The sequence below is a fragment of the Struthio camelus genome, chromosome 15 (assembly GCF_040807025.1).
Source record: "Struthio camelus isolate bStrCam1 chromosome 15, bStrCam1.hap1, whole genome shotgun sequence".
Classification (NCBI taxonomy): Eukaryota; Metazoa; Chordata; class Aves; order Struthioniformes; family Struthionidae; genus Struthio; species Struthio camelus.
The window spans coordinates 5,261,365-5,834,809 of NC_090956.1; the positions used below are offsets into that span (position 1 = coordinate 5,261,365).

At 38.5% G+C, this 573,445-nt stretch overlaps 2 protein-coding genes across 7 annotated transcripts; one reads left to right on the plus strand and one right to left on the minus strand.

Moving 5' to 3' along the window:
* Positions 1-4,729: 4,729 nt before the first annotated feature.
* SDK1 (sidekick cell adhesion molecule 1) lies at positions 4,730-435,364 on the minus strand. 5 transcript variants are annotated; one of them, XM_068908486.1, is made up of 47 exons: positions 435,018-435,364; positions 434,567-434,627; positions 433,064-434,422; positions 303,126-303,285; positions 296,816-296,922; positions 292,534-292,681; positions 222,590-222,723; positions 163,623-163,734; positions 162,797-162,987; positions 154,327-154,410; positions 148,138-148,332; positions 146,767-146,883; positions 146,415-146,582; positions 144,148-144,250; positions 142,845-143,021; positions 133,893-134,029; positions 127,827-127,974; positions 126,789-126,929; positions 123,092-123,273; positions 114,573-114,688; positions 111,364-111,556; positions 108,909-109,007; positions 103,172-103,363; positions 101,210-101,331; positions 94,209-94,318; positions 91,575-91,725; positions 89,408-89,645; positions 82,391-82,506; positions 81,900-82,089; positions 79,804-79,902; positions 70,891-71,085; positions 66,436-66,637; positions 64,316-64,419; positions 62,462-62,532; positions 57,207-57,342; positions 55,250-55,309; positions 53,222-53,323; positions 37,804-37,919; positions 36,174-36,360; positions 35,087-35,224; positions 31,471-31,632; positions 30,138-30,263; positions 22,624-22,788; positions 20,021-20,158; positions 18,470-18,590; positions 18,103-18,232; positions 4,730-10,766 (listed from the first exon to the last, which is right to left on the minus strand). In XM_068908486.1, exons 3-47 carry the CDS (start codon positions 433,533-433,535, stop codon positions 10,494-10,496), a joined length of 6,828 nt encoding a protein of 2,275 aa, XP_068764587.1. In that variant the 5' UTR covers positions 433,536-434,422; positions 434,567-434,627; positions 435,018-435,364; the 3' UTR covers positions 4,730-10,493. The 5 variants fall into 5 exon arrangements, with proteins under 5 accessions (XP_068764587.1, XP_068764586.1, XP_068764585.1 ...); XM_068908485.1 differs by lacking the exons at positions 434,567-434,627; positions 435,018-435,364 and adding an exon at positions 434,676-434,760; XM_068908484.1 differs by lacking the exon at positions 435,018-435,364 and having other exon boundaries at positions 434,567-434,760.
* Positions 435,365-506,604: 71,240 nt separating this feature from the next.
* Positions 506,605-554,175, plus strand: CARD11 (caspase recruitment domain family member 11). 2 transcript variants are annotated; one of them, XM_009690066.2, is made up of 24 exons: positions 506,605-506,882; positions 529,589-529,801; positions 530,437-530,574; positions 531,241-531,566; positions 532,805-532,984; positions 534,963-535,115; positions 535,213-535,338; positions 535,829-536,026; positions 536,507-536,686; positions 537,719-537,773; positions 538,932-539,047; positions 540,153-540,256; positions 542,883-542,935; positions 543,708-543,840; positions 544,412-544,613; positions 544,867-544,993; positions 546,141-546,381; positions 546,794-546,890; positions 547,970-548,065; positions 549,017-549,149; positions 549,704-549,883; positions 551,022-551,146; positions 551,987-552,102; positions 552,638-554,175. In XM_009690066.2, exons 1-24 carry the CDS (start codon positions 506,870-506,872, stop codon positions 552,840-552,842), a joined length of 3,510 nt encoding a protein of 1,169 aa, XP_009688361.2. In that variant the 5' UTR covers positions 506,605-506,869; the 3' UTR covers positions 552,843-554,175. The 2 variants fall into 2 exon arrangements, with proteins under 2 accessions (XP_009688361.2, XP_068764566.1); XM_068908465.1 differs by lacking the exon at positions 506,605-506,882 and adding an exon at positions 517,368-517,388.
* The last annotated feature ends 19,270 nt before the right edge of the window (positions 554,176-573,445 follow it).

A 573,445-nucleotide genomic window follows, 5' to 3' on the forward strand; every position in this document is an offset into this window, starting at 1 on the left:
ATTAACCAGCCCACAACACTCCCTCCGGCTCCTTATCACCGCAAGGAAGCGGTGCTTGGCTTTCGTCCGCCATACGCCGTCTCGGCCTCTGCGTTGCAGTTTCCCAGTTAGGCCAGGGCAGAAGCTCGGCGGCGGTGGGCCTGCCCCAAGCTCTCCTGGGCGGAGGGGCCGTGGCCAGGCTGCCTCGGAGTAAAAGACAAGAACGAACTTTGCTGTACAGAAAAATCACATGCGTGAATTCACGGTTAAAACTCACCAAACTCTAGCTGGCCGCAGTCACAGGTGTTGTCATAGCGTGTAAAAATGGGCCCAGTACAGGAACAGGATGAAACGTCTTCAAGCAATCAGGGAGATGACGACTGAGCTGATGATGTTTAAAAGTCGCGCGGCACGCCTGACAAATGAAAACGTCCCTCCGTTTTTAAAACACACAGATAGAGCGAGGCCCACGAACTATTAACTGCCTCGAGGAGAGGCGATATTACTGCCATCTGGATGACAAGAACTGGACTGAACAGGGCCAAGTGGAGAGCAGTCCTGCATGGACACAGAGGACCAGGCAGAAGACCACCACCTGGAGACTGGTGCCCTAACTACATCTCAGGCACTTCAACAGCTGCATTGCGAAACATCTAAATTGCAGACACATGGGTTCCCCTTCCCTCCACACGCCATGGAAAAATTCCTATTGTAACACATGACAGTCTTCTAAGGGAGATAACAAAAAAACAAGCCAGCCTTGTTAAAAAACAAGCTTTGATTCACCGATTGCCCCATCTTTACGAATTCCTTCTGCTGCTCCTCAGGTCCCACAAATGAGAACTTGCATTGTTATTTTGGGCTCTTTCTTACAAACCTTGCTCTCAAACGAACCTCTTGAAATGATTAAATGAGAAAGCACCGTCTGTAACACCTCCTTGAAGAGCTTCAGCGGTGAGGGAATGACCGACGCTGGCTGCTGATTTCTGCCTTCCTTCTCACTGGGCTCAAAACCGAGCAATGCATCATGTCTGGATGCTTTTGGGACCTCTGCAGAGCAAAGCAACATGTTGCTCCTTTAACCCAGTAATACTGCTGAATGCTCCTGAAGCATCAGCAACTGAAATCCATCTTCCTTTCACCTACCCTATAATTTCCCAGCAAGAACGGAAAATTATAAGCCACAGCAAGAGTTACATTATAAACCAATTACAAAAAGCACAGAGGTGACGGTTCTGTGTGTGCTTTTAGTGTACTCCCCATGCTATCAAACACTAAGTCCTTCAAGGACAGTCTATCCTTTGCATGTTTCAGACACATTTTATACTACCGAATAACATGTCTTCCTGTTTTCAGCCCTCCCAGCTGGTAGCTCAGACTCACTTAATGAAGCAGCCAGTACTCTCCAGAAAGCTATCCGAAGGTGAAGTGGCATTGCCACGTTTGCAATGACCTCAATTTCTGCCACACCACTACAAAATCATGAGTCAAGCCAGGAAAAAAAAAGTGTGAGGTGGCCTTAAAGACATCAGTTCTAAAGATGCTACATACAATCTTTTCATTTGCTGACTGTTTTCTCACCCATCACGGACCCAGTCACAACCTACGCAAAGGGGCCTAAATTTACTTTAGAAAGAAGAAATTCAACCATAATCCCCTTATCTCCAAAACCATGCTGAGGATGACACATGTTAAAAACACACCATTGGCACCATACATTTTAGAGCCAGAATCTCTCCTCAGCCAGACCCTGCATTCAGAGCGGCATCGCTGCCCACGGGAGGAGCCTGGCTCATCCGTTTGTGTCTCCAGGAGCACTAGCTCCCGGGTTTCTGTTTTACTCATGGAGTACATCATGTACATGAACTAAAGGGCGGCCACTCGAGCGAGTGATGTAAGCTGTTTGGCTTGGGGTTCATTCAATGTCATTGACGTCCTATCAGTCGGTGCTGGACCCCAGCCATCCCAGCGTGTCTGGACATATTCCCATCTGACAAACCCAGCAGGTATGGCTGGAGGCTTCTCACTCAACCTCACAGGGAGAATTTTTTATAGCAACTAAATCATTTGGCTGGTTTTGAAACACACTTATCTTTTACCTTGCTAATTTCTTGTGGTGCAGAAACAGCTGCGTGGCTGAATGAACGAGTCCTCATCTATCAGCCTGGAAGGTATTAGCTGGACGGAGGACTGAGACGCTGAGTTCCCCTCTGCTGGTCTTGTCCCTTCCATGGTGGTTGGTAGATTGTTTCCTATTTGTATCAGGTTATGCCACATAAAGTTGTAGCATTCCTGGGGGAAAAGGTCTCCCAGCAGATTAAATCACTGTCTTATAAATCAGGTGTGGAAATTTGCCCCATTTCCATCCCAAATTTTCCATAGTTCAATTTCTCGGATTATGCTTAATTGCCCTGTTTCTCCCTGATCTTCCACCTCCGGGTGTTTATATCAATCAGATGCATTTGTACATGCATAAAAAAGAACCCAACATTAAAAAAAAGTTTGTATTTACAAGTTGAGTCTTGTACTCGTGGCATTACACTCTAATTAGGTCAGTCATGTTCCCCTGGTAGAGCATGAATGATAGTGCTGGAAAACAGAGACAATTCACAGAGACCCAAAAATAACTCATCCTGCTCTGTTTTGTAAGCAAGATGAGTTTTCTTTGCCCCGCGCTGAGGACGTTTGCAATTGAGGCCATTCAGGCGCACTTACGGCAGCTGCACAAACTGCGGCTTGGTCCCATAGGCAATGCCAGCCTGTGCCTCCATTTCCTTCTAGCAGAAGACGGCTATTAATCCGTTCCAATTTGACAGGGTTGTGGAGAGGTCATCCCGTGTTTGTAAGGCGTTTTATTACTCTTGGCACAAGGCCCCAGCCATATTACGTATGCCTCTTTTCACGATTGCCTTCCATTCTTATCTGCATATTCTGTTTGCATAGGCCACAAAGTGCAAATGTTTGCATGATATCATGTTATCAAGGATGAGGGTGAAAAACAGCAGGCCCACTCCCTCAGCTGGGATATGCACTTCTGCTAGGGTACATACAAGAGGCTAGCGATCAGGAGCGATGAAAAAACATGTCTTTGTGTTGCACACGCTGGGAAAGTACCTTTTAAAGATATCACGGGCGTTGCATGGGTTGCTTCACCCTCTGACACATCTTTTGCTGTCACACACTCATAATGTTCAGATTTATTATTTCTTCACAGAGAGGAGCAGGTTCACTGATTGTACAGGTGACTATTGGTTTCAGCCACCGCAGGCCAGCTCCGAAACTGGCCTTTTTAAAGCTTTGCAGAACGTCTTCGCGCATGCCAGATTCAGCTGACCTAGTATTATCCAAGTTAGTTAATGAAAGGTGCCAAGGAAAGGATCCCTTTCCCTGGGGCGCGGTGGAAGTGAGCAAAAATGAACAAACCCGTGTGTTCAGATAAAGTTCCTTTTGATTTTGTGGGAAATGAAGGTTCGAAATGAAAACAGTCGGTGAGGCAAGAGGAGGAGAAAAAAATATATAAAAAGCAAGAGGCAGGCTTAAAAAATGAAAATAAAAGGAGCGAGAAGAAAAACAAACAACCCTGGAGCAAAAACACAGGGGGAAGAGGAGGAAACAAATGAGACAAATAGCAGGAAAAGGGTCAGTAGTGAAAGCCCCGATTACTTGATTCACTCAAGCCCTTGCTTGTGCTGCTCAGGGCAGGGCGGGAAGCCAATCTGCTTTCTGCGGTATTGTTTAGGCTACAAATGCCATGGCAGATTTCCCATCGACTCTAGTGTTTATGGCCGTGCGCTACTCTTAACCGCAAAAACATGCGCGGAGGAAAGGCGGCCGGCGAAGAGCAAGGGCTGGGAGCAGGAGGATGATACACTTTGGAGCTGAATGACCTCAAAAAAGCACTTCTGCGTTTTTCTGGCAATTTTGTAGAACAGCATATCGTTCACAAACTTCTTCAGCGTGAGGATTTTTCATCTTCAAAATGCATACATTGATACCTCTGGGTTATTACAAGCTACCAGCCGCAGAGGGCTGCCTGTATTTATACAACACTGCATTATTTATAATATCCCTTCCAGGATCAGGAAAATAAGAGTTCTTTCCTTTGCAGCTTTTCTTTTCTTTTTTTTTTTTCCCTCCTCTCCCACTTGGAAAACATTGATTTTTCACCCTCATTTCTCCCAGCAGAGCTGTAGCCAATCTGACTCCATTTTGTTTACTTCTCTAGGCCAGATCCTCGGCTGGGGCAAGGAACGATAATCTCTCTGGAATAAACAGAGCTGCACGGACCTACCGGAGGTGGGATCTGGCCTCCGCCTCCCCAGCACCAGCGCAGTTGCGGGAACTCATTAACAGCGGCCACAGCGCTGCAGGGTATTTGCGAAGGGACAAAAGCACACCAAACGGTGGCCCTGTGGGTTACCTTGTCCTGAATGGGTTTTAGCTCTTCTGCATTAAAGATCGGGAGGGAGTTTATCACCAGCAAATAACAAAAATATAAGGCTAATCAAATTTGGAGTGTAAACTCTTTGAGAGTGTCATTTCAGCTGCAAAGCAGCAGGGGATTATAAGATTTTACAGTCCAGAACTAACAGCTTGGAGTTTCAGCCCGTTAACGTTTTCACTGTCCTGAGCTTTTTGAGTGTAAGCACACTGGCAAGGCACCGAGAAATCTCTCTAGGCCAAAAATAACAGAAGAGGCTCGAAAATATGCCCCCGCCCCCCCCAAATAAAGGTACCAAGGCCACACACGTTCAAAAAGGGTTCTTTTAATTTGAAGCAAGTTTGCAAAAGAAGAAGTAACTTTCTCATATAAAACAGTGGAGTGGTGAAGGTGAGGCTAACAAGAGGTGTGGAACAAAAAAACCAGGTCAAATCCCCAAGGAGACACTGAAGTAAAAGCAACGACCCGATCACCATAATACATCGAAGGGTAACTCTGAAACATAGCTGTGTAAGGTGGTCCTACCCCTAAACTGACAGCAGATACCAAAGAGTGGAAAAATGACTGGCTACAGACTCATCATACCTGGTCTGTGGGGTTTTTTTGCACCTTTCTGTGACCTGAGAGCTGCCAGCGCTGCCCTCACGGTTAACGTTATCAGACCGGCAGGACCGGTGCAGTGGCCGCATCGCTCTGGTGGAAAGGTATCATTTCCAGGCTTGGTTCTGGAGAAGCAGACATACCTGGGAAAATAATTCGCTATAAAGCTCTGTAACTCCGCTACAGTCTCTATATCCAAGGATTTAAACCCCAAGAAAGTTCACCGCCATCAAATAGAATCCAACCGAAGTAACGCATTTCCTGCCAAACCAAATCTCCTGCCGAATCTCGAGGCTCCAAGGCCATGTAAAACGTGCATGTGTCAGCCCCGGGACATGTGAGGGCTATCAGTGCTGGGGGTGGCAAACTTTACAACTTCACAAAGTGCAAGCCAAATTTAGTTGTCTGGGAGGGTTGGCGGGGTAGAGATGTGGGTGAGAAGAAGAGGAATACAGAAAGATGAAGAATTTCTGGGGACTTGTCCAATGAAGCCATTTAAAGCTCACGCCCAGCCCAACATTTTCAGTCTTGGGCTTAATGATGCTCCTAACTTAAGGGTGGCCTTCTGCAAGGAGGAGGTTTCAATGGACACTGTGCAACCACATCACCACGCATGTTTCTTCTGTGAACAGAAATGGCAATATACCTCTCCCCACGTGACCTCTAGTAACACCATGGTGTTGCATGGACTCCATACATTGTGGCAAAAACCTATAAAAATGACCTAGAAAATGTGACCAAACACGGACGAATTCAAGTTTGAATGAGGCTGTTTACAATGCAAAGGGCCTGTCTAGCAACTGTCCTGTGATGGCTTTTCCTCTCCAGATCCAACCTGTCATAGCTGGTACCCTTTTGGCTATTTTTGATAAAGGAGTTCTCTAAAGATAGGAGGTTTGGGGATTGTGTTCTCTCTACAGGTTTCAAGTTTCTGGGAACGCTGATTTCTAATGGCCCGTCCAAAGGTTTTTGTTCTTGCTTTTTTCTTTTTAAAGTTTCCTGGCAAATTCCTTTACTGAAAGGGATTTTCTGAAGCAAATCTCAGTCTGAAAACTGCAAGGAGAGAAGACATCAGTGCTATCTATGCATAAACAGCTATTTCTCCTCTCTTTTTGGAGAGCGAATAGGATAATCTTTGGATGACCCAACGGATTTCTGGAGGAAAGAAATGACAAGGATAATAAATGTATCCCCACATCAGGATAGACTCAGATGCTTATTCTAAAAAAATCGCTACAGCAGCTTCTGGCTGAGACCTGGGTGTAAACAGATAAAATTAGATCATGGCCCATCTGCAAAGCGTCACTGGCTTTAAGACGCAAAAGGAGGAGGAAAAAAGTCCTGTTGGATAATGGACCAGTTTCCTTTTTCAAATGCTTTTTTCCCTTCTCTCCCACAATGCTAAGAGTTTCCAAAAGCAGGATTGCTGACCACAGTGTGATTCCTTTAGTAAATGTTGCTGAAACCCTCTGCTCTGTTCTGCTGAGGCTTCTCCCTGCCCTCCCCGAGAAAGCATTTCCACCTGGTAACTCCCAGGGTGGGGGAAAAAGAGGCTGTCACTGATGCAAATAAAACAGTGCCCTCTCCTGTCCCTTCTCACTACTGCTGCTCGCACCCAAACAGCCAAGGTCCATGTGTGAAACAGACTTTTGGGGGGAACATAATGCTCCATTGAGAACGGGCTGGAACAGCACAAGGGGCCTTGGATGGCTTATTTACTCGTGTGCGCTTTTGCACCAGAGCAGGATTTATTACAGAGACAACCTGAGGTTCGGTACTCACTGGGAGTGCTGGTAGCATGCCTGACAGTGGTGGCGGATGTCCTCTCAGCCCTGGGAGGGGTGTGAAGACGTGGGCACTCTTTTCTGGTAGGAAACTGGATAGTTCCATGGCTATTGCATGAAAAATGAGCTCCTATTAAACCGCTCCCTGAAATGTCTCTCTCGGTCATTTCATGAGGCTGTTTTGGTTTCTTAATGAGAGCCATCAAGAGACCGGAGAAACAAGGGAAAGTAAATAAATAAATACAAATTAAATATCCTAGGAAGGAGTTTTAAATATAAGCCTTCATTTTTCAAGACTGCTCTGAACAATAAGATGAAACAAAAGTGAGTTTCATGGGTGAAGTTATTTTAACAGGACAGCTAATGTTTAAAAGTCATATTTCAAGACTGTGACTCTCAAAGACTACAGCAATGAAAGAGAGCTTTCTTGCTAACTGATGGGTGTTTCCTTCCAGATAGAACAATTTACCTGATACCTGAGGTAAATAAAACATACCTATTAATCATATTTTACGAATACAGCATGCTAACAACAAGGTACAGGCATCATGCATGTAGCTACACGAAGCAGTGGGCAGGAGAATACACCTCCTACTCTTATCTCAGGGGTGAGCAGGGTAGGGCACATCCACGCCCTGTGAATGCTTAAAAAAAAATAAACCCGCATGTAAGAAAAGCCAACCCCTAAACAAAACAAAACCCCACAGGGACAGTAGCGTGCACTGGCATGGAACAGAAATTCCTTTGTTCAGATCAACAGGTCCTAAAAGAATCACACCTGACGTTTTAGTTTGGAGGCAGTCAGAAGAAAAGGGCCGTACAGCCAACTCGGCAGGCCCTCAGCACGCTGGAACATTTTAGCTGCAGATGGCTCTGAGGAAGAATGGGTAATCTCTTCTCCTTGCTTAGTACAGATCTTGCTGTTCCTCATGTTCTTCTTCAGCGGAACAGCGCCGTGAAGTCCAATTCCTTTATTCTACGTGGCTTCCTTGCTTTTTGGCTCAATGCGGTATCACAATAACCCCAGGGACTAGCTGCACCTAACATCAATCCAGATCTGGCAATACCTGCAGGAGATGTGGAGCTATGCTTACCTTCGGAGCAAGCTCTTCAGTAGCTTGATCTGTTTTCTTCTAACCTCTATAGCTAACTTCCGCAGTGGTCCTTGGAAATCTTTTCCCGTAACACTACCTCTCACAGCTGTTGGATGAGCACCACTAAAACGCCAACAGCAACTGCACTGCTATGTCACATGTATAGAAAACAGGGTGTCTAAAATATGTAATCTGATGCAGGAAATAACAAGGGAGAAAGAAAACAAATCAGAAAGTCACACAGATAATTTTGTCTAAGAAACAAAAAACTCAAATGATAGACTGAGAACAAATTTTTGCCCGTTGAGTAATTAAAGCAAAGTCCATATGGCTTAAGAGAACAGTCAAAGTGCACAGAAGGCAGCGCTTTTTGTTTGTTTGTTTTGCGTTCCTCTTCACAGTAATCTCATGTCATCCTCTTTGGAGCCTCTTCTCCTTCCCACACAGATCCTATCCAGGTGCAGAAAAGGGGATGGCTCACAGGGTTTTGGCTCAAGCCTACGTCTTTGCAAGTCATTTGCCATCTAATGAGCTGTGGATCATTATCTCAAATTCAAAAGCCCTTGAATACACACACACACTGGAATTTTTGGTTTTGAACTTTTTCTTTCCGGAGCCTTTGGAGAGGAACCTCAATCCAGAATCAGTATGCACCAAGAGCAGCAGTGCTCAGAGGCAGTGCCAAAGAATAAAAGCAGTTCTGAGTTCGTTTGCCTTGTCACAGAGGCACTGAAAGGTGATAGCAGTGCTGAGCTTGCCCTCGGATCTCACCTGCTCAGGTGAGGTGCTAACCAGCCCTGATGGGCAGCAGCAGTAATCAATGCCAGGTTGGTTTCAACGACCTGCCTTGAAGACCACCAGCAGGCAGTGCCACCACTGTCCCACATCCCTCCAGAGAGGGTAAGGACAATTTCCAATAGTAACAATGCCCACATGTGCCCTGACGGGACATTAGCAAGCGGCAGGATGCCTATTATCCTGCCTCTTCTATACCCATCTGGGAGGAAATGCTGGATGCTGGAGTGACAAGGGCATGCCTACTTCCAAATCCCCCTTTCAAACACTTGCAGTAAAAAGTCCAGCAATCCAGGACTGTTCCTAGGTCCAAGGGCTGGACTGGGATTCTTTAAGCACATGACAGCTTCCTTGTGAGCAAAATAATTTGCTGCTAAACACAACGGACTCAGTAAAAGGATAAACTGGTTGCAGTTCTGCAGGGGAATAAGAAGGAAACAAAAAGGGAGCTGTACAAAAGCATGGAAAACAAACTAAAAATCCCCTCTCTTTCTTTAAAAAGCTGTAGCTGGAAGTGCATAAAGCAGCCTGTAAACGTGTACAAGATAATTCATGACCCTAATGCTTAAAAAAACCTGGTTAGCTTTATTTGGAGACACTTTGTTGCTTCCCTCAGACACAAAGCTGCAGAATCAATAAAAGGCACCTGTGGACACCAAAATTCACCCAATCTGTGTGACGTGTCTTTGCACTAAAAAAACAAACAAACAAACAAACAAACCCAGCTACCATACACTTTTTGACAGATCAGTAAGCAGTGCTGCAGAATCTGGGCACAAAATGAGGCTCAACTTCTATTGATAGGGCAGGATAATTTTGATGATCAAAAAATTCACCAATTAATGGACTCTCTAGCCTGTCACTGCAATCTTAATTGAAAGTTTCCCCTGGCCTGCTGGGTTATGTCCTTTGACTTTTAAAAAAATGTACAATTCAAATGGCATATGCAGTCCACAGGGGAGAATTAGGGCCACAGCAAATATAAACTGACCTTGCATCTTAATTCTTCTCACTTGCTTCACCCACTGCTGTCTAGGGCTCTCTTTTGAGCCATCTCCCCTCCTAAAGGTCCTGGAGTTGGAATATTTCAAGAATGCAGCAGGCCCCATTTGAACAAGAACGAAAAGCAGGTCAGCAATTCAGTACGAAAACACCAGTAGTGAGCCTAGAGCAGACAGTGACACATCTGAGCCTAAGTTAATCAGCCGGTGCTCCTAACGTGGGGTACAGCAATGAGAAGAGGAGAGAGGAGGTGCCTGCTTTTCATGTAGATATTTGTCCTTTCTCTATATTTTCCTACTTGACCCTGATGATGGAGAAAATCAAAAAAAAAAAAAAAGGAAAGAAAAAGGAACCTGGGAGGTCTCATGTATTTTCTCTTCAGATCACATCACAAAGTCACTCATTGCATCTAGGGAATTCACCTCCTTGTTTGGGAACGGGGGATAAGAGGGGGGGGGAGAAAAAGAAAAAGGGAAGAGAAGGATATGGGAGCTGCTTCCTGAAGCCGTGTTACAAAAAAGCAGTTAAAAAACCCCTACTATTCACAAGTGGTTAAAATTGTCACTTTTCAGAACTTTTTTTTTTTTTTTAAAGAAAGGTTCAGCTAGTTCAGCTCCATATTTTTAGAGTTGATTGTCTTCAGAAAAAAAATAGCCTCATTCGTGTTCCCATCCATTCTACCCTGATAGAGAAGATACCCACAGAGTTCACCGCACTGGTCGCACACACACAGTCACTGTGACGGGTCACTCGGAGCTCCGCCGGAGGTTCGGCTGTGCTGGTTCGTCCCCGCCGGTGTCAGACGAAGGAGGAGAACCCTGTCACTGGAGTCCGGGAGCCGGGCGCGGGCTGTCCCGTTGGGGTGTACACCCCTCCTGAGCTCTGTGTCGTGATGACAGTCTGGAAATAGGGTTCTGCCTCGCTCGCCGCGCACTCCTCATATCTGTAGGATGATGGGTGCTTCACCCCTTTCTGCTGGCGCTTCCAAGAATTGTAGTATGTGGGGTCACTCATGTAATGGTTCACGAAGGAGTGCTTTGGCAGCTCATCTTCGTAATCTGAGTCAGTGGCCTGGAGCAGCAGAGGAAAAAGACCAGCCATTAGCATCTGTGATTTAGCCTGCTCCACTCTAAAAGAAATTATAGACAAGTTTAACATCACCAGTTGACAAAAGCTGTAATTTTAGAGTAGGATGGTCTGCAGTCCAATTGCAACACACGCTGGACTACAGAAAACTGCTGTGCTCTGATTTAGCATGGCTTTGCTAGGAAAGTCCCCTGATGAACTCTGGCAATAAGAGATACAGAGAAATCTGTGCTAATTCACTGCAGAGCACCGCTGTAGGATTTAAAAGTTCCTGTTTTGACAGAAGATGCAGGGGAGTGTAGAGACGTCATAGGGAAATTAGCAGCTTTCAATCACACCACCAACAAGCTTGCAATTACAATTTCAGACAGGTGAAATGTTGATAAATGTTTATCAAAGAAAAATTTTGAGAAACTTCCTTCTTCCAATGCAAGGAAAGCAAAAGTGTCTTCCATGCAAATGTGCGGAAGTTACCCAGACCTTCTGTTGTTTACGATGGTCAGATCAGGGCACCTGCATAGTGCTCAGTGAGTCTGGCTTGTGAGCCCCATTAAAAATTGAAAATTAGTTACATCACTGAAAGGGAATTAAGCAAAATTACTGTTTATTTCAGCCGAAGAACTATTTTGAATATCTCATCTGATTACTTGAGGTATAACAGTACACACAACTAGCAGCAACAGAAGAAAACAGAATGCAAAATCTGAAAGAGAAGGATTGCCGAAATGGAGGAGCTGCTTTCCTGGGACGGCTCAGGCACTGGCCTGTATTCAGAAAGGATCTTACCCCTTGAAACATTTATGTGCACTGGCTGGGTAGCTAAAAGGCTTGTATTACTAGATGGAGTTGAGGAGCTCTACTGAGATGTAATCAGATATGCTTTTTGCATCTGCCCCCCCTCAAGTACTGCTGCTGTGCTACAGCTGGAGGAATCACAGAAGGCTTGTAGATCTCTTCTGAATACAGAGACCGTAGCAAAGCCTTGGCCATGGCATCCAAATGCACATTTTCTTCCTCTTCCCACCAGCGTTCCCACCAGTAACAGCCATATCCTGTTCAGCACACTAACATTTACTCAGTAATTTCCATATCTCACGCCTTCTCTCAGGATCTCTGGTTTGAGCATGCAAAAGCTTTTTTCCTTTTTTTTCCTCCTGATAATCTGCATAGGCAATCCTAAAGGCAATTAAATATCAAAGCAGTAACTGCCTACGACATAAAATAGAGAGATGGGTAGCTGCAGCCTGTAACTGTTAGTTGCCGCAATTAGTTTCAAAAGTTGATATCACTCTGATCTATGACACCGCACAGCAAATGCACATCCTCCTTGATCCTGCCTGCCACACAATTGGTCTCTCCTCCTCCAAAGCTCCTTTTTAATGCTCTATAAAGAACAACCCTCCAATGCCTTGCGAACCATCATTTGAAAAGGGCACCACATCCATCATCTCACTCCTTTGCTTAGATAGCTGCTTCGATACTATTTCGTGCCCATTTTCCAGCACAGATGGTGATGGACAGGGCTGAGACATTTTTCCTGGTGTCTTCTGAAACTCTGAGCAAAGCAGCTTTCCATAGGTCTGCAAAATTTCCCTTCCATTGTCAATCATGTTTTGGCTCTATCAGAATTATGTATCATTTTATTATTTATTTATTATTTTAAGAATGCAAAGCTCCAGGTGCCTTGACACATAATTAATATTACAACAAAACCCCACTGGCATTTAATAATAATTCCAGAAGGAACTCAGCATGTCTCTCAGCTAGGAAAACACTCCTTTGCACCAGCTGCCAATCTTGGGAAGCCAACACCTGACTGCCTCCAAAAGTCCTCCTGAACAGGTGCTTTTTGTGGCATGCTGGAATATCCTCAGATTTAGACTACTTCACAGGCAGCGCAGAGAACATGTCCAGAGTCTTGGCACTGCTACAGGGAACATCCTGCCAGCACTGCCCTAGCTATTTTGTAAGGGGATCGAACAAAAGTGCCTATGATGACTGCAGATGTGGCAGCATGTCAGGGAGGAGGAACAGCAGCTCAGACAGGCTGGTGTCCTTCTTACAGAGCTTACCAAGTCTTCCTGCAGACCCACAGGCAGCAAACATGCAACCCCAACCCCTGGTTTCCTCTGTTCCTATCAAACAACAAGTTGCAGCACTTTGCAGCAGCTTGCATCTCCAAACATTACTCTGCAGCTCCATAGCCTCATCTTAAGGTAATGAGCGTGCGGGGAGCTGGGCCATGGCTGCATCCCTAAGAGAAGTCTCCCAGCTCGCTGCAGAGGAATATGCTTACGGATCACTCACCAGCAGCAAGCAGCCAAGCATCATCTTATGGTGTGAACTCATATAGTTCCCACAGACGTGCCTCCTCCATCAAAGGCATGATGCTGCCACTGCCCTTGCCTTGTCTTCTGACTCCCTCCCCAGTCCATCATCAGTCTGACAGCTCTCAGACATGCTCAGCCACCTGCCCAAAGAAATGAGCCACTGGCTCATGAGGTGGATCACCTCAGCCGTTTTGAGATGTCACAGGCATGGAGAAAAAAAGAAATTCCCTTCCACTGGGTCCTTACTGATCTTGATGGCTGCACAGACATGTTGAAACAAAAAGACAACTAAAAGGCCAGAAGTTTTAAGAAGAAAAGCTGAGAGGAAGAATTAAGACCTAAGCCATGGGAGTGTCCCCATCCATTCCCACCTAAGACAGGCAATTAAGCAACCTGTGTCCAGTACTGTCCTTGGCTAGTGAGGCTGGGGACATATGACCTCTTTCAGCTCAAGCTATAGTCATGGAAGAATTTGCTACCCTCAGTTTCTTTTACCCACCTTTCCTTCTCCTCCATACGGCCCACCATCCTTCTATCTGGAGCAGTTTGTGTGAATGTTTCTGTTAGGCAAAAATCATATTCTTCACTTTGAATGTATATATTACAGACCTGAGATAACCTGGCTGACTTTGTCGGATACAAATCAGTACGTACATGCAAAAATGGATCCTTCGATCATGAATCCTTTGACCCTTTCATGAAACAGCAGTATCCTGAAGACCTCCACACTACTTGATAGCCATAATAATAGTGGCGCAGCCACTTGATTTCCATTCACTGCTAGGAGAAAAATACTCAGCCACAAAACTCATACAATTTCTGTACCTAAGCCAAGTCCTTTCTAGATTGCCAGAAGCCAACAAATAAAGAGGAGAAATATTGGGAACGCTTTTAGATGGGCTGCTGCCACTTGTCATGCAGTGTCACTTGGACCTGCCATGAACAGAAAGAGAGTATTTAAAACAACGCCACCTGCTGACAGCCTGGCTGCTAATTACTCCGTTATGCCAAATGGGAGACAATACCAATTTGGTATAAATTAAGAAGGGATTTTCATGAAACATACATAACTGCACAAGCCTCATCTACCTTTAGCCTTTTACCATTGTTAGCACTAATGCTGGAAAGGATAATTTACCTGTTAGTGTCCATACAAGGTGTTTTCTTAGTATTTCCTTCAAAATAGACACTATTTTGACTATTCTGTTCATGTGTGTTTCTAAAGTATCTTCTACAGTCCTGCTCCCAACCAGATACTATAACCGCCCTGCCCAGCAAGGAATTCTCCAAGTTACTGTCCGAGATCCCTCTTTGCCCTGAGGAAAATCAAGGAGTAACAACATGCATTCCATAATCTGCTCTGCACAATAATACAGAGAGCTTATACTACAGGATTATTTTTTTTTAGGCTGGGTATGTTATTTTTAATGCTTTTGAACTATTGAGTAAATAGAAATGCTGCAGGGCTTTTTGCTTTGTTTTTGGTTTTCTCCGCTCTGCATCGCCCTTCAGTGCGACTCTGCCTTTGTTACCTAGGAAACCTCCACAGGCTGGAGAGGGATTGGATGCACTGTGACATTAAAAGCTGTCAACCAAAGGTGCATGGATGCCTGTGAAACAACAAATACAGAAAATGACAGCCTAAGTATTTTATTGATAACACAAAATGCACATATGCTGCTAAGAGACAAATTGGGAACCTGAGTTGGCTAGTTTAGTCAAAAGGCCAGTATTGTAAGAAATTTGAAAATAGTTCCAATTATCAATTTTTAAAAAAGTGACAGGACAGGAAACAACCTTATGAGAGAGACTGTTTATAAAAATGCAGATGGCAGCAGCTCCTCTTGGTTGCCACGAAGGGAATACACTGTGAGGGAGACCAGGTAAGCTAGCAGGCTAACGGACTCCCCTGGACACTGGTACCCTTGCTTATTTAATGTGTCATCTGCAGCTGGTTTCCACATGGTACCTGACTTGTCAAAATCACTTGAGAACTTTATTGGAAACAAGTTAAGTCATATTCCATAATAACTGTTAAGTGGAAATTTATAATACGGTCATACAGAGCTGAGAAAGCAAAAGTCAGCTACATTGCAGAGAGCAGCTGAGAAGACCAGAGCAATGCCAGTAATTCAGCACTGATAACGTGTGCTATTTGTGAGAAGATGATCCTCTGAAAGCAGTTTTGGGAGACCACAGAGACATGTGCAAACAAACAAACAAACAAACAACCTCCCCCCCCCCCCCCCCAGCTTGATGAAACTGCTCTTCCGTGGTTGGGTGACATAGTCGATATATCATCAAATTTCTGTACAGAGTGAACTCAGAACTTCTTCAGATTAGCAGTCCAGAGCCTAGTCCACTTGACTCATTATCTGAAAGCCTATTATTATTATTAATCATTTGGAAATTACACTCTTAGCACTCTCTTGCTCCATACCTGCCAATTAAACTACTTTAACCTCATTAACAACACTGGTGCTTGGCTTTCACGATACGTACTAAGTTAACAGTTTGATTTATGAATGCTAGAGCACTGTTCGGTCTGCTAGATTTTCCCTTTGTCTCTTTTCTGCTCTCTTCTCTTTCAGTAGGGAGCTTGGAGGAAGTGCTCCCAGGCAGCACTGTTTTAAGTGCAGTCAGTCAGCCTGAGAGTTTCTTACAGGCTGCTTCACGTTCAGGAACCCCCATGAGACCTGAAGGCATTGAACTTCCTTCTTCTCCATATAAAACCTCGACACCTCAGGCTACAGGGGTACAACTAAGAAGCAACAAGATGACGTGTGGGCTGAAAGCAAAAGTGCAACTTTTGGCCTTGCCTGCCCTAATGTGCGTCGTATTAAGGGGAATTTGAGATGCATGCAAAGATGTATCAGAGGAAAACAGCATCAGGACCCCCTTTGCTGCAGAGGCCCAAAGCTCTAGAGAGGTCTTATTGAAATAAGATGCTTTAACTCTTCATAACATGGGAAACATCTCTGTCTGCTAAAGGAGACACGAATTTTGAAATCTTTGGAAAACTGAGCATGTTCTTTGAGATATCTTTTCAGAACAGAAACCAAAAGAACAGAAAAGACAAACGAGAAGAGCTAACAGGTTCATGAATGCTTGAAAAGAGCGGTCAGACTCCTATAGTCACCTCTGCCCCTTTCCACCCTCACCTCCTGTCTGCACCAACCAACATAAACAACATTTCTAGGCTGATCAAAAGGCAGCATCTCCTATTGCTACCTCTACTGGGAGTTTATTAACATTTCACGCCTAAAAGCACTCCCCACAAAAAACACAAGCATCAAAGACATTATACAGAAGGATTACATATCTAAGCCCCAAGGAAAAACAGGAGGTACATTTTGTTCACACACTCACACGCACACATAGATTCACAAAAACACTAGAGTCTTGACTGAGACCTTCAGGCTCTACTGCAATACACAGTAAATAAGCAATATTAAAAATAGCCTGGGAAAAAAATGAAAATCACCCTCCTCTACGTTGTACAAACAGTACATACAGAAGACAGTAATGACACTGCAAGTAGGTTTTTGTGCATTACCAGGAAATACCACACGGGGCATTGAAATTAATGTCAAAAGGTGTCAGCGCTAAATTCATGATCATGGTCAGCCAACTGTTTTAATGACAGGTTTAATGCTGGGTTGTTACAGTGACATGACTAAAGCACTGTGGGTTTAATCTGGAGGTAATACTCACACATCGCACAGGCAGCAGCTTGAGCTACACCACGGAAAGCTGCCTGCATGACGGGTTGGCCATAGGGCAGCACAACGTGGCAGGCTGTCCGTGGTAATTAACAGGAGGTGAGAGCGAGGTAGCCAGGGAAAGCAGCTGTAGCTGCAGGTGCAGAAAAGCTACAGATGAAAACTGTCATCTCCTTTCACTACTTGCTGCTCTTGATTTATTCTTGCTGGAAGGGTCAGGTTTGGAGTAGTTTGGCCCACTGCTCGCTTCTTGTGCTGTCAGCTCAGATTCATCAGCGTTTCAGTCGACAACATACAATTTTAGAGACAGGTTTACCTTTCTGTATGTTCCTCAAAGTCTGTCTTTTAACCTAGGGCCACTGCTGAGTTCCTACAGACCATCAGCACTTCATTCTTAAAGGGGATGTGAGACACAAGATAGAGCGCTGCCAGATGTATAATGCTGGCATACACCAACCTTGGCTGGAGAGTCTAAAGGCAAACTGAGCAGAAGACTCCTCTTGTGTTAGACTAATTCTGCGGACTGGGGCGTCAGGAAACCCGAGTGCTGGGCTCTCACAGCAATTGCTATGTGATCCTTGCAGGTTACTCATCCCCAGTTACTCCCTCTCTAACAGAGGCAGCAGTTATTGTCAGTAAAGACCACTCTTCTGGATCTTGATGTCTGCAGTAACTGTCTAAAAACGCGCTGTGAAAACTTCAAACTACACTTCAGTCAGTGCAACAATCCAACGTATATCTCGCCTGCGATCTCAGTCCAGACAGCAGCTGCAAGCAGCTGGTTATTTCTCAGCATATACACCTTTTCCCAAAAGAGTTCCAATTTGCAGCCCACCGGCATCGCAGGAACAGCCTGTGGGCTGATCCAGCAGACCACAGGATCAATAAGATGTGCAGCTATATAGCAGAGAGAGAGCATATGCTGACCGATTGATTGTGCTTTCCTTTTTACATAGCATTGGAAAACTGTGAAATACCCACTAAGGCCAGGTCTAACCTGGCTGGGCCCTGCTTGGCATTCTTTCTTGTGGCATTTTAATTTTGGAACAGAGCAGGTGATGGGAACAGCCAGGAGACACAGGCATTTTAAAGTCCCCAAGACAGACAAACAACGAGAAAGTAGTATAGCGCAGGTCTGGGAATGGGATTTCAAAGGTTTTCCTGGGTTCAGTGACGAAATGAGTGTCTTCAGTGACTGAGCAAGGTCTTGAGTGTCTTCAGTGACTGAGCAAGGTCTTGGCACTGTACAAGGCAAAGGAGCGTACTCACCTCTGACTCTGATACTTCCAAGGGCTTCTCGCTCAGGCCTAAGCCCTCGGTTAGCACAGCTCCATTGTACTTGTTGCAGATATCCTCATCAGAGTAGTGCAGCCCCCCAGGGCTTGGGCGAGGAGGAGACCTAGGAAACATAAAGGGTGAGCATATGGGATATTGTCATTTTGCTGAAATGACCACAGTCCATGAACAACATAGTGTTTAGAAGCCAGCATCACAGTCTAGGGCAGTGACTCAGACACCAGCCTATAGTCCTCCCTAGATCCTCCAGACAACAGCCTCTCCCCTTTGCCTCTTCAACAGCTGGCCTGAAGCTAGATAAAAAGCCATTTCCAAGAGCATGGTGTTCCCAGCTTCTTACCTGGTACCATTTTTCTTTGAGAAGGTGCTCTTGATGTTTAGGTGCCTGCTGTTGAGCTCCAGACCAGTGAAGCCTCCATTATCCAGGGTGACTGACTCTTCCATATTGGAGATGGTTTTACCTGGAGCCAGTTAACGAAAGGTTCAGCTGAAACAAAGGCACTTTACCCCCAAATGCAACTGTAAGAACCATTATAAACATGTTTCTAACTTTTTCTTCCTTTTGTTTTATGACAACTTTCATTTTCTGAACATCTCTTTACCTTTCTGGCAAATGAGTCCAATTAGAATGGGAGAAAGAGCTTATCAGGAGCGTGAATGGACAGAAGGAGCCAAAAGAGGTGAGAGAGAGAGTCGTGGTTACATGCACTTCGCTCTGAGGTAAGCATCAAAAATAGTACAGAGGAACTGTGCTCCAGAGGTGCTTACTTCTGTCTTTTGACTAGAAATAGAATCCAGGTGACTACTTCACATGGACATTGAAGACGTCCTAAACTAGGTGCCAGGAATCCCATTCATGCTGACTGGAAAGCAAGGGAAAGTAGAACTAGGAAGGGCAGAAAAAGAAGAAGAAAAAAAAAAGAGACAGGAAAGAAAGCAAGAGGAAGGTTCAGTGGGTAGCAACGGGGAGGAAGATGCCAGAGCTGCAATGATAATAGAATATAGATGTGAGAAATCACAGGATGACACAGGGAAGAGAAAAGGACATGGGACTGGCAGAAGAGGTAAAACACAGCAAAGTATATTTTATCTTGTGATCAAAGACAGCAAGAACTTATTCTTTCCCATGACCATTCTTTGTAATCCCAAAGGTGTGAGCTCAGCTACTGTCCTGGGGAGAAAGATGGGTTGCCTATTGCCATTTTGCAGCAGACAAGCACTTTATCCTTGGCTTCAATTTCAATGCTACATTAAGACTCAGTGTGAACACTGGTATTTGACGGTACAGGTTAGACCTGTCTTTTCATGTCTTTCCCCCCTAAATCAGAGCAAAACTAAAAAGATGAGAGATTTCCTGTGTGCTATGCATACAAATATACAATAGTATTAGCTCAGTAAAATACCATGTTATTCATACATCTTATCTCCCATGGGACTAAAATCTGATTCACTAACACTCGTTAAGAGTGAATTATACAGAAAGAAAAGATCTCCTCTTCGGGACTGAACTACTAAATACTGCCTGGAATATTACTTCACTACATTAATCCCTAAAAGAATGGGTAAAGCAAAGACCATCCACCTGCTTTACTCATCAATGTGTCTTTTTGGCAATAGAGCAATTTCTTGCTGGAGTTGGAGAAGGCTATCAGAGAAACGTACACATGAACAACCCTTCCAGAACTTCATTTCTGTAAGGGGAAGACAAGGTAAAGCAACATTCAGAGACCCAGAACAAGGAATCTGTGTTTCGAAAGGGGAGAATTTTGGCATTCATAGTTTCACAGCTGGAATGCCAGCACAGAGGATATGATCAGTGCTTCAAATGCAAGACATTTCTAATTCCTGCAGCTCCTGAGAGTGTGGGCACAGCATGGAGCCAATGTCTTACCTGCACTGCAGTTCTTGTATTTCTTGCTCTGGCCATGCAGGACCAATGCAAACACCACTAACAAGATGAGGATCAGACTAGAGAGAGCCATCACCAGCAGAAACCACCACTCCTCATAAAAAGGGGCTTCTGTTTGTGCTGAAAGAACAAAAAACAGATAATAATTCCTCTTTACGCTCCTTTAAAATTTCCACTTCTTCCCAAAGTGGAATGATGCATTCATGATGGCGTGCAGGACAGAGGGATGTTCAAAGGAGGTCATATATTCTACTAGTCAATCAGTACTTTCAAGAGACATGCTGACACTTCCTAGATGGCAAAGAGAGCAAGACTGGAGCATATCAAGGCTCCAGCATCTCCACAAGCATCTTTCGCACACTCAGAGCAGCACTCCAGAACGCCTTAGCTCAGAAGTCGCCAAGTAAAGACAGGTAGGTTTCTTCCCACAGCTCTGCATACCCACATTTTCTGACTACTCCAGTACACTTAATACTCCCTGGATACAAAGAATCATTAATATGTCTCTCATGACCCACAGCTACTCCACATTTTAAGAGGCCTGGGCCTCACCAGTGGCCTCTGTAAAAGACACAGCTGGTGCCAGGGAACAAAGTACGCTTGGGTCAGTGTAATTCAATACCTACACAGTTTATCTCCACCTTCCAATTTTCCCTCCGATTTTATACTGTTTCTCCATCAGCTTAGCCAAACCCAATGTGTAGCACGTGGACATCAATTCTGTTCCCAGATCTGCCTGGATTTTGTGCAATCTCAAGTCATTTCACCCCATTTGACCTCTATTTCCCCAGCTGGAAGAGACTCAAAATGATACTAGTTTTCCCATTCTAGAGTTATCTTGCCAGCGTTGGTTTAAAGTAGTAAGTACTGTTATTTTTTTGCTGTAGCATTCTCTTTGTCAGCATCCTCCAGCTTTGAGAAGAAATGCTGCCAGTAGAGCACAAATTGACAATTGTGCACAACTTCACTGCAGTCAGTAAGGTAGAGAAACACCTGGTGGAAATGGGTGATGCCAGGAGACCAACTGCCACAGAAATCCTCACTGTCACCAAACCCAGACAATTCTCTTTCCCCTGGCTGTCCCAAACCTTGGATTTATGCAAAAGCCTCTTATAAGCCTGATGATATGGGCTCAGATTTGTTCCAGATCACTGGGTATTCTGCAGCAGTGAAAAGTAGCCACAATCTTTCTTTGCTAGGAGGCCAGCCCAGGCCAATACAGCCCTAAAGGCAAACTGTGCAAGCCATGCTGGGCTGAGCAGATTCAGTGCAATTTATACCTTCCCGTGCTAGCTGAAATGGCCAGCCTAAAATGCTTTATACTTTTACGACTGTGAATCTCAATGGAAACCTCTTACTTTCATGCAGCAATTTGAGATGAACATTGAAGCATCAAACGGAGGTGAATTAAATAGTTCTGTTCAAGTGCAGAACTTATAAACAAGCATTTTATTTATAAAAAGCATCACAAGGAGCTGCATGCCCAGCTTTGGGGGAATAATGCCTTGCAGAAAAAGAGAGACTGACGTGATTACTGCTATAGAATGACCCTTTACTTTGTGTTATAGCCTCTGCGAAACCACAGATAAGAAAAACACTGACTCTTGGCGTTTGGAGTGGGTTGTCGATGCCCTTGTCCTGAAGGAGAAAAGCAAAGGTAGCACTCGAGCTGAAATCCATAGCCAGCTCTCACAGGCTAAGTGGTTAATTGTGTAAGGACAAATGCAGCCGTGATGGTGATAGCAGCATTTACTACTCCTGCCTGCTGGGTAACTGTTGAATGGTGTTTCTGCTTTTCACTCTAGGAGCAAAGAGATAAAAGCCACTCCAGATACTGGAGCATTGCCAGGTTCTCAGGACTCTCCAGAATTTTGAATCACAAAGACATTTTAGCAGGTTCTTTCATTCCTCTTGTCTGCCTTTGCTGACACAGCTAAGATGAAACCTATTGCTCAAAAGCAACTTGGAGCAGAACTGTCTCAACAAGGGTAAAAACTGACCCGAGCAAAGCTTTCACAAGGACAAACTTTCCTACTTCACAAAAGGCCATCAAACTCCAGCTGCCCAAACACTGCAAGCTGAGCTGAATTTGCCTTTCAAGGAATTGAAGTTCCTCCAGAAAGTGAAAGCGCCAGTTGGTTCAAAGGCGTGCTGGAAGCATGTTAAGGCTATAGCCTGTTTACTGGGAATAACCACAACAGAGCAGGAAGGACAGAAGAGTATGTGAGCACCACCAACAAGCTCTTGGGGTGCTGGAGGCCTGGAGGCATCGCCCTCTCCTGCAATGCCAGCACAGAGGATATGATGAACATTTCTAGGTAACTACAATATTATTTTTGAGAGCTAAATACAAAATAGCACAGAACCCTAGGAACCCTGCATTTATCACAGAACCCTAGGAAAAGAAGGAAGCAGAGTAAAGAAAAGAACTGCCTAGGAAAGGAGGAGGAAGAAAGAGCAAAAAGAGCCTTGGCAATTTATTTTAACTAGGGAATCTTTTTGTTCTTTTTTCTCTTCTCCCACCCCCTTCAAAAGAAAATCCTCAAAAGAATATATGGAAAACATATAACAGAATAGACAATTACCTGATACTGCCACAGAGGGAACGCTTGGCTCTCCATAGCCAAATTCATTGACAGCCACCACTCTAAATTCATAGGTCACCCCCTGCTTCAGCTTGTCCAGGCTGACTGTGTAGGAGGTAGCGCTGCGAGGGATATCCTTCACAAACATATCCCACAGTCCTTCATCTAGGAAAGCAGCAAGGAGAAAAATGGCATTAACAGTGTGACTTGGCACTCCCTTCTGCTCATCGAAAATTAATTGCCATTAATTGCATGTTTCAGCCACAGGCAGTGGACAAGCTCTCCTGAAGGCTGCTCAACTACATGCATATATATTAGAATACCCCGCAAGATTCACCCCTATAAAGGGATTTATTTATGATGGGAAGACTTATACTAGTCCAGATGGAAGTGGTCTCCTCTGAGATCTGCACTAGCACCCACAGTGATCTGAGCTGGCTAGAGCAGCCACTAGCCATCTGGGTGCCTCCCGAATACCTCCGGTGAGCGTATCAGCATTCCTGTTATTCGACAGAGCAAGTAAACCCAAAGCAATCTGATACATTAATCAGTCCTAATCACACAGAATTTGCCTGCTTTTTACATTGCAGAACGGACTTCATGATCCAAGCTAAGCTAAGCTTTGCAAACTAACGTTAAGAGTTGGGCTTGGCTGGAAGAACTGTGGCTTTGCATGAACTGGCGCCTGGCAGACTAGTGTCGCTGGAGTGCTGCTTCCTTCACGACACCAGCAGCGATGTCTTTAGCCGGTGTTGGCCGGCAGCGTGGCACAGCCCACAGAGTAAGCCTGCAGGCAGCACGCTTCTGCGCCATGTGTTTTTAAGCAGAAATGAGTTTTTGTTTGCATTGTAAAGCTACGGAAGTTGTTAGAAATGCAGTGCCTTCTGAATAACTGATGAGAACGGTCCAGCAGGGTAATCTTGGTTCTCAACAGCCATGCTGACATTTATATTGATGCGCATGCAGCCTTGGTACTGTTCTGGTCCCTGATCCATATCTGTAATCCTATATTCACTTGAATACGATGGAAAGAACTTTCAACAAGATGGATGCTGTTAGCAGTAAGCACAAAACCAACTATAATTAAAAATGCCAGTCAATAATTTTGAGCGTAGGACTTGAACGTTAATCTAAATGGACTTTTTTTGAGCAGCAGTCAGTACCCAGCACTTCCAATAACAAAATGACTGTCTACACGTAGGGCCAAATTCTCAGGTAGCCTAAGCCAGCATAGCTCTTAAGGATCTGACTCCACAAGTATCCCATTGGGCTTCTACTTTTAGTTGACAGAATTGTTTAGCGATGTCTTTTGCTCTGTAGGTCCCACAGCAATGGGAATCCTATGAGAACTTCTGCACCAATACTAATCCAGCATATGAGCTGCCTGCTTTGAAAGCAAGCCCCCTGCACGGGGAGACACTGGCATCATCATGACCTCTGCAGACTCAAGGTGTTATCAAGGGAATGATAAAGCAGGAGCCAGAAGCTCTACCTGGAGTGACTTGTTCCATTGCTGCAATATACAGCCAGAATCTGTTCTGATTTGCTTTATGTTCACCCAAGTGTAAGCCAATTCAAGTCACCACAGCAGTTCCAGAACTGTGCTGGTATAACAGAGTGAAATTTGACCCTGAGCCTATTTCTGTGCAACGGGGAACGACAGCAAAGATGGATTGATTAACACTGCAGGTGCATTTCCATGTGAATGTTTTAACTTTGGCATCAGTAAATATTGGCTCAGTAATTTGTAACGTGCTGCATGGCTAGCAACACACACAATGACTAACAACCCCCAAACTGCGTCTTTTCTGATCGTGAGGACCGGCAGTCTCAGTGGATGCAAAAAGCAGACTGAAACGTTACTGTTCTAGCTACGTTTGAGAAATGCTGAAGAACAGGTAATTCTTCTGTCATGCTTAAAATTCAGACCAATACATTATTCACCAGCATGATCAGAGTATAATGAAGTTATCATAATACACCATTGTTATGTATTAGTTGCATATTACAATGGCTATAAAACAAGAGATGAAATACTGACTTCCCTTTCACAGGGCAATATAAGGCTAGATTACTTCTACCATGTAAAGTTACAAAGTAATAAAAAAGAAGCTCGGGATTTAGTTTCTCTGAGGAGGGTGGAGTGAGGGATGCATTTTCAAATTTAGATTGTTGCAACCACCAATACTAAAAAGATGCATCTCAGACTATAAAATATTGTCGTAATTGCTAGAACTATGTGAGCTTTCATAAGCACATTTGCAAACAGCTATAACAGAATTTCAGCCTGTTGTGAATTGTCTGAAAAGCAATTTGTTTACATTGAGAAGCCACTTAAACGGGGAAGAAAAGGCAAGAATAAAAACAAATGTTCATCTTTCATTGCAACAAACGCAGTCCTTGCCCCCAACACGCACTCTCTTTCTCACTCATTTTCCTAAAGCAGCCAGGGTGCACAGCGCAGAATAGCTTGCAGACCGAGCAAGTGTAACTTTTGCCCCTCTTTCTAGATGTAGCTTGCAATCAGATGTATCCAGACTAAAAAGCCTTTTATTTCAGTGGCAAACTTTGCAACTAAATACCGTTGCCCACACTTGTGAAGCCATCCGTCCCATCTCTCCCCTATCCCTCAGCACCAGATTTGCTGTAAATGTTAGAAGTTCAGTTGAAAGAGAATTCATGAGAAGGTTACCTAGCACAGCACCAGATCAGCCTTTAAGTGCAGTAGAAAATCATTAGTATACTGTACACAGCATTTTCCACTCGGTTTGGGGAGGAAGGCACAGCAGGTATACCGACTGCATCTTAACTCAGAGAAACCCCTGAGAGCAGCAAGGTTTTGCAGCCGCAGACTCCCCCAGAGAGGGGAAGGGCGGCCGGTGCCGGGCGCTTCCCGCTTACTGCACGGCGAGCCGCAGCGCAACCGCTCACAGATGCTGTCGCTTCGGTAATATCTGTCCCTTCCTTCATCTCACGCTGCCTTTGGGTGCTCCAAAAGGAGGCCTAAACATCCAGTGCAAAAGGGAGAGCTCCTCAGAGAAAAGAAATTTGTCTTTGCTTCCTGGTTTTATAAACACCTCCCCGCACCCGGCCCCAGCCTCGCTGCCTGCCGACACGAGAGTCGAGCTTTCTCTTCCAGCCTCGACTGGAAGACCCTCCGATCCGGGAGCTGCACGCGCACGCGTGGAGAGAAGGTCCGAACGACGGGGAAGGCAGAACCGCCTCGGCCCCCGACCCGCGCCGCGGCTGGCGAGACGGAAAGCTGTCCATTATGTGTTTTTGGCCCTCCTCTCTTGGAGTAAGAGCAGGGCTGCGCCGTAAAACCTCCTCCTGATCCCGCATTAGGAGGTTTCTGAGGGGAAAAGCAGCGGAGAATTAAGGGCTGGCTAAATAGCGTTCCCGCTCCGAAGGACAGTGTTCACAGGGGGATGTGTTTGTCACAGGCGAAGGTCTGGATCCGATGCAAGCGCCCAAGAGGACGAGAATGGGAAGTGAAGGCTGACAAACTGTCAGCCCCTGCACGCCGTTCGTGAGCGGAGGCGAACCAAAGGCCCCATGGCAGATGCCGTCAATGCAGCTGCACCCTTCACTTTGAATTTACTGACTTCTGCTGGTTCGTGTCCATGGTTGACACTGCACTCCCTCATTTGTTTAAAAATAAATAGAAAAGGAAGAAAACACAAAAATGTTACTCAAGAGACCAGAAAGAAAACTGAAGAGAGATCTGCCTTTGGGGGTGTGCGAAGCAAAAAACCTCAGCGTTTAACCTCAGCGTTTATGGGAAGGAAAATCCCCGCTCCAAGTAGAAGGGTTCTTCCCCAAAACGTCTGCTGCCTTCATGGAACGGATCATTTGGGGCAACCAAAGAAAGCGTTTGCCTGATTTGCCTGGTGTCCCAGATTCATGATTTCTGGCTGATCTGAGACTTAAATGGCCTGTTCATGCCAGCCAGAGTGTTAGAAATATTATTACTGGAAACATGTTAAGACACAATTCTCTCCCACTGGGCTTAAGACCTGCCCTACTTGGGAAAAGCCAACAAACAAAACCCAAAATGCAGGCTGGGGGAGAGAAAGCAGAAGAGGAAATCTCTGTCCTCTTGTCCCAGGCAGAAGGCTTCTCCTGAGGTGCAACTCTAAAAGTCCTTAAAGCACAGAGGACAGAGAGCAAGCCTTGGACACTGCATGAAGTTGGGAGACAAAGGACAAGAGAGCTCTTCTCTGCTCCCTCTGGCAGTGCTGGAGCCTTGCCATCGCTATGCCTTTTTTGTTTTTTCCTCTGCACGTAGAAATAGAGGACACTATCTAACACCCATTTCTCAGCCAGCCCAGTTGATGCCTAGGGAGTGCTCGCTATGGCAGTGACAGAGGCTGCTTAACTGTAATGCCCAAGGAGCTGAAGTGGAATCCATTTCTCCAGAGAGAGAGGAGTTGAAGGAAAGGAGAGAACGCTTCCGTTTCTGTAATGCTTTCCTCTAGCACAGATTGCTCTGGAAAAAATCAATATTTTTTGTGTGCCTGTTCCACGCCTGTGTCGGAGTATATTCAAAATGCACAGGAGGTACCCAGTCTGGTCCCCTTCCACAAAGCCTGGAGAGAAACAGGAAGATCAAAGGAACAATCACAGTTGCCTGCTGCCACCACCACTAAACCCAGCAGAGCAGGAGGAACCCAGGGAGACACAGCAGGACAATGAAAGGGAAGTGACAAAAAGAGGGAAGGTTTGCCATTTATGACAGAAACCCACCCTCCTGCTCTGATAGAAGAATCTTGGCAGAAAGCTACAGCAGGGAAAATGAGATGATACAGCATTTAATGTTTGGGGTAATGAGGCCTATAATAGATGACACTTGAGATGTGAAATACTAAGGTAGTGGTATTGCATTTAAATACTGGCAACAAGCTGAAGCTTTTCATCTGTCTATTTAATGCCCCTTTTTGATCTCAGAAGGATGAATATCTTCTCCTTCCTTGATTTTATGTGAAGGGCACAAGTCAACTGCTTTTCTCTTAGACATCACCTACTTAAAAACAAAGGTTGCTCCAATCCTTGCTCTAATACTCATACAAATCACTGTGCAGAAGCAAATTCTTATAATTATATTAAAACAGAAGCTGATCTGAATGACCAACCCTGGCAGGAGGAATTAGTTCCCTGCTTTCGTTAAGCTCAAAATTCAGATTTCAAACTCCACTGTGCAGAGACGAGGAAGAAAAGCAGTACTGAAATGAAGCTGAAGCTTGCGTGAGATAAGCAAACGTTCCAATTAGTCCGTCTCCTCTGTTGGATCACATTTCACGCTTTCTACAGCCGCAGCCACAACTAAGGAGGAGAATCCAGCATACAAATGGCTAGTTCATTTACTACAGCAGCATGAATAGGATTAAAATAATCTGAAGAGGAATTAAATGCCTCAACAGTCAGGTTGCAAGAGCAGGAGAATAAGACCTCTTCTGTGTTTGTTTCCAGGATCAGTGGAGTGGCGCCAGTAGGAATGATCCAAGGTTAATGCAAGACTGTTTTCTTCGTGCTCAAAAAGAGCGGGCCACAAATCCTACAGCGCATCCTTAGGCACGAACTGTAAAACGTTCATTCACATCCAAAGGTGAGATGACACCTGACAAATCTGCGACACCGCCACTCACATGACAGGGTTGTCTTTTGCATGAGAACATTTGTTTAGAAGTTTTATGGCTTGTTTCACAGAGATAGGAGAATAGATTACAGTTTGTTATTTTTCCTGTTCTAAAGTAAGATGTGAATGACAGTAGGTTCACTGAGGTATCTTACAGAAATGTGTAAGTTAATGGAGCTCCTGCATTTTAAGTTGGGATTCTTTCCATAGAGCACTTTGAATTTTTCAGCTTGCAGACAATCTGTACATGGGGTACAAGTTGCTCTCTAAAATACTCTTCCTCAAAATCCCCTGCTTTTTGGGGCAAATGTAAGCTGGCTGGCAAAAGTCAGTGAATAAGTTTTGGTTTCAGTTGCTATCTGAACAATACTGCCCAAATAAAACAGGATATTTTGCGCCCACGAGCAAATAAGGGCAGGAATCAGCAAGCTGATGTAGGGGAAATGGAAGCACTGGATGTCATTCCATAATTAAGAAAACTCGATCGCTCTGGGAGACGCCAGTGCTTTGAGAAGGTACACATTTTTCTTCATTTTGCTTTGAAAACAACTGTCACATTAAATGACAGAAATTAGAAACAGAGAATCACAGTGGAGCCTCACTACAGAGCAAGTTCTAGCCAATATAGGAGCGGAAATACGCATCTTTAGTGATGATCACAGAACTGCAGCCTATGATTTTGTTACTGGTCTGCTTACAACTAATTAAAATCATTGGATATAACTGCAACCCTATATTCAAGACACATTGCAAGAAAAAGGTATGATCCTTTATATAACCGAACAGATAAACATTCATTTAATCAACACAAAATCAAGCAACGTGTAAGCACCTAAAAGTGAAAAGGAGAAGAACAATCAGCCAACAAGGATTTGTCAAATATAAATCATGTCTAATCTCCTTCTGCGACAAGGTAATAGACCTTGCCCTGTCTACTAAGAAAGAGTAGACATCATCTACCCTGACTTCAGCAAAGCTTTTGACACCGTGACATTCAAACATGGCCTACATGAAACAAGTATCTTGTAGTAGATGCATCACTGGCTGGAAAACTGTACTCAGACAACAGTTATCAACATTCACTGTCAGAGTGGAGGGAATTTATCAAATGAGACCCCACAGGAGTCTGGCAGTACTCAACATTTTTGTTAATGACTTAGATACCAGAAGATGGGCACTTGTTAAATTTGCAAAGTGATACCAAGCTGAAAGAGGCTGAAAAACAGGCTGGAACATAGCTGCTCTGTGTTCTAGTCAAACTGGGAAAATATTCTGGAAAAAGTACATCGCAATTCAGTAAGGAGGAATGCAAATCCCTCAAAGCAAAGCAGTTCAGGGAAAGGACCAAGGAAAACTCGCTGGTTTTGAGGAGATTCCTTTCACCCACCTCACATGCATCCTGCCAAACAAATGGGGAAAGCTATGTTCACACACTGCTAAAAGTCCAGGTCCTGCTTATAATAACACTGATTAGCTGCTGTGTTCTGCTGCACAAGGGGAGAGAATTCAGTCTGCGGTCCTGAAAATACAGTTTGCAAGTACTTAAGGGTCCTTGTGCCTGAAAGATGCTGTAAGCATTTAAGTGAATTTTAATTATTAATTATATTAGTTTATCAGTTGGATGATTTACCAATGATGTAGCAGAGGGAAACCCAGAGTGCTCAGTGTAATTTTCTGTGACTATTTAACAGCCAACAATCTGACATATCACATAATAAACTAGAGAAGGTGTAATACTGGATGGTAATAGCTTTCCCTCACAAAATCCTATTACCTTACCGGGATGATCAACAACCTCTTCCACTGCAGGGCGGGTTTCAGTTTGGCCTGAAGGAAGGGAATTCCTGATACCATGCACTCCATGTTTCCCACAGCTTACCTGAGGGCCGTGCCTCTATAATGTATCCAGTTGTGGGTTTTTCTCCTGAATCTCCCTCAGTCCACTGCAGCGTCAGTCCAGAAGCAGATTTTGTCACCAGAATTTCCTGAGGGGAGCCAGGAGACCCTGAAGGATGAAGTGAGAATAGCAAACAGTAGTGATATCAGAGACCTACTGCAGAATTCCTTCTTATGTCTACTGACACAGGAAAACAAAAGCCAGACGTTATCGGTCAGCATGTTAACATTACAAAACAGCCCAAACGGGCTACTGGCCTCAATTTTTCACTGGTTCTAGTATCGTCAATTAAATAGCAAATGCTGGGTTTTACTGGCACCTCTGTAAAGAAGGAAGGAGTAAAAACACTGTCATTTTAACAGTTTGCGTATCTGCAACATCTGCACATCGCCACTGCTATTTCTGCCTTCAGAGGTGGAATCAGCCTCTGAGTTTCAGAGAGTTCTTTGCTAAAGCTGCCTGTACATTCACTTGGGAACATGTCACTGCCATGTTAAAGAGGATTCATGGTTTCTACTGTCTATGACTGGGCATGATCCACTGGGCTACTATCCCAGATACTAGATAAAGAGGACACTGGGATAAAATCAAAGCCTGCTGGCACCCAGATGGGTGGAATCGCCAGATGTGGCCCGTTGATGGATGGAGCAACTATTTCCTTGAGCTGGGAAGGAAGCAAAAATAAGAATTGTGATCGTTGCACGAAGGATTTATGGTCTACTGGACAATCTAATATCACTGGAGGTCCTCTACCTTTTTAGATTATCTATTTATCAGAATCACTAATAATAATAATAAAAACTCTACTGCTTTGGCATACACATTGAACCAAGGCGGGAATCCTGAAGTTCAGCTTGCTGCTCCTCTCAGCATACAAGGAAACCTGCAGATATATTCCTGTGCACGAACCAAAGTGTCAGGAGGGTGTAATTCTAAATTCTTACTCATTTTAAATACAGGAACCTCCACTGATTTAGACAGAGTTTTTCCACTTCAACTCCAAAGCATACCAGTACAATCAGAACAAGGGACCATGCTCTCAGGCTGTATTGAATTCCCTGGCTAGCCAGTTTGTGCTATAATTTATTAACACGGCTTTGTTTATTCACATTAGCCTTTTAGCCTTCAGAAAAAAAAGAAACATCTTTTTCATGGACAGTTGTGAAACCCACTGAATCATGCCCTGAGGTCCCATGACAAAACTTCTCCTTGGCTTGGAACTACATGTTAAGCGTTGAATGCACTACTCACTGCTGTTGGACTGTGTTTATACAACTGGATCTAGCTTGCCATGTGCTTTTATGGTTCCACTTACCTTCTGCTGGCCCCGCTGTGACATTGGCTTGCAATTCAGGCCCATAGGCAATGGTTCTGGCTTGCACTTGGAATAAATAGGTCATGCCCTTGGTGAGATCTCGGACCTTCAGCCAGCGTTGCCAATTTCCTTTTATGTCCACGGTCACCACCTTACTCACCCCTGGAATAGCCACATAGATGAAAAATAAGAAAAGGTTGCAAGGCAAAAAATAAATCAAGTGGAGCTTATCATATCTAGAAAGTAAGTAGAATCATCTAACAGTTTGCTAAGAAAGTATTTCTTACAATTAGCAGGAGTTTAAGTAGTGATAATAGCCAATTTTCAGCACTGATAAGTATAATTAGAGTTTAAGCTTGATAAGTGGGTACTGACAAAAAGAAAACCTTATAACACAACTGGGAAATTACCAAGAGACTACAAGCAACTTCACTAATTACTCTGGGAAGAATGCAGGAGGTAAACGAAGAGGACTGCATGCTGCAGATTCCTTCCTAAGCAAGGATTTCTCTGCTGCTTCTTTGCCAAGCAACCTGCAATGCTGCTCAGGGGAAAAAATAAGGGCCAGCTTCTTTCCTTTTATCCTGTCCTGTCACTTCCACCAATGCTAAGTGAATACAGAATAAAGGACATACATCTCACGAATAACTTATGGGTAATAAATGCCACTGCAACGTGGGATGCAATCAAAGCATTATTTACTTGGACAAGGCCAATGTCATCACTTGTGTTTCACTCTTTTCAGCTTGGTGGAGTTTCAAGGTGTGCTAAATGCCCACACTGTAGACGTTGGTGCAGCGAGGGGAGCCTTAAGGCTGTCCTCCAAAGACCCTCTGAAAGCTGTACTACCCCAGAACAACTCAGGCAGAGCTATCTCAAAGTAACGTGCCCTCACTAGTCATGCAGAGCCTCCAGTTTTCTACAGTTGTGTAAATTGTCCTGGATTCTCTCCAGACCTTGAAGTATGACCAAGATAGCATAAAAGTGATCTAAAACCACTTTAGTGACCACTCAGCTCATCTTATCTTATGAACTCATACATACGCTTACTATTTTACTAATGATTCCTTGGGTTCAGACTGGGAGATTCTGAGGATTGAACTTCTTTCTCACTCACCAAGAATTTTTCTTATATAGAAGAACTAAAATTCATGCTATTTCCTTCATCAGTGTTTATAGCCAGTCTTACATTTAGGTTCTCAATGATTCTAGGTTGATACTGCACAAAGGGCGGCGTGGTAATGACTACTTTGAAAAAAACTATAGTTTCCATTGAAATTTTCTAAAAGCAACTTAATGAGAAGAATTTAAAATAGAAAATACTTTACAGAACTAAAAGTTTGAATTGAAAGAGTCCTTTTAGTATTTTCTGGTTCTGTAAATGTACGTAACACATTTCAAACCAAGAAGATTAGAAGTGAGAAAATGATTTTCCCACTAGAGAAGGGTGTTTGCTAGTTTGTCTCTCCAGAAAAATGCAAAGGAAGAAGTTTTCCAATTTGGATGCTTATTTTATGCAAATCAAGTTGCTTCTTTCAGTGTTTATCAGTTAAACAAAGAATAATGTCCAAATGATTTCCATTCAAAGTTTTCTTCCAGTTACCGTTTGTAATCCAGAGAATCTTTCCCTAGTTAACGAGGAAGCAGTAAAAGTGCTCCTTCCTTTCCTAGGTGTACTATTTCATTTCTTAGAGACAAATCAGGAAGCATTTGTCATTTCAAAGTAATGTTCCAAAAAAAAAAAAAAAGGAAACAGAAAAAAAGAGTAAAAAAAAAGGCTCTAGGGCAGTTTTGCTGTCTGTAATTGTCTAAAACATAACACAGTGTTAAACCATAAAAGGTAAAACAAGGAAAAGACTCTACTAGAAAACAAATCACTGTTAGAAAGTTTTGCAGAACAAGCAGGTTTTAAATGGTGGTTCATCAGTGGGAGGGCAGGAGGGGGTGAGGGGGCACAGCCTAAAGTCACAAATGAGTAGAAAGTCAAAAGATGCAGGAAAAAGGCTCCAATGGATCTGGTCCACCAGTGTGGTCACTCTGCACTGGAGGAATGTGAGACCTGGGGTTGGAAGGATCCTCCTGGATCTCACGCTTGGGCACCTGCCGAGCTTGGCATGCCTCGCGCTCTGGTTGCACTCAGAATCTTTGCATGCTCCATCTTAAAATGACTTTGGTTTGACCCTGCTCTCTAAATAAATGAGTATGGCTTTTCTATCTAAGAAAAATGATGGCTTCTAGGAAGGGATACTTACCACAGAGGGAGAATAAATATTTTTGAGGGGAGAAAAATGTTGGCAGAAGAGCAAATGGGTAGAAACTGGAGAATAAATGTAGGCAAACTTTTAGAATCTGAGGAAAAGCCCTCCATAACCTCCCTCCTCAGATAAGAAATCTTCTATAGAGAAAGGAGAAACAAATAGAAGCAAGACATAGCACAGGTAGGAAAGAGAAGAGAAGATGAGGATATGAGGATCATGTCATATTCTCACAGAGGAAATATGATTTAACACATCCCTATTTCCAGGGAAAAAATGGATTCTTTAACATTTTGTAGGAATATAAGGCAGGGAACGCCCACAGAACCCAAACATCCTATACACTCGCTCCACATTTCCCAGTCAGAATTATAAATGCTTTCTGCATTAGCTCTCTGTGCTCAGATCTGCTAGCAGTAAAGGACGAAAGTGCTTTTATTCTCCTGTTTTCATCCCTGGGTATAATTTTCTCAGTGCGCAAGACACGGATTTTCAAACTATATAGAATACCTTTATTCCTTACAGAGGAAACAAATACTAGTGATTGATATCCTTATTTCTTTGGAAAAGAGTTTAAAATGGATTGGCAATGGCTGACATTACTATCTGTGCTGTCACACTACTGAAGACGGACATCCTATTGAACTATTGGCTGTCTACCAAGAGCATAAAAATATTAATAAGACCATTCCAGAATTTTGTAATCTTCTCTAATTCAGCTTTGGAATGAATTTATATTTGTTTCCAGAGAAATTGCCAATTCCTTTTCTGTTGCTGTTCTGTCCAATTAATAAAGTATTTATGGCCATCACATTGCAGTGGACAGAGTTTAAATCTAGCGCTGAGTGAAAAATGCTGCTTAGAAACTCAGTATAAACAGATACAACTAAATCTCTAGGACTGCTTTTCTCCCCTGTCAAAAGTAGCAGTGCTACCAGTGATGACTAGCACATACAATGCCTGGACAATCTTTGCGATAACAGAAGTGACACATGATGTGATAAGCAACACAAATGAGTCTGACGACTATTCTGGGATGGAGCCCACTCAGCAATTTTAAAACACAACGCAGGAAGACAATCAAGCACTCACAGGCTGAGTTTGTTCTTCTTTCCGACAGCAGGTAACAATGGCAGTATAATGACTTTTCAAATCATACAGGAATATAGTTTGTGCAAGAAAATGAGAGAGGACAGACAAAAGCTATATTCCATGATATTATAGTTTACTTAACAGTTTTGGCAAAAGTGAAATTGTTTTACTTACCCTCTGCCACCTGGAAAATTGGGCAGAGATAAAACATATGACAGTGCTTTTCTGTCATTCCCCCATGAATATGTATGATCTTAAACCTTTCTTACCCTGGACCGGAGCCAAAGGCTCATAGACTACTCGATAACCCTGCAGGACTCCATTTGCAGCTGTCGGCTCGCCCCAAGATACATTGAGTGTTGTGCAAGTGATTTCGGAGAACGCCAAGAAGCTGGGAGCACTGGGTGCTGAAAGAATTACAAATATTTTGAATTGCAGTGGGAATAGTCAATCTGATATACATATCAATTACAAAACATTGGGTTTTGTCCAGCATAAATCTAAAGAAAACAGGCTGAGAAAGGGATATACCAGTTGTATCAAAACTTCTTGTAATCAGTCAGAAATACAGCTTGTCCTAAGAAAAAGCAGCCACTCAACTGCAAAACTAAATCCCAAAAGAAAGGAAGGAGATATAACTTAGAAGGAAAAGATCCTCATAGGGACACTGACTTGGGCCTTTGTTCTCTACTCAGTTGCTGAATTTCAAAAATCTTGCAGGAATTTCATATGTTTGAAATCCACTGTCATCTTTGGTGGAAACGGGCTGCAGACGCTGACATTTCTCAAGGTTAATTTCCTTAGAAAACTAGCTAAAATGCAGGGCTCAAAGACAGAAGGGTACTAAGTCCAAGTGCACATTTTTCCTCATACCCAGCAACAACAGCACTTCCCTTCACTCGGTGTTGGCGTGCTCCCTCCTGGGATCAGCATCCAACACAGAGGCAGCTCATTCTGACTGCGTGGCTTTTGTAACTTAAAAAAAGAGGAGTTATCAAAAGCACAATACTGCTCTCATTTAACCGGGGTTTTTCCAGTCACTGGAGATGAGTTACTCCAATTTTCAGATGTGATGGTAGAGGCCAGGCCAGACCTATAGTTTCATCATGGATCAGCTTCTGAAGAGATCCCTCATTCACCCAGTCTGGTCTAGTTTTTACAGTATTGTTCATTTTCATCCTAAAATCCTTTCCCAAATGGTTGACTTATTTGATCCACGTTTTTCCTCCAAGACCATTACAATGTAATGCCCTATCCGAAAACTAACTCTAAAATCCAATGCCACCTCTCCCCCTGCTCATTTCCCTTAGCCGCTCCACCAAGCCAGTGCTTTGGAACAAGAACACAATCTCATACCAGCCTGATGTGTCCTGCCCTGTGATGGGCTGCTCCTTGGACCATCTCCAGCTGCATTGAAAGCAGAAATGCAGACCATGTAGCGTGTGTGGCTGGTCAGGTTTTTGAGCCGGACTGTTGTCTCCGGGAGGAAGAGGACCTTCACTTTCTCCGTGTCATTTTGGATGTCACTCTCCCAGTAATAAATCTGTATGAACAGAGAGATGCTGAAGTATATCCTACACCTAGCTTACAACCTGAGTATTGTAGGCTATAAAAGATGGTCAGGAAGACGGTGTATCTTGCTCCAGACTCCTCCATTAGGTAGAATACTAACACTTTTTATCAGGTGCCCAAACTTTATTCTTCCTTTAGCAAATTCCCCTGAGTACAGTGACAGGGTGACTGAGTACATCATTCAAAAGTAGAGCACAGGTTGAAGAATATGGCCTAGTGACAGTAGATATGAACTTCCAGAGTTCAGTAATGAGAGGCCAGTTTTTAAATTCTCCCTAAAATGCTAGCTATCTGTCAGCAATGGCACCCTGATACACTATATCTATAACTCGCCTCTGTATGAACAAAATAGTTTCACCATTTGTGTTCACACATGGTATCCACATGGTTGTGGATAGCCAAGTCAAGCTTGTTATTGCCTTCCTGAAAGGGGTAATGAAGACTTTTCCTGAAGTTCCTTGAAGTACTTTTTCCCATTCTCTCCTTACATAATTTTAATCCTGATGCCATAAAATTAGGCTTCAGAGAAGATGATTCCAAAAGAAAATGTGGTGCCAGCCCTACTTATTGGACAGCCTGGCACTGAGAGCATTACAGCAGGCCAAAGCAAGCCAGAAAGTTGATGGAGAAAGGCCAAGGCAAGGGTCTACCTTGGCCCTACAAGCCAAGCTCTTAGAATCATCTATATACATGTGAAAGGAAAAGTACATGAATTGATATATAAGGTTGCTTGTCACTGCCAGGAAAGGATGCCAGATTATTTACAGTGGCTTGGCTTTTCTTCACTTATGGACCTAAATTCATGGAGGGGGCAGAGCCAGACACTGAACCCAAGCCAAGTTCCACTGTTTGTAGACTTGCCCATTTCTACTCTCTCTGAGGGTCCATTCTCATTCTGGAGAGGCTAGCAACATGCTTCTGCAACATGCCTCATCTCCTACAAACCAAATGCAATTAATACTATGATTTAATTTTGTTAAAGCTAAGGGAATGAAACGATTCTTCTGAAATCTGACCTGGCTCTGGCTTCTAGTCTAGAGAAAATTCTAGTTTTCCTGATGGCTTGTAACATTCGATAGACAGAAAGCTCAGTTAATTTCCTTTCTTTTTCTTCTTGCCCCTAGCTCTTTTGTGTTTGCTGCTTTTTGGAGCAGACATTGCCTGCATGAGTGGAGCTCCCACCACTGTCTGTATGCCCTGTTTCCCCATCCTCTCCTTCTCTGCAAATAGTAAGACACTCTTTTTTTCCTTTTCTCTACTTCATTTCATTTCTTCTGGTTTTGGGACACAGCACCATTTCCTTACTGCTTTCATTTGCCTTACGTATTGAGGGTAGCCATAGTTGTAGAGCTATCTTGCAAGTAATAGCAAAGCCAAGCAAGATAAATGAAACTACTAGAAACAGAAGGATTGCCTTGTAGCCTTGTATGTTCCCATTTTGGCTGTCGACAGGAGGGGGGTCCCAGGTGAGCTCCAGCTGGCTTGCGGAAAGGGAGTTTACTTGGATGTTCTGCGGGGCCATGGCTGGTGCTAGAAAGAAAGAAGGACAGAAGAATTAATACCGACAAGCAGAACTAGTTCATATCCAGGTTGCCATTTTCTGTTTGTGGAATGACCCAGGACAGACTCTGTTTACGCCACAAGTCAGCCAATAGAGTTAGCCCTGAAGCCATCTATATCACAGGGAAGTCTCAGGTATAAATCTGCAGCACACGTGGATGGAGGATCAGCCAAGCCTCTGGAGCTGGTCACATTTTCTGTCTCACACTGACTGGGTTAGACAATGAATAAGCCCAGCAGCTTTGGGGGCGGAGGGAAGAGAGAGAGAGAGAGAGAGGGAGGGAGGGAGGGAGGGAGAGAGATTGAGAAAATTCTTTATTCTATGGTAATGTTTCAGGCTTGCCTTTGGCAGTGATATGTTCCTGAATGACCACTCTTGAAAGCACCTGGGTGACCAGAAGCAATGCCAGTTGCCTCTTGCCACCATCAGCCTGGCCTTTCTACTTGGTTACAAGGCTTTGCAATGGCCTGTTTGCATCACTCCAGCAATTAGGGCCAAAATACCATTTGAAATTACCTCCAGAACAGGTCAGATACAAATCAGTTCAACTAATATTCCATGTAAAACAAGAAGGCTTTTAGTTTGGCACTTGTTAGCTCTGATTTCATTACACCTTCACACATACATACTGGACCTTCTCAGCTCACGATGGCATTTCTTCTTCTTCACACTGCACTGTACTAGAAAACTCATCTTTCCCTTCCTTTGAGTGCACCTGGGTCACGCCATCTTTCCTTTTTGTCATCATCCAACTTGGTGCAGGTGCATTTTCCTCCCCAGTGGCTAGCAAGGACGCCTCCGGCAGATCTTAACAAAACCGCGCATGTGCTGTCTGCAGAAAAGCTGCTGAAGCACGACCTGCTCAGACTCCAGAAGTAGCAAAGGAAAGGCAAGGCAAAGGGCACACTCTTCTCCTTTCTCCTAGTTCATGGTGCTGCAGCCTTTGCCCAAAATCCCTGAGAAAGCTACCTCTTTTCTCTGTGCCCACTTATGGGCCATGAATAGAAGTGATAAAACATCCACTACTCAAGTATGATAGCCCTGGTTATCTGTCCCTCTGGAGAGTTCTTTCTTTAGCAAGAATGACCTTCATAAGTCACACTTTTCCACCAATATTCCCTCCGCCCAGCGTTATGAAATAAAATAGTAATTAACACCCACTCAGCCTGACACCAACTATTTATTTTGTTCTAACTGTGTGGTTTCCATATTATCACTGCCCACCCTGCCGTTAATGGAAATGTTAATAACCAGCGCCAGGTTGTTGTGACAGATGCTTGGGCTCATTATCAGAAATTCTTATTTACCGCTCCATTAAACGACAGAACTGCACAAAAAAAACAATTCAATCAAAACTAACTGGAGGAATTTTAACAGCTACATTAATAATCCAAAACATAAATAAAGTTAATGTCTTTTGCATGTTTGCCATCGGCAACTCTATTGCAAAATTATTGTTCTACAATTAAAACGTGAAAGGCAAAATTGAAAATAGCCATTATCCTAGTGCTCGGTTAAAACTGTTTGTTTATTATATTTTTTGTTTCCTTTTGGATGGAATTGGGTGCAGCGAATGCACGAGGTGACAGTGAGCAGCAAGCAGAGCACAGCGAGGCTCATTCGCGGGGCACGCGCGTGTCTCGTCGCTGCCCCGTCTCCTCCGCGTCTCACGGGGGAACGAAGGCGGCAGCGAGCTGCATTCACGGCAATGCAGCGCTGTTCTCTGAAGGGCCGAAAATCTCAAGATTTCGAGACTTTTACAGCACACATCAGGGTGCGAGGCCAAACCGTTCACACAATACAAACCTGAAAACACGGCTCGGCGATTTGCAGATGATGACATGCTCGGGGAAACAGGAATATGCACAATCACGGAAAAAATGGATCGCTTTAGCAATGTGTTTTCTTCCTAACTAGTGACACTGTTCTCTGTCCTGAGCTGACAGCTTCAGAGTACTCTCAATATGCAGGTCTGAAGTGCCGTCTACAACACCGTTTTGACTTGAACTCCACTTGCCAGGCTAGAAAAATGCTTCAGAGATGCGACCGTCAGGAAGAGCTGGTGATACAGCCCGTCGCCGCACTCACCACCCTTTCCGCAACCCCTTCTGGAGCACGTCTAAGGCACACAAAGGTTAAAAACTGCCGACCATCATTCTCCACTGACACCCTCACTGCTGGAGCTGCACTTTTGCTGGCAGGGTGTTGGCAAATTTGACAGGAGAAAACAACAAAAAGATAGTGTGGAAAAAGCCATTTCTCTTTTCTACCCCAGAGCTTAGACGACATGCAAATAGTGTTTGGTTTTGTGCCCTGTGAGTCTGTCCCTCTGCTCAGCTTTCAAAGGCTGGGGCGTCCCTCCCCTGGTAAGCACAGATTTCATGTTGGTAACAAGGGACAGCAGAAGAGTGCTGCTTATGCTTGATGCTGCTCTGTGCAGACAGCACGTTAAGGGTGAAATGAAATACTGCAAAAGACGTAAATACATCCCTACAGACTCTACCTGTTTGAAACCCCATACCATTCGCCGAATGCATGGGGAGCCTGTACCAATAAAAGCAAATACCTTTGAAAGGTGAATTCAAAAGCCTTTTGCCTTCTAGAAATGCAGTTCTGAGCTTTCTGAGCTCTGAGTTTTTTCATGACCGTTGATATCACTAATACATAAAAGCAGGGTTAAAGCTGCATACCCCACACTGCTGTAGGTGTTAGTGACATTATCAACTACAGCAGGAGTGACACGGACCCCAGGGGTTCACTCTCAACTCTTAGCAGGTAGAAAGCATCTCACTTTCCCTGAAAAAAGGTATGCATTCATCATGTCTGAGTCTGTCCATGTATCCTGCATTGGCATCTCAGGCAGATATTTGCAAACATTTATTTTCTTACCAGATTTCAATTCACCTTTAAGGCTGTCTCTGAAATTCTCTCTCTGCCAAAAATTACGGAGAAAAGCCTGAGCAGACTGCACAGTAATTAGTAGAAAATAATAACACTGGGCTGGGATGATGTTGGCAGGACTGTGCAAAGACAACAAATCTATCTGGAAACACAACAAGAGGGAGAGTCAACATGTGCTCATGAATAAAGTTACACACCTAAATCCACATTTAAACATCTCGCTACCCTGATTTTTCAGTCACGTTGAACAGTGTCTGCTCATGCTGCAGCCAATCTGAGCTCGCAAATGCCTACAACCTCTAGAAGAGGTGCTTAAAATCCCGAGGGGCCAGCCTGCACCAGAGCTCCTCAAACTGCAGAAGGTTCACCTTAGTTTTTCCTGCCGCTTGCCTGGCACATTTGCTCTGTGGGCTGTGTGGCGCTGACAACTTGCCATCAATGCGCAGGTACTGCTGCGCTTCCATTCCTTTTCTTAGTGACAGTTGCTACGATGCTCTGTAGCACAGGTAGGCTACAAATCCTTGTGATTCATCGTCTAAACTTAATAACTGTTTTTATGAAATATTCTTTGCTGCTGCTATGTCTGCTCAAATTCTGGTAGCCCAGGAGTTCTCCTCTACTGATTTTCCTAGTACTATGTCAAGAAATTTAGAGACAAGTGGGGGTAAGACGCCTGATACTCAAGCCATTTAAACAAACATGCAGACAAAAATGAGCAGAAAGCTGCAGTGGATGAGACTGAAGTTTTTCTATGCATCAGCTTGATCCCACAGTTTCAAACAATCCAGGTAGATTTCTGTTTCGTAAAGACATCTGATCCTTTTCTATCTGGCAAGCACTTTCCTTTCAGTTCATCAAAGCACGGTTTTGTGAACATGCCTGCTTTTATTCCCTAGCAATCGATATATTTGCATTTTGGTGTTAGCACCTAGAGGCCAGAATCTCATTGCACAATGTACTGCATAAACACAGAACAAAGAGACAGCTCCAGGCCTGAAAAGCTTCTAATCCGTATGGCTACACATTATAATGGAGAGGTAGTTGCAGCATGTTCCAGCGTATTTGCAGTAATCTTATCTACCTAGCCACTAACGACAAGAGAGAAGACACAGCAATGTCCAATTTAGCTGGTGCTAACAATTAAAGCATGCACATGCAGCACCTCAAAAGTTTACACCCGGTTTTACCAATCATGGAAAAACAGAGCTGGAAAAGAACTTGGGAAGGGTCAAACAATCCATCCTCCTGCGTCATCCCGGGGAAAGCTCTGCTGGGCAGATCTTTGTGTAATCTTGATCATGGACCTCTTTCCAGACACCCCCCGCTGCCCCCACGCAAACTCTGCCAGCGTAACCCCATCTTCAATCTTAGCATTTAATCTTAGGTTACGTTTTTTCTTAATGCATTTTCTTTTTCGCATTTAAGCTCTGTTCCTACAGTGGACATGGAGAACTGACTGTTCCCTTTCGCTTTGCAGCAGCTGCCCTCAAGTTATGGCATAGATAAGCAATAGTTAAGTGGATTATAAAAACCAACCACAACAAAAATGGAGAGGTCACAAGATGAAACAGCACGACTACACTGATTAGCAGGGTGGGCACAACAAAAAGTTTTCTTGCAATATTGTCTCAGAGAAGTGCAAGGATGGTATCTTTCAAGAGCGAACAAAGAGGTATCTCTGCAGATGTTTACAATCACTCCTTCCATGGAGGAAAAGCTGCACGAGAGAAAACTGTTCAGTGTTTATTGGCCACGTCCTTTGGGTGTCTGTGAAAAGGAGGTGGGAGGAACTAACTCGGTCTCCGTGCAGCAACACCTCTGGATGCCATCAGGAAGCCGTGTGAACTATGCTGATTAATTCAATAACAATAAGTTAATTGTGCTTCAGAAATAACTACTGTGAAGCAGCCTTCCGCTGTGACAAAGCAGTACAAGTTGTATTTGGAATGTAAAAGATATTTCCCACCAACTTCTGGCTGTTTTAAGCTAGGCTACATTTTGTGATGAAAGTACTTTTTTTCCCTTTTTTTTTTTTTTGGTGCCTTCCAGTATCACTGAGATCTATTTTAGATGCAATAAGACAGACAGATCCAGCCACAGAGGATACATACTGACATCCTTAACCCTTCCAACACAATTCCAGTTGCTAACATTTGACCTGACTAGTGCTTTAACCACCTTACTCAGGCATCACAGTTTGGCACCAAAGACTAGTGCTCTGCCAGTTGTTAACTTAGACGGGTTCATGGTCATGCTGAAACCCGAAGCAAGTCTCAGAAAAGGAGCAATCTGTTCTCCTCCATCTTTGAGAAGCCCCACCTCCTACTAGGGGAGCTAGAACAGCTGCAAAAAGCCAGGTTTTAGTGGGCAATTACCTTTCTTCAGGGGAGAAATCTGTGTGTTGATTTACATCATAGCATGGATCAGGGTAAGAGAAAATGGAACACTCCCTAGTCTGCAAGAGACCAATGGACGATGATACAAGAACTTCTTGAATAACATCTCCGTTACCCTCACAAACACTGAGAAAGGGGGAGCACAATGTAATCTAAGGAAAAACAGAAAGATAGCCAGAACCACTCTGGCAGAAAAAAGAGGCCGGTCAGCAGACAGAGAATGGAGTATCAGGATGGGGCTTTTGGGAACCAAGCACGCCTGCTATTACTTTGCTTTGCGTCATATTGTCCAGACCGACTAACGCAGTTCCCTCCCTGAACATGGTGAGTGTGGAAAGTACTTTTGTTACATCCAGTTTCTAAGGGTATTACAGACATAAGAAAGCATAAATAAAAGTAGCTGCAAATGACAGCCATATGGAACACCCCCAGCTTCTCTCTTTAGTGTGGGGAAGCTTCCCAACTCTCTTTAGGGTTATCTTCAGCATTTCGGAGAGGTACAAGGAGGGGAGAAGGGGTTAAAGAGGGACAGACAGATCATACTCACCACACTTATCAGAAAAAGGCTGAAATGAAACAAGGATTAGAAATGGAGTATCCTTTCCATGGACCCAGACTCTAGGAAGTTATTTGCCAAAACCATTTTTTCAAACCAAAGAGGCAATCATGTTCTGAAGAAACCTCCACAGATATGACTTATTCATGAAGAAGCTTTATAAAATGGCAAACGAGTCAAGCAGAAACAATTCACACCCACTCGCTCACCTTCTCTTCCAGCAATGGTGAAAATCCTGTTGCTGTGATTACTAATCTTTGAATACAGTTTTCAGATATCCCAAAGAGCCATGTGCAATCCAGGATTTCCACAGCGCAGATACGATCCGAATGATGCAGAAAAGGTACCAGGTTTGCATTACAATGTCTACAAGCAAGGCCTGGCTACCTCACAGAGTAGTACTGCAAAACGGTTACAGCCTGCAGACAGAACCCAGACACTTTGCTGCTGCCAAAGCCCACAGTTCTACTTACCTAATAAAAGCCTTAAATAGACTATTACTTTGGATACGGAGACCATCCATCAAGTGACTGGGAATGTCCTGCCCAAAGGAGAAGCCCTTACAGAACTGTCAGACTGCCTATGGAAAGGGCGCACGGGTAGTTAAAACAGGAAGGGGGAAAACAATAAAAAGAGCTTTTTTCTCTATTTTTTATGTGTTGATGAGGATGCGCTCCCACCTAGGCAGGCAGCCGATCCGTCAGCAGAGCTGGACCCATGAGTGGGAACAGCAAGAGTCTGACAAGCATTAGGTACGCACAAACAAACAGGCTTAAACCTACGAGCTCAAAACCCCCCTCGCTTACATCAATGTAAATCAGGGTTGGCTCCACTAAAGCTAGTGGAGCTAAACCAGGGTGAAAGTTGTGTAACTGAGAGCAGCATTAGCTCTGATGAGTGCAGGATTTGCCCCCCAGGAGGTACTGAGGGTTGCTCAAGTATGCAAGAGATGGCAAAGAACTGCTGAGCACCTGCTACATCGGCCTGACTCCTCTCTCACTTACACCAGGAGGAGTGGGAGCAGCACCATGGGGGAAAGTGCCATTTTCAATTCTCTGAAAATAGTCTATCCACTAGATTGAGTCAAAGCTACATGCTTCAGACTCTCTCCCTGGGCGCCGGGTTCCCACGACGACTCCTCCTCCATTTATAGTCTTGCTCCTCTCATTATAACTTGCTAGTCCCCCACTCTAATATCATAATATCACAATGTCAGCAGTCAAAAGCACCCACTCAATGTTCACTAACGGTAACAGCAGCAGCTACTAAAGCCTGTATGAGCACCGACAGTTCCTTATATGCCACTAAAGTCAAGAGACATGTATCAGATAATTAGGGTGAATCTCCTCTGTATTTGCCATATCCCAGAAGTTAAAACCCATATAAAAAAAGTCAAACTGAGCAGGTGAGATCTGCCACTGAGATAACCTTTCTCTGTGGCTTTTGAAACAAGTTGGGTAGTCCACCCCCACGAGGGATTAACTTAGGATTTACAAATTGCCACGGTCAGGGAACCTCAGGGTGTCTACAGAGGACTGTGATCTTGTGATCCCGGGGAGAGAGAGAGAGAGAAAATTTACATCTTCTGGATTTTGAACGAGAAATCTTTGTTTATTTTTTAATTACAGACTTCCTGAGTTCAGTTCATCACTGTGGTCCCATACCCCAATTTCACCCTAGTGCCTGGAGTGCTGTGGTCATAGTATTTTAGAACATTGTTAATTCACCATTTCATAAAAAATGGCAACCTTTTTGCTTTCAGTCTGCAAGGGGCAACCTGAAAGGCCTTGAGTTCCCTGGCTGATGATGGATACAGCAAACAGATGTCAGAAAAGAAAACCTACTGTGCTTCTCTACAGCTGGGTTCACAGCAAAGCCATAAAGAGGAGGCAAAGCCACGGGAGCTGAGACCCAGATGAAAAACCTCACAACATTTTGCTCTTGTACACCAGGATGAATGAATTCAAGCAGTGTGTACAAGGACAGTACAATTAGAAGAAACAGATATTTGGCTGCAAATATAACCCTTTAGTCAAAAATACTCAAATTCCATCCTGTGTCTGCTGGAATATAAGTTATCAGCCAGGGGTTTTCTCACTTCTTTAACAGTGTAATTTATGGTCCATTTTGCTTTAACAGCAATTTCTCATGTATTTTAAAGGAAGGTTAATTCCTTTGCTTATAATGGAGTTGCTTCGCTGTAAGTTCACTAAGGCTTTGCACACACGATTGCAACGCTCAGCCCTCCGCCTTCTATGTCCTGTGCACGGATGTCCCTGCACTAAGTTCTTCACAGGCCGTATAACACAGCAGCAGAGCTGCTAATAGCCAATTTGTCCTAGCACTCCCACTACCGTTTGCACCAGCTACACAGCAAAGACAGGAGCTCTGCTGATAAATTCAAGCGTGGACAGCATCTCTGTCTTGGGCTCGAGTCAGTGCTGAAAACCAACATCAAATTGTTGGGTTTGTAAGAAGGAAGTTCATCATCTGGGCAAGCACTGCATGGCAATCGCAGTTCAATGCCACCTGTGCTAACAGTAACAGCCGAAGAGAAAAGTAAGCTCAGTTGATCAGAAACTGATTATATTTTTGCATGGACAGAAACATCTTTCCTACACTGAGACGTAATAAAAAGAGGCAATTAAACCAGAGCTAAACAGGAGCTGTTGCACTGTATAAAGCATTGTGCTGCACCAAAGGCTGCTTATGACCAATATTAACAATTTAATGAGCCGTTAATGAGGCACATATTCAGCTTTTACTTGCAGCATGAAAACATTGCAAATCATTTTAGGGAGCTTCTGGACTGCCAATGGAGAATTAAAGATGTCAAATAAGCCTATCAAATCTATGTCTCAATCTGGACACTATGTTCCAGTGCATTCTTAAAATTCCTTTTTCTATATGGTAGAATAACTTGCTTTGACAGCAATACAACTCGCACTTAGACTTTGCCTCCTTCTAGCTTGACATTAGATTTCAGTCTCCAGAGAGCTGCAGGGATGTCTTTTTGACATGTTGACATTAAGGACACTTCTTCCACAGACTCACACTGGCACAGTTACATTCCGCCTTACCGTTACCAGATTACCGTTACTGAGCTAAGCTACCAAATTTGGAGCTTTAATTATGAAACCTCTGTGCTCATCTAAAAAACAGATTAAGATCCTAAAGCTACCCTTAAAAAGTAGCCAGTCTGAGCAGGAAAGGGAGCTAAGGTTTATACAGAGAATTCATATCCATAAATCCCCAGCAGCGCAGCTCCACCAGTAACAAGCAGTGACTAATGCTCTAATGTAGGCACACTTTTGTTGTTATTTTTTACTGTCCTGTCACAGCCCTGCTGGATTAGATAATGCAACTGAGTGCTATCTATACTGCTATTACCACCAGTGGAGCTGCATTGATGGGAACAACACATCCAATTTGGGCTTGCTGTAGACAAGCCCCAAGTGAAAACCATGTATACAGCGAGTCTGGATGAGCTTAAAACCCACCAAGAAATACTGATACGATCTACCCGGTGGCTGATGCTACTTTCAGAAATGGAAGGCTCTTGGGGTACAGGGGTTACAATCGTAACGGTTTCCAGTAATGCAAGAGAAACTGAAAAGAGGTTTCTTTCCCAGTCCAAACAGGAAATGTCTCTTCACTCCTCTTTTTTTACCCTCCATTTTCCTACAGCTTTCCTTCCTTACTCTGCTCTCATCTGACTCTGCTCTTTTGGCACAGTGTTTGAGAACGTGGCTTGGATCTTTTAACTCTGAGCTCAGCTGAGGACCTCTCCTCACTTCGGTAGAAAGGCACTGGGGGCAGGACAGAAAGCCAGTGTCACTCCTGGAGGACAGTCAAGTGCTGGGTAAAAATAACTCTCAACTGAACACGATGCTGGAACAACTCTGCAGACTCTTTAGACTTAAAGGCGAGGGAAGAAGGAAAATCAGTGTTTCAAACATACCCTGTGATCCCCCCAAAAGCAGTCTTTTCCTGCTAATGTTCAGAAGTCAACTATTACTATGTAAATACCTCTTCAGATTTCAAAGGCTTGGTGCTTTTAGAGTATCAAGGAAGGTCAACCCCTTTGTTTATTGTTTGAGCAAATGAAACCAATAATTTAATATCTTTATTATATTACTTTCCAACAGCTCCCCTCCATCCTCTCTTGTTTATCAAGGGAAGATACTGCCAGTAGGCTGACAGGTTTCAGACTACTGCAATGCGCAATGGTCAAGTTAATCCTCTTCTTCCCTCCGCCAGTGGAGTCTGGGATGGAAATGCCCAACCAGTTCTCCTAGCGGTGCCAGCAGCAACGTGCTCCCTATCTGCATACGCACAGTCAGTCTCTGAGAGACACCACGCATGTGTCCCAAGCAGATAGGAGAAAACAGCCACGGGGGCCGCAGTAGACTGACTGAAGCTGCCAGCTCTCATGTGTTGAAATGTTGTCATTCCTCTTGCACGCTGTTAACAAGGAGGCACAGGGGACTTCTCTCCGTGGCATCTTCTCAGCTATTTTCTGGGCAGAGAAGGAGATAAAGCTGCTATGCTATAGAAGAAAGGGGCACCCGAGGTGGTGACAAGGGACTCCCTTCTCCAGAAGGCAAGCTAGAAAGGGGAGATGACACCGTGTAGGATATTTTGGATGAACATATGAAAAGAATGAGGCCTGTATAAAGAGACGAAAATAGTGAAGGGCAAAGCAGCCTTATACTGACAACCTTCTCCAGCATTAGCAGGAGACACCAAAGAGCATGACCTGAGCACAAATAACCAGGTGAGAAGGGACAAGAGCGTTTTGCTAGAAGCAGCTCATAAAGGGGAGTCAGGTGTCTAGACTCCAGTCTTTGCTTTCCTATAAGGCTGCTACCTGCTCCTTTTTCCTTAGCATGACTTCTCCTTCCTCATGCAGATGTTCAGCCCCATGTTTTATTCTCTCTTTCCCAGCTCTAAACTGCTATTTTTGGTCTTGGAGCTTTCCAGGTGGATTCAGCCTGCAAAATGCTGAAGATACCCAGGCAGCTCTGAGTGCTCCTCCCGATGTAACTGGCAGAGCAGAGCCTCCCACCCACCCTTCCGGTGCAGGTTAGCAGGCAGCTCCTGGCAAAAGAAAAGGGTTTTGGAACTCTAGGGACACCTGTGGTGCAGCGAGCAGGAGGGCAGATGAAAATAATTGCAGAAAAAAGTGAGAACAAGGATATTTGCTTTGGCTTCTGTAAGCTTTGCAAGAAGGGATAACTTCAAGTTTTTGAAGGGGGGAGGAGAACAAAGGAAAGAAGCAATTGTCTCTTTGTCCCACTCCTGCTCCTGTCTAACCTACAGTTTTGCATTGATGAAAGTGGTGCGGACAGGAAACTTGCTTTTCCAAAAGGTGATGTTACGTCCAGTGCAGCATTTCAGTGCAGGACTTCTAAGAAGTGACTCCGTCACCCAGCTTTTTGCTCCTTCCCTTCCCATTACAGAAATAGCTGTGATAGATTATTATTAAAAAGAAGAAGAAGAAGAACAACAACAACAACAACAACCCAAAAAAACTCAGCCTCATCAGTTCTTGTGAATTCTGAAGGTCACCAACATCATCATCAGTTATAATGTCACCCATCACTCCCCTCTTCATGCAAATAGATTTATCACCTGTTGAAAGACAAGTGTCTCTCGATGTGCTTCCCCCGTTCTGTTACCTCCTCTCTGCATACACACACTGTCCCTCCAGCAGCAGCTGGAAGAAATTATGAATTCCATTATTTTTCATCCAGAACAGCTTTGCAGTATACGGGAGAAGCACTGGAGGCTGCAGGCTCGTTAGCACAGGATTTGTATTACCACCTTCCATTTTATTCACCTTCTGAAATTAGGTGAAGCATGCCTGCCCCAAACCTGTGATTTCTGTTTAATTAAAATGCAGGTAGCAGAGTCTCCTGAGCTCCAGAGCCCACTGCACAATCAGATAATGATAGCAACCTGGTAAAATAATGCTCTTGATATAGCAGCGGCTCTAACGGAGTCCTAATTTCAGTCAAGCAGAACACCACCTCTGGCAGCAGCTGGTTAGGACTAGGATGAATATCAGTATCCCGACTCTCACTGAACATTCACTGCCTTTCCAATCAAAGCTGCATTCCCTGACAGCTGAACTGTTAAATGAATTAACAAGGCGAGTAGAGGGCTTGCCGAAGGGGCTGTGACTCCCTTCCTAATTTCTGCAAGTGGCGGCTTTCAATTTTTCTGTCATTTGTCAGGAGATGCACATGGTTCTCTAATGAGCAGGGCAGAGCTGTAGCCAGATCGAAACAGGCAACGTTACAAGGATTTTCTAGTCTGCCGAGGAAGCAGGTGGGGGGTGACAACACCGGCTTACCTCTGCTCGCAGCAAAATGACAGAGCAGCCTCCCTGGCACAGAGCACGGCTCTGTTTCGCGCGCTCCACAAAGAGTCCCAGCCCGCTCTCCCAGCATGGGCAATAATTGCTGCTCAGGTGAATGGGGTTTGCAAGCACCCGGACAGAAATCAAAGCAGAGCCTTCACCAGACCCTTTGATCTTATGGGAGAACACTACTGCAATGAAAAAAAGCTTTGCTCCACCTGCAGCAAAAAGAAACCAACCACTTGCACCTAGCCCCTTTATTCACCCAGGAAATCAGGATGCAGAGTCCAGTTGTTCATGCCTGGCATGTTGTCTGCCAGCGGGTAGTTCTCTCAGAGATCTCAAAATCTCTCCCTGCCCCTCAGCCAAAGGGGAGCAGAGCATCAAGACTACCCGAGGAGGACACAGGATGGATATGGCCAAGCTGCAAGTTCTCAGAGAAACATTCTGGTCTGGGTCTTTTTGTTTGATCAGCAAAACAGCCAGAAGGTTGTTTTTAATGCTATATTCTTTAAAGTTTGTCAGGGGGTTCCACTGCCTACTCAGGCTTTTTAAAAAAGCTTCAGCTGAAGGATCCAGATACAGTGATAGGAAAAGCTTCAAATCTAACAGGGGAGAGCACAAGAGAGAAAGGAAGATTTACAGATATTCCTCCTTCTGCACAGTTTATCTTGCTGCACCAGATGTAAAAGCTGGGTGTTTTAGTGTACTCATTCTGAACAGCACATCGGCTATTCCTATTTTACTGTGCCCCATGCTGCAGGACACAACGCCCACCTGGACCTGCTGGAATCTTGCTTGCAAAGGGCACGTTCCCCCAAGGGCACACGCTGTATATTCTCTTTTACAATAGAGGAATCTCTGTAGATCTGCCAGAATTACCACAACCCCTACAGCAGAATGAAACATCATTTAACAGTACTCAAAAGTAAATTATTTGGGGCCTTCAGAGCCGGGACTGGTCCCCTTCAGTCACCTTGTGTTTAGTGGTATTTCTCCCTAGCAGTGCTATGGCCAAGTCGTCAACATTTTTGCTTATTCAGAAGGTTTTCTCTACTTTTTACATGGCTGTCCCATTACCAAAGTTAAGCAGACCTGTTTTTCCCAGCTTGCTGCTTAACTGCCTTTACCATGGGTAAGAACATCAGGCAAACAATATCAAAAAGACTTGTATTTCCACAGCACACTTTAACTCAAAGGTGTCATAAATTAATTTAAAAACTTAAATTGCAATACCAGCTCCGATCACTTTACTCATGGTCTAATACACAGCCAGTTCTGGAGGTGGAAGCAGCAGTTATATAACAAAGCATAATAACTTCACACAACAGGTGTGAAAATCTGCAGGAAGATCCTACGTTCATCTTTTCTACAGCATGAACCTGAATTGTCCCTAAGCAGAGTTAAATCCATGATCTCTAAAAAACCCTCTGAGTCATGCTACAACTTGAGAAATGCCAGTCCTGACTGCTGGTGAAAGAAGGCCTCTCAGATATCTGAGCTTCCTCCCGAGTTTGCCCCTTCCATTCCCCTGTTCCTTGTCTGAATTACAATAAGGAAGATTTGGGCTGTGGGGTTTAAAGACATGATATAACAACATTTTCTTGTTTTCCCAGTTGAATTTATTTGCTGCGTACATGTATATAAATGTCTTTGCTGGCTCCATTTGCAGCAGTGAGATATTTAATTCTGAAACAAAAACACATTTTGAAGGCAGATACAGCTGAGTCCACTTGGGGCTTTCTTTGCAGTTGTTACAGGAAGAAGCTGGAGCAGCAGCAAAGTAGAAAAAATGTAAATATTGCCAACTGTTTCCCAAGAACCATGCTGCTCTGATTAATTTATGACTTTTTCATAAAAAGAGAGTGAATGCTATCCCATGAAAAGCTGAAGCAGAGTTTAAAAAAATGTGCTTTTCCTAGTTTGGAGCATCAGGGTATATAATGAACACTAATAAAATGAATTAGTGCTAAGCTTGAAAACTAAATTCTGCATTTTAGCCTTGAGACAGAAGAACAAAAGTGCAACCAGATTTGTTCAGGCTAGTAGACTGATCAGCAGGAGTGTTTGTGTCGCTATTCTTATTTTAAGCTCTAAAAGAAGTTGCTACAGCTTTTGATACTATAACTAACAAATATTTCAGCGCCAGTCTTTCTCCAGCTGGGGCCACCACAAATACGGCACAGTCATCGTGGCTGCCAGGAAGACATCAGCTATTCTAATCCTGCACTTCTCAACAAGAGATACTGAGAACAGAGTCAGCTCTGGGTTATGTGGGCTGTGCAAAATAACCTATTTCACCAAGCATTCAAAGCAGCACCTAGTTAACTGTCTTCTCCTGATTTCTGCTGCCTCCAGCCTTCCAGTGCAGGGATTTTAAATTGATTAGCAAGTTACACCTCATAAATACAACCTGGATTCATACTCTAGATCTATAATAAATAACAGCAAGAATAGTGCCACAGAACAACAACTTCTGAGGAGAGGCTGGATGGGGGGGGGTAAAAGAGTCTGCATTTTCTTGAGAGTACTGCCAAATGATCTGTGGCTCCAAAACTAACATTAAAACTAAAAAACAAGGGAGATTTGGAAAGCTAGTTCTTTTATTTTATAGTTCTCTGAGTAGAGATAGTGTCTGTGCATCACATCTTGCTATATTTTTATGCTGTTGAAGTCAAGAAGACATTGTGTTCAGTTTGTTTCTTTTCCCTTGTGGCTTTCCTATGCTCCACTTTTTACTTCTTTAACTTGAGTCAATTTTTCCCTCAAGCTCATTTGGTATGAGCAGTCATCTTTCTGAAACTGCAAAAACATTTTCTCTTCTTTCCTTTAAATGCACTTTCTTCACATATTCTCAGCTTGTAGATGGACCAGCTTTCAAATGGCAAGAGACTCTCAGTGCCAACTAACCTCTTCCAGCAGAGGACACTACAAAAAACTCTCAGACATCATAATTCTTGGAAGATTTTTCAAATCAGCCTTTTCCCAATACCTGAAGAATATTAAAACATGCTAGTACTTTTAAAAACATTGATTCATTTTCCTTTTACCTACCTGCTTCACCCACAAAGACTTCCACCGGTGTGCTGGTAGGGCTCTCACCAATTACATTATATGCTGTCATTAAAACTTCATATCTCTTGTATTTCTTCAACTCTGAAAAAGTAAATAATTACATTAGAAAGCAGACATTTTTTAGACTCCATCCCCTTTTTATCACCAGACTTCTCTCTCATCAAATACAGCAATAGACAGCGCACCAGTGCAATGGCTAAGTACTTCCATCCTTCCCTAATTCACATATCACAGCAGGATTTGCATAATTACAAGAGATCTTTGCAACAGAATGCCCAGATTTTCTGCTGGTTCCTCACTGTGTTGTTCCTGTAAGAGGGACAATTTCTGATAGGTAACTAGCAAAAGGAACATTTCTGGGTCATTCTTGCTGGCAGAAAAAGGAAGGACTTTGCTCTGAATATTCAACACGTGGATTCATTTTGATCTCTACTGGTAGGAAGCAATATAGCTTCAAGCCTTTCCCTAATCCTAGAGACCTTCATCCTGAGAGTCATCTAGCAGCTGCAGGGCTTGAGAGTGTCACTGCTGAAGCAGGGTGCAGAAGATGTGCAGCAGGGAGTCCGTAGTCCCATTTGAAGTACTGAACGCATATCTTTCTCCCTCAAAGCGATCACAGTTTGAACATCACTCACAAAGAGAAAGGAGAATTTGAAATCTGGACTCCATTTGGCCACCAGGCAACCAATTTATTTGCTGATATACAGAAACTGCACCAACAGATGAGATGGGAAAGTGAGAGCAGTGTGGAAAAAAGCAGGAAAACCCTATGCTATTCGGGTAAGTAATAGATGCAAAGAGGGGTGGAGTCGAATCATGTAAACGTCATTAGGGGAGGCCACGGCTGAGCAGCTTTAGGATTTGCATTTACAGGATGAAAGAATCAATCCTAACAGAAATATTTATCATCTAAAATATTTGACAGTGAAATTAGAGTACGAGAGAGATCAATAATATAAATTGCTGTATTTAAATCAGCACTGAACTGATTTAGACATGCATGGACAGGGGTCCAAATTTCTCCCTTTGCCAATAATTTTCTCTGCTATGTATGAATCACGTTGTACCCCTAATTCTGTAGCAGACAGCATATCATTCGTTTGGTAAGGTTCAATACAGCTAATCATATAAGTCCTTCTAGCTTCAGCTTCGTGGAGTGTTTACAATTGTTATGCCCATATATCTGACAGAGTCCAGCATCATTCCTTGCTTTCAGGTACACAGTAGATCATGCCTGATATATTACTAACTCTTTGCCAGCCCATGAATAAAACAATTACAAAATGTAAGATACAGACTTCTTGATTGGGATTACAGCACTGGACAACTTGTACAGAGAAACTTTAATTGCTGCCATCAAAAGCCACAAGGGAAATTTTAGTGCCAACTCAACGTGGAAGAAAATGGAACATCTGAGAGTTCATGCATGCAATTTCAGTTGGGATAGGGCTTCGTTTTTTTAGCCCATCACAATCTGTGACTCAAAAGCCTTGGGCAAAACCTATCTAGTGAACCATCATTACCACAAAGCAACTTGCCTTTTAACTCTGTCGAATGTTATTTTATTCATTTCCAAGTGAAAACACCTCTGGAGATGCATATAAATTCATTGGCCCCTCTCTAAACTGGCTTCATACTCATGGAACGCCTGAGCATCCCAATGCTTGAATCATAGGACTAATGATGTGATACAACTAAACTCAGATGGACTGCGAAATATGAAGGAAGCAAATCAAAAGTCATTTAGCATCAGTAATACTGGGATGTTACAGTCAATAATGTTTCACCTTCCCAGCAGCCACATTTTTACAACAGCTACCTACTTGCATCATCAATGTCTTCTGACATAGGAAAAGCAAAGGCTTAAAGAAAAAGGGAACTCGAGGAAGCAGAATCATTAATCTGAGTTAATTTCTGCTAGATCCACTGAGGGGAACCATAAAAGTTTGCCTATAGTGTATTTCAAACCATTACAAAGAGTCTCATCTAAAGGCAGTGTGCACTTACGTGTTAATTCATACGTTGTTAATGCAGAGCTGCTGTTCACTGTCTTGAAGCTGCTTTGGGCTATTCAGGGTAAGCAAAGCAGAAAGCTTGTTACAGTGCAAGGAAATAGTTATTGCAAATGATGTACAGCAGAGACAGAGGCAAATGATGCAGCACACATACACAGTTTGAGCTTTAGGACTATACCTTGAAGGGCAATAAAATCACATCACTCTCTTGTAACACATCAAAAGCATCTCATTCACACAGGGTTGTTTTATTTCCTCCTCAATCAGAAAATCTCACAAATATACAACACAGAAATGTTCTGATCCCTAGATTAAACAGAACAAATAAGTAAAAAGGCAATTTCTAGGGGGAAAACTCTTGACACTGTGCTACATCCCTTCTCAACATGCAGAATTTCAAACATGAGGGGTAAAGACCTGCAGCACAGGCCACAAAGAGAGAACACTTAAAATAGGATGGGACCTGCCTCTTTAACTGCATGTTAAATTTCCCACGGTTTCACTTTTAGCATTCAATATTCCTGCTGTGAATGAATTGTAATAACATGCTAAACTGTGCAAATCAGCAGGTCATTGTGGAACAGAGGTGTACTGAGGTGAGAACTGTCATATTATCAGGAGAGAAGAAGGAAATTTTTCTTGAAGTACTTCTGTCTCCACTTCTCTCTCTCTCTCTCTCTCTCTAGCTCCCTGGAGAAGTATGGCAAGATATTTTCTACTATATCGCTATCAGGAATATAGCTGCAGGGCCAGCCAAGAAAAAGGGACAGAGAGGACCAATAGGTTTTCCAGGCTCCCTGTCATGTTAGACTAGAGAGCACCCAAAGTCACCACTTTATGATAATATACACTGCCATTCTTTCAGCTTTTGCCTAGAAAAAACCTTTATGCACACCTATAGCTCTAGGATTGTTACATTTCTACTTCTTCCTGGCTGGAAGTCCGTTCACTCCTAGGACTTTCATTCAGGCCTGACGATGTAAATGAGGTTAGAGTTAGATGCTTAGGTTATATTTAAAACATCCACTTTTCCCACATACACAAAAAAAATCACTCTTTTTTTTTTTGTAGAAACCACTTTTATGGGTTCTGGTAAACACAGAAGATGATGTAAGATATTCACATAGTCTTCCTCAGCCATATTCTGCCACTCTCAGAGAGAATACTATTCTGAATATTCCACTGATGTCAACCAGGACAAAAGCTGGTCCCTCTGTGAGCGTGTCGCATTGCTGGGCCCAATCTGTCAGGCTCCTGCTGAGCACTCTCATCTTTGTCTCCCATCATCCTATTCTGCCTGTTCTTCCCTCTGATTTTCTTTCTAGTCTTCATCTAAAAAATCTTTTCATTTTTCTATTAGTTTTCTCCCTCTCCATCTTCTTTCCATGTGAGTCAAAACCCCAGTAACTAACAAGGCAAACACGCAGCTTAAACTTCTTGCTCGTTTTTGCTATTTTCTTCCAAAATAATAACAAACACTTCAAAATTTTTAAAATTCTATTTAAAATTTCTCCTCAGGTGATTTCTTATACTGCAAAAGGAAAAACAAAACATGAGTTATAAAAGCTATTAAAAAGTAGTAGGAAAGAAAACACATGCCAGTGGATGAAAATGCAGTCCCTCCCTTTTTTGTCTGAAGGCAGAATAAACCAGGCAAACATGAGACAGAAGTAGCAGACAGCAGGTACTCAGAGGCCACATGGAAGACAGAAGGTCACTTTAAGCACATTGGCATAGATTAGAAGTGATTGCTGATCATTACAAGTGATGCTGATCAAAGTTATTAGCCTTTTTCAGCATCTTCACCCTGATTGCGTAAAAGCTGAATTTCCCTCAGAACTCTTAGACACAATTCTGTGTCCTTTCCGCGGGCTATGGTGGCACTTATTGTCTAGCATAATGATGGATTACCATTCTTTGATACTACAGAGTCCAAAACACAGACTTACGTGTGAGCTCCGCTCGCAAAGCTGAGGGGTTCTTGATGCTTTTGGATTCTGTTCCAGATCCGGTGTCATAATCCAGCTCCCGATAGTAGATCCGGTATCCCAGCAGCAAGCCATTTAGACTCTCGACCTTTGGTGGCTGAAAAAAGTTCACATTAAGAATGCGCTTGTAAGGATGTGCATTGCAACAAACCTCCAACAGAGCAGACAGCAGGTTAGATGGACTCTTGCCATAGGCCCTGTGCAAAAGGACTAAGTTCTCTAATAAAAACAAGCATTATTAATATACAGGGTCAAATCCGTGTAATTTGAAAAACATGAGTCACAGGCAACTGATGATTTCATTCAGCTGTGGCAATTACAGAAGACTCTTTACTTAGAAGTCTGCAGCTGACACACTTCGCTAAGACATAAGCTCCTTTCCTTCCTGGTCCACAAGAACCTTGTGTGCGATAAAGAATATAGAAAATGCATGTTGCTGGCAGCGAGCAGTGGATTAGTAAGCCAGTATTTTACTTCTTCCAAGAAGACAACAAATAAATTATTTTGTCACAGACTAATTTTTTAAAGGCTATTTTCCTTAGGGACTCTTGTTCATAGAGCATTCTTCATTTGGCATTATTTTACTGAAAGATTGATGAGAAACTGAGAATTCGCATATTCTGGCTTTAATTTGGAAGATGAAAATAGGTGTTGTGGCAACAGCAAAACCTGTAGATCAGATACTGCCATTAGTTTTTAGCTGACTGAGCAAAACATTGCTCCTTCTTTCCACAGGTCACACGAATCTTTCTACAGCCAACAGAAGAACCCTTCTGCACGAGCCAGAAAAGCGTGATGGCTCTTTTCCACCTCTTTTTGCCACCAGAGGACTAGATCCACTTGCAATACTCATTCTGACCGAATATTGCTCTGAAGGTGTCTACCTTCTAGGCTACAATCTGCTGGAGAGGGTCAGTCTCACAGGCGAACCCCAGTCTTCACCATGACAGTTTGGAGCAGCAGTGTATGTATAACCATCGGGCTGTGGGTTTTTTTTCTGCAACATTCTGCAAGGTGCTCAGACATTGTACCTCAGCAAGGAATTCTTCAACAATCCCTCACGTCTTTCTTCAGATACAGATGTATAACCAGAGCTACCCATTCATTTTATTGAGAGGAGATTTTTGGCTGAAGGGCTTTTTGAAATAATCCAGGTAACGGGATGGGATTCTTGATGTTTGGGGGAAAAAAATGCCTTTCATGAGTCTAATGCAGGCTAAAAACTGCAGAGAAGAAAGGATGCCCTGAGCCACTTATCTTCTAAAGATCCTTGTACTGAAATTTAAGGGGCTGAAAGGATAAATGAGAAGGATTTTAATGATGATCTTGCCTTTAATCCAGAAAGAACCCTAGGTGTCTTGAGAACTTTACTGACAAAAAAAACCTTTGTCCATCATTAAAAAATTAACCACTGGTGTGAAACACTGCTACAGGATAAGGTAATACCATATGTAATTTTAATGAAGAAAGTAAGACGAATATTGTAACAGGAAAGTAGGCAGATATCTGGTAATATCTGCTTCAAGAAGTGACAAGAATCTTCCATTACTTTACTATGATAGCAAAAGCAAAGGATGTCTCTTTGGGCAAGAGCTGAAGGAATTAAGGAAGTTTATGGAAATCAAAGAAGAAAAGCCTATGCTACAGAGAGGAAATGTAGTATAAGAAAACTTCACAGCTACCACGAAAAGGAGCAGAAACTGTTCCTGCAAAAAGCCGGCTTCTTTTTCAGTTGTCCTATCTGGAGTCTGCTAAAAGCCATCCAAAGAGTCCCACGATCTTGCTGTACTTGCTCTGCATGGCTGGAGAGCCTCATTCATCATTATGAACCACATTCACTGTTCTGCTCCATGCTTTGGAGAAGCTCTGGCCGACTTTCAGTGTTATTTAGCATTTGCATTACAGAATGGCCTAGGAACACATAATTGTGAGAGACCTTGAGGACCACCAGGATAAGCCCCTCCTGACTGCAGGAAACAACTTCTTAAAATCCTTTTTACAGATAGAGCAAGCTCCATCAGAAAGCAAGCTAATTTTTCCGTTTCCCAGTACTCCTGTTGGAAGGCTGTTCCAAACCTCACCACTTGGGTGGCTGGAAACCTTCATTTAATTTCTAACCTAAATAATTCATAGCTAGTTTATAACCATTTGTTTCTGCGCTAACATTGTCTTTTGGCTTAAATTGCTCTTCTCCCTATAGGGCGTTTACTCCCATGATGTATTTTAAAAAGAGCAATCATATTCCCCCTCAGACTTCATTTTACAAGGAAAATAAATCAACCTCTTGTACAACAGCCCTCCTAGTCACAGATTGGAACCCTCTGTGCGAGGGACTGAACAAATAGACTAAAGAAACTGACAGCCTTCTCCACGTCTGGCTGATGATACGATCGCTCATGTAGCGGCTCAAAGGACTGTTCTCCTCTGCAGGAGAGGGAAGATGAGATATTATTTACTGGCAATTACAAGCATATCAATCATGATCTTTTTTTCTTTTCTAATCCTCTGGCTTTCCTCTTTTGTTTTCTATATGATACTGAAGTTGCTTTAGTTGTGTGTCCTACCAGAGAAGGGCTCTGCAGCATGGCAATATCATTGCCTCTCTCTGCCCTGGTAGGAAGGAATTGTAGCATAAAGCATGAGGACTGTTTTCTTCCTAGATAGGGTAAAAGGAGGCTCTGTCCTACCATCTCGAGTACATAACTGCAAAGGAGGAGAGAGGCTGTAAAAAAGCACAGCCTGTCTAGCACAGAAATAAACTCCACACTGAGAAAATATTATGAACATTAATTGGATCTGTGTTTCAGGTTGGATATAAGTTAATCATTATCAAGAAGGAAGGTACTCCTGTAAAGATTCAGTGTCTTTTCCTATTTCACTTTTTAATCGGTGAACGTGTAACAGAGCACTTAAAAACAAAAGATGAGGTTTCTAGACAAAACTTGGAGGTGGACTATCCTATAGAATCTTAAAAGAGAAACACTACTGAATCTAAGAAAGAGACTACTACTCCATGCTCTGCCATATAGCTAACTAACAGATACAGCTTAATCTCTCATTGTAGTACCACACTGATGTGATGACAGTAAGCATGGGGGGTTTTACGCCTTCATTTGATTCTCCCTTTTTTCCCTTCCCTAAATTTAGGATAGGGAAACTCAGAAAATAAATGGCTTGAAATCGTCTTGCTCCTCGCCATGGAAATGATGATTCTTTCCTGAAAAGTGTACTTTGCTGAAAGGTCAGGTCTTCCCCTTCCTATCCGTCTTTCACGGACGACACTCTGCTTTTGATGTAATGGATTATTTAGAATTTAGTATTTATTCAGAGAAAGGCTTGAGGGATTTGCCAAAATAGGTAAAATGATTATGAGTGGCAACCTATGACGTTGTACAGAGGTAAGAGAAACATTTTTGTGTTGTTTAAAAAGGAAAAAAATCTAAGCCTGAATAATTGCTGTCTCTGAGGTGGAAGCACAACAGTACATACTCCTGATGCTAACTATAGCATCATCCAGAACATCTGAAATAACCTTGCATTATTGATACAACAGACCTCAATGGAAATTATTTTTAAATTTAAAGTGGGAAGAAAATAGGTAATGGACTGATTGGACCAAGCAGCTGAAAACACAGATAGTGCATCTAGAGTTTGTTTTGTGAATTATTAACACAGCTCAAAGTTAAAAATTTAGCTTTGCTTGGAAATCTACTCTCCCATTTAGCCTGACTGCTGTTTTCAGTTCATATTATTCCTTAAACACTGCGGTGAAACTTCTTGTTAATTGTAGGGTATTGTGGGACTTAAAGATTTTTGTTTATTTGAAAAATACAGTACGGCTGAATTACCAGCACCCATTAATATATGTGTAGTAATGACATGTAATCACCCACAACCCCCTTGAGATGGCTCTGGCACAACAACTCCATTTCATTTTCAAGACATAAAAGGCATCCAATTACCTAAACAACACCTATTTCACATTAACTACACATCAATAACCAGTCAATTGGGGGAATGCTTATTTCTACAGTATATCATGCTTCACATCCTCTTTGTCCTCTCTTTGCATACCATTTTCTTCACTGTGGGCTTTATTTCGAGGTGGGGAGATTGATTTACATCTCACCATAATTCCTTTGCTAAAACTGTTCAATGTGTCTTCTATTTGTTCAACACGCTGTAAGCAATGAAGCTACTTAGTATTATGCTGCATGAACTTGGGCCAGCAACCCAGCAGTACAGCCAGGCATACTTCTGAAATGCTGCTGCACAGCAATAAACAGAACCTCATACATATATTTTTTCCAAAATGCAAGGAGCCCCATCTGTACTGTAAATGCCTATGTATATTTTTCACTATAATGCAATCTGTCCACAGCTATCCTTATTATGTGTGTAGAACATTGTCTCGGGAGCAGGGTGCGCAGGGGCTTTCCAAGATAGGTTACAGATAACTTGTAGTACCCCACTGGGTTCCCTCTATCAATGCTTACTCCACAAAAAGAAGTCTCAGGGACCGGGTCACAAAATGTTCTAGCATATCCCAGGAGGTCAGTATTGAATTTACAGATAAAGGAAAGCATAGGAAATGCTTATATAAAATGCAGACTTGCCACGAATACTTCACGTTTAACTCATTATGGTGATGGTGGAGTTACGGTGTTCTGGTGGAGTTATGGAGGAGAGCTGAAACTTGCTTCCCTTTACTCTGAAGAAATCTCAGTTTTTAGACCTCAAAGAACCAAAAGCGTATGTGGGTTCCTCAAAGGTATGAACAGGACCTCAGACCCAGCAAGTACTTCTGATTATTTCAGCAGCTGAAGGAGACAGCATACAGACAAAAGGACAGAGCTTTTGGTGACCTGATCTTCACCAGCACCCCAATCTGTTGAATGCTTTGTATGTACACATGCATATCTTTTGATATCAATAAAAGGACTGGATAATCTGTGAGAGGAAAGATCTTGTGCATCTCTACAGAAACTCCTTTACCTCCCAAGGCTTCTTTCATGGGGCATAAAGTAAGGGCAACAGCCAGAGATTTCCATCCATCACTAAAATAAATGCCCAGATCAGGAAAACGAAGAATTGGCTGCCGTCCTTTGACTTTGCCATAATACTTCCAAGCTCAGGAAAATAGTACCAGTAAGGCCAGCAACTCAAAATAAACGAAATTTGCTTGAGAAACAACATAATTTTTGCATTTTACCTACCTGCCACTGCACAAGGACAGATGAAGTAGTGTGGGGAGTTACTAACACAGAACTGGGTGGTTCACCTGGAACTAAACAAGAAAAAGAGGTAACCAAACCAATCATAACTAAGGATAGGAAATGGACAGGTTATTCATCAAATTCTCTTTATTCATTGCTGAACTTCCTATCCCGGCTACAACATGGTAGGTCTCAAAAGCAATGCAGTGGATATGCATATTGCAATCCAGGCAGAAGCCAGCTACTTCTCATGCATCCCTTGCTCCATCTGGCAACATGAGAAGGAATAAGAGAAAAGCTCAGGGCCCAAATCTGGAGCAAGCTGCCTTGTGCCAGCCACTCACAAACAATGGGATACGCATCTGAAAGGCAGTTAAACCAGCTGAGTGTCCACTTGAAAGCAGGAGCAAACTGCTCCCAAATTTTCTAAGACATTTTTGCCACGTTTGAAGCAAGATCGCATTGCTTTTAGGAGTTGGTGTCAGGTAGTCACAGATTATTTAAATTAGAACAGCTTGATTTACCATGGGTTAACCCATTCCTCTGCCATGGCCTACAACACACGCGCGCACACACACTGTATCAGCTCCAGTACAAAGAAGTGAAGGCTTATCAGGAGCCGACAGCCCTCCACAGCGTAATGCTCTAGTGGCAGCACCAGGTTTGCTCAGCAGAATAAATGTTCACAGTTTGTTAAGGAGGTGAGAAGCTTTCACAGTGTTTCCCCATTGTGTTGCAAGGAGGCCAAGCACAAGCCAGGATTCACTGTAGCCAAATTCAAAGAGAACTGAAAATAAAATTTTAAATTCTGAGACAGTGAGTCAGTACTGCCTCATTAATTCCAGTTACAACCTGCACCAATACAGCAGCTACTTTTCAAAAAGGTCCAGAAAGTCGGGATGTCTTTAAAAGGCTGTTAGACACATTATTTGTTTGAGTATTACATGGGTTCTAGTTTAAATTCAGATACGCCTAAGCTCCATCTCCCGGTTTTCTAATTTCAAGATCATGTTCTTTAAACACTCCTTGACAAAATTCTTTGCTATCTTCCTATCTTAATGGCGTATTTGACAAGTCATTCCCTGTGCAGCATTGAATGCTGTTTAACTCCTAGCACTGTATATACATATGTATCCTAGTGCTACCCAGGTTCCCAGTCAAAGGGTAAATACTGATGCTTTTTCACCCTTTGGAGAGTTCCTCTATCTGTTGGAAGTCTCATTCGAGACACTGGAGCTATTTCTGCATCGAGGCATTGGCTTTATACAATCAAGGAATCAGCAGCTGATCTCAAAGGCTAACAAAATACGCCTGGTCAATGTCATCCACAGTTTATTAGGCCCTGATCTGCCGGATTAAATGCTCATGTCTGCAGGAGCTTCACACTCCTCCTTACTTATATCTCAACAACTTTGCCATATTGCAGACTGATGTGGATTGTGAGTGAAAACAATTGAGGAAACTTCTTCAAATGTATGCATGGTTCTACATTTATTTTTAATGAACTCTCGTAAATTATTCAAATTCTGCAAAGATAATGGTTAGTGTAGAGTTTGGAAGCCAATCAAACAGAGTTTAATTCCATTTGGAGACTGAAAGAATGATTCATTATCAGAGGGCACAGCAGGACACTTAGGACTGCCTGTTATTAATTCAGCCAAATCTCATTACTACCTGTATCAATCTCCCATGAACAAAACTGTGTTTGATGTTGAATATTCACTCCACCCACTCCAAAGTCACAGACTGGAGTCGCAGTGGAGAACATCTTGCAGCGGGTCCAGCAAACCCAGGAGCACTACAGAGCACCCATTGCATGGGGATGCCTCCAACATGTCTCTTCTTCACGCTTACCATCCTGCAGAGTTGTGACTGCTTCAGTCTCTGCACTGAAGTCGCTGTCTCCAATATCATTAGTTGCCTTCACTCGCAGTTTGTAAGAGGTAAATGGGTTCAAGCTGTGAAATGTAAAAATACAGCTGAGGAATAAATTCTCCCCACATCACCACAATTTGCCTCAGAACAAGCCTCTACAAAAAAACTGCCCATTGGCAACTAAAGCCGTTAGTGTAGTTTGTCTCTTCTCCATATCACCTTTTCTTTCCAGCCTCTCTCACCTTCCTGATGACATGATAGTGTTCACACCCCCGCTGTCACCAGCATCTTCTCCGATTCCCTGCAGCCTGAGTTCTTGGAAACAAGCATGGATTCATAACTGAATCAGGCTTCAGAAAACAGTCATTAAGTAGCAATTCATGGAGAAACCTGTGATTGGGGCTTGCTGGAAAGCACAAGAAGTGCTGCTATTAGAGTTTTGCATGGATATGCAAAACACAGCTTTCAAAGTTCTGTGTAACCTTTCTCTAAGACATCCTCAAAACACATCTGTGGGTCAGCTCATCCTCATTTCACAGTAAAAGAGAAGGCAGGTGATGTTCCTAGAGTCAGGCAGTGAGTCAGTGCACAGCTGGCTCTGGAATTCAGATGCCAGCCTTCTGACTAATCCGCTAGACTATACTGTATGATCAGTGCATTTTATTCCTATTGAATTTCAAATTAATGCTATTACCTGGATTATTTAATAGAGACAGCAACAACAGGTTCCCTGCAGTTCTTTTATATATGCGGTGCTTTAAGATATGTAAAGAGTAATTTCCAGCTGACATAACCTTAGCAAAGCTATTTCTGGCTTGGCTTGGAAGGGAGAAGGTGTGGGGGAGGCTGCCTTTTGACTTGCATGCAGAGCCTAGAAATTCAGAGCTGTAAGTTATGGAGGATTTAGCTAATTAATTGGTAATGTCTAGCCACCAGCTGGCAGATGTAACACTGACTACAGGCCCAAGTAAAGCTACTCGTAAGGAATGATTAAACACCAAGGGATAATGCATTCTGATGGGCAGCACTCTAGTATCACGCACATGCTGCTCTTCTGGACTTTCACAGGAAAATGCTTTTAGCAAGGGAGAGAAGAAATGCTTTCAGTAGTCTGTCCTATTAGGACATTCACTTTCCTACAGCAACTTGAATTATCTTTCTTGAAATACATCTCCTCTGCTTTCAGTAATGACAATGTCGAGTCTAAATGACATAGCTGGTCTCCCTCATTTTAGAGGTTTTGAGATACTGGGTATAATTCAGGACATGTACAACTCCACCAATGAATCGGGTCTATATTTGTCCTATAACTGTCAAGTTTTCTTTTTTCTGTGCAGTTGGACAAAAGGATAGCAATGTATCTATATCTTCTGTCACACAACTAGTGAGCAGCCATATACCATAGCCACGGATGTTTTTATAACACACCTTAAAAATCTGCATCCGAATGCTTTGAACACTGTAGTCTCCAAAAGCCGGTGGCCTTTCAGAGGCAATCGGATTTGTACTAGTCAGTCAGCAGGGGGAATGGACAGCAAAACAAGTACCTTCTCATAGACATACAATTGCTTCCGCAGATGTTACAAGGGCTTTAATTACAACAGCATCGCTGAGGATATAATGAAGGCTGAGTAACAAAGTTTAAACATTCTGATGCTATCTATAAACTTCAGTATGGAAAATACAGATAAAAATGGTTCTCATTTCATCTGGAAGAGTTCACATAGAGATAATTGCAATGCCACAATGAGAGTGAATTGTAACATTAGTCACTACTGAAAGGATTTTTAACTAGTTGTTTTTTCCAGGGCATTGCATAGCTAGATATGGGTTTAGTCTGTGTAGCATTATCTACTGTGCTGAGCTTTTAGGAAGGGCTTGAAAAATATCCATTCCAATCCAACTTTAATTAGATATGTTGCATGACCTTCAAGAAAACTCTGAACTTCTGTTCCTAGCGCTGTCTCTAAAACCGGATGAGTGACCCTCATTTACCTGTATCACCCAAAGAGATTGTGAAGCTGAGTAAGGCTTGCTTTGGATTCCAAACTGCTTTAAGCGGACAGCGTTGGAATTTCTATGCTAGACTGATATGGTACCTTTCAATAATGCAAGATGTAGCCTCATGGCTGATGGATGAGGAGTAGGTTTGCCAGTCTCCATTTGGCAGTTCTCGCACTTGTACAGTAAAGTAGCGTATTGGTGAAGATCCATCACTTCCAGGGACCCACTTTAGCTGCAGACTTCGTGATGACACATCAGACTGGGGGGTCATCAGCTGCCTGGGAGGTGCTGGTCGTTCTGCAATTAAACCATAATTTGATACTGCCTTGAGAAGAAGTTGAAGTTAACATAAAAAGTAAGAGCTAAATGGATCTTCACGGTAGTAATGGCACAGGAGATTGCACTGGTGGATTTGCCACATGAAGGATGCAAGCCATACCTTTCCTTAGCCTTCTACTGCAAAGAGCAGTAAAATTGATTTTTATTTTCCTGTGGAAAAGGTCACCATTGAATAGCCATGTTCCCCAACAGCCCACAAAACAGACATTGCAACTAAGTGGAGGACACCTACACCCTCTCTATACCCTTTTCTAGAAGAAGATGCCCAAATCAGTGGCAGGTTAAGGAAGTATCATTAGAGCTGTAGGACCAGCAGCCAAACAGAGCAAGGAAGCCTTGAACGAAACTCAGGTGTGCTTCCAGCTGCAATTGCTCTTTTGACAGAATTTGCCTGTAAACTAGTACACGTTCTTATCCTGGGCTCACCGCTTGATGTCAGGGGCCTGCATTCTCTAGCTAGACAAGTTTATTCTGTGCTATGTAGCTCCCTCTCCCACCAGCTGCTCCTCCACCGTGGCATGAAGAAGAAGAGATGAGTTGGAAGAGGCTGATGTGTAGTGGAGTCCAAGTGTAGGAGTTACAGCAGATCCTGCATCCTTGCACCAGCTCTCTCTGGCAAGCAACCAGGAACCACGAGCAGCCCACTGCAGCTGCTGCATTTCCAAACCCCAGGCTGGAGTTAATACAGTGTTGGGGTTCGAGTGTCTGCACTTTCAGACATTCCTTCTTCCTCCCTTCACGTTGGTTGACCTTGAACTGCAAAGTTAAACCAGCCAGTCCCAGTGCTGAGAGACACTTCTCCAGAGTAATTAACAATACACCTTTAATTGAGGTGGGGAATGGAAATGCAGGTGTGAGTATGCCAGTCCCTAACCGTTTCAATATAGATCTCCTTTCCCCATCAGCGTGTCTCCGCAGTCCATCGATTTCAATAGAGAAACTCTATAGAGTGAGGAATAATTGTTTAATTGTTTATCATGAAGATTATTGATTCTGATTAAAATGTGTGGCATGTAATAAAGCAGACATTGATTGGAGACACTGCTGCAGTGACTTGCCTTTGAGAAGTAATTCAATTCAACTTCATCAGCACTTGTTTCCATAAACATACCTCTGACTGCATGATTCTTCATAGCTTTGAATGGTGAGCACTTCATTTCCCTGCCACCCCCTAAAAACATTCCCTGCATGTTCTGGTATTTCTCTGCAGCACACCCTGGCTGACATCAGTGCCAAAAGATTTGTAAGCTATTAGCTGTAGGAAGCTCTCAGTGCCAGCAGCATGTGATCCAGAGTACAATGCAAAAGGTCATTACACTGACAGGCTGAGACAGGTATTCAGGGTTATTCTATCAGGGGAAGTGAGTGTCTTGTGGGGATTTAATACTCTGCTGATAAGCTTTATCCAGCTTGCAGTTTTGGGCAGGTCAGATCTTGCAGTCAGTCTCCCATGACTGGGGTTCTGTCTGCTGCTAATGGGAGATCTTAAAATCTCCTGTACTACGAGATATATTTCCTGACTGTTTATACAAAAACATTAGTATAAAGAGTTTATTTGTGGGGGCTTAGCCACAAGCAAACGCCAAGTTGAGCTGTTTGTGCAGGAATGTGTGACTGCACAATTAATGGGGTCATATGGACCCCATATGACTCAATGGACCCCTTTTAATGGCAGATGGGATAATTTCTTGCTACATTTAGGTACCGAACGTTTGACTCAGCTCTGCCCTGATCACTGGTGCTAACTATCATACCGCTATGCAGATTCAAAGCACTGCTGAAGCATCTCCAGAGAGCATAGTTAGAATCCAGCTTGGGAACCTGTAAATTACTGGCATCATTGTAAAATATTTTTTTATTTTGGGATTATTTATTTTTGGATTATTACTATAAAAAATATATTTTTATTTTGGGATTATTCAAGGAACTAAACAGACAAAAGTGACCAGTTTCACTGTCTGCCTACCTTACTATCAAGTACTACAAGGATTTTAAATGCATTTTTATTAATGGCAAGTAAATATTTTTTTCATTCTAGAATATTTATTGTCATGTGCATAGAAGTCCTGGGTTTGTTTATTTATTTATTTACTTGTTACCAGAATAGCTGCACTGGATAAATGTCATTATCATGTCCTCATATCAGTCTTGCCGATGTGAGGTTACACATATTTCTCTCTCCACCCCACATATGGGATCACTTCAGTTAACTCTCAGAGCCTTGGGACTCAGTTCAGTAGCGTGCGCACAGACACAGTACAGCCATCCATCAAAAAGAGAAAGGGTTCATTTTACATTATGACTTGCCTATTCAAGATAACCCTAAAGGATTGATAGCAACAAGGGATCATTGTTCTCGCAGTGGAGCTGGCAGTTCTGCAGTGAGCTACTGCAGAACTGTTGTGTATCCAGCAACGGCCTGCGCTCGGCCTGGGAAATCTGAGCACATTCTATTGAAAAGGAGAGGCTCCTCTATGCTCTGAGCTTCTAGCATGCACTTTGTTGGGCATGTTGGGTTTTTTTGAAACTTTCACATGTTGGGGTGTTTTAAACTTCCACTTTGACAGCAATCAGACAAGGGTGGAAGAAAACTTGAGCTGATAAATCTGTCTGATGGATAGTACCTTTAGCAGAGGCACTTTAAGTTTCCTAAGACAGTTCTAGAGACTCTGTCTCTGAGGACTGTGCTATTTTGCACTGGGAAGACCGCACAGGACCTGGCGAGCTATATCAGAGGGAATTTTAACACCAACCAGACAGTCCAAAGCTAGTTGAAATGCACCCCACTGGTCTTCCCTGTTGGTGGTTGAATAACAGGCCAATGGCTTCTTTTTTTTTAGGCAATGTTACAGGAATACAATAAGGAAGACCTTGTGGGCAAACAGTGTGATAGACAAGCATGGGAAAGCCTTGCTGTTGCATTCATGTTGAAAGGACTTAAAATGAGAGGTTGCTGGGTAGTGACATTTTAAGAACTAAAAGGTAAATATAATTTGTTGTATTATAGTGCAAGACTGAGGGAAGAGCCAGGACCCAGGCACACAAGCTCAAACAAAAGTGGGAACAATAGCTGAAATGTCTGTGGGGGGCTGCTCTAGGTGTCTGCTGAAGTACACTTCTCTCTGAACTGTGATTTTATAAATCACAGAGGTTGCATGGTTGTAATTTTTGAAGGTGAAGTTTTCTTAAAGATCAATACCCAGACAGCACAATAGGCCAGAGTGGCACCAAGTCCAACAGTGCACAAGGGATTGATGCTGTTACCATCACCCTGGCTAGTTTTGACTTTTCCAGCTCAGGAGATGAGATACCTGCTCTGCAGTGGAACATGGCATATGGAACAAGCCCAGAGGAAAGCTCACACTTTTGTTCTCTACCAGTACACTCTATTTTAGTTCCAAATGAAAAAATTCTTTTACAAATACAAAATATAATCCTTCTAACCGGCAGCTCCGCAGATTCAGTCTAAGACTGGAGAGTCAAGCCATTTCTTGAGCCAAAGCATCAGCAAGAAATAACGATGCAGACCAGGTTCTGTAATACCTTACGCCTGTCATCTTTTAATATGTTTAGTATCTAAGCATCTGGATTTATTTACACACCTATAACTCCTGTTTTCTTCAAGTAGTTCCCCTACAGAACAGAATTTGATTGAGGATTCAAAACTTGAATAACCATTTTGTGGCTGATGGAAGAAACAGAAAAATTCTAGGCAATCCAGATGTAAATGCTCTGCTAGAGTGTATGGCAGTGAAAGGACAGAGTAATTACTAGCACGTTAGGTGAGAAGTGGGGTGCAATGGAGGATCTGTGTGGAGAAATCCTGCAACACCACCTGCTCTCATTTTGGCTTCCCTAATCAATATAATTAATTCATCACTTTCTTTCTCAAGATTGCAAACTTTCTAGAAGATGAGAGAGCTGAAAGAAAAGATCTGACTGCAGAAGGAGGCTGCATATGGCTAATATAGCGGCTGATGGAAAAATCAATCTTCAACAGCCTGGCAGCTTAGGAGAATTTTGTCTCATAAAAGTCTGTCTTGCTCACCAGGTTTCTAAAACCATGATGTTACTATAGTTTAGGGGCAGGTTTATGGGGTGAGAAGGAGGAGGTATACAGGCTGTAACCTGTTTTTAAAATTCCCCTAAGTGCAGCACAGGCTCCAAGGCATGCAACAGAAAGTACCTCAGCCTGTGGCTGCAAGCATTACCTCGTTTTTCTGTAGTGATCACCGTAGCTTCCAGTGGCTCCCCCCAACCCTGTCTGGTCTTGGCAGATGTCCGAAAGATGTATGCTGACTCAGGGGCGAGATCTGTTGCAGTGAACTGCCTGACTGTTGAGCCAACCTCTACCGTTGTGAACTTGTTAGGGCTGCTGCTGGCCAGGCGGTAGGCAATTTGATATCCTGAAATCACAGCACCAACAAAAGAGGGTTAGGATTGTTTTATATTTTTCTGGTAGGGAGAAAAGAGCACCAGAGCTACTAGTTTATCATAATTACTTATTTACCTGAGAACAAAGTAATTTGCTTCCTTTAGTGCTTTACAACTCTGCTGTACATCAGCCCTTCCCAGTCAGGTGCAGTTCCTTATGGGGGAAATTCTGGGACGAACAGAAGGGTCTACTGAACATTATCTACCACGAACCTTATTTCATTCTCCATCCTTCATACAAACAAGATACTAAAACAGTTTAATCTTTCCTGAGGGTGCTGGTACCCCAAGAAAAGGGAGAGGAGCAAACAGAGTCCATGCAATTACTCTCATCTGGTTGAGCTAGCTCAAGAAAACGCTCTCTATTTCAGTTTTCCATCCAACACATACACACACATGCATAATACATATACTTGTGCACTATTTTCCCCTCTCATACAGTTTCAGCACTGAATGAAGCTCAAAGTTTTTCAACTGCAGAGCAGCTGGATTGCCCACATTGCGCAGCATTCATACCACCTAAGTGAACAGTTGCCTCCGATTTTTGCAGTTCCCTTTTTCTCAGCTCTCCTGCTTGTCCGTAACTGTACAGTGCATGCTGGAACTGCCAATAAAAGCATCCTTCCTTTGTCATTTCACATTACTGCCCTTGTCTGCAGCCCAAGGAAGAAGCCTGCAAGCTTTGAGGTCCCCCTTGAACCATGCAGCACTTAATAATCAATTTTGTTGATGATTGTAAACAATAAGCTGCAGTCAAACCAGCCTGACAATTACGAGTTTACAGTTTATCATATATTATTAGTGATCCAACTGTGCAAAGTAGGGCTTCCAGAGCTCTCACGCACCACTAACAACAACTGCCCCCCAAAGAGGAGCTGCCAAATGTTCAAACTCACTTTCTAGACTGAGCAATTGAATCAGGCTCTCACTTCTGGAGCTCACTGGTAACCTTCAGTCCAGCTGCTAACTTCCAAAATCAATTAATATCAGAACTGGTGTGGGGCTTCACTGCCCAAGCTGAATATAGTGGTATGATTAAATGTTTCATCAAGTTATGCAGGGCAGAGAGCAGCCGACAAATCCAAATCAAAACAGCTGAATTCAGGCGTGCCATGGTTCTGCCAATGCTCTGTTGATCCTCTGAACTACAAAGGGGTCTGCAGATACCCAACACCATTTCTTCCTCTTGGAATTAATATCTCAGCCAGAGTTGGAACTCCCACCAACTCTTGGCTGTAAGAAGAACAGCGGAGCTGAACCTGGAATGCTTCATTCATGAAGGCTGGTGTGTGAAAACTAAGGATCTTATCTTACCTGTGCTTATTAGACAAAATGGATAGCATTTATTTTTCGCTGTGAGTATGCAACAATTGCCACATCCCACGCACAAAAAAGACACAAAGACAGTTCATGCACTGCCTAGAGTAAATGCTACACTCATGTGTGGTGTTCTCAGGACACCAGAATTCTCTCAGGAACACCAGAATTTAATTGAGATACCGATGGCGTTAGCTTTGTGTGATGATTCTTGCAGTGGCATTAATGATTCACTAGCACATCCTTACCTCTTTTTCTTCAGAAGCTGTTAGGGAATGTGGGCAATAGCCACAGTTGCCTTACATGGAGCAAACTTGATGGCACAGACACCTCTAGAAGCGACTGGGCAGTGCGTGTGACAGGCATGTTCTTGGAATAACATTTTCTCAGCTGGGTGGTTAGTGTTAGATTCGCGGATAAAAAGTTGCTTGACTTTCAGAGCTACTGAGCATGGTTAGATCCTGGCAAAGATTTACAGTCTTCAACTTGGATAATTACATTTTTCTACCTGCAAACTACCTCCTTTTATCCATTGAATCAACTCTCCCATTTCTGGTCCCATACACGTCACCACAGTATTTTTGTATCTTTAATGCTATAGTATTTTAATTCTCTTTTTCAAAGCCCACAGAAAGACATACAGCAATGGCGAGACAAAAGGGATACATTATGATCTTTCCTGTTTGTACGAATGTGCAGAAAGCAGAAGTGGGAACCCAGGCACAGGATCTCAGTAAAAAGGAAAAATAGTAAAAGCTAGGCACTGGGGAAAATTTTACAGCAGCAGGAAAGATGAAGGAAGAGCAACTAAGTTTGATAAGGGGACATAAGACATTAAGAATAAGACCTGGAGGAAAACACAGAATATTAAAAGAATAGCAAACTTGATTTACCTAGTTATTAAAAGATAAGTATGTTATCTGGGATATATCCTTGTTGAACAATTTCCTCTCTTTTCTAAACCTTTTAAAGCAAAAAGTGTAGTTAAAACGTAAGGAGGGAATAGAAAGATAACTATTTACTGCTAAATGGTGGTACTCATGCTGGAAAACCAATTACAAATATGCACAGATTAACCAAAGGCACACATATTTATCTAGGCCATTACAATAACTTATACAAGAATCATTGGCTAGTGTGAAAACTAATCTGGCCATGAGAAAGGGGAAATCACTGTCTCTCTGACAGGCTACAAAAACTCCCTTTCAGTGCCTCTCTGTGAAAAAAGCATCGCTGTACTTTCCTACATTTGCTGCGTTGGCTGACAGTCTAGGAAAGTATCTATTTTCCTGGGTTTCTCGGGAAAACTTTACACAACTTGAGACTTCACCTTTACATTTCCCTCAGTCTGATTCAAAGGTACGTATCAAACCTCCGCAGCTGAACCCAGCTCCCTTATTGCTACCTACAAAGCCACTGGAGAGATACTCAGTACCTTAATTTGGTCTCCTAGATCACTCTCCTCTCCTACAATTTGGGGCAGTCAATATATATTCTGTCATAAATAGCACTGCTTTTCTTGTTTCTGAGTGACACAGAAGATGCAGTACTTAAGGCACAGCTTGGATAATAATTAGGGCTAAGATAAGATCAAAAGGATAAAATTATTAGGTTGATGCATCAGCAACAAAGGATGGGAGAAGGTAGGAAATGCTGGGTGAAATCAAACAAGCCAAATCAATAGAGGTAAATAGAAAGCATTCAAAGAGAAATTAATGGATGCTCGAGGGCTATAAGAGGCAAAAAATGAGACTGCAGTTATAAAAGCTGCAGTTGAAAAAGGACACACAAAAGTAACACAGAAAGTCACAGAAATCTGTCTGGAAAGATTACAACATAAATCCAAGGTAGGGGGGGATGAAAGACGAATTACATGAAGTGAAACCGGTACAAAGAGGAGTCTTTAAGAGAGGGGTTCAGGCAGATTGGCTGGTTAATCTGGCCAGTGAAGACTCACAGGGGATGCGACTGCTGTCTACAAACACATCCAGGAGGTAAAATACACCAGGGAGGGAAGGGAACTGCTTTAATGAAAAGACAATGCTGACTTAGGGCAAACGGCGTACACTGGTGCAGAATGAAGGCAGGCTGGGAGCTAAACGGGTGTTTCTCAGTAACAGAGCAAGGAGATGCAGGAAATTCCACTAGAACTGCACATAAATTATCTACTTTTAAAATGGAGCATGACCAGTTTACACAGTGGAAAACCCAACAAGTCTGTGTGCGACAGGAGCAGCTGGAAAGGGGAAGCTCCTTCCCTTACTGGATTATGACAACAAGATGTGCTTTAGATAAGAAATCAAAGGCTATGAGTGAAAGTAAAATCTTTAAAAGGTGACCAGAGCAAACTATTTAGGGAGAGGAATATCTTACAGAACATTAATCCTCTGGATGATCGATCAGAAGAACTCATGGTGTTTTCTTCATTTTCCTACTTTTTTTTTTTTTTTTTTAAATATACAGCATTAGATCCCAAATCTCTTCTGTTACTGGGAGCCTTGCCATTGACCAGGCCAAACTAGCATAAAAAAGCCTGAAAGACCTACTCCTTTGGAGTTTATTTATTCACTGAAACATGGCTTATTTTTGCATTAGCATCTTTTAAAGTATTTTTTGCGCAACTGCAAGCAGCTTCATGAGCTATGCTTTCTGAACTCAATAAAAGGCAACAGTTTGAACCGCCCGTTAAATGTTAGGTCATTGCAACACAACCACTAGATTCCCCAAAGCAAACAGGCAGGAAGATGACAACAGACCATGAATATAAAAAAGCTTTCAAGCTCATCACCATACAAAGCCCTTCAGAACTGACAGCACCCGTTCATGCAGGCCATGATGCACCAGAGACACAAACACTTATTAATTTGTCACAGAACTTAGGGAAAGCCAAATGATATTGGGGGGGGGTTATGGTCTGCCTAGCTGAGCAGCAATCCGGTATGTTGATTTTACTGCTTATCTGTTTAAGGGCCAGCGGGTGTGCAAATGCAGTCTAGGATCAAAATATGAATTTGTAAACATGGATTATATCCAATTTTGGTTCTAATTCTCAGTGGAGTTCTTCCACTCTTTTGCAACAAGCTTCAGGTAAACGTTAAATACAAGAATACCATGAGGAATACTAACCAGGGCCTGGAAGGATGCCGAATGAGCTCTCGTTTTCAGGGAGAGCTCACAGATAAGAAGTGTGCATATGCACAGCAATGCATCATTTTTCTTCAATAATATTTGAAGGAGCTATGTTAGGTGCTAGGTGGATGGACCGCCGAAAAGAAGACAGAGTTAAGGCTCAGCTGGTTACTGTAACACTCCCAAAAGGGGACACGGAAATATCTAGCAGGCCTCCACTGTGAAATATTTAAACAAACAAACAGGTAGTTTTCCCTCTTGGTGCCTGCTAGTATTTCACCCTGCTAATCTCTCTCTGAAATGCTAGTACATGTTTTGATATAGATTACAAAAATGTTAGCTGCAAAGGTGCTTGTATACTCAGAGGATGAAGCTAGCAGAGCAGGAACACTGGTTCAAAGGCTCTACATATAAGTTGCTCTTGCAAAGCAGGTATTTTTTTCTTTCCAACCCCACCAGTGAATAACAGGGCACACCGCAAATTTATGCTAACTCATTCTTTCCAGTAATTCTATTTCAGTGCACTTGACTGAGATGGTTACGATTTCATTTTGAAAGTCCATTACAATAATAAGATTTAAAAGGTGTGCAGGAAAAAAAATAAACTTGTAACCTTTACTTAAAATGCTACATTGTTTATCATCTATTTTTTGAAATACTCCAGTCTTCTTAGAAAAGATTACAGAAATATCCAGCAGGAGTAATTTTTACTTGTTTCTTTCTGACATTGGCACCTAACGACTTCCTCCATGAATCTTTCTACTATCAAAGAAACAGAGGAGTGAGAACTGTTCAATGAAGACAACAGACTTCAAAAAGGTAGACTTAGGAATTGGTAGGTAAAGTTCCCTGGGAAGGAATTCTAAGGGAAAAAGAAATTCAGGTTAGCTGACAGTTTAAAAAGAGACAAAAAAGGTTCAACTATCCCTGTGCAGACAAAAGATGTCAAGAGCCCAATATGTTTGCATTCAGAGCTCACTAATGACCTCAAAATCAAAACCGAATTGCACAAAAAGCTGAGACAGGACACATTGCTAAGGAAGTGTATAAATAGCTCTAGCACACGGGAACAAAATCAGAAGGGCTAAGGTGCAAAGGGAGTTATAATTTACAAAGGACATCAAAGGCATAAGAAAGATTTTATAAATACAATAGAAATAAGAGGAAGTCAGAAGGATGACAGGTCCACTGCCTGGAATGAAGATGAGCACAGGACAGATTACACAGAATAGAAAGGCTAATAGCTCGGTTGCTTCATTTTCACAAAAAAAAAAAAGAAAAGAAAAAAAAGAAAAAAGACAAAAAGAGGTTGATATCGACTAGATATTTAACACAAATTAAAACTGACAACAATAGAAGTAGGGATGCAGGCTAGAATAGAGGACAGGTTAAAGAATATTTAGCCAAGCTAGATGTAATCAAGTCAGAAAGGCCTGATGAAATTTGCCCCAGAGTGCTTATGTAACCAGCTGAAGCAAGCTCTGAATAATTAGCGATTATCTTCAAGAACTTGTGGAGGACAGGTGAAGTCCCAGAGTATCTCAGAAGAGCAAACATGGTACCTTATCTTTTAAAAGGGCAAAAGAAATACCTGAAGAATTACAGACAAATCAAGCTAAACTTCCGTATCCAGAAAGATTCTAGAACAAAATATGAGTCAAAACATAAGCATCCCTGAGATAATAAGATGCCAAGGAACAGCCCATATGTATTTGCCTAGAACAAATAATAAACATTAAAACAACCTGTTTTCCATTTTGACAAGGTAATGGGCCAGGTGGAAATAATAGATATAATCTACATTGACTTTAAGTAAGGTTTTGATAGGTTCCCACATGGCCCTAAAGAAACAGACTGTAGCAAAAGTATTACAACACATTTAAAAAAAATAGTCAAAATGTTGCTATCAATAGTTTGCTAATAAATTGGAAGGATATATTAAATAAGGCCTCATGGGAATATATCCTGAGTCCAGTTCTGTTCAATGTTTTCATTGATGTCTTGGCTGAAGAACTGCCAAACTACTTCCAAAATTTGAGGATAAAACCAAATCATGAGGGGTTACAACCCTCTGAAGGACAAGACTATAACTTAAAGTGATCCTGATAACTAGGAGAGAGAGTCTGAAATCAGTAAGACTAAATTCAATAAAGAAACATGCAAAGTATCACACTTGCAAAGAAAAAGCTAAAGGTACCTATAGAACTGGAACTGACTGACCTGGAAGCATATTGCAGAAAAAGGGTAGGTGTTAATAGTGGGTCATAAACCTACTTAGTTACAATGCCACAAATAAGTCAAATCAGGGCAGTATCAAGTATCCTGGGATGTGATACTGGGAACGTATTATGCAAGAACTAGGAGACAGCAGTTCCCTCGTCTCAGCAGTGGCAGAGCTCTGCTGGCATGCTGTCATCAGTGTGAGGCATCAGACTTTCAGAAACATGAAAAGTAATTAGAAAAACAAAGAGAACAATGACAATTTTAGTATATATGGTGCAGGAAGAAAGGAACTATCACCCTTGAGGGCAGGACCAGAACTATCCAGCTTAGCTGGCCCCACGGGATATTTAAGCTAGATGTTTAGGGGAAAAAAGGCTAACTGCAAATTTATTTAAAGAGTGAAATAGATTAATAAGGGACTCTCAAAGTTTAGATACATGTCAAGCATGCTTTAAGGGTTACCTCTCATCTTTCCTTCCAACCCTATATTTGTATGCTTTTATCATCAACATAGCAGTAATGAGCAGGAACCAAGGAGGGGATATATTGCACAAAGCACTGTGCAAAGAAAAAAGAGAGTTCCTACCGCGCTGAGCTTACAGCTTCAGCAGATAAGGCAGACAGAGTGCAGCAACATAAGACATTGGAACACAGTTTGGATAGCAAAGTACCATTTGTACTTTCTCATCATTCCTAGCAAAAGAATTTTTTTTCTCCTTAACCACATCCTGTGATTCAAATCCCAGGCTCTACCAAGAACAAGCTTACAGGACATTGCTCCTTAACAGGCAATAAATCAAATGCACAAGAAAATCCAGAAGTCAAGCTTCCTTAAGCTGCAGCAATACCCTGCATGGTTCTGTCTCTGGCAGCTAACTGGTGCCAAGTTTCATGCAAACTCTTTCTTGGGCTCAGAAAACCCCTGCAGCTGCTGCCTTTGAATCATATATGATGACTTCCCTGCTGCTTCAGGTGTCAGGATCCTCCCCCCCGCACTTTTGGAAACTACACATCTGAGCAAATGCTTTGAATTCCTGATTCAAGATTTAAACACAATGCAAGGCCAGTCTTTTATTTAAAGGGATGCTACTAACACAGTAACAATCAAAGTAGGCCCCCTCCAGCCCAACAATGAATGCTATGGGGAATATTCCTAAAAGACTAAATATAAACTTGAACTAGAGCAGCAAAATTAGAAGCAGAAGGGTCTAAAAGAGTGAGAACTAAATGAAAAGCAAGAGTTTTTGTTTCTCCATTTTTAGATCTGAGATGAATCCTTACCTGCTAGAACTACTATAAAATGTGTTTAACATTAGCACAGAACTCTGAAGACAAAATTGCTATGTAACTATTAACTACTTTATTTTTAGAGGCATGAATAGATTCTTACATTATAAATGTCTTCATGTTTAAAGCACAAATAACCCTTGGCGTACGTGCTGGAAAGGCAACCCAAGAGTAAGGGGAGAAGGGAGGTAAGAAGGTTTTTCATGAATTTTCGTCATCCCTGGCTGTTCCTATTCCCCTTGATGGAAAGCCAAGTGTGAGATAACTCCTTGTGACCTGACAGATGGTATCATCCAAAGGAAGCAATAAAGCAGAAGCACACACAAAACTGCAAAGTTCAGCATGCCTGGCAGAGGGGAGCGGGGGGAAGGAAGGGAAAATGCAACTCTCCCCTGCTACAGCTTAACAGGCAAATTGCCCAAAAGCCAGCCAAACAGGTTACAAATCCAAACCTAGATGGAAAGAAAGATGACAATTCACATCGAGTGCCATGACCAAAATGCAGTTCCGACTCAGGGAAACACACCCAAGGGGACTGGCAGAATTTTACTCTTGCCGCAGGGCACTGTGTCTCTCAGCTGACGCTGAGATACCTTCTTTTCTTTAGCCATGGATTTGCCCACATGTGGTTTCCAACCCTACGAGCAAGAGGAAGGCAAACCCAACAGCCAGCGCTCTCCTCATTCTCCAGCCCTCTCCTCCCAGCCCCTGAGTTTGCTGCTGCCTCTCCTTACCCAGAATAATCCCATTGGGCTCCTCCGGTGGCTGCCAAACAATCCGTACCGACGTGAGCCTCACCTCGGGGAACACCAGCCTCACAGGTGGCCCGGGGGCTGGAAAGAAAAACAGAGATCAGCCAGCGGGCATTGCCCGTCAGAGGGATTACAGGTTCTCTGCTCACTTCGCGCAGGAGGCAGCCCAAGCTGCATCTCACCAATAAGAAATGGATGGCTAGGGGCGCCTACATCCATACATAACATGCATTTATTCTGGGGGAATTCTGTTTGCAGCTGAACGCCTCCAGCACCCATGAACACCAAATACAATACAGAAACAGAGCACCCTACAGTGTTTTACTGCTCCTGTAAAATGAGTTTACCAGGATGCTCTGACAAATGAGTTGTGACCTCCGTGAGAGTCATCTCGTAGCAGCATAGCGGGGAGTCTCTGCGAGCCAACCACGCTACCTCCTCATCTCATCACCAGATAACTGATTACAGACTGTGAAATGAGTCACTGAGCTGCCTTTACAGAGAGGAATTGTGTGTCAGCTTCATCCTCTCCATACCTGTGGAAATTGAGTAATATTCCTTCTCTGTGCCATCAGCCCTAGCTTCAAACTGCCTTGTGACTTTACATGTGCATTTTAAACACTTCTGTCTGAGCAGGAGAACCTGAGGCAGGTTAGAGGCACATTAATACAGATGGCTGGTGGCTGCACTGACCGTCCCAGGTTCACAAGGTGAGCAGATACGAATTCATAAATTTGCATGCGCAAAATTTCCCCTTCAGCGCAAATTCCACCTGCAATACCCCTGATGATACTTTTAATTAAGTCGAGCCCAGAGGAGACACAACATGTTTATATAGGGAGTAGGGAAATGGAAGAACAATTTGTATCATTTGCCAGCACGTACTTAAGGAGGGAACTGCTGTAATGGGGTTAATCTTAAACAAACAGTTTTAAATATTTCTTATTATATTCTGGTATTCTGCAATTCTGTGAGCACTTTTTTTTTTCTCCTGGTAGAGTTCTGCTAACAGTAACTTCTCTTTGTTCCCATGCAAAGAAAAGACAAGGCACCGCACAGGCAGTACACAGAGAAAATAGCTAACAAAACGGCTGGGAGTTGCTGCCCCTCTTCCCGAGGACAACGCACGCTCCTGCATGCCACAGAAAGTGTCGTTTTAAGCTAGAAATCTGAATGTGTTTTCAGCAAAATCACCTTAATGAAGTTGTTTGTAGAAACCAATGTTTATTCCATTTCTGTTGGGAACATTTTGATGAAAAAAAGAGAGACTAGTGTTTTTGTTTATTTTCACTGGGAGTAATAAAGAGTAGCCTCTTTACACAGACATTATCTTTCATTGAATACTAAAAAGGTAATGAAGCAAAAGGTAACTTCAGCATCTGCAGAGCCAAAAACATTTTAACAGCTGAATTAAATTTCCGTAAAAATCCACCAGCAGGAACACTCTGAGCACACAGCCATGTTCAAACAGAATCGGGGAGGGGGGGTTGCTCCAGTTCTTTCAACACATCAAGCTGCACTTAGGAATCCCTGTGCTCACGGGAAGCATTGGAGGGAATTACAAAGGGAAGCCAGTTTGATCATCTTCCAGGGTCAGTGTTTTATTCTTTTGCAAAAAAAATGAGACTGGAATACTGAAGTTGCAAATTCCATATCTCAGTTCAGTCCAATCAGACCCAAACTGGTATATTGATTCCAACTGTAGCATTTTTTTTTACAGTTATGATTGAACTTCAATAGGGATTCACTGAATTGGACTCTAAAAATTATCTTCAAATGAAATTGCCTACATTAAGCTTCAAAGCACACATATTTTTAGAATTTTTTCCCCAGCTGCGAAGAAAGAGGAAAAGGGGACTGTGGTCTTCAGTTTTTTTTCCAAATCCTCTGCCCATGACCAATGGGACCATGCTGAATTAAAGTAGCTATGGATCAAGTCCTTTAAGTTTAAAACTGTAAAAAAACCCAAATAGCCTTAGTTTGGGCTGTCGTCTACACTTGCATCACTTAAAACAAAAAATAGTGTGAAAAAAAGGTGAAACAAATAGGATATTTATTTTGTTATCCCATAAACTTACCATCATCCTTGGTTCTCTCTATAACTGCAGGAGAGCTGGGGACTCCATCTCCAATCCGAGTGAATGCTAATACCTGGATCTCGTAGAGCACGTATTTCCGCAAGCCAGAAAGCAGGAAAGACTGAGTGTGATTACCTCTTATTACTTGGTTCTTTGGTTCAGAGTCTAAATCTTTTGCCTTAAAAAGGATCTGCAGAATAAACGTATACAAATACAGAAAGAAAATGATTATACAGAAAGAAAACCATTATATTCCATGAGGACTGCAAAAAAGAGGTGTGCATTTCAGATTCCTCTTTTCACCAAATACAAAATGAGATCATATTCACCAAGCAGATTACCTGTTTCAAAACTAGCACATTTCCTATATCTTTTCCAGGTGAGTTATGGAAAATACTAATATCTCACAGGTGAATAATAAATAACAAACGCAAAAACATATCCAAGCAAGGCATTAAAAATCAAGTAAATGTGACACTCCAGTGGCATACCTTATAACCCAGGATGAGCCCGTTCTGCTCGGACTCGGGGACCGCGGTCCATGTCAGAAGGATCTGGGTAGAGCTCACCGCTTCGGCAGACACATTCTCAGGAGGAGCAGAGGGAACTGGAATCACACGGCATTACAGAAATCAGTGCTAGGTAAGCCTCCCTCTCCCTATCTGCTTAGGGTTGTTCTGTAAAGGCCAATTACTTTTCTCTTTCCCGAGCTATTTTTATACATCCCTTAGAAGAGTATTCTAATCCAAAAGGCCTGGAATACCTTCTAGACAACCCCTTCTCCTCTTGCATTCTTTCTACACAGTCTTTGATTTTTCAGCCTCCTCACAATTTCTTACCAGCACATCTCAGAAATCACAGTGTTGGTAGAGAGCTAAATATTCAACGCTCGTCACTGGCTACAGATAGACAATAAATACTGACAGACATGAATAAACTGCAGGTTCTACGTATTTGCAGTAATTAAAATCAAGTTGGGATTGGACTTCTACAGGAGTCTATTCCCTAATATTTCTTTCCTATACATTTTAATTCCCTGTGCCAAAAGCCAGAAATCTTTAATGAATGGCAATTTATCTCATGGTATGATCTGCTCTAACAAGTTTTATGCCACCTTGGCTTCCTATATTATCTCAAAGGAAATTATAGTATCTTGTCTAGAGTTAGCAGTAATTCCAACCACTGGATTGCGCCCAGCCCTCCCAGTTCAGAAAGAAACGCTCTAACCTCTGAGCCATCTGATTATGAGATAGTGCTCAGCATTTGCAATACATCAATTACAGACAGATACATTAACACAAGGTGTATTTTAAGGGACTGATACAGCGTAAATGAAAGACCTGCCTATTTCGTTTATGTTGCAAAATTGGCTCTTACGAAACTAAAAACATCATTAGAACTGATGGCACAGGAAGGCTGTAATTTTCTCTGACTCGAGAGAGGAGCAAACTTACATATTCTCATGCCATTAAAACCCTAACCACTGCAGAACAACCTCACGACAGCAAGCTTTTGTAGGCAAGCTTAATACCATGCGGTTACACAAGCAGAATTGGAGGCTATTTTTAAGAGTTCACATTTTATTCTGCCCTTTCACATTTTCTTCTGTGGCATTTCCACCATCTGAAGGGTACAATCTTTTTTTTAAAGCATGATACACCTGTCAGACCTCAGAGAACATTCACCAAGTTATGTTACACAAGCACTTATGGACAGTAAGGCTTGATTAGGTCCTGAATACATCACAAAAAGGAAGCACAAATCTCTGCCAAAAGTAATGCTTTCCTGGCTGTCTAGATGAAAGAACAGATCTATTGTTTTGAAGGCTAGCTCCTGAAGCTCCTAGCAACATGAACAAGATAATGAGTATGACACTAGAATTAATATAAGTTGAAAAAAAGAATACACCAGACCCGACCCTTGTGCACTCATGGTTAACTGCAGAGATAGTCATTTCTGAAACAATTTCCCTGTTACCAATCAACTGGGACATGAGAAACAGAGCATCATCGCACGACAATGCAGCAGACTAAAATCTGATTCTTTTCCTCCAGTGCTGAAGTGCTTTTTTTTTTTTTTAAATCTTCTCCTAGATTTATCCCCCACAAGGATATAATTATGTTAAAGGAAAATAGATTGCCAGGAGCCATGAATGTCTTTGGACACCTGCCATAACTTTATCTGTAGATCTTCACAAAGAGCTACTCCCACATGAATCATTTCTGGAGAGAGAAAGGGAGGAGGTGGGTCACAGGAAACCAGAATGCGTAGAGGAAAGCAGCCCTTTGCAGCCACGTTTATTTTCATTTTATCTGGTTCAAATCCTTTCAAGAAAGCAAGTTGCTTTATTTTACAAATATTTCTTTTCCTCTTTGATCAGTAGCCATGAGATTTCCCGAATTCACAAAAGGTCGAGGTTGTGCCTAGGCTGGCCCCCATGCATGCGTGCTCTGAGGCACATCTTACCATCACACCGCTGGTAGGGGAGCAGTGCTAACAACGGGGAGAACGGCGTATCTGAAGATTTATTAGTCCAGATTCCTCTTAGTCCCCAGCAACAGCCAAAGCAGTGAATGCTCCCTTCTCCCTGGAAAGGAATCTAAGCCCAACACTTAAAAGGCAGAAATACTCGTGTTCATTGCGTGTTTTGCTCTGTTTTCATTCCCCGATGCTATCCTCATTTTAGCATTGAGAATTTTATTCTAACAGGAATGAATGAGTTCAGAGTCTGCAAGTGATATTACGGATCTTGTTGTTACCAATCTGTTATCAAGCAGCAGACCTTGCTTGGTCCTTTAAGAACAAATTCAAATGTAACCTTTACTTCTCTGACTCCTCTCACATCTCAGGATATCTCGATTCAAAGTTTTGCAAGACTGATTAGTATCTTGAGTGAGGCATAAAGATCCCTCTCTTTCCTCTGCAGACTCCCTCCTCTAATGCCGTTTCCTTAACTGTTACATGGCAGAGATTGTTACAAGCGCCAAAGCAGAGTTCTCATTAGTAACCCTGCAAGAACAGTACATGAGCCAAGTAATGTCCAAAAAATCTCAGAGCTTTAAAGAACTGAACCAGAAATACTGAAACTAAATGATTAGCTAATCCAGCTGCCAGCTGCAGGATGTACTTTAGAAAATCAAACATAAGAAATTACAGAGATACTGGTGCTTTGCACTGGAACTATAATGAGAACTCAAGTTTTTAAGGTTATCCATGTTGGCATCTAGGATCATGCATCCCTTTTCTACCTCTGACATAACTGTATTTAATATAGAGCAAAGGATCTCTGTTTAGGTCTCTAACTGGGCCAAAATCAGCTTTTAATAAGCTGGTCTGTATTCTGGCTTTCTGAGAAAGCTAGATAATGTGATGCAGTGGTTGTCTCCATTTTCACAGCTCATTTTAGCTGAACAACCACTACTGCTTTTTCAAAGTAAAAATTAAGCTGGTATACTGATGTCAGTAGGAGGTGCAAGTTTAGAGCTACGTCTGTGGCAGAAGAAATATAGCTGCAGTATGCAGCCATTTTGCCTATAGAGTTAGATACCGCAGGCCTAATTCTCAGCTTGTATAAACTGATAAATCTCTGCAGTGACATTGGACCCCATACGAATTATCAAGCGATGCTTTATCTCACCACAGTAACTGCTTCATGAAGGTCAGTCTCTGAAACATCAAGAGATTGATCCTTGCCATAGATATGTGACCATGCTTGTGTAGTAGCTTATTTTATAAGACAAGTAGCTATGCACATTCACGTACCTGCATATTAGGAGCCCCAAAATATTAAGGCAGTGGGTTAGGTGTATTTGAAATGAACCGTTTGAAAATAAGAAGGTTTATATTTAAAAGGAAGCAATCCTGTCAAGATTGTTTTACTACATTAGAGGTTGTCTTAGCATTTTCTGGCCTTCTGTATGTTATACCTAAGATCATTTACAATCTATTGAGTGGAAACTGAGCTTGTTGTTCTGCAGTAATTTTACACTGTAAAATTAAATGACTTATTTAATTCCTAACATTACAAAAACATTTTGCATTGATAAAATCTGACCTGTTTAAAAATCCTAAGTCATTCCACTCTCTCTTCAGCTTCCTGCAACTGTAGTCCAGATTTTCCTTTTAGGGCTTCCCACCTGGTTTTTACAGCTGGGTCTATAAAACCCACAACGTTATTTATCCTCTCATAGTTTCTTTGGTTTCAAGACCCTTTTTTATATTCAAGCACTTCAGAAACCAGAAAATACCTGTAATAGCATGCTCCCCTACTGTTAGTATGTGTGCTCAGCTATTAGTGATATCACAGAATCACAGAATCGTTTAGGTTGGAAGGGACCTCTGGAGATCATCTAGTCCAACCTCCCTGCTCAAGCAGGGTCACCTAGAGCATATTGCCCAGGATCACATCCAGACGGCTTTTGAATATCTCCAGCGAAGGAGACTCCACCACCTCTCTGGGCAACCTGTTCCAATGCTCTGTCACCCTCACAGTGAAGAAGTTTTTGCTCAGGTTCAGATGGAACTTCCTGTGGTTCAGTTTCTGCCCGTTGCCTCTTGTCCTGTTGCTGGGCACCACGGAGAAGAGGCTGGCCTCATCCTCTTGACACTCCCCCTTCAGATACTTGTACACGTTGATGAGATCCCCTCTCAATCTTCTCTTCTCCAGGCTGAACAGGCCCAGCTCTTGCAGTCTTTCTTCATAGGAGAGATGCTCCAGCCCTCTCATCATCTTGGTAGCCCTCCGCTGGACTCTCTCCAGGAGTGCCATGTCTCTCTTGTACTGGGGAGCCCAGAACTGGACACAGTACTCCAGGGGAGGCCTCCCCAGGGCTGAGTAGAGGGGCAGGATCACCTCCCTCCACCTGCTGGCAACACTCTGCCTAATGCACCCCAGCATACCATGGGCCTTCTTGGCCACCAGGGCACACTGCTGGCTCATGTTTAACTTGTTGTCCACCAGCACTCCCAGGTCCTTCTCGGCAGAGCTACTTTCCAACAGGTCAACCCCCAGCCTGTACTGGTGCATGGGATTATTCCTGCCTAGGTGCAGGACCTTGCACTTGCCTTTGTTGAACTTCATGAGGTTCCTCTCCGCCCACCTCTCCAGCCTGTCCAGGTCCCTCGGAATGGCAGGACAGCCTTCTGGTGTGTTAGCCTCTCCCCCCAGTTTAGTATCATCAGCAAACTTGCTGAGGGTGCACTCTGTCCCTTCCTCCAGGTCATTGATGAATATATTGAACAAGACTGGACCCAGGACTGACCCCTGGGGGACACCACTAGCCACAGGCCTCCAACTTGACTCACTCTAGGATATGATCACATATCCTAGAATAAACAGAAGTGTTCAAGTACAGCTTTATTTTTAATAAAGAGTTTGGATTTTCATTGCACTGTCATTAGATACCAAGAGCTAATATAGGGCTTGGGCTCTGACTTCTTAGGCTCCTTGTACGGTCTAAAACCCAGAACTATTAGTTCTGCCACTAAACAACCACGTGATCTCAGATAAGTCACCTCTGGATAGCTATGAGGGATGTTAAAAATCTGCAACAGCAGTCAAAATAAATCTCTGTATCTATGAAATGGAAACAAATAATTGGGAGACTTGCTTGTAAAGTACTTTTAAAACATAAGTATGTAAGTGATGAATATAATTTGTCTCATAGTTCAGAAGAAAGACCTAAAAAAATTGCTTTGACTTCTTTCTCTGGCTTTAGATATCTTTTATTCTTATTTTAACCCAGTCTGACTGCGCATACAGGTTGATTGCCGATTCACTGAAGTTATTCGCTCCAATGCAGCATGCTACTATGCCAAAATTTCTTGTATATTCTAATTCTAAAAAGATGCAGCCAAAAGTCTGAGCCACGAGTTGCTACATTCCAGAAATTAAATGTTAGTATCAAAGAAAATACATGGAAAAAAAAAAAAGAGTCCTTATGGCCTAGATCATAGCTTTGTACTATTTTGATCCTGGTTTCAGTTTGCCTCCTATAATCAGTTCCAAGTCCACCTTTTTTTTAATACTGCAAGAGGAAATGCCAAATACACACATGTAACCTCTGATCTTTAGATGCTGAGCAAAAGCACTATAATCCTAAGGTTTTATGAAATCACTTAATCTTAGTATTTACTATGTTTCAAAAGAAGTGTTTGAAGAGCAGTAGAAAGGAGAAAATGGAAAATGTAGAATCTTTTTATTATGATACAGAACACTTCAGAACTATTTTGTCTGGGTCATATAATCTTTAACTCCAGTACAAACGTGCTTTGTTTAAAATACCTCTGGCAATAACTTTCCAATTACTGCTTCCCCAAAAACAACACTTTAATGGAGGGGGATGACTTTGTTCAGCTTTTCCTTCAGTCAGTTCAAAGGACAGTTATCTGAACCAATAGATCAAATCCTGCAGCGTATGGTGCATTCACATCTCGCACTAAGCGCACTAAGTAGTGCTGCGTGGTATAAAGTACACACAGACAAACACTTGTGTGTCTGCAAGTGCACATTAGGTATAGTATTAAATTTCAAAACTCTTTTTTATGAAGAAAAATATGAAAAAATATGTAGCAAAATGTCCAAGTTGAACCTCGTTTAACTACAGGTCACAAAGAGCTTTTATTATTTAATATTTAAACCATACAGGTCATCCATTTTGTTACTCACTTGCAGCTGATACCCAAATTTATTAGTTGCTTGTAGGGGAGGTTTGAGAAATAGGTTTTGTGGAAGTTAACAGCTAGACGGCAGCTTTTCAAGATCTCTCTTCAGTATTGCTACTGAACTAACAATAATTTACTGTTGCGTGAAATTCTGAGTTTGCTTACTTCTGATATTTGAAGGCTCTAGGGTAGTATACACAAATCAGCTAGACAATCCAGTACCTACATTCTCTGTATATATGAAGGTTATGTCTAAATAACCTTGTGCAAACAATTTTAGCAGACCGTTTTGAAAACATGTCATCTAAAGCTTAGATAATTACCTCATTTCCATATGGGTAATCAGCTCTCTTAAATAACTTGTGCCCTTTTAGAAGTATTTGGTTCTGGAAATTAATTTTCAGATAACCACAGCTGTCTGAAAATCTGCCCCAAACTAGAAGCAGGACAATGGAGCTAAAAGGGAGGGCGAGGAAGCAAGCTATGCGGGATGAAGAATGAGAGAACTGCTCAGTGAGGGAAGGCTGTGTGCAAGCTTCATCTTGTATTGCCCATACCACTGCCAAACTGGGGCAGGAGAGGGGAGAGGTTATTTTGTTTGCTTTAAAAAAACAACCTATCAATTTATATACGAAAACATGGTAAAAGTAGAATGAACAAATAAATAAAAGAACTCCTTCAAAATGTCTTCATGTCCTTTTGCCTTCAGCAAATGAACAGACTGCTTTTTTCACTTTAGATTTAATGGATCAACAAGCCAAAAAAAAAAAAAAAGCTGGAACAAAATGACATAAAATACTGACGTTCTTTGACACGTTCCTCACAGACATAATCCTTTGACTTACCGGACTCCCGTGTACGACCTCGCACTACTTCACTCCATGGTCCTGCCCCAATGGCGTTGAAAGCCTGAATTTGCAGTTCATATTCTGTCCATTCCTCCAGATCTTCAATCGTGTACTCTCTCTCCAACCGGTCGTTGATAACCTTCATCAGCGGGAGAGATTGCAGGTCCGCTCGCCAGAACTTTAGCCGGTACCCCACTGATTCGGGATTGCCATTATACTGCGTGTCGGGGAGGGGCTGGCAAACAAGACAAAGAAAAAGCACATTATCACACAGCACACATTGCCAATACTTTGCAAACTATACGCCAAGGTTATCTGAGCTCATATAAGGTCACAGGAAGGGAAGAAGTATTGGAGGGCTAGATTTTTATCTATACTTCATGAGCTCTAAATGTTTCTGTTGCTTGAAATATTCTTTTAATTTTTACCTTAATTTTGTATGAAATAGAGATGCTTACACAACTATGCCACTTGCTGTGGGTGTATCAACAGAGATGATACCAATACAACAAATTTCAGGTCTTTACGATTAATTATGGAAATGAATGATAAATTGCTGAACCACATGACAAATTAATTAATCGGACATTTTTGACTTTTTTACTGACTCTCTGCCTACTCATTTATCAGCAGAGACTTATTCTAGGATTCTAACTCCCCAAGCAATTTCACAGATTAAAAGATGAAATAATTAGCCTGCTTCATGAAGTTTCAGAGCTTTCCCCTGTAAAACTCTAACTGCATGATTCCAAGGATGACTACAGTTCAGCCCTGAATCACTGACAAAGTTTGATATACACTAACATTTCACAGCTTAGAAGACTATATGCCGCAGGCAAGCAGGGCTAGAAACGTGACCCTTATCCTGTTGGAAAGAAGGAATCCCCAGCTCCCAGAGGGACACTGGTTCACCTGTACGTCTTGAAAAGACGAGATTAAACATTTTCAAATACTGATGATATTAAGCAGGAAAAAGGTATGCTGGGTCATTTTTGGCCGCGGCTGTTGCTCTCCCTGAACCCTGCACAGTTTAACTCAGGATAACCAGGCTTCCTGAAGCACAGCAGGGAAACACACTCTTAAAAAGTTTTTTAAAGTCTCGAAAGGAACCTTGAGTTAATTTTGATGCAAGATAGACAGGTCTGCATAGAGTGTCTGAGGTTGCAATAGGATCCAAAGGTTTAACAACGTGGACACGTTACTCACATGGTAAAGCCATGAATGAATTATGTGAGTCCTATCAAACAAACTGCAAAAGTTTCTCTACTGATACTCAGGCGACGCCTTTAAGTTTGACGTTTTGGTCTCTCAAGGATCAGGCACAAGTTCTGCTTCCCTTTGAGAAACCGGAACTGTTTTTTTCTGATCGCAGAAAAACTCTCTTGTTTCTAGCGCGATTTCGACTGCCGGCCGTAACAAGCTTATGCAGAGAAAAGCTAACGTTTGGGCAAAAGGAGACCTGTGCTTCATCAACTTCACGCTACAGCAACCTCAGCGGAAAATTCTCCCCTTACAGGGGAGAAGAAAAGCCATTTTGGAGCAAGTTAATCGGCAGGCAAATCCCGGTGTAACGACTCTGCAGGCACCCGAGACCGTCAAAGGGGCACAGCAGTTCCATCAGTCTCCGAATCTCTGCAATTAATCATTTGCTTTTACATTTTATCACAGAACTCCCTAACCTTCCACATAAATATAATTTTTCTACATGAACATAACATGTGAAATTTTACTGTCTTTGGATGACAGCTACTGCTATTTGGTATCGGCAGGATGACCGTCAGCGGCCTGCGTGTACCTTCTGGGGGCCTCTTTTATACAAAACGGGCACCTGAGCCCTAGGAAAAGTGTAAATTGGCTACAGTATTATATTTCTGTCCCATATGTTGACCCAGAGTGTGGAACTAGAGAGTCTCAAAAGCCAAGGTTTTACACACAGGCGTATATTCCCCCGACGAGGTGGCACAGACAGCGGCAGAAGGCAATTCAAGTGATTAATAACGCACTTAAGGTAAGGCTTAGCTTTCCGACTATTTGGAAAAAAGGAAATAATTTCGCTCTCGCTTCTTCTGTCAACCGCAAGGCAAAGGCATTCCTGAACGCCGGACTCGTTACCCGGGGAAAGAGCCGCCCGTGCCGCCTCGGCGCCCCCTCCGCCCCCGCTCACCACCCAGCGCATCCAGAGGCTCGTCTCGCTGGCCGTGCGCACGCTCGCGCTCCCGGGGGCCACGTCCGGCGGCGCCTGCAGCGTCTGGATGACGCGCGACGGCTGGCTCGGCGGGCTCGGGCCCGCCACGTTCGCCTGCCTCATCCGGAACCTGAAGGAAGACACAGCGGACATGCCGAGCGGCTCACGAGGAAAAGACGGCGGGGGGAGGGAGGGAGGGAAGGGAAGCAAATCTTGCTAAACGTTCCCCAAGGCGCCTGCGGGCAGGTGCCCTTTGCGTTCGCTGCTGAGTACTTCGTGACGGCCGTTTTAAGATCAAAAAAAAAAAAAAGGGGGGGGGGGGAATCAGATTAGTTTAGGGTCTATAAGAAGCAAGAAATTTATGTTAATTAGGCCAAGTCTGATGAGGTTATGCTGGCAGTAGGTGATTTTTTTTCGCAGCACTTGTGCAACACGTTCCGAAAGGTATTAAGATATCAAACTTCGGATAGTCTCCTTCCCTGCCAATATAAAAAATATATTAGTGATAACATTTCCCCTCAGTTATGGGTTGAAAGAAGCTGATTTTTCCCCATGCTGCATTTTCAGTCTTCCTGCACAAGAAAGATTAAGTTATTTAATACGGATATGCTCCTCCAAAAATACCCGTCTGCTGGAAACCGTCTCCTCCACAACAGAATTCCCTACTGGGTCACAGCTTTAGAAAAATCTTTTTTTCGAGAAGTACAAAATAATTAAGATGTGCCGAGTATTTCAGATACTCTCACCTGTCATAAAAACGAGAAGATACTGCAATTAGAGGCATCTAATTCCTGCCCATAAATACAGGACCTGTTCCTATTAAACACTTCATTTTTGGACATAATGACTGAGCTTGCTAAAAGGTTCCATCTACTATCACCTACCTACTCTAACCTCCCTAGAAAATGCATTAAAGGAAATTCATTAAACAAATACAGTCCTTGGTTTCACTCTCATATATTGGCACAAAATATAGAAAAGAAGCTGGCTGATAAAGATGCAGTCTGATAATTAGCTCTCATGATTTATCTCCTCAGCGGATAATGACTGAAGCTGACTAAAGGACAACAAATTTGCCATTTTGCAGCAACTCTCTAGGTTTCAGAAAATTCTATAAAATTGCTCTACACTGAAATGAAAACAAAAAGCTCATCTCTGCGTTTGTGTGTGAGAGAGGAAATATTCTAGACAAAATTCAAGGAATGGCCTTATTGTTTAAATTATGATGAAAAAAAAAGAGAAGAACTGGTGGAAGTGAGAAAGGTACAAGTGCCAACTGGTGCAACTTGGATCACCTGAGAATTCATCGGGCATAGAAAATCAGTGCAATACTTCAGAGAAAGAACAGAGTTGTAGCAGTACAAGAAATAAACCAAAAAGTGCAATAAAACAAAAAATTCCCAACTGATCATATACTTCCTTGTTATTTGTAATCCCAAAGACATTTCTCCACGCACCTGCCAGGTGTGCAAGTTATACTCATTTTGTTTGTTGAAATCTGGTACAGCTTACACTTACAGCATCTGTTTTGTGATTCAATGATACTTAAATTGCAACAGAATTTGCAGAATTCACTTATGTCTTTTCATCTTTAAGGGTCCACCTCCATGAGGAGAGCAAAATTCAGCCTCGCAATCTGAAAATAATTTTCCTAAAGCTCTGTACTAGAAATCTCTGCTCAAGTTCTACAATTTTGAAATAGCTTTTAGTAAAAATCTTAGCTCTTAAAGTGAGGTGTAAAACACTTCACTGGAGATTTTGAGAGAAATCCAGGAAGTTTATGGACTTTTGACTATGAGAAAAAAATTTGTGTACCAGCACTGAATTAGCTTTAAGTGATGTGAACTTTACTTTTGTTGCATCTTATTACTTATTAGCTCACAATAGCACACGGGCAAGCTAGCAGGCCTTTCAGCCATAGAAAAATGGACTAAGTTCCTTGTAAGTTGATTTAACACTTGCTGCTCTATCTCCTTGCCAGCCAATCTTTACGTTAGCAAGGTATTCCATGAAAGCGTTTTTCATGACGATTGAGCATCTCAAATTCTCAAATCTCGTCCATATTAAAGCAACGCACCACTTGAATCATATTGATTTAAAAATCAATCTCATTTAACTGGGGTGCACCCATAATGTAGGTTCCCTTCAGTCAGGTTAGGCCTTCCATACATCTAGTTAGCTTAGTCTTGTAAATTCTTATAAACAAAGGTTTCATCTAACTGATGTTATTAAGCTACATCAATAAAAGCACCTTTAAACTGATGTTAATATGTAATTACAAGGTTGCACCAATTTAACTACAATTGATTTATTCCTGATTGTGTTACACTGGCACGACCTTTAGACTAGGGAAGCCTCAGGATATCAGTTAATCATAATACCATTCCACTGTGCACCTAGCTTCCCTTTTTTAATGTTATGAACTGTACTTTATGCAAATCCCAGATAACAATATCAGACAAGTAATTTTAAGTATAAACTATGGAAACAGTGAAACCTTTTCCCTTTCGTTCAGATTACAAAATACAGCCAGCTGTTTCTGATTAGAAAAGCTGTTCCATGCAGCCACTTACTCATTTATTCATGCTGCAGTTAATTACCAGCTGTTCTTACCTGTAATGAGTGTAAGGAATAAGGTTGGGTATCTCCAGCATCTGAGCATCAGGCTCATTCTCCACCTCACGAAGATTCACCCACTCTTCTTCATCACCCAGAACACCAACCTGTACATGGGAAAGACAAGAACAAATTCAAACCCGACAATACAGTATCCACATTTGCAATGTTTGTCATCTGTGCAGTCAACGCGCCAACACTTTTAAGCACATAATATATAGTTAATATTTATTTTTATATGAAAAAGTACTACTTATTGGTAAAATGGCTGCATAGCCAAGTGTCCTTTCATCTGTTCAATGTAGAATACTAGTTACGCATAGACACTAACTATCAAGGTACTTGATAGGCAACATAGCCCTAAGTATCCAAATAGAAAAACTGGTTTCATTCACTCTTTTTTTTTTTCTTTCCCCTACAGGAGAAGCAGCCTGATTTATTTACAGATGTTTTAGTACTTTGCTCACCCAGGAGTTGCCGTGCTGCATATTTATATTTGTGCATGAAGAAACGACACGAGGAAAATTAGGCCAAAGAAACAAGTTGTGCCTTGCATTCAGAGAGGGAGCTGCTGTGATCTCTCTAGCAGAGGACAGCTTCCATGGAGGGATATGCTTGCAAAGGTCTTTCAGTCTGATGGGTATCAGGGACACTGCCACACACCAAAGAGCTTATAAAATACATGGCACTGTAGATTACGGGCCTTTCAAAATTCCCAACCCCAACTGTGCTATAGAGATTTTAGTAAAGTTCATGGATACAGAAGCTTAATTAATCAGCAACTCACACAGGTGTGCAAGGTAAAACAGAACAGCCCTAAACTGAACCGCAGAACAAAGAGATGATAAAGAGAATTTTTTGAAAGAACTACATGAACAAAGAAAGGAGGAGTGGATTGATTTTCAGTCAGAGAGAGACAGAACACTTTTTGATTAAAAGAGTTTCTGATTAATTTTGTAGAAAGACTTTAGTAAATGGTTATTTTTGTAAAACTCCTCACTCCTAACAGCGTCACCTCAAAGTGCTGCAGTAATTGTATAGCAACAATCCATAGCGTTTCTGAGGCTGCAAATAATTTCCAGCAGTGAGTTAGAGCCCTCTTTTTACATTCTAAGAACAATAAGAGCTTTTAAAAATATTTCCTGCAAAAAGGACCACAGGTTTCAATGGATATGCAGCAGCAGGCAGGTCATTAATACACATTAAAGACCACGTGGTTCAGACCCAGAGGCCCACAGGGCTATGAACAATTGCCATTGCCTCAAGCTTGAGAGGTGTCCAAAACCTCCACCTGTTTTGCAGCTATATATTTACCAGCTGGCTGAGAAGGTAGAAATACTGAGAACCGTTTACTGATTCTCAGTTTACTGATTGAGAAGCAGCAAAAGCTTCTCTGCGCCCAAGATTACGGCAAGCCCCTAAAAAGCTATGCCAGGAGACAGATTTCTATTTTTCATCCACTCTGCTAGGGATGATCGGTACAGCCCAAGAGGAAACGGCAGACCCCAACCAAGCCGGGCATGTTGGTCATTGCCACACTCAGGAGCCAGCTGGTGGCAGGCAGCCACAACCTGCATTGGGAGCTGGGGGCCCTGGGCCGAGCCGCAGTGCAGACAGTCACAATTTACATCTTTAAGATCCATTTGCTGCCATGCTGCCAATGATGGGGAACAAACACAGGTCACAGATCTGTAATTCAGCAAAACTTTTTATGAAAAATAGACTAGAAATTTGCTAGACTCTCAACTGGCTAATGCTTTGTAACACTTCCAGAATTTGCTGCCAGTGCTTGGGCAACTCTAACTTAATGGATTTCATCTTACTTCTACTGAAATCAGTAGCATAACTTCAGCGTGCATTTCTGTGAGGAGGATTTTCTGAAGACAGAGGACTGGAGTTGTTCCAGGGAGGTTAGGTGAAGAGCCAGGGGCCTTCTGCAGGGCTTCTGGCTCATGGAGTCAAGGAATTAGGTCACTGCTAATCAAAGGAGGATCCACTTATTTAGCGAAATGGAGCTTGGAAGGGACCTTTCAATGATGGACCTCCATATTTTTACTTCTGGAAGATCTATATTAGATTCCAAGTTTCCAGCTCTTGAAGGAAGAGGAAATTATTTTTGCTGAAGCACTCTGATGTCAGATCAGAGGAAACCTATCAGCTGCAAAAATCAGAGTACAAAAGAATCCCCAGGAGGCAAAAAGAACTATGGGCTGTGGCAAGGATGAAAGGATCCTTTGTGGGACCAGAAAGTCCACTATGAACAGCTCTGCACAGAATAATGTTAATTTTGAGGCTTATTTCTTATTGCTATTTTTTGAATAACAGCGTAAGCAAACTTTAGAGAAAGATTATGTTTGTAACAGATGTACATGTATCCACGTGTGCATTGTTTTAGCAGAACACCAACTGCTTTTCTGTTACAATTGGCATAAAAAAACTCCTTAAGAAATGCACTCTGCATCTTAACAGTATAACAGGGCCACAGCATCCCAAGAGGCTGGGGGGACAGCCACAATAAAAGTACCTGTGTTCACCAAGTCACTGCATTTGATTCTCCCCGGTGATCAGCCATCACAAGCTCATTCCCTGCTCTAGGCTGATTCCTGGTGAAGTTCTCTACAAACTCACACTGTTCCTAAAGTGCTCAATAAAAGGGTATAACCATTTCTTATTACAGAAATGAGATCGTACAAAACAATATCGGAAGTGATATCAGAATCCTTTACCTCTCTATGCCTTAGTTTCTCCATTTATAAAACAGAAAATGATGAATAATTTGTAAAGGGATTTAACATCTACTGACAGACTGCACTACATAAGCAAAGTTTCAAAATGTTGACTTTAAAAACATTTCAACCATTTTTTGCAATGAAAAATCATTTTCTTGTTATTTCTTGTATAAGACAGTAAAGTACTGCTTCCAAATTTAAAAATAGTTACAAAGTACTAACTGCAGTAAAGGAAAACACAATGTTTCTGTACATTATAGAGGTACCCTGTGTTCCAGAGTTGAAGACATGTCAGAGTTTTCATTATAGAGGTCTATAACTCAGGGATTCGAAATTGCTTTGGGATGAAATTTGGTACACAGGATGTCACCCTGGATACATTTTTTTTTTCCTTACAAGAAAGTACTTGAATCGATTCAGCCATTTGTGATTTAAAGATTAGCAAAAACATAAAACTGTCAGAGCTTCAAACACTTTATTTACCAGCTCTGAAGTGAAAATGACACCAAGAGAATCACCTCGTACAATGGATGAATTCTAACAGGGCCACTGTCTTAGCTCACAAAACCAGATATATTCATGGTTAAAGTTACAAAGTCACAATGCCTTCCTCAACTCAGCTTTACAAATAAATACAGTGATAATACTTCAAAGTTTTTACTACTTTGAAATTCCCTTTTCCAATTCGCTAGTGCTCACCATAATATTCACAAGAATTTTCTCTCAAAATAGCAGAATTTTTAAAAGCAAAACCTGGACATATTAGCCCATAGAGTACCCCTGGCTCCACGACTTGCAGCCCCTCCTCAAAAGCGGCCTGCCGCCTCTCCACAGGTCTTCTGCTGTCTGCACAATAACATTAATCACCAGAAAAATCACACTCAGTAGAAGTTAGCCCAGCTTCACTGAGCAACCACTAGAATGCTTGATGTGGTGGGCGAAATATCTACCAAGGCACAGTAATGATTATGTCATTTACCTATTACTCCTGACAAAACCCCAGGAATAATTGAGCAAGAGAAAAAACAAGCTGAAACTGGATTGCAGCACAGAGGAAGTGCAAACATGAAACCACTTGAACAGCAGCTGGGTTGCAAATTGCCAGAAAAATGTCTACAACATACAGAGTATATACTAACTGAATTTGAGAGTTCAGGATGACCTGTGGTAACAGGAAGGGCGTACTGAAACTCTTTGGGGATGAACATGTTACCTGGGAGTGCCAAGACTACAAGGCATTTATTGCTGGACATTCTGAACAAGTGTCAGCAAAACCTTCATATTACATCAGACTCTCTTCCCTTTAGATTATACTGAATTTAATGGAAAAGCATTTTTAGATCTATTTTTCAAATGGCACTGCTACTTTTTTGTAGTTCTCTGGGAATCCACTTTGCTCCAATCCTCTGCGTAGAGATGTAAAGATGGAAAAGAAACAGGCTAACAATTTTTAGGAAATGTCTTCAGAAGAATGTAGCTTTAGCAGAAACACAGGGATGGGATTGTAACACCTGATATTTCAGTATCTACCAGGACTAAAATCTTAAAAGACCCGATTCTCTCTCATCTTCACTGACATAAATCAGAATTAGTTCCACAGTGGCTCCAGCAAATTTGCACCACAACAGAAAAAGCAGAAGCCAAGGCCAGATGTACAAAATTTCATGTAAACTGGAATTCCCAGCTGTGTTTTTCATCCAAATTGCTCACGAAGTATCAGACTTCAAAAATGGCACTTAGCCAAAATGGAATACTTGTTACATTTTCTAGACCTGCCCTTATTAACAAAGCCTTGTACCACATAAAGGAACACAGAAGAAAAAAGAGTTGGTGGCAGGTTGGTTGTGTGTGTGAATATAAAACAGCCGAAGTTTGTAAGACTCAGAGATTCACAGGGAACTCTATAATACCACTCATCTTAAAATCAGAGTACGCAAAAACACATATCAAATTTTTTTTAATTTAATTTTAAGGCATGAAACACAGATAAAGTGCTATTAAAAGCTGCACATGGGTCAATGAATGAAGGTTCCAGCAAGAAAAATCCTTACATTTCTGATTAGAAAATACTGTTGTAACCACTGCCCTTCAGCTTACGTAGTTCTAAGGAACAATTATGCTTATTTCTGCTAAAATACAGTGGTTACAACAGTAGCCTGCATCCCAGCATAAGCACATCACTGCCTAGAACAAAGTTCATGAAAAGTGTAAGTGAACAGAGGGGTTTCACTGGTTAACTGTTTCGTGAAAGCTTGCGTGTCTGAAAGATAGGCAGAAAGACCCATGAAGTCAAGAGGGCAGGTCCATGGCATGTAGATCCAAGTCAGGACACAGCACTCCTGCCCTCATCTCTGCTCCCACTGCCATGCTCTCGTCCCCTCCCTGGCACCGATACTCTTCAGACGACACGTATAGCCTGTTCAGAGAGCTGATCTGCCTGAAACTCACCTACACAAAATTCACTTGTTCCTGGCTGGATCAAGTGCTGGAGCAGCTCAGGGCATGATGATTGCACCAGGATCAGGGCAGACAGAAAGCAGGAGTAAGGAAGTGTTGCAGTGAGTGACGGGGGAGAGGACAAGCAATGGGAGCAGGACAACAGGAGCTCTGGTCTAGATTGGCTAAAGGTGCTGTGAAATCACACTTTAAGAGAGAAAAAGTGTGAGTGGAGTGCTGCCAGAAAGGGGCTATGAACAAGCATTATAAGCAGCTGTCATTCTGGAAACAGGATTTGCTATACCCTTAAGGAACCCCATTTCCTTGCATAACTGCAAAGATTTTTGTTAACCAGGTGAGCAAGACATTAAAAAAATTTTTTTTTAACTTTTTTTTTTTTTAATTAAACCCATTTGGACCAATATTTCCTGTTGTGCCAAAGCTAACTGACAAGGTATGGTCTAGAAGTTTTCAGAGGAAGCTGTGGTGAAAAAAACTCCTGCTCAGACTGAGCATGACTCTGTACAGACTCTGGAGCAGGAGCTGTGCTCCTGCCTCAAATGGAGCACATATTGGATCCATGATCTAACAGAACCACTAATCCCTTGACTTTGCTAGCAATGCATAAAATCCTGATGAGTGTCTATGGATGGCAGATATCCTTCCTTCCCTCCCTGCACATCGAGAACCCTTCAACCCCTATTTGTTCCCGGGGTGCTTAACGGATGCAGGTGAACTTCCTGGTAGTTATTGCCACAGTGTTAAAACATTCAAATTCGTTTCATTTCAATGGTGTTCCATAACTGATGCAGTTACAGAATTAACACAATATTAGCATGGTGCTCCAGGACAAAAATGCTTCTCAGAACGTGCCAAGCCCATCAAATTACGGCACTTCAGTGTTTAATTCTGTAATACGCAATAATGCGTACATAAATGGCACAAAATGTACCAACCTGTTCACAACAATCTCATTACCAAGTGAAGTGATTGTATCAACACATCTAAGTGGTGAGGGTGATTTAAGAAGTCCAACATTTGGTCTTAAAACCAGATTATATTATTTATAAAGATCTGTGGGTGGAAAGGAAGAAGCACACCTCCTCTGTCAGGAAAACAAATGAGGAATGTATAATTCCTTCAAGGCATAACGTCAGCAACTCAGAGGGACATTGTTTAAACCTGATGAAGAAAAGAATTCCTCCTATTCATATCTAGAGGCCTGGATAGAAAACCTTAGTATATTCAAATATACTCAATATATACTCAAATATACTCAATCTCATGAACAATAGGATCTTTACCGTCCCTTGTGATCCCTCCTGTACTTCTGTTCTGTGACGTAGGAGGTAATAACTCCAGGTTTGCATGCAGTTTGAAAATGCACATAACAGAACCTAAGCCTAGGTTTCAAATCGTTATTTTAAAAACTGGACTCAAGCTCTGGTGAATGGGCTGCTTAAGAAGCATCTGATGTTCTTCTGAACTGTAAAGCAAAGCTGCTTTACAAAAATCCACGTGAATTATTTAAAGGCTAAGCATTTCCCACATATATGTATTATATGTATTTTTCCTTTGTCCTGTGAAAAGAAGTTAGAATATTCATATCACCCTTTCTCTCACAGGCTGTAGCACAGACATTTCTCACCTAAGCTTCTCAAACTCCCTTGCGTTTCAGCCTTTCCAGGACCCTGTGAACAGTTGGCCCAGGCCATTTGCTGAACAGCTTTGATCCAAAGCTGACGAAAAACCGTGATCCAAACAGCAATTGCCTATCTAGATCCATTTTAACTGATTAGAAACTTCACTAGCAGCTTTTCACCAAGGACATACCTGGCCTTCAACTATCCACTTGGAGATGGAGGTTTTGCCATCATACCCTGGCCGGAACTGAAGAGTGGCAGAGCGAGGACTGATGTTGGAAATCACCAGGTTGGATGGAGCACCTGGAAGTTCTGAAGAAACAGGAGCATAAATGAGAGGCAGAAAGGCTTTTGATTTAAAACCCAATAATATGGGTTGATATTCAGTGTTGCAGTATATAAGGTACCTTCCTAACAATCATAATAGGGGAAATACCTGGGGTTTTTTCATCTTTGCAGAGTACTAAATACAGTAGTCCTATTTCACCTGCATTGAGCGTACACAAAATTTTAAAGACCAAAAGCAAAAAGAGAGCACCCACTACAGAATTACAGCTACTGTTTCAGAAAAGGTGCATAACAGAGACAAGGCATGGTGGCTCAAGCGGGAAAGGTACTTCCCAGCTCCAGATCTGCTAAGTCAGTTGTCAAGCCACCCAATTCCTCTCTGCTTCTGTTTCTTTACAATTAAATGACAATAACATTTTCCTACTTCTTCAGGTATATAGAGCCTTAATATAGTAATAACAGTACAAGACTGAAATTTCCAGGGAGTGTAAGGGGAAGATTTTTTGATTCTTATATTGACCTATAATCATTCGGGTTTTAGAGGGAGACGCTGATCAGCTTCTGACACCTGAGTAAAGCAGATGAATTTTGTTAAATACTTGTTGTAAATACTGAGGGTGACCTTCTGTGAGGAAAAATCTGGAGCCCAGATCAGATCTTTGCCTAACATCAGTCAAGCTTAGAGTGGAGTTTACGTTTTTAATATTATCTAAATTATCAACAAAAGCAAGTCCAGGAAAGGGACCAAATACAAATAAATTCCCACTAGTACCTGCATTGATGAGTGAGGAAAATTAGTATCATATAAACAGTAACCATTCCTAATGTTTTAACTGTGTGAAAATGCAACGGGCAAAGAATGGACGGCTTTTTGGCATAAATCTTGAATATGCAGAAATACACAATATTTCTTAATTCTTGTTTCACATTTCTGGGAAATAATCCTGCCCAAATAGGATAATGCTGTTATCTGGCTAACAACAGAGAACATGGCACTGACTGGTCTAAAAGTTGTCACAGTCACCTAAATTAACGGAAAGAAAGGCAAGTATGCTTCAGGATATATGGAAAAGTTCAAAAATACTGGAAGAGACCTGACATATCTAGGAAAATCTTGATTACCTCACCGTCAATGATGTATACTAACAGCTCCACCTCGGAAAATTCTACTTATACAAACTAGAAGTTAACTCAGACTGCTTTTTTGAGGTCTGAATTGGCTTTTTAGGTTGCTTTCTGTACTGGATGAGGGAGAGTGCAGAATTTTAAAAACCAAAAGCAAAATGCTAAATCTAACAAGTCCCCAAATGGTAAACTCAGGCACTGCAGTATTGAATTACCTCATCCTAAATCTTTCTCAGCTCGCCACACTGATTCTTGTAAATAAGATTTTAGTTTCATTATACAAATGTCTTCTCATAGGTAACATAAGTTCTCATGTCTAATCTCTACTTATAAATAGAAAAAAAACCCCTTCTTTCCTTTTAAGAGCATCCAAACTCTGTTTTCCCTCCAAAGCTATGTTTTTTAAATTGATTCAGGCTTCCTTCTTATGTTATTTTCTAAACATCAACAGATTCTGTACTGTATCCACTTCAGCACTTTATTTGTTCCTTCTGTCATCCCTACAAAATTTTTTTCATGTGTATCAAACAACCTCAACTTTTTGGCAATTTCAGAGAGTGTTTCATGGTAATTTTTTTAATGTCTTTTAAGAATTAAATGGAAGTTATGTTGTGCAGAATTTCAATGCTTTATAAATGAAAACATTTTTATTATTACTGAACCAAAGTAATTCATAACCTTCAGGAATACAGAAGCAAACAGAGTCACATTTTAATTTGTTCTGGGCAGTTTAACCAACCTGGGGGCACACCAGAGGAGATGGTGGAGGAAGTGACCCATCCGCTCCCTTTTGCGGTCACAGCTGCCACCTCAATTGTGTAGGTGGTGAGAGATGAAAGCCCCGTAATTTTGTACTCGAGAGTCATGTTGGTTAACATGCGGGCAAGACGAGTTTCATTCCTGCCATACACCTCCCAGGAGATCTGGTAGCCTGAAAAACAATTACGAGGGAGTCAGGGGGCTGTAACAGTGGTTAGGTCTAGTTTTTCTTCAAAAATGCAGTTATGCAATAGCCCAGACACTAGATAAATTGCTGCTTCTGCAAGATTTGTTCGTGGTCAATGGTTATGAATTTTTTCTTACTCTACTCCATTACGGAAACCTTTCAGAAAAAAAAGTTTATGTTAGTATTGGCTAAAATACCCAAGTACTCTTCTAATACTACTAATTTCTAATAAGCAGTTGATATAGGTACCCACGGGATATCATCTGCTCATCACATTACAGATGGGAGAGGACACAGAGTCTCAACAGTCTGTCTCTTTCTTCTGATAAAAACACAGTGTACAATATGAAATGGTTAGAAATCCTGGGAATAATCTCTCTCAGAAGGATGGGCTTTCATTTTGTGAACTCTATAAAGTGAATAGGAAAAAACACTGGGAAATATAACATCTTCTCACTAGCTGGAATATGCAATTAAAGACCAATCTACACTTACTACAGCTACTCCTTTTCGAGGGTGAAGCAGCCTTCACCGCTGCATGTTTAGAAATACTTACAAATCAGACAATAATGATCATGTAGGAACATTGCAGGAATCTTCTAGGAACTGAAAAATCTCTACTCCCCATTGCTTGTTCCTCGTACAAACCCTTTTGCAGGGTGAATCACTATCTTTTCTTTCAAAACCATCGTGCAGCCTATCTATTGTCCAAAACTGCACTCACCCTGACCTCCATATTATTCTTATATCGTGACCAACTTCTCATACCTTTCCCTTTTTATAACTTTTATAACCATTTGCCTTCCAAGAACTTTTGAAACTTTATACAGTCTGATTTCCTCAATTTTGCCTCCAAATCTGCTTGTTCTCCTCCTGCCTGTTCCTACTTTATTCTCTTTTGAACCCATCTGAACCTTGCTGTGTCATTCTCCAGAGAGCTTGTCTGAAAAGTTTGCTTGATTGCAGCTTTCTTTGTGATTTGGCTCCAGGGAAAAAAATACACATAGCTCTTGAATGCCTACGAAATGGAAGCGTGTGAAAAAGACTAGCAGAAAGAAACCCCATGGAGCAAACTGCACATGAAGCAAGCTGGATAGTGGAACTCCCTACTGGGTTCCTTTTCCCATCATCTAAGATGAGGAATTTAGACCAGTTGGAGTTTTTTGGTTTTTCTCTTTCTTGTTTTGTTTTTTAACCATGATAAACTGATTAACACATATAAATTGAAACAGCAAAATAACTTACGGTATTGATCAACAGGGAAACTTCATCTAAGGAACTGAAAGCATGGTCAGATAAACATTGCGACACAGTTTGAACGGTGTGAGACCTTATCCTCCCTCTGGTGTCAGCAGCCATCACTGACAGGGATTCACACTAACCCGCCTTTGCAGGAAAATGTGCTTGGAGTACTCACAGAGTTCCTAATCGTGTTTCAGGTGACTGGGCAGTGATAAACAGCTGAGGGGTGATACTTTCTTAAACCATTTCAACTACACTGCAACCACTCGTTTGACTGCACACTCCCAAGGGAAATGGGAAACAGAAACTCCTGGATGCTAATCTGGAATCAGTTTTAAGCAGGTGTTTGAAATGTCCCATCTGTAAAATGGGAATGAGTTAAATCAGTAATTTCCCAGTGCTTCAGAGACGCTATGGCATTCCAGTGCTGTCTGTGAAGGCTTGAGAATCATTTACTGGAGATGGCCATTTAGGTAGGACAGACAAGATTACAACCTGACAGAAGATCATCAGAAAACTTAAGGACTCTGTTGACTTTACTACTGGAGGGTGAACAGAAAGCTAGAGGAAGACTCTCCATTCTGTTAGATGCTCAGTGAAGAGGCATGAAGGAGCTATAAACGGAACGACCATCGCAAAAACCCATTTCTTTCAAGAGCTGAGGCAGCGATGCTTGTTGCAGACAGGGCAATGCGGAAAACAGAAGGGGTCCAAGGAAGCTGCAGCCGCGTGTGCCCCCACTTCCCAAACCATGGCACAGCAGCATGTCCGTGCATGGTCCCGCACGGAGCAGAAGCTGGGCAAGGGCCATGCAGTGGTTCATCTGTCTGCCCAGGAGCCATGGACAACCCTGCTATGCCCACTTCAAACCCTGCATGTAGGCTGGGAGAGGAATCAGGGAATTTCAACTCAGAATAAAACAAAATAAGTTGTTAAAAAAAAAGAGTTAGCAGATAAGCAGGGGATTTTAATGCTCTCCCTGGCTATGTGTGGCTTTCAAACAATAGACAGTTTTATGTATCTTGCACTGGGCGGTCTTGATTGAGAGAACTTCTCTCCCATCTAGATAAGCTTTGTGTATACATCAAATTTTGGTGATTATTCTCTGAACATTTTACATTTTCTCTGTTGTGACCACAGGGATGAGACCCAGCTTTCTTGCCCATTATGCACAGAGTCTCTAGGCAAGTATTTACAGAAGAAAATTTCACCAGGAAAAATAGCCCCAGCCTCCATGTAAATTGAGGAAAAGGCAAAGAGGCAGCATTGACTGTGGCTATTTCAGTCCCAAAAGCACAGCTGAATTCCAGTCACATAAAAATGCAAACAGCAAATACATACATATATACCAAACAGACACAAAGCAAAATGAAATCATGCATAACAAAAACAGATGAAAAAGTGCTGAAGGAAAGGAACATCATCAGCAGTACCCCCAAGCAGTACTTAAGCCACAACGACTGGCAGATGGGCAGAACTCTAGGACATGCGGTTGTTAAAAATGTGCTGTTTTACAGGCATGATCTCTGCCAGAAATGTGCATGGGGAAGTCCAGCAGGCCTGGGTAGAGCATGTTTCCTCTGGCTTTGGTAGGAGTGAGAACAGGAAAGGTGCCACAGAGCCTTCCCCTACACTTTGGCACTACACCTGCTCCATAAAACACTGCTAACAGAAACTAATGACCAGAGGAGCTTCAGAAATAATTTTCTGTTGATCTGGAGTAAATTCTCTACAAGAGAGCAGTACACCCAATCACAAACTGTCCGTCTACATCCAGGTACCCATAAATCAGAGTTTACAGAGAGAAAGAGGAAGATGCTAAAATTCACAGCGAGAGTAATGGGCAGTTTACCGCAGCAGGCTGGCTGCCTGCACCACCCCGTTTCCCTCCTCTTAATTCTGGGGCATGGAACAAGAAGTTACAGTAAAGATATCAACGAGAAGAAGTGACGAAGAAACGCCTTCCTAAGTGCTCAGATCTCCTTGTATAAACCTCTGAGCTCCTCAGCGGCATGAACAATTTTGCTCTTGTTTTCTTCTAGCCCAAATGCAGTGTGCGCCAGTAAGGAAAAACTCCCCTCCATAAATCTCACTGGGCATTTTTACACCTCTATTTCTTCAGGAGACATAGTGCTCCTGTTCTTTCTTTTTAAGACAATTTGCCCCGAGTACAACCCAGCCCATCGTCTGGGTTCCAGCCCAGCCAGGTAGGAGGCAGCTTGTTTCTAGCAGAGCAATTCTGCGACACTAAACATATCATTAGCAGCCTTGCAGAGGCCAGACTGCTAATCGCCATGTTAATCAGGGGCTTCTGTCAAAGCAACATGAAGCATTCAGTATCTTATATACAATCTTACGTTTGTATAGCCTCTTTTACACCTAGGGAACCTGGAATGCTTTACACAGGGGTTAGGATAATTAATGGTTGGCGTTAAAACAGCGGAGGCAAGAGAAAGGTCATGGGCTAGATTAAAATAGTAGAGATTCATACAGCAGACGTTCCCCAATATCAGGATGGAGTTTCCTTCAGGAAACCACTTATGCGTAGGGCAACTCTTTAGTGGAAACCTTAACGTAGCAGAAATGTTTATAACAGGAACTAAGAAGAATCCGATTCCAGTTCATAATACTGGGGAAATTTAGTACAGAGCATATTATTATTTAAATCAGACAAAGTGCCCAGCACTTACGAAACATGATATTATGTTTGTAAATAATTAAGCTAAAACATTTCTTTATAAATTTTATTTTTATACTTCAGATGAACTCAGATATACAATTAACTGTCTTCAAACAGTGAATACTAAAGACAACTATTGTTTTTACCACTCATCTTCAAGTTCCTGTCGCAGATCAACATATGCAAATCCTCACGCTTCAAATTAGGCATCCAAAGAGACAATTTGCTCTTGAATAATTACCTGTTTATTAACAGATTCTGATGCTTAACAAGGATGAACATTAGATCATCTTGCTTAGACAGCTAGATTTGGATTTAGGTGCCTAAATGTAAGCACTCAGGCTTGAAGGCTTTGGCCATCGTCTCTGAATCAATACTGCTCTGCTTTCAGAAGTCATTAGTTTTTGTTCTCAAGCCATTTAAATCAATGCATATTTCAGGAATGCTACCATAGTATAAAGGCATACGAAGATCTGCATAAGGGTTCCACATACACTATAAACAGCATGGAAGACACATGCACAAATGGTGCCATGTCAGAGACGCACAGAAAAAACACTGATAAAAGCAAGTTCTTTTAAAATACTTAGCCCTGACAAAATTAAAATGCTTCATAATATTGCACTGATATCACATTTCAATACTTCAATGCAAAGTCTGATTTCTACTCCTTAATTTTTCATTTTAAAAAAATTACAATATGCTTAAAAAAATGAAATGTTTCAATGTCAATGCTCTCCAAACAAAAAGCTTTGATCCGTGTAAAAGGTTCTTCTCCCTTCCAAACTATGATTTTACCTCTAGTAATTTAAAATCTGAGGGCTTTCTTGCACTTTGAAATTTTGAAGCCCTTTGTTAAAGGGAATGCCTATCCTGTGCAGTTGTAATACTTTTCTATCTGAAAACTATATGCCTCTGTTGACAAAAAATAGCATTTTTCTCAACTATTTACGGTTTCCTTTATGAAAAATAATGAAGCAGATGATATTGCATCCACATCTGACATAGAATATAAAGATAAATAGCATGGAGCAGTCCAATGGCAAGCTCATCAAAAGAGAAATAAGAGAACTCGGTACTGTTGTGATGGTTTGTGCAAAATTAAGTAATGACATGCAAATTCTGTCACACAGCCCCTCTCTAGACCACTCGATCAAAGACAAAGGATACCGCTGATCTGGGGGGTTGGTCTCGACTGCAACTTTTAGTAATGCCAATGTAGATTTTTCAGCTCCAAATTCAATATAGGAAAATCAAAACTTCGGTGCAAAGACCAAACAATGTCTCACAAAGTTTCAGAAATTTAGTAACACAAGCGGGGGTCTTGGAAGATGTAACAAGACTGGAGACTCACTGGGGAGCTGATTTCTAATACAAACTGCCTTTTTACCGACCACAGTCATGAGCTGCTGATAATTGGACCCGTACTTTCCGTAATGTGCCCTAGTTGACATTTCAATTACCCTAAAGAGGAAGCAGGAAGCTAGCACTCGCAGTAGCCAGTTCTCCCTAAATGCTCTATTACGCCAAAATTTTTTCACTGCAATGATACATTCCACCCCACATATACCCTTAAAAGAAAAAAAAAAGATAACGGCTGATACTTGCCTGTAATGATGCCATTTTTTTCTACAGGTTCTTGCCAGCTGACCTTGAGAGACGTGTCCAGAATTTCAGTAAAGCTCAGGTGTCCCACAGCTCCCGGCTCTGGCAATCAGAAAAGGAAATCTGTTAACAGGAGAACCCCACTTACTTTTGATCTGATTCACGTGGCAAGGTTAGGGCTGAAGAAATAAAACACTGAGCCAAGGCCAGCGGAAGCCTGCTGGAAACATCAGTAAGAGCTGCAGGGGGGAGGAAAGAATGCAAGGTGTTAAGAAGTACTCTGGCTATCATCACGTAAATTATTTTATCCAGTCATCATCCTAACTGTGCTGAGAACTAAAAAGAGATGCAGCGGGAGACTTGCACACAACTTGTTCTCTGTCTCTCTTCTTGATCTAATCTAATTAGAACAATCAGGCTGGCTGAATCCTGGAAGTGGCTGCTTGTGTTGTTTTCCCTCAACTACATCATGCTGCCTTTACCTGGGCTGCTGCAGAGGCTCTCATTTTTCAGGCCCCGGGTCTGCGATGCCACTAGCTGAACACTCATCTGCAAAGAGCCTTTTGCCTCTGCAAGGTCAGTGCAAGGTCGGAGTTACTGAGCCAGTGCTTAGGCAAACTCTTTCAAAACATCTCTAAAAATGTCCAACATAATGGCAACTATCTTCTGTAAAATGAATACAAGTGTGTGAAACTTTTAAAGGATTTTTATGATGTAGCTCAAGAGCTCTTAAAAACTTCAGCTCCCTAGTGTGCAATGAAAGAGTATAAAACGGAATGACTGTCAAGAATATGCCATTCTCCTTCAATTTTTATCTTCAAGGAAGACATCCTGACTGATTTTTGATCCAACTGCTGTTCTGTCTACAGTCGATGTACTGGAAAAAGGAGTTTTTGTTCACTTTATATTCACTGTGCTTCTGTCATTGGATCCCTGCCTGAGTATCCTCCAGCTCCACTGACATCAGTTGGCAATTTCTCGGCTGCAATTGCATATTTTGTTTCCTCTGCACTTTAGTCCAGTTTCCCATTCCCCTCCAGCTATGATTTAAAAAAAAAAAAAGGCCTGCCAGTAGGTTGACTGCGACCACATTTGCAATTCTGCAATCGTAGTGAGGAAAACTTCCAAATGCAGTCTGCGATATCTACTCGTCAAAGAACTATGGAAAGAACTGTTGATCTGGTAGCAAGCTCAGGAACAGCTAACAGGAGCACAGCAATTATATGCTACGCAGGAGTACGTTATCTGCAGACACGCTAACCTCACACCCTCAAAGCTCTACTCCAGTTAGGTCCTGCACTTGCAGACCAATTTTAACGTCATAATGAAAAACAAGTGCAGGTTACACCAAGCCAGGACACATCGCTTCTGACCGGATGTCAGATTATATTTGACTTACAGTTCTTCAGTAAACAGACTAGTTTGCACCAATTTTTGTTTTAAAGAAACACCTGGCTTTCCTATAAAGACAGGCAGAAAATTACCACCTGAGAACATGAATGACAGTCCTTTCAGATCTTTTTTTCCCACCACCTAAATCCTGAAGCCACTTAGAGTCACTGAGTTCTCTGCAAAGATGCATTATACCATACCACACTTATCTTAATGAATATCTTCCTAGTCATCAAAAAATCAAAGGAAAGTAATTCTGTGAGATCTAAATTAAAAAAAATACCTGCCCATCTCTGCTAGCGAACCTCCTTGCAGCATATAGCTAGATATTCTCACCTAGAAATACATTTAAACAAATAGAAGTTTGTCTTTCTATGTTTTTATGTTTCATGATGGAATTTTACCCCCTAGCTTCCACAAGGTCTCTAATATAAAAGGCTCCCTTCTGCAGCCTGTCCCTCAGCAGAAATACTAACTCTTTCCTCTACCCCGCTGACTAATCTTCACTAAACCTGAGTGGTCTTGTATCTTCAACATCTCACTCTTTGGGAAGTTTCATTGAAATTAGTCACTGGGTTCAGATGTTGTTGGAGGGAGGGAGAACGACAGATCGACATCAATGGCCTGATCTGCAGAAATACTGAACTTCAGCACTGTCCTCAACCTCCACAGGACGTTCTCATGCTCAGTTCCTGAGAACATCAATTGATATTCATTTGGATGCCTAAAAATGGATTTAACAGCATAAGGGTTCATAACACAGCTTATTGTGTGTTAGCTGAACCAGACTATGGTGCTTTCAGCTTCTGATAAACGTAAGAAAATTCATCTAGGCCTAGACCATAAAGGAAAAAAATATTAAGTGCCTCACACTTGCCACAGGCTAAAAGAACAACTGCAGACAACTGCCCAGAGTCATCTGATGCTAAGCTACTTGACAGGATAGGATAACCTGATTTTGAAACCAAGACCCTATTTTAAGTGCCCCAGTGTGAAAACTCTGGCCCTTATATGCAGCCAAGCAAACTCCCAGCAGGGAAGTTCCCTACCAGTGCTGACTACTCACTGTCTTCAAGGGTGCGCAGGAGGTGGGGTGTACTTCGTGGTCCATCGCCAGGTGTGGTGAAACACAGAACAGATGTATAGTAAGTAGTGAATTTCTTCAGGTTGGTGATGTAGCCGCTATGAACACCATGAAAATCTGGAGCAATAGTGACCACATTTACGGTCTCTGGTGCATCCACTGGCCATGCGAGAAGCTAGAAAATATAAACATTGATAACTCTCACTAGAAGTTGTGCCTGCCTGGAATCCAAGTACGCTTGACTGCCCAAATCATCTTAATCTGACTGAAAAAAACAAGCAATACTATTAAACTATTGTCAGCTCTGACCCTGAGCAGATGGGTGTAACGTTGCTACTATGTTAACTGGAGGGATGTGCACAATACTTGTGAGGGGGGGGATGGTACTGCAATTCCAAATGTCTGCTATTGAGCAATGCCAAAATTATTGCGAGCGGTTATTTGTATGACATGAATCTTTTGTTCCTCTCTGGGCTGTTCTGACCAGCCCAGACAATCTCTGGCTCTGAAAGGAGGATGAAGGAAGAAAGGAAATTCCAGTGCTACTCCGAGCGACATGCTTTGTCTTTCCTTGGTGCTCCCTGAAAGATCCCACTGCCTGGGGAGGGTAACGGGAGGAAAGAGAGAGGAAATCCTCCCTGACATCCTATTGCCTGACCTTGCCTAAAAGGCTAAGATTATTACAATGTCTGATTGGTTTATGGTATCCATATCGTGAATGATTCAAACAGTTCTGGAACTACTGGAAGAATAGAAAAATGTTGTAAAAATGATTACTACAATTTTCTACGCCAAGGTCACAGAAGTTAGACTCCTGAAGACATTCTCATGGATTATAAGTAGCCTGCTTGTCAGATGAACTCAGTTCTTCCAGATTTTTTGCTGATCAATATTCTTTAAAGTAGAGGATCTTATATGTAGGTACCTAGAGGAAGGTACCTAGATTTCTGGCAAATGACTTTCAAATTTTGAAACAATTTTTAAAATCATCTCAGTGGGTTAGGAATCCAAAGCTTTAAAGGGCTTATGAAATTTTTATTTTGTCTAAAAATCCTTATCTTGTGACTCATATAAGCACGTTAAAATTCTGGGCCTTACTCAGTATCTCTGTAAATCATGCTACTTTCATTGATTTCAGGTTCATAAACATGAATAGATGCCTAAAATTAATGAGCCTTATATAACACATTTAACCACTGTCTATAGTTTCTGGTAATCAGAAAGCACAGTTAGAGGACTATAAGGAGTAATTTTGTTAGGAGTATTTCATATTTGAAAAGGTGCACTTTACAACTTCTTGAAATGCAAATAAATTTCAAAGAAAAGATAAAAATGGAATAATGGTTGATGGAATAGTAAGTCTTATTTTCTTTTCTAAATCACCTTTGTGGATTACAATTGTCATTTATAACTTCTAGGGACCGCACTTCTCCTTTTCTCCCGAATATTTCATTGTGTATACTTCAGAAAACATGCAGGAAATAAAGGTGAACAGTTCTGTCAGCCAAAGGACGTAAGGAGTTTAACCCTTTTGAAAAAGGAAAGACCTAATTTTGACCACTAATAATTTATAAATCTTATAAAGAAATACGCAGTAGAAGCAGTTGTGACAGAAATGTTCTCACATAGTCTTCATAATACAATTCAAAATCTCCATGAGGAAAAGGAATGGTAAAGCTCTCGCAGTCTAATGCAGTCAAAGAAATCTGAGTAAAGAGAAATTTTCATCATTTCAGGACAGTTTTCACTGACCACTGACAGCTATAAATCATGATTTTAGCTATTTTATACAATCGCTAAAGAAATTCAGACTTAAATTAGAAGTAGCTATGCAATGAAAGTAAGGATCTTTATACTGAAACACTGTGTTTGAATAAAACAAAGAGTAAAAATCTAAAATATGACTTTTGGAAATCTGACTGAGCTCACCCTATTTGGACTTTAACCAGAATAATACACTGAGTTTCAGCCCAGAGAGTCCCTAAAATGTTTTTATTCTCTAGAGTCTGAGCAGAACTTGGCATACACGCTTGCAGTTCAAATTCCCTATCAATCACCTTGTCCTGAGAGCTGGGTCTATCTCCGGAAAAAACAGACAGCTATACATCTGCATGTATATTTTACTTCGGCAGAGGGATTCTGAATCCACCACTGTTCTTTATATCTATCAGCATGAGAAACATACAGCTTGGACAAAAATATGAGAACACGCATGCGCTTCTCTGCCTCAGCTTCCTCATCACTTTGAGGCATTCTTAGATAAGGATCAAGTCGTCTGAAGCACCTAAAACCCACCTAAAATCCCACAACCCACAGCTTGCCTTCTGAACTACACCTTGTTTTCAGCTCAGCTAACATTCCCCCCTCCAATGGCTAACCCAAGCTTCCTCCTCTCTGCTGATAAAACATACTTGTCTTCCCCTTTGCTGGTCTGCAATTCCTACAAGATTTTTCTTTTGTTCTATGAATGTTTTTAAGCTCGCCTTTTATCAAGTCCATACTGATGAACCATTGAAGGAATTTCTATTAAGCAATCCTCCCTGAGAGACAGAAATAAACCACTCCAGCTACCTTCTTAGCATACACTCCACCAGTCAAAGTACCAACAAGTGCTTTGTTAAGCACACTCTGCTCTGTGTACGGTAATAGATATTGCCAGTTGTCCCAACAGCAGGGACTGTTCCTGCTAACTCAATGTCATCGAGCATGATTAATAAATATTACATTCTTCTATCTCCCAAACGATCACAGTGGAAAACTTAAAACAAATATTTATTGTGACATCTTGGTTCCTAATGAAATGAATGGGAATTTTGCGTTAGAGTCAATAGATTTCTCAAGGTTGATTTTCAATAGCACAACATATCCCCTGTGCTGACTTTCCAAACTGTTTGACAACGAATTGCTTTCTGTGCTTTGGAAACTCTCCAAGTAAATGACAAAGGGATTAGGACTTGTAGCCCATGACATATTTCCTTCTCCTCTGTGAGAACTTACATAAATTGGCAAACATTATGTTAGGAGCAACAACTGCTCCGTTTTCTCTTCATTTTACTTATGTAATATACCCCTGATAACAAGCAGTCACATTGAAGACACACAGCTTATTAGACTCAAATTCATTTTGTTATATACCAAGACTGTGTAAAGCAAATTTGATTTGAAGTTATAGAAAACTTGTTTCCATTTACCTTGTATCCTTGGTTAATACCATTGATGAACTGCTGGGGTGGAGGGCTCCAGAGGAACTGAATGGTTGTGGAGTTCACAGCTTCTACTTGCACGTTTTGCGGCGGAGCTGTAGGCACTGCTCCCAGGCAGCCAAGGGGAAATCAAAATAAAACAGAAGGAAGGAGGGATGAGGGGACAGAAGAGAAAGGCGAACACAGAACCTACTCACTGTCACTTATGAGGCACAAAGAAACATCAACTTTGAGAAAAGGACGCGTTTCTTGTGATATGGCAACCAGCAATGGTTCAGAAAGAAAGGTAATTGGGTTATTTCCCATTTTGCACTGAAGATTTGTCTAAGGAGAGGGGATGAAATGATTTCTGTAATTTATTATGCCACAGATGAGTTTCTCATATAGACATGAGACAGAAGCTAGGTACAGGTGGACACATCTCTCTCAATTATCCATGACTGCACGGAGAATGAATGCTTTCACCACAAAATTTCTCGAGTCCTTTAATTCCCCAGAACAGACAAGTAAATATGAAGTTTGCACAATTAGAAACCTAACTGTGAATTATAATCTGCCAACAGCATCTGTTTATTATTTACTGCTGCTTAAAAAAATATGATCAGTCATATCTGACAGAGATTTTTCCTGGAAATTGAAGACATTCTCATTTTATCTTGATATGATACTCATCCCTGTATATTGGTTCAAAAAATACATTCTAAACCAATACATCCTCAAATCTACTAGAGGCTGCAAAAACATTTAGGTCAAGTATTTAATTAAACAGATATTTGTTTCAATACAAAAGAAAACATGGAACATAGAGGTACAGTGGCTTCAAACAAAGAAATAACATCAAAGTATTTTGCCAGTTAAGATAATGTCTTTAAAATATCTTCCAGGCAGTTTCTTGAACTCATTGCTTTAGGATGTCACTTTTCTAGTTCACAGAGGAAGGAATACTAACAGTCAGGCCTATTTTTCTGAAACTGTAAAGTTTACAGTAAGCTTAATCAGAAAACTTTATTTGAGCATAAGGAAAGGCCTAATATCCTTTGAAACCTAGAAGTTTAATAAAGTTTCAGAAATATTACTGTTGGCAGCCATGTATATTTGTAGTCTATGAAAGAGGAATAAACCACAAGTCTTGCTGAAGCTTGACAAGCTTTACTGCTTCTTCTTCCAAGGGAAAATTTCTAGCAAACCCCAATGATCTGTGTTTCTAAAAAGTACCGCAGTTCCCACTGGGAAGTGGTGGTTTGCTACACGCTTTTCAAAAACACATCAGAAGCTTTTAAAGTTTCCAGTCTTGTGGAAGATGAGTCTTTCTATGGGGAAGAAATCAAGACACCATGGTCAAAATGTAAAAATGCCCCTTTGTCCACCAAAAGCTACGTTTCTTTGAAAGAGATGGAAAGAAGCATCATTCTTAGCTGTGTAGAAGCTACCGGGAGAGTGCAGCCAACAGTGTTAGGACAGTGTCCACCAGTCAAAGACACAAAGATACCAGGTTTGAAATGCCAACAACTTCCACTCTCATGCACTTTGTCACTGAAACTCCTCGATGACTACATGACTTGAAAATTTAGCTCTGCATACTTTTTTGCTCAGAAACTGCATGTTATTCAGAATTCTCTTGCCCTAATCTAAGACCCAATGTCACAATTTATGAACTGTACATAATTATTGAGTTCTAAAAACAGAATTTAGCTAATACTACTCTAAATTCTCATTAGAATCTGGGCCCTATTTCCTGCCAGATATTATAATTCCCTAAATGCTTTTGGAAGGTTACAATTTTATCTTAATGACCTATAGCCATCATAAAGTTTTTGTGGTTAAGAGATTCACCGAATCATCTTGATATACAGTCGTATATATTAATGTCATTATATAGTCATAATGAGCTGCTTTGGCTACATTCCCCCACTAAATATATTTTTTTCTTATTCATGTTCTTATTCATGTTCTGTTCGTCATGAGAGCCACAAGATGTACTTGAAGTTGCTTTGGTGTGCAATACTTTGTACAATTTATAGCTGACATGAGAAGACTTTGTATAATTAATATTTATACTTTCCTGCATATTTGGATATTCTCATATTGTATTTGCCAGAGATTTGCTATAGTTGGAGAAAATAGTATTAGAAGGCTTTCAGTTAGGTTTTTGTCAGAAAATCATCTGGCTATCATTGGTAGATTAATCTCCTTCTGTCATGAAGGGTAAATCAGCTTAGCATCATCCCCCTTCCTCTCATTCCTCTTCCTTCTGCTGTATTGCTACATTGCAACGATATTTATTGGTGCTACGTTGATTTTCTAACATGTAATAATAATATGGAAAATCTATACATAGGGCAGATGCTGCTGGACAACCACACCTAAAGAAATGTGTGACTTCAGCAGTGATGGGAAGTGTCTTGTTCATTCATCCAGGTGACCCATTACCTGAGAGTTAACAGTACAACGACTCTCAACAGGACATTCCTACTGCCTTCATCATTTCCCTAAAATACTAACATACACACTGCCGCCTTTATTTCTGAGGGCATTGTTTTCTTTAGTGGAGGATCCCATGGATGCTCTAAACACAATAGCAAATTTCCAGGGATTTCGATAAGGCAAGGATTTTTCCTATGAATCTGATAGGCCTTTTAGCTATGTGGACAGTATCCAGTTGAAAATATTGCAAATTTTTTAACAGAGGAAAAAAAAATCTGTATCAGCAAGCCCCAAGTCTGCATTTATAATCCTTACTGCACTACACCTCAAAAAAGCCCAGATAAGCATTTTAGGATAGGTTTACCAAAGTTTTAGAAAAGTCAGTAACCAAATGCATTATTCATTTCTTTAAAAATGTGAAATATTTTTCTTTCATTAGTAGGTAATTTCCTGAAACAAGCATAAATCATCATAGCACAAAAAGTACCTGCTACGAGAAGACAAATGATAAAAATCATGACCAGAAAACATAAACCCCTCAGAATGCTGGAAATCATGATTTATATTACAATTCATCTTTGGACATCTTTATTGCAAAATCAACATCTGCATCTCAACGAATGCATTTAAAAGATGGAAAGAACGCGGTCTGTCTAACATGCATAAGCTTAATTATACTGCAGAAGACATAGCATAATACATTTTTATATTTCTATCAGTAAAATACTGGCATTATAACCTCAACTTTACTTCAAAGTGCCAGTACAAAGTTCTCTTTTTTATGTTCTGATATTAAAGACTTCCTTGGGTATCTGAACAGTTCTGCATTTAAAAAAAGAAATTGGAGAGAAGCTAAATGCTATATTTACAGAGTTGACCTTCTGGTTTCTTCAAAACTCATACTTTTCCAAGAACATGTTTAGTAACTTGCTGAAGCTCCAGCTGGCCACATAAAGGGATTTCTAATTGGATGTACTATTTAGCAGTAGGTATCCATCCCTCTTTCTACAAGTTTCTTGCTGTCAAGCAGTACAGACGCTACTGATGTCAAAAAGGTGTTTTCAAAGTAATCCCTAAGTATTTACATGTTCATTTCTTAAATCTGCTCTTCATCATGTTTGTGAGTATTCCTGAAACATCTCACACTAGAGTCTCATTTCAAACTTTATGTCCCATCTGTCTCTCATTTCTGAATTGTAGATCAAATTGGTCAGGCAAAACCAACTGCTTGCTCCACTGTTCCTCCCTGTAACGCTCACCGGGCTGGAATCTGTCAGAGCTCGGCTCCCTGACCAGCAAGTTAATGCCCAACAGCCTGAGTAGGAAAGGTCATGCAAGCACTCTAGATAAAAGCCATTAAAAGGGTTTGGTCGACAAGATAATTGAGAGAAGAGAAGGTATTAAGGTTAAGCATGTGTACATGTAATTATTCTGTCTCTAGCTATGTGCAAATAGCATGTAAAACCTGCACAGATTCCGACAGCCAGACTACCGGTTTTAAATATAGCTCTTCAACAAAGGCTTGTCTCATCCTCTTCCCCAGCTCCTGACCTTTAAGATGCCAGTTTCCATGTCTCAATAAAGCAGGCACAGAAAACTGTAGGTTTTTCTCTATGTGAGGACTCAGTTGTGCCTTAAAATGCATTAGCTTGAGGAGCAAAGCTGCACAGCCCCGGTGGGAGCTACGGGAAGAGCTCTGCCTCAGAGGCACACTATTCTCAGTGTGAAGCATATTCCCCTACGCACCTGGCCGACATCCTCTGCTGTGTTTTGAACTGAAGCAGGTGCACAGAAAAAGTGGTCTCCTCAATTCTACATATGCCAATATTTGAAATTCAGAAGTGCCATTTGGCAGTAACTGACGAGTTTGCTTCCTGCAGCTGGGAAGAGCCTTTTTTCGTTCTCATGTGCCTCTCACAAGGACAAGACGTTACCTCTTTAGGAAGCAGGATTTTGCAGCTTTCCCTGAATTTTGAGGTCAGTAAGAGCCTGGGGCCAGGGGCTTCAGTGAGACCACTGCCAAGGCCACCTTTGTGAAATCATGGAAAAAAAAAAAAAGAGAAAGAAAGAAGGAAAGAAAGAAAGAAAGAAGGAAAGAAAGAAAGAAAGAAGGAAAGAAAGAAAGAAGGAAAGAAAGAAAGAAGGAAAGAAAGAAAGAAGGAAAGAAAGAAAGAAGGAAAGAAAGAAAGAAGGAAAGAAAGAAAGAAGGAAAGAAAGAAAGAAGGAAAGAAAGAAAGAAGGAAAGAAAGAAAGAAGGAAAGAAAGAAAGAAGGAAAGAAAGAAAGAAGGAAAGAAAGAAAGAAGGAAAGAAAGAAAGAAGGAAAGAAAGAAAGAAAAGGCAGTAGATGGCAAATGACACCTAACAGTGATTGAACTAAGAGTTATAAAATCCAGACACTACAACTGCAGCCTGCTTTAGCAGCAAGAGCAGCTGGCCAGGGATGCTTCACTGCTGTAGGTTAAATTCCCCATAGGCAGTGAATAAGGATCTTTAAGTTGCTTTTGGCAAGTAAGTCTGAAGGAAAACTAAGGGAAATTTTGTGTTTCATCTAGATGAAATTGAATGCCTGTAGAGGACGTTGATTATTTAAAGATTTCTTCCTCAAAATTATTTTCTGCTTACAGCAAGACGTTTTCAATTAACAGGGACAGGTAACAATTTTTTCCAGTTCTTTAGTCTCACATCTTATGAAGCTCTCTGCTTCACTTCCTACTGCCTGAACACCTTTGGACCTGGCTGAACAGACTCACCTTGCTTTTATTCTTCTCTCCATACCATCAAGACTCCCTAGTCTGGTGAATCTTTTGATCAAATTTTCCTAGCTTTTTAGCGTGTTCATCCACAGCATAATAGGGAAAATAAAATGTTAATAAACTACATGTTGAGGCCTACGAACTTCAAGATTTATGACTGGTTTTCGGGACTCTCCTGCTATCCGTCAAAAGAAAGACACAGCACCCTAAGTAGATGCAAAAGTAGGCTAATGCCAATGCAAGGAAGCTAATGAACGTTTTATCTCTGCTTGAAAACCTTGCTTTGCCTAAATCTAAGGAGTGGTAGGAGTTTTTCAAAGAGAGAGAAACTCAAAATTATTCATACTAGTGAGACAGAAGGGACAGACTCAAGCCAAAGGATGGGAGATTCTTCTCTCCCAAATCAACCTGCAGGAAAAGATAAATTTGTCCAACAGTACAGAGCAAAAGACAACATCATTACCATCCAGAAACAAGTTTATATGTCTCACAGAGCTACTCTTGTACGAAAAGGTATTGGAAAGCTTCAGTTTTTCATATGGCAATGTAAAGTCATGTAGGACACTGTTCAAACAGGTAAAAACTCTCTATGCAGGAGGCTGGCACAAATCCCTGTAAAAAGTAACATCAAAGTAAGGAACAGCTGGAGAAGCTCTGATGAAAAAAGATCTATATATACAGAGCATCAAAGCATTATGCTGAATATCACTCTGAAAAGACTCTGAAGATTCAGAGACAGTTAAACTGTCTGACCTTAGTAGTAGGATGTTCAGTGCTTTGCCAGGAAGTCTCCCTGACATTGTATCTAACTGACATTATGTGCCAGTTTCTCTACAAGGTTACATCTTCCAGCATCTTGCAAGCTTGGCTACGTGCTAGAAATTGGTGTTTTTCAAAGAGCTTTGAGTAGTTTATTAGTTATTAGTGAGCTAAAGCAACATCAGAGCACTAAAAAAGGATTAATGAAGTGGGTTCTGGTATAAATCCACAGTTTACATAGCCAGTCAATATTCACCATGACAAAGATGCCAATGTGTTGATCTGCTCCTGCCAGTGGGTTGATCTGCTCCCAGTGTTCATTTCCTGCCAGGCTTTGACTGCAGAGCATACTTGATTAATATGAGGTATTTCAGGTATTTTTCATCTGCAGATAGACAGGCTCTTGCCAGCATAGCTCAAATCATTTAATGTATGTCAAAACAGAGGTGGTGGAGGTGGGAGTAGGGGAAGGGAATGGACGGGAGTGTGCGTCTTTGACATTTATCCCAGATCATTTTAAAATCAGAATACGATTTACAAGGCCGTTTTACAGATGGCTATTTTGTACTCCTGTTGGTTTGGTTTAGGAAGGACATTCCACAGCAAGAAACTGCCACTGGCTTTTCCAGTCATTTCCCAACCACAAGAAAGATAAAGGAGCAAGGCTTAGGACAGGCGCGCATTACATATGGAGACTTGATATTAATCTAGTTTCAAATTATACTGACATGAACCAGACTCCCTTCTTTTCAACTCTGAATGTAAAAAGGCTTCAAACTCTTTCGAAACAGACTGTATGCCCTAGGTGATTTGCACAGAACCCCAGCAAGGCATTCATTAGGAGGTGACAGCATCCACTAAGTAATTATTTACTACTATTATTAAACACTAATTTAAAATAAATAAGTAGTTTTTCATTTATGTCTAACCACCATCAAACAGTTTAGGATTATATAAAGATGAACAGGTCTTTGCAGATTGTCCTGCATTCTAAACATTCTCGCTTGTTAATATGAATGCAGGATTGACTTGCACTTAATTTGTAACAGAGGATTTATACCCTTATAAATGACAACAGACAGCCAATCAATAAAGGATGATATTAACAGCACATAATACCAAGGGAAATTAGAATCAATTGCAGGGTTAAAGAAAAGGAGTGTGAAGTCAGAGCCTGAGTCTTAATAGAGGGAAGGTTAAGGTACCATGATAGCTTAAAATGTCCAAATAAACAGTGTAGTGAAATTAGTGAATTATGAGCATATGCACAAAAGAGATTCAAATTCTGTGCGCAAACTAATTCTTAGCGGAGATCTGGTCTTTTGCGGGATACAAAACATTAACCCTTACTGCAAGGAAGAGACTATAAGTAAAACATTTTGAGGTCTGTTGTAAATACTTCTGGAAAGAGGCAGAGTGTGCCTAGCCTTCTCTAAACTGTGAGGCTTTAGATGTCCTAAGACAGAATATGCACAGCTTCCTTCTTTAATTGTTGTCGTTAATTAGTGCTGCATGTGAATAATCTTATTTTAAAGATCTCCTCACAACTCAAACTGTATCTAATCACATTACAATGTACTCCTAGAACAATTAACAAACAAGTACATATTCTTCACTGGTTATAAATTAACTGATGTACTATAAAACTGTAAGTTTTTAAAATAGTTTGTTTTATGACCAGTAAAGTGGAGATCATGTACTGTCCGGCACTTAGAATTCAGCACAATCCCGTAATTATGGGAATATATGAAAACTCTAAGAGCCTGGTAGTTAATTATCCTAAGGATTTTTATAACAATCTAGAGGCGTAAACATGCCTTACACTGGTTATAAAATGTAATTACATATCCTTTTGTTGAGGTAATTTATACTCTTCTTAAAGCACTTACCAGAAAGGTATGGAGGAGTCATAGCATGAAAATCAGGGCTTTAAAGATCATTTTATCTTCCTCTTGGAAAAGTCTATATCATTCCTGAAATGCTACAGAATCCTCTTTCCCTAAAGGCCCCATTTGTTCCCTCTTTCTAAAACAAACTCTTTTGTGATCAGCTGAACTGTTGACACTAGTACTCTTGGCATTTGTGTCCTAGATGGCATATACGGCCTCTAACCACCACAAAGCCAATTCCTGCTGTATTCTCCATGACTCTCCTATCAGAGCACTCTCAGCCTCTGCCCATCACACATCCTTTCAATCCATTCCACAGAACCTAAGCTCTCTTCAGTACCTCTTCTCATAACTTTTGCTGTGGTTGATTCTGACCTACACGTGTGCTGATATGCTGTCCTGTAGGTCAACAAGAATAGATAAGTTTTGAATTCACCCACAGCTTTTTCCAAAACAGAGATAGTAGCAGAGTCTCTTCTCTTGCCTCTACATAGGCATGGACTTGCCTAAAATTTCTAGGTGTTTCCTACTTCTGATACCCCAAGCCCTCTATGAGATTTGATTGAAGGGACCGTTCATTTCAAAGGGTGTTAGATGAGACCATCAGAAAGCGCATCTGCTCCTTAGGAAACTGTGCTATAAACTGTGATTATATGTGATTTATTGTTCTGATTTGCTCACCTCCCTGTAAAGTGTACTCTGCCACAGGTCTGCTGAATGCTCCCAGCCCAGCTCCATTGTAAGATGCCACCTGGATTTCATACTGGGTCCAAATGATAAGGTCTTTCACTAAGCAGTAGTTAATTTCGGCACTGGTGATGTTCTTATACTGGTATTCCCCAGGGAGCCCTGCCAGGCGATACCTACCATATGGGAAGAAAAACTTGCTGTTAATTAGATAGTATCAATTATACCAAATATCCTGCCAGCAAAATAGCTTCCTTTTGAAGAGGCAATATCCAAACTTTTACAGTAGAATTATACAAAAAATAATAAAAAATTAATCAGAAACAACAGACTAACTCCTGATAAGACCGTATCTTGTTTGACTGCTATAGTATTTATAACCTGATCTCACCGAGGTTGCATGCTCAGGGCTAAACAAAACTGGTATTCTATCCTGTTTTGTGGTTGTAGAAAAATTACAGCTTTTTAAATGTGACTTGTCTAGTAAAAGCTGTGATTTAGTACAAAAAATAGCCCAGATGTGATTTTTATCAGGGCACTGCTGTAAATCAGTTTGAGAAATGCTTTTTTCCTTCGCCTCTGAAATCTGAAAAGGAAGAGCTCAGAGGGCTCTGACCTTCTAGTCCGAGGCACTGCCATCTCTGGCTTCCACCAGGATTCACGTCGCAGCATGAATAAAATAAGGACTGAATATATTTGAGGTTGAACGAAGGGCTAGAAGTGGAAACTCTAGGAGGAGGGCTGTACCAAAAAAGGATTAGTGGTAAACATTCTGAAAACTTTCTGCTGAAAGGTGGGAAGGAAAACAACTGAGTACATTTTTCCCTGTAAAAACCATAGAGAAAATAGAGCCTTTTTGATGTTTCTCTTCAGGCCAAAAAACTATAGAGAAGAAATAAATTATAGAAAATAAACAAGCCTTGCAATCCTACAAATGTGAATAATACTGTTCGGTTTTCTTCCTTTAGGAAAATGGTACAATGGATGCTTACAACATGCTAATCCACGAAAAATCAGAAAAACATAGACCAAGTAAGGGCATGAGGCACTACTATTTCATGAAAAGACAAATACGGGAACATTTAGATTTTTATTCATCACACAACTTTTATGCAGTCTTATTCATCCTTTGCTTGCTAACAATCACCAATAGCTTATTGACACAGAACAGTTTCATTTGTATCTTATAGTGTGATTTTAAATGCATCTAAGTTAATCTGGTGCCATTTCTACAACTAGACAACTTCTGCAGGTACTTAGGCAACAGAGTTTGTTGTAAAGTCTTCTTACAAAGAGATCAGTTCTTAATCACTGGCAACCTCTCTCCTCTGCAGAAGAGTTGCTTGCCTGACCGTAATGTGGTGGACTTCATGTCTGTAACATTACTGTAGTGTGGTTCCATTTATGAAACACAAACGAAAATAAAGAAGTATCAGCCTTCAGCTGAATTCATTGAATGTCTTTCTCTGTTGCTATTTATTTCTACCTTTTCTCTTTTTTTTGGCTCTCGTGAAGGTTGTATGAGTGTTGGCAAAGTCAATTCTTTGTGCAGTACTGTTTTGTCTCACACGTTCCAGACAAGGTGTGGAGAGACCCTGCGATCTAATCTATTACGCTGTTAGCACGGCACTCCTCTAAATGCAGCACTGCCAGTGAGGAAAAGGGCAGAGGCAGAAGGCCAGTTCAGAAATGTCATGTCTTCACGATTTTTCTCACCACAGACTTTGATGTATACTCTATATGACTTGTGCAATGCACCTCCACTTCTAAAGATCAGCTGTTCCATCGTTTTAGTATCTTGCATGTCTTCAGTGTTGGGTCTCTGGGTTGCACTTTGGTTTTGATTTTGTTATATGCTAATTCTAGCATGTGCAGGAATACCCTTTTTCTGGGCGCACATTGATTTGGAAGAACAGCTTGGTTTATTACCTGGGACAGTTGTGCTTTTATATGATAAACTCCTGTCAAATAAATGCTTTCGCTGTTCTGTAGTCTAGACAAAGCATTCAGACCTCAAAAACATTCACAGATTGAGCATAATGAATATGATCACTCTCTGTTGAAATGGAAAGTGATGTTATAGGGAGGACAGGGATCAATTATGCTAATAGCTGTGGTAGAAAATGCTCAAGTTAAACATTACTGAAAATGTTATACGGAGAAAGAGAATAGAATAGATTGCCAAACGCAGGAGGCTATGGGACTGCTTGCTCAGAGGAGACCGTGCCCAGACAGGGTAAGAGTCATTAGGAATAGCTAAGGAATTAATCCTATCGTTCAGTAGACTGCTTTGAAGTAAAGAATCGTATAAACAACACTTGTACCCTGTGTAAATGGGAACCCAGATTTTTTGACAAGATTCTGGCTATAGGCAGAAAAGCATTTTTTCCCACCTGTCACATGTGACTGGCACAGCTTTCAAACTGTGTCCAGCTCTTAAGACCGCGGGCGCTTGCACAAGCGGCTCACCGCTATAATAGGCTCTGTGCAGGTGACAGGGAGATTAACAGACTTCAGCTCTGCCTGCAGAGAGCAGGAACTTTCCAGCACTATTTTGGGAACTCACCAACACTCTAACATCATAAAAGCAACTCCATGCATGCCAGCAAAAGCAGGAGCACAGCATGAAGAGGATGTTGGCATTTATACTGTACCATTTAGTTATCTCTCAGTAGGTCTGGAGCACACTACATTAAAAATGTCAGCAGACTGACTACACCATTGGTTATAACCATCACTTGGAGATATGTTAGTGGTGGGGTAATGCTTGGGAGTTTCCCACAAAAAGTCTAATTTAGATAATGTCTCCGCTTACTAAAGGCAAGGCCCTAGCTAGCTCCTAGCACTGCAGGATACGTAGGAAGCCAAGGAAGCAAGTAAGCTGTAGTTGCATTAGGTAGGAGTGAATAACTGATTCCCAAGAGATTAGAAAAGCGTTATGCTCTGCAAAGTCTCTCACTGTGGCAACAGTCTTTCTAACAAAATAAATCCTGTGAAAGCAGAAAGACTGGATATAAGGATTCTCAGTTACCTGTCTGAATCTGCTTCTCTTTAATAAATACAGCTAGAACTGAAAGAATCTCACTCAGCTGACTGATTTGCAAAACCAAACCAAAGCCGGCCATGAAGCAGTTGACCTGTGATTCCTTCTCCCCATTCTGTTTGACACAAAAGTGAAGTTTACTGCTCTTGCTCTTCCATAACGCAGCATCCCTTTGTTCATGGTGCCTTTGGCAAGATAATTAATCTTTCTAGTAGGAAACTTAGACTATAATAAGCAAATATACATCTGCAATCCATAAGCTGCACTCTACTAACCCGTGTAAACACTTCAGCATATGGTGCTTCACCTCCTTTTGAAAACAGTTACCTGGACACTGAGACTCTCCAAAGGGAGCTAGTCCAGGCTGTCCATTCAGAGTAGCTAACAGAGTGAGAAAGAGCTTCCTGACTCTCTAGTGTAGATAGACTAGAATTTACATATCTGGACTTCTGTCGCCATTTAAACAGAGGCCTTTTCTCATCTGTAATACACCAGGGCAGGCATGGCATTTGTAAATAATAATTACTACATTAAATAAAATTGGGAATAGCCTTTAACACATGCTTGTATCACACTAAATTAGCAAATTCCCCCATGCACACATGGATCTAGCTCCACAGTTGCTACATTAGGAACCAAATAGCTCACCTTAGGATGTACCCATGAAGAACTCCATTATGTTCACTTTCAGGAGGAGGTTGCCACTGGACCATGATCGACTGATTAGTGCGCCCACTGGCCACTATGTTTTTAGGCGGGGCGCTGGGAGGCTCCTCAGGTAACATCAACCTGAACACAAAAGAAGGTGATGGAGGTGGGTGTTGAAAGAAAATGACAGATAACATTTCTATTTTATGTATCCACTACATGTGAACCACTTTTGTTTATCAAAGTCTGATGACTAGAAAGAAATATAATGCCGATCAAACTGCTGAAGACATGCATGAAATAGTTACAACAAATCAACATAATAGGAAATCAGTTAAGCAAGCAACAAGACAGACAGCTGAGGTAACCTTATTCTCTCTGAATCACCCAGGCTGCTGCAACTCTTTGAAAAGATTACAAGCCTGAATGAGTTAGAGCTCAGGTCCAGTATCTGTGACTCTTTCCAAATTGTTTCTTTCAATATTTTTCATATCAAACTCCTACATTTTGAAAAAGCCATTTAGAGTTCAGCTGTTCTGCAATTCAAGCTCACAGCAAGCTTTGGTTCACAGAAGAAAGGGGATGCATTTGAAACTAAATTTGATGAAGCCATCCTTCTATGTCATATCTGGGTGAATTCCAGAAGTGACATTGCAATGACTGGGTGAAAGCTGCGCTCCTTCCAGAGCTAACTGCTGGGGCTTAATACAATAGGAAAAAATATTTAGGTCGCATATACGCTCTTTACCATCTTCCAAGATGATGTTCAACTGATATTCAGGAAACATGAAGGCACCTCTCTCCCAGTGTATGTTGATACCCTGCATCTCCTAATTGCCATTAACACCAATTACTGACAGTTCCAGAGCATTCGCCAGAGGCCTGGGTAATGGCTAACTGCTCCATTCCCCAATTACTGTGTAAAAGATAACTTTATTGTATTTGTTCCAAAATAAATCAGCAGATTTCTCTCCCAGTAGTCCTATAAACGTACAATAACTTGTACGTTTACTACATAGGGATTTTCTTTTACTGTACCTGCTGGTCTCAGAGCTGTACTGGCCCTTTCCCACCTGGTTAACAGCACACACCCTAAATTGGTAGGTTCGAGCTGGAGTTAGTCCCCTCACAGTGACACTGGTCATCTTTGGGTCAAGATTTGATAGGTGGACCTTCCAGGGAGAATCTGTTGGAATAATTCAGGTTTGAAAAAGATTGAGGTGTTTGTTAAAACCCTTGCAGAAGTGAGAAAATGCCTTTGAATGCACAGAGCTCGTTTTCCTCAGAGGAACTTTAGCAAGAAGTTTCTTCTCAACAAAAGAAATCTTCCTGTCAGCCCACACAGTTCTGCAGATTGCACATTTGTCTACTGGAAAGTGATGCTGCACATGTCATGGCATAATAAATAAAAACTATATTCATTAACATTTTAATAAAAGAGGAAGCAAGCATGATAAAGACAGATGGGCTGTGTATTTCACAACCCATCTGTTTGGCAGTCCATTACCACACCACACCCCTGAGTGGCTCTGGTGGAAGGGCTGTAATGAAATTCACAGTCGGTTTGGAATATCTTTCTACCCAGCTTGCAAGCAGGTGTAGAAGCGTGACTCTCTCTTCCAAATCAGCTCTTTGCTGTAAGACTGGAGAAAGTTTCTGCTGCATATTCTGCGTCTGCATTTTTTTCTAGAGATAGCATACGGTATTCAGTCTCCTCATTTCCTAGGAAGTTTTCCTGGTATGCACAGCCCTGGCAGTACCATTAAACCCCTGTTATCAGTTCACATACTTCACACGCCAAGCTCCTCTGTTGCTCGAATTACATTTTCGAGTTTTCAAAGAGGTCAGAAATGAAACATGTTGAAAATTAAATATCCCGACTTTTTTTCTTCCTAGCATGGTGTCATATATTCTCCCCAAAGTCACGGCTGAAGTAGTCAAGGAGAGGTGACATTTGGTCTGTGCTGCAACAGTGCAGCTACGGCGTCAGCCAATTTAAAGATTTGTTCAGTTTTTAAATAATACCAGCTGTTTTCATGCTCCCTGCTCAAAATTACAAACACTTCTGGAAATTACCGAGGAGCTAGCTGTAGATTTTGGCAACGTATCTGTGCATGTTGCTCAGAAGTGCATTGCAGTTCCTGGCAGGTCACCTAGACGTCTGCCTGAAAATGAAGATGAGATGTCCCAAATGTGGAAAGCTGCTAAACTTCACACCAAGATATAAATCACTAATTTAGTGCTTTTCTGGCAGATTCCTTAGCAAGTCTGAGTCCTCTGGAGTGAGATGCCAGTTGGGCTATAAACGTGGCATCTTTTAATTATTCAAAATATATTTATTCCAGTAATAGCTTTCTGAGAACAAAGTCTTTTTTTAACAGGAAAACTGACACAGCAAAATGGGCGTGCTGGAGAGGGACAATTGCACAGCAGTCAAGTTCCATCAGCACCAGTTGTTGATGATTTACAACAGTCACTTTGGCTGCAAGATCTTGATGGCAATTTATCTTAACAGAATACTGAGCTTCTTTAAGCAGGCACTCGGGGGAAGCACACCTGCACTAACTAGGAAAGCACTGGCCAGGAGCTTTTTGCCCCCTTGTTCCTTCCGAAGTTTATCAAGCTTCTCTTGAGACTTTCCAAACAACTGTTCACCTTGTTATACGCAGAGTGCATGAAAACAAATCATAGAAAGCCAAAGTTAAGGTATGGCTGACTTACTAAGTTGCCTAAAGCAGCTTCCTGATGGAAAATGGGAGAACAGGCACTCCCAGGAAAGCCAAACGCCACCAGAGCCCAGCTGATCGGTAGGGGTCCATTTCCTAGAGCAAATCAGTCTTATTTGTTTACGGCCAGTGTAAACACCACCTGAGCATGTTTAACCCAAGCAGCTCAGTGTAGTGAGTGGTTTGATTCAACAACGGGGCCTGTTAATCTCTTCAGCACCTCGGGGCTTTGCTCTGTTTATATGCTGCATCTGTAGGATACTTTATTTATTCTTTTTCCTCTCCTGGTGGAAGATAAAAGATCTGGCAGGAAGAGAGATTAAACTAAAAACTAATATAAACGAACCCTATTCATCTCCTGGGCACTCTGACTTGTAAAGGAAAGTATTCGGGGAGGATTTGCTTGCTCATGGAGCAATACAGTGAGTTTGCAGAGTATCTTTAAAATTTAAATGTCAAGCTTCTTTTGACAATCAATAAACTAAACGTTTTGAAAGCCTGTTCTTCCATCTTAAACACATAACAAAACCTAGAATTGTACAGAAGCTTGCTGCCCTGTGCAGAAAAGCAATTCTGGCATCAGAAACATTCCATAAAACTTTCAACACTCCCTCTCTTCTCCTTCAGGGATTACTGTCACTCTCCTGCCCCAGGAAGCCTAGAGAAGTTCCACGGTGACAATAGACTTGTCAGGTCAAACTATTAAATAAACCTCTGTTATATTGAATAGACTGTGCTAATCCTTCATTTAACTTAAACTGCCCAGAAGGTACTCTGGGCTTTGCTTGCTCATTCTTCCACTTTCTGAAAAACTTCCATGTTTAGTTGTCTGTCTCCTTAAGGATATTGGGTATGTTGAATCAACCCTGATTGCACCTCCAAGTTAATTCAATTGAAACTAAGAATCTCATGGGCTACTCTCTTGCTTACTGCTTGATTTTGAGGGGTTTAGAAATTGCTCCTGGTCTATCAAGAATTTTTGAATGTATTTGTGATGAGCTTGATAAGCATGTGAAACATGCAAAAATTATGTTAGTGCAAATGACAGTAATGCACGCTACTGTTTGTTTGAAAATCCTATTCCATAGGAAGGCTCACTTTCCCAGCTCTGTGTGGGTAGGAATACTTAATGACTGTGTTTCCCTGGAACTAAGTTTTTCAAATTAGATTATAAATTTGCCCCCAAATGTTTGAGGCCATATGTCTCAAATCGCCCACAGGGTGATTCCCATCTATTGGGAATGCTTATGATTTGAGAATTATTCTATTGTGCCAAATATACTCATTTTAAAGATTAGATGACTTGGTGACTAGAGTCATTTGTATTTCCAGCAATTGATGTATGCGATCTGCCATTGTTTCTTCTGCTAATTAAAATGAGGTTTTTACATCTTTTTACTGAATTGCTGTTAATGAAAAGGAGTTTTAATCCATGCCAGGTGGAGTGACATGCCTCTCTTTAATGTAGCTAGTAATTAGTCCCTTGAAATTTATACTTATTATTTTGAACCCCCTTCAGTTAGTTCTGTGTAATGGATACTGTTATTATGTATTCATTTATGGTACCTGCTTCAAAATGTACAATGGATGCTAAAACTATTAGGAAATTATTCAAAGCAAAACAACCAAAAAAATGAATAAAACCATGCTACATTTTGGCACCTGGAACTGCAAAACAAAACCCACCTATTAAAACTTCATATAACCCAGTTTTCTGTGAAGCATTGCTAACTGAAAAATAATCGGTAATTCTGAGGCCTCTCCCTAACCTTTACATATATATAAAAGCAAACTCAGATTAGGATGTTAAGCATATTGCACTGCTGCTGACAGCGAAAGAGCTACAAACACAAGCGAATGAGCTTATAGGTGGCATATGCAGAATCTTTGAGAGCTGCTCCCTTTGCAGCACAAACAGGACTGACAGAACACCTGAATGAAAAACTTCTTTGCAAAACAAAAAGAGATTCAGCACAGTCGCATCACACAAAACTACACCACCATAATAAGATCACATCAGCTTCATTCAGGAACACCTCTGAAAGGGGAGGTGGTGTGGGGGGAAGTAAGGATGCTGTTTGCCATAGGAGCAAAAGGTCTGTAGAAACTAAGTATAAACCACACACTATGGAGCTCAAAATAGCTCTCAAAACCAAGACACTCCAAGCAAATAAAAACAAAATGAGACAGTGACACTGTCCAGAAATTAAAGTCATCTATGCAAACCAAAGTCACTGTTGACATTGTTCCACTATTCTGCTGACATCTGTAAAGTGGAGCAACAGAACATAAAATATGAGAATAGTAACATGTGGAATATTCAAGGGCTCAGATTCCTCCCTGTCCTATCTCTATGAGTGATCATTTAGAGATGGAATATAAAAACAAAATAAGTAAAATAAAGATGAAAACTCAAAGGACAGCAAGATCTAGACTATTTCTGGGAGTTAAGATGATCATTTCGCAATAAGTCTGGTCTGTGTTTGGTTTTGGCAGCTGCAAGCTTGTTGAAGTACATATACCTATGATTTGTGATAATGAGACTCTCTCAGTGGTAGATTGCAATGCCATCAGCCAAAATTATTGGATCTATCACAGAATGAGAGAGAGTTCACAGGATCCTGTGGAGTTCTGAGGGACTGTTTGCATAATTTCTGTAGAATTATTGTTGATTTTTGCAGAGCCTTCTACAAATATCAGCAAATGAATTACAGCATTTTCCAACTGATGGCACATTTACCCCATTCCCATACCAGAACAAGGGCAAAGCATCCTTGCTTGAAAGACACTTAAAGACCTTTCAAACTTCACCTGGCCCTGAACGAGCTGTCTCCTTTCTTAGGGACACTTCCCGATGGACACAGCCCAATGCAGGACCCAAGTGCATACATTCTGCCAGCTCTGCGCTGTCTCTGTATAAATACTGCTCTAGTATCTTTGCATCATGTTCCCAGACTGGGAGTTTTTTAGCTTGTCTTCACCAAAGCTACCGGGAGAAATGGAAACACACGGGTAACGACCTTGGGTGACAGAACAGGAAGGAAAAGAAAAGCAAAAAGGCAGTTACCGGAGGTCAATAGGAAGGGAAGCAGAGGCAAAGGAAAGAGGAGAGAGGAGAAGGTGGTGAGAAAAAGGCAGAGAATGAGTACAAGCAGTTGGATCCAGTGTGGCGCAGAACACTGAATTTCTCAAAGTTATTCTGTTACAGAAATATCAGGAGTCTTTGCTCTAGAGAGCTGTCTTAAGGACAGCAGTCCTGGGCAGGACTTCAGAGCTCTGCTAGGATTAGAAAAATGCACTTGCCTCAACAGCTGTCAAGATCATCAGTTCTGGGACCTTCATATCTGAAAAGTTATGCACTCCCGCTTGCAAAGCAAAAGGCTTACGTGTGCTCTGAACTCAAGCTCTCCATGTGGCAAAACAAATGCTACTCTCTAGATAATCAGGAATCAGTGCTGTTTCACATTTAGTTCTGCAGTGGCTAATTTCCACTTTTCAGAAAAAAGTGATGTTCTTAATTTTTCCATCTAAAATCAATTGTTAGGCTTGGATTTCCAGCTTTTAGGGTGACAGAGTTTACAAAGTATTGCCAAGGTGACTGATTTCCATATAACCTCATCTTTCACTCAATTCCTAAAGAGGCATTAGCAGTGTCCCTGAATAACCTTGCAAACTGAGAGCCATAAAGCACCAGACCTACTGAAGAGGAAACAGTGAGAAGTGGCATTTTACAACGACCAGGTTTATAATCTATGAACCCAGATACTTCTGTATCTCACAGTTAAGTATCCTCAACCACCTACTTAAAGAAAGGTGCAGAATAATAGCACAGGGAAAGTGAAGAGAATATATGAATCCATATACATGCATGACAGTAGCTCCCGTTACCAGAGCTGTAACCTGATAACAGATCACAGGTTTTGTTCCTCAGACAGACCATCAACTCCTTGCATTATCATATATATTATCATGTACTCTTCAGCTGAAATTGAGCTCTAATTGTATTAGGAGATCTATGAACCCAGAGGAAAAGACAACAATGGGAAGAAATAAAATACAGCTACTGCCTTTTTACAGATGACGTTTAGCAGCACAGAGAGATGAACTAATGTGCTTGAAGTCAGGCTGGCAAAGCTGAGGGAGGAACCAAGGCTTTTCTGGCTAACCAGGTCACCATCTCGGGCCTCCTTCTGCTATTTAACTCCTTCAGCATGATAACAGCTGAATGTAAAACCCAGGACTTCCCATTCCTGCACACTATCTCTCATCAAGGAAATAACAGGGTTATGTTGTTGGTAGCTCTGGTAAAAGCTAAATCTAAAGGAAGGCTGAATAATTAAGAGGAATGTGAGGCTGAAACATATTGGACTTTACTCACTGTTCTCAGATAGCTCTACCATGTAGTAGAGAACAGGGCTGTTCCCGTCAAAGGGACGCACCCAGGAGAGCATCACGCTGCGGCTGTACGAGGAATTCAGAGTGGCCAGAAGATTCTGAGGGGAATGAGGCAGTTCACTATTGAGAAAAAGAGAAAGGGAACAAAAAAACAGCACAGAAAATCAATCTACATTTCATTCAGCTACAATCTTACAGGCAGTTAGACGCGTACATGGCATCAGCCTTGCATGATCAGAGATATAAGACTACCAGCAGCTATTGCACAATTAAATAAATGAAAGATATCTCTGAATTATTCACAATTTTGTCCTGTTTGCTGAAAGTCTCAAGGCTGATGCTTAGAACAGCTAATGGAACTGTTACTAAATGTGGAAAAGAGCCAATTTTCCTGTTGTTTTTGAATTGAGACAAGCTGGTCAATACATTTCTCTCTCCTACTTTTTTACCCCTCTCTTACAATGACATTCTCGCAATTGAACAGCAGTAGTACATACAAACAGTAAAACATATGAGAGGTATGATTTAATACGGAATTTTTCATACTCAGGAAAGCAGAAGACATTGACACCAGCCATACAGAGTCGCTAATCAAAATTACCACATGTATTCTTAGGCTACAGAACAGCTTGATTTACTCGTGTATGCAGGCTTATCCTGTCACGGGTAGAATCTTTCCTTCATATAATAGGGATTTTTTGGAAGCACCCAACCAGAAAATGCAATGAAAATGCCTGCAGAAACCCAATGGAAATACTAAATGAAACATTAAAAATAAAAAGAAAACAGCAGCTCAATTAAAACACGTGATTTCTCAAAATAAATGCATCCATTTGGGCTCACTGTCTGAAAGTCATTGAGGCTGCACAGTGCAGTGAGGAAACTAAATTCTGCTACATTCCTTAAACACTGATCTGTAATAAGTGATAAGAGCCCTCTAGCCATTATATTTAAACCTGGTTTCTACTTCTTCATTCTCAAGGTGGACGAGGATATCTGAAAGTGAAGCAAAAGCCAGATGGACCAGTTTTCTCCCATTTGATCTACCGCTTCTGCCCAGGAAAGCTCTGTGGTAATCCTTCCTCAACATACTCTACTGCTACATGGCCAGAGCACAAAGCCACAAGGCTACCTGCCATCCTTAATTTAAAAATGTACTAATTGCTTGCTGTGATGTGTCATGCTCCTGAACTCTTACAGTTACTAAAAACCCACCACTACTTAGCCACTCACAAAAGTAAGCACAGACTCTGGCTTTAAGTCAGAACAGTATGTTCTGGATTCAGATTTCTTCTAGAAGACAGGGGAATGTACAGAGAACCAGGCAACAGTTTTATTGTTTTTTCCAATTAAAACTGTTTACATGTTTATAATGGCTACTTGCTGCAGAGCCAGTTCGAAAGAGGTTGCTAGAAGAGTAAAACAGGAATAGCAAGGAAAATACATAGATAATGAGAAAACATAACTTGAGGGCTATCTCTTGCTCACCTCTACCTAGACTAGAAGGGTTAATGCTTCCTAAGGCTAAACCTGAGCTCAAAGTCTCTTCTCATCTCATTTGACTTTAAACGCCTGACCCAATCACAAGCACAGTCACCCTGGGCACCTTCTGTAGTAAACAAGGAAGGACACCTCCGGGCGTGATTTGGATATTAACTTCATTAAGTCACTCTCTAAGGATGCCTTGCTCTCTCTCCATTGATTATACGGAGTTTAGGCTGACTACATGCTCATTTGCAGAATGCCTGCAGAAACCAGGCACCAGACTTTTGATGCTAAGACACAGTCACTTTGGGGCTAGAGGAAACATGGGGCACTGGAATGAGCATGTATGGAGCCCAAAGAGAGCAGATTTAGAGCAGAGCACTGCAAAATTTTTGACAAATAAATTGAATTATTTATTTATACAAAAACCTGCTTCTGTACCACTGCAAATTATTGCTACTCACATGTTCCTGCAGGCAACTTCTCCAGGGGTTTTAGCTACTGTGTATGGGATTAAGTTTAGGGAAGAGAGGGACCCGGAAACAAATGAGAAGGGTGGCTGGACTGCAAGACAAAATGGAAGAGTAAGCCTGTCATTTGAAAAGTATGGACTTGGGGTTTAAGATATGGTCATTTACCCAGGCACCATGAGAGTTTGTTACTTAATTTTGAATGAAACATCAAATTATAACAAACATTAAACCTCTGCTACAATTTATCTCTACCTCCTGAGCAGGCTGGGTGGAAAAGTGAATTTGCAACTAAGCTGGCAAAGGAGATTACTGAAGGGAAGAGAGCGAACTGTCGTGTTGTGACATGGCTCACAGGAGCCCCAGTCCCCTCTCCGTTTCTCACTACGCCCTGCGGGGAACATCTGGAGACGGGCTGTGGCTTCGGTGGCTTCCAGAAGCCGATGCTCACACAGGGAGCGGTGCGCAGGGGATGGCTGTCGGGGAGCTCACGGCAAACATCCCCAGGTAACTCCTTCTGTGAACTAAACAAACACCACCGGAATTTATTCAGGATATTTGGAGGGCAGATATTTACTAGGTAGTCTTGTTTTCTCATACATTTAGAAGGGCTGAATTAACAGCTTATTTGAGGACAGAAACGATGGGACTAAAAGAATTTATAGTTTGGTCTCTTTTTCTCTGGATACGGCACTGAAACATTTTTTGGAGGAGACTGGATGTTCCCTCCTTCACTCCTTTTAACTACACATTGAGCTATAAACATGCTTCTTGCTTAGGATCTGGCTTTAGTGATTATTCTGTTAGATTTGCACCAAATAGTAATCAGGCAGCGGCAAGAGGGAGCTGGAAAAGCACGAGCTGCAGCAGCCCCGCAGCACACGAACATCATATTCTCTACCCATATGTATCCACCTCAAACACCAACAGATGGTGCTTACAGGTTTGAATCCCTCAAGGCAGACATAACAAGTGCCTAAGAAACACACCTGGTCAGAAATGAGTATTTAAAAGTACAAAGAAATTTCAGCACAGAAGTGTACTGCTCTCCTTGTAGTACACAAAAGCAGAGATTAATAAATCGTAATTCCTACCGCAGCAAGCACTTACACTTTGTCCCCTTCTCATTTGCTACCACATACTGCAAAGAAAGGATGATAAATGAGACCTGTACCACCACCATGAATATTTGTGTTCCCAAAAGAGGTTATTGCTTCTTTTTTCTTTAAGAGAATTACTTTTTCCTGCTCCTAACATCCGAGGAGTCACGGAACGGTAAATCAAAGCCTTCCCCAGGCTGAGAAGAACCTCAGACTAGCACTGCTCAACTCCTGCTACACCACGGAAGTGAACAAGGCTCGGGAAAACAACACACACAGCACCTAACTGCCCTTGATCAGACACTGGCCATTTAATTCTAGCATTATCATCTCTTTTTGTATTCGCTGAAGCCCCATACAGGAAAAATATTAACCTTTTTGAATACAGGATATCTTAGACATCACTTCTCTCATGCTAAAGAGATATGTGGAGTCCGGTTTTCTGTAACTTCCCTTCTATGATAGCAAAAATAGTATTTGGACACTTTTAAATCCAGGGTTAATGATAGGGCCACCAAGGTGACCTGAGGGGACTTTGATAAAGCAATTAAAATAGAGGATTTGCAAGGAAAGAACATGAAGCCACTGTGACAAGCCAGGAGAGAAATATTAGCTAGTTACAGATGATACACGTTCAAAACAGAAACCCTAATGTTTCCAGTCAGCTCATCACTGCCAGAGGGTACCTGAAAAATTTACTCTGCAAACACATACAGTGTTTTATAAAATTAGCTAAAAGCAGACTATTTGCTAAGGGAAATAAAACAGACATGGTTTGGAGAGATTTCTGAGAAAAATGGTCCAACAGCAGGTAATTAGAAAGACCGTGACTGAAGACGGGATTACTAAAAAGCCAAAGGAGATTAAACAAGTCTTCCTTCCTGTTAGTTTATAAAAAGCCCTGCTCCTACCTCAAAAATGATTTCCTAAATCAGCTCTCCATATACAGAGGGTTTTCTCAAGAGCAGGTGGCTCATCTGCTAGACCTGATAACTTGCTAGGAAGTTGAGGCAAGAAGTCTAACAAATCACTTAGCCCTGATGGCTTTGGTCATAAAAGTTTATAATGTTTTAAATTAAGAAACAGGCCATCTATTGCTCAAGACTTTCCAGTTTCTATTGTAAAAGAATTCTCTCTAATTTTTTAACATAGGAATGATTCTCACAACACATCCAGTAGTAGCAAGGCTTTTTGCCTCTTGCAAGCCTACAACAAGGTGGCACTTCAAAAATTAAACATTTGCTAAATACCAGAACACATAGATTTATTTCCCATTTCATTTTGGCACTCACCTCAAGCTCAAATCTACAGAGGACATCTACAGGGAAAGACTTTTGAATTTTATGCTTTCTTTTTGTTAAAACCGCTATATTTTTGGTACACATTTGACAACAAGCAGACACAATTGCTTTTCTGGGTGATTCCCTCTAGAACATCAAATGCATTTAAACTAGCAAGGAACCTTATTCCTTGGTTCTCAATATCCCAACAGAGAGCTTGGAAAAATAAAACTACAACGTTTCTTTTTAGTGAGGAAGGAATAATATACTTTCAAGTCTGATGTCCTTCCTGCTTTCACCCCCTGCAAAAGGGAAAAGAGATGGACTATCAGAACTGAGGCACAGGGGATCCGTATGAATGTAAGCTTGCAACGAGATGTCATTTTGATTTGTCGGTCTGCATTGCTCTTCCTGATTTTATTTTTAGCAATCAAGCTATTTGGTTATGGCGCACATTTGAAAGAAATCAGAAGCAGTAGCACTTACAAATACCTCAAGTAAAAACGTTATCTGACGCTATGTATAAATGACTGACAAAGGCAGCGCCGCTGATTCTTGGCACCCTGTTGGGTTTTGTTATAGGTGGTTAGCTCACCTCTCCTGCTTTTGAAGAAGAGACAGAACAATAGCAGTTCTCTGTCTGGTGGAAGAGAACTGAAAGAGAACTGCTGCCAGGAATAAATTGTCTATTTGTGTATTACATTGTCCGACCCATATTTCTGTACAGAGAAAGGGTCTAAAAGATTTCACTGTCTGTTGTGACATAACCGAGGCTTGCACGGGACTTTGGTTTCCCAACGATGCAGCATTACCATACTTTTCAGCCACATTCATCCAACAAAGAGATTCCTTAGTATGGACTGCACACAGGCAGATATTGAGCAGCTGGCATCATCAGGCACAGAGAGCCGTATTTCTGCATATTTCATATATACTGAGAACCCTCAGGATACTTTTGAGTTGGAATCAGCAGAGTTTCCTGTCAGGAGAGTGATACACTGTGGTAACTCTCAGCTTATTCAGCTTTAGGAATAAGCATTTCTTTCTCTGTATGTATTTCATTCTTTATGGTATTTACAGGACTATAAAAGTAAGCTAAATGAAGCTGGGAAGTTTCATTACATGCAATTATTTTCAGGATCAAATCTTATGACTTGGAGGGATGCAAGAGAAGCACAAGCTCATCACCAAAAGACCTGCAAACGCTTCTGTATTTGCAGCTGAGAAGCTCTGCTAGAAACACAAATAAATAAGTGCAAAATTTAAATCTATTTCTTGCAGGACAGAAACATCACTGGCAAATGTTTTACCTCGTGCAAATCAAATGAAGTTATGCATATGAAGAATAAACACATTTAGAGGAAAGACAAATGAATGAATAGAGTATCTTGACTAGCAATTAGTTTCTGTGCCCAAGTACCATCAGCGCAGAATTGATGAGCAAGGTAACCTTTGGCTGCACTTTAGCAAGTTCTTCATTAGTTTTCTGGCTTTCCTTTTCATATATTTTACTTCTTTCACAGACACGCTGGGGAAGATGATCCACCTTGTTTGCACCAACTAGGTGTACCACGTAGAGCCTCATTCTGCTAGCACCATATTTTCTTCTAGCAAAAAACACTATCTTCTTCACAGGCCTGTCTTCTAACAAGGGAAGGCAAAGGAAGAGAAAGTTTCGTTTCCCTGTTTTCACAGATTGGAAAGCAAACCACTCAAGAGACTAAATAACTGAAGGTCGCCCTGAAGGTCAATGGTTTTGAACTGAATGCCTTTGAATGGAAATGAGTAACACTGTTATTTGCGCCTCTGGAAATCTCTCTTTACATGCCCAGAGACAGAGAAGGGATATGCTGGCTCCTGGGGGAAAAGAGGTGGTAAGACAATTAGAGATGTCAGATGAAGCTAGGTAGGTTACGCTATCATCTGTTAGTAGACTGCTCTAGTCTGTAATTGGCTGAGATGCCTCCTTTGAACATTTGCCTGACATTAGTGCTACTCCAGGCACCAAAGCGTAAGTGCTCATAGAAGGGAGGAACGTACATGCCCTGTTTGTTAATGTTCTGCACAAGAGAATTATCTGGGAGAACAGGGAAGTTTATAGATCTGTCATTCGTATACTAGCTAGAATTTAATTTGAGCTTTACTTCAAACATTTCGTTTCCACATATTTTCTTCTCCATCTCACTTCTCTCCTTGTATCATGTATCTCTGTATCTCTCACTGATTTGGTGCCATTGAGCCAAATGATAATGATGAAAGCTGTAAGGGAAGGCAAAGTTTTTGGCATTCTTGCAGCACCTGTACTACTTTGAAATGTCACAATTCAAGGTATGATTGAGTGACTTAACAGTTCCTGAAGTCCTCTAAAAGAGTGGTATGTACTTCTTTAATTCCTCTGGGGAAAGAAAAGGTTATAGGCCATCAGCCACAGAACGTCAGAAAGAGCAGAGATACAGAGCCGGTGACATGAAGGCATTAGGAGCCAGCCAGTAGAACTGCAGGAAATTGGGATGCAAGGAAAGGCAGCCTCAGGAACAAATACAAAAGATGTGCTTCCCTCAGTTAACTTGTAGCATGAATTGTATGGACTATAAAACTGTTCCTCTCTGGTCAACAGCAACCTGCAAGTAAATAAACCTGCTGTGCTATTCTGGGTTGCACAGGACACCTTCTGCTTTTTAGGATTAAGAAATGGTCAGAGCGCAAAAGTGTTTAGCACATATTTGAAGCTTTACTTCAAAGTCCAGCTTATAACATTCTTTACAGTCTTTATTCCATAATTTTCTGCCTTCCACTCAAAAACAATATATTCTGAATTGTCTTCTGCTCTTGGATTCAAACCAGCTGTAAAATGCACTCCGGGAGGAGAGCTGAGGAGTGCTTAATTAGAGAGAGAATGTATGACCACTCTCTCAAAATGGGCATCTGATCTAGCCTTGGCACTGTCAGAATAATGCTGTATCAAACAGTGCTCTGCATAGCAAACCTCTGAGGTGAACTCATTATACTGTCAGCAACAGAAGTTGCCATCTTCTCAGAGAGATCAGGCATGACCAGCAGAAACGGATGCAAATTTTAGCTAAATTAAAGCATGTGGCACTCCTTAAAAAAAAAACAAAAACAGACTGCATAAAACATTACCTTCTCATGCATTTGATCTGCTCCACACATGTACCAAAACCATAGCTCTTGCTTTTAGTGATAAAAATAAAATGCTACTGTATTTCACTCCAGTGGAATGACAGAAATAGAAAATATGGAACTCCACAATGCCGTTTTCATAAACCTTTTTCAGAAGTGAACTGGACTTTGACAATTTTTTTAAACATCCTTAGGAATAAAGAAAGGCATACATACACATACTTTTTTCTCTTGGAAAACTGCGTATAAAGGAAATGTAAGAATAAGCAATGCCTGCCCAGGGACCAGCTATTTTGACGTGTGTTCAACAGAGGGAAACACAATACTAAAAGGAGAAAAAGGTTCTCCTATAACCTTGGTATCAAAGCCCAGCACCTGGGCTTTATGCAGACATTTGACAACATGGCATCACGGGATGATTCAGGCTGGAAGGGACCTCAGGAAGTCTCCAACCTCTGTGGGCAACCTGTTTCAATGCTTGAGTGTCCTAGTGGTTAAAGAAATGTTTCCTTATATCCAGGCCTGAACCTCTCCTGTTCAATTTCTGCAGACTGAACAAAACCACTTCCCTCAGCCTTTCCTCACGGGGCAAGCGTTCTAGTCCCTTAACCATTTTGGTGGCCCTCCACTATACTAGCTGCAGCTTGTCAGCATCTTTTTTGCATTTGGGAGCCCAAAACTGGACACAGTGTTCTAGGTCTAGTCTAATGAGTATCAAGGAATTATGTCCCACAACCTACTGGCTCTGCTCTTGTTAATACAGCCCAGGATGCTGTTAGCCTTCTTCACTGCCAGGGCCCACAGCTGCCTACCAAGACCTCTCAGCTCTTCCTAGCAGAGCTGCTTCCCAGCCAGTCAGTTCCCAGTCTATATAATTGCAAAAGGTTATTCAATTCCAGATGTGGACTCTGCATTTGTCTTTTTTGAATTTCATACGGTTCCTGTTGACCCATATCTCCAGCCTGCCTAGATCCCTCTGAATGGTGGCCCTGCCCTTGAGTGTATCAACTGTTCCCTCCACTTTTGGTACCATCTGCAAATTTGATGAGTGTGCGCTCCAACACTTCCTCCAGATCATTGATAAAGATGTTAAACAGGACAGGTTCCAGTATAGTCTTCTGCAGTACTCCACTTGTTACTGACCTTCAGGTAACTAAGACCCATCAACCACTCTCCTCTGAGCTAAGTCACCCAACTGGCTGGACATGCACACATGTCTATCCATAAAAATGCATGGACTGCAACTGGCATAGCTGGCTTCAGTTACTTGGAAATTAAAGCAGCATGGCAGCATGCAAAAGCAAGGATATTTCAAGGTAATTTCATTAGCAATAAAAACTGGCTTTATTTCCTCTAAAAACCCAAACATCCAGACCCCCCAGATCTCCTAGAATCTACTAGAAAAATGTTCAATGGTATTTGAAAAAAACATAGCATATCTTTAAGTTGGAATACTCACATCACTTCTAGTCGAGCCATTCTGGAGTCATTTCCTCCAAAAGAAATGACCTCGCAAGTATAGTCTCCGATGTCACCTGACCATGTTTGGCTGATGAGGAGGGTTCCACCTTTCTCTACTGTAATCCTGGAACTGCTGGATGGATTTATTACAACACTGTCTTTCTTCCAAACATACCTAAGTATCACAATGTTTCAGTTAGTAAATACTAACAATAACTTTAAAATATATTTATTTGAACTGCTCAATAAGATACTAGCTTCTGCAACTATACATTAAAAATGACAGGCCCCTAGAGCTGCTTTCAAGAACAGTACCTTTTACCAAATCTTAGTTTTATATCAGTGATCAGAATGAGAAATGTAATTACACTCAGGATACAATATATTTCATAAATAGTATTACAGATTTTACATGGAAATAGTGAGTTACCCCTAAATGACCAAGTTCGTAAGTCTGCCTTCATCAGCAGTTTAAACTGAATCATTAAACTGTGAAGTTAATGACTGAGGTGTTGGCCCGTGTCTGCTAAGGCTGTAATAACCTTAGACTGCCATAATCAGTAACATCTTAAACTACCGTGGCAAGGTAATCTGTTAAAACACATTCATAACAATACATCACAGAGAAGTATAGACTCCATGGTCCATAATTACTTTTACATAGTATTTTTATACCTGTATTTCTCTTTTTTAATTTCTTTCTGCAGTTCACCATTCTAGCACCTTCCAAGCTGTTCCCTGCATTTTCTTTCATTTGTTTTGCTTTCAGAGTATATAAATTTTCATGTTAAATTTATTTTTAAATGGTGAGCTTCCTTTAAATGCTCTAGTGCAAAGAGATAACTTTAGACAAATTCTGCTTGCCTTTACACTATTGGAGCAGAATGTAGCCCCTAGTTACTGAGCTTTTTCCAAGAACATGGGCATTTCTTGCATCATTTTAATGCATCCCAATGTAAATACTTCTGAAATCCTTTTCCTTCTCTTTGGCTTTTACTCTCATTAAGTATCAGCTTCTGACAAGTTGGTTTTATTCATAGTGTATTAACCTTGACAGTAAAATCATGGAAGGCTGTATTGAAGTCATGAAGTGCAACACAACTCATTGTAAATAATACATAAGGCTGGAATGGAAGATGGGATTTATGTGATTAACGGTATAGTGTACAACCTTATAATGCAAGTATCAGGGGTGTGGTGTTAAAATCTCGGGTACTGAAACTTTTCAGCCTATTGCTATTCCCACAGCTTATGAAATTAAGCTCAGATAAACCACGCAAACAAGAAGTGACACCACCAACCTGACTGAAATTCGAGGATCATGAGTTGCCTCACATCGCAGAGTGGCTGTGGTTCCTTTGATCACCGTGCTATCCTCGGGAGGGTGAACAATAAAAGTCCGATCTGAAAAGAATACAAGCTGCAGTTCAGGTGAAATTACAGCATTGTGACTTGGGTAGTCACTCTGAGAGCAGACAATCGAACGCTTATCATTCAAAGCAAGCAGGCCGTCTCTCTTCATGTCTTTTCTGCAAAGGCCCCCCCACCCCCAACGGCATTGTGTCGGGAGGAGGTTGTACGCTGCGGGGCGCGCAGAGCTGATGGCAGCACAGGGCACGAGCCTGGGCTGGCAGCGGTCTGCGCAGGAGGAGCGCTAACGCTGTACTAACTTGCGCTGTGCTAAGTGTCTTTGGCAACTCCCTAAAGTCATAAAGCCATGTGTATGTTTATAATGCTAGGCGAACACATAAAAACATACATTTAGTCAGGAAATAAGGCGTACTGTTTTGAGTAGGGGAGACAAAAATAAACAAACAAAATCTGGGCAAAAGAAGAATATTCCCGAAAACACTCAGCAAAAGGAAAACGCAAATGGCACCCTAGAATCTCGTCAAATCTATGAAAGAGGACAAAGGAGGTGGAGTTGCTGGGAGCATGAATTTTCCATATAAGAAAGACATGCTGTTTACTCAAATGTTGCAAAACATCTTTATTCAAGCACCTCCTAGAGACCCAGAACACAATAATTGCCTGTAACTACAGCAACCAGATCTAGTGTGAAAGATCTCTACTACGCTCAGCACACCGTAGCGGCAGCAGATAGCATCAGATGAAGCAGCTAGACAACTAGGACAAGAATAGAAGATAGGTGGCTAATGTTAATCAGTCCCAAATCCCTGCAGAGATAACCAGTAGCTACTGAGATATTGCATACCCGCACAAGAAGCAATCATCAGTGAACTCAAAGGCAAACATGTAGAGATACCACCAATGGCTGTATCTAACATCTGTTAATTTTTAGCATTATTCCAGGTGTACCTGTGTATGCCTTCTAGCTTCATAATGTTGCTAAACAAGTATTATTAGGTTACATTCCATTCCTGCCCCTCCGGTCCCCTCCCCAGTAGCACAATGAACAGGAGCTACCTTTAATAGATATTAGCACCATTCCTTTGAGACTTAATAATGTGGAACCCCTTTGTACACCTGGATAGCAAACAGTTTGCAATATCCTCACACATACAGCATCTTTGTTTTGTCAGTATGGCATAAATATGATGGCCATATGACACGTGTACACTACTTTTACTGCCAGTATTGTTTTCAGGTATTCTCAAGTGCAAAGGCAAAACATTGCTGATGTAACTTGGACTGTTTGGGGATTAATGGATGTCAAATACGCACCATAAACCAGCATCATAATCAGTCTCAGGGGCTGTATGTCAAGGAGATTAGAAGAGAGAGGGCCTCTGCACTTTTATATTCATTACCATTACTGTCTTCATTATTTTTAATTATTTTTAGTCTCAGCTCAAGGATTGTTATTTCCTACCGTTAGTAGCAAAAACCTGTTACGCTTTAACATCTTGGCTCCTGCTCTGGATTAGTCACATGGAACCTGTATTTTACCTCTCCCATATGGCAGTGTCACTTAGGAATAACACAGGTGAAACTAACAGAATAGATTCTCTACACTAACAGAGAAAAATCAAGTGGAGATGAAGGGCAAACGGTGAAGAGCAAAATCTTTTCATGGGCTGCCCTGTGCCCTGGCAAGCTGTAGCAGGAGTCTGCTGTACTTTGCTTTGGCTTCCAACAATGCCCAGGGCCACAAAGAAACACAGAGGTATGAGGAAAATCATATCCACAGTAGCTGGGACCACAGCCTTAGCAACAGCACGGGCCGATCTACGCTGTCTGCAGGCTCCTGGAGGCAGAAGTCACTGCAAACAGCCAAATCTGCAAGTTACAGGACTGACGTACAGCGCAGGCCCAGTGAAGATTCACCAAGGTAAAAACCTGAGTGAAACGGTAATTATGATCAGATGCTCTAATTTATTTAAATATAGTTCCCTTCATAAAATATACAAGTTTATATGTATAACTTTACAAACAAAAAAGATACTTCTGATCGGTTTCCTAAAAGAGATACATTATTCCTATTAAATTATACAAGTATCTCTACTAACTAGAAAAGCATAACTACGTATGAAAATTTCCTGAGCATACACCAAAAACTGATTAATACTCGATTAAAGTTAGACTTTAAACAAAGTATTATCCTTACTCCACACTGTCAGCAGCACAAAGGCATTCAGGGCTCCTTCAGAATTGACTGCGTAGCAAGTATAATTGCCAGCATCCTGAAGGAAAACGGGTGTTATCTGGAGCCCTCCTGATTCAAGAAGAATGAACCGAGGAATCTGCACTGAGCCGCTGGCTAAGATCTGGTTCCCTGAAACAGAGAAGGAAAAAACCAGCATGACTGTTGTCACTTAGACGGCAAGGATTAAGCACAACAATCCCTCTGCTCACCGAACCAAAGAAATCAAGAAATACGTGCTAAATGGATCTACAGTATCTCCACAATAAGAATGGGCAAGAAAACAGCTTTTCCACAACAGCATGAAGCTGGTTACCTCTCTTCCATGAGATGGCAGGTTTTGGAGCCCCTGAAACTTCACACGTTAGCACTGCAGTCATCCCCTCGGTAACAGTAGTATCCACTGGAGGCTGTAGAAATGCTGGTTTAATGTCTAGAATCAAAAATTTTAAAAATTCAATGGATCAGCTATCAGAAAGATCTCCGACCTATTATCATGGACCGTTTTACATCCACTTTTATAGAGCTGATCATGGAGAAGGACATGACAATAACACATGAAAACCTTTCAGCAGTGACTAACCTTTCATTATTCATCTCCTAGGAATTATCTAACTCAGTTTATTACCCACATGGAAAATAGAAATCTATCAGTGCTTGCACATGTACAAGTAAGATAGCTTACAGATAAAGAAGGATAAAGTACTAAATGAGTGTTTGGGGGAAAGTTGAGAAATCTAGATAAACAAAACTATTTTCTTTCATCTTCGTAACCCAGAGTTCTTTAAGATGAAATGCAACTTGAGAAAGGCATTAACTTTCAAACTTAAATGTCAGCCAAAAAAATTCAGAATCTGATTCCCATCCAAGACATTTTCCAAATTTCATCCTCTCTTATCCGCCCCCCCAGGTGCATTTTATTACATTTTTTGCTGCAGTTTCCTACATGCATATTGAACTGGGGCTGTTCTATTTTCTAAGCTCAACAGGTATTCTGGTCAGTACTTGTAAACTGCCCCAGGGTTAAGTATCAGCTTCCTGAAGATGAAACATCATGGCCAAAATCATCTATGCTCTCATGGAGTTAAAGTATTATGGGTATACCCGTTTATAATTGTTTTTAAAAAGAGAATATTAGTACTTGGAATTTTTCCACAGATAAGAGTACTTGATTAGCCAAACCATTTAATCAGACTTTTTGGCCAAAAAAGATATTTAACTTGGATTTTCTTTGTTTTCCTAACAAAATGTTGACAAAATGCAAATAAAATGATAGCATGCAGAACTATGAAGCAGCAACACAAATTCAGAAGAGAATTACATTAGAATAGAACTAAACTATTTAAGTATAAAGGATAGAGAAAAATATTTCACAATTAACTTTTCTTTTTTTGCACTATATTTCTCCTTTTGTAGAATGAAGTAAGAGAGCTCATCCCAACCCACTAGTGCCACAGAAATATTTTCTACAGGCTTCAGTACACTCTGTTCAGGCCACACAGGGAATTTTGGGTATGTGACAGCTAGAACACCTACACTTTATGAAAATCAAAGTTGTGTGAACGTGAATGGAACGCTATAAGCATAGAGCAGTGGAGAAATCTAACTGATTTGGGTCCCTGTCATTTTATATGATAGCAGAAATGACAGCACAACTCGTGACTCTCTGTTGTAGCTCCTTACTCACTAGTTACATCCAGGCAGGTGTACGTCTGCATCTCCCCAGCTTTATTACTTGCAAAACACTGGTAGATCCCAGAGTCCTCAGGCTGCAGCCCGTGAATCCGCAGCCCACCGCTCAGCAGTACTTTGTAGCGAGGGTTCTGCAGCTTGCTCAGAGGAACTGAGTCCTTATACCAGACCAGGGTGGGAACGGGGACGCCTATATCACAACAGAATTTCATCGTTAGTCTATGCACAATGCATTTTGTGTAGTCGAAATACATGGCATTATTATGGTTATATCACTGGTATCCCATCCTTCCACACCAATTATTTATATTTCTACAAGCTGCTTTTGATAAATGGATGCTGCAACTTGCATTATCAATGGCAATAATATACTGTAGAACACGTGGGAATAAAACCAGCAGTGAAAGGGGAAACGTTGAGGAAACATGTTATCAAATTACTTTGTTCACCCAATCATATTTCATGCTACCACAAAATAAGATTTAGAGCAATTTTATATTGAAAGCTAGAATCATGTTACTTAAGCAGCAGCAACGTGGTAATACTGCAAGTCTATAAGACTGTTCCGCCCCAAATACGATTCTTCTCTGCTACTGTAGCTAAGATGTCAAAATAAAAAGAAAATGGCAAGTTACACGTAAAAAAATGAAGTGCTCACACGAACATATCCGAGTCCTAATTTGGCGGTTCACTTTAGCTGATGTGCAAATACCATGTTGTAAACAATGAGATAGCTTTAAATTATTATTTCTATTTCTCAAGCTTAATTTGTTTTTGAAAAATGCAGATATTAACAGAAACAAAACTATTACATCTATTCTGAACACAACTTATTGTCCCATTTATTCCTGTTTTTTTTCATGTGCATGTTCTACAAACACTGACACAGTTATTTCAGTTCTGCTGCAGTCACATCCCAGTTAGCTAGGATAAAGTAACTGTACATTTAGCATTTACAATTAGTGTAGGATTCCCATTTCTTGGAGAGTCATTAGGGACGCAGAACAGTCACATATAGGTATTCCTATCTCACTCCCCCTATCAGACACTGTTTTGTCTTTACAGTCTGGAAATCCCTAACTCTTCCTGATCAAATGTTGGCGGCTCTGTGCAGGGGTCTGAAGTGAAGTAGGTACTTTGTTCTGCGATTGGATGACCACAGGATCAGAAGGGTTTCAAGCTCATCAAAATACAGTATTTGCATAATTGGTAGCTATTTTTAACACATATCACTTAAAACCTTGGTGCTTCACATTCCCTTGTAATAAGGTGAGAACAGCAGTCACCTGTATCATACTGAAACTGTGAAGTTTTATTCATCGGTGAGTGAAATTTGCCCAAATAGGGTGGAGCACTGTATCACGGAAGCATTAAGAATGGGATGCAAGCAATGAACTGACCATGTGCAGACAATGAATTTCACTGTAATGTCGGCAATGCCTTAAGGTCCTTAGAGGCAAAGCACTACAGGACGATCCATATTATCACCATTATTATTTTAAAAGTCCCAGAATTAAATACTACTATATTATATGCATCTGTATCTCCTTTCAATTTACTTGTTCTCTGTACACAGACAAAAGCTGTATTAACTCCTAGAAAGACTGTACAAACAATATAAGGAATGATTGAAAAACAACACTCAATTCCTGCTGTTATTTTTATAAACATGCGTCATTTACTACAATCACCTCTGAAGCTTTTGTTCTGTTGATAAAGTAAAACGTACTCCTAATCTAGGAGGTAATCATCTCAGGAAGAAACTCACTATGTAGAGCGCGTTGTCTGACAGAGAATAGACGTAGTGCGGTAGCTTGCAATACACATAATTTAAATTTCATACAACAGCCCATGTACAGAATTAGTGTAAATTTCAGTGTTCACAATTCTCGGTGAGAGCGTTATTCATCTCTTGAAAATCCTCCTGGGCAAATACAAATTATCACCGAGTAATGAAGAAACAGATGATCAAAATGGGATAGTTCTCTGGATGCAGAGGAGCCTGGAAATGATGTCAAGTTTAAATAATCGCAATTCCATTTTCCCACACATCAGGCTTGGTAGGCACCTTGGAAATAATGAAATCCTGCATTCAGTACTTCAGACCTTTAACACTGGTGTCATTCCATAAATCCCATTCTACTAACAGCATTAGCAAACCTCCTAATCCTATAATCACTGTGAGATGCACCTTCCTATCACCAGTGCAGCTGACAAACTGAGTATTACCATCTCTATTTTTCTACATTTTGGTTACAGATATCTTCCTCTGCTCAAAGTTATGAGTCCGAATAACAGGATCTTATCAAAGCATGCTGGAGCCTGTCAGCAGCATTCATTTGGGCTTTCGTGATCATCCTAGAGAGATTTGTCTTCAAAGTTGTACAAATTTTCTATTTTCATTTTGCTACCTCTTTAGCTATAAATATAATTAAATCTAGTCTCTTCTCTTTTACCCCTCTTCTAGTCCCCCTTTCCCTTAGGAATTTTCCTTCTCTTTCTCTCTAAAGCCTTCTGGTGAAAAAATGAAAAGAAGAAAATACTTTAAAGACCTGTTGCACTACACCTTCTCTAACTTCCCAGCATGTATACAGTGCTTTTCATTTTTCAAAGAGAGGCTGACAAACTAATCTAGTGTTACAGAGGAGACTGGAAGCCGGGAAACTGAGACTTTGCTTCTGGCTCTGCCATTTTCTCCGTAACCTTGGGCAAGTAATTTATGCAGTCTGAGGCTCAGTTTCCCCGTCTGTGAAACAGATGCTTGACTCTTTGCCAATTTTAACTTATTTAAGAAGCTGGATAAAAGACTCTAAATACTCACAGTGTCATTTTTGTTATTTTTTTATTGCCTTCACTAGCTCCCAGTGGGCTACTGGGGAGTCCCAAAAGCATCCTTCTTTGTACTTGTCTAAACAGGTAGAACTAAAGTCCAATTAACTGTGCTCCCTAGACACCACCACTGCCTGCAGCTCTGAACTTTCTATAAGCAAATAAGAAAAGCATTTAAAGGAAACCCAATGAAAATGCAGGCAGCATCAGCGAGTGCTGAAAGATATACAACACAGCATGGTTACAGTGCAGTCTGATACACTGAAACTCCATTATAGGCAAGTAAAAAGCTAGTCTGTGCAAGCTGCAATTTTATTTACAGTTAATCTCTGCTTATATTGTGAAATTAATCTCTCTCTCACACATTCAAAGCGCACAAAGCCTGAGCAAATGGGCTGTGTGCACAAAGCGCCATGGGGCTGGGAGAAATGCAATCCGCCTTCCTATTTGCAGCGAAGGTGCAGGGCAGCCTCGCGTTCCCCTAGAGCTATTACTCTAGCTCCTAGCTTGGAGTAGGGGGGCGGCAACCTTCACTTATCCTTTTCTGAGTGCAGATTTGTGTAGTAATGGATTGAAAGGCCCCTATACTTAGGTACTGTATGGAGCTAGTACCTGCCCCTTACAAGCCTGTGATGTAGACAGTTAGTAAAATTATCTATGTGAAGACGAGTTTCCATGCTCCCATTCATCAACAAATTAGAGGTGCACTGAAAGAGTTCAGCAGAAATAAATTATTTGGCTCTAGTAAGGACTCCCATATCTCAAATAAAACCTCATCTACTGAGAATGATTATTACTGCCCTATTAATCCCCTTGGGAGCTAAATTGCTCAAAAGACAAGTCAGAACAGAAGGCAGAGTTAGAAATCACCCTCTTATCTCCCTGACCTCTCAAGGATTTTTTTTTTTTTAAATAAATGAAAAACATCTTAGACAGCAGACAGCTTTCCCACAGTGATGGTGAAACAATCCAGAGACTGATCACAGTTATGTACAACTGAAACATTTTTGGAAAAAACTGAGAATGCTTTTTTAATTCAATTTCCCTAATGATACAATATTTGGTTTTAATTCTGCTACTTGACAAATCTTCTCCAATAGAAGATGCCAGCATGTTTGACATACACATGCTGAAACATAAAGATGGTAGTACATGGCCAGAATAAATGCCTATCTATTCATATACCGTTCCTTTGAAATTGGCTTGTCTTGGATGCTCAGGCACAAAATGAAAGAACAAAATAAGGACGGAATGCTATTTCCACTTCTTCAGCTCCAGTAATCTGTGCTTTAGCTACTTTCTGAGCCACGCGTTGCACACACACAACTGTGTTTAACAGTCCTTACTAGGTTTTTCTTCCACAAATATATTTAATTTTGTTTTTCTAAACTATTTGTATTTCTGATCTTAACTACTGCCTGTAACAATGACCTCCACAGTTTACATGTTTTTTGAAAAAATATCTTGTTTTTTATACATCTACTACCTGGAAATGTAACTGAGTGCCTCCTCTACGCTTGCAGTAAAAAAGAGAGAATCACCTTTTTCTAATCACCTTTCCATATGGTAACCACCATTCACTGATCGCTTTCCTGAAGAGTTCCAGTCTATTTAATTTTCCATTATTCAGGAACCACCTAGACCTCTAGTTATACTATTCCTACTTTTCTGCACCACTTCTAGTTTTTCTATACCTCTTTCTCCAACGGAGCAATTAGAACTGTGTAAAGTCTTTGAGATGGGGGTGCCCCGTGGTTTCACACGGTGCTGCAGTGATATTCTCTGATTTTTTCTATTCCTTTCTTCCCAGTACTTAACATTTTGAATCATAGGTTGGCACTGAGCTGATCTTTCCAGAAGACATAGCTTTTCTGAATTAGCAATAGCTAATTTCATCTCTGTCATTAATTCCACCTGCAAGTTTACTGCCCAGTCACTTTGAATCATTAGAACCTTCTGCGACTCATCTCCAGTCAATTTTAATTTTGATTACCTTGAATATTTTCATATAATCAGCAAATGTTTTCATCTGACTGTCCACCTCCTTTTCCAGGGCATTTATGCATATGGTGACTAGCACAGGTTCCAGTTCCTGGGGAGCACCATTGACAGCAGGTCTCTGCTTTGAGAACTGAGCATTTGTTCTCTTTAAAAAGTCATTAATTCACAAGGAGACCTGGTCTCTTATAATTTGATCACTTAGTTACTCGAAGAGCCTTTGGTAAGAGACCTCAAAGGCTTTTGAAATTCCATATCCACAGGAGCACCCTTACACACGTGCTTGCTTACTGCACTGACAGATTTGTAAAGTGTTGACTCTTTCCTACATGGAAAGCACAAAAAATGCTTAAATCGTAATGGAAACAATATAATCATGCAATAAAGAGTATTTTATGTGGCCCTGATCCGAAGAAAGAATGCAGCCAAATAAACTGTCAGTGTTGCAGAGTGTTTGTTTTGGGTTGTTTTGCTTGTTGTTGTTTTTTTTTTTTTTTACAAGACTGCGTACTTTTTACCTAAGGATTTCAAAGCATTTATATGCATACTGCCTATTAACCTCAGCATCTGGAAAACTGAGGCACCAAAAGGCTAAGTAGATTGCCAAAGTGACATGAAAATCCATTGAGAGAGTCAAAACTTAATATCCAACTTTATTAACTTTTAATTATCTGCTTTAATCACAAGACTACGATGCTTCCTATTTTTCAGAGCGCTAAAATAGGATGTGCTTCTATTTCTATGGAATTAATCTTAAAAAGCATTTTATTTTAGGTGGAATTATAAACATTTGAAGGCATTTATGTTATTAAAACACCTTCCAATTAAAAACTGCCTGAAACAGTCCTTCTGCAGCAATCTAACTACACTTAAATATTACAGCTACTGACATTCTACTCAGTGTAAAAGCTCCACAATTTTTACAAGGAAGCTGAAACAAGGAAGTTTCAGCTACTGAATTCACTGACTGTTTGTATTGCAAATGATGGGTTCCAAAACCATACCTCTACCTCAGCCCATTTACCGCCTCAAGACACTGATTCTTGTCAAGCAACGAGAACTACGAAGTCAAGCTCACGGAAGGAAAGGAGCAGGCGGTGTCCTGCCCAACAGACAAACATGAACGTGCCTGCCTTACACCCATCAAAACTAAACTAAAGTAAAAGGACTGTCCATTTTCCCAAAGGCAGAGGACATCCTTCTGGCAGAAGGAAATTCTACCTTATAATCACCAGACCAGTGATAGTTAGTAATTATATACAGGCCTCAGATCATTAGAAGTTGATATAAGATGCTTTCACCAGTACAGACTATGCACCTCTCTCTCATGCAAGCTTCGGTTCTTCTGCACACTCACCCATAGCTTGGCACAAGATGTCCACGTCTTTCCCCACTTCAGCCAAAATCCGACTCTCAGGCTCAGCAGTAAAATATGGTGGTTCTTTAAGACCAGGGAAAACAAACAAAAGTAAACAAAAAACAGAGCAATATAAAAAATGGATGTTGATTCAAAGAATTTCATATAATCTCTCCACAAGCATTGCATTTAATACAGTGTATTACCAACAGAGTAGTTTGTCTCCTTTTGGGAGCTCTTTTTTTTTTTTTCAGTAGTAAAAGCATCATAAAAAAGTCAACAATTATTTGCTGTGATGAATATGAATTTCAAAGAGAGGCAAGTCAACGTCAGGTGAGATTTAGGGTTTTGCACAGCAAATTAATACTCAGAGCAGGGGACTACTTTTCACTTTATAGGTTTGAATCATGGAATGTTTTAATTCTCAGTTCAGAAGAGCCTTCCCGAGAGGTTTATAAAGGTTTATATTTACAACATAGGATTTTATAGGATAGTTTGCTTCAGTATCTAAACTAAACACCACCTCATGAAGGCATGAAGGCATGAAGCATGTCAAATAAAGTGCCATAACTTGTCAGAGAGCCTATATCAGAGGATAAGTGCAACATAATTAAAAAAATTCTCCTCAACAGTTTTATTTCTTGAAAGCAAACAGATTTAATGCTTTAATTGAAGTTACAGTAATAACCACAAAAACCCACACTTTATCATTAGGACTAAAGAAAAGATATTGGACGTTTAATTAAACAAAGACAAGATTCCAGAAACTGTAGAGCATGCTGTCATGTAACTCTTTCTTCTATGCAGCATAAGATTGAAGAGCATCATGTCAAAATCCCACAGGCATTAAGGTTGCAGTCATTATCACGGTAACTAACAACTGTCATAGTCTGTTCAATGCAATTATCATTTGAGTACTGTTTTTAGAAGCATTTCATTTGATTATAACTACAGTTCTATTGTAGTCTAGGCAAACTGACTGTGAAGTTTTAAAAAATACAGACAAGGCAATATAAATGGCTTGTAAGAACAAGTCGCTTGTATTTTCATCTTAAGGAATTCAAGTAGATTGGAAAAAAATGTAGCAAGCTCAAGCAAGATCCAAGGTCATCTAAGATGATCTTTTCTCAAAGCTCTTCACCAATCATACGTGAAAACCACACGTGTTGTTTGTATTATTGATAGGACATAACTTATTTTCACAAGTGAAAATAAAATCACATCAATTTATCCTGCAAATATCCTGTTATTTCTCCTGCTATGACCTGTAGTATAGCAAGCGTTGCTATCAGCATTTCACAGAGTGATTATACGACGTGCCAGCAAGTACACAGCGGTAACCACCAGGACTACGACTCCGAACGCACTCACAGCATGCCTTCCCGCTAACTACAATAAAATACTTGCTTGAGTGCACAGAACTGGGATCCCTTTTGGGCTTGGATGGATATTACAATTCTGTATTCATTCCAAATAAAGTCAATCAATACTAGTCTTCAAAATCTTGTGCAGAGGAGAAGGTAAGGTTGCAAAATAGCCTGGAATATGCTTTTACCCAGCAAAACCATTAAACCAAGCTACATGATTTATTATATTCTAATAATATACATGTGTTAACATTATTGATCCTCACTGCCTAAATATAAAGCTATTAATAAACATACATAATAAGAGGTGATTTATTGCACATGATCTCATGCATTAATCTAAACAACAAATTGAAAAGCTGAACATTTAATTGAAAGTCACTGATGGAACACAGTGTTTGACATGTTTGATCATCTAAGTTGCTGAGCCCTCTGCAATCCATCTGAGTCCGTGTCTGGGTATCGTACACTTTTCCTTTTTGTGCCCCCTCCAAGCCACATCTGATGCTTTCCTTGAGCTCCAGTTCCCAGAATTTTATTTTTCTGGTTTCCAAATTTTTAGCCTAGTGTCCTTACTTATCTATCTGTCCACCTGGCTGACCTCTCTTAAAATAAATTTTGAACCTCTTGTTCTATTTCAGTGTATTTGATTGTGAGGGGTAAGGTGGCCAAAGCAGCATAGAAGCAAGTGAGCACCCAGGCACATATCCCTACACCCAGGCCTTCTAACTTTGCGCTTCTAGCTATGGATGTCTTTTCTGTCAGTGAGGCTCCTGCATATTTTCCTCTTTTTAGGGGATTACTGAATGTACCCCTTTTACCCTCCCCTTTCTATGGCACTCTAACCTCAACAGGCCAACTTTTAAACCTGGCAACCTTCAGCTGCCAGCTCTCAAACTTTCTCCTGGATCAGCAACATATTCACACATCAGCGATAAATTTGCAGATTTATCTTCAACATGGGCCCGCAGTCCAGCTGCAGAGCAGTTAAGGTGACCTCAAAGATGCTAGTGGCTCCATGACCACTACTTATGAACTACTGTTCATAGCTGCTGCAGATACACTTGGCATATTTATTTAGCCTGCTTTCCCCCTCTTCAGCCTGTGCTCCTTCTTTTAAATACCATACAGGTTGTTCTGCTACCCTGGAAGAAACTGATTATAAAAAGAGATGTTTAGGTGAGCTGGCTATCAAGCAGTGAATTACTGGAGAAGAAACTTGAAGTCACTGATAACTGTTGCCTCGCAAATGGGACTGTTATAAAAGGACGATTCACACCAGCTTTTCTGAAAGAAGCAGGAAGACACTGCAGCAGATAAGACAGAGCAGTAGATAAAGGTCTTGGGTCTAAAGGATACAGGCCAACTCAGAGAGGCTATGCAGGGCGATACCTTCCACGCCAACGGCGCTGCTTTTCCACATGCCTGTCTCTTACACAAGCAACACCAATAGGTCCTTTGCAGGCTCCATTTTACCTGCCCACTGCACTGAGTAGTGAGGGTCTACAGCTTCAACAGAACTGAGACTGCTGAAGAGATTAAACAGAAAGGGCTCCAGTTACAGATCCTAGAAAACTGAAAGCTAGGCTCCCCACGTCTAAGAAGTCAGGCATATGATCGGTATACGAGGGGTGTGCCTCAAGGCCTAGAGACCTGTTGCAAGGGCAAAATTCATGGGACCTGCCTTTGGGCGTTGTATAACGCTTGCTGGATATCTGTCAGGAAGAGGCCACAGAAAACAGCAATATTCACAGGGGTCAGATAGCATTCTAAAGGGGCACTCTGGCTTTGTATATACGGCTATACTGCATATTTGTAAAGCTTGGTTTTGATCACACAGTGTGAATGTGAACATTTATTGTTGTAGGCAATAATCATGTGTTGAAATTTAATATGTGTGGTGAAATTACAATGTCTTCCAAACTATCTAACATGCCAGACACAAGCCCCCGGACACAGCTATTTCAAGGAATGACAGTTCCCTCTTGGTATCAGGTCAAACATTTGATTTAAATTATAGAATCACAACGGTTAGAGGAGGAAGAGACCTATTATATCAAGTTCACCCTGCTGGCAATGCACTGTGCTGTGCAACGAGAGGGGTCATGTCTCATATTAGACTGAAAGAAATAGATACTATATTGTTCAGCTATCGTATTGGTGTTTGCCTGATCTTAACTAAAAGGTCAAGAACAAGCAAAGGGGAAAAAGAATATCTGAATATAAATGCATGCTTTTTATAGCTGTTGAGGGTTTGGGGGTGGGGGATGTTGCACTACAGACATCATTGCAAAAACAGCCTCTCTGCAAAGCCCTTGGGAGCCTGCAAAATTTGACACCGTTCTAACTTCTCCCACACAGAGTTACATGGTCACTGATTTTAACATTCAAAAGACAGCAGTCAGCATCCATTACATACCCTTCAAGCTGCATTGGAGATGTGTGACTGAATCCTAGATACCTACGTGAAAGTCAGACAGAACAGAGAAAGCCTCAGGGACTCCTCCAAAGCTGAAATTCCTGTATCACTCAGAAATTCAGGCCTGCATATTTAAGAGGAAAACTGAGCCCTAAACACGGAAGCCTTTCTCTGACATCAGCATAAACTAAGTTATTTGGTGAATACCCTGTAAAGAAGGTGGAACGGAAAACATGAGAGCCCCTTATAGGTACAAAGTCTAACTCCGGACAGAAAATCAGAGTGTGTTGGGAGAGTATACGTTGTGCACCCAGATATAACAGATTCCTTGAAGCAGGGCTTTTCTTTGCATGAGTATCAGGTTAAAACAGAAACAGATGAAAAGCTACCCTCAGTCTCTTGTTTTGAGCTTTGCATGCTCTGAGTCATGGGAAAAATCCTTTTGTCCTGGGAACAGCTGCTTTCAAAAATAGATCCCGTTATCGCCTCTGGGAACCTATGTGGTAAGTATGACAAACCGCCCTACTGCGACCTGCACTCTAAAATCCTAGAGCCCAGGGCACACAGCTTCTGTCTGCAGAACCGAAAGAAGGGGAAACTTCCAGTGCATGTCATGGGCCAAACTGGACTACCCGGAAGTCCTATTACTTCACTGGGAGATTGTCCAGGCTGGGTCCTGTGTGCATTCGGGTGCAAGGGGACACTGATATGTCAGTCTCAAGAACTTCTGTGGCTCACCAAACCAAAAGTAGTAATGATATAATGAAAGCAAAAAAGATTATTAAAGGGCTGGTCTATGAATTTCAGATAATAGTTGAACAGCTTTCAAACTCATTTCTTCCACATAACTTTCTTTTCAACAGACTACCTCATTTTTCTGCTTTGAGCCTCTGCATGCATATTTAGACAAGTCAAAAGACATTTTATATATAAAACAGCTTTCTTGAAAATGCTCACTCTTTTCTTATGCACAATACATAAACACAATCATCGCAGAAAATTTCCTTCTTCTGCTTTCAAGACATAGCGTGTATGGTTTCTGAATATCTGAACTGAAACTGTGAGGACTACTATATTCAGAGAGCTGAGGGCAAAGAACTAAGGTGGCTAGCAACAGCTTAAGACAATTTCTGTTTTTATCAGCAATATAAACACTTAATGGAAATTCATGAACAATGGCAATGCACAAAGAAGGCCCTTCTGCATCTCCACACTTGCTTCCGGCGAAGTGGAGTGAAGGGGGAATAGCCCTATAGATCATCTCAGCTTCTAGCCAGGTTGGTCCTCCAAACTAATGCTATTTATGTTTCTGATGTGTTCATGAATCCCATGACCCCATGAAGCTGTATCCTTTGTATTTTATGAGAATCAGAACAAAGAGATAGACCTACAACATTCACCTAATCTCCTGTTTTCAGAAAGAAATATATCCAGCTGGGACGTAAAAGTTCTCTCTAGGAAACACTGAGATGAGAATAATACATCTATTAATGCTGATCAGCGCTTCCAGGCACAAAACAGCACCAAAAAAGAAAGGAAATCCTCTACTGTGATTCTACATGATTCCATCCTACTCCTTTGGATATGCCAACAGGGCTTTAACATTCAGTTCTGTATAACATCCAGTCATAAAAAGCCATTCTTATTGTTTTTCTTTTTTCCTCATTTTGTTCAGATTTTACTTTCTGACTGCACCTGCTTTAAAGAGCGCTATAGTTTTCATGGTTTCACTCCTTATTCCCTTGTGTGCCTACAATTCATAATTTCCCATAGAACAATCACTTTAAAAATGACTACTGCAATTTGTTGCTACAGGAACTTGCAAAATTGGAGCAGAAGAATTTAAGATTAGCTCCGTTTGCAAATTGGTGTGCTCATGAGACGATTCTCTAAATTATTTAATCTTCCACCAGTTAGCGGTAAAACAAATGCACTCTTACCTAATCTGCAACAAATCTTCCCCAAACTGTTACTCTGCCAACTGAGGAACATGCTACCCTTTAAAAATTTAAAACAATTGCAGCTAATAAAACGAGAGTTTGGAACCCCCTCGGTTTATCTTTGCTGGAATAATATAAAGATGTTAGAAAGCTCTTTGCCACATTCAGAAGGAAACTGTACCGCAACAAAAGACTAGAGCACTTTCTTCTTGCTCATGCAGTACTACTCCGTTAGATGTTCAGATTTTTCAAGTGTTAGGGTGATCTTCATTTACAAACAGGAGAGGTACTGTCAGAAATATTCAGAAATAATTTCTGAAATACTACTGTAGGTCACAAATAGGAATGTAAGCTGGGTATGCACACCTTTGTACTAAGCTCCATCGCCTTCTACTAGAACTCTTGTCACCTTCTGAGCACACGCTCAAGTTGTGTGACTTAGCTGGGAAAAGCAAGGACTGACGTATTTGTAAAAAAAAAATGGCTCTTATTAATTCAACATTTGTGATATCTTTGATCATCCATCTTTTTATCACTACCTTTGTTCTACCTGATAATAGCAAAATAATTTTTCTATCAACCCACAAAAGCTCTCATTGCTGTACTATGGAATGTCTTATTTGGTTTATCACAAGCATTTTGAAAACAAACTTGTTCCATTAACACAACTTCCTTTACCTGTTAGTCAAGACCCCTTTCTAAGCCCATGCTATATTATCCTCCCAAAGAAGCACAGCTCATTATCAGACACACTATCAACATGCACACACTACAAATATCACATACACGCAAATGGACAAGCATACTTGAGTCTCTGTAAATGCCACTCCAGTCGGTTAGGAGAAATATATCACAAAAATCCTTAGAAAATCCGTAGAATTATTTCATCAGAAGAAGGAGTAAATGTGGTTTGAATCTTTACTGTGCTTTCTTCCAGAACCTGTCCCTTTGCTAATTAAACAACAGCCTGATTCATCCCAGAATTCTACGTATGAATAAAAGTCATGAATTAACTACTAATCCTTTGATTCAGCTTCCTCTTTAAAATGAGAGATCCATCCTCCAGCTCAAGAAACTCATAAATAAAGAAACGTATCAGCCTTCGATGACACATTCAGTAAACACCTGCACCTGAAGTGTCTTGTTCCATCAGCACAAAATAAAAGTAATTGGTAACCAATTTGTTTCTGCTTTCTTTCATCTGCTTGTTCAAATCCACAGGCCTTTTCATAACTTCATTCCCTGACAGCCTCTGAAAACTGCACAAGAAATAAATAAAATATCTAAAAATAAGAGTAGATAAGCTACTAAAGAAAGGCAACTTTGCTATTTTAGTATGATCCCCCTATGACTGTTTCTCATTTTTATTGTAACTATATTTAAGAATCTTTTTACATTAACCAAGAGGCTGCTTTAAGTATTGCACTAGGCTAGACTTGACAGCCCAAAGCAGCAAAATTAAGCTAGTTACAATAAAATCTTATGAGTGAGGATGAGTTTAAATCAAAGCCATAAATAAGTGAAATCTGCCTCTGCTCCTTAAAGGGAAGGGCAGCTGTGCAGTAACAATTCTAAGAAACAGAGTACGAAGAAAAAGACTGCAACCAAGCTAATAAATGTAATAGAGACATAGCGGTACAAATGAACCTGGAACTGAGCTTTGTACAAAGAAGAGCTGTTTTCTTATTTAACATGACTGCTTTAAATCGCTTTAATAGAATAGAAGCCATACAGTAGAGTCTTAAAAACTGTATTTTTCAGAAGGCTAAAGGAATGTAGACAATTGTGTGCTGAATTCTCTCTGCAATGTACTCCGGAAATTCATGTATATGAATTCTGATCAATATGAAGAGCTTGCATCATTGCCAGAGCAATAATCTGTCCAGGACACCTACACGGTTACCACTGTGACTGTTACCTAAGACCTAAACTCATATAATCAGTGCTGGCTTATCATTCTAAAACTCCACTTTTATACTAAAATTCCTCATAAGCTTTAGATTGAGTCCAGTGTGCTCATTTGCATGATTATATCAGGCTATGCACACTAACTACCATGTTCAAACTACAACCTCCCTACTACTGCAAAATTCTAGCATAACAGCGATGGCAGAAACAGGCCAGTCCCTCCCTGAAAAAGGGCTGAAATGTATTCATGCCTCTTTAAAAATATTAAGTCCAAAGCTTCCCTTGTGGTCAGAGGTCCAGGACGTAGCACTGATGCTAATCTTACTTCCTTCTCCCTTTTGTTGCTTCAGTAATGACATCTGCCTGCCTGTGCGCTCAGGAAAGTCCTTGGCCCCCCGACCGGCTCTTGCAAAAGACAACGCACAGAAGTGCTCTTAAAAGGCTTCACTTGGAATTGTAGGCACTTGACACATTAAAACTAGATGCAAGCAAGCTGCGAGTTAATCAGGATTTAAAGTAGCTAGAAGGGAAGATGTGGAAACTGCCCAGTAAGGATTTTACTACTATATTTCCCCAACTTTTCATTAAATTCATAGTTTCACAGGGGATTCAGAATCATATCAGTGTTTTAAAAAAATCTATTTGATAGATTTATATTCATAGAGAAGAACAGCTGAATTAATCTGCAAGATAACCCCCTTTCACCTCTTTTGTTCCATTCAACGATGAAAGGTTCAAATCTAAGGTGGATAAAATATTAAAATATCATTTTTTTTTCCTACTGTACCTCAGTCAAGAGCCTGTTTTACTAAAAAACACACTGCCTTGAGAATTACCCATTATAGAAAGGAAGGCTTTCGCTCCTGCTGGTTCCTCGGTGCTGTCTCTCAATTTTGCTTCACAGAAGTACATCCCAACGTCAGCAGAGGTTGGGTTGGTGATAGTGAGACGTCTCCCAAAACTGCTAATTCCGCTGGTTATTTTTATTCCATTTCTCTTCCAAGACATGCTTAGTCTCTCAACAGGTCTTCCAAGTTTAAAAAAACAAAACAAAACAAAACAGAGCCACAGCAATAAAAGAATATCCATTACAGAATAAACTTACCCGCAGTTATATAAATATTATAAAACTCCTCTAACTCTTTCTCTGTCCTAGATATTGGACATTTAGAAGTTAATCAAGATGTAAGTTCTACATATCAAGACCAGAGACTACGCAAACGGCATTATGCAAGCACAGCTAATTGATACAGCAATAGAACTTAAGGACTAATAATTTGATTTTTCCAAGCAAAAGGATATAATGAGTAAATACTGCTATGGGAATCAGCTGCATAGGAAGTGCTTTCATTATAGCTCAATTACCAAAACAATATTAACTGTATCAAGAAAATCTCTGCCCTGAGGGGAAAGTAAATCTATTGGACTTCTTATCATCCCAGGACCTCTGCTATTCACTTCCCCTAGAATTCAATGCTGTTCCTACTAGGCGGAAACTTAGCCCCATGTGCAATAGGAATGCTGCAAACTGTAGCACGTTATACATAGTAGAGCAATAATCAGTGTAAACTGAATCTGTAATAAATTACTCCACAGAGTAGAAAGTAGAAGGACAGCCTTCCTAATTTATTTATCCTTGTAACCCCGCTGCTTTGGTGATACCTGGCACTGGCCACACACTCCAGCGTGACATCACCGCTGCCGGCTACAACGCTCGTATTCTGCGGAGGGACTACGATGACAGGAGCCACCGTGTCGGATGGGTCGCCAGCACCTACGTAGACAGAAAAAAAACTCATGAAGACTCTGGACTTCTGCAAATAGCAATGACTGAACCACCCCAGGCAAAGGCTCTTGTCAAGTGACACCGCTGCAAATTTCACTCTTCAGCCTTACCAGGGATCTTATTCTCCCGGTTAAGAGGAGATCTTCAGCGTGGCCATTTTCAATGGCTTTCATTATCCTGCACAAACACACTGTTTCAATATACCCAGCTTGGTATCATTCAAAACACATAACTCAACAAGAACTACTCCCAGATGGAGTGCAGAGGCCATTCTCAAACAGAGAGCAAATAAATTAAGCATCCTAAAGGTTTTCTATTGTCGAGCACTTTTATTTTTATCAAACACTTGCTGACTTACGTTTTTTAAGACCTTTTCATGTTTTGTTTATTCTTGCCACTTCCATGGCATTTCAAAAGAATCTGCCAATACCCGTGTTAGTTCTTTAAAAAGATTTTACCCACTGGGGAGCAAATAAGAAATTAACAGAGCAGCATATCACAGCAACTTCAATCCTCTGCTCTTATCAGCAAAGTAAATAACCCAAATCTGCTTCTCTTTTGTGAGGCATCATACTGTAAATAATTTAGCTTATGCAACAGTCAGCAGACACTTTAAAAAATGGCTAAAAGGCTGCTTGTAAATTATCACTGTGTACATTTAATAACTGAATTAAAATACCCATGCATTCATGGGTACTTTGCTTCAAGCAATCCATTTGGGAAAGAAAAATTGGCTATTTTTAAACTTGAATATGACAGTAATAAAAATTTCTAAAGATAGAGAATCCAATAAATGAAATATAGAATTAAAAAATGAAAATAAATCTAAACTGATGCAAATCTGGCCCAGCTCATCAAACGCTTTCTGCAAAGGAGTCTAACCCGTGTACATTATGGTAAGAAGAGTGGCAAATTGGCAAACGCCAGGTATGAACCCTGATGTCTCTTTTAAGGTATTTCCCTAAAGAATAGAAAATGGAAAGAAAAGTCCTTGTTTTCTTCTTTCAAAGCAACTGGCGTGCCAAAAGCTATTTGCCATGCTATTTCACTCGTTGGCTAGACAAAGCTTTGGTACTGGGGCTCAGACACTTTACAAGGTGAGTAGAGAAAACAAACCTATTTTGCAAAACAAAATTCTGAATTATAGAATGAAAAATGAAAAAATATTTCCATTTTGACAGTTTCTCAACTGGGAGCAAATAATGGACCGAGGGAGAAGAAAATTTGTACTAAAACTCGTTCTCATTTGCAACATATAAACATAACTTATATGGGATCTCACAAATCTAAATTTTTAGTAGGTTTTAGCTCTGCTCCACAACACTCCTGGAAAAGATATTATTGAGTAGCAAACCTCTCCGTGGTAGTCTTATAGGTATTCAGGACAGGAATCTCCCAGACAGTAATTGAAGAAAATAAAAAACCACTGCCAATCAGTTTAGTAGTTTGTTACTGATGAGAAGAAATAACCTCAGAACTGGGGTTCACCGCCACCCCTCTGCGCCTGGTGAAGGTTTACAACAGCAAATACTAAAAGATCAACAAACTAGGCAAAGACAAAATAGGGTAAATTGGGCAATAAACATTCCTTATCTCCATCTGTAAAAGAGGAAAACCACTTGTTCTGCTTATCAGCTCCCCTGGAAAATGGCTCAACCACCCGGAAAAACAACCCAAGGAGAGAAGCCAGCTTTGTTGTAACCTCTAGGAGTTTACCAGATGAAAAAGGTTCTTTGTGCAGTAAACAGATAAGCACAGGAAATAAAAGTGCACTTTACTCTCCCTGCAACTAGGAAAAACCTAAGGAGGTTTCTCTGACTTTATTACTAATTGCAGCAAGAACCTAAACAAAGAGTCCGCACTTATTTTCATATCATACAATCCCTAAAACAAACCTGTTAAAAATGGTCTTCTGATAAAGATTTTGAGTGGGTGAGTTAATACAGCTGTGATACAGAGAGCTCATCAAAATGCTTAGTGCTCGGATTCTGCGTACTGTATCTAGAAATGCCAGTTGCAGAAATAACAAGAACTATATATAAAACAACACAGTTTCCAAGTATTATCTAAACAGTTCCTAGGCAGCATACATATTCATATTTCATATTCAAAACCAGTTTAAGTTTCCATTTGCAGCACAAAGAAATCACTTGCCATAATTCACTTGGGTCCCAATCCTGCCCGATAAAACTCAGTAAAGACATTCCCAGGGATCCTTCTGCAGAATGGCGCTTGCAGTTTTGTTTTGTGCCTGCTGAAAATGTCAGAGGAGGAATTTAGTCCTGCTTTAGCGTAAAAATCTCAACATGGCTGCAATATGGGTTCTGTGTGTAAACGTCCACCACATCGTTTCAGAACTTTATCCTTTTGTAAGAAAACTACAGGTTAGAACCCAAGAAAGTAGCCAAGCTCCTAATATCGATAAGAAGTGTCACTGCGATTTTGTTTCAATGATGTGATACAGCAAATCAGATTGCAGTCTGCCAAGGAGGGTAGAGAGCTATTTCAAACAATCAGGTAATGAAAAACTACCCAGACTTTCTAAGTTTCCTATCTTTCCAGTCAGTAAACCCATTCAATCCCCTTCCTACCTCCTCATCTACTACACTGGCACGATTCTGCTTGACCAGGTGCTCCACTACACGCCATGCCGAATGCCGGTATTAGCAAACAGACATTTTCCTTGTGAATCCTTTGTAGAAAACAACTGACGTTTTTCTCTTCTTTGCTGCTCCTTTTTTTTTCTTCATCAGATCTTTTCTTGCCCCATCTTTCTAGGTCTTTGTCTTGATGTTTCCGTCTTGCTTCTCTTCATCTCCTCCACCTCTGCCTCCCTGCATGCAGGCAGCCTCTCTGCATTACTCGCTGCTTATTGCTCCCTTCCACAATCCCCTACAGATGTTTCACATTATGGAGAAACTGCTCAGTCCCCCCTGTATCCTAATGGCTGAGCTGCAGTTTCTCTGACTGTCATTTATGCCCATTAGGAAGAAATAATTATTAAAGATATGGAAATGGGAGAGCAGTATGAATGCCCACCAGCACACAAGCCCAGCAAGATGAACCTGCAAACGGAGCACTGCCATTCCCACCAGGCTGCTACCTTCTGAGCTAGAGCTGCTTTCCGGACCCCTTCGCTCAGCTAAGAAAGGGAAGCAACGCCAGGGAAAGACACTGCCTCCAGAATTGTAGCCAAGGGATGTGTAACTATTAGACATAAGTCTGTGGGAAACTTGTAGGAAAGCTACAGAGACTAGGCTGAAAGGCCCTGCAGGTCACTTAAGAGCTATGCTCTTAATTCGATTCTCGTCCCTAACAGAGGACTGGACGGGAGGACTCCCGCAAGCACTAGACTCCACCAGCCCTAATCGACGGACAGTTTTCTCCAAACAAGAACTGTTACTACTTTTTTTTACTCTGTATCTGTTTTAGCGACAGCCCTCACAGTATCTGCAAGATTTCCTTTGCTCATCAACCCAAATATTCTAAACTTTGCCTTTAGACACTGTCTGAATTGCTACTGGCATCTAATAGGGCCTAATGGCTGCCGTGCCTCAGGACCAGCCACAATCTTCCTTTAGGCCAGCATATCGTAGACCGAAGAGTCTGATTCACAAGCGGACGGAGCTTGCCCTGGCGCCGCTTGCAGTGCTTCCACCCTCAGCTGCTCTTGCAGCAACCGGTGAACTACTGCAATCTTCAGCCCACAATATTAGTGAACTGGCACCAACATTATTTTTCCACACAAGAACAAAAAGAATAGAAAAAAGAGACAAGAAAAAGGAATGAGACGATCTGTGGCCTTGCTATCCCTGATGTGTTATAGGAAGAGAGAAAAAAAAGAAGAGGAGAGGGATTAACGACTCCTGCGTGGTCTATTCAGTTTTATCACCAGAGGATGTATATGAGTGCGCAGGTCCGATTTTGGATCTTTTTTCCTCCTGTCTGACCTGGAATGAAACCTGTCCCAAGTGGCTCATAGCACTGACTTTTTTCTACTGATGAGCTGTAGAATTCTTAATCTTTGTTATTTAAATACAATAATTACGGAGACTGCCCTACCATCTCTGAAAAGACATAATCAGTGTTTTAATCTCTTCACGTATATTACTATGTAACGTACAGGGAGCTTTAAATATCATTTACAGATTACAAAGATCACAGACTTTGTCAAAGCCACTTGGGTGCTTAATTTTCTCAATGAGGATGAAATCTCACTCAGGCCATAACACTGAAGACGGGAAAGGTGCTTTCCCCTCATTCCACAACGTATAAACATCAGCTTCTTTCTCAGGTCTTACATTATGGCATGAAAAGTTTATCTACATCTGTGTGTTTGCGGTTCAGAATATTAAGAGCATTACTTCATGGATGCTCAAACTCATCTCAGAGAGCGGCCGTGCAAGCCAGCCTTTATATAAGGTGGGAGAAAGTGTTTATCTCCAGAAAAGAAGTAATAGCTTGAGCTCAGACCTGACAAAAATGACAAATCTTACTTTCGGAGCTGAGAATTTAAATTGCTTATAGGTCCCAACCCACTGGTGATACTTAATAAAAACAAGATTAGCTTAAGCAGGAGGAGTAAGAACTGCCTTAATAATCAGCAAGATCACCCTCATTTACTCAGCATGGGTAGAGCCCGCAACGCAACGCTGACTGCTAGTCATTCCTACCCTGAGCCTTAGTCTGCACTCACTTCTCTGTGCCCTGTTTTCAGCAAAGAAGGAAATCCCAAAGGAATCAGTATCCAAAAATGGATTTACTTCTTTATATTGTGAAAGTTGTTGAAGAGAAAAACGCTATGCAAAAAGGATCACCATTATGCTACCCACAAGCTAATGGAGAAACTGAACACTTCAGCACAAGTCTGAACCTTTTGTAAGTTAACCTGGAAGAAAAAGGTTAGAAAATCTTCATTATAAATGTCCTACAGACTTTCAGACTTGTACAGTACGTAGAAATGCCTATTCAATTACTATGCAGGATATAGACAAAACTTAATGTTACAAAATTATGGATACCTAAATTAGAAAAAAAGTACAATGGGAAATAAGAGAATCAGTCCAATACAAATAGCAAAAATATTTCGTTCAGCATTATAGCATCAAGAATACGCAATTTGAGACTATGTAACACGGAATCTGAGAAAAAAGGAGAAATAAAATTCACATTGTGTCTCAATATGGCTCAAGCAAAAGAAAAACAAGGATCTTACAAATACAAACTGTGTAATGAATACATTTCACTTTTTCCATATACAACCTGCAGATGTTTTGGATTATCAATCCATAATAGAGTAATTTCCCTTTCCCTGACAACCACTTGTAGACCCAAGAGAAAATAAGGGTGCCAATAATGAAAAAAGGCATATTTCTCAGTCACAAAACTCTATCCTAAAACATAGCTTTTCTATTTGTTCCCTACTAATTAGGCTGCCTGTTAACAGATTGCAGAATTAATGAGTATTAAGTTACCATTTCATTTTTGCTCTTATATTAACAGCAGGTGCTGTTCATTTTCGAGAAGAGGAAATATGTGATGTTGCTGAACATTATTATGTACTGTACCAGACTCTGCTCAGATTCCTGAAAGCAAAGAAAAATAACAGAGACTTTCCTGCAGGGATGCTTCGTTCTTTCTGAGTTTGGCTCTCAACGTCCCCCAGTTTATTACAGCCATAGCCAGTCCGTGTTCCTGATTTCTACTAAACTCACACAATAAACTCCTAATAATCTGTTCTATCAGTTGTACTCATCTGTGTGACACTTCCTCAAGGTACTGAAATACTACAGTGGGAGGAACGGGAATCTCTGAAGGATACTACTTTCAATGAGAAGCATGCCTGCATTTAGATCTCTTTTTGGACCTCTGTATTACTTTTACAGAACTGTCCTTTTGAGGTGACATCAAGCTGTGGGGAATCTAGTACAGTATGAGCAATTGATTTGGTTTCATGGACAACATTAAGGCTCCAGATGGAGTTCTGGGAGACAAAAGTATCTTATTTATGAAATAATAAACAATCTAATGACATAGAGTTGGTGTATGAAGTATTATTATGACTTTTCACTTTGCCAGGATATCTTAGGCCCCTCAAACACGTACATATTAAGGAAATTTCTGACCTTCTGAAGGAAGGAAAGGAAGAAGGAAATTTTCAACCTTTGAAAAAATAGACTCTAGACTCAAAGATGCAACATAAAAACTTTGGAGACATAAAAAGCTTTGGGGATGAAATTTATAGTGAAAATGACCTAGTTGTTTGAATCAATCACAGTAAGTGAATTCTTATGTATACAGTCCTTGTCTTGATCCAGACATCAGACATCATGACACATGAATAAAACCCCAGATATGAAAAAATGAAAAAGGTTTACGAAATGCAATACAAGCAAAACGAATGGTCTAGGTCACTTATATTTATTGACTCAACATGCTCTTCTCAACGTGACTAAGCTTTGCCCACAACAGATCAAACACATGATTAATTTCCACTGCAAGTAAAACATAAAAAGGGTGAATAAAAGAATAAAACCAAACAAAATAAAGCAAACAGATCAAAAATTAAATACACATTGTTTTACAGGGGTGGTATGGCAAAGAGAAGCTATTGCAAAAGATTTCATCAATAACTGCTTATGAAGCCCCGCATAAAATAATCTTGGCTGAATCACCCATTTGTAAAGCAGCCAAGCACCTGAAAAGCTGTGCTCCTTTCTTTCCTGCTCCTCTGTTCTGGCCCGGTGCAATGTTGCCATAGATGTTACACCAGTACCTCTGACATGTGTCACTTTAAAAAATAAAGTTGCCCAAAGATAATGAAATTATACCAGCAAAATTTTTCCCAGTCAAATTTACAACTCTGCAAGCAGTTCAAAATGCACTTAACTTCGGGCTTATTGTTAACCAGTTTGAACAGAGCAGAAATACTCCTATGCGTAAATTAAGGACATACATAATTTTGCAGAAACAGAGCCTTAAAGGAGAAAACAGAAAATATATTAACTATGCAAAACTGTAGCATTCATCCAAGAAGATATTTTATGTGTATAGAGCTTTCTGTAAACTATATTGGGAACACCTAATAGAAAGCACCTCTTGAGTAAGTCTAAGAGGTCTCTCAGACATCACATCATACAATCACATTTATGAATGTCTGTGGTAAAAAGACTGAGTTTTTTGAATTCTGTATTCCTGGTTGGAAGGTTTCCTAGTGCTTTGTTATTCAGACTCTTAGAAACACTCCTAATTTCCAGCTTAAATGCGCCCCATTTGTTCTTCTGCCAATGCTGTCCTTTAACTTAAATAGCTCTTTTCTCCCTCTGTGATGTTTACATCCTGAAGTATTTATAGGCAACAATTACATTCCTTCACAGTCTTAATTTTACTAAGCTAAACAAGTCAAACTCTTCTCATCTGACAAGTTTGAAAAGATTCACTGAAATATATACAAACAAAACATTAAGAGCAAGAGTAAGAAAACAGCTAGCATCAGGCTATAAATGTTTCCAAATGTTTAAACAAATAGCAGTCACATTTGTAATAGCTTTTCTTCCTCCCCCTTTTGTAAAGACTTTCACACAGACTGTAAAAGCGGTTAGTTTTAGCCCTAGAGAAAGATTAATGGAGAGCTCGGCTCTATCCACAAGATGACTTGTACCCTTTTGTGTGTAGTTAGGACAGCAATGAAGAGCTTTATATACGTTATTAGATAAAACAGAGTGTAAAATACATGCTGAGAAGCTTCTGAAATCTTGTAGAGAGTGTTTAGGTTCTATCTCTCAGAGTAATGAAAGACAGGAACCTACACAGAGTTGATTCACGTACAAAAGATGTATTTCTGTAAATCACAGCCCCCCACTGGTAGTGTGAGGTTGTGTGGCCCTAGGAGCAGCACCAGAGCCTTTAAGGTTCACAGTGACAGTCTCTCCAAGTCACCTTTCACCAGTTCTGCTCCACACACTGGGACAGGGATGGGACACGTGCCTTCTTTCCTGATTTTGCCCATTTTCGACAGGCCATTAAGTGCAGGCGACCAAGGACTGCTTTGTGAACGAGCCCTCCACAACCTAGACTTGCTTCTCCTCTTTTCTGCTACATAAGGACTATAAACTGGGTTTATATTTTAGGACTATTTCAGAAATAAATTCCCAGTATCGTCCCATGTAGTTTTAAGGAAATTATGTCACTACTTAAGTTACATAGCTCCCTGTGATGACTCAGCAGCTGAATTCAAAAAAAGATCAAATTTCTGCCCAACACTCTGAAATTCCCTTCTCACAACTCCTTGTGCAAACAGAGCAATTTAGAAGTTCAGTCTCTGTCACTGACCTGACCTTTCCCCATGCACAGTGAGGGGTTTCTTTTTGCCTAGAAACTTATCATCCAGCACATCATTAGAGCTTTTTACATGAAAAAAAATATATAGCCCCAAGCTATTCTAGCTAAAGAACACTCAGATGGCTTTTTAAGCTATCAGATAGCTTTAATATCAGGTACGTAAGTGGATAGAGCGTGCAATCTTATTCAACAGCAGTTAAAAGGAAAAAAAAAATCTATGGTCTAGCAGTGGAATCTATTAGCCTCCGAGTCATCTTCAAAGCAATGCAAGAAGCAACAGGTAGAGCAGCCGCTTGCAGCAAGTCGGCAGGGTGAGTGTGGCCCTCTGCAGCATCTCTGCACTCAACACCCACAACCTATGGATTTTTAATGGCGTAATCTGAAACATGTCTATGGTTGAAAAGATTTTAAAGTAACTGATCAGTGGAAATATTTTTTAAGAGGTTGTACATTTTCATGATGCACTGTACAGCACTGTAAGAAAAGCATCCTTTTCAATACAAACAGGCAGGCACTGCGGAGGGGATCTGGAACGGGGCTCGGCTGCCCGTGGATTCTGCACTGGGCAGCAGGAGTCGCTTCCCACCAAGGACACAAAGGATCTTTTCACTTCTTACAGCCCTGGCAACTTCATTTCTCTGGATATTTACCACCTACATTTTTAATAAAAGTAGATTAGTTTAATATACCGCACATCAGTACTGGGATGTTAAATAAAACTCATACTAGAACTGCCAGTGAATCATACAGTCCAGAAAGGAAAGATTTAGTGGTGAGAGACAAAGGGAGGCAAGAAACGAGAAAGCAAAGCTGAGCTGGGGGCATGGCTGAGTTAGGAGAATCAAAGAAACCCTGGAAGTTTAGATGTTGCAATTCTTAACCAGCAGATTCTGGTTTACTGTCAAGCAGCAGGAAAGAAAGAGAAACGGCAGACAATAAAAAGCTGCCTTCTATTTTCAATTTGTATCTTCATATGTGGCTTCATCTTTATATCAATGCAATGCATTTCTTAACTTCTTTCTTTGGCAAGGGACAATAAATAAAATCACATAAAAACTGACAATCCAGTTGCTTCTTTTCCCACTCATTTGCAACAAGTTTAAAAACTCTTTTGCTTAGAAATGAAAGGATGGCAACAGACATTCCCATTTGTCCTTTACTGAACTTAGAAACCTAAAGCCCAGGGATAAAGAAAAGCATCTCGGGTGACTGCTGGGCAAAATTATTGTAGTTTCTAAGATCTACTTTTTGTAGCGTCTTTTTAAATGAACCTGACATTGTGATGCACTATGCTGGGAGAACATGTTTGTGCATACGTACTGATCATATGACAAGCAGCACCGCTAAGGCTAAAATTAATACTAAATTGCAGTTAGACTCCCGTTAATATACAGCGATAAAACAAAGTGCTACTTTGAGGTTGTTTGCATTTACATTCAATACCATTCCACTGATTTTTAGGAGGATATCATATCAAACAAGTCGTATTTTTCTAGTATCATCTAAGTTTCAGGAGAATGCTATTAGATGCCTGGCAAATACATGAAAATAATAATTATTATTGGATTTTAGATCCTTCCTTATACCTAGGTTTCTACTGCACCTGGTTGCTTGTTTAAAAATCTGGGATCTTTTTCTGACAGATTAAATAATAGAATTTAAAGCTGCCCTCATCGAGGATAAGCAAAAGATGAATCTCAAAGTATCCCATAATTGATTTGTTCTTCTCAAGCAAAGGAAGCACTTGTTTCATAGGATTTGGTGCCAGTAAATGCATTTAGGCTGCCAAATTGGCCACCATTATGTAAAAAGCATGTACAAGAATACTTATACAGATCTGAACGACACAGTCATTCAGCTAAAGCTATGCAAATACATTTTTGCAGTTACTGGATAAGCAAGGTGTTGATGAAAGCTTTCTCCAGAAAATCCACTCTAAGAAGAGTGATTAAAATTATCTATTTAAACATTATTTGAACTTCAAAAAAAACCACCCAGATTTCAAAAACTGCCCTGAGATCCTACATGCATGTAAAAATTCGTGAAGGCTTAAAGGATAGCTCCTCTACAAATATTTATAACATTGGACTAAATAGGCTATTTTGTTCTTTGCTGAAACTACGTTCAAATCAAGATGCTCTGAACAGCATTTTAAGCTCAAGGTCAACTCTTGCTGCAATCTATTTATATAGTTATATGGGAAACATGCTCTGAGATCCAGACTGCTACCTTGCTCCCAAGGTCTGTTGTTTCCAAGTTGTTACATAAAAAGAGTAGAACTGAAAAATAAGAAGATACCCCACAGCCTTCTTCCAACAGCTAGCTCAACCAAACATATGGAATGACTTGTCAAAATAATATTTTGAGAAATAGGTTACCAGGGGCCTCAGGTCTACTCCATATGGTCTGAAGTTCTCCACCCCCCTTGACCATATCATGCTACTTTTTTCCTTTCTTCTATAAAAGGACACAATCCTTAATAAAAGTAGAGTTGTTCAGGTCACAGAGATCCAGAAGCAATAAAATATTTCATTTACTTATTTAGTGTACTATAAAATATAAAAGCAGGTCAAAATCACTCACACAGCAGAGCTCGGAATCCAAAGAAATATTTTTCTATCAAAAGAAAGAATTTTTCTTCCTCTTTAAAGCACAGATGTTCTTCTAAATAAAGTGAGGCTTTTCCTTTGCAGCCTTTGTGATTATCAATCTTTGGTTATTTTATAATATAAGGTTGCCTCACACCTCAGCAGGGAGAAAAATACATAGTCCTGTATTTCTTCTGTAGCAAGAACAAAACAAATGTGAGCAAAGAAAGCTCCAAAAGAGCAAACAATAACCCAGCTGAAGAAAGTCTACAAACTTATTCATTCAAAAATAATTCCACAGATGGATAAGCATTTAATTTTCTGAAGTGAGAATAAAACAGCATCTCTCTTTTCTGGAGGATGGAATGGGTTTTTGTGTCTGCCTATTTATATACAGTATATAAATGCATGTTCAGAGAATACTGCAAGTACTGTAAAAAGAAATCTAAGGGGAAGTTATTACTCAGTGCTCTTTGTTGGTATTTCTGCAGTACGGGTAGTGTCAGCATTGTTAAAAATAAATTGGTAGCGAACCTTGCTTGCCCAGTGCAAATGCTGTTTGCATTAATGTACTGCTGCTCCCAGATAAGACAGGAGTTTTAAGAGCAAGATGTCTTTTCGATCTTACATCAACTTCTTACACTCTCAGAAAAGCACTGGCTCCTTGTTTTCAGCTGTAGGGATGGCAAACAGCCCTCTCCACATACGACAAAGGACTCCTTGCTTCAGGAGCTGACAAGAGAAGCTTATTACCGTGCGGTCGTCTTCTCTCCCTACTCACCCCAAACTTTCCATTTCAGGCTACTTCTCATTTGCAGTTGTTATTATCCTAATATGGCACTAGGATGGCACAACAGATTTAGAGTTAAGTAGGAAAATTAGGGGGAATAAATGAAAAGTAAAATGAGAAATGTTATACTTCCTTCCTGTCTAAACCACAAATTTGTGTCTTAGAAAGAAAGAAAACTACCCCTACGTTTAGAAACACATAGTCACTTCCAAAATGTCCTTGGGTTATCAGTTTTAAATGCATTGGGAATGTGTGATTAGGCAGAACACAGCAATATTGTTTAGTTTTAGTCAACACATTTTATTTAGATTTGCTGTAGAAATAACACTATCAATGTGATCCTGCTACCCGGCTGGCAAAGGGCGGTAGTAGCGCAGAACTGTCAAGCGTTGGAGCAAGTGAAACCATCAGAAAACGTTGCAGGGTTTGCTTCATAACAAAACACCGACTCTTGCCTTCTCTCGTACACATACAATCTCCTAAACGTATTTATAGACACTGGATGAAGAAGGATAAATCACTTCACTTATATGCACACACGAAATGCATTTGGATACAGATTAAAATTAGACTAAGCAGCTAAAATAAAACTGGAAGCCACGATGGGAACAGCCAGCTGTATTTACAGGCAACGGGAATCCTCCAAGGGATGTCCCCTAGCCTGTGATACCGAGCAGTTTTTACCTTGTTCCGCTCTGTGACTTCTGTCTATTTTCTCCACTTCGGTATTAGTTCTGTAAGCTCAGTGCAGCCATACCTATCCTCAGTGAAAGAAAACAGTAAATGCAGAGACCACACGTGATATCAAAAGCTAATGCTGACCTCTCTACCGGCTATTGAAAACACCCAACAGGGTCAGATGTAATTGACTTATCTCCCCTCCCCTCCTTATTATAAAGAGTAACTATAAAGAAGAGATTAGCGTGCCAGACAGTTTGCCTATTCAGGAGCCAAAAAGATTTAAAATGTAGACCAAATTTAAGACAGTAAAATGCATTACATACTGAGCCACAAAGTATCTGAGAAAACTCAGACATACAAACAGCTTTTCCAAATAAACCATACTCTTCCCCCTCCTACTGCCTCAAGAGCCTGTAAACCAAACCCCCCAAAACCTCCAGAACAAAACTGAAGTGATATATAAAAATAAAAGTATAACTGAAGCATTTTTGACACTTCTCTATCACTCTTAAAAATAATAATAATAATAATAATCCTGAGCTATTGAAGTGACTGAAAAAACCTAAAAAAATCGATGCATTTTCACCTGGTACTTTTCAAAAGAGGAGGAATACTGGGTGTTTCAGCAACGTGGTTTAACACAGCTTCGTAACAGAGCCCATCATAACTTACAAATAACGCCCTCGACAGCAAAATATTTCACCGTACGGTGCTGCGCCCAGGACTCGCCAGCCCGAGGAGACCCAGGCAGGACCGCGACTGGTGCCGCACAGCGGCCCGAGCTCCTTCGCGGCCGGCAGCGCGCGGCACGGGCACTGCTTGGCCTTTGGCCTTCCCTTGCTTACCACCTCGCAAGCGCGGCACATCCGGCAAGCAACGATGTGCCAGCTGAGCGGGATTTTTATGTGAAAGGAACAATTTATAAACTTCAACTCCAGCACGTACCCAAAGGTTTGGAAGTGTTGGCTTTTCAGTGTTTCTCTGTATTTCCCTTTTTTTGGCAATTCTCGGTTTGTAGCTGTGGTCAGGATAAAGTTTTTGATAGAGATAAAGAATCTCCTGTACGTACTTCTAAACTACTCAGAACTGTCTGTGAAAGAGGCGAGTGGTTGATCCTTCCCTTAATCTGGCAGGATGGATATAAATTTGTGTTTTTTACAGGGAATTATAGGTCTTTCTCAAAACAGCTAATAGTGACAACCAATTAAAAGACAAAAAGAAAAAAATAACCTTTTGCAAACAAACCTGTTTTTCTCAGCTCACATAGGAGAACTACAGTCTCCAAAAATGATTTTAAAATGTTTTCAAACACCAAGAAATTTCCCTTTGTTTCTGTTTCCTCTCTACGCACAGATACACATGAAGTGTAAAACCCAACAAGGAGGGGAAACGGAACATTTTAAATAGTTGATTTAATTCTGCATAAAATCTTTACTCCTACCATTAAAAAGTATAATTTATTACCACTGAAAAATGTAAGTACTAGAAAGTGCTCTTGAAAAATAATAACTGCTTCTACCAGCACACCAGAGACCTCTCCAGAAGATGCAGGAATCATTATCTCCATTTTACATGGGCTGAAAATGAAGCGAGGACAAACACTACTGAAATGAGGCCACAGGAGGTAAAAGTCTGACCTGTTTATTATGCCCTTTCGGCATGCGAGGCTACACTCAAATCCAGGATAGAAAACTTTTTTTGTTTTTCTTTCCAAACTCCAACTGCAGGAAGAAGCTGCTATACAGTACCCGGGGGCGTCCTGCACGCTCTGAAGCCGTCTCTCCTTCTCACGCTCCCTTTGCAGCATCGATCTCAGCTGAAAGACTTGTTAATGCAGTGTGGCAATTGAAATTAAATCCTGGTGCATGTTTTCAGATGACACAAACTGGACAGTTATTCACAGCATTTGTGGTCAACAGCAAACCAGGTGGGTAAAAAAAGATGGTGTATTCTCCCCGGTTTTATCACAGGCAATGTCAACATACGGATAAAACAGGCAATTTACATTTCTCAGAGTTATCATTTCAAACTGCTTGCAGACTCTGGCACGTGTCACCACACCAGTTTAACTGAGCTTTAGCTATTGGATCAAGCATTACAGATGAATGTCTAAACCTCAGATCGTAATGTGTGTTAAGATCATTTAAAGAGCAGGATACAATCTGGTGTTAAAGAGCCGCTCTTCTGCTCCCTTCGATCCCTACCATAGTTGCACCATATCTTTCTCTCATACTTTTTTTAAAAGAAATAAATTGTATATACTCAACGTATTTCCAAATAAAAAGTGAATAGGAAAAACAGAGTCTGCAACATCACTGGTGGGTAATTTCACTTTTCTGAAGTACTTTATTCCCTGCCTACCCTGCCCTCTGACCAAGACAGTAAACGTGCCCAGGGCAGGAGGGACTGCTGCTCTCAAGCCTTTGCCCTGACTCCTCACAAGATGCGTTACAGCAGTATTCTTCGACTTCCCCATTTTTCCATCAACAATGATGTGGTCAGTGTCAAACACTCAAAATCTGCTCCTGGGTGCTTTCTACATCCACAGAGCAGTTGGTGCAGTATCAATCCTCCAGCTGGAGCAATGGGCCAATGCCGCCAGCAGGCCCGGGCCAGGGCCCGAGCGCACTGCCAGGCTCTGCGACCGCTTCCTCCCACCTGCGGTCCAGGTCAGCTCTGATATGGCATAACTGTGCAACCTTGGATCAGACTGCTGTGAAAACTGCTAAATTGTAAGAGCTATATGAGAAAGAGCTGTGAGAAGCCTCATCTAGGGCCTCTGCCCATCCACTCAGGAGCTGCATTTAAGCTCAGGTCCTTGGTCCTTTCCTGAGCTACCTTGTAGGTATGCTGTACTTTGCTGACCCTGACTTTCTACCTTGCTGACTTGAATTCCTGGCTTGATCTTAGACTTGCCTTATCACTATGAACTTGTCTGGTGATGACTGGACTGTTGGCTGAACCTCACCAGACCAGCTCTGCTCTTCTTGCTCAGAGACTGTAGGAGTCAGCCCCTTAGCAATGAGGTCCCTGGCCCTACCTTGCTTCCTCAGCTCCTGACTCTCCTTGTCTTCCAGAACAGCTCACTCTTGCTGCTCCCTGATGGCCAGCACCCAAACGCTAGGCTCAGGCCTTGAGACATTTAATGTAAAAGCAAGATAGCTTAATACATTTCCTGAAATCTGAGGCCTTACTAAATTATTTCTCAGACATAATCCTATATGTAACCACTTGAATTAGAAGCCCCAAAAAATTAAGTGCAGATGATGAAAGGAAATACAACAGTATCCAAACAAATGCATAAAACTAAGGACCAGCTGCCTGCTCCCTGAAAGCCTCCTAAGGCTGACCCTTGATAGCCAATGGCAAGTAATATCTCTCACCTCAAAGAGCATTCTTCTGCAAACTGGAAAAGAAAATGATCAGACTCCAAACTGTTCATTTTCAATCACTTTTCCAGTCTCTGCTAGTCAATGTAAACAGTGATAGACTACAAACTGAAAGGTTAAAGGACGCTCAGGGTAAATTGCTGTTGTTTTCCTTATCTTTTCTGTGTACCACTGTCAACAGCTGGATGAGCACACTGGATGTAACACAAATTAGACTGATAGGGCTACAGGTATATCTCTGGTGAACTACATGTACTGGTGGCACTACATGCTTGGAAGACAGCTTGTATTAGAGAAGTCTCCTGAGTAGCAGTTTTTTGATTTGCACATAGAAATGTCTTCTGAGGACATAACTTAGGATGAGTTTGTTTCTCCATGATCACTTGAGTACCACAACCAAAAGTTGGAACTGGGACAATAGTACTTAGCTTAAACGACAGATGTCATCCCATTTCTGAGAGAATGTTAAAGGATAGTTGAGAAGTGGGATATGACTTTCTGCTTAGAAGGAATGAAAAATAAATTGAATTCTCTCCCAGTAACCTTTATGAATCACAGTTTCCCATTTGTCTATGGTGACAGTTTCCCATATTTCCCAGAGAAAAATGTAATTTTCCTAGAAGAAGGGGAAGCAAAAAAGAAGGTGAATGAAAATGCTTTGCTGCTTCTAGTTCTTTCAGGGATCACATTCTAAGGAAGTGACTTAATGAATCCATCCATGTGGCTGTCCTTGTCCAGGGGTCTCATACGTAGATATGTATCCACAAGGTGGGCTTAAGTCCCCTAAACCACTTGAAAGAAAAGGGATACATATACATATGACTAGTTCTTTCAGGGATCTTTGAAGATTCAACTGAGCAATCTGTGAAAGAGCTACTTCTTCAAATGAACAAATATTGACATGAATTTGGTCTAGATGCTCTCCAGCCATCTCCATCCACTCTTCTGGCCACTGTTATTTCTCTGCCCACTGAGAGAGTTCATACTGAGCTATCTCACTGACCCACTGTCTGTTCACATTCAGGCAGTTGGGGTTTTTTTTTCTGTTCTGTTTTGTTTTTCAATCAATCAGCTTGACCAAGTACTAAGAAAACCACATAGTAAGCAAAACCTTGAATGCTGGGGATGCATAAAATAAGCTGCCTGGTTTCATAACAACCTTTCGCCTTCATGAATACCCCTGATTTGGGGGGGACAAGTCTTTTTAAAAGACATATTATTAACTTACTAACTTTTATAAAGAAAGCTAGAATCCTCAGTCCTTCTTACAACGTTACAGGAAAGGTGTCCAAAGATGAAAGGGCACATTTGACAAAGCACACATATATATTACCATTATTTGATGATCAGCTTCAGGTTAAACCTGCCTGCCATGAGACTGGAGATTAATAGTGATAGCTTCTTTTAATGACTGCAGAAATGCCACAGAGCCTGCCAATAACAACTCGAGCAATGAACAGGTTGCTATAGAATGTATTGTTTATGCACCACTGACTGCAATCTCTATACAAAAAATTTAATAGACCCTCTTTTCCCTCTCAGCAAGCTCATCTGGTTGGGGATTTAGAACTGCATTATTCCTTATGACCTGACTTATTTATCATGTCAATCATAGTAATGATGTGTCAAAATTATCACAGTTCTGAAGCCTTCCCTTTATCATCATTTTGAGAGTGTTCTTTCTCAGCATTATGAGTACATATGACAGAAGAGACGTCAGAGGAATTGATTTCATGCATGACACTAACAAAATCACAGGGTTAAATAGCTACTTCTAGAGCCAAAGCACCATGGAATAACTTCTTTCATTTTTCTAATTCAATTCCTTGTAACAGCAGCTAGACACATAGCTGCAATTGCAACTAAGGAGAAAAGATGGGGAATAAAACTGCCCAGAATCATTTGTCAAAGGTCAAATTAAAACACTGGAATTTGCAGGTCCTGACCCACCTCACAGCATGCAGTTGGCCCTCTGATATCGCCAGTCAGGTTCAAAATTACAACTATTGCAATTAGTAAGACTGAAGAACTAGACAAGTAGGTTTCTTATTGGTGAGACTGGCCTTCCCCATCTAAACAAAAAGCTTTGCTAGGGACTCAAGTGAGGCATGGGAAAACAAAGTAGACGGAGGGACTTAGTAACTGCTGAAAGAAAGGTATTGGACAAGTGTGCGTGCAAGGTCGCAGTCGGGTGGCTGAAGGTTATTGACTCAGCAATTCAGCTGCAGCATGAGTAGGTTTCTGAGCAAAATACTGGATTGCATCAACACCAGGTTATTGACTGAGGGAAATTAAAGGATGAGAAATAGTTAACAACAGGAGTTCTGTCAGAGGTACAACATACCTTCTTTAGGTTCAATTGACTATAGCCTGAGGTCTGAAAGAGATGGAAGCCTCTTCAAAAGGGTCTGGAAAGCATTCTAAATTTCACGTACCATAAGTTCCTCCCCGTCACAGAAGATTAATTCTCCATTTATTCTGCAGGCTAGCAAGAACTCAGGAAGCAGGTTGTGTACTCTCCTGGAGGAGAGACAGCAAAGCCCCGTTTCCCTCCGGGGCTTGTAACTGTGGCTGGAACCATTTTTAAATGCAGTTACAGTCACAGAGAGTTTTAACAAGTTTGAATGCACACCTAACATTGTTACAGGCTGAAATACAGATTGTCTAATGGGTAGTCTGTGTTGTAGCATAATTTCTGCTACAATAGCTGTCTGAAATGATATTAAAACCGAGCTAACTATAGATATGTCGGAAAATACCTGTCAGGTATTGTTCCAGCAGTGTCACCATGAAGCCTATTTGAAGTGTCAAACCTATGGATCAGCAAAAATATGTAGCTTAATAAAGACTAATAAAACAGAAAATAGGTTGTTCAGTGAAAACATTAACGGAGCTGCAGAACACTTACTGCTGAACAACAAAGGTGAGTGTGCCTCGAGGGACTGTAAAATCAGTAAGAAGAAAATGGATGCGGCCCTCCATCTGGTAGAGCTAAGACAGACAGGTCCACAAAACGAATTGACAACAGCCTGGAAGAACTGCTTAATCAGGAAAGGTAAGCTCTAAGAGCAGTTACTCAGTGGAGGGAGATTAAAGTTAAGCTTCACCTTATGTTACTTCAAAAATTTCTGAAAGGTAAGCAAACTCTAAGAAAAAAAAGGATAACTAAGAAGATAACTATTTATTTCTACAGAAGTTAAGATTTAGGTTGGAACAGAATGAAGATTTCACAATTTAATATGCTGAGTACATGTGCTGAGACTTTGGGGTGTTTCCTTTGCAAAATAAGTTATAGTGTAACTGCAGTCTGATGCTGAGGACTCACTGGACTTTTAAGTCTTTTAAGTCTTAAAACCACATTTTCATCTCGCGAAAACCCATCTTCTTAGGACACTTTGAATACTTGGAATTGTAAACCTCCAAAGATGCAGACTTGGGTACCACATCTGCCTACCCACGCATTAACAAAAAGTTTAACATATTCATTATTTTAGTGTCTAGTAAAGAAAATCTTGAAATTGCACTTCCAATTCCTTATTAGAAGACAGATTTCCAAACCTGCACAAAATTATATCCACGCTTAAGTGCAGGCACACACCCTCATGCACGAGCTGAAATTTGTGCTGTGTCTGTATACAAGTTTAAAACCTGTATTATAGTGTACCTGAACTACTATATACAGGCATAATGGGCCAGATCTTCAACGAGAATATTTGTACAGATCCATTTATTTCAGGAGACAGATTAACTCATTTTACCTTAGGATTTGGCTCATATCTACATCTGTATATAAATCCAGTCATGCTAGCTGCAACTCATAAGGAAACACTGTCATCCAGAAGTGAAGAAGTGTTTTGCTGAATGAGTAATATCTGGCAGGAAAAAGCTGTGTTCAGAACATGGTTAAAGAGCAAGCCTGATGAGCAGTCATGCTTGGTCAGAGTTCTCAGGCTAAAATCCCAATTGCATGCTTCACTAGAGAACAGTTCCAGTGGAGAAAAGCTGGTGAAGATCTGCAAGACTATCTGCAGCATAAAGGATCACATTTTGAATACAACAACAGAACCATTGAAGCCAGTACATAGCACTACCGGTCTTATATGTTATGGAACATGTCCAGCTCCCAAAGAAAAGGTAGCCCTTTCTGGCGCAGGACTTTAGGGTAGATAAACTTATTATATTAGCTAAAGGATGAGAAACAGAGATCTGGAGAGGATCAGCTCACTCTTGCCATGCAAGGGAAAAGGCGAAAGGGAAAGGAATGGAGGAGATGGATCAAAAAAACATGGTAGAGCAGTGAAAAGTAAGGTTTTTTATTCTTGCTGCCTTAGAAGCCTCAGACAGGTGGGCAATCCCGTTGCTGCTCACGTGAGGGCTCACCAAAAGCTTACCTAAATAGCCCACACCTTCCCTCAATTTTCAGTATCAGCCACCAAACTTTTTCTAAGGCTTCATCACCCCTAAAAGTCTGCTACCCTAGGTAGTTAGCTACTATGCCCATACTTAAGACTTCACCATGCCTATGAGAATCTCCACTGCCATTCACACCTACATGAAATAAAAAAAAAGATAAAACAGAGTTGGAAGGGAGATCAAACTAGATCTGCCTACAGCAGTTATTTGCTTTCCTACTGCCAAAAGAGTTTGAGAATCACTGTTACAGTTATGTTAATTATATATATATATAATCTCTATATACATGTATATGTAGAGAGATATATACATGCATAAAATTAAAGTTCAGTTCATCGTTTTGTGGCTAAGAAAAATATCAGCTGGCTGAACAAATGAAGAAATGCATTTTAAGCTGCTTCAGGGACACCACGCTAAACTCCTCCCCTCTTTCTTTATTTTGGAGATGTTCACTAATACGTCAACAAGCTTCAGTGATGGTAAGGAACTAACTGTGTGATAGCAATAGGATCAATTTTCATTGCTGGTGCCAAGATTACTTTTCATTCATTCCCTGTGAGGACTCTATCGAAAGGAAAGTGTTTGTAACACGATTGCTGTACATTTGTGCCTTCTTGGTCAAAAATAGCAGCTGGAGAGTTAACTTCCAACATCAATTTTCATTTAAAATTTGTTATGGTAAATAAAAAATGTATTCTCACTGATTCAATATCTTAACTGAGAACTGATAAAGTTGAAACATATATCTAAACCTACTTAAATAAAAGCTAAAATCAGTTAAAGTGTCTGCAGCAATAGAATCTGTAGCACAAATTTCATCTAATTACTTTCCTACCATTGGAGGGTCCTCAAACGTACTTCGGTGTCTCTTGTTCTGTTCTTACCACACACTCCAGATTAATCGCTTAAAGATAGAAGTGCTTTGGTGTTGTGTTCAATATAGGATATCACAGTGAAATATAATGACCTGTTCTATACAGAAAGTCAGACAAGATTGTGGCATGCTTTCATATAGCTTCAAACTAAGAAATCTGTCTGCAAAGGAAATGCTTCAATCTCTATAGAAACAACTCTACAATGTCCTCACCGTTTAGAGTTACAGTCATTTAGAACTAGATTGAGCACAACAAAAGCAAGTGGCAAGGGAAGGTGCCACATCTAACAATTCAGCCCTCGTCCAAAGCACAGTCTGGAGCAGCGTGGGGAATACTCCGAAACGCCTGTGCTGTCCCTAGAGGTACATCATACCAAAGGAAAGCCTGTCATCTTTGCTATGCTCCTGTGGTGCCAGGAGTGGCAAATAAGCTATATAATATTTCTTACAAATTTCCCTATAAAATATTCTCTTTATTATGAGCTCAGTGGATAATAGAAGTGTTAAACACGGCATGAAAGTAAATTGTAATATATAAAATTCACAAAATAATGAAAGCTTGACAGCATCCCTAACATCATATTGAGTCTGAATTTGGTTTCATGGTGGTTTAAACAATATGAACCCACTTTAAAAAAGTGATAACATCATCTTGAGTGACTTAAATCCACAAAAGTGAAGAAATTAGCCAATCAGGTTGTATGGATTGTCTCTCGGCAATCCATTTAGCTTTTAATTACCCAATAGACTGTAATAGCTCCTTTGGAGCTGTTACACTCCATCGTGTCAATTTGGCTGCTACAAATGCACAGCACAAAGTCCTCAAGCTAAAAACCATTATGAAATTATTGTTGAAAAAGATTGTTGGGCATGTGCAATAACCAGATTTTGAACTTCTATGTTTTACAATTTCTGTTTTATAAATAGCTAAAGCAATTAGATGCTGTTATGGAGCAATTCAAAACCTTTCAGTTTTGAGATTCAAAGCATTTCTTGAGTCATAGAAGTGTAAAAATTCAGTTAAATTGGCAAACTTCTGTTTGCAGTCTGTCATAACCTCATATTTTTTCTTTATCTCTGTATACAATCTTTTCAACCCATATTTTTATGTAATGTTCCATCAGATAAAGCATCAGAAAATGTTTTAGAAAGTAAATGCAAGAAACCCTCTAAAAAAAATTCGGCCTGCACTAAAAGCTACGCAACACCAAGAAATAGATGCGTGTACAGATGAACAAAATAAATTCAAAGCATTAAGGAGTGCACATAGCCTTTCTTGGACACTAAATTAAAAAGGAAAAGAGAGAATTTAGAAACATTAGAATGATAAGATAGATGAGTCTTAATTTAAGTCGCAAGCGTAAAATAACAAGGAAACTGCTTTGGGGGGATTTGCAGAGAATGAGCAACTAAGTGATTTATGGATTTGAGAGAAAAAAAGCTGTATATAGATGAGACATACTTTCCCACGTGTGCTCCCCCAATCATGGAAATTCCAGCTTGAAGCAGAGAACAGACTTAAACTGGAAAAGAATCTTGTCATGTACATGGACCAGGACTTCACAGAGTCAAGGGTTCTTCAAACAAAGATCAGACAGCTTGTCCCTATCTCAAAGATCTTGCAGTGCAAATACGTGATGGAAGACTCCCCTCCCAAAATTACATAGCCAAACAAGAAAGCAGAAGGAAATTACTCAGCTATATCTGACAGCATATCAGCTGCTGGATCACAGTCAATTTTCTGGTAGGCAGCCCAGCACAGAAAAGTTTCCTTGCTGCCTCAGGGATGAGAAAGAGGTCATGAAGGTCTTCAAAAGTGGGGAAGGGGAAGATAACTGTGGGACACAAAACATGTGTCTAAAGGTCAAAGCAATAGCCAAGAGCAGCTTTCTGAAGTAATACAACCAAGGTAAGACCACATTTGCTTAGGCAAAAAAAAAAAAAGAAGAGACATTGCAGTAATTCTAACATGAGATGCTGAGAGTTTGAACAAGAGTTTTAGATTTACTGGAAAGGCTCTGTCATCAGAGGAGTATTATGTAAGAGGAATTTGTAAATAACAGATGCAACATAAATGCAAGGATCTAGAAAGGAGACAGAGTAAATGATGTCTAGGCAATGACACCCTTTGGGACAAGCAGCATGTTTGTGTTCTCTGTGGGAATCAGAAAAGAATGAGAGGAAGAGGTGCGGCAGGATCTGGAAAGACTACTATGGTGAGATAAATACATGAGTTGTCAGAAGTAGCTGATAAATAGTCTCTTCTACGAAGAGAAAGGGCAAAGGACACCCCAAGAAAGTTGAAATAGTATAAGGTGGGAGTTCTCTGAAGGATTGAGTAGACTGGTAGCAACGAAATCAGGTGAGGATGGTGTCAAACAACAGAAGTGGTCAATATTTCAAGGAAGACATGCACAAAAATGTCAAAGAAAATTACTGCTCCGTGAATTATCTGGAGTAGTGTTAAGGAGCAATAGCCAAAAGAAACAAAGTAACGTGCCTCTACACACTATCAACTTTTTCATAAGATTTAGAAAATTAAGTACCTTGGATAAACTGTGTACTTATAATGTCAAGAGGTTTACAAAAGTTCCCATTCTTGGTCCAGTATTTTGAGTACTGAGAATACCAAGAGGAGTATAAATGGTTAGAAGAAAGGTAGAGAGCAAGTCCTTGAAAAGACCTGAAAAACAGGACAATTCTGAAATGGATGCAAAAATCACAGAAGAACAAAGCATCGAAGGTACAACAAGACTGGGTGACAGAGAAACTTACTGGGAACGCCTTCATTATACAACCTGGGAATGTATGCTTGAAAAAATTTAGGAATCAAAAGTTTTCATTCCTATAATCTTATACTTTAATGAGCCAAACTAGCTTTATAAGATGCAGATATATTACTAACAAAGTCAGTTCAGCAACAAACAGAGAAAGCCTTTGTAGGCAGAGAACAAGTTGGGTGTCTCCAATTCTGCTGCGAAAACTATTTTTGTGTAAGAGGGGGCTATGAAAGGCTATTGTTGAAGTAACAACCCAGTATGACGGTTTATTTTTGTTTTGTTTGTCTTTAAAAATGCAAGAAAAAGCAACCCTGCAATTCTGCACACTGTTTGCTGCGCACAGACACAAAGCCCTGCACACCTCCACTGACAGCTGCTGATGCAGCACAGTGCCAAAGAGCCATTCATACAGTTTGGCATTTCGCTTCAACACAAAAAGTAACAGTTCTTCCACTGCTACTTTTAGGAAAAATTAACAATGTTCTTGGACCGATTTTCAGCCTCAGAATGCCTTATATTTATATCTACCAACCTCCTCTTTTATTTTTTCCTCAAAGAAATTCTACCTCCCAACTCAGGTAAGTATGATAAACATAATTTAGGGCGCACGTCTCTGGAGTATCTACGACCATGGGTAAAGGCTTAACTTCTATCTGTCATTAACAAGTAAATATGAGAGAATAAGAAAAGGTATAATAATATCCCACAATGTAGTAAGAATCCATATTTTGACTATTAAGCTTGAAAAGATACACAACCTAATAAAATGGACGAACAAATTTACAGCACATGAGATATTCAAACCCTCATTATGCTGAACAGAGAAGCGTTTTGAGTACAAATGGGACATCATATACTTCTTTAAGCTTCTACTCTCTTTAAGCAAAAGTTATTACAAAAAGGTCTTTGTCAAGATGGTAGAAAAACATAGTCTTCCTCAAAAATTGCTTCCTAATGCTTAGCTATCGTTATTTAAGATAAAGATTGCACAAACTGTTCTTAAAAATGAAATGGCCTTTTTTTGTTCTTTCATAGAAGTACAAAACAATACATGCTCTCACCATTATTATGGCCCTATGTCTGTCCCCTCATGCAGAGTTGCCAGTATACTGAGGTGTATACGAAATTTTCTGTTTGAGGTGACCAGAAGAGTCTCTTATGTAGTTCTATTCTCAGGATCAGGCTGAAGCCACAACTTCGAACTGATGTACACTGAGAGGAAGAAGAATCCTCTTCTCACTCTCATGACTAGCTCAGGTCACAGTTTTAGTCTGTTGATGTGGGGTGTTTTGCTAGCAGCCGTAAATCAAAGATTAATCTTTCTTTCCTAGATTAACACTGTTAGCCATATCCTGTAAACGTTTTCTTACTTTATTTCAATATTTGCAAAAAATAACGACAATTTTTGTGCTATCAGACCAGATTGGTAAGTACATTATTAGTATTAACCACAAAGATTAACACCAATCACAAAGACCCAATCCCACTTTTCTTTTGAAGGAATGCACTATATTTTAAAGATTTGCATGACAGAATGAAAGAACATCTTTCAGAAATTCTTTATATAAATAAAACCCTTCAATACTTAATCATGACAAAAGGCATAATAAATCTTACCATTGTCCACCTAACTGATGTGAAAAATCAAACACGACTGTAGCAATAAGGTAGCTTAAGAGATTCAGAAAGGAATAACCAATTTCTTTCAGAATGAGTACTGAACCCAGGCCCTGGATGCTATTCTGGGATCCAGGAAGTACAAGCTGAGAAAATGTCAACACAGGATGCAGTTTTAATTGTATTTGCCACAAGTTTATTTGCTCTAGCACTAATTTTTATAATTATATATTATGCATCTATTTAAAAGTCCACACAACAGTTCATTGAGGTGCCAAATCTTTTTTCACTCCACCCTCTGAACTACTGTATGGTTTGTTATGAGCCAGATCACTAAAAATATCATTACAAAAGCACCTGAACTGTACAGCAACAGAAGGTAAAATGTTCCCTGCACATAAGCTTGTAGCACAATTAGGGCACTTCTAGTTTACAAGTGATATACCCCTATAATACAATAAATAACGTGCATAATTTTTAGAATAGCACTGCTGACAGCATGCAACTCCAGCACTGCTGTAAGACTCGGATCTAACAGCAATATAACTGACTGTAAGCCTTTTGCTTAGTTGCCATCTACAGAAGAATCTAATTAGACTAAGAAATACTAAAATATTTTTAATGGTTAACATAAAGCTTCATAAAAAACAATCACCACTAGATCAAGGGGACAATCAATAGCCTTTAGTTTGAAAAATATTGTGGTTACAATTATAGTTAGACTGGCGTTCAATCCATCCTCTCTCCTTTTTCATAAAATCAGTATCTTGAAGAATGTTCCTATGGCACTACATGCACTGTAATTTTTCACTCTTTCTCTAAATCTTAGAAAATGTGCTGTAGATGGCCCCAGGAGCAAACACAGCAAAGATGAAGTAAAACTCGAAAAGGAGCTGTCTAGTTTAATCTATGAATGTTCACAGCAAGGGCTTCGTGTAGAAATTTGTAATCAGGATTTTCACAAATGATGGTGGCAAGGTTTCATTGGAACGGGTGTTCTTGTCATCTGTAGGGCCTATCACATAATAACCTGCAAACATTTGCTGCTTCTCTGACTCAAGAATCCCCAAGCATTATGTTTCTCCCCAGTGCCCAAACATACATACTATATCTTTTCGTTTAGAAACCACCCTGGCTTAATAGCTACACATTTGTTATGTGTTCTGCAGGGAGAAGTGCAATATGCACTCCAACAAGCTGATGTAGTACCAAAATGCTAGCCAAAAATCCACCACATTAAACCTGTCCAGCATACCGGTCAGCATGTCAAGAAGGAGCAATCTCTTTGAACTGGCGACGGGTGGGTGAGGGACCTGGGGAACCTGGGCAGAAACACCAGGCGCCAGAGTCCCTAACAAACGGCACGCAGACTATGCATCTTGCTTAGTAAGCACTTCTGCTGACTAAAAACCCTCAGAAATGGGAAAACAAAAGCAATCCTCCAGCTATCCCTTTCCTCTAACATGACAACCAAGTCTCAAATCTTTTATTTATCAGTTAGCTTCACTGTGGTTTGCTTTACAAGTAACAGGGCAGAAGTTTCACACAAATTTCTATTAGATCAGTGTGCTTCAGCATATCCACTGAATGGCAGTGACTTGTTTTTTTAAAAAAGCATTATTATGGGACCTACACTTACTCATGGTCCCATAACAGAATCACATCCTGATGCACAGTACCAAAGACAAAATGCACATGTGTGGTTTAAAAGCTACTTTTCCTTGCAGTTGCCAGACCTCCAACTACGGCTAGTTCAAAAACACCTGCTATCAAATGCAAAACTAACTCCAACAAAGATAATCAAGTTGAATTTGTACAAGAAAGAGGACAATCAGTTACTTGCTATCCTCTTTACATCAACCAAACCTTTCAGTTAGTTTTCCGCCTAGTTTTCAGGGATGTTTGCTCAGCTTTTGCTTCCATTCTCGTATTTGCCTGGCGCCCAGCCTGTATATGAACACTATATTCAGAATCATGATGTCTTAAAGCAGCTCTTGTTTACATTAACAAAGCATGTTCACTGCAGCAGGCTATTTGCATGTCTTTATCCAGAGCATCATCTCACTCAACATCTAAGGTAATTCTTCCCCCTCCTCATATTTATGAGAGGCTTGAAAGTTTGAACTAGTGGTAAGCATTACCATGAGATTATCGCTATCCTAAGCGTGTATGATTCTCAACAACAGCCAAGTGCCAACACCACTGAGACATCTGCAGCCATGCGTGCTGCACTGGATTGCTTGGCCCCCACCAGTAACCGAAGCAGGATGTCTCTCTCCTGTCCCTAGCAAAGAGCTAAAGCAGGAAGGAACTATAATTCTGTGTGGATCAGTGGGTCCTAGAGCAGAACCAGGGGAGGAAAGGAATTAGGCTGTAACATGAAAGGTGGCTGGGACTGGGCTGCAGCCTCTATCATGGGGCAATCTCGGCTTCCTGAGCCAGATCAGACCAGCTGGGATCAACAGAGGAAAGACACAGATGGACAGCCTCTCAAATCGAAGCGACCTCTTGCCCAGAAGATTTAATATTACCACCTCGTGAAATACTTTAACCCCACTACCATGACATATTCAAATTATAACAATTATCACCAGTTTGAAAGGTTGACTGAGGTATTACTTATTGCCTTTCACAGGTTGCTGATAACACTTAAAATTTGAATGTGTGATTAACAGACAAGAGGAAAAGTCTGTAAAAGGATTTGACTATGTCACTAAAAATAGCTGTCCCCAGGTTTCAAACTAAGAGACTAAGATTTGTATGCGTTTTATTGTTTTATGCTAACAGGAAACGAAGCTAGATGTGTCTTCCCTTCGCTAGCATCAGAATAAGTTGTTCAAAGCTCTTTAGGACACTACACTATGTTCGGTGTTCACAGTTCACATAAACGTTGATAATAAAACATTTTCTGTCGACAGTGAAATATGCGAACAAATTTTTTTTTTTTTTTTGTAAAGGATTTGACTCTCTCACTACGCATTTCCATAAGAACGCCTAACACACTGTGGAACCACTGCCAGTGCTAGGGATTCCTGGATCAAAGAGAAAGTTTGGGGAGAAAGGGACTGTTCCTTCCAGAATACCAGATGTTTCTTGATGTGCCAGGAAGATGAGACTAAAAAAACTTCAAGGTACTACGTTCTAACAGATCATGTGTTCAAATTTCACTGATCACCTAGCATCAGTACAGCTGATCTTGAAGTTTATTACCCTGATCAGGTCACAATCAGTGCTGATAATCATCTCTCAACAGACCAGTGCTGATCTGTTAAGGGCTTTTGCCTTACTTTATTATGCCATTGTCTCCTAAAGATGACAGATGCTGATGTATTTTTTAATAGGAATATTTGACACAGTTCTTAAAAATTCTATGAAAGAATTATCCTTGTGTATAGGAGTCAATCTTGTTTGGTGAGAAGACCACGGGACTGGGAATTACAAAATCTGACTTCTAACCTTGTTTCTGCCACTGATTCTAGCTAAGTGATCTTAGGCTAATCACTTTTATCTTTCTGTGCATCAGTTTCCTCGTTTTGATATTGGAATTCATGACATGCACCTTTGTAAAGACTTTTGAGGAATACTGATGAAATGCATTAGATATGAACCAGGCTTTATTATTAATAATAATAAATTGCTTTGGGATCCTTGGATGATAAACGCTATTTAAATTCAAAGAAAATATTAGTACTTTAATTGCTTCAGCTTTCAGATCTACCCCAGTTTTAGTTGCTCACATACTGACAGGTAAATTGAACTCCAATTACTTCATAGCAGATACACAAAGTTATAAATATAAAAAAGATATTAAATTCATTCCTTATATTATTATTGTCCCAGCTTGATAGGCTTTAGAAAATGTACTTTAGAGTGCTGAAGGTCCCACATGGCATGCCGCTTAGCCAAATTTTAACACTGCTGTAGGAATATTCAGTGTTAACGGAACCTTTCTCATCCATTTTGAAATCCCTAAATTACATCAAGAGTCAAACTTCAGGCCTCCCATTCATGTAAAATTTTATCAAAGTCATTACAACTGTGATGAAACTGCTATTGTTTTGAAATGATATGCTGAAGAAAATGTCATTATCAAGTAGTTCCACTGAGAGAATGGAGAACAGAGCCATAGTCTATTAATGTATTGCCATTGATTTATTCAGTCATGTGCCCTATATTTTCATCTGCAAAAGCCCTTCTAAGATCCACAGTGCCTATTAGCGCTATTATCCAACATAACTGCTCTGCAGGGCATGGCTCATTATGCTTCGTTGCTTTGCGTTTAGTGCTGAACGCTGCCAATAACATCCGGGCTACAAGAGATTTGACTTTCGGATGTGATGTCAATACGAAAACAAGCACAGTGCTGGCTTCAGTCTACTCAGAACAAGGACTTCACCCACTGTCTTCACAACAAGCACTCCGGAGAAAACAGCTGTGCAATACTATTATCTGCTCAGCAGTACCCAGCGACAGGACAAGAGGCAACGGGCACAGATTGAAAAAACAGAAATTCTGTTTAAATGTAAGAAAAAGTTTTTTACCCTAAAGGTGATCAAACACTGGAACAGGTTGTCTAGAGAGGTTGTGGAGTCTCCATCCTTGGAGATATTCAACACTGGACAGCCCGGGCCTGGGCCTGGACCAGAACTGCTCTGGGGCAACCTGCTCTAGTCGATGCTGCTTTGAGCAGAGCATTGGACTAGACGATCTCCAGAGGTCCCTCAACTATGATTATTAATTCCAGTCAGATCACCAGGTTACTGAAGGGTGACCTGTATTCACTACCGGAAATCAAAGAAAGAAGCTGCAGTTGGAAACCTGACTGGTTATAAGAATAATATTTCCCCTTACAAAGCTCTGCAGAGAGAACTTTTTTTCCTGTTTGCCCACGCTTCATCTGAGTGAAGTACAGCATAAACATAGCTCTTCAGCCACTCTAATTTAGGCAAGACAAACACAATAGACTTAATTACCAATCATTTTGCACCAGAAATTATCAGACAGAACGAAGGGTGCTATATCACTCAGTTTAATACCGCCAGAATTAAAATTTTTCTCTTCTCAGAAAAATCTCTGCTTCACCTCAACATTATCTGGCAGGAAACCATCACCTGACAGTGGTCCCTTCCAGGAACATTAAGTCTTCATTATAACCCGGATTCCAGGTTGCAAATGAGAGTCAGAAACCTTATTGGTTACTTAAATGTATATTAATTATTTTAAAAAATCCTTGCCCGCCCCAGTGCCATGTCTAAGCAGCTCGTCTTCACTGTCCTCAGCAGCAGTGAGAACTCCATGGGAAACAGCAGTAAGCTCTTTTTGCTTTGTTAAATAACAAGTGAATTAGACCAGCAAGGATAGCGTTGGCTGTGGCACTTCTGGGGAAAAAAAAAAAAAGGGATTGGCATTTATGGTCTAAAGCAAAATTCCCTGTTTAGGTACCTGAACCGTAGCCTAATTTTCAGTCGTATTTGTTTCTCAATGGGGGAAGAAAATGAGAAAGACTAAGAGCAGAAATCTAAATTAAGTGTGTGTGTGTGTGTGTGTGTGTGTGTGTGTGTATTTCCTTTCACTGAATAACAATAATTAAGCTTCTTTTTGTCATATATGAACATTAAGACCCTAGACTGAGCTGCTGCCACTGCTGTTCAGTGTAACTTCTGGATTTCAATGGAAAAGATTTTGGGGTTCAGGAATCGTACATTTTTACAGTTTAAGGTTGTGCTACAATATAACTAGCAATTCAAATACAGATAATATTCTGTTTGGGGCTTGCACCATATGCCCGAAGACCTTGAGTACTGCTAACATCCATTTCATTTTCCAAAACAAATTAAAAAATTATATATATGCTGAATTTAGTATTCAGTTTCCTATGGAAGATATGGACACAGAGAAGTGAATTATTTAAAAAACAAAAGGGCTACGGTTTAGCTATAGACAGGTATTATCAATATTTCAGCAAGTATTATAATTGAGTTCATTTAAAATACTATCTACTCACAGAACATTACATTCAAAATGTATTGTGTAGAGTCACTACCATTTGTTTTGTTCACATCAAAATATCACTCAAAAAAAATTAAAGTCTTTTTTTTTGGGGGGGGGGGGGGTTGTTATGCTGTAAAATACCATTTTCTCTCTGAGAGAAAAAATGATGTTGTGGAACATATAATTCATCTTGCCCCTGAATAAAATGACTGCTACAAAGAAAAAAATCCAGCTTCCACAGCCAAGATAAAACAATGCACGTTATCTCAAGAAAATCAGGAAATCTAAGTTCTTTGACAGTAGCTTATGTAAACCCAATGGTTAAATCCCCAATAGTTTCTTTAATTATGATTTTTCTTCGCCCTCCTAAGAGAGAGTCAAGTTATGTAAGGCAAGTATTATAAACCTCTATGATTTGCAGAAAGTAAAAATTTATGTCACCTCAGTGCTGAAAGCTTGTACTTTAAAGATCTCATTAAGTATCTCACGCAATTGCTGAGCTAACTGCTCTGCCCAAGCACTGCAGCAGTGAGCACAGCGCCAGCACAGATGTGATCTGTGTGCTGCAATAGCATTTGGACATAACAGAGGAAACTGGAATCAAAAGTCTTTTCCTTGACATTTTTGGTTTTTGAGAATCTTAACAGGGATTATATTCCATTCTGCTATGTTTTTTCAAGTTGATTTTTTTTTTTCCTGTGATAAGTTAGTAAGAAGGGAGACTGGCAGGCTGAAGATTTGTACGAAATGGAGTTCACCCACTGGAGAAACTTGCTTCGTTTGCACAGAGATGTCAGGGTATTCAGTGGTTCTTTTTTTTTTTAAATCTCTCCACTGACTTTAAATAGGAGACTTCACGGTTCTGATGCTATGGATTGCAATGTAACAAAAAACAAAAGTCAAAAGCCAGTGATTCCTATCAGATGCTTCTTAAAGAAAGGGTTTGCTTTGCAGAAGGCAGAAGTGTCAACATCCTCTGCACATTTCTTAACTTTTAGATGTTATCACTCATGAACGTGAGAAGCAGGAGCAAGGAATAACCTCACAGGATTAACTGAAATGTTGGCTACCGGGACAAAACTGAAATCCCATAACTTTCTTTTTCCCCTTCAATACAAATACGGTGGATATGATAGGATTTCTCCTGAGAGCAGCCCACTGTTACTACGACTAAATTCCATACCGGTGTCAGGTCTGCCTCTTTAGCACTTTCCGACTGCAGTCACAGTGACAGACGTATCTTTCACCATCTCTAATTTTGAAAGCAGTGCAGAGTTAAGTTAAATGTGATGGTAAGCAGCACTATTTACAGCGTCAGCTTCTTCAGCGTTCACAATGTCAGCTTTTAGAAAATAACTAAAAAGTTTTTTACCTTCATTGAGAAATAGCCACAAAAAAAAAAAATCAAAACTACTGAAGTATTCTTTGAGATCTAAAATTGTGACAGATTGAAGTCACATCAGAAAAAACATCCTGGGGTCTAGCAGTATCTCTCCAGTTTGTGTGCATATCTTGGGCATGTCATACCCACAGCAGCACCACAACACACAACACACTGCTACGTGCTCTTAGGGGGAAGAACGTGGACCAGAAGAGACGCTGTGTATTCGTGCCTCACCTTGCACCCACAGGAAGGAGACCCAGCGATAAAGGGCAGTACGGTTCCACCGCTGTGTGCTACTACCCTCCTGCCCTCTTATTCCCCTGCTCATGCCCCGGACCAACTGTCCCGTTGCTGTTGTACAAGCCCTGGCTGACTGGTGGCACTGTCCTACAGCATTTTCCAATATAGCGTTTGCCTAGTGTGGCCATCCTGCTGCCCTGACCAGCTGTTAGAAAATGATCAAAATGGGCCCCTTATTACTTCAACCAGGAAATATTCTTCCGCCAGGAACAAGAAATTCTGTTCCATTTGCTTCTCAGAGCATAACCAGTAGAAAATCCACACACACATCCCTGCCCCCAAAGTACGCAAGGAAAATTATGTTCATTAAAAATCTTTTTGTAATGACAGCCTTGCTCTCAAAAGGCTCAGGGATGATTGACCTTGGCATTCAGGATTAAGCCAGCATTATTTTTCTTGATTACGAGCAGCAGAATAGTGGGGAAATTACAAAGCCATTGAGAGGATTAATACAGCCTTGATCTCTCTCTCCTGGCTCTTTATCTCAAGCGATTAAAATTCTCTAGAAAAAAAAAAATGGTCATGTAGCATACGCCTGCTGCCATGGACAGATACAATATCGACTCCGCGCATCAGCTCCCCATGACAGCCAGGGCAAAGGTTAATTATGCATGCTGTATATGGTTTTAATCACTTTAATCAGATCACCGTTCTGCTCCATCCCAGGCTACAGGTTTCCAAAAGCAGGAGAAGCACTTGAAGCATGGCAATGTTTGGGTTCGTTCGTGCATTTTTTTTTTTTTTTTAAGTGGCAGAGGGAGAAAACAAGCTACATTAACCACCAACAAAAAAAACAGTGCAAAAACCTATGGACTGAACAAGAAGACTAAGCCTGAGCATTTGTGTGAACAGGGGCAGGATGCACAGAACGGTCAAAGAGACAACATAAGGTCCTTTTCCAATTTGGAGACCTACCCAGATAGCCTTCTGAGGCTCTGGAACAAAGCAGGTTCTCGACAAACGTTTGAGACTTCTCTCTACCTTTGTCTCTGCTCTCAGTAATGCCAAAGAACAAGAGAAATAATTGCACAGTAGCAAAAAAAGTCACGTTAAAAGAGACAAAACCAACCAGTTGGAAATCAGAGAAGTCACAGTCCTCCAGTCCGACGTTAGAACAAAGGACTGCTCCTTTTAAAACTTCTGTTACGATTATTATAAGCTCTATTCAGTGCTTTGCACTTGCATTTTATGCAGACAAATCTCCCATTTATGGACGTTTGGCTTGAGAAGAAAGCGCTGAATAGAGCTCTCTCATTTATTAAAGAGTATTAGCCCTCGGGACGAAGGGAGGAACTGCCATCTTTGGAATGAAGTGGGAGAGAAAAGCCAGCCTTTGTTTCCTTCAGAGCATACAGAGGCATTGTTCTGTTCTACTTAAATATTTTCAAAACGGGTGGAGTGAGGAGAGCGTTTGGGCATCTCACCAGCAGCCGATATTTATTATGACATAAAAACGTCAAACATGAATGGGTTCTGTCTTTAACAATATGATCTCTAAGTCAAACTTATCCTGATTACAAGGCTCTTCCACATCACCAGGCAGCACTGCAATGCAAGGGCATGTTATGCCTGCCAGATACAGTTTTCAGGGTACTTTACTTCTATACTGCAAAACAGAACACCAGGAATATTATCTGGCCCCAAATAAGCTTCATTTTAGAAAAATATCCAAAATACATGACAATGCTTGTAGACTCCAAGCTTCTCCAGTGTTTTATCAAGCAAGCAGAACCCTTAACGTTAATTTATTTCCCTTCATTTCTTTGCAACCCATCAGTTCTCCATATAATGCTTTGGATATACCTAGTTACCAACAGGGGTCTTTAAAAGTGTGTAAAGATAATTTATTCATTTTATTTTTAAATTCAGTCATCTGGAGCTATGAACACATTTAGAAATTACATAATAAGTCCAATATCTAACAAAATCCTTCCACAGCTGCCCAGAGGAGGACTCCTTCATCCAACAAAACCACCTCATCCTTAATCCTACAGCTAAGACTACCAAGCCCTGTTTCGGCTAGTCCCAGCTTTTCCCCAGGTGATTTTGCTTACACAAGACCACATTTGAATGCCTTTTATTTCTACTTTTTCTTCACAATGAAGGACCTAAGCATTTTACTTTGAAAAATGCCTGGTATGGTTCAAAACCATCATACCAGTTTTGGGGAGTTAGGGTAATAGGAAGGGGGAAGGAGAGTTAGATAACTGGGTAAGAAGTCACTCTTGTAGTTTGATTCTCCTTTTAATCCAGTATATCTCTTCAAGTACTACTGAAAACCCAATACAATAAAAGCTGTTCTTTCAAGATTCTCTATTTCAAGGCGACAAGAACTAGGCAAGATCTTTATTTCATAAGTTTTTTTAAAAACAAAAGCTTCTGTGAAATCTCACAAGTGCCAGAGATTTCAGAACCATCAATTTTGAATAGAAACATCTTGCAAAGTCACCACAGAACAGAAAAAAGAATCCATTTAAATACAAATACAATAGTTAAGATAAAGCATCAAGAGGAAAAAAAAAGGTTCACAGTTATAATTAAAATTTGACAGCAGAAAGACCAGTAGTTCTGATCAATCACTTCAGTTGCTGGACTGGAACTTGAGAGACCCTACTGAGGCTTCCAGAACAGACAACTGACCTTTTCCATGAGAAAGTAACTTTTACTGACTCAATTCCTACATATAAACTGGGACTAGGACTTCTTTCCTCTCAGTCTTCTGTATTTCTGTCTCTGTCTTGTGAGCTCCTAGGGTCTTTCCATCATCACCACATAGCATAATGGAGCTCTGAGTCTGCTTGCAATCTCAGTGTTACCATAACACACAAGTTTACAGGAGAGACAATTCTGCTTCAAGTCACTGCTGCTAACCTGCATAACATGCACACTGAACCCTCTTCCCATTACAGGAAAAGAGAAACAGTAAGTCCAAGCTCTTCTGACACAACCCTGTGTGTAACTGCTGGGATCTTCAGGCAGGAGGCTCCTCTAGAGGGACCTGAGCCTGGGCATCTGTCCCATGCGATGCCAACACAGCAATGTACCATGCTATAGACCCTCTATTTTGAGCATTATAAAAGCACAGAAGAGCAAAGAGCTCAGGATATTGATTAGAAATTGTGGTATGTCTAAAGAAAGGCAGCACAAAAGCCCTAGAGAGGGAGGCACTTATTTTGGTAGATTTGTAAAGCATATATCCAGCTCCCTACTTGCAGCAATGAAAGGTTTCACAAATCAGCTGAAACAAATGCACTAGAGAAATTGCTAATTTTCCTGAACATACTTGATTTCAAACTGGTGAAATATTTACAATGTCTTTGCCATCCTAGTTCTCCTGTTTTTCAGCTTGTAATATAGTCACAGAACCAAAGGGTTTTTTCATATGTGTGTGTGTGTTTGTGAATGTATATTTATACACACACACACATATTTTTAATATGTATTATATATATACACACACACATCTATACACATATATGTCTGTGTATGTGTACACAAACTGAAGAACTACTTATTCCAACAAGGACAATATGCAGACAAAATATGCATAAATTTCCTATGTCTGTTTCTAATGACTAGTTAACTACCGATCTCTGACATAAAGACCTCATAGAAATATCTAACTCCAGAAGAGGACTGTTTGGTATTACATCCTCCTGTGCACAGATGGAAAGGGGAGCGAGTTTTTTTCCAGTAGCTGCTGAATGAGAAGCAACCAGGCAGCAAAGGCTGCATAGAGCAAACTATGTCTTCTCACTGGCTTACCGAGTTTACAAACTGATGCCAAGAAAAGCAGATGAGTATCTATTTTTCTATAGAGGAAGATGCCACAGTTATGGGGTGACAAACTCTGGATGGTTTAAGAACAGAGTTCTCTTTATTCACCAGTATAATTCTGAAACCAAATATCTCAATCAACTGGAAATGGAAGATTTTGAAACTTTTTTTTCTGACTTTACTTGATAAAACACAAATAAAATATCTGACTTTAGAAAGGAAACAGTATGATGATAGCATTAGTCATATCCAATGTATGGTGGAATTTATCTTCAAAATATGATGGAGCTGACAGAAAGATAATAGGATAATTTCAGGGATCTCAAAACTGGAGATAATAAGGGCAGGGTTGATTCCAAATGCCACCATCTCTTTATGCAACACGCAGTATCGCAGTTCCAGGACAGAAACTCTCTCACCCCAAAGATTTTGCAAGTTGATATTATCACTATCAGAAAAATCACTTTAGAGCTTAGCAAGTAACGAAACACCTTCCAAAACTGACTTAAGATGACACGAGCTAAACAGCTTTGCTTCTCAGGAAGATGCTGTTTTCAATAAAGACAGCAAATGGCAAAACAAAGCAAAACAAAACCTACTGCACAGAGAATGACCTTTAAAGAGAGTCTAACCTTATTTCAGTGTAAAGGAAATTAAAGTCTGTGGTACTGATGCATACACAGTCAGAAGTGTCCCGTGCTGGTAGCAAGAATTCCCATTGCTGCTTTTCTCTTGACCTTTTGCATCTAATAGAAGAGAGGAAAGAGAAGGGAGACCATCTGGACTTCCTGTGGAAAAGATGTCTATTAGCATACATCATGAACCAGCTGGTAAATAAAGATACTTTATGATATTAGTGGAAAGAAAAGATCTGTACTGCTCACAGTATTTCACCAGGTGAGGTAATAACTTTGCAGATAGTTCCCATTCTGAATAATCTGCTCTGTGCCTCCCGTGGTAATCACATTTAACATTTATTTGCCCTTTGGATACTCAAGGAGCTAATTACTGCAGACTGTCCCTTTTCCCAGGCCATTAGAAAAGAAGTTTTCTAAGTTTGTTTATCTAAGAAGCTTGCTCCTTTATTTCTCATTGTGACATACTTCTGAAGTGTTGTTTTTCAATCAATACAGGAGAGGAAGCTAGTTCTGGCAGAAGACCCTTCAAGTTGCCCTATCCATGCTGGATTGTCCTACCCTCCCACGAGTTCACCATCTACTGCAATTTGCTCTCTTACAGGAAATACACATGCTAGATATTTTTTTGTCTCATGCAAATACCTTTTCCCTCCACACTTCACTCTGTCCGAAACGCTACCATGACCAATCTGCTCAAATTTATCCTTTACAGGAATCATTTCAGGATGCTATGAAAAATGATAACTGCAGAAAGGAAGAGGAATTTTTGGAATCCCTTCAAGATAATTTTGATGATTTCAAATTCCAGACCAGCAACCCAAAGAAACACAACGGATACATGCCTAAAGAAACTGATTTTTTCCCTATAATTAGAAACTGCATTGACTGCTAGGATAACGTTAACTAGCTTCCTCACAGAACAATGTCACTACAACGTATTTATCTGAAAGGTGCAACACCTAAAGGGGATGTTGGATGAGGCTAAGATAAGAACGTTACCAGGGTCACAGAACCATTTTCCCCCCAGTAAGCCTATGATACTTTCCTAAGTGTTCATGGTGCTTTAGTCAAACTCATGGCTGATGCCCTGTGCTGAAGTGGTCCAAGAACAAAGCATATTTGTGCTGTAGACACTAAATTAGGCTATAGAGCCGAAATTTTCTTGATTCTTCAAATACATCAAGAAATCTCTATCCAATTAGACCTCAGGATGCACAGTGAGGGGATGCATAAGTTGTCAACAGCACTTAAAGCCTCAGAAAAATCATTTAAAATATCTTGCACATTCTTGCCTTTAAGAGAGTAAAATACAATTACAAAACAAAGGTATACTATTGTGTTTTGTAGTGCTGTCCTGTATTCTAATCATGAGAGTCTTATTTGCAGGATGCGTTTATGAACGCCTAGAGATTCATCCACAGTCTAGTTGTTGCATCTTCAATTCTCTACACGGCTCTCCAAGAATGTAACAGATTCTCGATTTTAAACAAGTGCCCTGTTGCATTTTGTCACTGCGTGAGGAAACCAGGCACTGATGATTATCTGTCCTGCTGCACTTTGTAAGCTTATGTGGCTAGAATAAAGCAAGTTTTCATTTATTCTACCTGTAGAAATCTCTGACATCATACTCTTTAGAAGACTAAAGTCATTTTCCCCTTTCTGTCTAGCACTGGGCTGACTTGGGGACTTCAATGTCTCCAAGGACTTTTCCTTTTGTTCCTGTTGGCAACTTTCCTGAAGTAGGGAGGAGACATTTCTGGCTAACTGACCCCTCTAAAGAAAATGGGGAAACCCAGTCGTTTTCTCACTAAGCAGACTTCTTGCCTCTTGAAAGACGGGTTTTTTCGTTTTGTTTTGTTTTTAAGAGTTTTCTTCATACAGCCTGCCAAAAGATTGAGCTCAACTTTATCTCAGTCCCAGCAGTGAAGCTGCATTTATGAGAGCAAAAGTCCATCTTAATTGGTATCTATAGATGGATGATGTTTGTTTATGTCCGTGACATTCCCCACCTCCTCTTTTTTCTCAGCACAAGTCAAAATTACCAAACAGAGCTACACAGAGTTCCACGCAAAATTCCATTGTTATAAAGTAGAGTTCTGCAGCCAAAGTTAGAAAAAAAGGAAAAAGAAAAAAAAAAAAAAAAAGCATGTATTGCTGGAAGCTATACGATGGTAAAGCTAGCAAAAGAAACCGGTGAAATACATTACACAAAAAAATGGTTAGTCCTTTTTATTTACTGGTTCCAACACTGTGGTGCAATACTTTGAGAAGTTGAGGTTTTTTTAGACATCTGATCTTTCACTCACTGGCTTGCTAGCAACCTCTCTGTATGACAACAACAAAATCTGAATACAATGAATGCTCCAAAGGTCTGGTCGCTTCTCTGTCTTTCTAAAAGCAAACATTGTTGCTTAATCAACATGGAAAAAGATCAGAGCTGAAGTCAATACAAAGCTTTCTAAACTAGCCCGGCCAGAATTAGCGGCAGAAATTCCAAGACTATGGACCACCTGAAGTCACTTATTTCAGAAGGACCATCCAATTGCTGAACAATCTAAGAATTCCAATAGACATGTTTTTTAAAAATAAACAGTCATTGAAATGACAGTTGTTTTAAAAGCGTGTTATATTTCTTAGCTCAAGGAATAGAGATAATTAATATAGCTTGTTAAAAGTATAAATTGTGCTAGAGGTTAAGCAAACTTTAAACTTAGTTCAACCATCATGTATCTTTCTGCTCACAGAAACTGTTATATCCAAACAGATCTAAGCCACAAATCTCTTCTCTCAATAGCGCTCCAGATTCCTTTTCTAAGGAAAGGCAATGTACCTTTCACCTTGACCTCAAGAGGCAGAAGAGGCACAAAGTTACCATGATCCACGTGCTACTGTAAAACTTCCATATACCGCACATTTCTTTTTCGTATCATTTCCCCCAGGTACCTGCTGTTGTAACTTTTGTTTAACTGCAGATTACCATCACTGCAAATTTTATTTATTCATCTAACCAGACTAGGTAGCAAAGGCAAATAACGTAAGTATAGTTTTTTCTCGTCTCTGAAGAGGAAGGTGGTGTTCATAGATGAACCTGCCAGAAGCAACTTAACCCAGCAGCTCTAGATAACATACAGTATTGAATTAGGAGAGTATCAACACTAAGGGTCCGTAGGGAGCCTCATATAGTTCTCTCAAACATACCTATCATTATGGATTTTCTTAATTTATAAATGAAATGCAGAAGACAACACCAGTGATAATTACCTTTATGATAATGCCACAACTCATTTTATTGCTCTGAAAGTCAAATATATTTATTAAATCTGCATAAATTACAATATTATTAAATTCTAATGTACGTAATACAGTGTAAATGAGAAACAGGTTGGGCCTTTGTACTAGTATGTTCTAGCCAGCAGATATAATTGATATTTGTACAGCTGCTGTACTTTATTTAATAATTATGTAACTTAAGTCTCAAAATACAGTAAGCCATTAATTGAGTATCACCAACACTATAAAATCAACCTTCTGTAAAAAGTTGATGAGGTAGCCTTATCTCTTGCTCCTTAAATAAAGTTCAGTTTTCTTATGCAGACAGTTTTAATCTCGTTAGACTGAAAATTTTGTTCGACAGTGTTTAATAAACCAGTTCTACCAAGAGACACGTACTCTATGCAGAGATACCATTTATGGGAATAAGTTATAGGGCACATTTTTCAGATTCAGTGATTGGTGACAGGCTTGTTTACTGTTCATTAATTAACAATAAAGGTATCACTCTAGCTGGATAATACCAAGCTTACTTGATTACATTTCCTTCTAATTACTGCAACTGACCTATAACTCACCAGAGTTTGGGGCATTTATTCTGGACTTTGCAGAGAACGCCGCAGCAATCCTTCACTGGGGCAGCTAAACACGTCAGGAATAACATTCTGCTAACTATTCAACCAGAAATTGCTCTAGAGTTGTAAAGTAAGGTTTTATAAGAAGCTTTATGCCATTTGTGAATTCTAATCAGACATGGGAAGATATAAGGAGAAATAATAATCTGCCACAAAATTCATCTGTCTGTTAAGCAGAAAATAGAAGTCCTACCAAACGTAAAAATATTTTTTGAGAAAGATCCATATAATAAATTTGGTATGTTGCTATAGGTTCTTCTCATTTTAAGTCAAGACTAGAAAAAAACAAAAAATTAAGATCACAGGCAAAGGCATGAAGTAATATTTCCGAGCTTGCCCAGCACATTTAAGTAATAGTTAATTCATCTTTTGTTGATTTTTAACCTATGAATTACAAATTATTCTGTTTCTTAGCTCCTAACCAGTACATTACTCTACACTGTAATCCTCACTAGTAGCATTCTATCAGAAATAGCATTATACATGCGTGCACATATATACACACATACAAACAACACTTACAAATACATATGTATTACACATATACACAACAATATTTTTTTTGGTGCTAGCAGCAGACTGTGAAAGTACCTTCATTTGTTCTTAAGCTTTTGTCACCACAGTTATCTTCTATTTCTCCACCTTCTATATAGCTGCAGTTACACAGCTCTCAAACCCAAATGGTGACCTAACTTGCCTTGGTGTCTTATATCGATAACTCTAAAACCTAAAATCTGAGTTCCAGTATTTGAGAATATTCCTTCAAGAATATTATGCTAGCATTTCAGACCAGATATGCTCATGTGTAAATCAATCCTGAAAGCCAAGTTTAGGTAAACAAACTTCCAAACAATCTCCCTACAAGTTGGCCAAACTAATAACTGAGAAAAATACTCCATTTCACTTCCAGTAGTTTTCCAGAGATGCATCGATTTAGGCATTTTTCCTTTTCTTGGCTGAGACAGCATTAATAGACTAGGTGGAACACAGAATTTCATGTTAACTAGGTACAAATTATTGTTAGACCAAGAAAATATAAATGTCATATAAAAGGATTTAGCGTATAATATATACATAATATATAATTCATGTGTGGTACAGACATGTATTCTGCATTATTCAAACAGGAAAGCAATTCAAGAGTTGCATAGAAACCACTGGGCTGCTGAGCATCTTCTGGAGCCCAAAGACCATTTTCCTTTCCTGTGTAACAGGTTGAGGTTGATAGACTCAAGTCCCCTGTTAGGATAAGCCCTAGGATAATAAGAATACTTCAATGAAGTATAACTGCGTAGTACCACTGAGATGCTTGACACCGAATAGAAAACTGCTAGTCTTCACGCCACAATTTCAATATTTTTTTCCTGAAAGTTTTTTTTTTTCTTTCATGAAGTATGGTATTCAAACACTATTTTGAAGCCACTGTTGGAATCAGAATACCAATAACTTAAAGTTATCGCACCTGGTAGCAGGAAACACCACCACAGGATGGTCAGACTGCCAATTCAATCACGAGATGCTTTTCCCTCCCTACTTTCTAGAAAGGCTGTCATCATACGGGACTCAAACATTAATTCCCGGCTTCTAGAAAGTGCAAAAGTTTTGTGATGACCAAATATAAATTTGGCTAATGTTTGGTCAAGCAAAGGTAAATGTGACTCTGCCTTGAAAATACAAACTTGCATTAATGAGCTTCATTAACCTGGTTAGCAAAGGCTGGAAAGGTACTCTCCACACTAGATTTCCTGTAGCGCGATACAGAGCTGCCAAGCAATAGCCTCCAAAGCTTGCTGCGCTGTACTTTGTATTGCGGTCGCTGACCATAAACCTCTTCCTAAACTGTCTCATCAAATGTCTACATTGCACCCTGCAAACCTTGGCAATTTAGAAACTGCCTCAAATTGTTTTTCAAAGCAGATTTTCCCTTTTACATAGGGATGGAATAAACACAAACTCCTCTAATTCAGTAATCAGGACAGATAATTACATCCCCTTAATTGTTTTCTTTTTCCAGCTTAGGTTCATGTTGATGGGAGATGGTAAAATTAGTCCACCAGCCATCTGAAGTTTGCCACTTGCTGATTATAGCCTTAATTAATTCAGAATGTTTTACAAATCAATCTGTGAATTACTTCAGGATCACGGTGGCATACTGTAAGAAAGAATTCACCCACACGCACCCACTGCTTTTGTGAGCGAGGATCACGTTCCCATAAAGGCATAACTGTATAAATAACTTTGTTCTATGCTTTCAAAATTCACTGGCAAAACCAAAGCAGAATACGGCAAAATGAGGATTAATTACAACAGTAAACTGCCGTGACTTATAGAGGACTCTCATTCTTTCCTAAACTTCCTTCATAATTTGTGAATGGATTGCATGCGATACGTTCTTTAAAATGAAAAAAATATAATACTGTCCCCATCTTCTGAAAGTCTCATGAAACAGATCTACAACCACTGTGCAACCACGAAGTGTGTAAATGCTGCATTAAGAGACTGAAGTCACCAAGGTTGCTTGCAACATTATCAGATGAATCTGAAATGAAATACCAGACCGATACAAAACTAAACCGGGATGACTGCCTCATTAAAATCTAATATTTTAAAGGCTTCGGTGGGGGATTGTCAGCTGACTTCATAAACCTGTACTTTAAAGGCGCAGTATTTATTTCCAGATAATAGCTTTATTGTTTTAAAAGTAGTGAAATGTAGTTCTGAAATGAAGTAACCTGAAAGAAACAGTGCTTGCAAAGGCTTGCAGAAAAAACTGCTTGGTCATTATTCACAGTAAAATAATAATTTGTATGTTTAAAGTTTCACAGCTTGGAAATACGTAAACAAAATTAAAAATACCTCATCTGGCAAACGTGACAAAAGGATGAATAGAAAGGTATACTACCTATATGCATTTGCTAGGAATAAACTACTGATTCACCTATGGTTTTGGATCACTCCTCCTCTTAGAAGTTATTCCAGATAGGAATCAGGGTTAGGAGTCGTTGCAGATAAACGGTGCTATTTCATCCCTCGCCTTTGGGAACACATACAGCACAGCAGCATGTCATACTGCTGGACTAATTAGGGTTCTCTCACTTTTCCATTTTAAACTCCCTTTGAAAGCATTTGCAACAATCTTGTACAAAAAGATTTACCTGAATTTTTAAGTAATACTTCAATTTTTATCTTAAAAACATGAAAAAAGTCCTCCTCAAATACCCAGCTGACTGTCTGCAGGACTGGCAAAGGCAACACATCTGCAACATTACAATCCACCACAAAAATGCCTAATTGTCTCAGACTCATTTGTCCAAATAAATTCTGCATCATACTCCAGAGAGGAATTCAGTAATCGCTATCAAGTACAAAGAGGTCTGCCAGATTCCACAATATTTCTCCACATTAGCCTGTGAAGTGCAAATTGCTCTCTTCGTCAACGAACACAATATCTGATCTCTCATCCACAGTTTAATCAAAGGGAGTCTTCTCCTTCTCTCATCACATCTAGTGCAATTCTTTGTTTTTGCTGGCAACATGGTCAATAGTACTAGTTTTTGATGTATCCCAGGCTTTCACGGTTCCAACATACCATACCAATCATATATGAGTAATCAATATCCTTTCCATGAATCAAACTTGCAGCTGATAATCCAAATTCTATCAATGTCTTCACTTTTGAACAGTCTGTCACATTCACAGTGCATTTCATATCACATTACTTTTCGAAGGGTAAAGTTTGTATACATAAGCTTATAGTATAATTTACTAATTTGCACTTTGCTTAATTGAAATTGTATTTAACAGGAATATAAACCTATATCCAGCCTATATTCATCCAGGGACATTCCTTTGCACTCTTATACTGTATTGTCATGGTGCTAGTTCTTACTGAATAGCTTTTACAGTCAATTTATGCACTGAAGACAGTGCTAGCTCCAACGGCAAGCTAATGAAATCCTAGAGATCTACTCTCATCTCAAAGTATGTAGTTCCATTTAGTAACAATGTGATTACGCTTTTATACCCCAAAGCAGGTTCTTTAATTTGTATCATATTAGGGAGATTGGCATCCCATCCCATTAGAGTCATAACACAGCTGAGCAACCAGTGCAGTCTGTGTCAAAAGAATCACTGGCTTAAGCAAGTTACTCATGTAAAAGTTTTTAGAATCAACCTTCCAATAGTTACAGAACTACTATCTACAATGTACTTCAAATTCTTTTCTATGGAAGCACAAAATTAAGATCTAACAAAAATGCAGCTATTTTCCTGAAGTTCTACATTGACTTTAAATTCCTTCAAACTGAGGAAACAGATTTTCCAGAGCAATAACTGCATCCAAAACGCAACCTTTCTTTCTTATTCTAATACGACAGTAAAGATCTTCGAAATAATTTTCCACTGTGTTTGTAAGATTTCATTCTTACATGTGTGATGATACAAAATTTAGTTTGAAGTCTCTTATATTTAGCTCAGTTAAATTGCAAGACTGGTCCCAAAGAGTTGCTAGTTTCCAAAACCTCACGCGTTACTTCAATGGCTAAAATTTACATTATGTTTTGAAGGTGGAGAAATATAATATTGTCCAAGTTCAACACATTGCTTCTTAATGTTTTTATTAACAAAGTTCCTCTTGATAGAAAAAGTCTCATTGTTTCTTTTTGTTCATTCCTTTTAATTTCTTAGGTATTGTCTATTTGTATTAAAAGGTGAAATTTGTCTCTTCACAGTTAAACAGAAGTGCTGAGCATCTGTTAAAGATGAACTTGCCTGCTGCAGTGACATAATAAACATTTAAGTATTTTTTAAAACACTGTACAAATATCTTTGTCAAGAAGGCCATAGATGAGCTCGAACTCTACGCTAATACAGTTAGAGACAAACGTTATTGCAGTGGAATACCAAGGGAATATCCACAAATGAAATAGTATTAATTTGCATGAAGAAACAACGCACAGCAGAACTGCTAACACAACAGTGACCACAAAATTCAGATAAGCAGAATAATTCTCTAAAGGGAAAAAAGCCCCTCTAACAATTAAACATATGATTCCTGTCACATCAAAGGTAACAAACAATAACCGCACAATACATTTATATAAACCTTCACAAAATATCCCATGGTGTTTTACAGTTCAAGAGCAGATCAGATAGTCTAGCATGAAGTTTGAGATCAATACCATAATTCTATGTTGCTGAATTATAAAACAACCATGCAAAATTCTTCTATTTGAAAGCATGAGATTGATCAGAAAGCACTGAGTCTATACTCACAAAACTCACAACAAAATACTACCTTAGCCAGTAAGTTCACAAGCTATTGAGTCACACATACGTGAAAGCTCTCTGCGCTCTTAATATAATATATTTATATGTATGCATGCATATAAAGTTGAGCTGGGCTGAACATTAAGACATTTGCCTATTTCTCAGCTTTCTCTTCCTTCTGTCAAATGTTTTTATCTCAAATTTCCATTTTAAGTTATACAACAAAATTAAGCTTAGATTTTTCAGCTAAAATAAGATGCCTAAGAACTTTTGCTTTGAGAGATAAAGCTCCCAAAATAAAATTAAGCCACTGCACAGTAATTCTTGGCAGTGCTCCAGGGGCAGGGTTATATGGATAGGAGCATTTGTCATAATCATTTAAAACTGCAAAAGAACAGAAAAAAGACCACTATTAACTATATAGCATTACATAAATACATGGGACTTTTCAGTCCTATCGCTGCTCAACATTAACAGCACTGGACCTGGGATAACATACTATGTAATAGGTAGCTAGATGCAGGAAGTTCTCTGTCCAGAGGGATAGAGATTTACTCCAAAAAGGCAGATATTTAGTTCCACCTCCTTCGATACAGTGGGTTCATCTGAGTTACATGTTGCTTTTTGGGGTTTTTCACTTGGTTGGTTGAGGGCGGGGTGGATGAGCAGGGTATGCTCATTAAAATGAGAACGCAATCATCCTCTTTTCTGCAATGATCTTCAGCGCACTTACTTTTCAGTTCCATGAAGCTTTTCAGCTAGCTTTTACAGACCTGATTTAATATTCATAATCACCTTGAAATGGCCATCTGCAATTTTAATCACTCATTACCAATTACTTTCTTTAATAGCTATGACAGTATCACTCACAGTGATCTGATAAATCCACAAGGATAGGTGAAGGCAGCACTGAGGGTGCAGTTTCTATCCCAATCTCTGCAGAGGATATAACCTTGCAGACTTTTAAAGCATTCGCTGCCTTTACTAAGTCAGGTTTATGAGCACATGGTTCTGTAGAGTGGATCCAAATATAGTGAACAATACAGTAAACAAGCAGAAGTTTTTGTCTCTCCTTAGTAGGCAAAGAAAGAATTAAAAAAACGTACACACAGACACACAGAGAAAGAAGCTCTTTCCCATATTTCTTTCTTCTTGCAATAGACTGCCCATCGCAGTATTTTCCCTATACACAAGAGCAGTAAGCTGATTGTTCTCAGCTTGTAAACATATTTAACATTTATAGCAAAGCAAATCTAGCAGGATAAAAAAAACAATCTTGGAATAATAGGTCCTCAGAGACTAGGACATTGCGCCTGCCTTTCTGGCTGCTAGTCCTTTATTTCCTATCCCAGGAAGCTTGCAGTTATTAAGAGAGATGCTATTTTGCAATGATGTTCTCCCAGATTATAGCAGGTGTAACTTTGTTCCCACATTCAATAGCTGAAACAATTTATCCACCATAAAAAGGGGACTGTGGATCACTTTCAAGAGGTTAAATGTGTAGATACAGATACAACATAGTCTTACAATACAGTCTGTAAGGAAAACGTTATTTCCCGAGCAACTGCAAACATCAAAAAAAATCAGAATCTGGATTATTATAATTTTTAAAAATTGCCCAAATGCAAATGACAACATGTGACACTAAGCAGTATGACGATGAGGGAAAGTGGACTTCCTGGATGGTCAACTTACAGCTCCTACACTACAATCAAGTGGACAAGAAATTGATGGTGCTTTTGTATACATCAGCTGAAGCAACCCAAGTTACAGGCAAATCCAAGTTTCTTTTTCTATCATAAAAGGGGGAGGGAGGCACAATTATTCTAAATTACTTCAAAATTCAAGGCATGCCTGTACTAAAATCCAAACAAGTCTAATATTAAATTATTTATTTATTTTTGTTTAGAGTTTGGATCAAAAATTGGTCAGTTGTTTCCAAAAACAGTTGGTTGCAGATTATGTTTGTTGTCCATATTTTCTAGTGAATGAAACAACAGTACTGATGAAGTTAAATGCCTTATCATAATGCACCTAATACAAAGGAGAGGATTTAAAGTTGTGCAGATGACACTGAATCTTGCACGTACTTACACTAAAGTGCTCATTTTGCAGTTTTAATCACCGCTTTTTTCATTTTTGTTCACGTGCAGGCTCTTTTATGCACTGTGCAGAGCTACTTAGACAAATCAAGTATGTATGGCAGAATGATGACAGAGACATGTTGGGTTTCTATCCTTATTCAGTTTTCCTGTTCCATGATGTACGTTGAGAAAATATTAGAACCATCTTTAAGAGTTTTAAAAACCATGTTTATGAGAGAACAAGATGAAAATTAGTTTTTGCAAATATGCTGGGCAGTGGGAAGGATTATTTGCCATGCCAGCCTTTAATACGTGTAAGAAAAGCTTTAGAATATCTTCAGGCTTTAGCAAGGAGTGCAAGAATTGTTCTAGTAAACAATATAGATAAGGAATAATAAATATGCTCAAAATATATGTTTATCGAACATTTTAAACCTGCCTAATATGATGACAATTTAAAAGAATACTATCAAATATCTCCTAAAAGGCTTATTTTCTTAAATCGAAGAGTGATTGCTACTCCAGTGAATGAAAATGACATGCTACAAGTATATCCAATTCATAAGACAGGATGCTCGCTATTTTGCTAAGCAAGCACTTTGTATCACTATCCTAGCTGCTCTGTGAACCACAGGAAAATGTGTTTCATTACAGAAACACACAAAGCTGTCACAGCCATATGTTACAGGGAAATTTTTCTGAAATGTGACTTTTTCTTAAAATAGCATGTTTAAGATAAAAATCTGTTATTTACTGAAGAGAGCTTTTATTTTGTTGCTAAAGCATGATTTCTACTGTGTCTTTAAAAACCACTGAGATCTGAAGTTAGGTGGGAACTTCTCATTTTGGCTTAGCAACTTTAAATAAGTGAAAATTATATTTTAGCTACATCCAACTTTGTAAGGATTCAAAACAAAGGGAAGGATTTCAGATTACCTACTTAAAATACTACAGGAGAATGGCAAAATAGGAGGACTCAAAAGTTCGTAATATTAAAAGGGAATAAACTGACAGGCGACACTCCAGTAACCTGCAGCCGTTTGAGCAAGCAGCTGCTGGAGTAATGTCAAACAGCTTTTTCTCCCTGGTGGGGGTCAGACTACAAGAGCCTTGACAAAAAAACAAAACAAAACAACCCACCTCCTCCCAATGCACACACAAATGCCTCTGAAACAAGCCTGTAACTTTAAAAAAAATTTTTTTTTTCCTCTTCTGGAAAAGTGTTATATGTCTTGAGCGTAAACGGTAACAAAGAAATTAACATTTCTAGAGGAGAAGATTGGTCAGTTGTATCGTTCCAGGAAGTGGTCAGCTTATAAGTGGGATGTTGCTTAGCTTAAATAAGCCTTCAGTGCTATATTATTTCTGTTACTGTTATCATATTATTACTACCTATTTACTAGGTAAGAATTTTTGCAGTATCATCAGTACTCATCAAACAGCTTTCCAAAGATCCCAAAGCACTTCTTAAACTATAGGTATGGACAGGAACTATTCTCTCATGTCAAAAATTGAAACAACTCATGAACATAAAGGAATTAACAGGAACAGCAGAACATTAGTTCACTCTCTAAACTGGAATGAAATACTGGAAAGACATTTCAGAGAAATTTGTTCATGGTAGAATGTAATTAAGTTGGAACTGGACTATACTATTAATTTCATCACCTTAGCCCAGGAAAGCTGGCTCAATCCATAGTGACCAACGTCATCTTTTCATGCCTGATCAAAATTGTGTTTTTTCCAGCAGTTTCTTTTCATTTTATTCCACGCTGAAATACCAGCACAAGACTGACTGTGAATACACACATCAAAACTTTTATTTTCTTTGTGAACTATGGAATGTTATTATAAAAACGGTAGGTCAATCAGAGGAAAAAAAAAATTTGTTGAACTAGCAAAACTTGCCTGTCTTAGGACAGTTTTCTGGCATTGCTCTTATGTTGATCTTTCAACAAATCATCATAGTTTGTGCAAAATGGCATTTTGCTGGATGGCATGTATAATTGATGTATGTCACATTTTATAAAATGGTTGTAAGGTAAATTCAATTTTCTCTTTCCCTTATTTGTGTCCTCTAAGAATCTCTTTTCTCCACATATCAATTACAAAGCAGTGATGGAGATAGGAGACAAATCTCTCCGATGAATGTAATAGCAACAGCGATTAGAGATCAGGAGAGATTAATTGCATGTGTCAGATATAAGTAAAAGGCTCAGGAGACAACCCTTGGTTTTGTGACTGTGCACGTATTCCAGATCTCTTACTGACACAAAAACCTATAAACAGACAAGTGCAATATGAAACTATGATAAAATAATGAGTTAGATTCTAAAAACCTCAGCATTTGCTCTTTTGTCAGAGCAGTGTGTATAACGTATGCATGTCTGCCAAAGGAACATACGCTCAACTGGAGTGCATTTTCTTAGCTTTACCAGCTAAGGATGGGTCCCCATAACAACAGGATTGTATTAGCTGCATTTAGGAAAAAAGGAATGAACTCTTCCTTCTTTTATACAATTTTATTTCCTTATTTTCATCGAGAGCTGAAGAGAAAAGAAACAGGTCTAACCTAAAAAAAAAGAAGAGTTATTTTGCAAATTTGCTCTGCGCTTAAACCTCTTCTCTACATTTAAGAACATGCATATCACAAAAATCAAGCTGCAAATATTTAAATGTTTTAAGCTGATTTTGGCAGTTAAAGCTTTCTTCAATAGTAAGACTGACAAAAATATTACAGGAAGTTTATTGTATTTTCTTTCCATCACAAAAAGACATCCTCTTCTATTAGGACTGACATATTTAAACTAATATAATGAATCTGAGAAAAGTCAATCAGAAGTGAAGTTCCCCTAGCAGAAGAGAAGTTAGCTGCCTGGGACGGGACAGTGCAGCAGACACAGAAACAAATGGAATATGTGTGGTGAGAAATACCATCGAAAATAGTGCAAAGAGGAAGAGACTTGAGACAAATGAATCTGCTGTTTATCAGAAAACCCACTGATGGAATATTTGGATGAAGCCAAAGCAAAGCTCAAACTCCCACAAAACTTTCTTCACTAACATTTATTATTCCTGCAGTTCAGCTATGTGTGTTCTCAAGCACAATTTTCCCACTGTATCACTTGTGTTAAAAATGAGGAGAGTTTTCCTTTAAGAAAAAGAAAGGCAGAGCATTATAGAAAAGTTCTGGTTGAATCTAAATAATAATAATAATAATAATTTTGGAGTCTAAGGCTGTTGTTAAGTCCTGAACTTAATCTGTTATTTCTTTTTAATGTATATAATAGATTCTACACTGCAATACAGTATCCCTTTCTCAGTAAGCCATTGACAATATCAGCCTTCAGCAAATTTCCTAGCTCTGAATTATTAAAGCCTAACTTAACATTTATTTCAAAATTTCTAACACAAATCTTTAATATTAATTCAATTGGGTCCTTTTTGTTATAGATATAATTGCTATAGCTAATAAGTAGTTGACTTTATAAACACATAGCCCAAAAGCATACTTAAGTTGCAGTCAACCCATAATAAGAACCCAAAACTGCTGTTTAAAGATTTATGTCCTTTTGTATTAGAGTTAAATGGAGCACACAAACTGATGTTCAGAGCATCAAGTAAGACTGTATTTTGCAGGGCATTAAAAATGGCAGACATTAGCCTTACGGTTCAATTTCAATTCCTAAGCACCTCTACGGCCTTCAAATTCACTTGTTGGGTGACAAAAGAACGTTAAGCGATCATCAGACCAGAAGGCATGCATTTACTCATCATACTGCACATGACACAACCAGTACGATCTCTGTCCTGACAATTCTCCGTGACAAAGAGAAAGCAAAGCTTGTGCAGAAAACAGAGAAGGAACAGATTAAAATCAGTAGAGGTCATGGAGGGCTGACTGTGCTACCCTGGACTTTCCCCAGCATTTGTTCAGAACCCACAGCATGTAAAGTACAATCGCAGCGCAGAAACGCAATTTCACTTCATCCCATGTTCCTGTCTTTTTCCAGCAAAAAAAAGTGTCATTGAGGCATTAGTTTCGTCTCAACAGCACTGATCCACAGAGGCTAAGTGAAGTCAGTTCCCTTGACACGGACTAAAAACAGCTTCACAAGTTTATAGGACTTGTGTGAACTTGACCTCGGAATAGAAATATCTGCTCTCTAGGAGGTCCAGCCCATTCCTTTTTTCTGCATACACCTAGCTATGAAAAATGCATGTAGTAGTATGTTTCAAACATATCCATGAAGGATCCTCAACATTTACTTACTTGAGCAAACCTTGACGGTGAATATGAGAAATTATATTTGAGAAATGCTTTCTTCCAGAAAGGAAAATGACTGCTTAGACTCTTCTGAAGACTTATCTTCTTAACAAAACTGACAGAAGGCTGTCAAAAATAATATTGTATCAACTACAAAGACAGGTAAAATGGCACTTTTGCACTCTCTCCTAACAATGTAAGAAGTATTTTATTTTTATGGACACTGAGAGCAACCTAAACATCTTGTGCTATCATGAGAACCTTTCTTGAAAGATGAAAAACAAACAAATCTAAGCCGTTGAGGGAAAAATCAGTACCCTGCTGTTCTGAAATTGAACTCTTTCCTTCTGTAAATTTTATGTTTTGATAAATTAAATTGAAAAAACAAAATAGGCTTCAACTAGAGGCAGTCAGGGTCTATTTAGCCTCATGCAGGTGACTACCATTACAGACTAAAATGTCTTCCTGTTGCAAGTAGAAGCTGGGCAGAATAACCTGACACCCTCATACTTTAAATTAATTGCAATGCAACCAAGCCAGGAGCTTAATTTTTAGTCCCCAACAGTCTGTCTATTAAAAAAACAAAACAAAACATTCCCAGTGCTCAAGGGAAAAATTCATCTTCGTTAAATGATAATTGGCTTTATTATCTTTGACTCTTCAGAAATGCTGGCTGGCAAGGTTTTTAAAATTTCCATCAATCTTGTTTTTTGTTTTTACAAAGTCTGCATCAGAAAAAGACATCAGTCTGCAAAACACTCCATATCTCCTAGTATTATGAATAGGTCTTGAGACTATCTAATTTACTAATAAATCTATTGAAGCATCATGCATCTCAATATTTCACTGCTTAACAAGAAGGTCCAGAAGCAAGACCCTGAATTGCAGTTCCACATGATTAGCACTGCAAAAGCAATTGAAGCAGGAGCATCTAAGCTGTCAAAACAGCTTACACACACCCACCTTTTGCAGACTTGCCATTTAAATCATTTACTGGGGGACACACTACTTTTTCATAAAATGCTTCAAATAAGAGCTAAGATAGCAATGCATGCTTGCCTACTGTTAAAGCTTCTATGACTGGGCCAATGGTGCTCCTACCTATAGCACTCCGTTGAAGTTAAAAATAGAAAAATCTCAGCAGCACCTTTTTGGACTTCTCAAGTGGCACCAGAGTTTTGCCTTGTAGTCATGTCATAAAGTAACAAGGACACATTGCATACATTGCAGTGAATACTGCAGCCAATTCTTTACAGTAATAGAAAGCTCCCTATGAATCTGGTTATTTCTATTTTTTTACACTTCTAAAATTCCATTCTCAGATACGATTTACCATTCTTCTTACTTTCCTGTGTTCCATATTACAACTGAAAGAAGCTTAGGGAAAAGTTTCACAGAAATTTAGCTAGTGTACAGAGTATGACCCTGGAGGAAACAGACTTGTACTATGGCCTTACTGTAACGAACAGTTTTATCTTTAACTGTCCTGCCAACACTGGTAAGATCCAAAGCATGCCATTTGATCCCCCTGACAAACCAAAGTCTTTGGGAAGACCATCTGCGCTGAAGTGTATGTCTATCTGCAGGAGAAAAGCCAAGGCAAAAAAGCCTAAATAATTAAGGCTCAGTTTAAGACACTGTCACCAAACCTATTGCTAGATAGACGGGAATAAGAAAGAATGATAAAGATGTAACTTTTTTTACTGTAAAATAATATTTAAATCTAATAAATGAGTAAGCTTGCCACAGTTCAGTGATATATTAACTCTCACACCTCTCTGGTGGAGTATGGAATTATAGCCAGTCCACCCATGGAGTTAATGGTGAGATCCTCCAGAATACAGCCGTTGTGGATTTTCAACACGGAGTAAAACTGAGCTTTGTTACTATTCTCTCGACCTTCAGTCTTTTCTAGTCAACATGCTGTTTAATTTACATCAAAGCTGAGATATACAGTTAAAAAAAAGGCAATATTTTATTTTAATATACAGTCAACTGTTTTTAAGACATTTTAAGTTCAGAACTAATTGATGAGGTCTCACTTTAATTTCAGATGTGGAATATTCCCAGCATGCTGCCTGTCAGACATAACTTAATTCATTGGAGTTTATCTCAGACAATAAAAATATTAAACCTTATCAGGTCAGAGAGACTTGAGGTTTTAGCTCATCCTGGCTACCACATTTTCAGTTATTTCTATAACCACTTCTTCTCTATAAGTATATAGCTATGGCATCTGTCACCACAGTATCTAAACTCATAAATCTCTCCTCTGTCACCTCAGGAATGACCTAATTCTCTTGAAATCAATGGAAACGTCCATTTAGAGGAAACGTCCACTGTTTTCAAGGATAATTGCATTGGGCCTTATGCTATAAACTTAGCTAATACGGTGACTTGAACTTTCAACTTAAGATGCATGATTTTTAGAAGATAGGCATGCAGAACACCAGTGCTTACCAAGCTACGAACTCAGTTGTTAAGGAGAAATAATTCTGCTCGAGTATTTGGGCTAAATTTGAATCTTCCCAGGTGTTCACCATACCCGTTGGCTAATGCATCTCCACTGCAAAGCATCATGAAGGAATGAATTACCATATAGTAATGCACTGGGGGTTCATACCTAAAAATACTAAGATTCCCTAAAGCTCTGCTCATTTCCATTAAATCCTGACATTCTCACGCCTTCATTTTCAATGCCTGACCAGCCTCAGAACGTGAGCAAGAGTGAGCCCAGACATAGCAGAAGCAACACTGACTGGCTAGAAGGATTTCTTCTGAAGGTGTTCTATACCCGCCACGCACTGTGCTTATAATCTGGGAGCAATGGGTGGATCAAAGGGTTTATGCTTCTTGGGACTCAACGAGCTATGGGCTGTACTGACACAAAAACCTATATTTAACTACCTTTAATGCCAAGCCCTAGTATAGAATTCCCTGCTACTGTGGCTTGGAGATTGAATTTTTGAAACGCGTTCTACATAGGATCATCCTCAAGCACTCTTATCCAACAGGTACAGCCATTAATGAAAGGACAGTTTAGCACATTTTCCAGAAACCGTTCAAATTTTCTGCTTAGTTCCAGTCACAATTCAACATGTTGACTTTAATTTGCAGTATAAGGCCCTATAGCTCATGTTCTGCTTACCTCACAGACCGTAGCTTTCTCCTAGTATCAGTCTTGCACTTGGGACCAGAACAGGCACTGAATCTTAGGGCATTCTCAGCTGTCAAGCTTTGACACTGCAAATTTGCTTTCCTAAAGGCTGGAGAGCACCTAATTCTGATGCCCTTCACGAAATAATAGCTTGTGCATCTCGCTAAGAGTGTGTTCAAGGTGGATGACTGCCATGGGAATTATCTGTAGTTTTTTTCTTCTGCCCTTGATAAAAGTGGTAATGTGTGTGTTAAGTCACGTAGCTAGATTGCACTCAATAATTTATATATAATCTACTAAGATTTGATATACCATTTTACTTGCGATATTGTTTATTATAAATTGACTTATTTTGATTTTAATTAATCTGGTCTATTAAATTGGATTTGTATTGATTTTGATTATTTTATATATATCCTAAAGGAAACTGACTTGTGTCATTACATTTAACACCTGGTACAATTCAGACTGTGTTGATTCAATGTAATATTGTCCAGACTTGGAAGCACGCTTAAAAACGATGTTTCCAGTCACTTGCTGGAGTTCATTATTACTCCTCCAAAACATACCATTTTTCTGCAACCATCCTCTGCGTACTGCTTCAGGATCATATTTTGCCTGCTTATTTTCTGTTATTGGACCCAGGAGGTTCATTCACTTCTATCTAATGTATCACTTATGTTTCTTTCCTCCTCAGATCAAAGTTCAGAATGATCACCTTAATCTCATTTGCTTTACAGATACTGCAATGCCTTATTGCCAAGTGCCTTTCTTCAACATACACATAATATTAATAATCATAGCTATTATGCAGGCAGTTTAAAACCTCATTGGCTACTAACCATCCTAACAAGCAAATCCATATCTGGCTTTCCATCCTGCCTCATTCATCATTTTCTTTTATCCATTTAATCATTTCTATTTTTCACACTCTAGACAGACTTTGCATTCATGGTGTCAAGTCTGCATGCATTTAAAAGTCTTCTTTTCCATACGCCCATATTACCTTCTGTTCTGCATAGCACTTGTTATGCATGCATGATCACAGACTACTTCTGACATTAATTAAGATATGGAATTAAAGTGAGAAGTATATTATTGGTCACATAATACAAACAGTACAATGCAAGCCTGTTTTATAAATGAAATTACTTAAATGTTCAAAACCTATTCATATATAATAAGAAATAATAACATTTACAATCTACATGCCACAGTACAGCCAGAACTCACAAACAGATTTAGAATATTTTCCTTTCAGAAAAGTAAACAAAAAAAACCCTGAAAAGTTCTTGTTGCCTACTTCAGTTGTTTATAAACATACCTGCAAGAAAACACAGCCTTATCTCTTCTGCTGTCTGTTGCACCACATCGATCGTGCCCTAAGGGACTTACCACACAATACATCCCACATCCCACTAACAGAGCTTCCATTGGTTGTTTAAGAACAGTTTTCTTTGATATTTGGTTAGGAATCTTATCAGAAAAATCATGTTTTGTCAAAAATGAAGTGTTTCAGAGGAACATCCTGCTTCTGATGAATTATTAGCATATTCCCAACACAGATTTGCTAGATTGCCTGCCTAGAAACCCAGACTCCCAAGTTTTGCTATTCTAAGGATGCAGCCTCTCTCAAATCAAATGATGATTTCCAAGATCAAAAGGTCTTGGGCATCTCATTATGCTGACTGCTCCAGAGCTCAGAATTTGGCATCTTCTAGGAATCAAAACCATTAGAGCAGCCTGTCAGAAATGCTGCCAGTGTCTCAGACAATTTATCCAATCACCTCTTTCTTATCTCAAGAGTCAGATATCTAAGGGTCTCTATACTGGCTCAACAGACTAACATAATCTCTTCCTCACTACTACATTAAAAACACTTTTACCGAAATGACCTTAGAAAAGGAGTCAAACCATTTTATATGTTTAGAATACTGATTTATCATACAAACACATTTGCTGAATACTTTGCAATAGCTTGCACATGCACATTTTTGCTGAATAATCATGTTGATATATTTAGCGTGCAGTCATCCTTCTGACCCCATTGCTCTGACGATTCTTGTTTTCCTTTGCTGTAAAAATCTACTCATGGAATGTTCTGCAGTGTTAAGCGTTAACACAATTTTTGCAATGTAAAATAATAAGTAATAATAATGAAATGCATGTTCCCTGAGACTCTGTGATAACTGCAGGTGAAAGTAACGTCATAGACTGGGAATAGACTCATTAATAAAATTTCACTCAAAAGAATGACTTGTTTACTTACGCACAATGGAAAACAATGAATTATAAAGTCCTGCATTAAAAAGACATTATGATCATTCACATCAAATCTCTAGGGATACCATCATCTACCTGAACTGCACTAAACAAACCACCAGACAAACAGCTTTGAGGCAGATTTATCAAGGTGCTATGCACCCTTAGGTCTCTTTGACTGCACAAGTTGTTTAGTGTACTCCAAACCAACCAGGAAAAGTTGATCTCCTCTAAAGATCTGTCTTTTGCAAGTAAGGCTCTTTTTGAGGGGCAGACTTTCATGAATACCTTCTGTGACCTCAGTACCATAGTGTATTTTCTGGGATTTGGATACTCACTTGCTACGCTGAGATGAATAAACGGACTTGTCTTGTTCTCACCATTCTTTTCATTGACAGCTTGGACATAGTAGCCTCCTGCATCTGTTGCAGACGTTGCAAGGATCACCAGCTGATTCTCCATTGTTATGGCCCTATTTAGGAAAGTAAAAGATTGCGTTAAAAACAGAAGAATGGTATTCACTTAGCAAGAGTTGTACATCACTTGAGACCTGACAGAATTGTACAATTTTCATCAGTTACCTAGATCGAGGTGCTTGGGTATCCAAAACAGCCTCCCAGTTTCAAACACATTCACAAATAATATTTAAGATCTTTGACATTTCTGTGACTTCTCTCTGTTTAGATTGTGTAGGATTTTTAAGGTGACACACAGAAAGCTACAACGTATGAAATAAAAATAATTTAAATGGCAATAAGAAGTTATACAGGGAATGGCAAATGACACTGACCTATAGCCTGCAAACTGCACAGTTATGGGTTGATGATCCTGACAAACAGCAGTTTGCTGCAAAGACAGCTTTACTGAAAGCTACCCTATTAAAATCTGGAGCTCAGGGAATAACACCTAGCTCAGTGAAAAAAATCAAAGGCAATGGAACCTCAGAAGGTAAACTTTCTGTATTTATGGCATCCGTAATTATCTCAACATCACAGACAATGAACACAGACAAGTAAAAGCCTAATTAATATACACAGATGAGGAGTTAGGCATTGACAGCAAGGGAAGAGTAAAATTATTTACATTAAAGCAGGCAGGAAAGCACAGTGCCATGGTTGGCGGTATGGGGAAAGAAGGAGATTCGGGCATTATTCAGTCTTTCACAGGGAGTTAACAAAACAAGGCCCTGAAGGAAGGAGCAAGACAACACTATAAGACAACCAGATAAGGAAGTACCCAAATAAGCCCCAAGAGAACAAAAACAGTGGATAAACAGGAGAGAACTACTAGAACGACGGCTGAACGAGCCTAGTTAGCATGATAAAAAAACCCACCCAGGAGCAGGGAAGCCCCCTGCTGATCAAAGCCCTTCCCCACAGAGCATGCCTAGTAGAAGAAGAGGATACTGTGACTATAAATGAAGCTGAGAGCTAGCAGAACCCATGGGAACAAGGATGACTTAATGTAGTTGTAAACTGTACTGATAACTGTTGCTTAAACTGCATAAAGCGTAGGCTGTGCAGTAATCAGGTGTGCTAGCTTCGTGGAATCACCACCTAGCACCCATCTCTGGGCAGAAACGAATTAAACCAATATCTCGACTCCGGGTTTCTCGGCTCATTGCGCACCGGGTGAAAGAACGCTTCTCTGGGACAACACCATGGTTAGTGTTGGTGTAGCACTGAGGGAGCCAGTCGTCTTAATGATGTGAGAAAAAAGTTTAAGTCCAGAGGCAACATGTAGAAGTTTCAGGGCTTAACTGGACATGACACAAGAAGCTCAAAAACCACATGAGAATAAAACAAGAACACATGAAGTTCCTCAGAAAGCCTATGGAGCAAGTAGCTGACAGTTTAACGCTGACTGGGACAGGCACAAACTTGGTGATCTGAATGCAAGACTTGAGGTAAGAAACTCCTACCTTTGCTTACATTACTTGATGAGAAGCCCCACTGAGTTCAGCTGGGCTATTACTCATATCCTTGAGCATAAGGTTGAAGCATAACGTGTAAAATTATTGTACAGGATGAAACAAGTTTGTACATCGACAGTGGTCAGAAAGAGTTGAGGGCTAAGTCACCGCATTCATACACCAGTGAGTCAGTAGGGACACTCCTGCATGTCTTCCTCCCGCTTTGGCATTGTGTGGTTACGTTAATAACTCACAACTATCTTGCTTTTGAAAAGCATTTAAAGCATTAGAGAAAACACACATTCCTACCGTAGCATACTAGTTTTTATACATAAGAGATAGCATATAAATGACAATGAGAAGATAACAGCCTCTACTTTAGCAGTGTTCAAATGCTGAGTTTGGTTTACTCAGATCACTTTAATTTTCTAATGCAGGTGCAAACAATGCTGAACTTTTATAAAGCTATCAGTAGCTACCAATGAATAAAAAGCTCCTGAAAAACCTACAAGGCCAGATTTTCAGCTCTGATAACAGTACAAGTCTGTTGAAGTCAGTTATTGTACACTAGCTGCAGATCTTGTTTAATTTATCTCAACTGACACTTTTTATTAAAACCTATAAGGAATACACCAGTATGAAATTTTCTTCCTTATTGAATGAACCTGTACTGGCTTAACTGACTTAGAAAATTAATCAAAGAAAATACGTGATAGACTTACAGAGTGTGTGAATATAAAATGTAATTAATATGACATTTGATAAAGCAAATAAATGTAGAATTCTGATGAAGTGCTAATAATTGAATATTAAAAGACATTGACTTTTACATTTGTTTCTTAGTTCTAAGGAAAGTAGCATTAGAAAGATTCTTTGAAAATACTGAAATGTTTTTCAGACTGCTCTGATGCTAGCTGCAGCTGTACTCAAAAGTTTTAAGGGTGTTCTGTTAATATTAATGAGTTGCACACTGTTACTCTCTGTATTAAATTGTCTAGAAACTGAGAATGAAACCATTGTACTCATTATGTACTATTGAAGAGCAAAGGGAATTTTAAAATGTATTTATTAAGACTGCTTAAAATTAAGATGTTATTGAATTATAATATGCAAAAATATTCATCGGAATGTGAGTAAAATAAAGTTTATGGGTGAAACGTAATGAACTTTCAAAGACTACATGAGCATAAGTATGTATATCTGAACTGAAAGAGATCACTGCAATACGGCTAAGCATTATATGTTCCATGCTCAAATGAGCATGAAAAGTTTAAGATTTATTTGCAGGAAAAAAACAAAAAGAGTTACAAGACATAAGAAAGAAATTACGGAAGACGATTCTTTTGGATTATCAACTACATAGTCAAATTAACGTTAAATTAAATACCAAAACTGAGTTACCGATATCTTTTCAGAATTCTGAGAAGAATTCAGTGTTTTCATTTCAGTTACTAAAGATAGGCAGAAAGTGAAACACTTGAGTTTGGAGGCTGCAGACTCTGAAAGTTCTATTTAGATCAAGAGCTAAAATGGCCCTGTGCATCAGGAAAATGAATTATTCACGTTTTGAAGACTCACTAATTCCAGTGTTTCTAAACCATCTGAAGATTCACTGCCCAACCTTTATCGGGGTTACAGCCACTTTTTGCACAACAGCTGCACAGACTGCCCTCAAATTGGCTTAACATATTTTCCTGGATTTATTGTTTGTTTTCATTGTCTGTTGTAACTTTTAAATTATGACAGCACCACACTAATGTTCTAAGGAAAATCTGATTCCCGGCTGTTCAGTTTACTAGCAGATTTGAGGAAGACAACTGCAGCAGATGGAGCAGATCTGCTGGTAATTCATACCCAGTATACAATTTATGAAAAACATAAATATTGCTATTTTAAAGTAGTAACGAGCTTAACTCAAATCAACAATTTCAGGATTGGGGTAACCAGCAAGTTCAGTAAGCAGACTGATTCTTCAGGGTTCCTTAAGCATAGGGAAAGGGTCATTTTAAAATCACACATTTTAAAAGAAGAACTTAAATCTCCAAGCTCAGTGGAAGCCTGCAGAGAACAGCAGCCAATACACAAATAGCAACATACAAATCTGTGAATGGTAAAGGAGTTATTATGGTGGATTCATTGTTACGATATTATACCAGTATTTCAATGGTATCTTTAACACAAAAAGTAGCCACAGGCTAGAATAATTGATCTGAAGGCAAAGGAAAGCCAGGCCTTCGAAACTAAAAACTACAGCGATGACGACGTAAAGAATACGATCAAATAGGATGAGAAAACAAAGCAGTGATGGAGATGAAAGAACTGGATATGTCAAAGTACTTCATTATCTGAAGATGCAGACAGGTACCTAATGAGGTTTTCATGACTTCCATTTATTTCAGCCAGAACTAAGCACTGAGGTACGTTCTGGGATTTTTTATTTGCAGCCTTCTGAACTGTCAGTGTCCAAAAACTTTAAACAAATCTGGTGAAAGTATTTTCTCTAAGTTTGACCTAAAGCCTATGGAAATTATTGGGAACACATTTCCCAAAGTGGGTATCTTCATTAAGGCATTTGTGATAATATTTTTGCAACTAAATAAACTTTTCCAGCTCTGGAAATCGGATCACTTATTAAAATACTGTAAATGAACTCTGCAGTACCTTAAATAGGTGGATTTCATAAGAAATGCCATTATTAATGGTAAATATCAAAATCTACTCTATAGCATAAAGCAGATAACTCAAAAGTTAGATATTTCTAAGGTTATTAATTACCAGATTACACAATAAACAGATAACACTAGGTTACAAATGCATCACTGTAATAAAATGAAAATCAGAGTAACCTGCTTAAGCCTCCTCTTGAAAGACAGCCATCTGCTCATGAACCAGTGTGCTACATTCGAATAAAAAGGCCTTCACAAAGCCTCTTCTCCAATGTTACCTCCAGCTAATACAACTATCAAATCCCTCTTTAAAAGATATATGTACTAGCAAATCTCTGTTCTCCTTTAAAAATCTTTTGTTCACATTAGATAGCAAGAGCCAATCCTTCCTCCACAAGCCAGATATCACACAGTAACAGTGATATTATTAGGAAATAGAGAGATTATGGAGTAATGACAGCGCAATTACTAAAGGACTTCCCAGATGGATTTCCCCCTTTAGAAAAATATACCGCTACATCATAGTTAAAGAATACAGCTGTTAAATGAAATCCTGAATCTAGGTAGTGAAAGCTTGGCTTAACAGACTGAGGACTTCACCTTCCATGCATCTTCCAGCTCTGCCTGGAAATTATTAACCAAAGTTTTGTCTAAATACATGTCTTCTGCTAACCGTCCATGTTTCTCAGAACTCCTGGAAGGAAGTATTAGTGTATCTGCTACAGTACAATATGATCATAACAACAGAGCACTACGCACTGTGATTGGACATCAGTTTTATAAAGTTTGTATTAATAGTGAGCCGGTTTGCAGTAATAATATACTTGAAACCTGAATAGTATTTTCTGTTTGCACAGCTGATGAATATTAGGTAAAACTATACAAATTGATGCCCTCATTTTACAAACAACACTAGTTTATACTCCTGCTTCTCTAACTACACCATAGCATTGATTCCAGAAAATGACTGGGCTTTCTAGTCATGAGAGCAAAGCAAGTTTAAACAAAAACAAGAAAAAGTTCTAATTGCCAGGCACAGGAGGAAGACTATCAGAGAGTGAAAGCACAAGAGCTATCGACACATTCAGATAAAGCTAACGGTTAGATTCTGGTAGATACGTTTCCAGGAGGAAATGAGAGAGCTAGGTAGAATTTCATTTTTTAAGTTTGGCTTCCTGACTTTCGGCTCCGATTTGCAGCCTGTGAGATCTTAGTTTAGCAAGACTACAGACATTCTTTCTCATGTTTCTTCAAGAAAGCATTATGTAAGACATGTTCTAGATAGACTAAGTGTAAGACTGCTGCAAAAGTGGACGGAAAACCATACTCACAGAATGATCCATGATCCACTATCAGGCTGGCAGGCTACATCAGGTAGAAGTCTACAGGGATTGTCTTTGATCTGGTATTATTTAATATCTTTGTTAGCATTTGTTGACTGAATATAGATTTCACTTACTAAATCTGCTGCTAATGTCACAAACACTCCGGAACACTGGATTAAAATTCAAACCGGTCAAGACCTATTCAAGACATACTCTGTAATACTGACTTTTACAATTGACTACAAAAGTAATTGACTGCAAGAATACAAGATGGAGAATAACAGCGTTGGCAGAAGTCTTAGGAATGGCATGATATCAAGAGTCAATAGCATCCTGAATCTATTAAAAAAACCCACAAACTTGGTTTGCAAACAAAAATATCATTGGAAGACTTGGGAAATAAGCAAGCATTAAAAAAAAGCATGATATACATGAGAAGATTAAGAAAAAGCTCATTTGGAAACAGAAAAGTCATGAAAACTGGCTTCATCTATGTATATAGCTGCTGCAAAGAAGTATCTCAGATTTAAGCGGAGCCATCAGCTATTGAATCTGGTTATGAAAATATTAGCAGTCCACCACTGGAAAAGCTAACTTATTTTGTGGAGTTAGAGGTTCCCAAAATGGACTCGCAGAGAATCCATTGTATATCCCAAATATATATTTAAAATTATTCTCATATTGAGTTATTGCTGTTCTAGAGACAATGCTGCTAATGCAGAAGCAAGTGATGTGAAATAATTATTACCAGAAAACTCCACTCCTTTGTTCTTTTATTAATTTTAAGCAACAAAGGCTTGGTCCAGCTGCTATAAGTAGTTGTCATGCCTGTGCTCAGGTGTTATCTTACTGAGCCACGCTGATGGACGCCTGGATGCGCCACTCTAGCAACAGCAGTCCTCAAACTAAAAGGACGACCCAGACTTTCAAGATAAAATATAAATCTCTGTCAACAATGGAAACTAAGGATTCAAATAAAATAAATCAACTTTCTCAAGTCTCTTCTCCTTATAAAATTGTTAACGCATTCAAGATATTTGTGTGTAAACAGAATATCTATTTTCTTCTTCTCCCAGTTTATCACATAATCAAGACATTGAACTCCACTTGCAACATCACTATTTGTTGCTATGGACATAGCTAGCAACCACTGGAAAAAAGGAATACTAAAAGTTTTTAAATATAAATGGCTTATTTAAACAAAATGTTGCAGTTAGAAAGTATTACAGGCTGTTAATCTCCATAGCTGACTGACTTCACTGACAGCAGGCACAAAGGTTATTTGTACTCATTTAGAATTTCAGAGTCCAATTTTCGGATACAAATAGACATGAATATGGCTCTACTTTATTAATAAATTCAAGAAAAATATCATAAAGTGTTTCTTTTTTTAAGCACTGACTTTTTCCTCTTCCTTTGCTGTGCAAGGAATACTTGGGTTGTTATGAAATTGCATCTTCGCTTCCGATAAAATGTACCAGCATAATAGCATGCAACGTTATGGTTTGTAGTCAGGTATTAAAGAGCTTCCTGTTGAAGAATATATGCTCATATCATTATTTCACTAAGATATATGCTTGAAACAAAAATGAATGCAAGCCACGATGGTGAATTGCACCAAATAGAAAAAAAAATTAGCAATGGCATGTCCCTGTAACAGGGCGACACACTGAAAACTTAATTGTATATTCAACAATGACAGAAGAGAAGCTTCAATCTCTTAATATATTTAAGAGATAATTTTATATATGCTGCAACTTTGTCTATTTGGATGCTTCCAGACTTTATTTATTCAAGTTCCTGAATCTGCTTTCAGCACCACTGCCGCATTTTCCTTTGCCTCCACACATTCCCCATTCAAGGCTGTGGCCATTTTCACACAGGTGTAGCTGAGAATAAGATTTTGGCATGGCTATTCTTCAGAAACACCTCTAGTCTCAGTGACTTGAAAATCCATACCATAGCAATTGAAGCATCCACACAGTTTGGAACTAAATTTTCAAACTGCAGAAGGGTCAAAGCAACTCTCTCTTTCCAATCAGTTTGGTCTGTTTTCTCATCTGAGCCAAGTCATTCTTCTACAGCTATGCACACGTACATAAATGCATGCAAAACTCATATATTGATACATTAAGTAGGCAGCGCTTTTTGACAAAAATCATCTGGCTGTAGTCATGAAACCTACTGGCAGCTGCACATCAGTGAAGATGAAATGGTTACATTGCAGAAGACCTAAAGAGGATGGTATTTAGAAGTAAAACGAAACTATTGGCTCATCAATTCTAATTTTAGAAAATATATATTCCTCCTGAAAAAATTACACACAAACTTATCCCAATAGTCCTGAAAGTCAGAAAAATGCTAGAAGAGACAACTTATCTGTTCAACACCATTAGGTGACCCAATATACAAACATGTTAAAATAAATGGGCAAGTTTCACGGAATGGGAAAATTTGTACTGCCATAACTTATTACACACTTGTTTTGTGAAAACAGTAGTGGATGTAATGCTCCAAAATTAACATTCATTATTTTTCACATGCATTAATTCTCCTTCTAATAGTCCCAAATCCTTAAACAAAAGCCAGGGATATGGTAGAACATAATAAGTGACAGCAGCAGTTGGATGCTTGGGTCATCTGTATGAAGAACGCTAGCAGTGGGTAACGATAGAGCAATTTATTCAGATAAATTTTACTATGAAAGATAATTAAAGATAATTTCTAAAAAAATAGAAAACTGAGCAAGATATCACAGTGGCATTTTCTGTTATGGTTTTTATCCATAGATGATTTCCCATCAACATTTTGGGAGTAATCAACTAGAAAATATTTCTCTATTTGGTTAAGTCTCTTCTACACCTTACTAGTTACAAAATAATGCAAGCTTAAAATTACAGGAAAAACAGGGAGAAATACCTTTTATGTAGGTAACGAGGGCAAACAGACATGGAGCTGTGGCATAGTGAAGCCACAGAACTCTAAAAAGTAGGAAGCGACTAAGTTAGGAGGTGAGTTATGCAACAGGCTGAAAAAACAGCTGCAAATATATCTAAACCTAACCATTTAACCATCTCTTCCTCCAGCATCCCAGACAACATGTCAGTACATAGTTATCTGCATATAATGACAAGGAGGGGCTTTCTGTAGCCATATGTTTTTAGTGAACTTATTTTCAAGATTTCTTCTTCCCACACAAAGTATTACTATGCATATTAAAATCCATGAAACTTCAATGTCTACATTAGCATCTTTTAAAATAAAATATTCTGGAAGATAGCCTTTAGACATTTGCAACTAGAGCTCCCTTTTGGGATCCATTTGCCTTTTGTATTTGAAACCAGGTTGCAGCCCTTGACTCTAAAAACCCATAAAGGAAGAGTTCAGTAGCCAACCTGAATGTAAATAACGCACGATTAAAGGGGCAACAGGTCATAGAGATTTTTTGCTTTCGACTTGTGCAGTGTTGCCAAAAACAAAGATAGGTATCAACTATCAACTCCGTTTATTTCTAAATCACTTGCGATCAATACATGGGTATGTTCATATGACTTACTGCTTTTTTGACTTCTGAGTCAAAAGACACAAACTTCCGTGTGGTAGAGCAGCAACACACATTCAGGGTTTCTGGTTGTAAAGCTTATATAAGTCAGAAGGTCAAAATCCTACCGATCCTTTGGTAGACTGACTGACAGCAGCTTTACTTTACAAACACTCCCAGAGGTAACATAGAAGGCAAAGAATTTCAACTCCCTTTCATCCCATACGGGAACTATAAGCGTCATACATTGCCTCTAAGGAAGAGCAATAGAGAGCACGCCTCCTCGGCGAGGCTGCCTTGTTTACATTTGCTGGCTGATCCGTAAACACTATGCCTGTTGAGCAGGCAAATGAAACACTGAATTGTTGTCAGTAGCTACAGTTTTGTTTCTTTGATTTTATGGCTACAATATGCTTTGCAGAGCATTTTTATTTTCGCTGCTGAAGAAACACTCAGCTGTAAGTTACATGGCAAAAAAACTCACATATCCTGAGAAAACTTGCATGCAAATCACCAGCTCCAAATCACGGCTTCCATTTCCTGGGTTGTGAACAGCATGCTCAACATCTTGCCAATGCAAGTAATTCTGCATAACAGTTAGAGCAGAACAGAAAACCTCTGATGCCCCCGAAGTCTTTACTGCAATCTGTCTTCACATATTTATCTCTTTCCTTGCAGACATTTCTGCTGCAGAGATTTTAGGGATTTGCTCCTGCAACACAGCAAAATGCTGCTCCCTGTGAAACCCCTCATCTGCAAAAGAGGCGCTATTACTGAGTTAACGGACAGTAGACACAACAGTTCCATCACCTTCAGTTACTGACTCTTATTATCCACTTCACCCTGTAATGAGGCGCTCTACTCGCTCACATTTACGTAACAGCAACATCAGCTATCCCCTAATCCTGCAACACACTAAAATGGAAGGATAGATGCTGGAAAACATTAAAATGCCCTTATCACTTGGCTGCAGGCATATAAACTTAAAATAGGGGATTGTTTTCCCATTGAAAATAACCAAATACATACATTTACTTAATTATCTTCTTAAATAACTCTTATAAATGTTGAAAGGAACCTTTGATTATTACTGTAAAGATAAACAATGAAACATTCCATTATATCTTACTTAGGTTAGATAGAAACAAATTCAATTCCTTCCTGTACATATTTTCCCCAGGTGCATTAATACACTTCACATTCAAGAACCAGTTTTTATTACAAGCTGAGCGCGTGGGGAACAAGGAGATAGGGAAAGTGAACAGAATGCTAATGAGAAAGAAAAAAAAAACACAACCCCTTCAGCCAACCCCTTTAATTAGATGCACTTTCAGATTTCTAACTTCCAAGTTCTCAATCCTGTTGTCACTGAACTCAGAAGATAATGGAGAACAGAAGCAATATTCAAATAAATGCTGCAGACTACTTTGCTCAAGGAAATAGGAGTTAGCAGGTTAATTTTGACAAGCAGAAAATCTGATACAGAAGAATGACAGAGAACGGTCATACAGCTGCCAGAGCAGATGAGGCCAACGCTAGCAAGACGTACGAACATCAGAAGGAAGTCTTAGAAACAGACCTAATGAATAGGAGATGGAGAACAAGAAAGTTACACAGGATGGTTAGGTAGACGGTTTTCATTCCTACATAATTTGCAAACAAAACTAGCAGCTAAGTCATGAATTCGGCTGCTCGACAGCCCTTCCTGAATCATATAAAACTATCAGAGAAATTATCACCCACAACAAGTATAATTAACTTCACAGTAATAATGAAGTAAAAAGATAGTTATTTCAAATTAAAAGATGTTTTAATGCAGGTTGTTAGTATTTAGTAAGCTAAATTCTAATTTGCTAACAGAACCTTTGTGCAAAGGAAGAAACTAAGTTTAAATAGTAACTTGGTGCTTTGAGGTACCCAAAAGCACACTGTGCAAGTGCTTGATATTTACCAATTACTGCTCAGCAGAAGCTGAACATCTACCTAGGGCCTGCATTCTTTTTCTTTTCTTAAAGCTAAAACAACTGCAGAGGTATACAAGCTCAGAGTTATTCAATACATGTAAGTTTACACTTTACCTCGCAAGGCTTTGTGCGAAGTAACACAGGCCACTGGGGCCACATGGCATGGCTCATTTTAAAATGAGTAGTGGTGTATGAGAAGGAGCAGAAGAGATGACACACACCCACACTACAACATACAGACAGGCGTCTCAGGAGTTACGTCAGATCTGCTTGTTGATTGATCCCTCTGCCAACTCCAGTACTGAATTCCTCCCTCAGCTCATCCAACAGCCTGGGCTTCTGAAGAAGGTATTTGTTCCCTAGGGTCTCAAGCAAGTTAGTGGTGCACACGTGAAGACAAGGATTGCCATAATCACAGAACCAAGTTTTAAGACCTAATGAGACTGCTGCATAGCTAATTTCAGAGTTCTTGTTTCAGATGCATTCATGATCTTTAAATGAAATTACTGAATGCCTTTTCCTCCCTCCGATTTTACCCTTCATCACAGGGCAGCACCAGAAGAGGACTCCTTCAGAGAAGGATGCAAGTCACCTAGTAAGAGCAGAAGCAGCACCAACACCACTGACACTATATCAACACTATCCCCCCACTTTCTGGGAGTGAAAGAAACTCTTCACTCAAATACTGCAGAAAACTGAAGGAAAAAATTCTCCACCACAATCAAACACTTTAGTCCTGGAAATTTTCCTACATAGCTATTGTTGTTGAATAGGCAGAATCTTAGATGTCTCAAGGACATCGCAAAATAGTATTCTGGCATTTCCTATGGCAAGAACAACATTAACAGAAAGAATATTCACAAGAACCTAATTTATTTTATTTTTTTTTTTATTTTTAAACAACCAAGCCAGGCAGTTGATCAGCCTAGTTGAGCCACCTGAAAGCCTCCTCTTCCAATCCCAAGATCATTTCTGGGTATGCACACTTCCAGCCAGTGGCACCGCAGTGCCTCTGCAACTGTGCAACCCACGCTGCTCAGGCCGCGTTACATTGTCCCAAGCCTGAGACAAATCGTCAGCACACCCGCTTATGGGAGCCTGCAGCAATGTGTGAAGGATAACATTAAGGTGACCTGTGAAGATGGATGAGTAAACCCCACAGCTCTGAATTTCAACGCTTTACTGCTTTAAACCGTACTTCATCCACTTAATGTAGATTTAAAGCAGGTCCCTAGGATTGTTTTTAAACAAGAATCCACTTAAAGAAAAAGGACATAAAACATTTGCTGAAGCACAATCGTAATTCTACATTCCTAACACTTCCAGATTTGCATTACTTTCTGCAAACATCTACTTACAGGACCAACAAATGCAAAATTATGCACATGGATTGTTAAACTGAAATTACCTGATGGGGTAAAATGCTGTAGAGGCCAACTAGTCAGCATTAAAACAACAGTTGCTCTATTACACTATACTTCAGAAGTGCAAGTATAGTCTGTGCTGCAAAGTAGCACCTGACACTAACAAGATAAACATGCTGTTCTCTGAGTAGCAGAACTAATGAGGCCTTTTCTCCTACAAATTTACATCTTGCGTTCCTGAGATGTCATTCCCTCCCCACCCCCCACAAAAAAAAACCCCTAATCTTCTCTGACAGCTCACTCCACAGCCACACTGCCCTCCTTCACTACCTCCAGCCCTAAAACGTTCAGCTCCACCTTGGGCACTCTCATCAAGCAGCTTCTGTTTTCCAGCTGTGGGACCAAATCCTCCCAGGACACCCAACACCATTTCCCCCATGCTCTTTTCTTACCCACAACACCTCATGCTTCCTTAAACCCTTTGACCATGTGGCTGAGCAAGCAGCAGCACCTGCAGCTCATCTGGAGATACCTGCACACTGCTAAGCTCAGCTCAGCTGAGCCAAACTGGCTTTCTGGCAGCAGGGTACATGTCTGGGGCTCTTTCCCCTGCTTCCTGCAAAAATGATGGGAAAGTCTGTCTGAAAATTCTACCCTTTTGCTCAGTGTGGCTAAAGATTGGCCCATAGGTTCAGAAATTATTTGCAGGAACGAAATACAGGCAGACATGGACAAACAGCACAAGCAATTGTGCTTAATCTTTTACGAGGAACCTTTGTAAAAACGCCCACGTCATGCCAGAATCCATTTATTGCTTGGTAGCAATACTACTCTGCACAGTGTTGCATTGTGCCATGCAGATAATGATCTTTTCAGGACAAATTCCAGGGCTCCCATCTTAAAGCAAAAAGATCCAGAACTGAAACATTGTGCTTGCATGACTTTTCATGTCTGGATATAAGTTCCCACATGCTTCTGTTCCCAAGATACATATTCTATATTCATTTGGCAAATGATAACGCATTCTCTAATGCTGCAACACCTTGCTCCATGTAGGCAGAGACCATCAGGTCAAAGACCTCATTTCTCAAACCACTGAAGATACTGGCTGATTTAGGTATACCAAGAGATTCAGTACTAGGTCTTTGCTAAGAGAATAGCAGGCACACGTGTTTGCTCGTGTTAAAAACAGGAGTCTTGAACAGAGCTTTAAATGACTTTATGAACTTCCTTTAAACCTGGTTGTGCAATGGGACATTATTAAATTGCTTTGTGCACCCTTTACAGAAACCGTGCATTTTTTTCTTTCATGTGACTAGCTATACATTTAATCTCATATACCTACGAATATAAATGTTAGATATGTACAGATTTATGCAGCTGCATGCACGTAAAGTGCATTCCTCTATAAATGTTTCTACAAATACCTAAATATGTGAATAACCTTTATAATATTCTTTAACCATTGCATATATCTTCCAAAAAGCTACTTCATACTCTTTCCAGTGAAAAGTAGAAAGCTTCTGTAAAAATATACCACATTCTTTCCTTTTCAAAGCCCTCCTTACCTCCAATGTCACGGACACATTAGGGATGTTATGCCTCTAACTTCTAGAGCACTTCTCAGGTACAGAAAGCCTTTCAGTTAGCATCTAAACTTCTGTGCCTTTGGGAAAGGAAGCCCTGCAGCTCCACTGGAGCTGGTTTTTACTGGACTTCTAACTTCATAACAACTTTTTCATTATCAGTCTTTCAGAAACTTTAAAAGTGCCTGAAATTCAACATATGAGATTCTGGTTTTTGCAGCTAGGTAAATAGCACGTGCAATGAAATAGGACAGTCTTTTCAGAAAAATCAGCTTTTTGAACCAAGAGAAAAGGAGTGTTTCATGATCCTTCAGTCAGAACAAAAAAGCAAAACTTGCATACACTTCTCTGCTGGCAGCATTACCTGCATTGGTAAATAATGGTCTAGGCTAATATTGAGTTTTTTCTCAGGACCAATTTTTTTTTCTATCTTTTATTCCCTTCTCCCAGAGACCAATTAACTCTTCGACCATAACAAACAAATGCATTGCAAACTGGGTCACAAATATTTTTCCTGAAAATAATACAGAAGTCTGTCACAGCTTGTACTTGAAAACAGTAAGACAACTGGTGACCACTGTTTATTGCACTAATACATAGATTTTATCTTGCTCTTATCATATGCTATCTCCAATTTATTGTACTCATTTGTTGTCTTTCATCATACAGGAAAATAAAAAATTCAGGGACTGTCTTTTCACTGTTGTGAACACTTATTAACATAATATAAGCTTGATTCATAATGGCGTCTCTGTGAATCATCGCAGTATAAATACTAAATAAATCAGTCATTCATGTGCTTAAATGTTTACAGGGTTAAAAACTGTAACAGCTTCTGAATTAAAAATATCTACAAGACAAGTTTTAGTTCAGAGGTTTGAGTTGTGAAAACTATGCTATGCTACTGTTAATTAAAAAGAAACCACTCAAACTATAATTTAATCCAGTCTTTTTATTTGTGTTCTTACCCTGCCTGCATTTCATTCTTTAAATAATCAGTTGCTTCAAGAACACTAAGGGGAAGAAAAATGTATTACCACTGAGGATATGCCTGCTTTCCCATTTAAGCTTTAAGCTTTGCTTCCAGTAGCCAAATAAGTAGCAGGAAAGTGGAAGGTTAAAAACTTTGCAGTTCATCTCTGCCAAAACAGTAAAAGAAAAATGAGATTGCTGAATAGCTGACAATGATGGCAGAATCAACACAGCAGTGATCTGCCTATAAGCTGCAAAGGGCAAAACTAAGGCATCTGCTTAAAAGCTTATACCAACTGAGGTAAAAAAAAAAAAAAAAAAAAAAGAGTAAGGAAACCGCAAGAAAACGTAATTATTACAAGAGCTATAATTATGGCATTATTCTTTAGGATATTTAATGTTGTGCACCTTAAATGTTGTACGCTGTGAATATTTAATAATTATATGCTTACTCAGAGCTCTTAATGTCTTAAAATACAGGTATTTTTCATGCATTAAGATGAAATTACACATAATTTTTGTCCTAAGGGTCTGCAGTTGAAAGAGATGGACACCATTCGGTGAGTCTTCTGCAAATTCAAATCTCAAAGCTTTGGAAACTGTGTGTGTTTACAGCTACTACATAACAATTTTTTGTTCCTTTCAATATAATAACTTTGACCAACCATCACCTTGATGTCAGGAAAACAAAAAAGAAAAACCTTCTAAGGGTCGATTGCTGCTATGTTCCGAATTATCAAACTAGAAGAACTCCTGATAAACAGAAACCTGCAAATATACTAGTTATAGTAGATCTTGAAGAAGTCTAAAAAGCTTCAGAGACATGCAAAAAGACTTCATTAGTAACAAGCAAAAAGATGTATTGCTACAATAAGAACTATCAGAAAGAAGGGTTCACTAAGTGTCAACATAGCATAAAACATAGCAGTTTCGACTAAACTACTTTTCCATAAACCACACAGCCAGCTAGTACAAAGAAGATAGATTTTGGTATATATAGCAGTATAAAAGGGGCCAAGTATATAGTTATCAGTGTGGTATAGGGATACAGATGTAAGATAAATTATGAGATTTTTCCATGAGGTATGGAGGCTTTAGTACAGTAAATATTGACAACGGACTTATTACATCTTGTGCATTGCATCCTTACCTGTATGGAGAGCACAACAGCTAGATATAGATGTTTTTTATACTAGAAAAAACTGACATTTTAAAGCAGTTTGTTTAACTTTTTGTCTACAGTTTGGGCTACCTTAATACTGTTTATGGCTAGACTTAAAATTTGCATCTTTGCAAATACTAAACCCACAAACTTAAGAAAGAGGAAACAGCTTCCCAGGCTGCTGGTTGGCTCATGGTATCAGGATGAGAGTTCTTGAAGATCTTATAAAGCCTTTCACTTCAGCAGTGAACTGCCGATAACGTCTCCACCCGCATGCAGTAATTGCTAACAGACCATGCTTTCTTATGACTTAAGGAGCAGTATCAAAAGCTGTGCAGAAATCAAAGACACATGCTCCAGTCACATCCACAGAGCCTGCTACCATAACATAGAAGGTTTAATACACTTTTTTCCTGGTAAATAAGTATTTGAACCTTTTTTGCTGTTTAGGAGCTTAGAATTAGTTTCTTTGGTTGCTTATTAGAGTATTTCCTGGGAATGAAAGGTAAGCTCACTGGCATTTAATTTCCCAGCTTCTTTTTCCCCTTCTTAAAAACAGGCATTACATTTCCTCTTTTTTGGTTTCTCAAACTCATACTCTGTACTAATTCCCAGGCATAAGTGCTAACAATGCCAGGATTATCTACATACCCTAGATAAACTCTGGCCAATTGATTAAGAAATACTTAAGGTATGACATCAAGTAAGAGGGATGGTTATTTATATAATAAAGTTGAAATATTGCTTGTTTTCAAAAGCACTACGATGTTCTCATGCTTTTTATTATAACTCATTTCCATTTTATTATCCCAGCAACAATGAGCGCTCTAGCATTCCAGCTCGCTGGAGAGCACTTCTGATCCTCAGGATATGGTTTGTGGCCTTGGAAGGATACCGAGTTAAAAAGAAAATAGGAGCTAAATTAAGACCCTCAATGCATACCTTCCTTTTTTAAATGGAAGTTAAGTCATGCTTGACAACACTTTCCCAGATGCCTCCCACTGTCTTCCTTATGTCTCTGTGAGCAGTTCAGCTACGGGTGCTCTGAGCATTTGCTGCCTTCTCTGCTGCATCTGCTCACAGTTCCCTTTCTGGACGACTCCGATACTTCGAGAAAAATCCCAAGGGGTACCTCTGACTCTGGGAGCTCCTGGGAAAGCAGTTAAGGTGCTTGCTTGAATACTTGCTAAAAATAACAGCTTTCTTCATCCCACATTTCATAACACTCCAGACTGGGAAAGAGGGAATGAAAAAACCAGTGGGAGCTTTCTGCCCCCAGCCTAGTCCTTAAAGCAGCCAGGCCAGAGAGCCAGACTCTCTCCTTCCCTGGTCTAGGTCATGCGGGGAGGGAGGGAGACACGTGAAGAGAATTTGTGATTGTTTTCTGTAGTTGTGGTTCAACAAAGCAGAATACGGCAAAGAACGTGCTCCACAGCACTGGCTGCGGGCTCCCGACCATCAGTTTCTTACTCTCAAACTGGAAGGAAAAAAAGAAAAAGCTTAATGTTCTCCTTTAGAGTTATGAAAACCATTAAAACATTGATAAATCTCCTCTGTAGATATACCCAGAAAAGGATGTCAGCAAAGAGCAGCACAGGAGCAACACTGCCCTCCAAAACAGCTGGGTAAGTTGTAAACTAAACACCAATGCAAACTCCACACGAAGAAATGCGCAATAGAGTTACATAACTAATTAAAGTAACTAAACACATATAGAAAGACCATTCGCCAAAGCCTAGCTGCTTGTAGAATTTCTTCAAATGAGATTTCAAGAAAGTTGCAATTGCACTAGGGCCACGAATGGGAATTCTTCCGCGCTAACAAAGGGCTGTTGAACACAGCGCCGAGGACAAGCTTACTCGCAAAGTCTCGCTGTTTCCCAGTCAGCGCCACTGCTTGGGGGCACAGAGGTGGCGTTTGTTTGGTAGATGGATTTTTGCAACACAATGAATGATTTAAGATTTAACAGGATTTTACAGTCTTGTAATATTTGATCTGAGCACAATACATGGCCTTCTTGTGCTCAATATTCAAAGGTTTGCAGATAATTGTGGAATATTTTAAATAATATTTGGTAATGTGTGTACCATTCATAAAATATGTATTGCCTGGTGCAGTGTGTGTACCATTTATAAAAATTTAACTTATCTAATCATTACCTTAAGAAGCACAAGAATTTTATTACATATTTATGCACTGATAAGCACTATATACTATCCTTTTGTACATATTTGTAAATGAAAAAGAATGAAAGAGGGATATTTTTAAGTCATACCTTCGACAAAGTAATTTCATCATCTGTTCTAAAATACTTTGTTTGTTTCTGTAAAACATTTCCTTATACCTCACAGAATGGCATAAATGTTATTTTAGAACTCTAAAAAACCTGCTATTTTGAGACTAAAAGGATCTAAAAATATCTTTCTTATCAGGGTTTTCCAGGAAGCAGATATATAAAAGGAGAACTAATTCTTACATTATGCAGCACACTGATATGAAAGCCATTTGATTAAAAATATAGAAAAACTATTTTTTCACCAAACCACACATTTGATTTGTTTCCTTCCCCTGATTCTTAAACCAAGAGCTCCAACTTGTTGCTTCCTTTCAGCCGATTTTATCACCTGTCCAAGTCTAATGAAAAAGAAATCTATAGTCACCTAAAATACCCCATTTGTCACCATGCAGCATACTGCAGCCACTCAGAACTTGAAAGCATCAAGATAGACCAAATTGGGATCCCTCTTTTTCAAAAGTGCTGGCTCCGTGAGATAAGCAAATCTTCATTAGCTGCTTGCTTTATGGAGACAATGAATCAATTAAGCAATACTGAATCCATGCAATAAAGGGCAATAATACAAATGTATACACTAGGTAACTAGCAGTTGTAAAACTTGGAAGACTTCCATGGTTTAGATATTGCTGATATTAGAATTGGCTGTATGATTTTTTTTTTTGTTTACTGCAGACTTTTGTACTATTACTTTTATTGAACAGTAATAATATGTCCATAATCCAGACTGCTTGCTTTGTCCTTCTAGAGGTTCTCAAAAATAAGGACTTGGATGAGTGTGTGTGTGTGCGTATGTGTGTGTGTGTGTGTGCGTGTGTGTGTTTTTTAATCAAATATTTCACAGATGAGAAAAATTCAAATGATATACAGTAAACATTTGCATTCCATAGAAAAGCATCTCCTGTGATAAGACTGTTCTTCGTTTTCATAAGTGGCAGCACTCCAATTCCCTTTCTGGTGTTTGCAATTGAGCTACTGAAAAGATAGTACTCAAAGATTGCTAGTGTGGGAAATAAATTTAAATAGTTCATTCTCTGTAAGGGCTTAAATAAATAGCTTTCTTAGGCATTTATTTTTTAAAATTACTTAGCATAATATAGTCAATGCCACTGCTTTGTTGTTCCCTTTTTAAAAGTATTTTTAGCACCAACTTACACACAAAGCATTATGACTATAAAATCCACAGACTGGTTCAACTTGGAATTAGGAAAATGCAATGTTAACAATGGCAAATGGAAGGATATTATTTTTCAGTCACATACAGACTGAGGAAAACCAAACTGCCTTAGCAAAGTCTAAATTGAGATATGATACTGCAGTTTTCAGTTACATTTTACAATATATATTAGCTTTAATAAATATAGCAGTACAGTGGAATCATTAGAAATCTCAGGGTAAATGATCTATGTTCAAAGTTGACCATGTGTAATACTGCAGAAGTAATTCTACTTGATGCAAGTGAAGCCCTTACACCTTTGCAAACTTTTTCTCACAATTATTGCTCCTGATTAAAGGTACTAATTTCAGTTAGAAAATCCAAAGACAAAGAATTCCTGCATACCTCCTGGAAGCATTATATCACCTAATGCAAAAAGAGGCCATCACTGAGAATTTTCCACGGGAAAGGAGTTAACCTCTGTGCTGTCAAGCTTTACAGGAAAAGCTCACTTAAGTGTGATATAAAAAGTTATTCTAGAACAATAATACAAGAGATAAAGTCTGTTTTTCTAACATGGAAGAATAATTATTTTGTTTCTGAACTCTGAATCTGAGTTTAGCACCTAATAAAGCAGTAATTTTTGCTCCAAAAGAGAGTGAGCAAGCATATGATTCAGTGTTCTGAGCTTTTTTGCCTTCTTTCATTATTCATACAAGCTGACAGCAATATGTGTATGTAGGCAGTCTATATACGATTGTATGAATTAATCTACTCCCTAGACAAAGACATAAATAAAAATGGCAAACTGAAGTTTTTTCTTGTCAAGCAGGGAAAACAGCAATCGTGTCTTCTCTAATTAAAGACAAATTTTGGTTTTCCTAATTGAAATTGCCCCAGCTTTGCTTGACCACTGGATACACAAGTGAAATTCAAAAGATTCAAACAACTGCCTAAGTAGGTCTAAGGTGTGACGTGCATGTAAGTAGACATTTTCTATTCTTTGCATAAGTGTCAGTTTTCTCAGGAAAAGGCCTAATCTCTTTATTACACCTTCTTTCTTTAATTATTTTTTTCTTTGCTTCCACTACTTCAAAGAACTTTTAACTTTTTCAGAAGTCTTGAGAAATGTTTTAACAGTTGAGCTGACTGCTGCCAAGATTGTAGATGAGAGGAAGACAGAACAATCACACGTTCTACACGACACGAAACAGGCCTGCAGCTAGATGTGAAAGTCAGCATGTTTTGCTATTAGGCTGCAGAAACATCCAGACAAAACACAAATCTCCACCCAGTACTTTCTTTTCAAAAACTAATACTGCAAACATACAGAATGTCATATAGAACTTGGTATTTGATAGCAAAAATATAAGTTGTAGCTATATGTGAAAATCGGACTACTGATTAATGAGGACTTAAAGAGAACTTCAAAATGTGAATACTACAGGTTGGAAATTCTGTGGAAGTTGACCTGCAAAAGAAAAGTCCTATACCTCTATGAGAAGAGCTGAGAGACCACCCACATCTACATGCTGCCACTGCAATACAGAGTTATTAAAGATGCTGAGAAGACTTCAGTTGCAAGACTGGAAACAGAAATATCAGGCATGAGAGAGGATTTCTGTAAAGAGGCCACCTTGACTTCAAGATATTGATCTGAGCATGCAGGCGAAAGGCAAATACATCTTGTCTTAGAGACAAGCCACAGTGTTACTACTGTAAGAAAAACAAACTATCTGCCTTCTCCCATTTAATCCAAGTACAGAGCTGCATGGATTCCACCAATAACTGGAAGTAAATTCTCTCTTCAGTTTAAACGTAGGATTAGGCTCATTCCTGAATCAACTCACCTTGCCTCTGGAAAACCTCGAATGGCTAAGAATTTAGAAATTTATTCTTATAGATGCAGAATTCCACAGAATAAATCCCCTATCACACCTTCTTCGGTTGCTAGGCATTTTAGCTTTTACTTTGAAAGAACGCGGGTCATGAATTGCAATAAGCCAAACTTTCCATGTTCTTCTAACATTTTATTTTTCCATTACCGTTGTTTTGAAACTAACTGTGCCCCCACAATCCTGCAGTTAAAAAGCCTGTCTGTCCTCTGCAAATATATGAAAAGCAGAACTCCTGCTTTACTCTTAAAGGCAACTGGTCAGGCTCACAGTATCCTAGAGGTATAGTTAAATACACTGTAGAAGAGGACAGGACTGGGAAACTGGGGGTGGGAGGCATCACTTCACCTGTGTCTCCCCCTGCTCCGTATTTCGGCTTCTCTCAGGTATATATATTCATGCCTTAGAAACACGGAAGCGTAAGGAACTTCCTGGTGCAGTGTTGCTGCTGACAATGTATGTTTAAATATGCAGTCTCCATACAAAGCCTCCCTCAGTAGAGGTTGAAGCTGCTTTAAATTGCATTAAATTGCTATTCCACTAAACAGTGCTTCCCTGAGGCACAGCAAACGATCTTAACCTAACTTGCAGCCAGGGTTCCTAGATCACCTTCCGGTTTCCTGGCATGTTTCAGAACAAGAACGCCTTTCCAGTCGCCATCCTACTTACCAAATCCATTCATACAACAATCTCAAAATTTATGCAGTACACACACAGTAGACAGCAGGCAGTGGATATTGTGTGTGTACATTAAGTCTTCTAAGAACAAGGTGCAAGAAGAGAACATGACTGGTTACAGACAATAAGTAGTGAAAAAGATATGGCAAAGGAGACTGAGTAAACATAATATTATCCAAAGCTGTCTGTAAATTACCACTCTTTAAAAGTATAATTTGACAAGAGTTCTGAAAATGTTGTCAGATAATTAGAGGCAGATCCTGACTGATGTTTCTTCTTATCCACAGACCCTCATTCAATAACTCCAGAATAGTTGGACACAAGAGGGCAGTTGCTGGTAGCCTTCTCACACTGCCATTTATGTCTAGATCCTGGAAATGTAAGGTTTGATGATCTAACGATGTCTCCTTTCCCTTAAAATCATCTCTTATTATTTCCTATAATAACCTTTAATATCATTCAACAGTAACTTATACAGCCAAATATAATTACAATTCAGTTCTATATACTAAAATAGCATCTGGAGATCTACTTCCTTTAAAATAAAAAGATGATATTTAAATAAGCAATCCAGTAGGAGTGGAGAGCTGGGACATTCTTGAGGAAGAGGTAAGTAATGAGAAGGATGGATTTACTACCTTTAAAGGTCTTTTGGAGAAAATCATGCCAGTATGCTTCATCCTGCTCTGATCACCTCTTCCAAAACGTATATGGATTTTAATAATTACTTTTTAAAATCGTTCCCCCATGTGCTAAGAGTATCAGAAGCCCCCAGTGGTCACTAAGTAATTTCCAATTCCAAGCAGCAAAATGCAGGCAGAAAAATATCCATAATTTGTTTGGGTTAAAAATTAAAGGAGAAAGAGAGAGAGAGTGAAAGAGAGAGAGGGAAACATCTGAAGTGGGGGAAACCTTAGATGTTTATGGGAAAATCACATTTTTTCCTCTATGTAGCAGAGGAACGTGAGAGGGCTTTTGGAATCAGTTCCTTCCGTTTAAAAACTCTTTTTGCACTGAATCTGCTGAAAAAGCTCTCACTGATGAGTTATGTCATCAGAATGTGGTATTTTGATTATGTGTGATAAAAAGTCGTCACCCTTTTTGGTAGCACAGTAGGGAAATTATCTTAAGTAACACTGAAAAACAGCTCACTTAAAAATATTACAGTAAGGAAGTCCTATATGGAAAATTGTTCTATGTGCTTTTATTTATTTTTACACATTATCACTCACAAATGTTAGACTGTTCACTGTTTAATATAGGCTAACAACTGTTACTGAGTTCACAGGCATCGAAGACTTGGGGAATTCCATTTCATGCTTCATCTCTTACACATAGTAGCATTTTATAATAATGGTGAAACACCACTAGTAAGCGACTATTGTTTGATTATCTGAAAAATACTAGAATAATGCCTTCAAAAATTTCCATTATTATATACTATTCTTTAAGAACATAAAAAAGAAATATTGCTTCTAGAGATCAGCTCAAATCAAAAAATTTTCAATATACTGCATTAATACTACCAAAATCACCAACTACACACTCGTGATAACTACAAAGCAACTGATGTTATCCCTACTTTTTTCCCCCCCTCAGGTTCATTTGTAATCCTGGAAATCATAACACAGAAGATGGATTTGACTACAGCACTCACCCACATAAGAACAGGATTTATTACACGTTCTTTCTAAACCACTGCAGTTGTAAAGTAATTGACTTCTGCAGTCCAAGACAGACAACCTGGGAGTCTTAACACCTGTACTCTTTCTGTTCAGGATCTATTTGGCCAATGGATGTCAAACTGCATCGCAAGATAGACTGTATGTTTATTTTATAAAAAAAACAATATACAGGATAAAAATTCTTTGGGCAGAAAGACAGAAAGGAAAGGGAGGGGAGAGAGAGACCATTAATAATTACTGTCTCTGTTAATTTAATATTAATTCGAGGTATTCTATTAAGAGTCTCATGTATTAAAAGCACCTCTTACAATGGGATCCTAAATTCTTCTCAGTGTCAAGGATGCTAAGCCTACAAAATAAACAGATGCCTTTGTCTAAGACCATTTTGCTACTTTGCATTCATGCCTACTAACGTCTCATGTGAATTGTTTTTTAGTGGTAAAATTCTGTCTATCATGTGCAGGCATTGCAGCACTTTGAAGTAATGAAACCCAATGGACCCTTCAACCTTATTCCGTTTATGTTATGTAATTATAAACTCATTATTTTTACATAAAATGCCATTCTAGTGTAAAAAAGGATGCTACAAGATATAGCAAGCATGTCTGTAAGCCCTGAAACCAAACATATATCTGTCAATTACACTCTGATGACATTTGCTCAGTTTGGAAGGGAAAGATATATTTATTTTATAACTGTGAATATCAAAGAACCTGAAAATTAAGCTCAGCTTTCTATACACCTCATTTTCATGTTCACTAGCAATAAACATCCTGACACACTAAACTCTTCTTACTTACACCTGTGGAGTCTCACTCCCTGCACAGTATGACCTAATGAACTCTACCACAACCTCTGAGCAAAACAGGAGGGATATCACAGGTCTAGCAAACTGTATCATTCTGCACATGTGGAAGAAAAACGACTTTTTAAATTTACATGTGTTTAAACCATACCACATCTATTGTGGATTTGTAGAGAAGAATGGCAACACTTCCTATTTTGCCTCTCCTAATAATTCTTAAAATTACAGTCCTGAGTAGAGAGCTCCTATTTTAAGGGCACTGGTTACTGTCCTCCTTTCTATTAGTAGTAATAACCAACTTTAAAGGCTATCACAATGTATGCGTTCAAATTATTTTTCCCCACATGTATTAATTTTCATTTATGTTTTAATATATGCCGCTCATAAGCATTTTCTATGTTATTTTAGCCAAATTAGTGAACAAAAACTCTAAAGATCGTGTTTAAACCCTTTTATCTCTCCTCATTACAGTTACTGTTAGAAGAAAGAGCTTTGTATTACTGGGATTACTTATCAATTGTGTAATCTTACCAGAAGAATGAGTCCAGATTTGTTGCTCTCTGAAGATGTGCTCCTTCTATAAGCATAGCTACTAATATGATTGACTTGATATCTAAGGCACCCATCATTATGGTAGTTAAGCATCAAGACAGGAAGAGTCTCAGTATGCTTTAGGTTTGTACTGCATAACAAAACAGATAAAGAACAGAATCTGCATGCATATCAGTGTATTCATTACTGTACGGCATCAATGGTATAAGGCATAGCAGCTCTTGGAAGTCTATTTTCAAGGCAGCTGGACTCCCACATGTGAAAACCTTGATCATTTCTGTCAAGCAAAAAAACATTTGTATTGTGAATCTTCAGGAAACTGACAACTACTTATGATGAAGCAGAGGCTTGTCTAGCAGTAGATTATATACGCAGGATAATAACACAAAAACATGGAACTTAAATTACCTGTTCATCACTACTATGATCAACACTATTTTTTCTTTCACATTAAATTTTGAGAGAAATGACTATATCTTGCTGTAAGTATACTGGGCTTAGTACTTTGTACCAACATCATATGATCCAGCCATGTAGCTGTTCCATTTAAAGCTGCTATCAAAGTACATAGATAAGTAAGCATCAGTGAAGAAATAAAGAAAAAGATATTGTTAGCCAACAAATTATTTCTCTATTTTACTATTTCTGCTCTTAAAGTATTTTAAAGTAGTTTATTTTTATGCTGTGTTATTTGCTCTGTAGAATAATGCTTCTGAGTTGTCCCTCTTCACTTCAGTTAATATAGACTAATCCTGTTATACAATACTAGCCTGTATTCTCCAGAGTTTCAAAGTAACAGCTTTTCTGTTCAGGCTCCAGAAGATATTATGTTTCCTCTGCTACTCTTCACACTTCCAGCTGCTTTGACAATGGTGGTATTTACAACTGGGAAAAAATGGTTAATAAAATTACAAGCATCTGCTAAAGAGGGATTCAGACAGTAATGTATTGCCATTTTGGTCTCACCGACATGGAAGAGTCATCCTTCTTTCTGAAACCAATGTCCTGAGGGAAGTGAAACTACACAATTCTGCCTGGCTTTCACATTCACTCTTTATACTGTAGATACGGTTCTTCTTTAAGACAGCACGTGAATCAAGTGCAGGAAGTATGTGATCGGAAAGAACTGTCTCACTCTCACAATTTAATTAATCAAATTTCCATTTTTACATGATGTCCCCAGGTCCTTTTAATAACGGCTGAGCATCTGAAGGTAAAAGAGTTCTTCCAAACGCATCATCGCGTTGCAAGCGTAATAGCAGAGTTCTGCTGCCAACGTCATGCAGAATTGTGTTCTGGAGATTGCAGCAATTTGCATTAAAGAAAGTATGTGTGGGACATAAAGCAAAATTAGTCTTTACTGTCTTCAATCCCAGATAAATATAATTCACGCTGTAATAAGGATATAAGATGTATTCATGTATGCCACTCTGCTTGTTAAACACTCCAAGCCTTTTCAAATGGATAGCTCTAGCAGAGGGCCCAAGACCTGGAACAAACATTAAGCTATGAGGACACAAGATAAAATATCTACTGTCTCAGTAGGTAGGAGAGACCTCAGAACTAGGAAAACATATCCTCAGTCTTTCCCATAGTAGCTTCAAACAACTGCATATAGCTAAATCTAGACTTTAGTGTTTGTGAAGAAAATGAAAAATCAATGCAAGAATAGAATGAGAGCTTTAGCTGGAACTTCACTTTTCAGTCACTGGATAAGAAGTTTGAATCATGCTGGTACCCATAATTGCAATATATGTATATATATGTATAATATCCACAGATAAAAATATGTTGGGACATATAACTATTTTATACGTTTGTTTTATATATGTGTCAACATATTTTATGTAAAGTTTGTTGCATATACATATACAATTCTGGGTACACGTAATTAGATATTTAAGTCAACTTTAAAAGCAAGTGGTCTTTTGCCTCACTTTAACACTCCCACTGAAGACTACATTTCTAGTTATTACCGTGGATTCAAATTTCTTTCTCTTTTTTAATACTCACAAAAGCAGATAATAAAGTTATAACATGTGGCAAGTAGTGTGTCATAACAGCGTTAGTGCACCTGTATACTGTTTCTGTTCCTAAGTTCAAGTAAAAAAGAAATACGTTTTCAGTCATAAATGTCATAAGTGATCCAGCGTCTTGTTCCCTAACTAGTCTTGTTGTCACATAAACAACTGAGTAGATCAAATATACATTCCAGCCATTTTTAAGGTTGCTTTCTATTTTGCTTGTTTTTGGCAAACAGCTTAGCACTCAGGAAGATTTCTAAACGACCGCAGTCATGGAGAATGACTGCTTTAGTGTACATGCTTCGAATCCTAAGAAAGACTAAGTTAAATTGACTTGCCTCTCAACACTGTGGTACCTACCTTCCAAAGTATTATTTCTGTGAGTTTGTTTTAGCCTGTAATCTACATACTTCCAGTAATCTTATCACTGGTGTTTGGAACAAAAATAGTATCTGGGGCAAACTATGTCTCTTTAGACAGCCTTAGTTGTACCAACTCTCTAGAAAAAAGGGGTTCTACTTATGAATAATAATAATGTATATGCAGAGATTTATACCCTGTGCAAATAAAGCATACAGATATCACAAGAGAAGACAGAATCAAGAGCTAACTAAAATAGGACAGTTAAACCAACTTTTGCAGGGATGCTAAAATAACTACTGATTTAAAATTTACTTATTCTTGAATGATCATTTCTGAATAAATTTTTACCACCACCAAAAACAGCATAATGTATTTACAATCCATTGAAAAGGTAAAAGACATGAGCAGGGTATTAACTGACAGCCCATCGGAACTCGTACTACAGAAGACTGCAATGTATGCAGGGAAAGGCTTTAACAATAGGAAAAAAAGGATCTGTAAGGTTGAAATGAATATCTGAAGATATGATAGTACATCCTCAAGAAGTTTCTGTATACATATTGAGGCCTATTTTGTCAGCAAAGAAATGCATATTAAATAAATATTTTCTTGGTTCTCCTCCCCCCTTTATACACAATACACTTTTGCAGAAGCGGCTGCAAGAGCAACTGGCCACCGTTAAACCACTCATGTCTAGTAGGTAGGTTTCAAACTGGATCAAAACATTAAAACAAACAATTGAGTCAAGTAAGCAAACTTAGAAAACTAGAGTGGCATTTCCCTTGCAATAAAGATGACTTTGATGTGAAGTATGGAAGAAATCTAGCATACTATATCAAATGTGACAACGATTTACAATGATAGAAGAATACAGAAGTACTGTGACTGAACTTGTGAGGTCACTGTATCTGCCATGTATTAGTGTTCCAGCTCTGAGAAGGTAAAGCAGAAAAAAGTTCAGAGGATAGTCTTCTATTTCAATCAGGTAATCAGAACAGATTCATTGAGTGAAAAAGTAAAAATGATCAGTTCTTGGAAATTAGCTCTTCTATGCATAGCTGTACACAATAGCTTTTGGACAGCAAAAGTGAAAGCACAGTATGTTTCCTCAGCTTTCACGTTGGAAATGAAATTACATATTCATTTTATAACTAAAGCTCTAACACGGATTTGAACTTTAGCTTCTATCTCCTGAGAATTCAGAAGATCTTCCTGAGAATTCCCAAGAGGAACGATGGCAGGTCCTCCTTCCAACCCCAACACTGAGTCTCTCAGAGCGCAACACTCCAAAGCAAAGATGCTTTTCTTTCTGGTCTGCATTTGATTTGTGAGCATTTAAATAATAAAAAATAAATTCTCTGCAAATAAAATAAACTCTCTCTCTGCCATTCTGTTCTCTGTACTGCCCAAGCTTCTTTGGACCCTATGTAAAAAATTTTAATTCCTAAGAAAATCAGACATTAAACTTGGTCAGAAGACCAAAAAGATAAGATGTTTGCATCTTTTCTCTCCAGTGGTTTACCAAATAGCCACCAGGAACCAACACCTAAAGAACAGACTACTTTGAATCCAATCATCAGATTTTGAAAGATCTGATTTTTTTAATGGGGTATTTTTGTGCAAAAGTGAAATCGAAGAAAGCACAGTTAAACTCCTGGGTCAGACATTTCTAGTCTCTTCTCACTGTGACTTAGATGAGCCAACAGGAAGGCAGTTTGCAGAAAGAACTGATTCTGAAAAAGCTTTTATCAGCTGCACCAGGAAAAGTTGTCTGACTTTCAGAAGAAAATTTTTCTCAATCCCTGCAGCACCAGCTCTCTAATCTCAACTCTTTAAAATCAAATATCCAAGGAATAGGAGGACATGCAATATTTGGACTGTATGTCTAAGATTGATCAGATTACTGAAGTATGAATTCAGAGAGCATTCAAACAGAGAGGGACGAAAAATTAGTTTGCATATTTTACATCACCAATGTATATGAAACAGAGTAGGCAAATCTGATCTTATTACACAGTGTCAGTATTTTCTGTACATGAGAAGCCTAGTCAGCTTGCTCACACAATGCAAGATGCCAGTCTTCGAGTACAGAAAGTTAGCTCTGTCACTGAAAAATGGGGCAATTTGTCAGGAATGTCAATCTCTGAACATATATCACTGTTAGCATCTTTTATCTAGACGTTAGAAGCCTAAGAGGTGCCAAAAACCCACAAGTCCTCTTGAAGTCACGTCATTAAACTACGCACGCAGACTGAGCTATGGCTTTAGTCGACTAATTGTCAACTGATGTGTTTATTCCTTGGCCTACAGAAAATGAGTAATGAAAGAATTTCTTCAAGGTTTTTTCCTTTGCATTTCATCTTTGAATATTATGATTTTGTAAGTAAAGAGTGAAAAATACTATTATGTCAGAAAATGTTATAAAAAAGACAAAAACGCGCTTATCGCAGTCTTTAAGAGCTATTCAAGTTTTACACTACTATAAATGGAGTTACTTCATGAAGTTTGAGAATCTGCTCTTGAGTGTCAAATCTGAAAACTAAAAACTATTCTAACAAACCCATCTTCAGCAAGCAACTAAACGATGGGAAGAAAAATACTGAAACTCAGCAGCTCTTCTCTCTCTACACTAAAATACTCCGGTAATTCTAATAAAGAAAAGATCCCCGTTCATGTATTATATCACCTTGAACATTACCAAAGCACATAAAACACTGCATTCATCTGAATGAATAGAAATTAAAGTCATTCATCTGCCACTTTACCATCAACACTCTAAAGAGACTGATCCACTTCCAACTTAGTGGAAACAGTGGATTCCTCTCACAAATTACTTTTTCTTTTTTCATAAACAAAGCAAATAACATGTAGAAAAAATAGTCAAGAATCTTAATTTGGTCTTTCTCTTTGTTACACCCCAGAAGCAGTCATTACTACACTTGCATTAATTAAGAAGTACGTTTTTACAATGAGAAGTGACGGCCAACACTGTAACGGATGTGAGGTATGGCTATTTTTGCTGAGTTTTCTAAAAGAAGTTACTTGATACCGTCTTTCTTCCTGCTGGCATCTAAGTCACTTGAGAATGGGTTTACACAGTGTAACTAAAAGAAGTTTTTCTAAGAAAAAAATCCAGATTCACTAACTCTGATTTCTTTTTCAACAGGACACAGACAAAGACGACTACTAATCATTAATTAGTTGGGATAACCTAATATATCCTTCCTGATAAGTGTCCATATGCAAAGTTTTGACAAATACTCTGCAAGGACAGAGGTAATTTTCATTCCTGCCTAGCAGCAGAACTACAAAATACAGTTTCTTTAGACTTGACAAGTAAGTTATAGGTTTTCATGTGAAACTGAGGGAACCTCTTCTCCTTCCAATTTTCTTCTGAAAGTATATGGATAGGTTAACAGCTAAATTTTAACTATAGTAGGATGCTCATGAAATACAGTTATTTAACATCTGCTGAAAGCAAGAAATAAATGAAAACATCATAAATGTCTTTCTAACACAAAAAGGTAAAATAAACTTTTAGCATGACAAACTGATTTTCAAAAATTCCTTTAAATGTTGACAGGGGAACATGAAAAAATTAATGCAAAAAACAGTATTTTTGCCAATTTTAAGAAAATAGCATCGTTATGCAACCTCATTTCTAATGCTCCAGAAAAAATAATTATCATTATCTTCTATTCTAACACTCAAATTGAAAAAGGGAAATGCTATGTAAAGTCCACACATGCCCCCAAACATACAAACACCAAACACGTAGGTTAGAGGATAAAGAAACCTCCTGCATTCTACACTGTCCTTTTCGTACTCTGAAATGGAAGAGCGTGTGCAGTAGAGGTAGGTATAGGAGAGTTATTTTTGCATTTCCTCTGATCAAGCTGTAGTATCACATATGACACTTTGGGTTGTTGCTTTTTCTAGAGGTAAAACATGACGGAAGACCTGCCATGGGGTCATTATAAGTTGTACTAATTGGTGAAAAATCACATTTTTGCAAAAGGCATCTGTTACGTATCAGTTCCTAATGTACCAGTGTCAGAACATTTTACTGTTCACCTTCCTGAGCCTTTTGCGCTGCCAGTGTCTAATTTTTGATCACTTTAATTTCTGGTTGTTCAAGAACTACATTTTCATCATTGTTTGGTAAAAGAAAACATTAGTTTTGGATGTACAGAGAACAGAGGAAAAGAGAAAATATACTAAAGTTGAAAAGAATAGTCCAAGTATAGGTAACAGGTTAAAAAGCAATAATTGCCTCAGTAAGGAGGAGAATTAATGAAGCCTTGTTTCTTCTCAATTTCTACCTTCAAGCTAAGCTTCCACGTTGATTCTCTAATGCCTAAAAAGGGCTATAGCTTCTCTCTGATTAGATGCACTATTGGTCTCAGTTTAACTTCTAGAATTCAAGACATCTCCCTTGCAGTTGAAATCAGCCAAGAGCTTCCAAGGGGATTCTGGAGGCCAACAGCAGACAGCATCAGAGAGTGAGTAGAACAAGAAGACTTTGGAAGTGGGTTAGACCAAAAGGAGATGACAGAAAACAAGTAGGGAAGCAGGAGGTTTTAGGTTCATTATTTTTGTATTAATGCTTTTCAATTTTTTTTTTTGATTGTTAATTCCAATTTAACATTCATCTTTATCACTGAAAATGTAAATCAATTTACTTACTTTTCCAATTTCAGGTTTTGTAGCTAAAGCAGTTTTTCCTCATTTACCTTTCCTAAATCAGAGACAGGAAGGGAGGTGAAGTGGAAAGAGATGATAGCCCAAATTTCCTTTTTCACTTTTCTGTTTAACATATATTTCCACCCTACATTTGTTTTGCAATTCACTGCACTACCTGTTACTAATGTTTTCATTTCAGCTCATTTTTTTCCTTCTTCAGTTTAAATTTATCATTATCTAAGTGATTAAATAGATTAGATTAGATAGATTACAACTTCTGAATGCAGTATGGTACTTTTCACTACTGGTTTATTTCCTACATATCCATAACTGTTAGTATAAATTTAAAAAATGCTTCTTCAGCATTATCTACTAGAAATACCCCATTTTATAAACTCATTTATTATAGTTAACTGAATTGTCAGCACATGTAAATGATTTTAGCTCAGGGCCCTGATTAGGCTTCAGTGAGTGCCTAGAAGTTAGATGCTCTCCAAGCCGCTGGTTCCTAAGCCAGTGAGACATCAAAACTCTGTCGTGAGCCATCCAGCTTCCCCACCTAAATACTATGAATATTGTACTGCTGCTTCCTTCATTTTCATATTATTTCCCACTTTAATGTACCGCTCCTGCTTTATTTCACCATCTAAATATTTCAGGCTACATATTCTGCTTCCCCACTGAGCTGCTCCTGTAACTTCCCCGTCTTCCCGTTCCGTCTGCTATACCCTGCCTTCATGTTTCCTTCTGCTTCTCCACATTTGAATCTTCTCTCCTCTGCATTTGCTCCTCTTTTGGGTCATTTCAGTCCCCTCTGTACATGTTCCACTTCTGTACTGTTAGATACTCCCCTTACTCCTCTTTTGCATTTGTTCAGTCCAGAAGATTAACAGTTTTACTAATCTCCAATGTAAGTGTAAGCAGTATCGCTCAGCAGGAGAAAACTTAATGTCCCAACTAACTAACGTGACTACAGCACTGTGTAGCACACTGTGGGGGGAAAGCCACTCACTGCAACTTTTGGCCAACACCACAATCATTTTCCCGTTACACACTGCAGTTTTCGCACAGCTTATTACACCGCACACTGCAAAAACGCCTGTTTACTCCACAGAAGTAAGTCCATCCACGCCTGCCACTAGCCACAGCCGAGTACAGAAAAAACAGTCGGAACAGGGATAAAATAACAAAACACAGCTACCAAATAAATAGCAGACATAACAACTGATCTCTGAAGAGAAAACTAGTGACGGCTCCCTGAGCTGCGATTCACTTTCAAAGTCACAAAAACCCTTTTGAACTCCCTGTATTCCCCCGACTAATGCCATCATTATTTCAGCGCTGGCTGCTCAGCGCGGCACAGGTGCTATCTTGTCAAACGCTGCTCTCCTCCTTTCATCAGCGCGCAGTTATTCACTGCGCAGCACCACCGCTGACAAGGGTTTGGGTTGCCTGGATACCGGGGCATGCTGATACAACTGCTAGTGATCTCTGCACAACCACACTTTTTCGGTGAGAAGTAAGCGAGGGGAGGAGCAGTGCGCAAGAGAATCGTTTTATTCCCATACGTAGGCTTCCCGGAAAAGGAAGTCCCATAAGCTTATCTCAGAGGGATAGGAAGAAATTAATGATGGAAAGCTTCCAGCACCTGATTGAAATGATTCACTCTGTAAGAAGCTAACATTTCTAGTTTCATTTCTAAAAGCTTTTCTTCGGCACTAGTTACAGCAGTCTGCCAGATTCCTAAGTAGAAGAGAAAGATTACTTCGTGCTAAATTACCTGATGCAGGTTTAAAGTTACTCTGACAGAAAAGTAAAATAAAGTTTGTCCAAGGAAGCAAAAAATGTAGTATTCCCTCGTCCTCCAATTCAAAATTCAGTCGCAAATGATACATGAACCATCAGTGTGATCCAGTCCAGAGAAATATTTTAAAGCAATAATTTCCTCAAAAAAGTGTTTAAGTTCAGTTGAATCAAATTTTTGTCCTGAATTTTCCTTATAGCTCTTATCACAGACGGTTTTCAGAAACGTGTTTTCCAGCCATACGCTTGCCTAAACTTTCTCCAAGAACTTTTTCTGTAAACGTGGTAAATGTACAAAGACTGCTACAGAAGTTTTCTTTTATGCTAACTGCTTTTTATTTTTGAAATCAGTAATTAAACTTCTACCTATTAGGCATCGTTTTCCATGAAGATGCTGGAGGCTCTTAATGTTCCTTTTCTGGGACAGGAGTTTTTTTGACAGTACCACTTTAGATAGAAAAAAGCCCGAACCCTGCCTGTTAGCTGGAATGACACAGGATGCTGATGACAAGAGAAGGAAACTCTGCAAAAATCTGCCATTTCCTGCACAGAGAAGTATGACTGAATTCCCCAAAACAACTCCTTTTCTAAATGCTTCTGACTTTCAGAATATAAAGTGTAAATCTCCACACTTACAAAGATATACATATATATAGATATATATACACACACACACCAAAAAACTCCATCTTACTCAACGGCACTCACCCTCATGTAGCCAGATAAAAAGGTTTTCCCCTAAATAATACACCTTGGCAGCCTGCTCAGGCATATCAGTTGAAATATTTCAGTTGGTTGAAATACAACTCAAGCATTTAATGTTTTAAGCTAATGTTATATGGGAACGATCATCTATCATGCATGAACTTACAATAAGGTAGACTTAGCTAACAAGTTTTTCTTGGATGAGGCCCTCATGATTTTGAGCAGGCAGGGTTGAAGTCGCAAAAACTACCCTCTCTTCAATAGAGCAGAAAATGTCTGGACACATTATTAATTAATCTTGCCTGTTAATTGAAAATAATCTTCTCAGTGTGTCCAAGAAAGTCATTATCAAACACAGTGACTGAAAAATGTGGATAAATGCTCTTGATCATGACAGGCAAAAAAAGAAGATGCAGCATGAGTATAGTATGCAAGAATTAAAAACTTGTTTTAATTTCCAACCAAGCAAAAGAAATTCCTTTTTACCCTGCGTATCCTAAAAAAAAACCCTAAATTTACAACAGATATAAAAAGGAGCAGCGCAGGAGCAGTGGAGGGAAGAAGCGAAGGGATGGAAAGGAAAAAGAGAGCTAGCATATGATGGAAAGGGCAGAACCTGAAAAGGAAATGATACAGAAAATGAATTGAAATAGATGCAATCTAAATGCACTTATATAAGGAACTTGCTAGGAAGGTAACTGTATGATTTTACTAATCTGAATCCACACTGAATGGTTAACTGTTTACAAAGAAGTATACTTATATATTTTTATCTCTTCAGTGAAACATTTCACTATTTCACACAAAAAGAGATGTCAAACTATAAAAGTTTGTGTCAAAGTTACTGTGCATAATATAATGTATCATAAATCATACGGAAAGAGTTCAGGCGACTTACTAAGGCTGGCATACTGTTGGAAAACTAAAAGCCTAATTAGGGAAACCAGTGATGATGCAACCCTCAAGTGGAGTGATAGATATTTTCAGAACTGAAAAGAACTGGGTGAAAAAAAAAAAGGACAATGTACACATCAAGTGATTTCCTGTCCACTGTGAACCTATGACTTAAGTACAGCTGAATACATTATAGGCAATACTAATAGGCATGTAACTAGTAACACTTTTTAACATGTATTTTTTATTTAATACACTAGAACCACAAATGAATAATGTAGTAAAGTGATAAGTCTGACCATTCAGTAAATAAATATGAAAATGAAAGCAATTAAAAGCTTTACAAAAAATACGGCCAAAAAAAAAAAAAAAGAATTTGAAAGTCCTTGAAGGAATACATCACAGAAAAAATCTACTAAATTAAGTAAATTGATTGTAAAAATTTACTACCCTATGCAGCACAGAATAAGTCTCTCAGGAGGTAAGTTACCAGAGTTAGTTTCAGCCTTTCAATCATGAAAAACCTGTAAAGCACCTCATAAACTCTTATCAATAATACTGGAGAAGAAAAATAAGAATTTCCTGTATCCTAAATACCTCAAGCAATAATCTACAAAGTACCCTACTGTATTGCTTTTTGCTAAGTGTTCCTAGCTTGTGTATTTCTATTAAACCCAAAAAAACCAAAATAAAAAATATATAATTCTTCCCATGCACATTTGTTCAGTTCTCCTCAGAGTTTGTGAAAATTCCTATATGCACCTTCCTAAATTTCCTATCCAAACATTTTGACAAGAGACCTTCCTATATGAATAATAACTCATTCCTCTTAATCATAGAACCATGTTCATGAATCACAGAACCAGCTATTTCTATGGCAATCACAAAAAAACCATCCAGATAAGTCCTCTAATTTAAGGCAGGACCACCATAATACCTAGATCATTCCAAAGGGAGACTTGTCATATCATACTCTTAAAAATCACCTATGAAGGATACTTCGAAAACTCTTCTCATAGAGAGGATATAGGGTTTAATTTTTCTTATATTTAGAAAAATCTACCTTAATTTAAATCTTCTTCTCAAAAATTCAGGCTGAGTTTCTTCCCGTTCCCCACCAGCTCTACAGAAAAACTGATCATTATCCAATTAAAAACATGTAACATATGCTGGAAAGCATTATCATCTTCCTTCTTAATCTTCTAAACCTAAACAAATCCCATTTCTTCATCTTTTCATCATCTGCCAGTTCTTCCGGGAGAACTGCTAACTCCACGGTCACAATGACTCCCATCTTTGGGGAGACCTGATCTCATTCCAGCTAACCCTGCAACAGATACAATGAAAAAATGTCCAAGTTCATAAAGCTGATGATCATGAAAAGCCCTTCAGTCAATGCTTCCAATAGAGATGCTAATTAACACAGATAATCAGTCTTAATCAAATTAATTCCATTACAGACTAAAAGGTATTCGGAATTTAACACAGCTTCTTGTACATATCTACATTACTTAATGGGGACCTTAAGCAGCAACCTGGAATATATATGTTAATACCTCCCTTTAAAGAATTAGTAACACATAATTTAACTGTGAAATTTAAAAGACAAGAAATAAGTAAGAACCTGTCATAGCTTTTATGATTTCCCCTCTTCTTTAATACTGGAGGGGGGGAGGGGGAAACCCTGACAACTCTGCTAAAGATGAAGGTATTTCTCAGAATTATTGACTTCAGTCTCAGTTTCTTGTTACCGATCCCCTGAATGCGTATGTCAGGCAAGCGCAGTGGCTCAGAGACACAGGGGAGCTGGGGGGAATGATAAGAATACATAACCTGTTGCACCTGGGGCGTTGCAGCTTGACTGTTGGCATTACCTGCACTACGGCACCTACGTATCTTGCAGCTTCAACGTGACAGTGACAAGATCATTTACAGGAAGATGGAACCAACGTATTCTAGCAGAAAGGATTGAGTTTAACTAAGCCAGTGCAATTAGGTCTGAAGAGGTTCCATTCTGTATACTACTGTGAAGGTTCCAGTGTCCCCAAAGGAAGCAGAGCGACATATGATAGACATTTTTTGCTCTTTTGAATAGCAGAAAATATTTTATTGTTGAAATACTTTAATTTTTTTTTTTTTATGTTTTAAAACTTCACAACAGGAAAGGTTAACAGCAGCAGTCAGTTAATAAGAGGAAATTTTTATTTTTTACTTCACATTCCTTTGTCTTTTGTACTATAATTAACCCTGTTCACAGCTCTCACTGTCCATCCAGACTTTTTCCTCTTCAATTCAGCACTTCCTTCTCACCTAGTATCTACCATCTCTCAAAATGCCCTGCAAGTCTTCTTATAGGAAAGCTAGCCCTATGGTGATCCTTAATTTTAATTGCATGAAATAACCATCTGTGCTGGGAGAGGTATTTTTTTTCAGCTTTCTTGCAAAAATCTCTCTACTCCTTTTAGATTGCAACCTTTTTGCTGTCCTTATTTCAGACACTAAGTGGTGTCTCTCTTTTTGACCTTCTGTACCAGAGCTTTATATGAGGCGATCTGATTAAGGTCTGAGTTGGGGAACAAAGAAACTATGGTCTATAAAATATTCTCCTTATCCATTTTTTTTCCTTCTGTATTAAGTTTTCTTTCTTTTGTCATTTCCACAATAATAAATCTCATGACCAGATCACAGTGTCATTGATTCCAATAAGTTTCCACAGTAAAGGAAAGTAGGAACATAAAATTGTTAAACGTCTATGGAAGTGATTGGTCTGAGAAGGAAAATAATTATAATTGCCACCCTCACTTTGTCTTATAACGTCATTTTGAAATGCATTAATTTAACCACATTTAATTACAAATTACTTGTAAACATTGTAATCTGCATTTTCCATTCAAAGAATAATAGCTGAAAATGACTAATGTGCCCTGGCACTTTCACCCTAACAAACAGTACCTCTGACACAACTGCTACCTGTATTGCACCTGCTTCTGTGGAGGAATACATACGCATCCCTACGCCTGAGCTCTCAACCTCCCCAAAGACAACATTACACAAACTCAAAGAGTTTAAATGCCTCAACAGTAATGAACATAAAGATATCAAAAATAACTTGGCCTCCAGCCTTTTGTATCTATAATCGTTGCCTAAAATGACACAGATGAGGAAAATTGTTTAGTTAGCTATTATTACATTTGAACAAGAAACCAATATTCTAGGTCCCAATTCCGCAAGAGAACAATTAAACCTTCATTCAGTGTTCGCTGATGTTCTTCTACACTCCTACATTCATAGGGATATCAGGTCCTTGTTTAAAACAAATCACAACTCTCAACATCCATAAATAAATACAAGAAGTTGGTCAAAGATTCAATTTAGTCACATAATATACTCTATCGATTTGAATTAGAAATGGATGATTTGTGAGCTGTCAGTCCACGCTTTCTTTATACACTGTGAGGCCACAGAATGTTTAAAACTTCAATTCAGTATAAGCCCTATACTAGGAGATAAACATTATTTTCTACAAACCAATTCAGTATCCTTAGGCACAAATCAGAGGTTATATGTAACACAGTGTAAATTACACTCGCTCAGATTTACTTAAATTTCCTTAAATCTATCTGCTCCTTGTGAGGTGTGCAAGAGCATAAAATGGTTGTAACGCGGGACATTCATACGTGAGTCATGTTAGTTGCAGACTCAATGACTGACTAAAGAAGTTACTTCTTTCACTGTTTGTTCTCCTCCTCTTCCTTAATCAGCTTCTTAATTGCTCGCTTGTCAAAACTAGCGTGGTAACAGAATACATCTTTACCAGCTGTAACAGGAGCTTATACTTCTGTATGTACAGGCAGACACCTGGATTTAGATTTCTTAATCTGTTTTAAATAGATTTCCTCCTGGGACTTAATTTACTTGCCTAAAAGCAGGCATTGAGTGCCACGAGAGGTGACCTTGGACATGCGACAAACCGCATGGTGCAGCAAACTCAATACAAGACATAATGGAGACCCAAGCCCTTCTGGAGCTGCGGCTGGAGGCAAGTGGGACAGCGTAGCTTGTCTGAAATGGTACTAGACACTACATGTAGACAACTGAACCTCGATCTGAGTCATGGTTAACGCTCAACCAGAGAAGCTGGAAATAAATAGCGGGAGACATAAATTACAGAAGAACTAACAGCTACATAGCTAATATTCTCCTAGGTGTCAGATAAGATCACATAGGCTTCCTCAAATAGGGCAGTTAGAGGGCAGGTTTAAGTCTAACAAAGCGTAGAAGGGATTCCACGAGTAGGAGGGAAGTAGTTACAGTCATCATTTCTAAATTGTATCCTTTCATGTAGTTTTTCCTGTAAATATATGCTACATATCTTCTTAGGCTTTTACAACAAGTAGCAAGATTTATCCAAATCCTATTTTCATGTAAGAGTTCATACATTTATCTGTCTGTTAAAAGAAGTCTATCTCAAAGCATCAGTTGAAATGTTTTGCCGGGCTGGAAACATTCTTATCCTATCCTTCCACTTGGTTAAAAAGGCCTCTGGCTTGAACATCCTTGTGAGCTAACTAATGTAGTCACAGTTACTTTCTAACAAAACTAAGAATATACTGTTATTTTTTCTTTCTTTTTTCCTCTATTACATTGATACAATATCAAGAAATAGGAAAGACTTTATAAGAGAACGCTGGAACATATGCCTCAAGTTAAAATGTAGCCAAATAGCTACAGGCAGCGATTAGAGGGCCTAAAAACACTGCACGCTCGCAGACACTCCTATATTCATTGTGTGCGACCGGGAAGTACTCGGAAGAGTGATGGCTTCTCCTGGGTTTGGCTGATTTCACTGAATACACCTCTTCCTCCCCCAGTTGACTCTCATCACCTCCCAGTTAGGGGTTATTAAACCACAGGTCAGCTCTCCACTTGCTGCAATATCAGTTCAAACTTATTAGCTCAAATCTTTCTCTGAGGTTTAAACTAGGATGACAGACTATGCACTGAGGCAGCTGGGGAGCATTCTTACTGCCAACTCTACTTTAGGAGGTAACCCCCAGCTGAGAGGGGACAATGACATCCAAGAGGTAGCAACTTCTGAAATCACATCAACCTATTCAAAGTGAACATAAGCCTAAATCCTAAGTGACTCTGTCACATCTTCTGAAGTAGTGTTTGCTCTCTTCTGTTCAATGGGAATCTGGGCAGGAAGGTGAACCATCTGTCCTTCTCTAAGGAGCCATATTTACCTCGAAAAGTTATCTCAGAGAAAGGTCAGATGTAAACTTAAGTGTAACAACCATTTCATAAAAGCAACCCATAAGAGCGTTCCTATTTTAAGAGATAACAATTATTCTGGTCAGCTGCCCCTTTTATACAAGCCCTCAATTTTGGAGAGTAGGGAACAGCGAAAGAGAGATCTCCTATGCCAGTTTCGCCTCCTGGGCGCTAATCCGTGGCTGCAGTCAAATTAGCTCTTGCTGATTATATTATTTGTTGCTAGATGTAACTACTACAGTATACTGACCTTTTTATTGGTATAAAGCTTCATGTGCAGAATATATTTCCCATTATCTGACATCATTACTAATGACCTATGGTGTTACCCTTTTGTAAGCCAGAGTAACCCTACGAAAGGTATTTTACTTCTATTAACCTGATTAAGAAAGAGTTTGACCCGGCAAACTGCTAAGTTCTCTAAATTTCTAGATGGAATTGAAAGCACTCAATAGTTTACAAGACTGGCCTACGATGGTGACTGGCCTACCAGATAAAGATTGGTAACTGCCCTGCAATTACTTCAAACTAGCAAGCACTAACCTTAAGACCAGACTGCAACCAAACTGCCTGGTGCAAAAACAAAAAGACTTTTAAAAGATGTAACAGCATGTAAAGGAAGCTGCTGTTAAACACAGCCTCGTTAATTACCATTCTACTGAAAATACACAGTAAAAAGTAATTTTTTTTCCCCTTATTCTGAATGACAATCAACGTGTGGTTATTAAGACTCAGTTACTGGTAAAAAAAATTATCACCCCTTCCCACAGGTCATGAGTCATTAGAGGAAAACTAACACAACAAAAAAAAATCTGCTTTAATCACTACATCTGATTACGGTTAAATTAACCAATTAAAAAAAGTAAAAAGTTTATAAAATTCAAAAAAGTTTCTGTATTTTTTCGCATTAACAAAAGCACTCAAGTCATACTCCTAACTTACCAGTAATATCTTCTGAGGAATATATGTATTTAAGCACTTTAAAAGAAAGGCAACTCTCATATTTCTGAATCCAGTATGGAAAGCGTTAACTCTTACCAAGTCGCACTATTTGTAAGCTGGTAATATTAAGTTTGTGTAAGATATGGACTAAAGGCACGAAATGTAACGAGTAACAGATAGATTTTACTATTGCCCTTTTTAATGTAAGCTGTATTCTGAATCAGCTATCTCTTCTTACACAAAGAGTACCTCAGTCATGTGAAGAGTCCTCAAGATGCCATGAAATATACCTAAGGCTACCTCAGCCCCATGTCATAATCAGTCATACTTCTTTTTAGATGTTAATGTAACTTGAAAACCATTATTTGTCATAGGTTAGCGACAAAGTATCGGAATTGCAGACAACACCATCATTCTCCTTTGAACTCACTTTTGGGCTTTCTCCTCAACCTGCATACAACCCTGCCAAGCCTATGTAATAAAATAATTAGAAAACTTCTTAGTACAGACATTTTATCTCCACATTCTCTTATTTAGCTCATCTAAAGACACAGTGTTGAAGTGATATTTATATACTTGTGATTTCTATCGTCTTATTGTAGGAGATGACAGGTTGACTGCAAGATGGGAAATTTATCCACATAAAGCCCTTCGTGAAAATGCATATGAAGGTGAGTATCAGTTACAAACTAAATTAAAATGTACTGCTTTTGAGCACAACAAAATCATGACTGAACATGTCAGAATATGCAAAGGAAAAAGCAGATCTGCCATCATGACAACTGTAAGTTTCAAAGAGGTTTCTTTTCATTTCTTCCTATTACTTTAAGCATCAGAAAATGAAAATGAAGTAAGAAATTCTGCAAATAGTAAATACTCTGAAGAGCTGATAATGTTTAAATGAAGCAAATCGTGTCACATTGACCCCTAAAACAGACTACTACAGAAGGCGGTTGCCTTCATTTCATTCATGGCTCATGAATGTCCTGTAACATCTGGTAAAGTCACTTGCATTTTGGCCTCAGAACACCATAAACTTTGAGGAGGGATTCTGTTTTCTAAGCATACCCAATAGAGTTCACAAACATACACAATAAAGAAACTGAAATAGCCTATTAGTTTGGGATAATCTTTCAGTAACATTGGTATAGCTGCCGTAGTTTCTTCATCTTAACTGATATATTCACATTGATATACTTAAATATAATCTTATCAGTACAGTTGACTTGCTAGTTGTTGTAATTCTTCAATGAAAATATTTCAAAAATAAAGTGGGATTACTCTGTTTATCTTATACCACCTCCAGTTACTAGAGCTCCAAAAAGCCATTTCACATGTCATTATATTCACATTGTCATCCTGAAACTTCCATATTTATAATTCCAATTTCAGTGGGACAGTCCACAAATCACTCAGTATATGGACAGATGATCGAAAGTGTCAAATTACTGAGATTTAGAGAATTTTGACTAGTCAGCTGAGCCATGACAGCTGGTTATGTATAGCCTTCTAATCTACCCTATTTACTAAGCAAAATATATGAACTTCGCTATCTTCAGTGCAGTCACCAAAGGCTTACACTTATATATAACAATATTTTAAACTAATATGTTTTAGTTTGTAATTGGTGTGAGCAAAGAACCAACGTATAGTTCAGTAAATATCACAACAACCTTGAGTTTCTATTTCGTATTTGTAACCAACAGAGTCTCTCTCATACAGTTCTGGTTTTATTCTTTCTCTAAAAGGAATGTGCGCTCACAGTTTTGGCCTCAGACAAGCTGAGAGCATACTAAAATGAAAACTTTTCAACCGATGTCTCAGAAGTTAAAGAACACTATATCAGAAGTGGTGCTGGTGCTGGGATCTACCCAAATGGACAAGCAGAAGCATTGTCTACTTCTGTTCAGGAACCGATAATACACAGGTGTCAAATTAGGGCACAGAATGGGCTATCCCAAAGGCTGAGAAGCCACCACCGGAAGACCAGCAGCCCTTGACTGTGTCATGGTGTTAATCTGTCTGCAATGTGAATTGAGGTTAACGAAATAGCTCTTGAGGGATGGTTACTTGAGGCCTGCCCTGTAAATCCAGCTGTGCTAACTCAAGCAATTCCTCAACTCTACAGTTTTGAGAGGCTTTTGTGTCTCACTTTTCAGTCAGTTAATGAGATCAGCTGAGCCATAACTTCAATGAAAATACTAGTGAACTGAAGTTTCAAAAAAGATAGAGACTACTTATTTTTTTTAAACATAAAAGCTTACATTCTTTTCTGCTATGGAGCAACACAGTTGAGGAATACAGCTCTAAGGATAAAAGCAGTCTTCGGGGAAACAAGATGATTAACAAAATAACTGGAACATCAGTACTCAGGTACCACAACGATGAGTACTCTTATAAAAATTGAGATATTCAGTTTTTCTTTTGACTCTGCAGAAAAAAAGCAGTTCAGGAAAGCAAAAATCTGTGCAAAGGTACGTAGCAAAGTCAGAGAACTCCCTGAAGAACTGCGGTCTTTGCTTAGATTATTGTAAATATGATTTAACATATAGGAAAACCTTCTGCAAGAAAGACTCCTTTCTGGGTCATGTTTTAGAAATAGGCAGGGAAAGACAAACTGAAGAAATTACAGAGAGAAATATAAAGAGATACAGAAAATAAAGCAAAGCATATTAAGTAAAATTGAGATAGGAAAGAACCAACAAGGAAATGATACAGATTTATGTAAGGAGGTTGGGGAGGTGGGGGGAAAGTGGAGACTATTTCAAAAAATGCAGAACTCTAACTCAGCCCTAAAATTTAGTCTGCTTTTTTTTGCTAAACTTTTCAGTATTCTCCACCTCTTTAAAGTCTTTCTAGCAAATCACCTTCCATTTTAATTCTGGGCTTTCCTCCTTAAATGCAAATAGGTTTTCATCTGTTCAACTGGATCGCTCATCTCTTTTAGACAGTTGCTTGCTTCCAGTTCTTTATTCCTGGCTGTAACATTCTCTTTCAAGGACTTTTCTGCATTAGAAGAAACTGAATGACAATTAATTTAAGGCACTTATCACATTTGTATAGGCTAGACACTCACCAGATTCCAGAGTAGAAATAAGTTTGCTCTCAACCAAAGCAGAACCACCATTTTTGGTTAAATAGGAAGAACAAGGTATATAATAAGGGAAAATTATTCCTAGGAGATAAAAAGCATGCGAAATCGGTTGAGATGGTGAATTCCTAAAAAATTTACTGGAAGTTCTGTTTTTCTCACTGTAATTCTGTGTCACAATTTAAGTGGGAATCTGACTCTAATGCAAACATTTACAATGATGGAAGTATTTAGATGAAAACTCTGTAACAGACATTTCTGACATGAAGAGAAGGTGTAAAAGCCTTGTTCACCCACTATTTAATGGAAAAAATGTGACTATATCCCGGTCACCAGATGTTTTAACTTTCAATGGCTATTCGGTAAAATTAAAGCCTAGTTTTATGTCACAGTTCTAAAAACAGATCTCATACTTTCTCCTACTGTAAGATAGCATATAATGGGATTTACTGGGTTCCCCTTTTCCATGATTCCGATTATACATTAGATCTGTACACACAAACAGACAGGAGTCAGATAAAATCAATGCAGCAACAAGGTTCCCTTTTAAACGAAAAGTATCTCAATTCTCTTTTGCCATGCAAACAATCATTGCATGGTACTTTTTTTCAATGTCTATTTATGATGCAAGCCAAAATGAAAAAATCAATGCCCTTCAACAGAAGGGAACATCACACCAAAGTAAGTGACCCATTCTCCTTCCTTATCACAGCCATGTCACTCTTGTAAAGCTTAAAAAACACATCCTCATGAACATCAGTCAGAAGACAACACCTCCTTAATGATCCTTCTCTGAGAAGGATGCTGTAAAGCTTTTACCACACAGTCTTACATTCCATTCACAGATTGAGAAAATCTCCCACGATACTGATTGGTTCATTTTATCAGAAAGCAAAATGTAAAAAGTATATAAATAAAAAACCACATAGATATTGCTAAAATTCACTGAAAATGTTATCTCTGTGCCTTTTTTATTTGTATTTTTCTGAGCTTGATCAAAAAATTAATCCTTACTTCTAATAAAAGAAGAGGTTTCAATATATCATTTGAGACTCTTTAGAGACTTTGAGAGGAGCAGGAATAAAGATGCTTAGGATATCTCATTCTAACCAAATTTGTCCAACAAATGTTGCTTTTGGTGCTTAACAGAAGCTATAAAACATATACATTTGCCACTGATTTTAAGTATTTTTGTTGAAAATCTTGCTAATCTTGACCATATTTGTATTGAATGGTGTAAACCCATCCGTTTATCTCTAAATTCATGAACTATTTAAGACTGTTTAGAAAACTACTGGGAGTGTTGGTAAGATTAAAAACAGAATCAGTTAATTTAATTTTCAGCAGTAGCATAGAGTGCAAAACACAAAATGAAGAATGAAGGGTTAATTTACACTAGTACAGAAGCCAAATAAGAGCTGACACTTAAGCTAGGAGATCATTTTCAGGCTGTGGAAAAAACACAATATATTTTCTCATAGCCCTTAGAAGAGCTTAGAGCTGAAATGTCTTCTCTGATCTTATTATTTCTAATCTGCATTTATTATCCTCCTCGCTTTCATTTTGCAGCTAACATACCCCTGCAAGACCCTTTTTGTGTCCAGATGTTGATTCGTATTAATTTTTTTTGCTAAAAGTCTTCTGGATCTAAACCCCTTTTCATTCCATGCCTTGGTAATCATAGCCTTTTATATTTCTGCTGTGAGCATAAGCATAGTCCTCCAAGGAAGAAAAAGCAGTAACACTCACTGCAGTTAGGTGTCACACAAGTAGATTTTTTTGTTTGTTTACATGATTTTGCAAATATACTTCATTGTGGCATTCTGACTGGCAAGCAAAATGTAAAATTTAGAATTCATTCTACTCTATTACTGTTGTGCAAATACATTCTAAAGCAGACCCAATTTAATGTTTTATGAAATAGCAGTTTGACTGCTGTAATTTCAGATGCTTAATTTTAATTACAAGCTCTGTTTTTGAAGAAACAGTCATTCAACAGAGTCACACGGTCCAAAAGGCTTCCTCCTGAAGAAATTAGTAATAATATTGCCCAGAAATGTTTACTTACTATCATTCTTAGAAGTCTCCACTACTTACCAACAAAGATGGTCAATTAGTCAGAGAAATATTGGAAGTATTCAATGCTTTCCTCATAGGGAAAGTGGCATTTTGCTCAGTTTTCTGTTGTCACCTACTCTCATCAATAGTCCTCATGCATCAATAGTCCTCATGGCTGACATTATCCAAATACACAGGAAACTGCTCGAGTTTGGAACCTCTTCTCCTGAAGAAGCTGGTGAACTGTGTTTTAACCCAGTTAAATATTCCCTTTTATCTTTAAATAAATTTTCACAACCTTTCCTTGTTAAATATAGCTATATAGTGTCTTTTTTGATGGTTCACATGGCATTGCTATGGATTGATCCACTAGCTGATTCACCTCCAGAGTGGACTGTCTTTACAGCATATTAATCCTTAATCAGCTGAATTCAGCGATGATGAAAGATCAGACTGTGAGGCAGATTTTGAAAACGCTTCAGCTGGTGTACTGAAGAATAAGAGAGTTCAAGAAATTTCTTCCGCTTGCGTTAGTAAGTGGAAGTAAGAATTCTCACTAATGCAGTAATTTCAGTTTAAGGCATTTCTCAGATTTAAAGGCATTTCTCTATCAGCAAAAGCCACAATGCATATGTAGTTATATCAGCAATATCTGTATAGGGTCTGGTGAATCCTAACCCTGAGGGAAAGCATTTTTTAAGTTTATTCCAGGTTACAGGTAGAAGCATTCCTATTTTACTAATGCACAGCTATATCTATTAAGAGAGTCTGTCAGCGTGACACCCAGGAAACCTTTTCTAACCTTAGCCCTTCCTGATATAGCCTAGAAGAAAGGATGAAAGAAATGAGAGAAATACGTATTGCCCTTTTGCTGAATCAGGTTTAGAGAGTCAAATGAACAACCTCAAAGGCCCTACGAAAAGATTTTACATTTTTTCCTTCCAGAACTCCTGAAAGTATTTGAGATCTGTTGTTAAACTGGGAAAGCCATGGAGGAATAGTTTATCATAACTAAGACTTAAACCCTCTGTGCTATCACTGGGCAAGCTTTTTCCTTCAAGTTTCCCTATTTCAGTCAAACATCACCTTCTCTAATCTCTCCAGATTTGTTTGCATTATTCCTTTAACATTCTACCTATTTAGTGTAATCTATGAATGTAATTACAACTTCAATGCACAATTACAATTACAATGGCTCGATGTTTATTCTTTTTTATATAATTTGTACAAATATCAAATAGCAATGATATTTTCATAGCTCTTTCTCAAAGTTTATGCCATATTTTCTTTAAAGTTTTCCACCAAATCTAAATTTTTAAATTAAAAAGCATAATGTTGCGAATATGCTACCTTCTCATTGCGTAAGCACACAAGATACACATAAACCTTTTCTGCTCACAAATCTATAACATTTACTATTTAATCTATTATAAAAAAGCATATTTGTGATGACATAAAGCTCCATAATAATTTTTAACAAAGTTAATTGGTGAATTTATGGAGGCAGACAACATCAGCAAGTTCAAAAGCGGACAGACAACAAGTCTATAACCACATACTAAAAGAACTTGGCAGAAATGAACCCTCCAGCATCCCTAATTCAAAAATTCTTGATGCTTGGGGAGAAAAAGGGGAAACAGCTGAGTGCTCTCTCTAAAGATCATCTTGTTTTGCTAGTGGCAAAGAGAGAATACTGGGCTCGATGGACCATTAGGCTGAGAAATGCCCAACAGGGCATTTCTTATGTTCTAATGGAGAATCTAATTTGTCTTTTCTAAAAGCCAATTATCGCCATAAAAGACTGATGATATTATCAAGTTAGGACAATCTGTAAATGGAGTATTCCAAGTTTGTAGCACTTTGAGAAATATAACTCATGTTAATTGAATGCTAATTATATGTGCAATTATTTTGGATTATACTGAGCAATAAGACACAGTGCTAGGAATTAGCCTTCAATGCAAGTCCATCATTTGTAATTTGAAAAAAGTAAAGGGATTAGATTTCCCTTTATCCTTTTATATACATCTTTTTCTTTAATGTTTTTTATGTTGTGTGATACTAGGTCATGTACAAAACCTCCTTCCCATGATCTATATTTCAAGGAGAATAAAATATAATAGTTAATAGAAAGAATACTAAAAAATGTGTTCTGACAACGGACACGCAGAACTGGTTGCTTTTTATCTGGTGGCACTGCAATGCAGAAAACACTAATGAAGTGGAAAACATGTGAGGCATATGGTTTGGGATATATATTAGTCATCCTACTTCAGGTACTATTTTACAGACTTACCTGAAACAAACCCTAAAGTTCCTGACACATTGCTCAGAAAAATGGAGCAAGAGTCTCAGGATATTTGAAAGAAAAGGGTCAAATTTCTGAAACTTTCATGGTTGTGCAAACATAGCTTCATCTAGGGCTAGATTAAAAGACAAATCACTTGAAGCCTGTAAATAACAACTCAGATCCTAAAGTAATAGGATAAATGTAAATTTCATGACATGAATCTAAGCTAGCAAATTTCTAAAAATTACCAACACAATGCAAAATTTGGATTTATATAGTAAATAAAGAGACCCTACACTTCATATACTGCAAGTGAGATGGAAAAGGGAAAGAGTGAAAGAAAGGCAAAAGGAGACAAAGGAATGAAAATTACATTTAGTATTAGAATTTTCCTTGTTTTTCCACTGTTTAGTGTTTTACCTTTTCTAATCTATATCATTCCATGAAAGCTGGTTTAATGGACAATATTTACTCACTTTTGTGTTAACTAAATTTGCATGTCTGAGAAGTTATATGGGATTTCCTCGAAGAAAACATTATCCTTCGCACACCTTACTGCTATTTATGTTAATTTTGTCTTCGTTTAAAATGGAAAGTATCAGGTCAATCTATAGCATAGATATCCTGGAATTAATGTTGCATAAGCCATCTTTGCAACTTTTTTGTAAGTTTCTTTGATCTGTGTTTGTGTCCGCGGAAAAAAGAAACGACAAAGGCTTTAACTAAAAAACTGTTCAGATCATTCAAATCAGGCATTATCATAAGAGAAGAAAACAGTTACTAAAGCATTTAATTCTACAGAAAAGGCAGAGCATGCAAACCAAAAATGTTTCAGAAGGGTACATTTCAGACATTTTCAAATAGCTGCTTCCCCATTTCTGCTTTACCCATAGCAGCAATGACAGAAGCAATCCATCTAGGTACTAACATTTCCAGAACTATGTTGTCTAATTGTCTAATGTCCCCACCTTAGAGTTGGGCCAAGGGAGACTTCAGAGGAAGAAATTTATCTTGCATTGCCCAGGTCCAACAGAGAAAATTGCAGTGACAACAACATATGCTTTATTTCCAATACCAACTTTTTAAGTAGATGCCAAATTCAGGCAAAAGTGTCAGGAAAAGAGGGGAGGAAAACCTACCCTAATATTTCCATACTCCATTTTATTGGCTGAATCTGAATAAACAGAAACAAAGCTCTGGCAGAACCAAATCAATAAGTGACAATTTAAAAAATGTACCACAAATTTAAATTCTTTGTTGATACAGCTCCAAACAAGCCATTCAGTTCATTTGCTGAGGACTGACCGGATTATTGCTATCTGAGTCATTCTTTTTATGTTTTTAAAGGACTGGCATTAAACTGGCAGTCAAGAAAGCCTTTGGATTTACCAGGTTCAAAGATGTGTTAAAAACTAAAATTAGTAGGTAAGAATCAATTGACTAAGTCCTTTAACACACCTGTTATACATTACCAGGGAAGCCTTCTATTTCATCTTTTTCATATACATGTATATCTCCATCCTATATTATATCTATATCTCTCTATATATATCAGCATATTTGTTCCAAATAGAACACCTTTGCCTATTATGAATGACTATTTCCAGTTTGCATCCAACAACAGATCCGTACCTAATTTAGTTCAACATTGCTCCTACTACATTTTAAAGCTTTTGTATTGTCCAGTACTTTGCAATACAGTCAGCTTTTAGTCAAGCCTGTGAACTTTCTCCTTCATTAGAGCCACCAGTTTGCAATTAGTATAGCGGAAACCTCTTTTCAGGTAATTCAGTGGCACATCAGCAAAGATTCTAACGGCCTGTGATTCTCAGTCCATTTTTACTGAACAGTAGAAAGAGAGCAAACTAGGTCAGCATCATCCCTCCACAAGGTTCATCCCTAAGTTCCCCGAGTGAAAGCTCAAGCACTAGATCAAAGCCACATCTAGACTGACACACTCACAGATCCCGTTAGGATGTGCTTCCTTGCAAAAAACTCTTGTTAGGTTCCATGGCAGCTTAAAGCCTGTACAAATGAAACAGGAACATTTCCTTGTTGTCATACTTTACAGCTCCTTGAAACACGCTGTTATTCTCTCGGAAGACTGTAATTGAAAGTTATAAGTTATAAAACCTGATTTATTCTTGCTGAAGGACTATTTTAAATGATCTGAACAGAAATTTAAAGTTTAAAAGCCACATCAATAGTTCTGTCCTCAACATTTATTTTAAAAAGGCTTAGAACAGAGAAATATGATATAATTTAAAAATGAATTCAGCTGTTGTTTTTGCTCCCTTAGAGAGCAGTTATTGCCTGTCATATAATTAAGTGAATATGCCAGTGACAGAATACACAAAGCAGCAGGGAGCACAGAAAAGTACAGAAGCTTCTTCTAGTCTGTAAGCCTTTTGGCTTACCACAGTGAGAAAAACCTGCCTTATATATTAGAAAGAGAATTAAAAGATATGATCAGAAATACAGGAAATTGCAAAAGAAAAGCTATATCAGCATATTACATACTGGCTATGACTCAATTCAGATGATGCTCTGAGAATTTTATGACACATTACAAAATATGATGTTGCCCTTTATCTTGCATAAACATTTCTTTAAAACTGATAAAGTTAGCTGAAAAATAATACTGCACCTTGAAGAGCTATGTTGAATGAATGAAAATGTTCAAGTAGCTTCAATCCATACTGAAGATTATAGTATCAAAAGTTCATCTACTCCATTTCAAATTAGCCTAATGGCGTTATGTTACAATGCCATTTCGACATATTTTTGGCTTCAGTTATAAGACCCTCTAAAGGAAACAGAAGATTCTTCCTTATCTCTAGACAGGAAAAAAAGTGAAGTGGAAGTTTTCGACGAGAGGATTTTGTGTCTCATACAAATGTCTTCATAAGTTATCATTCTAACTGTTCAGATTCCTCAATATAAGAGGAAACGTTTGACATCAGAATGACAAAGAAAGGAGTCTGTTCGTTGAGATGCAGAACTGGGGTGAGCATGCCATATTTTGGATACCACAGCAGTTAGCAGATCTTCCAAGACTATTTATTAGCCGACCTCATCTTCACCATCATCAGTCTGGTGACACCACAGTGGCAACGCCTAAGAAGCTTCACCATCAGATAACACTGGGTATTTCTTCCATTGTGATTTTGCTGTGGCTTTACTATGCAGTCCCATATTTTGTAGTTAAACTTGTTGAATCTCTTTTTTTTTAATCTATTGAAATTTATGAAGAAGGGTTATGAGAAATGCTTGCAGAAGTTCAGACTAAAGTGACAGAAGCTAAAAATGAAACCCCAGGATAAAATATATAGCATGAGCAAAGTCAGTAGTAACACACTAACCACTTTTCAACAACAAACACTATTCTTCATGTTCTCGCCAGCGGAGATAAGGACAGTCACAGAGAACTGAACTTTGCCACCAGTCTAATTGGGCCACCAAAGTCATTGCTGCTCTCTGCATGTGGCCATGTTCCACTGCTGCAGTATCTAAAAACAAGAATATATTTTGAATAAACAGATGGTTACTGACAGAAACTGAGGTGCGCTTCCTCAGACGTGAGCTGCTGTTACATTACCTGCGTTGAACTCCATTATACAGAACCCAGAATCAATTAGTAAATTTTGGTCCCGTGAATCTTAGAGCTACACACAGCAGCGAGAACATTTTTCTGGAAGCTGCCAATTACCACAGAATTTTGCTTGGGGATTGTGTATGCCATTGATTAAAGATAATCACTAAGAGAAAACTATGGCTACTAATTGTTGGAAGTTGTAGGGGAATATATTGAGATGATTATCAACTTAATGAAGCTGGCATTGAAATGTATTTTTCCGATCTGCTTACTCTGTGTGTTGTCTTCTAACTGAATAATACGCTGTGTTTTTACTCAGCCTCTGTAAATAACAGACTGATCTCCCTTGTCTGCGAATGACAGCAAACAGAGTTCCAGGAAAAATAATAAAACAAATAAATGCAACACCCAAGGCAAAAATCAACCACTTCAGTCTCAGTGAAAATAAGCATTATAGGGAAAGCTTGTTTCAACATACTTGAAACTTGATGTTAATTTGTACTTACAAATCTGACTCTGAACTATTCACCAATTTAAAATAATTTAGGGGTGTAAATTTCCTATGGATGCCTTTGTTTAAGTGCAAATCCAACACAGATTAATTTGCAAACCAAGTTATATGCACCTAAAACCATCAGTTGAAAAAGCCCTCCCTTCCTCTGATCGCAGTAAAGGTTACTATACCGGAATGAGGTTTTTAAAGCATTTTTTCTTGTTCTACTTTTATTTGCTGTGTAAACTACGAATAACTTCTTCCCTTGAACAACTGCACAGGAAAAATTTGCCAGTTTTGACCTTGCACCACAAATCTACCATCACTATTCAGAGACGTGCCTGCAAACACCCATTATTTTACTTTATGCATATATTCCAACTTCACTCCTCACCTTTCTCATATAAATCCTCTTTTCCAGACTCCAGAAATTTTGCAGCATACATCTTAAACCATTTTTGATCTTTTGATGTATATGTGCATATTCTTGCAAAAAAAACAGTGAAGGGCCAGAGCCCAAGCTCTAGACTACTATTTGAAGATTCCTAGTTATCTCAAGTGTGACTACAACACACTTCAAAGTGCTTTCTGGAGTTCAGAAGGCGGCTATGACTTCATGCGGACATAGCCAAACTGGTACTTCAGGCTGTGCCATGATGCGCAAACTAGGCAGGACTAGTCCCTTTCTGTTTTTAAGCATTCTAAATTTCTAAAAACACTCCAAACACGTTACCACTCTGGTACAAATGATCTGTCAGTAACAAATACAGATGACAAAAAACGCCTAATGTTCTTCTTCCTTTGTACAGTACATGCAAAGATATTAATGCCAGAGTTCCACACATGATCAGTCTGTAGCAGTACATAGCAAAACTTTATAATTTCTTGTGTTCTAAGTACTAAACACAAAATATCTGTGATGTAGATTGGTAAGTATTAGCATATGCCCTGAAGCATGAGATCTGATTACCTTTACCATTATTTTATCTTTCATAAAGATAAGGTTTAACAGTGAACACAGCACGATCCACAGGAAAAGTGGGTGGTTACTTGCGGGTAGAGCATTTGACTTTAAAAAATCTTCTAGGAGTACTGATATTTCAAAGGTTGAGTACAAATATACAAATAAACATTTCTGTAATTTTACTGAATACATCAATGATACAAGTCATTCAAAAGAAAAAAAAAATTGATACTTTTTCATCCTATCTTTCATGATTTGAATTCTGTGCTCAATAAAGCTTTCCTAACACCTTTGCAAATGGCTGTAAATTCTATTCCAATAGCCAAGAAGGTAACGAGGATGCACAAAGTATAAGACACGGCAAAACTGTCTTTCCTACTTCTAATAACATTAGAATATTTTCATCATTCTTTGGGTTAATTCTGTTTCTGTCTTCTCTATGTTAAGGGAATATGACCAATTATATTTGACCACTCTATATGAGTATATGTAAATAGCATTATAATATTTTTTTTCCTTGTCTTAATATCAAAGATAATATGAGGTGCATTAACAGCACTACCTAATGGGCAGGAATCGACTTTATAAAAGAATGAAATGAAAATATAGATTTCAAATTATATGGGTCACTCTTACTCAGTATTATGATTCATGATGCCAGCTAGTTAGAAATGATACACAGAAAACAAAGATGCATGGTTCCAGTTTCTGAAATCTTTGAGAATTCTGCACAGAAGGCACTACAGAAATAAAAATTATTAATGTAGAAGCAGTTGCATGAATTTTATGAAAATATAAATCTAATTTTACACAACGGATATTTGTAACACAATGATTTTCCATACTGGAATCTTAAAAGGAAGTTGACAGATTTCTGTATACTTAAAAACCCCTTGAACGTCTACAATTTACCATTGAGAGTACAGTCAAGTGAGTGTGCCATAAATCTCTAAAAATCCAACCGCGTTGCTTTTACTTACTGCTTAGGAACTGTAGGACTCTAGCATATAGGAATGATCTTTTGCAAAAACTGCTCGTTTGAGCTAAACAAGGCTTAGTTAAATATGCTTTCAAAAATCTTCAGGCAGAGATTCAGATCTTACACATATTTATGCAAAAAAATGCAATAAGTTCATTCACATACTTAAAAGAGAAGTATATGTTTTAGCACTGACCCATTAAGCGCTATACAAGGATCAAGCTTTTTGTATAGTAAGTAAAATGATGCAAGGACTCATTTTTAAGTGCCTAAGTGCATTTTCTCCTAAGAATACCTCAAAAATTGCCATGAGAATTTTGAGTTTTCAGCATAATTAAAAAATGAAATAAACTTACATTAGCTTCTTATTAATCTTCCTAAGTTATATCAATGAAAGAGTGGATGAAAGAGTACTACATGGCAAACTACATTAGAATTTTCAAAAACTCTAATAAGCTGGCATTAAGAAAATTGCATTCTCATAGAATAAGATCCAAAATACTGATTAGGGCCTGGCTGAAGTAAAAAATAAACATCACGTAATCAATCAGTTCCAAGTTTGGTAGAGTTAACTCTGGACATTCCTAATGTTTTTATTATTGGGCTGATGTCGAATGATGAACCATGTGATATGGCAAAAATGCAAAGGACAAAGTAATATTTAGTTTACTCAAGACTAGAGGAGGCTATAGGGAACCAACTGAACAGTCAGGGTCAAAAGGAAAAGAAAAACAGTGTCAACTAACGTAAAATACAATGCAGTTTTGGAAGGAATAACATCGAGCACACACATACCAAAACGCCTTAGAACAATTCTGATATAAATGAACGGGCAACTAAAATTTCTCTTCTGGCTTGCTCTATTTTGAGGTATTCTACAAAAGTTTCCATTTTTATTCTTTTCCTTGCATTACAACTGATTCTTCTCACTGCATTCATGTAAATTAAAATGTCACTGATTCCACAAAACTGAGACCGACTCAGAAGTTCTTTATTTCTCCAACATTCTCCTGAGAAGCACCTTCTTGCTATCCCTCACAGGTCACAGCGTGGGGTGGGGAGGAAACAGTGTTCTCTGCTAAAGATTCTTTCCCCGTCTGAACATACTCCAGCCACTGCATACCTCCCTTTCCCTTTACGGCTAGCACAGCACAGGGGACAGTAATCCATGGTAGTTAAAAGATTAAAGAAGTACAAAGAACTTCTTAAGCATGACTATGTTAATAGAACAGGGAACTCTGTTGGAGCAGAGAGTAATTGTCAAAATGGGAGGGTGAACCTTCAAAAGCTTACCCAATGTACTACACTTAAAAATGTAAATTTAAAAAGCCTATTAAAATACTAGATTTTATATTAGCATTTACAAAGTACAAGTTCAGAGTCCTTTCTACAATTCCGGTAAATCCCTTTTGCAGTTTAATAAAAGAAGGTATTCAGCATTTGCATGACAGTAAAGACCCAATGGACTTTTTTTTTTTTTTTAAGGTACGCGAGTAAGAAATGCTGCCCTTTGGAAGTACTTTGATGTTACACAAAGAAAGGTTTTTATTATTATGTTATTTCAGAGGGATAAGTGAAATGTTAGAGAATAAAAGATTTGAACCATTAGCAAATCATCTGGCACCTAGCTGGGTAGCTTAGTCCAGCTGTCGTACTGTTTCACCATTTTACATCATGCATATGCTCTTTGTATTACTTAAGCTATATGTAAAACAAAATACTGCAAATAAAATGCATCATTTGTGCTATTGGTTTAAAATAACTTGCTATCCAATACATACCTATCAAAACCCTCCAAAAGTACTGCACTTGACAAATGTGCATATTTTACTATAAAAATGATTAAAATTCATACCTAGATAAGTTATTAGAACAGATTAAGTGAACATCCCATTGGGTACAGCAGGCTTCATAGTTTGTAATAGAAGTCTCAGAGCCCCCATAATTCATTACTGTCTCCCAATGAGTAAAAGAATTCTAAAAGGTGTTCCACAATCAGTAATTTTTCTGCTGATGAAATGATTTTGCTTAAATAATTAAAAACATGGGGAATGATGTTCCGGTTCTTTATTCATCCTTTATGATGACACCTATACCCATTGCTTTCTCTCATAAAATGTGTATTTTACACATTAGGTTTTCTTTCATGCTTTTTTTTTTCCATCCCATTTGTGGAATTGTTTCCTGAATAAGCGTGGCTTATCAAAGAGACAAGAGGATGACAACTGAAATTCTACCTTTATGAATTTTGATCAGTGTAGCTTCATCACCATAAACTTTTTACTCAGTGAAATTCACACTGACAGCTATGGATTAAAAGCTATCAGGCATTAAAATATTAAACCATCATTTCTCTTTTTTTCACTGAAGTGAGATGATTTTGCAAACTTTTTTTTATTAAATTATCAGTGATGTATTAGCTTATTTCTTCTATTGGAATTCTAAATCACCAACGTACAATAAGGGCCTATTTACAAGGTCTCTTCAAGGTATCTTCACTTCTGCTATTAAAAGATTTCTTTAAGTAATTTACTCTTCGGACAATGCTGTTGAAACTACAGCTGGATCCAGGTTATACTGGATCTAGCACCCAGTAAAATGGTTGCACAATAGCCTCTGTTCACACTCTCTTGCTGTGTAATCTTATTTATCAGCTGTTTGTCATTTTCCTCACTGCAGCACTTCTTTAATTCCATGTGCGTATGTAGCAGTAGATAGATCCAGCTCTTCGAAAATATATCTTGATTTGTTCATAGTTACTATAGATATGAATAACTTATTAATAGACAAAGCCAATGCAAAGACGTGACATCTTATATTCAGTTTTACAAAGCAAGGAACTGTGTCTCTTTACTAAGGACAGCTAATTTATCTAAGCCTTGACCAAGAAAGATCCATTGTAATGGCAACTGAGAAATGGGGCTAGGGAATGTTTTTGCTAGCCTCTGCGTTAGCTTTATGAGATGGTTCACTTCAGTGGAAACGCTTTAGAGAAAATTTGAGAGCCTGGAAAAATCAGGATTTCTCCTCTTGCACCTCAGCTCTAGATGGAGCATCTAAGAATTTCCTCTCTCCTTCTATTTAACGAGACAAAACATTGATAATGTTTTTCCCAGCACACTTATTAGTGCCTATGATCTATTTTTCCCCAGAACACCTCCTTGTGAGCCTACTTCCAGCTGTGATGAGAAGACTAGCATTAGGAAGAAGGGAGAAGATGATAGCGTTGTCTCTTTGGTATAAGGTCTTGTAATAGAACAGTTTTTCAAGAGATCTGAAATTTGTCTTAAACGACTCTGCCTCACTTCTCGACCAACATAATGACAAGCAATAAAAGAGCTATGGTTTTCATTCTAAAACAAGTCAGAATGAAAAAAAATGCTGAGTAGGTACGCATGTTAATACTCCATATAATTAAATGCCCAGTTCTTCTCTTTGATACTCAAATACTCAATATAAATTTACAGTAAAACAGCATATTTGAATCTACACTACTATTGCTACTACTTACCAGTTTGGCAAATGGGTGTTATAAAGAACAGTGTTTACATGAATACCATTTTTCTTGGGTTCTCCTTTTCTTCCTCACAGACTGTGGTGAAGTATGGACAGCGTAGACTCTGTCCATATTTGTAGTTGTCTTCCAGAGCAGAAGCAGAAGCTTTCATCATGTAAGGTGCCCCAGGGAGCAGGGTGCGCACACCTAGCCACTCCCATCAATCAGAGAATAGCAGTACAGGCAGAGGCCAAAGTATGGGGCAAGGAGCTGCAGCAGCATCTGAACAGGAGCTGAGCAGCAAGTAGTAGATCCCCGAGTCAGGGGATCCTGTGCAGAAGGTGACAGGGAAGGTTGGAAGAGGTGGGTAAAAGATTTGCAGAAGGAAGAGGGCAAGATTTGGGGACTTCAGGAACAACTCTGGTGGGAGAAACTGGCAGTATCTGGAAAGGTGAAAGGCATGTAAGCGGAGAAGTGAGGAGAAGGGGATATGTATGAGCTGGGAACAGCCTGACAATTTGGCTGTGGGAGACAGGAATAGTTGGGAGGCAGGAATTACAGATAGAGAGGTCTCATGGAGCTCTGTATTAGCAAGAATTAAAAGCTGAGCTTTGGAGCAGGAAGGTGAGCTGCAGGCTTAGTGTTGATAAATGGTGGTTCTGGGGCAAAAGATGTAAAGAAAATAGGACTATGAAGAGCAGGATCTCTGGGTTAGGGTTACCAAGGGACAGCACTACCCCGATACCTTTATGTCAGACCGTCTATATACCTTTTGCCTCCTCAAGACAAGACATTTTTTCATTCTCTTCTACCATAGCCCTAGTTAAGTAATAGTAACAATTCTTGCTATGGATGTATCCACTACTGATCGCAGCTATTGGAAGTTATTGACATTGTACTTCTTCTTGATCATAAAATTTCAGCTAAAGTTATGAAAAAAACAAATAAATAAAAATGAAACGTACATAGGATTTTGAAAGTGTATTAAGAGCTTGTTGCTGCAAGACCTATTGGGAAAACAGAAAATGCAGCTGTCTAACAGCAGCCATTGAAATTTGTAAGTACCCCAGTAAACTCTGCTTCTTGTAGCTGCTAAGGCCTGTTTCAGTTCCCACAGAAACAGATGACAGATTGACAAAAATGAGATTTGACATTTTAAAATAATCAGTCATTTGAACTAGTGATTATTATAAAAGTATTGCATTCTTCTTCCAGTGAACAAGTATTATTACACTGGGAGAGGGAAGAAGAACACATGGCAGCTGGCAAACAGCAACAGAGTTGTTAAAATTCTTGCAAATGGTATTGGTTGCTTAATGACAACAGCAAATGCAGTTTCTTGAAAAATCATTGAGCGAAATCTATCAAAACTGTTGTTTAAACAGTGAATAGCCTTTGAGGTTTTGGAGAAAACATACAAAATGTTGTACAGATCTTATATTCAATGCTTTCAAGTGCATGTCACAAATAAGGTCTCCCTCATACCTCTTTGGAATTCAAGCAGCCAGGAATATACACGCTAGAAATTGCCGAGTCTAGAACCTCAGACCTTTCTGTTCTGGCTTTTGAGGGCATGCTGTGCTTTTTTTTTTTTTTTTTTTTTTTAAATCAATTACACTTCAGGTTCCAATACTGCAAACAGGCCACTACAAACACCAAAGCAAAAAGTGGGCAACGTTCAGCTTTCCAGTGACAGAAGAGATCCAGAGAGGGAGGCGTATCTGGGAGGGGACAGTGGCATTATGGGGGACTATAGTGGGATTTGAATTGAGAGGGTCAGTAAAATTTTGGATGAATAAACTACACAGGTGAGGCAGCTCAAGGAGCTGTAGGTGGAGGCTTCCCTGATCTCTTGGGGAGCCAGCTTTTGCTCCTATGGGACAATAGCATTTTCTCTGTCATGTGAGTGAAAGCTGAAGACCACCGTTTCCAGATCATGGTGTTCCCAAATCTTCCTCATCCCCCCTCTCCCTCTCCCAGGGTCTGGAACCCATTTCCCCAGGCCATGTCATCTCCTGGGTTCCTCTCTCCCCCTTTTCTTTCCTCCATCAGGGCTGGACAACACACAACTCATCTCTCTCCCAGTACCCACACACATGCACCTGCCTTGACCCAGCTAGAGTTTTCTTCACATGTCTGTGCTGACAGCATATATTAGTCAGATGGAAGAGGAGGAGAGGCATGGACTTTCTCCAGCATTTCCTTTCTTATCCTTTCCCCTTGCCACTGCTATGATGAAAATTTGCCTGATGATGTATGCTTCTCTTTTCCTGCCCTAGCAGCAGGAGTTTAAGGCTGAAGGTAAAGAGAATGAAGTTCAGGGAGCAGCTAATGACTGTGGTCACCCCAACAAATACATCCTTCTTTGTCTATATCTAGAATTGGTCCTGACATTAAAATGCAAACCAATAGATTTTTATGAGATTTTTTTTATACGTGTGTGTGTGTGTGTGTGTGTGTGTGTATCAAAATATCAGAAGAAAAGGAAGGGCTAACATGCAGCAGTCAAATAGATTTTACAAGAATATTTGCAGAGTTTGACTGTTTTTTCTTAATTTTAATTGCAAGATGCCTTTACCAGAGTTAAAAGTCATGCTTCTCATACAGATCAAATAGACTCAAGAAACATCAGACAGGGCATTTACAATCCATTTAAATTCATTTGGAATCTGTTAGATGAAGGCCAGACACAAAACAGCTAAGGATTCCACTCACAACTAAGGATCAGAGATAAGCCATAGGCAGGCTGCCAGTTTCTTCCTTTCTCTGCAGCATTAATTAATGTAAGGTCTGCTTCACATTTGCTTCCATGTACCAAATTCTTTAAATGCAAGCTGAATACTGTTAACAAAGCAGACTTGATGCAAATCAACCATTAAAGCCACGACATATCCCCAGTGTGCAAAGTTATGGTTGTTTTTCTGAATAAAATGAAAGTTTGCAATATGAAAATAAATCTGCCAAAACAATCGGCTCTTAAAATTATTCAACATAAATCATTATTATTAAATCAGAAACTTATGTGTCTTAACACCTTTATATATCATTACAAAATCCACTAGAATCTTGAGGAAAAACAGGATTTGTCTGTTTCTGTATCAAAATAAAATTAATAACCCTTCATAATATGCAGTCTGAAGTACTCACAAATGCATTTACTTCAGTCAGTTTTGATGAATAAAAGCCAATTGGTAAACACAAGAAATTACTGGCTGTAATATTTGATAAGTCACAAGGGTTTTGCATGTATTCCTATAAAAATATAGGCCTGTGAAGGTCCTGGTAGGGATTTGTTCACAGGGATCTGGAAACTTGCCACTTTTTAAGCAGAAAGCAGGAGCTTTATTTTGCTTATTTCCCCTTTAGTGACTGCAACACTTATAAGCACACATCTATCTTGGTTACATAAAAAAATAATTCAGTTTATGGAAAGAGCGGTTCAAAGAGACAGAATAACATTTTCAAAAAACAAAAAAACCTCACCCACACACATTACTTGTTAAGAAATTGATAAAGATATTGATGATTTATTCCTAATACCATAAATAGTTCTGGAAACGCAGCAGATTCAAGGAGTAAGTTCCAAATTACAATGACAATGAGTCTTCATATCTACCCACCTCTACATTGGACAGCATTTTCAGAAAAACTTAAATTGCAAACCACCTTTCAGGGAGTAAAACTATTATTAATACCTTATTCACAGTTCAGACTTTCTCTCTCAAAGTACATCAGGCCCCAGAAAGCAAACTCATAACTCAATTTCCTAGCGAAAGCAGTGATAACTAAATCATAGTTTAAGCCAAAAGGTTTCTTTCCAGGGACGCTCCCATCCCTTCCCCTTTGTTTTACAAATTCTAAATCTATGATTAATGAGCATGGTGACACAAAAATGATTTTGCTTTTCAAACATACTTGTCTTAAAAACCAATATCTAGTAGCCAGATTTTCTCTTAGGCAGTGATCTTTGAACTTTTATTGATATTTACAGCAGTTGAAGATTTGCACTGAGAGATACCATGGACAGTTGAGGCCCCTTATAACACAATATTACTTCCAAGTACCTACTCTTTTTCTCTCAGGAAATACAGATTTTATAGTGCTAGTAGAATAGCAGTAACTTCACTAGCTTTATAAAAATATATATGCGTGTATGTGTGTGTGTATATATAGATGTATATGTGTATATATATATACATAAACAAATTATGTTTTGGGACCCACATTTATAAAGAAACAGATAGGTCAAATCCCAAAATGCGACTTGCATGCCAAAGCGTACCTCATGGAAAGGATCCACTGTCAAATAAGCCTTGCTAAAAAGCATGTTCTTTGGCAGCAAGCCTGCTCTACTGTCTCTCTTCCATCCTGTGATGGGCTGTGTCCCTGTTACACACTCATCTCAGCACTCGCATGGTCCCCAAACACGACCTAGTCTACCTCTTCACCTACCCAGCATATGAGGTTGTACCCTGAAAGTTGAGAGGTGTGAATAAATTTGAGATATGTATTTAAAATCACTGGTGAACAAATTCTGAGCAGAGAGAAAAACAGTGTGTTTGAATCTTGATACGTCGAACAGCTTTAGAAAATAACCCTGGGATTTGTTTGTGCTGAGGTGTTAATGTTTTCCTCTGCTGAACACAGTAGACGTAACAGTACTCAAAACAGCCCACGGATAGTATCCAGGACTCCTCAAACTGAGTACTTGAGGAGATGATGGGAGATTTCCCTGCAGTTTTTCATACACATATGGGTCTTGAGGATAGCAGTAAAATGCCAGGCGAGATGTTTTCTAGTGCTGCCTGTTTGTTCCTTGAAGTTGAAGTTACTCAGTGCTTAAGTTTGTTTAAATAAATACTTGGGTGTTAATGCACCTCAGTTTAGGGAAATAATTTAATTCTACAAAATTTTCTTCATTCTCAGGTACTGAAAAGGTGATCTTAAAATTAATGTGATGCCTGTACACGGTCACATACCCACAGGTACTGACAGATAAAAACAGTTTACAATTTTCTCGTCATATCTCTTACAGATGAGAGGTGCCACTCCAGTTCATGCTGTTAGCTGACACGAGAGCTGTGCAAACCCTTTTTCTTTAAGGTATTGCTCAGCTAACACACTACAGACTTGACAGTCTCCGAATTTATTGTTTGCTAACGCTAATCATCACAATTTTAATTAAAGTATTATCTGCTATGTGTGAAAAGTAGTTATGTGCAACTAACGCAAGTTGTATGACAGGATAGAAGTTGTAGAGAAATGCATTGTTGGCACTGGAACTGCTCATAAAAAAATGACGTGGTGTTTGTTTTAAAAGTGAAAAATATACACATGGAGCATAAAGTGAGGTGTTACCATCAAGGCAAAACCTAATCTAATACAAATAGCAACCCCAAATCCAATATATTAGTTCTGTACCTTTTAGATTTCTCATCTTTTAAAGAACACTCAGTTGCAGCTATTGTTAGTGACGTTGCCAGTAATATATTTACAATTTTACCTTAACATAGTTAAAGTAAAACTTTACCTCAAGTGGCTAGTAAATCTGCACGAGCTTTGCTTATTATGTCATGGATGTCCAAAAACACAGCAGGTCCTGTGTAAGAGTTGCTTGGGCCTAACATACTTTCATTTCACAGTTTGCAGCACATTCAGTCTCCGTAAGAGATACTAAGGACCACGTTTGTTCACATGTATAATGAAAAGTCCTTATTACAAAAAAAATGTATTAGACTCATGTATACCTAAAGGCAATGAAATTCATCATCTGTCTGCCAAGACGAAGCACATTTGGTTCATTTACAGTTAACTGCGTGACAGAAGTCCACTTAGCTTTAAGGGCCACCACTCCAACAATGTCTTTATATGACAAAAAAGAAATTCTCTGTGCTGTGTCAGATAGAACTCCACCAGCAAAAAGTGAGCTAAGAAATCATTTAATGCTTCTAGTGAACTAATTATCAACACAGAAGCTGCAGAAAATCCTAAGAATAAATTTAAATCACAGAGAAACCACATCGAGGACATAAGTTTGACTGCTGTTACTTCTGGAGACAGTGTTGGTTTAAACAGCCACTGCTGCTTGCTGCCCTTTAAGTTATTGGAGCCATTTGGTGAACTGGAGAAGTACAGTAACAATGATATGCAACCAGCAGAAATGCTCATCCAAGTGCAGCTTACTAGGAAAAGAAAGATTTCATGTATGAATTGGCTTGGAAGTTGGCTTGGAAACATCATTATCAAGTAGTTCCCACAATTCTCAGTGCACATAACCTATCACAAAACAAAAAAGGCCCTAAAACTGCACACTTCACTTTCTACTTGAGGGACACGAGAGCACCTCAATATAACACTAAATACTGTCTACCTTAAAAATGCAAAATGGGTGATCATTTGTGAAAACAATGTACAACTGTTGATTTCTGGGCAGTATGATCAACTTACAATGCTGTCACTTAAGTTGCTGAATTATAAATATCTCAGTGTAAATATGTACTAACCTCTGCAGAAAGGTCTTCTGCATTCATTACACCTAGATGCAATAAACAGTCAATAAATCTCACTACTGAGCTATCAAGACAGAAAAAAGTTACTACAAGATTAGGCACATCAGTTTTAGCACACTGATCTAGAAGAAAAAGTACTTTTAACTGCAGAAAATTACTGAAGACAGTAAAAATGTCTTTACAGTCTAAGTTTTTTTCTTTAAAAACAAATCAACAATAAACGCATCGACTGCTAATGTGAGTCTTTTCAGTGAAAAAGTCCTTCACTTAGAAAAAGGTAAAAAATACTGTAAAAGGACTAAAGATTTAATTCCTTGCTATCACAACTAAAAGGCAATTGTAGACTTTGGTGGTGCTACTGTCCTTTGTGCATCTCGAAGGTACTGTGCACGCCCCATGCAGAGAGAAAGTCAAATGCTCTCTGCTTTTACTCTGATGAAGTACACCCAGGCAAGGAAAGCTGAAGACTTGACATCTCAGGGTAGCAATCTCTTTTGACACAGTTACCTTTAGAGGGGCTATTGTTTTCTGTAAGACGTGAAGGGAAACAGGTGGAAACATCCCATCAGTCAATTCACTGGAATACACAGCAGTTCTTATTTCACATTAGTCTACTGGTACATTTGGAAAACATTTTTACATGTAGATGTTATGCAAAGTCTTCTAAAACTCCTTGCGAAATTATCATTGGACATAATAATAAAAAATATCACAGATCCTAATTCCTCTCTTTATTTTCTTTTGCTGTTGTTGATAATCTCTTGCTCTTTTCTCCTAGATTCTCAACTTCACATCTTTCTAGCATGTATATAGCTTCCTTCTGACGATCCACAAACAGCCCTTTAAATTAACAAATTGAGACTTTGGTGAAAGAAAATGCAGCAAAGCCAAAATGAATATATAAACCCACTGTACTAAGGGGAGGGGGAGAATTTTAGGTCTTAAATTTTTAAATACACACCGTCATGCCGTAACAACTCTGCTGCGGGTGTGTTAGTTGCCCTATGTCAGAAATTATATCAATAACCCCATGACTACATGTAGGCCATTTGCTTCACATGCATATACTACAGAGGGATTTGCTCACATCTTCACATCAACCCACTCATTTAGGAGGAAATTTTCATTTTTACCATGAAAAGCTTATAAAAATAACAGTCGTTTTCCTAATTTATATTTGGGGGCTTTAAACAAATGTTAAGGCATCAACACAGCTAAAATAGGAATTAATACCTAATTATTCACTGCAAAGTTGAATAAACCTTTCCACCAGGAGTTACACTGCCAGTTAAATTAAACAGAATATGCACTGTGCGAGAAAAAAAAAATTACCAACATCTTAAAAGGAACTTCCTCTTACACAACATCACAGCTGTGTGCACTCACATAGTAGGAATACCATTTTGACTTTTCCCTTAGAAGACACTGTGAAACCTAAGCTATTCACAGAATCAAAACGTTTTTCCCCCAGCCTAAAAAACTGACACTCTTCAGCCTAACAACCAGTAAGAGAAATAGGAAATTGGTCCACTACATCTGCTCGTCAGGATTCAAGAATATCTACTAGAACCATCCACTGTGTTAAGGTGCATAATTAACACAGAGAAGGCACAGAACAAATAATAGTCTTATTTCATATACTTGTAAGGTATCTTCAAAAATACATATATATAGTTATGCCAGAATTTGTTGACAATTCAGTAATGTATCTTTTGCTATCTTAGTTCCCTAGAAGCATGCTATTATTGGAATGCTGAATAGCTTTAAAAGAAACACTGGCAGAGCTTCTCCCCACCTGCCAAACGTCTGTATGCATTGCAAGACAGATATCAGCATTCACCTCCTTGAGAACGCTAGGTAAATCCTACCAGCCACTTAAATGCCGCTCCGGAAAAGAGCGTAAGCATTCTTTTTTTTCAGAATTGCTCCTTACTTTTCACCTTTCAAATTTCTCAAATAATGACAACTCAGCACACGTATCCATCTCAGTTTCTGCATCAGTGAGATGAACTCATTCTAAGGGTGACAGCAGCCCTGTACTCCAGTCATCAGGATCATTAACACCTCTCACCTTAGAAGAGGTCTAAGAAGTTGGGTGCAGTGCTAAGTATCTGTAAGTAAAGGTTTTTGCATTAATAAGAGTCTACTTGACCACCTACTTGAGCGAATTGTTTTCTTAAAAGTTGCTACAGAAAAAAAACCATGTCAGTGCCAACTTTGTCTGTATTCAACACGCGCTGATGAAAAATTATTGTGTGCCATAACTACCTCTACTGTCTTCATTTTTATCACTGTTTATTTCCTCAGTCTGCATACAATGCAGTGATGTCACTCTTAGGAACCATTACTTGTGGTGGTCCTGTTCCCCCCCCCCCAGAATGTAATGGGTAGACCTAATAGCCTTGGAGCTGCCCTGGCATTGACCCCAAAGAGGTAGACCTGTTGTCCCATCGACATCGATAGGAATCGGGAGAACAAACCCACGCGGAGGGAACACCTGGCACCTGTCAATCAAGGGAACAGCCGAGAATACGCCGGAACCATCGCGGGCTTGCTGGAAACATCATGTGATAATAGATGACTACACCCCCAGTTTGACCATGACTATATACAGGCGGCCGCAAACATCTGGGCTTTGAGACTGCCTGAATGGAAGCAGCCGGCCTGTGAAAGCAACGTGACAAACCGTGACATTACTATAGCTGAGTAGCTGATTGATTTGGCAATCAGGATTTTAAAACCTTTATATTGATTTAGCAACATAAGGTACTTTTAATCAGTTTAAAGAGCATCCATACAAGGTGGTTGCCTCAATCTAACCGGATCAGTTGCTAAAGTGATCAGTTAAATGGATGCACCTTTGTGTGCACAGAAGGCATGACCTGAAATGCACATCTTGCTCATCAGAGAAGAAATAGAGTTCCCACGAGAACGATATTTTTCATTTCTAACAGTTTTATGCCTAAATGTACATCCTCTCTGGGTCTCAGGTTTCATGTACTTCTAGGGCTGCCATGTTTACTTCCAGAATTTTACAGACAGCAATATGTGAGTTGGTGCTGTATGTTTTTTCTAATAGCTTGAGGAAGCAGTAGACCTACTGCACATAGATTGCACAGATGACTGGTATGCGCAACATAAGTTTGGAAACCGACAGATTTATCAGGCTTACCATACTACATATAAACTTAAAAGGAGGTTCAAAATTTCAGCACCTGTACTTCCACTGCAAAAGTGTTCAGAACTTCCTCTGCAGCCTAGATAAAAGTCCTAAAAAAATCCTTTTGGACAAAATATCAGAGTACGGAAATAAAACACATGGGGGAAATTTTAGATACATTCCAACCCTACCATAGAACAAAGTTTCATAATTCTCTCATTGGTAAACAGTGCCATAGTGCTATGAACTACCGATGATTTTGACCTAACAATCCCAATAGGGTAGGAGTAAGAGTAGGATTGTAGATTATCAAATACACTTACATATATGGCTATTAGAAATTTTCCTAGACTGTAAGGGGACCTACATTGAACTCGTTTCCAGATATTGCAAGCAGGCCCTTGCCTACATCACTCTGTTGCCCACTTATACTTCCCAAGCAGCAGTCTGATACTTGGATAACAAGGCTTCTTTGCAATTTTTTTGATTTGTGTATTGCCAGCATTGACAAAATAAAATTTGTATCATGTCAGGATTGAAGGAAGTAGATTCTTAATGGTTATTAACTCAGGATTTGTCTCTTAGGTCTCTTCAAGAGATCAGCCAAAAGAACATTGTTTCATTCTCCAGCTTGCTTCCCATCAAATTACTATTAAACTATTCATAAATTACTACATAGTTGTTTCACATTCTTGCAATACTAATTTTAGCAGTTTCAAGGAGCTTAGCTAAGATACTAGCTTTTGTGTTTAAGAAATGCATGTGAGAGGCAGTAAAATATACAGTACGGATTAATAAAATTAAAATCCAAGAAGTTTTCTCTTTCTTATATAAACTCTAAAGATTCAGCAGTCCTTCTGGAACTTAGCAACATCTGAGTACCATCAGTTCCTAGCATCTCTATCCCTTTGAATATGTGAAAATGTAATTCATAGAATTAAAAAAAATTTACAATTTTATTCTGAGGAAAACAGTATAAGCATAATTCCATGTAAATATTCAGCCCTACCTGTTTAAAAACAAACAAACAAAAAAAAGCACTCAGTATTCATTAAGTTAGCCCATTCAAGTAAATATAATTGAGAGATGAGCATTCACTTTTCCAAAATGTACCATGAAAATGAATAGAGTGAAGAGAGGGCAGACGTTCTGCATATTCATTCCCTTATGCTGCACCAGGAACATTAAAATCACATGAATTATTTTGTCAAACTGCTTAGGAAGTTCATAGCTGGTATTAAAATAGACATTTATCTCAAACTTAGTATGAGCTATGCTACTTTATTCTCTTTAAATCTTAATTAGTGTACTTAAAATGTAAGTTAGGTTATCAAATGTAGTTAATCATATCTCAGGGTGGGATTTTTTGTTTGTTTGTTTGTTTTAACTTTACATCAACTTACATTCTGCTGCTTGGTATAATCTTGTGCCCATCTCTAAACCATGTCACTTGTGGTCTTGGATAGCTGAATATATGCAGGAAGTTTAGAACTGCAGCTTGTCCTTCAGTCACTGTTTCTCGCTGGTTTGTGTCCATAAAATTTCCCATATCTGCAAAGAAAAATTATACTAAGAGTCACAGAAGTTCTTGTATCTCGCCCTCTTTCTTCTCAGGGGTCAGAGAAAGAAATAACTGTTTTACAACAGTCATTAGCATTGCTATAATTAGGCAATATGACACAACAGATCATGAAACAGCGCTGATTAACACAGATTTGGGTGAGCAGTAAGGCATAAGGCAGAGTCAAGTGCTGCTAGCGCACACAAGAAGTGCATCAATCAGCAACACTGCATAGTCTTAGTGATCTTTTGCAATATTTGAGTCTGTTTTTAACTGAAAGCGACATTTTGATAGGGAACTTTTTTAAATATATCCTTGTACCACATAAAAGAGCTTATTGTGTGATGCAAAGGAATGCAAATGGTATATATCATTTTATCAGTTTTTTTAATCATGATATTTTTCCTTCTATCTATAGTTACACACATAGACAAAGCAGCTGCATCACTTACAGTCAAGCCAGTCTACAGTCCGATCTATGCAAGCAGGTCATAAAGGCCAAATGGATATTAAAATAACAAGGCTAAAGTTATGTCGGTATCTATTAGTTCTTCTATGATGTAAATAGTGCATCTGGATCTTTGACATTTACAAAGGCATCAGTAGTATTACACAGTAGGTTTTAATAAGTATTTTAATGGAAGAAAGAAACCTCTACAATGGCAGAACCTCTGCCTCTGAAGAAGTGTTCATTTCATAGACAAGTTCATATGTCTATGGAGTCTTTGTTAAAAATTCAGTAAATGCTTTTCTCTTGTTTTTCTTCTGCCTTTTGTATCTTATTTCTATTCATTAAAATAAACAAGTAGGAGCCTACAGCCCTATTCACTCTCCAAAGAGCTTGTATGCATTTTAATTTGCTTTAAACTGAGAAGCTGACACACAGAGAACTCTTCTGGTTTCCTCCATTGAATTCTTCTTTTGTTTGTTTGTTTGTTTGTTTGTTTAGGTTTTTTTTTTGTTTGGTTGGTTTTTCTTAGGACCACATGAATCCTCACAAGTTCTCTAGAGCAGAAAGGGATGCAAGGGAGATAGATGCATACAAGTCTACTATCAGGTCTGTGGATGGAAGGAGATAAGAAGAGACAGAACAAGAGCAGGAATTAAAAACACATGGTATTTTAAAGAGGCTTTAATCATCTTTGTGATTTTCAAGTTATTTATTCAGACATAATCAGCACTGTACTTCCTTTGTTGCTCCATATTTCTCACAACTGTAATCGGATCACCTACTTGAAAAGAAGTTTCAAACCGTGTAGGTGGATCTAATTAACTTCACTGTCATATCATTATTCTAGTCTTCACAATCCAAGAATTTTTAAGCCAATTCTGTAATTAAGATTTACTCAGTAGTTTTCTTATAAATATCTGTTCCTATTCAGTTAAGTAATACTTTAGCATGGGTTGAGAACATTTTTTAAATTATTTAACAAGTTTGCTGCTGCTTCAGAGATCTAGGACATGGTAAATACCTCAGATCTTTCTCAATGCACATTATACTTGTGACTTTTGTATTTTCACTACATATCTTAAGTTTTTTAAAGTTTATTAGGAAACATTTTATATCTAGTGGAACAAAGTACCCATATAGTACCTAATGTATAGTTCCCTGTAACTCTGAAGGACTGGACAAGATGACCTAAACCCTTTGAATTCTGTTTTCCGATATATTTTTTAAGAATACAAAAGTAAATTATGGTAAAATATGAGGTACTTCATTATGCCCATATAGCTTAACACAATTTATTTAGATAGAAAAATGTTAAAATATAGAAAATAATCATAGTAGCAATAGTTATCCCAGATAGAAGAGAAGGAGGATTCTTAAAACTCATAGCACATTTCCATCTGTGGGGAAAACAGGGCAAGTCTGAGTGCTAAGTTTCACTATAGGAACCATACAGGTCACTGTAGGACCAAGACCAAGAAGAATCTGCCGTCTCATAAGATCTTCTTTACTTTGTCTCAATATCTTTATCAGTGAAAATAAATTTAAAAAAAAATTCTTAATTCAGACAGAGAAGTCTCAACAAACAGTTCTTCAGCCTTGTTCAGCCATGTAGACGTACAATTTAAACAGGAAAAAATTAAAAAACAAAGAAAAGGAAAAAATTATAATTCTTTCTTTCTCAAGAACAGCCAAACACTCAAAAGAAAAATCATGGAAAAACAGAGTGCTTTACTGCAAATCTTTCCCTCATGCAGAAGGGAAAAAGGCTGTCTTTTCAGGAGACAAAATCCCTTAGCAGTGTTATCAAGGTAAAGTATTCCTGTGTCGCCTCCTTACTAAGATTCCCGCAAGTACTTCCTCAGAAATTGTGCCCTCCACTGTGCCAGTACAACTGCATGCATAGCAGCGTAGGGAATCTTACTGGGGGTAACAAACTATTTTACCAAACCCTACAAAATAACTGTTGCTTTTCAAAAGCTGTTGGATGAGTTTCCCAGTCCACAGCTGCATGCACAACTTCTCCTGCTCAGCCTAAAGGGATAGCGTGCCACACTGCAATACAAGAGTGGGAACACTTGGTGAGAAGGAGAAGAAAATGGTTATATGTCACTCCGGTACTGCTGCCAAACCATTTGTCCCCTGAAACCACACCTGTAGATACAACTTCAGAGGCATCTAGGCTGATCCACTGGCTCACTACTGCAGAAAACGCAACGTCTCACCCTCACCTTGCCCTATCCTTCCTGCTCCCATCTTCCCCTTCTGACCTTGTTAGACATCCACCCTCCCCTTCACAGCTGTGCACCCTTGCACCAGCTTCCAGTTCCTTCTCGCTGGCTTGGTATAATTGACTAAAATAGAAGAAAAATATTCAGAAAAATATCTCTGATGGTCTGACGCACATCAGAGCAAGCACAAGATCAGTAGGAGGAGTCCACAGCAAAGGCATAACGGGTGGGGGAAGGCAGGGGAGTTAGAGCAGGAAATGCTCTAACTCCCCTGCCTTTTGGCAGCAGTGAATTTTTAGACTGGCTCCCAGCATCTTTGAAACAATATCACTGAGAGTGCAAACATTTAATTATTGATATAGTCACACAGTTTACTTCAATATAGGAAGCTGGTGAACATGAGATCAAAACCTTTACAGTAGCATCTGTAACTGTTTTTATTTTAAAGTGCAGAAAATTCCAAGTAACTTCCTTCATGACATAGTTATTAATTTTCATCTGTTCCTTGGAATTGGTTTTCTAGTAAATAACTCAGTTTACCTCCTAAATTCCACATATGAAGTGACATTTGCTACTACTAGTTTTACAGATATTGACCCTGAGGAAGATCAATCTGACCATGTAACACATTGCTAACCTGAAATATATAAATCTCTCTTTTTAAAAAATATATGTACTTCAAAGAAAGAATAAAGTCTAATTTTCTGATGAATTCTGATCCAAGTTATTTGGATTATCTTTTCTATACATTAACAGAATGTTAATTTTTTAACAGAAAAAAATGAAAATAAGACTGGACAACCATTTACTACACAATGCAATTTAGCAGTGACACTAGAGAAAGTCATTTTAACATTTCCAAATGAAAGTCAGATATCAAATTAGATGTCAGCTCCAGAAAATCTTCCACAGTCCATACTGAGGCGGAACAAACACTGGAGAATTTGGTTCAGAAAGGTATTCAGAATAGACTCCTAAAGTTTGATCAGCAAGGTTTTGGCTGTGAAACAACTATTAATTTTGTAACATAAGAATTATGTTCCGAAATCTTCATAGAGCTACTCCTCCACGCTGTTTTCCTTCAGATACCTTCTCCCTGTCTTTTGGGCTTTTGTTTTCTTTGCCTTTGTTCATCTCTGTGTCTTCAAGGAAGGGTATAAGAGTTTTCTCTTTTCCTACAGCTGTCTCCAAACAATCTCCTCCTGTCTTGATGGCTTTGAATCGTTCAAAGCTTTGCTGAAAACTTAACATTGCACCACTCTGAACTTGTTTCCCAGATTATAACTATATTAAATGTGAAATTTTCTTGTATTTCAATAATTTTCAAATATGATCGCTAATAAATTTTCAGATAAAAACTAGCACGTTTTATTGCTACGTTGTTTTTGACGTATGAAAAAATCAGTTAGCTAATGAAACACAAAATAACTTCTATTCGAACATACATGCCACTTGAACTTCCGATCTTCTTTGCAGCAATGCCCCCATCCTGTTTCGTACAACACACTGATAAAAACCAGCATCAGACCTCTGCAAAGCTGGGATGATGTACCTGTAAGACACAAATACAGAATTATACTATGTCTACAAGCAGATCAATGCTGCTTGATATAGCATTTCTTACTTCTCCTCTACTAATTTACATGCAGCATGTCATCACTGACCTCAAGCCACAATATTTGCTGTACTATATTTTAGAAAAAAATATTTGAATTGCATAAAAAACCCTTTCAGCTTAAAATCCACATTTGATAAATACTGATTAGTCTCCACAATTTGCCTTGACATATGCACTTAAACGTTCTCCTTAATTTATCTACCTCATTCATAAAGTAAAGATACCTTATATTTTGCCCAGAGGTGGCACAACAAAACTACAATCTAAATGTAGTCAACAGGAAAACTTACAAGAAACATCAAAACTCTCCAATGAAAAAAAGATGTTTAGTAAGCTGTGTGACCAACTCAACTCAGAAGAGCACTGGAAAAGACATAGCACACTGTACATTGCATTTGTTTTGCCCCTGAGTATACTTAAAAGGTCATTTAGTCCACTAAGGTTTGCCTTCCTCATTCAACTATATCTGATAGCCCAGCTTGAAAATGAGCTGATAGGTACAGTTTTAATGTGAACAAAACATAGAAATAATATAGATAATCCTGCATTAAACAGACATTAATCGAAGTGCATATTTCCCCAAACACCTTCAGAGACCTTCTGGTAGGATTAATGAAAGTCTTTATGAAAAGATATGGAAAATAGTATTGCTGAATTTTAATTTTCAAAATTTTATTCTACTACAGAAGGCTTCTCATCTCATACTTACACATACTATACACACCCACATACACAGCTAATGTGTGAACAGAATCAGATGGTATCAAAATGAAACTAGATTTCTTCCACCTCCTTAAGTGACAAATGAAGCCTATAATCACTGCATTGTAACTATGACCAAATACACAATAGAAAATAGGTCACACAACCTGAGACCAGTGAATTAGAACACCAGTACCACCAAAAAATTCCCAGAAAGCCCTGACTTCCAAAGTAGGCAATTGTGTCACCTGTTTGTCTCTGTGCATCCTAGCCTACTCCTCTGCAGCCTGCTTTGGAGCAACTGGCAAATTTTTCTTCCAGGAATTATGACAATTTCTAGCAAATTAGACAGGGAAGACTCAAAACAGTGCCTTCTTCACCCTCCCGTTCTCACTAAACTTAGGGAAAGACAAGGAGGACACATCAGGTAGGACTGTTCTATCCGGAAGTAGTAAATGAGATGATTAGCACACAGATACTTGCTGGCCAACTCCGACTTGGCCGTGCTGCCTCCTGCCTGATGAGTATGCCTTAGGTGAAACAGTGAGAAGCTAGATGACTATACAGGGCACAGGACACACATCAAGAGAGAACTAGGCTTCCTTAGTTCCTTACAGGATTCTTTCTTTACTAATTATATGACTGCTGCAAAACTTCACTAGTCAAAAAACCTGACAAAAGATATTGACAATTCATTTTTATAGCTAATTTTACTAGAGAGTTTATAGCTTTATAAGCTTTTCTCCTTCCCCTAACAACTCAGTATTGTACTTGGCTAACATTTATTTTTCTACTTGCCTATTAAATGGAACCAAAATTAAAGGCTCTTTGCTTCGGTATTCTTCTGTACTAAGACAGTAACAAACAGTTAGTTATTCTGCCGTTAAAGAGAAAACAAACCTACTACATCAGAAGTGTGCTACTTTGGTTTTCTTCTCTGACCTACTCCTATTTCAGCAGGGAAAGATTCTTAATGTGTTGCCTACAGAAAAGACAATCTTTTAAAAATTTACACTGCACATGTCATCTACGTTGGAAATTCCAGCACAGCCCATTCCTACCAAACGGCTGGCATCTCAGCGCATCTACTCGGCAACAGTCTGCAGGTAAGGCAAGCAAATGGGCACCGTGCGGAAGACGAACGTGGAAAATGCATGATTGATTTTTTTCTGGGTAATACTGCAGCAGGATACACACAGATTGTGAGTCAAAGAACAAAGGCAGGAGTCTGAAAAGTATTTTGGAAGGGTGATCTAAGAGGTAAGATGCAACAGGGAAGGCAGGAAAATCTGAGGGAAAAGTTAAAAGGAAATGAAAATGGTTTGGCTGGTGCATTGCCTGCAAACGGGACAGGAGAAGGAAGAATGCTAAACAAACTGAAATACAAATACGATGGCAACCTTATCACATAGGACCTTAAGAGAAAAGATATGACTATAAGCTGATGCAAAGCTCCTCACAGACCTAGGAAAGTGACCACTGATCACAAGAAACTGAAGTTTTTGCCAACTTCGGTTACTCAGAGCTTGTTTTAAAAGAAGTTAATTGACTAGACTTTTCAGAACAATGTTCTGTGAAAGCTTTTGAAGAGCATACACTTGTTCCTTCATAGAAATATCTTCTCTTTTTCTGACAAAAACATCAAAGAAAAAACTACATTGGAAGAAGAAATGGATTCAAATGTTCTAGTTGCAAATTTCAAAATGTAATCATAAAAGGAAGCCTAATATCTGGAAAGGTCTAACATAGGCTTACTACTTTTTAGGTTTAAGCTTACAGTAAAGATGTTAATGGAGTCTCAGGCTTTACATAGAAATCCTAATTTTGACATTTAAGGAACAAATCCTATATAGAATCTAAAATTCTACTAAAATTAGGAGAATTAAATAATGAAAGTAACAAAAGAGGATAGAGAATATATTTATATTATTTGAGACTAACTGGATAATACGAAAAAATGGATAAGAGATAAATAGATATTGATTTAATTTCTAATTCTGTGTTTACAATTGTAAGCAGTCTGCATCTCAGATGTCTAATTTTTTCCTTTTTTTTAAACATACTTTTCTATTCAACCCACACTAAAATACTGCTTCCTGTGCTAAGCTTTCATAATTCAACGTGTTTTCTGATAGGCAAAAAAGAGAGAAAAATAATTCTTTCTAAATTCAAAATAATTTCTTCCATGGATTAAATGTATATCAAATGTAACATAGTTTTTCTGGCATGTGTGTGTGTGGTTTTTTTTTTCCCCAGTGACAAGACATCTATTTGCTTTAATTTTATCTGTGCTGTAACTTCCAAGATAGAAGAACTTTCCACTGTCAAGATGCCAGAAGGCCACTAAAGGCTTCTGGGGACTTGTGCAAGTAATTTAGAAAGTCAGTTGATTTGCTTTGAGTGGTACAACCAACTAGAAACTAGCTGTTTAAAAAGTTTCCACAGAAAGATGCAAAGCGACACGTGTGAAAGAAAGCTTCAAGGGAAGTCCTCCAAAACATAAGTAGTGCTCCATCAGAGGTATAGCGATGAGCCAGAGTTTAAGGACGAAATGTTATTGAGCACCTAAGGAAAAATGCCAGCAGAAGCTTTCTTACAACTTTCCAATGTTTTATTCCTAATTTTAAATGCTGTCAGAGTTGAAAATCAACCTATAGGATACAGGTTTTCAAAAGCCCTGATTGTGAAGACAGTAATGAATTAAAATTAAACATGTTTTCTTAGCTAGTAATATAGGTTAGTATCTATTCAAATATTTTAACAAGGGAATTATGCATCTGCCGATCTAACTTTTTATACAGGATAAAATTACAATGTGCCTAATTTTAAAAACATATATTTAATAAACACACTTCTTTTTTTTTTTTTTTAAGTTGTTTGGGAGAAAATTGTGCTACTGCTTAAACATAACTTTGGTTTGTTAAATTCAAATAAATTAATATCCTCAAGGCCACAAAGTCAACTATGGAAGCCCCAACTAATCTAGAACTTGCTTTCAAAAAAACAGCCCCCCCCAAAGCCCCCAAATGAAGAAAAAGTCACTGTCTTAACTTCAAACACTCTTAATTTATACTAAATAGCCAAAACAACTACTTCAATCAGCAATATTAATTTGTTTTTCAATACAATACATGTATCCCAGACCACAGCGAATTTAAGGTTCTTTCATAAATATTTAATACAAACTAGTGTATGCACAGTCACTATAAAAGCTAGGCTGTGCATACCTAATCATCATCTTTATACAAAGAAGAGCCATTCGTTCAGGGTCACCAGTGTCAAGCAATGGTATGCAAAGACTCCAATTTGTTCTTTATTTGTTTGGTGTTTTATAATAAGCTTTGAATATTTTCATCCTGTTACAATATAGGCATTACTTTAACTAAGAACAATAACTAATATCAATTACTGGAAATCTTTGATTGATAAATCAACCTGCAGCTGAAGTCACTTACATAAGAAAGATTCATGCATTTAAACAAAACACCTACCTACCTAAAAGAACTGCAGAACAAACTATCACGGGGTCCAAGTTTAAAGTTTGCAACTGGAATTTTTAAGTCTAAGCACATCCTTTCTTGCTTTCATTCATCCTATGTCATTTACTCCTTTTTGGAAGACTACATGCCTGCTAAAGCAGCAAAGCTTAAAGCTTTCTCTTCCTACAGAATCAACATCCTGTTTGGCTTATCTTAGACCGTGGCAAGGAATTACAAATTAATAATAGGGCTGCAATATTTAAATTAACATTTTCTATCAGTGTTAGTGTAATTATTATAAGCTAATATTTTCCTATCTTCTTAAGCACCTCTGTAGCAAATGTTTAATTAGAAATGGAAACAAGAGCAATATAAAAAATGCAAAATGAATAAATACGCCTTGCATCATGACCTGAAATTCACTAGAGTAAATTAACTATACCGATAAGAAACAAGGTACTGTGTGTACAGATATGCATGCATACGTACATACAGCTTGGGAAAGATGTTCCAATACACTGATTCTACCTCATATTGCAATACACAGTAAAATTATAACTTTAGGTCCTGGTGAGTTTATTAAGGATGTGCACATATCTAATAAATGCCTCAGCATTCTGATCTTAAGTTTCAAAATGTCATACATTCTCAGGTTTCTTCCAGTATCATAAAACGTTAAGTCCCTTAGCCTGCCACATCTACAAAGCTCGAGTTTGCTTTTTGTTATCATTTCATGTTCTTGCCCTCCCATAAGGTTGCTTTCTCTTACTTTCTCAGCATTTTACATGGATAAGAGCTGTTGTCAGCTCCTTCTACCAAGAAATTCCAATAGACTTTGTTCTTGTTGATCAAAACACTGGTATGAACTGCAAGTGATGCTCAAACTTTCTGTGAAGAATTGTGCTATTAGAGACTTCTTTTATTTCTAGAAAGACTCACAAATCTCTTCTATAAACTGAACGTTATGATATGTGTATGGCTCAAGATATCGGCATATTTCCAGGCTTGAACATAACAGTTAAAGTAAAGACACACCCCTTAGAGTTTCTGAATTTGAACAAAATTTGAGAAGTGCAGAAGTTGCATAGATATTAGATTTCTATATCCCAATTAAGGCTCCCAACAAGGAAAATGCAGACAAAACTCAGCCTTTTTACACTTGCGTGCTTGGCCAGCCATCTACTGCCTATCAGCAAAAATGTAGCTCTGATTAGCACAGCATGTTTTTTCTCTTGCCTGATGGGTTGCCTTGAAGAACATGGAGGGAACAAATGAGGTCCAGGGAACAAACTACACAGATCCATAAAAGGTTGTTAAACTACAGGATTAATTTTCATGTTCTCAGAAGTGAAACCAGAAGTTTTTTATTTTATATATATAAATATATATCTAAGTGTGTATAAACATATATATAATACAAACTAGACCCCATTCTTGTATTTCTATACCTCCTTATTGAAAAGGATGCTTCCATTGAGCTTAGTTCTCTTTAAGGACGAGCAACAAATCAGATATAACGTTTATCTAATGTTTGCTCTGCTTTCAAGACACTATAGGTGGTAAAGAAGCAAAATACCTAGAATAGCAGACAAATATAAATTAAAGTGACAGTGCACCCTTTTTCTTTTGATTCTGAACAGGAAAACCTTAATCGTTTCGACACAAAAAACATCAAGGAATATGCCCACTCTTTAAAATAAATTTACATGAGTTTACATCTCCCACAAGAAAGGATTGTTGCTACTTTGAAGTTTTTATGTTAGGACCTCTGTTTTGGAACATTAAATACCGTTTTTAGCAATGGAGATTCTCCTAGATCTTCTCCATTTACTACAAACCATCTTCCTTCATAATAAAAAACACTGTCAGTGTATCAGTGTCTACAAAATTGTTTAAGGTACTGTCATTCTTTTTTCAATTACGCTTAAAGAAGACTGTTATATGGCTTTTATTTACTTATATTCACTGGAGTAGTTGGTTATTTCACTGTCATTGCGTAACCACTTAAATTCCAAGGGCCAGCTGCCTTCAGCAAGGCACGTCAGCACAAGACGATTTCCTTCCAAGTGTATCTGGGGCAAGCCTGGCTCAGTCTTGAAGTACGGTGCAACATCATCTGAAATACAGCAAACAGTTTTAAGTTATTTAAATGAGTACTAGTAAATCTCATGCCAGCAATATTTAGCACATTTCTTCTCAAAATGGTCAATGCAAAACAAGCACAGCACGTCTCAGTACTTAAGGTTAATGTTGCTACATTTAGAACTAAGTTTTATCTTGAGAAACATTAAAAGAAACATTAGAATTAAAAAAAAAAAGTCTTGATAACCTCTGGTCCCAATGCTTATTTAGAAAAGAAAAGCAGTGCCCACTCCGACATCCTTTGGTCTATATTTGCTGCTTATACATATCAGATACTTCAGTATTGTCTACTGTGGCTGGCAGTAACCAGCCCTATTAGGTTTTTTTTTTTTTTCACTTTCACAAGAGTTAAATTCACTCACAAAACTTTTCTTTAAAAAATAAAAAAAAAGCAGAAGAGTAATCTTGGATGGAAATGATTATCACAGCAGGAGAAGTCTCAGGATAAGTGAAAAATTTTGATGGAAAAAACAGTTTAGAACAAAACACCTTACAAAAGCACAAGATTGATTTTTTTTTCAATATTATTGCAAACCAAAGTGTGTTAAATTGTATCACCTGAAATCAACTACAGCTTTTGAATTAGGATATTTTAATAACATGCGAGGGTCACGTACATTTTCAAACTCTTATTCTCCTGTGGACCACAAATGCTTAAAATACTCCAAGCAGCAAAATTATAAGCAGAGGTTGTCAATATAACCATAAAAGATGTGCCTTTTTCATCAGGAAAAGCGCTAACCCACAGAATTATGAATCATTGTATGCCCAGTCATACTCTCATTGACATCAACAGGAATAGGATTCGGCCACTAGTAAATAAATGGCCCACTCAAATTACTTATAATCCAGCCACCAAAATTCTATAAAGTAGAAAGAATACATTGCGGGGGGGGGGGGGGGTAAGGTTTTTCTTTTAGATGTTCTTAGATTCTATCTGAGCTCCTGTTTGGAAATAAATAAATTTTTGACACACTCACTAAACATCCCATCGATATTACAGAACCTGGTTCAGTAATCGGTACCCATTTTTGCACAGAATCCATTTTCTATTCTAGCTCTACCCTTTGTAATATTGGGCAGGGCACGTATAGATTCACAGCTAGTAAACTGTCATAGGCCCACTGAAATCTAGAGCTATTACAATTTTGCATCTGTTGGGAGACCTGCCTCTTAGCCAACTCTAGAAAATCAAAGATTTCATGTATTACATCTCAAATTTCTACTAGAAGCTGTGTAGGAACTGTAGATTGTTCATCTGAAAAGCCTACAAACACTTTGCATTGTCAATAATATGTTTATGCATATATGCATTACATTCAAGATTAGAGTTTTAATATAAAAATGGAGTAATATTTAATAGGTCGACCAACTCTGATTATTTTTATACAGCTTTATGAATTTGCTCAATCATGTGAACACCCCAAAGTTTATTGGAAGAAGCTGTGAGCAGACAGGTTGAGGAATATTACAGAAACTTTATCAGAACTTTATTCTCAAAAATGCTCCTGTTGCAAAAGACTTTTCCTGTATCTGATGCATAAAGAAAGTAAGGGTACTTGAATAGAAAATAGATATGCCATAAAACAGAACTTAAAAGTCAAAGAAAGCTTTGGATACAAGAAAGAAACAAGTCACTGGTAAGGAGAAAGGACCGATCTGACCACATGGCCAGCCAAGGACAAGGAAAGCCAAAAGATGGTCTAAACTCAGGGACCCAGAAGGGAAGACATGAATAAAAACACATGAAAGATGACAGCAGGGACACTATAAGGAAATAAACACTCCACAGTTATGGGGATGTTGTGGGGATTAACCAAAGCAGAGATTACAATATCTATTGTGCTTAAAACCATTATTGGCAATAGTCAACAGAAGCAGCTCCCAGATATTTGCTAAGAAGGACATATGCGCAGCTGGAAACATTTGGCTATTTAAACATTTACTATTTAATGCCTTGAAGTATCTTGCATAACACTGGAGTTTCCCACAGCTTGGGAGCCCCAGCTTCTGGGAAAGTGTTGCTCTGTGGTGATCTGTATGTGTAAGGTGGTCTCTGACATATCTGCAGCCCCAGAGTACGCTTAGAAACACTGTTCCCTCCCTCAAACCTAATTTTTGTATTCACAAAGGAGAAAATAACGTTCACTGTTATTTTAATCCTCTTATTGTGCAAAACAAAAAAATATTGAAAGGGTACAAGTTAAACCGTATCCTAAAAGTAAGAAGAAGAGGAAAAAAATCTGGACGTGATTAAGATAATTCAGTAACAGCAAGGAGATTTAATTTTCACTTGAATTCCTACATTTTACACTTTTGTCATCTTTCCCATTGAAATTCTGCTAAGGAAATAATATTTATTGAAGGAGAAAGAAGATTTCATTTTTTGAAGTGGCTATACACATAAAAATAATAGTGAAACAAATATTAATCTGATAGCTTGACTAAACATACCTACACTTCTATATTGCCCATTTAGAAAGTACAGTAACTTAGCTATCACTTTTTCATCTGATCACTGAAGTCCTCTCTTGGCTTGCTTGCTTTCTTTTTTTTTTTTTTTTTTTTAAAGTTTCAGTGAAACTGAATCTTATCTTGTTAAAATAACGACTTGATATCGCATATGCTTACAAATAAAATTTTATATACTCTCTACACAGAGGCATCTGATAGCAGTAATGTATTTCATAACCTCTAACAACAATTAAAAACAAACAAAGAATAAAAACCCAAAATAAGGCGTGCCTATAGCTTACAAATCATTCAAAACGCCCTGGGTAAAGTACCAACAGCATTTATTAAGCCATCATAATCAGCACCATCAATCAGGTTACAGTCCAGGCAAGCACAGATTTGAAATCTCTGTGTGAATGCAGCAATCAACTGAGGAGGACATTTTATTACTGCACTCTGTTTTTTAGACAGCTGAATTTCCCAGGGCAACTAACCTTTCCGTTTAAATTGCTAATCTTCATTTCAAAACTTATTTTAGATTAAGCTCAGGTATTTTTATACTCAACTGTTGAAAGAGTTTAAGCTATCTGTTACATTTTATGAGGAAATGACTGCATTCACTAGTTAAGGCTGCCTGAACTTTCTGCATCCAGAAGTCACGTACCATAACCTTTAAATAGTTGATAGCCAAACGACAGCAACCACGCACATTAGGGAGGAAGCAGCTCAAGGCTAGGGGAGATAGTGGTTTTCAAGGTGTCCCACTGTTGCCCTGAGGATTGGGACTGAGGAGCAAACACAGCTCAACCCAACAAGGTCAACCTCGCCAATCCCTCATCTTCCACTTTGCCTCTTATCAGGGAATTTCTATTATTTAGCAGACCGCATGGCAGCACAGACTCATTATCAGCCTAATGTTACAGTCCATGGGTAGCGGCTGCACTTCAGCCGAATACGGTCAAGGAGTCACAGGGTGGCTGTCACTGAACTATTTGCTACATCTCCAGTATGTGAGAGGATTACAAATTCCTGTTTCTTGCTTTGAGAAAAATAATTAGCAAGATTTACTTGTGGATAAAACTGGTTATAAAGTTGAGCATGAGCTGCATGCATGTTTTATGACTTGTGCCGATAAGCCGTCTCCCTACTTCTTAAAATTTAACCTTGGAAAGATATAATAACTTCTGCAGAAAAAAAAAAAGTCAAACATGTTAAAGCAATGAACAATTTTACATAAAATCTGACTGTAACTTACTTAACAAAATAAATGAAAAAAATGCATTTGTGCCTTGTTGTAGTTTATAGCATTTCAAATAATTTATTTTTGAAAGTGTTTAATGGCTACTGCAGGTCAGTAATACTTTCTTTAAATTGAATATACAGAGGAAGCTACGACAGTTTTACATATGACAGACAGAAGCAGTTCCAAAATGGCAGATACTCCCAGGCTAGCCAGGGACGGTCTGTGCACTTCTCCACTATGTTACATACGTGAGATGACTTTTTTTTTTTTTTTTAAATAACTGTAAATATTCTGAAGAAGTCTTATGTCAACGCCCACATTCTCTTAACTTATGAAATCAACCAACATTTAAAAACTTTATAAATAAATATTTAAAGTAAGAGTCAGACAACATTAGTATGACATATGGTCATTTCACCTAGAGCAAAAAGCAATTTTCATACAGCTTTATCTATTCATTTACAGTTCTCAAAATATTTTACATAATATAACCAATATTGGAACAATATCCAGGCATTTTTTAAATCCTAAATATAATTTTTACAAAGAGATTTCTAATGAAGGAAAGAAATGTTAAATCCCTTCATAGGCTTCACGTGTATTTTTGGGAGTCTCTTCAATGAGTTAGGAGATAGACGTTATTCTTAATAATGGTACACTTGCAAGATTACTTAACGGAGTTGAACTTCCTTGTGGACATGCAAAGTCAGTGGCAGACAGCTGGAGAATAGGTTGTAAGAGAGTGCCACAGTCCAACTGGTAAGGCAAAATGTCTAGCGCCGACTAATTAGCGTTTGAGGGTGACTGAGCACTGGAACAGGTTGCCCAGAGAGGCTGTGGAGTCTCCTTCCCGGAAGATATTCAAAACCCGCCTGGACGCGATCCTGAGCGATGTGCTCTAGATGACCCCGCTTGAGCAGGGGGGTTGGACTAGATGATCTCCAGAGGTCCCTTCCAACCTCAAACGTTCTGTGATTCTGCGACTCTCCTGAAAACAACGACGTCTACCTGCTAGTATAAAGAGGCTCATGAAATGAACTCATTAAACAGCTCTTTCCTGAAGAAATCTCTGAGCCATCCAGCAATATTAACTCTATGATGAAACTGGTATCTGCATTATAAATCAGCACCCAAGCAATTTGTTGAACCTCTTTTCAGTAGTTCATTCCAGAACTCAGACGGCATAACAGCCTTCATCATTTCACTCACAATTATCCATTTACCCCTTCTAACTCATCTCTTTACAAGAGCAAATGATTTGGAAGAGAAAATGAGCGAGACTTGCAGGCAGCAGCCTGTCACACCTTTCCACCTCAGACAATTCCAAGCCCGGATGCTGCAACCTCCTCAGGGCTCTTTCCCATTTACGGTATCACAATCAAGCTGGTATTGTATGAAAATGGTTCTCAGAATTCAATGCAATTCTGTTAGAAGCTAAAATTTAATAGACCTACTAGAATATTTTTCAAAAGAATACAGCATGCTTTATACATTAACCTGCTTCTCTGGAAGATTTACTCAAACCCTTGAAGTAATTTTATCTTTTAATCTTTTATTCTTGATTTTCTCATCCAGCACATAGCATCCGTTTATCAAATTCAATTATGTAATCAGAGCTCACTAAAAATTCACTGAAAGCAAAAATGAAAATAAAATACTGAGCAAAGATTCCATAAAAAAAGGTAGCAGAAAAGCTTTGATGACTTTGGCATTTCTACAGTACTGTACTGCTTGCTCACTTCTTAGACATATGATTAAAATAAGTACTTTTAAAGCAGGAAAGAAAGGCAGAATTTTAAACTGGATCAACAGGGACAAGTTTGGTTGTTCCCTGTGGTCTCAGAGAAACAGGGAAAGTGGCAGGAAAAGAAAAGCAATCCCATCTCAGGAAGAAAACTGTAGAAAAGGATGAACTGGTGGTGGGGGAGGGGGACAGATACAAGCGAGTCATTTAACACACGTGAGATACTTGGATTTTATTAGTTGAATATAGGAAAGTCTCACCTAAGGCTGAAACCTAAGGCCACCCTTGGCCAATCAAGGCTTTAGAAACCATGAGAACATTTCTTAACTTTTGCATCCTTGAAAGATGGAGCAAAAAGCTAAGAAAAAGCCTATTCCCAGTTCTACAAACAGCAGCAACAGAATACTGCAATTCTTAGCTAAAAGAACAATTATCAGCTAAAAGAATTTCCCCCCCCAAAAAAACAAGCCCTAATGCTATATAATATTGCTGTCTTCTGAACGCTCTTTGCCTCTTCAGCTAGACTGACTAAAAAAATAAAAAATAAAGGAAATTTTGTCTGAGATGCAAGGAGGGGTGATAGAATAAGGTGTTTACCTGTTGGAACATACAGCTTTTCCAAATTTTTAGCAAGTCTCCATGCCAAACTCACTACCATCTGACTAGTATCCTTAAGAGAGTGGTGTAGATTTGTTTCTATGGAAATCTTAAGAAAATACAAGAGAGAATATGCCAAAATTGTCTTAAAAAATTACTGAATAATCATGTCTCATGTTTGGAGACTTGCTCCACAACCTGTCTGCCTTGCTTTTGCACAGCATTAAACTACATGACTTAGATTATACTACCATCATAGCCTGTCTGTTTTCTTTCCTTGGTACATGCAGAGCTTAGATAGATTTTATCTCACAATATAGTTTCAGAACCTAATTCAACATTGCACATACACTTTTCTTTGGATTGATACTGATGTTTTTACATAAAAATGGTGCTGTATGCAAACGTTATCTTCTTGGAGCTTCTTGAGTTGAACGCACCTATACTGATTTCAGTTTACCAATCCCTAGCAAAAACATAATGCTCAACCATCTTTTTTGATATATGTGTCTTAGGTTATAACCAGCTAACAGAAAAAAGGAAAGAACTGAATATCTATCAAGCATTTTCCAGGAAAATGAGACTACATAAATTACATATTGAGGCTGAATTACAAGTCTATGAGAAGAGCAGCAACATAGAACTACTTCTGCACTCATTGTTTGCTAGGAAAAGGGATGTGAGCCATCTTCAGCTAGGTTAATGATAATTGATGCAAAAAGAATATTTTAAAAGACCTGTCTCAAGAACTGACTACATAATATAAAATTTAGTTAAATTTTAAAAGGAAATTAGAATCAGGAAAACCAAACTCAAGGCAGGAAGGGCATTTTCAGTGATCCAAAAGTATATAGTGTAAGTGCAACTATGGGGAGCAGAATCCCATCAAAAATGGATTAAAATTCAGCTGTGACATTCACAAGCTGATGCTTCAGAGTACATACTATTGAGTATGAGCGGCTCTGTACTGGCTGACAGCTGATAACTGCAACCTTCTGGGGAATCAGGATCATTTTCTTCTTATTCCCGAGTGGGATATGTGGCAAGCTTTTTCTCTTTTTCCCTTTCAAAAGGGAATCTGATCTTAATTCCTGACATGCACGCATACATGTACTAGCTCTGGAAGCAAGGTGTATTCTCTTGTGGAAACAGACCTCAGTAGCTCATATGGCATAAGATTCCAGAAAAATTACATAGTAAATCTTGTGGAATGTACCAGGAAGTCAAATTGCACTCAGACGTACTTGAATCAATCTTCTTTTGAATTCAAACCTTCTAAAAGGCTGTGAAGGTTAGTATATGAACTACTCCCAAACTGCTAACAATGTCAAATGTGCATTAAAGCATTAAGTCACTCTAGAAGGCTACTCTATCCAAAATATTGGATATTTCAGATCCAGGTTATCTTGGTTGCAAGTATGACATAAATCACTAAATACATAAATTAAATTAAAATTGCCTTTTACTACCTTTGAAATCCAGGCTTATCATGAGGACTGATGCATCATAGTGAATATTTCATTAAAATATCAGGTTATTTTTCAAAAATTCTGCCACAGTTCAGAACTTTCACACAATAGCATAAAGCATTCTCCTAAAGTAGATTTCCAGAACTCTTATCAAAGATAATATCTGATTTCATACTGGAGTAATACTGAAGCAACTGTATTTAAATCAGTCCTGCTCTTCCTCAATTCCCTAAGTATAAATCAAGTAAATGAACACGCATTAACCATTTTTGTCCTGCTATACATAAGAAAAATAACTTGCTTGTTGAATACCTCTACTACAATCTCTGACTGTAAATACAGTATCAGCTAAAGTTGATGGATAGGACTTTTAAAAGCTTAACTGGAGATGGAATTAAATTGTTTTAGCAAGTTTTGTAAGGAAACATATATTTCTAGGATAAGTGACGTTAATTGCTCCTAAATGCACAGTCGCGGAAAGACAAGATTTCAATAGGTAACCTTTTTTCCCTTTGATTGGGTCAAACAATAATTGGCTAATTAGTTATTGGCTAATTGACAATCCTTTGTTTGATTTGCATGGAATAAATATTGAACTTAAGATTATGTACGTGTTTGCACACTATCCCAAGAGCAAAACCAAAACACTGTTATGTACATTTATAATTAGCTTTCAACAGCTCAGTAGAATAAGTCCCCAGTGGCAAGAAAGAGCATTTCATATCAACAGTTCAGTAGATTAAATAAAATTCCACTTTTTTACTTGAAATATCAACTCTCTATTTCAGAATTACCTGAATAACTGCAAATTCCATTTTGCCTCTGAGTTTCTCACTTCTTGATGTAAACAGATCAAATGTTTTTCCTAAAACTTGACTAGTATGCAATACTGTTAGGAAGAACAAACAAGACAATTCATTCCCTGAGCAACTTATATGATTCTAAGATTGTAGGCACAAGGGAATGAATTGCTACAGGAACACCTGTCTTCATATTTCCAACCTTTCTATCTTACTTTTTAAAAAAATTCCTGTTGTATTTTTTTAATCTTCTCCCATTTTTCCCTGCAAAATGCTTGTTAAGATGAAACTACAAGAGCATCTCAGCACAATCTGCAAATACAAGAAAATATTAAAAAGCCACAGCAGTTTTTGAGTGATGAAAATGAAACAATATTACTCCTCGCCATCTACCTAAAAATTCTTACACATAACCAATTCTTTGAGTTCATACCATTCACTCCCTAACATTGAGTCACTTGTTAACAAACATCATTTTAATCACTCCAGATTTCTCAAGGAAGACTGCTTTTCTCTTTTGAGACAAGGTTTCTTGAGAGGTTTCTTGCAATGTTTTATTTAAAAAATTCAAAACTGAACTGGAAGGAGGAGGGTCACAAAAGCACAAAAGAGAATGCTTACAGGACCTAGACTCTGAAAGAAAAAAGACAAAGGCCAATAACAAAATTCTGTTCAAAATTCAACCTAAAAGCATCTTGGTTACCCCCAAAGACTCTGAGAAAGATTTTTCCACATGCAGTTGTACCTTTTTTTTTTTTTTTTAAATTGATGTCTTTAGCAGATCAGAAAAGGAACGAGCTAATATTATTTTAACCGAGGCTCAAGCAGTTCCTTATGCACCAACCTGAAGTTCAGTTAAGGTTTCCTATCTGGTTTGTTAGTTTCTCCATCACACATTTTAGATTTTCTTTCTGACCATCTGTAGTAATACTGCACAGCTAGGCACAAACAGTCAAAGAGGTTCCTGCAGAGCATTGATGATAACTTCTTAACCCAGGTTGTGGAGATGCCAACAAGGAGAGGTGCGCTACTAGACCTTGTACTAACAAACAAAGCAGGTCTGATTGGAGGTGTGAAGGTTAGGGACAGCCTTGGCTGCAGAGACCATGAGATGGTGGAGTTCAGGATCCTGCGAGGAAGAAGCAGGGCAATAAGTAAGATTGCAACCCTAGACTTCAGGAGAGCTAACTTTGGCCTCTTCAGCATCCTACTTGGAGGACTCTCATGGGGTAGGGCCCTTGAAGGAAGCAGGGTACAGGAGAGCTAGTTAATATTCAAGCATCACTTCCTCCAGACTCAAGAGCAGTGCATCCCTCTGAGTAAGTCCAGCAAGGTGGGCAGGAGACCTGCACGGATAAGCAAGGAACTACTGGCAAAACTCCAACAGAAGAAGGAAAAGGGGACAGGCCACTTGGGAGGAATATAGAGATATTGTCAGGGATATTGTCAGAGTATGCAGGGATGCGACGAGGAAGGCTAAGGCCCAGTTGGAATTAAATCTGGCAAGGGATGTCAAGGACAACAAGAAGGCCTTCTTCAAATACATCAATAGCAAAAGGAAGACTAGGGAAAACGTGGGCCCGCTGCTGAATGGGGCAGGTGCCCTGGTAACAAAGGATATAGAGAAGGCAGAGTTATTGAATGCCTTCTTTGCTTCAATATTTACTGCTAAGGCTAGTCCTCAGGAATTCCAGACCCTGGGGACAAGACAGAAAGTCTGGAGAAAGGAAGACTCTCCCTTGGTCGAGGAGAATCGGGTTGGAGATCTTTTGTCCAAACTTGACATCCACAAATCCATGGGCCCCGATGGGATGCACCCACGAGTGCTGAGGGAGCTGGCGGATGTTATTGCTAGGCCACTCTCCATCATCTTGGAAAGGTCCTGGAGATCAGGAGAGGTGCCTGAGGACTAGAAGAAAGCCAATGTCACCCCAGTCTTCCAAAAGGGTAAGGAGGAGGAGCCAGGAAACTACAGGCCTGTCAGCCTCACCTCCATCCCTGGCAAGGTGATGGAACAGCTCCTCCTGAAGGTCATCACTAAGCATCTGGAGGACAAGAACGTGATCAGGAGTAGTCAGCATGGATTCACCAAAGGGAAATCATGCTTGACCAATCTGATAGCCTTCTATGATGGGATGACTGGCTGGGTAGATGAGGGGAGAGCAGCGGACGTTGTCTACCTGGACGTCAGCAAGGCTTCTGACACTGTCTCCCATCACATCCTCCTAGGGAAACTCAGGAAGTGTGGGCTAGATGAGTGGAGAGTGAGGTGGATTGAGAACTGGCTGGAGGGCCGAGCTCAGAGGGTTGTGCTCAGTGGTGCAGAGTCTAGTTAGAGGCCTGTAGCTAGCGGGGTCCCCCAGGGGTCAGTCCTGGGTCCAGTCTTGTTCAATATATTCATCAATGACCTGGAGGAAGGGACAGAGTGCAGTCTCAGCACGTTCGCTGATGACCTGAAACTGAAAGGAGTGGCTGACACACCAGAAGGCTGTCCTGCCATTCAGAGGAACCTGGACAGGCTGGAGAGGTGGGCGGAGAGGAACCTCATGAAGTTCAACAAAGGCAAGTGCAGGGTCCTGCACCTAGGCAGGAATAACCCCATGCACCAGTACAGGCTGGGGGTTGACCTGCTGGAAAGCAACTCTGCCGAGAAGGACCTGGGAGTGCTGGTGGACAACAAGTTAAACATGAGCCAGCAGTGTGCCCTTGTGGCCAAGAAGGCCCATGGTATGCTGGGGTGCATTAGGCAGAGTGTTGCCAGCAGATCGAGGGAGGTGATCCTGCCCCTCTACTCAGCCCTGGGGAGGCCTCACCTGGAGTACTGTGTCCAATTCTGGGCTCCCCAGGACAAGAGAGACATGGTATGACTGGAGAGAGTCTAGCGGAGGGCTACAAAGATGATGAGGGGACTGGAGCATCTCTCCTGTGAAGTGAGGCTGAGAGAGCTGGGCCTGTTTAGCCTGGAGAAGAGAAGACAGAGGGGATGTCATCAATGTGTACAAGTATCTGAAGGGAGGGTGTTAACAGGATGGGGACATCCTGTTCCAGAAATGGGGACATCCACTTCTCCATGGTGCCCAGTGACAGGACAAGAGGCAACGGGCACAAACTGAACCACAGGAAGTTCCATCTGAACATGAGGAAAAACTTCTTTCCTGGGAGGGTGACTGAGCACTGGAACAGTTGCCCAGAGAGGCTGTGGAGTCTCCTTCCCGGGAGATATTCAAAACCCGCCTGGACGCGATCCTGAGCGATGTGCTCTAGATGACCCTGCTTGAGCAGAGAGGTTGGACTAGATGATCTCCAGAGGTCCCTTCCAACCTCAAACATTCTGTGATTCTGTGAGTTAGGGAATTCTAACATTTTTAGGGCTTGCTGTGATAAGGCAGTGCCATAAGGAAAATATTTCAAGAGCTGAGCTTGAAACTAGTGAAATATGCTTCATTTTTAAAAATCCTTTGTCATTTTTCTTTCTTTGGTATTCGCATTTTCTAATTGTCCGTTTTGATTCTTCTATGACCAGAATTCTTCCATGATTTCTTCTGAGTACTACACAACCCTATAAAGGGTCAGTATGAGGCATAGCTGAATAGGTCGTTGAGGCTTCTCCTCTTAGTAACTTAGCAAGAGGGTTCCAATGCATCATAGTTCTGCTGAGAATCCATCTGGAAATATATTTTGCCTTTTTATAAAGCTCTTGCAGCTGCCACCCTGAAAACATGCTACACTCTACCTTCTGCTGCTCTACTGTCAAGTAAACCCCTGAAACATCTCTTGATAATTTTAAGCTGCACCTCCATGAATCTCAGCATCCAAATAGTAGGTTGATAAACACCACTATCTTCTTTCAGTATTTGGACAAATATACCTAATTAAAATCCAGATCCTATGAAATAATAGTATCAATCATTTTTATATCCACATTTCTAAACCATCTTGTTAAAGAAAGCACTAGCTTTTCTTCCTTGCAGCAGTTAAAGCTAGTGGCATAGCAATATTTTTCTGTGTCAAACAGCAACAAAGAGTATAAAGGTTAAATTGAGGCATATATCTAGGAAGATTCACAATATTTAGAAGCATTTTACATGGATTTCATGAGCAATTTAAAGTTGCGATAAAAATAGGATGATTCATTTGTCAGAATACAAATCCCAGCTCATATGGCCCCCAAAGAAAAACTGTGGAATTAAAGTGCCATTGGAAGTCACAGAGCTCATATAAGGTTGTTTTCATCAAGCGCTATACAGGAGAGGGCAGGAAAGAAGTTCAATATAAGTACTATATACCAAATGCTTTAGATCGTTTAAAGGTACAAAAGTACAGCCAAAACCCAGAAAAGTATGTTTTCAGCTATAAAATACGAATTTTCAGATAAGTAACCTGATATGCTCCAATAGTTTTTATTTAGTGAGGAGCAACATTCGAACCTCTATAAAGCACTGGCATTTAACAAAAAAAAACATACCCAGCCCAGTAAGTGTCCCTGCTATCTCAAACTGCTACAGTAAAAGCTAGCAACAGGGCAGTTCAGTTTCACTCATCTCTGCCTTAGCTGTCTGAAACACAAGGAACCTAAGTGAACTTCTATTACCAGTCCAGAACAGAGACAGACGTGCAGAACATGTGCTATATAAGGGGTGCCTGAAGACATCACTGCAGTATTTTGCCAGGGCTGAGTTGGACCATTCATGGAATTCTAAAGCAGTCTTTAAAGAAAGTTAAAAATGTACTGCGAGGAAAAGACAAGAATATATGAAGATTACATAAGCAGATAAATAAGAGAGAACCCATTAACTTTCAGCAGACAAACAAAACCTCCAAGAAAATCTACAACCACTCTAAGGTGAACTTTGTAGTAAACCACGACTTCACTGCTTTTTCATATTTTCTTAATATCTAGTAATGTTTATGAGGACTTGAGGAGTTCTCAAGGGGGTAAATTGTTAGTGTTTAAATCTCAACAGACAACAAGTAAGAGGAAGAATGCATGACAGAAAAAAGAAAAAAATATGAATATTACAGGATTTCATTCATTATCTTAACAGCAAAGAAAGCTACTGTTGCTACTACATAATTTAAAATCTCCAACCATTGTAGGGCTATATATCCATTAAACATTCTAACTAACACGAGGATGAAGCCAAAATGAAATCTTACATTTAATGTAATTGAACAGAACAGAAAAAAACATAAATGTACTTTTCATAACTTGTCCTTGGTAGAAGAGGCATTTTCAATTGATTATTTTGTAGAACAAATTAAATCAAAAAGTTGAACAGCTGACGAGCATTTCAGCATCTGAAAGTACCAGAACAGAAACATTAGCTCAGCAGTAGGAAACAATGGCGCAGCGAAGGCGCTGCCAGACCTGAAAGCCATGCAAGGCCGTCTACTATTTCAAAGAGAAAAATTATTTCTAAATAGCAAAGCAACTATGAATATCCATAAAAGATACACATTTCTTCATTAAAGGTGCTAAAGGGGAAGTGATTCATGCACAGAGCTTTGCTAAAAAAACACTCACTCCATACTGCTACGGTTATTTTATTTATAAGTAACTTGTAATTTTCTTTTCTGCCCTTCAAATTTGAAAAATTTAACAGTTTTTTATATTGGACAAGGCCTGCCTCAACAAAGTCAATTCTAAGTATCTCAGTAGTGTTATTGAATTTAAGGGTCATAAGCAGACAAGCATACGCTATACTGAACAGAGATGGGATTATTCATATCCTCCAGTGATGTTGAATTAGGACCTAAATGCAATTAAGACACAATTCTAAGTTTCACAGAACTCAGTGGAAATACTCCCATCGTCTTAAGTAAACTCTGGAACCTGGGACCTGGTTAGCACGTGAGTCAGTAACAGAACCATACAGTGATCCTTGCAGAGCCCTGGAAGCAAGTATCTCCTTGCATAATTTGTGTAGACAAGTGAATAATATGTTGCAGCACACAAACACGGAGAGACAACTTTGGATACTTTTCATGCAGAAGAGCAGGCATTAATTAAAGGACAGATCAAAGCTCCTCTGAAAACCTGACATAAATTGGCTACCTTAATCCTCCCTAGTATCATCACTTATTTCTGTGTCTTTTGCACTAAATCCTTTCAGAACTAGCCAAGTGGAATTCTTTCACCACCTCAGGGATAATACACGTCTTGAGACTATAGAATTATTTTCAACAATTCTGACTAAACATATAAAATTTCCTCTTGTCAGAAGCTGGAAGAAATGTATCACTGTTCTTGAAATGAAGCTGGACATATCTGAAGGGAAAAAAGAACAGTACAACAGTTTATTAATCTGGATATTTTATTTAATTGAGGGGGGTTATAAATAAGAAACAAGTTAATACTATTTTAACTTTTGACAGTTCTATAGTTAATTACATGTACTGCATTTTATAAATCAATATTTCTTACACAGAGTGTTATTCAACTTGTCAAGTGTAGCAACAGATCAATACATTTACTGTTCTTGCTAATGTTGATGAATGACATACATCAAAAAGATATGTAATGGAAAAGTAAATTGTTTGCAAGTCAGAGAGGGTTAAATTCTACTTAGGCAGAGAGAGAGAGAGAATTTAAATAGTGTTTTGAAAATGATGTCATAACTTTATTAAGGTTTGAGAGGTTTTCTTTTTTTCCCCCTCTTTTAATGTCAAGGCCTGAAGCTATCATAAGCAGATTGCCCGGTGTACAGGTCTATTACATTAACTATATATCTTTCAGAATGTGAGTGTAATGAATTATAGCTCCCAATCTAAAGGTGTATTTTTATTAAAGTATCATAATGCCTTGTTCAGTATGCAGTACCTCTCTCTAAACATACTACCAGGTGATCAAAAAAATAAAGCATAGTTGATAACTACTTCACTTCTTGAAAATACATTACACACTACAATTAATGTGCTTAAAATTTTAAAGGATGTACAAGTAAGATTTTGATTATAAATCAGCTTTAAAGATTGCATTCACTGAATCACAGATTGTAATAAGGGAAACGACTCAGTGTTAAAAACCATTCTAAGAACCAGTACTTATGCACCCAAAGGTCTTGAAGGGATAAACAACTCAAGGTATTAATATTGATTATTGTTTCACAAAAAAAATAATTATATTAAAACTAAGAAATACTAAAGAAATAAAAGCTATTGCTGAGTACATACTAATACTAGATCAATAAAATCTTGGTTAAAACCCCTTACCATTTACACACAGAATGTAAAATAATTTACTGAAATAAAAGGAAAAAATGTTTTCCTTCCAGCATGGATAGATTTCTCAAAAGTAATAGCTACTCAGTATATTCTGTCCAAAACCACAGGAGAGAGGAAAAGCTTCTTTTATACAAAAGATAATCAAAAGCTCCTCCTGATGATATGCCTTGTAAAATTACAGAAAGTTAAGGAATACAAACTTGAAGAAGTGTTACTTTCCTTGGAGTTAAAAAAAAAAAAAAAGAAAGAAAAAAGCACTGCACCATTATGTTCATGTCATCATTACGTTTTAGTACAATACGTCTGACTGGAGAATAAACAAACACCTCTATGTTATTTTACCAAATCTTTAAATTAAGCAGAAGTAGGCTCTACCTGGTCCGATCTATTTCTTCGGACAACAGTCATGAAAAGCAGCAAGCAATGACTACCACCTACTAGCCATGTTAGCATATTCACAAAATAGTTAACAAGTAGTAGTAACTGAAAAACAGAGCGCCAAGTTAAGCTAAGGAGAAAAGACCATTTAGAAACGTTTCCATACACTAGGATGGAAAAAGATTAAACTTGATTTAATCAAAATTTTAAAGCAAAAAAGGAAAGCATTTAGTCTACAAGCTAAGGCATGTATTGGAGGGCACTGTAATACCTTTAAGGAGACTCTAATTAACATAGGCAATGCCAAGGAATTTCTCATAGTTTTTGTTTATTTTGCCTGAAATTATTCAGCAGAAAATTTCCCCACCAAAAAAAAAAAAGAAAGAAACTATCAACTAGTTAAAAGGAGTACGTATATAAAACGGAAAATGGTCAACTGCTTTAGGCAAAGCTCAGTTTTGTAAGTTTAGTAGAATTTCATGCAAGCCCCAGTCACCTTATTAAAGAAATGAGAGAGAAAAAAAAAAGCCAACTGAAATGTGAGAACGCTGCACTCAGCCATAGCATTCTGTCCAGCTTTAAATTGTGAGTCAGAAGGCAGGAAGATCCATAACTGACTGGCTGGAAAACATAATAAAGAACACTTACTTGTAGAAATACAATACAAAGCTTAGTTCCCATCTCACTGATGTATAACATACAAGTTGTAAAAGATGAAAAAACAAACACTTTCCTATCTTCTACTATACTGTAATCCTACTTTCATCTGATAATTTCTACTGGAGCCTAACGAAATAAATATATGTATATAGCCTTGATAAATCCTGCTTAACAACAGTAAGCAAATGAAGAACAAACCTCCACTGCTTCCTTTGAACCTAGACCTCCTGACAATAACGGAGATGTATATCTGAAAGGCAAGTGGAATAAGCCTGAATCTTGATTCACGCAAACTCCTGTATCCTGGAGGAGGCAAGCGCTGGGCGGGTTTACACGCTGTGAACAATTGCACACCGGGGGGAACAATCTGCTGACTGAATTCTCTGCAGGATTTCACAAGCCCCTCCAGCCATCTCTTTCTGCTGCATAGGTTCACATACCTCATCAAGCTGACAATTTAGAAACTGGACCAGATGGATGTGCAACCCAAAACAGAGTTGTTCGTTAAATGTAAAAGCTATTAATCAAAATAATTTCCTTTATTAAACTCTGTGGGAGAAAGGAACAAATACAGTCGACATATTACACACATTTCCTGGGACTGCATCACAGTACAATCCCAACTGAGGTTATTTTCATCAGGCCACACCAGAGAAAAATACTGACAGCAGAAACGCTCTTCCCTAAAAAGTAAATTGTAGGACAAAGGAAGCGGGAAAGGGCATCAAAATGCCTTCCTTACATAGATAAGGCATATTATTCTTTTTTCCACAGAGGAAATAGAGTTGCCAGTCATTTCAGAGAATGTAATTAAGTTATTTAAAAAAAAAAAAAAGAACAGTTCTTTGTCCAATATGAACGCTAACTTCTTACGCTAACTTCTTTTAGCAAAGCAATGGGTGGGGACTGTATTAGAATTCCAGTGAAATTTAACTTTAACTTTCACCACACACTTAATGCCAATCCAGCTGGAAAACAACCTGGATTACTTGGGTAACAGAATTCACAAAGAAAGCTCATTGCTCCCCTTTTTCTGAATCTGCAGTTCCTCATATATTTAGACATAGGACTAAAAGATATCCATGCACAATACTTGTTTTTCCAACCTAAAACTTTTCAATAAGATCATTATCTGAAACACGTATGGGAATATTCTGATTATAACAACAGAGAAAAATTTTGTACAAACAAATTGTAGGAATATCTAGAAAATAGTTTCTAAAAATCTCAAAGGGGCATTCAAAAAAGAAAGGAAAAGCCTATAGCTACTGCATACCAGAAGAAAACATAGCGTTTTATGTTCTGAGACTAACAATTTTGGAGGATGCCACTGAATCAGAAAACAATCAATACTGCAATCCTGTACTAATACTTTGATACGTTATTTACTGCAAAGAAAGCTCATTTTACAAATCGTTCTAATTGTGAGGCAGAACGCACATGTTCTGGGACAGCAGAAGTTAAAGGGACACCAAAGAGTGAAGGCAGTGGGCAGCCCTCCGGGCACTTCCATTCTTTCGCTTCCTCTTACAGTATGAGAGAGAGAGAAAGGGAAAACAACAACATGTTACAACATGTTACCTGTTTAAATTTAAAAACAAAACAAAAAGGGCATCTGATTTGAAAAAAATATAGAGAACAGTCTGATCTGGAAACTGTTTACCTTTCTACTGTATATCCTAAATACCCTACAGTTATTAATTTAATGAGTATTACATAAATACCCTCTTATTAATACAATTTTCATGGACAGAGCTCTTTCATTGATGCAGTTTTTGAAAGTGTCTTTTATTAACACAGATTCAAAAAGACTTGTTCACAGAGCAGATCTTTCACAAGACATGCTCAACCAGAAACCTCTGTCCAACTTAAAAGTAAACAGACTGAAATGCTAGCTCATTGGTATTGGCTCATTAGGAAGCAAATTGGTTGTTTTTCTGTTTGTTTAGCAAAATTCAACAGGTACTTATTTTGACACTGTTCTTATGTGGAAACCCATTAAATTAGCATGTTCCATGGTTACAGCAAATATTTATTGGATAGAGGCCAATTCAGCAGCCTCAGAACAAAAACATTAAGTTTTAAATGGAAGTAACACATAGAATCGCTTAAGACACTTCTCTATGTGCTTTCTTGTTAACCTGTTATATCTGACCAAAAGCGGATGATTTCTATCATTCTACTTCATGTTTACAAACCTCAAATTTACAATACCTCAAATACAGCTTTATTATAAAAAACACTTAAGGTGATATACATGACAAACGAAACCGTATGACCAGGGTAGACTTTCCGGGTATACAACAAAATTATGAGAATTGTGCATGCAATGTTCAACAGTAACCTCAGTAATCTCTCCTTACTAAGTATAGAAAAAAAAGTTCTATTAATAAGCAGTGAGCCTAAATTAGCATTAACACAACATCTATTTAGTTTAGACTTTTGGCCTTTGGGATATATCAGCTTAACAGCAAACAGAAAAAGTACACTAACGGCAAGTAAAACAATGTAGTGGTAAAAATAACATGATGGATGGGAATATATTGCTCTACTTGGAGTCAACAGGGCAAGTGCTTTATAAAAATTAAGCTTTACTCTAAGAAAATCAGTACAATACTTGCTGGTACAAGCAATAAAAAAAAAACCACACACACTTACATAAAACATTTCCGACTTTCCTTTCCATTTTAATAGCTGCAGGCAAAATTCAGAATACATTTGTCAAGTTGATATTATCAACACAACAGGGGCACGCCTGACTTGTTCTATGTTTGTTCTGAAAGTTCACTTTTAGTGGCCATCAGCCAAAAAGAGAGAATACAGGAAAGCAAAATCATTTATACTCAGCAGACACAGAAATATACCTTTAAATATTTAAGAGAAGTTTCAGGAAATATTATCACATACTTCTCTAAGACATCATTCATATTCAGTTTAACGTTAAACACAAAAGACCAACCAATCTGAGAAAAGATGATATGCACTCTCTCTTTGCTCACAGTTAATGAGAAATCCTAGTCTCATCTGTGACAGCCAGTGCCAACATCTTTAACGTCTTTCTTGACGATCGAAATTGATTTCAAATAGACAGATGCATGAGAAGGCAAGAATTCTACAGAAAAGGAGGGAACTGCAGCATTCTAAAAAAGAAAGTCAAATGTATAGTCTTAGCTTTTCCCCCACCTTGGTACTTAAAAATCATCTGTGTCATTAAGCAAATGAAGAAAATTTCTATTAAAAGGTCTTAAATGTAGCTAAACCTTATTCTCACGCTGTCGAAATGAATACCAGTCAAATATCTAAAATGAAAAAAATCACTGATAATAACTGGACAAAGTTTTGTTCTCATGAACACTTCATGCAAGGCTATTCTTCCATTAAAATACTTGCATTTTTGCATGCATTTTTAAAAAATATTCTTAGATTTCTTGTTTTCTAGCTTAAAATCTATAGACGAGAAAATAATAATATATTATATAGACAAAAAATCAGTAATTTGAAGACTGCAAATCTGATTTGTCTGTGGATTGAAGGAACGCATTATTAGTTCAAACTACTTAATTGATAGAAATAATAGTCACAAAAAATAATTCAAGTTTCAAAAAATAAAACATCCTTTTTAAATATGTACTGGTTGCAAATTCAATCAACACTATCCATTGAGGCTCTACCTCCAGAACTGCTACAGAACACCGCTGTTATAACAGGAATTACAGTATCATTTAATGGATTTCAAGGATAACATAGAAGGGGTTCGGGCTGCTTATTTTTAATGAGGGCATGATGATATCAGGACAAGGAGCTTCTCTTTGGCACCAATACAATGCTTGTAAGAGACGGATTTCAACAGCTGTCCTGTACAGATGGTTGCTTTTACTTACAAAGCTTTGAGCTGAAGAAAGATTAAATCTATGGCTGCGGGACCTTTACCTTACTTTTTGCTTGCATAGTTGCCAGAGAAAAAACAGCAAATGTAGATTATAATCACCTTTTTTTTTTTAAAAAAACATTATACACACAGTATTTCTTAAATTTATAAAATACATTTATTTGATTTTAGCATCATATAGAGTATCCATTGAAGGCTCAGGAACTCTTCTGAAAAATTAAAAGATTCAGCTTTTTCCTGTCAGACTGTCCAGTATTACAAAAATTAAGGAAAAAAAAAAGAAAAGAATCTGAGTAAGTCAGAAGCAACCGTTATAACAGCAGTATGCCACACGTTGTACGATTAATGATATGTGTCTTCATTCTATAAGTAATCCTATTTTTCATTAAAGGTTGAAAGGCGCGCAAGAGTCATCTCTGGGAAAAATTCTGGTTTTCTTTAAAACAAGGCATAATACTGAAGCATTACACTTTGCTGATTGCTGAAATAAACTTAGAAAGCAACAATATATACTGTAGATACATATACTGCAAAGTACTTGCATTAAGCTCACAAAATGCAGAAATCACTGTGCAATTCCCAGAGTTTCATTTCTGAAATCCATCTCCAACCTGATTTTTTAAACACCTTGGTGAATTCCTTGGTTTACTGCAACTCAGACAGGTGTCTGATGATAGAATTTTTCCTGAGCCTCAAAGTCAGATGTCAACATATTAGGTAAAGGAATGACAAGATCTATGGCAGCTATCACTCAGCTTCCAGCCTTTGGCTTCTAATGAGTCTTCCTTCTCAAAGGAAATATCAATTAATTCTATTCTGGCAGCTCTACACCATTTGGAAGCCAAGACGGATGGAATCCATGGACTTCTAAAGAAAAACTTATTTAAAATTGTACAAGAGAAATTTAAGAGCTCTAAATTCTCTCGAGAGATTTAAAAAAAGAAACTGATCTTTTGATTTCATCAACTGTGCTTGTAAGAAGATGCCTTTCTAGCAAGCTCTTCAGAGCTATAAACTTTTGATGGAAACAAGGAATTGTGTGTTCCTCATCTCCTGTCAGTGAGTAAGCACAAAATGCACCCAATAAGCAGAAAGGAAGAGGAGAACAAAAGCTTCGACATCTTGTGCACTTCTTGGTGCCAGGATGGCTCAAGGTATTAGCATAAGTGTTTTTAGCTACAGAATAAGAGGTACACTAGCAATTTCTTTTAATTTGTAATTCTATCTTTTGAATAGATTCTAGATCAATTATTGTCATGCCAACTATTCCAAAACGCCATGTATTAGGCTCCTTTCTTCCATGAAACCCATGTGGGGGACTCCGAGGCAGTCTACTGACAAATGATTTTTGAAAATGTGACAAGCTATTGTTACCTCTTATGTATAACCTGTTTGATACAAACCTCAACACATCACATTTTTCCTCCTCTTATCCCTCCTCACCAGAGAGCACATCAAAGTTCATAAACCCCCATAATGGTACCATCTGAAAATCTGAACCCAGCACCTGATCAAGATCACTTTTTTCTCCTCATTGCTCAGGGAAAGGATGCTGTATCAATGATTCCATGTTTTCCTTCCTATCCATTTATAGCTCAGACAAATGCTTCCTGTGACACCACTGTGATATTCAGACACCAGCTATCACCAATATATCAACTACCAAAAAAAAAAAAAAACTGAAAACAGAAATAAACGCAGCTATAGGAAGTATAAAAACAGTGCCTGTTTAATTCACTGAGCATCTACCACCTGAAAACAGATGTCCATTTTGCAAAGCACTGAACACTTTTGAAAGTTAACTAAGTGACACACAAAATACCAAACATCTTGCAGGTACAAAGCCTAAGCAAAAATAGTCAGCAACTACGCAAATAAAACAGTATCTCTCTCTCTTTTATTCTGAAGGTGTCATCAGGGATAAGAATTTATATTGCACACTTCTAATAAACATTGTTAGGTCATTAATGAAAATAAGCTTCAAGAATTCAAAGAAATCTGTTTATACACATTATTTTAAACTGTCGTGTTTCATCTAAATCAATGCAGACTTTCACTTGTAATGGCAATAGTGTTTTTGCCCTATATTTCTACATGCAGAAATACAGGAACTATTTAGTTGGACTATCCTTGCTCAAGCTTTCAAAAAAATTTACCCTCAAGCACAAATCAGCATAAAAGATTTCAGCTTGAATTGTAGGCAATTTAAAAAAGTTTAAAGCAATCAAATATGATCTTTAAAAAGGAAACATACATAGGCAGATAAATTTTGTTACATCATTATAACAATATGAGTATAAGTAACAAGATACACAGTTCTCATTTTCCTTAATTGTTGTTGTCTATTCATCCCTGAATACTGAAAATAGATTCTTTTTCCTACAAAGATTAGACATATCAGTCATTAAATCATACATTTCATAAAAATTAATCATTTCTTTCATGAGCTGCTTTGTTGGTCTAAAGGAGCTATTTAGGGGAGAAAGTAATAACAGCGTATCAATTCATCCATCTCTCTACTGATATGATGATTAGGAGTTATATATCTAAATCTATGAACACGTTATGAATCCATCTGTTATCAAGGCTTGAAATTGCACAAGAATTCATAAAGTAATAAATCAGCATGGATTGACAGAGTCCACAGCATTTACTACTCAAAGAAACCCAAAAGTAATTAGCAGTAAAACAAAAAATGCTTAAAAGATACCCATGCACTGGAGCACACATGGGTAAGCTGTAAGAAAATCAGCTCCACCAAGTTCAAACCGCAAAGAAAAAGAGAGGATAATGGAGACATTGCAGATTTTTAACACAAGAAAGGCATGGCTGGGGGACTGACTGTGAAATGAGCTGGGTGAGATCAGACTAGCTAGAGAGTAGTGTAGGGATGGATAGCAGATTGTGTCCTCAAGGAGACACTCACTGATGCTTGAGATGGGGTGGGGTGGAGTGGGGTGGGGTGGGGTGGGGTGGGGAGGGGGGGGAGGGATCCTAAACACGAATTCTTAAAAGAACATTTACATAAATCCTAACACAAAAAAAAAAAAATCACAAAACAATAAAGAATATCATGGTAAATTTTCAAAAGAGTTTTGATTCTCTGTATTGAAATTCTCCTAAAATATAAAGCAACACAATTTGTCCTGATGCTTTAGCCTGAGACCCAGAATTTTATATAAAGATTCCAAAACCCAAGTAGAGTTTAGTTCAACTACATTCTGTTCATAGTCCCTCAGGTTTAAAAAAAAAATTGTGAAAACTAGCAGGTCTTAAAAATCATTCCTGCATTTTTCCAGAGCGGGGGGAAGAATCATGAAATAGATTAACTGGATTTCCAAAACTAAGTTATTTTTAATTTTTAGTTATTTCTTCAAACTTTACAGACTGCCAGATGATATATATAGATACCTATTAGTAGCTGCTTTAATTATGGCTACAAGAAGTAATGACAGACTGGTGGAGGTTTTCTATGTGGTTTCTTTTCCCCCCACTTCCTCTCCCCGCCCCACTACAGTAGCTACTGAAAGCTAAGATTATTACTGTCTCCTAAACACAACTACCAATCCACTCTTGGATTTAAAAACAAAACAAAACAAAAAAAAAATTCTCTGAAGTGATTGAAAATTGTTTTGAATTAAAACACACAAACTCAACTGTTATTAAAAGTTTTTTTCTTAAAACTCTACTTGGAAAGCAAACTTTCCTCCCTGTTGTCTCTCCTCGCCACCCAATTAATAGATGACAATCCTCTGCTTTATGTTAGACTATCATTCGCATCTCTCTCATGTCGATTCATTCTCAGCTTTCACAACACAACCTGTCAGGAAGAGCTATGCTGGCTACATTTCCCATATGGAATCCAACAGCTGGAGTTCATTCATTAGAGCAAGTAAAAATCCCGATATAAATTAAAAAGAGCAAAACAACACAGTGACAAATATATCTTCTGATACCTCTAGTATGACACTAAGAAGCACCGTAAAGCAAGCACGCTGTTCAGTGAGCCATGGAATTAATGAAGTACAATTATCTATGGAGTTGCTTGTGTCTATAAGATCCCCCCTATTCTCAAATTCCAATAACCCCAAACTCTTTCTCTTTGTTCAAAACTCCCCGGGGGGGGACCATTAGTCCAGTCCCACACACAGCATCAAGTCCCCTCCATGTCCCTGCATCTTCCTTCTCCATCAAATCTCCAGATTCCTCTGTACTTCTAAATCCCTGCTGTCAACACCTAGGCTTTTACGGGCCTACAAAAGTCAGATTGTTGCATGAAGTTCCTAATGGCTGTTTGGCCAACTAGTATCAAGACAGAGACAGGAGAAGCAGTAAGTCAAACAACAGATAATTGCCAACTTTGTACTTAATGGAATAAACAACATCAGTCCTCTATAGGACCCAGCCACCAGGTTTCAGAAAATTAAAACTGAGGCTTCTACCCCACTGCCAACTATGTTAAGAGTTATTAGCATAGCTTTGCTTCCTTGAGAAAACAGGCATAGAATCAAATAACATAAAAGCTAGAAGCAAAATCTTTTTGGAATACACATGGATAAAGATCCCCCTCAAAGAAGGAAAGTGTTATCTTCCTTGAGCCGGGTTCTGACCCTTGATATGAGAGAACTTGTCCAGACATGCAAAGCTGACAGATAAGCATCGCACCCTCCCCTCCCATTCCACTTCTCTGGGTGGCCGCCACATTTCATTCCTTCCAGGAGGCAGACGAAGCCCATAGGCTTTCATTCAGGGTGCTATCAGTGGCAGAACTGAGGCTTTGTTTATCTGTTTTAAAGTTCACATTTTTTTTATATAAAGTTGTTGCAAGCTTTGTATTTTTTTATTTATTATCTTATCTGTTATATGCGTGTTACAACTGCCAAGTCATTCAGTTTTAATAGTTTCAGTGTTTGCTTTGAGAAGCATGTTCTCCCTCTCCTTTACTCTGTGATATATTTTATAATATTTGGTGAACCTACAAATAGTTCTCACTTTCTAGTCCTATCTCAGTATTAAGTTATCTAATTCAAATATGCCTGTGTTACATATATATTTACACATGATGGAATACACTCTTAATGCATTCATTGCAGTTAATTCATTTTGGTCTTTTGAAGTATACAAGAAAATGCCCTAATGTAGACATCACAGAACTTAGAAAAGTGATAATCAAATTATTTTCCTGTCCCTATGTTAGTCTTAAACAAATTGAATTTTTTAACTAAATTTTATTAACTGAACTATCAACTTTAACAGCTCTTTGAAATTAGCTGCTGTGAAAACTTTCACCCTTAAAATAGCCCACATTTAAATATAGTCCTAACTCCTGACAAACTTCAAAGTTTCTCATCGGTAGTTTTACCAACAGTTCATATCATGACAGAATACTACCTCAAATGTGGTTGCTTAATATAGTAGCACGGAGTTCTTTTCATGGTTTGAGCTTTGTTGCTTCAATAAAAACATACCAACTTTAACACAATTTTTTTTTTTCAGATGTGTAACTATCAAAATAATGAGAAAGTCTACTACAATATTATTCAGTCGCAAAAGGAGAAGCTGCCTAGAATAAGGAAGCTTATTAAAAGGGCCAAGATAGTTAAATAGCAGGCTAGAGAAGGCTAGTAAGAAAAGGTGCTTTGAAATGTTGAAGTCCAAATTGCAGAAAGAGAAAAGGCCACAAAGTCTTCCATGGTAAGTGTAAAAATAGAGCAACGATGGCCCCAAAAAATGTCAAGAACAACTGGATAAGGATCCTCTCCTCCCCTCCCCCTAAAAAAGCACAGTCTAAAGGAACAGCTCGAAAAAGGTAGGGTAATAGCAGAAAAGATAAACTAATTCTTCACATCCGTATTAACAATGGCAAAGTCTAAAAGCTCCTCAAGCTACAAATCTTTTTCATGGGAAAGGTATCGGCAGAAACATTTTTTATTGAAGTATTAACAGAAAAGTTTTCAGAACAAAGCAACAACAGAAGTAGTAACAAATTACTAAATCCATACAGAATTAATGCCTAAGTTAAGACCATACCATGCTTTTTCAGCCCAGTAGGGAATTACGTGGTTTTGGCATATGGAACGCTTACCCAACAGCCATGAGGATTCTGTTCATTGTAGCTATCTAACGTAGAGCCAGGTCTGTCACATGGAGCTGGAAGCCTCGAGCACAGTTCTGACTGTCTAGAACAAACAGACTGTGTATATGCAGGTTTTATTCATTAAATACGAACAAATCAACTGCGATGAGGCCAGCATCAGATCTACTTTAGCGCATCTGGAAGTGTGTTTCTTGCCATATAAACATGAGAAAATCTGTGCTCTGTATGTTTTCCCATAGATGATAGGAGAGTCGACCAGGTAACACAGGAAACATTGTAAAATTAAGACATCTTACAACCTCTAGTATACGTTACAGAATCTTAGGGTCTCTCTCATGCCAAGGAGTAAAAGGTTTGTTCTCACAGGCCCATGCCTAAGACAGCGATGCTGATGGAAGGTCAGCCAGCTGAATGTCAATTCTCACCCCCCTTGGCTGTATTTCCTCCCTTCCTCCAGTTTTGCACGCAAGCATTGCAGTTATTCCTCTCTGCTGAAGAAACTTCTTGTCAGCATTTAAGTGTTACCCAATACACTTCTCTCATTGCGCTCTGCTTTGCTCTTTTCTGCATTGCCACACACCTCTGCTGTCCCTCATCTCCTTTACCAATGCCATTACAACCTTTCTTCAGAAGTCCTTTTCAACTAGGTGTCATTTGAATTGTATTCAAAGAAGAGATATTGCAGAAGTATTTGGAATAATGCACTAATCAACAGTGACTCTTGATGGAAAAAAGAAGTCACTTTATTGTGACAGAATAAGGAGTGTGCATTCCTTATTCTGTGTCACCTTGTTCTGAGTAGGGAGGAACGTGAAGAAAAGTATCACATTTAATATTTATAATGAAAAGTGAACAGCAAGCTTCTCTTTACAAAACCAAACTAGTGAACTGGACTAATTCAAGTAAATAAATATCAATAAATCTCTAGGTTTTCAGAGGATCCAGTCAAATACATGGAGAGTAATCCAAAGACGTGATCACTGATAGTTACTTTGATAGGAAACAATATTTATATTTTCAGGATTTGTTGAATAGCTCAAAACTGTTACAAAAAACACCTGCTAAATGCATTTCCAAAATATTTCCAAGAATTTCTTACATACTAGAAAAGTATTCCAATAGATAAAATAAAAAAGGTTCATGCCAATATAGTATGAATCACTCACTCATAGCTATAAGGCAGATGGAGGTCAATATGCTTACTATACAGTAATTTTAAAACGTGATCAGAGCAGTCAGCATTAGTAATCACATTAGGAGGTATCTGAAGATCCAGCAACTGCAATAATAAAATTAAATGATAACCTATTTCAAGGAAGTGCATTTCTACAAAGTTCAAAACTGAAGATTCACAAGCAGCATACAACCTTGGAATACAAAATCGTTTGCATATCATGCAAAAGTTGGTATAGAGAATATATGCACTGGATTTGATTCCTGTTGGTACCATGTAGTTTTTCTCATCCATCTAGAAATTTTATGTATTGTCATATACTATTATCTATATTACATTAGAGATAGCTTAAGCAGTAATTAATGCTCCTTTCACAATGAAACATGACTTTAGCATAAATAATAATGAGCTTTGACTGAATCTTTGATGTTGTACAGCTTATTTTCAGGTTAACCCGATATTTTAGAAGAATTATTTAAATATAGTTATTATTATATAAGTAATAAAGAGTAATAGAGACAAATAGCAGCTGTGGTCACTCTTCAACTTAATCTAAAACAGGAAAACCCAAAACAGCATAGTTTATTCTTTTTATTCATTTTGTAATCACTGATATAAAACATAATCAAGAGTCACTTTGAGTCTTGATGTCTACTTTTAGATGAGCTCCCTAACTTCTCCTCTACGCTAAAAATAGAGGTTTAATATTGACATCTTATCAACACCATCATCACAGTTGTAATGTTGAGATACTTCTTAATTAGCTGTTTCCTACAAAAAACAGATTGTTTTCTGATACTTTTCTTACAAGATTTTAAATCCACTAAAAAATGATACATGAAAACGATGAAGATAGCGTTAAGTGATACAACACTTTCACAACAAATGCTTAGCATCTACAGACAATGCTACAGCGATAAAGTGATTAAAATTCTTCTGTCTGTGAAGAACTGTAACAAAAAGACTTTCCGGATCTAAGTTTAGGATGTTTTGAGTACTTTACAATCCTGGAAAAATGCAATACATTTCAGTATCTGCCATGGCACTGTAAAATGTAAATAAAAGGGAGTTTCTTTGGCTTGTACAAGAACCTTAGTGAACGCTATTTGATCCAGTAAATATCAAAACAATTTATTGTATTAATGACGAACGGTTAAGGTGCCAAATGGCCAAAAGATTAAAAGATAATTTGAGGATTTTGCCTAGAACTTAAGAATTATATTTTGTAATGCGAATTTTATCAAACGTCCTCTATGAATTACTGGGACAATCTGATTACCTGATGTGGTGGATGGGGCTACAAGTCACCTGAGAAAAAGGACTGGAAGCTGCTCTTAAATCAGCTGCTCTGGAGAGTGGGAAAAGTTATCAGCATGAAAAGTCAAGGACAGAAAAAGTTCCAAGTCTCTCTGCATTGCCCAACAACCCAGTAACGCAGATTGTTGTTCCCTGAATTGCCTGGAAACATCTGGGGCTGCGTGATCAACAAACAGCCCCCAGAACAGGAAGGGAGTCGGGGAAAATAGTATTTGTGAATTCATCTCTGTGAAACAAGACATGGTCAGAAGTGATAGGAAAATAAATGGGCCACGACAGCTGGATCGCCACTTAAATTACTCTTTCCCCCCTTTGCTGCTGTGCAAGCTTACATTTGCAGACCAGTTTCATGCCTTATGTTCCACTTTTAAAGGGATATTTTAAAAGGATTAACTGGCACCTAATCTGAAATTTTTTTTTTTTGTTCCTCAAGAGATACATATTAGTTTAGTAACAATTTGCCTTTTTGTCAAGATTCTTTCAAGAAAATAAATATCCACATTCATCCAGAAAGACTTAAGTATCACAAAAACAAATTAATTTGAAAATTAAATTATGTAGTCCTTTCAGGAGTCAAAGCCTATAGAAATTTTAACTTGTATTAATAATACAAAGGGTACACATGTTCAAGTAAAACTAAAAGCATTTCCAGTACAAGTATAAGATAAATGACACTATCATCTCCAAGAGTTAGAGACCTCTCATCCTCCAAAACCGCCCCCCTGCCTAAATTATTCGGACTTATAGCAGATCACACATCCAAGTATGATCAAATAACAGGGACAGTTCTCTCCCATTCTAATATTCATCTTAACAGGTTTCCAGGGAAAGTCTACTTCTGGCAAAAGTGCACTAGCCTCATAGATGCCATGTAGGATACACCAGGCCACAGTCATACATGCTGCATTTGCCACACTGATGTCCAATGTCTCATCTTTAGAGCAGATTTTTCAAATGGGTTAATGGTAGATCATCACTGTATCTTACCATGTAGTTTGCTACATGTTAAAACCTCAGTGTTTTCTCCCTGCAGTCTACCAAGACTTCCAGAACCAGGGAGTAGACAGCATCACTTCAATTTAATATTTTTACCCAGTCCTTCAACAGGAAAGACTTCAACACATGTCCATACTTTAGCATAAAGCAGTTCTACTGTGGTTCTATTGTTACTCTTGCTCCTGTTGCAATATTTACTATGCCCATGAGAAAAAACGATTCAGTATCACCATAGATAAAGTTAAGATCGGCACTATTGCTCGATTTTCCACTCCTTCCTTTCATTTATAACCTTTTTCACGAAAGTGATCCTAAATTCTATTTTAGAAAAAGCCATCAGTGTCTGAGGCAATTTTTGTGTGTACTGGTTCCTTTTCTCCTATTGCAAACAGCAAGAATCTGAATAGTATTAAAATTCAATATATTTATCATTTATTTAGATGGAATAATTGGAAGTGGGAGATATCAATAAGATGACAAGATGACTTTTAGCTTGCATAGGACAGACAGAAGACCATGAAAAAGTAGCACATCAATATGAAAATACCTGCCCTTTAAATATGGAACTTAAAGGAAAGTGCACTACATTTCAGAGGGATATTGGTCTTAGAAACACTGATGAGAAACTGTCCTAATGCCTTTATTTTAAAAATGGCTCCAATAAAATTGTTGGCCTATGTTTAAAAAAATTTTTAAAGAAACTATAGACCATGTATGATGAATTGAAAAAACTTCTGATGAATGTAACATATTTGTGGATCAAAAGGGTTAACTCTTTGAAATAGAATTATTTTATAAAAATACTAGATTGAAAGCCTCTCTTCCCTGTCCAAACTACCAAGTGTTAAGGAACGCCCCAAAAGGCCTGCAGGCTTCGTAAGAATTATTTAATCCAGTTTTGTAGTGCAATCTTTTCAAGGAAGATATGCTGCTATTAAAATTAAGCAAACAACGTTTCATAGTTTATTACTCATGACTTTAATGTAAGAATTACACTCTTATATCATTGCAATCCATATCTTTGTATTATTCTGTCCTATAAAACAAAAAGTTAGTGTTGATCAATTTACCGCTTTGAATTATATTACAAAATTTGCCTGGAAGTTGGTTTTTATACTTTGATCTAAGACTATTACCCAAGTCTTGTACAATGTAATTAAATATATTAAACCAGCCCTTCGGGACCTCTTGCTCTAAAATGAAATTTCAGATCCAAAGCGTGCCTGTAACCTTTACTGTAACCATGTCTAAAATGCTTCTTGCAATTTCACAAGTAATCAGATCTCAATAGAAAGGCAGACACTTGTTGATAGGACTCCTCCTTACTGATATCCCCAAGGACAAATTTACCATATCATGACTGAAACAAATCCGACTTTAAAAATAGGGGCTCTGATATAAAGATATTATGAGTAGTGAAGTAATGCATCTGGCATACTTACGGTCAGTTACAAAGCATGTACACTGCTGCTGCTTTTTTGCTGGACCCACTGCCAGCTTGTTGAAAAACTTCATATTCAGTGACATACTACATTTTTATTCCATTTCAGGGTGATTGCAATATGCAAGTCAGCAGTCGTAAGTTAGTAATAAGCCAAAAGGTTGAAGCATTACTTTAAAAGGCCAGCTTTAAATTACCTTGACTTTATGGAGGATGTCAAATATTTTTTAATCTTACCTCTCTCAAAAAATAAAAATAATAATCACTAAATGAAAAGCAAGATTTAACTGTACAGATAATAGCCTGCGTGCCATTATGGGAATATGCAACTAAAATATATGCAAAACAGCCATATTCACAATGAATGTAAGCAAACAACAAAATATTAGCTCACAACGAAAATGCAGGAATCTGACACAGTAAATTTTTACCACATAGCTGGAAAACCAGACCTTCTCCCCCCTCATTAATCAATGTGCTCAATACAGCGTTGCTACTGTGCGCAGGATATGTGATTTCATCACATATAGGTACAGAAGTGCATAGGTACATAAGACGCCAGCTGAGAATTATTAAGCTCTGGGTTCCTGCATTCCCTGTGTAGTTCCCTAGACTTCTCCATGGAAGCACTCAGTAGAAGTTCTCCCTGAATGTGGACATAGCACTTGGTACCGCATGTCGGAACGTCAGTTCAGAAAAAGCAGTCTCATTGTCCTGTCCTGTTGCTCCTGTGCACTGTTAGTATACCCCCCTTCCCGTTATTTGCTGTCTCTGACGCATTAGAGTTTAACAGCTGTCAGTGGTTATTGATCAAATACATGATTTTGTAAACCTGGATATCGTCAGCCAGAAAATGGCAGGAGTCAGTAACCACTGCTCACGACTGTATACTTCACTTAACATGTTGTTCTCCTCATTAGGATGCCTTTTATAGGAATGACATTGAGCAAGAGAACATGTTCTGCCATCTGACAAATTTGGAATCCTGATCCTGATCCACTGAAACAGGATCATCAGCTTTCAAGGGCAGCCTACCACCTTTCTGCCTCCCTGCCTGACAGTTGCCATACTGATGTACTCCAACATTAGCAAATCACTTGGCTTCAAGGTGTTCCTATTCAAGGTGGCACTGTAATTCCATACGCACTGGTTGTACTCCTTGAAGCTCTAGAAGGATAGAGGTTGACTTCTCACCCAGAACCTTTTCTTTTTTGCAAGATAATTCTTTCACAGTCAGTGGGACATCTTGCATGTTTTAACTTAAGCAAGCGTTCAAATATTTTGTTAAACTGAATCTTTAGCCATCACTTCACTGTAACTAAAGGCAGAATATCAACCCCAGAGATATTTTTAAAAAGAATCCTTAAGTAGATTCAGAGAAAGTATTACAATGTAGATACTCTTATTCTTTCCAGCTAAGAAAACAACATACTATCTGTTCTGAAACACAAAGGTAACCAAGGAAGCGCTACGTCATTTCCAAAAGGTTCACTTTGCAAGAGTAAAGTGGCTTTTTATTACTATTTAATTTCATCCACTTCTGTGTATTTCATCTTGGAAAGCAATACTGCATAGCACCAAAACATTTCTTACGCATAACAGGCATGTAACAAGAATTATAAATGAGATACTAAAGAAAACACTAATTTCTCCACATGATTATTTTCAAAGGCCATATCTATTTTCTTCATTTATCCAAGCCTGATCCTACCTTGTCCAAAATATCTCATTTATTTGGTTTTGCTACGGACTAGGAAAAGCTACAACAGTAGTGTAATTTGATCTCCCTAGGAGATGAATCAATCTGTCAAGAGCATCACCAATTTTAATTAAAAAAACATTGATTAATAATACTAAGCATTTTAATGCGTAACTGATTTTTTTTAACTTATGGATTATGGCAAATGTGTTACCTAAGGAATAGGCTTACAATGTACCTGTATAAATACCACAATATGATATCAATGCATAATTTCAAAGTGCCCACATATGAGGAAGGCATATATAAATAAATGGATTTGTTGCATTACAGTCAGAAAACTATACAGTCAACATGCAGTGAGCCAATATGTTCAGGAAAATAACTAATTTATGTCAAGCATATAAACAGCAGCAGCCACTCAAAACCCTCTTGCCAAACCTGACAGCTCGATTATGCCAGCCACTGTATTTAGCAACCAGGGGTACAGACAGTCTTTCTTATTTTGCATCTTCCAATGAAGAGTCAGAAATCATTCTAATTTCTCTAACCCTGCCCATCCTAGTGAACCGAAATTCTTAAATACACCAATTAGAAGAGTTAGAAATAGGCTTTTTGGTCCCCTAGTTCACTGCCCCTTGAAGAACAAAGCATTAGAAGAAACAGCATTTTACCTGAGAGCCAGTGAGCCAGGTTACTCCAGTATTTGCAGTTACACCTTTATATATGAGATTAATATGAGCATTCTGCCACATAGAAAACAACTTTACTGACATGACATAACTCACTAAGAATTAAAGACCTGCCTGAAATATCTTGTGCCTCTTTCTTAAAAATTCATTAAATGGGTTTAAAAAGTGACTATAGAGTCTCAGACTTTTTTTCGTATCTTCCAGGTTTTTTTTTTTTTTTTTTTTTTTAAAAACACTCACATGATAACAGCAGATAACAAGAGACAAAAATTAACTGTGTTTGCTCCCTCTATGTAACTTTGTACAGGTCAAAACCTCTCTGTTTCATTTACCCATCTCAAAAACATGAACAATGCCTAACTTCCTCCTGGGAATTGTGTGGAGGCCTAGAATATTAATCTTGGAAAAGTACCTTGTACTGTTTTCAATTCAGAGATTTCAAAGCATCAAGTTTTATCTTGTGAATCTACTCCTTATTGCCTCTACATTACCAAGCTCGTACAGAATTAACTACGATCATTTAAATCGGTACAGCTTCTAATAACCTTACATACCTCAGGAACTAAAAAATGATGATAAAGGTAAAATAACTTAAACCAACATTTCAGGTTTTCCTACTTACAGCTGTAAAATGTATTGCGATATTACACAGTCCATCCATTTCTGTAGTGCCAGTGCTGTATTTAACATTTACAACAATCTCTTCCATAGCCTTCTCTGTCTAGATGCAGTGCTTAAGGAGGCTTCTAAGAGTGATGATCCATTTCATTACAGAAACCTTACCTAAAATGGTTACAAAGCAGCCCTACTGGGGGAGCTTGTGTCGATTTTAAAAAGCTTTTCTTTACGTTTTTATGCAAAAAATATAGGCATCACTACAGAATGTACAGTATTTTTCCAGTTGTTATAAAAATTAATGGACTGATGTTCAGAGCTAAAGAACAACAACAATTAAAGTAGTTAACCAAATCCTGTTGATGCCCATCATAAGCAAATACAGTGGGAATATTTTAGATTAAAGGAGTAAGAAAATCCTTAGGTGATAAGTAAATACAGTAGGGATCTGTTAGATTAAAGGCAAAAAAAAAAACAAAAAACCACACACACACCCCCGCAACACACCCTTAAAATTTACCAGAAATACTTATGTTCTGAAGAGAGCTCAAAGGACTAGAAAATCCTGAAGTTACTTGCACAGAAACTGCTTGTATTATATTTGTTTTCAGTAAACCCAATAGACTATGAAATGAAGCAGAAAAAATACTATAAAAAATAAACCCCACAATTAAGCTCAACATTCACAATACATATGGACGAGCTATGAGAAAATTTCATGGCTTAAGCAAGCATTAAAATAAGCAGACGACTTTTTCAAAGCTTAGTTAAAACATTTTAATACTTCTGTTGTTTCATTCATCATCTTCTAGCTGTATCTTTCTCAAAATTCCTATGATTTCTGCATGAATAGATCATGAATAAGCTGTCATCGTCTGCATTCACACCAAGTAGGCCTTTATCATGACATCATTAAAGTACCTTAAGTCTATCCCGATAACCTCATGGATTTTCCATCCCTGCTTTTTGCTAGAGGTCAGCTTAGCTAATCCTCTTCAAATGTCCACCAGAACATATGCATATGAAAACATGATTAAGTCCATTTTGTACTACATCATGAAAGGGATTTATTGGTTAGAATCTAGCAATCTGACAAGAGCCCCTAAAGTCAGTAATGTATTTACAACAGAGATCTGAGCAGTAAGTCTGCTGAAATTACAGACCATCATCTGTGCAGACGTGGTGGACTGAAGGGCACTGTAATAGATCTTTCTCAATAATCATGTATTTTGATCTAGCAATGAACAGCAACTAAATCGCACTTTTCCACTGACATGATTCATTGTGCTAAAACCAGTTTTAAAATGCAAATCTGCCTTTATAGAAAACATTAAGAAAGAAATCAGGAGAATTTCAGAAATATACTCATCAGAAACATGGATAAATTTTTTGCTATAAAGTCAAGAGTTTTGAAATTAGATTTAATAATAGAAGCCTTCAAGAATAAGTGAAAACAATCTAAAGCTATTCATTCTCCTGAAAACTACACAGGAAGGCATTCATCTAAGTTTGCTGTGATATACTTTAAAAGCAGGCTGAAGGTAATGACAGTTAAAACTCCGAAAAGCTACTCTACGTCGTTCTATATTGTTTTACTGAACCCTTGGGAGTATGTCTTTCTGTATGTTTGAGTGATGCACACAGCTTTGACGACACTTCAATTATCTCTGGCTGAAATTGAATCTGTTAAGAACACTGTAAACCGAATAATCCAATTCCTTCTAATACACCAGACTGAATCCCTGAGCCCTAATGAACGTTTTTCCTCCCTCCATTCCCTTTCCCTAGAGCTAACTAAATTGTTGAGTCAAGAACCTAGCAATTACGTATCATTTAAATATTTTTAGTTTATACGCATTTATCATTCGCAAGTGAGGACATGATTGCCGTAAGCTTCCCAACAATGCAATGTAATTTTAATTACCAGAAATCCAACGCATTAGGTGAAGTAATGCCATCAATATCTAAAACAATGAACTCAATGGGTCTAGCAATATTGGAATTACTGGGAAACATGGTTTATAGTACCAGCTATGATTTTTTTAAATTCATGTATCTTTACGTACTCTGTATTTCGCATACAGAAATTTGTATTAAAAAGAACACAAAAATAATGTCCAACAGCTTCACTTCCTTGTTAGCATATAACCTCCAACAAACCTGAGTCCTAAATACAACACAGAGTCAAGAACTTGATAGTCTGGAGGAGGAGACTTCATATTACTCAGCTGGACAATAAACTTCACAAAACTGGACAGGACCATGAGCAACCTGAATTAACCTTGAAGATAGCCCTACCATGAGCCTAGAGTTGAACTAAGTGATCTCCAGCAGTTTCTTCCAACCTCAGTTACTCTACAGTTCCTACACTTTGAATCAGAATTTCTTGTCCCAGTTACACATAATGGCTAGGAAGAAATACTTCAATGATATCTTAACAGAGGATCCTAGACAGTTCTACGCAATATACCTTAAACTGCCATTACTTTTATATCTTTTGTATTCTGACATTAGAAAAATGTTAATTAAAATTCTAAAAATAATGTTTACCATGATCCTCTGTACACAACACTGCTATTAATACACAAAATCACTAGGTATTTATTTTTCCTCACAACTGAAAAACAAGACGAGGACCTCTAACTAGATCTTTATCTGTTCAGTTGAAGAATTTATTTTAAAACAGGGTTAGTCAGTGATCTCAATATCTTTGAAAGAAATCAGACGTGCCTGAGGTTTGTGAAAATACTTGCCAACTGTTATCAAAGTAAATATACATGTAGTGAGTCAGTCCAATCTTCATTAAACATTATCCATACTAATTTATCTAAAAATAAACTACACAACCCCAGTAAGTGGCTTATCAAAAATGAAATGCATAGAATTTAGAATATCACATATTTCAAGTTACTAAAAGCCATTTTAAAAGGTTGGGATCTCAAAAAACATTAGCTTTTCTCCACGTTCCTCATTCTTACAAGCTTAAGGATACTTCCCAGTGTATGCAGTTTGAGAAGTAAAAATCAGTAATTTTTAAGATAAGTAGTAATACTGCATCTGGGACACAACATTGGCTACGAAATTCAAAATTCTGAAAATCCAAATTGAATAGTATGAAAGCTGACAGAAATCTGCTCTCTTTACTGTTAATTTTCTACTTCAAAACAATTATGCAGTAGCATTCTACAAATATCCACAGCCAGAGGATGACAAGACACACCTGCGACACTAAGGCTGCAACACAAAGACAGAGGCAGTTTCTATTTGAAATTCAGCAAGAGTTGGGCGATTTCACAGCACTGCTCTGGAACGTTCTCATACACCACTACTACTTCAGCAAATCCTACAGAGTGTTGTGGGATTTCAGATTGTTTAGAAATGGAGGAAATTTACTGACACAAATTACTGTAGTTTCTCTGAGATCACTACAGATTTAAGCAAAAATAAGAGCAAACTGCAATATTAATTTTTAAACAAGATAAATATATAATAATATAAAAATTGATGATATTTTAAATACGACATGAACTTCTCCAGGAAGTAAATCCAAACAATATACAAACATCTGATCTACAAAGCAAATATTAGTTGGACCAACAGTGATTGAAAAATATTGTCTTCCCTGAGCTACAGTTTCCAAACTTTGATTCTGTAAGAACTTCAGGACACCTGAACTTGCACTTTATAAGCAAGTTTATCTCTGCTTCACAGATTAAAATTCTCATCTTTGCTTTTGGTAATTCTTTGGCGTATTTTAGTGAGAAACACATCTTTCAATGAACCTTACAACCTCTATCACCTGAAAATTAAAAATGCAAACATTTTAAACCTGTCTAAGAGATATTGCAACCTCTTCCTCTTAGACAAACTGAAAAATTTTGATCTTTATCTAATGCTGCCATTAGGTAACCTAGGTGAATTTCATATTAGTTGAAATTATCCCATCATCTTAATAGGAGTGCTCTTCTGCAAAAAAATTTCAAAAAAATATCTTTTCCACTTGCTCTTCAATAGTTAGTTTAATAGTTAATCTGATAATACAACATAATTGAAACAAAAATGCCACAGTATGGGGGCATTAGTTCCCAGTTTAACAGGGCTAGTGAACTCCAAAGCACAGGCAATGATCAGACACCGAGGACCATGCCCATGCTTCTACACGCTCTATTAGCTCTGCTTTGACAAATGAGTAATGTCAATAATCTCCACAAGGAGGCATATCTAACCTTCTTCACAAAGTGGACCTCGTAACATACTTTGGTTACTCTTTACCCAGAGCTAATTTTCTCAGCTCTTGCTTCCTCATTTCTTAATTTACCTTTGCAGAAGCAGTCTGCTTTTGCACAACTATGCTTTACCTACACTTCTAAGCAGCCTTGAGATAGCTCTCAAAAATGATGTCCTTTAGGACTATCCAATCTGTTGTCACATTGGTGAACACCAGTAATTTTTCCAGAGAACATTCAGGTAACTCTTTTCCCTGAGGAACACATTAAGAGGCAACAAAAGGACTGCTTTGTCATCTTTGGGATGAGACTTAAAAATTAAGCCCCAGAAATTGATGCCCATTAAATAACCTGGGCGGTTGGGGGGGGAGGGCGAGGGCAGTCAGTTTTTAATAACTGAATGGTAGCCTAGTGAATTAATATCTGGTGCATCTAACATTTCAGGGTTTGCTTGAAGCTCAGGACACAGCCTGCAAGCACTGCTTTAGTCAGACTCACCACCTCCAGGAATATCGAGTACTTTGTAATTGCCAGATTCATCCTGACTCATCCATGGTCTAATATCAGACAGGATTAATACTTGCTTAATTGCTCTCACTTCAAAATCTCAATACATACTCTAGTCATTCAGTCTGGACAGGCAGTGTTCAAACCAGCTCCCTTTAAGAGGGAAATTCAGTTCTGAACACCCACTCCAGCCATTGCCCATATTTACCCCTGTTTGGGTTTACATTGGCCCTTAATGGCTTTATCTGAACCTAGGCACCCTTGGGTATTTAATGGTGATCATCCCCAAACTCCCTCCTTTCTGAATCGGACTTAATCTGCCAAAGACCAAGGACCAGAACTGCGCAAGCTCTATCAGTGGTCTCCCTGACTACGACTCTAGGTTCTTCTTGAATCTAGGGGGTTGCCAACACTTATTTCATCTTTGCTCATATTCACTCTGCCAGCCAACCACTCCTTATCCAATCAGAACTGCTCCCTTTATACAGCTGACTAACACTTCATTTAAAATATGTAATTCATCAGATACATACACTTTAAATTATGTGATGCTTTACATACCACCTTCTTTCCACTGAGACCATGTATAGAATACTATTAATACAGATGAAACCTACAATAGTAAGTTATTCTGCTTAAATACACCTATGAGATAAAAATCTTCATTTTCAATAGTTCTGTCACACAACATAGTGTCACATACCTAAATTCCCCCTCCAGTTGTCCCAGGTTTTCAAAAGAAACGAAGGAGAATTGGGTCTTTCCCATGTAGTTCTGAAAAATCTTCCCTCTGGAATTTCTGAGAAGTGCTGAATTTACTTCCCTGGCTGCTAAACCCCTTCCTCCTCAAAAGAGGTACAAAGAGCAAACTTGCATTTTTGCTTAAAACTGCCCTCACAGTGAACTTGGAAGAAGTCACCCTTGGAATGAAAACACAGACCAAATTCCATGTTCTTTCAGTTCCTAAACTATGGTGGCTGCCCTGCTATTTCAGTTAGATGAATATTCTTCAGTTTCTTTGGAAATCTACTGTGTAGCTTTGCTGTACATTATTATCAATCCTTAGAGACAGCAGAATTTTAGCTCTCAGTGAAGCGATGCTTATTTACTGCTCAGGCGTATTTCAGAACGGAAGGCATTTATATATTCAGCATTTCATGGTCTTTCTGTGGCTGTCCCTACTACATATGCTGAAGGATTTCTAGTGTAGGACTTGTATTTTATTAGAAATAGTATCCTTTTAATGAAAATGTTAGGTCATATATTTAAATCTCAAATGTAAAAGACAATAAATTACCAAGTTCTAACATAATAAATATTCCATACAGAAAAATATAATTGAAAAAACATTAATTTCCTCCCTTATTTTTCAAGTCAGAGAACATTCAGAAATATATAGAAATATACAGTTTGTGCCTGTTATCTACAGTTGTTGAATTACTTGAAATATGTTTAGATCGTGGACAGGAGTATCTTCAAACATATAATATTTACAAGAAAATAGGGACAACTGGAGAAGTAGATAAAATATTTCTCCTTATTTGGAAAATTGTTGAAAAGATCTTATCACCATTCAGAAACAACGAACAGTTGTTACTTCAACTGCAGTGAATTTCAGTTCTGTTGTTATCTTTCTGGAATTTGAATTGCCTCAAATATTTAAGGCTATGGTTTGGAAAGACAATAGTATTTTACAACCAGAAGACACATTTTCAGATTATGTTTTTACAAATCTGATAGAAACAAGGAGGGAAAAAAACCCAAAATAACAACAAAAAATATAATACCCTAAAGGTTCAAGTCTCCAAATAAAATATCTATTGAGCTGTGGGGCGTAACAGCACCAAGCTTTGAGGATCACTTTCTTTAAATCAATTATGATCAATACAAGGCAGATGGCTAGCCTGTCACCCCGCATAGAGCTGTCTGTATGATAAGGTCACTGCATCTGTCATTGGGAAACTACTGCAAAAGCCTCACATCTAAAACTCTCTAAACTCATAGCCCATCTATTTGAGGAGAGTGCATCAGGGACTAAGATGTGCAGTTGAAGGAATTAGATGGGGTTACCACATTTGACAGTGTTTGTCAAATCATTATTATTATTTTTTTAAACCTTCGTGGAGAGATGCAACAAAACTGTGTTGTATTATCCCTCTAGTCAAAAGAAATTTTTAATAGCTTTCTCTTTCTCCTCAAGGTGGCCTTGCTTGAGCAGGGGGGTTGGACTAGATGACCTCCAGAGGTCCCTTCCAGCTGCAACTGTTCTGTGATTCTCCTGTGGTATTTTCAAGCACCATTTTATACAATTTCCCAGACTGCATAATTTTAAATAAGCACCACACTATGTATCAGTTATTAGTAAAGTAGTTATTACCATAATTAAATGTTGTTTCTTTGAATGGACATATATTGCAAGTTCATACTATATCATAACTGGTACTGTACAACAAGCTGTAAAATAATCTCTCCTGCTGCTTCTGAAACTCACTCTAGAATAGTGATAATTACCAAGTTATATTACTTTTATTATTACTTTTACAGTACAGACGGTGATATACATACTGTATTGCTACGAGGAAAAAAAATGAAGTGAAAATTAAACTTTTAAAACCAAGTACGAAAACAGTCTTCCAGTAAGGTTTGTAAACACTCAGATGTTTTCTGTGCTGTTAAAATGTCCATTTTGATTATATATACCAAATTATAGCAGATTAGTCTGCTATCCGGAGGCTAAATCCATTGTTCGTTTTTTTCTGATGGCCTCACTTAGTCTTACTTGCTTCCTTAATACCACAAGCAAAACTAATAGAACTGATATGACACCACTGAAAACAAACTGATGTATCTGTTTTTTCCTAAGCTCTAGTTTAGAATAAGTAGCTCTGTGTTGTTTAATAGCCTGAATACTCATAATTTATTAAACATTTTAAAATATTCAAACATTGTTTGAATGGGATACCTGGCACATAATTTACATAAAAGAAATTTCTCACTAAAACTAGCTTTTCCATTTATGTTTTTTTCAAACAAACAATGAAATCAAGAAATTAGAACTATACATCCTCTATCATTAATAAAAGTCCTCACTATGTGTGAAGAAAATTAGTCACACTTAAGTACATGTAACATTTCTATTTGAAAATAAAGCAAGTATTTCTCCACTTAGCTAATAAAGTTATGTCCATTACTAATTGCATGTTCAATACCATACATGTATTGAACTATATGCTTTTAATAGCAAAGTAGGCACATTCCATACTGAATGGGCTTGTGATACAAAGTTTCTCAGATTTTCAGATATTGCAAATTTATTAGATTTATAACCAGCAATAAAATATTACTGTTAAACATTAAGACACGCAAAACAGGCAGTTTTAAAGCAAATGCGTGAGCTAAGAAACGCTATTCATTGCATGTCCTAACAGCAGAAAGTCTAAATTACTGTTTAAATCACGTTCTGTGTTCAGCTGGTTTCTTCCTTGACAGTAAAAATAGTCTTTTCCTTCTTGGGACTAACACTATCATGAACTCTTTCCACTCATTAGGCAAACATGTTTCCAGAGGACCTACTTTTGAGGCCCCCTTAAGTAGAACATCGACAAGACAATTTGCAACTTCATGGACAAGTAAATCTCCATTTATTTGTTAGAACATTTCCTTCTACATTTACCTACTGAAACGTGAAAAGACTCATACACCTTTCTTTACTCCTCTAAAAGAATTACAGAAACATTCTGGTCAAATTTAATACAATTTTTCTTACATAATCACTATAGAGCTAATGAATTAGGCCAACTTTTTTTTTATTCCACTGACTTAAAGAGTAAAATATCCGAGTGAAATAAATAAAAGTAGTCCAAGTATACCGGAAATTGTTCAAGCTCTCCGGTATTCTAAAAAAGCATTCTAATGCAGTAACAGGATATTATAAATCTCACAGCGTTTTACTCCTATAGCACTAAAAGGATGCATGGGGTGGGCATCTGTTTCTGAATGAACAGGTGAAATACCATCTCCTCTTATCACTAAGATATTACAGAATTCCAGAGCACTGGGGTCTGATAATAGAATTCTTTCCATAATATCTCTCCCAGACCCTTAGTCACACACGAGACTATTTAAAGAAAATCCTAGATACCAACTATTGCTGAGCACACATGCTCAGCATGTTCTGTATATAGAATTAGCAGAGTTGTATCCATTCATAAGAACAAGCAGAAGGCATAAAATTGCTCACAGTAAGCACCCTCGTAATACATACACATATAAAGTCATGAACTCCATTTCAATTCAAAAATTATAACTTCATAATGAACAAAAGACTTTCCATTTTGCATCTTCCTGAAGAGCTTCAGCATATCCAGCAAATTAACAGATGTAGGAACTAATGAGTCTTCAAGACAGCAGGATAGGGGGAAGAAAATAAGATAAATTCAATCCTGATGATGTATGACAGAATGATTCACTAACATTTTGCCCTCTAAGTAAAGGCAGGCATTGTATGAAAGCAGTGTAAAGCATATGTAGCATAAAAATCAGAGGGAGGAACTTAGGAAAACTAACAAAATATGCAACTTGGTAGAAAGGTTTTCCTTATTCTTCACAGTTTTGAACATAAAACAAATCTATACAAATCAATTAATATGCTGAGGGCTCCATAAAGCACAGGTCTTCTGCAGAAAGCACAAAAGACACGTTCGTAACTTATTTGTGTCATCAAGTGTGGTCCTCATCTCAAGCATCTCTGTTGATCCCACAAAAAAAGGGCAGGTTATCAATTGGCACTAGCATTAGTTTTTTACTTTTTTGTTCTATTACCTCTAATTTTAAGCAAGTTTTTTTTTTTTTTTTCAAATAAAGTCCGTTCCTCAAGCAAATCACCCTTTAAAAGAGCAGACTAGCATTCATACACTTACATAAATTACTGCTCAAACAAAACTTCCCAGGCAACTATAATTATTCCTTAGCTTTAGTAAAAACAGTCAATTTAAGCATGTGCTCTTTCATCTCTTCCTAATATTAGTATTACAAATAATATTGCTCTTCCTTACTACGCATAAACTTTCCAAACATAAGTAAATTTACTCATGTGTGTAAATGCTCATGGATCAGGCCGGAATCTTTTGCTGCAAGATATCCTTCTAATTACTTAATGCTATTATTATCCCCTTGTATCAATTCTACAAGACAGTATCATACTCTATTTGATGAAATACTTTTTCTAGTTTCCTTAGGAGGAGGGGGGAGAAAATAAAAAGAATCTTAAGCTTTCAAAAACGAAAGATATATTTGGTGCCTAATTTTATTACCAAATTAAGCTTCTGGTTCATGCAGTTGAGGCCATTGATTTTAGTTGATTTTGTTCAAGTAGCAATTTAACCTACTCTCCCATCACTCTGAAAACAACTTCAAATAGTTATTTCTTAATTTGGTAAGCATATGTATAAAATTCTTATTTGCTCTATATTTCTGTTATCCATCAATACAATATGAAGTTCAGATAAAGAAAATATTTCTGTATTGTTAGCTTTGCCACCGACTCGTTCCATTGACCCTGAACAAATAACTTGATTTTCTTTGTTCTCCCATTTCTGCATGTAAACAATGCAATAACAACGTAATAGAGTATTAATTTTTCCTCAAAAGAGTTTAAGTAACATGTTTGGCCTGCAAAATGGACTGAGGATATTAAGTACTGACAAGTTGTCAGGATTAAGATAATGCATCTAACTAAAAGGTAGAAATATACTGTACTCCAGCTGTAGATGTGTTCTGAAAAAATTCTTAAAAGTATTTCAGCTCCTCAGTAGGTGTTAACCATAAAAAGCTTTTCAGAGAGGAATCCGTATTCTTTTCTGAGTTGCTTTCCTAATATAGTTCTCTGAAGTTTTCAGTCCTGTACAGCAGGAATTTAAGAAAAAAATGTTTCCTACGATACATGCAGAAAGAAAAGTGCTTTAGTACTCATTCACAGATAGAGATGAGGTTGAATACACAAAAGATAGTTTAAGTTTTCATAAACGGAGAGGTTAGAGATGCAGAAGACATGCAAAGGAGGAAGAACTGGAAGAGTATTTTCAGAGTCGATAACCTTCCCCTACGCTCAAGCAGGCATGATTCTAAAACATTGCTTAATGTATCAGCAACCTAATCATATCGAAAGACAGATGGGGCCTTCGAATTCCAGAAAGGCTACGGGACAAAGCTAGCAGCTCAGTCTCAGTCAAACGGTCTGAAGGGGGACACAGTGCAGGGTACTGAGCATCGAGGCAGAACGGGCCCAGGGAGGAGACTGCTTCCAGTGCTACCGAACAGACTTCTCCCCAGCCCGTCTCTTAACGTTCGCAATTTAAGAAGTGGGTTACAAGCTCTAACTGGAATGCCAGGGGACATGGGTAACAGATGGTATATTTATACTGCTGTGATCAATGTGACTACAGTTCACCTTTAGCTACCTCTCAACTTGCAAGCTTACATACCAGTAACAGCACATCCACAGCAGCACAAAGCTTCTGTAATTTGGAAGATTTGACAAAGAATTGACAACACACTCCGGTGATTGCTAGGGCTATTTATGGCTAAAATACTGCTGTTTAAGTTAGTTACTTTAAAATTGAACCCAAGAAATCTTTAAGGGCTGTGATCCCAGTTAGATCCTACCTGTGGTATAGGTACACCCCTAACTAAACTTCTATTCACATCCAGTAAGGCTAATCACACAGACTTTTCTTTGATACGCACCTTGTTGTATTTATTTATTAACCAGCTCTGTGGCCTCAGCAGAGGATTACTGCAAGATATACTGCATAGCCACAATTTAAAATTGCAGGTTGAACCAAAAACTAAGCAATTTTTAAATCATGGCTGTGCAGTTAGTAAAGTTTCAGGCTAGCTACTTGAGAAAACATTCTTATCCTTATGTGTTTTATATGATGGGCTTCAAAGTAAGTGGCATTACTTTGAGTTGTTTAGTTTCTGGGAGAAAGCTATGCAAGTCTTAAATGGCTGAGAAATACAATAGGGACCCTTAATGGTCCAGACACATTTATTTTCTCTAAACACTAACAGTGTGCAAAAGCACTTAGGACCAAATGAATTAGGACTTAAAAATAGGATCTACAAGAGGTCCATTCTAACCTGTAAAGAAAACAGGATAACCTAGAGCTATTTCTTTAGATCCAACTAAGCAAGCATAAATAGAATGTAAAAAAAATATATAAAATACTTATTTTCATATTAGGATGTGATAATACGGAAAAGGAGCAAATACCTGTAACATCTCAGCAAGATGAATAGCTATCCTGCGAAAGATAGTGGGGAACAGAGGGAAGTTAAAGGAATCATTCTTCCTTTCTCTAAATAGCATTCAATGATAAGGACTATTAACCCAACATATTTCTACTCCCTTTAAAAGACATTTAGTAACTCATCACTCACTAACCCACCTGCACCCTACCTAAGGAAGCCTAGTAGCTATAGAATTAAGCAACTCCTAACAAGACCAAACTATACTTGTGGTAATTTCATCACAAGTAGATTTATTTTCAGTTAATTGGCACCTAAACCCAAATATGCAAAGAAAAAAATACCAACAAAAATAAAATGCATAATGTATCATTCTTGATCAATTCCTTGAACAGGAGTAAGAAAATAACAGCAATTACAGAAGAACATTCAGCAATTAGCTCTTCAAATATATTAACCTTTTGCTGCTTTATACCTAATGGGTACAATTGGTTTTAATGAAAGATTTTTTTTTTTTCAAGCTTTCTAAGTGTATTTCTGTAAGAAAACTTTTATGTAACTTTCTAGTATAGCTGCAAAATCATTTGTTGTGCATCTCGTGCTAAAACACAGACCAGTGTGTAAATTTTAAGTCTTAATGATTTAATATCCCTTCTACATTTTCATCAGCTGATAGTTATCAGGTAAATAATTCATATTGCTCTATTAAAAAAAAAATTTACCTTCTTTTCTAGAATTTTCCCTACTTTCGAGTTCAAAAAAAGAGTTGTTGTTTAATAATAAAAACCCTCAAACAATGGAAAGCTTAGCAAAATGCTTTATAAATTATTCTGCAGATCTTTCTCAAATTTGTTTCTGTAAACTCAGGATAATGTGAAAATGTAATAATTTTTTTGAACAGACAGCAGACATAGTAGCTCGTTGACCAAAAAACCCCAAAGTAACCTCTGTCAGGCTGCTCAAGCGGCCCCACCTAGCAGGCCAAACGCACAGTACTATCTGGAAAGAGATTTTTTTTAAGTGAAGGGGTGATGGCTAACACTTCCTCACGGCCACTACTGACACGCTATGACAGCTCTGGACATTCTCCTCAGAACAAACTGTCTCTTTCTGACCTGGGCTCTTCCTTGCGCAGTTTTGCTCTGGAAAGGGACTGCTCAGGGATAAGAATGCCTTGCTTCCTTGTGTCTTAATCGGTAACTAAGGTAAGGTTACTGATTCCACAACGGTGTAGTGTTGTCATGCCATACTAATTCCATTCCAGATATTGAAGGGTGATACCAGCATATCATGACCTCAAAGTAGTTTTATACATATCTACAGCCTTGGTGTAAGCCTTTTAAACCCTCAAATTAAGGAAAAAGCTTATTAGAAACATGATTTAACATACATTTATGACTGCATACCTACACAACTAACAATTTCTGAGCATAGTAATAACAAGTTACAATTTTTTCTATCCTTAGCGTATTAACATCATAATCACACTTATTTCTAACACAATATAAAAGTTGTTCATTTTTATCTGTAAGATATATTGAAAAAAAATAAAAATTCATCCAATTCAATATCAAGCAAAATCTTCCCAGTAATGTTCTCTTATATTACATTTATTCATGAGAAAGGCTACTTCAAACTGATATTGCTGACATCGCTGCTTATTTTGGCATTAACAGAGAGTTGAATCCAACTGCTAGACAGCATAAAAGAGTATCCAAATAGTAATAACATGCTATGCAACCTTTTCTACTTACAAGTTCCTGTTCTACAGCTCCTATGTATACTGTGTAATTCTGCCTTGCCAACAACATTTTGGTCCCACCCTTTGACAAGCAGCATGTTAAAAGCTACTCCTACCGCCAAAAAGCTTCACCTTATTCTGAATGTGGTCCTGCCTCAGCACAAGTCGACTCTTGATCTGCATTAAGTATTACCAGTTGCATGCTTCACTGGTTAACAGTGGCTCGTCCCTTTCCACCCCGTTAGTGGAAGCAAAGTACACCACGAAAAAATGTTACTGCACAATCTAGGAGAATTAATGGAGCATTATTTGCACAGAAAGGTACAAGTTAGCACGTTTCACCCTACTTACTACTGTACAGCTAATGGAGTTAAAGAAAATGATCAGCTCCATTTCTTGGAATGGAAACATCTTTTTTGGTTTTAAGACAAGGACATGTAAAGAAATATAAATAAGAGGCAATCAACATGAACCCTTATTTTACCACAGAGACTTGGACACAAAAAGGACTATGACACAGAAAGATATGATACAGTAAGATTTAGGAAGAAGTGCAGTTCTTGCATATAAGAATAATGGATTTGCGTTTGAAGTAGGAGGTTGAGAAGTGCTTCACTGTGTTTACAAAATAACTTTCCTGAACTTGTGAATAATCAGTACAATTTCAAAAGAATATGACATAGAAGTTATTTCTCATAAAACTCACTACATAAATAATACAAGTAGAACAAACTAAAGCAGAAAGAAGTTCTTGTTCACAGAAAAAAGCGGATTTTAACAAAGCATTCATCTATCACTTCATATCATAAACCAAGCTATTTGCAACTGACTATTAGAAAAACTTGTACAGGTCGCCCCTGCTACTTATAAAATGTCGACGTTCTTGCTACGTTTCATAAATATACTGCCAAAGCTTGAAAGTACAAAATAAATCTATGCAATTAAGTTTTTGTTTGGATTACTAAAACAAGCCATAATTGATTGCTCATATTCTTTACTTCATTAATGATTCTCTAATTAGCAAAACTTATCAGTATTTGTGGCTGGAGGGTTAGCAGTCAGTGATAAAAATACAGGTGTGAAATAACCCAATTTACAATATCAGATGATGTTAATGATTTAACACAAAGTAGTAAGGTCCCATGAAAAAAAAATCTAAATTCCTATTACTACCTACTGACAATCATAGTTTTATATCATGAAAAGATTACTATACTTATCTTCTCATTAGCAACTAATTTCACTCATTCCTCTTGCCAAGATAATTACAAGAATTTTTTTCAGGCTGAAATGAATTAATAGGGGTTTTGGATCCCGCTCATTTTTCTCATGATAAAAGAATTAATAAGGACTTGTATATAAAAATCAAAATAGTTGTATTAACTAATTACTAAGACTAAGGACAATAAAAACCTGTATATACTGGAATTAATAAAAATTCCTTTTCACGTGTAATAGAGTAATCATCAGATTTCCCCAATTTGCAGTTGTCTTATAATAAAGTCAGAAAAATGAGAAGCAGAACAGAAGGCTAGTGTTATAAAAATAATTTCCTTTTCAAGATCTCAGCAGTTGTTTGCCAAAGCGGAGAGGTTAGTAACAGTGTACCTATGAGGTTAGTATTGAAACTAGCATTTTGCTTGAGTTATTAATGATTTAGAGAGGCAACGATTAGCGAGTTAATGGTTTTTGCTGATTAAATTACACTGTTTTAGTCAAAAAAAACTTTACTTTTTCCTGTAGCTCTGCTAAGACTGCTCCTCGTGTACTGCGTCCATGTTTAGTACATGCACTTTAAAAATCACAGCTAAGGGCGTAGAGAAGATTGGTGAATGCATGGTGATCAGGAAAATGGGTCTTACATAAACTGGTCTCCAGGATGTCAGCCTGTTTTACCACCAACCGAAACAGCCATAGCTGGGTGACCAGGGCATTCTGTTGGAAAATGAGTAAACTTGAACTGATCCATTAGGACTCAGAAAAGAACTAGACCAAATGGTACAGTCAATAATAGCCAAAACTAGTTTTGCTTAGTGTCTTAATCTGTCCCATTTGCTAAACCTTAAACAAAGAAGTTCCTGTGACTTTTTTAATACTCAAGACGACGCTGCGTTCTTTTATGCTCCTGAAACACAATCCTACTTGATGTTGCAATCTCATCAGTAATTAAACTAAAACGCAATCACAAAGTGTCAAAAATAACATATTCAGTGAATCGGAGGGGGGGGGCATTTCAGCTTACATGTATCCAGTGAAACAACGCAACTGGAAGTACCAACATTCAAATGAGGTACACAGCTAAGACCCTGACTGACAATGGCAGTGTTCCAACATTGGTAAATAAATCCTAAATATATATGCTGAGTATCATATTGTTTTTTTTTTTTTTTAATGAAAAATACCTCACAATTGTAAATTATTACTATCAAGTCAACCATATCTGGAAAGCATGAGGAATTTCTGCTGTTTATCCCTGCTACATGCTACACAAATGGTTAGGTTACCTGAAAAATCCTCCTCCTCCTAGAAGGAGATATTTACCACTATTGAATGCAAAGTGACTGACTGAAACAGGAAAAAAGGTTATTTGGAATTTCTATCTAAAAAAATGGTATTTCAAAAGAAGAAAAATGTAAACATGGATTTTTAAATTAAAGGCACTGGAAATACATGCCTGCAAATTAATACATCATTTTGAAGTTCTGTAACATAAGATATTCTGTGAGAATGGTGGACTCAGTTTTCAAAAAATAAGTCATTAAGTATAACTCGCAAGAACAAATTTTGATTTATCTGAACATCAGCACCTCAACACAAAGTTAAGCTCAGATTACTCAGAGACTGATACTGTTTGAATTACTTTATTGAAATCAAGCCCCTTCTAAGCCTTTTTAAACAGCATCTTGTCCAGAGGACAGTAGATGCATCATCCCAATGGATTTCAACTAACAAAATGTTCCACAGAGGTTTTCTCTTTGGGGTTTTTGCAGGGGGAGAGGGAAGAGGGGGACAGACCAGGGGAGCTTTTTTTTTCAACTCACTGAAACAGGGCCCCATACATATTCATGCATTTTCAAATCTTGTTCAGAAGGGTATGATCACTACTCCACATCTCAACACATACACCAAAGAAAACCTGAGCAACAAAAAACACTATCTGACTTGAAATCTTAGGCAGTATTTTCATTGGGAAGAAATGCCTGATAGCTTCCTTTTCAATCAAGCTGTACAAAGCTCTCTGAAGATCAAAGAGATTTCAGTCAGACAGATGCATTTTCATGCCAATGGCTAGGAGAAAGAATAGCCTTCAAGCAAACTGCTCAGTGAATCCCTAAAGTAATCAGGCAGCAGCACATATAAAAACCTTCAAAAAGGTCAACAGATAAGAAAAAAATCTTGATTATTAACTTAAGGGCTCCCCCCCCTTTTTTTTTTCTTAAATAAACTCTACTAACCTGGAGCTAATCACTAACTGTGGAATTTAGCCATATTGACAGTGATTTCCTTAAAACAATTGTGTTAAAGAAAGTAAAGATTGCTGAGAAAGAACAAAAACACGCACAATTGAAATCACTACACTGTTTTCTGTTCAAGATAAAAGAGGTTTTGTTAATTATTTCTACCATGACTGCTTAAGGAAATATTTAAAGAACAACAAAAATCCCTCAGGATATTAAGAAGTCCACTGAGCAGATGATTAACCTCACTATGCATTTAATGTAAGCGATTAATAAAAGTATACAGTACTTCATAAGAATGAATTAAAGCTGTCTTTTGCAGCATTACGAGAATCTAATAAACCAATTCAAATCACACATCCACTATGACAGCTGAAACTGACCCGATTCAGGATTTCCACGTGAACATTTGTGCAACCTTTGGGTGACGAGTTTTTGCATGTCTCAAACTTAACAAGCCATCAGGAGGCATCATGTGTTAATGGCCTGGTGACATGCAGTAATTCTGAATCATTCAGTTCTGCACAAGCCATGGAATTGAACTGAGTATGAACAACTGCCCAAATCTTTTTCTACTAGAAAATAATTTCCAAGTGGAAAAAGAACTTATCCAGAAAATCAGGCATGTAGACTGCCAGCAGGGTACCATCCCCTTCATACAGGGTAGGTGAAGGCAGAAGGCATAAAAACGCAGAGTAGAATTCCGAGATTTACTTTCTCAAGGTATAATTGCATTGCTTCACAAGAAAAGGTCAAAACACATCTTACTGAACTTCTCAATCAGATTTCATTATCCACTAGTATATTTTTCGCTTTGACAATTCCTTTCTGTAACACCTACAGAGAGTTCAAAAGTGAGGAAAAAATAAATAAAAATGCTTAAATAGTAAAATATCATAGTCTGACAGTGTTACAAGTTTCCAGTATCTGAAGAAATATACCACAAAAAAAATAGGCTGAAGGCTAGGTCTAACCAGACCTACTAGAGAAAAGACCCTGCAGACGTCGTCGCTCTGAGCAACGAATGTTAAAGAAACTTGAGAATGAAGTTTGTGTTTGTTACATCAGCTAGGTTTGCACCATATCTAGGGTTTATATAGCCTATTTAATGTCCATAACTGTCTTTATGATTCACAGAGAGACAAAGGTTAGCCAAAAGTCAAAGAACATTTATATAAATATGCATCAGTTCAGAATGGATGGGGAAGTCTTGTACGAGTTTTTTGTATGTTTGTATGAACTATTTCACCTCCTCACTCAACTTTTTGCCACGCAACTTTTTAGCTATCAACCTTCACTATGAATTCTACTCTGCTCAACTATTTCATTTTTCTATCAGTCATGAAAATATAAATCACTTTTGCTGGAGTTGTTTGAAACTAGAGTCTCTTCCTGATAAATCTACATAGACCATATCTAATGAAATTATGATTTTGAAGGCATCCTCTAAAAATAGCATTTGTGGAAAAAGTCATTAATGTATTAAGTCAGCTAACCTCCAATAGTTTGCTGTAATATTTTACAAGAAAGCCGGCATCCTTGTTCATAAGCCAGTAAAGTAAATGAGAAATTAGAGCAGCTGCTTAATGAGCGTTCTCAAGTTCAGCAAGGACATCACTGATATTTATTTTACCTTCCCAATACTCTTCCCTAGCTGTGGCTGCCTCAGTGTCTATAGCACACAGCCTTTGACAGACTGGACACCCTGAGCTTCAGAGGTGCGACAGGCAAATAAGAAGCCTTGGATTACCCTACATTTCAAAGAATCTGATAAAGCGCCTAACATTCCTTGATATTTTACCTTTTATCTGGTCCAGGACACTGCCAGTTCAAAATACTAAACTGTACGCATGCACGTGTAGCAGAGGAGAGGAGACAACTAACATGACTTTCCACTAATGTGGAAAGTAGTGATACAATGAATAATTCTGTAATTTGAAAGATACACTTTGACTAAATTATCCTTACTTTATGCTTCACTTGTGATGGAAACTACTTAAGCTAAAAACATCTACTATAATTCTCTGCTGCATAGATTCTTCAGTCAAGTTCAGTACATCAGTGAGATGCTACAGTATCCGACGTATGGGGCATGAGTGCCATGCAAGGCCAGACTCAACAGGTCTCTCTCCTTCCTGACTGTTTTCTCTCCTTCCATGCACATCCAAAAGTAGTCATGGGACAAAAGAAGAGGCAACGTAACTGTCAAAAACCACACTGGGCTAATCAGATTCTGTGCTGTGCACAGGTTCCACACTCAAACATGACCATCACTCCTGGGATCAGCTTCAGTGCTCACATCCAGTCACAGCCTCTCCGCTTTCTCTGGCTGCTGGCTTCTCACTACATGTTTCCCACAGGCAACCACTTTCCCAAGTCACAGTGCCTTCTACTTAAGCATGCATCAGCCGAGTGTCCCCTGTCCTGCTTCCATGCTCCATACCGTTGTTAATTCACAAACTAACTTTTCCAAACCCCAATGAGCACCAGTCACACAGCTCCTTTCCCCCCAAAATTGATAGCAGTTAACCCATTACAGCACATCTCAACGAAGAATAGGCAAATACACAGCACAGGCTGACAGATTCTCAAGCATCTTGCTGCCCGCAGATCCGGAAGACAGTAGCAGCCACATTGGTTTATCCAGGCATTTAGGACATTCATCTACATGCAGAAGACTGCTGCACTGCTTTGATGAAAATATAATTATTGAAGTGAGGGGTGGAACATTGCCAGTTTTCTTACGAGGCTGTAAAAGGGCTAGCAACAACTGCTGTGTTGCAATACAGGTTTTCAAGGGTAACACTTCACCATACAAACAATCAGTTCTGCTGTCCATGCTAATATTGGGAGTAGACCAGTAAGTAACATCTTGCTAAAGCTGTAGGACTCTTAACATTGCATTCAGTTCTTTTATTGGAAGAGTTTCATCACTGTCAATCTGAATGCAGCTACACTGATGGCAGCAGTAATAGGACTGCTAACAGTCATGAATCTGAAATTACATATCAGCATTTCTAAAACAGTTGTGTAAATTCACCAATTGCAGACCTTTATAAGCAGAAAAAATACTGAAAAGCATCACAGGCTTGCCTATGCACTTCCACTATGAGTTGAAGTAGAAAATGAACTTGTGCTTGAACAGCAGAAGAGAAAGCAAGAGAAAACAACTTAAAGTGCGAAATCTCAGAAAAAAACATACAATTTTTCTAGCTAAATTAGGAAAGAACTAGAAGCAATGATCTCGTTAACTAACTGCTATACAACAGCTGACCTTTCAGATGTTTCAGAAAAAGTTTTACCTAGGATCAGTCAAATGACTAGAGAAGAAACAGCAATGACTCAGTTGGAAAGAACTGTTAAAATAAGCTGACAACTATCCAGACAGCAAGGAAAAGCACAGGAGAGAAGTTTCTTGTCTCTTGCAGCCTGACTTGTTTGCTCTGCATTTTAATACTGAATTAAATCTTGAAGAAAGGATGTCTGAGTCAGACTTCACCCAGGATGGCAACCTTTCCTGGCTGGGGTAAAAGCGGGGATACACCAGCAGCTTACAAGATCTTGTTTCAACATACAAATTCAGAATCTCCTTTGGAAAACATGTCCTTTCACTCTTCCTCCTTCAGTAATTTAAGATCTTACGCGGTGCTATCTCCCAATGAACTGAGCTTGGTTTAACTTCTACTATCCAGTGCTTGTGGCAGGTGCTAAGACCACTGCCCATGGAATGACAGCTAGCTGTGTTGCCCTGCCTACTAGTACAAAGAAAGCAAAAGACCTAGAAACTTCTTTGAAGAAACAGAGGAAAATATCCTTGAGAAAGCAGGACGACAGGCTGCCAGTGAGTGAACTGTAAGTTGATGACTCATGCTTTTTTCACTTAGGTTAGCTCGTTTTATTCATGTTGATTAAAAAATGTTATCCTGCCAAATTGCTCTGATTATTGCTATCCCGTTACTGCTGAGTCAGTTGCTAGCTTATAGTGCTTTTCAGATAAGCATAAATAAAAAAAATAGAAATGCATGAAGTAAATTAACAAAAGGAAGTACAAAACAGCGTAGGAGTGGAATTTACTACTCTCCATTAGGAGAATCCTTTGCTGTGACTTTTAGCAGGCTACAGAATAAAGGAATTCCTGAATTTTTCAGATGCTCTCTCTTCAGAAAGAACTCTAACTAAATTGTAAGATATGATAGGGTAAGTTATAAATATTGTTTAGAGTTTTCAAAAAATAAGTTTGTATACACTACCACAAAATTGACAGTTTTTTGGCAGTTATTTGACTTGAAGTTTTTATCGAGTGATATATATAATGTCATCTTGTCATGTAAACACATCATTCAAAAGGTCAGGAGTGAAAGTTATCCTCCCCTCTGCTTATACACAGAGAGCTTGATTAAACCTCTCTTTCTGAAACTTATCCATCTTTTTCTGCTCAATATGCAGTGCGCATTCTTCTAATTAGCTGGATGAGAGGACAGAGCAAGTTCTTGGAGTCAAATAAAGAAAAAACCCCAAAACACTAAAACATTACAGAAGAAAACAAAACCAAAATCCTGCAAATCCCTACCTCAACATTCTTAAAATAACACTTAGCTCCTGAAAGCCCAAAGACTATATAACAATTTTCAGGCTTTGTGTGGGAACTTCTTTATAGGGTCCAGAAAAAGGCAACACAGTAAAGCACATGCTGAGCAACAATTTGTGTGTCATATTTCTGAAATGCGCAAGAACAGCTAAAAGCTGCTAGTCTAGTAAATATGTCAGGTTTTTATATCAGGAAAATTTTGAGTTTAGAAATACAGTTTCAACTATACTTTTTACTCTGTCTTCATGTTTTTGTCAATGAGTACGCTCAGACAATTTATACCACCTTCTAATACAGAACAAACCATCAAAGCATGATATTTCACAAAGAAAAGAATAAAGCAGAAAACAAACAGCACAAGACAGTTGAATGAAATTAAGTTCCATAAATACACTTTGATGAGTTTATAATACAGGTCTAGAAATCTAAGGGGTCATAACAGCCCCAGTGATATTGCCAATAATTCACTTGTACCAGATTGGATCCCTCCAGCTCACATCTGTTAACTTTAAAGTCTACAAAAAGCAAAATCTGCAGAGAAGATAGTACTGGCGTAACAGTTTACATCAAAGGTCAGGCCACTTTCTGGGAGTGTCCGACCCTGACTAAGAGCCACCACCCGTTTTTGTGAGCGGTGATTATGGTATACACAGGTCCGATAAATGCCCACTTATTAATGGCTGTCATTACCAAAACCATTGTTTTATCTTGAACAGCTTATCTACAGTTTCTACCAACCAGCACTACATGCGCAAGATGAAGAACAGCAGGACTAAAGGATGGAATTAAACCTTTTTTTTAAACTTCTCTTCTTCTATAGCCTAGAACTTTGCAAGTCACAACTGTCTCCACTACCACCACATATCTTCTCCACAAAGATATTGGATAATGCCTTAACTGAGTCTGCAAGATAAGCTCTGTATTGGTAGAAATGGTCATCCTGAGTTCTAGAAACTGTTCTTTTGGAATACATATTCATAAACGGTTATGTGGGGGGTTTTTTGTTCTTTCTAATACCATTATATAAATATGGTCATGAGCCATTGCTTACAGAAGATCAATTGTAAGTAACGTTTAGGCAAGCTTATATTCCTACTTTACACTATCACACGATTACAAGAAATAAGAGTCACTTGAGTTTAATTGCACTTATCTATAGCCCACTTAAGTCAATAGTCAAGGCCAAGAGTTTGAAACTCAGCAAGAGTTAAGGAGAAACAGTGAGCACCCCATACACATGATGGGTTAAAAATAGTTAAAACCTAGAATTTCCTCAGATTTTTAACATGGTGTTATTTTTAACTGAACAGGCATAGAAGGAAAATACATCCTCATCTCTTCAACCATCGGGGAGAGGCAAGAGGCTTCAAATTTTTCCCTCAAACGTCTTGCAGTTAATAAGATTCTTTGTCAGGAATCAAAGGCTTCCCAAAGGTCAATGAACACAGCACGAAGCTTTTGATCCGGAGATATTTATGTACTTATTGGCAAAGGGAAACAACATAAAGCACTGATCAACAGTAGAATTTAAAAAAAAAAAAAAAAAAGCCCTAAAGCCAACTGGTTCTTCACAAAAATAACAATGCAAGTTTCTTACTGCAAAAGTTTTGGCAGCAAAAGCCTTGCATGCAATTTCGTTTCAATGCCAATCAAACTAATAACATCTAACATGTCCATAACATCTAGGGTCAGTTTCCTTCTACAAGACGACTGGAATTATGGTATTTACATCCTACTTCCCAGGAAAAGAGCCAGATCATCTTATAACACTAAAAAGGTAAGAGAAGTTGGTACCTACCAAGAAAAGTCTAAGACATATAATATTAAGGATAAGAATAAATCTGCTTAAAATCCTCTTTCCATTTGCCTTGTCTATATAACTGTCAGTATTTTCCACGAATTCCTTTTGTCATGGCCAAATTCTATAAAAATTTCTTAAAAATTCAACAGCAAACTTCTCCTAGAATTAAGTGTATTTTTCTATGATTTTCGTAACAGCTTCCAAGGTTAAAAATGCTTTTAAAAAATGCCAAGAACTCTTTTCGTTATCTCCATGGTTTTAGTCTTTCTAGCAATGGAGAATGCCAATATTACCTTATTTCTGGATCTCAAAGAACATCAATAATTTTAATCTCCCATCTCCAAAGGAACCACATATTTAACATTCATGCAAAAGCACTCTGGACGCTATGATACTGAGTCAAGTATGTCATATTTATGTTAAGCAGTTAAACAGCATTTACAGTATTTATTTCTGTTACCTACCTTCCTGCCAATTCATTTCAAAAATTTATGTCCCTATATGCAGGAAACACATGTACTGTAAGTGCTCATTTTCTGCCTTTCTCATCTTTTTTCTTTTGTTGGAGGAGGAGGGAAGAACTGAACATCCTATCACCAATTTGATACAGAAATACTTTATATTCTGGGTTATTTCCAGAAATTAAAATGCCCCTCGGTTTTAATTTCCAAAGCAAAATTTATTACATTTATTCTGCATATATTATGAAAGTCTTAAATCCCATCTGACATAAATTCAATTAAGCACATCCTTAGAAGACTGTTGTACAGGTAATGGAACCACTCATAAGGATGTTTAAAACTTCATTAAGGGATATAGGTAAATTATATTAAGATTTATTCAACTAATTTGTCATTAAAACAACTCAAATATATTCCTTAACAGGAATAATTTGTTAATTGATTAAATCAGTGCTTTCTGTTGTTAGCAAAAGTCATGGGAAAAGTTGGAAGCATCCAGTTCTTACAATACCCTTAGGATGGCTCTGTGCATAGTCTGAATAGACTTATTCTGGAGCACCCTCACTGTAATCCCACATCACAAATTCACTTATCACCTGTACTTTCACAACCTGACGTTCCCAAAGCCTCTACATTATTCACAAATGTGGCACAGTTGCTTCAAAAAAATATGTAGAGCACTTTCATTTATAATCTTATCAGCCAGGTAGACTACAAGCTGACAATCTTGCTCTCATGAGGCAGCTTGAATGCCTTTGACCAGGAACTCCACTGCACATGAGCAGGAGTAGGGAAAATATTGTTTCATGATCACATTTACCAGTTCCCCGAATAGATGGGTCAACCTGGTTCACATGAAGAGAGAAGAACAATACTGTAGCAAAGTTACAAAACGGCAGCAAGTCTAACACCATGCCACAGATAGGAACAATCAGCACAGGCAATGAATGGTATGACAGGCTTGAGGGACCAGCAGTTAGATACAGATAGCATGATCACAAATCAGGCTCGAAATCAGAGCAAGTTGAGTGAGATTGTGCACAGATGAGAGAGAGGTGGGGGAGGTGGAGTTGCTAGAAACAGTGATTATCCATAGTTTTTAATTCCTGAGGCTACTATTTGTAGTAATTGAATTGAAAAAAAAAAAGGGAATATGTCACCATTACCTACAGAAATCCCAAAAACATTGACAAATTCTTACATCACTAAGCCACGCTCCATGTGCCTACTGTCCAAAGCAAAGTCAATCACGTAAAACGAAAAAACTAATACGAGCAACTTGCTCTCACCCTCATGAACTTGGAACTTCACAGGTGGTTTAGAAAACAGCTCCCAGTGAACTCTCAGCTCTGAGAAACGTATATTTCACACGTTCCTTTCAAGGACAGAAAGGAGTTCTATAAAAGTTCCTCTGAAATGTACTTGGTGATTTCCCACTAATCCTACTGAGTAAAAAACAAACAAAAACAAAGCAAAAATATGCCCTTGATTCTTCTCTGCTTGTTAAAAAAAAGCTATAATTTCATGCCACTGAGCTGTACAATTTGGATATTTCATAGATCCATGATATTTTTGGAAAAAGACCTTGAAAACATTTACAGTAAGCTGATTTCCATGGCTATAACTGAAAACTACCTATAACCTGTATACGAAAGTCACTCAGCCAAACTACCTTAACTCATAAAGCTAATGATTTACAGAATACCCTTTTATCAGCATAGCTTGACAATACAGTTGAGATCTAACATGAAGTACTCAATCTTTATTTAAACATGACCACTGGTATATGTTAAATCTGCTCAAAACACATTTTACTTGCATCTAATTTAGAATTCTTTCCTATTTATAAAAAAAAAAAAGAAATCCACTAGGGATTTTAAATTGAAAGTCCTGTTTGGGTAATACAGTTTGTTTCTTCCTCTTTATCCATTCATTTCAGAAAAATATTTTTTTGTAGTAACTAATGCATCAATACTACATTTTAGCTACTCTGAGAAGTGCTATATTTTTGTTTTGTGGTTAAACGGGGCTGAACCAATGTACTAGAGAAGACTGATGAGAAGATGAAGTGAATGATTAAGGAAAATTCATAACCATTTTGATTGTCTGCAAAATATATACAGAGGGATTAGTTTCAAAGCATACGAAAACACTCCTACTAAGCTAACTGAACCACAAATCAGAGGAAAAAATATATTCTTTCTAAAGTCCTATAGTTACTTGGAGTGTTCTGAGGTCTGCAGACATTGCATAATTTTAACACAGCATCTTTCTCAAATTAGAAAAATCTGTTTGGAAGAGAAAAGCATTGCTACTTAAAGTTTTGTATCTTCTCTCAGAAGAAGAGCATTATTGTCTTATACAATATCTATGATATCATTTTTACCATATATGAGGTCTTGATTACAGAATCTGTGCAGGCTGACAGCTGTCTCTCCCAGGGAAATTTTGAAACACTGATATCTTAATCTTTATCTAAAAGATAGTGTTTTGTCGTAAAGATAGGTATTGCATCCTTCAATTGCAGATTTGCTCCTATGAGATATTCTAAAGTACATGGGTATATATAGGTATATATGCTCAATCTAAGTTTTCATTCAAATCATAGATTCACTAACTGTTCAAAAGCAGTCGAGTTCAAATGATTCTGTCTCTGAAAGTGGTTAATATCCTAATTTCTAAAGAAATTTAATCTGGTGATTTAGCTAATTATTTTGCCATTCTTAGAAAGTAAAGTGAGTTTATTCCCAGAAATGAGAGTTTTCTCCCTAGTACTAAGTCAAAATATGGATTATCTGTAATTTATTATATACTATTTGTTGAATATAAGCATAGCACAGATCTTTCAAACTGTCAAAACAGTTTCATGCTTTTTCATTCTAAAATAATTTCAGATAAAAACAAAATAATCAGAACAATGGCAAAACTTACTGATATAAAGTGTCAAGCAGGAAATCAGTTTCAGCTGTCTTATATCAGAATATTTGCAAACAATGCTTTAAAAAAAAAAAAAAAAAAAAGGATGCATCCTTTTCTTAAAAGTTAAAATGAAGTAAACAAGCTTTTAATTTAGTTCTGAAACAATCACTCCAAAAATGTTGGGAGCTTCAGAGAAAGTGGACTTTCCCCAGAGTCTACTGTAAATTAATTACATATGTAAAGAATAATGTCCACAGATATTGTACTTTGATCTTTGATTACTGACTACATGCTTTCTAGGACTGCACTTAATACTAAATGGAGTTAATTAATGCTTTCAATGGAGTAAATCTTAGAGACTGAGAGCTTGGACCTAATATGGGAATACAATTATTCATTTACAAATATAAATTTGCATCTTTGAGGTCACCTAGACTAATACAAGGAAATCTGTTTCTTCTCTGGCAGTTTTGTATGAAGACAATGAAGTAAACTCACAAGTTCTGAGCTTGTCTTCTACAGTTTTTCTACACGCCAGCTAGAAAAGGAATGATTTAATCTTTATTTCCAGCTAGCATCAGTGCTTTTGTAAACAGTTATCATGTTCATTAATTAACTTTTTATGATAAAAGTGATCTCATTAGTTATGTAGCAATTTACAAAATACATTGTATCAAAGTTTTATTTTGCTTGACGTCTGCCAAAGTCTTTCTGCAATTACTCTTACAATGGGCACATTGAAACCAAAATAACAAGAAACTTAATCACTTGAAGTTTAAAGTATCTTTTAAGTCACCCTTGTTTTTGTAGTGATCTATTTTCAAATGGTGAGAAGAGTCATATGGTATTAATATCTTTCAGTCATAATAGCAAACAGTGGAGGTCGGGATTTGTTACTGTATATGTATTTTCATATAGTCATAGGAGTATTTAAGAAAAAATAATAATTAGCCTAAGGACAGAAAAAAGTATTTTATTATTTTCTATCCTTCTCTTGATTTTACCTCTTTTTGACCTAATTTACTATACAGTCTACTGTACAGGTTAGGTCTGCAGACTCACTCATTTCCTTGCACTTAGTGCACAGACAATATTTGTCTACAGACTTGCATTAAAAGTGCATAAGTAATGTCTATAATGGATATTCCACCTAACTGACAACTTCTGCCAAGCAAAAGATAGCAGCCCATCGAGGTTTATATTGTAAAGCAGGATCTCTATTCCAGCTGGAAGGAGATGATTTATGACCCTTGGCTACCCTTGACATTAGGTAAAAACAATGCTAAAGGACCAAGCATCTCTAAATTCAGCAGTCTTCAATGCATATGTTTACCACCCTAATAATTTATATCATAATCCCTCTTCTCATGATGATTTGGAATGAAGAAAGTCATTGAAACGTTCCAAGTATAAATTAAGGTGAGATTCTTAAAGTTATTTTATTCTGTGGCATTCCAGAAATAACCCTTCTGATTTCATAATTTCTTGACTGATATTCTGGCAATAATTAACACTAGTTTAAATGGGAAACAAGTTAGCTTTACAAATTCGGAAATAGCTGACTTAGAGCAACATGAAGGATCAAATTCCAAATTTAGTAACTTTTTATTTGTCTAGGTACTCACACTAGAAAAGCAAAGTGCATCAAAGCCAGAGTAGCTCTACCAATTCTCAGACAATATATCTAATACATTAGCAATTTGGTGGTTCTTTTCTGCCTAGGATAAATTTGTTTTGTTTCATTTCTCCCGAAAGCAAGCTATCCTAGATCTTCCAAATGTTATTAGCATTCAAAATAATACCTGTTAAGAGCCCTAACTTCATTAACTTACTTCCACTTTAACATATTTTTCAAGATTCCTAAATTCAAGAATCTGATAATGCTGTCGTTTGAGCCCAGCTCAGTACGATCATGATTTTCAGGTTTAAAATGATTCTGTTTTAGAGAGATTCTTCTATTCTCTAGAGTTTATGTATGAAATTTGTCATGTTTCTGTGATGAAATGATGAAGCCTCTGTTTCTGCCTTCTGCTCTCAGGGACAGTTATGTTTTTCTTTGATTGTTTCTACAAGTATGTTCCTTTGGCCGAGATTCATAAACTCTCCTGTCCCTTGAGGCTACCATCAACTCAAACTGTAATTCATATAAAAACTTCAAAAGATGTCTCAGTCCTTTTTGAAGGTGTATTTAATCAGCATACTAATGCATCATTAAGGAAATATGAAGCAGAACACACTACTGTCATTAGCTATCATAACAAACTTTTTTTTTTTTGAATCAAGATGACTGATTCCATTAAAAATGAAGATAATATAGGGTTTTTTTTCCTAGATTCTCAGCTCTGTTCATTACTTTTCTGGGGAGTTTTGGACTCCAACAGTGCAATCTCCACTCACGCTCACATGGTTGTCTGTAGGGTCTGAAGGGACTGTTGATAAGACTGCCAGAAATGAGTCACACTCTGGAAGGGTAGAAGACAGGTGAAGATAAAATCATACACCTGGAAAAAAAGGTGCAGGATTTTCCATGCACGTCACTGGCAGGACCACCAATTTAAACTTTTCCTAGATACTTGAACAGATACATTCCCCATTATCTGCTTCATTCTCCAATTCTTCTAGTTGTCCTAAAGGAACCTTACTCTTAAAAATATGTGAATCTGACATATCACATATTTTGAAATCAAGAAGGAACTTTTCTACTGGGCCAATTTTCCTAGAGTCTGAAGGGTTCATTCACATTTTATGTGATGTCATGAAGGAACAGTATACCATTGGGAGGCAGACAAAAATAATATAGAAACAAGTGAAATTGTTTTTTCATCAAAAATTTAGTCTTCATGAACACAAGACACTAGTCAAATAAGCTAATCCCATAAGTTAGTGAGAGTCACATGGTGAACCTCCTGCTTCTAGAAGAAAAAAACCTATAACTACTGTGGGCTTCCAATCCTATTTCATACATTCTGCTTCCAGAAGAGAAAGGACCAAAGATTTCAGAAATGAGCTGGGTAGGAAAAGTAAAATAATAGCAATTATTAGTTAGAGCATAGGGTCAAGGGTGATCATTCCTCTCTAGACAGCACATGAGATACACAGTCAGACTACTGTATGCAGCTTCCAGTTCCCTACTACAAGAAAAGCACTGACAAACTGGAGGTAGTGAAACAGAGAACCACAAAGATGGTGAGGGACTGGAGCACATGTTGTATGGAAGGAGGCTGAGAAAGCTGGTTTGGTTCAGCCTGAAAAGAAGGCTCAGAGGGGTTCTAATTGCATCTTAAACTACCTAAAACTACCTTTAAAAAAAAAAATTAAGCTGTTGCCAGAAGCAGTAGTTGCAACAGCAGTTAAGATTCTTGAGTAAGTCAGATCTGCTAACAGGGTGCTATTGAAAAAATACATTGTTGACTTCACCATTGTAAGTAGCTAGGCCTTAACCTTTTGTACAGTCACTCCCAGAACACCAGCTAAACTAATATTTAAGAGCGCATACTAGCTAGTACATATAAAATGCATACATAGACATTTTCTATGCCTTTCAATAGCCACAGATGTTAATAAACTTGATCTTCAGTGGTGTAATTTAAAAACAGTGCTTTCTCTCAAACTGCAGCAGGAGGAGGTTCTCCAGTTCTTACCACACATTCATTTTTCATTTACCTTTTTAAAAAGAATAAAAATCAACAATTCCATTGCAATGATGACAGATGTATTCGTCAACTGAGATTTTAAAAAAGTAGTGAAGGACTGAATGTTGACATTCATTTTGTCCTGGCTTTTTTGATCCATTCAGTAAGTATGAGGAGATGGAAGTAGAACTCTTATTAAAGTATACAAAGTGGAAGGTCCTTTGAAAAGCTACTAGACAGAGTTAATTACTGAAAATGGAAAGTGTCCGGTTGTTTATTGATTATGCTATTGTACTCAAGAATACCCTTACATATAAAGTACCAGTCTGAGAAAGTGATATTGATTTTAGCTTTACAACTACAACCAGAATAGTCCCTTTGCAACACAACACTTCATTCAATAAAACATTCTTTGAACCATACAGTACAATCAGGTACCAGCCACGATCTCTAAGTAACAAAACATTAACGTGGTCATTTGAACAAGGGTTTTTTTGCTTGTTTTTTTAATTCCTTGGGAGAACTCTTTATTTGTCAACACAGGTACTACCAAAATACCAGTCATTTTCCTCATCATGGCAGAGCACAACTACGCCTTTGAAACTTTCTACCCACCTTCAGCAGTAATCAGTTTCAAAAAGATGCGAGAGATATACTTCCAACTTCCTTTGAGATTAAAAGGGTACATTTTAACTTGTTAGTATTCATGCTCTGGGAGACAGTTTAAAAAAAAATTTTTTTTTTTTTTTTAAATTTCCCAGTAACCTATATTACATTTCCTTTAAATAATACGGTAGTCTTTGCTCACAGCAGATCCCGGTAAAATAAGTCTCTTTCCAGCAATCCTAAAGCAAAAGATTACTTAAATATAAAAAGGTCTGCCTAAAAGAACGGAGTTTTTCTCCTTCCTCCTAATGCCAGACTGGTAGATAAGCCCTGTAAAGAGCAGGAGCACAAGAGGTTAGAGATAATATCCAGACCAAAATCTTAAGCTAAAAAAAATAATGAAACTTAATTTTTGCATCATTTTGATTTAAAAGGTAGAAGAGTGTGGTGGCAACAGTGTGGCTTTCTGTGGAAAAATTGGGGGTAGCAGCTGAATTCCTCATGAATGGCAGTAGAAAACTTGAATTTTGGGGTCTAATATAGGGAAAAATCTATATGGAACTTGTTAGCCTCTCCAGAATCCTTTTCTAATTGGGTCTCACATTTAAACAGACAATTCATAAGAAAAAATAATATCGAGTTTACTGGTCTCAGTATACAAGAACAAAATGTTAGGGCAGGTACAAAAACAATCAGATAAACATGTAATTTGTATAAAAATTCATTGCTATTATAAAGTACTTTTTTTTGTTGAAAAACAGAACTTTGAGTACAGAATGGCTGGCAATCTAATTAGAATGCACTAAAGAACAACTGACAAGTCAAGTAAAACCTGCATTTTCCTGATCATCACTTGCTTTATCATTACCTGTAATTAGAGATGACTTCCAATCAATTTAAATAAATCTTCAGCCACTTAATGAAAAATAGTCTGAGAATGCTTATAGTCCATTTCTCAGCAAAAAGTGTAAGCTGGCTATTAGAACACTAAAGCTCAATGGCTATAAAACAGTATTCAGGATAAGAAAGCATATCTGAGTTTTATCCAACATATGAACAATGAAATGAATATGTATTAAGTAAATTAATTCTCAAAATTGAAAATAACTTTAAAATAATGTATTAAAGATAAGCTTTTCTACTCTGGGACATATGCACAGGTCCAAATACACATTTCTCAGCTATTACTTGTCAGAGTTCAGACAAGGTCAATAACCATGAGGCCTCCGGGTAATAAAATGTAAAACATTTTTGGGGTCTAGATTATGTGTCTATTGTAAGGATTAATACTCTTTATACAGTATAATTAACATACAATGCCATGTAAAAAAATATTAGCTTATTGGCACCAAAAAAAATGTATAGTCTCAAGAATGAAAACTCTATTTTGGGGAAGCCTTCATTAAATATTTGTATCAAAGAAAATGTTGTCCAAGATATCATGTTTTTTTACTCCCTGATCACTTTACTCTTCTCATAAGGAAATGTGATTCTGCAGAATTAAAGAAATGAAAAGATACACATGAGAAAATTTATAGCATGCTGATCTGTTGCACTACACTAGAAAAAGATCTAGCTGCATCGTTGAAAACACACACTGTAGTCAAACATTCTCCTAGAAGTTACTTCACACAAAGAACTTGAGCTTTGTTACTTCTTAAAAGCCTATTCTACACATTTCTATAATGGGAATTTAAAATCTTTTTAAAAAGGCAATATTATGAAGGCTGTCACCTGCTGTCACCACAGCAGTAATTTTAACTTCTACCAGAACGTTGTTGATAGCAAGACTTCCACCCTCAGGAAAAATAAACACAATTTGTGACAGAAACTAATATTTTCAAGTCAAAACCATTTTTCCATGACAGCTGCATTAAATAATATTTTATAATATACATCATTTGGTAAAGATCAGATTGGAATGACATATGAAGTTTCCCACATCTTTTAAATTAGCTCAGTATATTGACTCTTTCCCTGATTTATGTACTAAGATGAAATGCTGGTGACGGCTAGACAGAAATCTTTATAAGTGATATAAGAAAGTCTCTCAGCTCTAATGGTTCCACTCAATTTTCTCTGCAAGTGAGCATTTAAAAGTAGAAAAGGGAAACTGAATTTGCAGATTGCAAACCCTCACCAATTAAATTATTTTGCAGAAGAGAGGCATAACTGTCTTCACCTCCACTCTAATTCATAAACACTAAAGAGATTCCTTCAAGAGAGCGAGATCTGAATGTCATTTTTAAGCTACTAACAGAATCAAAAGCTAATTGGAGAATCATTTATCTTTCCAAGGTCTTTATAAATTCTAATGTGCTACATGACTTTTAAAATTACTAAGAATCTTGCATCTTACAAACTTTTCACAGTTGAATTAATACTTTTCAATCGCACAACAAAGAAAAACCTCAGAAAAAGCTACAGTATCACAGCATTCCAGTCTTGCATTATCAGCTAAATGCCCAGATAATTAAAAAAAAAAATCCAACAAGATATTGTTGCATGTACTTACACTATCTCAATGTTGACAGGAACACAGGCAAAATTTTCAAACATTGGTGCCTAAACTGAAACTACATCAAAATACATTTTCAGTCCTCCAAATACTATGTAAGTATTTTGATTATCTAAGAATGATCCTACTGAAAAGTGTATATAAACTGTGCATATGCAAAAGAAGTGATGTTTGCAATTTCAGATCAGCACTTGAATCAAGGAGAGTTCTTGGAGCGCAGCATCTTTAGAAATCCAGTCAACTCAAGCAACTGTATCTTTATTTCAGTGTTAAATTTAGACATGTATATATTTATACGAGCATTATAATTTATCTCTGCAATGTTTGTTTCTGAGATGCTGTGCAATCAAAGCAAAAAAGTAGTACTCCCATTATATCTTTCTTTGAATAACCTTTCATTTTATACAAAATGAATTGCTATATTTTCTGTTTCTGTGTTCATAAATTATTCCAGAAAAGATGAGAGACAGTGTATCTCTAAGATAACAGATTAACCAAGTTCCCATTTTCTACAAATGACTGTTTTTTTCTTCTCCATTTCAGATATTTTCCTGCCTCTTATCAAAGGAGAGGCGATAGCTGTGGTATTTCCTGTTGGATCAGCACAATTGGAAAAAAAAAGGGGGGGGGAGGGGGGGAGGAAAGAAAGAGAGACTCTTATCACATCCTCAAGCAGAAGCCAGAAGGCAGAACATTCCTACCTTTCCTTGCAGCTTTTGCTGGAGGATTTTCTGTCATGTAATAGATTTTCTCAGAACAGCTGCTAGGTTTGTCTTTTAGGAAAGACACAAAAGAAAGCCCCCTGGATGTAAAGTTACTGGAAATCCCATAACAGGTACTCTGGGATGACAAATCCTGTGATTTGATTAGCTTTTGTTACAGTTTATGGGGAGGAAGTGCACAGGCTACTAGCCTCCGTATTGCTGCAGCAGCAGTGCAGATAAGGCTCATTTCATCTAATATTTTATACAGGATGTATGAGGTACTACAGCAGCACATGATACATAAATACTTGCTTACATATGCAAAAATTCTTCAAGGAAGTAGCACGTGAACAACTTTTCTGCCTTTCATCTGCCTGGTGCCATCTCCCATTTATTTCCTAAAACTCAGTGCTGTAGACTTGCTGAGCACTTAAGCATTCTTCCCACCTTGCTGCAACATTCATCAAAAGCCCATACGCTGCTTGCTGTCCAATCAACTTCTCAATGAATATCTAGCAACATGTAAAAGAAACATACAGTAGAACGTGCCTAATGTCAGGGAGCAGCATTGCAATAAAATGAAAAAACAGTTCACTAATATGCTGAATAAAAGTATCTCCTGGATTTATCAGAACTTCCTGGCCAGGGAATATAACCTCTCACTAAGGATTTTCAATATGAATGAAGAATGCCGAGAAAAGTTCTGAAAAATCCATGCATCCTTTTTATAACCCAAAAGTAGTATATTGAAGAGATTTTTTTTAAATTGTGTTTAATTAAGAAAAAAAATCTTATTAATATAAATCCTATTATAATTAAGATTTCTGCAGCTTTCCCACACAGCCTGGATAGCTGGATTTCAATCTTGCTAGATAAAAGCTCAATCCAGGGTGAAAACTCCCTCTCTGTCTCTGCCAACAAGAGAGATCTACATCAGCTTGGAAAAAAAACTCAGAAACTTTATGGTCAGATATGCCAAATAAAACTATTGAATCATAAAAAGACTTAAGCAACAACTTTCTCCTACATCAGAATTACTGCTTCTATTGGAGGCTATTTAAAAACATGTGTGTATATATATATACACACACACACACACATATATATATATGTATATATATATAATACACACAACACAGCATCTATGCAACAGATACAGAATACTCCTAAAAAGAAAACTTCTTTCCAAGTGTATTTGATGACATAATCAGCCTTACCTAAAGTCTCTACCTTCAAGGAGAGGAGAAAGTTATTCTTCTTTGTAAATTAATCTTTCACAAGACATATAGCTTTTTGACTAGTAAATTTCCTTTTATTCTTAGTCTGCTTATTTTCTCTCTCCAGCCTGCCTTCCATTTAAAAGGAATAGCACCTTCACAGGATTTTTTTGAGAAACAGCTAAAGATCCCCATGCTTAATGTCCTAGTAGTGGATGCAGTGGTTGAACACCTTCTTTTACAGTATCAGATAGCTCCTGATTATGATTCTTTGATCTTAGCTCTGTTTTGCTTTGGGTTTTTTTTGTTTGTTTGTTTGTTTTTTAAAGAGTTGAATATAGCATTGGTGACAACTCTTAAATTCTTTTTCTTGTCATTTTATAAACATTATTCTGAAGCTACATCCACAGACCAGCTCAATTCCTATTTTGTTGCCTCAAAACTGAGGATAGGCCAAGAGGTATAGAAAGATGAGATTAGCGTCCAAAAATCAGCCTTTCAATATAACAGTCATACACACAGTCAAGCAACCTTTCTACTTTCTTGATAGCAGTTTGGTATCACTTTTGCAACAGTTTTGAACCGGTACTTACCACTAGACTGCTTCCTTACCAAGGCTTGCCTTGGGCCATAAGGGACTAAGTAGGTTCAGAGAGAGAATGGAAGATTCTTAGTGAGGAATCCAGGCTGACAACTACTAACATAGCTTTTTTTTGTCTGAAAGTCTTCAGGAAAGTCTAAAAATTCTTCTGCCTCAGGTATACTGCTTTTGGGCTAGAATAACTTTTCTAACTGGTTTTTCATGGGATTTCTGGAAGTCTTGGTTAAGATCACAATACAGCTGCTCTTGTATTAAAGGGTCCTGATCTGTAAGTCCTCATGTTCAGAGGTTACTACTTCCAATAGACTTCTACTTTTCCAGATCAGTGGATCCATTTTACAGTAGTAAAAAAATCAGTGACCATCCCAATTAATTATTTCTCTTAACATCGTTTTATAGACTGATCTGCTCCAAGTACATCTGGTATTCTCCTCCACTGAAATCCAAAACGGAACTTTATTTCGCTTTACCCACAGGGAACCTGACAGAATATTAAAACGATTACAAAGGATATCTCTATACAAATAGGTATACACACTTGCATGTTTTTCCTCCTGCGTTCTCAGCCAAACACAAGCCAGTTTGGAACTGCACAGCTACAGTAAGGCAGTGCAAATTTCCAGCAGGTCTTGTTAGCTCAGGTGCAACACACACAGTACTTTTGTACGAAACTGGCTTATGTTTTAGTATAACACAACTTTCTGACCCGGAATACAAGGAAAAATGACATGCAAGAATCAGCACATGTTCTTTCAGACATATTACTTGTCATGCAATTAATAATAAAGAAAATAGCTGTTTTCGTTTCCTCAGTTTAAGTGATGATTATTTTAGTATTGTGTATCCTCACTTTTAGAGGTTGCCAGTGCCTTCTCCCTCCACCTGCTAGCTGCACATGAAACTCTTTTGTAGGAACCTATGCAGAAGTTCAAACAGATTTTATTATGTACTAGAAGCTACACAAGTCTCCCAGTAAAAGAAGTGTCATCCCCAAACCTATATTCAGTTAATAACATTTAAGAATAATTCCAGAGAACCCGGTAACTTGACTGAACGAGTTCATTCTCATTGTCCCTCACCTTGGCTTTAACTGTAAAAGAACATGCCTTACTATGACAAGAACAGCTCTTGCACTTTGAAACTTCTGTAGCTCTCCTTTGAAGCACCATCAATATGACCTATCATACATGCCTGAGACAATACAGCGTTAAACTATCTTTTTTAAAGGTTCAAGTTTGCCATGTTATTGTACCCAGAGTCTGCACTAATGTGACCCTTTTACCGAAGAAATCACATACGGTATAGGTTGCAAACGACCACCAACCTACATAACTATATCAAGAATCATTATTTTAGGCTTAGTAAGTGTTGGCAATATTTATACCGGAAACTTAACAGGAAAAAGAAAGAAGCCTAAACACCCACCCAGCTTCCCATAGTAAAATATTAGAATATTAGTTCAACTGTTTTGTGTACTCTGTCAACATTTGGATCATAAAACAATAGTCCATGGAATATAGCTTACTGACTGCTTACACGGTCTTCACAGTAAGTTTGTGGAATTTTAGAAAATAGATGCATCTGGTGCAGAGTACTTATTGTGATGCTTTGGAATAACACACATAAAACTACACTCATCTGTCTGCTTTCCAGTGTATTAGATTAACATTTATCTCTTTAAGCACACAGCTTATCTGTCAAATAAATACATAAAATAAATCCTCTACAGTGTCTGGATCTATGTCTCCAGAGTGTTCTAGTTACATACAGACTGTTATTTACTGTCCCAACTTTGGTCACTTTGAGTTTAAAAAAAACAAACAAACAAACAAAACAAAAACACACCACACACACAATAAACCCACAAAAAAAACAAACAAAAAAACCAACATAAAATACACAAACACTATTCAGCCCTGACAAACTGATTAACAAGAATAAGCATTATTTTCAGAAAACCAGATCAGCTATTTCCAGAAAAACAGTGAAATTGTTCTCATATAATTCTGTCATGGCAGAAATTTATATCAACTCCAACTACGAATGGCAGTGATAAAGCCAAAGCAGAATCAAAATGTTGCTAAAAGATTTAATTCTTACACAAGTAAGTATTTGCATGCTTCAAATAAGTGACTTACCCAAAAACTGGGTTTTGAAAGATATTTTCTGCAGCATCTAAAGCTTTCATTTCAAAATTAGCATTTCTAGCCTTTCAGCTGCAAAAATAATCTCCAAAAACTAAGCTAAGGCTGTTTCAGTATACTAGCAAGAGCATAATACTTTGCCCAGTTCCTATCCTTTTCTGCTATAATACTGTTTCACACAAGTCAACCAATCTCAAGACCTGGGTCTACTCTTCTCTGCCTATGCCCGCTTTTATTGCTGCGACATGAATTATTCAGTTAATTTTGATTTCTATAAGGAGGTCTATGTTCCCATACACCTCCACTCCTTTTCAATTAATCCTAGAACAGGATTCAAAAGACACACTTTACAATAAATATGTTTTAAAAGAATAGAATTCTGTATTTTCATGTGTTTTCTATCTAGCTGATAACTATGGGGTTTCTCCACCCATAATTTGATATTAAAGTTAATATGGAATCATATGTAAACTACTGGACTTATTATAGACACAGTTACCTGTGCACACAGACATGGTTACGGTATCAAAACCATTTTTGAATACTAACATTATGTAATATTGTATTAGTGTTAGATTTTATATCATTCCTAGGCCTATTGTTAAAAACAGAGTTCTATTAAAAATTGAGAAATATGCAGTTTATGAGTGAAATTACATATTTTAATTGAAATTAGGACTATTGTTATCATCTTACATTATACCACAACTTGTGTGAAGGGTAATCAATTCTTATTTACCAAGTCACTCTTGAATCTAGGTTGAAAAAACCAAAGGATTCTGAGAGAAAGGAAGGCAAAAACAAAACGCAGGCAGCTCCAGGTATTTCAGAGTTATTGGAGACTAAAAAAGGCCACATCTTCCAATATTTTGTGGTGTAATGGTATTGCTTTGTTGTATCATGAACAACTGGGTAAATCCTGACTATCATGATTACCTAGGTAATGGTGTCCTATGAACAGCATTCCAAGGAAGCTCATACTAATTATAGTAATTTATTGTAGGGTAATTTTATTTGTAAGTAAACCTCAGAAACATTATACCATTCATTACTTAAGTAAAACATATACGATCTTCATGTTTAGCTTATAAATTCTCCAAGCTAGTCCAGTCCCAGTCGCCACATAGCAGCATAAAGTATTTATTTTCTTTTCACATAAGCACAATAAAAAAACATTTTACTTATGCGTCTTTAAAACTATTGCAGGTCTCTGATATACATCTTCAGTAGATGTACTGTGTCTAAAACAGAAACAAAGAGCAATCATACAGGGATAATTTTTCTTTTAATCTCTTATTAAATTCCCCATCTTAAGTACATTAACAACAAAAAAGAATATCTGATAGTAAGTTTTCCACTTTGTCCCTCATGTTTTTGAATGCATGATAGGTAGTCTATTAATTCAGTATGTTTTCTGAAGGAGAAAGTTGAGTAAAGCATTAGATAGGGATTAGATATCATGGCCGTTATAAGCAATTCTATATGTCCAAAACAGAAGGGCTTAAATTTTGAGACTAAAAGTCATAAGATTACGTAAGTTTCCATTAGCACTATATTTTTGTATAAAAGACAAAAGAAAAAGATTAACTACAGTACCACCATATTTACCCCCTCCCCTTCCCCCCAGCCAGTATTTCTCCCCCCCCCTCCAACCAAGGATTTCATTGCATAGAAAATTCTGTGGCAAGAAAAATACCAGCTGAATGAAGGACATTACAGAAAAGGTGACAGCTAAGGGAAGACAGAAATCACTTAGTGATTAACAATGATGCTGTGCACAGATCTCGTTTAGAACGAGTGGGTTTCAGTTCTCAATCAGCATGCTGAGACACAAAAAAATATTGCTTAAAAATAGCCTGTATTCCAAATGCCACTCATACCCCTGTTTGTATTCAGAACATTCAACACATAACACTAGAGTAATTTAAAGCAATACATTCAGGTTATCTCTCAGATTATTATAATTAAATATAAATAGGCCAGCTCTGCTCTGTACCTTCACTGATGGGAATTTTGGAAGCCAATCTTTATTTGATTCTATTTAGAAGTCACTTCTTCAAATATCAAGAGACTGAGTACCAGTGTCATAAACAAGACTCAAGAATTCAAAGATAGCACAAATTCACATATTAACTTTTCATTTCTGAGAAGCAGGAATCATATTCAATCCTATACCACAACAGAAAGAAAATAACCTATCATACTCCTTTGTCTACATTAAGAAGTCATGCTGCAATGAACTTAAATATAATTCTGTAATATTCTACTTAGGCATAAGTGGAAATGATATAGCACTGGTGCCAAAATATTTTAGAAAAGTTATGACACCAAACTGAATATGAAGTGCACTACACCTGTCATTTACCAATGCTACACTTTCTCCATTTGTATCTAAACTATGAATTGTGATGATGACATGATAATTAATGTCTTGTTCTATAACTTAAAGTTATGATATTATCAATTTGACTAAGAATTCCTATTAATGCCACACGCCTCCGAAAAATTGCAAATAATACATATTCTTGCAATTGGCTTAGGGAGGCACCATTAAGTAATACTTTTTTTGATTATCACATTTGAAAGGAGTTATCATAATACGTATGACAACACGTGTCTTTTAGATCTTCTGTTAAAGCAACTGTTAAAGGATAGTAAAGCACAAGATAGGTAATCCCAGGGCGGGTGGGAGGGGGATCCAAACTACATCACACTACTCTATAGAACAAGATGTAGAACTTGAATGGCATTCATTGAGCACTTCCAATATGATGTTATTTTAAAAGTGGGAAGTAATTTTTATTAAAAACAAATCAAAAATACTTAATGTATTTCTTAACACAAAAGCAGTACACTTATGACATAGCTCATCTCAGGCTCCATTATGTCAAACCCAGCCACAGCCCTGAACTACAAAGAGGGTATATTTGTTTGAAGTAAGAGCATCTTAAACAAGAACTAAACTTCCAAAGGCGGTTAAAGACAGCTGTTTCATTTGCTTGGAAAAGTATCTGGTTCATCTTAAAATGCAGTGCTTAAGGTATAATTTTGTCTTTTCATAAGATTGCTAAAGACCATGAAAAACTCATCAGTCATCCATGAGGACAACTGTAAGCATCAAACATACCAGGTCAGACTCTCCAGTCTCAGGGAAGCATAGCAAACTAAAAGGTTGGACTGGGATACAGTTACACTTGTCTAACCACTGCAGGCTCAGTCGCAACTCACAGCGTTCTAGAAACAACGCTGAGCCAGCTGTCAGATGCAGCACACTAAACTTCAAAAACACTTTTCACTTTGTTCATTATGTTCAATGCAGATGCCTGGACTCAAGTATAATGATGTACAGTATAAGTAAAGTTTAAGATTGTTTATATATGCTTCAGCATTACCGTATGGGATCTACTGATTTGTGATAATACTCTAGCATTATACATGCATACTTCGGAAATGCTCCTTTTCTTAATCTATCTTGGTCACAATGGTACTTGCTAACACAATTTATAAAACAAACTATACGATGATATGTCAATTGCTACTACTGGCAATGCCTTTCCAATATGGTGAGCAAACCATCCAAACAACCAACAAGTCACACAACATGCAGTGTGCAAAATAAAGTTCTTTTATAACTTCCTATATGAATAAGAGAAAAACTTGCTAGCACATGGGCCACTGAAATAGAAAATTATCATACATTTATATATTAATCCTGTTGGTAATGTATCAAATATTGATTAAAAAAAACAAAAGAATGGTACATGAAACAGGAGATTGTATCTGAGTTAATTTTCAATTGTCATTAATCCCTCATTTCATCATTTCATTTTTTTGCCTCAGCTTTCTGTTCTGTAAAACAGAGAGAAAGCCATTTATTCCCATAGACCAAAGAATTAGCTCAAGCTTATAAACCACTTTAAACAAAAAGGGATTTCTTTATAATTGCTAAGTAATACAAATACATTTTTTTTCTTCTGAATTGAAGGAAAGGCATTATTTCGAGCAAGAAAGTTTGCTTTTATAGCATGTTTGTTCTGATTACATTTTTATGGCCCAGGAACAATGAGGAAAATATTTTCATTTTTATCAAATTGACCTTAACCTTTACATTAACTTTAAAGTAATTTTTATTATATACAATGGAAAACTATTTAGGGGGACAGACTAACTTTCTTTCTCAAAGAAAAATAAATGGGGGGGGGGAGAGAAGAATCTTCAGAAGTTTTACCATAGACAAACCGCACCAAACAAAAAACCCAAACCAATGAATCTTCGCTAAACAGAGGCGCACTCTTGCTTTGAGAATCTTTATCGCTTTAAGATATTCTCACAGTTTTTTGTGACAAAACTAAAAAATTGTTTAAATTGCTTAAATAGGATAACAGTATTTTTGTTTGAAATTCAACCAACTTCCTCAGAAATAATAGCAGTAGACGACTATAAACTTTAGCATTGAACTACAGTTTTCTGTGTAACGATGGCAAAAAGTAGTTCTCCATCCACTTCAGTGATCTTGGCAGCCACGACTCTAAATTTGTGCCAAACATCATTTGCATGGAGAACCTTCTGCTAGTTTCAGGTGAAATTAGATGAAGTTGTGTTGCAAAGTAACAACCAAAAACGTTATTCTTCCACATTTCTGAAAATCAGATCCTACCTGATTACACAGAACAACATATTTGCTAATTTAGGGCAGATACAAACAAACGGGGTGGGGGAAGGGGGAGGAAATAAAAGGGTTTCTAGGCTTTAAGCTCTTACCAATTTATTAATATAGTTCATTAGTTCATACACAAATTTTAATAGTGGAAAACCAGAGAAATATCAGTATGTATATGAAATGGGATTGGCCTATTCCTCCAATAAGCACTATAAAACAGCAGCACAGGAGTAAGAAGAAAAAAGCACCAGAAAAGTGAAGCTCTTCCAGAGGCTCACTCTTTTCATCACAATTGCTTTTAAGCTACAGCAATAGCATGACATTCTTTATATGAAATGAAGAAACAATATCATTGCAAAAACATGAACTGAAAAGGTACTCCAAACTTGTGCACTCTCATCCCACATAATAAGTACTGTAAAAGATAAAATATACCTTCAAATCAGATAGAACTATCATTTTAAATAGAACTTGAAGCCTAGGCAAACAGAAGATAAATACCAGGTTGTCAAGATTTATAATAAAATGAAAATGCACAGAAATAAACAGACAGAAAACTTTAAGGGTTCACTAACAACTAAGAATTTCATCTGCTCAAAAATATATGTGTATATACACACACACACTGCTTTAAAAGGAACTAACAAGTTCCAAACATAGAAAGAACAGAAAGGTATTGAAACCATCTGCACTGTGAAGCCCCTAGCCTCCCAGGAGGCTAAAGGTCCAGAGAACCTGGCAGTTGAACCAAACTAGAAAGTTAATAGTGATCTAACCAGTCATTTTTAGGTCTGTTTGTTTAAAGTTTTGCTTTAAGTAACATAGGTCAATTCAATGCACACCTCGGAATTCAAGAATTATAGATGTAATACAGAAGTCACAAGACAAATACTAAAATATTTTAAGAGCATCATTTAAAACTTAAAATGTAATAAAGATGTACACAATTTGTACACTAATGATTTTTGGTTAATAATACGCAATATCTCCTTTGTTCATGAGATCACTGGGGTTTTCCCCCCTCCACCCTATCACGGACCGTCAGCACCCTAATCTTGTAAAACATCTGGATACTTTAACAATTATAGTCAATTTTTTTTTCCATTTCTTTTTTCCTCCCCCATGCTAGGCTTTAATTTCAGACTTCTAGAGCCAAAGAACAGAAAGACTGTAGCTGAAACAGCACCTTTTTTCCCTCCGCTATCTCATTGCAGAACACCAGAAGGAAGAAATTCCCAAAAGAACCTGAATTCTGAACCAAGACTTACCCATCTTAGGGCATTTGCCAGAACAAACCAATATGATTTGTCAACTAAAACACAGTATTTCAGTGTTCTTATGTTAGAATGGAAAATTGAACTGCGCATGCACATGTGTATTGGCAGTATTGCCCTTCGACCCTGCCCCAACTGTCCTGGATTTCATCTCTCCCACTGCACGGGACAGTCAAGTACATATCAAGATTTCCCAGAACATCAGGTTTTTTTTTTTTCAAAGTTGAATCACAATGAATTCCCTCTGCTGGCTGATGGTTGCTAAAGTTCATGTCTGGTCATTATCTTTTCTAGATAACTCCATTCATATGTTAATAGCAACTTAGAGAATTAATTCACGCTTGGCTATCTGACGAATAACTCTTATTTCTGTGTTCTCCTTCCCCTCCTCCTGCCACACAAAATTGCTTCAACCCTACCTGGTCTCTGCTGAATGACTAAAATTATACATATTTTTCATTATGCAGAAATTCTTCACATTATCCATACAGGAGTATGGCTTTTCTTTTCCTTTAGGCAGCAGAGAGCTCATCATGTCACTGAGCAGAATGTTCCTCCAAATCCACAATTTGGAAAAACTACTTGAGGATTAGGCACTTCCCAATTATCTTCTGAACATCCAACAACAGTGCTTTGTTGTTGTTGTAAATTTCTAATTTTTCTGTTGTGAATTTCTCTACAAGATTTAAGCCAGAAAATTGGAAAGGTGAATATCACAAACACTTCCCTAAGTGATAGCCAACTCCAAATGGAAAAAAAGAAGATAAAAAGAAAATGAGTAAAATATGAGTTTGCTTCTACAGGGACATTTACTACAAGACAGTAGGAGCAACATCAGGGCAGAAGATCTGAACTGTCTGTCCTACCACATAAAGAGCCATGTCCAATTGACATTGACCCATAGCAGTACAGCAAGAGCCTCAGGAACACGAGGTGTCTCTCTCCAAGTTAGTGGCTGCATGAATTCACTGGAATTCCATACCAAACATGTCATGTTTGAAAAGAGAAGTTGCAATCATCTATGGATTGTTGTTGTTGTTCTTTTTAATTGTTTGTGGAAGTTCCAGTGGCATTTAGCCATGTTTGAGGGGACTGTTATGATTAAAAAAATAAAATAGAGCGAAGTTCCTCCTTGATAAAGTTAGATGTTGCCTGAGTTTAGCTGCCATTTTCTAAATTTTTTTTTTTCTTTCAGCTATCTGGTCTACTCTTTTCTGCAGCTAGCAGAGATGGACCCCGACAGGGAAACAGAATAGAATTCCCACTCAGAGGCCCTCTTATGATGCCAGTCAGAATTAAAAACAAAAAGACAAAAGAAACTAAATAAACAAAAAAAACTTACTGACTAAAGACGATTCCCATCCAATTTGACTACACAATATCCCAAGTTCAATAACAGAAACCTCTTGAACAGTAGGAAAGTAAATATATTGGGGGGAGGGGAGGGAGAAGCATTGAAAAAAAGATGACAGGCCTAGCAAATGTTTTGTAGAACACATTTCAAGAGTTGCTTTTATTTTCTGCAACCCTTAAAAAGAAGAAAAAGTTAAAGAGGATGAAAGAGAGGCAGAAGTGAGATCAGTTTTAGTAGAAATGGGATTAAATTCAAATGGATTCCACATCCATTCCGAAGAAGTATGGCTACGTCAGCCACCAGGACAGACCTGGATCAACAATTAGCTGCTCTAGTCAGCTAGTTAGTAACTACCCTAATAAGCCGGGCTCTATACTTTCTGGTGATACCTAAAACTGCCCTCCCCTCCCCCCTCTTTCTTTATTACAAGAATCAATTAGCACAGGATACTAGAGTCTGTGGTGCATGAACTGTAAAAAGAGTTCAGTGATCAGGGAAAAAGTGCTAGGCTTCCACCAGAAGATAACTTACAATAACTTCAAAAGCGCATTTAAAACAACTTCAGGTTTCCTTATGCACATCATGCTTCTCTGTGCACCCGAGTTTTGGCGGGGGGGGAGGGGAGAGCTGGTTTGGTTGGTTGGTTGGTTGGTTGTTTTTTCCTTTTTAAGACAACAGGTTTCAAGGCATTCTAAAAAGCATTATATAATTACTTCTGTAGAATTATAATGAAACACAAAAACAAACCATGTTCTTCTGACTTCACTATTCCCAAAACACATACAGTACAAAAGTGTTATTGATTTGTCCATATATTCTAAAACATTCAAGCTGAAAGCTAAATTTTTTTGCCAGATGTAAAAAAAAAAATTGAGGAAGTTAACCATGCTAAACCTTTGTCTTTGAAAATACTAAAATAACTTTTATATTCTCTTCCAATCAAAACAATTAAACTGATAACCATGTCAAAATTTAAAGGACTCAGACCCTACATGACTGGTCAAATTCAGACTACTTTCTGGTTGTGCAGTTGTTCATATTGCAGTAATTGATCCCAGTCATGTAAGAAAACTGTCAGCCTGCAAACCACTTCTCAGTTTCATACCATTTCTGTACCTTTCTTCCCCTTGCACATACATAACTAAGTTACAAGAAAAAAAACAAAACCAAAATTTAACAATGGAGTTGAGCTCATTACAGATGAATATAAATTACTTCATTCACTTTTCATCTGTTTGAGCAATATAATACTTGTTCAAAACATGATGAAAATATTTTTCCAACACCCTAAATTGTAACTGGAATTTCATCTTATCCTGAGAAAGCAATACATGAAATATGGCCTGCTAGCAATCTTAACGTTAAGATTATCTACAACTGTAGCAATCTACAGTTAATAAACATTTAATTCCAGCTACTGACTTTATATAATTAAGAATGTCTAAATACATACATGCTTTTTATATAATAACACTAATAATTACGTATGTTTACAATTACAAATTACAAGTTGTAGTAATCTTAGAAAAATATTAAAACACAGTGCCAATCTCATATCATAATCTGAGAAGCCATGCTCTTTCTTTTCCTTAGGCTTACCAACAGCTTTCACACTGGTAAAAATTACATTTGCAAAACCTCTGTTTTACACTTGTGTCATGTTTTATTTCTGAAGAAAACCAACAAGTGAAGCATATATAAAGCAGTGTTGACTTCCTCGAATCTGCACCACTGACACAACATTGATCACTATGAAATTAAAAGCTCTTATTGACTCTGAAACCTAAAGATGGCAACTTAGATGGCAACATTAGCTACTTGATTTTAATGTTAACATACAACTATGACAAATGAATTGGTGACATGTACAAATTCCTGACATCTGCAATTTCATACCATAAATTGAGTTGACAAATGGATCTGATGGCAAACGTTATGTGACTCCACAATTAAGGATGTACTGAAGTTTGCACTTCCACTGCACTGGGTTGTAAGAAATTTTCTACTGACTTGCAAATTAGGTGACTATTTTTAGTTGTCTAAAGTGCATGCAAACTCAATCAAAAAAAAAAAAATAGTAGTGTTCTTGACCAATTTCACATAGCTTGTAAGCACCTGCAAATCACATACATTCTTTCTTTTACAAATTAGCAATGAATAGCAGAATATTCACTTCAATTATACTAGAGACTGATCGGCGGGAATCAATTTCATGAATTTTCATACTATGAAAATGAATATTATTATGAGAACTTATAAAAACAGTTCAGTTTTAGAAATTGTTTCCATTATTTAAATGAAATATTAGAACTCAAATACTGAAATAATTCAGTGCCTCATTGACTAAGCTAGCTCAGCTAAGTTTAACTAGTTTGTGAACTAGGATAGCTTTGTTCACAAACAGAACTTGCTAGCTATACCCAAGATCCATTTTCCTCATTATTTCTGTAACTTGTATTACTATTGCACATAACACCCTCAATCACAAAACAGGGGATTTTGGCACACAGTATAAAATCACAGACCAAAAAAATAGTTATGCAAATAGCATGCTAAAAGTTTACAAGGAATTCCTTTTACACACATTTTTAAGGACGCAAAAGACAGCAACACTTAAGCGTATATTTTAACATGCCATGAAACCCATTCCTGTTAAGCAAAGCTTTTAGTAAAGTGATTATGTCCAATTGATTTCACCAAAACAAAAGGCAGCATTAGACACAGTCCTGGTCTGAGTACAGCTTCGTACATATTGTCATGGGTGATACTGAGGCACATGACAGGAATGGACCTTCAGTACAAGGCTCTAAATTTGGGGTAGGCTATATACTCCAGAAGCCCCTGTATACCACTTCACTTCCTCAAAAATGTAGGGGAAGGCAAAGCTGGAAAGAAGCCATTGTGCTACATAAGAACAGTGCTGAAAGCAAGGAAAAGGGAAGGGGGTGGGGGGACCAATTTGCAAGGTTTACCTCCTCCATAATTCCAAAGCTGGTCTTAAGTACAAATTGAAATACCACTGTGAACCAAGCATTAGTCCTTCTGAGTGTGAGTGTGAGTATATAAAAATATAAAAACACACAAAAACAAGCATCCCATGGCCACTACCAATTTTCTATCCAATTTTCGGGTATCACCATTGCCTTTTCTAAGCACAGATGATCTAGTGACTACTGTTCACATACATTAAGAGTAACTATGGAACCCTGATCTCTTTCTGTCTATACTACCTGTAATAGCTATGCTCAAATTTGGGCACTATTTAAATTAAAAAAAAAAAAAAAAAACACCACCCACACACACACCACCACACACAACCAAGTGATTACAGCCAGTTTTCTCCCTTCTATCTGTAGAGACAGACCTTGAGTGTGAACCAATCCCCTCCTTGGTCTGTATTTTCCAGCCTGGAAAGGCAACTGGCTTGCTCCAGACTATAAACATGAAGCAAGCCAACATATAAATAGTACAAAGGAGTTTGTGCCAAAAATATATGCCCAAGGTCTAAGTTAACGTGAGAACGTAGATGAAGCCATAGAGTCTTCTCCCAGAAGTTTTCCAAAATGCAGTTCAGCCAAGTCCTTTTACTCAAAACATTTTCTTAAACATGGACTGCACGCAATAATATGCTAGAGGAACACTACTAGACATGGTAGCTTCTTAAAAAGAAATCTGTCAGCAAATAAAGATTTTTCTCTTGCAAACATCCTTCTCTCTACACATCAAACATCCCTAGCATAAGTTACTTTTGGCTTTTGTTCATAAATGCAAAGTTCGTCATCAAAACTGACCAGACTAAGTACACAACTACCAAGCTGTTCTATACTACACCTTGCCTAAACATTCCCAATACCACAAGCTGAAAACCTGCTATATTATTAATTAGAGCACTAAGCATCTTTTTCCAAAATGCAGAATTTGCATCACTTTGATAAATGTTCTCAGATTCCTCTCTTCTCAAAAGCTGTTTTTTCAAAATGCAAAGTACAACTGATGCTAAAAGGAAAAATTGGGATACTTTTTGCCAAGATATTAGTCACATTTCTGGAACGTCCAGCATAATCCATCGAATAGATTGTTGTAGATCTAAATTTTGAACCTGCTAACTTCTATATTTAAAGATCAGACCATAGTGGAAAGAAATAGCTTAATTAAGAATAAAAATAATACATATAATTCCTTTAAAAAATCTGAAGTGTCATCACAAACTATCCCACATGAAAATAAATACACATACACACTTCAAAGTACTTTGCTCTCTCAGGGCATGTTCTTGTTTCATTTGGGGAAATATAATTGCATTTTATATATGACCTTTACAGCCTCTTTGTCACAGCTTGATAACAACTTCCTGGCAATTTCCACGGAACATTCGATCTTACTTCAGGAAACTATAATAGAAAATTCATAAAACTCATATGAACATTTGGTAGAATTATCACTGTTTAGCTTAGGCTCTTCTACCTATAAAATTAATAGTGAATTTGACTTTTAGTTATGTGAAGGTACTGAAAGCGTTGACAGACTAAGGCACTGAAAGGACTCCAATTTAAAGGCATTAACTATATAACATCTAACTCAGCTTCCCATGTTATGTCAAACAGCTCATCATCACAGTTAACTGATATTTGATTATGAGAAAAGATTTTGCTCATGTGCATATTAGCCTATGAGAAGCTGATAGCTCTAAGGCCTTCACAATTTTCAAGCCACGCTGTCTTATTCACTTGTATTTATTGTGAATCTCCTTTAAAGAGGAAGATCATGAGGAAAAAGCGGTTTAAGCTATCGTAAGTTTTGAATCATTGCTGTAATCAAAAAAAGGGGTTGGGGGAGGGGGGGAACACTACCCTACAGTTACAGTTTTTGTATTTAACCACAACAGTATGAAAAAGCTGCTACTTGTACCATCTTAATAATTGATAATTCCTGCTTTACACAGTATGTATTGTAGTCTTGTGAATTAGCTTACAGAACCTGTAATTACTGAAAGAACCTGTGGGTTCTTAAATGATGGTACAGGTCACATGCCTTTTCCTCTGTAGCAATGCTGACTTAAGGATTTCCCATTCCTCCTACTCTACTACTCATCCTTGTCCCCACTGCGCCCTTCACTTGTACTGCACAACTGTTTGTAGGGCTGCATTGTGATTGTGACTAGGGAACTAATCCAGGTTTAAAAAAAGGAATGATTAAATCAAATCAGCTCCCAGAATCAGTTCAAAGCATCCTCCCAGAAATAGCTGTAGGAACACATCTAAGGTGACAAGGTGAGTGAGGGTAGAAAGATACAGCAGGGATGATAATATCATAAGCCAATGTTACCATTGAGTCCAACTTATGGCAGAATTACCAACATTAAAAAAAAACACCACTGACCAACATTTTTACATGTTTTGTCAATTATTTACAGATTATTAAAAACCAGCACTTTTCCCCTTTACTTTTGCTACTAAAAATGCATTCTTACCTCTCTCTGAAGAGAAAAAACACCTGCATGTATGCAGCACCTGAACAAAAATGGGCACTAGAAGGAAAGGTCTCCTAAAGAAAATCTTATCTTCTATAGAGTATTTGTTCTTTTTAATTCTCCCCGCCCCGTACACTTGCCCAAGCTAAGACTAACTTTTCCTACAAAGAAAAAATAATAAAAGCCAGAAGGAATTAATTACAATATATGGAAAGCTTTCCCAAAATTTCTACATAAAAAACAACAATAACACACCACTGATTTTGTTACCACACTAACGTTCATCAGTTTTACTTTCTACAGTGGGTAAGACCTTCAGAAAATGCTAATATTTTTAAGTTACAAAAAAAAATTAAACAACACGATTACAATTCTCTATAAAAGTAGGAACATGAAATTTTATATTTCAACATTTATAAGGCTTATACTGTACCAATCACTACAAAGTTAGCCATATTTTATTGTGGTTTTATTTATATTTCTATGCATTAATTGTGAAAGCCTTGCACAGCTCTACTATCCACAGCTTTTAAGTCTTACGTTTCAGCTGTACAAACACTATCCTTTAAAACATACTTAATAGAATAGTTACAAACAACTAGCTGGAGGCTTAGACCCAGTATTTGCGTAGGAGTACTACATTCTCTTTTGTGTTCTAGTTTATGCTTAGTAAAATTCTATTTTATCTCTACAGAAGTCTTCCATGACTCACAGTAATCTTTCACCGTGATTAACGGTTTAAGGTGTAAAGTACCTGGGGCCATGGGCCATATACTTAGATCATACAGCATAGTTGCCTCCATGAAGCTACTCACGGTTTTATAGACAAGGAGTCATACATCTACCACACAGAATGTGTGCAGTAATCTCAGTGCTCCCAAGAAATTTTGAACTTGTTGAGCATGACTCAAACACAGGCTGCAGTCTATAAAATAGGTCCCAGAATATCAGTTTTCCTACATAACAAACACTGAAGATGCACAAAACATCCAGTGATGTCCAAAAGTAAATTCAGCTTTTCTAGCAAGCACAGTCACCGTGTATTGGACTGCCCGGCACGCGGCATTCTGCAGCATTCCCACCATGATTAGCAAGCAGTAACTGTGTCCAGGCTATTGCAAGTCCAGAAATATTGGGCAGGGGTGGGCAGGAATAAGAAGAAAAAAAAAAAAAAAAAAAAAAAAAGAGAGAGAGAGAAGGACATGCTAAGGAATCCTGATCATAAATAGCCTTATATTTACACCAGTAAGACTTTGACCCTTTAAGGTTAATAAAATTATATTTATCCTTATCTGCCAAATTGATTCTGAGAATCAATGACTGCTGAAAAGGTGAATCAAGTCCCTTCAAGGCTCTAGAGCAGTCAACATATCTAAACAATGATAAAGGAATCCAGAGAAAGCATTCATCTAAATCTGATCTTTCTATGAATATTTATAATTTAGCACACTATATAGTAAAATTGAAGAACAAAGTCTTGTACTTAACACTGTTTTCTGAAACAACTTAGAAACTGAGTACATAATTATGTACAGATCATACCCCTTGCTATTTGGTTCTACGGTAGAGAAAATTAATTTGAGAGGATTCAATGAGATTACATTTAAAGATTAGAAGCAGCGAGGAAATAAATAATGAGTTTTTGCAGGTTTTTTTTCCTGCTTGCTCATTTTTTGGAAAAGGAGGAGGGAAGGGTGCCAGGCAGGGTCATTTATTTACATATGGCAACCCCAGAGTGAAATTTTGCTTTGGGATCTATGGTGGTGGGGAGGAGAAGCAGCTGCATTTTGGTATAAAATTTGCTATTGTATAAAGATAATTTTATAGAAGATGCAATATGACTTCCTAATGGGAGTAAGAGATGTTAGAAAGGTTAACAAAATTAAAGTGGAGCAATAGAAATAGCTTCAGTGACAGATATACATCAACTTTGGTAAAACTCAACAACCTCAGATTCTAATGGCACTTTCGTACAGAGCTCAGAAGCGTTAAGATTAGCTTTGCAAAAGTGTGATGCTAAAGTTTATTAACTTATGGTATGGCTACTCCTCTCCATACATATTGTAGCCTAAAGGAAAGAGGATTAGGAATATCAACACAGGAAAATAAACTGTAATTGTGGAACATTTAGGAGTACTATGCTAGTTTTAATCTAGCTAGCACAGATAAAAATATCATTGGCAACATGGTCGCACAGGCTGCTTGGATTCCACTAAATGTCTTAAAGAGTGAAAATAATGGGCATAGATTCTTTGGAAAATCATATGGCTGTATATTAGGATGTTCTAGAAACAGGAAAGATGACAAAAATAAGAAGAGTTACCTATTCTGCCAGAGAGGTAGAAACCAACACAGCCACTACTGGATGGCAGAAAATACGAGTGAAGGAAAGCATTGTCCAGGATGATCGTGCTCTGGTATGAGTCAGAGTACTGTACCATTTTGCACCCACTCCCTACCCCATGACACAAGCAGCCTCGCTGAATGCTATGCACAAGGAATTAAAACCACAATAGCTGCTGACAGCTCAACCCATTTGGGGAATATCAGTGGCAACTACATTATTTTAAAGAAAAAAAAAAAGTTACAACACACCTTCTCTTGACTTTCTCCCTTACCATTCTCCCAAGTGTCTTGCTAGCATTATGAACTAGTATAGGTGTACCATCTAACCCTTTGAAATAGTAGTGACAATAGGAATTGAATTCTAAATTGTTAAGAGCATTATAAAATGGAACTGGAAGTGTATTCCACAGAGTAAGCTTTGGCTGAAATGATCTCTGATGTAACATGCAAATTTTGAAAAATGCTTCAAAACATTGCTAAGATTTTTCCAAATAAAAACTATGACATTTTCTATAACATTCTGCAGTTTAACTGAAACAACTATCGAAACATAGGAGAGGAGAAGCACTTCTGTCAAGAACTGCCTGTGAAAGGAAGGAGGATTCCCTAGACAAAAAAAACAAAGTAGATAAGCGCGTCAACACTTAATGCTACAAAATGTAGCAAGCTATTTAGCTTTTCGTATATGCACATAGCCTTTAAGAAGTCAGGAATTTTTCAGTATAGCAAACACCTGTTGAAAGATGACACTGCCTATTAGTAAGGGATAAATGGCTATATATGTATGTATGCACACATACAACTCCATACATCTAAACTTTGCACTTGGCCATAACACTCAGAATTATTTATGCAATCTGAATTAAAGCGCTAACATGTGAAAACTGACCATTTTGCACATTCTAGGTCAGAAACACTGTGCGAACGTTCTCAGCCAGCTGAATGGCAACAGAAGGGCAGGACGCACCACCTCACAACTAACCAAATATCATATTACAGGCTCAAGAGGTTATTGGGGGGGGGGGGGTGCCGCAGGGTTCTGTTGTTGTGGGGCTTCTTACCCCCTTATTACAGATCTGGAAGGGAAGACCTGACGAAATAGACAGAATTCCCAAGAAAACCAAAGCAGTTGAGATCCTCCCTTTCCGTAAAGCACCGTTTTTGAAGAATATCTACACAACCTAAATTCACTGGGGAGCTAAAAAGATGTTGGTTAGAAAGAAAGATGTCTTGTCTTTTCTTATTTCATAACCTAGCAGCAATTTAAACCATAGATTTTAATAGGCTTTCTTTGTCATGGGGGTTAGAAAAAAGTCACTGGAGTAATACTAAAATAATTGTAAGAAATAATTACAAGATGACTGTAATTAAAGTTTAAGTATTGACTACCAGACGAAAAAAAAGTCTGACTACCAGACCTGAAAAAGGTCAATGATTTACTATTTGGCATTTTTGTCTACTGAAATAATATTTTTTTTAAACTAAAAAAGAAAGTTGCATCCTCCAGCTTCCTCGATATCAGTTTAGATGATCAGACAAAACAATACAGTTAATTTCCACCTATTTATACATCAACCTTTGTTCCCAAAAAAATAAGATAGGCTAACAGAGTTCAAAAAGGCTGAGGATTGCCTTCTTATATTTATTTGGTTATATTGTTGAGTTTAATGTTAAGATAAAATATGATAGGTAGATAGGCTTCAGGGTCATTCCCTCCCCTCCTGCTTCAAGTTTAAACACATACTACTTCCATGTTTTTTTTCACTAATTAAAATAAACACTAATATGATCTACCTCTAAGAAATGTTCATTAAGCAGGTAGTGCAAACTGATAGATTGACCTGTAAAAATCACTTTACAAATTATGAACTGGCATGATACAGTTATTATCTAGTAACTTTACTATATTTCAAAATAAACAATGAGAGTTTTTTTCCAGTAGATATTCTGGAAAATATTTTGCTGAAAGGCAATATATTTTGAACGTAGTTTATCTTTATCCCATGACCTTTTAGTTTGCCTGTGTCTGCTCATTTTATTGTTTCCACTTCCTTTGTGCAACAAATATAACCAGATCTGATCCCTCCCATTTCTTATGCATTTTATTGTTAAGAGGACAAGGCAAAAGGCAGAATTCATATATTACTAAAATCTACTTATGCTTAGTTTTTACTTATGCTTTCAGCATGCTGTCAGGTAGAATACCTGCTAACCAGCAACGACTCTGCACAAGAGTCGGAGAATCATTTAAGCAAAATGAAACAAAAAAAAAAAAGCATTCTCCATCACTTCAGGCTGAAAAGAAGGAGTTTTTATATACACACACACACACAGATACAAACAAGAAATTTCTTATAAAGACACCTTGGAGTCTTCCTTTGAAGACCAACAACGTGTTGAGTAACGGTAAACTATGGGCAGCAATGACATGTTAAACTTTTCTTTTCATCGTATTCTCGAGATAACATTCATCTTTCTTCATTCATAGTCCTAAGTTCAGAAAAAGCACTTACCGTTGATTCTAGATTTTAAAGCATGTTCTTATACACAAGATGTTTATCTTTTATTCAGCATCACCTTCAAATAACCATAGATTTATATAATATTGGAGGATTTTAATCAAATACTATAGTTCATACCATACCCAAGGGATCTTTACAACAGTATTCATTTGAGCTACACATCTTCACTTTACTTTAGGTTTAGAGGCCTGCAGCATTGAGGCAAAATACTACATCCTCTAAAAACCAGGATGTAGCATCCCATTTGGGATTCTTGGTTGACCATGATGTTTGCACATGTTCTGCTGAGGTTCTGAGCCTCTACTTGCTACACACTAGCTGAATGAAATTCTACAACCGAGAGCTGATGCCCATCTTCTACTGACCCAACAGAAGGGAATAAAAATTGGCAGGAAACAGGCACAGAAGTTTCACACACCTTTGCCATGTTTCTATTGATCAAAAATACATTTCTCAGGCTCTTCGCTGCCTGATTTTACACTCAAACACTTCAGAAAGGAAAATGACTGCCTAGTGAGATTCTTCTGTACTCAGTGAATTTTTCCTTTACACTTAGTTTCTTCTAAGGATTGCTCTGATTGCAAGAACAAAGCACTCAGCCTAGTTGAATAGATTCACTGCCTGCAAATGAAGCGTCTTCAAGATTCCCCTTTTTCAAGGCACGTCGCTGCCAAAGTCTCATGAATCCTTCTCAGCGATGCAGTAATTTTCTTGTCAGATTGCTCTCTTCAGAGGGAATCTTTCTCGCTACAAACACCACTATTTTTCACTAACATTTAACAGTTGCATCTAATTTTGTTACTTGAATAAAACAAATATTTTCTCTTTGAAACTTGTGCTATTTTTAATATTAACTAATAAATCAACTTTTTGCTGCGATATCCTCATTCAGAACTAAATTTTTGCAGTATTGCACTAAAACAGATAAAAGACTTTTCAAAGAGGGGAGGAAAATTCTATAAACACACTTTTTGAACTCCTTTGCCGAAGCTTCTGAATTGCTTTATTTTATTTCAGGAGCTTGTTTGTTTTTCCTTAGACTGCTTGTATGCTTATTAACCAATTAATTTGGTTTGAGCTGAAAAAGAAATCTGATGGAACACCCAGAGGACAACACGCAGAATTCAGATGCTTTATTCAAGAATAAATGAGAAGGCCGTTTAGATAATTGAGAACTTTGTGTCCTCAAAGAATATGACCATAAGCTATTCATTCAAGGAATAGCTCAGTACAATATCCACTTCCTCATCCAGTGCCTCCGGCATTCAGCGTAAGATATCAGAAGTAAGTATAAGGACCCGGAGCCCGCGAAAACAGAAGTGCTATTAGAACTGACGTTTTCACTTACTCCAGCAGTATTTTCTGATGTGTCCAGCCTCTCCACAAGATATTTTCATTGGAATCCTTCCCCCCCTCCTCCAACACAAGCAGATGTATTTCAAGAGGTCAACTGTTGCTTAGAAACAAGTTTTCTCATTTCAGACAACAGGCTGAAGTAGGAGGTTTCTTTCTCCCCAAAACGTTGCTCTACATAGCACCAAAACTCTAGAAACTCAGCACAAGATGACATTTGCAGAAGATTGTAAAGTTTACTTCACTAAAGTGAAGCTTTATGAATTAAGAAACTCTTGGGAAATTCTTCTCCCTCACTGAAAGTTATTGGGGAGTGGGGGGCACGCGGGGAAGTTGTACAGAATAATGCCCATGTTAGGCAAAATTGTTCATCTAAAAGCTGGATCTTAAAAAATAGTCTTCTTCCTGGAAGGAAACTTTTCTAGCTTCTCTGCTGACTGATTTGCCAATAAAGTCATCAGGTAAACTACATTTCCCTCCATTCAGAATTATGCTATAAGTATAGTATACTATAAGGTGGGACAAAAATAAATAAAATAAAAAGGTTACAAAAGCAAGAGAATTGGTTAAGTAATGCTTAAATAATTGTCTGTTGCTGTAAAATTCACTAAACCTAATAGAGAACCTGAAAGAATGAACATTAATAGAAAACCAAAGCAAGTTTTCAAATCATATGTAAGCTTCTGCCATTTTACCTCCTTTCCTGCCACAGTCTGTTCAACTTTTGCTTTAAAGAACTTGTACAAAGGAAGACCACCTAGATTTTAAGAAAGTAAAATAGGATCAAAGTTTACACTAAAGAAGATAATTTCGGTTATTACCAGGTCATCAGGCAATTGAAAGTTAACAGAAGATAATGTGATCTGGAACCAATTTAATTCAACGAAAAAATTTAGTTTCATCATGGAAAGGGCACTTACTTGCTGTTTCAGTTATGGATCAACTCATTTGACCAATAAAGTCCAAACGCTGTTTTTTGTTTGTTTTGTGGGCTTGATGTATCAAAAATGCTTGGCAGTCATTAACATTTCAAGGCTACAGTAATTTCTGCAATTAACCCTAAAGAAATGCTTTTACATGGTTGCAGAATTAATTGTGCATGCAGCTTGTAAAAATTAGTACATGGCATGTTTAAGGAATTCTAAAAAGCTTTAAGTGACAGGTAAAAGAGAATTCACCATTAAAAAACAGAAAAAAGGACATAGACATTTGCCACAATAATGTGACTGAAACCTTTAACATATATGCTTACTGATTACATTTAACTAAAGGTCTGAAGAAAAAAACACTTCTCATTTCTAACTGGTTTGAGGACTGAGTCAAGACCAAACAATTCAAGAAAAGCACTTCCATGGCTTTGGATAAAACAGAAGGCTGCAATTAGGCTCTTACACGGGGTTTCAAAAACTTAAGAAACAGTTTTTAAACCAAAAAATTACCCTATCCAACACTACAAAAATATATGCCAATACAATTTCTGTATACTGCCCTGCCCCAACTTATCCCACTAGTAAATTGGTCTAAATTGTACTTCAACAGCAACTAAAGTGATTCCCATATTTGCAGCATCATAGCATAAAAACTATGGCTTAACAGTTTGAAGAGAAAATCACTACATAAATTAGCATTACTACCTTGTGTCGTTCCATCTGATATGTTTTGTTTTATTGTACTGTAGACTGAGACCAGGAGAGAAAGACTGTTTAAGTGTGATGGAGTTGACAATTTGATTGTAAAAAGGCAATATCACAGCCAAAAGGTGCAGTCAAGGCATACCAAGAGAAAAACGAAAGCATGAAACCAATAGAGTAGGATGGCTACTAGCTATTACATAAGCTTATGTTGCAATGTATCAAAGCGGTATTAATTTTTTTAAGCATTTCGAATTTATCTCTGTGAAATAATCTAGAAAAAGCTACCGACAGCTATTCTTTAAGCTTCACATCAGCTACAGCTTTCCTTTGCAGTTTGACTCAAAAAACCCAAACAAAAACACTTTCGAAGATGTTTACTTACACCTTCCAACTAGCGTAAGTCAAAGATCTACACTTTCAAGTAATTTAACACTGAAACCAAACTAAGCACCAACTTCCATCAAAGTAATTTTTTATTTTAAAAGTCCAGAGTTTAAGTTCCGAAAAGAAATGCTTAAAACAGAGATGTATAAGGGTCTGGAGAAAACAAATTTATCCATCTTGAGAAGTCTGTCTTTCAAAAGTCTGAACTGATATGCAATTGCTACCGGTGATACAGAAAACAGAAACTGAATTGGCTAATATATGGAATTGTTATTACCAGGCAACTAAGATAACAAGAGCGGTACCTACTCCAGTAAAACGATAACCAAGGAAGCATGACTGCAACATCACTGAACTGCTCTCACATTTTTTGCTGACTTCTGAAGTTTTGTCTCATGTTGTGGGGGAGAGGGAGGTGATTTTAAAACTGGGTTTTTAAAAGTGGTTTTCATTTACCAATAGTCAAACAGTTAAAAAGATGAAATTAACATATACACAGAAGAGGGTCATAACTATAAAGGAAATGCATGCTCCAAGTGACATTACTACTTGTGATAAAGTAAATTATCTTGTGATGTCAAATGTATAGATACAGTTGCATAAAATTCAGAGTTATTACTGCAGGATCTATATTGTGAAAAATATTTTGAAATAAGACATATTCTAAATTGTAACACCCCATTCTCAATATACTTCCGAGTTTTTCTACTACCCTATCCACGTCTCCTATTAGCGCTCCCCACCTACATGCCTACGGCATCTATAAATTTGCACAGAAAAGTGTTAAAGGTTATTTATCTTGTTGAAATAAGTAGCAAAGGGCATAGCAACTTCAGAGAGAGAGTAATTTAACTCAAACTTTTCGAACTGAACTAAAAATAATTTTAAAGAACTTCAGATTCTTCAGAATACGTTTAAGTTCTACAATTTTCTCATATATATTGAAAAGTAATAAATATCTCAATTTACTCTAAACTGCTATTAGGCAAAAACTTCATGATGACGTATAACTGATGAAAACACACTCCACTGACACACTATTTGAATTGGGAGCATTTCTAGCTAATCTTAAATTAAAACTGACATTTTCAGGACTCTATGTGTACCTGGCTATTCTGGAAAGAAAATGGAAAAAAAGAAGTATGAGAACTAAGGGGAGGCAGGAAAAAAAGCTCAGGACTTTCCTAGTTGTTTGTTAATACTGGTTTACCAATATTTAAAAAAAAAAAAAGTACACTTTACTTTTAAGTAGGTAAAGTTTTTGCATCAAGATGTCCTCATTTAAGCATATACATTTTCACTTTCACTCTGACCCTCAGGAATCTCACCTGCAAGCATAAGAAGGGACAGTACTTTTTACAAAGCTGTGATGTTTGGAATTTGAATTTCAATATACAACCTACTTTCCTTTCTCTAGCTGGATGCTACTTCACTAATACACAATGTGATCAAAAAGAAAGGACTGCCTTCATCACCAGAGTAAAAAAACCAAAAACCTAGCATTTTAGGAGATTAAATTTTGTTGTATTTCCTTACGTTGTTCCCCCCACCCTTTCTGATCACAACAATAAATCGAATAAATTAATTTAGGAAACTACCGGCAACATAGATTGGAAAGTACATGAAAAAGTATTAAGGTTACTCTTCTAAAACAGAGAAAGCAGAAGCGAGGACATGAAATACCAACGCTTTATGACAGCCTGTAGGTTTCCTTTTTGGAAAACTCCAGGCACCTGCAGAAAGACAGATCCACATTGGAAGCAGAAGAAAAGGTACTAAAACGCAAGCATATGAGGCATGTGTACACATTCAGAGTTACTGTCCAGAACTGTACAGTAAACCAATAATTATTCTTTTTATGCAAATCATTCTATAAAAAAGATTAATCTTACTTTACCTAACGTGGGGCACTCAAGACTCACTACTACTTACATTCACCAAGTGTGCTACAGCTAGCTTATTTCCATCCAAAATGAGTGCGAGTTCAAAACAGAAACTAGTCTAATTTATTCATTTTTCACTGCTATATACAAAACGTTATTCAGAATCACTGAATAATCACTGGGTTTGCATCAACCCACGTTTGAATTATTTTCCTCTCTTATCCTATTTCACAAAGGAAGTCAAACAATAACTCCCCTTCTGTCTGTACTATCTCAGGCTTTCTCTCACGAAAACATCAAGTTTCCTTTCTACATCAGTTTTTCAAGTTTCTGTTATCTAAATAAAAGCCCTACTAAAAATTCAGTTAGAAAGAAACCTGTCTTCTTATTTGCAGAACTAGAAACAAGGATAATAGTCATCTGACTGAACACAGAAAAGTATCTTAGACTCTTCGTAAAGGCCAAGGAATCTCAAAGCATAACGTTTTCTTTTTACGTTACTGCCTTACAAGGATAACTAAATCTTGACACTCAAAGGTAACTTGGATAATTTTCTGTAATTCCTAAAATACTTCTAAGATCACCAGGTTTTTAGGTTTATTGCCTCAAGTAGTTATTTACAGGCAACAGGCTTAAACTTCCAATCTTGATAAAAATATATAAGAAAAGTATAACTTTAACATCAAAACACACTTCTACTTCCACTGCAGGCAAAAAAGTCAATCTTGCAGGAAATTATGACCCACTTCTCTTAAATATATGTTAGCATCTTCACGATGCTGCAGTTGATAATTACGTGACCTGAGGCAAATTTGGGGGGTTTTTTTGTTTTTTTTTTTTCTCCATGCTTCATTATCTACACAACCACATGCTAAATACCAGCTAATCAGCAGCATTTTATTTCTATGTATGGATATTTTTGAAAGGACACAGAGTTTGAAAACATACATTTTTAAAATTGAACTTTTTTTCAATAATTAGATCAAAATTGCTATTTTGCTTTTCTTTTGAAACAGATAGTCCTCAGGGGGAAAAGAGATTGACAGAGATTGTTCTGTCTCTTAGGGGTTAACATTTGTATAGCTGTCTCTTTTTGTTGGCACAACCCAATTTGAAAAGAAAGAACCATCTGCCCAGCTGTCTGGAATGCAGCTCTGTCTAATAATTCCCATGTTGAAAAATAAACATTTCACAAAACCCATGCACTAAGGAAACCAATTTACTTTGCTTACAAGTAGGCTAACAAATGACACCTTTGGAAGGCAAATACATTAAAATTTCAGTTTTGGTTTTGCTATTTTTCTATTGCATATAATTTTTTTTTTAAAAGGAGACTGATGAGTCAAATTACATAACTTTCAAATACAGCAATTGCATTAAAAAGACTGGATTAATGCAATTGTTCCAGTTTGCTTAATTACTACCAGCACTGCTATGAATGCTCCCAAGGAACAAATTATGCAAGTGTTATGTTTCAATAACAATTCTGGTATGTAAAAATTAATCCAATAAAAACCTTATAAAGTAGCAGTAACAGCACATTATGGGATGATTATCAGAAAACTTCATTCTTGGGTAAATAATTTAGAACAATTAGAGTCATTAATTTTTTCAGACATTACAATTTCTATTCAGATCAATTCAAAAGAAAACAGAGAATACTAAGTTACATTCAGCATGTTCCTAAACATCTTGAAAAGAAATAGCTTTGGTTTTATTATTTTAATCTTAATATTTCATCTTGGTTTTAATTTTTTGAGAGAGTAGAAGGGGAAAAGTGTTTTCTTATATAGCAGGGAATATTTGGACATAGTGAATCCAATCAATTCACTCCTACTCTGCGGCTCTCAAGCATTAATTGTACTATGACTACTTATTCTCATCTTTTATGGTTCATAACGTTTAAGGACGGTACTAAGTCTAACTTTCGGCATATCTTTTCAAAGCTTAAGAGCCAGCAAGGTCTTACAGATTCCAGGAAACGTTTGGCTCAGCTCTGATGCTAACCTTGCCATGTAGGCCCACAGTTTGGGCAGCGTTTTTCTTTTGTTTCAACTATTATTAAAAAACATGTATTGATGTCTCACTGAGATAGCTGTCTCAGTCTGAATTATCTAATGATACCTTATGACTTAAACTGTTTTGCAGCTATGAAAAGGTCTTGCAACTATGCTGTAACAATCTCCATATCAGTGCTTTGGGACACCTCACATATTCTCAGTTAAGTGGAATGTAGAATTAAATAACGCTTAATATATAATCTGTGTAAGCCTCAGAAGTCAAAACTTCCATGGGCTATTATGCTTGCATACAAGTCTGAACACCTGTGGATGATCTAGTTGCAAGATCTACTTTCTTTTACAACAGTAAGAGTCTGCAGTTCTTTTCTCCTTGTTATAGAGTTGGTCATGTCTTTTCCTACCAGTCCTAAAATCTTTACATCAGCATTGGACACATTCTGTATTCTTAGATATCTATGTTCAGAAGCCATGTTAGACACAGTATCAGCCAGAGAGGCCTAACATACTTACTAAATCCCAACAAACTTATTTCAAAGTGAATGTGTCTGTTCCAGTCACACACGGTTTATGGCTGCCCCTCTTGCCCACACGGTTGAACACCCTGTATGTTGTTTTTTTGGGAGGGGAAAGAAACTGGTGAGATGAACCAGGTATGTTTGTGAGGTAGTTTTCTTTATTTGTAAGAAAGGTATACCAAGTACCTTTTCCTTGAATGGAACAAAAAGGAAAAAGAGGCAGTAATTTCCTTATTTAGAGCTTTAGTTTCTCTAAAGAAAGTTAACTTCTTTTTTTCAAATACCTTTCCACCAGAGACATAGCCATATGTTTCTGCATCTCTCTCTCATATCCATGATTTCTGTTTTCTTTTATACACACAACTACAATGATTCAAAATAAATAAAGCTTTTGCAATGACTACCTAAAGAAATCTTTCTAGGGCCACATACTTTAGGTCAGGCACACACATCAGCCTCCTGCTATAAATACACCAGTGGAAGATGTTAGTTCTTGCAACTAGGAAAGGCTAACCAGTAGTTATTAGTAGCTATCAATCGTATATATCACATTCTGCATAACCATTTCTGCGATCTACAAGCACAGTTACAGACTCATTGCCCCATCTTCTCTTCAGGATAGTCCTGGAATTTGAAAGTTGAAACCTCTTCTACCCTTCACTGGTGGCTAGTCAAATGAGAATCAAAAAACATGCATCAGCTATATAGCTGTGCAAGATTTTTCTACTCATCAAAATTAATTCTCAAACTGAAATAAACCAGAGGCATAGTGACAATTTAATAACAAAAGGATAAAAATTACTAGAAGGCATTATTTTTTTTTTTTAAGGAATGTAATCAGATTTTTTTTTTTAACTATAGAACTCATTTTTTCCAAAACTGGTAACAGCTTGGGAAAAAAAATAAATTACAACTGCTAATCACAGACAAATAAATAGCCGTTACATACAAAGACTGTAATTTAGCTAATAATTTTCTACCAACTAAGGACATTTTTCTAATGTTTACTCCAATATTTTGTCTCATCCAATTTGAGAGGTCACTTTTAGTACTTTTATCACAAAATTAACATTCAATATGAAAAAAGTCCTGAAATTATGTACCAAATCTCTTTCCTTATCTTTCCCTGACATTTTTAAATTACAAGCTATTATGCTATTCTAAACTATTTCCTCTTGTCTTCACTTCTGCATCCTTCCCAATACTATATACTTTGTTCCACTCCTCTCCATGTTAAAACAGCAAATGAAAAATTTAGTATTTTTCTGCCCCAACACTGCATCTGCCATCTGACTGTAACTGAAAGACCGTATTTGTCCTCTGATTTCTCATTCCTAATGACAGCATTAGGTTCCTATCTGTATGCATGAAGATTTCAAGATGTAACCATCTGAAAAGGGAGACCACTCTTTTCTTTGTCACAGTAATTAAATAGAAGAGAATTTTAACTGTACTGCTCCCAAGTGCAATACTATTAAATGCCATCAAACATCCAAGATTAATTCTCCTCACTTGAGTGGATGCCAGGCTAAATTCAGACAAAATATAGTAAGTTAGCTTTTGCACTTCATTAATACTGTCAGTTCACTAAGCATCCAGTACATAAAAGATAAGAAGTTTATAAGGGTAAAAGAAACCCTAGATCAAACTCAGGAAAGAAAAAAAAAAAAAAAAAGACAATGCAGTGGCTTTAAATTGCATGTTGTTTACATACACACACACACACAAAAGGAAATATATGGTGTTGAATTGCTAAGTCTTAGTTCTTCACTAAATAATGCTATGCTACATGTTAAGGTTCCAAATTCAAAAGCATACTATTTTAAAGTCTCTTAATCAGTACAGCACTCAAATTTCACAGAAAGTATTTTTATTACATTGTGTCACAAGAAATTATACAGTGGTCTCACAATACTCAATGAAGATGTGATAAAAAGGTAAAGCATGATGAGAAGCTGAGGTGCAAAACTCCACTCCATGAAACTCCATCAGAAGAGGCAAGACATTTACAGGGGGTAAGCAAGACAGAGCTTTATCTAGAATAGGTTTAAAGCCAGTTTCAGAAGCGTAGAATAAAAATTCAGGATAGCAATATATAAACTACCTTCGCATTATAAATACCAGATACCTTTTAGCAACCCTTTCCTTACTCGGGAAGGTAAAAGAATTGAACAAAGTTTCAAAAACAAAGTTTTTCCGCTACAAGTTGTTTTACTGAAAGCAGCTAGAAAACCTTTCCACCCTGCTGCTGTAGAAGTGCAAGGATAAGAATACAGAGGCTGGGAAACGAACTGTAGACTCACAGTAACACTATGGATTTCTCTTAAGCAGCAGCTAAAGCCATGATCTCTCTCAAGCGACAAATTAACCTCCTTTCAAAACTATGACCCACATAGAAACCATACAAAGTGTGAAGGTTACCACAAGGATTATACGTTATAACCAGAACTTTTTGAGCTGTGGACCAAGACATAGACCACAACCAGTTCACCCACAAGGTACTAGCTATTTGCCTATGAAGGAGGCTATATCACCAATGATAGGGTGGTAACACCACCAGTCCCTCAATTAGTATTTGCAGCTGGGTGTAAAATAAGCTCTAAAGAATCATCTGACTTGTGTTAGACAGATGCACTGAAAATATGCTATAGGAATAGTGTCCTGAATAAATCAGTTTCTTGTACAGAAGGCTTCTGTTCAGAGATAAGCCACGTTTCAGGAGAGGTAACTGTTATATACTATATCCTGAGACAGAGAGGTATAGCATATTAACTTAAAAGGTCTTTTACTGCACATTACTGACCTCCTGCAAAACAGAAATTCAAGAGCCAATCAGGTTAAGCATAGCAAAGCACAACAATCTCATTACTTTTTTTAAATCAAACTTATGTCTAAGATGGCAACTGCTATTATCTCAAAAAAACAAACAAACAAACTTCAGATGCTGCTATTTTAGAGACACTCTGATAGAACTAGAGTACAGAAATGATCTCTATCTTCAATATTTCAAAGAGGTGTAATGCAAAAAGAAACATTATTAAAAACTTGACTGCAAAACCAGGCTTGCTTTCTCTTTCCTGTCTTGATAGAGCTAAAAAACGCAGGTTACAAACTTACGTAATTCTTATTAAATCAAGTCCAGTTATAAACACTGTTACATAGTTACTTCAGAAGTTCAAGAAAAAACATTGACTTTGCAGAAGGCTTTTGAGGGTTCTAAATTTTTCCTTTTAAAAGTGAACATTAAATTTACATAATGTATTATAGTTTAAACTACTTGGAAATGCATATGCCAAACTATATGAAAATCTTATAAAAACCACCTAATTTCATTATGTTGGCTGGAAATGTTTGTGTACAAATAAAGTAAAGTTGTTTGATGCTGCAACTGGTTACCCTGATGAGTCATTTCACTTTTTATATATGTATGTGTGTACATATATTTTGCACACATATTGACTGGGGAACATATCTAGCAATCTCCTCACCAAAGGGAGGAACATACATCCCTCTGAAGGTCGTAAGAGAAACATGAGTATGTTCTCAAACACCTGTTTAAAGGCAAACATGGAAAGAATTAAATTTAAAAAACAGAATTTCAACAGCAGAAGAGCTTTCTATGTTGAAAAGAAGGGAACTAGACTTAAAAAGTCACTGAAACATTATTTTGATAAAAACTAAAGGGATATAAAAAGGCACCAACCTTTAAAATCCATATCCTGAAGACCTCATGAAAAAACTCTCCTACCAAGATAAACACAAAATAAACTGTCCACTATATACGAAGCAGAACAAGTCACATGGTACGGGATGGGCCACCAGGCCCACTATTTGCTCCTTGCCAACAGGCTAAATTACTCAGCCTTCTTAGCCATAAAAATCTGACTCATCTAATACTGTGTTAACCACCACAGTACTCTGTCATCCTCCACTAGCCAGACTGCTAAGACCTCTCACCTAGAAGAAGTAAGCAGAGTTCCGTGCTACAGATTCTATTCACTGGAAAGAAAATACTCCCAAACTTGTACTGGCATTCAAAAGCCAAGAGTTGAGATTTCTATTCTAAAATTTCTACAATGAATAACTAAAAATAAATTTTAGTAAAAGGCAGAAAGTAGATAATCTGACTGGATATTTGGCAAATATTTAGGAAATAAGACATTCTAAAAAAAAAAAAAACTTAGGATAATCATGAGAAATTGTAAATTTATCTAAAATTATAGCTTTAATGTCCATCTATGACAAATCTTCTCCAAACTAATTGAACTGAACTTTTAAGTACAACAGCAGCTTCGCCCATTTTGTCATCAGTAGTAGGCAAATAACCTGTGCTGCACATTCTCCATCACCTCTTCTGGACTCTCAGGGATCTATGAAGGATAATAGAACAGACAAGTTCTAGTAGAACCTGGACTCAGTTAAAGTTCCTGGGACTTCAACTCTATGTTGAACAGAGTGAAAGATCTTATGTGGAATACTGCCTTCCTTGAAGTGTAAAGAAATTTGGATCATTTTCTCTCAAGAAGGTACCTGCATAGCCAACAATTGTGTTGGCTAGTTATCCAAAAAAGCCAATTAGTTATCCAAAAAAGCTTTCAGTAATTTATAGCTCATCAAATCATTCAACAGGTTAAATATCTCCACCCCTGCAAAAAAATGAATTTTATGACAAACATCAATCGGATTATCATAATTTTGCATTGCTTCTTGGATTAGTCTATACTGCTCTTGGACTGAAGGGTGCAGAAAAGCATTTCACAATCTGAAAAAGAATCTAAAGCATTACCTCATGAGTCTTCTTAAGTTCTTATTCACACATGGAACTACACAAAATCGTTCATCTTTCTAGGTTTTGAACTTAGATGGCATCATATGATGTGTTAAAAGTATCTCTACTGTACATCATACAGTTATTAACCAAAATATTACTCTCTAGGTTGCACAAAAGGATTTTACTGCCACTGGGACCACACCATACTAGCCCCTACCATATAGCCCGTCAAGTTACTAACACAGATGACAAACTAGATCAGATAAGCTTATTTAAATAACATAAGTTGCCTGGGAACTATATCTAAAGCGGATCATAGCTGAGGCAATTCTTACTTGAGCGTACCTGAACCTCCCCGACACGTGCTCCCCTTCAGCCTCCCGCTCTGCAGCAGGCGGCAGCCCCGGGGCGGGAGGGGCGCGCAGCCGCAGCCGCCCCCGCCTTGCCCTCCGGCGCCCTCTGCTGGTCTTTCCCAGGCTTGAGGTTGCGATTTCAGACCGTCCAAACCCGCACCCGACAGCACGCCCCGCCGCGGGCACTGCGCCCGGTCTCCCTCCCCTTTGGGCCCTCGGCGTACCGCTGTCTTACCACATTCGGCTTATATACCCTCAGCTTTTCCTCAGCTGGTTAAGCTCCAGCACTGGCTCTTCCTTTTCTTCTAGCAGTTTCAGAACTTCCTTACATCTTTAGGGGTACCAGAACTCTACGGCTGACGTAATCTAATCCCCTCAAGCAGTACAGGCTTCTAACAAACTGCAGATGCTTTTAACACCTTCTTTCCCAGAGCTCCAAACCTGCAGACATTCTGATATACAGCTTACTTCTTCCAGCAGCAGCTGAAAATGGAAGCACAAAAGAAACTCCACAGAAGATTTAAAAAAAAAATCACTCTTTAACGAGTATATGAAATATGAAGATGTACGCAAACAATTGAACTTCCGTGTGGCATTCCCCTTTCCTCCCACTTTTGCGTGTTCTTTAAAATTCAAGCCCTCAAGCTTCCTTTCTTGGGCCTCTGAACTTCTGGCCAGAACTGAACTGAAATATGGACTCCAGTTCTTCTCCAAGCAGCTTTCTTTGGCAAGAGTATGCAGGTGGGAGGGGGGAATCCTATGCTATTCTAGAAGACTACCCTTCTGCTCTTCTTGTTTGCCCCAATTTTTTTTTTTTTTTTAGAAATCCCACTCTGATACCTTTTTCCTCTTCCCATACAACCACCTCCTCAAGAAATCTACTTTTCTTCCAAATTAAATATCTGTTAGCATTTCCTTGGAAAAACATTAAAGCCTACAAGTCAAAGTAACAAAACAGTATAAATTTTACTTAAGTCACACTTAATGTTTCATTAAGGTAACACTGAAATTGCCACATTCTCTACACTTTTATGAATTTACTTTCTAGCTGGCCTGCAAACTTTCAGTCTACTTCAGTAGCAGAAGACAGCTCAGCTAAACTTTCTTCAAACGTCAGTGCAAGAAACATAACCTCAGCAAAAGCACAGATCAGAAAAGGACCACATAGAGCAGGCTTCTGAATACCATCTACCATAGCAATATGGAGTACTGGTAGCAGGAAAGGCAATTAAGATTCTGAACTTAAGAAAATTCAATATTTACAGCTTGGATAGTTAAGCAGTGAACAGACTGACAACAAAGGCTGTGGAATCTCCATTACTGAAAGGTTCAGAAAATAGATACACAAATATCCATTAGGAATTGATTGATCCTGCCATAGCCTTGGAGAACAGACTGTTGAACCTTCATATCCCCTTGCAGCCCTATGTCTTTGGTAAAGGACCAGTGAATTGCAACATCAACATCATATTTTAGTTAATCTATCTATTAAAAACACATGCAAAATTAAGTATATTTAATTCAGTCATGAATATGCAGTAAGATCAGAAAAAGCTCATAGCCTTATGGCAGGGAGACATCACTAGGTAAATTAAACAACAGAATGAGATTCCAGCAACAGAAAAGTAGGCGAGAGAGGCTGACAGGCAAGGGGGTCAGAAGAGGTAAGAAGAGGTGCAAAGGTATGTGGGCACAAGGAAACTGCAATCAAGCTGCAGTGAGCCATTTGCTGTTCCTACTGCTAAGGAATAAGGGCAGGAGTAAAACTATTGATGCTAAGAAACCCTGCTTTCCGTAACACTCATCCTGGAGCAGGAGACTAAATGTTTGGTAGCATCAGGGAGCAGTTAGGGCTGGCTGTTCCCAGAGGGAAGCCAAGCCAGGACCAAGGGTGACCCCAGCACAGGCAGTACCCTCACCAACTAGGGTGCAATCCTACACCATCTGACCACAACAGGCAGAGCAGGATGGTGGTAACAGGGTTCATTGACAGTTTCAGACAAGGCAAGCAATTAAACAGATCCAGGGTCCATCCAGGAAGTGCAGTCAAGACCAAAAGGAGATGAGAACTAGAGACAACACCTGAGACAGGTTATAACATATGCCTGAGGGGTTCATCCAGGAGACAGGGTTCCTATCATGTAAGCCTGAGATTTATCCAGGAGGCAAGACCAGAGGCAGAACTGGAAGCAGGCACACCTACAGCTCAGCTCAGCTCAGCTCAGCTCAGAAGGAGCTCCTGGGCAGAGGGTGTGGGTGGAGGCCCCAGGTGAGGCTGGTCAAGGCTGTTAAGGCCTGTTAAGAGTATTCAAGGCCCTGACAGGCAGCACACTTAATCGTCATGTCCACTGAGAGAGACAAAGTTAGCAGCTGAACCACAGCCACACCTTAACAGTCTATTACCCTAAATAGCTGCTAATTCTGATTAGCTGAAGCTTAGATCTTACTAAGTATAGCTGTGCAGATCAGTTTGTGTTAAGAAAAAATGAAATTAGAGATGTTAGGATAAAGTAGAAAAGACCTACTGATTGTGGAGGCAAAACATTTGATAAAAACTTTGCTGATGCTTCTGCCAGTTTTTGCATAAGTAATACACACTAATTAACCCAGAGTATGAAAAAATCATGCACATTACTCAAAATCTCACAAAAATTTCTAGAGCAAAGGCAAGCAAGACTAATAAAAAAAGGTTTTCCATTGATTAAGAATAATTTACAGCAACTTGTCTTCATGAAAGTCCTTAGAGGAGTGGGAGTTGTTTTTTATACAAATGATCCAACTTCAGTAAGATAAAACATGCTTGGCTTATCAATAATATCAGCTCTCATGTACTTGAAATTAAGCTTTTGCTGAAGTACCATACTCAACTGGGCCTATAAACAGAGTAACTGTTTCATTAGTTTTAATAAAATTGTATGCAATCATTGCTCAACGATTTGGGGATGGAATTTAGCTAAATGAAAATCATAATCAAGCCAACGTTCCAAAACCGAAAATAATGAATTAATTCTTAGAAATGTTCTTCATTATCAATTTCTAGTAAGAACCATTAAACACCAAGAGTCAAGTCAAAGAGCTTATAATTGCCATTCCTTGGCTTATCTACTATATCTTTGCTAAAACATCAGAAGAGGCAAAACTGTCCATGTAACAATAGCTAATTGAACAGAAAGCATCTAACAATAAAAGCAACTATTTTAAAAAATATTCTTAACATTTAAGATCTAAGACCCAGATTCACAGAGGGGTTTATTCTATACCTAACTTTTAGGCATATAATTTGGGCAGTTTAATTCACAAACCTAACTTCAGTGTCGTAGTTGACAAGAGCTGGGCACTGAAGACTGAGTAACTACTATGAACAAGGAGTATCAAATGTTGCAAGTAAGCTTACCTAGGGGCTACAGGTTAACAAAGATTAGATTTGAAATCCCTCTTCTCCAAGACTCAGACTCCCATCTAAAATGCTGAGTCATTTGCTTATATATAAATGCCTGAAATCCCTTCTTACATTGAAGCTAAAAATATACTAATAAATACACGGGCATCGTCCTGTGCTCATCCACGCTGATAAGCTGTTAGCACAGTCCTTGGCCTGATTTTTGGCCATATACCAATTAATATTCTTCCAAACAATTCCTGGACATGATTGCAGGTTAGTGTGTCTACGAGCCGTTTCCAAAATGGAGTTTGCATGCATCCAGCTTGTTTTATTAAGTTGTATATAACTTAATATATGGATATTACATATCATATCATGTTCTATGCAACTTATGGTTCTAAAATGACCAACCGGCCTCAAGGCCAGAGAAGGCCTGGTCCATTTTGTTTACTAGCATTGATATGGTCTTAGGTTCTGAAATTGTCTCTGGGCACAGAAAACTAGTTTCACCGCTTTTTTCCAAGGACACAGTTATGGCGTTATCTCTGTCTCTCTCCAGGATATGGAAAATGTGGGTTCAGTGGGTTCCCTTAGCACAAAGAGGTGAAATTTGAGATTCCTGTATCCCTTTCCCAGCAAGGTACCCTTAGCACGAATCCACAGGACAAGGCTGGAAGATCTTCCAGTATCCAGTCGACGCTGTCCATTTTATATCCTCATAAACAGAGAAAGATCAGGGGACAGAAAGGAAAGGGCAAAAGCATGTGCATACAAATAAGAGAGATGATAAGCCTTTGGCCTAATGAGTAGGAAATTATTGAGAGGGAGGAGTTGTGGGTTCCCCCACCTGCCCATTACTGTTTATGCATTTTATCTGTATTTTGAGTAGGGACCAAATCACGGGACTTTCCACTTTCACTGAAGTGTCCTGCTGGAAAGAGAGTTTACCTGCACTAAGCTCTGCACTATTATTGCTAGACTATTCCAAATTACCTGGGATAGCTTTTCCATTTAAAAGTTATCTCTGTGAAGCCCTGTAAAATGGGGAATAGAGGGAAAAAAAATCAACAGAAAATTGAAATACATTAAGTTAAAAAACAAAGTAGAAATCTCCTTCCATGTAAAAAGCAGCATGCTGCAAAAATCACTTTTTTTCTGATGCTTTTTTAGTTCAATTTGGTCTTTTTATTCAACAGTTCTATATTACTAAAAAATTACAAAATTCAAATTTATCATTTAATTTTACTTCCTTTCCCAAGGCTTACACTGAAATATTGTGCTTACACTGAAAAGATAAGGGAGCAATTTCAATGGATCTTTTAAATTTGTGATTTTTTTTCTAGATACTGCTTCATCACCCTAAGAAATCATCTTTATTACTTCTAAATTAAATATCCCTTTTCAAATGAAGCTATTTAAAATATAAACATATGTTTAACTGAGCTTTGTTCTTTTATTCACGTGTATTTATCTGCAGTTTTTCCATCAGACCAAATGGGTCCAAAAGTAGTACTGTCTGAAAAGGAAAAACATACAATTAATAGAAACTACAAGTCCTCTTCAAACAGCTATCTACTTATAATACAGATGAATACCCCCGATGCTTCTCAAAATCTTATAAGAATTATGCCACTAAACATACTAATTTTCCCTGCCAATCTTACATTTTTATTTAACACTAACTAGGTTGATGTCAAAAAACTGAAACAAAATTATATTCCATATGTCACACCAGAAGCAGCTTGTAAAGATTAGCATATTTGTAAGACAAAAAATGCATTTTAAATTATGCATATATGAAAAAACTTTTTATTTATAAAACCACTTTTTCCAATTTAAGTATGTTTTTCTACTTTACTTTTATAAGATCAAAGAAATTAAATTCTATCCTGTAGGAAAGAAATTAGACAGAGTAACATCTGATATTGTGCAAAATGTCCACAGTCAATAATTTTAGCTTTTCAACCTGTAATTCTAGGGTCTAAAGAATAATCCATCTAGTCCAACATAAGACAGAGAGATGCCAGTCAGTCTGGCAATGATCATGACTGCTCAAAACACTCCATGTTCAAAACTATATTGGACAAGAACTGAAAATACAACCCTTAAGTTTCCAACTAAAATCTAGTATTTTTTACATTAGTCCAATTGTGCAAATCTCTTCTTAGATATCTTTTTATAGTGAATTCACTTAGATAAACTTTTTAAACAGCACTCTTTATACCTGTTTAAAAATCTGAAATGCAATGCGAGTTGAAGATGAACTATTAGAAGCATGTGCTTTCAGCAGAAGTGTGATATATGAATAAAAATATTATTAAAAACAAAGCTAAAGCATAATTAGCATCCTATACTGACCTTTCTTATGGTCATTAATACTAATACATTAACAAAGTCAGGGAAATACTTGGCTACCTCTTGGAGACATAGTTCTCTGTATGAAGTTGATGGACTAACAAGTACTTCAATATACTCCACATGTATTATGCTGTATTGCCTTTGGTGATAATATATAAGTCAGTTAACTTAATTTAACATCAATATCAAAATAGCTTGCCAGAGGAAACTGTATGCTAGTAAATATATATTTTGCCTGGCAGCAACATAATTTGTCATCCCAGTGTCTTCACTAAATATTAGTTATAATTCTCTGACAGATGTTTTCAAAATGTGAAAATTGACCCAAAATAACTTTAGATTAATAATTAAAAGTACTAAAAAAAAAAAACCCTTTTGATAATGAGACTTTCTTCATCACTGTTATTCATTTCAAGAATCCATGACCTGTGAATAGCAGATTTTTATTAACACTGTCAAACAAACTAGTCAATATAGTAGCAAAGTCTCTAGTAAACTCTGATTCAAGTCATCTTCAAAGGTTCAATCCTTACTTTTGTGCTTATTTGTTTCTGTTAGACTGAGAGTAATCTCAGCTTGGCATGCACTTTTTGATGCATTAATAATCTGTAACAGAATTAACAGGGTATCTTGCTGGAAGTAAGCAGTACAACTACAAGAGTATTTTTTTGCTGCACAGCTCTTTCAACCTACTATTTTTAGCTAAGAAAGCACTTAAATTTCTCTAAATAGCTGTTCAGTAAAACAGAAATGCACTAATTAAAATCTATTTTTCTTCATTAAATTATGTCATTATTGAACTTCTACAAAAATGAATGTTTGCTATCATTTTTTAAGTATCTTTTAAATAAGCAAAGGTTCTTTGCCCATACTATTGATAATTTAATTCTGTAAATTCTATAGGTATAGTAAATGCCTGATGACTGACAGTCGCTGCCTTGATGTCAGTGGCAAAGCTTTCAGAGCTTGAAATATTTTTAGGCATGTTGTGTAGCTCCACAGGGCACTTTAATGTCAACTGTCACATAAACTGTTAACATAAATGTTTGCTGTTCATAATAAAGAAAGTGATTTCCGTATTTTATACTTTTTCAAAGAATGGAAGTCCTGGTAACTCTATTTATTAAAATAACTGGTATAATTTATTATCGTTTTGGGAGAGGAAATGGGGTGAGAGGGAAGGAAAGTAGACAGAGATTAAATAACTCAAAAATATTTCTCAGATACAGCACTGGACTGATTCATCAACTATCAATCACAGAATTACTTCAACAGAGAAATCAGTTCATATCAAAAAATATCAACACAGTATCTGCAGATATTGTAATTAAAACTTATTTGGCACAGACATTTTCTTAAAGTATTTATAGCCAATAAGCTTAATATATAACAAATTTGTATTTCTAGTACTGATGATTCCATGGATGAACTATACAGTGTAATCATCAGATCAGGAAGTGAGGATAAGCACCATGGTGGCCTACAGAACTTGTAATATAGTTACAGTAACTGTACCCAGTATCTCAGAGGCAACATAATTTTAAATATAGCCTAATATACAGAAAATGTATGGCTACTACTATTCATAGGACTGTCAGAGGGGAAAATGGCTAAGGATAATCTATATTTCAAATAAACAAATCATGTATGTGAATGATTTTTGGCAGAAGAGATCCATGCAATATTTTCCTCCAGAAATTTTTAAATGAATTAAATTGAGAAGAGGGAAAATCTATTTTTGGGGCAATCAAAAATAGTGGGCAAGTCTAATTTTCCATATTCGCATATCAAGTCTATTCAAATCTGACCTACCTGGCTCAACCAATGGCCACCAAAATAGCTCATGGTTCATTAGACCTGATATGATTACACCTGAAGCTACAAGTGCATACTCAATTTCTGTCCGTGACAAGCTTCTACTTCCAGTCAGTTTATTCCATTTTTTTTTGTATCTTCCAGAACTGCTGATGAGCCCTCTCCTTCTGAGCCTGGCAGGGAAAGAAAATATGCACACAAGGACAGTCCACTGATACAGTTCTGCAAAGTGTAATTATAACCAGAAACTTATACTTCTAAGATCAGAATCAAGATATTCTGACAAAAGAAAATATGATTTTTTTTGGTACAGGTATTCACCTGTTAGAGACAGAATTAGTCAAATTTCAGAATAATGGTTCTTTAATAATACTGTTATTTTACAACAGTAATATGTTAATGTAGTTACCCTTTCATACACTTATCCCACTGAACTGCAATGGATGTTTGCCTTACCATTACTACTGATTTGCAGGGCTACAAGATGGTATTAATTACTATTTTCCAGATTAAACTCTCCACTACCATTGACAGTAAAATATTTCACACTGAACTCCTTGGGAATAAATATGTATTCATAAGTCTTTTTTGTGTTTTCAGAAAGAAAACTATAAATATTCCAAGAAACTTGTTTCTGTTAACAAAATCTTCCAAAATGTGGATTACATAATACAGGCTAAAAGTTAACTGGTTTCTAGGATCTAGAACATTCTGTAACTTTAACAAATAAGGTAGGGGAAAAAAGAGTGATTTTTTTTGTTATTACATTACTTTATCTGCATACTTAGCTCCTTATCCACCCAGTAGACTGGGCAGAATACTGCCAAATTCTTATAAATTCATTCTTTCCAGCCCTACCACATTTTCTTTCTCTTCACCATGGAAGTTTTCAGAAGTACAAAACCATTTAGAGTAGTAAAGTACTACTAATCTCCTGTTACATTCACAAGCGTGAATTAGGGAGCTGCCCTAATAGAACTGCAACACAAAAATGCTGCAAGCCAGACTTGCCTTTTCATCATTATTATTATTCTCACCAATTGCTAAATAAACGTATTATTTTCTTCTAACCAGGTTCTTGTGGAGAAAAACATTCCAAGAAAAGAGAGAAGAGGAAGGAGAGAGAGAAGAGGAAGGAGAGAGAGAAGAGGAAGGAGAGAGAGAAGAGGAAGGAGAGAGAGAAGAGGAAGGAGAGAGAGAAGAGGAAGGAGAGAGAGAAGAGGAAGGAGAGAGAGAAGAGGAAGGAGAGAGAGAAGAGGAAGGAGAGAGAGAAGAGGAAGGAGAGAGAGAAGAGGAAGGAGAGAGAGAAGAGGAAGGAGAGAGAGAAGAGGAAGGAGAGAGAGAAGAGGAAGGAGAGAGAGAAGAGGAAGGAGAGAGAGAAGAGGAAGGAGAGAGAGAAGAGGAAGGAGAGAGAGAAGAGGAAGGAGAGAAAAAGAAATCCTTGGTTTAACAAGTTCCATATAAAGTTTAAGACTCAGTGGAAGAAAGTTGCCTGAGTCAATTCTTAAATGTACTGAAGAATTCTCAAACAAAATTAATGTGGGAATGCAATTAAAAGACAAAGAAGGAATAATAAAAAGTACCTGCTAAGAAGTAATGATCCACAAAGGTACCATCTGCCAAACATAGCACAAGTGAAAATGCTTGGTGAAGGAATAGAATGAGAAACACCAAAATAAAAGCTTTGCAGTTACTCAGCTGAAGCATTTATACAACCCAAAAATGCACATGAAAAAGGAAATTGCCTACACTGAGCCTTAACTTTACAGATGCACAGGCCCTTAGAATATCAAGATCCTGAGAACTTTTCAGTCCACCTCCTAGTACTGTTGCTTTCCAAATCTGCGCTCCACTAGGATTTCACAAATGCTAAAGAGCATAACTGCATTGTATATATGACACTAAAAACACAGCATCAAGAGACCAAAGGAATGTCCTATAAAATGAGGTGATGACCACGTCATGGGAACATAAAACGGGATCATCTTTTTCAAGCATCATATACTCTACCTACACATGATATATTCTAAACCCTTACAGCTTGCCAGTGTTTTTCATATTTCTGCTCACGAGCTAAGCTACTAAGTACTTCGTGGAAGATGTCTTTGCTTGTTCCTTCAACACACTAAGTTATAGATACGCATATCATCAACATCCTCAATTTAATTTTGCAAACCTTTTCAAAAGTTGATTCTTATTTCTAGCACAGCTTAGGTGCTGATTACCTACAGATATGCATGTTTTATAGCAGCATTATAAAACTCCATTATAAAGAGTCTGAGAGCTAACTATTTAATTCAACAGCTATATGGCAGAGTTTTCAGAGAAAATACAGTAAACTCTGAAACCTGTAAGATTCCACCAATCCCTGATAGTTTTTCTGTCTTAGAAATATCACCTATATTTCAGGTTCACCACTGTCTTTCAGGAGTAACTACTTCAGGTTAACTACTATGTTTCAGGTTAAGATAACAACTAGATCATACAGCACTTAAGTAAATCTGTTGTATAGACTTTTCTGTAACCTCTTGCATTGTTCTTGCATGTCTTCATAAATCTCAGAAGAAAACCAGCATTTCTCTGAGTGTTCAGACCAGCCCAGGAAGAGCTTTATGATTATTTTACAGTATTACTGACATCTAGAGTAACAGCCTGCTGGGCTAGCTACACTGTTTGGAATGACAAGCAACAGTAGCATCTGTCCGTATTTCCATGAGGAAATACAAGCTATCACACGGTATCAGAAGCCAGATCCCAGAACTGCCTTTTCTGCTGTGCTGGGGAATTTAGAACACACTCAAATTCTAGGAAGTCACTATGCATAAGGATAGAGGTGGATGGATTTAACGGGCATTATCCCGTTCCTCACTCCCTCCTGAACAAAATGAGTGAATAAATATACAAATAAATAAATAAAACAGATAACACGTCAGAAGTCAAGCCAGAGGAAACACAGTTACGGACACAGATATGTTCATAATTTTAACAGAAAAAGTATGATCCATCTGAAAGAATTTATTAAGCTTACATTTTTTTATTTTGAGATTTTCTGAACTCTAAAGATGTAAAAGTTGATCAATCTGTGAATAAACTGAATTTAGTTTCTTCCCACTTAAACACGTTTCCTCTCCAGAATTATGAAAACATTGTCCTAAAAAAATGCCATTTAATAATCACATTTTTTTATCTTTAAATATTTTGTTTTCTCTCACCGCTCCAAGAACTTCCTGAAGTAAAAGAGGAAACTGACAGATTAGAAAAGTGTTCAACCGATTGTACCCAAACATTATTCTTATTACTTCTTATATTCTTATTAATATTGTTAATGCTCAATTAAAATAGTTTACAAAATAATAAGTAGTTTTTTCTAATTTCTCTCACCTTCAGTATTGTAGGGCACTTGTTCAATCTGAGATTGTTAGGTTTTTAGATAATGGTTTTAAGTTCTTTCAAAGTGGAAGGAGACAACTTATTAGAGAAGAATCTGTGACAAAGATTTAAAGAGAATTTCACTCTAATGGACAAACAATCAATATTAAATGGGTATTTAAGGTAGTTGCCTGCTTCAGAAGTCACAGAAATGATAAGAAAACATTGGATTTTGTGCAATATTTTTCCTTGATATTGACACACCTGTCATCTGCACCATCAGGTACACGTCTGCTAGGAAAAGAGACTATTAAAATTGGCATTATATGCTTCCAAGTTTATTATCACTTGTTGGGTTTCATGCCGTATGCATTCTATTACAAATAAAACTCTTAAATGATAGCCTGTTTAGGCTAGTATCTGAGACTTGGATATTTGTTGTATCGATGGAATATTATTACCTTCATCAGCATTTGCACAGACTATTTTGTCTCAAAGATAGGTTAATTGTCTGGAACTTAATATGCATGAACAGAAATATTATACAAGATGATAAAATAGCCATCAGAACACTAAAGAAGATGAATGGTAAAGGACCCTTGCCACTATAATATAACAGTAACCAAATACTACTCTTCTCCCTATTTGCAGTCTTCCAAACAATACAGATCAGAGAGGATCTGGGAGAGGATATTTAGTAATCTAATGTCCCTTTCAAAGGACTGATGGAATACACCCTACTTAACTATTACAACACCATCCCAGTTTGATATAAAGAAATTTGTGATTTACAAGCAAACCCAAAGACTGGATGGATGTTCATTTTGATAATCAGGCTAGACTAACGGTAGCCTGAGGGTCTGAAGGGTGAGGGAGACATAACTGCAAATCACATCACGGTTCCGTCCTTCTGGAATCCCCAGAGACTATTCCTCTTAGATAACCATCTGCAAAAGCCAGCAGCTCATAGCCGGTTTTCCTATTGAACTTTTTTCCTGTAATTTACAGATTCATGAGAAACTTATTCTATTCTCTTCCAAGATGGACAGTGTGAGCAATTTACAGATAAGGACTCTAGAAAAAGATTCTTCACCTTCCAGTGTGGAGAAAGGCATTTATGTAGTATGTCTGTTGTCTCCTACACAATACAACCTTTCTGCCAGTATATGTCACTGCAGTAACTATGGAAAAATTAAAGATAGGCTAAAAGGAAAGTTTATTATTTAAGGTAGCCGGAAAGGGTATTTCTTTCCATTACCAATCTGAGTGGACAGACTAATTTCTCAGTTCCAGAAATCTATTGAACCACATACTTTTTCTCACACAGAAAAACAGATTTACTTCAGTGCAAGAAATTAGATCAGAGCAACAGTAAGAAGAGGAGAACGTTTCATATGCTAACATTAAAGAATAGAACTTCTCAGGGATTAATCTGTATAACTTTAGTAATACTTATTAGTAACCCTACTGTACCCATTAATTACTCTGTCAAAAAAGAGTTTAAAAACTGCCCCAACACAACTCAAGCTTTTAAATGCCTAAAACAAATCTAATAAGAATTTTATAACAGCAATACATCAGTTTAAAATAAAAATTACCATCTAACAGAATGTTGTTAGATGTGAAGCTTACTCAATGTAAGCTAAAATTACCTACTTTTACACACCACATTATATTGGTAAAATTACATTACTTAGCACATTAAATCAAGCCATACAAATCTTAACCTTTTTCTCTATAATATTAGTTTATATTGTCATTAGTTTCCATCTAGTAAAAGGATCTGTGATTAGCCTAAGATGTTTTTGCAAGTTCTAAAATACAGCTGATAGGCATTATACAAAGAAAAAAAAAACAAAGATCTTCTTTATGCTACATGAAAATGCAATAATGTACTTCTTTTTTTCCCCAAAAAAAGGACATTTAATAAATGACCAATAGTGATGACAGATCACTTTACCAAAAATTCAGAGCCAAGATTTCAAAGAGCTTGTAACCTGTTGCCTTTAGCTGTGTCTTCAAAGATGGTATGTCTGAAAGATTCAAATGCTTTTTTCTGACAGAATATTGAATACATATTGATATGAAAAAGGATGACTAAGTAATTTAATAACCATGAGTGTTCTGACTTTAATATTATTACATTTGACAATACAGATTTATGAGATTTGGGATCCACATTTAAGATCACACAATTTACACAGTTTCTCTCTGTCAATAAATGAGGTACAAAATGAAACTACAGTCAGATGCAGTCATAAATTCAAATTATGCTTAGAAATCTGAAATTCAGCAATATATACATTTAAATCACAAAAATTAATTTTGATTTTTCCCCTAGTAAATTACAGTATGATACATAATGCAAGATACTGACATTATTGTCTCTACTAAGCAAAAATAGTCCAACCTATTGTATGCCACTTCACTTAGGAACAGTAGCTTGATGTTTATGAAGGTCACAATTTTTTAGGTAATTACTACAATATCATTGTTATCACTTAGTTTTAGACAACTAAAAAAGTTTATAAAAGCAAATTATGGGGGTGTAACTGCAAGAGTTATGATCTAAATGTGAAGTGAAAATTCTTAAAAAGCATTGCAATTTTTCACTAGTAGTAAACAAAAAATAAAGAGCAGCCTGATAATTTTGTGAAAAAAAAAGTTTGAACGGCCTATACAATTAAATATGCATTGACTGTACACAGCAAAATGAGTTGTTTAAAATCCAAATACTGCATAAACTTAAAAGTTTCAACCTAGGTATCAAAAGTGTCTTAAAATAATGTTTGATATATTAATATGAAATATGAATAAACTCCCAAAAAGGAAGGAGGAGGCCTCCAAGATGAGCATTCTAAAAAGCTACATGTTGTTAGATGGCCTTTGTTAACGACGGGCCCTATTCATACTGTTTCTGCATCTTAACTCCGAGTTCAAGGTATTTTAGTTCTTTCTTTATCAAAGCATTGCTTCTGCCAGCAGAACTGAGAGAAGCCAGTGAAGGCAACAGAGTAGGAAAGAGGAAACTAAGGGTGGAAACTTATGCCAGGATAATGTTTTCCATCTTACACTGCACCCCAAGGGCCGCCCTTCTTAACTGCCACATAATCAAAAAAATCTAAAAGGATACAATTAGTTAAATCAGTCTCAAATGACCCAAAACATTCTTTAAGATACAGTAAAACAACTTGTTTAAAAACAATTATTAAAAACAGGGTAGAGATGTGAAAGCGCAATTTTGGAAAAATATAATTATGCAAAACACTAACATATCTAATACTAATATGTTAATTTAAAATTTCTCTCCACATAGAAGTAAGGCTTTGTGTACAAAAACATAAAAAGTAAAAGTACTTCCAACCAGCATCACTTTTAGGACTTCAGAGGGCTTGAACACATCGAAGGCCTCTAAAAACCCCAAAAGATAAATTATTATACACAGTTTTTTTTATGTACAGTATATTCTACTTGTCAGCCTTACTACATGAGTGCAGATTAGCTATATGTCATGTATTTTATTTACCTTGATGTAGCATCATACAAAGCATGAGAGTCTATTCTGCATGTAGCCACTTTCCCAGAACCTCAAGGCTGCCGAGACTGTTGGATGTCTGGAAAAGTTACTGAGAGCTGCAAATATATACGAAATTGAGATTTGTTTTTCACATAGGATATAAGATTTGACTGAATTTTCCATATCTGGCAACTCCAGCACAGGTTTTGGGAGCTCTTTCAGTCAGGACGCCTAGGTTCTTAAGACACCCCTACCTCTCGTTTACAATGAAACAACAGCAAAAAATAACCATTTTCTTTCTTTCCTAGGTGATATAATATCCACAGCCGTTGTCACACATTAACAGTTCACACATAACTCTTTTGGTACCCATTAAGGTTTGTGTGTTAAATAAACTGAAGAGTGACTGACAACTAGATGCGTTACGTGTGCCCAACCCCAAAAGTCACTGATAAATTGTTTATAAAGAATGCGCAATATGCCATAATTTACCAAAGCACCAATGCCTATTCGCTTCATGCTGCAATGAATTTCAAGTAAACCTGAGTAGTATGCCATTGATGATGAAAAAAAATGACAGCTAACACTTATTCCAATATAGTGAACATTCGCACAAAAGCTGGCTTATCAGTATTTAGAAAGTCTAGCAGCTCTACAACAGCTCTATAAGAGGTTTAAAACACTAAAAGTTCTGCAAGAAAACAGGCTCACAAGTTCACTTACAAGTGTGGAAAACCAAAATTACTCAGTATTCTTTTTTTTTTTTTTTTTTTTTTTTTACATACAATATGAACACTTTGACCTCATTTCTATTAAACTCTATGGACAAATATATAGATAATAAAATGTATCACTGTTCATTTCTTAACCTAGTAAATCTTTTTGACTGGGCTGCACAAGCACAAAGTGACAGTTACTCCTTTATTTTGCTTACCAGTTCAGTAGAGTGATCAAGAGGAGCTAAGCTGTTGTTATCACCCCCCTACACTAGCACATGACAATAACTTCTAGGAATGTAACCTTTGCTGAGATCAGAATCACTCTGGTGGACAGGTTCTTCCCAAGCTGAAAAGTACACTGAAACTTATGTAACTGAGCCACGAAATAAAATCAGAGGAGTAAAAATATCTCCTAATTCAACTGCCATGAATTCATACTGATAAATCACTTCCCTTTATTACTGTACTTGTCAGCGGGTGAAAGCTTCTGTATTTTGTCATTTGTAAGTATAGAAAAAAATTCCTACTTCCTGTCCAAAGGATATCCTTGATTTAATGGCTATCACAGTGAAACTTGCAATTCAAATGGCAATGAAAACACAAATCTACTTAGTTATACCTTAATGAGAGCAGAACCTAGACCAAAGAATATCCTTATGTCATTGAGTCCTTTTGGATTCAGCCAGTTAAGGCAAGCCATGATTTTGAGGTAATTTAAAACCTTTACCTGCCTACCATATCCTCTATGGACACTTTTTGTAGTTTCAGTTACACTTACCTACATATTTGTTATTTTTTTGTCCTTCCTCACTGACTGCCAACATACACTGCAAATTCACTACAGAAAGGAAATATTAAAACAGATGTACTCAAAATTATGGCAAACCTAGAAAATGAATTGAAAAAAGCATTTTATCTCTACTCAGTCAAAGAGCACTTAAGCTGAAAGTGATACCGCATTTGTTGGTGAAAGCTATTCTTTAAGCACCCATCCTGCATTGTTATAGATGGAAAGTAACCATCTCTGCCCATGAGATTAGGGTGGCCCAATTTCAGAGCCATCTTAAATTTTCTCACTGGCTGCTCCACTAGTTTGTTTATAGTATAGCACCTCAACAACTTACAAATATCAAACCTTTAAGTTTTAGATCCTACCTGAATTTCTGTAACAGAACAATAACATTTGCATTCTTCAAATGTTAACAGGCACGACAGTTAACATTGCAGACTTTTATCGACAACAGCGTGCCATAACTATGTCTGTTCAGATTTGGCATAGCAGAAGACATAGCTATGTTCTTCATATAAAAGCTAAAAACTATAGGCATGAGAAACCTGAACAAGATTGACATGGCATCTTATTTTAATTATGATACATTTACATTGTGAAGATACTGTTGAACTACCCACACTAAAACTTTTGAGTTTGACATGCTTCTACTCTCATTGACTGAGAATTCTCAACAGAAGATTCAGAAAAATATGCATAAATATTTGACTAATTAAATGCTAATAATAAATCATGTATAATAAAAAAATTCAATCTGAGAAGGTTGCTATGAGCAATGGTACAGTGGAACTTGAAATAAGGATGTTAAGTAGTATATAAATGAGTTCAGGATATGTTTTCAAAATGCACATACATGAAATGTACATCACTATTATTCATTGCTATTCCAAATTTGTGGAAAAATGGGAGACTCATCCTCCATCATCTGAAACAAACTTCTGCTGATGGCTTCATTAAACAATAGCATCACCAGCCTGTTTTGTTTGTTGAACTGTGAATTAAATACAGACTCACTTAATCTGTTTTCCCATTGAAATGAACAAAAATGTTTTAGAGTGGAATTTTAGCCTTATTGTATGGATAACCAGCACTAGCAGAAATGTCCCATGGTCAGGTACTATGAATAGGACCCACTTTCTCTCAGTCTACAAACTTCAGAAAGTTATTGTGTAAAATACATGTATCCTTTTCAAGAAAAAAAGTATAGACTTCTCAGAAGCAATTCTTAAAAGATAAGAGTCTTGCACACTAGTTTCAAGAGAGAATAAAGCATAGAACTTAATAAAAATAATACAAATATTTAAGATAACTAGGAAGAATATTATTTTCATTTTAAAATGTTATTTTAAAAAATGATAGTTGCACGTGCTGCTTCAGGAAATAAGTTTAACAATAACTAAAATATTTTTCTCCACTTGAGACGTGTTTATGTTTTTAAAAAAAATCTAATGCAAAATGGGAAATATGTTTATATCATTTACCTCAAAATCTGTTGTCTGAAGTGGCAGGCATTAAAATGATTTTTAAAAGGCTGTAACTTCTGTTACTTCCTCTTCAAAAACAATTCTAACTTCTTTGTGGCAATAAAAATGGCTTGACAGAAGGTGAAACACAGGAGTTACTATTCTTGATCTTTTGCCTCTTAGTCTTATCTAATGTTTTTGAAAAACAATGCCTGGGATAATCCATCATGAAACAATCTTCCTGATTATCTGTTGTGAACAAGGTCTTCCAGCACAATAAAAGCCCTGCTTCAGATAATACTAGTGTCCTAGAAAAGCTACTCTGTGACCACTTGAAGGATAACTAAGGAATCTGCTCTACATTTTGCAAGTAGAATATGGGGTTTTAAACTATCACCTCAATCTTTTGCTAGAAGTAGACGTTATTTGTATTACAACAGCATCTAGGAGCCCTAATCACAGGCCAGAAGCACAGCGGTAGAGGTTGTATCGACCTGGGACAAAAAAGAGGACAAAAGCAAATTGAGGAAAATAGTCGGAAACACACAGATGGGCATATATCTGAGCAATGAGACAGTATTCACCAACATGAACAGTAGCGTTTTTAGTGCATCACCAAATGAGCTACTGTAAAGTTCTGTTTATGCATCATAGAAAAAAAGTGCTTGAAGAATTTAAGAGGGACAAAGAATTTGCTGAGGGACAAAGAGTTTCTCCTAAGCAAGAGTGAGAAGCAGGGAAAAAAGCACAAGGGTACTATTTTACAAATGTTATGTTAGCATGAAAGATTAGAATCAGCGTTTATTCAACCTCTTGATACTGAGAGAAAGAATGTAGTCCCAAACAATCTGCTTGATTTATAAAAGAAAAGTTAGTAGTACTTTTACATTCACAGATCCAGGAAGACTTAAAAACACGCTAATCAACACTGACCTTTAGGAATATTGACAGAGAATCCCCTTCACCTCATTCCACCCCCTTCAATTAGACTACAGCAAAATATCGTTTGCCATTTTGTCCCATGTTATGGCAAATATGTCAGTATCATCTTTGAACTGCAGGTATGGCATAGCACCATGTATTTTCTTCCTAATTACTGTATATCATTTAATTATTTCAGAAGTATTTAGTCTGAATCTCCTTTGCACTTCCTCACAGATAAGCATGGAGAAACGTGGCATTCCTCAGGTTGCAAGGAAGAGAGCAATGACTTTAGCACAGGAAAACTATATTGACACAAATGTTAGGTGAGCAAACAGTACAAGCATAATGAAATGTATTTTTCCATATGTCTGCATGTTTGAAATATTTGCACTCTAGCTCCATTATTTTCTTAGTACCTTCCCTTAAAAAGTACTAACGCTACTGAACAGATTTCCTGCGTACACAATGTTAAAAAGACTCGTTATCGAAGCCTCAACATTCTTAGCTAATAGGTATACAAAATTAGGTAAAGATGAATCTTAGGATGGAAGTACTGCCTACCAGCTCTTCTGCTGCCTTCTGTAACAATGATTTACACACTCTTCAATTTCATCCTGGAAGCCATGTGCGTAACCAATCGGGCCATGTGTTCTGGAGCTATTTAACATTATTCCCTCCATTGTAGGCCAAGAAGGCTACACCCAACAAATTATTTTCTTGATAAATTGCAAGACCTATGAGTTTATTCAAAAATATACATGATATTGCTTGAAAGACCATAAAGTGGTGTCCCATATGTCCCTATTGGCCTACGGGACATTGATTTATCCACCAGAATCTACAGGCTGTCCACTGTTAGAGCAAGGAAATGTGAAAAACGGGACTAAAGATTCAAGTTATCTGTTTAAAAATCACAAATGCTTTATCATTTACCAAAAATGGCACTTTAAAAGTTGTCTGAATGGTGTAACACACCATAAAATTGTACAATCCACTTCCACATTTTGCATCAAAGTCTTCCTTTCACCGGCTGTTGATGCTTATACCACCATTTTTACCTAATGAATCTGCATATATACAAATACTGAAAAGTAGTATCTGTGGAACTTACAAGACAAGTAGACAAGACAGAGAGAGAAAAAAAATCATTATTCCCATTATAGATCCTGAGAACTGAGATACAAGAGAATTAAGGGGAACATTCATTTTACCTAACTGTAGCACTTATCTTAGAAGTTTAGATTAGGAAGACTTGCTTCCTAACCTCCCTCTGACAAAGGAAGAAACTCCCTTAAAGAGTGTTCCAGAGAAGAAATCCAAGGTTAAGTCTGCTGAATCACCCCTTTAAAAGCACTAACTTTTCTATTTTCGACCCAGGAACACTGGCTGCCAAACTTAAGTAAGAAGTTAGGCCAGTTCTTCAGTTAGGCCAAACTTAAGAAAGAAGTGCATGTTCCCGTGTGTTCTGTCTAAGTCTGAAAGGTCTCTAACAACTTAAACTGATCTTAATGCTGCCAGGGTCATGCCCCCTGGCCACATGTTCCATCATCTTTTGCATTGTCCCTGTTGCTTGCCTGACCACAGCTTGAGCTAGTTCAGGGAGCTAAACCAGCTGAAGATTAAAACTTTATATAAACACTTACCCTTTCAAACCCTGCATCTACACTTTTAATATTAGTGAGTGAGTCTTACATTTCAGAGGCATTTCACAGATAAGGCATATGATTAGCAGCAGACTACTATATTTTCTAGTAATAGATTTGTTATTTTTACAGCAATAGCAAAAGAAAGAGTATATCTTAGTAAACCAAAAACACTAATACTCAATATATAGTATGCAAATCCCACGCATGTGTAGAAGCCAAGCATTTGTATAATACATAGATCTTACAAAATCAAGCATGCTTGTTTAAAAGTAATACAAAGTTTGTAAGCACTTCAAAATAAAAGGCTCTTCCTTTCTCAGCTATGTAACACCTGGAATGCAGACCTGCTAATGCTGCATGCACTAATTCCCATGGAATCTAGTGGAAGTTCCAAGGACATGACATTGCAAAGATCATGTCCTAAACGGAATGTGAAAATTTTACTTAGATGAAAAAAACGTTATCACATCTATTTAACACCCATTTGTAATCAATAAACTCGAAACCAATACATTGCCAACAATACATTCAAAGGGCGTCAACTATTACAACGCTCCAATTTAACAAATTTAACTGGGCTACGTCTGAGGCCACTTATCAGAAGAAAAAAGTACTTCTTCCTAAAGAATTAAAATTATGAAATTGCCTAAACTAGTCTGTAACAAAACCAATATCAGTACAGGCAGAAATGACCCTGGAAACCCCAGCTTCTTCAGGAGCAGATCCTTCGAAGCATTCCATTTTTATTCCGCTTGAGCTTTATGGGTGGTGCAGTCATCTCTAAGGCAAAGGACGTCTTTATTCACTAGGAAGTACTCTACAGTTAGGAATGGAAACCAAGTCTCACCACTCACATGCTTTCCAGCTGTAATAATGACAAGTAGTTTAATCCAGTGCCACACTATAGCTGCTAACAGTTCTTTCTTTAGCCCATGCACAAGTCTTCCTGTGTTGAATTTAAAAGGTCGAAGTGCATGAGAGACAGGACCAAGCATGAACAAGAAAGCAAAATAGTGAAAAATGACTAATAAGCATTATTCAGTCTTAGCTCTGACTAAGGGAGACAGTAAAGCAGTATATATTAATTTATACTTAATTATAATGCACATGCATAAAAAGTTCACATTAAGTTGCACAAGCAACCTTAGCTTTGGCATTTTCTCATCTTGGAACATATCATTTTAACTTTATAAAAGTTATTTTAACTTGGTAGAACTTCAAGAAAAAATATCTTTGAAAGGACCACAAGGGGATCAACAAAGTTGCCATTAATTTGTTTGCTAAAAACGATTTTAAATAGATTTTATATATATGTAGATTTGCAGAGGGAGGAATAAAGTTCTATTTCTGCAGTTAATTCAGCATGGAGAAGATTTTGCTCCACGTGCAATCTCATTGCCTTCATTCTTCCCACAGAGTCAATGCAGCAAAAAGGCCAAAGTTAACAAAATAGCTAGTCAATTTAGAATGTCATGGTTCAGGTACAGCTGTATACAAAGCTACTAAATGCATGAAATTAATGTATTTTAATCAAGAGTTCATTATAGACATGCACATATGTGCTGGTAAGATCTGTAGAATAAAATAAAACTCTGAGACATATAAAACTCAAGCATTTTACTCATAGATTCCTAATAATTTGCTTCAGATTGCTTATTGCAATTTCTAGTTTTTTTTTTTTTAAATTAGTCAGATAATCTTTAAAATAAGAGCCAGTATTTGCCTTTGTTATTCAAAATACATGGCTATACACAGAGATGATAGAATCTTCCAGAACAACCTTTCAAGCACAATAAGCAAAGAACACAGATTCTCTTCCCTCTTTTTTAAGTGATGTAAAAGTTCCACAGAATAACTCTGAGACTGAACTGCTATAACCTCCCTCTCCTTACCTGGGTAGTTTCTGGTTTAAGTGTCTTCTAGTAACGCATGGTAAATATCTATTGCCCGTGGTCCTCCTGCCCCTCTAATAATAGAGTGTGCCCTCAAGAAACAGTCTGAAACACTGCACGTAAAATGTTATTGCATATGTACACAAATCTCTTTTAACTTGCTTTGAGAAGTCTTAAAAACTAGTCATTTTTCAGCAAAAGATAAGCGTATAAATCAAACAGATTGATTAGTAGAGACACAGTAGAGTTAGAAGTCATACGACATGGACACACAAAAAAGCCCACTCTCCACCCCATTTCCATTTAGACAGGGCTAGTAGTTACTCTTCTAAAACCATTTTTAATACTTACAATCATATGTGTCAATAATTCACCTGTTTAAAAACTAACACTTTTTCAACTGCTCTTCTAAAGAAAAGGAACACCAGAGGTAAATCCACTATGAATTAATGAGCTTCCAATGAATAATATCAGAATCTTTTGGAAATAAAAATGCATCTCAACTTCTCATTTGTAATGCCTCTCATTCTCAAATAAGAGTCACCCTCACATTTAACTGTCTCTCTGTCCTTCCAACAACTACTCTTTCAAGTTGCTTAGCATCTTTGCATGCCAAACGCAGGTGACATTTGCTTGAAAAGGCTTCTTACACTTAGCATAGGTACAAATTAGAGCAGATTAAATATTTGAATTTAAAAAGCTGAGCCCCAGAAACATTTTCTTCTTTCCTCCATGTCACTGTTTCTATCAAAGCATAATAGATCTCAAAACCACCTTAAATATACATTCAGGTCCTTGTTCAATTCAGAATTATAGATTTGATCAAGTGGCATGAAAAGATTACACTTCCATTTCTGTTAAACTAAGAAAAATCAGACAAGCTTCCCTTTCTTAATATTTAAAGATACCATCTCCTGTTTAAAAAGCTTAAAGCTATGCACTGGTTTTATCTATTTCTAAATCATTCTGAGCTACAGCCATCAGTCCAAAAGAATTAGGATTTTTTTTCTAATTGTTTAACAAAAGTAAAACATTGGGAAGGTACTTAAATCCATTAAGATGCATGTTGAGTAGCCTCCAGCAACTTTCAACCTACTTAAACGAGCAGATTTTTTTGTTTCCACACAAATATTCAAGTATTTCAGTAAACATTTTGTACCTTAATAGGCATCAGTGTTTGTTACTCTCATACATAACTAATAAATTCCAGTCCTGCAGTGAACTCTATGTATTCAACAGGACTACAGGACTATGCGCAGGCACACTAGACCACTGAGCTAGAGGTCACTGCCAGATAACGTTCTTCTAAGTACAGTAGCTAGCTCCTGTGTTGAAATGATTCACTTTTACCATCACCTTGCAAATTCTAAATTGGTAATTATAGTGATTATCAATTAGCATCTCATCACTATTTGATGACACACAATGTCTTGAGGCTAGCTAGCACTTAATACTCAAATTTAACAAAAATGCCAAGTGTCATCATGGCAGAGGCTAGCAGAGATAAAGAACTGAATAGGTAACATGTACACCTGTTTTCAGACCGTTAAAGATTAATTTTTCTGATGAGATTCCCATTCACAGATGGGAAGTGTGGAAAGCAGGGTGAGACAAACACATAGTCTGAATGGGTTTCTATGCAGACCTGCAGCCAGGACAGAAGTAAGAGTACCATCCCAGACTATGTTCATGGTACAAACCACAGCCTTTCTTATCTGTCACTTTCTTCCACTCAGAAAATCTCTTCCATAAGGAGAAGGTCTGCACTAGCAGTACTAAAGTTTGAAGGAAATACTCTATTATCCAGTACAATAAACCACTGTATGTTTCATAATAAGTAAATTCACTTAGAAATGGAAAACATCATATAAACTATTACACCCAATTATGTAACCCAACGACCAGAGAAAAAGAGAAGCTGAAGATCTAAGTATGAAGTGTATTTACAAGTTGTTTTATTTACATCTCTCCTCTAGATCTGCTTTTGTGCAGAAAACATTCAGGACTAGAGATTTCTCAGACAACCTGTTGCTGTTGAAAATATTTTCTTTCATTCACTTTACAGTACAAGATATTTAATCTCAATGACTTTATCCAATGTTTCCGATGAAATAAGGAGCTCTGCATTTCAGTATGCCTGAAATAGTTATTTCTTTAATACTGAGATAGTTATTACAAAAATGTTAGTTAGTTACAGAATAGTATTATGATTCATTCAAAATGATCATGGCCCATACATTTAGAATGTTCCTTTTTTATCACATAAAAAGACTGGAGTCATGTAATACTCTCATGCCTATGACCACATTTTTCCGTTAAAAACTTTCTGTGGCTGCACCAGAATCTCCATTTTCATGAAACCAGGACTTTTATAAAAATTGTCATTTCCTGTCTAAAGTAAATGTTGGCATAAAAATGATGGATATATTAAAGAAATTCAAAGAGCAAAAAGAACTGTGACTTACAAATGAAAGCAAATTTTGCGACAACCTCATAAAAGCACTGCACACTGGTTTGTGTGACCCCCACACTGGCTTGTGTGTTACAGAATTTTTAAAAGACTACTTGTAAAGTTAGTATTTCCTCATTTTCTGTATTATATAAAAAGAAAAATGTATTTTGTTCCTGCATAATATAACTGTTTATCTTTCATCGTTTAATAGCTACTAAGCTCCATACCTTTATGTGCAACAATATTTCTCTCAGAAAGAATGTAGCTTTTTCTCTTTGCTTCCCCTCCCCCCTTAATTACTGATGGGTGAAACTAACTTAGTGTTAGGACTTCTCTTTAGGATACTTTGTAAACACTGTATAACTCCCAGAGAGTTGTATTATCTAAAAGTGATAATATTGAGAATGTTTAGCAATCTGAAATACTGTATCGAGATATTTTTCCATACTATGTGCTAAAGAAAAGTTTCAGTCCGCTTCTTAATCCAATAAGATGGCTAGTTTACTACTAAACCACAGAAAACCTTTTCCAAGACATCTAAACTGATTCTTCAATCACTTGCACTTAAAACTGGCTTCAATTAATTTTTTTTTTTTACATTTTTAATGAAAACAGCATCGTCAAGCACTTGTCTTTCAAAATAAAGCATCATGTTGGCATCTATCAACAACAACTAACAGAAAAAAAGAAATTTTAATTTTAATTTGCAGGGAGAACTATGTTGGGTATGTTTTGCTTCAGAATAACAACAGCCTGTAAGGGCTTGCAGGCCTCAGTATAAGTAGTTTGCAAATAGGAATGACAGCATAAACAAAGCATTGAGAAAGGTTTATGAGGGTGGAGTCCATTATTAAACACAGGATTAAAACTCTCTCGTATCCTGCGGCTCAAAACTTTCAGAGGGTGCAGTAGTAAAGCCTGAGCAGGCAAACTACAGCAGATTTGGCTTTCTAACCCCTCTTCTTCAACACACAAGACCATCCAATTATTAAAACTGAATGCAGTGTTGTTCCCTATGAAATACTCAAAAACAAAGAACTAAAATACAAAGCCCATTCCCCTTTATAAATTATTAACTTCCGCTTTTAATAACTCACCGTCCCACACTATACAGTTCAGCATTGTACCACACATACCACTCCAGTCAGACAATACACACAGCAATAAAACCCAATCCAGCAAAGAAAGTGAAAGCTGCATTTGTTCAGCATGTTATTTTGCGCAGCCAACTATAATGCTTCTGCCTGCCATTTATTGTTTACTCTGTCAAAGGATTATTAAGAATTAAACTACATTTGGCAATTTTTTGAGAAGGGAATTTAAATGCAAAGTGACTGACACTTGATATTTAAAGTCTATTGGACGACTCTGACCCTTCGTTTACAAGTGACTCATTTGACTGCAAGGATCTCTGATGTGGAAATGCCCAGATACGAATCAATTGCAGTTTTTGTCTCGGTTAAATGTTACTTGGCAATCCAAGAGAAATGAACAATGCTCGAACCGAGGTTCACATAGAATAGTCCTCATATGTTTAAAGAATTCCTTTTACATGCCTGACTTAGTTCTAGTCGGTGGATTTATGAGTCCCTTTCTCCTAATAACTTGTTTCAGTGCACACTGTTTTTAAACACACACAATCAGCAGTTAACTCTTATGCTGCCTAAAAAAAAAAAAAAAGAACAGAAATCAGAAATGTACGGATACTTTTAAATAAATAAAAAGGTAGGTTTGCTCCTGATAAAGCTGTTGATTCTTTGTGGGAGATGGGGGGATAGGAGAAGGATAGGAGGACGAGAAAGGGGAAGAAACATATAGGTACAGTTTGCAAATGCCTCTTCTATAAAGAAACAATTGTGTATAAGAAATAGTCATTTTTACATAAAATCAGCTCAGTGAGAATTCTGCAGTTTGTTATCTCTGATAGGACTAAGTAGAATGGTATATCTTTACATGAGCGAGATTTCCTCCCTTTTTAGAAGGCAGATGCAGCATTTCTATAAACAAAAATGTCTCTAGCCCTACCTTGTGCCAGTGCTTGCAACATGTGGAGCTGAAGCAACAGAAACGCCCACCATCCCCGACAGAAGAAGAAACAGAAGTTTAACTTTATCATCGTTCCGTCTCCCCAGCTATTCCTTCGGGCAATAATTTCGCGATCCACCTTTCTTCCAACCATTATTGTCTCACTGATCCCCATCCGATTCGACTGCCTGCCACTCCTGACAGCGCTTTGGTCATTGCTCACTCCGCACCCCGAGGCCGGGTTCTCTTTGGTGGTTTGGGAACATCGCCCGCTGCCTTCGCCCTGGAGTTTGGGGGGAACAGAAGCCCCCACTCTACAGGAACTGAGGAGTCTTTGATTTGTGCTCACTTCGCATGCAAGCCGAAAGCAGCACTCCGTATGCCTCACTGTATTATAATCACCACTTAAGTCACTGTATTTTGTGGAGGTATTGATTGCACCAAAACAACCAGTCAGAAATGTGAAACACATGTTTCTCTGCACTGTCACATCCAATGCCTTCACCAGAGAGGGAGTAAGTTTATCGGTGTCAGTATTTTTGTAAATTCGGATCTTCTAGCACAGAGGAAGACTGATCCATCTTAGCCACCAGGAGACAATCCAAAGAGTACCTTTCATACCACAAGGGTGACGGAAACTGTTACCTCTGTGATTTTTATGAAGCGTGGTGAGTTTTCCGGCATGTATCCCATTCCCCGGTAAAAACCTTGATATGGAAGTGTTAAATTCCTGTACGAGGAAAAAAGCGACAAAGAAAAGAAAAACCTAAAACGAGGAGAAAGTATCTCGCTATTCCTTGTGCTAAGGATTTATTTCAGACAATTTCAAAATTAGCCATGCAGACAGGGTAGTCGCCAGATATCCCCGCAAAGCTCTGCATAGTTATATTAATCCGATTTTCCTTTGGATACAAATCTCTACCGTCAACAGAAGGGTTTGAAGAGTCCTCGACCAGGTAAATTTAGCAGCTCTGGCTGTGATGCCAGCTAGCTGTGTAGTCAGTCAGCCACAGGCCAGTGGGGGTGTCACTTGAACTCTCACGTTCAGCCGGAGGTAGGGAAAACCTCAGTTGATCTTATTTCCCTCCTCCTCGAGCATAGGTGCAGATCTGTGTCTTGCAGGGCGACGACGACAAAAATCACCTCTCACACGTAAGGCGTTTTTCTTCTGGCCGGTTAAGAAGCAACAACGAAACAAACCCTCAGCCGGATAGCGTCCGGGGCGGGGGAAGGGAAAATCTAAAACAAACAGCAACAAGGTGAAATCCTTCCAGCTTTGCTTAGATGGACTCCTGCCTTCCTTGTTTATGCAGCCCAGGGATCCTGGTTCCTCCTCTGAGCGTCTCTCCCCCACAGAAGCTGTAAACACAAGAGGGAAAGCGCTATCACAACAGCAGCAGTAGCGGCAATAAAATCACACACAATTAAAAAAAAAAGAAAAAGAAAGCACTGAAGACTTTAACATTTAAACAATGCATTTGGTACTGCTTTAGTCCCGCCTACCGTAAAGGGAAAAGTTTCGTGGGAGATTCCTTCTCCACAGTATTACAAAGAATACGAGTAGCTATAAAAGAAGAGCACCCAGGATAAAAACAAGTTAAAAACAAAGCACCTAAGCGCGAAATTAATCAAACAAAATCTTGTCAGCTCTCCCCCCTGCCGCCGAAAGGCAGCCTGAACTTTTCTCACCTCCTTCCACGCAACCTCGGTTTTAACCCTCCCCTAGCAGGACGCTCGCACTTTGCCCACCCTCCCCGCCCGGCGCGTACCTCGCCATCTCCGCCCCACATCGTGGCTCCCCTCTCACCTCCCTCCGACCCAGCAGACCCGCTTCCCTGCCCAGCCGCCGCCTCTCCTCGCCCTCCCTTCACATCTCTGCCGCGCACAGGCACCAACCCCTCCACAGCCCGCCGAGCTCCCCCTCCCCGCCTCACCCCACCTTCCCCTGACCTACACCTAAACAGGGCTGTATCTGCGCGGGGCAACACCCTCCGCAGAGCTAAGGAGGGCGCTACGAGAAGGTGGCGGGTACGTGTGTGGAACTGTCAGGACTTGCCGGGGAAGGAGGGGGGGAGCGGGGGGGGGCTCATTTCCATACAGGTTTGCCCGCCTGCTCTCCAGAGACGCCGGGGGCGGAGGAGGAAGAGACCTGCCCCTGCCCCTCCCACTCCCACTCGCGCGCTCACACACACATATTGTCCCCCCCCCATACACACACACACACACACACGCACAACCCGACCACGAGCGCGGGATCTGCCCGCAGCCGCTTCTAACGCTCATCGCCCTAACACCCCCCCCTCCCCCTCTGGTAGCACCGCCTCCGGCCAGCCCGCTGATTGGGCGGCAGGCGCGTGCGGCGGGAGGGCTTAAGAGACGCGCTCGCTAACGGCTGCGCGCGTGTTCGCCTGAGGGAACGTTGCCCTTCGTCTCGCTTCTCCCCCCTGCCCCCCCCCCCCCTCGCGCGCTCGCTAACGGCCGCGCGCGTGCGCGCCTGAGGGGACGCTGCCCCTCGTTCCCGCGCCCGCTAACGGCCGCGCGCGTGCGCGCCTGGCGGGACGCTGCCCCTCGTCCCCGCGCTCGCTGCGCCCCCTAGGCCCGCGGAGCGCCGCTGCGGCGGCGGCGGCTGCCAGGGGGCACGCCAGGCACGCCCAGGAAGGCTGGGGTGCGGCTGCTTTCGGCTTGTGTATTCCCCGCAGCTATTCATTTTACAGCGAACATGGAAAATAGCAGGGATGTGACAAAGCCAGGGAGCCTAGAGGTACAGTTTTAACCCCCTTCCTGCTCTTTGTATTAAGCTTAACTTAGCCTGCGAGGGTTGGCAGCACAGCAAAGTTTCTGAGTTTCCTTTCATTTTATTCAGTAAGTCTAGCAAATGTTTGAGTTGAAGCTTTGCAGTCAGCTTCTGGTCCTCACTTCCCCCCCCCTCCCTTTTTGGCAAGCTATCTGTTATGATAGAGTTATGCAGGCAAACACAGTAAACTGTCCCATCGAGTGTAGGGTCATTTTTGCATTGTGTGATTCTGGCTGAGGCATTTTATTCAAGGCAGCTCCTTCATGTGCCTTTATTATCCTGTAGCATAAAAAAGGGAAAGTCTCCCACTGCTTCCACAACACCACACTCCTATGTGAATAGTATTTACTATTCCCATGGCAGTGTCTGCCGGCTGCATATCACATGTGCTCCTCATTTGCACCCTCTCCTGTCCCAGTCATCAAATGAATGCACGCTACTGCTCCGTTTTTCCTCTAGGCCCTCTCTTTGTGTCTCACAGGTATATCTTGTTTGCCAGATTCTCACCTACACAGGTGCATGCTTCTCCTAGCATCTAGCGGGTTGTTAAAGCTTAAGGCATTCAGTTGCTGTCATTTATTTTTTCTTCCCTGTGTCTGAAAGCTTGTTGCTCTTGTACTCAAGAAGTTGCTGTTCTCTAGTCCTGGCACCTTTTCTGGTAACTGGAAGATCTTAGCTGTAGTTCAATAGCTGTCTCATCCTCATGATCAGTAGTGTGTCAGTAGTGTCTCATCATGTTGCACTTTTCTGTGTACAGACCTCATGAATAATTACCTACATGTATCAGGACCCAGTAGTTATGAGTTTTCCTTCATTATGTCCATTTCAAGAACAATGAGAAGTAAACCCAGGTTGTTTTCAGGTGCCTTGAGAACTGACCTCAAGGAAGTACACTGTATTTGTAACTCCCATTGCATCTTTATCAGTAGTTAATTCACTGCAGCATGAAAGAAACTGCCTTTTTATTTATCTAGTAGTTTTAGATAGGATTTTCAAGTTCTAATTTCCATTGACTGGAAATGGAAACTATACTTAACTGTTGTTTTTTTTTTAATTACTGCTAATAAAGGAGCACAGGGGTGTTGATTCACTAGTTGATGGAAATTTTAGTTCAAGACTTCAAAGACTTCAATTTGAGCTATAAGAAAATACTTAATACTTATAAGAGAGGCAATCTGAGGTGGTTATGTTATTGATGTATAAAGATTGTTTAAAAAGTCATTGTCAAACAGTTAGGTTTTAAAACGAAGAAGTTACAAAAAAGAAGTATTTGTTTCTATGATCTTTTTTAATATTAGTGAAAACATTGTTATTAAGACATGTTTACTTGTAGCAGTTCCAACTGTTCAACATAGAAACAAACATAAGAACAGAAGGTTAACCTATTTTTATCATTCAGGCCGCACTCTTTTAAAATTATTTAAATATTATCTTACGTATTTAAATATGGCATCTCTTACAGCCAGTAACTCAACGTGCTGGGTGGAATGTTTTCAGTTGGTTATCTCCTTATTGACATGATTAAGTCCCTGTAACACATCACAGAGGATAACAGTGGTGGCTTTTTTTCTGTTTGCCTTGGCTGCAATAACTGTATGTGAAGGTGTTCAAAGCAGAATAATGTCTCTGAAGCCTTGTTATCTAGGTTAGTAAACAATTCCACCGTTTTAGTACCTCTGCTCTATGCCTGCTTCTTCACTTTCCGGCTTGCATATAATAAATGAGGAACTAAACCATTAAATACGCACGAGGATGACTAGTAGGAAAACAGCTCTCCCACCTAAAACAAGCAGAAACAACAATCTGATGCTCATAAAAAGAAAAGAGGAGGGATGGGTATTTAGGACTTTTACCAAAGTAAAAGAAAAGAAAAACTAATATGGCTAATTGCATTTAACAGTGGGGAAAATGAGGTAAACAGGGTTTTCTAATGACCATAGTGTGGTGCAATGACCTATAAATGTGATAAGTCTACTAAGGGCTGAAGAGCTTTGTATTATTGATACAGAATGGTGTGACACTATTTACATAAGTGGTGAGACACTGAGACAAAAAAGAAAAGCATAGAAGATTCCATTACCCAAAACAAGTCAGCTTATGGAAGGCAGCTTTTTAGCCAAGAAAATAGCATAGAACTAACTAGAGAAAAATCTCACCAGTGTTGAACACCCTTAGTTATTAGTTCAATTTTGTAAGAGTTTTTATCTTCTAGGGCATAGCCTATTAACCATTTCTACCATCTGGACTTTCTCAGCCAAACTCCTTTAGAGAGAGCATTCTCATATATAGATAATTTTTATACAAGTTTTTGAGAGGTGCAGCTGGTTGTTTTGACCTAATCTATCTCCCAATGCACACTGTAGTTCTTGCAGTAATTGACGGGTAATACCAAACTGGAAAAGTGTAGATCATACCATGCCATTTTTTTCAAGCAGGAAATTGGTATAATTTGCTTGCCTGTTTTAGTCCTCTAAACTGAGTCATTTTCTTGCATTCATTCTTAAAAAAAAAAAAAAAATCACTGATTCATTTTTTATGGCAGGTTGTGGTGTGGTTTTTTTATACCGTTGCACTTTCTTGGATGAAGTTTTAGTCTACCTGAAAAGTTTGACTGTTAAAGTGAAAAATTGTCAACAATAACTTTGAAAATTACAGGGAAAGAGATATGAACGTTTTAACAGGCAAAACCTTGTAATGCTGTTGCAATCTAAATGTTAAAATTCTAGTAAGATCTTTGTCTTAAGCAATGTGGAAACATGAAGATTTTTAATCTATAGATAGAAGGGTTTCCTATAGAAGGTATACATCCTGTGGGTACCCTGAAAATAGCCAACGTTGTGTTCAGTGCTTTGTTCCTACACCTCTATTTTCCTTCACTTTAAAATTTGAAGTGCAGAACTCAGGGCAAGCAATTGCATTAACTTAACCACATGGTTTTCCCAAAAGATTTTATACTGCCTTTCCTCCTCTCCCCAGAGAGAAAGGGAGCTTTAGAAAACAATGAGTATGTCAGTAGAAAGTAACTTACTTTCAAATAGAATTGTTTTTCAGCATACCAAATCAACCTGAATGCAATAAACTATTGGAGGGGGCTAAAATCTTCTTTAACAAGGGTATATTCCCAACAGTCGCTAGCCAGCTGCTCTGCTTTTATGGTGTAGATATGCGTCTACATCGATAATAAAGATTGGAAGAAAATGAAAAAATATCACATTACATAGCTGGAAATCTCAGGGGAAACATTAAACAATGACTTCACCACGCTTCTGGAAGTATCTTCTGTAAAGAACACACTTACAAGAAGAACAAGAATAACTTCCATTAAATTCTGCTCAGTTTAAATAACTTAATATGATATGAGTTATAAAGCCCCAAAACAAACAGAATAACAGATTTTTGTTTTCTCCATGTGGTTTGAATTTACATAAAAGAAATTAGAATTAGATTTATATACTGCTTAGGTCTGATTTTAAATTCAGAAATGCTAGCAAATTCAGAGTTAAGTTTTTATGCCTGTGCTTAATATGATTGTGCTTAGGAGTCTTGAAAGTAGACAAGGTACATTTATAAGACAGTGATAAAAGTTGTGGGTTGAGTATGTAAATTGAAATGTATGTTTCGCGGCTTCTATGAGTTTAAGAGCTATTCTGATAGAGCTATAGCACAGCTGTGTTTATATTCAAAAATAGTTAAGCTGATATGGACAATGTCTGTACAGTCAGGAAAGGGGACTAGTATAGTTTCTGAATTATCCCATCTTCTGTATTATCCCAATGTAACAATAGGCTTTCCTATTTAGCTATCAGAGGAAATTCACAATGACCTAGCCACATTGCCCTGCTGTGTTTTATGGAGTAGAGAGTTAGCAAAGTAACATAAAGGATCAAGACAACAGGTTCTGCGTTTTTGAAATGTAGACGTTTGAAAACAGTCTTAGAGCCTCCCAGAGGAAGACTACAGGGGCTATAACGATTCTACTCCAGACAAGTTTGGCTAGAATGTAGAGAGAGATCTTATTTTAAGAAGTCTGAGTCTTCAAACACCAGTCGGTCTGGCTATCCAGCGATGGGTTGCAGGGATTACCCTTTCATGATTCAGATGATGCCCCAGGCATAAGTGACCTGAGCACTTTGAGGAATGGCTGAAACTGTCCATAAATACTAGGGAGGACTTTAGAGAAAGACTGAATCTTTTGGTGGTACATAACCTTTATACTTATGACTGCCATCTTGGTAACTTTCTCAGTTTACTAGTTGATCAAGAAAGAAGTAAAGCAAAACCTGAAATTGTAAGTACAAAAGAAATATATTCCACTAAACTGCAACTGAACCTGCAGTAACAAACATTACTACTGAAATGCATTAATTCATCAGCTTACCTGTGGTCACACTAGGTAGAAGACTTTCAGAGACCTCCAACAGGTTACAGGGCTAGCTGCTTTTTTTTTTTTTCCCCCCCTTTTCTTCTTTCAGAACTGAAGCAAAACCCAACCACAGTATTAGAAGGTACTGCTTCTGCAGGATCTATATTTCAGGTAGCAGATAAAATTTCAGTCACCCTGAAATGATATAAGATTTCATGGTGTTTTCCATTTTCAAGGTGGTAACTTTGATGTTTTGAAAAAAACAAAGTCATTATGTACCTTGTAAGATCCAGTTGGTTAGTTTTCTTCACTTTCTTTTCTTCTTCTTCTGCTAAGATGTTATAAGATGTCCATTGTTTCACCTAGAGAGGGTGAACTGATTATTGTCTCCCATATGCTTACCCACAAAGATATTACAGACTCAGATAGTATTCTTGCAGTCTCTGAAAAGTGTTGTAGAAATACAGATTATGTGTTTATCAGATGCATGAGCTATTTTCAGATGTGGTATGAACACTTTGTCTGAAGTAAACAGACACCTGTTGAACATTTTGTGATGGGATTACATTATTACTGTGAAGAAAAATGCTAAATGTATACATAGATATAGTTCAAAAATAGCATATTCTTGAGATACTGTAATTCATTGAGAAATGACAAGTAATAGATGTGATGAGCTCATAGTGCATTTTCTAACTTGATCAACATGTTTATAATGGAATAATATCAAAAGAAAAATAGTTTTTATTGCAGGGTGATAAAGAGTTTACAGGAGGAAGGATAAAAACAATTATCATGAGGGCTTGAACAGTCACACTTACTGAAAGGGGATAAAACTAATCATCTCAGCCGTGTTATTGTCCTTGTCTATGGTTTGCCCATCATAGTAAAATAAACACATCAGAAAATGAGAGAATAAGTTTTAAAACATGCATGAAAGGTATTTATAGTGATTACAGTATTGGTTGCCTTAGTTATAATTACTTTTCTTCCTGAAGGATCAGAAAAGGTATTGATTAGTAGTGTTTTAAATTAAGATTTAAATCCAGTGGAATTTGCCACTATGGGACTTCAGCAGGGGGTTTTCTGCCATACTGAGACTGTTACTTGTCTTTCAGTAACATTTCAGCTTTGTTGATCTTTTGTGCTTGCACACTTGCATATCCAAGAGTTTTCCAGAGGTACTGTTGGCTTACTTGATGTCTGAAGTGGAGACATCAAGCTTAGATCCCATAACTCTGGTTTGCAGAAATAAGAGCTGGACCAGATTGTGTTGTTTAAGGGAGGTGAAGACAGAGGATTAAAGTAGATTAGCCAATGTATCAGCTGTTTTTTTTTTTTGTTTTGTTTTTTTTTTTTTACAAATTCTGGGATTTAGGCATAACATTAAAGTCATCAGAAAACATTTTTCCCCCAGTTAATTGGGCTTCACCAACAGGTTCTTATCTTTAGCAGCTGAAATAATTTATTTGCCACCACTGTTCCCCTTGGCTGAATCCTTATGTACATCACCCCTTCTTTTGTCTGACTGTCTATAATTCAGCTGGCACGTAATCAGTGCCTCACTGTTTTTCAAAATTGGTTCTTCTCAGTGCTGTGATTCTTTCCTTTCCTCATGAGCTTTTATAAGGTAATCAAAAGCAAGTATATTATATCTGTGAATCTGTTCAAGAAAAAAACAAGGGTCCAGAATAATACTAAGGAGATTTTTTTTCCACAGGTCTCCTATCATTATTCTACATACAGAAAATGAACTTTGTAGCAATCCAGGCTGTGGACATGGACAATACAGAGCTTCTCAGAGCTTTGGCTTAAGCTTATTAGCACAGTTCTGTGCTTTGAAGGGATGAATGTATTTTAATGATGGATTTTATCTTGATTTCTGTATCCATTACTTATTGTTTTAAAAGGCTAATCTCAAAGATTTTCCGTACGATCCACTTGGATGATACCAATGCACCATTTTTAGAAAAGTTGTGAAAATGTATTTAAATGCGGAATAAGACTCATCTGGTTTGCTTACTCTATTCAGATTCAGAATCTGACTTTTCAGTAGTAAAGGAAATATGAAATGCGTATTCCTTTAGAAAAAAAATAGCCATAACAAAGAGATCCATACCAGTGGTAAAAATACACAGCAGCAGAATGTTTCAATTCCTTTGACTGCAGTAGCTGAAGTGAAGGAGGAATACTCGAATAAAAATAAGAGAACATCATCTTTATTAAACAAATTTATTTATTAAGGAATGTAGCAAAGCTTTGTGGTTATTTATCATAAAGCCCACTAATTTTTCTGAACTACTTTGTAGTCCATCTATGCAGTAACTTGGAGTGCTTGTGCTTAAAACAGATGCCAGCAATATTCTTCAGAGAATATTCAGACCAGAGTGAATGTGAGACAGATGGACATAGAAAAAATCAATAGTTCAGAGAACTATCTCAGATGCATGTATTTCGCACAGGTCAAGTTTGATGAAACCTAAGTTTCATGAGTCAACATTTCTGATGTAAATAATTCACAGTAATGAAAAAACCCCCACTAAGCCTGTATGGGATGAATATAAATATAGTTTTAAAGTAGTTATTTGAGAGTTGTAACATGATCCAAGTCTTGCAGTTGCTCTATACGTAAATGTGATTCTACTGATGTAATTTAATAGGACAGTGAAAGATTGTGGATTTTTTTAAATAATGAGTTTAGTAAGATAAGGAAAAGTTTCATAAAATTCAGACTGAGTGGCAGCTGCAGTATGAGAACGCTATATATATTTTTGCCTTTGTTTTTAATGAACCTATTGTAAAAATCACTGCAAGTCTTCAAATTAATATTAAAATCTGATCTCAGTCCTGATTATTTTTGTGTATCATCAGTTTCCAAGTATTCTAAGGTCGCTGTAACAGCAGCTTTCTTTAGGAGCTGCTCCACAGAGCTCTTATAGTTACAAGAGGAAAATATAAGAACAAGCTATGTGATGAGATGATATGCTATATAAAAGTACTTGGTAATCAGGGCAGCGCTCCTGTTGCCTCAGCTATCAGTGATATAAAATAAAACCCAGCCAATTCTGGATCACTACAGAGAAATTTAATCCTGATCGCTCACATTAATTAAACTGATACAGCCCCACCAATGTTGGTGGTGTTACTTCTGGTTTATACTGGTAAAGTGAAAAACCCATGGAAATCAATGTTTTCCTAGAACTGTAGTGGATTCCAGATCAGATACTATGTAAGATGTGTATATCGTAAAATATATAGTAAAAAAGTTAGTTTGGAGCCTCCTTATTTAATTTTCATATCTGTTAAGAGCAACTTTGCTGTGCAGTGGCCTTTGAACAATGCCTGCATCATACTTCTCTTTCTTGACTCATCTTCAGCCTTTTGAAAGAAGGAGATTTACACCGTGCCTGAGACATCTTAGAAGCATAGATTAATAAAAAATAAATTGGCCTTGGATGTTGGCAAAAGTCAAAACCGTGTGTTCAGAGAGCTATTTCATTCAGTCGTAATTAATTTTTAACAAAATGAGTAGCTTTAATCGTTTGGATACCTGGATGGAGTCTGAATCCTGCTAGCTATGTTTGAAGTCTCAGGAACTTGCAAGAGAGCAAGAAAAGCTTTCATAGATGCGGCCTGACTACTTCAGAGATGTACGTCTTTTCTAAGTAATGCTGAGACCAATTCTGCCCAGTCACACTGATATAAATCCAGAGTAAAGTCCTAATACCGCAAGGAAATAGCGCACACACTGAACTTTAAACATGGGACAAATCCTATTTATTACAGTAATAATATGCATCTTCTTGAAGGTAAGTGTGTATATATATCTTTGCAGGATTTTCTTTAAATAGTCACCCATAGTTTAAATGAATGTCACCTAGAGTAGAACTTGGTGCTATAGCTGGAGATATTATCCCTTACTTACTGTGGTTATCTCTTTAACAAGCTGTGCAGTTTACAGTCACTTAGTGTTCTTTATTTCGGCAAAAACTCATTAAAGAGATCCTAAAACTTGCTGAAATATAGGTGATTATAAACCTCTGGAAAAAAAGAAATAACAATACATCTTAAATGCAGATTTTTAAATCACAAACCATTTTAAATTATTCCATTTTAGTTATTTTAAATGTATTTTTAAATAGCATATGAAAGAACATCACAAAGTGTGAAAAAGAACCTTTATTTTAGTCTTATTCTCATGCTGACAGGTTATGTTTTGCGTTGGCTCTCTAATAAACATTTGAGTGGAGAATTATTCTGAAAAAAAATGAAAGAGAAGCTCTCTTTCTGATACATTGCAGTATATTGTCTTATGACACAGCTAAGTATAGCTAATTTATTTGGAGCCAAAGGGGTTATCAGAGTGAAGATTAATGCATGAATAACTTATTCCGGGAAGCTTACTGTGAGACACAAACTCACAAAATCTGTTGCATAGGTGCACTTACAACTGTGCCTAAAGTAGCTGAGATCTTTATATGCAGTTATGCTTAAGATAGATACTCTTCCAGAGGCTGTTGCAGAACAAAAAAGAGAAGGTTCTGGAGGTTGTTTTATGACCACTAACATATGTAAGCATGTACGCTGGCAGAAGAGTAATTGTATCTGTGGTTCAGGATGGTATATGATTGCAAGAGGAAATTAATACCATGGTTCCATGATTATAGGGATAGCATAGAAGCCATTAATCAACAAATGGGAATTGTTTGTCTTCTGTTAACTATGTTGTATAAATGATTAGATTATTATGGAGACTTTTTTTTTTTTTTTGTTTAAAGCACTGTGTATTACACAGAAATGATATTGTGAGTTTGGTAAATCCGGAGTCTTACCCTAAATCAAACCCCCTGTAATTTCCTACATGGATCTTATTCGTACCTTAAGTCTAGTATAATACGTAGTAGTAATATACCAGAATGTCCCTCTAGGAAGGGTGGGGGTTATAAACTCTTGTTAGTAGTCCCAAGGTCAAACATAGTTCTTTCTATGAAAATAAAAGATAGCACTACATTACCCTGTCAAGTTAATACAGTGTGATAGAACATCTTAGGCAGCACATCCCAAAAGACTGTAAACGTCTAATAGATTTAAGGAAACTCTACCTCAGGGAACATATTAGAAAGAATTCATCAATGGATCAAAACTGTCTTGGAGCCTTACTTATTGGGGACCAACACAGTTTTAAATTAATACTTTCTTAAGAAAAGCCTCAAGACAGATTTTTTGGATTAGCTTTACAAGAATGGGTCGATAATTTCTAATTGAGAATTTCTAGTTGTTTTTTTTTTAATGATGGCATGAGCAATTTGAATAATTTCAACTCCGTAATTAAGTTTTAAGTTTTTTTTCCCCAAATGATTTTCAGATTACTTAATGTGCTGTTTAAATCCTGTCATTCTTTAGAGATGAAATGGGACATATTTGTGAAGTGCCTGAGCAGTGTGCCTCTATTGACAAAGTACTTTAATTATAAAATATATTTTTGCAAGTTTTGCATTAATCAGACATAAAATTAACGAAGTGTAAAGCTTTTACGCATGTTCACATGCTTACAAAATATCAGCAAGTTTTCATCCGTAGGTGTGTCACAATATGTTTAAACATTTGGAATCAATACTGTTTTAAGGGCAATAGCAATTAATAACAATTCTGCTATTCTGTATGCTTTGAGTAATTCCTTCTATGAGTAGTCTCAGTAAAATCAGTTACTCTACATTTACAGTATGAATAAAGGAAAGAAGCTGGTGTTTGTTTGTTTTTCATATGCAATCAAATTTAAGTTCAACTTTGGAATCTCTCATGCACTTGATAGAAATTTCAACTGTTCTGGAAAACTATTTCAAACCAACTAGCCCAATATTTCATCCTGTGGACCTTATTCTCCATTTTACTGCAAAAAGCATTTCACTAAATTCAGTGGAGTCTCACCAATGTAAAAATGGTGTGATGGAAAGGCAGTTCATCTGTGTGGATACATTCTAAGAAGTAATGCAACTAAAGAGGAGAACTGAAGATAAATATACACAAACATGAAATTACTACAGAGTATAAGTTCAGGCATTTGATGGCTTACACGCTGATAGATTCTACATGAAGTTGCTTTCCTGCTAAAATATAGCTGTGCTTCATAGCTATATTTTTGCTCCAAATCCACAGGAGAACTTGAATGCCTAAAAGGAACATGGGCAGACTTTGCACACCCAAGACCAGAAGTGTGTCCTTCAGAAGTTTCAGCTAAGTTGCATAAGGTTTCAACAGCAAGATTTGCAAGGTATTTTAAAGTCGTCTTTTTATATGTGCCATGCTGTAGGCATGCTTGATCCTGATCAGGATCACTAGGTACACATTCCTTTGCCCTCTCCTAGGAAAGGGGAATTTCAAAACCTCAAAGGCTGCTTCCTGCATTTAAACATCATTGAATAAAATTCAGGAACAGCCCTTGGAACGGAGGTTGGAATTCACGTCTCCCAGAGTTAGCACTCAAATTAGTATTAAATTCTGTAAGTTACAGAATCATGCTCTATTTTGCCTTCTCTCTCTTGCTCTCTAACCTAGTTAATCCTTTCTTATAAAGTGGTGCAGCTTCAACAGCAAAGAAGAAGAATGCAACCCTCCTGAAAACCCTTGGAACATGATTAACCTGAAGAAGTTCAAAGCTTATCCCATGTGTAGATGCCTTTCCCATCAGTTTGTTTTTATAGAAAGTGGGAGCATCTGAGTCCGCCTCTATTAGCATATCAGCTTGAAACAGGAGTGGGCTTGAAGTGAATCTACCAGCTGTCCACAGTTAGTATGCTTTGGTTTGCATTGTGGAGTAGTCTTGGTTCATGTGAACTAGATTAATTTTGGATGAAACTAAACAAAAAGATGTTCTCCAGCTGCTACTGAGTATTCAGTCTCTTAGATCAGACGAGCACAAGTCTGAAGTAAACCCCCCTGAAACATGTGTAGATGTGGGGTCCTCACCATCAGTTGTTTCATTTTATAGGTCTACTGTTGCATCACACTAGTTGCATATTTAGACATGGCCTCATTTTCCTAAAAGAAAGCAGGAGCATCTGTTCCATTTTTTAGAAGGAACAGCACTTAAGCCTAGGAAAAAACGTAGTAGGCTATCACACTAAACCATGATAAGTATCTTCTGGAATCTGGAATTTGAGGTCTAAACCCTAGAAAGGAAGAAGATTTAAGGCACGCTTCTTTCTTTAGTATTTTCTACACGCTAGCTTTGGTGGTTCCCTTCTCAACTTGTCTGTTTTAAATTGCCTGTTAAAGTGGTTGTTTTTTTCTGTGGATTATATAAATAGCTTAAGCGTCTAGCTTGCTGTTACGGATTCTCCTTGTGTCTGGAAATTAAAGCTTGAGATCAGCACTACAATGACTATGACTCTTTTATGAGTATAGTCTTTAGTTTAGACTCTCTGGTTAGAAGGAACTCCTTTAACGGCTATCCATACGGTAACATTTTGTTTTTCTTCAGCTGCCCTTTTCCTTCAACACAAACATCTCAGTCAAAAACCCATACTGTACTAACAGTCAGTTAGGTTAACCCTATTATGTTCAAACCATTTAAAATCACGATGAACTGTAATGCATAACTTAGCTTTGTACCAAGGAGGTATAAATACAGTAGGTTAATAATTCTCCAGTTCTGGAGCAATTGCTATTTATAAATGACAAACTGTAGTCTACTGATGACATCATTAGAGAATTGTTTTAATTAAACTCTATATTGACTATGTCTCACTGTGACCACCTCTTAACCATAATTTGATTTCTATAGGGCACTCATTTGCAAAATGGATATTCCTGCAGAATGAGATTTGCTGATATTTTTGCTGGCCTATGTTTCACACAGTAATTAAGAACAAGCTTAAAGTTAGGTATATGTTTAGCTGCTTTCTTGAACTGATGCCTCTTTTATTCCCCTTCATTTAAATTCTTGCCTCAAATAGAAATATTAAGGATCTGATTCTGTCAGTCTCATTGATGTTGAGTAATGAGTTAATTATTAGATTATGTCATTTTGACATAAACTATTCTAATCTCAGAACAAGAAAATCCAAATGCAGGTTACTTAATAAGCTCTACTCAAACCTAGAATTAAAATAGTTTGACAGTATCACACAGAAGAGGAAATAAGATTTTATATTATTCTTTGTTATGAAATATAAGCTATGGTTTGCAAACCATGGAAATGGCTAGATGTGTCTGTTTCAAGTACCTGTTGATTTTGGGTGTTGGGAAGAGAGTGATCAACCACAATGAATTTGGAGAAAAATAGCGTTTTTTTATTACTACCTGCAATTTGACTCTAATTTTGTAGTTCCCATAACAACATCCGAATGACTGAAAGCTCTGTACCATTGCTGTCCATTGAACCAACAGGATATAGCAGGCTATTGCTCTGTCTTCCTTGTTTCTCTGACAAAGACAAATGCTCTGAGAAGCTGACTTCACATTCTGCTTTAAAAAACAAACGACTGTTAGTCACTGTCTGTATTTTCCCACCTATAAAAATAACAAAAACAAAATATCTACTGTTGGAAAATTCTTATGTATCCCTTATAGTTCAGATCTTTTTCGCCTCTGGATGCCCAGAGAAATACAATACAGCTAGGTAATTCACAATATCCTAGCAGTCAAGAAATAAAAAGATTCTTTTTAAAAATAATATTTTATTTCCCAGTACCTCATATCAGATTAGGCAGAACAACAGCAGAATCCAGCACATCAAGAAGCTGAGGGACTCTTTAAAATCATTTTAATCTTTTCAGGTGCAAATGTATTAAGAACATACAAATGCTGTAAGGTAAGGAAATAATATTTTTATGGCCTGCAACTTATTCCTTGCTAAGTTAGATGTTTATTTCTCAAAAACTTTTTTTATTCTCCAAATTACAAAGTGGACTGCTGCATGAAGTAAAACCTCAAGCTGTATTCTAAAGTCTGTTGGAACAGAGTGCTTTAGTCCAACCAATTGACAGGACTTATGCCCCCTCTGGTATGCTGACAGTACAGCATCTTGAATTTGTTAAGCTATAGACAGGAAAAGGATTTAAAGGTTGGGGAACATTGTTTTGTTTATCCTGCTGGTGGTGAAAATAAACCTCTAAATATCTGACCACAACCTGCTATTTTAGAGATGAAAAGTGCCTGGACTGCTTGTAAAATAGTGAACAGCTTACTTTGCAAGTAGCCATAATCTTTAATTTATTTATTAAAGATATTTTCATAGAATATCTCTGTTAAATGTGACAGCTTGATTGCACTCGGCTCTTGCCCCAGGGCAGCTATTTGGATGCATCATATGACAGAGAATATCAATGTAACATAGTTTCGCTGGAATGAAAAGTCTGTTTATCATGCTATCCGTATTTGCCATCTCAAATGCACTATTCAACAGTTTAGTAAAATTGAATAGTATATGCTCCAATTCTCTCTTGGAATGTTGTGGTGTTAGGAAACCATTGTATTTCTGTGCAGAAGGAGATGAATGTTTATTCTGTAGCAAAGCCTTGCCTGGAGCATTATGGTTATATGGGTATTATTATGGTTTTTCCCTACCCATATGTTTAATGCACGTTCCCATATAAAGAGTATTGTTTGTCCAACCTTCTTCACAACTAGCTTATAGCCATAGCCATCCCTTTCAAACCGTCATTATGCTAATTAAGCAATTTTTTTGTTAACCCTATTCAGAACACTAAGCCAGGAAGGAAATAAGATAGAGAATACATATTAGCATCCTTAAAATAGATACACAAATACGTACACCCATACATATACACTAATTAAGGAAACAAAATACTTTTTCGAAAAACAAGCAAATCTAGATTTGCAAACCTAGAAATGTTAAATGAATATCTTTGGACTTAAATTGATCTGCAAGGCATGGAAACAAAGTTAGAGGACTTAATAGTCTGTTAGCAATGCCATACAGTGAAAATGAAGAATTCCAACAAACAGGAAGATGTACTAGTGTTTTACAGCCTAACTTCAGAATGGTATGCAGCCCAAGGATGTGCTTCAGACCGGTATCAGACCGGAATGCAGCAAGCATTGTCATCCCAGCAACAAAAGAAAAAGTTAGCAACCTCTGCAATAAATATATAATTAAAAAGAAAAAATATTTGTCATGCTAGTTTAGAGAAAAATGAATTTTAAGCTTTTTTTTTTTTCTTTTTGTTTGAATATACTCCCTTCCGAGTCAGGGCATGTCTACACCATGCAATTGAATGAGAAACAGAGACCTCCAACTTTCCAAGAAATCGCTGGAACCAGAGGTAGCAGAGGACCTGAATTTGTCTTTATTGGCCCTACGTTGCTCTCTGTGATCATTTTAGATTGGATTGGCACCAGCTCAGAAACTTCTGTATGGTTCTCAGTTGTATTATGCAAGCATTCCATCACTGCTACAGCAGGACAGTTGAGGCTGTTTCAATGCCTCAACAGTATGTTTCCTGATCTTAACACGTTTTGATTTCTTTTGAATTTGATCTGTATTGGTATTAATGCTGAGATTACTGGATTTTGTCATTATTAATTGAAATGCCTCTCTAAAATTTGGGGCCTTTACCTGCCATTTAGCTTTAGCATGTACAGTCTAAATTCCATGTTAATGTGGAACTCAATTTTTAATCGATTTTGATCAGTTTTATGTTAGAAATTAACAAATGGATATACTTGCAGATTTTCAGAATTCATGTTTTGTAGATGTAGCAAACAATTAGAATCTTTTTTGTACAAGTGCAAAATACAGTTCCATGTGAACTATGAAACCATGGCCTGATGCGCTCTAATTAAGAGTCATCCATATGTTTTCTCAATGCTTTAAAAAATACAATCTTCAGCTATGTGACTGCTGTTTTTCCACAGGCTTCATGCTCCATTCAGCGCAGAGGAGTGGTCATGCTTGCTTTGAGTATATCTGCATAGCACAGTGAATTGGTATGCAGAAAATTCTGAGCAAGCTCTGAGCATATATGCCTAAACTTAGAAGCAGACAATTCATAGCAACCAAGATGTGCAACTTTATCGAAAAGTCCACTTAGCTGTGACTGTAGTGTGTTCAATATGGATTGAATCTTGCTGGCATTAGCTGCTAAAATCAAAGTCTCTGTTTAGGTATGTAAGGTCATTTTTCAGAGATTTACAGCAACCACATTTGGTCAGATTTTCAGAAGAGCAGCAAAACCCAAATCCCTGAGGTAACAGATGCTTGCAGTGTTTCAGTTCAGTGTTCCAGGGCATGAGACTCAATGAGATCTGAACTTCCAGAAAGGTGAACAAAAGAGGTGTTGTTCATTGCATCCACTGAGCCTCCTCTCATATTTTATATCAAATTGTATTATATATTAATTGTTCAGAAATCCTTTATTCTTAGTATTAGCTCCTTCAGTTTACCTAAAAAATAACTCATAGCCTAGAAAGGGCAATGGAAAGAAAATCTGTAGAGGTAAATCTATTCTTAAGGGTTTCTAAATTTGAGAAGTTCATTGAAAAGTCTCGATGAAGGAGCAGTGACAGTGCACCTGTCTCTTTTAGCTGACATCGAAATAGTTAATTTCATGAAAATGACTTCTGTTGGAGGTTAAATTATTTTGGCTGACGGACATATACATTAGTAGACATGTCTAATGCTGCATTCAGCCTGAGCTTTATTTAGAATAGTTCATATATGTCTTTGGGTGATTTCATTGTAAGAGATGGAAGATGTATAGGGTCATCAAGTATGGACATTTTTTTCCCAGTTTAGACAAAATAAAATATCAAAACAACCGAACCTTGACTGCTTGAATATTTTGGCCTTTTGACAGAAAATTATTTCATTTTTTACATCAGTGAAGTTTAAGCAGTTCCTAGAGATGGTACATTGGTAAGCAAACACCAAACTCCTGTCATTTCACTGATACTGGTAGTGTGTGAGTATAGTGAGAAGGAAACATACTGCATAAACACTGCTTTTTATGCCGAGTTAATATGCAGCTCAAGTAACTGCTTACCTGGTCTTTGGGCCATAATTTGGTGTTCAAAACAATCTTTTTTGTGGTTGTAAAATTTACTGGCACAAAGATGGCCATCTGTGGTAGAAGATGGGGATTTCTTTGGAGTGATCTTCGGTAGGAGCCAAGCACAAAATGTAGTATGTGCATTTTAAATGGCGCAGATGTGTTAGAATGGAATGACTCCATACATTAGAAAGAAGAGCAAATCTGAGACTATTTAGTGGATTTATATGCTGTTCAAATCTGTAAAGTCCAGCCATAGAAAATGCTTATTTCAAGTTCTGAGTTCATGAAGTCAGTACAATATCTTCTGAAAGTGAATTACAGTAATAATTTCCCAAGAGATAGTTAATCCTTATGCTTTTTTCTTGCATCTATGTGTAATGGGTGAAGCCTAACGTAATTTCTAAGGTTTAGTTTTAACCAAGCTTACACTTGTGTTCTCAGCTAATCAAGAAGGAAAAAAAAAAGGTGGATTCTGTATTTGTGTAATCTAGGCAACATTTGGCTTCCTCAGTTTTTTTGAAAAGCAAGTAGACAGTATTTATGGGGAGAGAGGATATGCTTATAAAGACAGATAAGTTGCCTCTTTTGACCTCATTGTCCAGTTTTCTCATGCACTGAAAGCCTCCTGGAACTTTAACGTCCTTCCTGGAGTAGGAAGTCTTGGGTTATCTAATTAGACTTGGGCATCTTGTAGAAGGGAAAATGGAAATTCTTTTTACCCTGATATATGAATGACATATACTAGCTTATCCATTTTCTTTACACTTTTCTGTGGCTAGGGTCCAACTATTGGATGGAATTTATATTTATCAATTTTCATGACATCCACCTGTTAAATCACTGTCATTGGTATGAAGTCAAATAATATTTATATACAAGCTAGACTAAATGATGTTTCTGTTGCTCATTCTACATCCTACAAAAAGATATTTTTGGGCAAGAAGATTACGGGAAAAGAGAACAGGCAAGAGAACAAGCATTATTAAAAATTGTTGCAATCAAAAAAGATTTTTAAATAATCTTTTCCATGTATCTAAAGAGAGTAGCGGAAGGGTTCTGTTGCTAACAGACATAGAGAGATCAGAAGTTCAGAACAGCTCCCTGAATTGAGGAAATCAGTGACCCTGGGCCATTCCAGTTAGAACCTCAAAATTTGAACTGATGCCAGCTCACCTTTATTGTCTCGAAGGAACATAGAAAGAGAAATGCTTCCTCAATTATCTTGGAGCTCGATTATTAAGTATATATTGAGATGTGTTGTTGTGTTCTCCAGAATGTTAAGTCTGTGACCTCTGTTCATACAAACCACAGAAAAAATCCATCAGAAGGCAGGCTAACAGCCAGCCCCCATGAAAACAGCAGGCATTAGATTAGAATGTAAGTTGTGAATTTTGACTTGTTTCTGCATTGTCCTGAAAGAAAGTAAAAGAAAAAAAAAATTGTTCACCCAAAACCAAAAATATGGAAATGAAGCAGAAAGAGGAGCTGTTGTATTAGACTTAAAGCTGAAGGAACGTCACTGTATGTGGATGAACTTGTGAAACATATGGCAAGTTATATCATTGGTGTATGCTAGAAGTAGGACCTTCCATTTTCCAGTCATCTTCAAAATGAGATTACTATCAATAAATATAAAGCCTTTCTCTCCTATATTTTTATCAGTGATGTGTGTGTAAGCATATGTGCAAACTGAATAATTTCTGAAAAATGCAAGAATTGCAGCAGAAATAATATTTACTGATAATAATACTAAAATAACTAGTCCTCCAGATTCATTACTGCCTTTTGGTATTTGTAATCATTCACACCTGTGCATGATAGTGGTAAAATCCTATGAAAACCTCGCAGTAGCACTTTACAAACATTTTGCATCTGTGTCAGGCAGTGAAAATGAGGTCCAAGCTATTTAGAATCAGACTTATCTTAATGTAGGTACAAATTTATTCTACTTGTTTAGAATACCTGAGATATTTAAATACAGAATGTGTATCTTGAAAAGATAGCCCCGCAAAAGTTAAGCAACAATTACAATTCAGTAGGTCAAATGAATGGAGCTGAGTCTAAAGTCTAGCTAATACTTTCCCTTTCACAGATACTTCCTTAAGGATGAGGCTGCAGTTCTCATTGCTCCTACCACAGTGCTAGCCATACGGAGTTAACTTGATTGTTTTCAGTTATACTTCAGTTTCTGAGTTACAGTTTCATTGAAGAGCCATAATACTCATCCTTGCATTCTCCTTGGTAAGTAATCTGAAATAAGAATCAGTTCATATTCAAGCAAACTTTCTCTGAAGCACCAGTGACCACAGTTCTTGGTATATTCTCCCTTACTATAAACTTTGCGGATTCTGTCATAAGCGTCCAAGGTTACTCAGAAAGGGAGGGAAAGAAAGAGAGACAATACTCATTCTATGGCTATTGAAGTGTTATGTGGGAAACGACCTGGAAAAATATTCTTTGAAGAGCAGTAGGGTGTCAGTGTTAACTCTCAAATAAAGAAAACGGTGAAACTATTGAACTGTGTCAAGTGCCTTTTTTTTCATCTCCTCAAACTGTTAAAAGACTGAGTAGTGTTGTTGACATAGCAAGAACTTAAAAAATCTCTCACTAGAGGTTACTGATCAGAAGAATGAACGTTATGGAAGTAATTTGGGAAATCTAATGTCTATCAAAAATCTTCCACTGCTTGTCACATAATGTATAGAAACTGTAAAGTATGTCAGTCTCATTTTAAAAGATTCTCTTAAAATCCCTATCCTCTGTAATAGTCCTATAGTGTCGGTAGGCAATACCATGGTAAGAGTGTTGATCAACCTTCAGTTGTCCAGAACAGTGATTATCTTGGAGGGAGTGAGGGAAAATGCAAATAATATAACATGTAAATTACAATATTAGCACAAACAGTAATGGGGAAAAGACAGGTTAGCAAGAGCGTTGCCAGTGAGGAACAGAGATACCTGTCCAAAGTCAGCGGAGCACAGCCTCGTTCAAACATTTCCAGAGCTGGACTGACTCACGTAAAGCCAATACAGCTGTCTCTCCTCCTCCTAAGGGTAAACTGCACTTGTGATCCTGGATACACAAGAGCTGATCACGCTGATACTGTATCACTACAAATAATGGTATGGGAAGCATCACCAGGTGACACTTACAAATAGCGCATGTTAACATTGCACAACTAAGTCAGATAAACATGTTAGTTTTGAGTGAGCTGGAGCATCACCACAACATAACATGGCATTATACAGAAATGTTAGGTTTGGTCCTGAAAGTAATAGAGCTTTAACAGCATAGCTCTGAACCACAGCTAATTCATAGGATCCTTCCTGAGGGCGAGTTTATCCACCTGCAAACATCATGCTGATTTGGCTACACAGTTGATTTAGTTTATTGGGGGCTAACTTGGGGATATCTGCTCTGCGTTCCATTACAACATGTTGGTGGATTCTTAGGTGCTCAGCTTATTTTTCTTAGTATGAAAAGGCAAAAAATATGCGAAGAAAATGATGGCTTGTTAGTCTGGCATTGTTAGAGATTTTTTGTAGTCACTTCTTCAAAAGACTGGGTCTGAGACAGGTTTGCTATGTAGGAACAAGGCACTGGTGTTGGCTCAGGCTTCAGGACCTGGTGCATGGTGATTTACTATTTTATTTCATGATTAGTAGAAGTGTATGTAAGGAAACTTACAGTTAAACATTGCATTCTCAATCTTTATGCTTTTGGTAAGGCAACCCTTAAGGCTGCAACATCTGTTGCTATCTGGCAGAGGATCACTGCCACTGTCAAAAGAAGATGCAACAATAAAATGTGTGATAACAGTTTTAACCCAAACTTTGGCCTTGATGAGAAGGTGTATTACTACTAGTGAACTTTTTCCCACCATCCTTATGATTGTGAGTAATTTACAATTCTAGTCCTGTATCTCAAAAAATATGCTAATGTATGTACCTAGCAAGAGCAAAAACAATCATGCATGTGTAGGTGTATATACTGGGACTATAGCTTTGCAAAAGAACCTGCAGTTTTACACACAAAACTACATATCACACTTGCTGAACTTAGTTTGATTGAAGACTTCTTATGGAAAAAAAATCCAGAGCAGTAGAAATCAGATTTATTTATTTTTCTTCTTTTCCCCCTTCTTGTCATTTGTCTTTAATATTCACTGTTTTCTTCTTTTCCTTGTTGACCTAGTTATTTTCCATTGCTTTCCTTTAGCCCTTTCCTGAGCTCTCATGCTTACGATTTTCCAACTGTAATTTTATGTTGGTTATGAAAATGAACTATATCACATGAAAACACTGCTTGATGGGAAAGGTGCTGGCCTACCTTACAAGACTCACTAGAATGCAGACACCCTTTTCTTCCAGTACAAAGTACAAGATCTTGCACATACAATAAGAGAAAGGTGACCTTTGATCTAAGATGTATTTTATGTGGTTTCTGTTATGTCTTAGCCTTTAAATATAAGGTAGGTCTACCTCCTCTTCCCCCCTCCAGGAAACATGTCTCATCCTAGTGGTCTGCATCAGAAATTCTGACCCGAAAGAATATATTCCCTTGGGTTAATGTTTATATGGATGCTTCCTTACAGCCTTAGAGAATAATAAGTGTTTTATGGCTGAATACCATTCCTCATTTCAAAAGAGGTGCAATGCTGACATCATAAAGGCTGGAGCAATTTATAAATGGCAGCAGAACCCTATGATTAAATTACAGGCTTACTATTTAGCCATGAAGCTATGTATTGTTATTTGCCATGTGCATAAAGAGATTATCTGTAGTTAGCCTCCAGGGACTATAATTTATAATTTACTTTGCAAGTGGAAAAGTTTATAGTTTGAGAAACTGTGTGTGTGAAATCATGTTTGTGCCATTGTGTATGATGGAAGGGAGGAGAGAGGAAGACATCAATAAAATGTTTATTTTAATGGAAAAATCCATGCAGTATATGAACATAAGGTAGAACGATCTTCTTTTCTTTTGTATTTGCAGAGTGCACTGTTACCTGCATAATTCTGGAGCCATCATAGCATTATGCACTTTTGCAGAGTAGTCCTTCATCTGTAGTAAGGCAGTTTCATGCTTGAAAAGATGCCAAAAGGCTCCCTATAAATTTTTCACTCAGCATTATTAAAATATACATGTAGCTCAAAAATATACAGTACACTAAAGAACATCTAATAATAGCTGTATAAAAAGTTTTGTGTGGTAACATGACTATTGTATTTTAGGTAGCAAAGATGTGAAAATGAATTAAAGTGTATTACCCTCAGTTGTCATATTTAATAAAAATAATTCAGATGATGGAAAATTCAATTAAATTATTAACATCATTGATGCTATTGCACATTCATTTAAAAACAAAAATAGGTACTGGGTTAATGCTTGATTTAATTGATTTTGGCTTTCACAGTGAATATTTTGGCTTTCACAACAGCAAAATCTTGCTAGTCATTCTTTAAGAATTGTCATGACAAATCAAACTGGTAGTTTGTTTAGTCCATGTCCTCTGTGACGTTTGGCAAGATAAAACATTTTGGTGACAGGTGCAAAAAAACCTACTAGGTATTTGTATTAACAGCCATAACATTGGCTTAAGGTCTGAAGCATGAGATCTTGTATCCTATATAATAAGTTTAACCTATCTGATGCAATTATGGATGTTTCTGTCTGATCCTTTCTTTGAATCTACTTTATCTTTGGCTTCTGATGTCTTGCAGCAATGAGTTCAACAGGTTGATTTGCATATATTGCCATACAATGTCACTAATGAAAAAGTGATTCATAACATTTTATTATGGAAGTGTTTTATTTTTAATTAACAGTTTTTGTGCATTTTATATACATACTTACCGAGATGCAATGCACTTGCAAAGGCAGCATATGTAAGGCAATTAGATAAGCATTTAACTTCTTCCTGTGAGCAATGCACACTGTCATGGGGAGGAATCAACAAGGAGTTTGTGAGGAGTTCAAGGATTGCTGTTTACGATAAACAGCTTCCACTAAGTTGTAGTGGACTATTCCACAACTGTAATTCTATGAAATGATTAAAACATATATATGGCTTGTGGCATCGACAATTTAAAAATAAGTAAGTAGATTCAGTGATATACTGAAAGGGCAAAGGTTATATGATTGTTTCCAACAGTAAATCATGCATGAGGATTAATTAGTCGATGTTTTTACAGTGCTTTGGAGATGTGAAACGTCACGTAATAGTCACAGTAATAAGCCACTAATTTTAGTTATGTAAGGTCTGTACTTCAATTTCTACCTTAGTATTCTTCTTTTCATTATATGATGAGATTTTCCATAATGTAGCACAGTTTTTAGTCTGCTTGCAAGAATAAATAGCCAGTTTGCTGTACCTTGCACAAGTCAGTACCGCTGACAAGGAATAGTAATGCAGCTATAAGTAATAGAAACAACCCCACCCTCCGTTTTCTGTATGTTGCTGAGCTTCTTTTCTTCCTCACTGGCTTGGGTTTTGATTTCCTGCATATGAGTTGACAGTGAATAGTCAGCCTGAGATAACTGTGTATTTGTTTCAGGAATTGTGTCATTGTGTGGTGTGCTGTAAGACTGTAGCATGCTTTTAATGTGGTACAGTTTGGCATGACATACGTTGCAAGCCAGTGCCAACAAAGCAGAGAAACCCCAAAACAGTGCATGAATTTTAGATGGGATACTGTGGTGGATTAGGCTGCAAATATATTATATGCCATTTGTTCTTTTTTAATGTGCATTATCTTTTCTATAAAGGTTGTTGTGAAGAAGGTCAGCATCTACCACAAAGCCATATTTGAGCACGTCATCCCCGAAGATCCATGAATTGCAGTCATTGTCCTGAGGGCTTAAATGCTATAGCCTTAAAAAACATTCATGTAACACCTACATGCAGAAAATAAATTGAGAATGTCTCAGGAGTATGACCCTAGCCCACAAATCTGTTGTCAGAAATGTTAGAAACTAAGCCAACTTCACTTACTTAGGAAGATCATGTTTTTGAACCCATTGCTGTCCGAGATCTCCCGTGCACTTATAAAACTGCAACAGATAGTTCCCCCTGTTTGCACAGCTGCCAGAACCATTGGTGATAATAATAATGCTTTCGCTTTTATAATACTTTCCATATGACAACCTCATAGGGGTGCATAGGTTGCTCTGTGTATTTTGTGCTGTCTTGGTGAACATCCCTTGGAGACATAATTTACCAAAGGCTCCCAAAAGTTTTTCTCCATTTTGTGTCCCCATCCCTAGGCATCTAGGCTGCCCCTTGCTGCAACTCTGTTTGGTATTTATGGCCTGTTGCTGCATAGGTGCTTTTTGTTTATACACAATCTTCTGATTGCTTTTTTAAATTTGATTTGTTCATACACTGTTTAGAGAACTCAGGATATATTAGATGCTGGTGCAATGATGAGGGGGTGGACAATAGCAAAAAGGGCTTGTAATTAAAATTGTTCAGTTACATGTGTGTCCATAATGCATGTATTAAGTAGGCCTGTTTTATTTTTTCCCGCTACGGAACAGAAAACAACATGTTGGTAGATCCCTATAGGTCTTATTTTTAATCTTGTGTGGGAGAACAGTGTCATAAAAAAAGTTTATGTGAACTCTTGCTTTCCACATTATATAAATCATGTATGAGTGTATATTTATAGAAACACATACCTGTATGTGTGTACAGACACATGTCTATAAATATACCCTACAAATGGCATATATTTAATATATGTGTGTATAATGGGTGTATATTTGTAGATACAAGTATGAAATATGTTTGTACTTAATTCATCCTCTGATATGTATGTGTCTGAAATCAGATGACTTTTCCATCCTAGTTTCCATTCCATAAGAGAAAAGACAGTTCCGTCCAACCCCGTTACCCGTAAGCAGTGCCCAGTCCAAAATGAGACAGAAAAGGTAAAAGTAGAACAAACCACAGCATGTCTGAGACCTGTTGCTGAACGACCACCTGCCTTCATAAGGAAAAGGAGGAGGAGTTGGCATCAGGAAGTTATCAGTATGATGAATGGAATGAATTTGATTTATTGCTGCACAGCTGCGGCATGGAGTAGGAGGGTGCTGGGAACACCTGGCCAGTAAGGAGTCCAGCCTTACCTCCGGTGGACTGGAATCTGTCCCTTGTCCATTCTGCACTGTGCAGCTGGGAGGGTTTTTGATGTTGGAAAACACTTTCCATGCCTGAGAGCTTGCTTGTTTCTTCAGTCCATTTCAGTTGGTGTAATAAGAGAGATCTGTACACTTTGTTTTGGTAGTAGGAAGAACAGTAATATGAAAGTGGAGATTAATAGCTCAGACCTATCCCTGTACTTCAACTGAAAACTTTGGCATAAATTTGGCTTTGTTTTCCATAGTATAACTTTGTGGAATTTGCTAGATTTTCTTCTGATTTGTAATATTAGATTTTACTTGTGATGTATTTTCCTTTCTTTTCTTTGGCAGTGGATTGTTTTCATATTCTTATGAATCTTACAGCTTTTCCTCTTCTCTTCTGCATGACAAGAAAAATAGTTCTGTGTGTTCTGTGTGAGATCCCGAGACTACTCATCAACTTGTGCATCATTTTCAGTATTTAAAAAAATAGATTTTCATATAAAAATTGAAAAGAAGCATTTCTGTGTGTATATGAAAGTAGTAGTACTATTTCTAGTGAGGGAATTTGAAGGTTAAGGGGAAACTCCAATGCCTAGCTCAAGAGTAAATACAAGCTGCTAAGTTGGCTTTCATGACAATCTGTAAATGAAAACATTTGAAGAGAATGGGTTTTATCCTCCACTTTTTCTTTTGTTCCTTTTTATTTCCTGTTTCTCAGTTGACTACATTTTCTAGCCAATGAGTAGTGTACTGGAGTCTTGTTTTGCAGAAGTCCAGCTCCAATTTCACTCAGCGCTGTAAACCGAGAGTCCTGAGACTTGCTAATTGGACCTTTTCAAAACAGACATGCTTTTTTCCACTAAAAAGCAGCCCTGCTAGTCTCAATGTATAGAAAGTTGCTAAAAAAAACCCACTTTTGCAGACACAAGAGCATTTTTGCTTTGTTTATTGAATGGGGTTAATGATGAATGTAACATTATCTAATAATTGTGCACCATGGCTGTAAACCAGCTGTTCCAATAAATGAAAAAGCTCTGGATAGATCAAATGTGCAATAAAAGCCAGAGCCTACCTTTACTGTGACGTTTTTGGAAGGCTGTCTAGCTGTTGTATCACCCATTTTCAGTGGTCCCAGGCTCGTACATATACTTAATGTGTACATAAACATATACATATTTGTAAACATATATTTTACATACACATAAACAACCTATGTATAGAAACCAGTGAAGTAAAGTTGATTTGGCTAACAAGCTAAACTGAGCTTATTTTCCTTAAAAGTACACATCATATCATAGAACTACTACATCCATCAGTAAGAGAAAAGAAATTGTGATATAGAAAACCAAAAATAGAACAGAGAGTAGGTTAAAGCTTTGGTTGACAGAATTCCAGTTGCCACTATATAAAAGGGAGTGGCATGTACTTTCTTTTGAGAGCATATGTTGTAAGTCATATTAAAGAAGAAAGGGTTTTACAGGGCTTTTAAATATTCCCAGAGTTCTGGAAATGGTCCTGGAAACAGAGCTGTGATACTTTTCATCCAAAGATCTCAAAGTGTTGTACAGAGTGATGAATTAGAACATCATAGGGTAATATTAGTATTTACTTTCTTGGCTGCGAAGAACCCTCTGAGTCTTTAGTGATCGAGAAGATTTAGACATGTAACAGCCTGATTTTCAAAACTGCTGAATACCCAGTAGTTTTCAGGCATATTTCATGATTTAGGATTATAAACAATTAATTTTGAAAATCTTGAACAATACTTTTATAAAGTCATATATTACAGAGCCATCAGCAGTAAATCAGCAGTTAAGCCTGCACTGAGATTTTTACACAAAGTAGGACTCACACTTCAATTACTGACTAGGATCAAATTTCCTATGAGGGTTTTTAACTAAAATATTTACTAACCTTAGGAGAAGAAACATTTTAAAACATTCAATACTTGAAATATTGTTCTCTTCTCTCACATTTTCTTTTTCCCTAGTTTTAAAGACTGCAGTCTCCACTGCAATTATCCATGCCTTTGTCATTTCCAGAATTGATTGTTGATGTGTAATCTGTATTGGTGCAATACCAGAAGATCACTCTGAAATTCCAGCTAATGTAGAATTCTGCTGCCTTGCTTCTTAATGGAGCAAGTTATTCTTGTTCTTTTTAGATCTAATTGGTTTCCAGTTCATTTCTGGGTACAGTTCAAGGTACATAAATAAGGCTTGTAAAGGTCGTAATGGTTAATCCAGCATAGTCTAGTGACCATGTTTCTTTAAGTTATACATACTTATTTGAAAAAATCTGAGAAGCAAAACTTTATCAGGAAGCTGAGGCTAGAGCATTTTCCACAGAGGAGCAATTCATTTCTTTTCTTGGTCCATCAGAGCCTAAGTGTGTTAAGCTTCATGACGTCCACTAGAACCCTACCTTTTTCCCAGGGGCTACTTGTTAGACAGCACAGTGGATTTCATGTGGGTGATTGGATTCACTTTATATAAACCATACATACTTTCTAACTATTGTAGTTTACCAGAATATTCATCAGTAGACCTACTGCGAGATAAATAAAAGCTTGCTTGCCAAGTTAAGAGTTAAAATCCATGACGTTTTTATGGAAGTTCCTACCATCCTTCTAATTTCATGAAAATAATTGCAAGCAAATTTTCAGTTGTGAAGTGGAGATTGTAGGAATATTCCTAGGCAATTGGTGCAGCAAAGCCTGAGAGAGAAACAGCCATCACATAATGAACATAGAAAGCAGTTAAAATCACACATCATGAGTTTGTTCATTTATTTTTTTCTTGAATCATTTTACAACTATGTTCTCTGTCATTAAGGCAGTTTGGCAGAAGTTAAAATATTGGAAAGGAAATGGTAAGCATTAATCTGTGAGATTCTACATGAGCGTCTTGGGCAGTGAAAAACACAAAAATGCTAATTACAGAGGGAATAGGCACAACTGCTCATCAGGATTTATTACAGCATTTCTGTTTTGTGGATGTATGGATATTGGTGTGTCTGAATTGTGTATACATGCTGTGCTGTCAGGATCATAGCATCTCTGAAATCATGCAGATGCATGCTTTGCAGCACACACTATTTCACTTTCAGAAATGTGTGGACCTCTGCCATATGTCCAGGGTTCTGGTGCCTTTAGCTCTTTTTGGCCTCATGTTTTGTATCTAGAACTGTCACTTCTGTGTTGTGATGGCTCATTCTGCTTCCAGAATGTTTGAATACTAGTGATTGACAGTTTTTACAGCAAAAATTAAATGCCACGCATGGAACAAAAGAGCAACAGTAACCAAAACAGATATGTTCATAAGAAAAAAAAAGTCCATTCTTACTCCTTATCTAGGAGTGGTTAGTGAAATTCTTCTCTTTTTTTCCTCATAAAATAATCTAATGAAACACCACAGAACAGCTGGTGTTGGAAGGGACCTCAGGAAATCATCTGGTCCAATCCCTCTGCTCAAGCAAGGTTAGCTAGAGCACGTTGCCCAGGACCATGTCCAGTCAGGTTTTGAATATCTTCAGGGACGGAGACTCCATGACCTCTCTGGGCAACCTGTTCCAATGTTCAACCACCCTCTCAGTGAAGAAGTGTTCTCTTACGTTAAGATGATATTTTCTGTGTTTCAATTTGTGCTCATTGCCTCTCATCCTGCCACCAGGCACTACTGACCAAAGTCTGGCCGTGTCTTCTTTACACCCTTCCATCAGATATTTGTCAACATTGCTAAGATCTCTCTGAGCCTTCTCTTCTCCAGGCTAAACAGTCCCAGCTCTCTCAGCCTCTCCTCTTTTGGGAGATGCTCCGGTACCTTCATCGTTTTTGTGTCCCTTTGCTGGACTTGCTCCAGTAGCTCCATGTCTTTCTTGTACTGGGGAGCCCAGTGCTGGACACAGCAGTACAGTTGTGGCCTTGTCAGTCCTAAGTAGAGGGGAAGGATTACCTCTCTCGATCTGCTGGCGACACTCTTCCTAGCGCAGCGCAGGACACCATTGACCTTCTTTGCCCCGAGGGCACGTTGCTGGCTCATGTTCAACTTGTTGTCTACCAAGACCCCCAAGTCCTCCTCTGCAAAGCTGCTCTCAAGCTGGTTGGCCCCCAGCCTGTACCAGTGCATGGGGTTATTCCTCCTCAGGTTCAGGACTTGGCATTTCCCTTTTTTGAACTTCATGAGGTTTCTCTCTGCTTCTCCAATCTGTCCAGGTCCCTCTGAAAGGCAGCACAACTATCTGGTGCATCAGCCACTCCTTCCTGTTTTGTGTCATCTGCAAACTTGTTGAGGGTGCATTCAGTCCTATCATTCAGGACATTAATGAAGTGTCCTGGGGGACACTTCTAGTGACTGGCCTCCAACTGGACTTTATGCTGTTGGTGACAACTCTGTGAGCCCAGCAGTTCAGCCAGTTTTCAGTCCACCTCACTGGTCACTTATCTAGCCTGTATTTCATCAGCTTATAACCTGCAACAGAACAAATTCCACAGAAAAAAAAGACGATGAAGAGGATTTTTTTTAATGTTATCATTGGTTGGTCTTATGTCAGAATAGTGTGATATCCTATATCTAAGTTCTGATATTTTGCCAAGTAAATTACTTATCAGATATTATGAGTGACTGTTCAGCATATGACAAGTTAGATTGTAGCACAGAAAGAATTTCCCCTTTACACAAGTATAAGTTTTGAATTTAAACATTTTAAAAATCTTTTTAAAATTTCTAAATCTCATCTTTCGTAAAGAATTTTGCAGGGCCTGAAAGAAATGATGTAACCCAGTTAAAAAAGAAAAAGAAGATTAAATGTTTCTGATTCAGTATGTGTATATGGATGTGCATACATGATATATGACTCTCTGTTGTTGGGGTTTTTTTGACAGTTAGAGGGAGATGTTGGGGGAAAAAAGGAAATCAGACAAAATGGCTAAAGATAGGTACCACCTGAAAAACACATCAAATATCATTAACAAAATAACTATGGGGGTCTTTATTGGGAAGGGTCATAGCTTCAACAAAATGAAGGCTTATTCTGTCATGGCCTAAAATCTAAAGGATCCTGAACAGTTAAGAAGTGTTTCACTGAAGGAAGGAAGAACAAGATCATTTGTTAGAAGCTTCTAGGAGAATTAGCTCACTAACAGAGGCTTTGCTGAAAAGTCTGAAGAGGCTGGGCTCCCAAAGGAGCATCAGAGGAATGGTGAGATCAAGGTAGATAAGCTGGCTAGTAAATACTTGATTTGATTTTACGGAGTGATCCTTTTGCAAAGAAGGAGCAGTACTTTGCTTTATCAGGGCTGTATGGTCCAATCAATATACTAGCGATCGTAACCTCCAAAGGACAGACTCACAGATACTGAATCCAGATCAGGCTTGTTGAATTTGGTACACAGGGTGCTATAACATGGATCCTATTCTAAAAGTGTTTCTGTTCAAAGATGCATAATTTTGAGGCTTGTCATCAGTGAGGCTGTATGCAGGGAAATCCAGAAAGGAGAGAGCAGCTGTTTGCCCCTGACATCTATAGAAAATATTAACATTCCAGCCTTTGCCTAGAAAGGAAAGATTGCTAAAGTATTGTAACACCATATTCTTCCCAGTGACTGTAAGATGAACAGGTTTGGTTCTAATTTGGTTTATTCAAATTCTTGTACCACATGCGTCATGATGATACATACATTCTGCAAATCCAGCAGCCCATTATTACTAGCAGCAGTAATTCATTCTTTCTTTCTCCCTTTATCTCAGAATATCATTAGTGGATTAAATTTATTTGTAATGCTTATATTTTGGTTTGGTTCATCCTTTTTTTAAAAAATAACATGATGTTCTGTGAAGTTTCTGCTTGAAAAAGCCAATGGAAGAGTTATATCTTTCTCTTGGAATGGAAATGAGGAAGCCTTATTATAAGTCTACGATCCCATGGCAGTGTCTGAGACTAACACTGAAAAACATCCCATCTCCTGCACAGAAAAGCTCTCCTTTTGCTGCAGATACACCTGTCATTCTGTAGGACTGAAGTTGTGGCTATAGGCCTCATCCTGTTGTTTCAGGAGATTATTTAGATCAACAGCTCTGACTAGCAAGTGCCTGGGAAAGAAATATCAAGTCTAGGTTTTGATAATATATTCTAAATGTTCCTAGTTAAACTTATCAAAGCAGTCAAATGTAGTTTGTCACTAGGAATGCTAATGAAATATTTGTAGTCATTCTACGTTTCATGACTCAGTGGCAGTTTGTGGTTAAGTTTCTGGCTTGGATTAACCAAGCACATGTTAGCATTGATAGTAATGAGAACTGGTCAGCTTTAAAATGTACAGACATTCCTTTTCTCAACTCTTGTAACAGACTTCTAACACACTATTTGTTCTCTACTAACTGAAACATTGCTCCATTTATTTTCAAAATGTGTAAAGTGAAAATTGCTGCCAGGCTAAAAAATTGTATTACAAGACTCTGCCTCCAGCAATTTTTTACAGCTAAATTAAGCAAAGCTGATAATATAAACACAGATAGACATTTTATTATGGCTGCACCAATGTGAGAACTTCTGGCAGAGTTTTTTGAGATATTGCTGAACTCTGAAGACTTGCTTCTGTCCAGCTTAGTTGTTAATAGCTGACCACCTAGGCAGCAAATTACACTGGCAAGTCTAGCCTGGAACTTCTGTGCCTTGGCTGTGTCCATATAAGAGTATCTGTCTTACCAGTGACAGCTTTCTGTTTGAAAAAGAGTTGAAACTGATCTAAGTGTTTTCAGACATTTACATTTCCAGAGAAGATGAAGAGATCTAAAATATAGACTTCTGTGTCTCCTTCTTCCCTAATTACTCTTTGTCAAAGAATTTTAAAGACCTTTAGAGGCACATTTGCAAAGATGCCAGGGCACAACAGCTGACTTCAGAAAGACCTTTGGTTACTCGAAGCCTGTTGTAACCTGAATATCTGTAGCACAAATTTTCCGCTGTTATTAGTGTCAGTGAAAGAGAAAGGTATTGTTTTACAGTTTCACTGGGAAAATAACTGCATTCTGTGGCAGAGAGAATTGTGGAAAAGCCTCATGTAGGTAGTCACCATCCCTGGTTTTCAGTTTCTGCACAGTAAGGATATTACAAGAGTGATGTATCTATATTTTGAAGCTGGGTATGCTATACATTGCAGTTCTTTCAGATGATTAAGACTTAGTCCCGAAAGTTCCTAAAGTCTAATTGTAAGGGACATAAATAGTATTTTTCTCACTTGATACACCAAGAGCTGAACTGTCCACAGCTGTTTTCAATGTACCTTAAAGTTCAAAACTGTTGATTTCCTTGGGTCAAATTGTTTTGCAAAGAAAGCAAAACAAAATAGATAACTGGAAAATATCAGTTTCTGAATGGATGATGCTTTTTAATGAGTGAACAGTTTGATTCTGTGCTCCTCTTTCTGTCCTTCCAAACCTGCTTTTGTTAGCCAATTTACTTTTGAGTGTTTTGCAACAATATAGGTCTTCTTTGGTTAGTCATGAAGGAACTCAATAGTATGAAAAATATATTGCGCACAAATGAGCAGCATAAAGATGTCCAGGAAATGGGACTTTGATATGTACAGCTCACACAGTGTTTCTCAACTAAGCACTGAAAAATAAAAGTCTGAATTTTAAGTTGAACATGTAGAAGTGACTTCAAGTCTTGCTCTATATCCACATCAGTTCTATAATTGCTCCCTGAAAACATCTGTCCAGATTCCTCAGCCTCCCATATAATCACTCCTTTATTGCTAATCATTTATATATGGTGTTAGCTATAGGCAGTGATTTACAACAGGTTGACTGTACCACATATAAAACTGAATCCTTGCTTCAGAGGACTTGCACATTAAAGGCTTGAGCTGTGCCCCTGTTCTGAGGTGCTGAACTTTATACGAAGCAGAATATAGAATAAGAGTTAAATGCTATATACTACCAATTAGTATTACAGAGTTACATACTATGCAGCATTTTCATAACGGGGTTAAGTTCCTCAGTTTCTTCACTAAATCCTATATCTGTTGTTTACCTTCTGCATGGCACTTCTGTTTTCTACCGTCCCTTTGCATGCAGCTTTCACAGCTTTATTATCCTTTGCACACAGCCCTTCATAGACCTTGGCCAGCTGTCTTCTTACTGGGGATCCTGGCTCAGAAGAATAATGATAATGAGATGGAAATATAGATATCACATTGCTTTGAGCCACTGCATGGTGACCACTTTTGCCAAGAGCTGATTGTGAACACAGCTTTTGATCTTTCCAGAGCAGGCTTGGTGATGTCTGACAGAACGAGATCTCTGCCAACTGCAAATTTTGTGAACTAAAACAATGATTATGTTTCAATGGGCTGGAATTCTAATTGAAGCTAATTGCTTGTTTTCTGTGCCCTCCTTCTGCTCTGGCCTCATCTTTAATTCTTAAAGCAAGAGCTAGCATGTACCATTGATCCTTCTGAATTGTACTGAGGGAGTAAGGCTTCCTATTGGTGTATAAGCGTCTTTGAATGGATGATGCTTTAGAATGAGTCAGCAATCCAGATTCCTTTTCTTCTTATGCGCTAGCTTTTGGTACTCAGTATGTGCATTAGAGCATAGTGCCTCATATGAAGAGGCATATTATAACCAACTTCTTCACAATTTGGAGGGGAGAGCCAAGAGGTGTGGTTAGAGTAGCTGCATCCCAGAGGCAGACTCAGACTGCCTTAACGTTGTGCTCTGTGTCAGTGATAGTGGCCAGGTAGTGATCTTCATAAGAGGCGGGTGAGGAGAAAAGCAGAAGAATAAATTCCAAACTATAAGAAGTAATTATTCAAATAGAGTAATTAGGTTTTTCTTCTCAAAAATATAATACAGAACAACTCAATTTTATCTTTACCAAATCCTGAATGCATGAAGGGAATGAGGGAGGAATGTCTGGGAGGGTAAAGCAGCCAACAGACAAGAGAAACACAGAAAATCATGAGGAGATGTTAAAAATGAACCAGTTTACAGTTCATTCCTTAGAAAATAGCATCAGGTCTTTCTAGCTGCTTTCAAGCCTTAGGGGTCAAATGATAGTTGACTTGTTCTTACTTTGAGGAAGCACTCTTTATGAGGTGAGCTGAGAACTAGCATAACTCACTCCATTGTTGTGTTCCCTCCTCTCCCTCTGGTGCGGTGTGGACTAGGTTCTACACTGCAGAATATAGTAGGAAAAGTCATGTTGGATGCTGCATCTTCCTGCGGTCCTAATGCAGTAGGAAAGAAAGAGACACTAAAAGCCCTATACAGTAGCATCCGCCTTTGTTCATTATTATTTTTTTCTTGCAGCTTGCTAATTAAATCATTAAAATTTTATCTTCACTTAACCATGGATAAAACCATTTGAAACATTTAATTAGTGTGCTGCAAGAGATACGTGTGAAGCCAGAAGCATTTATAGGGTGTAAGTGACAAAGAAAGATAGACTGAGAAAGAGGACATATGAGAATGTATTTCCTTGCAGCAAAGCTGCCTGTACTTTCAAATAGACTGTAGATAAAATGGTGCCATTGGCATAAGCAGGTGCAGTTCCTGCTGAGGTAGTGGCATTCATGTGACAATACCCATAGCTAACATCTAGATTTAAGAGCAAATATACTGTAAATATGTTTTGCTTTGCCATGTTCCCTTTAGCAGGGTAGTGAAAGAAGTTACAGTCTCTCATGGAAGTTGTGCATCTCACTCACATATTGTATAGGTTATCTTTGTCATGTCTAGAACAGTGCCATGGAGTTGGGAATCAAGACTGTTTTTGCATACTGCCCTAGGAGCTGTGCAAAAAACCACATGCTGTGCCTAAGCACATTTTAACTTTGTCGTGTGGTATAAGATTGCAGAGAGATGGATTTATTGGCCAAGGCTCATTTTGAGAGAGCCTTAGCCAGAGAAGGACTGGAAATGTAATTGTAATCAAGACATTTTGATGCATCATAGAATAATTTTCTAGTCCGTATCATAGTAGCCCTGCACTTGCTGTATAGGAAAAAAGTCTGTTAGTAGAGTTAGGCAGAAAAGAAGAATTCCCATCTTCCAAGAAAATTTGCAAGAAGTTGAAGACAAGAATAGTCATTAGTAAGAGCACTTATGTGTAATGTCTGAGACTAGAATTCAAGGCTGTGCTCTGCTTGAGTTGGAATAGAGTATGAATCTGTTCTCCAGTGGACACCAGTCTACAGTATATGTGAAGCAGTATATTATACAGGACAAAGGCAGGAAATATTTAGTCCCTAAGCAAGCATACAATATTCTCTAGGAAACCTTGGGAGACCCAGTACGGAAATTTCCTATCCTGTTCCAAGTGCCGTATGTTGGGAGTCCCACTTCTTTGGGATAGTTTTGTTTAAATGAGGGGGAAGATCAAGAGCGGCTCGTTAGTCTATAGCCTTCTTTCCCTCTGTTCTGAAAGTGGAGTATGTTTTGCCGTTTTTTTAAACTACATCTCTGTTCTTTCCATAACTAAATTTCTTCTCAGCTGTTCTGCTGACAGACTAGCCTCCTCCAGGCAGTTCTCATACGTCAAAAAGTAGTAAGAATTGTATAGAAAACAACATTAAATTAAAATGAAGAAGAAAAACACTTCTATTTTCTCTCTCCTTTCCCCTACCTAGCCTAAACACTGTCTTTACTAAAATCTGATAAGGCCTACAAAAGTCAAAACATCTTGCAAAGCATCATTGCTGTTATTGTGTCAGGTTATAGACATGCTGTAATAGGGATGTGTGTCTGTCAGCTCTAACAATGCCTAATGACAAATCACTGTATTTAGAAATGGCAATGACAGCTATTAACCTGTTCTATTTGTTATAGGATAAGAATGGAGAGTAATCCCTTGACTTCACTTAAGCACCACGAAAGCTTAATTCTGCCCTAAAAGACAGACTCATTGGGTTTGTTGAAAGGAAGTTGCAGAGTATTTTTGCCTGCATCTTTATTTTGAAAATTTTGTGCTCCGAGTTATAGTACGTTAGTTTGGCTTGACCAATATTTTAATTCAGTGGTGAAAAAGAAAGGTCTTATTTAGTTTTGTTTGCTCTGTACTCTCCAGTTCTTAGTTCAGATATTCCTTTTTTTTTCAGTGAAAGATAATTTCCTTTCTGTTCTGAATTCTCCATATCTAGATCCATCCATGGCAACTGTAACTCTGACCTGGCTACACTACCTTGGCTGAAGCAAAAATTCCTGCTATTTTTTATTCATTCCATTTTATTCAGGGGCTTCAGATCAAACTCATTGTTCTGTCCATTGATCTGAAGGTAAATAATCCATTTGCTAATGCAAACCAGGCAATATTAAATTTCCAGTTTCATTCAGCCTTTCTTTTTTATGCAGTATACATTGGTATGAATCTGAGATAACTTGCCTTAGATTTTAAAGCTTATTCATATGGCAGCAAAAATATTTTACCTAAGTTTAAGGTATCTTTTGATTTCTTTGACCCAGGATAGGCTCATGGTTTAGAGAATACAGACATTGTCAGGTGTGGCTAGTTCTTGCATCAGCTCTTCTCATATTCTGATTTGGCATGGCATAGATGGGCACCCAGGAGGCATGACTAGAAAGGCTTGGGAATAGCAAAACCCCCTTAGCATTTCTAAGTGCTTTCTGGATCACAGCTGGTTCATTACACAGGCAAGCTTGAGAACAAAGGATGCTCGGTGCAAGATTGTCTGCAGTTCACCGTTTAGGCACGGCCTATATTTTTCCTTTCCATGTATAAAATTAGGTTACGATCATAGTTAGTATATGGGTTTGAACTGCAACATTCAGAAGTGAGAAAGTGATCACCACTGTTTTCTGTTCCCATCAGCCTGGGGAAAAAAGACCAAATTCTGTCTCCAGAAGTTCCAGCAAACTCTGCAGCAGCCATAATCTTCTTTATAATGGTTTTGTTTCTGCCACAAATTTATTCATATTGGCTCTTCACAAACAGAATTTGCTAGTGTGAGGTGACTTTAATTATCTTGCATTAGGCTGCCTGAAAAAAAACTCAAAATACCTGGATGGTATTTTCATCAGGTTTTTCCAGATTCCCAAAAAGAATCCTTTGTTCCAAATAAAGGAGATTGGAATGATTGAAAAAAAAAAAAAGGCAGCCAAACAAATCCATCTGCAGCCCCCCTGAGATTTATCCTGCTTGAGCATTCTGTCATTGGTGTATTTATTCATATCAGAGTCAGAGGCTCACAATAGAACAGCTAAATATCAGCACAACACAGCTGCAGACTGCAGCAGAATATAGGATCATTTATAAATTACTGATCAAATTCTACCCAGAGTTATATTTATGCAATACTATTGATTTAAGTAGGGTTGCCTGAAAGTACTAAGAACAGAATCTGCCCCCTCATATCTATCATAATGGTGAGACATTTATCCTTTGATAACATCAGTTTCCCCACATATACTGTGGAAGACCAGTCATGTTCATTAAAATAGCACTAGCAAATGCTATTGTATGCTCTTTTTCTGCACATAGATAAAAATACTATGCTCATGTTTGTTTTGAGAGGTAGTTTAGTTGGGGGGAATCGCATTGCAAGTATCAAGAGAACTGTTTGCCTTATCCCTGTTTTTCTCTAACTAGAGTAAACTCTTAGGATGCATCAGGCTGTTATTTCTGAAAAAGGACCTTTCTGAATGCGCAGCTGACATCACCTCTGTTTGACAACTATTCTCTTTCCCTTCATGGTCATCCAGTAATAGTTTAGCAGGCACAGCTGCTGGTCAGGATTAAAACCTAGGCTCTCCTGAGAATAACATCAACAACGATCCACAGATTTCGATTCTTGATTTATACTAGCTTAGACAAAGGGAGAAGTCAGCCCCATGAGACAGCTAGAGCAGGGCTGATCAGGCTGGCTGCAAAACCATTGTAGCTCGTGAGTGGTTTAGGGAGCGTGCTGGATCCCATGTTGTTCCTAGGACACAAGCAGTACTTCTACTGCTCTACAGGATCATCTGCTATTGAGGCAGCCAAGGCTACTGCCCTTCCTGAGCAGACACTAGAATTCTGCAGCCAAGGATCCTGACTCATCTTTTCTATCTACTGTACGATGAGAGTGGTACAAGGATGGATGAGCTAACTGGAGGACTAGGACCTGTTCATTCTGCAAGTTTTTGCTTCCAGGGGAGCGTTTCAAATATTAGTACACCTATGATTTTATTCAGGAATCTCTGCAGGCTTTTTCCTGAGACGACAACACAGAATGTTCTTATGAGAAGTCAGTGAGGATAGGGTTTTTGTTGTTATTCTTCGCCTACTCTTTACTAAGAGCGGCTACTGACAGAGCAGTGTAGGTGCAGCTATTGTGCATGCATTCAAGCAGCTTTATGACTACGACCTGATAATGAGAATGAAAAACATTTTGCAAGTTCCCTTCCTCCTTACTTTTTTTTGGAAGAAACTATCTCACTATCAAACTGAGATGCTCACATTAACCCCCACCGTGGAGAAAAGTTATGCAAGGATCAGCAGGCTTAACAGGCACATGTGCTGAAGCAGGATTCTCTCTGAAGTGCTGAGAGCCTTCTTTGGGGAATGAATTTTGAGCTTACCTGTCATGGTGGAGGATGAGTAATATTTATGCGAGTAGTGTGAAAGTTTGCAGTAACATTCTGTAATTGCAAATCCTGTTCCACTGAGCTAAAACTGGATTATTCAGGTAAGATTATTTGACTTCAAGATCTTTGGAGCATGATAAGGATGGAGGGAAATCTACTAACTACTTGCTGTTGACAGGAAGAAGCCTGGCCCATCCTCCTACCTTGGCAAATATGACAAATTTGAATTATTCACTTGTTTTAGTGACTTATTTTGCCATGAAGTCACAGCCATCACTGTGCAATTACTTCTACATGCTCAAAATACCAGAGCTCAGTGTTTGCGCTCTGCTTTGCATTGCCTAGTTTTCTAAGTCTGATAAGGAATCAAATTCCAGCACAGCTGTATCTATTTCCAAATTTTGCAGTCCCCTCCTCTCATCCCAGTGTGTCAGGCTGTCTTGCTAACAAGTGACCTAGTTCAACTATAAAAAATTTTATATCTTTTGTAGAGGCCATAAATATCTGCTGAGCTTCTGTTTATTTAATTTTTTTTCAGTTCTTGTTCCGAATGAAGTTATTGTTGGTGAATTATTTATATGACAACAGGAAATGAGAGGGGGAGTGATGAGAAAAATTTCCATGCAAACCTCATACAGTTTTCAGCAGATTTCACTAAAAAGATATTTTTTTCTTTGCAAGTTTCATTTATAGCTTGTCACTAGAGAAAGCTGCCATTGATTTATGTTAAATATTTACACAGAATTACAATCGTAAGATATACACATATATTTATGAGAGAGCGCCATATATTAAGGAAGTTTATCTCCAAATAAAAAGTTGGAAAGGTTGTCCCTGCAAATATCAACTGCCTCATTGTCTGCTAATTACTGACACCTGCAACAGAAATCATTCTCCACTAAAACTAAGCATTTCAGTCAATTCCGATGGTAATTAGAAATCTGACAAACACATCTTCCAGTTGTGAGCAAAATATACCAACTGCAGAACACAGAGCAGATGAAGAATGAGACAGGATGAAGGGATGTCTTGTTCTTCTTTTCCCAATAAAGTATTATGACTTCATGAACTGCAGCCATTCTGAGTCTTAATGTAGCTGGTTGTAGAACAGCCTTGGTTGTGACAACAAATATCTATGAACCATGCTTTTTTACACTTCACTCCCCCAGAAATGCCTTGGGCATGACTTCCTTAATTCTCCTTGGATATTTTCAATTTTTTTATTTTTCTTTTGGTCCTTTGCAAGTAATCCTGGGACAGCAAATTGCAAGCTAGCATGCTCTCTTTGGCAGCATGTCAGAGAAGTGAGAATCTGAAGTGAAAAGAATCTTGCAGCCCAGGGGTGCCAAGATTAGATGGCTCTGTATGGGATTGTCCAAGTATGAATGTAGAGAAGGGGAAAAAAAGAGGGAAAAGCCCAGGTATCAACTACTTAGCTCTGTCACCATTCAACTCATGAGGCAAGCCTTATCCTTCCGCTCCTGCCAGCTTAGGCAACATGCAGAGAGTATACCAGCTCCATTTTATGGAAAAAGAAATCAAGAGTCTATAGGAAAAGAGAAAGGAATCTTTTCTGTTGCACATTCTTTCATCTCTTAGTATGTTGGCAAATTGAGAATTCTGTGGCTAAACTGGAAAAGGATGATTAGATGGATAAATGTCTTTAGCCTCTTTCTTAAAAAGGAAGCTAAACATACCTAGCCTTTGTATGATGTCTACTTTTTGCTTTGATGAACAAGTTCACAGTTCCATACAGTGTAGGCAACCCCCAAAATGCTCCTGGAATGGAAGTGAAATCCAGTGGTCCAGACTTGCTCCCTTGAAAATGGGGGTTAGAATTTCAAGTTTGCTTTAATATTTGTTGAGGAACAGCATGCTTGGGATAAAGAATGTACGCATGGCTAAAACCCATCCATTCTGCTCTTTTCCCATATACATTCCCATAGTAGCCCATTTCACTGGAGTTTGGAACAAATATCTCGTTTGGTGACCATTGCATAAATTTAACTGTGTCTTGTATGGCCCCCAAATGCTGCTGTGAATAAGATACTTTTTTGTTTGCTTTCAGACTCAAGCTTTCTGAAACATCTTATCATCATGTTGTAATATTGTCTCTTTCCAGAAGAACTTCAAAATAATTTAAAGAGCAGGGTCATTGTATCTGAAATTCAAGCATCTTTTTCCCCAATGAGATTTCAAAATAGGTGGAAGAGTGTGGCTAGACCTAGAGTGATTTTTTTTTTTCCCCAAGAGCTCCAAAGTGGGCAGAAGAAGGTCACTAGACTTGGAATTAAAGTGTATGCATTGAAATTTATAGAATGTATAATGCATATGTTGGGATCATGGAATTTTGAAAGTTCATTCGACTTAACTATGAAGTTCCATTGCATCTCAGCTCATGGTAGTCTGTTCGGAACACGCTATATGCGTAAGCATTTGCTTATTGCTGTACTTTTGTCACTGATATAGTCCAGATACTTCTTCAGTAACTGTTGCTCCTAAAGCACCAGTTATGTATCCTGGAGATATACTTTAATGTTACAGCTCCATAAAGCAGTTACAATTGTTCTGTTTCTGTTCTTAACAGTTGATTAAAAAGCAGCAGTCTTGCAGTATGGATGAATTATCAGAATCTAAAGGTGTATATAGCTCAACCTGACCAAAGTAAATGGGATGGTGAAGTTGGTCTTGGCACGAAGGACACAGAATTCAAGCCTGATGAAAAAAAGGAGGGAAATTACTGTACGTTATTTCAAAAAAGTAATATAAATACTATCTTTCCATATAGTTGTGTATCTGATAATATATAGATTTAGATTTACATATGTTGATGATAATGAAAAGGAAGCACTGAATACATGAGAAAAAAATGTAGATGTCAAGGAGTATTTCCTATCCCTTGTTCATGTGCTGGGATACTACATTTATAATAAATCATTAATCTCATTCATGTATAACTATTTTCTGAATCCTCTTTTCAATCTGTGTCACCAGATACCCAAATGATAGCAAGCAGGGACTGACGGTAAATTATCCTGACTTGCAACGTAAATGTAAATTCCTAACCTCTTTGTTAGTATTCAGTTTCTAAATATGTAACCAAATAAGCAACTCATTTACTTCATTTGTAACCCTTGCACCACATTTGTAATGCTTGCTTCTGTAAATGATTATAAAGGAGCTGTGATTCCAATATGTAATATGTTACATAGAACAAATAATATCTCTGTTTCTCCTTCTTATTTCTTTATAGTATTTTTAGATGGGCAATATTTTTAAAGAAATTTCTTGGTTGGACAGTTAAGTGCATTAGTGTATGCTACTGTGATATTTCTTTTATAATGTAACTATTACATTCTCTTTGTATTTACACATACTGTATCACCATTGCTAATGTTACTCCACAGCTCCTCTATGTATGTTTTTCCTTATGCTTCTTAAGGCACAAGCCTCTTTTTACTATAGGACTGTATTGTTAAGCAGATAGTATCAGCTCATTGGAGCCTGCCCTGTGTAAGTATTTTAAAAGATAAAAGAAATAACACATTTATTTATTAGGATGGATCTATGCTTCCACTCAATACCAGTTCATTGGAAATTGCGGTCGTTTGGCAGGGAGACTAGGAGTAAATAGAGTCAACCAGGGTATCATAGTTTTGATCCGCTTGTAACCTCTCCAGTTGTAACAAAATTCTACCTGGTGTTATCCTCTTAGTTACATCATCAAAATGCTTGCTTATCTAAGAATTCTAAGGTGCCTTAAAGGAACTATTTCTTTTAACTTGTGGGCAATTTTCTTTCATTTTATTTTGTCAGAGACCTTCAGAATTACTTGTGAAATGCAGTAGATAAGTCCTTCAGAAAAATAATTCCTTCCTCCCCAACAAATGAAGCTATGCTTTCTTTAGATTTTATTTGCTAAATTAATATTATAAATGCATTCTTGACTCTAGGGCCATTAGGTGGCACACTTGGGCTATGGGTTTGGCAGGGTGTGCCATGAAATTGTTTGTCAAACCCAGATTACAACTGACTAATCACAAATCTTTTAATTTATAGGGAAGGAAGCAGGGAAAATTTGACAAAATAATGTGTAAACATGAAGTGTTGGAAATATTTTGTCTCCTGGAAGCCAGTAAGCTTTCAGCAGCTTTCTTTTTAGGGCCTTCTGAGTGATGTCTCCAGGAATTCTGCGTTCTACCTTACACTACTTGTATGAATTTCATTGCTGCGGTATTTGAATCCTCAGGTGCATTTAAGTGCACAATTTGCAGTGAAATCAATGTCAGTTAAGTAGTCATATACTTCTGAGGATCTCCAAATGCTTAGAAAAGGGCTCTTGTTTTTGTTGTTTAAAAAGTAGGCCAACAATAACATAATTAATTGAATCTTCTCCAGTTGGAAAGTTTATTTTTACTATGGCTGTGTCATAGGAGTTACATAAACTATAGAAAAATACATCCTTAGGATTAGATAGGGCTAAGTTTTTCCAAAGTTCATGCGGCTCGACTAGGATGCTGTCTCAAGCGAAGCCACTGGAAAGTTAAGACAGAATAGTTTTACACATGTCTGTGAGATTGCTGGCTAATCCCATCCCAAGTGCTAATGATTTCCAGAGATCCCACTCATGTTAAATTTCTATTTCCTGTTCTCAGAAGCCTCCTTCAGTTGACTAACAGTTTCTGTGTTCCAATGGGATATACCTGTCATATGAAGTCATAATTATGGGTAAATTAAGTGTCAGTATTTTGTGTTCACCTCAGGCAAAGAGTGGGCACACGGACAGTTTCTGCAACCCAGCTTTCAGATAGCTAGGAAAACTGCTCTGAATAGGAGGGCAGGCACCTGGAATTTCACAGGCACCTGGATTTTTATCCTGTAATCAAAGGGCACCAATCTCAACAGCAGAGTTCTGGGATGACATTTTTGAGGTATCTTGTGTCTTTTGGGTTATGATACTTTGCTGTAGTTGGAATTAGTTCCCAGTCTTCATTAATAACAGAATAAGCTGCAGAAATGGAACCTGAAAGAGCCAATGACTGCTAGCCAGTGGATGATTCCTACTGCAATCAAAGGAAGTGTGTGTTTTCTTGGAATGGCTATTAAAGCATCCATTCTCATTAGAAAGAGAAAGAAGTGCATAGGCTTTAAGTTTAAAAATCTAAGGAATGAGGCAATCCATAGTAAGGAATGTGAGTATGGCACAAGTTTCTTTGATTTGTTTACTTTATGCCAGAACCCTTTTAGCTTTACTCAGGCTTATTATTAGGCAGCTATCTTGTACTATATGATTGTATAGTATCTAGAGATTGGGATCCAACCCAGATGCAACTCGTACTGCTACTGTGTAAGAAATAACAATAACATAAACATCAGTCTCAGCTTATGTGCATGACTATGACTCTGAGCTTCCTTTGTGTCTGGAGAGAGAAACTTGAATTACTGTCACTCCTGCACTTGCCCAGAGGTTTTCTATCAATCATCTGCAATTCCTTTAGGATATGATTGCACACATATTCTCATCTATCTACATTCTGATGTGAGAATTAGGTGCTCTGCTTATATGAACTTTGGAATACTTACTTACTTACATTTAAAATTTCTTGTTCTTTGGAGGAATGTTTGCGCATGAAAACAAATGACTGGTGTTGCAGGTGCTTTATGAAGTTATAATACAAGATTGCTTAGCATGAAAGTTGTGTTCTGCTTTCAAATTCTTTCAGAAATAAGAATCAGTTTCCAGGGAATGTCCTTATGGGGAATGTAAATAAACAATAAGCGTACAAATAACTTTCCGTTGCTTTTCATTGGTAAGGGAAGATTTTTAATTTATGATCAGGTTACAGCTATTAATTTAAAGCTCTTAAAACATTTAGGAGGAATTATTTGAAATATTAAAATAGTTTGAAAAAATCTAGAAAGTTGTATTTTTCCTGGATTCATAGTCTCTCTGATGCTTCTGCTGTCATTAGAAATAGGCAGTGTGAATGTACCTAAGGGGCTACTGGCCGAACTAAGTCAAGAATCAATAAGGGCAAAAGCAGTGTCCAAATGATAAAAGTTTCCATCTAGCTGCTTTGTTCTTCAATTTCCTTACTGCAGGTAGCCTCTCAAAGAGAACGTAATGGTCCAGCAGTGAAGTGAACTATAAACTTGAGAAAGATGAATGATTCTTGTAATTTCTATCATGAATCTGCCATGTACAGAAACAGGATGGAATTCAAACTCTGTTGCAACGATGATCAAAGACGGAAAGTGCAGGAGTGCCACAAGTTTGGATTTTGGTGTACTGACGAAGGGTCTATGGCCTGAATAAGAGGCAAGCTACAAATGTTAGCCCCAAAATATATTTAAAAATATGAGAGTTAAGAAGAAGCAGTTGAGGACTGAAATGGGAGTGCTTCAGAGCCAGAATGAAATATATTGGCCAAGCTCTTTAAGCTCTGAATTACATGAAAGGTGAGTGGTACTGCTTAGAACCTGTTAGTGGAGTTGGTGAGGCTGGAACTTAGAAGAGGTTCACCTCAGGATTAAGGTCCTGAGGACTAAACAATTTCTTCTGTGAAAGGTGTTTAAAGTTAAGATGTCTAAAAGAGAGAAATGTGCTTTTGCTATATTTGTATGAGAAGGGGGAAAACATTTACTAATTGGTATGCAAATGATGATTGATCCTGACCCAGTTTTTAGCTGTCACTTGTCATCCTTTCAAACAATGGATCTCGTATTCCAATTCACACAGCTGATATTTACACAACCAAAGATGACAGCAGGAGGGAAGTTCATGTAATGAGCTCTTTCCCCCTCCCCTTGCCTTTTAGTTAAATGCCTCTTTAAAGTGCCACACCTTTGCTTCTTCAAAAGCGCTCCCTCTGTGCCTTTCTCACTACATGTGGCCAGCAGGACACCTTGTTTGGTGTGGGTTCAGCAGCCCATGTGCTAAAAAAAGTGCTGAATGCTGTAGCCATAGAAAAGCATCTTTCTAGTAAATAGTGATTGTCACAAATAAGTGCTGGCTTCTGATGTGTTACAGGACAGCATAGCTGAGTTCCTTGGGTTTGCTTTCTTCCTATGAGAAGGTAAGATCTCAGAGACCCAGATGTTAGGGAGGAGAAGATGAGTTGCGCTGTATGAGTTTCATTACTCAATACTGTGCTAATTATTTTGATGACCCCTTGAGAAATTCTATAGCAGTATGAAGGTACCTCAGTGCCAAAAGAAATATGACAGCCTTTTTTCTCTGACATCTGCCTGTAATGAGTTATGCTTTTTTAAGGTTATATTTTTTAAGGTCGCCACAGTTAGTAGAACTAAAAAAAAAAAAAATCAAAGATTTTCATGAATGCTGCGGGGAAGGATGTTACATGGACAGAACTGTATTTCTGATGTGAGTGTTCTGCATTCAGTGGATCAGCAGCAGGGTTTAATCTTACCTGCTTCTTCTAAGACATTAAATCCCCTCTGCCCTCCGTGTGTGTGCAGGTGGTCCAGGCTTAGGCACCACGGAGCCATACAGATGAACTGCGGCAGGAACACTGCAGCCGCCCTGCAGTAGTGCAGGGAGAGCAGAAGCTGCCTTTGCAGAACTCAGAGTTAAAAACTACCTGTTTTGAACATACACATTACTAAATGTGAAATATTTATGTGTGTCATATTTTTTTAGTATGGAAAGAAGTAGCTTTTATTTCAGTGATATATTTCTGTGGCATATGCCATGGCATTGTTCCATAGATGCTATCACCACCGCAGTGTTACAAAAATACAAAGTTTCAAAGCTTTGTGATTGCTCACAAGAAGCTCAGACTTCTCAAAACTATTCAAAGCAGTTTGCAGAGGAAAACCATACTCTTATACTGTATTTGGAAGAAGGTATTTTGCAACTCCTTCTCTGCATGATCATTTCAAGTTGTAGTTCAACTTGTTTGATCCAAAAATTCCTTCTGGTGTTGTTGCTTCTGGACATAGTGTTGTTGCATTATGGAACCATTGTGCAGGTCTGCTTAGTAATGGTACAGCATCATCTTGTCCTACGTTGCAACAATCTGTCTTCCCACAGGATAAGTTATAAAAATAGTGCTTTCTTTGACATATGTTCTTTTCGTGTACGCACACACACAAAAGCCCCTTGCAATTTCTTTGTCTTTGGTATGTGTCTTTGGACATAACTTATTAAAGAATGATACATGAAGATAATTATATTTTTAAGATCAAATGGGGGTGCAGTGATCATGTACGTAATATTCAAATAATGAGTAAAAATGCCTGTAGTGATATCCAGTAGTGGATAGTTGCTTCTTCGGTAGTGTATTGAAGTGGCAGAGGGGAAATGGCGATGAAGATAAGGGTAAAGACTAGTGGCTGTGTAGCATTCCTGTTGCACTGCTTGAGGGCTGCTAACAGGCTTGGGTTTAGAATTAGTAGAGAGAGTCTGTAAATCAGACATGTGCTCCAAAATTCTGATCTTATATGCTCGGCCTCTGGGGTTTTTTTTGTTTGTTTGTTTTTTATTGGTTCTCACACAGTTAATGGCTTGCTGGAATTTATATTTAGTCTGATATGGGATGCAGGGATATAGTACAAGGGAGATACCTCCTTCTTTCAAATCCCAGAGCTGCTGGAGGTAAGACCTTGTTAAAAATGTGCAACAAAGGAGTGTTAGGAACAAATTGCCCTCTGTTTTCTGATCCCAGTCACCTGACACAGGTCCAGATTACAAAAATTGAACGCCTCCTGTCACGTGGGTAGATTATTATCCATGGACTGGAGTGGCTTCTGTCACTGTCTTAACTGTCATTTCTTTTCCCAAATTTCGATCACTTTGTTACTGCAAATAAAAAGTATATGGTTATACTGAACATAGGTATTTCAATTGTGTTGTCTAGGTAATATTTCTGTGAAAAACTAAGAGAAAATTTTACTCCTGCATCTAGAAATCTTACCTTCCTTCTTTTCACCTCTGTTAATTCTTTGAGTTCTTAAGGAACACAAAATTTTGGCTTCCCCTTATTTTCACTTCTGCCGTCTGAGTCCTTTTGTAGTTCAGAGAAGGAAAGAACTTAGATATGAGACAATTTTCTCTTCTTTTCTGCTTTCATATATTATTTTAAAGTAAATATCACACCTCATCAGATCAGAGAAAACACTTCATTACATGCCTATTTCCTAATAAAGGGACTGAGATTTGAGGAAATACTCGAAATTAAGAACTCGATTATATTTGCTCAAACATGCCTTTAGTAAGCACCATCTATTCTTAAGACAGAAGGATTGTATAATTAAAAAAAGGAAATGAGTCTTTTCAACAAGTTCTGAGGGATGTAAAGAACCCCCTCCTTCAGAACTTCAGTGAGACCTGGGCACCTGATTCCTTTAATCACCTTTGAAATCTATACTATAATGATGAGGGGTAATACACTCAACTTAGCAGAGTTGCAAGGGCAACCTTAGCTTTGTCATTCTTAGGCTATGAGGTGTTTAGTTTTACAACCTTGGTATTTTGTGGAAGCTTGGGGAATGGGGTGTTATTCATTGCAATGTTGTGCACATTGCAGTTCCAGAAAGAGCCCTCATAATTTCATATATGCCATTATATATCCAAAGGATTATTCATCCTGAAAGCGTGCTCACTGGTTGCAAAATGTCATGTGCAAGAATATGAGAACTCTCCAGAAATGTTAAAAGAAGAACCAGGAGCAGTGAAGATAGATACTGGCTTGGAGCCTGTTTACTAGGGAAGCAGAGTAAAAAGCTGTAATAGCGCTAAAATGCCGATCACTGCACAGCCAGACGCAGTGAACAAGAAGAATCTTGGTCTTGACCAGCATATATCCAGACTAAAACTCCTAAATGCAGGGGAGCTTCTCACAATCCAGTTGATGTAAAACAGTGACAGAAGCTTAACTGATGTAGGTAATGCTGGGGAATGGTAACCTAGATGTTCTGGGGGAAAAAAAGGATTAGAGGGGGTGCTGCTAAGTTTTTCATAGGTTTTTAACAAGGACTTGTTAATGAGCGTATTCAGAGGGACTGGCAGGTAGCATCAGAAACTCTTGGAGGAGGTGTTTCATAGTGGGATAGGCCTCAGTGGGAGTTATTGAGGAGGCAGGAGCAAAGGAATTAGAATCTCTGTGTGGAAGAGATAGGGACCCTGTAACTGGTATCAATATTTCATGTGAACTACAAAGCCAGTCAGGCTTGAATTACAGAGCTATAATTTATGCTTTGGGTTCTGCTGATGACAAAATCCACTTGAGCCTCTCTCCCGTAGTTTATGATGTCATGAGAAGCCCTGATGGAATTACAGCCCTGTAATTCACAGCAGATTTTTATTATATACGCATATATACAAACACACACCACACACACATACACACACACACACTTTTTTTATACTTAGTAGTGTACATCACACTGTGGTTTTCCTCCTTATACATTAGTTTTCTCAACAGAGCATTACATTATTATAGGCAGAAAAATGAGGTAATATCATATCATGCCTGGATTTACTCTTCAGTCAACTGCACATTGTTGCTAAGAAAAAAATGACAAGCTTTTACAGAGCTTTATGATATCAAGACCTCTGTTTTTAATGCCATTAAAATGAAAAGTCATTCATCAGGGGCAAAGTTAAATTTTTTTTAATCAGTGAAAAAGAATCAAAGCAGGTATAGACAGTTTAGATTTAACGTGATAGAAAATTAAGGATATTCCTTTATGTCAAGTATGGAGTGAAATTAAGGCCCAACCTTATTTGAATTAGGCCCAACCTAAAATTGAATTAAATTCTTGTGGAAATGATGGGTCATATGAAGAATGCTTTATTACAGTTGAATTGTTTGGTGTCTGTAGGTTCAAACATACACTTTGAGGACGATGCAGCTGCACTCTAAATGAAATTTAAATGATGGTTACTGGTGGCTGAAATGATTTGAATGTTTGTAATGGTTCTAAGCTTGTAATCTAAAACCAAATCAAAATGAAATCCCTCTTCTTGAAGCAAACATGGGGAAGTGGACTTTAGGTAGGGAAGGGTAAGATGAAATCTTATAGTATCTGAGTACATCAACTTAGAAGGGAGCTGCTCATCGACCCACGGACTAGAATAAGTGGTGCTATCTAAACATGTTAATGTGACAATTATCAGTCCTAGGCTCTAGGTTTGTGTGATTCCAAGGAACAGTTTCAGCGTTTGGATAGCTCATGAGTTGGGGAAGCCGATGTGAGTTTTGCAAGTCATCCCATGTAAATGGTAACTGCATAATACCATGAAGATTCTTTTAATGTAATGTTTTGATACAGTTTTCTCACAAGCATTATTTTTATATTTCTCCACCACTATAAGCAAGTTGTCTTGTTACCATTTACCAAGCCATAGAAAGACAGATGAGTATAATGCAATCAAAAAAAAAAAAAAACTGAAAGTTTTTTATACCACTAGAAAATGGTGATTCCCAGCTCTCTATTAGAATGAAGAAAATCATTTTGAAATCCCATACTTGGCAAAACAGTAGATTTTAAGCCTGTCAGTGTTCAGCGTTATGATATCCACTACCGACCTTTAAATAGTGTCATTTGGGTAAGAAATTATATAGATGAGGGGAAAGAAAAAAAAAAGATTTTTTGGATGGGCATTTCTGATTCAATAAAATAGTGGTGTGGAGCAGCTGCATGCCTTAGCAGGTTAGAAATAGTACTGTTGGTAATACCTCAGAAGTTGCGAGTGTGAAGTCAAAGAACAAGTTTGCTTCATCACATGATGGCAGAAATATGAAAATGTCTGGTTGTTGATCATCAGGCAAAAGAAAACTGCTAGTGATCAGCATTAACTTTGACTTTCCCAGCTTTTGTCAGTTTAAGTTACATTTTTAATGGTGTTTTAGCTTAGTTTTCCGAAAGTAATAGAATCATGGAGAAGAAATGATGCCATATATGTCACATAAACCTAGATGTAAAAGGTACAATACTGCAATAATAGGACTGCCAACCTGCCAGGATACCTTTTTAAACGGAAATTGATTTTCTCAAGGATCCTTTACTGGGTGACATAAATTAAATATACATTTAGTTCTACTTGTTTAAAGACCTCTTTGTTAAAATAAGAACAGTGTTATGAAAATGCATTGTAATAAATTAGAGCAAGATAAATTATATCCAGCAGCTTGCTGGATGCCTCAAGTTATGAAGTTTTTTTACATCTGAAGAACACAATGGGGGCCTCACAGGAAGAGAGCCTGCAGATGTCACGAAAACACTTTGACTAGCTATAGATTATTTTAGCTTTGATTATGTAGTTAGTATGTCTAGACTCTTTTCTTCTTTCCTTTATATGTTTTTAATTTGATTTTTTTTATGTGTGTGTGAATCTTTGAGTTGGAGAGTCAGTTTAGTTTAGATCAATAGGCCCAAGTTTGACCTTTGAAATAGGATATGCAACCTCAAAATGCTGCACAATTTCTAATCAGACACTAAAAAAAGTTAATGGGTATTTAGGCTTCATAGATGAAGCTGTTGTACTCATTTTGATGGCATAATTTACTACACTGATGATCAAAAAAGAGTGGAAAAAACAAAGTAAAAATCTTAATTTCAAGCACAATTGCAGAAATACAATAAAATAAAATAAAAAATCAGATAAATGTTTGTTTGCTATAAACTGATAGTAGTAAGAGCACAGTGCCCTAAATGGAATTAGGCTTATAGCAGCAGAAGACCTAGGTCACTAATATTTGTGAAATGGAGATTACTTAATGAGGATTTTTGTCAGGGCTTTAATAGAAGGATAGAGGGATTTAAACAGTGTTTCTTTAATAAGGAAGAACTGGCATTGTTATTGTGATTGTGTAAATACACAATCCTGTTGTTTTAGTGGCTAAGGCATTCTTGAGTAAGTATAGTAGACTGCAGTCTCAGTGTAACTCATCAGTCAGTATCTTCTGTATCCCAGCCTCTTGGTGGGAAGCTGGTCCTCTGGCTCCAGCTGCTCCTCTTAGTGGTCTTACTTATGGAGATCTCGCTTTCAGCCCCTGCCCTGGTGAACACTTGGGATTCAAGCTGTGTGAATGTTATGGCTGTACTCTCTCTATTTGGACAGAATGCATAAGCTCTGGTTTAACAAGTCCCTTTTCTCTCTGTGCCTATTTGCTGGAAGAGCTGATTTTCTAGCTGAAGATGGAGAGTCCTGTATTCTACTTCACTTCTTACCTCTTCAAACATTGTTGCATAATTTAACTGTCACATAACTCCTAAGTCTCCCCAAGTTCAAAATTAAATTGCAGTTCCTGACAAAGTTCACATATGTAGGAAATTTACAGTGCTCAGATGACCACAGCATATCTTTCTGTAGCTGCTTCTCTCTGATGAAAATTATGTATTAAATAGAAAGTAAAAGAAGACCAAGTATACGGGAATTCAGGGTTAAAACTGAGTGGCATCTGTTGAAACATGGGTCCTTTGAGAAGTATAAGATTTCAGTCCCTGCAGCATTGATCAACTTCAAATAGATGTCAGAGCTGTTTCCCTGGCAAGAGGTTGAAGGCACCTCAACTGTTGGAAGTTGTTTAAAAACTCAGGTACAACAAACTTGCTCAGGTTAAAACTATTGTACATATTTAAATCTCAGTCTAGATCTGAGCCTTGTTGATTGTTTGGTATGCATTATTTATAAATATGTGAGAATCAGTAAGAAAATCTTTGAAAAGCTACCTGTTGAGTGCTGAAAGTGTAGCAGGAGAAATGTAATTTGGAGTAAATACATACTTTTTCCAAATAAAATAACTCCTATAGTGCTGTTTTGCATACCAAATAGGCTTAATGACACTTCTAATATACTTTATGCATTCTGACATTTTTACATTCCCAGTCAGATAAACATGCAGTACAGAGCAGAAGTGATTGTGTTAGCTTCTTAGTTTCTGCACTGCCTATTGTATTAAATAATGGCTTAGAAAAATAAAATAAATCCAGGCCATGCATAAAGATGATTTGAGTAGAATAATAATTATGTGCATAAGTTCAGACCTTGAATGTAGTACCTTCCAGGAGATGCCAGACTCCATGTTCAGAAAGTGCATGCTCCTATCCAACTGAATATAAGGGAAATACGGGAAATACATTTCTGGCATCTATGAGAGCTAGATCAAGTCCCACCTGTCAAGGTGGTGACACAGTCATTTCTTGCTGAAGGATTCAAGTGAGCTCAACACCTCTTCCATGAAGATGTTCACAATGGCAATCTATACAAAAGTTTATCTCTCACCATGAATTAGAGCAGGTGATACGCTTCCTCCAGTCTCCTCACATCTTAACACATTAAGTCTAATGAGTTGCTTTGGATCTCCTTACATAGAATACTCCATTGCATTGCAGCAAAGCCCTATTTCACTCACTGTGGCGCATTCGCGCTCATGGCTTTCAGGCAAAACATTTTCTCAGAGTCTTTCATCCAAGATTCTCAGTACACTTGGTAGATTATAGGCCTGTATGTGCAAATATCCACTCTGGGGAGCCATGCGCTTGCAACTGGTAATTTGCTTAGGTATCAAGGAGCTATATGTGATTGGAAACACCATGCATGATAGCAAGTTGTTTTCAGAATTAGAAAGTACGGTACCTACATCTGCATCCCATTCATGTTAATAGATGTTTTTGCTGTGATAAAGTAACGAGATTAGATCCACTAATTTCTGTGGTGCAGAAATACTACAGTTTTACAGATGGGAAAACTAAACCAGAAAAGCAGAGTGACGTTAGTCGACAAACCTCTCCAATTTCAGTGTTGGGAAAAGCATAATATAGAACAGAATGGAACAAAACAGAATGGAACAGAACAGAACAGAGCAGAACATAATAGAATAGAAGCCTTCGCTTTAGTACCTGTTCACATCCATCCTAACTTCTGAGAATAAAGCTCCTGGAAACCTTAGCAAAGATTTAAAATATTCCATCCCTGAAAGTGTTTGCAATTAAAATATTGACACACAATCAATACCTAAGAAATTTTACCAAAGATAATTCTGTAGTAGTTTCGATGTTTTATAGGATAGTTAATATTGGAACAGTATGAATTAATTTAATCATAGATATTAAAAATACATGCAGAGAGTCTGAAACCTTCAGAATAATAAGAAAAGAAACTTAGGGGAGAAATGAGCATTCTGTTTTCTCCTGGCTCTCACATAATTTGTATGTTCCAGCTTTCTTGGGCATGCTTCCAGTAAAGAAAGCCCAGTGAGCTTGTTCTTGTTATAGGAGTCATTCTTGTCAGAGACTGAGCTGCAAAGAGAAACCTGGCTTTGTTATGAAAAGAATGTGATTAGAAGTATCCAAGGTTATTCCAGGTTTTTATTTGGCTATAAGTGCCTAGATATTTGTGATAACACTGGTTGAAGTACAATTTTTAACCTCTTTATGATTATGTAATTTTATTAATTTTGAGGAGTTGTTTGAATGTTTTATGTAGGATTTTGGCTCTAGGTTTTCATATGCCTGTATCCAGAATCCATTTTTTTAAAATAAATGAAGTAAAAAAGCAGTTTGTTTTTTGTTTTTTACAGTACAGCTTTATATCACTAGCAATAGTTCTGAGGCAATATACTTATGTATATAAGTACACTCTCCTGTGTTTGATCATGGCTGTCTTGCCAAATACGTCAGTGGTACAGACAGTGACAATAACAGCAATATTAATAGAAGGACGTCTGTCCTGATCACTGCTGCCATAAACTACACCCCCAAAAGAAACCCCCACCATAAAAAAATGAAACATTAGAAAACGCAGAATTATTTATGATGCTCCCAAACGAGCATACTGAAAGTCAGGGAGCACCCAGGATAATCTCAGTCTCTCAAGGTGTAAGGTATAAGTATTAGCTATAGTTATATTTCAGATCACTTCTAAATGTTAGAATGTGATTCTGCATGTTATGTGCCCATGTCAAAAGGCAAAATGCAGATAAAATTCTTAAAAAGAGACAATTCAGAAAAACATACACTGGAAAACATAGAATGTGAAACCAATATGCAGTTAGTTAGTATTTTGTGTATTCTGTACATTTTTCTTCATCCTAAGAGATCTACTCTTTCATGGGCCTAAGGAGAAGATGTAGCCTCACAAGAATTCACTAACATTTTGGGGACACACTCAGTTTTGTAAATGAGCAAAGGCTCTAAGTGAATGCAATAAAAATGAATCCAGGATGTTGCATTACAAAATCCACTTTGTTGATTTACTTCTGGCATGAATGATTTGGCGTTAATTATTTACACTACTTCACAGTGCACTGGAAAATGTGCTGAAACACGGAGCAAACTTGTTTGGAGAGCGAAAGCTGAGGTTCCCGTGGTGCTCGAGAGGTATTGCTGCCTGTCGATAGGCCTGGATATCTGTAGAGGTCGTTCCCCTGGCGATATGTCTGGCCGTTGATATGCAGCGAGGCCTCTGCGTATCGTAAACGGTCAACTTTGCATACCAAGAGCCAAATCGGGGGGAGAGCAACTGCTGTCGAAGCCAGTCGAGATGGAGCATTCTTGATGATCTGAGAGGAAAAGCAGTAGATGGCTGTGGAGAGAGAGAGGTATTGCTGGCTGTTGTTAGGGATTGATATCGATCGGTATGTATAGGTAAATTTTGCGGAAGTAATGAAGACTTTGAAATAGCAGACTACAGTACTTATCTGCTCTCATTTAGTAAAACGGGCAAGGACAACTGATGAACATTTCAGAAATACAGGCAGAATTTTCTTTGTTTTGCTTGTGGCCATTGAAACAACAGTTCTAGTCACCTGGACTTTCAGTTTCTATTCACAAAGGCAAGTGCAACTATAGTGCATCAGATGTAAATAGGAGCTGAGGACTCTCTGCAAGGGTACTATGCAAGTTTTTTCCTTACAGAGCAGAGCTGCTACTAGTCCTCCTAGCCAAATCCATGAAATCCTCACAGACTGAATAAATCAGTGTGCCGCACGTGCATGTGGTAGAAAGAAAGAAGTAATACCAATTCACCTGAGACAGTTGTACTGCTAGCTGTAGGGAAGACCAGACAGAGACAGCAAGCGCTGCAAGTGAATGGCTATAAGAAATTTGAAATTGCATAGTGTATGCCTTATCTGGCTTCAGATTTTCAGATCATTGCCTGCTCTTATAAATCAGCATTGGGAGATACATCCAGAAGAGAGCAAAGTTACTTTAAATATCCCACACCCTCCCCTTCCATGGGATATTGCAGAGGAACTAAGGAATGGAGTCCTCTCTTTCCATGCAGGAACAGAGAAAACAGTATGGCTGCCAGGGAGGGAAAAAAAATCTCAAAAAGAGGCCAGTACAATAATTTAATTTACAACAAATGTGGAAAAAATGAACAGAAGTATATTTTAATCCATCTTTCAATCACCTGAGCCTGAGAGTTCACTTTGATTCTGACTCTGCTACATCCTATGAGTTTTTCAATCCTTAAAAACATTCAGTTTTGATTCTCCAGGTTTTTATTTTTACTGCTTTTTATATGTTTGAAGCTGTTAACTATCTGAATAATAAAGCTAGTTTATGCAGTGATGTGCTCTGTATCAGTGGAGAGGTAATGTAAGGGTTTTTTGATAGAGCTTGTTTCAGGGAGTGAAACCACATGTACAAGCACACCATGGAAGGGGTCTGTTTTTACCTTTCACGTGAAAAAAAAAAAACCTCTCCTTTTCTCTGCATCTGTTGCATTGATAATCAAGTGGCTAATGTCTTCCCCTGGATTGGATGAAATACTGGATCTGCACAGCTGTTTATAATGTACGTTCTTTCTCCTTCACTTTGTCCTGCTTTGACCTTGCTGTTTCACACCATTGATATATTTAACATTGGAAATAGCCCAGAGATCTTTTCCCCACATTATGATATCAGATATATTAATATAAATATGTAGCTACTACATGAAGGCAATTAAATTTATTCTAGATTTATATTTATGTAAATGATCTACCTCTCAGTAGTACTTGCAGCCCTTTGTTGCAGCAGTATGTTAATCTATGTTGACTTTGGGGAAGAACAGCAATGTTAATGAGCCCAGCTTTTATAGGTTCTAGGATCATAGAGCTTCTAGAATATGCTTTCAAGGCTTATTTCCTGTAATGTCTGTGTCCTGAAGCCATTTTCCTGCAGTAACATGGGATTAATAATACAAACCCTGATGCTGATCCTAAAAAGAGACTTACTAATGGCCTTAAATTCATCTGCTGATACTTTGATAGGACTGTTCACAGTATGGAAAGATAAAAACCCATATGAGTCTTTGCAGACTCAAGATCTAAAACGCTAACATTGTTTTAGTGTTTTTCCTTAACTATAGTAGTGCACTATTTCCAGGGACAATTGCCAGCTACCTCAATCAGAGATATCTGCTGAGCAGCAGGTTGTGTTGGTGCTTTGATCCTGTAATCTCTGATTTTACAGCCCTGATATAGTCCAGTCACTGAACTATGGACAATGCTTATTCTTATGTTCTCCTGCTTCTTTTGTGCCATGACAGAATTAATTACCCTTTGCTTCTGACCTTTCGAGCAGAATAGTTGGGCACTGCTTCATCTTCCTTCTTTTCCCTTTCCCAGGACTGCTGAATATTCATTAGAAAAAAGAGAGGTACTGTCATACCCAAACGTGTCTTCTCCATGAGAAGTCTCACAGTGGGTAAATCTAAAGTCTGTAATCAAAAAAGAAGCAATTGGCCGTTGCAGAGCCCCTTTCTTCGCTCTCAGGCTCATGCCAGAAAGAATCAACGAGTCCTTCCTTTTACTGCATTACCATATCTTCTCCCCTCACAGCGTACAGGGACATTATGAGCTGCCGAAAAGTAGCTATATGCCTGATTCCAGAAGTAAAATTTGTCCAATGTCTATACCATGCACACACTTCACTACATATCCTGATGCTTTTCCCCGTCACTCCTCCTCTCTTCAAGGATAGTGAGTTCCTCCGAGGTCTCCTGTAGTGATCGTGGTTTCCTATTAGACCTGTCATAGCAAACACTGTGTTCCTGTTTCTCTACTGTAAAATTATTGAGATTTTATATAAACAAAAGTAGCTGTCCCTGGTACACTGATTCATTGAATTGACATAAAGTTAAAATGCAGCACATCAGCCTGCAGTAGTTTTGTAGGGAACCATGTAATGGGCCGGTAAACCACACAGTTACTGCATTTTCAGATGTCATTTACTTTCTCCAGGGCAGAGAAAGCCAGTATGGGGTGAACAGTAATGGTCTCTAGCAACTTTAAAAGCAAAATGAAAAGTGACGCTTTTCAACTCTGCCAAAAAAAAAAAAAAAAAGTGAGCTCAACTTCTCTACCCCTCTGAACGCTTGAGTTTTAGCATCTAGCCAGGGCTGTCACTTATGACTAGACTCAGCAAAGAGTCTGCTGAAAGTATTCTATCATCATCTTAGTCTTTCTTCTTTTTCTTTCTTGTTAATTCATCTTTACTAATCCTTTATTTACTAACATACTTGTTTTGCTTCAAAGTACCCTAGGGCATCCACAATGGTTTTCCATATGGAAAAAAGATTGGGTCCTGATTTTATGTAAAAGGGATCAAATTATACTAGGTCTTATAAGGGTGCTTCTTGTTATGCCTAGATTGGGAATTTCTGTCTCTTCTGTAAAATTTCAGGTCTTGGTTTTTTTCCTACATGTGTAGGTCAGTATTACTGAGCCTCTTTCTTTGGGAAAACTGTTGTTTTGTCTCTTCTCTCATCATTAAACATGGTAAGGAAAACAGCATTTTATTGTTTTCTTCCTGAAATAAAACATATTATTTTAAGAGTAGGAGCCAAGCCTGGACCTTGACTTTCCCAGATCCCTTTCTAGATGAGAACAGCTTGGGAGTGTATGGAAATTAAGGAACAACACATTACCCCTTGTACTTCAATGAATGTATGTCTTTATCTTTGTTGCTAAATAACCCCCAAATGCAGACTATTCAGAATGTGTCTTTATATTTGTAGAGATTTATAGGGAATCTTTATAAAATTCTTCTCATTACAGAGATTTGAAGTCAGCCCACCACACAGTGGGCTCAGAACAGTTTGAAGGATTCCATATCCGTATTTACTAAAGATTTGAGGTTGGTGCTGTGTGGATTAGGTTATTAATCCATAGGTCACACCAGTGGATATCCCACACCAGTGGGAATCTAAGGCCTATGATATATTTTTATTATTTGGTTTACTTAAAAAAACCTGATGAATATTAATAAATGTACTCCCAAAAGGCCTCCTCCACTTCGACGTGTTTCCCTAGGGCAAGAAATCTAATGCAGTATTTGACTTGACGTCTACAAATTCCATTTCTGTAATTCAACTTACTCATGCCATCTGGTCACTATTACCTGCTACTTATATCACTAATTCTACCTTGACCACATCTATGTCAACAATAATTACCATGATTATATAACTTTTTTGGATAGGAGGCTGTAATTTTTCCTTTCAATTATACAAATTAACAACACCATTAAGGTCTTAAACATAAATATGGTCTTAGTGCAAATTAGCCTTGGTATAGTTCATACTCTGAGCACAGCCTGGGCATGAGAATTCCTGTGCTGTCTTTCTAGTTTCCTGTTTACCTTGGGCAAGCTGCTCAGAACTCAGAAATGGCTGAGCAATTGTCCTAGACTGCTCAAAGAATAATGCTGTACCCTAATGCTGCCTTGAAAATCCTCTGATCATGTCTTCCAAATTCCAGCCAAGTGACTATTTCTTTTCTTCCAGCCTTTTGCATTTGTTTCCTTTATCCCTTGTCTCCTACTTTATCCATCTTTGAAATTAGGAAGTTCATCTGTCTTCTGACTTCTTATATGAGACTTATTTCTTGAGCTCCTCAGATGAAAGGCTCAGTAGAAGTGTAGCGTACTCCTATTTATGGCAAGTGCCTATTTCTTAGTTTTTGCTGAAAGTGTAATACTACCATTATGTTTACAAATGTAAACTAATTCCTTGTCTATCTCAAGAAATCAGTACAAAATCTCTGCCATTGTCTATGTGTTTGTACTTTCATCATTACTGATTTTTCTACACCTGTTCACCAGCACATTCCACAGACGCTTTGTGTCCAGGATTTGTTTTTGTGCTCTGTCCTTTCACTTTCATCACCTCAAATGCTCTATTCATGAATGATTCTTTGATTCCTTCCAGATTCCATATTAAGGGCTTTCTTTTCTGCCTTGCTGTCATGTTTGTTCTTCTTTATGAAGCCATCAAATGCCAGAATATTTCTCATGCAGGTCTTAGGCCAGTGACTCCTTTACAGTTTCTGGACCAGAAGCGTGTTCTGTATGTATGAAGATGGTCAGTTGTAAGACAATTTCACCACCCCCCTTCTTTTTCCATTACTTTTTTTGCTTCCTTGTCTGTCCAGAACTATAGAGAGCTATCACTTCTTGTCAGCAGATCTCCACATCCTGGCTACTAACAGTTTGTACATTTGTCTTTGCAAAGAGTTCAGTTAAGCTTTCGGTAACGTGTTTTATGTACCCTTCTTAACTACTCCTCTTTTGTCTCCAAATGCTGACTGTTTACTACATTATTACCTGCATACTTTGCTTGTAGTTGTACACACAGACTGTGTCCAAATATGAAACATTTTCTTGACCTAGTGTATTAAAAGATAGATTGAATGGGATTAGAACCCAGTGGAAAAACTCCATTCTCTTTCTCTTCCTTATCTGATTGCTTCATTACATTCCAGAAAATTGAAGTCCTTCTCTTTATTACTGTTGCGTCTGGGTTAATTCTCTATGTAGAGAATATTTTATGCATGCTCATTGTTACAATAGGATATTATTTACCAAAGTTAATTTTGCATGTATTACAATGCGCTTGAAAGGAAATATGCATCTTTTCCAGTTAAGTGTACAGGGATTGTCCAGTGAGCAGTAATTTTAACGAAGTTACAAATGGTCAAGAAGTTCAGACACACATTAAAGAGATGACCAGACAGAGATGATCTTGCTGGACAAAGTTAGAAGTTAGCCTCAGATACAGCCCTCTACTAAGCCACTCTTTCTTTGCTTCAGGGGTCTCATGAGAGAGCATCTGCTGATGTCTTTATGGGGTTTGTGCAGCAGTTTGTTTCAGTTTCAAAAACTGGTCACAGTTTTGCCATCTATCTCATTTGCGTCTCTGGCAAGCAGAACTAAAGATAGCATTAGTGTAATGGTTTCCAGCCTGTCTGAAATGCAAGTCTTTTTGTTTCCTTCCCTTTTTACCCTTCCCGCTCCTCTTACTTGCACATGGTCAAAGAGCCAGAAGAGGACTTTTGTGTTTTGCTATAGCTTTGTGCTTCTTTGAAAGTGAGCCCAAATCCTTCAGCTCTATCAGTCTCCAGCCCACAATCATATGCACAAAATACAGCTCAATTTCATTGCCTCGGGCAACCACCTGTTTTTTCTTTTAATTCACTTACTTTTGAATTCATTCCCATATTACAAATAATATGTATTTAATTTAAGAAGGTACTATTACTGAAAGCAATTTTAATATGAAAAGACAATTTCTAAAACTAAAAGCCAGAGAAAAATCAGATTCTCTGTTTCAACTGCTCCTTTCATCTTTCTCCTTACATTTTATGAGCATCCTATATCTAACAGTCACCAGAGTCAGGCTCTTCAGAACAGAATAGAAAGCAGATTTCAGAGAACACTTACCAGGAAACCAATTCCCTAATGTGTCAATATAAGACTAATAGTTTTCTGAATACCGTTGGTCTCAGCTTTCATGACAACATATGGGCAATTTGATAGTCTCTCAAGACCCAAACCATAGGAGTAGGAGAATTTTTCAAGCACTTACTTTTTGCTTTTTCTTTGAGGAACTGGCTAACACAGTTAAAAATGAATGCCTGACCCTTCTTGAAGGAAGTCTTACTTCTTGTTTGTTAAGTGGATTATGCTAAATAAAAGTCAAATCACCTATTAGTGAGCTGTTAAATACAGTGTATTGCAGGTACAGTCCCTCCACACACACACATTTTGCACTGTCAAAGAATTACAGCAACCTGGACTATAAGATGTACATGACTTCATATCAGAAGAAAGCAAGGCAACTCTTTAAGAGCAGGTATGAAATTAGTGAAAGACTATATGGTGATATATACTGAGAAAGAAATATTTCACATTGGTAAATCTTCAGGATTAGTGTGGAGAACACAGTTAAATTCCTCAGTTATACTGGAATAAAGAAAGAGCTCAACAGATCAACAATAATAACATAGCATATAGTTTGCTTCATCCTGTAAGAATAAGAATTTGATGCAGCAGTTGCAGGGGGAACATGTAATTTCCTAAATCCTAATATAAAATGGTAGATACTAAAATAGGATAAATGCATAATTGTTTCTTTGCTTTCTCCAAAACTTTGTAGATTCTTAAAGAACACACAATAGTGCTGTACATCTAAGACCAATGTATTTTTTTCAAATTAAACTCTTAAATGGAGGGTCTGTGTCCATCTCTCTGCTTTCTCCCTCAAACTTAAAAAATATAATATGTAGACATACTGCTCTGAGTGAACAGGGATCAGTAGCACAGCAGTCTTCTTGCGTGTTATACATTATTGAATCAGGTAAACAGTACAGTGTCTAGTAAAATTGGACTTCAGTTTTGTTAGAGGTCACTAGATATTAATTTAATACATTTAAGAAATTATTATGTTCATGTGCCAGTTTAGATCTGCAGACAAAAATCTAGACTCAGTCTGTATATGTTTATATTTACTTCATTTCTGTTACTTATTTTGGTAAGTGGTATCTGCACTCTATTATGCCGGGTGAATGAGAAATAACTGCATGAATGGCAAGTGAATTATTGGTTGTAACAAAGATTTTGGCCTATAACTTGTTTGGGTATATGAGTATTGGGATTAAGTGAAATAAAAGTCCTATATTTAGACGTAAAAGTATTTAATATTCTAATGCAAAGTTGTCATGCAGTGGGAAATCATAGCCTTCATGAATCTATACTATTGTTTCAAAGAGAAGTATTAAAAATTCAAAACCAGGTATTCATTTATGGGTCAATAAATAGCAGCCGTATAGTTTTATGATTATGTTTAATCTCACATATGTAAAATCTCCAGTGATAGATGGCTGCTATTTATATTCAGTTTAAGAGTTCTTCTACAAGCATGCTTAGCTTCCCTCTCCTGGGAGCTATACAGTTAAAAAGAAAATGAACATTGGAGCTTGGAAGAACAAATGCAACCAAAGATGAAAAACTCTTTTATAAGCAACAAGTCGCAGAGCAATCACACATCCTGGTAAAGTATGACTTCCAGATTTTTATAAACGCAGGGCTGTGCTAGAAGCAGTGCAGGCCAGTTCAGTCTAACAGGCTGTTAAAAACCACTCAAGAATTCTCCATTGCCAGCTGCTTCTGCCCTCTTTCCCAGTGCCACTCTGCTCCTGCTTTAGTAGGTGTTCCCATCTCTTGCTTGCAATACACTGTATGTTCACACCCTGCCCCTGAAACCTCTGCTTTCGAAAGTAGTTATTGCTGTTCTGGCTGAATACCCATGCATTTGTTGGCTAAATCTTGTTCTGCTTTAAGAAACTAAAGCATAACTACCTGGTAGTATCTCATTCTGATTTCTGATCTCCGATAACTTTTCTGTCAAGTTACTGACCCAACTCAAGGTGTTTTTTGGCAAATTCCTGTTCCATAGCCTTATCCATATTTCCTCCATAATGAACCCAGCTTTCTTCCTGCAGTGTTTTTTTGGCAAGAGAGGAGGTGTGTTTCCTCAAGGATGGGTTCAACATCAAATTCAGAAAAGATGCAGTTTTTGTTTTGTTCAGTGACTCGAAGATATGTTTCTTTTTCCTGTTTCCAGATATGGATTCTATTGATAATAAAGTTAATTCATTACAGATTTATTTTGCCTTTTTATAAAGCTTGCTGGACCAATGTTAACATAAATTAATTCTTACATTTGCCTCTAATATTTGAAATACTTAAAGTCAGCTTATTCCTCTTAGGTTTTCAATATCATATTTTCTCTTATCTTCTGGTTACCCTGAAAATAAATGTCATCTGTTTTCAAATCCATCATTAGAGGTTGTCTTAGAATCTGCAGGTTACTTAGCCTTAGAATTTCTATGGAGTTTGGTGAAGTCTTGCAGACATCCACAGTGCCACAGCTGGCACTGTGCTGTTTAACATATTCATAAATGATCTGGAAAACACGATGAATAGGTTCCTAATAAAATTTGTTCATGATACTAAGTTACTACAGGTAATAATGGTAAGAGCCTGCTGTGAAGAACTGTAGAAGGAACTTATGAGACTGAGCAAACAATAAAACATCAGATGAAATTAAGGGCAGAAAAATGTGAAGTGAGGTGTTGGAGAGGAAAAAAAATGCAGTACTAGCTTTATATATAAAATGACCATCTCTGAGTTGAGTGTTATAACTCAATAATGAAATTTTGATATTGTAGTGACTATATATGAGAACAGCAGCTCATGCTCAGCGGTGCTCAGAAAATCTAGCAATTGTTAATAATTATTAGGAAACAAACTAAGAACAGACAAATAACATCATTATACTATGGTGTAAAGTATCTTAAATATGCCTGTGAAGTGTCTGGTCCTCCTTTTCTTGCTGTAGCAAAACGAGAAGTTGTCCAGAGAAAGGTGTCAAGGATAAAGGTCTGGAAGAGCTTCTCAATAAGCAATGACCAAGTAGACTATAACTTTTCTGGCTGGCAAAGAGACAGCTAATAGGGAGAGTGATATAATAGAAGTATATAAACTCATGAGTTGCATGGAATGAAAGGGAAGGAATTGTTTGTTCATTTTCTCTTCCAGTACAAGAACTAAGAGGCATCAAATGAAACCAGCAGAAAGCCAGTTCAAAAAAAGACCAAAAGAAGGTAATTGTCCACACAATGGGAAGTTCAACAGTACAGATCCTTGGAGCAAAATGTTTTGCCTACTGAAGTATTACATGTTTATATGAAACAAAGTAAGAAAAGTGGAAGAAAATTCCAAGTTTGGACTCTCAAATGTGAAAATAGGTCCTGAGCTGCAAGTAGCGGAGCTTGGAAAAATTGGTAGGGAATAACACCATATAGTGGCCTTTGTCTTGTACTTTTTTTTTTTTTTTGACATCTGCTATTGGCCACTCTCTGGAACAGCATGCTGGGGAGATGGATCTTTGGTTTGACCTAATACAGTCGTTCTTGTTCTCATAACATATACTTATGCTGTGTTCCCGTGGGGTTGCAAGTTCTGGTTTTGGCATGTCTCATTTATATCACAGTTTCTAGTTCAAAGCTTTTTATGGTCCTTTTTACAGATGAGGAAAGTGAAGTGCACTTAGATTTTGTGAACCACAGAGGATGTTTGTATAAGAACTGTGATAAAAGTTAAGAAGTCCTTAACTTCCATGTCTGTGCTCTGCTCATTAAATGATATTTAAACTATGGAAAATATCCCCTTACCATTTATTCTATATGGATTAATATATTAATCTTGTTTGAGGTATGGCATTATTTATATCATTAAATAATTCTAATATTATATTTTCTGTGAGGCATATTAGCACAGCACTTAGAGAGAAGTTTTCTTCCTTCTGACCTTTTATAGAAGCTTTACGGAATAAAAAGGGAGAAAATGCAGAATAATGCAGAGTCATTAAAATTCTGCAGTTGTTTTCAATTTGTCTTCATTAAAAATACACATACATTTTTAATTAGAATAAATGTTGACCTATAAAGAAGACAAGAAACCTTCTAATTTAAAACAAACAAGCAAGAATAAGTAACTTGCCTCTCCTTGCTTCTACTAATGTTTGGTAGATTATATTCTTCAGATTGCAGATATGTTAAAGTCATCCTTCACGGTATAACCATCAGAATACATATTGACAATGCAGTTATTACATAAGTGGAGAAAGATGACCTGATGTTTTAAGCAAAAGATGAGATATGGAACTGATTAATTTATTTGGAAACATATTTTTAACAAAATATGTTGTTGAACTAAAATTCATTTTTGAGTATATTTTCCAGTGTAAATGATCTGAACTGTGTTGATGTGTTTTGATGTGTTTTGCAGTAATATTGATTAGATATCCTCCTTTCTCCTTTTATTTTACAATGAAATGTTATTTTATAAGTTCACCTTCAATTTTTTTATTTTTCCAGGTTTTGCAAAACAGTCCATAAGAAATTTTTAAAAATTAAATTTATGTGAAAAAAATGCATTTTTATTACTTTTAATGGGGGATCAAATATTCTTTTGTTATCTCTCCAAAACTTAGTTTCATCATCTCTTGATTATGGATATGAATATCAAACTCACTGCTTGCTGTGAGACTAAATTATTTGTCTGGAAAACTTAAAGACACGTGGATTTTAAGCCCAATCAACATATAATTAAGAGCATAAGGATCAGCATAAGGACCTGAGCTATGGCTCAAACCCAGTTTTGATGAGCAATGTATGTTTAACAAAAAGGGAATGGTTGGAGTAGTCACAAAATTAACTGTGGAAATAGCGTCACAGGATCTGGAGCTTTTTTCTCTGTGGCCCCAAGAGAAGGCAGAATAGATCTGAGTTATTTCTTTCAGTGCAGGGGTAGTTCTTTTGGCAAGGCACTGTCCACCCTGCTATGGGATGTGAACCCAGCTCCTGGAATGGATTTGAACCTAACTTTCTCATAAAAAGGAGGATGAACATGCTAACAGCTGACACAAATAAGTTTCATAATGCTGTGGAAGTCAATGGAAATCAATGGAGATTGCACATTTTGTGTAAAAATACATCAGCCCCAACACTGCCAAATGAAAGAGAGAATTTTATACTCTGTGTTCTTCCTCTGATATATGCTTGACTGTCGTCTTATTTCATAGTTCAGGCAACTGAAACACTGTTTAAATATATATCATAAACCTATAGATAGGAACATATCCATACCAGATTTAAACCATTACACCCAAAGGTGTTAAAGAACCCCTGCGGTGTGTCACTTTTTAAGATCAAGGGGCATTTTTGATGATAATGTCTAAAAAAGGCAGATGAACACTAACAGCTGCTTATCCACAGGCTGGTGAACTGAATAGGGAAAAACTGTTCTGGAAGTCAGATCTCCAGAGAGAAATGAAAAATTATGAGCATCTGTAAGTAAGAGTGATAGTCTCTAAGGATAGTTGAGCATGGTTGATAATATAAAATATGTAAAACGTGGAAAATATTTAATGCTTCTGTTTCTTTGCTCTGAAGAGCTGGAAGGGTTGTGTTAACAATATATACGGCGCTACTGAGCTTAGACATCCAGGAGAAATGCAGTATATTAATTCTCAGATCACTAGTTTGTGAAATGCGTTTCTGGTATCCAGAGGTTTGCAGGACTGTTACACTGATAAGGAGTCAAGGGCAGTCTCTTCATGGGCTGGGATTGCTCTCTTGGGGGAGAAAGGAATGGAAGCAGAGGAACAGCAGATTAAGAGCTGGACAGTTTAGTGTTTCTCTGCTTCCAGCTGCTGATTTTTTTCAGCTCTCCAGCTCCAACTATTTAAAGATATCTAGCAGTTTCATTTCTGAGTTATGGCCTACCATTCCGATCAACCACCTTTGCTGAAAGATGTTCTACAGGCAGTCATGGTGTACATGGAACATCTTCTACTGGATAAACACATTTAATGTAATGCCTATGGCACAGTCAGAAGGAGAATCTTTCGCTATAGATATAACATAACAACGTTATGGTCTGGAAGTAGCTAGGAGCAAAATACTTAAGAGGCCAGCAACATTGTAAAGGAACTTCTAAGATGATAAGTCTTCTCTGCAGTTTCATCACTCTAATAGAATGCATAATGTAATCTTGAAATTGTGCGGGCTTTTTATGCAAGGATTTCAAAGTAAAAGCCTGGAGGATGGAAAGGTACAGCAGTGTACAGCAGCATAAAAAGGCTTACAGTACACTTGTTATTCAAGTTTTACCATCAAGGCTCAGATCATGCAGAATTAGAACAATTAGAGCAATTGGAAGAAACTAAAAATGCTCTCCTTTCCTGAAGTCTCTTTGAAAGACAGTGACAGCAAATATACCACATGTGTCCCACCAGTTGAATTTCCATGTGAGGGGTAGTTCCCTTGCAGGCAGAGGTTCAATTTATTGTTTCCTGCACCATGCATATAGAAAGGAGACTGAGAAACTGTACGAAAAAAGTATATTGGTACCCCTTAACCTGGGCAGCCAGCTGAATTAAAAGTTCTGGTGGATTTTAGTTACACAAAGAAATAGACGACGGAGCCAGGTATCTCTTTGAGGCAATTCTGCTTACTTACAAAAAAAGAAAAATTTCCTGCTTCCCAGAATTGAATGGGAGTAAAATAACAAAAGACAGTTTAATCATACTTCTAGTATTTTTTTTTCAGCCAGACAGTTCAGCAAAGCTCTTTCTGTTCTTTTTCTCAATATCATGTTTCTAGTGCTCGTTTTAGATGTATTCCCAGTTTTCAACTCTTAATATATCTATTTCTGGATTGTTTCTTGTTGCTGCTCTCTGAAAGATATGTAGCTCTACCAGACAAGGTCCTAGCCCCCACATTTGCATCAGGAAACCGACTGATTCAAATTCTGCAGCAATTTGCCATATTCTTGTATTTTAGGTGGATCATCTGGATTTTCTTGAATTTTCTGGTTGCCTGACAGAACATAATTGTTTTCTTCACTTTTGATGTATCTACTGATGTGTGAAACACATCACCTCAGTCTACCAGCTTCAAGGAACTATAACCTAAATCATAACATTTTTATGTCTTGAGAGAGTTTTTAAAAACTGAAACCTAGCATTAAGATTATAAATTCTTATAAAAAAGATAGAAACTGAGTTATGTGTAACTTTTTGACTGATGACTGGGTCACAACTGGATAATCTCAGTTTACCAGGGAAGTCTTTAGGAGTAGGACAGTTTTAGGTCTTTTGAGTTTCAGTGAAAGGTTGTTCAAGCCTCATTGGATAATTGCTTTGTCTCTAAGGCTTCACTCTGGGCCCAGGGAAATCTGTGATCTTTAGAACAGGTATTGTACCTTTTGAAAGCTGTTTATAATCTACAGCATTAAGCAGAACAAAAGCAGAAAGAGCAACAGCTACTACCTAATTCCTTGCTTGACTCTGGAGGGCAGTTTTATAGTCTACTGGCTGATATTTTCCCATTTGCTGAAGAACTCAAGGACAGAAGGGAAAACCTAAAACAGGGACTTGGTGAGTTTTGACTTGAATTTCTAGCACATTCTTCCTTTCAGATTAGGAACTGTAGCTTGGTCTGTGCGTGGAAGATCTGTGGTTTTTAAATGGAAGTGAAGCTACAAAGCCTCCTGTCAGCAGAGCTAATTGCTCCGGTTGTGCTGCGAATGGTTCCTCAGTTGCATGCACAAATCAGCTTCCTCTATGAAAGCAGTAGAAAGCTGGGATAAGAAATAACTTATATCACTTTTGATGAAATAATTGTAGGCCACAATTCTTATATCAGTATTTCACTGTTTTTCTGCAAGGTATGGTTTTTCCCCAGTTGCGCTGGTCCTGTGTCAAAAACTGCAGATCCTCATCCATGTAGTTGTCACATGGATAAATTTCTGGCTGCTCAAAGCAGGAAGCTTTCCTTGCCCTTATCACATGCAGTGCACAGGTTTGTTCACAGGTGAATTCTGATAGAGTTGCACAAGAATATAAGTAGCACATAACAGTGTAGTCCTGATTAGGGGGGGAAAAAAAAACCCAGAAAGGGGATAACAGGTTCTCCTATTGCCCAGCAGAGACTAGGAGAGAGAAATTCCTGCCTTCCTTAGTTTTTGAGCTCTTGATTTAGAGAAACAGAATGCCCTTCAGAATCCTTTTCAGTGTCATCCTTAGAGCATCCTTAGGTCCCTTATCAATCCAAGAACAGGTGCAAACACAGGAAATCAGAGGGACCATAAGGGAAAATTAGAGCTGGGATTCCTCACACATTTTGCTCCCCTAGTAGATATATTCTGCCTTCTCCCAGCCTTCATGGGATTCAAGCTTTCAGTTCAGTAAGAACACTTTTAAGTGTTTCTGTAATAACACTTTGAGCCATGTATTTTCTCCCTGACATTTCTTCTTTTCACTATCATCTCACTTCCTCCATTATTTTCTTTGATGCTGCTGTATGTTTTGATAGTGTTTCCACTGTTCTTTTATACTTACTTTCCATTCGTTGTGTTTTCCTTTGTTCTCTAGCAACTATTTTTAACTTTCTTTTTCTCTCACTCCATTACCATCATCGTGCCTCTTCCCTTCTCACATTCCTCAGTTCTTTGAATCATTTCTCAAGTATGCTTATCATTCCTAGTCTTTATGCATTTTCTTCTCTAGTAGTTTTCCATATGAGATAAGTACACATACATGTGTGTGTATACGTGTGTATATACATGTGCATACATGGCTGCTTTCTTCCAACCACAGAGAGTCAGCCTCACATGCACACATCCCTGTGGATGCACATGTGACTCCTCAAGGGTTCTTCTGACTTCTCACACATTCAGGACCTATTATTGACTCTGGCGAGGCTTCACTTGAAGCCTCACCTCAGTCCACTCAGTGTGAAGGGCAAAACCTAGGGAGTAACTGGGAGAAGAGCAGTATCTGTGCTTTGTTTTCCTCTTGAGGGTGAACAGGCAATAGCAGAAGAAGAACCAGCAAGTGTGGCAGGTGCATCATGAGAGATTTGGGCCGAGGATCCCTGTGCAAGATGGCAGCAGCATTAAAGGTTGCTAGTGGTGGTGGTAAATACTGATCCAGCACGACTAGGAAACAGTAAGGGAAAGGACTGGTTTACTTTGCTCCCACTGGCTTGCCCGTGGTGGGAAGCTCTTATTTGTGACCTAGCAGGTAAATGTCCTCAGTGAGACCTACCAGTGTGTGGCCTGGAGGCCAGAGTCCAGCATTAAAGCTATACCAGATCTTAGAGTCCAAGATACTGCAGCTTATTTATGCCAATGAGGAGTCCACCCCCTTTGTAAAGTACATTGTTTAAAGTATCATGCAACTGTAAAATAATATTTATATGAAGTAAATCTTGTTGACTTCCCTTTCAACAACAACAGCAGCTGTTAATCAAATACATGTTTCCTCAAAAAGTCTTTGAAACCTTGGGAAACCCCAAAACCCCTTCTGCCTGAAACTGCTGTTCTTGAAACTGTCTCCTGTTCAGAGCACGGTCCTTTCTTTCTTTCTTCTTGCCCTCTCTCCAGCCAGCATGTGCAATGAGAAGCAAGGGCTGCTGCTTTGCGAGCAGCATAGCGGCCCTAAAGCTGGCATTCAACATGTCCCTTTGTGCCTGAGGGAAACATACTCTAAAAGCCTGAGGAACTAGAAGTAAGGGCAAGGACATAACCTCTTTTTTCTCTCTGAGCCAGTTTTTTGTGCTTGTGCTGCTGCTGACTTTGCCCTCTGCTCTTTCTGGGGAAGGGGCAGAAGCGCCTATTTATTTTCTTGCGGTGGTACTTCAGGGCTCTGCTATCACCTGCAAGCAGAGTCATTTGCAAACAGGCTGTATCGCTGGGGAGCAGAAATGTGTTTTTTTTAAACCTTAAGCAGATTTATAGTCTGGTTTCCTGTCAGATCTTTGCATTTTCCTTCCCCGCCCCTCCCAGGCTCTGACACACTTTTTCTTACTTTCTGTGTCGCTCTTTGCTCATTCTGACACCGGGGCGCTTGCATCCTTTATTCCTGATTCTTCCTAAACTTTTGGCACTTCAGAGGCAAAGGGAGTGTCTTGCTTTTTGTATTTCCTTTACTTTTCAACAGCTTCAGAGCACAGATAACCTCTCCAGGACTGCTGGAGAGAGACAGTGACAATTGCATGGAGGCGACGTAGGGAGTTTCAGCCTGCAGCAGCTGCAGCAAGGCAGCCCCGGTCACTCATGAGCACCCAAGGTAAGGAAAGCAGCTATCAAATCAGCTCCACCTTACTGCTGGTTAGGATAGCACCTGATTCTAATCATACCGGTTCCCCTTTCACCTTTCACTTTTTTTGTGTTCATTTTCAAGAGCACGTTTCTTTGAGAATGGTTATGTTAGCTCCTTCCTTGCACTCAACAGGTCTAATTGTACCTTGCACGCACAAATATTTAGAGCGCGGGGTTCAGTGAAGCAAACAGGCTGTAGCTGAAGGTGCACATATGTTTGCAAATAAAGTGTGCACTGGGAAGGAGAATGGAAATGGAGGTCTGGAGAGGGGAGATGAAAGGACTAATTGTGAGCAGTGGCCTCTAGGGAATTTCTGTTTCTACCCATGGTATGTTGTGCTCTACCTTTACTTTAAATCTCTTCACTGGGCATTTATGCTTTCTATCAAATAACAAAATCTTTCTCCTTTGTTTTTTTTTTCTCTTTGAATTTGTTCTTCTCACTTCCTTTAGTCTTCTCTCAACCCTGATGTATCTCTTACTGACTTTTCCACCATCTTTTTATGTCTATTTTTCATCAAGCATAATTCTGTATAACAAATGTTCCTCTTGCCCCTTTCTTTGCCTTCCCTCCCCCTCCTCTTTTTTGCCTGTGCAATAGACTGTACATCCTGCCCCATGTTCTTAATCTTTCTCTCCTTCCACCCTGTCATTTCCTTCTTCTCTGTCTTGTGTTCCCCTTTCCCATTGCTCCTCTGGCTTCTCACACGCACTACTTCCTGCCCCATCTCCTTTCTCGTGCACACAGCGTACATTGCTGCCCCGCAAAGTTAATTTTGCACACACAGTGGTGTTGTCTCTCTGCTGAATTGTCCTTGCACACACATGCTGCTTTCCTGTCTACCCTTTCTCTCTTGTACGCATGCAGGATTTGCTAAACAAGTTCCCATCCCAAAATACCAGACTCTTATACTTGCACAGCTTCCTTCCAATTCTCACACTCATATCTGGTCATTCACAACAAATAACCCCTGTCGTTCTGACTCTGTTTCTTTCTGTCTCATGAACAGAATTTTCTAACACCTCTAACACACCATAGCTTCCTTTCTACTTATAAATACAGCCATCTCTGACATAGTTCTTTCTATCGCTCCTCTTTCTGTCATCTCGCTCCTCCTTAAGTCCTTACCCCAATCTTTCAGCAGGTTTCTCCATCTCTTTTTGTCTTGATGTTGACTTCATATTGGAAGGAGCCACTGGTCTTAGTCTCTGCTGTCTTAGCATCCCCCCTGAGTACCTGCAGGGGAACTGGAGGAAGTGTTGCAGTCTTTCAGCTTCTCTTTCCTTCGCAGAATATGCAAGCTGCAGCAGAGTAAGAGCATAAGAGTGGGAGTGAGTGTGGATAGAGAAATGGGAGAGCACAATCCAAAATGTTTTTTGAAAATTGTAAAAATGGTTCTAGAGGAGATACTTTCTTCTAAGTGATTATAAGCCATTTTACTAGCCTAAATAAAGCCGCAGTCTGCCTGCCCCAATGCCGAACTTCTGCTCTGACACTGAGGTAGTTTTTGTCCTGCTGATTTGAAACTCCCTTGGAGTTTCAAATCTCAGAGGTAGAGGTTCTCTACAGTAATACTATGGTGGGAGTAACTTTGCTCCTAGGATCTGGAAACAGCTCATTTCTTCTATACTAGATATATTAGTGAGTCTCAAAGATCAAACATGGCTAAAAATTGCATCCAAGAACAATAGCTGGTATTATTGCCTGTTTAAGTTTGTAAGCTTTGAACCAGATACAGCAAAGAAATAAGTTTCTTTGATGAAGCCTTTTTGCCTCACATTCTGAAGCAGGACTATTGGGACTGAAGATTTATTTCTAAGAATGTTCTGATGTGGGCTTTTGAGGACTGAATAAGGATCACTTATTAAACTCAGTCGAATTAATAAGAGAATTATTATGTAGGCGAATTCTGTTAACAATCTACCCCATCCATCTTCTTAAAAATTGTTCATCTCCTTATGGGTGAAAGAAGCCTAAATTTTATGTTTGCAATTATAATATATCCTTTCTGATTCAGAGCTATCAAACTGTGGCCTTTGAGCTATGAACATTCTCTTCTGAATGCAGAAGCAGCTACATCATAATATCTTTGTCTTCTGGATCTTGTGAAAAGTCCACAAACCTAGAATGACAAAATAAAAGAGATGTTCATTTTATTCATACAGATCTAATATGACTCTTTCCTACTCTGTTACAACTCATCCTGTGATATGAAAAGTTCTTGTGTTTCTTTTAGTCATTCTGCAAAACTTGTATGATGATCTTGTGCTTTGTTTTTACAGTATTCTGTGCCCCCAGAACTGTCCCTGTTCTGATGCCTTGGTATGTCCCAAAAACAAACTGGCTGAGACAACTTCCCTCTCTTTTTCTCTCTCACTCTTTTTTTTTTTTTTTTCTCCATCCTCGTAATTTGCCACAGGTTGAGTTAAAAATTGTTGAAGCTGGGTTGTGGCAGTTGCAAGGGGACAAGGAGCCAGAGATAAATTCTTTTCACTCTAGTACCTTGGGTCTAGAGAGAGATTTCAGCTAGAAAGAACATGAACACCTTCCATCCTACCAAGCAAATTCCTGTACTGGGAGGTGCTCCCCCAGAAAAGAGATTCAGAACCTCATGTTAACTCCCTGTTCATATGCAGAGAGTTCCTTCCAAATAGATTTAGCTCTGAATTAAGAGAAAAATAAACTTTCAACATTCATGAGAAGAGAATGGTCTGGCTGCATGTGCCTCTGTTAAAATTAGAAGCAATTTGAACCTTCTCTAGAAGGATGTAACCCAAATAACTGTGAATATGTGGAAGAAATCTGAATGATGTAATGCTGTAATACGGAGGATGTCTGTAATATACCAAATGACCTAGTTTGTACTGGTGCTTGGACAAATTTTTAATCAGTTATATGGCATGATTGCCTTTGCTAACAGACGATGAATAATTAGAGATCTCTGTTTCTCCCAATATTATGTCTATATTACTGAAAAAGAACAAACTACCCACTTTTTAGCAGATTGCTCAACTTTCTCATTGGTATAGAAATGGATGTGCCATGAAATCTGAATATTCCCCTTAAGTGTAGTCATTAAGGTTGTGTAACTGATGGTGGAATTTGACCTCTTGTAGCTTTCTTTGTAAGTAGCCTCCATAGTAATCTGAACATAAAAGAACGAGGAGTATGGGGCCAGCTCTTGTGACTGAAGTTGGTGAGTAGAACCATTCGGTGGCCTTACCAAGCTGAGTGGAGTTTTTCCACTGATATCAGCAAGATACGATTTTGCCTTGGCTTTTTGTCCCTGTTGCCTGTAGGATGTGGACTGCGTTCCCGGAATGCTCTCTTCTTTGCAGAGCAGAGAGCTCTGTCCGCAGCGAGTTTGCAATTCCTTTTTCAGAACAAATGGTGGGGTTTGCTCAGGTATACATATAAGAAGATTCTCCATCTCCTCCCTTCCCCCAATCTCTCTCTCAAATGCTGCTTTCACCCTGTAGTCCGGGTCATTTATTTAATAGCAATGAACATTTTCAGGAAGGTAACCTTTCTGCTTGTGATTTGTTCAAGGACTCTGGAATTATAATGGTTGCTGTCAAATGTATATAATTGGTCTCTGTGGCACACATCCAACAAGTAATAAAAGCTTCTTTCTCTGCTTCTCCGGTCAGTATTCTCTCCCTATATTACCCTCTTACTTTCACCCCTCTCAGGCAAAAAGAGACCGCAGTGCTAGTCTGTTTTAAGTGCAATTTGACAGAACAGCATGTCTGCCATATAGCCAGACATAGCGCGTCCCAGCTGTGGGTAGTGGATTACTCCTCGGCTGGAGACTGTCACACTGACTTTAGTTAAAGTTAAATGTGTTTTCTGGACTTTCATTCTGAACGCTTCTCTTCCCTTCATACTCTTCTGACAAATATTTGGACTCTAGGAACGATAGGAGTTTGTGAGCACAGTAACCTACCATAAATTCACATGCTTAATGATCTACAGGGGACTGCATTTAAAATTTTACCAGCAGGTCAAACCATTGTACTTTTTTATACAAAAAGCAAACACATAGCTTTTTTCCACAGCTCATAAAAGTACATTACTAATAGCACCAAAAACTGCCAACATGTTGTGCGTTGTATACTATCATTGCTGAACTTGTAGTGAAGCGAATATTCTTGTTATATAAGTCTTGCAAAACCTACTTTATCTTCAGCGCTAGATGGGGCATTTTTTTCTAATGCTGTCTACTTCAGTGAATCTGTTCAGCAACTCAACAGGAAAGAGGAATTTGTCAAACCTCACTGGAAATCTATCAGAAATGTCAAACTAGATGTTATAGCATTCTGTTTTTGTCAAAAGGTTAAATGTATATACTGCTGTGTATGTGATATTATTGGTAGTAATTGTTGCCTCCGTGAATTTCTCTGTACAAAGTAACAGTGTGTAGTATTAGCGGATATGTTTGTTCTGGTCCCTCAGGTCCATTTGGCCTTACGTAAAGATAGCTGTTACTCACACTAGTCTGATAGTTCGCTGTAGTTCAGGGAAGGAGCACAGCTTCCCTGGAATCACGGAAAGACTCCCACTGGCCTCCCTGAACGCTAGTTGTTGGCTGGCAAATTTTCTTCAGGTTGTAACTGAGGCACTGAAGAGTAAATTTAACATAGGGTTTCTGCTTAAAATGGGATCAGTATTTTTTTCTATATGAATGCAGAAAACACCATATGCTAACAGTACATATTTGGTTATCATTACCAGTTAATGGATTGTTTCCACTTCATTTTTTATGGCTCTACGTGTATAAACATTTCTAATCTAGCTGTGCCCATACTTGTAATCAGTGTGAGTACGCTTAATAGGTTGTTACACACTTCTAATATATTTGAGCACAAAAGCAAGTTCCTCCACGGTTTGAAACAGCAATAAAGAAACCTTTCACATGTTTCCCTCTGTGAATTCTGAATCCTGAGCAAAGTGGGAGAACACCTTCAGCTCTTTTTCTAAAGATTACTGTGAATACATTTCATTTCTAATCTGCAGTGCAACTAGTGATTGAATCTCTTCTCCTTGATCATCAACCTAAAGATTATCACATTTAAAAGATCATTTGAAGGCTTTTGGCTTTTAACAACCCAGTTAAAATATCAGTGGCATTTGCCATTCATTGACCGCACTAGTCTGTTGCATGAAGACTGTCTGTGTTTAAGAAACATTTCCTCCCTGCTTGCAACTTTCCATGGATCCTCTCCAAAGTCCACTGGTACATCCCAGTCTTTTACAAGAATAAATCACAGTATCCAGCAGCTGCTGCCTGCACCTCTGTCCATCGGCTTTTTCTGAAAGTAGCTGCCATTCTATCTGTTTTTAATAGTTTATAAAGAAGTACTTGGTGAGATCATCAAACTCATTTCACTAATGACTTGCTTGGACTGAAAATATAAAACTCCACACACTTTTCCCACCTTCTTTACTATTTCTGAGCTGTTCATCCCCCTGGGAGAGCAAAGTTTCTCTGCTGTTACACTGGTATTATCTCCCTTCACACTTTCTGCCAAAATAAGACAGAATAATTCTCAATATTGATGTATTTAAACAGATTTTTGGCATGTTTTGTCCTTCCAGTAACATATTCCTGTTTTTCCAGTTACATATTTTTCAGGAAGACTCTAGGCTAACATAATTTATTGTAGACGGTTTAATTTCCTTCTGTCTTTTATTCTCTCATTTTTGCAATTTATGCCATGAAAAATATTAATGCAGTATGAAACAAAAAAATATTTAAGCTTTTGTCTTAGGCCAGAAAAGAGTGTATTTTTCTTCTGCTTTAGTTGTTAGAAAAAAGGTGAAGGAGTATTACATTTCCTGTAAGGCTAGAAACACTGAATCGGTTTCTTTTTAATCTGAAATTCTGTGATCAAAAGGAAAAATGAGACTTCGTGGTCATTTTCATATGGAGTGTTACAGTAAAGAATGGACTTGCCCATATCCATAGCAAGAGTAGTATGAGGCAGTTTTGCTGGGTGAAATGCTATTGACAGGGAGGGACACCTCCACTGAATGTGCAACTAGGGTTGCACATCTGGGAAAGTAGACTCCGGCTCGATAGTTACTTTAGTAGCCCTATGAGAATACAGCATCAGGAAGGATGGAACTTTTCCACCTGCAAAGAACAATTGGAAAATGGTAGGTCTGAGGCAGAAATCATCAGGCTTTGAATGCCACTTTGAAGGCTGTGAAGTTAATGACAAGCTCCTGATACATTTTAGAACTATCTATCTGCGATGCAGATGAACTCAAACTCGTTGCAGTTGTATCATTATAGCTTGATAACAGTGCATAAATCCAAAGCTATTTTAGCAGGATAGTGTTAGGAATATTGGATGCAAGCCTATTAAATAGATAATGTTATCAGCACAGATTTAAATATGGTCTGTGCACAAAGGCACTGGAACAATAAAGATAATTTAACATTCTAATACTGTGAGAAAAAGAACATGAGAAAAGGCAGAGGATGGTTTATTACCAATATTCTGGTCCCCACCAGAAATCCCAGGTCCCCTCTCTACCTTCAGTCCATCCCTTTCGTCCGACTTGCCTGACTTGTCTTGTTTTACATCTGCTTTCCTCTTCTCTTTTGCTTTCCCGTTCCTCTTTGATTCTGGTTACTGTCCCACAGAAAGTTGTTTTCTCAGGTGAACGAAAATAACTAACAAATTTCTCTGCACAGCATGCTTCAGAACTGACTGATCTTAAGAGGAATGAAGCAATGCATCAAGCACAGGAAATGAAAAAATCAAGAATCAGAGGGAAGGCAGAGATACTATAGGCCATCTTGCTCTAGCAGAGCTTCTAGACCTCACTGACAAAGTAATACTTTCATCTGGGGGATTCTTCTACATTCTTTTCTTTACGTCTCATGGAGAATGTTTAACACATACAGCTGAGTGTAGTAGGAGAGGTGGTTGTGCTGTGCTTCAGCCATAGTGGTCCAATATTGATTCTCTGTTGTCCAGACATTCGGCAACCGTAAAAGTCAGATCAGAGCATCAGACTGTGGGCTGTGCAATGCCACATCCTAGCTGTTCTGCATTATGCTCTTCATGTCTGGAAGTGGGTTATTTCCCACCTTCCTCTCCACCTCACATGGAGACAGTGAACTGAGCAGACTCAAAAGAGAAATGCATTCCGCCCTGGATTTGGCCTCAGGCCCAACAGGAGACATGCAGCTGTTCGCTACACAAACCAGCAATCCTTATTTCCTCCAGAGAAAAAGTGGTGAATTAGGTAATTTTTCTGATGGTTGGATGTAGCTTATGAGCCACCAGCTGGACCAGACTGCCCAGAAAATGAATGCCAACATTGCTGGCTGAGAGCTAAAAGCTGAATATAGGAATCCCAAAGGAGAATATGGTTATTGCTTTCAACTTGCGTTATGTTTTACTAGAATTATCCATTTCAGATCCTCAAATCGTTAAGTGAGAAAATGATTCCTTTTTCTCCTTGCTAGAGTGAGTGACATCATAAATATTAGACAGAAGCATAAAGGCTGGTTCCAGGAATGTGAATCGGGATGAGTGTCAGTTAACTGTTTACAGTGACTGACATCACCACTGCAGTGGAGATGCTGGGAAGTTTGTATATTGGTTTTTGATTGTTCAAAGCAAGTTAGTGGCCCTCACTCACCTCGCCTTACCTTGACAACTCACCACATCAACGTAATTGCTAATAAAATGCCCAGCATTTGATGAGTCAGTCTTGATGATAAGCACCTTTGGGTCTGGCTGTTTGCCGTTCCTAGTGAATGTGCAGGTGCTCAACAGCAATGTAAAATTTTCCTGAAATGTATAAAGTTAGGCACAATACAAATTGGTAGCAACTTTTGACAATTTTCACCCTGCATTTTCAGTAAAAGTTGTTAGAGGACAGCAAGAGGCAGAATTATATTTTTAGCAGACATTCTTTGTTTCTTTTTACTTTTCTGAGATCAGATTTCAACTCACTGCGGCTGAAACTTTGCTGAATTTTATTTTTCTGATACGACTTCTATTTTTGAGTGATTAAAAATTGTTGAATTTGTGGAGTGGTTACCAGGGTATTAGCTGAACGTTGCAGTATCTCTGCTTTCCTTTCAGATTCATTGCAACTGCTGATTCATTGCAGTTATGCAGGACAGCATTCTGAAAGTGCCTAAGCAGCTTCAGCCCCGAGACTGTGGTTATGCATCTGACAGCAATCCTTCTTAAGACCTGACTTTGGCTGCTAGTTACTGCTTTTGCACTATCTTTTATCCTTTCTTGACACAAGCATTTGTAGGGTCATGTGGTGAGCTGGATGAAGAAACTAATCCAGCTGAAATCTAACCCTGCAAAAAATGGGTTGTTTTCAGCTGGATCAGCTCTGCCTTTGCAAAGCAGGAATGAGTAGCCAGGTGAGGCAAAAGACTCTTTTTCCAGTCTCCAAAAGCTGTTAAACTCCAAAAGGTGTCAGACTTATATCCTGGAGATCATGTCCATTAATGAGAACATAGGCTCCTGTGTATCTATATTATTTTTGAAAAAAGGACATAGGTAAGTTGGGCTCTTTTTAAAAACTTTACCATTACTTTTACCCTTGTTTCTGATATCTTTTAAAAGACAAAGAACATAGACATCAGAAAGGTGAAACTTCAGTTCCGTGACTTAAGAAAAATGATAGTCAATGCTGCTGTTATATAGTCTTAAAATACTACATCGTATTGCAGTACTATAAGGTTGTCAAACAGTGATTAAATAGCAAAACAAATTTCCAATAGCATTTAGATATAAGAAGGCAAGTTAGTAATGGAATGTCAAGACAGAAATGAGCTTTTAGGATTTATTTGCTTGTGTCAGATCTTTGATGTTACTTAAACTTAGCCAGGCTTTTTTATATTGGAGTTCTCTCTCCTGTTTTTCTGCAACTGGTAATATTTTGCATGGCACTTTTTGCCCTTACGTGTGCCATGTTATCCGTTGCTGTCAACAACTGTGTCGGGATATCCTCAAAGAGATATCATAATGGAGTAGTCCCTTTTAAGAAATTTAAGTGTGATTATGCTGCAGTGAAGAATTAAAATCCAGATCCTTGAAAGGGGTTTCTGGTATCTAGTTTTCAAAGCATATAACTTATTTATTGACAATGGAAAGCAGTAAAAGTTGCATATTTCACTCCTAGCAGGTGAAAACCAGTAAAGTCACTTCTTTCTTTGTAACTCCATTTTCGTTACTTCCATTCCCCAGTCTTCCTTCTTACAGCTTTCTTAGGTCTAAGCAGGCAGGGTTACTAGAAAGGAAAGGGTTAATGCAAGGGGAGAGAAGTAGTCAGGATGTCAAAAGAAGGTATATGGCTCTCCCTCCAGCTTTTAACTTTCTCAGAACCTGCATTTTTCCTGCTATACGCAGGAACAAAAGTGAAGACAGAGTCCAGAAAATGAATTGTTTTTAAAGACACTTCTTGCAGCTTTTCATCAGAGTATAAACAGAGACTGTCGCTTCAGCTAGGGAGACTCACTGATGAGAGATGGAGTGAAATAACTCGGGGCATAGCAGGACAGCTGATCGTCAGAATCTGTGGACTGTGAGAATCTGTGGTTTTGACAATGTGGCCACGAGTGTCATTTACCTACTCTGTCCATGGATATGTACAACTGGCCTGAAAATACTGCTGTACTCATTGGGCCTGCAGTGAAAACTGAGTGGTCTTTTTAAAGCATTATGTGGTCCTCAAGTGAAAAGTAGTCTGACAGAGCATCCAAGAAAGCTTCACGCTGTCCCCGAAACACTTCTGTCACGCTACATAGAACACTGCTTGTTTGTATAACCTCTGCTTTCCATTACTGATCATGAGAGCTGCTGGTTTTGTCACATTGCAAGGCAGTAAGTTTTTATAATGCTGCAACCACATTCTGGATTTTTCCAGCTTTGAAGTCACATCAGGGACTGTACAAGAATTAAAATCTTATCCACCCAGGAGTTACCAAGACCAGCACTAATAAAGCCCTTTTTACCCCAGAGAATGCGTTGAGATCAACTAAAGGGCATGCCCACACACAAAATTACTCCAAAAACTTTACTTGCAGTCCAGGAATCATTAATAATTACTCTCTCTCAGGACAGGTCCTGTAAACACTTCCTCCCACACTAATTTGCTGTGAATAATTTCAGTGTGAGTATAAGCAGAAAGTACAGTTTTGTGGTTACTATAGTTTGTCATTCCTTTCAGAGCTCTCCCACGGTACTTGCCCACTTCTCACTGAGCCCTCCTTTAGTGATGTTCTGTTTTTGGTGTTCCTTCACCAAGGCGTCTCGTGGAGCAACAGTAAAAGATCGCCTGTCTCTTGTTACCTTCACCTCAGGTGATCATCTGCGTTGCTGTGCAGGGACTTGTCAAACACATAACCCTGTCAATACAGACGTGGATGGGCAAAGGCAGATCAAGAGCTCTTGTCCTTTCAAGAACTCCGGAGAGAAGCTGGCAGAGGTAACGCACAGAAGACAGAATTTCACCTAGTATTGCCAGAATCAATGCTGGTGTCAGCCTAGGACTCACCTTCTAGGAATGCTAATAATAAAAAGATTGGGTACATTTCCTGTTTTAAAGAGGCTTTTAAAATTCTCCATATGCTTCGTCTAAAAAAAATTCCTTTCGTCTATCTGATGTTTGCAGTACCCTGGAGAATAATTTAAGTTCCTTCCTGTATTGTTTTTATAGGATTTGAAACACTTCTTGACCTGGTTAGCTTGCGACTAAATAGAATTTAAATTCATATCCAACTTGCTCTGCCTTGCCTCTGTTTCTAATCCGGGTTGAACCTCCTCTCTTACTATTCTGTACTTTGCATGATGCTATATCATGCCAGCGTAATTAATGCCATAGAGGATAGAAAGGCCTTGCCATTAAAGAAGCAAACCTGTGAACACAGCGCAGGTCTTGAAAGACCTGAAACTTGAGGTGAGGAAAGCAGGAGTTATGCAGAAGCCAGTTTAACAGTTGTTTTATTTTATGCTTGATGTTCCATCCTTGTGCTTGATTCCTCAGTCTTGTCTTCCATGGTGAGTTCGTTAGCAGTGAGATGCTAATTAAATTTCATATTTATGATTAGAAAATAAAATCATTGGACCCCTTTTAAATAGATTTTTATGGGTTTTGGCTCAGTCAGCGGAGTCAGCAGTATAGAGTCTGCAAGGCAGAACTTAGCAGCTTTGAAAAAAAAGGACAAACAGAGCAAATAATAATGGAAGAAGAGTCTAATCTAAAATCCCATGTAGTTTCTACACTGTATTAATTTTGGAGCATAAGAAAAGTAATTTTTTGCTCCTCCTAGAAATATTGCTACTGATACAGAAAGAACCTTTCTTCTTTTATTAGGTTTCAGAGAGTTCAAAAGTTAAAATTTCATCTAATTCTTAAAATTTTAGTTGTAGTCAAAGATAATATGTTGAAAAGATATTGATCGATCAACAGTATTTACCATCATCTGTTCACTAACAAAATATTTATTTCATGGATTCAGAAGGGTTAGAACTTGCAGGCACTGACACATGGTACCAGGCCTCTTCTAGTGGGAATGCTGGAGAGTTTACACAATGCTGGAGAATCAGAACCACTTAAATACTGCTTCCAGCCAGATTTACGAGTGCTATGTAGAGCCATTTCCTATTCATGTAAAAATCAGCACCTCAAAAAGCTTTAAAGGCTAATTTTTCAAATACTTAGCATTTGAAGAATGCCACAGTCAAGGAAAGATTTTTGAAAGAGTTCAGCTTCCATTTAAGCCTCTAAGAAAGAGCTGAATTTTAATAGTGCTTACTGGTCAGCAGCTCTGTGATTCATAAGGCTGTCTTACCCCCCATTCTTGAGGTACGTCTTGCAAAAATCTTGCCATTTTATTTTGATGCCTAAATGCCACCTCTCCTCTTTGAAAATCTGACCCTAATTATAAGTTTTGGCCTTAAATAGGTGTGAGAAATAGCAGAAATCAATACTCAGGTATGGGTGGGTGTGGCACCTCACCACCCTTTGTATCTTGAAAAATCTTCTCTTAAAGGTCAGTATTTGGGGAAGAGAATCCTGCAGATCTTGTAATTGTAGTATTGCTTACTTATGCATGGCAGCTGGCCATGCTCAAAGGCAAGGTTGTTCACAGGTGGAGTGTGATTCTGACATCATAGTACAGTTTCAATTTGCCTAAGTATTTATTTCAACAGTCAGCAGAGAATTCAATAAAATATAGTCCTTCCTCCTGAGTTTTCCCCATAATTCTCTTTATGTTGGACTATGCTGAAGAGCAACATTCAGGTGAAGGGGGATAGTCAGATTTCTTTCTATTTTACTTTTTTGCTTCTTCGGTCTTTTCCAAAGATACATATTAACTATGAACTGAACCAGCCAGAGTTTTCTGGTGAAAACAGAGTTTTGTCTCTTTCTGTGGTTAGTTAATTCTTCTGAGGTAAGCTTTCCACACCAAAGCTTTGCAGCATCTGATTCTGTATCATCAGAGCAACGAACTCAGTTGTGGATAAAGCAACTGAAGTTACTTATTTGTTCCTTGTAGTGCTTGGAGAGTAGGAAATATTAGAGAATTGACAAGTATTTAGTATTATCTCTTTCCTAAGACAGGAAGACAAAGTCTTATACAGTTTATAGCTTACAGAAGTAAAGTACAGCCCCATTAAGTAAAGAGTCATACAATTTTTCCATGAAGTTGCTATGGAAGTAAATTAAAGCAGCCCTCCTGCAGGATGGGAAGTAATTTGTCTGTTTGTTTTCCTGGGGTTGCTTTCCTTCTCTTTTTTGATTGCATACCTTACAGTGTGGCTTCTTCAGTGACATACAATAGTTAATTGACCCCAGCTGCAGTATCTGCAGGAAGGGAGGGTCTATTTGAGGTACTGTCTCTCTCCTGCTGTATCCAGAACACAGCTCTCTGTGGCTTTAAGAACACTTCCTCTTAGATTTTCCTCTACAATAGCGTCATATTTGAAAGTCACCTACAACTCCTATTCAGAAGAAAGGGGAAGTCGGGCAGCCCCCAGCACCTTTCTATCTACTGTATATAGACAGGAAGTTTGTGAAAAAGAAAGGTGGGTGTACGTTTCCGGAGCTACATGACATAGTCCCACTACACCAGTATGAGAAGGGACAGGACACAGAGCAAGAAAAAGAGGAGGTGGCCAGAAAGCATAGCAGGGAGAAGTCAGTTTGTAAAACAAGTACAGCCATTTCCGTGTGAAAGGAAAATTTTGATTTCCAGTCATACAATACTGAGCTCCTTCTCATTCCTGGTGAGGTTTTGTCCTTCTCAGGCCAAGTTGCTTGTGCTCTGTTGTATACTTTTCTTGTCAAATGGCATCCGGTTTTCTTCTATGTGTTTTGTGTTCTGCTGGCTGACAGTTTCATGTGGCTTTAGGCAAGCCTAAGAGGATAGAGAATTTTGTCAATGAGCCAGTCAAATGGCCATCGAAGTCCATCTCCATGGCACTCTGTGGCTGAATGGAGCTTACTTCTTTCAGGGACTTTGAGGTGGAAAGACTACTGATACTTGTTATGTAGCACACACAGGTCAATCTTCAAGCAGCAATCCAGCTAGCATGTGCCAGGAAACAGTTTCTTCTCTAAAATTCAGATGTATTTTAAAGGAATATTTACAAATAGGTTTACTAAATGAGAAAAGGTATCTGTTTTATCTGCCTGAAGTTCTATAGTTACATAAAATGAACAAAATGCATATGTGAATAATAGCAATCATCACCCTTAGGAGACTGGACAGTGTTTGATCCAGCAAAATAGATAGTACGTTGTTAAAAGCTAAACATGAATGGATAAGTCTTCACAGAGCTAGGTGTGGCACCATTATATCTTAGCACAATGCACTTCAGATGTTTAACTGAGTCATATTCTCATCACAGGAAACACACACTGGTGTTAAAATGCGACAGTTTGCTTTTCTATTGTTTTTCTGGTATTTGGAGTATTATTGTCTGCTACAATCGATCTCCATATGAAGATTATAAGAATTGGCTTCTTATTTGTTCATTCTTTGTATTTTGGGTGTTTTGTCTCACCCAGCTTAACTGTAGGACTTTTAGTACAGGATTCTGTTTCCTTTTTCTGTGGTGTTATAAAGCTTGATATATATAATATCATTTGCAAATATTCTTGGGCAATGGTGAATTACAATGAGGTTACCTGGCAGTTTTCAAGTCTGAGATATAGCCTTTTCTTTGTAAGACTGGCCTACACGTTTACGGTCAGTTGTTGCTGAATGTGGAGATTGTTAAACTAATATGCAGTACTCCCATCTAATGTATGCTGCATTATTCTTTGACTGGGGATGAGAGTATCACCTATGAGGAATCGTTGTCTGACTGCATGGAAGGCATTCTTTGAAGGTTTTTTTTTTTCCTGTTTTTTAACTTGTGCAACATAAGAGTTTGTAGAGAGTGTAAATTTTTAAATAAACAGAATGAGTGGTTGTTTTGTATGGCACGGCTAGGTTTCTTTTTCTTTTCCTCAGTGTTGTGTGACTCATTGCATTAATAGAAGTGAAGTGTTGGTAATGCTGATGAGAACTAGGTGATATGTGCAAGTGTTAAGTGAGTTTCATAGGTATAGATCGGCTAATGAATCTTTGTCCTTACCAGCTTCTTACATAGCTCAGTCTATGCAAATTACTCGTGAACCATGGTGTTCTGTACCAGAAAAAGTGTTGGGTTTTGTAATGTGAGTGCACATTTACTGGGACCTAGCCTACGATCATCAAAGCCATTTGCATGTATGGCTGACTTGAATTTTGAATCCAAGGCTCCAGATCTGAGGGCAGGAGCTCTCCTAATTGCACACTGCTACTGCTACCTGCTTACCCCGAATTGTGCCTCCTCCTCCTCTTAAGCTAGTTAGAATCTCTTTAAATTGTAAAAGCGGAGAGTCAGTCTTAAGAAAAAATTAACCTGGAACCTAGTAGTGACTTTTGTAGCATTTGTTGGTCCAGCACTCTCACGAGTGAGCCCTTGACAGCCTGAGGGTGGCAGCTTCTTTTTTTTATCTTTGCTTTTAGCGCACATAAGTTGAAAGGAAATGCCCATGTCAGTGGCTAATGCTGCACTCAAGGAAAAAAGGACAGACATATACATAAACGTATTTGTACTACGTTAGCATAGTGATTTTTGTTGTCCTTCTCATCATCATGCATAGCAGCGTGGAGGATGTGTAGATTAAAGCATTTATTGAATGTCAGGCTTTCAGCTCTCCACTGCTACTTTGCAAATCCTTTTAAATAAATGCACTAACCGCATTCCTGTGGTAAATTATTTATTTAAATTATTGTGCCATTATCTTGATTTGCATGCTCAGAACTAGCATTAATTTCTAATGTGCTGGGATCTGTGGCAGGGCCTTTCCTATTGCATACAACCTTTATCCCTTCATTTGCTTTGCACCCCATATTCCTTCCTTTTGCCTTTACTATACCCCTGTTCTCTTCTGTATCTCACGTCTGTTCCTCACTTTCATTCTTTCTATGTATTTCTCCTTTCTCTTTTTTCTTTTTTCCTGTTCCCTTTTGTTTCCTTTTACCCTTGTCCCCTCCATTTCTCAACCCCAAATCTCCTCTTTCTTTCTCCTAATTTTTTTCTCCATCCCCATTCACTCATCTCTCTCATTGCTCCTTTACTTTCACAGATATTATCGGTTAATTATCGCTCAACAGAATAGTATCTGTCTAAGCACCGGTGTAGACATTGCTGTCTGAAGGGGCAAATCTCTCTGCATTGGCCATGAAAGGAATCTAAGGAACTAGTTGAGCCTGGAAACCAAACTTTAGAGGGCATTTCAAGGTAGAAGTCTAAAATGGTGAGATGAAGTTCTAGACATGCCCATTTCCTTTCCATTGACTACAGAGAAACTCGATTTCTAAGTTAAACTAGATGCCTAATTAAAATTGGTGAGATGCAACCACCCTCTTTCTTCTTTTATAAATTCTCTCCTCTGTCAGTAGAGCTCAGATGGTATGTGTTTGAGCGAGCTAGAGACATCTCCACTGTACGGAGAAAATAGAGTGACACAGAGAAAAAGTGACAAAACGGTCAAAACATCATTACTACACTTCTTTATGTTATTTGTAAAGGAGAATTTTTCCATTTTCTTTGTTTATTATTGATAATGTATGTTCTACAACCAAATCTGATTGGATGTTGCATGTCCGGGGCTGCTGTGGGTTTGCTATTGAGACAAAATTAGTCATTTCCTTCCTGTATGATAATATGATAAAAACTCTTGAAGTTCTGAAGCTAGCAGACTTGAAGAGGACATAGACTTTAGGTATTCTCACCAGATGGAGAGCATAGCGAGAAAGCATAGCTCTCAGCCTTTTATGAAGCAGAGATTGTTACAGGTTAATAATAAGTATTAGCACACTGATTAAGGTCTTTCACATCAGTATCTCATTAGACAAAACAACATTTTTAACGTGGGAACAGTTTGTTCCCCCAGAAAGTGATGTATATTTTATAGAAACTCATATGCAACTTCAAAAGCAGATGAAAAGCTAAATGTAATAGAAAGTGTGGAATCAGTGCAAGGATTGCTCAACTGTTAAGTAATATTATCCTTCAGTACTGAAAAACTAGTCTGCCTTTGTTGCATACAGTGTTTTCCGGTTTAGGTGATACCAAACAAACCATTGGGTTTAGTGCACTAATAATAACTGTAATTGATCCTTGCTTTAGCTATCCATTACCCCTTCTCTAGGATAGTTTTATGTGGATCTGATCTTAGACAGGAGAGTAACTGAAGTCAGAGTAAGAGATGATTAAGGAGAGCTCCTATAATATTAATTCTTCTGGTCCTCTTCTGTTAGGATAGGGATATTGATTACAGACAAATCTCCTCCGAATAATTCTATTGTTTTTTTTTTTCCTTAGAACACGGATACTGAATAAGAGTAACATGATAGAATTCTTTATTTCTTTTCCTCTCAATCTGTTGTTCTTGAAGTAATAGTCACGAAAATGAGGGGAATTTTCTTTCCCTCTCTGCTTGTAGAAGCAAGGTGAATAGGCCTCCAGAGTCCTTTGAACCAGCTAGGGAGTTCGTTTTCGTTATCTCTCCCTCTTTTCTGCACAGAAAATGGGAATAACATTTATGACTATGGACATCTAGCTTCACTGAAGATCTAGCTTTACCTCACTGAGCCCTTGCAAGTCATTTAATGGTTTTATTTTTCTTTGTAGGTTATGTGTAACAGGATGATTGACCCAATGGAAGTGGACATAAAATATTTATGCTAAAATAATCTCATTTTATGTTTAAAGCTTCCTACTATTCTACTACTTTGGTACCTCTGTTTCTATGATTTTTTTTTTTTTTATATTTCATTGAAGCTGTGGCATTCAGTAGGCTGGTTGAATCTTTTGTATAAAGAGGAAGTTCTGATGCAGAATGGTTCTCTCCATGTCAAGCCTCTGTGGAAACCTCCTGAACCTGAGAAAAAACTTCACTGTGAGGGTGACAGAGCATTGGAACAGGTTGCCCAGAGAGGTAGTGGAGTCTCCTTCGCTGGAGATATGCAAAACCCGTCTGGATGTGATCCTGGGCAATCTGCTCTAGAGGACCCTGCTTGAGCAGGGAGGTTGGACTAGATGATCTCCAGAGGTCCCATCCAACCTAAACGATTCTGTGATTCTGTGAAAACAGCCAAATCTATTCAACAGTGCTTCTGGCTGCAGAAAGTATTCTAAAGTCTGAAAATCTGAAGTAATAATCCTTTGCCAACAATAAATGTTTTTCTAGGGCCTCCCATCTTGGCAGTTCCAACAGTTTTGCAGTCACTAATGAATGAGTTCTACCTTTTTAGAGATACTTCTTACGAGCCTTGATTTCAGGTGGGGACACTGAGGTGGAAAGAATATAAAGCGTAAATTCTCAAAGGCAGATTCAAACTTTGTTTCCTCTCCTTTGGGTGTCCAGATTTAGACACCTGTATGGACAAAATTTGCAACTATAGTTAAGCAAGTTTAGTCGTCTTAATCAATATTTAACCTTTTTAAAGTTGATTTTCAGTACCATTGAGAACTGTGGCCAGCATAATTAGAAACGTGCTAGTCAGCGTCTCTGAATACCAGGAATGCAAAAACTGCTCTCCTGTCTCCTTACGCAAAGGAATGTAATTTCCTTATCACACTTTAAACTCTTTCTTCTAAAATTAAAAATAGTTCTTAATCCCGTCGTGGTTTTGTGGTTCTGATACTGCACATCTACATCTATCCATACATGTAGCTTTTGACAAAAATCACTCACCTGTGTGAGGTACTAATACAAACTTGAGGGAGAAAGGTCATTGGCCTGTTTAATCTAGAGATATGCGCAGAAAGAGAATGTAATACAACATACCCTCAAAATGTTAAGGGTAATGACATACACAGTTTTAAAATGTTTTTATTTTTATTTTTGCTTTAAAGTGTGATAGTTTATATGCAATCATTTTCCATTTTGCATACATATATTTAGTATTTAGAGTGAACAAACCTGGGTTTATATTAACTTATAATTTACACAAACATTTTCTGTGTTGTGGTTTCTTTTTAAATACTGCCAGTCTGTGAACATCTGTGAAAAATGCAGAAGTCCAAAACATTCAAATAGTTTACTCCTTCCAAAATAAACTTCCTCCTGCTCCTCGGTATGAAGACAACACCCTTTTTCATATTTCACAACGGAGATATCAAGAAATCAGCAGAGCTAGCTAAAGCCCCCATTTGCAGTCTGCTGCATGGCAATTTCTCAGTATCGATAGGCTGACAAGACTGTGGTGCAAGGGGATGCAAATAATTAAGAGGCTGAGGGGTTAATTTCTGCACCATTATGAAATGAATCACAGAAGTGAAGCTTTTGATCTAACCCAGTGATGAGCACTTTATACAACCCCTGGTTCGGAAGCCTGGGGCTTTATTCCCTTGATCAGTGGAGAGAGTCACTGACATACGAAAAGACGGAGTCTGAGTGAGAACAGAGAATAGCTTTAACTGCAAGGTGATTTGTTCAGCTGGAAAAATATAACAAAAAAATAGCAAACATATAGAAAGGTTCACTTGTCTCTAACAGCCAAGAGAAGGATAGTCTCTGGGAGAGAAAAGGAGATGAGAGGACTAGAGTGTTTCTTTTAATATAAAAAAGGGATCGTCACTTTTATTTGTCTGCATCTACAGACGCAGACCTTTGAAATAGGCGGGACTAGCCAAGTTTATTCCTGGGTTAAGATCTCCTGCAGTTAAAAGCTATCTTATATACTAACTGCTGCAAGGAGCAGCAGGAGAGCAATTTTTTAACTGCTGTGGCAATTCTTACTTCTTTTTGGCTAATGTCTGCTGAAGTCAGTCCAAGTCTGTGCCTTCACACCTGGGATTTGTAGTGGATGCCATAGTATTTCTATGATATATCACAGCTTCTAAATGTGTTAGATTGCAATTCAAGAGATGCTGGAATCAGATACTAGATAATGGTCACGAAGATCAGATGAAATAAGCGACTACGCATTTTAAAGCTTTTTTAATCTGTCATTCCTAATTTTATAAGTGAAAACAATTTTTCTGCAATATCAGCATATGAAGGAAGGAGAGAAACAGGGAATAAGGTGCTTTTAACACCTAGAAACTATATGTGCTGCTGAAAATCTCCTTTTAAAATTCAAGTCACTAATGTAATACCTTTGTTAGTTTCCCACTGGGTTTCAGTTGTCAGATTTGTCTTCTGACCAGCGCACCAAGATTTCAGCCAATCAATCACAAGCATTTTGTTTCCTATTCAGCACTGTATTAAATACTGAATCAAATACATATGTGATCACTATGCAGGGTACTGTACTAATATGAGCTGTTCATTCAGACAGCTTCAGACAATGAAGTTGCCTGAGGGTTATACTCTTAGATCAGTCTGGCCGAAGAAAGAGCACAGAGGCAACAGTCCAAGCTCTAGAGAAGAGAAGAATGCTATATGTTGTATATAATGCCAGCTGTAATCCCTCGGAGAGGATGAGCGACAGCGCAGAGATCTAGCAGAGAGCTTAACTGTTGTTCTGGCAGGGCGTTTCCAGGGTGGAAATCCAAAGAAGGAAGCAAAAGGAAGATTCTGAGATTCCTATGTAGCAACTAGGAGTCACTTCTCTTAGATTATTTTTAAGGGCATTTCTCCTGATAATAGTCTATATTAAATAAGTGTGTGGTGCCAGAAATTTCTTTTCCGTTTAAATCTCTTAGCCACTCATGCGATATACTTAACTAGTTTCTCATTAAATATCATGTCCCCAAAATAATATATGGACATGTTATGTCAGTAAATGAGGGGCAATTTGATAAAGGTATTTTTAATGTCATGTGAGAACTGTATTCATGTTGAGAATTACACCGATGAATGAACTCTTCTTTGAACCATTTGATGGAGAAATTCCTTGCTAATGTCCTGAGGGAACTACTGACAGAGAATGTAATAATTTGGTTCAGTGCACCAAACTAGACTAGAAGAGGTCTTACATTCTGCCAGCTTCAGGCAAGTGTTTCTTTTGTGCTCTGAGGTCCATATGTGAGCTTACTGGTAACCTCCCCAAAATCAAACAGCCTACAACACATGTTTCTTTAGATGCAGTAGAATAGCTGTGGCTGTAAGATGACTAAAGCTCTGCTTTACTACCTTCTATTCCCAAAAGCTCAGCTTCTCAAATTATGTAGCGTTTGTTAATTCACCTTGGAAGTAAAATAGCGTTATTTCCAGAACAACGGTGGAGAGTAAGGTTCATGAGAATCATGAGATTAATCTATTTAATCTTTAGCAGTCCTCCCACCGCTATCTGCTTTATATAGCCTTTTTTCCTGTTTTCTCTGTGTGCTGTTCATTGCTGCAGTGTTGTCTTTACCACATGTAAATACTGGCATTCAGTAAGATTTGTTCCCTTACAATTTCATGCAGTTTGTAATGAGTTCGTAAGCCCAGAGTCACTTTCCCGTAGCAAGAGCCATGTCCCTGTGATTCTGGCTCCCATCAGGCAGGCCTGGTCTTCCTTTCCCTTTGAGGATCATTGCCAGTCCTGGCCTGTTTAATAGCAGACAATGGAGTGCTAAAATCTCAAAGCCATCAGCAGAGCAAACGTTGAAGAAGTGGTTTCTGGGATGTGGAAACTACCAAGAAGAGAACTCTGGGAGAGGTACAAGAGTGAAAGAAATGACAGTACAACCTCTAGTAGTGTTCCCCTAGCCTGTCCGTTGTATGGGAAACCCAAATTTTTCTCAAAGAGATACTGAACCATAGCCTAGGATTTTGGACAGCTTAGGAAGGTCTTTGAAAGCACCAAATAAAGAACAAACATTTTTGTAGGACTATTCTGCATTTAATTATGATAGAAAAACATTCTCAAAAACATTAGTTAGCAGGCTAGCTCTTGCATTTTTAGTTTCCATAATGAGAAGGAGTTAATAGCCCCTAGCAATGTAGATCAATAGCTGGTTCTGCCTGGTGATTTTCAGTGTTACAGTCTGTTTTGCAGCTCCTAAGTTGAAAGCTGAGAAATTTGTAACACAATGGCAGAGTTCCTCTAGTCCAGGAAAAACAAATGTGTGCCTTTTGAGGTCTTTAGTTACCGATTAACAGCAGAGTCTCATAAAGTGCAGCTCTCTTCTCATATGGCCAAAGAACTGCGTGTTCTTACATCATGGTCTCTGATGGGCTAAAGCAACTCTTGAAATAGCAGCTTAACTTCCTTGTGCTGCCTGGATTGTAAGTTCTTGAAAAAGAAAGAATTCAAAAATCAGGCTTGTTTCAAACCTTTACATTTGTTACAGAATTTAGGAGGCAGAGGATTCCAGGTTTGATTTTTGCCAAGTTTCTTTACTACTGACTCACTTTAGTACAAGTTTTCTCCCCTCATTATTGCCTGCCCTAAAACCTTCTTTAATGAGCTGGTCATAGAATAGGAGTTGGCAGGAAATTGCTTAGCAAGCACTCAGAGATCATGTGATAATATTTGCATGAGTCAAGAACATTTTCAAAAATGCTCATACTTATCCATTCATGCACAGAAAGCCAAGGTCCGAACTCACAGGTACTTACATTCATGCCTACGCATCAGTCAATCCTGCATACGGCTGTAGAAGGCAGACATACCTAGGTACTTGCCTGTGAATTAGCTGTTCTTAGATATTCAGGTGCAGTCATTTACATGTGTTGGCTCATTACGTATATATAGGAAAAAGCGCATGTTCAAATCAGTACGGCTGGGAAGGACAAAGGAAGTGAGAATGAAAGCCTTAGTTGCCTGTAGTGAGTATTTCTTTGTGGTTAGCGCTCCATACATTCATGCCCTTTCTTGCATCAAATTGTGTCCTTTACCATTGCTTCCCTTATGAAGAGAGATTCTTTGACTTGTAGAGACCTTCATGGAGTTAGCTGAGCTACAGATTCATAATTAAACAGCAATATGCAATAGTTCATAGAGTCAGGACAGAACTTTTCCGAACTGTCACTTTCCAGATGAGTTGTGGACAGGCTGCACTTCAGTACAGTTTTAGTACAGGGCAAATTCAGCATTCATCCGAGGTTATTCTAAGCTCATCCTATGTGACAGGAAAGCACAAAAAAGTAACAGATTAGAAACCGTCCTCTTCAGTGTTCATTTACTCATTGTTTTCCTTGTTAAGGAGGAGAGCCAGAGATGGATGACTGCCTGGAGACGTTGAAAGATGAGGAGGAAGCTTTGTGGGAGAATGTAGAATGCAACCGTCACATGCTGAGCCGGTACATCAATCCAGCCAAACTGACCCCATACCTACGGCAGTGTAAAGTAATTGATGAGCAAGATGAGGATGAAGTGCTCAACTCACTTATGCTTCCCTCCAAAATTAACCGAGCGGGTAATTATTTCATGAATGGCTACATCTGCACCCCTATCTGAACAGTGTTATTTTACTGAGACTAAGGGGGAGCCTGTATCAAATTACAGGTTACGATGGGAAACCTGTATCTCATTTATGTGAGATTTAATGTAAAGGGGGGAATCTGCTGCTGCAGAAAAGAGCTATTTTGGTAACAATGATTCTCATCAGTGTTGTGCACACTGGAGCTCATTGGGCTCATACTCCCGTCACCGTCCTGGCAAACATTTCGGTTAAAACAAGCAGCAGCTATTGCCGTTCCTGGAGTAGGCTCTCAGCTGTCTTGCGGTGCTTCATGATTTGTTGCTGCCATCCTAGTGTTTCAGTACTGCCTGGTAAGGGCTGCACTGAATACCACATCTTTTGAAATTTCTGTTCCAGAGACCAATTTGCTTGCACTCCTTTGGAATAGCAATCAGCACAAACATAGAGAATGCATAGCATTACTTTATGGGTTCCACTGAACTCTATTGATCAGCCAGCTTTTTCACAGTGCATTGCTGTGGCAGAGACAAACCTTAAACAGGCTTGACTTCTGGGATAGGGTACCTGCTTACGCTACTCATAGCGCTGTTATGTCATCTCTCACTCTTTTCTCTGTGGGCTGTATTTAGGCCGACTGCTGGACATTCTTCACACCAAGGGCCAAAGGGGCTATGTTGTTTTCTTGGAGAGCCTGGAGTTTTACTATCCCGAACTCTACAAACTGGTGACAGGGAAAGAGCCTACACGGAGATTTTCCACTATTGTTGGTGAGTAGAATCAGTCTCAAAGGAGCCTGATGAAACAGTGAGGACTACATTGAAGACTGGGTTTGATTTTTCAGATGAGAAATGGTAATAAAACCTAGTCTTCTAGTAGCATCCTACAGTGCCCTGTGGTAGACTCAGTTTTTCAGTCTCCTTCAAGGTGAAAAAGGATAGCAATAGATAAGGTATAAAGAAAAGAAACAGCCCAGTGGTCTGAATGAGGCTGAAGAGGTTCAGATGGAATGATAGGCATTGCAAGAAATCTCAAGAGAAGAAACACTGGAACAGTGGACTAAACTTACACTGATGATCTACATGTGCAATAGATTTGAAGCATTCAGGTTAATTGTACATGTATGGATTCATTTTACAAAGTTTGTGCTATTTTCACAGGCCCATCAGCTCAGCTGAAGCAATGAGACAAGTGTAAAGGCTTCATACTCTGCCCAGACATAAAGTATGTCTGTATATTGGGATTCTGGTAGTAGTAGGCTGTGTAATATTGGTACTGTTACCACTTAGATATTTAAATATGCATGTATGTGTGTGAGCGCATATTCTACCTCCATGCATATTCTGGGGCATTTGTTTCTTACTCAGCTCTGCTGAATCCTACTCTAGTATTAAGTTACTCTATTAGAAGTTGATAAACTGTTCAAATAATTTCAGTGGAGGAGGGACATGAAGGCCTTACCCATTTCCTAATGAATGAGATCATTAAGCTTCAGCAGCAAGTAAAGACAAAAGATGTGCAGCGCTGTGAACTCTTGGCTAAGTCTCGCCAGTTGGAGGATGAGAGAAAGCAACTGAAATTGAACAAGATAGAGCTGCTGACCTTCCAGGAGAGATACAACAAGATGAAGGAGGAGAGAAACAACTACAATGATGAGCTGGTCAAGGTGAAGGATGAAAACTACAATCTGGCCATGCGATATGCCCAGCTGAGTGAAGAGAAAAATATGGCTGTGATGAGGAGCCGAGACCTCCAGTTAGAGGTGAGAGACATGCTCTGGGCTACTTTAATTAGAAAGCAGCAATGGAGGATGCCAGTGGCAGCGGGCAAAATGAGACCTTCTCTTACGGTAGGAAGGTGTGGAACTTTCATTTGTTTTGCTCATCCAGGTGATTAAAGGCATGATATACAGAAATGTCTGCTGCCGTGATGTATATTAATGGTAGATAATTTACAGACTTGTGATGGATTAGCGTAACATATTTAAAAACAAAATGCTATTTGCTAAAAACATAATTTTACACTTTCAGGCTCGATGATATATTGGGGCAGTTGTCCAGGTTTTCACTGCAGTTGCTGGTGGTTTATTCAAAAATTCTCACGTAGGGCATTGGAACAGTTTGAGGCCGTTTAGGAAATAGAAGGGAAATACTTCAAACGCCATAAAATTCGTGCTTGTGTCAAGGGCAGCACAGAGTAAATGACTCTGGTGGAGTGTTCCACCAAGTGGATCTGGATGCTGGGTTTTATTTAAGAACCAATGAGATTAGACCTTTTACCCTACTTGATCATTTCACACACTCATGCACTCCATCACCCACCCCTGCCAGCACTGCATTCTCTAGGTCTCGACTTCCCTGCAGGGAGATCGCTGCTGGTGCAGGAAAGGCGTGTGGGTTCGTGCTGTGCCACTGCTCGCAGTTACCAGTCTCAGGTGTTACCAGCGAAGGTCCCTGAGCATCCCCTAGCCTTCATCTCCACTCCTCTCTCCGATCTCCAGGATCTTCCTACACTTCCAGGGTCTTTCCTCTAGCCAGGATCTTCATCTTCTTCTTTCCAGGCCACCTTCTTCTTTCCAAAACCACTTCTTTTTGGGAACCTTTCTTTCCAGCACCACCTCTTCTTTCCAGAACCCCTAGCCCTCAGTGTCCCCAGTGTAAATAGTCTCACGTCTGTTTATTAATTGGATGATTCAGGATGTGCCACTTTTGTTTAGTCCAGGTGTTGTCAAAATTTACAGCCAGCCTGTACCAGTTGTAGCTAGCAAGTAGCAGGCTTCTACTTGAGAGTTCAAAAGTTCAATTTTGGACGTTGACAGACTCTCCACACACCCACTTATCTGCTGCTTGTTAGCAGTAACAATTTAAGCTTTTTTTCCCCACCTGTGGCAGTGTGTTTTCAGCTCAAAGTGAGACTGTTTTGAGAGCTGTCCATACCACAGCTAAGAATTATTTCTTTGCTTTCCTGTTTCACCTTTTCACTGCTCCCTGGCTGCTCTAGATTGACCAGCTGAAGCATCGCTTGAACAAAGTGGAAGAGGAATGCAAGCTGGAGAGGAACCAGTCACTGAAGCTGAAAAATGATATTGAAAACCGACCGAAAAAGGAACAGGTGCTGGAGCTGGAGCGGGAGAATGAGATGATGAAGACAAAAATCCAGGAGTTACAATCCATCATTCAGGTATAAACGCCAGTCACTACATTTAAAATTTAAAATTCTAGACACTTCAACTTTTATGCCTCCTCCTTATCCAAATGATGGATTGAGCAGGCTTCAGCACTCCTTTCCTCCCAGGCACCCCCACACTCTCCTCCCATACTGTCTCACATACCCTGCATCTCCTCACAGCCTGCGTTGGCTGCCACACTGAAGGATCTGAGAGTCTGGATGAGGCTGTGAGAGTGAGACAGAGAAGCAGCAGATGGTGACAGCTCCCACATATTTTCAATATGGGACAGGGAGTTCAGTCTGTAATTGGGAAACTGGTAACTCTATGAACAAGAGGGAGTAGCATGGTCTCTGCTACCACTCCTCACCTCAAACTCAGTAAATGCTCCTGTTACAGTGCTGGGAAGTGCTGAGTGAAACCTCTGCCTCCAAAGCTCCAATGAGCGTAAGTGCAAAGTTTGAAACAACAGAAGGGTGTATAGCTCCCAGCCGTCTGTAGTACTCTTCGCACAAACACGTGTACGAGGAGGAATTGTACAAAAAAACCTGTGATCTAATAAATGAAGCTGTACGTGCGAGACTGGATCTTTCAAGAGGCAAAGTGCACCTATTTAATTGCTGAGCATTCAATTTCACGTCTTAACCCCGCTGTGGTTCTTTGTATCAGCCTGTCACTACAAAGCTGCCTTAAATAGGCAGCCTAGAAATTTCTAATAGTGAGTCTACATACCCTGTTTTGTACTATTGTCATATCTGTGCCGAAAGGTCTTGATGAAGAAGGGGGTGATAAAGGTTTCCTTACTTGTGGGGTCCCTCATTACAAGAACGCCCCACAGAAAATTGCTGTAACTTGCACAAGTTTCTCCAGTAACCTTTATTTGGCTAGATGGCAAAAAAAGGATAACTTACAGCTAATTTAGCTCTGTGTTACACTGTGAAGAGCTTAGCCAAGTATTAGGATGTATGTGACAATCCTCAGAACTTTGCTGGAAAAGTCTTATGTCCTTTTAAAGTGACACTTTATAAAGATTATCACTATATGTGCATTTCAGAATATGACTGTAGTCTCTAGCAGTGCCTAACAATTCTTAGGTCTAATGCAAATCCAGTTCAAAGGTTGAAAAAGGGCATGGTATAGAAGGTTCTATGAGTTCTAGTCCACGTAGAAGCTCTTATATTAACAGAAAGAGTCTTATAACACCTAAAGAAGCAGAAAAATAATCTGAAAATATCAAAAAATAGGATTGAATTACAATTAGTATTGTCCTAAGTGAAAATATAAATAAACAAAGGGCAATTTGTCTTAGAAATGCTTACTGTATTAAGTGAGGAAAATATCAGTGAAATCTCCAACTTAACCTACATATTTTAAAAATAAATATGCATGTCATTGCTTGCATTTTGTGCCTTTTTCATCTTCCATTTATGGCTGATTTTGGCTGACGATTTATTTGTTAGAATCTGCTCTAAAAATCATGTTAATTTTAGGTCTGAAAGAAAAATATTTTTGGACACTGTGGAAAGTGAAGCTGTGGTACAAGTTACTCCATGCATGTTTAATATTCACTCAACATAGCTCTGTAAAGCCTATGCATGCTTTAAAAATTCCCCTGCATGTTTTCTTAGGCCCTGCCCTTTGGTAAAGGGTGAATTTTGTGCTCAATGAGAGCTGATTAATAAAGAAGAGTTTCGAATGCAGGGCTTGGAGTGAAGAATTGTCACTGCATCCCAAATGGATCAAACTATAACCAGTACAATAAAAAAGTAAACCAGTTCCTTCATCAGATCATTCTGACAGCAAAACAGGCTTTTTTCATCTTTTTTGACTTTATTTTAAAATATGAATAAATGTGCATCTCTTCTCCTACTTTTCCATTATAAGACCATGTTTATTTTCTGTTCCTCTTGTTTGTTCCTGTCCTGTTTCTTTTTCCTGTATAATACTCTGTTTTCTTTCCTGGGCCTCTCTCTTAAAAACTTCTTTCCTCAGGCTGACAAGCGGAGCTTGCCAGATTCGGACAAAGCCATTTTGGATATTCTGGAACATGACCGTAAGGAGGCACTAGAAGATCGTCATGAGTTGGTCAACAAGATCTTTAATCTCCAAGAAGAGATTCGCCATGTGGAGGACTTGAGAGACAAGGTGAGAAATGGAAGGATAGAAAGAAATGAGATATCTCAGGCTACTGCCCAAAAGATTTCCGAGAGCAGTGGTGGTTAACAGTGTGTGTCATTTACAGTACCTTGAAGAGAAAGAAGACTTGGAGTTGAAGTGTTCAACGCTAGGGAAAGACTGTGAGATGTACAAACACCGTATGAACACTGTGATGATACAGCTGGAGGAGGTGGAAAAGGAGCGAGATCAGGTATCTGACATTTAAAGTGGGGGAAGATTAGTAGCAAAGCCTGTCTCTTGTATATCACTTCTGGGAATTGAGGGTAACTGGACTCAAAATACCATTAAAAAATAAACAGTTACAAGAAATGACTGCTTCCTGGAATTTGTGTAAAGGTCATTAAGCACAGGATAATATTGAGCTGTTTCCACAGTGTAGCATCTTTCAGACAGGACCAAGTTCTTAACAGCTGCTGCCATAGGCTGTATGTTAGTGTCAGGTAGTTCAGCTTGCACTCTGGAGTGTATTGCCACCAATTACAAGGGAGCTGGAAATGAACCACCCCTATCATCATAATTTTTAATGGTACTACTGTGTCACATCCTGGTCCTAATTGCTGTATTAAGTGATGGATGGTCGCCAGTTCTGAAGTCCCCATTCCAAAGACCTTACTATCTGAACCACAAGGGGAAGGTATCTGGTGTCTCTGTGCAAAACAGATTTTTCCTCTCTGCTGCAGGCCTTCCGTTCCCGTGATGAGGCTCAGACACAGTACTCACAGTGTCTGATTGAAAAGGATAAATACAGGAAGCAGATTCGAGAGCTGGAAGAGAGAAATGATGAACTCCGAATTGAAGTGGTTCGGAAAGAGGCTTGCATTGTTAACCTAGAGTGCAAACTCCGTCGTCTCTCTAAGGACAATAATTTTCATGACCAGGTAGGCTTAAGGAAGTCAGGCCTTCTTACCTTTAAGACTTGGTCTTAAAAACATTTCAGTGTGAAGGGGAGAGAGGGCTTTTTAAATTTCCCTCATGAATTAGCTGAAAGCATAACTTCCTTCTACTAAATGTCAATGTTGTGAGAAGTTCTTCAGTACAGTGGGATCCAAGCTGGCTGTGTCATGCACACAGCTTCTCAAAGGCTGGCGTTCCACAGCTTGATGTTAGGTGGAAGGGAAAGAAATACAGAAAGACAATGAATTTCTGTTCTGGGGTAGAAACTGCAAATATGTCTGCTAAGGAATGTGCCCCAGTGACCAGAAATCCCCACGGAATCAATCTAAGTTACTTGTTTGGGACAGGAAACACATTCTGCATGAGCTTCTGGTACACTGGATTCACAGACAGTTCAAACAGGAGGTCATGAGGAGTTGTGCCCAGCTCTTCTCAGAAGTAAATTATTTCTTTCTGATCTTTAGAGTTTGCCACGGAATCTGCCCATTACCATTATTTCCCAGACCTTTGGAGCTCCTAGCCCAAAAGCCAATGGTCAGGAAGCAGATGACTCCTCCACTTCTGAAGAGTCTCCAGAAGACAACAAATTCTTCTTGCCTGACCAAGCCCGACTCAAGAGAAGAGTGAACCTAAAGGGAATCCAGGTGTGTCTCAATGCGAGGCTGGAGCGGTGTAGTTCAGGGACTAGGAGACATAATGCATGTTGTGGTTGTGCCTCCAAAAACGTTGTGCTATAAAGATAGGCATAGGTTTATATATGATAGTGAGCTGTCAGTTATTGCCCTGTGAAGATGTGTATATTGAGGAGCAGATGTAGTCAGGCTTCATAGACCGTTTTCTGCCCCTTTTCTCCATTTTGTGTGTTCATGGTTTTTGCTGTTCATTCACATTCTTTAAGCATTTTCATTAAATTGATTCTTTGCCTTCTTAACAATAGTGAGGAAAAAATGGTATCATGCCCAAAGTCCAACACACAAGGAATTGAAGACTGAAAATGAGGCACTGGTGGAAAAGCTTACATCAGCTAGAAGGAATAATAGAAAAAAATGGACAGAGTCTAGAGCAAAATTAACTGCCTAATTTAGAATTAAATTATGGCAGTTTCCTCTCACTTAAGAATAAGGGGTAGCATGAGTTAGGTCCTTGATTTCACAGACTAGCTGCAGTCATACAGCAGTTACCTGACACTATATTCATGAATTGTAAAAAATATACAATCTAACATTCAGAGTTTTGAGCTTCTATTTCCTTCCGTGTGCACTTGTATTCTCCCTGCCCTTCATAACCTTTTTGAGCTTTGACCGTCGTTATTACTTACGGCAATAGAGTTGCATTTTTTACATTGTACGCTCCAAAAGGATGCCTGTTGTATTAACAGCTGCCTGAAACCAGTCCCAAGGCACCCACTTCACCTTTTGTCTTTTTGTTCCCTCAGCAGAATCTGGAAATTACAATGTATTTGGGCCAGACTTTTAAGGCAGTTAGGTAGCTATCTCTCATTCATTGCAGTGGAATTTAGATACCTAAATATCTTCTAAATTGTGGGTTCTGTTGTTTAAATGAGAACATACATATTGCAGCATAACAGTGAAAAGTGGTGAAAATATCTGTTTTACAGAGTATGGCAAATATCCTGCATTTGTTTTTTGTTTATTTTTTTATCCTCTTTCTTTTAGATAAATCCAAGAGCTAAATCCCCTGTCAGTATGAACAAAACATCAGAGTTTCAAGGTCAGAAAGAGTACCTCGTCCTTATTCCTTTTCTCTTGCTTTGTCTCCTCCGTTCCATCTCTTTTGGTTGTTTTAACAAACATGCCAGCACAGAAATTCTTAACTCAGTCTCTAAAATGGGCAGTTTCTTTCATAGTGAATAATGTCATAATTGGAAGTAGTCAAGTGTCGTATCGGATTGTCCTTTCCATCCAAAGACACCTCCACAGATACATAACTTATTTCAGTGTTCTATATTTGCTTAATTTTCCTTTTAGTTTATAAAATTTTTAAAGGCATTAGAATAATATCTGTATTAAAAGTCATTATACTATTCTCTTTTTGCTGTTGGTAAAATCTTTCTAGTGGAGAGACCCCCAATCTAGTGATCATCTAATGAGTCCCTTTGCCTTTCAACCAGCTGCCAAGTTACCAAATTAGTGGGTGCATGCTCATGTTTGAGCTTCCCCTTCCCCTAATTCCTCTTATTTATTTAAGACTGTTCTCAAACCAAATAACGTCTTAGGCAGCACTTCCTTTATTTGCTTTGTGCCGCAGCGTGCTTGCTGTTGTCCAAAATATGATGGGAGGCATGGTTTCTGTTCCAAGACATTGAATATTAAACAGTATGTTTTGTATCGGGGAATGTGCAACCTTAGTCCAAATTGGAGGTACTGAGGAAGGGAAAGCAGAAGTCTACAAAAGCATGCACACTGTGCTAGCTGGGGCTGCTGAGAGATCTTAGGCTTCTTAGTCCCTGATGTAAATCTATCTGAGTGTAATTCAGTGAGCCATCCTTGCTGCAGATTGCCAGATCAAGCTGATGAAGTTAAAACATGAATAAGGGTACAATCTTTATTCAATTTGGTAATTGGTATTCATAGATCTAATAAAAAAATACAGGAGAGGCTGAAAGAGAGAAAGCAGGCAAGAGGTTTGCCAGTGTTGTGTGCATTTTTGTATTTGGTTGGGCAACTGAAAGTGAAGGAAAGGAGGCCAGAGCAGGAAAGCAGAGGGCATTTCCTGAAACCTCAGTCTGGTAAGGGAGGAGGGAAACAGGATAAATGGAAATTGAAGGGTAATGCTAAGTGTCACTGCAAAAATGAAAGACTATATTGAAAGTGATCTAACATAATTTTCTTTAGTATCCGTATTTTTGTCTCTCATCTGTGAGTGCAGCAGTTAGAGTACAGGATGAAGATGGGGCTGATGCCAGCAACGGCCGCACAGACACTAGTTCCTCTAATCCTGTTTCCATCAGTAACTCCATCGGCAGCTGTGAAGTCAGCAAAATTGTAAGGAGTGTTCAGATGCCCCGTGCCTGTCTATGACCTTCTCTCCTAATGCGGTTCAGAGCTCTTGCAACTCAGTATTAGCACTTCACTAGCATCCCAGCTGTGATCAAATTCAAGGCTGTTGCCAGAGGCTCCCTTAATCCTTTTACCAGCATTGTTAGAACCATGTTATTAACCTTTTCCAAAATCACATAACTGGTTTATGTTTATTTAAAGAAATTTCAAAGGTATTTATGACCTCTCGCTGTCTCTTTATGCCATTTAACATTTACTGTTAGAAAGAAGAGATGTTCTTTAAAAGCTGCTTGTAATTTATTTTAAGAAGCATTTTCAAAATTCTTTTGGAATTTTCTCGTGCCTTTCCTGTGTATAAGTAACAGTGAGTCAAAAAAGGGGTGCAGATCACAGTTGGAAATTTCTGCATATCGTAGCCAAACCATTTCTCCCCTGCTTGCTGTATCCCCATAATCTCCTGGGGTAGATATTCCATTATACCTATGTGAGCACTGACACAGTAGGACAAGCAGACAGAGGGGATGCTCTTGCAGAGTGTTAATAACAAAGAACAAAACATCTTGCTAGAACACCATGAGAAATTCTGCCCCCAGGAAATTAAAATTGTACCCAAGAATAGCCAGGGAAGAACTCTCTGCCTTGCATAATAAGCTTAGCTGTTTTTAGGAATATTCTTTGGAATATCTATTGAATACCTTCATGAGTTACACTCTCTTCGTGTTAGTAAAATCTAGAGTTTAGTCTCCAAACTGGTGTACTAGTTTAATGATTGAGTATATGGAGATCTGTAATTTTCTTATTCTTTATCCCCTACTGTATGTCAGCTGTGCAAAATATACTCCACACATCAAGGATAAAGTTAAAATTTTTATGTGGTCACAGAAAAAGATACTGTGCCAGTACGGAAAACATATATATAGCTACGACCCTGGACTGAATGAATGTGAATGTTCCTGTAGGTAGCATTCTATTAGCCTGGAATCAATTTTTCTTAGTGTTGGATGTGCAAGCTAGCAAGTTAACATTTCTGCAATTTAGAAATGATAGTGCATCTAATATGAACGTTCTTCCTGTCGTTGTTTTTTAAAAGCAAACCTTGAGAAATCGCAATGACAGTATCATGTCTACCACTCCGGAGCCTCCAGGAAATGATTCAATAGTCCGCCGTTGCAAAGAAGACGCCCCTCATTGCAGGTAGGTAGCCACACTGGTGAAATAGGGCAGGAACCTGTTGTCACAAGGAGGAGGCAAATGGTGCGCTGGATGTCTTTGTGTCTCTCTCCAGTTGGAGAGTTCCTATTAGGCAGTAGGACTAAATTCCTGAACGTTTTAGGGCTGCAGACCTTCATCCCTAATCTTTTCAAAAACACTCAGGAGTCTCTGATGGTTCTGCAGGGTGAATGATGCGTTGATACGACTGCATCATTGCCTTTTCTAGGGTGTGTAATAACAAACAATATTGAAATGACTAGGCACCAGCGCTATCAGAGCACATGCTGTACCTTTGTAGCTGGCTCCGCTTTTTGCTTGCCAGCCCCCTGCTGCCTGTGTCTCTCTCCCTGTCCTTGTCCGCTTCTCTCAAACCTCCTCCTTCTCCTCAGCAAAGTGCCAAAATAGAGTGGAGTTGCTGAGTATCTGTGAGAGGCGGGGTGTTCTGGGGGAGGACTGAGGGAGGGAGGGGTTTTTGTTGGACTCAGAGCTCTGTGTCTCAGCATGGTGATGGGGGCAGAGAGATTTATTGCCTCTGTTTCTCCTGCTGCTGCAGCTTCCACTTCTGTTAGGTCATGGCCCTTCAGTACTTCCCCTGCAAATGAAGTCAGATCAGCTGGGGAAGTTAGTGGCCAGAAGATCCTGCCTACCTCACCATCCCCTAACTGGCACTGACCCCTTTTCTAAATGTTTTATAGCATTATGATACTTGGAAATACTGTTTTTGGTGTTGGTGTCAATAGCATCACTGTTTGTATCAGGAGATATCAGAAACAGATATTTCTGATATCAGAACTGTCGGAAGATAGAAATACACACTGGAAACAGTGTCATAAAAACAAAACACCATCTCTTCATTCCTTTTGGAGAAAAGAATAACAAAGCCCAAGTAAACAAATTTAAAAGAGAGTTCTATATGTAGAGGATTTACATCTTTATTAGTGCTTATTGAGAGCATCCTCAACTTGTTCTCTCTCACAGTTTCCTAGGCTGCAGAGGTTTTAGGCAGAGTGATCTATTCTAGTCTCCTTGCAGTTTTCCTGCATTGTCTTCCAAGGCCCTTTTTGAACCGTATATAACTTGTGTTAATTCAAAATGGGAAAAAAGGGTTGTTTTGATTCTGAGTTTTATGTTTCATGTTTCAGGTTGAAAAACCGTTGCATGCCTGAACATTTAAATGTTAGCAGTATATGACAGAAAGCAGTAAGGAGTACACAGATATTTTTCATCTTGTGGCCTTCTGTTACTACATCTCTGACTGTGTTCTGTTCCATATGTTAAGGCACTGGAAGACTGAGATGTACTGAAATTTAAAAATATGCCTCATATTAGATGCTCTTTTCCCCTGGCAGGGGGAGGGAGAAGGTACTCTAGCTTAGCAAGGTGGGAATATGGCCTTATTTTGTTAATAATCGCTGAAGTCAAGTATCTCTAGAGCATTCCCAAAAGTGATTTCTCTGTTTTTGTAACATTATAATTAGCCTGCTAAGCTATTTGTAAAACTTTTTTGTGAGCATCATCCAGAGTAATTGCTATTTGCATGCCAAGTTTCAGGTTTCACAGTTCATCTGATTTTGGTTTGTGTGAAAAAAGTGAAATAATAATTTAATACAGTAGAAAAAGAGTATTTTTTCCTTGCTTATGCACAGTGTAAAGATAGCTGATTCTTCCCAGATATACTGCAAAAATTCATCCTTCACCTGAAGCCAAATGTGCAGAATATCAGCTCCACAGGAGAACTACAAATCATTCTGAATGGGGAAAAAACAGCGGTTATTATTTAAACAGCTTTGTAACTAAGGGGCATGCTTTAATCAATCCCTTCTAGTGAAATTCACTTGGCTGGACATCCCCAATATCCCTTTAAGGGCAAAAATTGGTGCATTTTAACTGTTTTATAGGCCAACCAATCTAGTCACCTTTAAAAGGAAAGGTTGTAGCTGACTGATGTCAGTGGGAGCTGGATTGGGTCCAGAGCTGTGGAGTGAGAGTTTCTGTGCAGAGCTCACATGCTGACTGTGCAAGAGTACACCATACTGTTCTCTTGCTGTAGGTACCTGAGTAGCCGTGTGAGGTACCATTAAGCTGTTGCAAAATGCTTCAAGTACTTTAAATCAAACAGGTAAAATTATTCCTTTCCTGATGCACCTCAGTTACTTTCTTTGCCTTGCCTATGTCCATCCTGACATTTTAGATCTATAGTGAAAAAAGCCGTACTGCAGTGTACAGCAGGTGTTATGCAATCATTATATCGTTGTATTGTAGCGCTGAAGCATGTGCGAGTCACTCAGAAGAGACCATCAGTCATCAGCCCCCTTTGCCTTCAGCAAAATCTTCATTCACTCACTGCTGCTAGCAGTTCCTTTTTCTGAATCTTCTTGCCCCTTCATCTGCCCCTTCCCATATCCTGCCACCCTTTTACTTCTTTCTGCGGCCCACAAGCACATCACCATTGCTTATTTTTTTGCACCTGAGCAGCTGCTTTATCCGATACCTCCAACACCTTCCTTTTCCACAGATTCCTCCTTCAGAATTTAATGAAATCTGCTGAAAGCTGGAAAGTGGACATCTTTCTGTCTCCCACTGTCTCATATTTTGTTTTTAATTCCAGCCTGGTTGAAGAAGACAATGACAGCTTTGGATACGATGCTTTGGAGCTAGATGGTAAGCAAGAGTGTATCATGTATATAGTTTAAGTATGAGCTATGATTACCAGCTACAGATACTCTCAAGTAATCAACTCACAGTCTAAATAAGACAGGACACATAGCCTGAGAAGAATTTAAATCAGATCATCATAACAGAAAGGCAGAGGATCAGCTAGTGGTGAGAATAAGGAAGCAGTGGAAAAAGTAAGTGGAAGATTAGGCTGAATGAGTCTTAGTTGATGAGGTTTACAGGCTGATAAGGAGACCTCCAGCCTTAAAATAAGGAAGGCATCAAACTGAGAGGGGAAGGGGTAGAAAGGACAGAGGCAGACTCCTCTCATTGATACTCAGTTAAAGGACAAGAAGCAATAGGTACAAATTGAAACACGGAAAATTCAATGTAAACATAAGAAAAAGCCTTTTTACTGCAAGGGTGGTCAGACACAGAAACAGGTTGCCCAGAGAAGTTGTGGAGGCTTCCATCCTTGGAGATATTCGAAACCTGACTGGACAAGGCCCTGAGCAATCTCCTCAAGCTGGCTGCTTTGAGGAGGGGGTTGGACTAGGCGGTCTCCACAGTCTTCCAACCTCAGCTGTTTGGTGGGAGTGAACAGGTAGGTTTAGTAAGCAAGACTGGCGTTCCTTGCCATGGTCTGTGGACGTTAGCCGTTCCTCTGCATCAGGAATTCCCCCAGTCAGCTTTGACTGGGATCAGCTAAACCTTTACTTTCCCTTTTTTTGTCTTTATCGCTTCTAGGACTTGTTTTTGTTTTTGTTACCCTTTTCAGATGACAGTCATGACAGGCACTCACATGGAGCTCCTTCAGTGCACTCTTCCTCTTCTTCTCATCAGTCGGAAGGCCTGGATGCCTACGACCTTGAGCATGTCAACTCTATATTTAGAAAGTTCTCTCTGGAAAGGTATTTGAGATGCCAGTTAAACTATTTTAGACTGAGATGGAGGGGAAAGGCTACTATAGTAGAGCTCTCCCATTTATCTGTTAGTCACTGAAGATGTAGTGGCAGGAATATTATGTCACAGGTTGTCATTTGACACACAGATCTCATGATATGTGTTAAGTCTTTACTTCTTTATCTCTGCAGCAATATAATATGTTGTTTTGGACCCCTTTCATATTCTGTGATGCAATGAAGGTCATCTTAAAATTTCAAACACTTCGGGGTGGACAAAATGTTCTAGAGGCTTAAATGTATTCCTGTAATCTTGTTATCTTGCTGCCACAGGTGGGGTGCTATTGTATATCTGAGTTATACAGTCATGTCAGAGCAATTGAAAGTGTCCAGGTGCTTTTTTCCAGAATAATGCATTAAGTAATAAGAAAGATTTCTCCTGGAGGCATTATATTCTAGTGTTTGGTAACATTAAAATTTCATTTCTGTGTCTCTCATTTATCATGCGTACATATAACTCTGAACTGGTTGTTAAAAGCTGAGGTAATTGTCTAAATGTTACTTCTTTTCATGAAAACAGACCTTTTCGTCCCTCTGTCACATCTGTTGGTCGCGTTAGAAACTCCTGCTATACTATCCAGCGTATCACACTGAACGGGGACAGCCTCAACTCAGAAATTACTCTGGTTGGCGGTAATGACAAAGGGAGCTTTATTAGCTCTGTCAAGACAGGATCACTTGCAGAGAAAGCAGGTCTTCGAGAGGGACACCAGCTCCTTCTGGTAAGCCTGAAATAATCAACAGACAGTATTAGACATGTGTGCACCTGCATGCATGCACACGCTAATAAAAAATATTCTGCTGATGTTCCTAATTGGAGAAAAATTAAATAATGCAAACATAATATCTGCATCCTGATAACAAAGTCTTTTTCTGATCGTGTAATACAGATACTATCTGCAGCTTTAAAAAAAGTAGTATAATTGACTCAGAGATTAAACCCATACTGAAGAATGGTATTTCTTTCATATCTAGTTGGAGGGCTGCATCAAAGGGGAAAACCAGCGTGTTCCCTTGGATACCTGCACAAAGGAAGAAGTACACTGGACAATTCAGAGGTGCAGTGGTCCAGTAACGCTCCAGTATAAATCAAATCATGAAGGTAAGACTAAATGTGTGGCTCAGGTCTATTATAAGACCTAGTGTGGGTAAGAATAACAGGATCAGAATATCTTTTAGAGGGTATTAATTATACTGGTATGAATCTGAAGCAAGTCTACTGATGTTACGTATAGCTATATAGCTACTGTATATAACTGCAGCAGGTTTTAGCACTGTAACTGAGAGCAAAAGTAGTCCACACATTTGTCACTTCAGGAGTCTGAGGAACTTGCATGGTGGGCCAATAAAAACATGACTCACAAAACACACTCAAACTTATTTTTATATTCTATTTTCTATAGTAAAATATGGCAAGCTGAATCATCTTTTATCCAGCTGAGGTCTGATTCAGCATTTACACGCTGGAATTTCCCTGTTTATTATAGGGAATAGATATAAATAAGGTGTGGCTTTTTCTTTAGCAGCTGGAGTTCATGCATGGTGAACAGAATTTGTTTGTAAACCTGGCTGTAACGTTAATTTGGTGTTGTGGATCAAAAATTACATTCCAAAAGCCATTTTTTAGTGGTGCAGGTATATTTTCCTTTTTTTTTTTTTTTTTTAAGGCTGGTTAGAGAACTCCAGCTGCATAGATCACACAGGAAGTGATGTCTGATTTTCTTTGATGTTTTCAAAGGTAGCAAAGAATATTGCAAGTTTTTTTGGAGCACCACTTTGCTACAGATAAAACATGTTTTAGGTAGATTGTGGGAATGCCAGTCAGAGCTAATAATAAAGCAAATGGCTTGTCATTAAAATAGGTGGCAGAACTCAAGCTGTATTTATACAATGGAGCTCTAGCTGCTTCTGCATTTTTACTGAGAAGTTTTCTGTTTTACCTTTCATCTATGTGGAGCATTAAAATTGAGGTTACCTAAATGTATCACTATAAAGGGTTTCTTCTTACAGGTTCTGATACCTGCAGCATGCCCTATTCCTAAAACAATGTCCCATTAGTGTTTTTAAGCTGCAGACCCGTAACCTTGTGTAACTGTTCTAAGTAGCATTCTAGAAGTAAAGGCCATTTCTTGGGGGGAGCCTCAGAATTTCTGTGCTGTGTACTTCTCCCATAGGACTCCCAGGAATGCAGAAATAACGAGGTTTTGACTATTTGTTGACCATGTTTGGCCCTTCTTTTATTGCTGCAGGTTACCGGAAGCTGCTGTCAGAACTGGAAGAAGGACTTATCACATCAGGGGACTCATTTCATATCCGCTTAAATCTGAACATCTCCAGCCAGCTGGACTGCTGTTCCTTGTCGGTGAAATGTGATGAGATTGTACATATTCTTGACACCATGTATCAGGGGAAGTGTGAGTGGCTGTGTGCCAGAGTCGATCCTTTCACAGACAGGGATCTGGAAACGGGGACCATTCCCAGCTACTGCAGGTGAGTGTGATGCAGAGTGACCATGAGTGGGAGTAGTGGTTCTGGAAACAAGAAAATTAACTGCTATGAGGAGAGAGTTGTATCTGTCAATGTTATGGATAAGGCCTGGTGATGTAACATTGCAATATGAGCTTTAAAGCTTTAGAAAGGAGACTCCAGATGTTACCTGAAAGAATAATGTGGGTTTCTCAAAAAGCAGGATAGGAAAACATACTATAGAGATTCTTTGCTCCTCAACTGCACTGTGGTCCTGCTCATTATTTTGTTTCTCTCTTCTATGTGATTCAGTCAGTCCTCGCTGCTAATTCTATTTAATCTTTTCTGTGGGCACAGACCCATTGCAGTCCAACCTTCTTCCAAGTGGTTTCAAATTAGTCTTGATCTATGTGATTCCATTCTTTCCTTCTTTCAGAGCCCAGCAACTTCTTTTGGTGAAGCTGCAGCGGTTGATGCACAGAGGAAGCAGGGATGAGACGGAAAGCTCATATAATACCCTTCGGGCACTCCGGGTAAGGACCTATAAACAAGGTCGTTCTACCACCTATGACTCAGTTGCTACTTGTTTTTCATTATGTTAATTTTACATGAAATTCCTGTTCGCTGTCTTTGTAGGTTTTGATCATCCCAGACAATGGGTGTCTTACGTTTGCTTTAAATAATATTGTCCCCAGCAATGGACCTAGCTCCAGCAAATTATTAACCCTCCCTGCTATGAAGGAGTACACTTTAAAAGTCTAATATCTGCTCTGCGTGGTAGTTAATCCCTTTCATTGTTCTCTGCCTGTATGCCTCTAATGCATGTTCACATCTACATGAGGAAGAAGCTGTGTCCTTGGAGTTAATAACCAGAATTCTTTCTCTCCTACTGTGAGCAAGCATCTAATCCACAGAGCTATCATTGTCCCATATTAGAAAGATCTGTCTCTTCCAAACGATATGCTATGCAGAGAAGTGAGATCATCAGGTCTTCGTGCACAACAGCCCTGCCAATTTCTCCTTTTCCCTCAGTGAAATTAGTTTGATTTTCCTTTCTTTAGTCCCAAGAATTCCATCTTTATGCAATTACAAACTAGCTTACTGATGTATTAGTTACCATTCCTTCTTTCTAGAACTCTTAATAGCCCTTGGGACCACAGACAAGTATGCTTCCAACATTGCAGAGACACTGTAGCCACTGCTTGTATTTGATCTCAATCAAGGTTAAGTGTCATGCAGTCCTCCTGCACTCCAGTCCTCACTGATCAAAGCAATGGGGATCGCTGGCGGAGAGGCTAGTGAAAGCAAAAGCTTTGCCTGCAATTTCGCAATGCAGAAATGACCTCTTTCATAAACTCTGCAGTGCCATCTCCTATGAAGAAAGGGATGTGAAAGAATGGTAGCAGAAGCAATGCTTCTCAGCATAGGCAGTGCTATGACTGCAGTTTGTTTGAAATATTGTGGAATGCATTATTTGGGGTATTTGTTAATCACTTACTATCCCTTTTATTGAAAATACCAGATATCTGCTTTTGCTTGTTCTGTTTCTTGGGTGCTGTAATTTGAAAAACAAAAAAGACAGAAAGAAAAATTCCTGTGCTATTTTTACTAGAATACATTGCAGCCAGAGGAGCCTGCTCCCCAGAACGACCCAAAAACCAGCCCTCGCCTGTCCCGAGCAAGCTTTCTTTTGGGCCAAATCTTACAGGTAATAAAGTTCAAATCCTTAATGTGGTATCTAAAATAGTAGATCTGACTAGTAAATACTCTCAGGCTATCATAATCTCTCCAGAAACTCCATCTCAGGTATAGAGGCTATATCAAGATTTCTTCCTGTCAAGAAGAGATTTAATATTTGAAGAAGAGGAATGGGTTGTGTTTTCTAACTGCTCTTGAGAAGTAGGCTGTTTGTTTTTAAGTGCATTCCTTCCATTAATAATATAGCCTTAATGAATCAAACATGTCTTCCATCAGAGGCTGAAATATATTTTGTCTGAGCTATAAGGACAAATGCATTTGGCTAGACCAAATCCCCAAGTGTCTGTGATGTGAGCTTCCATCAGAAAATAGTACTTTAATTGTAGGTCAGGGACTCGGAACACTACAGAGTGCGTGGGGGTGAAGGATAAAAAGGACACGTGAAGGAAGATGGTTGTGAAGGTTAGCAAATATACAGGAGGAGGAATTAATGTTTGGATAGAGGAATAGCTGGGCGGATGGGGACTGAAAGTATGAAGCGTTCCTCTCAGTGTAAAAGTCTGTCATTTAGGAGGTTTTGAGTCTCAGTAGTACAGGAAAGAAGGGGCAGAGCTCTGGGTATAATCTATAAAACTGTTGTGCTACTATTCAGAGTGGATATGTTGCTCTGCTGTGGGTACATCAGTGCTTTCACTGTTGATACCAGAGCTCTGTGAAGAAAAAGAAGAACATGCTGCTTAAGAGCAGAGAACAAAATAAGAACTCCCAAAGGGGATTAACAAAGGCTCTGAATCAGATCTATGATATTTAAAGAGCCTGAGAATTCAGTCAACAGCTCCATAAAGTCTTGCCTTTGATAGATATAGGTAATTTGGATCTTGTAGATAACAAGTGTGGGCTGATGAATACATAGAGAATAAAGAACGTAAGGAATGAGGGTCACATTTCTTTGCCTTTTCAGTTTGTCAGCAGGTCCGAAAACAAGTATAAGCGTATGAATAGCAATGAGCGAGTCCGTATCGTCACTGGCTGGCCCTCTGGTCTGGCACGAACCTCATCTGAAGCAAAAAAGCCCTTGCCTGATAAACTGGAAGGTATGGATATAAAATAATAATAGCTTTTACACACGTGGCACTGATATAAAGGCCACTGCATGGCTCTGAAGAAATCAATTATCAGTCTTTCCTGTCTCTAGCTTCTGTGTTCCACTCTGTAAAAAAACTCCATAGTGTTTGTGACCAAAACACTGATTTTGTTGAAAGCGTTTGGAGCGCCAGGCCTTCATGAACAAGTTCACAACACTGAACCTTTGTATGTGGTTGGCAACTCTTCCTAGGTTCTCTCTTGTTCTTCCTCCAAAAAGGTTTAACTCAAAGTAAGTTAAGCTAATAAGCAAGAAAATTCAAGCAAGTGGCATGTAGAACTATGACATAATCTCTTGAAAGCAAAAGACACCTGAATTATTTAGGTTTAGGTTGGACATCATACTACTGAATATATGGTAAAGGCAACCCTTGGCATTAGAGAATGGAGGAGCAGTATGCCTCACCATGTCATTTCCCATTAAAATGCACCTATTTCTCCTATCTCCTTCTCCAAATACTGTTGGAGAGGAAATCAGAGTATAAATGTCTTGTTCTTTACTCAGATTTGGATTCCGAAAGTGAAATCAATAAGAGCCTCAGTCTGATCCCTTATAGCTTGGTGCGACCAATCCACTGTGAGCGCAGGCGCCCCGTACTCTTCACCCCCACCATGCTTGCCAAGACCTTGGTACAGAAGCTCCTCAACTCCGGAGGTGCCCTGGAATTCAACATGTGTAAACCAGGTAATGATATAAAAGAGGATCATGACTGTATCCCCTCAGTGTTGGAAATGCAAATGCGCAGATGCACCCACGCATATGGGCATGCACATGTGATGTGTGTCCCTTCCTATCACATCGGAGTGAAGTGTAGCTGTAAATCCTACTGTTTAAGGATATTTGAGATATTCTGAATGTTTTTGAAACAGCCAGCGCACATGGTTATGAGGCTCTGTGTTTTTGAATATTTTCCTTGCATATGCTGTGCGGTTGCTAGGATGCCCCTCAGAGACTGGAATGCTGTGAGTGCTCTTTCTGTTTGCATACTGTTTGCATACTGCATATCTAGGCAATGTGAAGTTTTGATTAATTTGTGTCTCATATTTGTTATTATGAGGAATATCTTCCCTAGAGCGACTTTAGGTTTCTATCTAGTCCAAGGCTGTGAAGACTGTGCATTTGATGCGCTCCAAAGACTGATTTTCTTCCTTGCTAAGTATTTACTATTAAAGCAATATGCAGTACTGTGACTGCTGTAGGGCAGGATTGTATACAGCACAGCATTAAACACAGCTGACGTTTCGCTTTTACACTCCTATTGAATACCCACTGCATAGTACACAGTCTTACAGTTGTCCAGACAAACTGAAAAGTTAAGTATTATAATAAATATCGTCTGTCTTGCAACATAAAAGCTTTGATGCAGAGCTGAAATTCACAGGGGTACCAGTATCACGCATTGCAACCTAAGCCAAATTTTTTGAAACTTTAAACAGAAATGTTGGAACACTAAATCCATGTTTTAGGAACCTATACCAAAGTGACCTTCTTTTTTTTAGCACTTCTCAGCATCTTCCAGCCCTGAAATGTTACTATTTAATATTAGGTGCTGGACTAGTATTTACTGCTTTAACATGATGCCTTGATAGTGTTGTGGGGTAATTGCCCAAGGCCTCACTGATGCAGAATATAGCTGAGATACTCAGCTGTGATCAGATTAAGCTTTAATTGAATTAAATGAAAGAAATGAGGCAGCTGTTTAGAAGACAATTCACTGCTGATCCTCTTTCCCATCCTTACATCCTACTTGAAGTACTCTTGGATAGTTTCTTAGGTGTATTATTGTAATCTTGATCTTGTCATCATCCACTTCTCTTTCCAGATATTGTAACAAAGGAAGAATTCTTACGGAAGCAAAGGACAGAGACTATCATCTTTAGCAGAGAAAAGAATCTGAACACATATGAATGTATTGTACCTGCCAATATTGAGGCTGTCACTGCCAAGGTGCTTAGAGTACCCTGTATCCCTTCAATAAGTTGTCTGTGAATCTATCTGCAATGTGTGTTTCTTCTTGAATAAGAGAAGGACCAATTTACAGTTGCGTGTTCTCCCTCTTGTCTGCCTTCAATCTCAGATTTATATTTATTCCTCCGAATAGCTTTTGTTTGTGCTCTTGCTTTTCCTTCCTTTTTCATTCTTAGCCATATCCTTTTATATTCTTGCTCATTCCCTGCGATGACCCGCATTGATACAGTAAAATGTCCTTTCATTTTCTATGCTCCGTCCCTTATTCAGTCCCTTTTCATTTCATAAGTATATATAAATATGTGAGAGGCTAAGAGATTCAAGGACCTAGACAAAAGGAAGGATAGCCTGAAACACAGACATGGGGGTGTACAGTACAAAGATAACAATGTCAAAGACGGAAATCTCATATCAAATAGAGTAAATTTGATGCACAGCGTGGAGAAAAGGAGAATTAAAGCGAGGTTTTTTTCTTTGGCAAGTAGTTGCAGTCGATGTTCTCTCTGAACAAAGAGTGAGTATGTCTGTCTGTGTATGTATGCAAAACTTGTATTTTATCATACTTTTCATCTTTACATCAAATCTTTTCTATTTAAACCTTTCTAGAAAGCTATTGAACTTAACTTTTATTTGGCTGACTGGTTGTAAACCAGTAGGAGGAGTTTGGACTTTAAATGTATATTTGATTAAAAGGTTTTAAATCAGTACAATGGTAAATGCAGAACTAGTCAGCTGACCCCATAAGGTATGGATACCTTTATCTCAAGATTCTACAGCTGTGCATGTTCCCTTGTGACACTATTATGACTTTGTTTTTAGAATAAGCATTGTCTGCTGGAAGCTGGAATAAGCTGCACAAAGGATTTAATCAAAGCCAAGATATATCCTATTGTTCTCTTTATCAGAGTCTCAGAGAAAAACATCAAGAGGTTCAGGTAACATATCAAATATTTTGTATATTTTACATATTCTTATTTGGTGAATAATTCTAGAGTCTAATAATGTTATCACTGAGAGAAACAGAGAACGTCTTCTCTCTTCATCTGGTGCTGCAATGTGCACTCTTTCCTCCCATGATTCCTTCTGATATCTTGCAATAGGAGAAAGTAGGATTTCCCCAAAATCTAGCGCTCTTTTGCTGTCCCTGGCAGCAATGAGCATTGTGGGAGGGTGAGACTGAAGAATATGTGGCTTTCCCTACTCTCACCACTGCCACAGCATTTCCTACGGTAATGCAGCTGGAACGGGAAAGGTCGTAAACACTTATGTTCTCCCTATGTATGTGTTATCCTCTTAGATTGTATCCCCATAGCAGATACTGAGGGGCAGGGGAAAGGACAGAGCTGGAATGTTGTATTCTCCACTGCTTTTACTACTTGTACATGATCAGTAGAAAATAAATTCTTGATGGGACTATGAGATTCATTTAAAATTTAAGCCATTTGTTTTTGGTCTGATCATTTGATACAGGAAACTATTGCCAAAGCCAGAAACTGAAGATGAGTTTTTGCGTATGTGCCGTCTGAAGGAGAAAGAACTGGAAGCACTGCCATGTCTTTATGCCTCTGTAGAGGCAGAGGCATGGAGCAGCATTGAAGATCTTATCCGAACGATAAAAGACAAGATTGGAGAAGAGCAGCGTAAAACCATCTGGGTAGATGAAGATCAGCTATAAAAAACAATAAATAAAATGGAGCTTTATGGTTACATAAGGACATACCGAAGTGGAGATGGGGCTTTCAGGATTCTCTGATTCAGTGCCCAGCGCTCCTGTTTCACCCTCACTGGCTGGGGACTCTTCCTGCTGGCAGAATGCATGTGTGGAATGGAACTGGAGCTGTGTTTAATAGTGAATGTCTCAGATGTTAGGAAGGTAGGCTGTGGATCGGAGCACTGCCACCACCGTTACTTCTGACCCACCACCATCTCTTCAGGGACAGCAGCTGTCTAACATGTGAGAAGGACAAAGAGCTCGAGTGGGAGCTTGGGGTAACTTATTATGTTGAAAGATGGACTGCATGTGCCTCATTTAACACTTCTGATGAGACCAGATAAGTGGAATCTAGGAGAAACACAGCATAAGGGTTGGGCTCAAGGATATGGAAAGTGAGATGTGCTCCATACCCAGCCCAGAAGTGAAATTCTGAACATATTCAATTAAGGAAGCTGAAGGCTGTTTGGTAGCAATAGAAACACTACCTTAGCAGCCCTGTAATCCTAATTTTACAAAGCCACTTAATCAGAAGGGTAGAAAATAACTATTATTCCTGGCATTAGTTAAAATGACAGTTTTCCCTTCATTTCTAAACCTCAGTTTTATTTAACAGTTTTGCAGGTTTTCTTTGTAGTCCTGGCACTTACAGCAAAGTAGACTCCAAAGTCCCAGTGGCACATCAGATCTTTCCAAGTCTGCCAGTGTTTCATTTAGTTTGTCTCTGCCTCTGTATTGTATTCATTTATGCATCTCTCAATTTTTAACAATTTTTACTCGGGGAAAATACCATGATGCCCTCTCTAGACAACAGGTTTCTTGGTTTCTCCGTTTCTCCACTGAAATCTATATTCCTCCACAACATCATCACCTGCCAACATGCCTGCTCTCAACAGGAGGAATGGTTCTGAGAAGAGGAAAAGCAGAATTTCATAAGCCGGTAATAGCTATGAGCCACTCAGTCCTTGACCTCTCTGCCATGACTGACAGCAAGGAGACCAGCGAGCATCACATTGTGCTGTGGCCAAGTAGGGTAACATTTTCAAAAGTGTGTACGTGACTTAGACCACATCCCATTTTCAAAAGTACTTCAGTCCCCAGAGAGTTTAAGTTTCATTATTAAGAAAGTTAATACTGAGTGGAAGTTGGACTCCCAAATCTCTTAGGGCTTTAAAAAATTTGTCTCTATACAGCCAGACTGGTTCAGTAAAAATGATTGGATAATAATCATGTGCACAACTGCTGATCTGAAATGCAATAAAATCTGACCTACAGATGAAAAGCTGTACATACACCATTATCCTTAAGTCCTTCATTCTCTGCTACGTCCCTACCTTTTAAGACAAGTTTTATAACAAGTTAGTCTTTGCTTCTGTGTTCATCCTAAATTGTCCATCTTGGTGCTTCAGGCCAGCATGCAGCAGCTGGTAGTAAAAAGACAGAATCCAAGCAAAACATCTGGACTGATTGCCCTCACTAGACTAGATGCTGCATTGTCCTTGAAATGAGCTTCTGATGTTGTGGGTGTCTCTCAGGTGGATTGGGTCAATTCATGTTGGCTTGTTTGCCAGTGCTTTTTTGCTCTTATCTTACTTTCATGCACATCATTTTTTAACTAATAGTACCTTCTAGAAATCATTTATGTCACTTTAAATCTAAACTTCCTGCTGCTGTGTTTCTCAGGTTATTAATGTTTGAAAGACTGTTCGTAGCCAGCATTCTCAAAGAGTGGCTGTTTACCTGCCCCGTGCCATCTGCTTGGACTTTGCAAGCAGGGAGATACTACTATTTTGCAATCTCTTTACAAATACAAGCTGCATACGCAATTTGCAACTCCCTCCAGGGCAAAGAATAACAACCAATTGCGGTATATATAAAAGCATTGGATGTGTTTTCTGAGATCCTCGACAAAAAATAAGTATCAGTTAGAAAAGTAAAGTCTTCCAAGAGCATTTTCCAGACATGCCTAATGTCCTGATAATGTAGCCCTGGGTCACAGCTGCTTGTGGTTTGTTGGTGCCCATCCTTTGATAGTTTTGAGCCTACAGCTGAGCAGTGGAGGTGGCTGTGAGAACACTCCTCAGCTGCTTCAGCAAAAAAGTCAGCCAGGTCAGCTTCCCATCTCTTCAGGATGGGACCGGTTTCTCACTTGTATGATGTTCATTTCCACTGGCTGTGCCGCAGGGATCAATAACAACTGGTAGAGCAGCTAGAACAGACAGCTAATGGGGAAGAAGGGGATGCAGTATCTCAAACTGCTACAGCTGTATCAGCAGTGATCTTCTCTCACCACAGCTTTAGTTTTGAGTCCTCTTTACACAGAGAGCAGCTGTGGATGCGATTCATCTTACTTAGCTTTAGACATGGGAAAGGTAGATACCAAAGCCTTTAAGGAGGTTCCTTCTGCAATCATACACCTCCAAAGGGCTATTCATCTAACTTACTGTGGATGGCTGTCTAAGAATGAGAGGAATTGCCCTCTGGAACCATCTATTTCTTTCCTTTGGCTATAGGAAGAAGCAAAAAAATTAGCTTGGCCTTTCGCATTTAGCTTCTAGGTCTGTAATGTAGGGCAGCTAAACTCACCTTATGGGAAAGGTGGGACTAGAGATTGAAACAGAGAATAATGACAGATCTAATTATTTCTGTGAAACACAAGAGGAGTGAATACATGGAATGGATTAGTCTTCCTAGTATCTGAGTGAACCTTCTGTAAATTCCCAGCTTTGCAGATACTATAAGGCGTTGTGGTTGTCAGTTCATTTAATGCAAAGCAACCAGATTCTGTTAAGTGAAGTTCACTGACAGAGCTGTGTGCTGTAGCCTGCATAACCCTCATTCCTCTTTCACTCAGTGGAGAAGGACTGAAAACTGTATTCTCCCTTGATTCCTGGATATGAACTCAAAGAGCAGATCTGTAAGTAGAGCACATTCTCAGAAGTGCATCAGAGCAAAAGGCGCCATTATCATTTCCACCAGCTAAAGAAATGCTTCTTCTGATCTAGAGCCAAATGTCATCCATCAAAACTGAAATAAATTAACCTCTGCATCTTTTGAAATATATTCAAAACTAAAGGCTTGAAAAGAGGACGTGAATTTACCTAACTGTCAGAGTGTTGGAATCAGTGTGTGAATTCCAAGTCCTGAAGAGGAAGGTTTTCAGAGCAAACTTGGAACTTAGGCTGTAGATCATTTCAGTATTTTTGATTTTGCTGATTCTTACTTGTGAGGTATTGCTTTAAGCTACCAACCGCTTTCCTCCTCCCATATAAATGTAATACACCCCTTGATTCCTCGTCACGTACACAAATACCCACCTAGGCAAAGACATCTTATTGATCAACCTTCAGTAGTGATCATGTTGTTAAGAAACTGGAAACAAGGACAAGAAGCGGAAATGGAAACTGGAAATGATTCCATTTGTTGTAAGCAGTATCACAACTAAGTCCAAAGCAGACTCTCCATCTGAACTCATCTAAGTGTAACGGTGTGACAGGCTTTCCGTCGAGTTGTTCTTTGGGTCTTTTTGTATTGTTATACAGCACTTGGTACAAGGTTTGTGATCAATGACTGGACTTATGGGTGCCACTAGAATTCAGACAAATTATCAAACTCGATCTAATAGAGAAAAAAAAATCAAGCTGCGAACCCAGGTTTGGGCTGGAATCCATGTTCAGATGTCAGAGTTTAGATCAAGCCCTCTGACAGAGACATGTCTGGATACCAGTTGGATATGCCTGGCTGAGGTAATGTTTACAGCAATCCCTTCTGAAAGCAAATCAGTCAAGGTTTTATGTGAAGTCTAGGTATATTTCTCAACTTTATTTATATTTTCAGTGAAACAAGAAGTTATCAGAAAGTCAGGGCAATTTCCCTACTATTTGGTATGCTACTTCTTCTGTAAAAAGGTGTACAGAATAGAATAATCACAGGCTTTCTTTCCTTAAGGGATCAAATTGTTGGAAAATTTTCAGATGTGGATTATTCTTTGGAAAATGTTATTGAAAAAATGGCCATTAGAAAATGCAATTGGAAAATTTTTCAATGGAATATTCTTCTGTTAGAAAATGTTTTCATCCAAATCAATTGTCTATCAAAATATATTCATTTTGATAATATTGCATTGGAACATTTTAAAAGTATTTCTGTAATACTGAAATAGTCTTTTTCAGTATTTCACAGCATTTTTTTACTTAGCAACAATTCTTTGTTTTGATTTTTTTTATTTCTATAGTTGAAATATTTTTAAAAGTCTTCATTAAAACATTTGATTTGATTGAAACACTTTTTGAAGGAAATTTTTTATTTGATGCTTATATATTTCAAAATAATAGAAGTAATTGCTTATAGGTATCAGATGTGGTATAGTTTCTATGATCATGAGAAAAAACAAACTAAATTTGGGTTTACATTCTGTTTCTCTCTACTGCTAAAATGATGTTGTAAGCTGACATCATACCATTAAGTCAGGTAAGATATCATGCAGATAAGTCAGTATCATGCAGTTCAGCACATCTGGGAACTGTTGCAGGTGAAAATTTCATGCAAACTTTATTACACAGAATTTGATATTCTTTTGAACTAGAATTCTGGCTGGAGGCTAAGCTGTCAATCGGCCTGTCTGCAGCACCGACAGCTCTGGTAGCACAATTTGCAAGGGAGTAGGAACACACGCAGAGCAGACTTTTGTCCACGAACTCTAAATGCAGATAGTTGACAAAGCTGGAAGAATGCCTATAAACCCGTTAGAGGTGTCTGCATTCTTTTATGCCGAGCTGTATTCATGGCCTAAGGCTGGAGGACTCTATAGCAAGGATGGAGTCAGGCAGGCAGTATTCAGGTAGGCTGAATTCGGTTCTGATGGATCCAGCATTGTGTGTAACCCTGGAGCTGTCATGTGGGTTAGAATACACCGACTGCATGGTCACATAAGGCTGAGACTTTTAAACGTTATTCTGCTGTCTTCTCGAAAATGGAAAAGCAAGATACAGCTAAGGATTTGAGACTCCTGGGAGAACAACATTCTAGGATTTTGCGTCTATTTGAATAGAGTGCTCCAAATCGTTCAGCATGAATCAATTATAGTGTGAAGCTTATCATATGTGTTCCCTCTTGGTGCAGTTACTATCTTCCTTGCTCTTGTGCAGTTCTGAGAAGTGCCAAAAACACTTGCAAGTGACTGCTGATCCTGGTGTTTCTGTCCTGTACATCTGTGCATGACACAGTGTACGCACAGATGTATCACAGCTTCTGTTTTAGCATAGCACTATTTTGTGCTGTACACCATTGAAAGGTACACAGGATTTCAGCCAAGAGGTATGTGACTGTTTTCTTACAATTTACTTTTTCCCTCCATTTCTCCTGCCTGGCCTAGTTGCTAGAGTTCTTATTTGCTCTCCACTCTATGTAATGAATGCACAGATTCAGGGTTGGCAGCACACTTGGGTTGCCCTCAGATCCTTCATCAGAGCACTACTCTATGCAGTGGTCTAGTGTGTCAAAAGACTAAGGGAAGTGTGTAAATTGAAACTATAATTCCAGAAAACATCTTTGCTTTTATTGGGCTTACCTGCAGGAGAAAAAGGAGGATCTCTTTTGGATCAAGGCAATGTGCAATGGCCTTTTGACTTTGGAGACCTAATCCCAGTGTGATTTTTGGTGCAAACATGATGACTATGGTTCTTCTGCTCTGACAGCAGTGGTAGTACAGTCACTGGCTGACACGCTCCTCCTGGCATAGCAGGAGTTACACGGACGCCGCTATGTGAGAGACCTGCCCACACAGTGGCTGCTTGAACCATCATGTCTGACGCTCTCCTGAACAGAAAACCTTACTCAGCCATACAGTGCTGAAAGACTATGACAGGAAATTTCCTTCCGAATCTTTCAGGGACCACAGCATTCTGCAGTGCTCCTAGAAATTGTGCTTGATCTTTCCATAAAACTATCTCTAACCCTCAGGGATGATCCTGGACCCACACTGAAGAAAGAATTTGTGCCATTCTCAAGGACTTTGCCCTGCATCTTTCTAGCATAAATTCTGATCTCTGCCTCTGAGCCTGCAAGGGAGAACAGGAGACCTCCCATGCCTATAATTTTCATCTATAGGACTAATACTTCTCTACGAGGAGAGCGTTACTAACATCTTTGTACAGATGGGGAAACTGGACAGAGAGTAGATGTGGCTTGTCTGTGCAGGTCAGTGACATGGCCTGGCTCCCATCGATGTAAACTGCTCTAGGCTCAAGACTCTGAATGAGAGTATAAAGCAGTTCTGGCAGCTGTATCAAGGATTTGAGCGGTGGCTGCCTTCAGTGGTGAGATTTCTAGTTTGATTTGAGAACTCTACCAGTAAGCCAAGTTCAGAACAACAGGAAGCTCATCCACCCTCCCTCCCCCGCCTCCTTTTTTCTGTTCCTCTGCTGCAGAAACTTTCTGATGTTCAGATCACAGGCTCTCCGGGGTTAAATGCACCATTAGTCACTGGAAAAAAAGGAAAAAAAAGACCCTATAGAAGCAGATGGTGGGTGATAGAGAAACTGAGAGTAAATATCTACACCAGCATGGCTGCTTCATCATATATTAGCATCAAAAGCTGTTTGACAATTTAGCGGCAAACAGCAATATTGATTTTCTTCCAAACCACAGACACAGAAGGACAAAGATGGAGAGATGATTCTTTCATCAGATCCCCATCATGCCTGGGCAATAACAAGACAGAACTGCCAGGCAGTGGAGTACCTGCAACACCCAGTCCAGGCGCTGTGTTAACAGCAGCCAGCAGGTTAGAAGTTATTAAAGGACACACAAGCTATTTCAGCTCCAAGCTGGCTCCAGGCTTCTCAGTAGTGTGTGCAGAATGGAGTCTAAACAGTAATAGCTACCACTCCGCATATCCTTCCCTTAGCCGCAGCAGCCATCGTGACTTTTCAGGGCACTGTCAAAGTAGCCATTGTGCCACCCTGGCTATCTGGAAGAATTCCACCTTAGAGCTAAGATGTGACTATTTTTTTTCTTTATTTTCTATCCCATTAACTTCTCTGTCACAAGCTGGTAGAAAGCCTTACTGCGGCCAGCAATCAGAGATCTTGGAACCATTTCTTGAGGACAAGTCTTTGTTATATCCAGTCCTTTGGAGAACAGCTCTCTTTTTCTGATTTAAAGTCTCTACAGCTATTGCTTTTACAGAAGTACATCAATTATGCACATTTCTCCTTGTCTCTCAGTCTGAAATGTCAGTGAATCTGATAATTTTTACTCACAGAGGAGGCAGGGAACTAACAGGGATCTCTGAAATAGCCTGCAGTGACTGCATCTATCAAGGCATTAGCAAAACAGCAAGGAAACAGAAACAGGCACTGAAGCTCGGACAAGTTTAATCCCATCGCTCCCAAACCGGTATTCAGAGACTAAGTCCTGACAGAGTGCTTAAGAAGGGGCTGGAGCACATCAGGATAGCGCTCAGGGAGGGCCACAGCACACAAGGCGATGTCCTCCCCTGGCCACGGTGGCATTCAGAATGTTCAGGAAAGAACAAAACATGGTGGGAAATGAAGAACAACTCATGATTAGAGGAAGCTGAGAGATTTATTCCTGGCCTAAATGGACACAATTCCATTAAGTTTCAGTTTGTCAAAGTAAGTACCAGAAGAAACTTAGCTGGCTTTCTACTCTGACCTAGTTGGAGTCCTTTATAGCAACGTTGCTGTATTGTTAAAATACTGTTTTAAGAGCCACTTTTTGGTTGTTGCCTTCACTTTTTCACCCCAGAGGAAGCCAGTGGGGTACGCTTCTATTAAATGAATGTGAAAAATTGATGCCTGGTTCTAAGTGCACATTTATAACATCAAAACCAGTGGCCTACAACAGTATCTCTCCCAAAGAGCTCTGCCCTCCAAGCGCTGCCTTCCCTGCTGTAGTAATGGTCTTTCCCTTACCAGCTGCCTGAAAAAGTCAAGCAGCCTTCCAGAGACAACTACTCATGCTGGCAAGATTTACCTTTGTCACTGTAGCCTGTCTGCAGCATTTATTTCTCCATATCCTGGTGCTGAGCTGATTTGCTCATTATCAGATTGCTGTTTATTAATCAAAGCAGTAACAATGGGACAGAGAAGCTGGAATACAGCACAGACAGTGCTTCATTTGTTCCAATTGATTTTCCTATCACATTTTATTACTACTATTTACTTTATGTGCCTCGGGAAGATTGAACTGCACTGTGCAGTGGGGGTGTGTATTTGAATTTCTCTTCTTCTTAGCTCTTGCTATTTCTATTACGATAGTCAGAACGGTTGGTTCTTCCACCAGCTAAGTCATGCCCTTCTCTGATAGGAGATAGTGTATGGAGATTTTCTGATAATTAGACCCTACCAGTGTGTGAAGTCCTATATGTGGAGTCCTAGGGAAATCCGTGAGAACATGGATACTGAGCACTTCTGAAAATTAGTTCTCCAAGTTGACATGTCTTAAAAGCTCTAAGCACTGATCAGAACAATTACTATAGCTAATGCAGATAGAAGGTACAATGAAAGGGTACACAGAATATTCAACCCACAAGCCTAGGCAGTTTCAGGATGAGGTTTTGTTTTTCAGTAAAAATAATGGAGATGATGGTGATGATGATACATGTTTTTTTCTGCTTCTTTCTAGTTCTTTGCTAATTGATCACTGTTCACAAGCTGGATCTTGCAGGCTTCATCCAACACATGTAAAACATCAGGGAAGACCAGATGAGTGCTGTCAGGTAGTATGCAGAGGTTTATGGAAGATGATATTTGAGTCAACAAAAAGACAAAGGGTGGCAGATGTTGTAAGTTTACATTAATCATCTCTTTTCCATAAACAAGGCTCACTGAGAAACAAAAGCAATTTTGAACTTTGGCTGAAAAACCTATGAAAATCTTTGTTGAAACTCCCACTTTCAGTGCAGCTAGGATTTCACTCTAGAGATTTATAAGCATTTGAGCTATATTTATTCTGAAATTGCCATATTCAATGAGTACAACAGGAAACCCATGGTTAGCTGCAGCTAGAGGCGTGAGATACTGTTGCGTGGGGAGGTGATGAAAATATACATGAAAAAAAGCTTTGTTTTCTAAATTAATTTTATAATTAGCCTAATTCAGAAGTGAGGAGGCAGCTAGCAGGTGGCAAGGGCAATCAGCATGTGTCATTAATAAAGTTCAAAACAGAAACCACAAATAGTCAGCTGAGCTGAAAGTTTCCATGGGTTCATCACTGTTACTGGAAATGTGAGAGTCCCTCACACAGGAATTTCTTTCTTATCACGTGTTTTATCTTGCTGAGATCCTGTTTTGTACTTAAGCAGAATGTATGCATGCTTGTGAGTGCGTGTGCCCACACATATCTATCTGCCTGTGTACATATAGACTTGTGTGCAACATCACCCTGTTTGGGAACGTGCCATACTACATTGGATAGAATTACTCTTTTTTTTTTCTGCTAGCTCAACTGGAACTGCTGCTTTGTTCTACTCACAGAAGCTTTAGTTTTTTAGAGCAGAAGATGTTGAGTTTGAGTGCCTTGGCCCTCTCTCTGAAGTACATACATACACTTGTCAGATGTCCGACATGCCTGATTAGAGTGACTTCAAACTTGCCTGATGGATCCGTATCCTCCTGCAGCTGATGACCTTGAGCTGTACCAAAAAACTATTTTCTCACAGGGTTTTTTGAGTAGCAATCGGGGTAATTGAATGATTGTAAAATGGGCCACTAGGCCACTAGGGGTTAAGTGAAAACTAAAATAATGCCATCTGCAGGAACACTTTTTGGTCACACTTAAGGTCACAGTTAGATAAAGGGTTAGGAAATATCAGTCTGAGACTGTAACATCATAAATGGGTTTCTGCAAGCACAGCTTGTGAGTGTTGGGAGCGGGTGAGGTAGAACGAGGAGGATATACAGATACTGGTGGTGGACTTAACCTGGACTAGGTTCAGATCCTGGATTGAGCAATATTGATCAGAGTGGAAACGTTAAGTATCTTTGTTAATCTGGAACGGTTTCATTCATGCTGTGTTGTTATTGTTATTATGACCTGTGATTTACTGTGTCCAGCCTGTATCAAATTCAACAGCTGTATTTCTCAAGATTATTTTTCTACCCTTTCTTATTTAAATGCATTTATGCCAGCAGAAGTTTTACAGCTTTTTAAAAGAATGATGTCTCCCCCCAGTGGTAAAGTGACATAGCTTTCGTTTCCAAAATCAGTTAGGCCATGTGACTATGAGTGTGCAATACAATACACTTATACATGAAATAGTTTTGTGACGCATATAAGAAGAGAACGACCCTTTATTATTAGCCACTTATTTTATAATGTTTCTTCGAGTAGAACTACCTTGTTTCTTTGATAATCCTCTCTTACATAGCAAATCTCATTTTAATATTCTTCATTTCACTAAAAGTTTAATATACGCAAATAGCACTGAATTCCCACTTAATGTGCATGTTTTACCATTTCAATAGCATGATGTTTCTATCCCCTGATTCCAGAGTTGTAGGATAAAATACTGTGTTGTGTCCCATTGCCTCGTAGCATAAGGTTATACAGTGCTTTCTGCTTTTTGTAGAAAAATCTCTTTGGATTAAGCTGTTTCCAGTTCAGAACAGACATGTTCAAGCCCTGGTCACCTTGTAACAGTAAGCCTTATGATACAAGTGCACTGGGGTGAGAAGATATTGATTTACCTTCTGCAAAATAAATGTAAAGTCAAAAGCCTAAGCATTTTTCAGCACCTCTCCAGCACTCTGCCTGATTTGTGTGACCGCTGCTGCAAGCCCCAAGTCTCCTGTCTTCCACTATACATTCCATATCCTTCTAGTCATCCCCAAGTTGCAGGCTGTTACTATAAGTAAGTTACAAAACTTGTGTAGCCTGTGTTGTGAGCCACAAGTACTCCCTTACATCCATTTTGTACTCCTTACAGTAAGTTCTCTGTTTTTCCCTCTATCTTCACATTTCCAAATCTGATATGAACTTCATAAACCACTTTTCCTAACATCCATATTACTATGGTCCCAGCAGAATACTTAGGGCAACATTAGAAAGGATATCGAAATAGCAGAGTGCTGGCTCAAAACTTGGAAGAGCACCATTTTATGTAAACCAGTATTTAGTGTTAATTATGTTTTTCCTTCCCATAATGAATAACCACTCAGTGCTGAAACTAGAAGACTTGCTCAGAAAGAGTCCGTGTGATTATTTGATTATGTGTGAGCAGTGCTTGGAGTTACCATTCTGCTGATTTCGTGCCGAAACAATGGACTATGACAGCTTCAGAATCAGCTAAACAACTCCACTTTTTCTGAGAAGTAGTTTTTTTTCCAAAGATCTTCCTTCTGGCATGGGTAACATTTTAAATATAGCTCTATGCATGAAATTTAACTGCAGTGTCCTCAAAGGCTGTGTTACAACACTCTCACCTCCAATAAAACTGCAGTTGCAAAAATTGCTCCAAAAGTATCATAAATGAATTGGAGAAAATAATGGAAAATGCCTTAAACTTAGTATTTGTATATTTTATTCCTGAACTCTTTCATCATCTGAACTATGACATAGAATCTCTTTCTTCAGTGTTTATTCTATCATAGCCATTTGCTGAAATATAAATATAATTTTGAAGATAAAATGTCATCTTCTCTCTTCCTGGAGAATGCATTTTCGTTCTGTTTACTTTGGTCTTCAGATTGCACTTTGCCCTGTCACCCACAAATATTCACTGTATGTTTCTTTCTCCTTTTCTTCTAGCCAAGGTTATAAATTAAAATTCAATTTCATTAAAATCGTAAGTAGTCATTCTCTGGCTCTCATTACTAATGATTCGGTGCAGGGGGATCCCGGCTGCTCCCACAACTGTAATTCAATTGGACTCACCAGCTCTTGTTCACAAATCGCTTGAGCTGCACTTTCTTCACAGATTTATGGCATCAGCACTGTCCAGAGGTTGAATTACAGCTGCAGGTTTGATCGGGGACTGCATTATTCTGCATCTAATCCCTGCATTCTGACAGCAGCAGGGGGGAGCCCTGTTGTTTTACAGGAGCTGCGTGTTGTTCTTCTGCTTCATGTCAGGGGCTGAACTGCCTTTGGAATCAGAGACCTGTCAGTGCAAAGCTGCAGGCAAACAAGAAGATCAAAATGACATGGTATGTAAATAACAAGCATGGAGACAGTTGAAAGCCAGCTTGCTTTCTCCTGCACTCACCACAATTTTGCTTCTAAATTAATGGAATGGTGATTGACCCCAGAATGTGCTCTTGCATCATTGGATGCTATCTGAATATATTACAGCCACATCTGTTGAAATGTGACTCCCAGTTTTTACCAAAGACTAAAGAGTGTTGATATGCACTGGTGGCAGACATTCACTTAAATATTAATTAAATATTTCATCCAGAAGCCCTCCATGCATCCATTCACACACAAGCCCTTCCTCTTAGGCAAAGACCTGCAACCTGTGGCATTCATACCTAAAGGGGTGTGTCAGCAGATTTGGAAAGGCATACAGCAGAACCGATGCCATTTTCTGGAGAGGCAACATGCCAATCACCAACTGATGACCAGTGCTTTGTCTACTGCAAGGCAATATCCTCATATATCTATCCCCAATATCCCAGGTTTGAACCCAGTGGGAACCCGAAGTCCCTGCCTCGCTTAGAGCCATGGTATTATCATTCAGCTGACTGAAGCAGGGACTCCTGGGTCTCACTTTGGAACTGATCTTCATTAGGACTACAGAGGCACCTGTAGTGCCTGTTGTGTTTAACCTCAGTTTGGGAAAGAAAAGAATCAAAACTTTGAAAGTTTTCCCTGCTTTAATATAGCCATATACACATGAGCCTACAACACAGCGAAATACAGCTGGCGTGTGTCATTATCTACTACTCACTTAATTGAGCTTTACTGCAAAGTAATTAATGGAAATCACTTAATGTTGCAGTATGGTAGCTTCGCCACCGTTCTGCTTGTTGTGGCTTCCAGTAATTTTTTTGTGTAGTTTTCTGTGTTTTAATAGCAAAACCTATCACATTCTAGTTTTGCAAAAACCCTGGGAGGCAAATCCTAAGGGGTGTGGAAAAATGCCTGTTGATTTTAATGATGGTTGTGTTCAGTCAAATAAGAATTTAACTTACTCCACAATTTATTTTCAGTTCAAACTCTTATTTTCATCTGCAGGGTTTTATTTTAAAAACTACTTTTAGAGGAAACTGAAGGTTATTTTATTTCTTTATGCAACCTTGCCATTTTTTTATATGCTTTGTTGTCAGAGAGCATCTGACATGAGACAGGATATGGAAAATGTCTGCTTCATATGACAACACAGAGCAATAGCATTTGGCTACTGGACTGCAGTTTTTTACAGAGCTGTCTGAATCACCTGTTGTGTGCAGTCCCTGGTGGCTGCAGACTCCCTTTGCCAGATTCTCAGTCACTGTTTCCCAGGTGTGTTCCAAAGTGTTTTCAGTGTATTTTAGTTCCTTCATTTGCTCGTTTTTTATTCCTTTGCAAACTGAAATATATTTTTCTACTTCTAATTAACTCCCTGCCACCTTGCTTGTGGTAAAGCCTGATTTATTTCCTCTTTTCTGCTTTGAGAGGACAGGATACTTAATCTCCTCTGGGTGGACGCTGAAACACCATCTGAATAAAATGCTGATCATTCATCTGGTTAGTTCCTGCCAGCTCTTCTCTGCATTCCTGCTGCCCAGGTTTTGCACCACTTGCTGTCGTTTCTTTAAATGACACAATCCTTTCCTTCTCCACTACTGAAGCTAATCATTCCTAAATTAGCTAGTAGTCACACTTAGGTGTGCATGTGTGTGTTTATCCTTCCGTATTATCTGTGAGACCATGAATGTTCACAGGCTAACAAAGACTGTTTAGATAAATACTTTGCAAGGGTATTAAGCCAATGGACACCATTTATTGCATTTGCTGTTATTTCTTTTGGCGCTTTTTTCTGTTGACAGGGACCTGCTTTTCATGTTTAACTCCACTTGGTAGCTGCAGAGGAATAAGGAAAGCTTGGGATCCCCCCATCCAGGGAGCAATGAATAAACATGTAGGAACAAACAAGTATTACAGCCCAATGAATTAGCATTTTGAAAGTCTCTGCGTTTGATACCCATCTGCAAAGTGAAAAATAAGTATCAGGTATACACGGATGCATTCAAACATGTTTGCAGCGGTAATCTCTTTCAGATGGCAAAGACTCACTTTTAAATGCCAATGTTTTTCACATCTTGAAAATATTTGTATAAAAACGGAAGGAGAAAAGATTGCCCATCTGCAGTGCGCAGTGAAAAATTATGTGGGCAGAATGCACAGCATGTGCTAAGTGAAGGGAGCCAGGTGAACGAGGTAAAGAATGACGATTTTTCTTCTTCATACTGAAGCCTTGAGAGACCCGTTTCTAACAGTACCCTTCTCAGACGTGCATCCATTCTGCCTTTCCTTTGAAACTAACCTATGCTGAGAAATGTAACAACAAATTCAGCAAGCGGACTGGGAAGCCTGGCCTGCCAGCCCATTAAGGGTCTCAGGCAAATAGTGTGGACTCTGTTCTATTTATTCATCCTAAAGTGTAGGTGTTAAGAAATAGGAGGCTTGTGAATGGGTGACGCGGCATCTGCAAGCATCACCTCAGCAATTCAGGTCAGCAGACAGCCTTGGAGCAGGATTATAAAAAATTGCATCATTTGTAACCTTTTCAGCACCAGTCTTTTTCAAAAACAGCGGTAACCAACAGCTTTACTTAGGACCTGAAGAGAATAACTAAAGAGAGCATCTGTTCTCCCTTTAGATATGGAACTGCAGTAGCAAGCCATGCATGAATGTTATTAAGGCTTGCTAATTTCCTACTAGTTTGGGGAGCTACATGTTACCCATAGAGATATTTGGCTCTGAATCACCAGATGAAAAGTAATTTTAAAAACAATGCAGACAAAATGGGCATAACTTGGCAGCAAACATGGTAAGTTCTGTTCTCAGGGAGCTCCATTTTCTTTGTGTTTATTTTGGTACTTTTTGAGATTTTGCCTTAATGTTACTTACCTTGTTTTCCAATGGCTGTTTATAGCATAGACATCTAAACCAAACATGAGCCTGAACTGACAATATTACTGACTGCTTGAGTCTGTTGCGCTCCAAATCAGAGGTCCAAGCACTTTTTGGACTTTTATCTGCTTTTGCATTGTTTTGCTGTTTCTTTTTGGGTAGTCTGAAGATACATTCTCCTAGTGACAGCATGTGGCTGTTCTGTCACAGTGTACTCCAAGAACACAGATTCAGAACTCATAACCAAGGGCTGTTGAGACATAACACACACCCAGATCCCATGGGCCCAGTTTCTGTGTCCTCTGAGGAAACATTCAAGCAGATCATCACTTTCTGTTCTTTCTATACTCTCAGGACCAAGATACACCACCCCTGGAGGTAACCAAGATAACCTTACACTAAGAAATTACAGCCTGCAAGACACTTAGCAGGGCATGCATTGAATTACACAGAATGTGCCTTATTGCATGAAATCGGTGGAAAAGTCACAGGCTGGGTTGAAACTATGCTTGTCTTCTCCCAATAATTAATTGTTTGGGGATTAACATGAGGTTTTGTGTTTTGAAAGTAAACTAATCCACTAGTTGGCTGGTGTGAAATGAAGGAGAACAGGCTACTGTCAAGCAGTCTGAAAACAGTGAAAACTAACGGGGTGACATGCCACAACTCACATACTTTTATCTATATGAGTAACATATTCTCTGTGGGACAGAAGATGAAAATGTCACATAGAAAAGAAAAGAACGTGCCCACAGATTTAACGAAAGGAGCAGATATACTTTGCCTCACAGTATCCTTTGGCAATTTTACTGCTCGGTGCTGGCTGGGCCATTGCAAGAGAATCCATATTTGGGAACTCACATGAGACATGAGCCAGACATTCTGCAGCTTCTGTACTCACAGAGCTAACAAAGGAGAAAGAAAATATAATTAAAAATCAGAATACATTGAAACCAAGCAATTAGAATTCGAAAGCACTTTTAGGTTATCCATTCCTCTTCCATTCTTACCGTTACAAGGCTGTTCCTGGTTCTCTAGTTCTTTGTCTAGGCCTGCTTTTAATGTCTTGATGTCAGTAGTTAGAAGTTCAATGAGGTTAGGCAAATCTAGATCCTGAAAAATGGATGAGTGTCCCAAACTCAGCTGTATATTAAAGCAAAGTTAAAAGGGGAAAAGGTAAAGTTGAAATCCAGATTCACTATTAAGTGTGTTTTTTCTTGAGGGATGCCAAACTACTTCCGTTTTCATTTACTTCATGGGAGTTAAGACTGCTATCACTTCAAAGAATTGGCATCTCAAAGAAGGAGCACATTACAATAGGGATCATAAAGACTTGCAGAGAACTTCCAGCTAAGGTCTCAGTACCTCTAGCAAAAAAACTAATATATTAGTACTGGAAGGTGCTCATACACTTAATGAGGTTACTAGAAAATAATAGATCTATGTCAATGATTTTTTTTTTTCATTCCTCCCCTGGAAGACATGGTTCAGTTTGTCTCTCCACTTTTTCAGTCTGCTATGGGGAATAGGCAGAGAGGTGGCCACTGAAAAAGCCATGTAAAACCTCTGAGAATTCAATAAGCAGAATATGGTTCTTTTAACATTACAAATCTACCAGCTTAGGCAAGGGTTTGAAGTGTACATATACTGCAGCACCTCCTCAGATAAGCAACGAGAGTCACAGTCTCAGCAACACAGAAAAAGCAAAAGGAGCGTAGAACATAAATCCTGAAATCTAGAAGCTTTGCTATCTAAATGCACAGCAAGCAATTCAAGGGCACTAACCTCTTTAAATTAGTTGTGCTAACCCAGGAGTGCTTCTGCTCCGTGGTAACTAACAACAGTTCAATATTTTGTCTCAGTTTGATCATCTAGCGCAGCGGTCAGAAAGGACAAGGGGAGTGATTTATCAGCTCAGGTGATTCCACTAGTGCATACTTCATCTTTCTGTTGTCTTAAGACTGCCAGGTACTTGCCTAAACTCTGAAGTTTAAATTATGTTAGAGCTAGATATGGTATTGTTGCATGGTGCTGTACTGCAATGTGTAGGTACAGCCTCACTGTGTTGTTTGCTTACCATTTTCACCAAGCAAAATATTTTTCCTGGCAGTGACAGTGTTTGGCAACGCTTGGGAGAATGACATTAGTGTCCCAGGTATTCAGTTTATGTAGTACTTATAGGTCTGTTAGCTGCATTCTCAGCTGAAGTGATAGTACCTCCTCCACTCTGTGCCTCCTCCACTGCTGATGATAATGTGCTTTTAGAGGACAGAACGTAGTTTTTAAGCTATGGGTCACACTGGACTGGATAAAGAATGGGCCATCATCCAGATGGGGCCTCAGGAAGAATTCAGGGTTAGTCAGCTACAAGCTTCAAGACACCGAGATGATAGCTCTGCATCCTTCCAAGGGCTAAATTGTGTCTTCCCCTCTGTGCTTGACCCAGGCAGAAACAAGTGAGGCTTGAAACAAGTAAAAAGAGCCAAGGTCAGGCACCTCAGCCCTCCTCATTTCATGTGCTTTGTGCCAGCATTCATCAATGAAGCCATGTCATCTTCTGGGCTTTCAGTAATGATCATAGAAAAAGGGCCTTACTGACTGGAGCTCAGTATTAGGGCTTTTTATGTAACTTCTTCCTCGTTTTCCTGAGCTGCCCAGATGTCACTCCCATCTGCAATAAGGTCTTCACGTACAAGCTGTCCATTAGCTTCTCCATCTGTCATATAACTTTTCAGCTCTAACCTTTTGCTGTCTCTTTTCAGGGCCTCAGAAATTCATGCCTCCAGCCTTTCTCCCAAGAGCTCCCCATCTTTTTGCTCAAAATCCAGTTGCTTTGTAGTCAATAAGGGAAACGGAAATAATGTTACCCTCATTGTTTCTTTCTTTCTATCCTCCATCCCTCTATCTTCTCCCATCTTTCAGTCTCCCTCTCCCTTGCTGTGGGAGACAAAGTAAGGAGAAATAGAAACAGCTGTGCAGGTATTTCTTCACCTCAGCAAAAAGAGAATGAGAATTATAAGATGTAACAGAGATTAGGAAAGGGAAAATAGAATAGAAATAGAGAAAAGGTAAAAGTAGAAAACCTAGGAAGTAAAAGGAAGAACAGAAAAATGAAAACATTAGTATTGTTTTATTCTAGTTTGTATCAGTATAAATTGTTTTGATTTTGATATCAGCCCAAAGAAGCGAGGAAAGAAGACAGATGAATTTGGAATCTTGAAATGTGGAACTGAGCAGATAGGAAGAAAATGGAGAATGGGAAGGTGTTGAGGCTGCATTCAAGCCTTTCTACACCTCTTGCTGATGCTCACAGAAAAACATCTGCAGAAACATCACAGACATCTTCACGTGCATTTGGGACGTTCCACCCACTCCCTCAGCAGAGCAACAGAACTGCTGAGGGACGTGCCCTCCCCGCTGCAGCTCCACAACAGTAAACAAATTATTTTTTGTCCCGTTTTTAGAACAGCTTCTGAATGATTAGATAAGCAACAAGGGTGCTGTGGGAGAATGAGGGAGGGGTGGCCCTTTTTGATAGTTAGATGTGAGCTACTGAAAGCTGTTTTCATGGATGAATGCACAAAGAACTAAGGATGTCTGGCAACTGATTTGTCTGCTGAGTTTATTGTATACTATAATTTCACTCCCACTTACAGATGAAGCAGGCCTATCATGGGAGCTGGTCTTCATAGTTGTTTGAACTCTGCCAAAAATCCTTAGAACCCCAGAAGCCTGAAGAGGTCCTTGAGTGGAGCCCAGACAAAGCTAGTGAAGCAGGAGTAACTGAGCTAATCAGAAAATACCAGTCTGGGCACTTCACAGTTATATAGGGCCTGATTTTCAGGCCACTTAGCATCTGTGGATTCCAGCGGGAGTCCTGAGTGCTCAGCTGTTCTGAAAATCAGGCCTACGGAGTATGCGGGGTTTAGGGGTTGATCTGTCTCCATCCTACTGCTCTGAGTGGCCTCTTGTGGGGCAATGAGGACATCCAGTGGGTGAACTTGTGAATTACCGCAGTATTTCATAAGTGGAAAGAGCTGCTGCCGAGTCTGAAAACTACAATCAAAGAGTAAGATCATGGGAGAGAAAATAGCTTTCTCAAAAAAGGTTCTGTGGTACAGTGAATGGCTTCCTTTGTGCCGCAGCACCTTGTGCTGTTCTCCTCCTGACTCTGCAATACTCAAAGGTGTTTTGAAGTCACTCCTCTTACTAAGGAGAAAAAATTTGGCCTAGGGGGAGAGCGTTGACAACAACATCTTGTTTGAGTAATAGTCACACTGGATACTTACTTCCCTGGGGGGTTTTGTTTAATTTTTTTGGCTAAATCTGTGAACTCTGTGATCTTTTGTGGTAACTTAAGGCCCTAACAAGCCTAACTCTATGAAATACCAGTCATTTTAGTAGTTTACCTCAGTGCTCTGTGCATTTGCGTCAGCTGGCCCAGAACACGCTAGCATATGTTTGCCCCAATATTTGGGGGTGGGTACAGGCCTGGGGCAGAATTAACTAATTGAAGCTTAAACTAGACTGGATGGTTATGACATAAGTTGCTGGAAGCAGAGACAAAAGAAGAGATACAGAAGGGATCATATCATGCTGTAGAAGTAAGGACGTGTGTCTGTTATTTATGATTTCATTTTGTAGCCAGAAGGTGTAAGATCCCAGCTGCTGCTAGGTGATCACATAGCAGTTGCTTTCAAAAATGTTTTTTCCTCCTTTACCTAACCAGGAGACTAAGGAGATTTTCTTTCAAATGTGTACTGCAGTACTTTAATCCCTCCCTCATCGTCAGCCCTGCACTAGATTGCTTCAATATGCTTTACATGGAGTTGCACCTGACGTCAACCAAGAAAATAAACTTCATGCAGAAATCAACCATGTGTTGTAGTACTTTTCAGTAGAGGACGTAGCTCCAATGCTCTCTGTCGGCAGCTGCTACTTACTGCTCTCCAGGTAGCCTTTAAAAGGCTGGCTGTAACCTTTAAAGGCCTAAAAGCTCGAGAACAATTTCCTGGGACAGCTGTTAGCTAGTCAGCGCTCTTGGTTAGCGCTGTACCCTGCGGCAAGGCCCGAGCTCGGTCCCCCGGCTGTGGAAGAGGGGATTCGCGGCGGGGCCTCCTCCGCTGGGCCGCTTCTGCTCCGCGGCCTCTGCAGCCATGCCGGGCTGCCCAGCCACCACGCGGCAGCGCTTGTCGCAGGCGGACCCGAGAGGCGCTCGCGTTCATAGAGAGGCTGAGGTTTTCAGTCTCAGGTACGGTTTGCTCCAGGTTTCTTGGGGTTTGCTATTTTTGTGTGGATGTCTGTTAGGTGGACAGTGACCCTAGCCAGGCCCTCCAGGGTGTTTAAACTGCAAAGGGAGGGAATAGGCGAAATCTTTATGTGACTTTGCAAATTGGCTTAATTTACAGACGCTACCAATACGTAAATGTCGTGACCTTACGCAGCTGTCCCATGCTATCGGTACAGATACACTTCTGCCACCTTAC

What these genes read in the sequence shown, in the direction of transcription:
- SDK1 (XM_068908486.1), bottom strand. Translation starts at nt 433,535, where the DNA reads ATGTGTTTCACATTTCTGACTGGTTGTTTTGGTGCAATCAATACCTCC. An exon ending in CTTCATGGGTACATCCTAAG is followed by an intron (nt 123,274 to 126,788) that starts GTGAGCTATTTG and finishes CCCATATGGTAG; the next exon opens with GTATCGCCTGGCAGGGCTCC. An exon ending in TGGAAGTATCAGAGTCAGAG is followed by an intron (nt 10,767 to 18,102) that starts GTGAGTACGCTC and finishes CTGCTGCTCCAG; the next exon opens with GCCACTGACTCAGATTACGA.
- CARD11 (XM_009690066.2), top strand. An exon ending in TGAACCTAAAGGGAATCCAG is followed by an intron (nt 536,687 to 537,718) that starts GTGTGTCTCAAT and finishes TCTTTCTTTTAG; the next exon opens with ATAAATCCAAGAGCTAAATC. An exon ending in CAAAACATCAGAGTTTCAAG is followed by an intron (nt 537,774 to 538,931) that starts GTCAGAAAGAGT and finishes CTGTGAGTGCAG; the next exon opens with CAGTTAGAGTACAGGATGAA.